This window comes from Pieris rapae, chromosome 4, assembly GCF_905147795.1.
Source record: "Pieris rapae chromosome 4, ilPieRapa1.1, whole genome shotgun sequence".
Taxonomy (NCBI): domain Eukaryota; kingdom Metazoa; phylum Arthropoda; class Insecta; order Lepidoptera; family Pieridae; genus Pieris; species Pieris rapae.
In genome coordinates, this window is record NC_059512.1 from 4,439,044 (window position 1) to 4,898,834 (window position 459,791).

Here is a 459,791-nt window from a genome sequence, read left to right on the forward strand (position 1 = left end):
TACGCATGTTTAACAGGGTCGCTAATAGCAAGCACGCCACTTCATCGATAATTTGATAATTATATTTTATTAAATAATAATATTTTGATAATTGAGCATTTTGACACTGAAAATTAAACAAAAACGTAATTTTACACTTCATTGTAGTTTTCTGTGATACGTATATAAAGAAACATTATAATTAATCTTAAATATCAACGATTCATTACTTTAGATTGTAAATAAGTGTGGCGAGTGATAAAAATTATAAGACAAACGGGACAGACAGACAAACTTATATCTGCCCTATTATTGTCATGAAAATATTATTTTAGTATTTTTTACGTTTGTAAGCAGCTATAGGTTTGAAATAAAACAACAAAATTTAATCAGCAGTATTATTTAAATTGCTTTGAATCACAATTTTGTAGTGTTTATAGGTTACAATAATTACAAAGGAAGATTATTTTTCATTTCAAAATACATAGTATCCAGTCACATGCGTTGTATGCTATTACATAGATAAATACAATAATAAATTATTATTTTTTTACAAATTTATTCAACATATACGTCGCCGATTCGTCGTGATCCTATTCAGAGATAAATATATCATAATATTACACATACATTCCCTTGTGAATAAACAATTAAACGTGGCAATACTTAGTTATTAATTTACATATATTATTTTAAACTATAAAAAATTTATTAAACAAATCTACTTGTGAAAGGAAGATAATATAACATTCAAAAGTACCAAAAAAACTGTTTAACGGTTATAGGTTATAAATCAAGTTGTCACTTACGGAAACATAATTGTACATACATAATTCTTTATGTATCTGTTTATGTAATTTTGACTGAGCTGGATACTTTACACCGTTCATCCTTCCCCATTTGGTGTTAAATACTGGCAGTACATAACAATTTTTACACTCTTCTATAATATTGAAACTTAATAACAATGATTACAATGCATACAATTTTTATATACATAAAAAACTTCATAAATTCGCTATTAAAGTAATGCTAAACATTACAAGCAACAAAGCAATAACTTAATTTGATGTTTAACTAAATGATGTAATACCTATTTCTAGCGATCCGTGAAAATAACCTACAATGTTAAAAATTAACCGCACAATATCTATGATATGCAATATTATATTAGGCAGGCTAAAGCAGACTGATATATTGTCCAAAATAAAAGTTTAGCTAATGTTTTTTTCTCGTGCTAGCACACTTTGCCGTAATTTTTCTAACTGTCCAATATCCTCCGTGGGTTTCTTCTTGACAACAAAAAATACTTTGAAAGTCCCTTTACAGTTTTGCTCAAATAGTCATCATTCCTTCGTTATACATCTTTTATGTATCATCATTAAATTAACTAAGTCTATATTATTGCTTATTGCTTACGGGACATTCGAATCCATAATTTAATGCTGAGTAGTTAATAAAGATTAAGTTTTCAGGGATTATATAATCGTATATACGCCAATGTCGGCATAGGAAAAAGCCCTTTAGGTAATGAATATCTCAACATTCATACTTGTATTAAAAGAAAAACGTTTATAAATTATATGTGTGACTACTCTTTAGGATTTCATAACATATACTTTTATTTTAAAAATGTTTCTATATCACATAAGATTAAAAATAATAAACCGATATTCTGCACAAAATATCAACCTGTCATACATGACCAAACTATAACTATAAAAAATCAACAATACCGCACCGTATCTACAAAAAACAACAATTAAAAACCTAACTCTCACACAACATAATTGTTTTTGCAATTTTATCACATTCGTTGAAATTATTCGCCTTTGGCGCATTTAGTAATAAATTTTGAGAATTTTCACGTTATTATTAAATCCTAAAAGCAAAATTCAGTAAAAATACTCAAAATTTAGACCGATTTAACATTAATAGTAGCCAAAATTAATTAAAACTGAACAATAATCTCACTAGCATTCAATCCATGTCCTTTATTACATTTCTATAATACTTAGCTATTACTAAATACGATTTAAAATGTGTGAATAAGCTTCTTATTAATATAATAATAAAAAGTAGTTAAATTTTTTAAATTTAAATTCTATGTATAGATTTCAAGATTTTTTCCATTTTTTTAATTTTCATTTCTATATTATGTATTTCTCTAACTATATCTACGTCTAGTGCACTATTTTTAGCTGTGGTCAATAACTAAAGGCGGTTCGTAACTGATGCTCCCAAATTTTGTATTATTATTTCATAAACTTAATTTGAATATGAAAACATAAATATATGTAGCCTACTAAATTTAAAGGATTGCATTGTTTGTTGGAAACTCGACCTCTTATAAGTCTACATACTAAAAACATTTAAATTGTAATTTAAATGTTTTTAGTATATTGTAGTCTATTGTTGTGTATAGTGCGCACATATAATTTGTATTAATTAAACTTTATAAATACCTGGAGCACAAGTTACGACAGCACTAAAAAGCAATCTATGTATTGAACTGTTTGTGACGATTGCGTGGATAATAAAATACTCTCTTTCTATAAATCGGAGTAATTTTTACCACAAAAATATTATTGCTTTCAGTTTTCTCGCTTATTGTTAAAAATATTGTATACGACTTAACTACTTCCTTCTCTTTAAAATATATCGTTGGCGTTCCGGAAGCAACGTGCACGCTATCTAAAAATATATACATGACCACTAGCTAAATGAACTATTGTCTTTAACGGAAAACAAATGAGAAACCGATGTGTTAAGAACTTTTGGCGATACAATTCGAAATACTGATTACGTACTCGCCGTCTACGTATACATATATAAATATAGCATCTTAAAATTAGCAATCCAAAAATATAAAATGTACATGTTACATTCGCGCGCCCTCAGGTACCCCAGTCCAGTGAATCTGGTCACTGTTGACATTATTAATAGAGGTTTTATTCGCGTGTACTTTATCGCGTCACTAGAGGGTGCAAAAGCCGCCACAGTTGGACGGTTATTCTCGAACTTCGTCGTTTCACATAAATTTCAACTAACAATTGCTATTATTATTAATGATTTCCAGATCTTCATATAACTTATCTAGCTTTCGAAATTTCAAAGATGAAAGAACAATTTCCAAAAAATGTTAGCAAAAACCCTTAATAAAATTTATAACGATACCAGCAATGGAAATCGTTAATAATAGAAAATCCTCTTCCGACTATTCTGGGCCAACCTTCGAAAGGGATGTAAGACATAAAAAGTATACGAATGTATTCAGAACGTTTACATCAAATATTCAATCCAAAGTTTTAAGACTGCTTTATCCCAATATTTTTCGAATAGACAACTCAAAATAAAAGTCTATACCACGGCCCTGCAAGCAAAGCAACCTTAGTCATTCGTAACTTTGCTTTATAAAAATACGAATCGAAAATATCTCGACGGCAGCATGTCGTCTTATGGTAAGCTATTAGTACTTCTAACTCTTAGTCTATATCTATATTGCTACGTTAAAATATCAGAGAATTCAGAAAAAGGGAATAATTAGGTAGTTATTTCTATAATTAAGTGGTGCACAACCTTATTTTTTTCATGAACGCTAGATTAGTATGGCATTTAGCTTTATTAAGGAATCTAAAACAAAGTTTACTATATACTAATGAACTAATCGATTTATATTGATAGTAAGATATTTAATAGTTGAAGTAGGAACTAGGGGTGGGGAATCGAAATTTGGAATAATATAATATTGAAATCTTTAAGAGAAGTTGACATTGCTAAATATAAAACAGAATATGAAATGATATAAACAATAATGTGTAGTCAATGGAACGCGTCGTTCGGCGCGGGCGCACCCGTTCGCTGCGTCGACTAGAGAATTAACCTATTAGGCTGGAATGAAACCTTCACGGTAAACGTTAGACCAATAGTAAAACTAACTTTTTTTTTCTTAAATACGATAAAATCTCAAAATACTCACAGCTCGTCGGGTTTATTGTATTATACGCTAGGTGCATCTACTTTATAAGAACAGTGGCTTTTAATAATTTGAATTTGTACTTAACCTACTCTCTAACTTCACCGTGGAAATCAATAAAACAAAGTAATTCCCGAAAATTCACGTAAAATTACAAAGTCGATATTGAAAACAAAATCAAATACGTTTAATTCGCTCCAATGGCACAGAAAGTATTTAAGAATTTTAAAACACTTCATCTCATCGGCGTTCTAGGAGAATTATTTTACATCCAATTTAGTTTCAAAAATATGATTCCAATAAATGTTCTAAACAAATTTCTCAAAAATATATTATGAAAATATAATACAAATACGATAAAATTTATACTAAATATAACCCTGTCTATGACCTGAAGTTCCAACGAAAAACAGAAGAAAACAATGTTAATTTCAAAAAACTCGATAGACTAAACTATACCGTAAAAAGTGAACAGCTATAGATGTTAAAATCAATAAACAATAGATCTGGAATGTATTACAGAAATCACATTCTAGGAAATGGGGCTATAACGATCATTTTTATATATTAAAGACGAATTAGCAACCCGAAGACTATAGAAATATAAACCTTCGTGAAACGTAAACAAACTATACTTTAGCTTAAAATAAGAACCAATAAGCGCCTACTTGTTCATATAACTTCAGAAGTCGTTGGTATAATTATCTTCGGTAAATAATTGTAGCGGTGTCAGGTCACATTTTAAATAAAAGCTCGATCAGTAAATCATCATCGGCGTTCATAGGTGATTCGGGCGCTAAGTAATCAATGATTCTGAAACAAAATCTTTGTTAAGGTTCGTAGGACTACATGCACAACTTTCTGCATTCTCTGTGATGTATGCATGCTAAATATGTTTGATTACTTTCTTTAAAAAAAGGCTTTGTTTGTTCTTTCATGTTGAATATATATTTTCATCTACCAATCAATCAATCTTACATTATGTTTCTATTTATATGTGTATTCCGTTTTGGCTTTTGTGTGTAATTCAATTGTTTGGATATTGTTTAAAGATAGCTGTAGGTATACTTAAATAAATAAAATAAAAAATTGCCAAGACTCCTCCAAAACATATTAAGCGCATTTATTACAAATGAAAGGTAAGATTCATAACCGATTTCACTACCTATTTTTATTTGAGCTTCTTTAGCCAAAGTTTCATGTGAACAGACCGTGGCTGGGAAGCCAAACGAAAGGAGAGTTAATTCTCCCTATTGTAAAGAGAAAAATCATTTTCTATACCTATTAGGCGTGTGAGGTGTACTGGTGATGGGCTGCAACGAGTTTCGGCGGGCATCCTGCAGCAGCCGGTCCGCCCTCGCGTTTGCGGCTCGTTCTCTCTGCAATCTGCCGCAAATAAAGTTTTGAGGTTTACATTATTTATTAATCGACGATTATACATATTTTTTATAATGAAACAAAGCCAGATTGTTAAAAGTTATGTGTTTATTTATATAAACTATAGTATTAACATTGTCAAGTTTTGTGAACGAAGTATTTGTATTTCTTGACAAGAACGCAAATCGTATTATCAATATACAATATACCATTTTTTTTATTACTTACATTTGTTGTAAACTCCTCCCAAGTACTGGTGTGCAAGAAGTTAAAAAAATGTTTTCTTAGTATATTCTACATTACCTATTATTACATTATTAGACCAAGTATAATCAGTTCAAAAACTGTTGTCAGACTCAACATAAAAAAATAGTTGTCCAAAAATTTTAATATGGAATAAAAAAACTTCATTTTTTTCTTTAAAATTAGATAAAATATCAAATAAATTGTTGTAGATCATTTCCGCTGCATTCTGCTATGCAAATTTATATTTATGTCAATAAAACAGTTAAACGACATTGAAGCCTAAACTACATTCACTGGATTATTTAAATCCAGTGAATGACGTTTAGGTTTCAAATGGATATTTTAACAGTATGAAATTAAGTGTTATTGAGATCTGTAACTGTATAGAAAAAGGACTTTTTGTAATGCAGTAAACTAATGTATATATAACCATTAATCGAAAAATCTATTATTCAAAATATTGATTTTTATACCACAGCCAAGTGACACAAAACGGTCACAGATAAGTCGAATCGACGATGACCTATCATTAAATAATGTCTAGCATCTCATGACATGACATCGAGATGTCTGCCAGAGTTTCTGTGTGCCTGAGTTAAGTTAGTCGAAGACTATTTATGATTAAAAAATAACATCTATATTAGTGTAATTTGTAAATGACAACCAGTAAATTACTTGACGTTTGTATACATGTTTGCTGTCTGGTACATTATAGAAACTAGCTCGACGCCATCTTACATAGAGAGACGTTTAGGCGGGCTTTTTTGAATTATGAATGTTAAATTCGCATTGAAGACCCCATAGTTAACAGAATTAAAAATAAAAAAAATTATAGATACAATATCTATAGTTCTATATAAATTGTAGCATTTTCCCCTAAATTTGGGTGAATAAAATCCTATATTAAACGTTAGCCAGTTGGGTTCAATTTTCAAATGAGTTATTCAGAATTCAATTAGTAAACGAGTTATAAAGTTCACATGAATAAATTAATAAATAAATATGAAATCATTAAGAAGCCGAGAGCAAAAAGTTTTAATTAAGACCTTAAGTAAACTAAAAGGGATTAAGTACAAAGAGAAACTCCAAAACCGAATAAAACACGGCCGGCTGCTGAAATTATTTCAGATATTGGATGAGGGCACAGAACAATTCCGGCAGTAGGATAAATATAACATGGAAATGTACTCGGTATGACTATTAGTTATTAGTTATAACTATATTAGAAATTACAATATCTCATTTAACATAATAGGTACTACACCTTTCCCGCTAATCCTAGGACTAAAGATTTTTTTTTTTATTAATTACACTACGATACATTTGCAGTACAGATATAGGCAGTTAACATAAGTTATTAGGAAGGCAACGAGTGGCCTTATCGCAACCAAGAGATCTCTTCTTGGCAACCCTAGTAAGGAAAGATAAAAAAAGAAATATTAAGGGAAATTGGAAGAAATTAACAAAAACAATATTATATACAAGTACAATAAAAATACAACTATTAGGAACTATAATGTAAAATAAAAAAACGAAGCTAATTTTAATATAAAAGCTAACTAAAATATGAACGCAGTTTATAAATTAAAAAATATATATATATTATTCGTAGCTCCAAAAGTTGTATATATGGACTGTGCCTGTGGCAAGCTATACAATCTCGTCGAAAAGTATTTTTAAACTACGCTTTATATCATAATATTACCGTCACTGTCAACTTTGAGATGTGTTCCTAGTATTTTATATGTTAATAATAATAATTATGTTGCATAAGTTAACAACTAATTGATATTATTAATAAGGTTTAGAAACGCTCTTTGATAGGGCTCGCCGGAAGGCAACACCGTTCAACTAAATTAGTCCTTAATTACATTTTGTTACTAGTCGTCTTTCTGTCAAATTATCTTTGTTTTATATTGAAAAGAGACAAATCAAAACTATTTCAATTATTTAATTTTGATGTTTCTGTTTCACCATCATACAATCCCACTCGCAAAGTATGTAGACGGCAACATTAGGAGTGAAGTCTATTTGAATATTTTTATAGTGGCTTCCCACACAAACACAGTGGTAGGGCCACTGTGTTTTTAGATCTCCGATTTCTGTAAGTACCCAGCTTTCTGTGCTTGGCCCATGTTTTCTTTCGTCGTGTTAAATGCGCACATATACAGAAAGTCTATTGGTGCATAGCCGGGGTTCAAAAGGGATAAAAATCGCTGAAGCCATTAATATATATATTGCACAATTACTATTTTGTTTATAATTTACTTTAAATTCATATTCGTAAACAGTGGTTGTTTTGATTTTCAATGTTACTAGATCTATAAATTAACGACTATTATACAATAATTACTATTTATTATTTAATAGTTATATTTATTTACTTTTTACCATTTTTTTACCTTTAATAAAGTAATCATTTGATAGACTGGTGTTTGACTCTTTAGTCAAGTCGGTTTCTGTCGCGGAATGATTTCACAAATTGTCGTGACTTCTTTATCACAAATTCGGGTTGATAACATAAAATAACAACTGGTTGGTACGGCTCTTGCCTTCTTACACCATTATTTAGTTGCTACCCTGGTTCTTTCTTTTTGTCACTTCCTGCTCTTAATTGGTTTCCCTTCTCTCACTCCGTTATATATCATTTGGATGCTATTCATAGCTTATTATTTGTATGGGAATTATATCAGCTCCATTCATCCATTCTTCCAGTTGACCGTTTTCATACTAATTCCTTTGGTGGTAGTAAGTAACGCCTGTTCTAATGCCATCTTTCGGAAAAGGGGCTTTAAGGGCCATTGAAACCGTCATTTCGGGTCTCGGCACTAATAAAAGTTATTCTCCCTTCACAGAAACACAAAGGAATATTAGATTTCATATTATATTGAATCCTTAGTCAATGCCGAGGGAATTTAGAACTAAAGTATCGGATGATATTAGTTTTCCGTAAACAATTTTGGAATATAGAGAATATTGGAACTTTCTAAATCAAAGGCAATAACAGAAAAGGTTGTATATGTTGGGCGTTATTTTAATAACGGAAATCGTGTTAATTAAAATATTCATGTATAAGATACTTTTAAGTACATGGATTTTAGGGGAGATATAGCACATATACGACAATTGTGAAACGGTTTTTAAATAATAATTCATAGGTGAATTATCTTCTAATATCTCGGCTGAAGATTGCATCCGTTTCTTTGATCACTTTTATTTATACAAGTTTTATGTGTGTAGCTTTCACGGTTAGAGCTAGTTGCGCACATATAAAGGAAATTCCAATCTTGCACAACCGTGATATACACTTAAAAAGATAATCTATTATAGATTTGGTTTATACCAAAAAGTAATATACATAAATATTACAAAAAATTATTTTATTGTTGCTGTGTTTTTTTTATTAAAAATTGAAGTTATATGTTTAGATAAAAAACGTCAGCAAAACATACTGATAAAATTTTTCCCGTGGACAATGGTTTAAAACTTAAGTTAAGATTCAATGTCGTAAGGGTTAGAAACTACTTCCATACTATTTACATATAAACTTCCATAACCATTCCAAAAGTAATTAATTTGACATGTGGAAGTCATAAATCGTGGAGACATATGTCTGAATTTCCATGTACCAATTGTTGTTTACCGTGAAACAAAATGTATTTAATACAATGTGTACTAGTTACATTAGATACTTTTCTTGGAATTAAGGGATGAAACACTTTCCTATTTGTAACAGCTCCCGCTGTATAATTTGTTACAAATGATATGTAATCTCTTTCCAGTATCTCTTATATGACATTCATAATTCTTCATAATGCTTTTATTATGTAAATCTAGTATAATGGTTTCATAAATAATTAGTTTTTGCATTCCTCACTTGTATTCTAAGTAAGTCTATTCTAAACTCAAATCAACTGGAGTAAGTCACTCATTAGCAACGAGTTACTGACAAAGACGCCGTTACATAACGAGTTTTATTATTTTTATTAAATTTGGAAAAAGGTAACATAAATACTCACTTGATTTTAGTTTGTCTCATAAATTGTTGGATTTTCCTCGCCGCTTGATTTTGACGACGCTGTGAGTAGGTTTTTCTGTGAAGTTAGTTTTAATGCTTAATTGACAGATCACAAATCATATGCCCTGTTGATATGTCAATTATCTTCTTCACTTAGAAATATTATGTTATTATTAAATAAGGAAAATTAACTATATATATAAAAGAATCGTGTGAAATAAAATAATTGCAAAATGCATTACATAGTAAAAATTAAAGGCATAATAAAATTGGAGGTGAATGGGTCATATGGTGAGAGAGAGGAGTACAGAATAACAACGGAGTGGTACACGTTAGAGAGAAAGAAGTATATAAAAAAGGTAGTGAGTCTAATGTGGATTCGCAACGCCAGATCACGTCAAGATTGGAGTAATTAAGAGGCCTTTATCGACAAGCTGTGAATTTTATAAATTAACAACCGTGCCGTTAGACATTAGGATATAAACATTATTTACTTTACAATTAATCTGTTAGTTAAACAGCATTAAAGCTTTTTATTAATGCAGTGAGACAACTATCACATTTTTGTATCTTATATAGTCCCCGTCTAGTTCTTTCTATTTAACTTTACGAAACACTTATTTTATTTTTATATCTTCATGTGTGATAAAGATTAATAACGTGGCCGAATATGCCTAGAAAACGTTAATGTTTTCTAAGCAATTTAATTAATTAATTTATTTAATTTAATTAATTAATTTTTAATACATTGCTAAATAGGTCTGCTAATTATAGCACGAACGTTAAATCTTTCAAGTCACTTCAGAACTTCTTACTTGATTGTCGCTGTGGCGGCCTGTTGCCGACTCTCCCTGTGCGAGCGGTACCCGCGCTGAATAACAATGGCGGCGGCGTGCATTTGCTTTAGGTAAGCGAACTGAAACAAACACAATACTGACATAACTGTTTCATTATAAATGATTGGTATAAGCTTATCTAATACCGTGACGATTTTTGATAAGATTCGTTTTATTATTATTTTTTATTTGTCATGAATTATGAATTATTGGTTACGGTACTTTTATCATATATTTGTTTATTTATTTGAATATATAGAAAACAGAATATAAATAATCCAAAAGAGCTACAATCCTAAATGGCTCTAAAGCTCTGATTACATGTATTTCTTACATCATTTTTATTTTATACATATCTAGGTACATCATTATTTTGTGTATGATGCTTCTATGATTATTGCGTTTAAGACATGTCGCAAGCAAGTGCTTATTGTTCACATAAAAAAATATATTGAATACAGCCGTAATTCGAATCCACGACCTCAGGGATGACACTTAGGCCTGTTTAGGATGTTAGTCTATACTAACAGCCTAAAAAACAGATTATTTGTTTTAATTTTTTTTATAGAACAGGCGCAAACAGGCAGGAGTCTAACCTGATGTTAAGTGATACCGCCGCCCATGGATACTCTCAATGCCAGAGGGCTCGCGAGTGCGTTGGCGAACTTTTAAGAAACGCTCTATTTTTTAAGGACCTTAAGTCGAATTGGGACGGAAATACTTCAGTAGGCCGCTGGATCCATATAACAGTGGTGCGCGACAATAACTGTCTTGAAAAACGCCCAGTACTTTTAAGTAAATACATTAACTTTTACTTGAATATAATGACTTACATTGACCGCTTCACTGTGTATGAAATGATTACTAACTTTAGTAAGAGCTAAAGTTTGCGAAATTAATAAAAATGTATGGCTTTGTGCCATCTATACTAATATTATAAAGAGGAAAGGTTTGATTTTTTGTTTGTTTGTATGAATTGAATAGGCTCCGAAACTACTTGGCAGATTTGAAAAATTCTTTCACTGTTGGAAAGCTACATCATTCCTGAGTGACATAGGCTATATTTCATTTTCAAAAAAAATAGGCATCCTTACTAAAATTACGATAACATTAACATTTGTTTATTATTTGATACAATTCTAACAGATGGCGCTGAGTTAAAGGTAGTTTAGTTTAGGTCCGTGTCGTGGTACCAACGTTTCACATAAGTTCTCCTACGGTTTCCCTTGATTAATTTACTACTATGTAAACAAAAACCTTAGCCACAGCAACGCTTGGCCGAGTCTGCTAGTATGTTATAAATTTGTTAAGTAAAATTAATTAATTAAGTAACGTTTAGATGTAAAAGGAAGAGACTGGCTGCCCACAACACAGGGAATCCTAGTGTGGGGGCCAGTGCACTCTACTTTATAGAAACATTAATGTATTTTGTGTCTAATAAAGTTATTTCTTTCTTCTTTCTTTCATATAAGGTATTTGCTAATCGTGTATAAGGCAATGACCTGTTTGTATCGCCGGTAGCAGTTCTGTATGGTGATGGCAGCAGCTGCTGCTCGCCGCTGCAGTTGTCGTCCGCGGTACTGACGATATGCCTTTTGGATGGTTATGGCAGCTGAGTACAATTCCCGCTGCTCACGATCTGTAAAACAAATGAAAACCGTATTGACATTTATCTCTGAAATCAAATTGTGCTAAATATAACTGTTTTTGTTCAAGAGGTACCTTTTATACAAGCTATTGTCTTTTTGGAGTATCATCTCTCCTTCGGTGTATCAGAGTATTTGAATATATATGTAACATCAAAAATATTTTGTTTTTATCAAGACCAAAATTTAAAAAAAACGTATCTATTTAACATAACATTTATTATTATTATTTATTCATATGTTCAAAGTACAAAGTTATTATTATAAAAAGCTTTTTGAATTTTATATTAATTGTAACTTACGTAATATAATTGTCTATGTATTTTATTTTACATACTTAAATATTTTAGCGCTGAATAAGTTAATATATATATAGTTTTAAAATAAATCAAACGCAAACAAAAGTAATAATTTAAGGTTTTTACATAAGATGATATACTAACCATTGAGAGTCAAGCTCGAAAAGTGAGTGGTGGTATTAAGAAACTCCTGAAGTGTGGCTGACGGGGTACAGGGTAGAGCTGATAAAGGTGATGCGGGGGGTGGAGATAACGCTGATCCAGGGGAAACTGACCCGGATGAACATGGGGTTGACCCGCCACAATATCTGAAATTATTATCTTAAATTTAGTTGGGAAAAGATACATTGGCATTTTTTAAATCTTACTAGAGTGGAATAATTACTTAATAAAATATTTAAATTATAATTAGGTATCATTCTTGTAAATGTTCCGTTTTCGGTTTTCGAAATTCATTTTGTATTTCAACTAATGATTATTATATAAAGTATATATTACCAGTTACCTATTTTGCATCTGGATAATTGTTATTTATTTGTTATATTGGTACGCACCTTAACTTTATGAGAAGTGTAAACGCGTTGTTTCTATTGAAGTGAAATTTCTTAAGGAGTATGAGGGTATTTTTTTTACGGATGAAACGTCACGAATATGTGCAGCGTTTTTATTGAAGAATAGGGACAGAGCGATTGAGACCGATTAAAAGAGAGTAAGAAAAGTAGAACGATAAAAACACAGGCTATTGGTTGATATATTCGTTTAGCAGTTACATATCAGCGTGTATGTCTTGTGCACTAAACTCAGATTTTTTATTTATTTATACTATCACTAGCGGATCCGACAGACGTTGTCCTGTCTACACGTCTTTAATTTCAAAATTTCAATTTTTAATAAGCCATTTTGATGAAAATTATTATTCAAATGTTATGACAATATCTAACGATCCAGCACATGGTCACACACGATATAACACAATGATAACAAAACTTTTTTTAAATTTCGGGACAGACTAAAATTAAAATTCGAATATTATTTAAAATTTGACACTGCGATGTCTGTCGGATCCAATGTAAAACATTCCAAAATCAACAACAACTAATAAATTGAAAATTAATTAAAAAAACATTGTCCAGCGGACAAAATTGTGAATCTAAACCATTCCCAGATCCCCTTGAACACACACAAAAAATTTCGTCTAAATCGGTCCAGTCGTTTAGGAGGAGTTCAGTCACATACACACGCACACAAGAAATATATATATTAAGATTAGCATGTATACAGTGTGTAAACAGTGTTAATATAGATATGACAAATACATATATGGAGTGATTATATAGTGGTTCATGGTCACCGATTGGCGCTTTTACTTTAGTAATAATTTATGTACAAAGAAGTTTCACTTGTGACATCAGTACTTTGTACGCACGCACTTTTTTTAGTTCTTTAGGCCAGTAACTTTAAAATAGGACACTATAGCCAAGATACGGGTAAATGTGACTTACGTTCTGTAAGTGTTGTCACAGAACTCAAAGTTGAACTCGGCGTGGAACGCAGTTGTGTCATCAAGTAGGGGCACCATGAGCGCGTCATCACCGCCGCCAGGTCCATGGTCCAGTTCGCAGGCAGATAGCAATGTAGAGCTTTCGTTCTGAATAAATAAATAAAAAAATGATCTCACAGAATGTACAATTTAATAATGATAAATGTAAATATTTGTTATAATAATAGCATTGATATTTTTTTTATGATTTGCTCCTCGTGTATTTCTAAAATATAGTTTTTATACTTTTTATGACTACTTGAATAAATACGGTTTATACTAACATTGTTGTATTAAGCCCAATGTATGTTTCAATCAATAAAAATAATGAGTTATGTATGTATGGAAGATTATTTACCTTTATTCTTTCGGGCATTGCGGCTATAATCTGTTCTGCTAACGTGAACACTCTGTCATCCTGCTCCCCTGGAAAGTATCATATATTGGAAAAAGGGAAATTATAAAAGCTCGCCTCAATTCAAAGAGCCTAAAGTGACATCTAGCTTTCAACTGGCATGGAAAATGAATCTTCAAATACCGATTGTATTGTATTTTATTAACGTTATTAAATATAAAGTGGGTGTAGTTCAAATTAAGTGTTACCATATATTAATAAAACATCAACTCCACACTAATCATCCATAAACAACACCAAGTATCCATCAAAATGTGCTCTTAAATCACAGTGAAAGCGAACTTACCTTTTTTTTTCAAATATATATTAGCATAAATTCTACACATAAAAAGCGGTTATATAGGTTTATCGCTTCATGCAAGCCACCATGCAGTGTCGTGAAGTATTTGATTGTCCTTTTGTCGGGTGACTTGTGTTCCTGAATAGGACTTCGTTTTGTTGTGTTCGGATATAGAATGACTGTGAATAGACCATTACGAACCACTGAAAGCGACATCGATGGACAACATCGAACAAGTCGAACCGATATTTATCATGCACTATCGCTCATTGAACGAAATAATATTAAAAATACTTCGTCAATGAGGTTTTATATTTAGTTAATTGTATCGGTTCAACCTTAACAGGTCTCTACTAACAACACCGGGACATCTCCGCTCGATATGGGATACAGATACAGAAGAAACTACAAGTCTACCGATAGCTATGACTGAGCTACACTGGCAAGAGGGACAGAGACAGACAACGTTGATAAGAAGAAGGCCAGAGCGGCCATGCAACTACTACATTCACAACATCAATAGTCGAGCGGAGGGGTGGCTCCAAATTGAAACCGTATAGAACAGTCTTCGTTAAGTATTTCTCCTTATAATTGGATTTACGGTAATCCAAACCGGGTAAAACCTGAAAGCTAATCTCAAGTAGCACCACAATTGAGTGTTCCTAGATGAATTGTGATTTCGATACGTTTTTATTGGAAAGGTCATAGGGACATAAACAAATTTATACAAGCCAATATATAAATCACGTCATAATTTGATGCTAGGAACACTCAACAGGTCAGCCTCAAGTGAGCAAGTTGCTTCCCTCCCGAGTGCGACTGTCTATACAGCTTCGCAAGAGCGAACTGACCTGCGGCAGACGGGCAGGGTGCGCAGGAGGCGGGGGGCGTCGAGGGGCGCGCGGGCAGAGGGGGGCTGGGCGTGGTGGCCGCCGTCTCGCCTGCGCGGGCGGACAACTGTCAGTCGCGCGGCTGGGACCAGCGAATCACTCCTCTAGTTTTTTTCTAACTTTACCCGACTCTCGAGCCTTATCTCTAACCGATTTATCTACCTTCGTTACCATCATTTTATCTATGGTGAAATATTTTAGTGTTACATAATGCGATTCGACGACGCTGAACCTTCGTCCTATGAACTAAGGTGAAAAATTTTGAAATACCCGAAGAGGGCGTATTGCCGATGAACTAAATAATCGTTTGCAAATGAAAACTAACTTTTCTATGATAAGACAAGAATTTGACACTTACAGAGGGCTAGGTCCATGCGACGCCCTATCTTCATATCTCCGAGACTGTCTTCGGAAGTGTCAGAGTCTAAGGGTAAAGACATACTTCTCTCCCACCTGTAATCAGGTTTAACTTGCAGTGATTATATTAACTTCTGTAAGATATGGCTAATGTAAAATACACGAAGTCCTGCCACCTTTATAATAAATAAAATTACCACCTTGAATAATAAATAAAATTACATAGTAATTATTCACCTTAGTGAAGTTGAGTCATTCCTATCAATAGCCGAATTTGAACGGAATGCATCTGCCATGTTGATGCCGCTATCAATTGAAGGTCTCTTCACTAAGTTGCTTTCTAAGCTTCCCGTTCGACCTTTTTGCAACAAACTGAAATAACATGAAAAATATTATTTAACTGCAATAATAGTTAACACTTTTATACGAATTTCGGAAAAAATGAAATAATTTTACATAATATGCTTACATAACAAAGCTTAGCAATTTCTGAAAGGTAAAAATCCTATAAATGAGTATAATCAGCCTTTTTCTTAACGTTTTTGATTAGGTTTGCGCGAGTAAGCCTAATTAATAATTTTAATTAAATGTATTTAACCCTTTAAGATAACCACGATTGCTGTATATCATGCGACGTGTCGAGTTTTGTTAGATCAACTTTAAATACTAAAACGGAGATAACATACCTATAAGGTCTCCGAAAAACCGCATCTCCCGTAGGTGGATGAATCCTATCAAGCAACGCAGCTAGTTGGGTATGTCCAGCTCGATGAGCGACTGCGGCCGCTGCGCGTGCGCCGGCCTCGCGCCTTGTACCTGCGCTCCAACGAGCTAGCACTACTGCCGTGTCTGTATGACCCGCCGCACTAGCTACCATCTGAAATTGATTTAAAGGTATCTTAATATATATATATAGGAATATTTAGGAAATCCTAAAAAATACTCATGTTTTAAAAATAACAATAACTTTTGTAATTCAATTTTTGCTGCCAAACACGAGTATGTGGAACCAGCTGCCTACTTATTCCTAAAATGCCGGTTACATCCCTCAGACAATGAAATTCTCTATGGGTACCAGTTAGCATCAGGTAAGGTTACTGCCCGTTTTCTGTTATTAAAAAGGATATAAATATGAATGTTAAATTTTTACATATCAGTACGATGACATCACATCCTGAAAGACGCTAAGAAAACTATTCTGACGGCATATACAAGAGACGTATATATTCTTAGCAGTCAGTTTCTCGTCGGTCGGCCGGCCAGTTAGTGGTTAAAAAAGTCACATTAATAAATTAAAAAATATGGAATACTATATTTTTTAATTTATTAATGTGGATGACTGAGGTGACAATATCGATAGTAATAGCCGACTTTCGTTGCATCTATTTTTCGTGATGATATCCTATGGATATATTATTTTAGAATAAACTGACTAACATTTAAGATGAACAAAGAGTTTGGAACTTACCAACGGTGTATTATTTTCGCTGTCTCTGGCTCCTAAATTTACTTCCTTTTCTAATGCTAAGCTATTATCATCCTGCCGCCATCTAAGCAGTGCTGTGGTCAACTTGGTATAACCCAAAGCTGCCGCCAAGTGGAGGATTGTAGATCCTTCCTCACTTGGTTCGGTTGCAAAGCCCTCAGAAGTACCTGCTGACCTATTACTCAACGATTGGCAAAATGTGACTAGGCGATCTTCAAATTTTGGATTCGTATACAACTGGACGTCTTCAACCTGAAATATTGATGAATTGAATTAAATTACAGAAAATACTGGTATAATATAGTATAATAATAACACAAGGGTTAAGGCTAAAAATACAGTATCTAGTTTAAAATACAAATTGTTGAAACACACATTGACGACGGCTATATCACGCTACGCCCAAATTGAAGCGAAGAACTTTCGGCAAAGTAAATAGCACAGCAAGCGATTCAAATTTCACTGAAGAAAATACCTATTGACTTAATAATTAAAATCGTAAATCAGGTATAATACCTGATTATTATCTTCCATAGGCTCTGTTTTCAACTGCAAGCGCCCATGTAGACGTTGTAGGCGCTGCAGTAATGAGAACCGCCTAAAATCCAGCGAAGGTAACGGCGCTGATGCTGGAGACGTAGGTGCGGGTACTGGGCCAGCTTTGTACTCGAATACAACGGTATCAGACACTACGCGGCCACCTCTAGCCACCTGCATCGCTGCTAAACCTGCCTCGTGAGCTGAAAATATCCATTTTGTATTTAGGAAACAAGAATGAATTACAATTATAGACAGCTGATTAAAAGTTACATACAAAACAAAATAGTAGTTTAACTTATTTATATAACTGACGAACAGATATGTTAAATAAATATCTTAAATGTGTGCCAAACACCATATCATTTAGATGTTTCAGCATCTACCAAATAAAATCTGTATTATAGATACCTTATTTTAAAAGTTTACTCACCTGGACAATAACATCTCAAGAGTCCATTTTGAACCAATATTGATGGTACTGGAAAATTGTCGAACAAAACCGTATATTGATCAGAAGTCTCAGTCCAAGGTCCCGCGACTAGTACCTTAACACCGCCCTCTGGATACGCCCATTCCGGAGAGTAATCAGTGATACTTAATGCTCGCTCGTTATTACTATCAGTCTGCATCTTTTCTTGATTGTCAGACGGTGAATTACCACATAAGGACTAAAGGGAGAATAATTTAAAATAATTACATAACTTCATAAAATTCCTATTAAATCTTACTTAGAAAATAACTCGTATAAAACTTACCATAGGATTCGTGGAAATTGAGCTCGGATCTAGTACTTCCAGTTCAGGAAAATCACCTAGCATGTCAAAAGCATCCAAATTGACAAATACATTGTCATCTACCACATGCGTCGGTGACGCTACAGCCTCACAACTCTCTATAAAGTCCATAGTATCGATACCGGAAACCATTACATTAGCGGTCTCCGTGGACCGTACTACACTTCTATCTAATTCACACGTTGGCATATTCGCTGATAACGTTTTTTGGATATCTTCATGCGATAACTCCAACGTCTCGTCAAAAAATCCACTAGATGATTCTAAGTGCGCGTCTGTTCCTAATAAAACTAACGTATCATCACAGTTATCTATATGCACTTTATTCTCTAAACGCTCTAGAAGATCTGGGTATCGAGATGGCGTCGCCGGTGCGCTTGCGATTATGTGGCCACGACTTCTCGGTTCCATCTTTATTTTCCTATCAAAAATTTCTACATTCACTTTCTCTTCTACCTGTGTTTCTACTTCGAAAGTAGATTCTGTTTTATTTATACATGTATTTGGCAGGTTATCCGGAATTTCCCGTTTTAATACAAATGTGGGTTTATATTGTTGACGGTATCTGTCCCTTGGCTCTTCACAGACAAATGAAGTGACTGACAACGGTGATACTAGGGAAGAATGCTGTTGACCTCCATTACTAGTACCGTTCAAGATTAGTAAACCTCCACCTCCTTGTATCTGTCCCAATGATAATAACAGAGGGGACGACTGAGTGGAAGTCCTGTGATCTCTTGTGTATTGGCGTGGGGGTTGTGCCATAGGTCGAGGTGAGGGCCCAGTTGTAGAGGACACGTGGTGGTCCGATGCTGGTGGTTTCGATGCCTGGATACGACGCAGGGGATGAGCACATGTCCTTGAATCTTGACAAGTTGAATCAGGGCAACCGCATTCTAACTGTCTAGCCAATGCTGCTGCTCGAGCTGCTCTTTGCTTTTCCATTAATTGCCCCACAATTGCTTCTACGGTTTCCGCCGTCTGAAACATTTTCCCCTAAACTTAACATGGCATGCGGAGTTCATGAAATAAACAAAGAATGAGCAATTACGTACTGATATTTCCAAATCGCTATTAAGGTCCGGTTCATCTTCACTGAAGACTGAAATTTAAAATTAATAATATCAAAGTATGTAATAAAATTGATTAAAAGATAAAAACTCATTGAGTTAATAAGTCTGATAAATTGTAGCAAAATATTAATATAGTGATGATTTCAAGCCGCGATAATAAACATAGTAAATGTTTCAACATTGTTTTAATGATCCACATTTATGAGGATCAGAATTAATTGGTTATAATTAATTTATCACTCATTCTCTTTATAAATATGCAATGAGGGGCGAACATAGCTTGTTGCGTTTTAATTTACAGTACTTAACATTTATGAAAGTCGACAAGGAGACAACTATTTGATTATAACTTCGCCCTCTGCCAAGACCATTTAATATGGTAATAAGTTGCCGCAAAAAAGTTTACACATATTTTTTGTGCGTCACATAAATTTTAAGGGTAGTCTAATGGCGATAACTTTATACTTTGTAGAATTGTAATGGACCTCTTTTTTGGCGTTTACATTTTTTTTTTGACTAACAAATAATACTAATAATAAGTGTTATTTTATCTTACTGAATGTAATAGGGCACTTACACATAGGCTTCAACTGGCTGACAAGTTCGTCTTTCGTCCACTCTTTTTTGTCGGCCCATAACGCCAAACTTGGTGCCACAGTCGCCAGCTTGTTGTCATCGGGGTACGGGACGTTCAGGTAGTGTACTAGTACTATATCTGGATTCTGTAATAATGTTGAAAAAGCTTAAATAAAAAGCTTACAAAATAAATAACTTTCTTATGCCACACAATTAAAAGTTATTTTCATACATCACACAAAGTTTTCAGAATTTTGTTAAACATAATATCATTGCTTTATTTTTAAGCATCATTACCATTTCCCACTTGAACATGAATAAAGCAAAACACCAAAGTCATTATGTAAACAGTGTGTGCGTTGCGAAGTTTAGTTAAGTGTAGATTGTAGGCGCCACATTCATTTTTTTTTTTTTTTTTTTTTTTTTTTTTTTTTTTTTTATTGATAAAGATTGCCAACGCTCGGCACACTGATACATTTGGTAAAAACAAACACAAAATACAATTTTGAATGTGATGAGCAATTAGAGGCAAACATGACATTCATTTAGAGCACATACAAAAATCAATCGTAACAATTTTTAAACAAAACAAACATTACAAAAAAGAAACAATTACAAAAAACTAAACCAAAATTGATTTTAAAGTGTGAGGGGAGCAACTCTGGATATCCAGACCTAACTTGTTTATCAGAATGCTTAATCTGGACACCGGAGAGCTTTGACCAAAACGCGTCCTACGGAAAGGAGGGACAAATGAAATAACGGGATGCCTAGGGGATCGAGAGGGTACATGAATCTTAAATTTAGAAAGAAGGTTCGGACAATCAATCTTATTATTGAATATCTTTGCTGCAAACGATATATCAATAATTTTTCTGCGATTCTCCAATGACATCATATTAAAGTGTGCCAGCCTGGTTTCGTACGTTGGCAACTTTTTTTTCGAGATGCCACTGGAGAAAAGCAGATGCCACAGTAACCTCTTTTGTAATCTCTCGAGTCGTAGCATGTGCGTCGCATAATGCGGCCTCCATACAACTGAACCATATTCTAGAATGCTCCGCACGAGGCTATTGTATAATAGTATTTTTGATTTGATGCTACGAAATCCTTTCGTATTTCTTATGACAAAACCAAGCATTCTAGAAGCTTTCTTAACTATAAAGTCTTGGTGTTCTGAGAACGTTAGCTTATTGTCATAAATTACCCCCAAGTCACGAATCACTCTTTCCTCTCGAAGTACTACGCTACCTATATGATAGTTGTGAATTAAAATATCCCTTTTTCTTGCAAAACGAATAAAGTGACACTTTCGGACATTTAGCTCCATACCATTAGAGACACACCATGAGGTCACTTCATTCAGATCAGATTGGAGCATCGAGCAATCATCGGAGCTACTGATAACACGGCAGAACTTGAGATCATCTGCGTACATGTACTCCTTAGAATGCTTAAAACAAGTTGTTAAATCATTTACAAATATATTAAATAGTATTGGCCCTAAATGAGAGCCCTGTGGTACACCGGAGGATATTTTATGTATTGTTGAGCTAAAGCCGTTAACGACAACGAAAAATTCGCGATTACTTAAATAAGATTCAATCCATTTAAGAAAACGCGGTGATACGCCATAGCTAGACAGCTTATTTAAAAGTATAGAGTGAGGAACTCGATCGAAAGCCTTGCTGAGGTCTGTATAAATCGTATCAACTTGGAGACCACGATCCAAAGCATCACTTAGGAATTCAGTATACTCAACTAGGTTAGTTGTGGTTGATCTACGTTGCATAAACCCATGTTGTGATAAAGCAATTAACTGTTCAAAGTGTTTATAAAGATAGGGACATACTAGAGACTCAAGTATTTTAGCAAAGGAGGAAAGAATAGAAATGGGTCTATAATTAGCAACTAGCTCTTTTTCCCCCGACTTATAGATAGGTACCACTTTAGCCATTTTCCATTTGTCCGGAAAAACTCCTAAGTTAAGAGATTTATTATAAATTGTAAGTAGAGGTTCCACCAAATACTTAGCACATTTGCGTATAAAAATGGGCGGAATATCGTCTGGGCCAGCGCCCTTATACTCGTCCAAGTGTGTTAGTTTCTTAAGAAGATTTTCATAATTCAAAGCCGGCGGACACAAGTAAAGAGCACTATTATCAAGTTTAGAAAAAAAGGATTTCTGTTCCTTGCTATGCCTAAAATTAATGTTATTACTAGGAGTATATACAGTTTTAAAATGAGTGGAAAATAGTTCGCAGACTCGGTAACCGTCAGAGGCAGAAGTGTATCCATCTGACATAGCCAAGGGGTAAGAACTATTGCCGCAGCGTTTGTTTTTTACATATGACCAAAAATATTTAGGGTTTGCGTCTATTTTATTTTCTATATCGGAGATATACCGCTTATAGTAATCACTGGCCATTTTCTTGCATCTTTTACTAAGTAAAGTCAATTCTAGCCCGTCCCTTGCGTTTTTATATTTTTTATAACGTAGTCTTATTTTATTCTTCTCTTTTAAAGTTCGAATTAAATTTCGATCAAACCATGGGGGATAGCGGTTATTACTAGGTTTGCTTAAAGGAACGTAATTATTGATTATATCTCGTATCTTCAAATAAAAAACATTTACAATCAAGTTTATGTCGTCAATCCCAGCGAAAAGTTTCTCCCAATCACATTTTGTTAGCTCAATAAAGATATTGTCATAGTTAGCTTTACGGAAATTACGCTTAGTCGTGACTATGTTAAAAGGTAATTCAGGATTTCTGGCCAGGGAAATTTCAATATCCAAGGGAGGATGTAGTTTATCTATAACGCTTAAAACACCACACGAATTGCTCACCTCACACGATGGCAGATTTGTAAGTACAAGGTCTAGAATTCTGTTACAATTATTAAGGATAGAATTATGTTGCTTTAGATTATTAGTGTCTATGAAATCGACAAATGGTTGACATGAAGGAGGGACATAAAATTCACCACTAGAATTGCTCCAGCGTATATCTCTTAGATTGAAGTCACCAACAATACAATGATGTACAGAGTGTTCGAAAATTTTATTGCAATTTGTGGTGAATTTTTTTAACAAAGAATAGTTGACGGGCGGAGGAAAGTAAACTACACAGAAATCAATTTGATGAAGGCAACGTGGCGCCGGCAGTTCCACTCGAACCCAGATTTCTTCTAAATCAGATTCCCAACTAATCATTCTTTTGGATTTAAGTTTCTTTGAGATCGCAATAATGGTGCCACCTCCATCTTTTTTGTGGGAGTTTAAGGTCTCAGACCGATCCCGCCTGTAAACCACATACCGTCCATCAAACAGCTCTGAGCTATATATCGAGTCTTTTAACCATGATTCAGTTAAAATTATAATATCATAAGTGTTACAAAGTAATTGGGTGTAGAAAGAATGCGTTTTAGTCCTTAAACCTCTAGCATTTTGGTAATATATACTTAGATTAAATACACTTGTTATATTCGGTTTTTGGTAGTTACAATCGATTTTGTTTATATTGTGTGGGGTGCCCACTGTTCAACATACATATATATTTATAAAACAAGCTTAGCGTACTTATGATAAGCGACTTAATATGTCTACGCTTTTTACATGGAGGAAGTTTGATTCTGCGTTTTTTCGCATGAAAATACGGCCGTTGCGCACCCATACGTAGCTGTATTTTAGTTCCTTTGCTTTCTGCCTAGCAGCGGCATGTAATACCTTATTTTCAGGCGTTAAGTGCTCCACCACATAGACAGCAGACTTCGCAATACCACCAATGCCCAAGTGACTAGAGTTTAGTTTATTGTCCTTATTCGCTTTGTTGAACTTTATGGAAGCCGCGATAAACTCGTCGCGTAGACGCGGGCTACTAAACTTAGCTAGAATGGAGCGAGGACGATTAGATTTGCTGTCTAGTTTAGCGACTCTGGAGCAGTAGTGGATATCTTGTTCATTGACAGGGCACTCGATGACATTCCCAACTTGCTGAATAATTTTGGTTAGGTTTTCACCTCTGTGTTCCGGGACACATTGAATTTCTATATTTGCTGCGCGGGAAATTTGGTCAAATTGGGCAAGTTTCGCAGTCAGCGTCATGTTCTCAGCTCGCAGGGATTCATTATCCCTTCTGAACTCTTGCAACATATTATTAGCCTGTGAAGCGCATTCGGACTTAATTTTTTCTAACGTGTTGGTCGTGTTGGTCACCTGTTCTTCCACTTGCAAAAGTTGGCCCTCCCAGGTACTCATACGATTTTCTAGAGATACTATGTCATCCCTGAGTTTCCGCGTCACCTCGAAAATAGCGGCGTTTAGGTCGTCCCGCCATTGCTGCCTCAGATCTGCGAGTTTACCATCCATATATTTAGTCAGCATATCAGTATCGACGTTTAATGAGGATGCTAAACTTGTTTTTGGTGACACTGATGAAGTAGGAATAATCTTCTTGCTCTTGCAGGTCGAGCACTTCCACTTTTTCCTATTCATCGGAAGAATTCTTTTAAAATCAGATTCCGATAGATCAGCGCAGAAGAAATGCAACACAGTGAGGCAAGATGTGCATTTAATCATTTCAGCATCAGAGACATGTTTTAAGCATTTGCCACAATCCATCTTGTATTATTTAAAAAAAAAATTAAATAATACCAAAAAAATAAAATATAATAATAATAATGTTACAATGGTCGACGAACAGTTTTGATCTCGCGTCGTATTGATTTGAGTACCACGACTTGAACGCTGCGCCACTACGGCGTTGACTTTACAGGCGAATATATAGTACAATTTCTTGAGATACTATAACACTATATAGTGACTAATGCAAGATTTATCGCAAGTCACGTTTACACTTTACATCAAGTCCCACAAGTTATGGCAATTGCATTTATTATGTATTATTATTTGTTATGCATTTAACTAACTGTCGTAAAGTTTGAATGTTATCCTTTCTCGATATTATGATCTCAAAATACCTCTAAGGTCATTTCAAAAATGTTAGTTAGTTAAATTGAAATCACTTAGGCACAGCACAAACTTTAAACTAAGGTTTTAAAAATAACTAGAAAAACGTCGCCCATTCACCGTATCACAAGTCACTCACTGTTTACTTGTTTTACAAACTTAGGTTAGTTTATATTATGTCGCACGAATTACATACGCGCTCACGCGTGAACGGTTGCGAATCAACTGAACTTATACGGAAAATTATACGGAACAAAATAACGAGCAAGTAACTCTCAGGGCCCATAGCGACTCTCACGCAGTTAAACCTATAAAAGTAAACAATATTTTAATTTTCAACGGGAGAGAATGTAAAACGGACTACGCAGTAATAACTATCCATTTGTCTTCAAAATGGTGGCAATAAACATGGCGGCATTATTTATGTAATGGCCCTTGTCCAGGGTTGCCACTCGACACGTGCACTTTATTGGTGTTATTGTGGTTTTTCATTAACTCGCTGTTAACGTGATAATTTGTTGTAAACAGTTGGCGGATAGCACCACTTAAAGGTTTCATTCAAGTAGAAAATAAAGTTTAAAATATTTTTAAACTGTTACACAAACCAGTATTACAGTAACCAAAAGATTGTTAGAGCATTTACAATTATGATTACTTTTATGTTTTCAAATTTATGAATAAGTTTTAAATTTTAAATAATTTTAACCATTTCCAAATAATTACTTTAAAATATAAACTGCATTCATTATTCAATCTATTTTATGGTATATATAATGTAAAATTATATCCATTTTAATATAAGGCTACATCGTAGGATATATTTAAGAATTGTCAACCCTTAAAATGCAAGTTTTATTACTGTAAAGTTAAAAGTTGTCCTACAGTTTCAGAGGGGCTGAGACCGGATCTAGATTTACTTTTATAGACAAACAATAAACAGATAAACAAGATGTTTATTGTAGACTGAGTTAAATATTGAATGTTATTATATTATATGTTGCGATTTATACTTAAAGTTTCTAAATTAAAGTTTTATGAGTCATTAGTCACTGTATTAGTTGGAGTAGATAGTTTAATTCTTACATTTTGATATATATTGATATGAAGACAAAATTATAGATATATTTTGATAACAACATATCAAACATATTAATACCCGACACTAATATGCTTTTAATAAACTTACAATCCAGTAAAAATACTACACATATTCATAGAATCAATAAACCAATTTTTCAATATTGATTCATGAAATTTCAACTAGTGTTGTCCCATATCGAGTATCGCTGACACCTGTTACGGGAGCCTTGCATCGCAATCAGATATTCAATTACAGGTAGGCATTTTGGACGCTATCTAAACCTACTGTTGAATTCATGGCATTTTTCAAATAACATTTTATAACTGCGAGTGGAATGCTATGTACCTTCCATCAAAGAAGTGGATATTTGTTATACATTCACATTTAATAAAATTTAAAGAATTTAAACACAACAAATGACGTTTTAATTTTTGTTTTAACTTATGACATAAATATATTTTTGAAAAAGGAGCGTTCTAGCGTTATGTTATAGCTTTTTATTTATTCAGTATTTTAAACCTGTAATAACATGTTGTTGCACTTTAAAAGTATTTTTTGCTACGTAATCGCTACGAATTAGCTACATAATCGCTACGAAGTAGTTACGTAGTCGCTATGAAGTAGCTACGTTCTTGCTACAAATCCCAATCCTACTAATCCCCTACAAATAAATAAATTGTTACTTAGTGATATTAGAACACATTAAAATGAAACATATATCACCTCATTCGCAGACGTACTAACACGCGCTATTAAAATGACAAACTCTCTAAAGGATACAATTTTTCAGACTCAGCACCGAAGCTTTTACCGTGATATGAAATCTTGAAATACGCGCCTTTGATACCTGCCTCATGAAATTGATAGAACCGCGAATTGGACTTTCCAGTTCAATATTTCTAATATATTTTCACTTGAATCGCTGGAATATTAATGGAATTTCGCAAACTTCTCACATTTACGGAACCGGATCCGCCGTGGCTTTTAGATATGTAAGGCAGATTAAACGCGAGTAAACATGAACTTGGTTTAAACTGGAGTACAGACTTATATAAGATTTTTGAAGAAACTTTTCATTAGAATATTTGAATTTGGAATATGTATTAGATTTACGATTTGAAATATAATTTTAGCCAAAATTTTAAAATCTACCTTATTGACGGTATATGTGTCTCTAAAGATTGATTTTAAATAGTTTATGGATGTTTTTCTTTTTAATAAAAGTTTCTTGTAAGACAATTTTACTATCTACGGTAAATGCAAGAGTTCTTAGAACATTTCATACCGTATATAATTACTGAAACATACTGAACAATAATAACGGTCATATCCACAAACGCAACATATACCTGAATTAAACATAACATTGAAAGGTACAAGTCATAGGGAGTAAGTTTTTTAATAAATTAAAATGGGTCATATTAACTAGAGTTCAATATTACCTGCAATAGCCAATAACATCTTCGGTGGAATGTCGGCAAAATGGCGGAGTGTACGTAGCATCCATAAATGCACTGAAACGTAAAAAATATATATTAGTTTACTCATGTATCAACAGACATTTTGAAGTGTCAAATTCTGTACTGGTAAGCCGCACATTTCCACAAAATTATTAATTACACCCAATAGCATTTGAATTAACTAGAAACTATCGTCACAGGTTTAGTTCAGATAATATATACGTATATATGTGCTAAAACCCTTATGTTTCTTATGCATCTCATTAAATTAAATCAAAATTAACACATTTATGAATGATATATTTTTAAAAAATCATCAACATCCCTTTAGTTGACTTCAAACCAGAAACACCTAGAAGCTTACATTGTTATTTAGAATTGAATAGAAATTGGCAGTTGACTTGAATAAATCTAAACATTGAACTGGTTAATCATCCAGTTTTCGAAATACTTTGATGAAGTTTGTAAATTCTCTAAAATCCAATTTATCAATAGTTGTTAATCTATTGAAACTCAATTGGCAAAGTAATAAACGTTGATTTCAATAAGCAACGGGAAAATGTTTTTTCCTTTAAAAATAAATCACACGTAAAGTTGATAAAATAAAAACTATAAATCAAATTTGTACGTGATTGTACTCACTATTAAATCAATGCGCAATATTTATCGCGTTCTTCAAAACATGAAATTGTGAACAAATAGCTTTTATAATTTTATTCTACTTTCGAAACACTTTTATCGTAGTATTCAATTACTATAACTAATTTTTTAATACAATATATGCCAAATAGAATTAAGCAAACAAGTGCTTTCTAAATATTTGACTCTGATTGTTGCAAAACTCCAATTTGAAGGAAACTATGAATACGCCAATTGTAAATAAGAAATTTGGTTATTATGACGCACTACAATCGATCATAAAATAAAATAAAATTATTAGAAAGATAAAATAACGAAGAATATTGTGTGTCGATTATGGCCATTTAAAATCGCTTTGACTTAAAAAGTATGCATCTTAGAAAAAGGCTTAAGTTAGAAATACTATAACATTTATTAATATATATAATATATCCAAATATGTAAGTGATCATACATAAATAATTCAACGCTAGACGCATTTCAAAACTGAGGTGCGGAAGCGGTTTTAATTACATATTAAAGCGAAATTAACTATAGGTAGAAATCCGTTTACTGAGCATTTCAAATTTCATTTCATCAGAGGTAGTGTTTATGTTGAGTTACTCTAGATAAAACAAGGCTATCATAGAATTTGCACCTGAACTAACTTCGTTATACTGTTAATAAACAACGTTTCAAAGGACAAGCGTAAGCCGTCGTCATATTATTAAAACAATATTATATTGCATAGTATTCTATACAATATAATACTAGATATTATAATATGAAATATATACTTTCCTGTGAAATCTTTTTTTAAGAACATTTTTGTGTTATAAATGTCATATCATTGTTTCATGTTCCTCACATGAATACTAATTACGCAAAAAACTCAGTTTTGTATCGCGCTGCTCGGACATACAATGACCACTATTTAGGCATTGACTTCTTTAGGTTATCGTGGAATGTGGTTAAAAAATGTATTAAGAATATACATAGCGCAAAATAGTCTACATCATAAGCACGACCCACATACACACCATCACATACACACCCACATTTTACACCATTACACAACACAACCAATTTAGGCTTAATTAATTAAATTTAATCAGTTAGTTAATTGTATTAAATACATTGTTTGTTTGTTCCCTTTTGTAAATCTTTTTGTTATATAATGTATCATGTATTCCATCTGTGGCTATGTTCTCGGTGTATTTGTTTGCTATTATATGTATTTTGTGTTAGCTGTAGGAGTACAAAATAAATAAATAAATAAATATCTATTTAGATTTGTTTTGAATTTCAATTGTCTACATCATTTTACATCATGTATACTAATGATTGGGCCAATAGTAAAACATTTTTACATTTCTTGAGCATTTACATGATTCCAACTTATCAACATTATCCAAGCCTAAGAAAAGTCCCTAGTTGAAGAAAAAGAAAAAGCATTTGTCTTTACTGATATTCATCTAGCTAAAAGTTATGATTATGGTAACTTTATTTTTGATTACCAGGCAAAGACTTTCTTTAAACTTCTTTATACGATAGTTTTATTTAACTTAGTTCTCGCGTCGACAAAAGATAATATTACAAATAAATAAGTCACAGTAATTAGTAAATTACTTATTATTCACTTTTTAATCAATATAATGCAAGATTCTTACTATTTTATTTTTATTATATCCAGCTTCTAACAAAATCACAACAATAAAGTGACTTTTGCACTTAGCTATTGTTCTTACATTATTCCCATTTAATATATTCATAGCACACTATATCAATATAATAAAGTTTACAGAATATAGCAGATTTTCTAAACCATCTATGTTGTCAAGGACTAGACCTTACTTGATATTACTTCTAATTTATGGAGATCATTTATTAGTTAGTATTAGTATTATATTCATAATACTAAGTGAATTAAAATGTTAACTCTTAAAAGTGGAAAAAGTTTTATTGACTAAAGGAACTTAACCTTCTTAAAAAGTTCCTAAGGTAGCAAAAGTAATACTTACTTAACAACCTTAACATTAATTAAATTCTAATAGTATAATATATATATACTTATTTGTTGTACTTTTTGTAATTGTTTACGTCAAGTACTTTTAATAGTACCTATTGAATTTCTTCTAACTTAAACCACAGTACACTTAGTGGCAACAGTTGTGGTATGTATTATTCAGCTGCACGCTGCTACTCATATACTATGTATGTATATTATGACGTCATTCAATACGACTAGCCAGCCCTCTCGTAGCAGCACTTAAAGAAACTAACGAGATCTTTTCGGTAAATGATTTGTAAATCTAAAATGTAAGTTATGTTTGAATGCTCATATTAAATATTAGCAAATAATTTTAAGTTTTAAGGTTGACTGGGCTCAACAAAAATGTGTGAATCGGACAAGTTTCATTGATTCAAACAAAATCTTAATTCAATTTTTAATCTAATTTAATCATGCTTATTTTTCTTTGTCCATGCTTGTTTTTCCTGTTAATTGTTACCATCATTAAGAATAAGAATAAGTTTTCACAAATTATAATTAATCAAAATAAGTTTCGTACTTCTGCATTTTTATTCGAAAGAGATCGTTTAATCGATAAGAGCGCTGATTCAATATGTATAGATTATTTCTTTCTTTTGAAATTTTTATCTAATATAAATTAATAATATATAATCACTCAGATTCACGAAAACATCTTAAAGTTAGAAAAGCTTTCTCATAAAAATATATTTCTTTGAAAACAAAACTTGGCCATATTCACAAACACTGGTTAGTTACAGTGCGTATATTTTATTCAAGAAGTACACCAGCCGGCCATCTGTTTGCACACTTTGTGGCCAGTGCGTGACGATTTCGTTATGTTTCGGAATGTTAATATGTGAAACTTGGTACGCTTACGTGGTAATAGGTAGCTAAGAAATTGTGGAAGTTTGAAGGAAATCCTATAACTTCCTACGTGTAGGGAAAATTATGTACACATTGAAGAATGTTTACGCTAAACAATGGTGCTTTAGTGATATATAAGCCAAGGTGTTTCAGGTGCTCATGGGCGGTAAGCGCTTGTACATTCTGGTATCAAGTGCTGACACAGCGAAAACATTTTTATTTTATTTTTATGGAATCTCTACGCAAGACATATATTCGTGCACTATTTTTTATATTAGCAATAAATAATCAGGCCTTAGTGTATTAAATATTGTTATTTTTTCGTATAAATCATAACCATTACATTTGACTTTTGCAAATCGTATAATATGCATGAGAATTATAATGTTTAGAGATATATGAAGATAATCAAAAGTACAATTAATTAAACAATTATGTATGTTAAAAAAGCATCATGTTTCATGGGCTTCATTCATGAACCTCCTGTCAAGAAAAAAGAAAATTCAGTAAAAAAACCAGTGTCGCTACGAGCTTGTAAGGTTCAGATTTCTTTAACTTTTTCGTGATTATTAATTTTTCTTAATAGGTGGGCAGCCTTATTTCTGTGCCTGACTCTTTAGCTCCAGATATGCCGGTTTTCTCAATACGTTTCCCTTCACCGGACTAGCGAGTGTAAAGCGAATCCACAATACTGACTGACAGTTTCTCCTTGAAACTACTAGCACAAAACTGCTCGCAAAGAATTAGGTGTGTCGTTTTATATAAGTTGCTTACATCATACCCAAAATAAAAATATTTATTTGCGACAACAGCAACTAAATAAACAAGAATAAAAATCCTAGGTCCTAAAATCATAACTTTGCCTTTGTTTCATGAATTTTTATTTAGTCTTGCTGAACTCATTTAGGACGAAAATAATATTTTTCCTGAATATTATATTGTTTCACCGCAGACGAGAAAATTTCATTATTCTGCGTTATGTGTTCCTTGATAAGGTTCTTTATGTATTCAATAAATGTAAAATTATTTAGGGCCTTTGATAAAGTATTTTACTGTTGCGAATTTTTTTTTGTTTCAAGTCACGGAATCGTCGAGTTATAATAACCATTTCCGTGTAGCGCATTTTTGTGTGGGCCTCAAATTTCTGTATATGTTTCGTAATCACATGTTTTTTCTATTAGAGGGTGTGCCTGACACAGACCGTCGACTTTTTGTGTCTTAGGCATGTCAGTTTCCACACACATTTCATCACCATATGAGCGAGTGATCACAGCTGGAAATGGAACATACGACGACGAGAGATGAAAGTCGCACACTAAAACCTCCAAAAGGCTAAAGTATATCTGCATATGTATCCTTTGACTCGTCATAAATTAGCGTATGTAAATACAACAATAACCTACAAACTATGCCTGGCTCTATATGGTAGTTGTGACATAGAGAGGCAGTAATATTGCGTAAAGTATGCCATAGAAGTTCATTTATGTATCTATCGCGGGTGGGTACTGATGATCATCAGCGAATCTCTGGCCTATGCGTGTTATATAATACACCCGTAACTGTACAGACCCTGACAGTGTCAGGACAGTTTAATTAAAGATTCACTGCAGCCTAATCGACCACTTTTATTATTAATTGTTAATTTATAAAATAATAGATCAATGTCTTTGTTAATTCATTTGGTGCACCTGAATAGAATTAAAACGTGTGTAAATTAAATTAAATCTCTCAGTGAACACAGCATTAGAATAAACAATTCGATTTCACTGTTCAGTTGTAGTAAAAACCCGTGAATCGAGCAATTATCCATCCAATAAATAAACAGTTAATAGGACTATTTCAATCCACATTCCAAATACGGTGCCAGTACATAAATGTTGAATATTTTTTTTAAGTCTGGGTCATGCTTTTTTTTACCTACGTGATGACCATTTACTTTTCTTAATAGACAAGTACATAGGTGATTACTTTTTGTACTCCATGTTACGTCTTCTCTGTGCTGCTCTACGGCGTAGAATCTTAGACGCTGACAGAGACTATGTCCAAAAAACTAGAAGAGTTTAAGATCTGGGTTTATCGACGTATGCTTAAAACACCTTGGATAGATAGAAGATAGCCCCTTGTACCTGATACACGCCGTCGACTTTTTGATGCTCAGGCAAACCGGATTCTTCACGATGGTTTCCTTCAGCGTTCGATCAATTGTTAAAATTAGCACAGACAGAAAGTGGATTGGTGCATAGCCGGGGATTGAACCTACGATCTCAGTGATGAGAGTCGCACGCTGAAGCCACTAAGCGAACAATGCTCTTATTTATAGTTTATAGTAGTATTCAATGAATTACAATAAAAAGATAAAAAATAATCCCTTGATATTATAATAATTAGGTAATATATACTATGAGTTCAGTTCTGTCGACGTAAACTTTAAAACCTAATACGCGGATAGAATAAAGTCTCGCCATATATTTTCGAACGCCCCACTCAATAACTGGACTTGGGAAGCTTTTTCAGCATTTTCAAATATACCTAAGATATTTATCTTCAGATTATAGGCGATCCCGTTTTCTGGATAGTTTACATTCGAATTGAAGCTATTTTTATTCTTATTAGAAAGATGAGTAATGAATGATGTTTAGGATTAATTGGTATATTACTTAGCCTAGCCTAGCACACTTTTACTTCGTTACGATCTTGTTTGATTCACACACTAATATTTTATTGACAATACTATATTTGTGTGAGATGTGAGATTGTCCGAAATGACATTATTTTAGTCGTGTGGATTTTCCACGCTGATAATAAGTTTATTGTTATATTAAAAATATTAGGATAAATCTTAAACATTTCTTTAGTTGATAATTTCTTAAATTATTTAATATGCTTATAAACTTTTTATTCAGTCACGGCGCATAAGACATACAAGGTATGAATTGGGCGCGGCTAAGTTAACTTAAACCCACGCCACCCGTACCCTCAAAGTTCATAAAACAATGCTGGCTTTATTAGGCCTCCAGCTAAGCAAGGAACTTTCACCCTTTACTAAAACTACATTCCAGATGCTAGACCAACTTAAGTAATTTAACTTCATTCGCTTATTAAAATGTCATCCTTGCTTGAAAATGATTTAGTTAAAATTGCATGATACTGCACTCGCGATAGCATAAATTTCAATTTCGCTAACACGGCAGAAAAACTTTTATAAAAACTTGCAGCTTTTCTGCGAAGTTTAAATTTCGAACCTTACCAACATTCAAATCATAAGGTGCCTCTAAAATTTGTTTTAGGAATGCTACTTTCACATTCACATACGTGTTTTAGACTAAGAAACCGTTTGCCTATATTGCTCTTATTGAACAAAGGCATAAAGTATGTTTTTCTATTTGCTGTAGGCGTGTAAAAAATATTCTATTACCAAATCCAAGGTAATACATATAAAAACTTTCCATTATCGTTTGATTATCAACGACCCATTTTCTCGGCACAACAAAGGCTTATAAAAACGTGCTCCAGGTTAAACGATTCCCCAAGCAAAGACCTTTAAGATATACCATTAAATTCAACAGTGAGGTAGGTAACGTTGATATTGGCTTTTCGCCAGAGCAGAGATCTTGAGCTGTCTAACACGTTGAGATAGATTGCCGTAAACAGGTGGACGTGAAAGCCAACCTGACACTTTTGGTATAAATTTATAAGTAAGTTATGGCACTTTTGTTGACATTAAAGTTAGTCACGAAAGCTTTTAAAATGAGATTTAGATCTATATTCGTAAATGTGAAAAATTTCAAAATTGTGTTATACTGTCCTAAATACAGATAAAATAATATTTGAAACACTATTTTTTTAAATCAAAACACCGATCCTGTGGAACTATTGAATGATAAAGATTCAGGAAAATGATTGTATGTAGTTATTTTTTTACTATAGAGTATAAAATAGCATATGACGTATCCTTGTTAGGTAACTGCAAGGTGGACTGGCGAGTCGCCAGTTTTAACAGTTATTGTGCGGGAAACAAATGTTCAAATCCACTTGACCGATTCTGACGATTGTTTTGGAAGACAGCCTATTAATTTGAGGCTTAAACTGAACCGGTGCCAGCGGCGAAAGCTGATTAGAAATGCACTCCGATTTCATAAATTGTGAAGTGCATTTTTCCAATCCGTCTGACGCTGGTTTGGAGAAATAAGCTTTATTTTTGACATGAATACTAAGATTTTAGCCTCGCACTGAGTTTTTATTTATGATATTTGAACAATGAATTGTAAAATTGGCTGTAAGTACATTATTAATGAATATATTTATGGGTTTGGAAATTTCGCTCAATCGATCGACTTTAATGATTAATACACGGTAATACTATACAATGTTTATATTATAATAAGACACAAACAGTGTTATATTTTTTAATCTAAAATAAATTAGTCTTGCGTACAAATACAAAGGCATATTTAAATATTAAAGATGTGTGATCAAACAACATCCGAAAAACCAACAAATATTATAGCAAAAAATTTACTGTCTGAGTAAAAAATGTAAAATTCATGAAATCCAGTAGCCGTCAGGAACAGTTAAGCTATAAAAATGGCGATATGAATAAAAAATCGAATTATCGGTTGAAATCATGCGCTCTGTATGGGGAATAAGTCAGCAACCAACGCCATTGAAAAGCCAGGCACGGTCATTTTGCCCTAACAATTAGGGGCTGCTATTGACATATATACGTATAAAGAGAAATTATTTGAGCCAATAAAATTATTTTCAGCCATAATCATCTTTCATGGCGATATCGAGTCAGTTCTGTGAATGAAGGTCCATTTTAAATAACAATACAGATACAGATAATGGATTAATTTGAACATTGAAAAATATAAGGAACTTATTGTAATTATTGTGTATAAAAACTTATTATTTAAATTAGCACACTATAATTAATCCTTATACCATTGTTTTATTAACAAGACCAAAGACGGCAAACCAGGGTTTTGAATCATTAAATGTTTAATAAATATATATTATATTTTATATTATATTGTGTTATTTATGTTTCTTTAGCAACGAAGTGTAAATAAATAAATAAATAAATAGGGAACTGTATTTACTACTAAGTAGCATAATTTTAAGCTGTGTATTTAACTGTACATTACGCTCCACTCTCACCCGATGTTATCTGGAAGATAGTGGCAAGAACACAAGGTATGCCACCTGAACTCTGTGGACCATAAACAAGTGACTGTTGCGTGCATTTGAATGCAATAAGCTATGGGAGGTAGCGAGTTTTATAAAACAGACGAAATCTGTTCAGTAAGTAATGAATATAAATAAAAAAATATAAAATAAAGGCAGTATAAAAAACCGTTTTTACAGGGAAGTTACGTTTGTTAAATAATTTCATGTAAATGAAATGAAAGTAGTTTATTACTTAAACAAGGGTTAAACAACTAAATAACTAAATAATTCCATTAATAATGCAATTTATAATCGTGACCAGAATGTGTAGCCTGTTTCTTTCGCTATATCAATCGTTTACTAATTTTACAAACTGCGTAATAATAGTTAATCTGCATGTATGACACAAAAACTCTTACAATATCAATTTCCAGTTGATTATAATTGCAATTTACATAAAAAAGCTCATACGGTGCAAGGACGGCCGCCATTCGCTAACCACTTTCGCCTCAATTTAATTGGCGCAATTCCAATCTGAAAACAAAACACTGGCGTGCTCTCTGATAGTGGCGAGAAAGCCCAACGCTGTGAATTAGTGTCCAATTCTTCTACGGTTAAAACCCTATATTGAAAACGTAATTAGAGCTTCTTAAAAACTCCATTATTATCACAGTGCCAAGACTGAAAAACTTTTTTATAACTATCGGTAGCAAAATTTTACATTTAGTTAAATGACCCTAACTTGGGGTACCTTAGTTTGTTTCCTGACAAACTGTTGCAGGTTGGATAGAACTCGTACGATAAGAGTTTTACGATGTGTGAGTGGGATTTCAAGGCAGCGTCGATAATTAGGGGAAGGAATCTTCGGTGCTTTAAATGGAGGAGAAACGAATGGCTACTAGGATATCCTGATTTACAGTTTTTTATTCCGGTTAGCACACGGGTTTCACAGCAATATGAATTTATGTAGTTTATATTATATACATGAATAGTGAATAATTTTCCATTCTACCTATGTTTATTTGAATTCTGAACATCTTTTCTATTATATTGTATTTCTATTGTATTATATTTTATCCATATATTATCAATGTAATTGTGATATTAAATCTTTTTACTTTATGTAAGGGCATAAGTAGTTTAATTTCTGTTTATTAATGTTGAGATGTTCTATAATTGTTGTTCCTTATATTCAAAGTATTGTCAATACAATAATACTACGTTTAGTTTTGTTTTAGCTACAATATGGAGGTTTTTTACAAACACTATACAAAATGGGATTTTACTCGCGTATTTCTCTGTTATTCTTAATTGTTGCTTACGGCACTTAAGCTTACGTTAAGCGTTGTACGTCATTGTTAACATTTAGATTTAAAATTGCACCTTTAACATTTCCCCCGTGAATTTTAAACGGTGATTATAATTTTTCCAGCTGCGCACATTGTGACTTTATCCAACCTTACTAATTTCGCTACGTTGGTAAGTTTCGAAAGAATTGTGACCCAAATAACTTGAGATAACATTTGTTTTTATAAATACCGACGGGTACATTGCTTATAAGTAAGTTAATTTAATATTAAAATCTATGTACCATTTTCCTTATACACAAGATATCTTCGTTATGTTGGTAATACATATAGAAATAATTTGGTAAAGAATTACTCTGTTTTTTTTTTATGAAAGGATAGGAAGGATAGGAGAAGCATTTCTTGAGTGGAATTTTTATTGTAAAGTATATTATATAAACTATGTTAATTATTGACCGAACGATGACTTCGTGTGACTGTCCCAAATAGTCTCAAATATAGACAAATTGCATTCCGAAATAAACCGATGCAGCGTCTTTAATTAAAATAATTTAACGACGTAAAAAGTTGAAATCAATCGAACGACAGAATAAAAACGTAAGCTCGCATAAATGTGACGCCCCAATTAGTGGTCGCTCCCAAAACTTAATTGGTAGATTCATTTGTTTATTCATCAGTTTGCAGCGACGGTCAACAGTCATCTGTTTATGTTGAGTGCAAAGTTAATGGAATTTTTGTTACAACACTAATTGTGGACTAGATTGATTGCATTTTTAATGCACTGAATTTAAATGCGGTAACAACGCAAACGACCGATCGACCGAATTTCGTTAACGTTTGTATAAATCCGGGAATTTTTCACATTTTAATGCATTAACAAGATTCCATTGCTCTTACCGGTTATGAAATACACTAGTATACTCCGACAACATGTACATAGATTTTTGATTTAAATGATTGATGACGTAAACTCAGCTTAGACAAGTTCAAGCAAAAATAAAAACAAAATCATGTGTGGTGTTTCTTTTATTCATTAATTTTCACGTTAATTTTTTAGAACGTGGTGCAGGCGATTTGGGCCATTTCACATTCCAAAGACTCTCAATCTTAAGGTGCATAATTAAAAACCATCAAATAAACCAATGCCCTGATTTAATAAAATTCCATCCCCAATATAAATAATAAAAAAGGTTAAAAGTAGACAAACATAGAATATGTAAAACGAAGAAACGCAATTTAACGAGCTCAATAAACAAAAGGAAAATGTGAACAAGCGGAAATTAGCTTAGAATAAAATAAAACATGTCACGGAGAATGGTGTTTACACATTACGGAGATAAACCATAAAGATCTTTTTTAAGAGCAGGGGTATTTTTTAAAGTATTTTATTAGTTTTGATTAAAAAACATCGCGAAATCTAACCGTGGATAACAAAAACAGCCGTTATGAAAAGATATTTCAAAACACGGCTTTGAAATTATAAATCTTTGACTCGTAGTATTTGAATTTAGAACGCGTTTTTTAGAAACGCCGTTATTTGAAAAATGTTCTTCCCAAATTGATTGATTTACGAAATAGCTTCAGGGATGTATTTCTCAGGTCAAAGAAAATCACGAGTAATCCCCAATGGCATTTAGTAAGATGTACATAAGCTTTGACTTATAAAGCTTTTGAGTTCCTCTTAGTTTTTCTGGCAGGAAAATGACATTTTTGTCGTAAGCAGTATTAATTTGTTACATAATAATATCTTCGTATCTTACGTTTAATGTCAAAAAATTACTCGTGGTGGAATTACTTTGGCTTTACTATATATCATAGATAGATATTACACTTTTCATCGCTCATATAAAGTCCTGGCTTAAAGTTTTCACCTTAGTTATATTATAACCGGTATTCGATTATGCGTTTAAAAAATGTCGCATAACCTCTAACAAAGTTAGGATAGTCTTGTCTTATAATGTTAAATATCAAATAATTCTAAAATTGTGATAATGATTTATTAAATTGAATTAAGATATATACACACTAAATGCGTAAAAAATCTTCATCATAGAGGAAATAAGCTTAAATAAAATAAACAACGATATGTATAAAGACCTTTATAAAATACAAAAAGAGGTATTGCAAACGAGCGCCGACAGTCTGCAAACAGGTGCGTCTCGGAGCTGTGTTGATGTTCCGATTTACATAAATACTGAATGATATTAACTCGATTATAATATTTAATGTTATAGCTTTGCATTGAGTAGGGTAAGGGAAATGTAGTGATAAATGTAAATTCTGCAGTCTGTATTACGAAAAATAACTTCTAATCTTTCTAATTTAATCGGAACGAAATGTCCGGAAAGTTTTGTGTGAAATAAATACATTTCAAATGAACGTTTGACATAAAATTAGCTTATTTTATTGATGTACAACTTTATGTAAAATATAATGACTTACTTGTTAACATAAGCTGGCGTAAAGGGCTCGAATTCTGATAAAATAATTATTGTTCACTTATATCACAATAATTGGTACAAAAGCAAATTGCCTACTTGCCTATTTAGGCAAATATTTATTTAAATACTAATGAAATAGACGCAGAAATGTGTCTGTACCGTGGTCTATTGAGACTTCAATGTTTAATTTTTCGATCAATCCATTTATTAAAGTATTTTGGTACAATGTAAATCGCTACCTAACACTAACGGTATTAATAATAAGCTGCAAACTTAACTAATTTTGATCATATAACTACGGAGCATCGTCGTAACGGAGCACCTTCGTTTAAGCCTTAATTCTTGACAAAGGCTCGATCGATATAATGCTATTTAGACTGCAGCCTACCGATTTTAATAGTACAATACATACCCTAAGACAGGTTTAAATTGTGTGCAATTAAACACGGCCAATTTTTTTATTGGTTTTCCCTTGTCAACAAATGTTTTTCTTGGATTTTCACTCTCGATATAACTAACAACAATATAAATAATGTTTTTGTAAACTATGCAAGCAAGTTTTTAAAAGAGATTGTGGTTAGGCTATTGTCTACAATTTTTTTTAAATTAATTTATAGTGTGAATTTTATTTTCATTCGATTCCAATAAGTTTAGCAAACCTGCCTAATTAACGATGTATATTATTTATTATCTATATCTAGTAACTTCTAGATAACCTTCAAAATAATAATGTTCATAAGACAATGTCGATAACTTATTGATATTATGTTACCTACATGAATACATTATTTTTAAATTGAATTGATGTATGTCGTCCATATATTAATCATCACTACATATTATACAAAGTCGCTTTCTCTGTCCCTATGTCCCTTTGTATGCTTAAATCTTTGAAACTACGCAACTGATTTTGATGCGGATGATGATGATGATTTTTTTTATTATATATATATTAATAGATAGAGTGATTCAAGAGGAAGGTTTATATGTATAATAACATCCATTAAGTAGTGGAGAAGTACTGTTATTTTTGAGGTTTCTAATGTGATGTCGTAAATAATTACATTTTTTCCGCTTACATTGCAAACGCAGGCTGAACCCTACGAGTTTTATCAAAATAATGTACTAAGTATTGTACACATTGAAATGGTCTACAGAAAAGTCCGTGATGGTATATGTCTATCTCTTCTGGATAACCCACATTTTTATATACAACGTTCACAGATTTTCTGTAGTGTATTTAGTATCAGCATTGCACCCGTGCGAAGCCGGGGCGTGTCGCTAGTATATTATATATTACGTTATTGTCGTCAAACTGACATAGTTTCACTTACCTCGGTACCTTGAACCTTCAGTTTCATGTGATCTTCTCGCGTTGTCTTTCCGTCTTTCCGTTTCTTCCAGCAGTATCCATCGCGCCTGTATCGGACCTTCTTTCGGCTGTATAGAAGCATGGAGCCGCTTTTTGGCCTGTAAAAAAATATTTTTATTAAAATCTGTAAATATACAAGCATTTCTGCACAAGAATTTTAAGTGATTAATAAGTTTTTGACTATATTATTCATACCAGTTACGGACATTCACACTGCGATAGCGATGGCCTTTTCAACAGTTGCTAAACTTTATAAAAGTTTACGGTTAGTATTTTTAATTTGAAATAAACTTTATGTATGTGTTTAAAATAATGCATAGAAATAGATATGATAAAATAAATCTATCAGAACCAAGTTCTGTTATTAATAGTGCGGTTTATTTCGAAGTGTTAAGCTGGAAACAAAATGAGGTAATAGACAAGTACAGATGGGGGCTATCGCTCCGTTTTGATTTGGCGTTGTTTCAGCTCCCCTATCAGTTAGATTGTGAATTTTTCTAGCACATTCGTTGCCAACTCGATTCCCCTATAATCCATTCAGCCGTGAGGCTTTGTTTCTGAATGAACCGCTTTAAATCCGATTAGAACATTTGGTTTGCAAATTTTTGTTACGATGATATTAATCCTTGTTTCCTTAATGAGAATTAAAAAAACAATTTAAAACAATACAGAGACGCTCTCTTATTCGATCCCAAGCATGAAAAATATTTAAAATGTGGGTGGTAATAAAAGTCCAAATAAAACTATTGCTCACTACACTTATTAATTTTTTAATACAACCAGTTAATACTTTTATTCAAATGAATAATAAACCTTATGGAAATTATTTATTTTAATTTAATTTTCAGTTAAAGACAAATCTCATTTATAGGGCGTATTAAAAGTGTATCTACGTATTATAAATAAGTAATGTTTGTGAGGTTGTAGGGTGTAATCTCTGGATCTACTGAACGAGTTTTGTAAATTAATTTACCAATGGCCACGTTATTTGTAAATATAATTACGCGAAACAGGAAGAGACTTTGTCATTGTAAGAATTGCGGAGGAAGTTGGTGGAAAAAACGGTCGAAGAAAAACGTTTGTTGTAGAGCTTGATAATATAACTTCCTTAGTCAGCGAAATCATGTGTCTAACTTTGGTGGTCTATCGCGATAAATATAAAAACTAATTCATTGAAGTATGTTTCAATATCTAATTCATTATTGACGAAGGTTTGTGTACATCATTTTTCAAGGTTTAATCTTAGATCTATAATCACTGTCACCCTGGGCGGATCGTTAGTAAATTATAAACTGCTTCTGTTTTACCAGAAATTATTAAAATTGTTAGAATGCTTCAAAAAAATCTATTACCAATATAAGCAGCTTCCTTGCTGTTATTGCTTGCTTATATTTACTGTAACAATTATCTATGTACAAAAAGCAATTAATAAAGAAATCGTTTAGAAAGAAACGATACATAAACGATAACATCTACATCACCCTAATGACCGCGACCCATTTTCCCGAGGGTTACCGCGATCTCTATTAATAGATGATACGTTACTTTTACACTCATTTTTCACTTTTGAAAAGTAGGTTAGTCATTAATATTAAAGTGATCAGGGCAGATAAATATCTAATAAAGACATTTAAGTTCAACCTTAAAAATTTCAAAAAGTTCTCATTGATACCGGCAGTCTGGTCCAACTTAAGAGATAGGATAGCTTAGATCTTTAATTATAGTCGCAATTTTATATTATTGCAAATTATTTGTCTATAATTAATCACAATTATCTGTTAACACAAAAAGGTTCTCAGAAGAAACAGATTTCGATACTTTTCGACTGGATTGAGTAAGGCATCAAGAGATGGCACTGCTATGGTAAGCCGAGAAACGTGTCGTATAAGGTACAATTCAATATCATGATTACCATATTGTGTTATTGAGGCTAAAGTATTGATTAAATTTATTTTGTGAAACGGAGGAGAAACAAAGTTCGCGGGGGCAACTAGTTGTACATATAAATAAACGAATAAAGGAATAGGAATAGAATTGCTTTAACTCTATACATTGAGTTAATCTAAAAGACGTTAAATTCAGTTAGCTTCCAAAGGAGCCTTTAATTTTCTCCACACATTAAGTGCAGAGTGCATATTATGCGACGCGTGTACCAGGCTTACTCCTAACAAAATAATTCGATTAGCCGCTCGTGAGCCAATTACTAATCATATTTCACATTAATTTCGCTTGCGTTTCACGGCTAATCGTGTGCATCACACTAAACGAAGCTTCGTTGCCAAAAGGCTGGGATAATCTGACCGGCTAAATAAAACTCTTAATGCGATATAATTAAAGTCTATTTTTCGACAGCATATTTTCGTTATAGCTAATAAAATAACGCTTAACGATTCTTGTGGGCGTTCAATTAAGCAATAAGGATGAAGGTAGTTTCTTTGAGTGTTAATAACTTTTGTTTCATGTGTAATTTTGAAAATTAAAGCGTTTAACTTCATCGTTACTTATTTTCGTTTACAAAACTAGATATACATAAATCTTTTAAATATACATTTTTGTATATTTAGATACAAGCAATTTATATGCGTGAAATTTAAATATTAATACTGGCCATAATAATAATATGTAAAAACCACAATGGGTAAAAGGTGGATATGAAATTTAATACATAATACATTATTTTATTAAAATTCAAAATTTGATATTTCCGTGACAATAAATTGATTAAAATGTTTTTATGAAAGGAATCTAAAAGTTTTTGTTTAAAAGCTATATTTTCCCACATAGTTTAACTGTCGCAGTGGGACGTGAGAACGGGCAATAAAAACTAAAACTGCGTGCAATGATATTGAGTTTTCCAAATTATTTGTAGTAGATAGCTTTAGTTTGAAGATGTTGTATTAACTTTTAGCGATACAATTCGATCTTAGAATTGGATAATATTCTTACATCTTATTAAATTCGTATAACTTGGTTGAATATTTCCAACCGTGAAAAAGTAAATGAATAATCTCAGCAAGCGCTTTTCATCTGAATACAAGTGACGTACCACAATAATAACGTGCATCTATCACTCATCCGCACTTTACGCGCCATATAGCATCCACAACGCAATATTTTCCTCCATGTCGTTATATCTGAACGGCGGCGTCGGATACATGGCTTTTCGCCGACTAATAAATCGCGTATTGAACGAATAAATCAAGCCAATGTTAGTTTTTTTTCGATGCGTCAATGGACGTTTGTTCAGTGTAATTGCATTCTTGTGAAGGTTTTTATCTGTGAAAAGTTGCGAGGTTTAATTATATTAAAAATGTATGGAAGATAATAATTTAAATAGAAACACAATATGTATTATATATAGCATACGATATATAACGTGTGTGTGAATATGTAAATCGCAGACCTGCAGATAAAGTAGATGTGAGTTCCAACCTTACTGTTACAACGTCCCATTTTTTTTTTACCGTTAAAAAAAAACTTGGTAACATCATACGATCTAACTAGGTAATAGACTTATTCACATAAGGAATATTTGAGGCTTTTGGATTAGCATTATAACTTCAGTCCATACCTTTCATTAAAATATTTATTTTATTAAAATGGAATTTGATGAAGTTCCATAAGAAATTTACGAATTGGATAACCCTTAATTGACCTTAAATTGGTCAAGGTTAAAAGCCGTTCATTACAAAAAATCAAAGTGGGTTGAGTTGACGAATCGTTCGGTAAGGCGCCTTTACGAGCGGCTATTTGTTCAATGTGAAGAGATTAAACCGAGTTATGTTTTACTATACACATACATTGCTAGGAAAACGGAAAATAGGTACAATATTTTTTTAATTCTAAACAAATTTAATCGCGTGTATATTATAAGGACTTAGTATCCCTAACATTACTAAGCATATCATTTACATTTTATTCGTATACTAGCTGACCTGGCGAACTTTGTTCCGCCTTAATGGCAATAAATAAGCAGTTTGGGTTTTTTTATTGGAAAAAATACAAAAAAATTAAATACCTACATTAATCATTCATTATTATTTCTGTATTTTAGTACATAGGTTGCTCTTCACTTAAGTACCTTGTGATACACATTTTTTCATTTTTTGTTTTATTATCAGGCGCAAAAACAAACAACGCTGATGGTCTTCCGACCCGTGAACATGCCACGTATAATTGACCATGGGAAAAACATGAATGTTCTAGATTTAAACCACAAACTTTTAAGGATTGGCCTTGTGATTTGTTGATGGTCATGGAAAATGCAAGACGTATCGGAAATTGAAGTCTTTTAAATTCAAACGGCATATCGGTTGGGATCATCGGGATCCTCGGAATAAGAACTTCCTCACCTTTGAATTTTCCTATCATTATCGTAGCGTAAATTACATTGTTCTTCAATTTTCTAACCACCAAACGCATACCATTATGTAGTTCAGGTCATCTACATCTTTATTCTTTTTCTTCTTTTTTATCAGTAAGCAATGTAACTCTCATGTTTGTTGTCAGCTGCAGTTTCGTCACATAGCGCCATAGATTTGACGATTTGAGGCAAGCGTTTATTTCGTCGACAGCCGTAGATCTTGGAATTACTGGCAGTATTTGGCGGAAATCGCCAGACAGTAAAATCATTGCTCCTCCAAAACATCTCGATTCATTGCGTAAATCTTTTAATGTTCGGTTAAGTGCTTCCAATGCACGTTTATGCGCCATTGTGCATTCGTCCCAGATGATGATTTTCGATGCCGCTAAAACTTTGGCCATTGCTGAGTGTTTTGCAATATTACATGTTGGTTCTCCAATAGTTTGAAGATTTAACGGTAATTTTAATTCTGAATGAGCCGTACGGCATCCTTCTTACAATGTGGCTGCTATTTCAGAAGAAGCAACTGCAACCGCTATGTTGGATCTCGCCCGAACAGTTGCTAAAACTAATGACATGAGGAATGTCTTGCCAGTTCCACCAAGGGCATCTAGGAAATATAAACCACCATTTTCATCATCGTTTGCCTTCATTAAAGTATCATAAACTTCCTTTTGTTGGTATTTCAACAGGGGTACATTCGTTTGAACTACTAAATCTAATTCCTGGTGATCATATTCACGTTCCCGTTCCAATACTCGATTAAATGCGTCATTCGACAACAACAACAAATAGAAACATTCATCATTCTTTGGATGAACTGTATACATACGACAATACCGAGTTTTATAGTTCTCTTCACTGTTTATACGAATGGGCAATAGCACTATCATTATAATTAAATTGTAAATTGTAAAAATAATTAAACGTATTTATTTAATAGAAATATTTTGAATATTGATATCTTACAAATATCAAATTGTCATATATACGTCATTACATAGCTGTCATTATACGTCAATTACATAGCTATCATTTGCGTTTTATTATTCCAAGTCTGATTCTTATTTGTTATACCACTTTTTATAGTGACTGACGTTTCATGTCAAGTCCCACGGGAACGCTGTCGAACGGGATAAAAAGTATCCTATGTCCGTCTCCTGGCTCTAAGCTACCTCCATACCAATTTTCACTCAAATCTGTTCTTTCGTTCTTGAGTTATAAGTGGTGTAACTAACACGACTTTCTTTTATATATATAGATTAATATAAGCCTGCTTAAAATAGTTAAACCTGTGTACCGATTGGTTCTATCTTTTTAATATTTTTTACATAAATCGTAATTTCGTCACGTCAGTGAATCAACATTGAATTACATCACTGCATAAGCTAAGCTTCCTGTTCAGATACGTACTAAAAAGAAAAAGGACTTTTACAAGATTAAAAATCGATAATTCGTATAAATGTCGCATTTAAAACCATAAAAAAAACACACAGTACAGTATTGTAACGCTAAATCCAAACAAATTTATGTCCGCTATACCTAAACATACTAAAATGCAAATAGCCGAACTAATGAGGCCGCCGAGAACATTAACAAAAACTTAGTAAAGCATGCGAAACGCTATAATCGCATGATCAAACACCAATAAATCCTTGATTCCTAACAATTTCGCATTTCGGCTCAGTATTTATCGTTTAAAAACGAAAATTACAGCGTAAACCCACGGAACTTGTGAAATACTGAATATCTCAATCGGTAGAGTAAATTATGTGAGGCCTACACGGAATGGCTAAATTTTTATACCGTTTAATTATCGACTTTTCATCGAAGGCTTTTGTATATTCGTAGTTTAATTATTCAAAATATAAATATTTTTTTAAAATCTTAGCGGTCTATAAAATATTTATATCGTATAGTCAGCCATTGTTGTCTCCACAGTATGTGAAAATTATGCACCTAATTAAATAAGAAACATAACTTCAGAAAGAGACACGCTGGAAGGTTCTCATTCGGAGGCCAAGGCACTTTTTGGTTCGCACAGCCTGAGTGTGTGTGGTCATTATAAAAAATAGCGAAACTTTATTTTAACATTAAAAATTAAATATTAACCATATTTTCTAAGCCTTTTTATTTAAGTTCCTAATCATAAATAACTAATATTTAAGCTATAAGTAAAGGTCTGTTTTAAAATCTGTTATCTATGTAAAACAGTTTTTAAAAAGGTTTCTTTAAAGATTTCTTGCGCTTAGCTAACTGGATTTCCACCAATTCTCACGGGGAAACATGAAAATAAGCATAAACTTATGATACTACGGAGTTTGAGCTAGTTTAATAGTCAACAAGAGTTTAAAAAATTCAATATTCTAGTTCAGTATTCAGTAAAAATGTTCACGCCCAATGAAATCAGTTTTATGCTTCGCTACTTTGAATTTTTAATGCTAAATAAATAAACGTAATTACAAATTAATTCAGCAAAACAATAAGGAAATTTGTACGAAATCACATAACCGGCCAATAGTGCATGCCTGGTTATCAGTTCAACGTGTCTCATCGCTTAAGTTTTTAGCTATAAGGTATACCACTTTTGAAAGAAAGAAAACTCAAAATTATATAGTAAAAGCAAATACATATACATAAAAAAATACAAACACAATTACTTTGTGCACATCTCAGCCGTGAGAAGCTGTAAACATTGATTTACAGTAGGCCCATACTATCTCGAAGGGAATGAACAAAACAAAAATGTTAACAATTCAAATGAGTCGATGCAACTAAATTCCCAACCCAGCCGACAGACATTCTTAAAGATAACTTAATCTTAAGAGACGTAATGCCTCAGATGTCGCGGATTGGAGATGGTAGGTTGTTCCAATATTTAGTAGCGTTGTATTGAAAACTACTTCTAAGAAAAGACTTTTATATGTTTAGGGACAAGTTCTTTTCTCATGTTTTTTTTCCACCAAAAAGCTGCTGGTGTATAATTTGAACGCACGACTTCATATAGAAGATCCACTCACCACAAGTCTAACACGCTATGAGGACCATTATAGTAAGAAGTATTTATAGAATAAAATTATAAATACTCATATATTAAACTCGCATTATTAAATTGTAGTTATGACATGCTACCCGCAATCAAAAGCAATATTATTTATAGAATATAACCAAAATCAAACACAATATTGAAGAGAGATTTAAGTGTTACATTAGTGACATTTTAAAGGTGACACATATATTATAATTTCAAAACATTCATCGATCATATAAAATTACCTCCATACATTTATTGGGTTAAAAGTTACTATAAAAAACATCGCATCAAGTGCATTTTAACTTCAAATTTTCGGTTCAAAGTTTGAACATGAGAATGGAACTCAAATTCACTGACACTAATAATTGCATTCGTGCGATGCGGTTTTCCAAAACAAAAAATCATAATTATGAAGATTATCAGAAAGTTAGATCGAAATTTCTATAAATCCGTGAATAGCTTGTTTTCGCGTGCGATGCAATTAGCTTAGATGATATAACCGTGTCATTGATAGGCTTTTTACCCTTTTCAATTTATTACAATGTTACACGAACCAACATTTTATATAAGTTCTCATATTATGTGTATAATACAACAATTATTCATTTTCAAGCAACCCGAAAAAAAAGCTATTACCAGAAAGTCTTAATATGCTTTTTATACGTAAAACTTCACCATGGAGGCTGAATATAGGCTTTTAAATAAATATTTGACTAAAAACTATTATTACATTTAACATATAATATAAACATTGTTTAACGAAATTATTGTTCAGTTAGAGGCACTTAGTCTAAGCTTCAATCAGACATTTATATTAATATTTGTAATGTCATCTATTTGCAGTAATATTTGTATTGTAAAGTAATAAAACCTAAATTCATAGAACTTTAAATCAGAGGTATAAAGCATAACCACAGTGCCGCGAAGAAAATGTTAAAGTTCCTGAAAATTCGTGAGGGCTGTTTTCACCTGTCAGACAACCAGTAATTGGCTCGCAAGCTTACGTAATCATGTAACTGGCACACAGTGGACCTGTTCTTTTTTGACAGCTGATGTGTTTAAATTTTTCGCCGAATTCGATTCTTTTCGAAGTAGTGATTTATGTGTCACATTGTTTTTTTAAACGTTTAAGAAAATAAACTGCCAGTAACAATTTTGTTTATATAGAGTTAAAAAATAAATTCTCTTCAGAAAGAACACAAGACTTTTGTCGATAATTATTTAAATAATTTCACATTTTTATTTGTGTGTATAATAATATTGTAAAGAACAATAGATTAGTCTTATAAAAACTACTCGCTCAATTTCAATTATTATTTCACAATTATAATTTTCAACTATTCTTATTTTTGTTTCATTACCGTATTAGTGACATAGACATTTATTCCAAATATAGAAAATGAACAATTAAAAGTCTGAAGCCATGAAAGCGTATCTAGTTATCTAAAAAAACCAACACAGAAGATTGTAGTGACATACCATATTATACACGTGAAATTTAATATAACATAAAAAACACATGCAAAAATTAATAATAAGTATTTCTATAAACAATATTTGGCGTTATTGTCATGCAACTTTCATATCAAAAAATTCAAAATTATTTATTTTATACCTTTTAGTAACTAAAACTATATAAAATATATGGGATACTTTTAAGTAAATATAAATGACTTGTACCAGAAACTTGGTATAATCGAAAATAACATAGAAAACTGTTTTAATAATAAAAAGCTCAGTAAAGTGATTCCACGTGGATTAAATAATGATCGTACGCAGATAGTCATCGTAGGTATTACATGGTCATCCATGTACTTACCATGTAGAATAATGATTATGACCAATTACGGTAACAAAGCCTGACAGGGCTTAGCTTAAGTAATGGAATATTAGCATGTTACACTGACTTATGGGTGAAGTATTAAAATGTATGTGCTAAGTGACATAATTTATTATTAACGTCATTCCGTAATTAACTATGACGTCGCAGTATTATGAAAAATGGTGAATGCCGAAGACAGTTTTCAGTAAAAGATATTTATTCGTGTCCTTTCTACACCTTTGTTTTAAGAAATTCTAGTAAATGTAAAATACGATATTATTTTTACTAACCCTCAGCGTTACCTATAAGAATAACTGTTCATTATTTTTATATTTAATAGAGTAGGTTCTTTTATAACTGAGATAGGCACATGATTAGATATGATTGGAAAGTCTTTAAATAATTCAACTAGACAATGACAAGACTTTGTATTGCGAAAAAAATTGCGTGATTTGGCTAAGCTATGGTGTACACCGATGAAGAAAGGAGTCTAAAGCAAACCTTAAATTTAAGAAAGTTTAGTCCGCAGAAATGGGTGTTTCTTTCTAAAATAAAAAATAAAATACGTTTATTTTGGAACATAAGATCAACATAGTATCACTTATTCCACGTTATTAAATTCGAACCTGTTGGCAAATCTAATCTTATTATTGAAACCATACTATATTATTATTAAGTTTATATTGATTTAGGTGTATTGAATTTCTAACCTGCATGCTCGTTTTGGCTAGTCATAGACTATGAATAATCTTTGCCTTTTTTAATATAATAAGCTTTTAAAGATTAGCTTTGTTTTTGTTTAATAAATATCCTAGGACTGTCTTATTGTGAAGTCATTCTGGTTAAATTATTAAAAAAACTAGCCGTGACCAACATGACGTCAATTAAAAAAACACTTCTCAAAGGAGAAATTTCAAAGTAAAGCCCGTTTAATTATAAATTAGGCCTGCGATAATTACGCGCCGAATGAAAATGCAATGCCGTGAGCTTGTGACAAATGACTTTCCCCGACTAATCACCTTATTTTTCTTACTTCGGAAATTTTGCAATTTTCTTACGATAATATTATAATTAAGAGCCTTTTTATTATCATAAGTTCAATTATAAATTTGGTGCTATAAATTAATGCTTATGTATACAAGAGTTTTATAATAGGAAGCAAATAGGCTGCAGGCTCATCTGATGACACCGCAGCCGACACTTATACTGCCAGAAGGTTCGGGATTCGATACATTTAGCGATTATTTTATGATTTTTGATCATATATCTTACTTAGAGAGAATTTAGTTTCTAAATAAAATTAATTACGATAAAATACGCGATTTTTTGTAAAATCTTTAATATTATCTAGTTTCTTTCGTATTCTAGAATGTTATTAAAATTAAAAATTCTTCCAAGAGGCTGTCAATTTTGCTAACGAGTAACGTACTTTAATCATAAATATTCATTGAAATCCCGTTAACTTATTTTAAAAAATCAAACAATAAACGGGGATATGAAATTGCTAAACATATTTAGATCACATAAGTAAATATTTCAATATACATGTAATTTTAATCTTAAGCAAATCGACAAAACACGGAGATCAGAGATTAAGCCTCAATTAAACCGTTCGACCCTAATCCAAGCCATCGGTAATAGAAAGCGATCTAGCGACAAACCACAGCTACGATATAAATCAAGCTACACAAATAAGCCACGGCCGTCAACGAATAATGCTTTCGATCCGGGCTGTCCCACAAATTATAGAGAGCCAATTCAGGGGATGGAAAAGAGTTTACTCCCATTTTTCTTGGAACATATACCATGTTCAATAATGCACTAAGACGGCTACTTTAAATAAGTTACATTGACTATAATAGCTCTCAGTTTTAATACATACATTTTTTTCATTTAATTTGTCACAATTTCTTTGAGAATCACAAATCACAAATAGCCTATTCAAGTTTGTCTTTATCAAATTGTGTAAAAAAATTATTTACAAGATATAATCAAATATCGTTCTACTAAGTATTATCATGGCTTAGTATTAAACGCTGCATAAAATATTGCTATGTCAATTGTTCGTTTATCCGTAATACGCTATACTACTATAATACTTCATACAAATGTTTTACATTATGTGTGAAAATTGTCAGTCTGCATAAAACATTTAAAAATGTTGTCTATGTAATGGGTGACTAATGAATTCAATTCAAATTGTCCAATAAATTATAGACCGGCGAATCACGAGAAAAGAGCGCTTTAACACTTTAATTGCTCTGTACTTTTTGTTTTTGGATTATTTTATCGTTTAACTCATACATTAACTTAACAGTCACCTAACTTTTATTGTATATATAAAAATTTATCTAAAATGGCCTGAATAAATTGTAGAAATAGTAAAGGTGGATTTTAACGGTTGTCAAGTAATGATTTGGAGCATTCCACAGATTATAGACTCCGGAAGTACGACGAACGTGTTTTCCGGGATACCGGAAGTGCCGAGATCGTGTGATTGTGGTCGCTTGAAATAAAATTTAAGTCTAGCCAGCAATGTAGCTGAGGCACGCAAAGTTGAATTTTAAATAATACATCATTTATCGTATATTAAAGTTCTGTTTTAAAACAGATCCATATATCGTTTATATTTCGCTTTAGTCCACCTAAACCATTAGGTATCTAACGAATCTTACAAGTAAAATTTACTATGAAAAGTAGTAATAATTTTTATTTTGAAAAGTCTCTGAAGTTCTGAGAGCTTCTAGCCATAATAGCTAGGGTTGCTCAAAGTGAAACTGTCATAATTTAAATAAGTTATAAGTTTCTGGTCCATGTTTTATCTACTACTAAGTATTTAACTCGCAAAATATTATTACCTATGTGTATTTACATGATTACCTAGGTGTAACAGGGTACCCTGCACTGATAACATTATACTGAGAATAGCATCCTAACAACGCAACACCCAGAGCGAGCTTAATTCAAACTGTGCAGAATTATGCACTTGTGATAAACCTTTAATACCAGACAACAATTTACATCTAAATTATGATGTTTCGAGTTCAGTACCCGTATAACAAGACAAATTTAAATTCAGTTAAGCTAGTTGCACACATTTGCTGAATTGCAATATTCAAAGTCATGAGCCGGCTTCGGAAGCTTTTAATTAATAAGTTGGGCTACTGTTGAGTAAATACGGTCCGAATCAATGAAAATCAAATAAATTCAATTTAACTTAATTTTTAATAAAATACAAGCAAAACTGAAACGCTGAAAACTTAGTTCAATAGTATTATTTTCTGTACTAAAGTAATTAAAATGTATTTAATAGATGCAATCGAAAGCTAAAAAAGGTCTTCAGGGTTCTATACATCCATTAATATAGAGTAGACTCTAAAGGTCTGACTCGTTATTAATGTATCATTAGAAATTTATAAATTAGCAAATCAATGCATAATCTGTTTATTGCCTTCGCGGCATAGATGGCGTTAATATGACTAAATTAAACAGACTAAAGCCTAAATCATAATATCATATTTTTATCAGTCATATAGTAGTTTCTCGTTGACTGCGATTGCTATGTGACGTACGTAAATAAAGTAATAAAAAGTTGTTTCAAAAGAATTAATATTTAAAATTAAATCAAAACTGTCCTTGAATACATCAGACAGCGTAAATAACATAAACACATGCTAAATATCCAATTTCTGTCCGCCCTCAATCTTGTCAACGTTTCACTAAACTGTTGTTCAAAAGAGCTCCATACATCAGTTGTAATGCGGGAGTTTCATCTCCATCAGAGTAATCGTTGCGATAAATACAGCACGAGATTGGCCGTGATTCCAGTGATTTAAGGCATTTAGGACAAATTAGTGTTCACGTCCAAATATCACGATATTTACAAGGGTGATATTTCAGTGACAAGATGGACGCTAGCGGTTTTCATGGGTGTCGTGGTTTTTGAATTTAGAACCATTTGGAATACCAACTCAATTTCATGAGGACAATCGCATATCCAATATAGTTAAGTAATAAGGTTTTTATTAACGTAGCTGGTGCCATGGTGGAACTCGTACTTGTGAATAACGCGAGATTTTATGTTTTCCATTTTATAAATATAGTGATACAAACATTAAAACCGCAAAATGAAATTATGGTTTAAAAAAAAACAAATACAAAATATTAAGATGAATAAAAATTAATAAATACAGCTATATTTATAAGCTGTAAAAATTGACCTATTGCAAGATTGCATGGACTTAATATAATTAATCTCTCTATATTTCATTTATTTAATAAATTGATTTTTATAAATACACTGTCAAACTCAAGGAGAATATTAAATCGAGAAGTAAACGTCATAGAATTCATTATCATCACAATCACAAAGCGTACACGTATAAAATTTATACAATCAATAAAAAAAATTTTTGACCAACATTATATGTGAAAATTCTATTGACTAAAAATACTTTACAGATTGTAACCTACTTATTAAATTGTTGTCTTGAATGGTTGTAAATAGTTTATTTCAATTCATGTAAACATGTGCGAAACTTTACAAATAAATTTGATCCCCGACCTTCGCGATCTCATAAAAGCTATTAAGATGTATTACATTTCCTGAGTTAGGAAGTTAAATAAGTTTACGAACTCGTATACTTCGTACCCAGTTTGAGACTATCGTGTCGATAAAAGACAAGTTGTGTCCGCGGTATGACAAAGTCGGAAAAATAAGACGAAAATTGAAATAAAAAGAAACTCTATATGAATCTTTATTTAGTAAAATCCTTTGATACGGAAATAGACATTACATAATTAAATAACAGATTTAGGTGGATTTTATTGTGTGAAGTTAGTTATAAGATAATTTTTCGTTTAAGAAAATGGGCTATTAAATGTGTTAGAAAGAAAATATCTTAATGACATTGTTACTAGATTTGTATTATGTTTACAATAATAATTAATTTAATTTAATTAAAACACACATACCTCTCAATTAAATGTTTGCATGCAAAGTATTAAGCCTGACAGTTTTTACAAATAAGAAGAAGATTTTAGTGTAATAAATAAAAAATGCCTATTTTTAAAAGCCTAGAACAAATCAGCACATTGAAGTATAATTACAATTCATGAATATCTTAAATGGGCAATGTGACATTCCGATAGCTTTACATAATTTCAAATGATTGGTTTTCATAAGCGTTGATAATAACGGGAACACAATAACGCAGGGGTTTCGAATTGATGACTCCAATTCACTGGATTATTAATGTGAGTTGACACGTTCATATTGAATCATGTCAATGGCCAATAACTATCATTGGTTAAAATGATCATCAATATCTACTATACAGAGGTGGCGAAACACTTTATGGCTATTGTCTCACATTTCTGCATTTCTCTATCATTGTAGTTTCATGCAAGTGGGCAGTCTCTACCATCGATTTTTGCGTCAGATTTCAAAACAATAAATTAAATGTAACAATAATATTACAACGATGGCGGAACGTCTTAAAGCGCATCACATCTGAGCTGCGCATTCTATTACCGCATAGCGCTCACGACCGCTCTGTCAAGAGAGTACCGAATAAGAAGAATAATAATATTAATAACATATTAGAATTTTTACGGAAGTAACGCAATATAGTAGCAGCAACCACTGCAGTTGGCAGGCATTTTTTACACCGTCCACTTTTGTTAAGGGTGTGCGGGGTCTTCTGTCGTATTTAGCCAATAATAAAGAAAACTACTTTTATATTTTACATTAATAAAGCTAAAGTGCTTTTTAGAAGGCTTTGACTTTGACTTTTTGGAAGGAAGAAATGCTCACTCTATATTATATCATCGCATATACACCAGTTGCCATACATTACTAGAATTTATTTAACCACACTCTTTGAATATATACTTTATGACAATATTATTTACGTTTTAGAGGTGTCATAAAAAATGGCAATACATTTGTACATCAAACGATTATTTACGTTTCTTTCAATAAAATTATTACTCGTGTAATACTCGTAACGTTTATAGAGCTAATTGAAAAAACAATATCGTTGGAGATAAAATTAAAAATGTATTTATTTATTTATCTTGCTTTTTTAGTAATAATATTGTCATCGATATGTATATTGGGCTTTAGTATTAATTCCTGTAACGCCCATGGGTATCGAGGCAATCAATCGATGTTTGCTTTTCTATGTTTTTTCTATAGACGATGTAGGATTTTAGTTTAGTTCTCAAAGACACACAAATGATTCAGAGCCGGATCCGAACGGACGGCTTTAAGGGTAAAAAATTTACACTTTAACTAGACAAATCGGCAGTTGATTAATATGACTTTAATAATTAAACAACGTAACTTAAAATGAGAGATAAATCTAAATCATTTTTACATAAATATTACGGCAAATGTTTTCTATAGAAAACGAAATTCAAGTATTAAAAATAAAGATATTTTTTCGAGCACGAAGCTTTGATAAACAGTTTACATTAACGGAAAATAACACTTAATCGTTGGTAAAAACTCGAGTTTAACTCTTATTTTTTTTCAACTTCGTTCGTTTGAATTATTATCTTTTTCGAAGTTCGCAAACAATTTAATTGGCTTGACTTAGCCTCAAAGAAAATAATCGTAAAGTTAAACAATTTACTGCTATACTTACAGACGTCTTTTAATTTCAAAAGCGTTATAGGCTGTTGCTAAAAGTTTGCAAATAATAATGTTTTGACAGTACCTACAGTCATCATTTTTTGGAAAAAAATAGATTTAATATACATTGCAAAATGGTAATAGAATGCCTCGTATATATTATGTTTCTCTACTCCTCACGAAAAGGATAACTTTTACATAATTTTTCATAGACAAATAAGTCAACAAATACACCAAACATGGAAAATGATCAACAAGGTCTTCGTTTTGATTATAACGTTTCATTGAAATCACATCCATTGTCCGAATAACTGACGGCACAATAACGAAAAACTTTAATTCCGCAAACCCGAATAATCCGATGACAAAGACAACGGAAACTATCTTTTACACACAGGGATCCGTATTAAATTTTAAACTAACGACTCGGATCTGCGGGCACATCGAAATTCCAAAAGTACACTACGTCCTCATAAAGACTTAATATTTCAACAGAACTGACTAAGAGAGCAGTAGTCACGGCGCAACTTTTAATTTGCTTAAAGTTGTTACAACTTGGAACGGGTCCCTCGTTGGGCGCCAAATTAGGTACAGCCAGAGACTACAGCATAAAAGTGGTAGACATAAGTCTACTGATAGTTTAATTCATGCTCCTCGGGATAAAAATTCCCCTCTGATTTAGCAATACTTTTTTCTTTTCGTAAGACCCGTTCGAAATTGTCATTAAAATTCATGATCGGTTGTCTCTTACCTGCCTTTGGTCGAGTTTAAGAGTTCGTTTCAAAGGATAGTGTAGGTTTAAAAGTCTATTTAGATTTGAAACTGAAACGAATGTCTCTGGGATATTTCTCGTGCCCGAACCAATTTCTCTTGCTTTGCTTTGAGTCTGGAGTGTGACATTAAAGAGTGCTTTATGTATTATACTCGAGAGATTTTAGATTTTCGTGGATCGCATGCAAGTATATATACGATGTCATTTCAGTAATGCAGGATATGGTAAATTAACTAACAGATTTTCCTACTTTAGTTGGAGTCTAACCTTCTATAAATTTTGTTTGCTTATTTATGTTCTGAGATTATTTAATAGGGATTTCTCATAAATTCCAAATTATTTTAGGTTTTATCCGTGTTTATGTATTGTTTTTAAAACCTGAGTAATGTTAAAAACTCACCGTATTTTGACTTCCTTCGACTGCCATTCTGTGTGCTTGTCAAAGCTAATGAGGATAGCCGCAATTTCCTGAAACAAACCAGATCCTTTTTAAGAAAATAAACTAGTATATCCAAAACAATGAATCTTGAGAAAATTTGAGCATCGCTTAAAATACACATTTCTTGACATTTTCGGACTGAGTAAAAGTGACCTTTCAAGGACTCAAAATTATACTGATTTTTTTTCGTAGTGGTTCAATTGTATAATGTTTCTGTTCAAGTTTATTTCAAAGCCGTAGACGCATACCAAAAATATGAATATTGACATTTATAATTCGAACACGGATTTGCAATTCATTCTCGTACAAAATGGTACCGAATTCGGGATACATCAACAAATCCCCAAACAATCACCCGCAGACAAGCGAGCAGGCGTTTCCTCGTTGTTCTAACGAATTCCAGCTACTTAACTATGCCTCGCTCGGCCCAGATTACTCCGGGGTAATAAATCTAGGGTCATGTGGTCCCACAGTGTTTATAAATTTAACGGAGCAATTTGAACGCTATCTCGATCTTACAAGTTTGCGAAGGACGATATTGTGCGTTGTGGGACATAACTTTTTTAATGTGTTTATGATACCAAGTTGCTATCAAATGGTACGTTAGTAGTTGGTTTTTTGCGACATTAAGTTGTGACTAAAGTATATTGATTCATGATTTTTTGATTCACTTAAACCAAATAGATGAGTTGTATTAGAAATAATATATACCAAGTTGCTATAAATAATAAATAATTAACAGTCAGTTTCTAGTTATTAGTATTTCTACAATTGTAAATGAAATAGACAGTTTATCCCGTTAAACTAATATTATAAAGCCCTAAATACGGAACAAGGCCGCAAAACAGCCCTAACATTTTGATATTCCCCATAAAGGTCGGTACACGACTCATTTGCATACGATAATAAATGACACATGTGTACATCCTATATTCGCGTTTCCTCATTTTTCTGTAATTTTGCGTAAAAATGTTTTTATATTCCCGTATTATGACCGGTTATTGTCGGCTCTGAAATATCGCGGACGTAAAATTCGGCCTGAGGCCTCGTTGACATAAAACTCAAAAATCGGCCCAACTTATCTTTAATAATAATGAATAAATTATACTTTTATTACACTTGGAGGAGTCCTTTTATTTAACGATTGATCGGATAAAGTGCGTTCGTGTTTCTGGCTCAGTAAAATTTTAACGCGTCCATTTCAAATGAATGTTATAAAATGTAGATACTGATTTGCTTCAGTCTCTGAATAAAATACGTTAATTGCGAGTATAATAACTTGATGGTAACAATAGTTTCTTTGTTCGGCGATATGGTTTATTAAATTCACTTTATATTACTTCTATCTCAACAAAATTATTATAAAGTCTGAAGCACTTATTAAAACATTAAATTATTGTTTCCTTAATAAATAATAATAATTATTATTAAGTAATGGAAATAAGTAAAATTTACAAATCAAAATTCTATCTGCTAAACTTGTACATATACAGTAACATAACATAAATAACGGCATATATTTAATACGGTATGAATTCTGTTTGGATCAGTATGTTCCAAAAATCGCCAGGAACGTTAACTTACAAATTGTAACAATAAAGGATTTATTATTACTTCCGTGCTCAATATTTACTTTCGATACCGTATTGTTGACTTATGAAACCGTTAATAGGGGCATATTTTCTAAAACATTACTCGAAAATAAGGGAAAGTCATTAGAATTTTCGCCCTCAGGGAGTCGACATTCTCCGAGCAATAATTGATAAGGGTGTGGTTTAATTAATGCTTGATGAGCGTTTTAATACATTTGAATCAATATTTGTTCTATTATTAAATTTTAGTGTGTGTTACCTCAACTTTATTGATTAAACGAAATCTACGCCAATGTAATTTAGCCCATTGAAGTCGATATCGCTATAGAAATTGATGTATATTGATGAGACTTTGTAATATACGCTTTTTAATATATCATGTAAAGAAAGCCTGAAGTATTGGTATTACATTGGTGATAAAAGATAATATTTACTATTTTTTCAGTATATATAAGTGTTTTTAAGACAATTGGTTAGTATGCCATCACGAAAAAATTCTGCCCATGAAATAGTCGACTGAGCCAACACACTACTAAAGTCTCCAAAAACACCTGTTCAAATTTTAGTGCGGCTCCCTGAAACTCTGTATAAAAAAATAAATAGAACGTTGCTAGTCAAACTCTTCCTCCGATGAATGGGCTCGCAACATTAGGCGACTGAAACATCGAATGAACCCCATTGAAATTTTATTGCCAGACCTACACCGCCCTTCAGTTACGTTAATGACGCAATAAGGCCTGACGAGTGACGTCTGCTATCATGACAATTCACTAACTTTCAGAGTTATTTGGGATCTGCACTAATTTACTTTAAATTCATGTTTCCGTCGAAAGAGCCGTTTAAAGATGTGAATGTTAATTAAAAGTGACACTTTCAAATTCTTAAGTAAGTAATTGGAAAAAACACATAATAATGAAATTATACAAACTTTTTTTCTTAACTTATCATAACGGTTATTGGAACGGATGCAAAGTATGCAACCAATGTGAGTTTTTTGACTTGTATTTTTCAGACTATCCTCCTTAGATCAATTTTATTTTATTTTTTATTCATAAAATCTAAAGGCATTCGTTTTTCGTTGTAATGAAGATTACCTTTATTAAAATGATACTACACTGTGAGGCTTTGAACGTTTAGTATAAATGGTATTGAATTAAATTTTATTACTTTTAAATCAATCCTTTTATATATATATGGCAATGAACTAAACCGAAATTTACACATAAAATATGCCAGATTCCACACGCGCCTCCAAATTCTCATCAAATGAAACTAACTTACATCTCTGATAACTACCCAACTTATGCTTAACTTGAGATAAAAGCACGAAGAAACAAAATTAATCTGAAAGTTCTAGTAATTAGTATGGTGGGATTAAGTGGCACCGTTAGTAAGCGTCGGTTTAACTAAGGTGCCTAACTCTCAGTTAAAGTGGTTGGTTTAAAACTCGGTTAGCTCACGGCCGCTACAACTAAATTGTTTACAAATACTGGACAAAATTTATTGTACAAATTGTATAAATTGAGCTCTTTTGCGTTATATTTAAATATTTCTTTCCGTTTAATTCAATATTTCACTATATTATGCATTACATGATTTTTCTCTGCAATCTGTAAAGAGTTTAAATTTAAATATACCATTTTTATAATCATAGTAATAGTAAACACTTTATTTACATCATAAACATACTACTTCAGTTCACACAACGCAAATCACAATATAAAGTAAACAAAATATGTAAAACCGCCGATTCTACTGAAAATTCTTCCTGATGACCGAAAGGAGATTGTTTAATAGGAAATATTCAAAATATTTTTATTAAAATAACATACACTAAAATTATAGCATAAAGTTAAAAAATAAATTCATAAAAATCTAATCCAATATTTCATTGTAAGACAAACTTTCTAATATACTATAACATTTAGACGCAGCAAGATAAGGATAGCTTCTCAATCCCGTAAGACAAATATGTTCAAAAACAAGTACTAAACAATATAAAAACTTTGTGGTATATCGCTAAATGACAACGAAGGAAGGCTCTATCGGGGCGATAAGAGTAACAAACGTTGGTTTCCGGTTCGGCGCAAAAAGCCTAGGCTTTCTCGATAACGACTGCCTCTATTTCGTTACCTATTTATAAATTTAAATACAAATACATCCTTGGATTAAGTTTATGCTATATTTAGTTAATATAATTTTATAGCTATATTTCTACATTAATAAGTACAGTACTATCTACTTCGATACATTTAGACCCGAAGTCGTTTTCTTCATACGAAGAAAAAACCAAGTGCTATAAAAAATTAATCAAATTAATAGTGTATTAGTTTTTTTTAAATGATTATTAAATTAATAAGAGTAAGAGCCTGCGTTGTTTTCGTAGTTGCTTCGAAACTGAATAGTGAAATAGTTAATATTGAGATTTGGCCTTGCCATATTTGTATGGATAAATATTAATGGTAGTGATTAGTGTATGTAGAACGATTAGACAAACAGTTATATAACAAAGGGATAGAATTCCCCAAACAGTTGTTCAATGCGTTATAATAGTTGCGGAGCTTCTCCATCATTTATCGAGCTGCCGACTAGTACCGCATTTAATGAACCGATGTTTAAGAAAAAAATATGAATATGAGTATTTAATAAATATATGTTCTGCATTTTTCTTTTTCGGTAAATAAACTCTTCTAAGGTGAGATTTTAAAGAATACATCTTCTAAAACATACCACTAGAATAAACTTGACTTAAAAATATAATATGGTGCCGTAAGCACGCTTAATTGAAATCCAAAAATGTTGATATTATGAAATATTCAGTTTTTAATTTAAAGACTTAAGTGATTTAAGATGTATCCAGATAATAGGGATTTAAAAATTGTTATTATTTTTAAATTTGTTGCATTTGATGGTTTCAAAAACGTACTTGATGGGTGATATTTTGTCGGGCAACTCTAGCCAACGGAAGTATTTTCATTAATTTCATTTCTATACATATTATGCCCATTTGTAAAAATAATATTGTACGTTCTGCAGTCCTCTTTATTTTCCCTAAATAAATATAAGATAAGAAAAATACAAAAACCAAATGGAATAAATAAATGTAGGTAAACAAAAATGTATGAACATCTGTGTACATTCTTACCGAGTATCTATTTATAAGAATAAAGCACAGATTTTTATTGCAATTTACAAACTTTCACTTAAGAATATTAATGTAACTTTATATAGTATTTAAAAATCGAACAAAGGTAAACTGTCGAGTTTAATTTCCGTTCCAATATGGCGGCATTTTCTTCATAAATTTAATTACAACCTGTTTCCGCTTGCTTTATTGCTTAGCGTTATTTAAGATAACTTTCTTTCAACTTAAATTGTTGTCTGAGTTCTCTAGTTGATAACTCCGTAGCAATTAAACGGTAGCTTTTTGAAAAGTTCCTCTTTAGGATCTTGAAAACTTTCATACTTGAGTGCATAATTAAAATCATTCCATTTAATGCATTATTCTCAAGTATATTAACATTAACTACATTTAGCTGTGCAACTTTTGTACCTTTAAAAAGATAGATTTAACGAAAATAAAGTTTAGACAATATTTAATAAGTATAGACAATATAATTAAATATAACACATAATCTCTTTAAAAGTCAGGTGAAAATTAACCACGTGGTTTCATTAATAACTAACTCGTTTCCTTTGCTTTCTTTTATATTTTGTGTTAAGGCTGCAATGAAAATTGACAAATCATTATTATTTATAACAGACGGAATTGGTTTCAATTGATAATAAACTAAGATAAATCATCACTTGTTTAAGCGCAAAACCCACTTAATTATAATTGATGTTCTAATATCTAAAGTGCTTTACATATTTACAAATCTTATCTCTGGCAACATTAATAAAAGACGGTCTAAACAATATACCATTAAAATTACATTAATCACAGTGGAGGCTTTCAGGGCGAAGTTTCGCCTAAAATGCCGCTAAGCGATCCAAGTTGGGTGTGGACTCAAATGTCATGATGGCATTTAGGCCTTGAACACTTGCTTGTAATATGAAGCTTAGAAGAACAATAGTTTTTCCGGGTATAAACGGTTTACGGTTGTCGGTAAACATCCAGAACAAATGGGAAATGAATGTGTTGTCTAGTGACTTTGTTCTTTCAGCTGCTAAAAACCCCCTTATTCATTACCAGATCTAATATAAATGTTAATTCAATAGTCAACCAAAGGAATGATTCAAGTATGACAAAGTATGTTGTTTTAAAAATCAATACTTATTTAGGGTTAGTGAAAATAATATGCCCCATTTAATATAATGCAACATTTTACCGTCACAAAGTATCAAAGTATTTGGCTACGCATCTTTCCGCCATACATCAAAAGGCCTTAGATCTTTGATATAAGTCTGTTTTACATACAGTGCGAGCTACGGAAATGGGACAAGTATTCTACGGCATAGAAAGATATAGTTCATAATATTTTTGTACTTTCATATGCATACCTGCGTATAATATAATTATAAAGTTTTATTATTTATTATATAATAAGAACCTCTCAAATCATCTAGAAATAACGGAGCGGGTTAAGACTGAACATTTTTGCTATCGATCGAAATTCGGTTTGTAACTAAAAAAGAATGCTAAGGGTATCTTGAATCTATAATTTATTAATAAGAATAGACTAATTCGAGGTAAGAAAAAATACAATACCGGTAAAAAAAGGTATTATTATCCTTTTTCTATGATATTTCTGGGACATTACATGGATGAAAAACGGTTTTTACGTGTCACTTCGTCGCGGGTCAAATTTCAGGTAGATTGATTATTTTTATACAAATAATAAAAAAGGAAATATTTTCACAATGGCAGTTTATTACATTTTAACATTCATAAATAATGCTTTGTCTTCTGGTTAAATTTCCCCTTTAGAAACACTGAAATGTACAAAAATGTTACTCGAAACGAAATGTTCACAAAAAATGCCTGACACCGTGTTATATCAATATCTGACACATGAAAACAATAAAAGTAGCGACTAAAGTCAGAAACCCTTCAGGATACAATGATTTATGAAGGTTTTACGGCTTGTAGCTGCCGTTACAACTTTACATAGAACGATTTGAAATTGACCTTAAACTATATTAGTTATAAAAATACTTGTTGCATCTCAATTTTACGATTTAGCATAATTTATTCTTTAAAACCAAGATTAAAAATTTTCCATAGATCTTTTAAAACTATAATTTTAAAATTATTTAATTTGCAGGCTATATCGATTATCCCTTTTCTAAACTGAAGGATTATGGGTCGTTTATCAAAGAAACGATAGTAATTAGCACAAATATAACTTTTATTTGGTAAGAAGATGAATGACAGCAAGAACACTTAGTTACAACCAACCTTCATATAATATAGTGTTGCCACCTAGTTAAATTTTCAAAAACTATTTTACTTAAATTGCTCAATACTCCCACTAAAATTTAAACTAGGTACAAATATAAAAAAAAAAATAAACTCCTACTGAAATTAGAGTTGTGAAAAGAAAAACAAAATGTGATCTCTTAAATAGATAAAAGCTTGAGTTGGTAACGCTTTAGTTAACATATCTGCTAATTGACTGTTACTAGGAATATAATTTAGTTTAATTACACCCAACTCAACCTTTTCCCTTATAAAATTAAATTTCACATCTATGTGTTTGGTTTTCTTATGATAAACAGGATTGCTAATTAACTTAATTGCACTCTGATTATCAACATACAATGGAACAGATGTAATATTTTCACCTAAATCTAATAATAATTGCTGTAACCATAATATCTCTTTTGCAGCTTCACAAGCAGCTACAAATTCTGCTTCAGTTGTGGAGAGAGCAGTAGTCTTCTGTTTCTGGCTACACCATGTTATAGGTCCCCCATTCATATTAAAAATATAACCTGTAGTAGACTTACGCGTGTCTACATCACCTGCAAAATCTGAATCCGAATAGCCAGTGAGATCACTACTTTCTCCATAACATATACATAAATCTTTAGTATTTATTAGGTATCTAATAACACGTTTAATGGCATTTACATGTTGTTGACTTGGATCGTTTACATATCTACTCAAAACATTTACAGCAAAAGAAATGTCAGGCCTTGAAACAGAGCTCAAAAATAACAAGGACCCTATAGCTTCTCTGTATGGAAAATTAATAATATTTTCATCCATTTTCTTTGAAATAACAACATTTACATCTGCAGGGGTACAGGCAGGATTTGAATCACTCATACAAAACTTCTCTATTAATTTTTCAATGTAATCTCTTTGATAAATACAGATACAATTATTTACTCTCTCTATTTCCATTCCCACAAAATATTTCAATTTTAATTCTTTTATTTTAAATGTTTGTTTCAAATATTCTATAACTCTTTTAATCATTGAGGAACTGGAAGAGACTACAAGTGCATCATCAACATAAATTATTATGAATACTTTCACCCCATTGAAAATACCTACATAAACACAACTGTCAGCCTGAGATTGCACAAAACCATATTTTATTAAAAACTCAGTGAATCTTCTATTCCAACAACTCAACATGCTATCTTCATTCTCTGATGATGAAGTTTCCACAAGAGTATCCTCTACATTTGTTTCTTGCATTTGATTTTGTTGTCCTAATGTCTTCACTTCATCGTCAATGTATATTTGTGTAATATTCTTCCTTATCTCTGGAACATTATGTTCTTCAAAAATTACATTTCTAGATATTTTAACCTTTTTGGTTTCTGGATTGAACATCCTGTAATTGTTATTATCATACCCAATTAGTATCATTTTCTCACTCTTTTTGTCAAGTTTAGTTCTTAGCTGATTAGGAATATGGACATATCCAATACTTCCAAACACCTTCACATGGCCTATATGAGGTTTGATGCCGTTCCATAATTCAAATGGTGTTTTCTTAGGAGTTTGGCTGGAGGAAGTCCGGTTTAATAAATATACTGCACAATTCACAGCCTCAGCCCATAATTCCAGTGACACATCCCTTGCGTACAACATTGAACGTGCACTCTCCACAATGGTACGGTTCTCTCTTTCAGCACGCCCATTTTGTTCTGGTGTATATGGCGCAGTACACTCATGAATTATACCTTCTTTGCTGAGATAGTCATTGAAGGTTTTATTCACATACTCTCTTCCATTATCAGTATGCAATATTCTGACACTATGCATGTACTTATTTTTGATCAAAGCATTGTATTTCATGAATATGTCCATCACATCACTTTTATGTTTGACAAAATATACATGCCTGTAACTTGTAGCAGCATCCTTAAATAATATAAAGTATCTCATACCTTGGATAGATGTATGACTCATAGGTCCACAGACATCACTATATACAAGGTCACCTGGCTGTAGTTCTCCTCGTATAGATTTGTGAAATGGAAATCTGCACTGCTTTCCATATGCACATGCTTCACAAACAAAATCAGTTTTATCACTGTTATTCAGTTTCAAGCCTTCTACCACATTATCAGCACTCATACTCTTGATTTGTTTTAGGTTAACATGTCCCAGTCTTTCATGCCACATTTTAATGTTATTTTGATCACTTTGAACTAAGTTACAGGTATCTGAGACCACAGCTTTAATTTTCAATTCGTATAAATTATTTTCTGTTATTGTTGCACACATTACCAAGTCATTGCCTTTGTAAATGAATGCACCAGAGTCTTTCTTGATAATGATATAGGATTTACGCATTATCACACCTTCTGAGAACAGATTTCGTCGCAAATTCGGAACATACAATACATCATGTAGTTCACTGTTCTCCCACTGTCCATTGACACATCTCTTTATCAACACCTTGCCAATGCCAGCCACTTCCACTGATTGTTTGTTTCCTAATGTCAATGATTTCTGGTTACATTCCAATAGTTCTACAAAGAACTCCTTTCTATAGGTCATATGTGCAGAGGCACCACTGTCTAAAATCCACACATTGTCTTCAGCTTCATGGAATTTGGTTTCTACATTAAACGCTAACAAGTCTGCACCTTCCTGTTGAGGTTTTCTATACTTGGATTTCTTTGGAGCAAGACATTCTCGAGAAAAATGTCCTCGTTTCCCACAATTATAACATTCAAATCTGTGTTTACTGTTTTTATTTTGATTTGAATTACTAGCATTTCTATTCAGCTCACTTTGTTTTGGGCTATTTTTCCATCCTTTCTTAGCCACAAGAAGAGCGGTTTCTTGTTCTTCTTCACACTGTAAACTAGCTTCTTCATCTAACAAACGAGCAGTGAGATTGACAAGAGTCTGTTGCTCTGGATCCAAAGACATCCACGCTTGACGGAGTGATCTATACTTATGAGGCAGTGTTCCAAGTATTTTTGTTATCACAGCCATTTCACTAATACTTTCGCCACTTTCTTTTAACTGCTTGGCCAATGATTCCACTTTAGAAATGTGTTGAGCTACACTGTCATTTGTAGACATTTTATACTGATAAAACTTTTCATGGATCAACATTTTACATAATTCACTCTTCTGTTCGTATATTGATTCAAGTTTTGTCATTATTTCCTTAGCAGTTTCACAATTTTCTATTAAAGTTATTTGTTTAAAGTCCATCGAAGATGTTATAATAAACATGGCCATGCCATCATTCTTTGTCCATTCAACATTATTTCCAGCCGGTTTAGGCACTGAAATATCAATCCCTTTTGCTTTTAGGGCACACTTTATCTGGAATTTCCATTGCCTAAAGTTATTTCCATCAAATTTTTCTAAGTTTATTGACCGCATTGAATCCATTTTGAGGTTATTTTGTCAATTTCTTCACAATACGATTGTAACTTTTTCTTTGCTATTTTTCTTAAAACTTTCAATTGCAGAATCTACTGGGCCCATAACCTGAAGGATTATGGGTCGTTTATCAAAGAAACGATAGTAATTAGCACAAATATAACTTTTATTTGGTAAGAAGATGAATGACAGCAAGAACACTTAGTTACAACCAACCTTCATATAATATAGTGTTGCCACCTAGTTAAATTTTCAAAAACTATTTTACTTAAATTGCTCAATAAGCAATAACTATGTTATTTTTTATATATTTTTTTCACTTTCCGTAAAATACATGATTCGTATAAATTACGATTGGTTACCTTGATACTGGGCTTAAGGTATTTAAAGACATAACAAAACGTTTTTAAAAACCAGAATAAGTATTTTAACCCCAAATGTGTAACTAGTTAAGAATATAGTTATTTGGAGCCCCGATATTCGATGCTAACCGAAAACACAATGACTGCAGGACTTCGAACAAAAACCAATATAAGTATTCTCGCTACCAAAACGAATACGCGCCCAACATTTGTTTTCAAATAAAAAATCCTTTTAACACCCCAACAAAGTCAAAAAAGGATTATGACATCGCTAAATGAAAGTAAAAAAGCGTACCTATTGACACGATTTCGTAAATGAGGGATCGGCTAGTCGATCTCTTTGGAACGTAACAATAAAACGGAGCCGAGAGCCTGTAAAGTGCCGATGCTATGAAGGCTAGTGCTGGGATAGTGTCGATCTGGTTATAATTTAGATACGGAACTATTACCTTAGCAATCATTATTTTATTTATAATGATATTATAAAATTCCCTCGTCGCGTCAGACCGTTTGATTGGTTTTAAATGAAAAACTTTAGGTGTTTTTGTATGATTTTCAACGACAGTTAGTGTGTTCCTGAGATAAATGAAGATAGTTTTATAATTATATAATCGTTGTAAACCGACTGATATATAACGAATATTGTGGAAGAAGGAGAAGGATTCATTTCATTTATTTTCAGAATTCTGTACCTCAACCCGAAACAGTGATTACAACGGGGATTGTACCCAGAATCATCGGCTTATACATAATGTTAATACATTTTATGAGTAATCATTGCAAACACTTTATATTTGCAGAATTTTTTTTTACGAAACGGCATGCTACAATTATATTTATTGCGGCGTATTGTTTTTGTACACATAATTCTGCAAACAAGTTAGTTTATACCAAGGATTTTACATTAATTAAATCGTATCTCGAGAATCGGTTAACGTTTGTAACAAATATCCGATTCCCTGACCTATGCCCGTTCCTATCTCTCACTGATTGTCATAGCGTAATAAATCCCGAATGTTTTATCCAGAATAGTACTTCATCACGTCTAGTTCTAATGAGGTGAGAGTGACCATATTGAAGTCTTCGTGGGTATTGATCTACAGTTTACATACATATGAAAGTTATATTCGAAAAATAAGATTTCACTTTCATACTTATTCAAATGTAAAGTACAACCATTGCAGGTTTAGTATTAAGTTACTGCATATCTAAATAGATGAGTAGGTTTTCAGCATTCTTTAAATAGCCCACGTCGACTGTTTTAAGATACTGCCGCCACTGTTTTCACAAGCAAAGCAATTAATTGGATACTTGGAAAGAAAAATTCATTAGTGGAGGCCTCAACGCACGGCGATTGAAAATCAAACGCTTGACTAACACAGTAGCATACAATGCAATGAGAAAGTGCATACTTCAAAATTGTCAAAAACTGTATTCCTGTGAAACTCAAAGTAGTTTAAAGCATAGCAAGTGAGAATGCCTGCTTAAGAAAAGTGAGACACAAACAATTACAGAAAGCGTAGGTTCACTTTAAGTGGTTTAAAGTTAGTCTCGGAACTTAGAACTCTTCTTAGTGAGAAAATTTCAGTACTTAGTGTAAGGTGTACAATAATTATGGCTCGGCTTAGCTGTCTTCACACGACATTTCATTAATGTATATTTCGTTAACACGCCTTTGTTTAAAAAAATATATTTGTTTATAAATATATATTCACATTACTTAGTTTCATTGATACCGAAATAAAATTGAATTACCTATACCTACGTTTTATGATTCCTTATAATATAATTAAAATTCCTAATCGTTAAGTATAAATCATTATGTGTTACGTCAAATTAAAGTAATAATAAATATTAAAAGCTCTCTCTCTCAGGTCGGTAGCTCAAGCCAGAGTGACGTGGTCAGCGTAGCATTAAGAGGAAATATAATATAGGATGTAAGTTTATTATGTAAAAAACATGAACATTTTTATGTAAGGGCAAGCGAACAAGGTTGATGGCTAAGTTATACCGAAGAGTAATCCAATCTTAACAACTTTCCATATTAAATTTAGTCTATAGTCGCTTTTGATTTTACTCAAGAGTCTAAAGTTACTTGATGTTGAACATTAAGTTACTTTTGTATCTATTTAAACGTTTTAAAATAAGGAGATCTTACTGACTTTGCCTTTATTGACTTTTTTATTTAAAATTTTTATTTTAGTAAATTTTTCAAAATTTCATGCATATTATTAAAAATATTGATGTTGTACAACAGGCTACCAACTTACCGTAACTTTGATTTACAGACTCTTAATGTCATTTAAGTTTTAATTTTGTTTGATTATTGATATTATATTTTTTTCTTTTGTTTTATTTTATTTTTATTTATTTTGTGGTTATTTGTTTTTCCTTTGATATATTGCTCAATTCCTAAGGTAATTGATGTGTAAAATTTGTGATGTCATATTTTCTTGTATTTCTTAGGCCTACACATAGTTTAACAATGCATATATAAATAAATAAATAATTACTACTGTATTCTAGTGCATATTTTAAATATGCACTAGTATACAGTATTACACTTTGCAGTCCTATAGATGAGCTATTCACAATAATTCCATGAAAAGGCTTACATCCTCGTTGCTCGACTTTAAATAATTATTGGTATTTATGATAATCTTAGTAAATGAAGTCTGGTAGTGTGTGGGATTACATCCCACATTCTGGTGCCTAATATTATGCAAATACTTTCCTTAAAAACTTTTAGGCGACAATGAACTGATAAAACAAACTGCTACCTAGTTTGAGTCATAAAAAACACTTAATGTAATTTTATTGTTATATTTGCCATATACCAGAAATGTATTTCTAAAAAAAAACAATCCCTCACCACTCACCATTCAGGTCAACTACGAGCTATTAAACGCAAGAAGTTGATAATAAGGTCTTAGAAATCCACCACAAAAACACGGACTTCAGAAGTGTCCAAGTTTCATAGACAACTCCATCTTATCTTGTTGTTACTTGTTTTAAGTTGTCTGTCGTGTGCTACCTTTACAACTCACACAGTGAATTAAATTTACAGCTAAACTAAGAACATTCGCTGTCATTATCAAAGCCCTTATGTTCCTTGTGATCTAATCTAATCTTTGAATAATTAAAATATGCCTAAAATAATATTGAAAGGTAACTCCGTTATTTATAGAGGACTCGTGCATAATGAAGGGTGAAAAATAACCCTGTTTTAACACCATTCTGTGTGTGTTTGATATTATTATATAATATTACTGGGGTATGTTTTTGAAATATCTGGAAAGTATCTTTGTTGCAAATATATTATGTTACAATATTTTTATGATAAATAAATAAGTTTTAAATTTGTAAAGTATGACAATTTTTAGGGTTGAGATTGTGACAAAATGATGTTTAAATATTATTATTATTGTGCCCAAGTTATGACTAAAGGAAGAAAGAAACACAAAATAAAAGGTTTAATACCGTATTAATAGTAGGGGAGCCCAAGAGGGGATTTCGGGATTTACTCAAGCGCGGCAGATTAATATACAGGGGGATACCTTGTACCCGGTTAAGTACCTCCACCAAATATGAGGCCCATATATAAGGCCGCCCGTGAAGGATACAGGATCAGATTAGTAAAAAAAAATTGATCATCAGACATTCTCGAGCGCGTCAGATTAAGGTAGTGTGAGTTAATCACATCCTAAAAAGTGTATATTCCACTAATCTGACAATTTGAGAGTGACGTAAAGAGAGGGAAGGGCAGCAAAGTTGTAAAAAAAAAACGTCATCTTGACATTCTCGAGCGTAGCTAATTTTTTTTTTATTTTGAATGAAATAATTCAAGAATATTGAAAAATATATAATCTGACGATTTCCGCAAGCCGAAATAACAAAATTTCGTCGATAAAGTTCGTGCGATAAACGCGTGCAGCTGCGTGATGCCTACATTTCCTTCTCCGCGTTTCCCTCAAAATTAGATCTCATGGGAATTTGAACCGATGGGGACCGATAGATTTTGAGAAATTTTGAAAAATCGAAATAAATAACAATTTGTTTTTTTGAAAGTGTTTTTTTGCAATAACTTTTAAACGGCTTTATCTATCAACTTCAAAAAACTAATCCATCTTTAAGCTTGAAAAACGACGTCGATCGCCACCAAATTGGTCAAAATCGGTTGATTCGTTCGAGAGATATCGTGAACGAAAGAAAACCGAAAAAAGTGTTTCTATCACATAACTTCGACATTTCATATCGGATTATCGTTTTTGATGAAATTAAATAATTAGAACTTAAAAAATGCGTCGATCGCCGTCAACCGCGGGAAAATTGCTTGATCCTTTCAAAAGTTATTGGGGTTTGAAAATTTCAAAAATAGTGTTCTATGAAACTTCTATCAGACTTTCGAGCTGGGAGAACTCAAACGCATAGAAATATTATTTCTTTGAACTCAGCAAGCTCATAAGTACAATTTTAAGCGCCCAAGAATGGAATTGCAGGGATGGCCTTTAGGGTGAACCGTTTTTCTAATATTTTTTTTGTCAGATCAGGCAAATCCCTCTAGATAATCGTCAGATTATGAGACAGTACGTTTAGAATATAAATCTGAACCATATATATCTTAATCTGACGCGCTCGAGTATTTCAAAATGGCGATTTTTTTTTGCACATTATAATAATGGCTGCGAGTTTGCGTCAGATCGAAATCGTCAGATTATTGAATGAGAACTTTTTTTTTGGTGCACTTAACACCCCCTTAGAAAACCTGACGCGCTCGATTAAAATTTTTTTTTTTTTCATTTTTAACCCTTACGTACAACCACCCCCATCATGCAAATGATCAGATTAACATACGTACATTATTAAAAATACGTAGGACATTGATGCTATCAATATCTGACGCGCTCGAGTATGTCCATGCAACAATTTTTTTTTACATATTTAAACATCTATAGCCGCTCTCCCCACCGATGAAAAGGTATATATCATTAACATTTTTTTCTTCTTATCATCTAAGCTTTGCAACCCAATAGGTCTCCACGACGCTCGAGTAAATCCCCATTTAGCATCGTGGGCTCCCCTACCATAAAGAGACAGCCGTAGTCAAATGGTAAGCGCAGACAGAAACGGCGAGATTTGAAGGAGGATTTAGCCAAAAAGGGAACTCAGATACCAAGGAATTAACAGTGTAACATAGATGATAGAATATCATATGTATTAAATTATATCTAATATTGTTTTATAATTATGATTAAATAAACTTGCACACATTTAGCGTTACCATATTGCTAATTTATTTTTATTTATTATCACTCTAAATTAATTTTTTGAAGTAAACTTCCAGAAAAATCTTTACCTTCTTCTGGGCTCGCTTAAAATGGTAGTTTTTTTTTATAACCGCTGAATTTCTATTTCGTTGCAAGGCTTTGAAATATTAACACCCAATAATCACTATTGGCACGTTTGTGAAAAATAAAAAAGCAGCCAGAATGGCAGGTTCTCTCTATGGTTTGGTTGCAAGTGTGGATTAGATATACCAGATATCTAATCCACACTTGCAACCTAATATATAACCATAGCCAACGTAGAACGTCGTACGTCTGTCCACCAAACATTCGTTAATTTGACACTTGCAGTCAGCCATAAAAAGTACAAAATCGTGAAGTACGTGGTTCGTTTAAAAAGAAATAAATCCAAGCCGTCCCTTTGAGCGCGCGTGCTTGAGTACTCGCCGGGCGACACTAGGCGACTCGATAGCGTTTGCTTAGATTACAAATATCTCACGCTTGAAAAAAACAGGTCAGGTTTCGACTATTTATTGTCTTTTATGAGTAATCGTAACTAGCTAATTTATTTACTATCCAAGCCACAATTATTTATTAGTGTAATATGTATTTATTTGTCGTTAGTTAGTTAACAATATATGTTTAAAATTATATAATCAAATTACAGATTACTAGTGAAGTATTTATTATGTAAAGTTATGAACACAGGCGCGGCGATGCAGTAAGTATTTAAAAAAACACTTTCTACGCCCTGGGTCTGGAGATTTTTAATTATTCATATTATATCTAATAGTAAATAATAAAGATAATTTATTAAACTCTGTATGAATTGTTTGCAATAAAACTATCGTTCATTTAATACATATTCATATATACAGAGGAAGTAAACAGATTCGTCGTTCAAAAAAGATTCTATGTTGGCGGAAATTTCTCTGGGGATGGCAAATAGTTTATCTGCTCTTAGTCATCTTAAAACAAACAGTGTTTAATTTAAAAAAAATCAATTAAAGCCACTGGCTTTGTAGCTAAGACAATTGATGAAAAAAAGAGCGACTAGAGGCTTCCTAGATAAGGGTAATCTGTCGGTTCCCTTTGATCGGACGTGTTTAAGAGCCACTTATTGGGGGTAATAAAAGAACTTCAGCTAATAAGGGCCATTGACGAATTAACCGCTTACCTTGTAATCTTTTACAACGCCATCTATCTAAATACGTCATCAGTTTATTTACTAAGTTTTCATTTTAAACTAACACTGGTAATTTCTATTAGTTGATATTTTTATAAAAGCATTTATATGCCTACGTTTAATATTAAATACCACGGGCGTTAACTCGTATATGCTTAAAAGTTAGAATCTAAAAAAGGACAGACACATAAACAAATTAACGCTTAATATGTCAAGTTTTATTTAAAGTTTATTCTAACCTAAATTAATATAAGACATTCGAGCTTTACCAGCATGTTATTTAAAATGTTACAGAAATAACCAGTAAAAAATATTAAAAATTTACAAGTTTTCATGTAATTTAGCAATAGGCGCGTTCCCGCAACTGCCCACTTACAATACTTCTCATGTTATTATTAATAACCCGAAAATTTGCATATAATGATCGGTTAAATCAAAATATTTTGTTCCATACACACGCCACCCTGCAATTGTTCTAAGGCTGTGTTTAAAGGGTGTTTAGTTTCGGCTGTTTGCTTGTAATGGCAATATACTTAAATGTTCGTTGTTGAGCACGTTATGTTCTTGATTTATTGTGCCTCTATTTCCGTAGCAAGAGGCTTTATGGACTAATATTAAAAATACTGACATTTCCTTAAAACAAAGACAGTATTTTATTACTTAAAAAGCTTTTTTTACCAAAACTACAATGTTTTGAAATAATAATGAAAATATGCTCTGTGGTCGTGCAGGAATTCATTCAAGATATAACTAAGATGATTCCAGCCAAGCCATAGTTTCATTTCATTTTTGTGTTTGCTATTATTTGACTATATATTTTTTTATTTCTCCTTTTACCTCCGTCTCGAACAAGCTGCTCTTAGCAGAAACACCGCTCTTTTGCACCTAGTTACTTTTTATTATAGTCTGCTTTTGTGAAAATCTTGTTATGTAAATATGGTGCTAATTTTTAATAGAATTATGAATACATTGTATATGTAAACTTATATCTACGCTATATATTTTTAAAAGTTATGAATTTATATTATAAAATTGTCAGATCAGTTTTCTGATTTTAAAGTTAATAATTGTGGTATAGTTTAAATTAGAAGAAAAGCTTTTATTGAATAGTACTCATGCCGATAATAACTTTTATAATTGTAACATATTTAAATATCAAATACGTAGCGACAATAATTGTACTGTATTATAGTATTGTCACCATCATTCTTTTTATTTCAACTATCAAAATAGTATAACTGAGAATATATATGACACCAAAGACAATATAGTGTTTGACATTGAGTCTTTTATTTATTCATAGCACCAGATAAAAACTGTCTGAAGCCACTAGGTCATTGCTGCTCAAATTAAAAATGTTATGATCTAACCAATCAAAACAAGCCTTTGGATTTGTAAGATCTTTTTATTCATATTATACGAGCTGGCTGGTACATCGTCATAAAACGTGGACATTCATGATTTGTTTCTAATCAAGAGTACTATCATAAAATCTATTCTAACTGCGTCGATTCGTTTTCAATTTCAACCGGTATTTTCAGTTATGAAGTTGGTTTAGGGCCTGTTTCACAATGTATGGATAAAGTACCAAATAGCTATGCAACACATAAATTATTATTCGAAAGATAAAAATTCCGAATAAGATACTTCGCGTTTCATGACGAATGGCGCTATCTGACAGACGTGAAACGCAACAATAGTGTTTATCCTACGAATAAGTAATAAATAGCTTATTTGGACTTATCCGGACATTATGAAACAGACCCTAAATATAAATATTTGTTCAAATCTGATCCGATACTCTTTAATTTAAGATTTTTTTAAATGTAGAGAATAATGTTATTCCATATTCTAATAGTAAATAAATAGTAAAAAAAGATATTTTATATTCAGATTCTAAAAAAGTTGTACTAATATATTCTTGAGGTTAAATCGTGTCCTTATTTATACAACACATTGTGTACAGCTGTCGATAGAAAGGTTTCTGGAATCGGGAACGGCCGAGGTAACTGCCCTATTAGGGTATGTACACACAGTTTTATTTCCGGTTTACTAGCCCACATACAATATTTAAACGATTGAATTTTTAGTAATTCTCTTCCACTTTATAGAATGTCATCCCGAATTTGGCATAAATCATGTATGTTATCTCCAAACCGAGAGATTTTTTTGCCTTTTAACTCACGTTTAAATTTTTAATTTGAAGTCATACAATTAATAAACACGATAGAATATATAACTAAGATTCACTCTGTTATAATATCGAAGACTAGATAAGTATTACTTATATTACTTATATGTTTTTCAAAAGACAATCCTGCACCCGTACTTCGTAAGTGCCAATAGCAATACGATTTAAGTTCGATGTAATTCTTTCAATATCTTTCATTAGCACTAATGTCGCAACCTTGGGAATTCGCGTTATAAACTCTGTTTATATGTATCGAGTATCGCTATTCGAGTTAAAGAGAGGTCCTGAGCTTTAATGTAAATTACACTTGGTTGGTTGAAGTGCACGTCAATGAGTTCCGGGCTTTATAAAATCGCAATAGGGCTTAATCCAATAGAGTATGCCTATTTACACCAGTGTTACATTGATTGCTGCATTAGTTACCTACGCGGTCCATTGCGTATCTCTACTAGTGAATATAACTTTATTATTTTTAGTAGGATCAGTTAAAACTCCATGAGTAAATCGGATATATGAAACCTTTCGAAATTTCTATAACAGCATTATAAATCGATAAACACACGCATTTTAATAAAAAAAATTGTTAACGGGATTATATTACAATTTATGAGTGTAGGAAAAACTAAAAGGCTAATTTTGGCTTCTAGTGTGCGATGATTGCTTACATTTTAACTAAAATGTATGTAACTTAACGTAGGTTACTTTACATAACGCTAAATTATATCAGGCGTAGTATAAATATTCTTCCGTAAAATGTAAATACAATATTGAAATAGCAAAATAGTCGACTATATATGAAATATTTGACTACATATGAAAGATTGTATATCTTTATTCAGTTGAAATCAAGTGTGAAAGAACAGTAATATAAGCAAGTGATCTATGTAACCCCTATACAACCGTTTTTTTATAATAAAAATCAATGTAAACCCGACCTTAGGGTCGGCGTATACATATTAGACCCTGAATACATTAAATTCTTCAATAGATCGTTCTTTCTAATGCTTTCAAGATAAAGTTACCGCGTTCTACATCGGGTCAGTTGACGATCGATTAACTTCACATTACTGACGGTGACAAACGGCTTTTTTAATGTCTGCAAAAATTGTGTCGATAGGCTTTTGTGGACTATTATAGAAATTTGGGGCAAAGGCTACATTGACTGAATCGTTTGACACTTATGTGTAACAGTAGCCTACGTGGTGTTATCGCCTATGTTATGTATTAAAAAGTGATTAAGTATTTAAAATATTCTTAACCTACATAGTAATAATAATAATGATATTAATAAATACAATACATAATATATTTATAACTGGTGTCAAAAATCGCAAATTTTTCAACGTAGGTTTAGGTAAAAAATCTTCTTATCCTACAAATTGCATAGACAACTTGAAATGTATATGTATGTATATCCTATGAAAATTTAAATGAAAACGTTCTTCTGTATTTGTTTAATGTCAATGAATACTACAGTTTTCAAATCTCTTTTATTTTTCTGTTTTGTATGAGTCGTTTTCGGCAATTTATTTGTTTGTTTAAAGCCACGAGGTCGTAGCTCGACACGATAAAACCTCCAACAAAAATAAGAGGCATAAAGTTTAAACTATTCAAATGTAAGTTTTAACAACGACATGGTTATCAAAATTGAATCTAAATTGTTGTCTTAGCCAATTTGGAAGCAAAGCCTTGCCTAGACAAAGTTTTATTGCGAACGGAGAGTCGCCGAATTTCATATTAGTTTGAGATGGTGACACACTGGGCAATGAACCGAATAACTTTTTTGTGGGACTTTAGCAACTAACTGAAATATTATATGATTTAAGTATTATGGTTATATCACTGGATTGCTATTTCTGCTGCGCACCATCTTCAATGGTATACAAATATCAGAAGAGGTATTTTATTACACTAACATCCACCCGCAGCCCTACCGCGTAGATTTCGTGTCTTTTGGAAGGTTTTTGCAACCTCTTGAACCATAAAATAAAATCTGTTTCGCTTAACCACAAAATGTTAACGATAATATGACTTAATTTTATAATAATGCAAACCATTGCAAATAGCATGTAAAATTTATTATTTTATTACATGCTATTTGCAATGGTTTTATTGACTGCCCTGACTTGTTATCGCTTTTACTATTTAAGACCCCTTCATCACCCAATACAAGGCAAATCCAATTATTCGAGATTCCTCGTTCTAAGACCAACTATTTACGAAACTCGGTTATGTATCGCATACCTACAGATTACAACATAAATTACCAGCAAATCGATATATTTAATGTGACTAAAAAATTCTTAAAAAAATATTTTAAAAAATTCAGGTAACTTTTACCAATAATGGCTTTGTTTGTTGTTTCATGTTGAATATATGTTTTGATTTACCGATCTCGATTCTGTGCTTTGTAAAACTGTTATGTTATGTTTCTGTTTATATGTGTATTCCGTTTTGGCTTTTGTGTGTAATGTAATTGTTTGGTTATTGTTTAATGTATTAGCTGTAGGAATACTTAAATAAATAAAATAAAATAAAAATAATAAGGAATAAAACTACAGGCTATAGTTCGCCGGGTGCCCTCCTAAAATACGGGCGTTATCACTAAAACTTCTCTACGACGTCTTATCTGTGTATGTATGTCGTCGATAATTAGCAATTATAATATAACAACCTACCAAACTCGTCTCCTACATAATACTGTTCAACTAGGGGTCTGCATGATATTTAGCTTTAGTACTTCACAATATTAAATAAATTAGCTAAATGAGGTACTGGCAATAGAATAATTATACAGTCAGTGTTGCAAAATGTGATCAAAAGCATATGCTTTTCTATTAAATGTGACAGTTTGTGAATTGTTGACAATTGTGAATCTAAGGAGAATTAAAAATTTTAAATGCGATCACACCATTTATCTCAGAAGTATTGACAATTGCCAAGTCTAAAATAAACTTTAATATTAAAAGCGTCGCAAGACTAATCGATAATGTGTTATTTTGATGATAATTTTTTAATGGTTGTGATGAATAAATCGTGACTCCGAAGACATAAGATTTACTTTAGTGATAATCAATTACCACAACTTCGTCCCACTATACCTCAAGACCTGGACTTCGCCTGTATACGGGACATTAACTAAGCCCATACATTTCGTGTCCAAAGCACTTTAATCTGATGGCCTACATACTGAACTAATTGAGCGGAATTCTATGTGCGTTTATTGTATGTCATCTGAACTCGTATAGTCGGAACTCTGAACTGCGTAACAAACGAATTCGTTACATAAATGTGCCAAGAATGATCTCTAGGTTATATATGGAGGGTACTACGTAACAAAGCCCTGTGAACTGATTTGAGATTAGAACACAGGCAACTAGTATAGAGAACTTCGTGAATTAATTAGACTGATATACAAAGAGATTATTTAAATATACATTTTACTAGTCAAATATATTATTTATATTGTGTTTTTAACAAATACTGACTTTTAATTCTAAATAAGATTACGCTGAAAATGTTAGGGCTTTAATCAAATATTTTGTTGTACAGTTATCTATTTAGATTTAGATAGACTATAGATAGGTACTATAGGAACACAATAGTACAATAGTAATAATATAGTACTTACAATATTATCTTAAATTTTATATTAGTAGAATACTTTAAAGTTTTATTCAGTTATAAAAAATGTAGTATTATAAGGGCGTATAGAATACCTTACCTACTGATAATACTAAATGTAGGTAAATATGTTTAATTTAGGTTAGTAGAAGTAAATATTAATCTCGATTTTTCCTTACATGCACTCTTAATGCAAAGAAGTGTTAATAAATAGTAGTTAAATTAATATTATCGTAACCAATATGCATTTAAAAAGCCTATAATTTAAATCAATGTTTTAATAATGCTGATTTTTTAAACCAGTAAACTTGGCCTTCTTTATACGCAAATATTACTTATAACCCGTAAAGTAATGGATATATAAAAGATCTAAGATATTTATAAGGCTAGGTAAAGCAAAATAATCATAGAAATTTAAGCATAAAACAAAAATCTACATAAAACGGTTACGATGTCTGTAATAATACTTCTCCAATTAAAAATGCAATTCCCTAATGGACATATAAAATTTAATTCTAACTCTCAACGGCTCGTTGATTTTTAAGTCTATATAATTTCCTCGTTACATAATTAACGTCTATTATAACAGTTGTGGTGAGTACGGGCAAGTTTGCGCTTAGTTTTCGTGTTTTCTTATTTCCGTTTCCTTTATCTTTAAATTATTACCTTTATCTTTACGTGGTAACGTTTAACATTTCGTGCTAAAAATGTAATTGACGATGAAACCTTCGTTTGAAGGATGAATTCACATTTATAATTTAATTTTTACACTGTGAGGGTAATGCCTATTTATTTATTTCTATATTAGGGTTTTTACAGACGATTGTCAGCAATGAAATGTCTATAGTGAAACTACTAACAATTTCCAATATATGAAATAGTTAACATTCTTGTATTTTATGATAAAATATGCTATATAAAATTAAGAGGATATTTTTTTAGCGCATATCTTCAATATTTGGTTATAAGTAGATCCCAAACTAGATTACTCGTATAAAATTTTATACATACACCAATGTTAGCAAGCATACTGTATCCGTATATATGAAATTCCTTATTGACATGTATAAAGGAATTATTAAAATGATTTAAGAGTTATTTAAAGTGATTCCTTTAATAAATTGCTTAAGTGGCGTGTATGACGTTAAAAACATTGTCGTGACTATAATCGCTGTTGTTTCAAATTGTATTATGTTTATTGCATTCTGATAATATTAATTGCTTAATATATATTGATAAAAATCTAGTGGCACTACAACTGTTATATTAGACTAAGCCATCTTTTATTATTTTTCTTTTAATGTTCGTAACCTGTCTCCTGAGTCAGAGAGTTGAGACACGAAGTATGACTATCGTGTGTCAAAACCCATTAAGTAAAAAATCTTCACATAAACACATTATTTACCTTTACCATACGAAGTGTTAACTGCCTACTAAAAACATATTGGTGCCGAGGTATTAACGCACAACAGGGTTGAGAACGTCATGACACTAGTTTATTTATACTTGTGTAGTTATATAATTAAATAAATCCAAACCAAGCTATAAATACGCAATAAAGAGAAATCGACATAAACCCATGGAGTGCAAATTGTACATATTATGAAATTCCCAATGTTCACTAATATTATTAAAGAATAATATCGAGATTGAAATCCAGTTAACAGCCAATACCCGAGAACTATAGATACTCGCTGCTAGAGGAGTCTTGCTAAACCTAATTTTCTTCGACGTCTTTTAGGGTGTAATGATTCATTCAATTCGACTACATTGAATTATCTCTGAGATCGCGCTCGTATCCTATTGGCGCTAACAATAATCAAATATTATGATGATTGTGTTTATAGAAATGAATATTATGACGAGGTTTCAATTTTTAACACTTAACTCTGCGGACGCATAAGATTTTATGCATAGATTTTAGAGCCCATGCGTGTGTATTAGCGTTAGTCTAACTCATGGTAATGTTCCTCGAAGGAAGCGCTGATTCATATAATTAGGCCTCGATTTTTCCCATCTGTCGCTTAGACTTATCTCAAACACTTGATATTCATGAAATAACTTGAGGTAGAAGTAAAAATTTCCGATTTTCTCAGCAGCAATAATTCTCTGTGATAAACGTAAAAACTTCTTAAGGCTTACATTTGTATTCCAGAATTTTTAAAATATTCCTTTAAATGCAAGGTATTTGTAGACAAAACTTTATTCAACATTTTCTTTTAAAACTATTTAATAACAATCTGCCATTGCATTGGATTTTTTGTGTACTTTGTGTAAGGTTTAGTTTTATTTGGCAAGTGTATAGAATTGTTCTATTTTCAAAATTAGTTATTACTAATATTAGGTCATCTATAATAAATTTTTAAATATATAGAACTTGATATGAATTTAAAGTGAAAATTTATTTTATATTAACAAAGAACTTTTCATTAATAAGTATTTGTAATACTTGTAAAATATGTTATCGGTTTGAATCTACGGCCATAATCAAATCGATCAAAATTTATCTAATCATATCTGTATAGATTCCAAAGTTCACATTTACTACGCATACGGTTTTCGTTTTCTTATTGTAGGTCTTAGTCAAGCCTTTATTCATTATATAAAATATGTGCGTTTGATTAGTGACTAGCAGGCGACTCACATCCATAACGTCGTATGTTCAGTCCCCGGCCGTGCACCAATGGACTTTCCGCCTATCTCTTTTCTTTGTCTAAAATTCAAGAAGACGAGATTTATTAATTATAATTAATTTAATTTCAGTTATAAAAACGTGAAGAAACATTTTTGGTTGTTATCTTAAAGGTGCCTCTCAAGCCTTTATACATTTCCGTATCTCGGAATATACATGAGAATCACAGATGCAAGTCGTTGAATCTCATTCAGGGGGATATATGCCAAATATTTTTCTTCGGCCGCCTATTGTGCCGTCTTCGGAAAATAAAGTGTACTTAGACATAATGTTTTTAAAGGTACTTGAAAATATATCGAGTTTATTTCTCTAAAACGTAAGGTTTTCTTGAATAGTTTTTACTTTTTGTAATTGTAATTCAACTGGCATTAGTAGGCTAAAACTATAGTCAGTTGAATTTGAATGCATTTTTCTTTTAGGAAAAATCCGATTTTGTGTTTATTGATTTATTCATTGCTGGGTTAGCCACGTAGCAAAAGTAGCAAATGCTAGGGGCCCCGCGAATTTGGGGGCCCCGTGCTCCAACGTCGGATACTTTAACGTAATAAAAAAATGTTAATTTATATAGCAGTGTAATATATCTTGCCTCACTTCCACTTAAAAATCTAAAACCCAATATCGTCACGTTAAATCGTAAAAATAAGTAGGTATTCCAAAAATTTTTTACCGTAATGTCTAATTTTACTCGATACATTTAGACTAGCATCTATACCACATCTACCTTTTAAGCGCTTTTTATTATTTTTAAAGAATGTCTTAATCATCTCACTTTGTTTAATATAGATTATGATTTGCTTAAATACATATGTCTAATTGAAAATGTTACTATCTCTATATTTGCCGTTATAAAAAAAAGTAAGTAATATAAGTAAAAAAGTTTGTAACGGTTTTGTTTTATTATACCCTAAACTTCAGAAGGGCCCCTTGATAGAATTTGCTTCAGGCCCCGCGCAGGCTTTGCCGGCACTGATTCAATTAGAAGAAACAAACCGATACGCCACTTAAGTAAAAACAAAAAGACGAAATAAAATATTAAATTGGAGTATTACAATAATGGCAGCAAAACGATAACAAGTTGACAATACAATATGAAACAGGTTACACATAAGACGATGAAATAAATACTAACAATACTAATTATCACTACATAGTATAAAACAAATTCGCTTTCTCTGTCCCTATGTCCCTTTGTATGCCTAAATCTTTGAAACTACGCAACGGATTTTGATGCGGTTTTTTTTAATAGATAAAGTGATTCAAGAAGGAAGGTTTATATGTATAATAACATCCATTAAATAGTGGGAAAGTACTGTTATTTTTGAGGTTTCTAATGTGATGTCGTAAATAATTAAATTTTTTCCGCTTACATTGCAAACCCTACGAGTTTTATCAAAATAATGTACTAAATATTGTACACATTGAAAAGGTCTACAGAAAAGTCATGGTGGTATATGTCTATCTCTTATGGATAACCCACAATAACTTTTTATTGTCATTTAATTTTTACGACGAAAGGAAATTTTATATAAAACGTTCACAGTTTTTATGTAGTGTATTTAGTATCAGCATTGCACCCGTGCGAAGCCGGAGCGGGTCGCTAGTAAAAAATATAACCCAGTAAGGTATTAGGAAAAGTAAAATAATTGTTTTAATTTATTCTTATAGCTTTTATGGTTATCATCTGAATCGATCCCAGGACATCTTACGAATATATATATAATAATAAGAAAATATAAACGCCACTTTTGTTTTAATCTAATGTAAAACCTTAAAATTGTAAGTCCATTTATTTACATGCATCTGTTGACATTAACGCACTGAAATTATATAAAGCTGTGCTCTGTATGTCTCTATACATTTTATAAAAGTCCGGACCCTTACTATATAAAGGAAGTAGTAGCCATTACGCCCAAATTCTTTAACCATCGTATGTCTGCGTGAATAATGAAACGAGCTATTTTCACCCTAAGAATATTTCGATACCTCCTAAGTATAATGAGTCAACTGACATTTTAGTAATTTTACAGGAGAGCCATTTTAAGGCAAATCGTTTATATTTTTGTGAAATTAAACTAATTCAGAATAAATTTAATGTTTTTATAATAAAGATTGAAAGCTCTTCCTTTGGTATAACATGAGTTTGCTGATTTTTGTTCTTAAATGCTATTTTATGTACATGACTTAGTATACACGGGCGGGACTCAATAGTAAAATGGTTTAACTACCAGTTATATTCATGTACGTTGTACATCAAAATCTATAGTTTACACCAACATATTATAGAATATGATTATCATTTAATTATTATCATCTTACTTTTGGTTAGTTTCGGGGTTTTTCGTCTCACTTAATAATAAAATATTGAAATTACATCACTTGACTCATTATACTAGGAAAGTAATTAGCTATGTTAGAATTTTAAACCTCAACGTATACTGGACTAATATAATTAATCGAGGCTTTTTAATTACTAATTTTATTTCTAATACCTTACGAAATTAATAAAAGCTAGGAAGAAGTAGACTCATTAACAAAAACAACGCATTTTTAAGAAATATAATGTATTTTTAGTTATAACTATTTCATTTTTTAACCTTTTTGTTAATATTATTTAGCCTTACTAAATGCTACAAGTTTAACAATGCAACTAAAACAAATTATCAATGTAGTATCATTAAAGTTTCATAAAAAGTAACAAACATCAATAAAAATAATAGGAACTAAAAATAGTAACTTACGTTAAACAATATTATTAAAAATAATATAAATGTATAACAAAAATATATAAAAAGTTTAGGACGCTCAAAGGATAGCTTTAAACCTTATGGTTTATCAAAATAAATGAAAATTTCAAAGATTTAAAGTATAAAAAATCAGTCTGAATCACTGTCATCTGCTCCATTAGAGTTTTTTGAAATCAAATTATTAAAAAAACAAATGATACTCCTCAGGAATCACCAGTGTCTTACAAAGATCCATGAAGTGTTTGTACTTATTTTGGTAAATAGGAATGGGTCTGATAAGCTAAAGAAATATTATCTATGTTAAAATTCAACTCTCTTCGATTTGGTGTAGCTTTAGGTTTTTTTATACAATCTATCTACTTGTAAGCATCATCTTGGTAACTCGTTTTATAAAATGTCCTAAATGGATTTTCTGCTTTAACAACTACTTCCGTGACTTTGTTTCAAGGCATTTTAGATCTATCATTAGTAGTGGTCCAGTTGTTATTATAAGTCCTTACTTTGATTTAAAGTCTTTTATTAAATCCTGAGACACTTCAATAACTTTGTATGGTTTTTCGTCGGATATGGCAAATTTAAAAGCTGTATTGTCTGTCTTTCAATTAAAGCATGTATACTGTCGCCTTCATTTTCAGTGTGACCCACTATTAGAAAGCGATGGCTAATATATATGTATACAGAACTTCGAACTAGCTCACAGATACATTAGGAAAACAATCCTATTTCTATATTGGCTTCCACGGTTGTCTGACCGAAACCGGTAATCTTTGACACCTTCACCCACCGTATCTTCTATAAACTTAAAAACACATATAGAAATGTCATTTGCACATCTCTTTGCTTTCTGTTGATGCCATGAAAAACAATAACCTTGTCGAGATCCTAGACTGAATATTGTGAGAAGATAAGTTTCCGTTTATAATAAAAAGTACTAACGTTCCCGTGAGGTACATTAAGACACTTTTGATGATCAAATGCTGCTATATCTTTTGTTTTCTAGCTTTCTCTTTTTCTTTTAAATGCTTTTCATGTTTTTATTTATCTGTCTGGGTAACTTGCTTGTTATTTTCATAAATGTGACATTGTTCACAAACACCTATTTTGGGTTTATGAAAACCTATATTGATATTTGTATTAACTGATATATCTCGATACTGTCTCACGGTAGTCGCTTTAGAAGACTTCCCAAGAACATAGTTTTGCAAACCGATATTTTTGTAGTCTCAATATTATCTCCTTGACTGCTTGGAAGAAACTTATGAAAGGAGCATATTAACTTAAGTTGCATGCGCCCTGGCTGTCATTCATCGTATACTGAGCCAAAATAAACTTGTATCAATGCGTCCCTTCTCACGCCCCGCGAACACTGATACAAAGTTATTTGGATCAGTATACAATGTACGATTTTAACAGTTGTTGAAATTGATTTAGTATACGTGAAATTATCTCGGTAACTATAGTTCTTTTTTAAAAAAAATTAACACTAACGTGAAGATCATGGTTAATTATGTACGTTTATATAAAAAAAAACAAATACCTAAATTTGTTAGTTGACTCAGTATACTTAGGAGGTATCGATTTGTCCATGCGTAAATAAGGTTTAGAGCTGTATGAAATGTTAAAAAGTTTATTTTAATGTTAATATTATTTCATGGTCTATATAATTTACAAGGAATTTTGAGACAAAGATAAAAGTTTGCAAAAATACTACTACGTCCGTTATTTTCTGAGAAGCAACAGATTTCAAATATCTCATATTTATCCACACAATAACCCTGACATACAAGAATCCTTCATACAATTCTAAGGGCTACATTTTCGCAAACAAAATGCCTAACAAAAACACTTAACCCAAACAAAATTGTGTCCTCATTCCGTCGGACTCCGTGTTCTTTATTGAAAATTCGACTATACACAAGAGAAAATAGAGTCGATTATCGAAAAGTTTACCTTTTTCTTTTGCAAGGTCTTTTTGGAAGCAGCGCGTCTAATGAGGCATATAGAATAAAAAAGCTGTATGTCTTTCGTTTCTTTAAGGCTTTGGGTGTCTTCAGGGCCATTTAATTTTAGACTGGCCACTCTTGTGCTGAAGGCATTTGTGAATATCGTTTGATAATCTAAGACCGCTTTTGGCGCTTAGAAAAGTGCGACTTTGTCTTTGGTGATTTTGAACTTTTTGCAAAATATTTTGACCTATTTGAGGACGTAATGTTTTTGTTGTATAGTATTAGTGAAACTTCTTTGTAAATGAATTATTACTAAGGTAAAAGCCCCAATAGATGAGCTTGTATCAGTATATGAACACTCCATGTATTTGTATATTTACACTATTTACACACTGTATACGTGTTAATTACAATGTATATAAATAAAAAAATTGCATTAATACACAAGACATTATGCGACAGAATTGCCATCTAAAGTTTTAATATGTAGAAGAAGAAAGTTTCAATTTAAAAAAAACTTTACAAGGTATATCTTCACAATCTTATATAGTATATGTATACAGAATGCTGTTTTGTTCTGACTAATATTATAGTATTATTTTTACTATGCATCATTGAATACCTTAGTTTAAATATATCATGAACCATTTAAGTTTTTGTTTTCCAAATTATGTAGGGCATACATTTATCGCAAAAAAATAAAGCACGCAAAAACAAAAAGCAATGTAAGTAACGTTCTGTCAGAAAAACGTAAATGAAAACCTTCGTAAAGTAACATTAAATAACTCTAAATTTTGTATGTAAATGGCACGCAAGGTTTTGTAGGTTACACTAATAGAGATTTCGAGACTATCAATCATAAGCAGAAACTGGTGCTTATGGAAATTTGTCTTATATTAGCAGTCATAAAAATGAACGCTATCTTTATACGAATAACGTAATTAATACTTTTATTTCGTCTAATAATTAAATTAACGCCAAATATTATGATAAGAGATTTCGTTTTAATGTTGTTTTCTTACATTACCTTGGCACGCTCCAAAAAAATGGCAGTCGCGTATTGAGATTCTATAAAATAATTTATACAATTCAATCTTAACCTTTATCAATATACTATTGTTTTATTATCAGTTGATTTTCATGCACACAAAAATGAGGCCATATTTTGTTTTTGTGCATTTCAGATTACTTGTGCAGAGTTAGTGTAAAAAAAATCCAACTATCTATGACATAAATTAAAACCCCTTGGCACAAACTAAGATAGTATAAACTAGTTAGAACCGGTGACATCGCACATCAATCCATCCGGCACCGGTTACCGTGACGTACGCCATTAATATCACAAAACATGGCGGATTTGTTTTGGCGCGCTGAAATACAATTAATTGATTCGCCGCACGCAATATGTCACGTGTTAGGGTTAGTAGTTGCAAAAATATATCGTAGGCTAAACCAAAATCTCTTAACCAATATTCAACAATTTTTGATGATTTTTTATGAAATAAATTTTTGATTCTGGTAACCCTACAAAGCCGGCTTACCCTTAATTTTGTATTCTAAACTAATAGTACAGAGGCGTACATTACGCACCGACTAATTGCGCTGACTCCACTGATTTACTACTAATTGCTTAGCTAATTTTAGGTCGTTGTACACGGTACAATTTAGACAACTTTGAATTTTACGTACATTTTGATATGACTTCTAGCTAATGCGGAAAATAATTATTTTTGTACAAAAATGTATATACAAGTATTTTATTACGTTTTCTTACACGATTGGAAATGAAAAATGACGATTATTATTACATTTGATATTTGAGATTCTATTTTAGCTCTTGAGCTAATCTCATTATATCTTCTTTAGCTTTAGGTGCTAGACAAAGAGTAGTAAAATCTTCAAAAATCTTCAGAAATAAATATTGGCATGACTAATATGGATCACTTGTGACGATTTTATTCGCACGTTCCTTGAAGTATGTAAATATATGTAAATATCTTATAATGATATAAGTTTGCATAAATTATTCCGTATCATACCTTTTATAAAGTTATTTTCAACTTTATAAAAGGTAATGATGAGAGTTAACTCAGTGATCTGTGAAACACATCACAGAGCAGCTTATAACTTTTACTTTACAATTTACCTTTGAAAGAACCTTTTTGCTTTTTGTAAGGAGTCAATGAATCGTAAGTAATTTGAATTACTTTTGGCATAAGCTTTTAGATTTAGCTTTAGAATTACCATACCATCATGAATTGATACAAAACAACAAATTAATTTAAAAACAACAATTATTGCATGGAATTAAGATAATGTAATATTTGTAGAGAAAGGAAAATCTACAAAAACTAAAAAGAGAATCCTCGGTCAGTCAAAATACTATTTAAATTATTTTTTTTAAATTGGTCGAGATGTTGTTTATATACTCAGCACTGGGAGACTGGTATATTGATTGTAATTCCAGATTGTAGATAGCACCATCTATAAGGGATATCGGCAGTTTTCTAATTTCTTCAAGTATATTTAATTCTATACAAGTTAAACGACTCATATAAATCAGAATTCTATAATTTACAACTTAATTTCATGCATTAACTCGTGACAAAAATGAGCTTTGTAAACAAAATCATTTGAGTGGCGTCGGGAAAGCGGCCATCTTAGCTAGACCATTCATTAACAATAATGTGTTTGCTGTGTAACGTTATTAAGCTCGTTCTGCTTTAATATGACGCTTTATTTACTCGGTAATTTTATTTTTTGCTTAGAATACCTTTACGCAAATTTTATATTTAAACTTCAGTGAAAATGTAGATAAAAATACAGACTACATTATCAGTGAGTCATTTAATACGACTCTCATTCCGGTTGTTATTTATAATTTAATTGTTAGCATTGAAAGGACTATGTCTATCTCTTACTAATAAGAAAATTGATGATGTGTTACCCATTCCCCAGCGTGAGGCAAAAGGGCTTTACATTCTTATCTATCTTTATTTCTCATACATTGTTAACGATATGTTTAGAATGTGAAATCTCACTAGTCAAGCTGAAGTTCTGTAAATAAATCAAATGTTTCTATATTTAACTTAAAAATATCAGCAAGAAAATAAATTTATTTCAAATTACAACAAGTCCCCCAATGCTTGATACCTTCATACCCAGTACGAATCTTTTTTCACTACTTTAGTGCAAGGGAAAAATAAAATCCTTTCACTACAACGTTATATTTTATAACATATTACACTAATAAAATTTTGCCTTGAGTTTTAATGACAATATTGGTTACAGACAGTAGACAAGTTGTAATAAATTACGACTTTGACAGTCTTAAAACGTTTTGCGGCAATTAAATTATTTTAATACTTTTTTCACACACGATTTGTTCATTTGAAGTTTAGTATTACTTTTTTATTATTTGAAAATAGAATGCCATGTTCAGCAAAGATTTTTATATTGCCGCTGTACATTTATTTGCATTAGCTGTGCTAATATGTATTTGTGTGTTCGTGTGCGATGTGTATCTTGACACCCTCGTGGTCACTAAGCAGGGTTGGATACGTGGTTTCAGAGCTAGTGATGGAAATTATGTCAAGTATATGGGTATACCATATGCAAGGGTTAGCAAAGAAAATCCTTTTGGTGTAAGTATTCTATACAAGATCTTTTGTTTATTTTTATAAAGACACATCCTGTCTTAAAACTGGAATATATGGATGGATGAAAGCATGATATGGGCAATTGTATCGACACGTTCTATTTTTTAAGTATAAAATGTAATATAAAAAATTAAATCTTCTTGAGGCGATTAAATAATATCACTAAAAAATTTAATCATTTTAGGAATCGATACCTTTTCCGAAATTAAAGGGAGTTTTCCAGGCAAATAATAACAAGATAATATGCCCACAAGTAGATATGCTATCACTGCAATATGTAGGAACACTAAACTGCCTTCATTTAAACGTATATGTTCCACACAATAAAGTATCAAAACCTGTTATGGTTTTTATTCATGGCGGAAGATTTGCGCTAGGATTTACTGGAACATTTCAAGCCACACACTTCCATGGACCAAGGTATTTCATGAAACACGATGTCATCTTAGTAACTATAAGCTATCGCCTTGGGCCATACGGTTTCTTTTGTTTAGATTCACCAGAAGTTCCGGGAAATCAAGGAATAAATGATATCATTAAAGCTTTAATGTGGGTAAAAGAGAACATACACGCATTTGGCGGAGATACCAATAAAATTACTGTATTTGGCCATAGTGCTGGTTCAATGATAACGGATTTGTTACTGTACACCAAAGCCGAGAAATACATAGATCAAGCTATTCTACAAAGTGGCACTGCTCACGCTGCTGATGTTTTGTGGAACGTAAATAATAGTGTTCCACTGATAATTTCTAAGCACTTGGGCCTTGAAACAAATGATTTAGAGGAGGCACTAAGTTTTTTGAAAAGTCGCTCAACACAAGACGTTGTTGTTGCTGCCAAAAATCTGTCAATAGAATTCAGACCATGTATTGAAAAAAGATTTGAAAACTATGATGGTTTAATTAACAAAGACCCTTTCAATACTAAGCCAAGCGTAAAGAATAAAAAAATAATTTTAGGACACACAACTGAGGAATATAATATGAAATTTCAGAAACCAATACAATATTTTAAGGAAAATGATGTTTTTGATAGTATGCTGGAATACGAGTTTGATTTCAATAACGAGAAAGGAAAAGAGGCAGTCTCATCAGTACGTCATTTTTATATTGGTGATAATGAAGTTAACGAAGATCTGAAATGGAAAATAGTTAACTTTACTTCGGACATCACATTTAATTACCCTGTATATAGAGATATGGATAAATTTATACAAAATGGCGCTGAAAAGGTACCTATTTTTGTTAACTATAGTGATTGCACTAAGAAATAAAACTATATTTCTGTCGGATATTATATTATAAATGATTAATTTTAGTACGCCTACTAGATTATTTTTTTATTTATCTTTTCAAAATCAATGTCGTACTACTATTTTTATTAATAATTTTTAACTTTAAATTTTGTAGGTCTACTATTACATATTTGCGTACACGAGCTCGTCAAATTTATATAAGAAACTATTGAATATATCCGTTGGAAGATCGATTCATGGGGATGAATTGGCATACCTTTTTGAAACCAACACAATCCCACCACTGTCTGCATCGGATATAATTATAATGGAAAGGATGACGACTATGTGGACGAATTTCGCAAAATACGGGTAAATTTTTACGAGTACTACCAATGTATATAAGTAGATATAAACGCAAATTAACTACATAGTAGCTATGATCAACAATAAACACTCGAAAGAAAGTTGACAAACTTATCTGAATAATGTATTATTTTTGCGATTATGTCCTTTATGGAAGCTATGAAGTTTGAATGAATTCAAATTCTAGTTTCTAAACGGTATTGTTGTAAAGGTAAATGTTTTGTAAGGGTTATAAAAATCGATATTTTTATTTAACTTTCAGGAATCCAACACCTAACAAAAGTGAAATGTTACCAGTACAATGGCTTCCAATAAGCAAATATAGTAGAAATTATCTCCTCATTGATCTAGACGAAGAAATGGGTAAAGATCTGTACAAAGATCGCATCGATTTCTGGGATACATTTTATAAAACCTACAAACAGTTTACGAGGCCGAATAAGACCTTTGTTAATTTATTATTATAAAAAACCAAATTTTCGTCTACGAAATATTAAAGAAGACTTGTCTCTGATTACACAAGTATTTTTATTTGTAAGTCATTTCATTTCAATATCTATTAAATTCGTTACAAAGTTCAATAAAAGCGAATTTATTAGATTTTTCTAATTCCACGAATTAAGTGCTTTACAGTGACTGTTTACAGTTTGATATTAGATTTACGCTAAAATATGACACTGTAATAAATACGAATTTTATTTAAATTTATTAAAATCGAATTCAGCATTAATTCAGGCAAAGTTAAATATACTATGGAATATGAATCTAGTATCACTTTAAAAGAGTTCATTTCAAAATCTTAAATGACCCAAATACGAAACACTACATCAAAACTAACAAATTACAGACATATCTTAAGCCGGCGAAATTCTTCATTTGCAGCCAAAAAGGCCAAAATTCCACAGTCGAAATAGCCTACCGGGCTATCAAATGTGGCATAGCGGTATAAATTAGCTATTTCATGTATTATGCAAAACGATGTCCCCTCATATAGTCATATCTCGGCACGGCAATGTTTTACCCTACTTAACCTGCTGATTAGCTGAACCTCACTAAACAGGCAATGAGGATGCATGTTAATATACGTCACATGTGTGACGACATCACTCGGGCATCATGTAATGTTTACGTAAGTCGCATTATTTTTAATTAACCTTTGAACCTGAGAATTTTCTCTCAGCACGCAACTTGACGCCTGTTTTGTCGCCTATTAAAACCTCACCTTTATATGTGAATCTTTCAGTCTTGTTATTTTATTTAGTTATTTTGATTTAATAAATATTGTATACACCGCTATATAGCTCCACTGGATTAATATTTTTAAATACGCAAAAAGGAATACGGTGTACAATATTTTAACCTAAACAAGTCTCTCCTCAATTAACTACGTACATGTATTAAGGTAATTATACTGCAACGACAATACGTAGGGATTTAGAGCATTAGGAACATAGTGGGGTCATCTTGTCCGGGGGTTAACAGGCGTCTGCTTAATATGGGCGCTTAATATCTTAATTGTTCTCCAAGATTTATTCGAGTTAAACTAAAATCATTATAATACAAAATTCTTTTAAAGATTTTAAATTCATTAATAAATTCTTAAGTTTGACTTCACCAAAGTGTACTTTAAATTAAATTTTGAACAGTATTCCCGATTTGTCCATCCATTCCAATCATAAGCTGATAACCTCATGGAAGTCATGGAATCTAGAGAGTATATAAAAAAAACAGAAGTATGACTTATGAAGTATCTATACCGGTAATTTCTGGCACCTGCACAGTATTATAATTAAGAGTGACCTATGTTATGAAGCGTATTTAGCGTGGATGTCGAATTTTATTGACTTAAGAATGATATGAATACACAAGCAACACTCAGAAGTACTTTAAAAGGACGGACCAATTTTAATCGGTTTATCGGCCCGAATTTAAAATGTACTAACCAAATAGTAAGTAGGAATTTTGGAACCTTTTTAAAAGATTAAAATATGTATGAAAGAACAACATAAATATGTTGATATAAAATTATATTTATCTTAACACGATACACTTATTACGATAATGTTAAAAAAATACATAAAATATTCTTTCTCCCCAATTCTTCCAAGATAGGTCCAAAGCAAGGTGTCATCACGCGCCAGTCCCGCGGGCACTACGAGCATTAATAATTCAGATGACACTCGCGAGTGAAATAGCCGTGATTTACGAGTGGAAATGTCAATTGCACTACTTTAGATTTGGTGTGGGACGTTCAGTTTTGAATTCTCTTCGATATTACTTTTGAGTAGCTGGATAGGAATTATTTTCCATAGTGTATTTATTTGTTCCGCTTATTGTTTGTTCTGTAGACTTGTTTCAACTAGATACATTTATTTAAGTTGTTGGTCTGAACACAGTAATAAGTAACCTAATAATAATTAATTGATCAATTAATAAAAAATACCAGAATATACACTGCAATTTAAAAAGGCAACATATTTTCTAAGATTAACCTACCGCTTAAATTCGCAGTTAATAAATATCCACCTCGAATATATAACATCAATTTTCAGAAGCATTTTCATTACAATAATTAATAATCTGTTTTTACGTTACTCTACCATAATGTATCGTTAATAAGTTCCATCGAGTTGAGTAATTCTATACCGCTATAACGAATATTTATTTAGCTTTAATTGGGAAAGCTATTAGTAAATCTGACGAGTCGTTTAAACCTTGTATAAGTCTCACCCTTCCATAATTGTTGCTTCTGACAATAGTAAAATTGTCCCTATAACATGTCAATGCATAATATATATAAATAACTATATAAGACTTTTTTGTACAGTTGCGGATGAATTCTATTACAAATCGAATCTTAATATAGTTCAGCATAACATATATCAGAGTATAAGATAGTATATGAGTGGTCATTTGAGTGGTCGTTATGGTGTGTTTAATTGATTTTTTTATTTTTGAAGAAAATTAACCGTTTGATTTACTTATATTTATATGGTGTGTATTATTGAATTATTAAGAAGTCTACAGAAGTTATATCTTGTATGCATAGGAAATAAGAAAATCAGCTTAATATATTACTTTTGTAGTAATTCAATCCTACCTCATTGGTGTTCCAGCGATGTCTTTGAGCAGCAAAATGTTCCGCTCGCGGCAAGCTTTCTAGGTTTTCCGGCAGCTTGATTGGTTCACCGTCTGAAAAAGAAGATAAGATAATTGTTATTAATATGACAGCTTCTCAAATATAGGATTTAACATGTTTAATTTCATAAGTGTAGTAATATCCTAATCGAGCGCAAATTGCCGATAATAATTTAATTTAATTTCAATAAATTGTTAATAAGTTTTATTACAAAAAGTTACAGCAGTTATTGCGAATTGTAATACAACAATATAACAGATGCCCATTTTAATTTCCTCGAAACGGATTTCATTTTATTTAAGTCTAAAGCAAATGTACATGGTCAAAAGTCCATAAATTATGTCGGAACAGCGACAAAGCGCAACCACGCCGTAAATATTCTAGAGTCTATTCGGTTAAAAAATAAAAGGCCCAGAAAGAATTACAAGAGGCTAAAAATGTGTCTCACACGTTATCTGGGAACCACGATTGGACAAAATTAGTGGGCACTCGAGCAAAAGCTTAGCTGGCGAAATTTCTTCCTTCTACACAAACGACCAATTTATTTCTCCGGCCCCTTAACTGAAAAACGAGGGAAAATCTTCTTAATTTCAACTGTATAAGAGCTTATATTTGGGCCCAGTTTAGAACATTAAATTGGAAACTACGTACACCGGACGGCGACGGAATTTCAACAAGTTGGTCCATAGATTATTGCAAATTTAAACTCGCTGCTGCACTCTCACTATCTCTAGGTGAGTAAGGTTAATTTTAGTGTATCAGGTTGGGAGAACTATTTGTCGTATATAAGGCAACTCCGCTAGCAGCGCAGACATTCTTGACGAATGTTGCCAAAAACCTCGTTTTCACCTCGTTCTCGACTTCCATTATTGTTTCCCCGGTGTTGAGATTGTAGTTATATAAATGGCAATTCTTAGATGTGTAAAAGGCAATTGTCTTTTTTTACACAATCATTATAACTTCATTATTCTAGTAGCTTTTGTTTGAGACGTTTACCATTTCTAAGCTGTTTGAATTTCCTTTTAAGTTATGTTTTATTGAACTTATAAAGCTTTTTACTTATTTGCATTATCTTAAAAAGAAGCTATACCGTAAAATAACCTATTATCTTTAATGATTTAGGTTCATTTATTTGAACAATAACGACTCGTTTGTAACGTGGCAAAAATTTCAGGGCCTATTGGTTGCAAACTTTTTCTCTTTAATATTTTTTCTATTATTGTAATAAACTTAGATGCAACTAAGTAGATACGAGATAAATAATTATGCAAAATAATTGTGATTTAACTAGTAACGTATGGTATCAGAACATTATCGGCTTTAACACAATCTTATCTGAAGCACGTCATCAAAACGGCCTGATTTAAAAACTGTGTCAATTTTGCGATTCAAGTTTTAATTGCTTTTTATTTGGTTATAGTTGCGCTCGACAAAATTATTAAATGTTTTTATTTATACAACACCTACGTACACTCCTTTGTTTTGCATGTGTTTTATACTTAAGTTTTTGACTAATAAAAATCTAAATCCAAAAGAGATTAGTGATAAGATTAGTTAGCTGTGTTCAAAATATCTTTTGAATTCATGTTCATGCTGTTTTATTGGCAAAAGCAAGGATTTTTAAATGCAAAACATTTATAATATATTTATATATCTACATACTTATTAATACAAATATTTTATCGTTAAACTTTAAACACCTTATTTATGAATAAACATGAAATACTCTTAATATTCTAGTTGTTATTAGCCATGACGACTAACGCAGCGGAAACGTCAGTTATTTAGGAATACGACAGAAATATAAAATTAAATTTATTTTGATTAACAAAAATCAAAGTACTTCTAAGTACTAATTACGCTCAAAAACTTCGCAAAGGCAAAGTAAAAAGACAAAATGGAGTCAAAAATCAGACACAAAAGATATATTATTCGTAACTCGACGTCGGTACTAGGTACATAACTAATGACCCACTACTCCTAACGAACAAGCGAAACTTCTTTGTAGCCACCCCTACGAGTAGGGTTGTCGCAATTTAGACAGCATACATTTTGCATTTTATGGAGTTAGACTATTTACTGTATGCAAATGGATTTCCTTCAAAAGAGAACAAGACTCTAGTTAATGACAAGGAAAGGGCATTTTCAAATGTAAAACAATAATTCAAAAATCGACATTGCAAATTTAATGGTTTTAGTAAGCTACTTGTTATTTTTAACCTGAAGCTTAAGAATAGGCGACGTCAAAATTATGAGTACCACGGCTAATTTATAGAAATACTTCATGTCAGTCACATAAAAATAATCTTCTTTATTGAAACGAGTCGTACCCTACACCTTAAAGTATGTTCTACAGTTTTCAAAGACAAAACTAATATATAATTTATATAACAATAAATTATAATTAAAAGGAATTCGGCCTATGTATGTTTTTGGTTGTGTTAGTTTTTTTATGTAGTGTACCAAGCTTATGACATGTTCCAATCTATTTGGAAAATATGGCTGATAATAATATATGTAATATATGCAATATATATTTTACTAGCGGATCCGACAGACGTTGTCCTGTCTACACGTCTTTAATTTCAAAATTTCAATTTTTAATAAGCCATTTTGATGAAAATTATTATTCAAATGTTATGACAATATCTAACGATCCAGCACATGGTCACACACGATATAACACAATGATAACAAAACTTTTTTAAATTTCGGGACAGACTAAAATTAAAATTCGAATATTATTTAAAATTTGACACTGCGATGGTATGTCGGATCCAATGTAAAACATTCCAAAATCAACAACAACTAATAAATTGAAAATTAATTAAAAAAACATTGTCCAGCGGACAAAATTGTGAATCTAAACCATTCCCAGATCCCCTTGAACACATACAAAAAATTTCGTCTTAATCGGTCCAGTCGTTTAGGAGGAGTTCAGTCACATACACACGCACACAAGAAATATATATATATTAAGATATCATATCTTCATTCAAAATTTATTTTCTTTATTTTTGCAACCCTGTAAAACTCTCAAGCCGTCCTTTGTTCTACTGGCCTTAACACGAGTCGATTTGGAGGGTTCAGGGTGTGGACAAATTATTTTTATTTTTTCACATCTGGGTCCATGTTATATCGACCATTATATTGTAACTTCTTCTTTTGCAAACCGCAAACAAATATTAGTGGTACAATTAGTATTATTACTAATAAAACACGTGGTTAATACAGCTAGGTATGATGTTACAACATAAGTACCTACTAAAGTACTTTTCATATATTTTGTGACCTATATTTATAATTGTTATGAACTTAATCCATACAAATTTGAACGATTAAAAAACTTATTTCTCATAACAAAATGATATTTTGTTCAACAGACAGCCGTCTTAATTTTAGTCTTCCGGTCTTATTCTGATTCCAGGTCTTAGTCTATCAGTAATGCCCTTTTCAGTTGAAGAAACACGCTAAGATTCCAAAGTGTATACATATAAAATACCCTCATACTTATTAGACCTGTTCAAATAATTTGTACGCGGCTTCGGAAACATAAGAAAGAAGTTTGGTACTGGGTACTTGACTCTTGGTCTCCCAATTGAATATTTAAATGACTTTTTGAACCTAATTTAAGCAGAATGCTATTTATAGAATGAAATTATATTAATTAGATGCGTTTGACTTATGTCAGGGATCTAGATTAGAAAAGTAGAAATGGAAATGGTAATTAATATACATAAAACAAACTTCAAGTATTTGTTAAAAATTTATTGTTCATTTTATTTCATACTTATTGACTCTTATAAATGGAATTGTACAGATTTATCAGCTTCATTTCAACTAGTATAAAGTATCAAATAACTGAAAAAATTAAAGCCAACACGATTACTATTTCTATATCGCCAGCCTTAACAAAGCTGATAAAATAGAACGTAAACAATTAAAAAGTCTGATATAAACATAATATTAAATAAGTAGATAAAGCAGTCTCTCCGAAATATAAAGGCCAATAGATTTAAATATTTCACTTCATCAATACAATAATAGCTTCTCTTATAAATAAATATACCGAAACATCGAAATAAGTAGGATCTACGACTTACATAATTTTCTACTAGTTTATACCATACAATTTTATCGCTTACTGTAAAGATGTCTTCACAAATCTAATCAATAAATATAGCCACTTGACATTAAAAAATGCTTGTAATTACTACGCTATAAATTAATCGTTACTCGTCACATTTTAACTTGCATTTAACGCTCAAGGTGAAATAATTGTCTTTTATCTAATAATTATTAAATTATTATCTTTAGTAAATTATAGCTTTATATTTTTACTACCTTATAAGAAAATAAATACAGATATTTTACTACAATAGAAAATGTTTTACCAATATACCTTATACAAGCGACTGTTAGTAAAATATTTAAACTATTTGAAATATCATTGAAAACTCTTATATAATGTTTGTTTGAACTTAGGTTTATTATACATAGTCATCGTTCACTATAAAATCTACCTATCACGTAATTAATGATACAGCAGTTTTTATGCCTTACCACTTACACAACTATACAACAGATTTTCTTCATATAAACCACTTATTCATTATTTATTTATTTATTTATAAAATATAAACTTAACTATTGTATTTGCGTTTTCTTTCTAATTTACTGCACTTTCTTCTTCCCCTTAGGTATAAACAAAGCGATTGATTTCTGTAATAACTCTGTAAATATCATAGTCCCAATAAAGACTAGTAAAGTACCGAGCCAATGTCCCAATGTGAAGGGATTTTTGAAATACAGAATAGAAAATATAAGTGATACGAACTTTCGTAGTGTAACCGTCAAAGTCACAACTAGGGATGCACATTCCGTTGTCAATACATACACGGCGCTTATACACAGACCTTGTGTTAGCACATACAAAATTAGCCACAGGACTTGGCGCGGTAGAGTAAATCCAAGGAAATCCACAACTGGTGTATCTAATGCTATGCTGACATGGTTAGTCAAATTAGTAGCTGTCGGTAGCCAAAATACCAATGGCAGTAAATGCGTGTAGTATAACGCCTCCCACGGATGTTTGCCGAATTTGGAATACAGGGATTCTTGGAAGATACCCATTCTTGCTGATACGAATAGAGCGAAGGTCAAAATTCCTATTCCCAAACACCACCAGAGCCAATCAATGAATTTTAATTTCTCCTCTTCGGCAGCGTCTTCGTGCGTTTCTCTAGGTGCTTTTACATCTCCGCTCGATTGTATTGTGCATATGGCAATACCAGCGGATATCATGAATATAGCTAAGTATTTTAATACTGGGTAGCGTTTCTTCAAGATCCAGACGCCCATAGCCATATTTGCCATCAGGGAACCGGCTCGGAATATCATATGTAGTGGCATAGATATGTTAAAATCAAACGCGTAATTGTTGGCAACACTGCTTGTCCAGAAGAATCCTACTAATAGCAAGTATTGTTTGAATGGTATATTTCGTTTAGCTGTACCGAATTTTCCGACGGTACAGAAACCAATAGAAGCTATAAATAAGAATTGTAGGAATGTTGCCAGATTTCCCGCGCCTGGGTCTTCCTTAACGACCAATTCCAAAAACACAACATTGGAACAACATCCCACAAACACCATACAAATGGCTAATGCAGCTTTCAGCTTCATTGTGATTCTGAAAAAATAAAAAAAGTTATTCCGATACCGGGAATCGAACCCGAGCCTCCTGGGTGAGAGCCAGGTATCCTAGCCACTAGACCATATCGGATGATATGGAAATGGTTAAATATAAAGTTTATAACATGAAGTTAAAATGAAAACGAAGCATTCTTAAAAATAATATAATAATTAACTCATAGTTATATATGTTATAACTTTATTTATATTAATAAAATGAAAATATCTTATAAAATTGTTACGAAACATCACATTGATCCATGTAAATTTTACGGTTAGCAACAGCTACTCTAATAAGTACTGAATAATAATTAATCGTGTCAAAAGCCATAATATAGCAAGTTGTAAAAGCGTTTAATACGTAATGGTAATAAAATACTTACAATTTTAGCACTCTGTCTCAAACACAAAAAATAAACACGGGAATTACGGAACTAAACACATTCTGACAAGCGGTACACGTTTGACAGCGACAGACCAAAGTCGCTGCATGAGGTAAAACGTTTCTTGATTGGCCGAGCCGGCGGCCCTGGCCTCGAACGATAACACGCATGCGTAGATAATAACTCGTCTTTTACTATTTTGTTCACTTCTAGATGGCGCTTTTACAAATTTATTAGATTCCAAGGTGAAGTCACGTACATTGATAATATTGCTTAAACTGTGTTATTCTAAGAAACAATTTGAGTATATTTGTTTATGTAAATTAAGATTTGTATAATATTAATAAATGACGCCCGCGTTGTTATTACTTTCTTTCTGACGAACAGCGCTTCTATCTTGAAAAGCTGGAAAGAATGTCGTAATTTAAATTGCATCTATTGTATTGCTGAATGTAAGCTTTCATTCTTCCACAGTATGTCACACCTAATGAGTGTTTGCTCGGCAAACTGTTCCACTGACTTCAATCTTCAAATTAAAAACTAAAAATAATAACCCGGTATAATGACCCAGTTGTGATTTTTACCATTGCTGTTGTTCAATTTAGTACAAAGATCCAGGTCTCAAACCATACAAAGAAAGATCATCAAAATAAATTAATAGAAAATTATTTATTTATAGTCTATACAAATTTTATTTATACATACTTATATAACTGTGGTTCCTCAGTAGTTAAAATAGATAGTACAGGTATCTATATAAATAAAATACGATTTATATTACTTGAAATTTATCTTAATATGCAATTTAGAGCAGTTCGCCAAGTGGCTCGAGCATGCGTTCGAATTACAGATGTACATTGTACACTTATGTACTTTTCTGTCTATGTGCGCAATGAGCCTGAAGGAAAACGTCATGGGGAAACCGGCATGCTTAGATCCAAAAGTAAACGGCATGTGTTAAGACGGAAGGATCGACTACTTAACTTATTAACAAATATCACAAAAGAAATGGTAGCATGCTGAAGTCTCCAGGGCGCCACTGTCTTTTTCTGTTGCAATTATTGGAAAAAATTAAAGCTCATTGGGAAATGTGGATCGAGGGATCTTCAAAACTTTTCTCAATGTCACCTAATACCTTATTTTGTACTTAAATACAGGGTAAAAATAGTCAATATATTATTGCATAGAGAACGTATCTGATATTAAGGGGCGGTACAACCGATAAACGTAGATTTATAGAGGTTTTATTATCATAACAATAAGTTGCCTGGCCCGACTTCAGAAATGGGCCCATTATAGCTAAAGTTAGTGGGATCCTTAAGCACAATTTGTTTTTAGAATTTCCGGTTAATTTTTATTTTATCTTTTCGGCTAGACGTGCGTAGCCTTGATAAAAAATGTTTTAAAACATTTACAAGTTATAAACTGGGTTTATAAGGCAGGCAGCATAAATACGAACTAGCATGTATGTAATCTAGCATGATGGTTTACATCTCCATCTCTCTTCCCAACATCAAAAACATTAAGAATACAGAATTGAATAACATTAAGTTCAAAAATGGACTTAATGAATAAGAATGAAACATACAACTACAAAGAACTAGAACCAATTAATTTAGAATGCTTGAAAGGTTCTCGATTGTTTTCTCAACGTCCAAAAATAATAATTTTAAAGCAAAATAATGTCTAGAGTGTTAGGCGCAGGAACGCATCACAAGCACGTGGTTCAACCCATCAATCATGTCTAATCTATCTAAAATTAAACGCTCAACCTTTGTAGCTTTTAAAGATATTTTAATTAAATCTAAAATTAAGTAGTAAGGTATATCCAAAACAGGAAGATTCTAAAACGTAGAGTTAAAAAGGCTCATTTTAACTAATAAGAACAAGACTACAACACATTTTAATTGACGGTATATCTCTAGGTATTTGTAGTTTCAAAGTACATTGTATCTAAACTTAAAGAGAAAATTGAATGTTATAACAGAAAGATCTTGCTTTATGTATAGGCTCTGGAAATGTTACAAATAGTGAACAGACAACGTTTTGCGTCATAAAATAATGTAGGAGAACGAAAATTATAGATACCTATTTTGTTAACACCTTAGACAATAGGTACAAACAACTGACATGTCTAAGAACACTTAGAAAACTCCTTTTAGAAGTAAGGGTGATTTTAGTTATCTCACGATAAGGTATCACGAATAAAAATTTTAACAGAAATATTGTAACCGCTTTTAAGTATTTTATTTGTTCAAAAGATCTATTTATTTTTAATATTTAAGCAACGTCAGTACTTCTTCTCGGTTCCAGCTTCATTCAGTAATTCTAATCTCATTGGAAACTTTATAAGTATCGTTCAAAATAAACAATTGCTCACATTTATTGGTTAGGCGCAAATTAAATCGCAATTATAAATTAAAAATAAAAACGCAATGTTACATTTTTGTAATGGCTTAACGAAACCGATTATAGTTAAAGTACGTACACATTGAGACAACGAGAAAATTTAATTGTTGTAAAAATATATAAGGCTATATAAGTATTACTTTATAACAATATTTACTTATAGCTCTTTGACAAAATACATTTTCTAATCCAGTGGTCACTATACAATTTTGAAGTTGCTGAAAATTTTTAACAAAATTTTCATCCGTATTAAAACATTTACAATCTATTCTCCTCTGGAAATATGAAATATGGCTTCTTATAAATTCAATAATTCTAATAACATACAAATTATATGTTCTACAACTCTCTTCTATCTTAATTCACAAAACAAAGTCGGGTTTGGTCGAACATTTACAAGTCGAGAACAGACAAACACTCGGCTTTCATGGTCTTGGTATTGTTGTATTTGTATTTGTAACGAATAACAAAACATTGGAAAATTTAAAAAATAATAAATGTTTTTATGATATTATTCAAAATTTTTATGGGTCAAACATTTAATGTTCGTCGATACTACCGTCAATTTATAAATGTCTTTAAATAAAGGTGTCGAATCGACAAGATACATCATACATACAATAAAGGATAAAGGCATATTTAAGATTGAAAAAAAAGATAATAAAAAAGGATTCACACATACATATTGGTTGTCAAATACTTATGCGATCGGAAATTAATATCTTTTTTATTTATTTATAAAAAATACTCCTGCCCTAACAGGTCACTCTAATGAATAAGAGTGTACAATAAGTGAATTAAATTTACATACGAAATAAAAAAAACAAACATATGAAATTAATTAGGAAAATGTATTTCATTAACTAAATTTTATCCACCGTCCATCACCAACCATGGAATCATATGTGCCCTTTTCAGAAGGTAAATCCTAGCTGTGGGCACTTCTAGTAATGGCGGACGATGTCGCTTTCTGATTTAACCATCAGGTACATTGAAGCTAAGGTACTGAAGTACTGCTGAATTACTGTCCTTGCCATGTAACAAATGTATTATATACATCAAAAGCGCGAATTCTCGGCATACTCTTATCTCAAAATAATACAGCAGTTAACTTAATTATTTTATTATTCGGTATTCATTGTATTACTTAGTAATCTAATTCATTAACTTAATTCAGCTAATCTGGAATACGATACTCATTCTTAGGCGGTACGAAGTTCGTTGAGTCAGCTAATTCAACCGAAAATCTTCGTACTAACCCTGTGTGTAGTTAGAAAACCTCGATATTTACGTGGTAAAAAAGTCTCTGCACTTTCTCACTGTCTCTACACTTTACTGGGTAAATCATTAATTTCTTCAACCACTCTTCCTTCGACATAATATATACTTCTGCTTACTATTCTTTAAAAAAATTAAACTAATAAACGATGTATAATTCGTTCATAAACGGTCTCCGAAAGTAAACTCCAAGATAGTATTATGAGTCAGCAAAGAAATTTACAAGAAGAATTCAAAAGATGTTTAGTGTCACGTGACTCGTTTATAATCTTTAACTAAATAATAATTAATTGACCATTGAACATTCATAATAAATACTTAAAAGAGTACCGATAGTTTTTTGCGTCTTTGCCGATGAGTAGGGATGCCTACAGGTTCAAATTTAATGATGTGGAAAAAGTGATACCTTCTATCTTATGTCCCATAATAAACGTATTTTATTTATTAATTATATAATCGCACAATCAGTCTTACAAAATTTCATGCAAGTGTCTTAATAATAAGAACAGTAAAGTTATTTATAAATGTTGTCCAAAGTTTTGTTCTAAATACTCTCCACTAAATACGCATACCCCTTGAAATCATTACAGAGCAGTGTTATAATTAATATATTTTAAAATAATTTAAATATAGAAACGTTCATGTCCAGTTGATATCAGTGTCGCTTAGCATAATATTATGTATGTTACCGTGCAGACATATATCATTTGCAACACTGCAAGGGTGTTACAAATGAACGACGCCTGTGATTTCGTGTTGAAATTCTTGGTGCATTTTATGCTTTAATTTAAATATAATATTTATAAAGACAATGTTAAGAATAAGGCAATTGTTGAAAAAAATAAATCTATAACGTATATTAGGGGAAAAGTGTCATTATTACTTAAAATTTTAATCAATTTAGGAAGTTTTGCTTCATATTACTGTTAACCATTTACCGTACTTATATACTAATGCTATTAATGTATTAACTAGTGCATGGTGTAATTTAGCTTAAAGCGATCGTCAGTAAATGGTCTATCCAACCATCCAAATATATCAATAAGTTTAAGATATCTCTTCTTACTTATAAAGTCTGTTTAATGTTTAATTAAGTTTTATATCATTTATTTCTAAAAGGAAGTAACACTTGTTTTGTATGGTATGCGTTATATATAATAAAGAAATGAAATCAAATTTCTTTTTCAGATGTTAATTACCTTATTATCGTGAGTTTGAATTCTTCTATGTGCCTCATAGTAATGACAGCCATAATGTGGGTGTTATACACTACAGTTAAACTAATAACTTATCATAATTGGAACATAGTTAATTAGTCAGTTTACCCCACAATTACTTAGCGAATATTAATTACGGGCGCTTTTAGACAGAACTAAGTTTGATCTCAATCTAGACAGTTTCCAACACCTAATGTTGCAAGGTAATTCATTATGCAACATTTGAGTATTGCCACATCACTCCTTTTCCGCAAATAAACTTTCCAATCGTATTAAAACTTATTTCAATTAATAATATTTAAACATTGAACATTGATTTTAATTCAATATAGTGGCAGGAATTGTACACTTATAATACTATTAATAGCACTAAGGGAGCAAGATTAAAATTTATTATTAATATTAAAATGTTGCAGTAGACAAGTATATTATTGTATAAACCTCAGAGTACTAAAAATGCTACAGAAATCACAACTTAATCAAATCGACTATAAATGGAACTGACGTTGCTGACTGTAGAGATAAGTTAATGGGAAAGTATTATTTTCACTTTTTACACATAAGGGTGGGATTGGCTTGCATCGTTACATAACCGTCACACCGGCGGTATAGCCGTGTGTAATTCAATTATTCCGGCCCGGTGCACGGGACTAACGACCTTTTGGACGTGTTAACCCTATTGAGGGAAATATTGCGAGTGAATTTAAATACTTGAAACGCCTTCATAATAATTTTATTTAAGGTTAACTGATTTGTAGCAAAGATTTGTGCCTTCCGTAATGTAAAAGTCGAACATTTCATGAAATTTACATTTCTATTAGGTTTTAGATTTCTAAACATTCTAAACATTTCTATTTTTTCATACCTTTATTGAGTTTCTTTATACCGGATAAACAAGAAAAATAAATTCTATTTTTGTTTTAATAAATGCAAGCTGAACGACAAAATAAACTATCTAATAATTATCAATGTTCATGTTCAAAAATGGTCCAAAAATACAAATAGTTCCTCTTTATAAAATAACTATAAAGTCTTAATTATTATACAAACACAAAATTGATCATCAAAGTTCACATAAAATGCGCGGTTTCCATGTAGATAAGTAATTAGTTGCAGAAAAAAATCCTTTGCAATAGGGTCAAGGCCATTACTTTTCTTGAAACATAAAGTTAAAGAGAAATGTGAAAATAACACTTAGTCGCTCTAATAGATATGTACGTGTCTCTGGTGTAATTTTAAATATTGCCTTTTAAAAACACCAGTCACGCTAAAACCCTTGGTCTTAGATATCTGTATATTGATATTTTTATATTGATATAAAGACAAGTAAGTGATCAACCCTCTATGTCTGCCATACGCCATTGAGGTCGGGTCTAATGCCGGTTTCTTAACGTGCGAGTGTTAAATGCAGTAATTTATTAAGCGGGGTTTGAATCACAACATCCCTTTTTTATAAAAACGGTCCTATAACCTTCGCCGATATCAAAATGTACACATATCTCCTTTTATTATACGCAAACAAAATTAAACAAAAAAGATAATTAAAAAGTTAAAATATATGTAATAATGTAAATGTAAAAGTATGTAATAATAATGTGAAGGCAAAACTTACTTCAATATAACGATTATGTTTGTTTTAACTGCTGTAGTTAACATTTCAATATTGTATATATAATATGTACAATATTTTAATATTAATTACGTTTTTAGCCCCGATTTTAGCGAATATATATCGCGGGAGTCCACATCTTTAGATAAATAAGACTCTGAATTGAATCCGCTATTGAAGTTACGTCCCTTCAGATTTTCGTTGCTTATAAACATACAAACTGGTACCTAAAAGTATAGCAACTCAATCTATCATCTCAACAATAGGTCAATAAACTGTGTATTCCAAGGCAATTCAATTTGCACTTAAACAGTATTGTATTAAAGTCCAATTTCTATTGAAACAATAACGAATCGAAACGTGCCTTGCAAGAAAAGACAAGAATAATATTATTTGAATATTTTCGATTCGAGAAGAACGAGATATCAATCAATATTGAACGGTCTTCCAACACGTTAGAGTTGAATTCCATTTCCAACAAAGAAAACAAGGAAATCAAGATGATGTTGATTTCAGCTGAAAAAATAAACAGGGGTTACTTGTTAAGTTAAACATAAGTATTATGGAATTCTCTTAAATTACTATTGGTAGTCTATGTTCATTCGTGTTTTTTGCCAACGAGTAAAAACTAAATTGTATATACATAATTCATTACTTTTATTGATTAAAAAGTATCTTGATTTTTTTACACAATCGTTAGTAAACGTGCACTCAAATCTTTATAAAATTTAACGTACCTTGAAAATTTATTGAAATGATTAAAATTAAACTCGGTTCAGTTTTAAGCAGGCTTTGTTGTTAAATTGAATAGAGTATAACTGAAGGATCTGGGTATGATTCCCAGCGGAACAAGAATTTGGCGTTCATAGATATGATGGTATTATGGTACGTACTAACATACCTTAAAAGAAAAAACAACAATTGGGGGTTGAAGGACTTCAAAAAACTATTGCTATAGTTTCCCAGCCGTCAATTTAGATAAACGACTCATAACAATAACGGTAGTATAGAACCCGCATTATAATATTACCTTCCAAAGATACACCTGACATATTCCCTTGTATAGGAAAATTAATTACTGTATAGTGTAATAAGTTTATATTGGGTTAGGAAAATTTCGGAATATGCAAATACATGCTAAACGGGACCACGAACTAATAAACTTGATTAAAATTACTTTTCTACAAACTAATTTATTAAATTAGAAGAAATTGATTACGATATGAAAGAGTTTGTATGAAAAGGTGATTTATTAGTTTATTATTTAATTTAAATCATAACCTTATAGTTGTAAGTAGGAACCTTATAGTTAACCTAAGTGCGAAAAATTCTGTTCTTCATGTGTATGTATGTATAAGTGTAAATAAATAATTTAATTTTAATCTTTAAAACTTGGTTAAGTCGTATTTTAAGTGATATAGACATGTTTTGCTAGGGTTAATATTTGTTTTCCCGTTTCCAACGGGCAAACTTGTTCGTAACTTTCGGATCTATCAGAAACAACTATAGAAATCGATCAAAACTAACACTATCTTAGATCTGTAATTACACCCAAAACGCAACAATAAATATCGTATGCCATGAACGATTATTCAGAGAATTCGGAATATTCCGTACAATTTAACGTCTGTTCAAGTGTGCAATAGTGTTAAGGGAATGTAATATTGCATACTAGAGTCTCTGTAGGTCTTGGTTAGATTAATGGCGACCAATAGAACTCTATTGGTACCAATATCGTAGTAAAAACTGAGCTATGTAGTTTTTTCTGCACCGCAACGTAGGTGAGACAATGCAAAATGTTTTAAGAATATAACTAGATGTTTTTATAAATATTTTAATTGAATTTGATTAATTGTAAGTTTTACATTGTTTCCTATAAATATCCGGTTGCGAACATGAGAGACAAATGGAAGAATTTGGAGGAGAAATCGTCGGAGGTAGTGTACTTATATTAAATACAATAACATAAACTTAATACTATCCTTATTATACAGACTATTATTTATATAAACCTAAAGACACACATGCACACGAGATGAAATAACTGATAGTCATTCATACAACAAAACCACTGAAATTGATTCAGCGAGCAAACATCGCCTTCGCGCAAAACAATAAATCAAGGGTGGATGAAACATTAATATTCTATTTATGGCATTTCAAATCAAACGCTATATGGGTCATTCACTTTCATAGAAGTGACGTGTGAACTGACAGATTAGTCCACAATATGTACCGCCAACATAATCATAAGTCACCTTTTAGTCCATCCTGCATAGTAACTAATGCAATAAATTTAATTAAAATTACTTACTAATTAAAACTACTAACAAATCTCCATTCTAATAAATTATATTATAATACTAAAACAAATTCGTACAAAAATTAAATGTCGATGTCGTTGTGGGTGTTGTCTTTTTATAGACACTAAAAAATTTCAAAATTAGTTAAGCGACAAAAATCTCAACTCTTATATTATATGAGTTACAAAATTTATAATGATCATATTTGCTGTCGCTACACAACATTAGCCAATACATTAGAACAAAGCTTCGAACGGTCAATTGTCTATTATGATTATTGCTATAACAAGTTATTTGGTAATTAATGGACGAGTTAATTAGTCCCATAACAACATTATCGGCAAATAATATAGCTATTTATATTTGTTTACAACTTCTGTTCATTATAAAACCGATAATTGTATTATGGTAAATTTAGATTGTATTACATCTCCATTTTTTATTTTTTTGTTTGACATGCGTCCGACCGTCTAGTCCTCTTTCTATAGAAACGTTTTGTAGTATTAACTACAATTTAGGGTTCTCTTTAGAACAATATAACACTGGTACCTATGTACTTCATCTGTCTTAATTCAATAGTAAGTATTGCCCAGTTGGCACAAATTAAAGCCAAAAAAAAAAATAGTAGGTATGAAAAATATTTTAATAGTACTTACTCGCATTGAGAGGTACAGCGGGCGAGCGCGCATGGTAGGTGCTCGCGCCGCCCGCGTACACAGCATGGCGCGTATACCCCGCCACCGTGGATGAGGGATGTAATACTTGTGTTTACCCCAGGCACCACATTACTTTTAACCAGTAAGGGACACGATCTGAAAAATAAATAATGTTCAAGACTGGCTTAGGCTGGCTACTCAACATAATTTTCCATTTTTTTTTTATTATTTCGCAAATAGACTAAAAGTAGAAGTTAATATATTTTTTTTTTATTTGAATAAAATCCATTACTATGTTGAATTTATTTCAATTGTATGAAGATCTCGTAAAGCTGATTTTGGGATGACTGATCCAACAGTAACTTTAGCCTTATTCTAAGGAATTTCTGCTAAGCTGACTTATTAAACTTTTGCAAATTGCAAAATAGAAAATTTAGCTAACGAAGTAAGTACGTAACATAAGGAAGTCATTTATGTCTTTTAAAAATAGCTTGCGTTAAATAAAATAGGTTTCTTTTAACACAGAGATATTAAAAGTATATTGTGAACTTTTTATGCAGTCACCTATGTACGTTTTAATTTTATGAATAGAATCCCAGGAGATCTCAGACAGTGTATATTAAAATCTACTTGAGAACGTACAGTAATTGCATTTTAAATTCCGTCTATTTGTCGCAACAAATCTGTCTTCAAGCATTCAGCTTCAATCGTCTTTGAGCCTTTAGTAATTTCGAATTTAACTTGTTTCTTAAAGAACCTATATCTTTGTATATTATCTCGTTTGTCTCTCTCTTTCACCATATATTTATAGTAACCTTTTATATAAAAAGGAATATAAATTATTTATTATGGATAAAGCATGCATTTATCAAACTTTAAAGATTAAACATAGTGTGTATATTTTGTTAGTTCTTCCTTACATATTAATGTAACTATATGGATTATATAATCCAAGCTAAAGAATACATATGTACTACTTTGTTGTAACTCTTGAACAGAAATTGTATATATAATTTCTTTATCTCGGCAACGTCCCAGAAAACATGTTGTTTTAGAGAGCTAAAAACATACCAAACCAACCAAGTTAAAATCTAATCAAGTCAATTGACCCGGATATAAAATCCTTTATAGATTTATACCAGCATACCTACTTTTACACGAATTCACAATCAGTTAGCCGGTAGCTAGCATGGCTTTCAATCCACCACTTGAGAACGCATACACGTTATCGCCACGTTTGACTTAGCGCATTAAAACAACCCTTTTGAGGTTACCGAGTCAGAAAGCCAGATTGAATGGCACCATTTGAAATAGCTTAGTTGGAAATTGACCCGATTTCTCTCGTATCAAAAAACGCTGAAATATGCTAAAATTTTACGTTTAAATAAATTTAAAAGTGTGTGCTGAAATATATTATGCCCTAATAATGGTTGAAAAACTATTAGTAGATTTACTATAAATCCTCTAACATTTCGACATGTTCCAGATGATATCTTAAAAGTGAGTTCCAGAAGTAAGAACAAAGAAGAATAATATCTGGTAGCTTCATAATCTCTAGGAGGTAAGAATTTTGTATTTTCAGATCTATCTAAAATTATATCTATTTAAAATTATATATTTAAAGTTTGATAAATATGAAATATGATATCTATAAAAATGAGAGGAATTAGGACATCAATGAGACAATAAAAAAATTTAATATCAAAAAATTTTAAAGAAGATTTTGAGGAACTCTAAAATAAAGGTCTTTCATTTCATTACATTTTCCTAGTCTGGTAGGAAAAATCCTTAGACCTTATTATTATATATTATTACGCATTTAACATATGCGAGAAAAAGCGTGGCTAGCATTCGACTCAGGTTTGAGTTTGCCTTCTAGCGTCAACTTTCAAAGGAACAGTAATCCTTTTTGTAAATCTGAATTCCAAAACACGTAAGGTCACACCGCAATTACTATTTTTATTTTTTTATGATCCAATATACAAAAATACATACAACCCATAATTTACATCTAACCTCTACAATCAACAACTTATTTTTTAATTGGTAGTTATGAACTTATAATTTGAACTCTGAGTAAAACCAAAGGAAACCCTCTGGGGTAGCCTACCAAAATGTTCTATGTTGGTATGTAATAAAAAGGTAGGCTAGGCATTAAGGAGAAACAAAGTTCGCTGGGGTAGCTAGTTAAGTTATAAAAATATAATTATAATTTCTAACTAAGGAGTGACATTTTCAATCAAGTATACGGCTTCATGACTTAACTTGAATTTGCTCGTTTGGTTAGTACTTTACTAACAAAATACGAAGCTAAGCAGTTTCGTTACTTCCCCTATTGATAATATTATAAAGTGCCATTACATTTTCATAAAATGACACGGTCATTGGTGACATGTGCTACTCTCGTGCTCTGTCGGGAATCTCTGAATCGCTGCAATTCTGAATACAGAATTACTTGCATTAACAATAGTTATCAAAATTGCTCAAGTTTGTTTCAGTTTTACCACGTACGTCGCAACAATGTGTTGGGACAACTTCGCAGGACAAATATTATATGCAGCAGAAATATTTACAAGTTAATTGGTATATATAACGATGTTTGTTAATAATTAAATACATATTATATAGTCAGAGATCTCCAGTAGTCAATACATTGTAAATACCATAAGTGACATTCACAACAAAAAGAGGCGAAATATGCTCGGGTCGCTTCATATGTGACAATTGTGGCAGTATCAAAAGCTCATTCGAGTTGCCTACAAGTTAAAAGCAACTCAAAAAGAGGCAAATTCCGAAACTATTCGCTACCCGTACACGCCACGCGGCATCGCGCCTACCGCACGATAATAAAATGCATATTAGATAACAATGTTTTGTTGTCTGTACGTGTTGCGGCGTACGTGCGAACCCCGTATTAGTTAGACCGTTCGAAAGGCCTGTATGACTGGATATTGAGAATTGTTAGTTTAGTGCCAGAAGCTGACTGGAAATTGGCTATTTTCGTGAGAAATGTCATTGACTTTCGGTTGGCACAATTTGGGGTTATGTTCTGGCGGAAATATTGTTTCGGTAATGGTTTTATTGGGACATCAACTTAGATTATATTGAACAGAATATTGACGATATTGTGAATATAAAACACTTAGTGTAAGATTTATATCATTTTTACGTGACAAAACAAAACGAATAAGGTAAAAAAATTGAAGCAATGTTGAGCATATTGCTTCAACGTGTACGTAACAATCTGCTCGTAGCGGCCTTGTAGCGCTACGGTCGAGAGACTGCTACGAAGTGTAATCTATTAAATTACTGAACTGGGACTGGTAACGCTGAACATACAGGACATAGGCTGTGACTTAAATCGCTGAAATTATGATAAGCATGAATGTATGTCAGGTATATAAGTTGATAATATCTTCGTTTAACAAAATATTACGTTAACGCGATGATGTATATTAATACGTTACTCATAAACTTGGCTTCTAGCCCTTAAATCAAAAACCTAACTCTCTTAAAATTAAACTTTAGGGACAAAATAAAAAATCTCAGGAAGACTGAACCTTACAACAAATTTTATTTAAACAATTTGATTTAATTAAAGATCCATTTTAAAACAAACTCTCAATTATAAATATTTTATCGCCTAAATTACTTCAAATAAAAATAAATTGTAAAACGAGGCTCACTCGTTTTCATAATATGAATATTTTTATATTTTTTTAATAAGAAATTCTCAATAAAGAGAATTTATTAAGTAAATGTTTATTCTGTGGACAAAAATACTATGAAATTTTACATGTTCGGAAATATTTATAGATATTTTAGTATGAAAATTAAATACAATATGAACAAAGCTCGGCAAAGTGTGTCCTGAAAGTAGATTTGGCAAGCATTCCGCATGAAGGGCAAAATAATTGAGATACACCGCGTAATGGCCACCGCTGAAAATTGTTTTCATTACAAACGCTTAATTGGAAAATCGTTATTCTATTTGTATCGGATTATTTATTCGCTGTTTTAAGTTGAGTAACGTCACAAAACTAAATAGTAAGGTGTTTGCGTAATAGAATAAAGATCAGATAATATATTGAACACGTGAAACTATGTACTAGAAAAAAAATTTTTTTGCCATTGCTTCTTTTATTTAATATTAAAAGTATTTTTACTATGCCCTTTTCACTGAACTGATATGGATAAGTCATTAGAGAAAAAATGCTATGATATTTCTATACTACGAGCATATAAAGAATAATCAAGTCGACATCCATGCAATAAAATTTATAATATTATTAATGGATTAGGTGGCTAGGCCTCAAATATCCGTAAATACATAAAGTATTGTAAGAAATTAATATAATTTACCATGAATGTGTATTGAAACACTAACACATAATCAATTTGCGTAATGGTGAGATCTTTCACTCATCTTTTGTTACTTTGATGTCAGCGATCGAAGGCCACAGATAATGAAATGGATTACGATTGAACGGAAAAGCCTAAATTGCCGACAATTGGAACAGTTGTAATTTTTCACACTGGCAACCTTTAGAACTTTTTATATTGCTATCAATGGGAATGGATAAAAGTTCTTTTACAACGAATTTTTGATGAAATGAAAATATATAATGAAGTATTTTTAAACGCAATTTACAATCAACAATGCTGAATATTACCATCCAATTTTACTTCGGAACTTGTTTTTATTTGCGCTATCATATAAAATGTTATTAGAATTTACTAAAACAAATACTAACTGTGCGAAACATTTAAAGAAAACCTTGCCAAATAGGTAATTTTTACATTGAATTCACCAAAGGCGAATTTAATTGTCTTTAAAAAAAATTTTTAGGTTTATGTGAGAATACAAAAGAAAATCTACTTTCATGTACTTCAATATCAAATATACTATCATATTATATTACAATGTAATTTAAAATATTATTATTGGCTTAGGTTTACAACAAATATTTTAGAAAGTCATTCCATAACCCTTCCTCTTGTGTTTTTTTTTAATTTACAGGAGGCAGACGGGCAGGAGGCTCAGGCTCACCTGTTGCTAAGTGACACCGCCGCCCATGGACACTCGCACTGCAACAATGCTCGTAAGGGCGCTGCCGGCCTTTCAAGAATTGGTACGGTCTTTTCTTGAAGGAACCTAAGTCGAATTAGTTCGAAAATACTTGAGTAGAGTAGTGGTGGTGCGCGGCAGAAATTGCCTTAAGAATCGCTTTGTCGTGGAATTGCTAGTTGGTAGTTTTAAGACACATTTGGTGTCCTTTATGACTATAGAATATTGATTAATGTGCTTTGTTAATTATATGTCTATCTAAAAAATTCTAAAATTCTGTTAAAAATAAGGATTGTATAACCCACACTGTAATCTATTTTACACGCACGTATATTATCTATTACAAGCCGAGCCTACAGGCGCTGCGGTCCCATGGGGAATCGTGACATCGACAATATTATACCTTCGTAAATTACTTATGTAAACAAAGGTGGACACAATTTATGCTTTATTACCCTCATAAAGTGTACGTTTCGGTAAGTGGATATCTGCTTTGAATGGGGATTCCCCTGAGATAATTGTGATAAATAGATGCTGGAAAATTAACGAAATTCAGTTTCTATAAAGGACGTTACCATAATATTTACATCATTTGTTTTATTAAGCTTAGTATAATTGTATGTTTATTTTTGTTTTTGTCCGTTTGATTTCAATTGTACTTAACCTGCCGTTACTATTTTATCTATGAATTAGAATCGAGGGTTTAATTAATATAGGATCAGAAAAAAATGCCTACTTATTAAAAAGCCTGTTTATATTAATTCTAATATACGTTGGGTACACAGATATTTATAGTGCGACTAATCCATCTTATATGCATATGAGATATTAAAAAACGAAATAACCTTTCTATTGTAACATGTAAATAAATAGCAAATTTATTAACAATGAACAAAGAGATATACTTCTATAAACATTCATGGCGATATTTTCAATTTGAATGAACGATTTGGTCGGAACAGCGAGTTACCTGTAGAGGGAATATCAAGTATATTTATTTGTATCACCTCTTACCTCGATCATTTCCCTATGGGCCTTACCTCACTATATCAATACACAATCGACTATTTGTCTAAGCATTATACATTTTATATGATGTTTTCTGCATTATATAGTTGAAGCTATAACATATTGTATATGACTTACGTAAAATAAAAGCTAATTTTAACCACTGTGTTATGTGGACCTAATCTTCGTACTAAATCCTAGTCACGTTTTAAAGTAATATAAGTAATATTACTTTAAAACGTGACTGGAAGTCCATCATAATTTAAAGAAAAAGTTGGTCATATTTTTAACTTTTCATCTCTACGAGTATAATTACAGTAATAATGTGAATATTACAATTTGAAAGATGAATCCTATTAAGATAAATACATATTCATATTTCATATGAAACGTACATTGTACATACAAAGATACCTTTTAATAGGATAGAATTAAATAACATAAAATTCTTATTTTCAAAGGTACTCCTCAGAACAAGTAAATAAAAATCATAGTTATCAAAATCACTCAAGCGTAAACTTCAAGTAATTTTAAGATACCTAGTACTTTTCAGTGCCTAAGACAAAAGATAACTTAAGTAACGTTGCCCATAAAATATCTTCGAACAAAATAAGTAGAATCGTTTTTAGAGCACAACACTTCAACCTTTCATACAAAAAATTAAAACCGTTCATGCGCTGAAAACAAGCGACTGTCGCCAGCCACTGTAACCACACGTTTTAGGAATTCGGGACACCGGGAAAGTCAGCGTTCAAAATTTCGGGGAATTCAAAGCTTTCTGAAGTGGAATTCGAGAGTTGGTTTTATTACTTTTATATCAGGGAAGAAGTGCACTGTCGCTTTGTCTATGAGAGATATTGGTTGCGAAAGTTGTTAAAGTCTTGAAAAGAATTCGTAATAGGAACGTATCTGAACTATTTACAAATATCTACGTTTACAATCTTGTAGCGTAAGTTTGAAACTCGGATACAAGTTTGAGATTGGATTTTGAACGGATATATTTACTTGTGAGGCTAAGATACGATATGTGGGTGAAAACCAAAAGATGTAAAACAAAAAAATTTGTTGTTAATAATTTAAATATTACTCACCCTATTACATTGACTGTAAGGTTTAAATGAGAACTCTTTTTAAATAAAACGTTAATATTATGTATGTATTTACTATTGTATATTGAATGATAATTAACGTCGAAGAGTTAATTTAATATCTAAATAACTATAACTCAATTTGAAATTCTGTGGTTGAAGTATTTATCTTTCAAGTACTGAAATCGGCAGACCGTAATAATCAGAACGAATCGATTACCCTCTCAGACGATTCCTAGACAAATACCTCCAACACATCAAACCTTTGCTAAAATATATCAAACCCTTGCACCTCCGGCTATGCTTTGAATTGCCCGTAACGAGAAGATTGAATATTACTACAGTACTATTATAGAAAAAATTAATGTTTTTTTAATGTTGCTAGTATTATATATTACATTTGAGTTGTGACATATTCTTTCTTCTTTATTTTAAAAATATATTTTAAAAACTAAAATGTATTCTCCTCGATTCACAATCGCCTGATCACGCTTCTAAAAAGACCCCGTAAAATAATTGTGCAGGAAGTAACACAAAGTCAAAATGACAAGCGCCATGTATCAAGTTGTTTAGCTCAGCGGAAATACGAAGCATCTAAGGCCTGTTACAGACATCGCGATGTATTGCTCTTTTTATTACTAATACCATTTGGTTTAAAGCAGTATGTAGTAAAACCTACATATAAATTTAAATATATAATTTTGAATGATAATCTTACTGTTATCAAATATAATGAATTAATAATTAAATTAATAAAGTATATAGCACTTACTTATTATTGTTTATTTAAAAATCTTTTATTTAATCACCAGACTTCGAATTCTAAGTTTAAATTCTTACTATAAAATCTAAATGACAGTACCACTATTGCAGTTTTCCCGGGAGTCCAAAGACTATAGAGCTCTTATCAAGATGGCGACCTCCGTTCGTGTTTCGGCGGGAACGTGAACGTTTTGCTAGCTAGCACTTGGATGGAGTTGCAGTTTTATCTCGACTTTTATTTCTTAAAACAATAATTCATTTGTCAAAAATTTTCGTGAGACGTGCCCTGGAATTGAGTCAAGAAAGTTTTCACTTTTACGTTGCTAATTTTAAAACAGCGTATTTTTAAAAGCAGTTTGAAATATGTAAAGCCGTGATTTCATATATATACTAGTGAAAGGCAAATTTAAATCATTTATTCCGATTAGACCACCCGAATTGGAATTTTTGAACGTTAAATAAAACATAAAGATGATTCTAGTTGGCCCTTACAAAAAATAGTTTCGTGTGGAGAATAATAGGAATGAAAATGATTTCAAGTCTTTATATAATCCTAAAGCACTCGATATTAGGATGTTTAATTATTTCGAAAGTATATACTTGTCCATCCTCAATATTAAATATCATATTTAAATAGTAGTATTTAGTTTATTTTATATAAATCTTGAACAGTAACTAATTGATTTATGACTTTAGCTTAGTCAGCTCATACATAGCGAACGTTATTGAAATTTCGTTCATTTAAAATTAAAATGTAATTTATTAATGTACATTGCGATGCTCTGGTATAAATCATATGCAAAACGGATGCATTTCCTTAAATTTGGAACGAACAGCATATAATATTTTCTGAACATTTAAAATGTTTATTGTAATAAAATTATTTATATATTTTGAATTTATTATTCGTTCGATCTTTGTTAGTTTTTTGTTTTATTTGAAATCAATTTTAAAAGTCATGCTTTTATTATAAATTACCAGCAAATCAATATATTTAATGTGACTAAAAAATTCTTTAAAAAATATTTAAAAAACTCAGGTAACTTTTACCAATAATGGCTTTGTTTGTTCCTTTATGTTGAATATATATTTTAATCTACCAGTCAATTAATCTTACAACTGTGATTTGTAAAACTGTGCTTTATGTTTCTGTTTATATGTGTATTCCATTTTTTTTAGGCTTTTGTGTGTAATGTAATTGTTTGGATATTGTTTAATGATTAGCTGTAGGAATACTTAAATAAATAAATAAATCATTTTATTACCATTATTTTCCTTTCACAGTTAGTTTTCAATTTTTATATTTCAGAAGGAAAGAAAGTCTGAAATACTATAATCTAGTTTTTATTTTGACGTAGTAGTAGAGTACGTAGCAGTAAATAAATATTTTTTATAAAGATGTACATAATTGCATAAAAATATATGAATCATTTTAATATCTTCAGCTGTATTTATCACAGGAACAGCTATCGACTCCATTCAAAGACATAAAGGAATTCATAAATTTACGATAAGGCCCACAATATTATGCGTTTTATTAGTGAACGAATGAACGAGTTATGATTCGCCATTTGTCAGAAATGGGGACCGGATCCGGAGTCCCAACGTGCTACCTACAGCTATTAACCTACATTAATTAACGATGATAAATTGTTCTATAGTTTGCTTATACAGTTACCTGTTCGAATATAAAAATAATACAATCTTAATAATATGTTAAGTTAATTATACGTATGTTTACTGTACTTTTTAAAATACTCGAGATCAAGTAGGGCAAATGATTAAATAGCTAATAGGCGTTCAAACCATATGCAATATATACATATAACAAATATTATCAACTGGAGTTCGAGAAATATTTAGTATTCAATAAAAATCGCCGAGTGTCAAAAGTATGAAAACCAACAGAAATTATTGATGTTTACAAATCGTGAGTAAATAACGCGGAAACAGAAACGTAGTCAAGAGCCAAGTTTTGACAAAAAAATCAAAGCTGTAAATCCTCTCATACACAGTGCCAAATACATATTGTTAAAAATGAAAATATGCGTGAATATTGAAACGATAAAGTATAAAAGATTTACGCTATAGAGTGAACACGGTTAATTCGCAACAAGTGGAAATTGGCACTTCGTGACTAGATAGCTGTGAAAATAACATTTTTTAGAATTTTTAATAAAATATTTTTACTGGTCGCCGCTATTGAATTGCATTGGCCGCAATATTTCAGTAAAATCACCGAGTTTTAAAGATTTCTTTTAAGACGATAAAATATCTTACCTCACACTCTTGTTATATTAACACATCTATTTATTTCTTTTCAGGCAGGTTTCAATAAGGTTGCAAGAAAAAATACAGTCCGTAAACCTTATAAAACACTGTATGTACATATAAGTTATCGTTGCTTTGGTAGAACAGTTTAAATTGTCTGTTTCAGCATCAATAAAAACGGTAAAAACAAATTGTCAGCGATTCCCTTAGATACAAAAGCGGTATTCCCTGTGTACAACACTGGGATGATTCTATAAAAATACCGATTTCCGACACCTGAAAACCAGACAATCAATGGCCAAAAAATACTATGACAACGCGGTTACACTGACGAGTATAGTTTTTATAGCTTTATTTGCTGACGACTAGCAATCGTAGGCTACAGTGCACTGATTTGTGCAGTCTCTCATACGTTTCAAACAACAGTAACTGGAACCTCTGTTTGTAAGATGTTACAAATAATTGTGACTATTAGTTTGTAACATACGTATAGTATTTATGCTGAATTAAACTATACTCAGGTTATTGGTGTTTTTAGTAGTTGTGTTCTTATTAATAGTAAAACCAGACTCATTGTTATAATGTTTCAAGGGTGTTGAACCACTGTCGAAACTGTATAAGAGTCGAGAACATTTAAAAAAGGGGCCTTAAAAAGCAAGACAGATCATTTATTCTATCAACTAAAACCCTCGACATCTTCACTCGATAAGGGGTTATGAGGCGATTTAGGGGTTAGAGAAACAGGGGTCTGGGGGTTTAGGTAGGCAGGCGACAATTACTCACAGGTGTCGCTGGCCTGATTAATGCGAGGGAACGCTCACCGTGACAAAAAGGTCCAGGGAAACAAATGTCAACGTTTTTGGCCTGTTTCAAATGGTTTTTATCGTGTCGTATTATAGGTGAGGCTTTATTTGTAGATTTTTTCGCAAATCCAACAGTTTTGTTAGCAGTTTAGATTTCGTGAATATATTGTTTGTTCTTTTTTGGTTTATTGTGTTCGATGTTTATAGAATAAAATATTTTTATCACTATTAGGTCACTACCAACATTTTGCATGAGGCACATCAATCGTTGCTTTATTCAATGGCTAACTAAGATCCACGAGTTATATATCTGTTTAAAATGCTTAGTTCTTTCGATGCTTTTTTTTCAATATTTTTTAATAGTCATAAGATTCATCGCTTTCTACTATCGAGTTTTGACTCAAAATATTACATATTAAAACACCGAGAGAGAATCTAGAATCTGTTTAGATACAAATGTTTTATTAAAGTATTGTTCTTATTTCGCTTAGGTCGAACCTAGGTTTCCTGTTCTGGTTGTCACCACTAGGATTTGTAAAAACAGTAGAACCTCTTACAAGTAGCTCTGTATAATTACTTGTAAATATAGTATGAACCCGAACTTTATATTCTTATAAACAGTTAATTAAAAACTCCTAAGTCTTTTTAAATAACACGAATAAACAAAAGAAAATCCCGGACCAGCAAGGAATAAACGATTAAAACGGTTTTGTCTTAATCTTTATAAACGCGTTCACTTTTTACACTTAAGCCCGGACTCTCAATCCCACCCACAGGATATATTGTTTTCATTTTACCTAACCTTTATTGTGAAAAAGTTCAAAACTTTCCGATCCAACTTTTTGTCTTTCAAATTTTATTTCTTAAAGGTTTTTTCAGAAAAACTAAAAGTGGCACCATTTTGTGCTATTTCCTCCGAAAAAAATATTTTTGGGTAATAATCGCACCCAAGACCTCCGTCTATTAGCAACTTAGCAGAAGCAGTAAAAAAGAATCCGGTTACAATATAACAAAAAATGTTTGAAAAAAAAAACTAACATTAAAGTTGTAACTAAATTTAACCCGTTTTTACTAGATACATTACAATATCGCGAAAACAGATATTTTAAAGAAAATGCAACAGTTGTGCGAAGAATTTCAACTGGCGTAAGCTGCTTAGAAGCCTCAAGGATCATAATACAATCACTTTATTTTGCGTTTTCCTTTTGATTTTAAAGTACAAGGCTTATCTTTAACGGATTTAAATTTTATAATCTACCCAGTCTATGTTTGTCTGTGAATGTTATTCATATTATAATGTGTAGGTATTCAGCTGACCAGATGTATATTGTTTGTGGAAGTAGTGTATATTGTGTGTAGTTACCCAGAATGTCATACCGATAATTTTACGCGCAACAGAAATAGTAGCCAAATACATTAAACAATTAAATGCCTCTATAGATATATAGATATAGTTGAAATCACTAACAAAAAATGGGAAAAATATCTGGGTCTTAGAATAGATACATATTTAAAGTGGAACTTTCATATATCACACATAATTACCAAACTAAAATCACTTATACGCAGATTTTGGTCAATATCAAAATGTATTCCTCAATCCGTACGTCATTTAATTTATAATTGTTTAGTCAAGCCACATTTCATATATCTAATTGAAATATGGGGTACGGCATGTAAAAACATAATTTCTAACTTACAAACACTACAAAATAAATTAATAAAATCATTATTTAGATACAATTTTTTAACACCGACTAATAAAATCTACCAAGAAACCAAAATTATGACAATTAAACAACTGTATGTAAATAGCACCTGTATCTTGATAAAAAAATTTTTAAATAACTCTATCCATAGTTGCTTGTCGTTTAAAAAAATCAAACACACAACGACACGCAATACTCGTCGAGCGAGTTTGCTTATCTTACCGAAGCCGCGTACAAATTATTTGAAGAAATAATTTGTAATTTTTAGGTATGAGGGTGTGCAATTATTTAACCAATTACCATCTCAAATTCGCAATATTGGAGTGTTTGACAAATTCAAAAAGGCATTAAAGATGCATGTTAGAATGAACATAGCTGACTAAAATTGTTACGGCTAATGGCGACGTGTATCTCGCTCGTATATAATATATACATATTAATATTAAGTTTCTCATGTAAATAAAATATTTCTGTTTGTAATGAGAAATAAAGTTCTTTAAACATAAACATAGATATCGCCATTCTCCAATAACAGGCTAACATTCACCTCAACCATGACGAAAAAAGTGCTTGGGGATACAGTATTGCTACATCGAACCACGACAACACGGTTATACGGGTATACACGGGTATAGAACTCCATCTATACGTACACTACAATTATAAACATTTTTTCTGGAACGAGAGTGCCTTTTTTCTTCATGATCTCTTGGCCTCACTTCCTGAATATACACCCTTTGAATACGGTCATATAATATAATAATATAAATTCTCTTATGGAAACCATATTATTTAAGCAAGAATAAATTATAACAAACCTACATGCCTGCTATAAGGTTAGCCTCAAAAAGCAGTCATACAAGCAATTTTGATAATCCAGTTAGTAATTTGTACTAATACTTTTGTAGTAACTTTAATTTTTTATAAACTGCACATCAATCATACTTAATAATAAAACTCTTTAACTGCTAATACATTCATTAAACACAACGACTAATAAATATAAAATGGCTTTTTTTAAGTACAAGTTCAAATAAGATAAACGCGGGGCTTAAATAAAGAAAAAGTCGCAAATAAAAGCTAGTGTTCGATATTTGAACAACATTTTAAGAAATAAATTCAAAAGCTCTCACAAAATGCATTGGTATTCACGGACAGTGTGCAGAAATTGGGGCAGCACGATCTGGGTACCGTACCGCGCTGCTAAATGTCACCTGCGACGAACCTTTTCCTATTTTTTCATTTTTTCTACTGCTAGTTTTTCGAGTGGTATATTGTGAAAATCTTTATATGAATAACCATTTCAAAGGAACGCTGTTGATTCATTCTGAGTATAAGTTACACTCGCGACTTAGCGAATAAAATTGATGTAATTTTAGAATAGACAATAACGATTTTCTTATCAACTGCCAGTTAATTTCAAAGTAGTTTAATTCGTTTTAAATGTAGCCGAAGAAATTGAAGTTCAAAGTTCATTTTAATAGATAATGATAAAGATATGTTAAAAAATTAATAGAATCGAAAACATATTTATACAAATTTTAAACTCAAAAGATAATATAGTTAAGCCTACTAAAATCTAAAACTTAAAACCTTAAAAAATATAATATTATAACTAAAATATATTATTAAAAGGAGTCCGAAGTTCCGAAGATACTGGCAGCGTTCCCCCTTTGAATAGCTAGACTAATTATTTATTATTTGACCGACGTAGCTGCCATCGCCTGTAATGTCGATTTTTAGCTATTTTCTTATGAGGCCTTATTGTTCGCCAGAACCCAACAGATCTCAACACCGATTTAGATAAAACAATATTCGAAGCCTAGACCTCGTATTTGCATGCGTTAGCTTTTCCAACCCACACTCATTTAAAAATGTATACTATTCTGAGGCGAACTGTCATAAAATAGATAAATTATAATGTCTTGAAATTATAATTTATCAAGTTCGACCATTTATACCGTTATGGTCAATATTGAAACAATCATTGTTGTTACAATATCGAAAATATGTTCTTTTTCAATTTAGATGTTTTTTCACAAAGATCTTTTTGAATATAAAAAAAATCATCATATCAAATTAAAATATATAATTTATGGTCGTACCCATTCTTTTATACGCGTTCACATCTGGTAGTCTTCCCACGGCGGCGCACATTTTTTTGTAATGTTAAAAGTACAGGTAAAAAAGGCCGCAATGAATATTATTTCCTGAATTGATCAATTTAATTATAAAAAGATAATTAGCGAACTTAATTTTCAAAATGTCTACATACAGTATTGCCGTATAATTATTAAAAACAGTCCGAATAATTTAAATTAACAGGGAAAAACGATGATCTAAGCCTGAACAAATAAATAAAACCGGCGTAAAACTGTTGCGCTCTGTTCCGACATTTTGTTTCCCGCCATTTTTTCCTCAAAGCTCCACAGATAATTAATTATTCCTTCCTTTTTCGAGTTTTCGTGCTTATCTCGTATTTTCTAGCGAAATATGATGAGGTTCGACTAATATAGATAAATTATTTGAGATAAATTATATATTTATGTGGTCAATAAAATTCAAGATATGTTTTATCTACATACTATATAACAAGTTAAGTAGTATAGAGGAAAATATGTTTTCAACATATTTCTTGTTTTATTTATAAATAATGTAAACCGTTATTGTTCGAGTTCTAATAGTGCTTTTTCACTTTTACTGTTCACAGTTTTTGATTATCTACAAAAGCATCCCCAGAATAATATAAAGAATTGAAACTGTTTTATAGAGAAATTACAGAAAAACATAAAAACAGCGGCACATTTGTAGAACAATTAAATGTACATACAAAAGGTGATGAAAACAGAGTATTTGCGAATGATACCAGATTTCAACCTACTTGTTACAGGGATGTCAGGGAAATTAATTAATCGTCTCTAATGAAAGCCTGTGAGGGCCTTTGATGCCCAAAATGCCGTACGTTAATCAAACCAGACTATACTCATATATGCGAGCTGTGAAAAGCTTACGCTGTATTAAGAACTTTTTTTTATAAATTAAATTGATGATCTCTACTACTATGAGGCTTGAGACACTACGGCCCTTATTATATACATACCAACCAATTCAAGTCTTACGAATGAAGATCTTTGAAATGTCTTAGAAAATTACGAGATAAACGCGTTTAAAATACAGCTATCTTTCAATGAATCGGTTTTCTAACATAACGTATGCCTTTGAAAAAATTATAATATTTAAGTATTAACAGAAATGTACATCTTGGACTATTGGGTTATAAGGTATTAAGAGAAAACTTTTATATAATCTTTCGCCCTTGTGCAAACATATTTTGATCTCAACCAAAACTTCAATTCATATTCACCTTAAAAACTAAAAACAAAAGTGCAACTTGACGATGTAAGCGGTCCTCCGGTGTTACTATTGTTAACATAAACACGTATTTAATGTACAAAAGCCCGAGTATCGTGAATTACAAGCTGAGGATTATTCAGTTAACAAAGCCGCCGTGACAGCGCGCCTCCGTTTATTACTAGATACCATTATCTGCTGAGCTCGCTTCTAAATAATATGAATGAATTATTTGTTCACACTTCACTGGAGATATTGCTGGGTATGCATCTAACAGTAATAAATGCAATGGCACGGCAAAATCATTGAACCTCTCATATAGGTCGTTTAAGATGAGTTTTTCTATAGCATATAGAATATAAGTGCACATAATACTCTCTACTTTGAGATTTTTTTTATAGAATCGGGCGCATATGGGTTGGAGACCCACTCACCCGATGTTAAGTGATACACCCATGTCCTTTTTCTGTTTTTAAAGAATTGAAAGACTCAAATTTTAGTTATTTATGTAATTCAAAAAAATATTCTATATCTGATAAAACTTACACTTTCAATAATTATATATATGCCTACTTTGGATTTTTCTGGTCGACATATGATATACAATAAATGCAGTTTCGTACAGTTATCAAATTGATATTTTTAATTCAATGTGACATTACCCAAATTAAATGTTATGATAAAATGTTTTCGATTCAAAGATAGGCAATAAGAACATTATTTTTAAATTTCGAACTCTTTAGTCTTTTTCGGTTTCACTTATTGGCCAATCTCGCTTTGAAAGTCGCCTTGCAGATGGATAAAACGAATAAACCATTCGATCAAGGCCCGATTTGAACGTCATCAATGACGTTTAATTTGCAGCGTAACTGAGCGCTATTTTTTACCTCGTTTGCCTTTCGAATAATGTTCGTATGTGTATTTGACAACGAGTTATAAATTCGTTTAATTTATTGCTTTAAAGCTTTAGTGCTACTCAATATTATTAAATAGTGAATGGAGTAAGACTAGGATACAAGTGAGACGTGTATTAGTTTCTTAAATAGAATACATATTTGTATTTGAAATATATGCAGAAAATAACAATAATATTGTTAATGTTACTTCATGATTTAACGACGTTTCAGTGGTGTTCAATTGACATTAGTAACCAATTTCTTATAAACTTGTTACACAAATACTATCATTTTGGCTTTGATTACAATTTTATTTCTGTATATTTTTCAAACACCATAAGTTATTACAATAGCCACATAAAAACTAACGTCGGTTTTAATGTTTTCAAATATCTTAAACTACATTTATCTTTGAGATAACGGTTAACTGGATACTTTAATACATCCAGTACTAATAATTTTGGATAAAAACTCGCTGTGTGTGTTCGCTTTTAAGTCCAATTTATTGTTTTCCCTAGAAACGTTTTAGTATCTATAGACTAGCGCTAGGTGTAAAATGAGTAGACTACTTATGAAATGAGTATTTGACTCTTTATTGTGTCTCTATTTGTATGTTTTATGGAAGTATTTATCTCTAATGGAATAATTATTGTAACTAAACGCTTGCCTCTTCGGAAACATGCTATATGTTTCAGTTGTCTGTCTCAGTTGCGTTAACGAATTATTGTGTGATTAATAGTTATCATAATATGTATTAGAATAACTGAGGATGCGGTTCCAACCCTGGGGTCGAAAGTTCGACACCCAGCTCGGGACAACTTCTTTTTCTATGCGATTGTTTTTAATTACACAGAATAATACAATTTAAATCATCCTATATTACAGTTAAAAAATACTGTGTTTTGTATTAAGCTAACAAAGTCTTGTCAGGAGCGCCACAAATGCGTTTAAAAATAATTCTTCAACTGGTTTATTACGTTGGTTAACGTTAAGTAATTTAATAACTGACCAGGTAGTGCATTTAGTAGCCGCGGCAGTAAATTCTTCAACGTTCTTAATTATTCCATCTCCTATGGTGAAGTAAACCTATACGTTCTAGGCACAAGCTGCGAGTATTGATCATTAGCGTGCAATTCAAATCGTAGATAAATAAACAAAAGAAACATGAACCCGAAACCCACATAATATGTACAAGTGTGTTATATAACAAATAAGGAAGGTTTTTAATAAACGAACGTTTATAGAAATAAGATAAAAATAACTTTTAATAGGATTTATAATAAACATTATCTTATTGTTGAGACATTTCATTACTTAGCAAGCGGTTGTGGAACGCTTCGACAGATTTAACCTCAATCTATGCTCAGTTATCTTTTCTCCGAACCTCTTACAATCGTTTCTGAATGGCAATTTTAAAAGAATTTAACCAGTTTGAAATGTTTGTTGCAGTTTGCATATTAACTTAATATTGTTTTGTATAGAGATTGAATTATTTTACGAACGCAATAGTGACTTTACAAATTTAAGTGTATTTCTTTTTTACGTGTGAATCTTCATTACCAACGAATTTTTGATAAATATTATTTGGCCCACTTTCAATCAATGTTTTTTTAAATACTTTTATTTGTTATTTCCCAAGTAATTTAAATAAATATATTTTTATTTAATAAATTATTTAATAGAAAATTTACTGCTAGTTCTATATTTTTTTATTATCAAAAGCACTAAACCGTTCAACAGCGGATTTTATCAATTTGACCGAATATTTTACGAAAACAAAAACTGGAAACATAACTCACATATTGCAAAGGTCATTCAGTTTGGGTCAAAGTCGTAACTAATGAAAACACTAACTTTTCCCGTTGAAAAACTTCCAAAATTCCATTCAAAATACACAATATCGGAGCAGCATTTTAAAAGATAAATAACACAATTCGGGCCAACATTTACACTTGCTTTTTGTAAAAAATCTTTATATCTGGCAATACGAACGAGGTAGCCATCCCATCCTTTCATTACACTAGCAACATTTAACATTATTTAGATAATATTGCTCAGGGAAATTCCGAGTGTTCTCATAGGGTTGTCAATCTTTGTAAATTAACTGAATGAAAAAATGCGTCCGACCAAATCTTATTAGGAGTAATTGATGAATGCATATTTATTTTAAAATAGAAAGTTAATTTGTAGTTTTAAAAGTGTTAATAAAACAAAAATGTTGCATTTAGCAAAACAAACTACCGTTATATTATAGACAATATCAGTGAATAGTAAATATATATAATGTTTTTTTTTCGGTAAACAACCAACTTGCCCAGATGCGATCATCAATAAATGAAAAACTTTTGTGTTGATCATAATAGCCAGAAGCTATAAAGGGCATATGGCATAATGTACCATGCTCGTCAAGAGCAGATTAGTGATGGCCATATTCCATCAAGTTTAACGGACGAGCTGAAGTTTTTGCACGCGAAGAAGCTTCATTGGTCAAGAATGCGATGGTTTAAATCAAACACCCGAAGGGTAGCGCCCAAACCTTATTAATAAGTATTTAATAAAAGTTTAAAATAAGTTGGCAACCCTACGCCTGGATCTCATTTACATACAAACAGTTTCTTTTGGGTTTCGTTATTCGTGTCTACGATCTGCATCGTTTTAGGAATATACAAAAGATTGGGTTGAAATTCTTATAAGCGTTATTAGGGTCTCAAATATCTTGCTTTAGTATTTCTAGACAGATTTTTGTGGAACGATTTAACACTATATTAAGTTTATTTTATTAGAAATGTCTTAATATTAAAGTGAAAATGCAAGTATTGTTCGCAAATTGTAATCTAAGTAATAAGCAAGTACGGATTTGGGGCCACAAATGCGAGTTTTCTCCTTTTCGATCTTCTTCTTCTATAATCACTTTTAATAAGACACTTATGAGCTTTGTTAAAAATACCTCTTTACGTTCAATAAAAAGGTTGCACATGTTGTTTATTTTGTATATATATACAAAATAAAATATCTAAAAAGATCGAGAATGTTCACCAATCACGGAGAACAAAAGTATCTTTGTAAAACATATGACTTGTCAACTTGTCAAATATCATAAAGACAAATTAATTGTCAGTTCATTAAAGCAAGCTTTTTAAATATTTTTAAACTGTAAATTTTCTATTTTCAATTCAAAGACGGCTCTAATAATATTGTGGAATAAGTTAACATTATAGTAAAGTATATAATGTACTTCTGTAAACTTGGTTTTGTTGTAGGTTAATACAATACGCAATAGGACAAGGTTCATAATTAAATTAACACTCCCAAATTCATTTTAATAAAAACAAATCGTAAATCACATTATTCATTATTTAAAACAAAATTAATAGAAATGCGATAAAGCAATCATTTGATACCGGTATCTATTTGAGTTTAAAATTAATAATTACTGGTGTTTCATTTATTTTATAATACCGAGGCCGTGTTCCATTCAATATATAATAATTGAATGTACCCGACATCAACGTTTATGAAAACTTTAGCAAAATACTCACTTTGATGTTATTTTCGAGGGCTTTTTGACATAATGATAGTTGACAAAGTTTTTAGTGGAAATTGGAAGGGTTTAATTCCTGGAAAAGCAGGTTTTTACTTTTTATGCATATATTGGTATGAACATGTTACCAGTAAAATAAACAGAGTTCTTTTTAAAAGATCTTCAGGTGTAGGAATGAAACATACGTATAAACATAATTATACATATATTGATTTAAAATTGAAAGTAGCAAAGACAACCATTCCATTTGAATATTTATAGAATTATAATTTATAATATATCTTTGACATAAGAACTGGGAATTTCAATACAGGTATTTTTTACTTAAACCATAATTAATGACACTATTTAAAAAAACGATACGATTTTTTAAAAGTTTTAACGTATAGAAGTTGGGAAACAATTGGAAACTACAATTTGTTTTTTAAATTTAAAATATAGTTTACAAAAACATAACTATTACAAGAAATGTTAACATGTCCCATTTAGAATAGCGGCGATTATACATAACGCGTTCTACAAAGACCTGAGAGCTACAAAAAATGATTGCAGTCTCGTCTTACGAACAATATGAAGCCATATTAAGTAAGTGCAAATTATTGGATCGACGCGACCTTGTCTATGATAACATATCATTTACACACACAACAAGCACACACGCACAAGTCGGGACATAATAAAGCGAGCGTAATTTTTTATCGTCTGAAAATAGGGGTTTACGGCTCATGAAATATGGGGTATAACGGAGGTGATCGAATCTATATAAAATTTAAGGACAATGAAATGTACTTTTATATCTATATATAAAGATCTAATGGATAAATAAATAAATTCTGAAATAATATTTTACCATCTATGTATGATATTAGTCGATTAGTAATAGAAATAAATGGCGGCTATCTATTCAAAGTCTTCGATTTTCTATATCAAATATCAACAAGCATCTATTGCATACTTATTAACATCTTAAGTTGTTTTAGTTAGCAAAGAACTTATTAGAAGACATAAATGTTTCGTCATTAACATTCAGACATTATAATTTATATTCTACTCCAGCCAAACCGTTGGCAGTAGTCTTGCGTTAATTTCCGTGTATTTCTTGGCATTACTCAATTTGACGTTGCTGTGGTGTTGTCAGTGTCAACAAGACCAAATTGTTCTCCAGTTGGCTTTACTGGAAACTACACCCGAGCTGCAGAAGAAGGCTAGTATGACAAGTTAAATAAAGCCATAAAAGTTTCTAAAACAACGGCGTTAAAATATGACAATTGTTGTTGTTTAAATAAACATAAAAAGGGCCTCGAATTCAATTTTTTCGAAACTTCATGACAGGTCGTATCGCTCAAGAAACGCTACAATTTATTTCCTACTCCAGACCGATTGTGTTTGTATGGGACATATGACAAACTTATAAGAAGAAACTAACATGTTCAAGACTACTATAAGACCTCTAAGTAAAAGAATTCTTTCATTTGGTTTACACTTGGTTACGTAATAATCTTGTTACCGAGTTTCTGCCGATTAAAGATTATCTTACTGTCAACAAGTGTGAAACTATAAAAGTATGAATTATTTTAGAAATTTTCAAGGCATGACTCGTCAAATAAATAAAACTTATAGTTTTAGTAATTAGAGAGCACACAAATTGACGGATTATTTAATTTGAATTGTAATAGCTCGTATTTATTATTATACCGACTCAAGGTTTCTATAAAGTTTATATTTTATATATATTATTTTAAGCTGAAGTACCTTCGAAGACAGGCTTTTAAAACAAAATGCCCTAAAGCACTCAAGACATTATAACGCAAAACACGAACGCGTTCCAAAAAATACACATAATTTATTAAGAAAACACAGGTATTTCTCAAAAGGAACTGGTTTATTCCATTTACCGCTTTGCCACGCCATTATCAAACTCGGAACTTAAAAGAAACGGTACACATTTCGTCTAAACAAAAGGATGGGGATGCCACGCGCGTGGCAACTGTGCCCCGTCAGGGGTTATATAAAGTTCAAAAATAGAAATTCGACGTCGCGAGCGGTTTTACGAGCGGCCTCATAAAACGGGGTGTATCGGGCGGCGACGCGGGGTGAACCACATTTTCACTTCGAAGAAAATTCGCAAATTCAACCAATTTTTTATAAATTTTTTATGCTTTTGTAACTTGACCATCTCATATAGGATATAACTTAAAAAGTATATATATACGTAAATACTAAACATGAATAGGTAAGTTTACGATAACGTTCAAGTTCTCGTAGCTTATTCGTCAAGCTGGAGATCTGTATTTTTTCCATTATAAATACCAGTAAAAATGGCATAAGTATTCCAAAATAAATTATCAGTAAAATTATCTATTCTACGATAGACAAACAAATCAATAATGCTACAAACTTTTTAGGTCTGGGCATCACATTTCTGTATCTGTTTTATGATCATTTGTTGTCAGCCTTCTGTGCCCGACGCTCGCCGTCGGCTTTTTGGATCTAAGGCAAGCCGGTTACCTCACGATGCTTCTTCTACCGTTTGAGCGAATGTTAAATGCACACATAGAAAGAAAGTTGATTGTTGCACAGCCGGGCATCGAACCTATGACCTCAGGGAAGAGAGTCGCACGCTGAAGCGACTAGGCCAACACTGCTCATAACTACAATACACAAAGTACTTACTTTCATGAGTTTCTCTTAATTAATATGTTAATAAACTTAATTTAGATATAAATTAATAAATATTTAATTTTTGTGACAAGCAGGCAATAAATTAGTAAATTAAGTTTCGAGTAATTAAACCGAGTGAGTTATGGCACAGAATGGCCGTAGGTCCGTTACGGCGACCACTAAATGGCTAACTAACTGTAATTTATTCTTTGTATCTACGAAGCTTCGTATGAAATTTTATCTTGTTGAATAAACAGTGATAATTTTATCATTTACACAGTGATTATCACGTTTTAATAGGATATAAAAGAGTGAGTAACTTCACAATATATAAAAATACACTTTTCTATATATTGCGAGAAGTATGCGTGATGTTCGATTGAAATTATTATTTAAAATTTTAACAAAGCGGCAACAATTGCAATAGTAAAATTTTCAACTTTTCATCGCAATATATATAAAAGTTATTGATTTTAAAATTTGTTTCTGATTGCTTGTAATTATTGAATTTATTGCCAGTTCTTCTCTTCCGTTCCCTTAATTTGAGAACTGGCAGTAAATATAAAATTAGAAGCATTTAAATGCTTCTAATTTTATATATATTTCTTTTTTGACGTTCATAAGTCTACATTATGTTACCTACATGAATAAATGATTTTTGAATTTTAATAGAGATTAAAGCTATACCCAACGATTTCACCCGCGTTTCGCTCCGTTATACTAAATATATCTTACTATAGCCCTATTTTACCTTTTCATACCCACCAAATCCATGAAATCGATTGATACATTTCGATTAACCACAAACGGCGTGACACGAAAACATTATTAATCCAATATGAAATCTTATTTAGTTCATGATAAATGTTTTTTACTCTCAAAAAGTATAATACAAAGAATATAACTTTTCCACAGGCGGTTCCCGATCTTTTTCCTAACCAGAGCAAGTAGACAGATCGTTTATCACTCGGGCTAATGTTCTGATATTTTTAGCGGCTATCCGTTATCCGGGCAATCGATTGAATCTATCTTTTTGACGAATTCGCTCTGACATCGAAGTAATTTTATACATTAAGTTTCATTTTCTTTATACTACGCGATTATTGATCGTCCATTACAATTTTCTTAATAGGTCCGTTTTCAGAGTGTGATACGCCCTGATCTACCTATACGCGAGTTTATGACTTTTAAGATCTGTTTCACAATGTATGGATAAAGTACCAAATAGCTATGCAACACATAAATTATTTGTAAGATTTCCGAATAAGAAACTTCACTTTTCATGACGAATCGCGCTATCTGACAGTGGTGAAACGCAACAAACACTAGTTTATCCTACCAATAAGTAATAAATAACTTATTTGGAACTTATCCGGACATAGTGTAACGAAAACCCTTATAAAAATTATGTATATATAAGGTCCTCTTTGGGACAAAGTTAAAGTGAAGAACAAAAATTCACTTTAACTCTTCAACTTAACAAAAAAATATTCATATTTACTCATCTTGTATAGATAAAGTAGTTAAATTTTTAAATAGTGACGTTTAAGCCTACAATGTGTTGTGACCGCAATTTGAATTATTTGCGCTCCGTGTGATACGTTTTATTAATTCATTTTGTTTGTCGGCTGATAATTAAACTATTTAATTAATAATCACGATAACTGTTTTCGAATTATTTCAATATGATGTATTTTACCAGTCAAATATCGGTTTGATTTAAAAAGAGAAAATTGCTTAAAATTTGTTAGCTAAGAAAATTAATTTTTATTATATTCAAACAAATGAAATTTTGTGATACTTGGGTAAATAAAACACTATATATGTTACCAAAAAGATTTTGAGTTTAAATTAAAATTTCAGAATCAATATATCATATGTAATTGAGCGCAAGTTAATCTCGTCTTTACCCCAGTTTAAACCCCAATCAAAATGTAACACCCAGTTAATGACGCCATTATGTGCAATAGCCACATTAATCTAATACCATATTGATGATAGGAATATTAATTACAACAACCAATGAATAATCAAATTCCATAATACAATACAAAAAGTTACTTGTAATAGGCACTTTATGAGTCGTTTTAGTGGTAAAGTGCTTGATACTCAACCCTAAGAATCATGTCGACGACACCAATGATTATTTCCAATCGGCGAATCTGAATCTGTTTTAAACTGATACGATGAGTAATCTCCAGGAAACCAACATAAAACATTAAGTATATGTGTTCAGTAGAGAAGAAATTTTAATGGAAAAGTAAACATCAAAATTTTTCTTATTAAACGTTTCGTACAATGATTGAAGCTTACTTGAAAATGTGAATCAAGAAGTCTAAGCTTATGAGACTGTTTATAAATTTCGCGTGTTTCACAATGTGATTTTAATACTAGTAAAAAAAATTAGATACAACAAGATATCTGTGTGATTAGTGGTAACTGCTTTTGTAGTAGTAAAACTACATAGTCTATACTTTTGTAGTATTTTTATGCTACTGCTATGGTAACTACAATTACCGCTATAATACAACAAGAGTGACCACAACACCCCACAATCATAAAACCAATATTCAATCATAGCATATTATATCTGATTTATATTAAATAATCAGTTTTATGAAGTATTGATCTCACAAGCGAAACCTTAATAACATCCAGTTTTAAAAGAACTAAAAAACAGTCAATTACATTAGCTTACGGTTCTATTGCAAATGCGAAATGCTGAAAGGCCCAAATGTGTAGCATTGAATACGCTTAATGGTGAATAGGCTGAGTGTAAAGAATCTTTCTGCTATGTTTTCTGTTCTTTTGATATGTTTAAATGAATGTCGAATTCAAACGTGAGTGATTACGTATGTTTTGTGGTGCTATAATATATTAATTGTTCAATTTTAAATAATAATATATTTAACGTTTGTGATAAAATAATGTCTATATTAGTTGCCTAAGTCTATAGGGAGTGAACATATTTTTTCAAGTTCTGTATTACGTAAAACTTGTGCCTTGGCATTAACATGTCAAATTAATTACCGCAAGATTAATTGATCGTTAACGTTTACTCTTTATTCTTTATTAGACACAATATACAAGAAAGTTTCGATAAAGTAGAGTGCACTGACCCCCACACTAGGATTCCCTGTGTTGTGGGCAGCCAGTCTCTTCCTTTTCACATCTAAACAGTATTGCTTAATTAATTCTACATAACACATTTTTATCTATACTATTTTTGTACAATAAGAATATTTTCTGTATCAGTATAGGTCAGCTTAACAAGATATTGTTTGAGTTTTTTTAGTAAAAGTATGTAATGTGATTTTTGTAATGTTAGTGATAATTTTGTTTTTAATGAAGTGGTTAAAGATGAATGGGCCTCGAAAGGAGGAAAAGCGTTGAGCGAAAAAAGTGCGATTTTTAGGTTGCTTATATATAGTTTACTCTTATAGTGATTTATTACAAAAGTAAATTTATTAAGATACCTTATTTGCAAGAAATATCTTGTAAAGAATTAAATACGACTTACGTCATACATACGATATAAATAAAAGGTAGGAACATGTTATCGCTGCACGGCTAACAAAATGAATTCATATCGACTCTATTCCACTGTATGACACTATCAGCGCTCGCTTGACACGCGCTGGGAATAAGGCCAAGGAATCCAGCTATGCATCATACGAACCGGCCAAATATAGGAAGTATAAAACAATATAAATTATTTTCCAAACTTCGCCCGCAACGAATGAGCACAACTTTTCGAATTTCTCAGCATATTATGTCAGATATCGATGCAAAAAGTTCGCGTTTGATTAGTGCGCTCGTTTTCAGTTCAACTCTTTGTTACAATCGCTATAAAGTAGGGAACTTTTGTAGCAAAGCAACGGCGTAGCACTACGATGCTACGTTACAACGAATAGCTCTACGATATTAAAATTCGTCTATATATACATTTTAATCAAGTTAATGAAAGAAATTTGTGTTCGAACCTAGAAGCACGTTTTTGTTATACATGTGTGAATATTGCAAAATGGCCTCCCACGAAATACAAGAAACAGTTTATAGGCAAGGCAAGACACAGCACCACAAGGAACAAACAAGATCTTAAGTTTTTTTTTAAAGTGCCAGCGTATACACAGAAAGGTCAGCGTAAAATACGAAGCTAGTTAGTCAGCGCACGGGAACTGGTACTACTTATTTTGATCACGTTTTCCGATAAAAATAATACACTTGTCTCTGATGCGACGTTTTCCACGAGTGAACTTTTGTACACCTTAAATCTTATATTTTTAAACGAAGAATTATTTTATATGTAGTACTGTTGATTTATTATTAAATTTAGACTTGGAATTCTGTAGAAGTGTGTTATTTTTATTCAGACAGGTAAGATTAGTCTTTTTTTACCCGACATATGTTTTTTTACTATTTTTGATTTACTTTTTACATTTTTTTGTACTTAAGTTTGTTGGGACTTACTGTAAACAGTTGTTCAAACATCTCATTGTATATTAGCAATGTCATTCGCGTATATGCAAAGTACATATACTACCATGATATAAAAATCAAAGCAATTTCCTCGAAGCCGGATATTACGGGTCTAAAAGGCTGAACCGATCGTTGTGAGCCTAATTCAGGTTATACTAAATAAGGTCGCCTCACAATAGACTTTTAAGTAAGATTTCCTTTCGAAATATTAAGTATTAGTTGTATTTTTTACAAAGTTCAATGTTAATAGCTGACAAAATCATAAAAAGTAAGAAAGTTTTATGTTGTTATTAAAAATATAAGTAGTAGAGAGATTTGTAGAGATTTTCCTCATTATAATTCAAACTAATGTCACATAGCGAACTGTTGATTTTGCTGTCTAGGTAAGGTTACGTTTTTAAGGGACATAGATTTATTTTAGGAGCCGCCTTGCATTAAAGTAAAAAGTACATTTACATGAATTACCTTATACCATACAATATAAAATATTAAAAATAAAAAATGGAAAACCAGCTTTATTTAAGGGTAAAAAGCCATGGACATCTCTTATTTACCTCCGAGCGGGAGTGGTTCAATTTGCGCTATAGTAAGCGACGGACGGGCATAAGTGTTATTTTTCAAGATTTTCATAAATAATAAAAGCATTACTTAATTAACATATTCCATACACATTAACTATGAATGCGAATATCTTGAAGTCCATCATCAGAATGAAAGCCCGGTTAACGAGAATAAACAAAATTTATTATTAACCCTTGCACATCGCGTTTTTAATTTAGTAATTTTCATGAACACGCAAGGCCCAAAATCATAACGTACCCATAGTAAATGCTATGTGAAATTAAATTGCCCATGTCGTTGCATTCGCCAACAAATGTGGCATTACACTTGAGTTATGTGAATGAACTCAAAAATTCAGATAATGTGATAATATTTTTTCCTTATATCTTCTCGGTGAATTTGAATTTGTGAATTTTTTGGAGCAAAAACAAAAGTTACTGGATATGAAAAATATTTTATTTCAAATATAACTTTTGTAATATTTAAATGCGATTTTCTAAAAATACGTTCATTTGTGTCTGTTTGAAGCTGTTTTACGCGTTTTTGCTATAAATTCTTAAAATAAACCATAATATTTACCCTCATTATTTATTTATTTATAGCCTTATATCTGAATCAATATAAATATTATAGCTATTGATTTTATTGTCTATGATAACTGATTCTGTGTGCCCACTGGCAAAGGCCTCCCCCATTTTTACATTTACCCTCATTACACAAATAATTTCTCAACTATATAATTACAAAATAATTTTACTTAAGTCTAGTTCATTTGTATTTAGTATGCATATTTATTAATCTTAATAGATTTATAAATATGCTGAAGATTGCAACAAAAAGTTTATTATGTGCAAACTCCTAATTTACTTACAGTTGATATTTGGGTAGTTTCTAGTAAACCCTAAAGACATCTAAATGATACATATAATTATGCAAATGAGAGGAATAAACGTTAATCACGCGTTTCAGAGGTCAAGGTTGGATCGAAACGTTTAGTTAAATGTTATGTGTGCTTTAAATCTACAATGTAGAGCTTATTTATAGGCCTCGTTTATAACGAGCTATCACTCTTAGCTTTAGGACAAAAAGTAGCCCGGGTTCTTCAAATTCTTACGCAATTTTAACACATTCCTAATATATGATGTAGATCGTTATTAGACTGCTCATTAAAAAGCGTTTGGCATCTGAATCGTGCTCTGAAAATCTGAGTTTAGAGCTTAAAATATTTACTATTAATTACATACTCGTACTCTCACTATTTCGTTCGAAACAATTCGTTCATCATAAATTTTAGAGTACTGTTTATATATATTAGTCACGTCTTCATTTATTTCCGAAACATTGTTGAAAGGTACAAAGAGTTTTATTTCGGTCAAAATGATCGAATTGAATATTAAAATAAATCGGAATATCGGTTACACCGGTAGACAGCAACAATTGAGGTTACACTTATGAAATTCATTGGTATGTTATTTGTATGTTGATGATTTCGATGTAACGATTACGTACAATCAATGACATTGTGGTTAACAGTGTTTGTGATGTTCTATTTATTGTGTACAGTTGGATGGAAAAGTTATTTAAATTTGCATTGTCAAATTAATGAAAATTATTAACGAATAATCATCTACGTTAGTTTAAAATATTATTTCTAATGAAAACGATTACTTTTGATATACATGAATATGGAATTCGTATATAATATGAAGCCAATTTTTATATATAAATAATTGTGTATTTGAAGTACTAAGTGTACAATCAAATCAATTTAAAAATAAAAATTTGGTCAAATGGACTTATTTAAAATGTAAACTAACTTTGTTTTTTCAATAAACAAAGTGGTCTCAACATTAGCTACGCAAGAATACAAGCTACGGCGTAGCACTACCAGCGCAAAACATTTACAACGCTGATTACAATCTATGAAACATAATTAATCAGGTACAGTAATGAATTGAATCAGGATTTATTTTTTATCATAACCACACCACATAATCCTCTATTGTTTGAAAATTTAATATAAAATATACGTTTAAGTCAATCATGTTAAAAATGTACATTAATATTTTAATTGCATTGTAAAAACATTCTGTAAACACATATAAAAAAATACGTTTGAACTTTTGCTATATTTGAATATAAAAACAATTTCACTTTCCAAAAGTTAATTATTTAACGTCTGATGTTACAAAACCTTTTGAAGTTCATAATGTTGACTGAAAACAGGATGAATTAAATTTTCCTGTATCGAGTTTCTCATGATTTGTTCGCTATCGAATTTGTAATATTCTATTAATTTCATAATAATATGGAAATTAAAAAAGACAATTCGATTGTCAAGTGTAATGATATTTATGCTACATACATTTGATGTTTATAATTTAACTGAGCAGAATGAGTCGAATTGCTATTCTGAAAAAATTTCAATAAACATACTTTTTAAATCTTACGTTAAATTGTTTTATTTAACTATCAATTGATTTAAAAATCTTATTCTTTATCTATTACATAATGATTTTACTAGATTGTTACATGTTTAAGTATTGTTCTTATCTTGAAACTTGAACAGTGGTAACCTGTGCCTTCTAGACTTACAAAAACCTTTCCATAATTATGTTTTTTCTAATCCGGAGTTAACGGCCATTACACGTTCTGAAATAAATTTAGTATTAAGTATTTGTTCCATACTACTATTTTTTCTCACCTCAATTCCTAGTTATTGAAATAATGTCAACTATGCCGTTTTTCTTTCGTCAAAATCAGGCTTCTGATACCTGTCATAGTTTCGGTTATTTATACATATATTATATAATATTTCGTTACTCTTCACGTTAAAAGTTAAAATATATCTTGGCTAAATTAACTTTTACACTCAATCGTCAACTTTTTGAAAATGAATTTTCTTGAAAATCATTGTTAACCATCAATAATCTAGTAAGTAATAACTTATAACAGGAAAAATTAAGGTGGGTTTTTAAAATTATGTAGTTTTTAAAATAACAATAATCCTGTGTTAACCAGAAGATGAGGAAAAGCTCTCTTTGCTACGAGAATTTAAGTAACTTTTCACGACCCAATCTTTCTCCTGAAGTTGCGTTTCAAAACTTTCAAGAAGTTTAAAGCAGTTTAGTTTCACCGTAATATCTTAGATGGCCACACGATAAGAGTTTACATTTTAGGTAAAAGTGAATTTTTAGATAGAAAGTACTTTCTGTACCCGTGATCTTCATTGAAAAGAAATAGCCAACTGTATAAAAGCTTCTACGTTACGTTTTCAAGATTTTTCTAACTAAGCGAAAATATGCAGAGAGCTTGATTAGTTTTTTGCCTAAGCTAGGCCTATCATTATCTAAATTTGTACTAGAAATTTTAACGCAATGAACATATGATTTATTTAATATTTTTAAACCCTTTTTTCTTTATATCACTGTTTGTATAATAATTAATATTCCTATAATTCCTTAAACGAGTCATCTCATATTAAAATTACTTTTCTTGCGTTTATAACATTTAATGGATAATATTGAATTCTTGTATCATAGAGACTTAACTCTTCAAAATATCTATTGCAAATTATGAAACCAATAAGAAAATTAAAACAATATTCGTATTATTATATTATATGACTTAGTTATATATAGGCACTGATATACTGACTGACTGAATAGTAGATAGAGATAGGCTTATTATAGCATAAACATAATTCGACAGAGAAAGTAATTAAAAATATTTTTGAATTATCTTATTTACATATGTACACGAATTGATAAGAAGCACTGCACAATATGTTTGAGTATAAACATTTTATTTTCTTTTATACTTTGATTTTATTTGATAAAAAAGTAGCACCGGTACTTGTAGGAAATGAGATAAAATAATTGACGTAAATACCAGTGATATCATAAAAATATTATCAGTTTATCATCAACTAACCAATTTGATGTTTGCACATCAGACTTGGTCTAAATACATTTACACTCGGCATTTACCTTCAGCAAATTATGACTAGCCGTTATCATTCATGAATTAAAAAATAAATAAATTTACGATCTAAATTTACCCATGCATGGAAGGTTTTTTAGTACAACAATAAAACATACTACGAAGAATATAAAATAGCAAATATAACTTGAATTTATTAAAGAGAAGGTAAGATAAAACAACTTGTTTAGCTATTTATTAGTGAATGTTCCATTCATTTATGTGCCTATATATTTACAAAAATATAACACTAGTAGCATATTATTTTGATTTATTTTGTGATTTAATTATTTAGTGGCTAGTATTTTAAACATGTTCCAAATAATCTATGCATGAAAATAATTGTAAATTCTTTTTAATTATGATTTTCTTTTCAAATACTATACAAGACAAATAGGTAAAGTATAGAGTTTTAAATAACATAATACAACAAATCCATTTGCTATCAATAAATATAATTAATATTTTACGCAATAATTTGAGGTTGATATGCGTTATTTCTTTTTGTACTGATCTAAAAATCTTTTGTTAGAAGTTTTGAGTTATATACATTAGGTGCGGTGGACTTTTTATTTTTCTATAAACATTAGTATTATTGCTAATTATCTCATCAATGCCAAAATCAATTAATGTATTAAGTAAGTGTTTTATGTATTACTTTTGAAATAAGAATTATTAAATTAAATATCGTCCATAAAATAAATTATTACAAACCCAATCAAAATGTGCATACTAGTTGTAAGGTACGAAAAACGTCAGGATAGTTACTATTACAAACAAAATATATTTTTGAGAATTATGTATATAAGTTAAATCGCTATGGGAAACAAAAAAGTTTAGCCACGATTAATTAAACGTTATAATAAAAATATCTGCCGTCGGAAATTTTATAAAAAAAATATAATAAATGTTCAACGAAATTTTACACACCCGTCGAGCTATCCAATTACTTAATCAGCAAATCTATATATAACTAGATAGCATAACTTCGACTCTTTATGAATCTTGGCTGAGAAAAAAATAATCATCTTTATATAAAATGTACAGCATTTTATCAGGCATCTATCTAAACATTACGTTAAACATACAATCCGCGAGCAATAAAAAACTAACAGAGATAAAGAAAACGTGAATAATCTTGACAATATTCTCTACTTTTAACTAGATCGGTATTAAGAAGTTGTAATAGTTTTTTTTTTTATTTCAGCGTATAATAATACCCAAGAGTTATTTGCCTTCAGAAGTATTAAATGAAAAAGTATAACCTAAGCGTACTGTCACACGCATGTCAGCTCGACGTTAAATAAGGTTAAGTCTTAATAAAATTCTCTCAAGGGTATAAAAATGTTGCGGATACATATAAATAAATACATTGTTATGGTATTTAAACAACATAACATTTTAGTGTTTTTTATGACCACTCAGCCAGCTGTGAAAGCACGAATGACTCAAAAGACATTTGTTACTTTTGCAAATCGAATGGTAATCATCAATTTAGAATCAACGATAATAGACTTACTAATAAAATCGATTCATAATCGCATCAAAACTTATAAGACACGTGGAAAATGCAAAACGATTTTCATATGTCGTGAAATGGACGTACCTGTTGTGAGATTGGTTGAGTCGCTGTTCGATTTCTATTTAGCCACTGTCCGTCATTATATTTGTGAGCACGTGATGATAAATAGTAAACAAATCGCATTAGTTATTATCGGTTTTGGGAGGTCCGGGCTGGGACAGACGCGCGTTCGGAGCGCGGTGCGAAACACGACTGGCTTCTAGTGCCGCTCATAACTGAACAAGTTTTTATCGATTATTTACTTACAGTTCCGAATTTCAGGAAGCAAATTTAATCGAGATTATATCGTGTTATTAATAAGTTAAGACTCCTTTGTACTAAGTTGGATGTTGGGGTCCAACTAATTGGATGTAAGAACACAGTTTATTCGTTGTTTATGTTTGATGTAGACTTAAAAACTCTTAGTATTATTAACAAAATGTGTGTGAAAATTTATATATTTTATTATATATATATAATATTTCCAATATTACACGAACAGAAAATAGCATATTAAGTAGTAATTAAATTATTGTAGCCTAATGAAATAAATAAACTATTATATCCAACTTTGCGGGATTATTCTACTGCTCATGTTGAGACTTAGAAATTTATATAAACAAGAAAATAAAAACATAATTGAAGCTCATACATTTATTTTAAATTGAATGATGATGTGAAGTTTTTCAGTGTTAGAAAATAAAACAGAGCCCATCACTTCAGTCGAATGGAATCAGTTTGCACCTCCCTAAAGCCGTCCCTTTTTCACGCATGCGCCGGTCGATTCCACACTCGGTCAGTGGGCCGGTATGAGACTTCAAAAACAAACAGCCTTTGTCCCAAACGGGGGTAGACGGCGAGGCGCCTCCTTGTAATTGGTAAAACATATTGTTTCGCACCTGTGGCTCGGGATCGCCAATCCTGTCTCCAAGATACTTAATTTGACGCTTGGATTACTTGCAAACTTGGATGCGAACTCGGCAAGCGACCTTGCGAAGAAAACGAGAAGCGAAGTAACTAGCCAAAAACACGATTTACCTTATGTAGTCTTGGTAAAAGTCCAAAATTTAAACAGTAGGTTTTGATGACAATAGAGCTTAGAAACGGATAACAAATTAAAAGAACTTATCGAACGTCAAATAAAAAACGGAAATTTAAACAATGTAGATACGAAAGGTAACAGTTAAATGTTGACTCGGCCTTGGTTTACTTTTTCATAATCTCCTGTATATATATATATAGATACAATCTCCGTATTTATCATATGGTCCTAAATAAACTAAAATAAATATTGCCTAAAAGTACGAAGATTTCAAAAACGTGAAATATGTACTTAGCTTTTTGTATTATTCAATGCAAAACAAGATTTTATAAAACATAAGAATTTCAGCCGATATATTTTTTCAAGATTACACTAAAAGATTTTGTATACAACTGTTTTTGAGGTATTACGTAAGAGCGATTTTTTTTAAGTTGTTATTAGAGATTTTAAAATCTATAGTATAAAATTTACACTAATATATATAATATATAAACTTACCGTTAAGTACATTGTGGTAACAACCATTGAAATGGAAAACAGCAAGTTTGCTAACTCGCCGTTTGTGACGGGAAACTTTTATTCGAAAAGCCACTACGATTTTGATTTTTGTATTCCAATTCTATCCAATTTGTTTTCACTCTGAAGTTAGATTCCGTTTCCGGCTTTTGTTTTTATTTAATTTTATGTTCTGTTTCAAGTTTATCTAAGCGTTTAAATTTATATGTTTAAATATGCTAACCGTATATGTATATAGATGCATTTAGGATAATTTTCTGTAACAATAAAGCTGAACAATGATTTTTAATAGACTTTAAGAAAGGAGAATGTATGAAAGAAAATTTATAAGCGTATAACATATAAAATTAAAAATAATAAGTCTTGGTCACAAATTGCATGAGTTACTATGATCTTTTTTATACATGTAAGTGCTATTTTATTAGCTTGTCATGCTTGTAAATAACTATACATAGAAGAAAATCCATAGGTATATAGCTGCAATTCGACATCAGGACATAAAGAATACCGAAAAGTATTCGTCATACACGATTTGAACTTCAAATATATGATCTTTGCAAAACTAATGCAAATGATCGTTAATACAATTCAGTCGCACATTTTTTTTTAATATATTGGATTTCTGAGGTTTTATACATAATAAAGTTTAAAACTACGCTATAATTCTTTAATTATCTAATATTATGATATCGCCCCGCCACCCATGGACACTCATATAGCCAGAAGGCACCCAAGTGCGTTCCTGGCCTTTTAGGAATTCGAATTGGTTCGAAAATCCTTCACTGGGCAGTTGGATATAGTGAAATACCGTAAATCGATACTTATAAGACTACATAGTAGTTTATAGTACGTTCAAAGATGAAGATGGCATAATAACAAGAGTTATATTCTAAAAAAAACGTAAATAACGCATTTAACATGTGAGTACGTAACAAATAATGACAAATAATAGAGTTGCTTTAGTTGTCGCCAGCGATATTAATGTTAAAAATAATGGTTATAGTTAATAATTAGGAGTGTGTGTGTGTGTATGAGAAAAAAACCGGTAAATTTTGAAAGACTCAAAAAATCACAAAAACTAGTTTATATTCCTACTTCGAGAACACACTGTACAATGTCATGAAAAAAATATATTTTATAATAAATAAAATATAAAATTAGTTCTGTAATAATCTAAGGAAACCCCAAATACATCTTACAGGTAAAAAGGGGTAGAATCTGGCGCAGACACGGAGGAGTGCAAATAATGTGATGGAAAATCGGGAATTTCTTAACAGGTGTTCCATCATCGATTCCGATTAAGCGAGCAGTGATGGAATATTTCTTATGATTTATCGATATTTGTTTTAAGTCTAGTATTCCTGTACACAAATTGTATATGTGAAATAATTTCTTTTCCCAACTTTCACGTGGCAACTAAAATATTTTAATTATTTACAAGGATATACTCCTATGGCCAAGAGAATTTTAACTAAAACCGCCGTTCTTGAACACTTACAATTGGCTCACGAGTGCGATGAACGTCTATAGAAATTATTGTAAATCCTTGTTGTTTTGTCCTCTTAAATGTTCCAAACTATACATCAGATCTTTATTCAATTTCCAGATTGTTATCAATCAGTTTCTATGTCGGTTTTTCATAGCGTTGCAACTCAGTCATGGCTTATGTGTATAACTTGTATCTTACTTAAGTTGTTTAAGTTTTTACTTTAAAAATATGTTATAATAGGATTGGATTATGCTCAATAATTGACCTAATCTAAAAATAAACATTTTAATCTGATAAAATAAGCCGAAAGAACTTTTTTTATTCAACTTTGATATATCACTGTTCAGGAAAACATAACAGATGATAAGATACGCTTACGTTATATCTAATCAGATTTAATCAAAACCCACGCCCTTCTTATTACTAAATAAACCATACTACTACAAAATAACAAAATAAATATACAATAATTGTTATTCGGAAAATTTAAATGAAGTACAATAAAAGTATCTCATAGATATTAAAACATAGCCAAATAGGGCAAGGAATTGATGTGAGAACTGATTTCCCGCCATTACGTGTAGTCAAATGGCCGTTAATTGATTTCTCCTTATGTAATAGTATCGATAAATTGTTGGCCCGCTCCCAACACTAGCAAAGACGGCTCGACTCAGCTCGATGCATTGGGACCACAAGATTAAAACAGATCCTATTATTTTTGAGATTGCAACATTATGAAATGTTGGATTGCATTTTTTCAGGGTTCCTTATTTAAATTTTTACTCTTTTTTGAACGTAAAATTGATAAAATAGATTACACAACTCATATTTAGTGAATCACTATCTTATCTTAAGAGGCTAGGTACGATCTCATATGAAATTGCTATGGTTGGTTGCCTTATAAGTATAAACACTCCTTTAAAAAAGGAAGAATAAATATGCGTCTGCTCCTATCATCATTGTTTTAATAGTAGCAAGAATCTGGCATTCAAATAGAAAGAAAACGCAAAAAGGCTTTAAGATTAACTTTAAAAGACCAAACAATATCCTGAACTTCGGGCAGACGTGTGCACGTGTATTATAAAATTACACAATTTTGATATATACCACCACAGAATAAGGTACACTATCCTATGCCTATTCGATTTCATTTCCACTCGCTGAAAGTTTGTTGTACTAATTTTAGTGTCGTGTTAGACGTTCAATTTTTTTTGTGTTGACCTTAACATACCAGTTGACCCAATTATATGTACTGTTTTGAACTGTTCTCATGAATTTCTATAAAGGTTTCTACGTGCTTTATAAATATATAACGCTTTAGTATTTTTAACTTATACACCAACTTACCGCAAACATATTTCAAAAAATGTTATAATTTAGTTCAATAGTAAAAAAATGATTGAAATTTAACAAGTTTAAATATATCTTAAAACTCTACTACTCTTAATCTTTACATGAACCTGAAATACAGAGATCGAATTCTCAATTCCAAATAAAGTATCTTCAATTAAGAATTTTGTCAAAGAAAAACTCAAGTAATTTCGTATTCAACGAGTGTAATGCCGCAGGTAAGCGCCGCTTTATAAATATGTATACGAAATTTCAACAAACCCTAGCATTTACGAAGTTATTAAAACAAACGCAATTCCACCGATAAATTAGACAAGAAGCGACAACTTGAGAAATTAGCAACATTTCTATTCCAAAGTTTGAAGTTTCTAGGCGTCGTCTAAACAAACTTGGAAAACTGGTCACGATATCTGACTCCTCTATTAGACTGATAGTGTCGTTATCAAGAATAATACTACCATGTTCTTTATAATTAATACCATTGAATTGATATTCTAAATATTTTTTTAAGAAGAATTTTTGTCACTGTTACCGACGACGGCATTCATCGCTTTCGCTTCAATGAAGAACTTTATAACATCCTTGATTACTCCTCCAATCTTCCACCGATTGGCGAACGACAGAACTTCAAGGATCTTACTTAACTCACAATCTGATGGAAAGAGAAAACCCGTCAGAACGTGGCTGCATTGGTGGTCAAGGATCCGTACTATAAGGGTTCGAAGTTGGATGCAGGAACTACGAAACAGATTGCGATAATGGAATATACTGAAGGCTAAAGCCCACAAGGGGTTGTATAGCCATTGATAATGGTCATTTAAAAAAATACGGAAACATTAGCTTATATTCAGGCTAATGTTTCGTTTTAGTTTAGTTTATTTTTTTTTGTTTCTGTTTAGATTTTTTTCTTCTTCTATGTAATGCTTCTATGTCTTTTAGCACTTTTTGTCTACCTAATGTAATTTAATCGTTTTTTTTCCTGTACTCACAGTAGTTGCCTGGAAGAGATCGCTCGAAAGCGATAAGTCCACCAGTTGCCCTCCTTTTCATTTAATTATGTTCAATTTTTATATTGTAATGTAACGAACGTTGATAAATAAATAAAAATAAATAAATAATGTTTCCGAGTTGTAGAATTAATTTCACAAATTAAACATACAATTCTAAAGTACCTAATTAAAATAAAGTGTTGCCGATTTCTCTAAGGGGTTTTTATTGGTTTTATTCGTCTCCTTTTTATAGTCTATGGCTTAAGTTTAAAAGCTTGTTGATTCGGGTATTCGAAGTTAAATTAAATAAAGATCAACAATATACTGTTCCTTTTTTAAATTTACTACTTAATATTAAATTGTCTTTCACTTTCAGCTTTTTATTTACCGCGTTTACATTCTGTTCATATATACAGAACCAAATATTTAAAGCGAATCGCGCCAACAATTTTTTTCTAAAAAGAACGCGTTTTTCAAGTTTATTTTATCCACAAAAACCACATTGAACGAAATTCGCGGAGTTATGTTTGTTTTGGGCTAAGCCGCTCACCAAATATAATTTTTCTCATTGCTCCAAATTGAAATAGCCTGCGGTTTCAATCTGCCTGAAGTATTAGTTTATAAGATTAAAAATTGGATTAGCTTGGGATTAAAATGGTTTCAAAAATATTGGAGTTTTGTGAACGATGGCCTGTTCTTATAAATTGAGCATTTCATTGAATCTTAATGATTTCATATTGTGTTTTGGCTCTTAAATAAATTTGTATTATTTATAAATATTAAAGTGTTCAGTTTATTAAACTAAATATTATCGTTGGTTTTGTTTGTGCTAACATTTCATTACCTCATTGACATCTTCAAACCCTTTGTTTTTTAGTTATTGAATACATATATAATATGCTTTCATACTGCTGTCAACAAACATAAAACTTATGTCTTAGATAAAACAGATAATATTTATTATTTTATACATATTGATCCTTCGTATGTAACAATTTGTGCAATTTATCTCTATAATTGTAAATAGTAATTTGTCGTTAGTTCCAGACGTCAAAATATCTCAAATGACAGAAGATGATTACATTTTGGTAATTACTTGAAATTCTAACTGGAATAAACTTAATCGTGTCTAATTTGAATGTTGGAAGACAAACAACTGAGCTCAAATTACCTCGCTACCTATTCATTTTAATTCTGTTTTCTCGTCTGTCTTTGAACTTCGAAGGAACCGATTTAGACCTAGTTTAAATTACTCTTTGATTGAAAGTCTCCTTATCTATTTCGTTTATGCGATTAGCTTTTTTTTAATTCTTTAACAGATAAAACCGCGAATGATATACATGCTTTTAATTACTCGACGTTCTGGGTGCTTTGTCGTCGTGGTCAAACTGCCAACTAGACGGAAAAATTGACGAAACCTATCGCGACGCTGATTACAGTAAGTATTCCGCTGTATTCAAGAAGATAATGTGTCCCTTTCTAAGTATGTCTTACCTGGGTACAAAAGTTAAATCAGTTTACTGAAATAGCTTATTAGTCATATTTTGTAATCTTTTAAAAGAAGAATTTCACGTATACTGACGTCTAACTTCAACTCACAAAAACGTATTAAGTCTAGCTACAACGATAATTGTACAACGGTGCAATGAAATATTAATTTTAAATAAAATATATTTTCTTGCTAATGCTCCAGCACGCCCTTTTGCTTTATCTTCTCTTTGACTGTTTATTTTAAAATATTTTATACCTATAATGACTGTACTTTATTTGTAATAATAGACGGATCATAAACTTGGAGACTAATAATATTTTCAGTGGAGTATTTGAATTATATTAATCAACTTTGTAAGTTGAAATTAAATTAAAAATTTACTTCCTGTAACCGCTCGGGAATGCGTACTAATTATTTGAGATATAGTCGGGTAAATTTATGTGTGTTTACAAAGTAACTAGAATCAAGAGTTTCCGCTCAGGGACACGAAAGATGTCTAAGGGAGACTCTGCAATGTACTCTTAATATTTTTATGTTTTTCGTTTAACGGATACAAAGTCATCAATCATTTGTAATTATCGAAAAACCGACTACGTTTCGGTTTATAATTTCCAATTAATTTTATACGGGATGGCGTCGAAACAAATGTGTCTGGGATAGATAGAAACAGTCACCAGCCCCGGGACCTCACCAGGATAACTATTTAATAATATCTCGATTCATATGATTTTAATATATAAACAATTAAAAATATATAACTCAGACATTATATTTTAAAAGCTAAAATGCTACAGAAAATATTTCCTTAAAATGTTAATCTAACAAGAATTGTAGTTTTATTTCGTAGCACCAACCAATTCAACGAAAGCAACGATGTTAGTTAACGACTTAAATATTCTGAATAACTCAAGCTTATTTTGGAAATGTTTAGTTATAATGTAGCTGAATTATTTTAGTCACTTTACTTAACTCAAAAATCTTCAATTTAGTAAAAAAATAGTGAGTATTATAATAAAGCCAAGGTCATATCTCTATTAAATTATGAATAGGGTTATAAAATATTACACATAATTTAAACGATTGGTTCCAATCCTGCCATATTCAAACTCACTAACATCTGGGTATATCCAAATATTAATTTCGAAGATTTGAATACTATAAATGTTTAATGTAAATGGGTCTTTACGTCAAAGAGACCGCTAGATTAATTATTTAGGGTGCGAGTGAAGGCTGTTTTTGTCTTGCACAAGTTCTGGGCACTTGTCGTATACACGATATCTTCTTTGTTCTTAAAGTAATTTAGGTTTGGGAAAAATATTTTGCGATTGATAGACCAATATATACGCTATAAATATAGGGAGGTATAGCATCATGGACGGTATAGTATAATGAAAATTAACGCCAGTGAAATTGCGAGCTAATTTTACGTAAAGTTAAAGCAACATCTTAAAAAGGTCGTAAATGCAATCAAGAAATTCTTTGATCATCTCTGATCACGACTCAACAATCTTATTATTTTTCCTGGAACAGGATGCAAACTGGTAGGAGACTGATCTGATGTATGTGTGTATGGGACACCGCCGCCCATGGACATGCAAATTGCCAGAAGGCTTCAAGTGCATTGCCAGCATAAGAATAGACACAGAATTTTCTTGAAAGACCATAAATCGAATTGGTTACTTTAGTGGGCAGATAATTGCACATTGGTGGTGCGCGGTAATAACTGCCTTAAGAAACGTTTAGTTGTGGAAAGATGATCGTTGAGGTGACACGGATGGTATTTAGTATTCTGCCTTTTCGTCCGATGATGAAATGCAGCTGCAGGTATTAATCCAACTCCTCTGAACCGCATAAAGTAAAAGATGCAGAGAAACCCCATATTTCTATATATAACCAACCAGGCCTGGTGGCGGACAATGTAAGAAGAATATAATTTATGGAAACGTAGCATAGAAAATTTATGAATCAACTTACAATTACTCAGTAATAATTAATACGAATTTCGTTTCTGAATCTCAGGCTTAGTTTTAAACAATACATTAAGCCTGCTCTAGGCATAACCATTTATCAATGGCTTAGGCTCCGTGTCTTTCAATCTTAAACGATTTTAAAACAAATGCTGACTTTCGACAATATAATACGCGAAATAGAACTAATTTCAATGTACGATCAACCAGGCTCCAGAAGATAAACCACTCCTTATATGGATATATATATTTATATTTGTTTTTATAACAAACTCCCATGCGAAATTAGAGAATTATTACTAATTACTTTGAAAGCCCTCGTTAAAAGTAATTAATTGATAAAGAATTTGGCGATTGAAAAGAGTGGCGAAAAGTTTGTTCCCAGTTCTTCATGACCGCTCTACGCCCCTGACTTGCGAACTGGTAGTAAATGTGAATTTACAATTAATTTAATTTTTTTTGTCGTTCATATGTGTACTTGTTCACCTAGATGAATAAATATATTTTGTTTCTTTTGTTTGTTTAAACAATTATTTTCGCTGGAAAAGTCAGGGTGGTACTAATTTACGGCTCATCCGTATAATGCCTAACTTTAAAAGTAACAGAACTATCATTCCTCTATTTCACTACAGGATATTTAAAGAGGTAAAATTAAGTGACATAATAAAAGATGAAATATTTTTAAACGTTTATTGTACATAACACGTAAGACATGGTACACCAAGCTTTCTCTAACATACATATTCTACATACCTTGAACTTTAAACATCTATTTCTTACATTATCGAACGGCAATCGTTATATATACAATTGCATATATTATAATAATAATACCTAGCGTCTTTTGATTCATGCCCATAATTGTAAAATTAATTAAATATCCTCGAAATTTGTATGAAATATCTTCGCATCTCCTTTGTGGAGAGACTTCAAAGCAATTTAAATTGCCATAATAGAAAGTTCATATTCAAACGCTTGTATTAAAGATTGCCGATCAATAATATTTCAATATATCCAACATGCATAGGAAATCTGTGTAAAGAACAGTTGCCAAAATTCGCTAAGTGATTCGCAATTTCTAAATAACTCTAAGTAATATATTATAATCTTGATATATGAACTTATACATATTTATGCAAAGCAGATGCCGCATATTTATTTAGAACAGTTGACAACATCTCGTAGCAATTATAAATGTTTAGGCGTACGTCCTTTCACATATATAATACTACCTAAATAATAATCGAAATATTTAAACATATACAAGTTCCAAATAAAATCTATGAGGGAATGATGTTATGTAACTTAAACAATAAAGTAACTAATAGAACTAAGTTAAAAATAATTTTATTTTTTTAAATATGATAATACGAAACTCTTATTGAGATTCCAAGAAAATTTGAATTTCAAAATTTTTAGTCTAAGCGATACAATTCATCTTAATTTTTAATACATTTTATTCTTCTAATATGTTCCAGCATACCTTCAATGAGCAATAAAAGAAAATTCATAATAAAAATCTCATACATTCTGTAACATTACAGAAATGGGCTATTTAGTACCGGAAATCTGAAAAAAAAATCACAATAAACATACTATAAGTACAGTTAAACCCGTTTAACATTAACTTTAGCATATATTACGTCCATGAAGGCATAAAGAACGCTTTCATCTAGAATTTCTTTTAATATCACTAGAAATGCTAGAATAGATTCAGTATTTGACTAACCGACTTCAAAAAAATACATTTGAAACTAGATAGTTTTAGTATTACAATTTAGGCTTTCAAGCACGTGTACTGAAATTCGTACGCATATTCCACAATTTTTCAAAAACTTAAGTTGTATCAAGACCTCTTTTTATTCCAAGTATACAGGCTCAGGGAATAGTTCAAATTTCATATAAATCGCAGCAGCAGTCTTTGAGATATCCGCTAGTACACTAAGTCAGTTTTATTTTTATAAATTACTTGTTACTTGTTGATTCAATAACATAGTCCTAATTAATATTATATTAATAAGTGTATTCGTTATGCCGGTGATTAACAATAAAATAATGGATCTCAGTTGGTTTAAGGGAGCATTCAAGTATTACGTCACGCAATTTTTGGAGATTCTTGAAACCCCCCCCCCCTGGCCCTTATGTAACGCGCCGTAACGTTTTTCTTTACCCAATAGTAAAACGTTTCGTTATATACCTAAAAGTTACCATTTATGTAGTGTAAAGTATCGGAAAATCCATTCTAACCATCCCCGTAAAAAAAATTCGTTACATAATACTTGAAGGTTCCCCAAGCTGTTTTTTTAAAAGTTATAATAAGTACAAAATATTGTCATCGTTGAAGGCTTACATATTCAACATCTTGTTTCATAGAGACCGGATCGTCCAATGTACCGCACCCATTTAATCACGTCGTGGTCGGAGTAGTTCAACTTTGACTCGTACACTTTCAAGTAACGGACCTAAAATAACATTTTTTATATATCAGCCACGTGGATTTCAAATCCAAGCATTTAGTCAGGATTTTGTTTGTTTTATTTTAAAAGATTTTCTATTTCATTTAATAGTATTAATGTTTGAATATGAATTCTCTTTTGCTAATGTATTTTGCTTTCAATATTAAAACTTGCTGTAAAAAAATTATAGTAAAATAAATCAATCAAAAAACTATAATCTAAGTCAAAAATTAAAGTGCCGCTGGATTATTTTTATTACATTAACAAAAATTGCGATCTCATGTATGCCATTACAAATAATTAAATGAGAAAGACTGTGTGACCAATCAAGGCTTATAGTAAAATTGATAAAAATGGACAACAGACTAAACTTGTCCTCTATATATTTCACACTTTAAAAGAAAACACATCCAAAATTTAACCTGCCAAGTCTTAATAATTTTTTTAAATATAAAATCATTACCTTGAATCCCGAAGGAGCGAATGGAACTTCAAAGCCCATGGAAATAGGCGGGCGGGTCCATTTCTTCTTAGTATCGGTCTCTAGTAACTCTATCTCAGCCGACAGCTGAGTCTCTTTCATCCCAGCCATTCGCTTGATCCTGAAAATATATTATTTTTAATTCATTCTAAACTTGGCGTAGCTTAGTAAGTTTTAAGAAGAAGATTTTGGTAGAAAAATATTATATTGAATCAATAATACAAAATAAAATATGAGTTGATTAAGCAATTTTAATTACTTACTAACTATTCCCAACTTTACTGTAAATTTCCGTTATACATACATATTAGTATAAGTTATACTTGGACATCAATAAACTTGGATTGTGTTGTGTAAAAAGTTTTTTTTTATAGAACAAGGGGCAAACAGGCAGGAGGCTCACCTGATGTTAAGTGATACCGCCGCCCATTGACACTCACAATGCCAGAGGGCTCGCGAGTGCGTTTTCGGCCTTTAAAGATTGGTTTTAGAGTAAAACCACAGCTGTCATTTCGTAGCAAACGATACTGTTACTTACTAAGTAATTGTGTATAAACAAATGAACACACAAATAAATTAACAGATTCCTATGAAATTTGAAATTCATGGGACAGATAACATTAATAATTTACTCACTTCCATACAATAGCATTCTCTGATGACTTATACTTGGCTTTCCCTTTTAAACAAATCAACTGCACTCCACTTGTATTAAGCGGTGTTGGGATCTTCACTTCAATCTTCTGTCCTAGGAGGGATGGCTTGAAGTTAGACTTGAGGACAACTTTCACCTCCATCTTGGTACGTCCCACCTCTCGGACTAAAGGAATCACACGGAAGGGCAGTGATATGTCTTTAGTGGTTCGGTATCTGAAATAAACATTATTTATCGAATCTAAATTACTCTTCTACTTAACAGTACGAATCCAACTCTTATATATATTAATAACAATGAATACTGATCTTAATAGCTACAAATCGGTAATCTTAAATAATTGAATGAAGTATGCCATATGACATTTGTGTAAGGTAAGTTCCAGGAAGTTAAGAAAATGCTAAGGGTAAAGTAGAATGGGGCTGTTCAAGTATTATGTAAGCGCTATAGGAGGGAGGGGGGTCTTGTTTTTTTTTATTTGGTGATTACGTCAACAGTAATAATTTACTTTTATATACATTGTGTATACTTGAAAACATAATGCATTTTTGATGATTCCTACACAAAATTGATATGCTTATGTACAACTTTTGAGAGCTCTGCTTATTTTTGCTGATAAGAGAAGGGGGGTGGGATAAAATGCAGTAAATCCAATTGTGTAATACTTGAACGGCCCCAATACCCTGAATAGTAATGTACAAGCTAGAGCCAATAAGATGAATTCATGAACCAGAAGCATTTGGTTAATGCTGGTTTTTTAAACTAATTGAAAACAAATTTTCTCCTGGCAGAAATCAGAATTATCAATATATAATTAATATTGTATGTTTTTATTTTTCAAAGCAAATAATTTTCGAATAATTTACTGAACAAAATTTTAGAAATTGGTACTCATTTTGTAAGAAATCATTTTGACTTTTATCTATACTTAAATAATTTATGTTTATCAGTTCAAAAATTGCAAAGATTCTGCTAAATACATTTCTATACAACCTATGGATACTAACCTCATAAGCTCAAATTCTCCATCGGGTGGTATGAAAGAAATGGAATGTTCCGTTTCAAACTTGCTAAGCTTGACACACTGATGGAATTGGCAGTCATCAATTACCACCACTGGCTTGCCAGACCTGGCTCCCTCACTGTCCGTGTTTCCGGATATACCTCCTGAAAATGTATCAGTAAAAAAAAATTTAATTAGTTACAAGCTGAATAAAAATTTTAACTTAATTTCATCTAAATTAATTTACTATACGACATAATATGTATTATAAATAAAATGGGCATTTTAAGTTACAAAGATAAAATATTTAAAAAAAAACAAATATTGTAAATTAAATAAATTGTAACAAAAATGTAGGTATTCTTGCAGATTGTAATTGAAATAATAATAAATAAGTTTGTCAGACATAAAGCCAAATTGATTTTACCTGATGAAAGTTTAATTATTAAAATTAAAATACAAAAACATACAATAACAAACATATGAATAGTACAGCATCTGCTTAACAATCCAACAGAACCACTTGTTATTGTATTTGTAAAAATGTATATGTTTTTATTTTAATAACATAAAAAGTATTCTTTATAATCTACATAAAAATCCACTCACCATTCCCTTTTCCTTTAGCTTCCATAACAATTTTGTCATTAATACCAAACTTGCACTCAGGCATACCAGAAAGGTAGGATTTCATAACTACCTTTCCAGCTACATGGGCAGATAGCACTTGACCTGTAATTGGATACTATGTTGTATAAACATGAAAGTTACACAGTAAAAATAAATCTATCATTTAATACTTAACAAATTATACAAACTATAACATTTTTGCTTCTTAAATTTATTATCTTAACATTAAAGTTACCTTGTGGTGACATAAGCAAATTAACATATTCTAATACATCAAGGAAGAGTTCATTTCTCCGGTACTTGATACCTTCTCTTCTCCAACCTATCTGTCCAGTAACCTAAAACAGAATGAGAACTTTAAGGCTAGCTATTAATAGTTCATTGTCATATAATTTTATCTTTAAAATTATAAAATATTCTAAGTTAAAAACAAAAAAAATTACTTGGGAAGTAATTTGGGCCTGTTCTTCTTTGGAAGCCGACTTTATCCCTTGTTGAGTTATAAATGTCTTCAGCACTCCTGTATCTGAATTCTGAGGATATCCAAAATCAAGGATTTCTGTAATAATGATATTCCATCTCATTTAATCAGTTAATATATTCAATTTTGAAAGAACCTCTTTCTTTAAAATTTTATCCTTATCAAGAAAGTATAATTGAAATGTATTGGTATTAAAATTCAATATGTTTTTTACATACAATTGTCATACTAGTGAGCACTAAGTCTCATCAAAATCTTACTTTATTTATACTCCATAAGGTTATACAACATTTAATTCTACCTACAATAGTAGGTAGATGAATAAATGGCATTGTTACAAATTATGCTTTTAAAATAATTATCTTTATTTTTATTGTTAACAATGTATTTACCATCAAGTAATTCATAGATGAGGACAAAGTTGTTTTTAATGTTCTCTTCAGAAATTTTGCCAAAGTATGACTGCATAACATCAATGATCTTCAGCAGAAACTCAAATACCATTGCTGCGTTCACATTTTGCTTTGTAACTGCAGCTAACCAGATGTTTGCTCTCTAAAATGAATGGAAGGAATACATATTATAACTAAGCATCCTAGCATCCTATTAGATTTGAAATATATATCATAAATATATTACATAAAGCTGTTCTCTTTCTTTTACCTTCTCAAGTAGAATGAACTTACTTTTATGTGGAAAAACGAAGTACGTGCAATGTTCGTAACAGGAGATCGCACTTGCTGTCGTGCATGAATCACATTTACCCTAAATGCATCGACTGCATTACGCCCAATATCATCTCTGTACACTCTTGATATTAGCACCTCCCCCTTATGATTATACACGAATAATCCCCCGATCATCTTCAAGGACTGAAACAATTAAACAATAGTACTCACATATACAGCCTTAGTATACCAACCAGCACTTGGCAATCAATAAGCAAGGTATGAGCTAACGATACCCTACATACAGTTAGTCGGTGAAATTAGTAGATTTAATATACTTACGATTTGTGCATGAAACTAGATAGATTAGATTTCTAACTTCTGTAATATCAGTGTATATAGAGAAATGGTCATTGTTCGCCACCTAACAAAATAAATTTAAAGTTTTATCTTTAGTCGTATGTAATATGTATCCGCCCCCAAAATGAAATTAGGAGATGTCATAAAAGTCATATTTTTTTTACAAGATTGTATGTCAATTATCAAATTCTCAATAAATGAGGATTTTAATTTTTAGTAATCCAGAAAAAGCATCGGTAAAGTACTTTTCTGAATTATAACATATATTTAATATCTAGTGTTGTAATGTAACAATGTAAGAAATAAAACTGGTTGAAAACAAAAACATTTAAAAAATCTTGACATCATTGTACCATAGACCAAATGATATGTGGACAACCGACAAGTGAAATATTTCATTTTGTCAATGGTATATGACTTGGGTCGATTATGTCATGGCGGGTTAGATGTTTTCGGCATTGAATTTCCTGGAATTTGTTTTGAATTTCTCTGTCAATGATCTCGCATGCTTCGCTGTTTATTAATGTCAGCGTTAGTCATAAAAATATAAATATTTCGTAAACTATTCAAATGCTGAAACAATTGCAAATGGGCCTTCGCGCGTTCATGCTCCTCGCCTCTAAAGTATGGAGTTGTTTTTGTTACATGTTTAGAAAGCAGTACCGAGCGGTAAATATAAACTAATTGTGCTTCAAATTGTGTGTTTAATAATAATTACGTGTATATTGTCTCACGTGGTGATTAATTTTACAGTTGGCTCAGTATCAATCTGTCAAATATGAGATATACCCACTTTCTCCAGTATCTAGACACAGGCTGAGTAAGTATTTTGTACAATTTATATTATTATCATTTCTCATATCAATATCAGTTGCCCTTGAAAGAAAACTTACTGGGTGAAATATTATCATTTCATTATATGCAGCTATTACCCTAAGTAACCAAGCCATAGAAACCAACTGTATTGCATGTACCAAACCAGAACTCTGTACAATATAACATTGTTTTCCTAATTAAAGAATGCCTCATCAGCAGATTGGGATGAGATTATTGGTTAAAAGCAAATATTTTGGATGTCATAATCATAATTGATAAACTTAAAAGTAGATAAGATTAAGGTGTGAACTTTTAAATTGCTTAGTTATTGTATATGTCAGATGATTTTTTATAAGCTGTAAAAACTAAAATTTGTAAGAACTAATGGGACCACTTTATTCAAGCTAAAAACAGTGGTTTGATGAATTCCTTAGGTTCTACAAAGGATTTTAAAAACAACAGCTTAGAGTTGTTTCATTTATTTCTTTTAAGTTTTATATAAGATTACTTTATATTGTAATTGATTTCTTTCTTCAATAATATTTTTTTTAATGTTTACAATTATATTAAACAGTAATTTTGATGAAACTGTTATGAATACCAATAGTAGTGTTTCAATAGTATAGTATAGTATGTTATATAGTTATATTGTAAAACAATTTGCGTTATAATATATAAATGTATCTTTTTCTATCAAAGTTACCAATGTTATAGCATATCTACAATAATGCTAACTAGAATTTAATAATTAATTATTTCCAGTAATAAATTAAATTTTTAATAGTAATAAAAAAAATGTTTGTTTAGTTTGGTCTCTGTAGCATTACTATTTCATCTTTTCATCATTAACAAATTTGAAGTGGTAGCATAAAACACACATAAATTTTTCAGGTTTAGTCAAGAGAAAAATGTTGGTACTGGACTTGGATGAGACCTTAATACACTCTCACCATGATGCAATGCTGCGGCCAACAGTAAAGCCTGGCACCCCACCTGATTTTGTACTCAAAGTTACTATAGATAAGCATCCAGTGAGATTTTTTGTTCACAAAAGACCACATGTTGACTATTTCTTGGATATAGTAAGTACTCTTTATTACACAACTATGTCTAGTGTATGAGCTATTAACTTCTATTATAAAAAAAATATATTCCTGTATTCTATACTGCTGCTTGTTCACGCTTTTTGCTAACAATGTTTGAACATATATATATAACAATAATAATTATGTTACACCATGTAATAATGTCTATTTAATCCAATTTATTTGGGCATTGTTAAATTTAGTTGTTTTAAATATCTTCAGGTATCACAATGGTACGAGCTGGTAGTGTTCACTGCGTCTATGGAGATATACGGTGCTGCTGTTGCCGACAAATTGGATAATGGAAGAGGAATTCTGCGGCGGCGATTTTACAGGTAACTACACAATTAATTATTAAGATATTTTTAAATAAAATCAATGAATTTAAAAGAAATAAATGTAAATTGTAAGGTGTTTACCCTTAATTGCTCTTAAGAAATTAACTACCTTTTTACAAAGAGTATGTGTATCAGACTACGTTCTTTGCAATAATAGAGAATTTTATAGTAGGTATATTTAATTATATAACACCAACAAGGAAAAAAAATTGTCGACTTTCTCACGGCAATTGCAATTTACTATCAAATCTTGTATTATTTTAATTATTCTATCACAGTTGCAATGAGTGATAAATGTTTCTGTTTTCTTGATAAGGATAATAGAAATGATAATAACATTTGTTGCGGAAATTGAATGATAAAATACTTCACATTTTACTTTTTTTTTAATAAGCTAATTTCCGTTCTGTTCTTTTTACGTCATTGGAAATAAATATATTTAATTTATCATTGTTTAAAAAAATATATATTTTGTTTAGTTGATGTTGAAAAGTATATCTTTTTACAAATTTCCAGTCCCTCCTAGTTTCTATGAGATCGTCAATGTTCTGATCTTAATCAGATTGAGTTGCTTAAACATTTATCAGACCTAACGCTTACAAATCATCATCAAAATTGTTTTATTTAGTAAATCGTTAACTTTTATCAGTTTAGTAATATTGTTTGTTGGTCGGCTTCTCAAATACTAGTTGTTAGGATTTAGGGGAATTACATTAGTTAATTTCGTTGTACATTATATGGTTCTTAATCTTTGAAGTTAAATAAGTACTGTAACGCGATAATGAGTACCAAATAACTTTGCCTTTCAGAATGTATATCTTTATCTCCAACCACAGTATCATATATATAATATCAATAAATAATAATGCACTTGCGTTGTAACCATTCATGGTTGTCAAAATCAATTATCGGTATTTGTTTTATTTGACATACTTGGTATGTCTATACATTACAAACAATGTGAATTTTTCTGTCTAAGACATGCAGGGTGTTTGTTATCCACGTCGTATGTGCATGTGTTACAAGCGTATAGAAATAAAATTCTCAAGGCTATTTTCGATTATTTCTAAGTCGGAACTCTTTATATCGTTTTATTTATTAAAAATGTTTATAATTTCCAGACAACATTGCACGCCGGAACACGGCTCGTACACGAAGAACTTGTCATCGATATGCGATGATCTTAACAGGGTATTCATTCTGGACAATTCTCCCGGCGCTTACCGGGATTTTCCAGGTATATTTTAGTGTGTTGCGAATAAGTATTGTATAATTGTGGATTAGATAAAAAATGACAAACAATTTCTTTTGCTGGAAATTCATTAAAACCAAAAGTTCAACCATATTTGGTATTTACATTTTCAATAGAAACAGATCCACAGTACACAATATTTTTTAATGTTTTACTAATAGTATATATGTTAATTGTTGATTTTATATTTTAAAAATATTTTTTTTTTTCGTTATTTTAGGTATGTATACATTTTGTTTTGATCATTATTATATTATAATAATAATAAAGTGCATTTAATTTCCAATCATAACAAAAAGATAATATATAGATTATATTTTTTACAATAATAAACATTATTTTATTTATCATGTTGTATGTCCTATATCTTAGCTAAATTCACTACCGTCGATCGGTACCCCATTATTATATGACGTATTCATAATTTCAACTATATTTTTTTAGATAATGCTATCCCAATAAAGTCGTGGTTCTCGGACCCCCTGGACGTGGCGTTGTTGAATCTTTTGCCAGTTCTCGATGCGTTGCGTTTCACGCATGACGTGCGCTCAGTGTTGTCGAGAAACCTGCACTTACACCGCCTATGGTAGCACCTGCTCGGTGAGTAATACTTTATTAGAACAATGTTAGTATAGAATATCCATAGATCATATTTATTACACATTTTCAGAAAAGTTTTTGATTATTGTATAGAGAATGCTGTTTCTAAATATAGATTAAAAATAATAATTTCGTTTTTAAGGCAAGATATTGTGTAGTTTTTATAAGGAAACAGTTTTTTTAAATTCTCATGTATTCAGTTTGAAAAATATTCTAAATTTTTTGTTTTCTTTTCAGATATTAACCAGCGTTTTGTACAAATTTAGGGAGTGAATGCGCTTCCAGAACCTATTTATTATTTTTTTTCACTTGTTAGAAACCAACAGCGCTTCTATTCAAATATACATATAGAAATAATCTAGTGGAATAATTTTTTAAGTTTTGTTTTAAATAAACAGTGATTAGTGTAATATAGGACTGAATTTTCCTACGTTTGTAGGGGAGGGTAGTTTCAAAAACACCCTTGTCGTTTTAGGTCTCTTTCACTCACCTTCATGGAATGAGACGGCAATATTTTAAGTTTTTTTTATCGGACTGTTTTTAAATTCGTAGTGATTGTAAGTTTTTCAATTCATGACAAAAAATGTGTGGATATCCTGCAAAATGTGGTAGTACGTACGGATATATGTTTTGTTTTAATTGCGATATTGTTAAGTGTTATCGGTAGTTAGATAAATAATTATTTGATTTCCCTGTCTTAAAAAAATTGAATCGTTTATATAATAATTATCTGTTAATATATTCGATAACTGATTCTAAAAATCCGAATAAATTTACTCATGCCATATTTTCTCTTTTTTGAGCTTGAGTAAAATAGATATATATAGTTTTAAACATTAAATATTTATATCGCAATTAAAATCGACTATCTGTGGAGATACTTATTACTTTTGATTAACGAGGACCTTTCTATAGACCTTTTGAAAGATCTATCGATTCTTTATACTTTAGGAAAAGTAATTTTTTTATATCAATTTCATAAAGTTATTCGTTGATGTAAAATTATAGTTAATCAAGGATTTTAAGCGTTTTCTTAAATTAAGAATGAAGTTTAGAGGGATTTGTTTTAAGGAAATTGTGGCATTTCACTTAAACTAAGTTGCAAATCACAGGCACATTATGATGTTAAGAGCTAAATAAAGAACAATCAACAAGGCCCTGGTCAAAATTCAAAGACTAATCTTGTCTTGACTAAGTGTCATCTGTCAAAATTCTATGACTATTTCACATATTGTCTGACGATGGGTATGGTCCTCCATGCGTCATGGTGTGCCGTGAATAAAGACAATAGTGGTATACTACGTAAACTATGTACAAATTTAAACCGAATCAGTTGAGTAGTTTCGTTTCGTTAACAACGCTTTTTTGACAAACTTTCATACGACTTCCGTGTACTTCTAAAGTTAGAACTATTTTAAAATTTTGTCTATTAGCTTGACAGCTCAAACCACAGATTGCAAAGCATCACAATTTAAATAACTACTTGAATTTGCAACGGAACATTAATCCTACTGTAAATATACAATGCGTAGGTAACCCAAAAAAATTGTAATTTTTCGTGGTTATAAAAAGCGTTGTTGATAAACATAGATGTTATAATGTCTGTTACCTTTATAATGTCTGAAACGTGAGAATAGAGGGTGTCGGTAAATCATTAGTAATGTTTTCAAATCTCTTTATAAAATTAATAATGACTAAAGTGTAAAGAACTTAACTGTTTGGTTATTATTTCTATATTACACACCTTGAGGGGGCACCTCCTATGAATTACGGCATTCAATATATATTAGGAAGTTTTGGATTAAACTATTTTGTTTGAATTTGTTATATGAAACTTATCAGTTATTAGTTTCCATGAACGAATGTCCCACGGGCGTATATAAAAATTTGGTTTTTGGTACGTTTATGTAAACTATAACAAATGTTTAGATATTATGCATTTGTGTTGTCAAAACTTGAGATTGTGAATACATAACGAAACCATTGAAGAATCATACCAGTTAATGTCGTAATTCGTTCGAATATCCTAGGAAGCTAAATTTAAGGTTCCATAGACAAATAAACTAATTTTGAAATTACATCTGTTTTTGCCTGGATGTTAGACCGTAATCCAATATATAAAATAATAGAATTAAATTCAGGAAATCTGGTGCTAAAATATATAGCAATTGATTATGATATTAAATTGTATTATGAGATTTGAAATCATATACTAATGTTCAGTTCAAACCAAATATACGAATAGTTTATATCTAATGAATTTAGGAAAATATACTTTAATTTTAAAGTAATGTTCTTGTTTCTATAGCAATTAGTATCGGCCAGCATTGTAGTTTAATATAAGTGTACCTAATAATAAATATTTAGGTTTTTTATATTAACTCCTAACCCTTGCATAGTTGATATAATTTCCATATTTGGTTTATAACATTATGTTAATATTTTCCTATAAAGTAACATGTTTTGTAAAGCGCTTTTTAAGTAGATTTAGTTATGCATTTGGATTTTGTGAAAAAATTATTGAGTTTTGAATGCTAGATTGGTTTATATTTCTTTCAAATCCAGTACCATAGTCTTTCTTTCCTTGGAGATGGACTTGCGTAAACGCGTATGTTATACGGATTACTTGTGGAGTAATTATTAACGAAACTTGTGTTGCAATACTTTGTAGGCGAGAGTTCATAATGAAACACATGATGCCGATGTAGGCGTCCGAACCAATATAGATTTTAAGTTCTTTATTATTTTGGTGAATAGGTAAGGACGTCTTCTAATAATACTATCAAAGATAACTGTACATCTGAGCTTCTTGACATGAACTGTTAAGTATCCGCACTAAAAGTAGTTAACCAGTTTTTAATTTGTAAATATTTTTCCTTTAGCATATCAAATAACACTGTTATATACAGGGTGAGTAACAAAAGTGAGATTAATTTGCCCGTTGAGAACCTATTGATGGTAAATTTTAAACACTAGCGATAGAACTGAACTCTTACAAATGTACCTATATGAATATAGGATATGAAAACGCATATGTTGTAAATAGCAGTTTCATACATAAAAGTTTGGTGAATTGACAAAATTTTTGATATATTAGATTCATATGTATCTGAGACCACTGCCTTTTACGTTTGAAAGTTTAACTTTTATGTCTTGAAAGCTATGAAAATGTCCCAACCACAATATATTAATAATGTGTAATTTTCTATTACTTTTCATTTTATATTATAAAAAAATAAAGTTAGTTTTCAATAACAGTGTATTCAAAGGTCAACCAAGTTAATAGTCACTATTTATTTCAATTTGTTGATAATAAATGTTGTTAAGATAACCTAAATTACAAGAAGCTAATGTGTTACATATTGTGGTTGATCAGGATAACTTCTATTGATTCTCTGAAATAGCTTGTTGTCATTGTAAGTAGACAAGTGGAGTAATTATTAATTTTGTTCAACATAATACCAAGTCTAAACTGGTTGTTCAAAGTTCAAAGCTATTTGTATAATAATTAAAAATCGATTTAAAACCTTAAAATTTTATTCTATCCATATTATTTATTTTGGTATATCATACCACCAAGCAAGAATGATCACTAAATTGTGTATTTTCTGACTGCCTGTATATTAAAAGAGCTTTGCAGGGGGTTATTGCATTATTAATTGGAAATGTTATTTCTTAACAATAACATTATAAAATGACAATATTTGGTTCGGCATTTAAATCTGTTGCTAAAATTCTGTGAAAATAAGCTAATTTTGCTTTGGAACTATTTAATTTGAGATTGTATTGGCAAATAATATATTTAAAAAAACTGGGACATTTTTTATAAATCTAATTAGGAGCATATACAAAAATATAAAATTCGAACAGTCTTCAAGGTATTTTGTTACTGTCAAAGATGGATCTGAGTAGTATGAAACCCTAATAAATAATTTTATAGATGCTCCTTCACATGTTAGTCAAATTAAAAAATAATGTTTTAGAGTATAACAAAAAAATCAAGTAAATAAGAGTGAAAAGTTCTGCATTTTATTCCTATCCAATAAATAGGAAATAAGTTAGTAATGCATGAAAAACTATAGCTTCAATTATTTCTATCTGGTTTATTAAATGGATTTAAACTTTCATTTAGAAAAATACAATACTCAAATGTCTAAAACAAGTCTAAGAAATAAAGGAAGTTTTTCAATTGTCACAAAAAGTAAATGTTATAAAGGTTTTCTTATATTTATAAGAATAATATGTCACACAACTGTAAATGATTGGAGAAACTAGAAAGCAAAATAATAGTTTTGTTGCTAGAATTAAAGAAATATGGTTTAGTTTAAAATATAACAAAGGATTTTAATTCCTTAGAGAAATTACTCTAGCAAATAATTGTAGCAGTTAAATCGTTCCAAACATGCACTTGGTTACAACATATGTTATGCAACTTTAAAGTCACATGAAGTTTCTAAGCACAGATCTGCATTGTAGCTTAACTATATAAAGCCAGTAAATAAATGATAATATCACAAAAAACTTTTCATCATTAATAATGACTTGTCCGAATAGAAATGTTGCAATACTAAAATTAATTCTGTACAGTGTCACAGTCGATGGGTTTAAACTTATTAAAAAATTGTTCAACCAATTTACTACATTACTAATGGATCTACACAACATTTTAGAGAATTCAATCTTCAAATTACAACTGTACATTATTGTATCCTGATAAGTTTGTAAGAAATTTTATGAAACTGAAAAGGCTTTTTCTGAAAAAGATTTTACATAAGCTTCATGTAACTTATTTACAAAGTCAGAGTCATGTTTAAGTAAATAATTAAAAGCTTGAAGAAGTTGATTCCTTGTTAAATGTTCTGGTGAAGATTGAACTTCACAGCTTGTAGTAGCTGTAAACATTGTTGGTGGCATCAATGCAGGCTTAGGCTGATTAGGAAAAGGATTCATTATAGGGGTCATCCCTAAATCCTCTAATTTAGCACTATTGTATGGGGTCACATGAACAATTTCTGACTGGTTCAAATATGTTGCTAGAGGCGATGAAGGCTTTGGAGATGATATATTCATTAGATTTAATTCACTCTCCAGGGGGTTAGGACAATTAATATCACCCTCAATATGCTGTAAATTTTTTAATTTTGGTGTCCTTAGTTGGTTCTGTTTATCCATTGGAGTTGACTTTAACTGAAATCCAGTCTGACTCATCATTGGATCTATAGAATTATTACCATTAATTGTATGTCCTTCTTGTGGTGTAACAGACCTTTGTTGTTTTTCAATATGTTCAACCGAATGGGCTGGGTTGCTCATCAGCCGCTGCAGCAACATAGGCGTCTCTCTAGCATCATTTGGCCGTGGCCCAAATATACCAGGAGATGGAAGGGATGACACAGAAGGCATTTGTACTGCTGCTCCACTTCCAGCCTTAGCAAAGAAATCCATTACACTTTGTGATGTCATGTCAGGTGGTCTAGGAACTGCAGACTCAGGTTTATTTGAAATCACACCTTTATTTGAATTGAAGTCATCTTGCGCTTTACTGAGCATAGTGAATATGTCAACGGGAGCACTTGCGGGTGGTGGTGCAGTGTATGCTGTTGACTGCGGAATTTCATTTGGTCCTTTCATAGAATCTTTTACCAAGGAATTCAGTTTTGTTGCTACCCTTACACATTCCTCTTTATCATAAAACCATATTCCATAAATACGACACTTCGCATTTCTATACAAAAGAAATGGTTCCTTTAGTTGCAGTTCAATACCTTTTGATACAGGTTCAACTAAATTACTAGTATTCAACCTGTTCATTATAACTAAACTATGGTAAGGCTCTCCATTTCTGGAGTACACAAACAAAGCACCTTCAATGTTGGTCTTTTCCCATTCGTTTTCTTCAAAAGTATAAAGTGCGACGTGCGTCGCACTATCTATTATTTCTTTTGCATATGGGTCTGCCCGTTTCAATGCCGCAAAATTCATGCGAAGACCTGTATCTGCCATTTTATTACGTACTAATTGAGATATTTCCTACGCAACGAACAATTATCACCATCACAGCAAAATGACAAGTATAAAATCGCCATATTGAATTGTTTCATAGAGTATAATAAGTAAAAATCTACCATGGAATAGAGAAGCCACTTGCAATAAAATTTGACAAATTCTAATGTCTTTTAAGTTCAGCCCCTAAACTGAAACAACAATACGTATTATATAATAGTAATGAGTAGTGACATCCATGAAATGTTTGTCAATTACCATATTTGAATACATATATTATTAATTTATTTAAATTGTATTGATCTTTAAAATATAAATACCATTTGAATTTCATAACCTAACCTGAATCAACATAAGAATAAAAGTATACTTTATTAATGTTCATTAGAGTTCCAGCATTTCAACACACCACCTTTATTATATTATACATTGTAAAAACATCGTATATATAGAAACTCTAACGTAACTATTACATTGATTTTTGTAACGTAGATGTAATAGTAGAGAATAATTTACTATTTTCATATACATATTTGAAATATTAATAGAGCTAGGAGCCAAATGTTCATACATTTTTTTTAATTTCAACATACTCTACCGTTAAAGCATCTTGACTAAGTCATCTGGGGTGTCAAATTCCAAGACGTTTTTGACATACGGGAGTTACAACTCTTAAACTTTCACAGCTTTTGGTGTCTCAATTTATATCAGACAATAATTATTATGATGACAACACTTTGACTTCCACTTTATTGATCCGATAGATATAGAAAAAAATTACTATAAGTTGTTATAAGCAAACAGATGTTACAATGCGAGATGACTTCATTTTAATATATTGTTTTTTATAAGGATGTTTAGATTTTAGGTGACGACAGACCGCTTTTAGCAGGCTTAGTATTTCTTGTTCTTCAATTTTCCTAGTCTGTGCATAATTTCATGTAAAATCGCTATCTTGTCAAATGGTGGGTCCACATATATAACTGTAACCTGTGCCATATTATACTATCTTATTCTAGTCTTTGTGACTTGAAATTATAGTCGCATATTTGTTAATGCTCTCTGAACTGCAACTTGTTTTTAACTTTCATAATATAATACTATTCATTTACTGATAGACATAAGTTTTAATTAATTTTCCGAAGTTGTATATTCTAGTTAGAGTGCATTACTACGTAAAAAATACATCGTCTAATAAATATGTCTAAAAACGTCCTCGTTATTGGAAGTGGTGGTCGCGAGCATGCCTTATGCTGGAAACTATCTAATTCTCCTCTTGTAAAACATATATTCTGTGCCCCAGGAAGTGTTGGCATTTCGTCAAGTATTAAAGTGGAAAGTGTCGATCTTAGTCTCAAAGATTTTCCTGTGAGTATCTTATGGGTCTGCTATCTCCAATCATTTTTACAATTTATTCATATGAAAATAATAGTTTTGATGCTGTAAAAAAAATCTAGCATTTCTGGTCAAATAGTAAAGTATCCTCTATATACTAAAGCTTTATATATTTTTTTTGTACTTTAAATATTTTCGGTTCAACTGGATATGAATATAATTTTTCTAATAGTTAAAGTAAATCAGGTTTCATATAAAAAAATCATACTTACAGTTTTTTTCTCAGTAAATTGTTAATAAATTAAAATTATTAAATATTAAAATAAAATTAAAATATTAACATTATTTGAATAATTATATATATGTCAAATAATATTTTAATTGTATGTGACTTACTTAAATCTACCAAATAATATATACCACATAATATTATATGTAAAAGTAACGCTAGAGTGTGTGTAGGTTTGAACACACTCATCTCAGAAATTATTGGTGGGCAAAATTTTAGGAAGGTATTTGATGCTTCAACCAGAAGATTATTGCTCAAATGAATGCTACTAAAATTGAGGGACACAGCTTGCCATAAAAAAGAATTTTTAATAATAAAATAAATCCTTATACTACTTATATAATAAAAAATAAACATAATTTGTAAAACATTCTTATGCCAAGTACTCATCAAATAAAAGATAAACTTTGAACCAATGCTCCAAGATAATGTAACTAAATAATAATTGTTGCCATGTAAAATTTTGCCTACTTCATGACAATAAACTTAATATATGAAAACATAAATAAATATTTAATTCATTTGAAAAATGTAATATTTGTTTGAGAAATATATGCAGTATGTGTCTTGTTATCATTTTTATTAGTATTGGTAGTTACATAGTTAAAATCCTTCTTAAAATTACTGAAATGATGTATTTACACATGATCTTAACTATTGTTCAAAAATGACTAGGTATTGATGGTATCTTGATGTACAGTCATAGAGTAAGGTTTGGTTTTTTGATAATGCAATAATTAATTATTGGTCAAGTAGGTTATATAACTTGCCATTTAAAAAGTAATAAATACACAATCTAATTGCTTGTCCAAAGAGATTTATTTTTTATACTTGACATCAAAGTACATGGTTATTATTACAGGCTATTGCTACATGGTGTAAAGAAAAGGATATTGATTTAGTAGTTATTGGACCAGAAGATCCCCTAGCAAATGGTATTGTTGACGCACTGGCTCCTTATGGAATCAAATGTTTTGGTCCCACAAAGGCTGGTGCCCAAATTGAAGCCAATAAAGATTGGGCCAAGCAGTTTATGACAAAATACCAGATACCCACAGCTAGATACCAGTCCTTCAGTGATGCAAATGCAGCAAAGGAATTTATTAAAAAGTAAGTAAAAATATCACAAATTCTTTTCATATAAAATACAGTAAAGATATGTATTTTTTATGATTTTATCAATACTTTTAGTGCTTCATACCCAGCCCTGGTGGTCAAAGCATCTGGTTTGGCTGCTGGTAAGGGAGTTGTTGTGGCGTCAAGTAAGGAAGAAGCTTGTGCCGCTGTAGATGAGATTCTGACAGATGCCAAATATGGGGTCGCTGGCCAGACAGTTGTAGTTGAAGAGCTATTAGAAGGCGATGAAGTATCGGTAAGGGATTTTGATATTGTAGTGTTAAATATATATTGTTATAAAATATTTAGACTTATGCCATCCATGTTTTTAGATAGCAGGGTTATTGTATGAAAAATAAATAAATAATTAGGCAATATATTATTGTAAAATCAAATTGTTAAAGCACATTTAAAATCGTATTGTTAAAAATAAAAGAGACCCACTAAAGACAATTATAATTCATTACTATGCGTGGCTTTTAAACACATTGATTTGCGAATATTCTAAACTTCAAAATTCTCATTCATTCTATATAAATAATTCATTCAACGATAAAGCAAAAAGATTACACGTGCAGTAAGACACGCATAGCGTGCATTACGAAAACGATTGCATTTATCGTCATGAGTTAATCTTGTGTTGTCAAGAGGTAAATTAAATACTACTTTCCTTTAACCACGCTATATTAAGCTATTTTTTTTTAAGTTGCGAAACTAGTCTATATATTGTTCTAATGGATCTGGATTTTAAGTAAAAACAAATTATATAAGTATAAAATCAACTCGGGTAACTAAAACTAAACTAAAAGGTAACGGGTCCCAAAACATTTGTTAGTGTGTGTGTGACTCTGATCTTTATGTCATATAATGGCATAGATTTTGCGTAGATACACGCCGGGATTCCATTTTAGAACCTCTGAGTTACACGCAATGTTTGTTCCCAACAAAACCGGTCCTGAATCGGATTTCATTAGCAAGGTTTCAAATAGTTTTCAAGAAAAAAAAATTCTAGACCATAAGAATTGTTCTTGTAGAATATGTTTCTAGTAAAATTGCCTTTTTTTGTAATGCAAATATTACAACTTAAACAATATTTTAATTATAGTAAGACAGTCAGAGTTGGCGATAAACACTTAACCTTCGATTTAGCAAACGTAACGATGTTAAAATTATTCATATATTCTTAAACAAAGAGTTTCTATATGTTATTTATAAAAACAAATATAAGTTCTTTAATAGATGCATATAGTAGAAATTTCATTATAAAAATAATTTCGTGTGTACTGTCACTAATAAGAGTATTATGACTATTTAATTTCATATCTTAATTAAACTTGAAATTTTAACGAAGATATTTGAATTTTGAAACATGGGTGATCGCAAAAACATATGATATTACGCCGTGTATGATTACGTATGGGTCACAAAAATAATAGTGATAAGGAGGTCAAACTGTAATCTGTATGTATTGGGGGCTGAATAAGATAATGGAACTAATTAGTGAAAAAATTGTTTAGTTGTTTACTTGTTTTGTTACTACGATATAAATTTTAGAGTTTGATTCCCGGAGAAACTATATTTAAAATCAAAACTTAGTAAATAAAATGATTAATAACGCAGGAATTTTGGTTGTGGATGATGTTCATGCAAACGCTAGTTTGGTGGCTTAAACAGTGTAAGCATGTTATAATTTAACTAAAACAGAAATAATGTAGTTGCTAATTTAATTCTACGCTATTCAGCAAAAAAGTATACATTATCTAAGGCAAGCGTGGTTAAACTTAACTTAATCATCAAGAAACATCAAAGCCAGTAATAATAAAAATGAAGGAAAAGAAAATGTCTGGAAAAGTTGCCTTATAGATTTTTTTAAATTAATTAAAAATATAAGAATTATAATATCTGATACATTTTTTACCTTGATGAAATGAATTAAATTTATCTATAAAGCCAAAAAATGGTTTCCCCATTTCAGGTGCTAGCCTTCACAGACGGCGAAATCGTAGCGATGATGCCGCCAGCTCAAGACCACAAACGTATAGGGGATGGTGATACAGGTCCCAACACAGGCGGCATGGGAGCATATTGTCCCTGCCCCCTTATAACCCCTGAACAGCTGGCTGACGTCAAAGAGCAAGTGCTTCAAAGGGCGGTTGACGGGCTAAAGGCAGAGGGAATTAAATATGTTGGTAAGTTTTTCTTACTTGTGTCAGCCAAAAAAGTCGAAATATGTTTATGTTATCGAATGTAATAGCTTTAGCAGTAACATATAAAATAGAGAGAAAAATACATTTACATTGTAAATATTTACTTTTCTTTTTGATTATTTTTTTAACGTTACATTAACTAAAAGTACAGGTAAAAACACTACGTTCTGTTTAACGTGCTATAAGTGTCAAAAAGTTGACGGAAATTTCGGTTAAATTCGTAAATTGACACAAAAATATGTTGTCAAAACATTCAGTTCATATCAAAAATAAATGATGTTGATAAAAGATGTTGCCATTGTAGAATTTTAAAATATTTTATTTATCAAGCTGTCTTATTCAAAGAGAGTTATTGATATGTTTAAGACAAATCAATTTTAATCCATTGTACAAGAGTCATTACCAAAAGTTTTTTATATAAATGATGATGATCGTATTATCTCCATTTTCAGAAATTATTCAGGATAACGTCAAGCTAATATTAATATTGCTTACTATTAGCAGTTACACTGCCCATTTACATTATTTCCCTTTTTTATTGAAGTTATATTTCTTTTGGCATTTTAGTTGTTTTAGTGATATGTTTTCTACAAACGGAGAATACAATTTTTGAAGACTTATTTTTCTACGCCAAGGAAGTATAACTTCTAACGTGTGTACATAAGTACACACTCATGTTTTTTCGCTCTTGTTTCGTGTTATTGTGATGTTAATAAAGTAGTACAAACGTTAAACGTAACGTGTCGTAAATATTCTTTGTTCTGTTAGTCTTTGTCTTAAGCAGTCATACGAGTTTGAGCCGGTTGAGTTAATCGAAACTGATATTGATAAGTACTTCAATGTTTAGTTTTATACTGATGATTTCACAAACATAGTTAATAATGTTTTATTTGTTTCTGTCGACGAAGAAACTGTGATCATTTATAAAATGATTTAAACAGGACAGGCCTTCATTTAATTTTCAAAAACGCCTGTGTTATTTTTTTTTAATTTTTAACATGATATAAAATCAGTATTAGAGGGTAAGCCACTATCTACCCCGAGGACATGCTTTCGAATTCCGGTGTACCAACAATTTTAGTGCGCATATTAAAATATGCTTGTAAAAAGGTACACAGGTTACAACACAGGCAGGTTAATAGCCTTCTAAAGAAAAATATTTTAATTTATTTGAAAAATAACAGTCCTGTTCTAACAGGTGACCGTAAATCAACAAGACTGAAAAAGACTCACGCACAAACATAAGAAATTAATCAGAAGTTAAAGAATTACATAATAAAAAATCTAACCACTATAGACAATGTGTACTCAATAAGCTTTCTATATTTCACTATACGCAAAAATTACGTTCGAAATAATTCGTTTTATCACTGAATGTATTCGCTAAAGGTTATCGACTCGTGAAAATATTCCACGATTTTTATTATAATATATTAGTGCAATAATTAAATAATAATTTTTGCTGACCTTTCTTTTAAGATAAGTTTTATTCACTACTTGAAATCGTATCTGGCCAATATACATATATAGATGTAGGCTATTTATGATACAATTAATTAAAAATGGTATTTTTTTGTTTACAAATTGTTTGTTTTCTAAGACTCTCAAGAAAAGTAAATCATAGCTGACATACACAATGAATGAGATGTACCCTCCATTTTTAAGATTCATGCATGATTTTGTGTTTCATGTACGATGTATTTTTCTTTATATTCGTAGCGCTGAAGTTGCGATTTTAAGCTCTGTCATTAACGCTATCTGAAGGTACAGAGTAAAATCTGTTTATGAAACATGACATCTGCTAATTTGTTAACGCATTCAGTCATACTATGATATATTTCATTAAACGAATCCTTTCTATAAATTTCACTCACTATTTAAGTACTTAATTTGTTAATGAACATGAATTTTGTCTTTTCTAATTATATAGTGTTGATTAGGTTATTATACTACGCTTTAAATGAATCAAAATAACAAGTAGTACTTTTGTCTTGGGGACTATCCAATTAGAAATATCTAATTGGACGCAAGTGTTGTCGCATAAAAAAAATATCATAAATCAAGAAAAACAAATGACTGCGCAAGTATAACCGATATTATAACATATGTTAGGGTTATCAATAATCGTATGATCTTTGAATGACATCATCCATATTATTTATACTATGCTTTTCAATTTCCCAGAGTTGGTTTTTTATACGAGTACAATATTTTTCTACTACCATATGTTTTATGAAGCACTATGTGCAAAATAAAATATTTAATTTTGAACAAAGATGACTGATGGACACAAAGACTTTTGGAAATATTTCTTTTTCTTAATTTGATTGCTGTCTTGATATTGTTACTCGCTTTTTCACGTCAAAAGTTTCAATTCCAGAACTGTTATTTCATTCTGTGAAACTTTGTAATGCAAATGAAAATTTTACCGTAAAACCTCTTTGGTCAATTAACAAAAAACAATAATCACTTCGTTCTTTGTCTCGAATATTCTGACTGTTAGACACTAGAAATTATCTGTGTCATTACTTATATTGTCAAGCAATTAAACGTCGCACGGGAAAGCAATTACCTTATCAAAGGGTGCTGCCCTGGTGTATCTTATATTTAGCTATCGTAGTTGTATGGGTATTAAGCTATGCACATGTCACGGGCCGTATGAGATTCAAAGACTAAGCGTTTTAACAGCCGTATGTCAAAATCAAATACGTTTTAAGTACGAATTATTTTAGTTATTTGAGTTGAGTTGACGTCATTTTACTGAATAAATTGAATGGTTTTTAAATCTATTAACACTACATATATACATCATTCTTCTTGTTATTCATGCTCTATATATGTAATGTTATTTCAAATTGTCAATACATATTCATACATAATATTTACTAGGTAGAAGACTTACGAGTATAACTAATTCAACGAATAAATTCGTAACTATTAAAATATTCAATTACTGCAAATAATAGAAAAATACACACATACACACGCTTGATTAGAACGCAATAGTTTATTTTTATTTATCTGTTTTCTAATTAAATATCGATAAGAGATCGACATATACATATGTCAAATACTATGGGTATACCGTGTCAATAACCTACGTCTTTTATGTTAGATATGATTTGCTCCCGTAGATAAGCGTTAGAGTTAAAAGGTCATATGTCGCACTCAGAATATTACCTACTTCTTCCCGGCGTTTTGCTAAATTTAAACTTAGTTTTTATGCAGATGTGTAAACGTATATTATAAAGAGTTAAAAGATTCCTGACTTTATTGTTTGTTTGCATTAAATAGGCTCTAACACTACGCACAACGGATTAAATGTGCGTCTAAGTGCAGAAACTGAGTACACACTATTAGGCTTTTAAACGTATTAAAAGAATAAGAACCCTACGTTATCCCTAGTCAAGTGGCTCTAGGTGTAAAACGACAAATTCCTAAATCGCTGTGGGAACTATTGACAATAGAGAAAAGTGATATACTAGTCTGATAGAAGAAATAAATATCTACCAAATAGTAGATACCATATATCTAACACAAACATATTATTATTTACTGAAAAAAAGCTTCAGTCATAACATCATGTTACGACGAAAGTAATATAAATAACACAGGCCTGAGATTTCGGTATCTGTTTCATGATCATTTGTTTTTTCTAATATGCAAGTCTGTCATCAGCCATATCTGCCTAACAAACACCGTTTTTGGGTCTAAGGCATGCCGGATGTTTTCCTTTACCGTTTGAGCTAGTGTTTAATGCACACATACAAAGTCCATTGATGCACAGCCGGGATTCAAACCTACGTCAGGAATAAGAGTCGCACAATGAAGCCAATAACCAACCGGAAAATTCGTTAATTTGTTTTTTTTCTATCGTATTACTTTAATTCTATTTTTGAGATGTCAGATTATTGTTATTACGTTGTGATGATAACCAATACTTGTAATTAAAAGTGATAAACAAAGATAACAATTGACAAACAACCATGCTTTAATACAATACATGAGTAGCCTTTATTGTAAAGAGAATAAGGTTGAGAATTGTCTAAAAACAGAGGCAACGTTTTAAGATGTTGCGTCTAACTTGTTTTGCGAGTATTTTGTTGATGTAAGTTATACGCTTTTTGCGTAATACAAAGTTACAATGTCAAGGTTTCGTTAATTTTAAATATTCCGTGTTCGATCTATCCGGGCACCGAATTAGAATATAAACAAGAAGAATAAAAGAGATCGATTAGGTTCGTTTGATAAAATATGCACAAAATGAAGTACCTAGTCTCTCCACCGATAGTTTTTATATTTACTATTGATATTGTTTATATGTACACATCTTTTTTTAATACAAACTTGAGCGGTATCTGGACCTAATGGTCCTTTAGAGATTGGATGAGGTACCTTTTTAGCAATTTAATTATTGCATTTATGATTCTTACTTTCTTACTTGTTTTTACGATGTTAATGCAAAAAATCTTATTTGAAGGTGTCCTGTATGCCGGTATGATGGTGACGAAATCTGGGCCGATGACACTGGAATTCAACTGTCGCTTCGGTGACCCAGAGACACAAGTGCTCATGATGCTGTTGGAGTCGGATTTGTATACTATTATGAGGGTTAGTACATATTGTATATATCTTCAATATTTAAAAAAACTTACCATTTTATAGTTTATGTATTTTAAAATAGAATAATTGAACAAAATGTACCATCGAAAACATAATTTAAAATATTTTTTTAATTTTTTAACTGTGTTGAAGCATAAAAAAAAGTGTTAACCAATACATAGTTTCTAGGTTATTGTGAGGTAATTATTTTCTACTAGCAGACTCGGCCAAGCGTTGCTGTGGCTAAGGTTTTTGTTATATTACATAGTAGTAAATTAATCAAGGGAAACCGTAGGAGAACTTATGTGAAACGTTGGTACCACGACACGGACCTAAACTAAACTACCTTTAACTCAGCGCCATCTGTTAGAATTGTATCAAATAATAAACAAATGTTAATGTTATCGTAATTTTAGTAAGGATGCCTATTTTTTTTGAAAATGAAATATAGCCTATGTCACTCAGGAATGATGTAGCTTTCCAACAGTGAAAGAATTTTTCAAATCTGCCAAGTAGTTTCGGAGCCTATTCAATTCATACAAACAAACAAAAAATCAAACCTTTCCTCTTTATAATATTAGTATAGATATAGATCAATGAATTTACTATAATATTGATAACAATAAAATTGTTCTATACGCACTTTACCCCGATTTCGTCATATATATTATCATTAAATTTTTCAGGCATGTGTTGATGGCACACTTAAACAAGTACAAGTGAAATGGGAAACGGAAAATTGTGCCGTAGGCGTGGTAATTGCATCTAAGGGCTACCCCGAGACGTCTACCAAAGGATGTGTTATTAGTGGTACGTGATTTTTTCCATTTTATTCAATTTCCTCCAAATAATGATGACTTTCGACCAAATTATTCATAAAAAAACATTTTTATTTTATCATTACATATTTTTAATACTATAAAAGAGCGAAAGACGATGATGAGAACTAAAAATCTAATATGGTGTTGAAGCGTTTCACCCAACATTTTCTAATTGAAATAATGCAATACTTCTTTATTATTTACATTTCTTAACACATTGCACACAAGTATATACAGAATTTAAATAAGAGCTGAGTTTACAACAACTTCTCGCGTATCGTATATTATACAAACAAAGAAAACAAAAAATGTAAATTAAACATAATAATAAATGTCAAAGTACAGGAATGTAACGTTTTGAACGTCCATCAACAAAAAACGTCGTAATTTCTCGACTTATTTTAATATGAAAACTCTTTGTAATAAAGACATTAATTACTAATAAATTCTATTTCTTGACACCTTTAAACAAAATGTATGCTTGTGAAGAAGATCCCACCAATCCTTTAACCAGGAAATAATTAATGTAAATGTTGGAGCCAACTTGCTTAATTAGCCGTACAATCACCTTCCAGCCACTTTACTAAACAGCGTCATTCAACTAACGGCCTAAATGATATTCAGTCAGTATTAGTCATTTGATTAAAAAAACCTAGGCTTAATGACTTCGATAACGTTACATTACTTACCTATCCTATTAATTTAGTTTCATTTTCCACCTGTGATACTCCAAACTATGAATATAGGTCGGTGAACAAAAAATTTTATTATGTTTTCCAAAGTTTCATTAAAAATAGTATGGATGAGTGTAGTGACACTAAATGTAAGAACACTAATATCTTTATTTTGACTGGATTAAATAAATAATTTCAGCTTCATTTATTGGAGTGATTCTTTGAGTATAACATCGCAACACGCGCTTTTCACCGTCGATGTATAGACACCACATAGTTAACTCTTTTATACATTCCAGGTCTATCTCAAGTACAAACTCGTCCGAACATAGTGGTGTTTCATAGTGGTGTTGCACGAGGTGCAAATGACTCTTTGGTAACCGCTGGCGGTAGAGTTCTACTTGTAGCGGCTAAAAGAGGTTCCCTAAGAACGGCAGCGTCTGTAGCGACATCTGCGGCAGCTGCTATCGACTTCCCCGGTGCTCAGTATAGGAAGGACATCGCGCATAAGGCATTTTCAAAGTAAGTTTTACATATTTGTATATTCTTAATATTTATAAAAATATAGAAATATACTATGAAGTATCTATATTTTTTTAATGTTACATGTCAAAATCACAAATTTAATATTGAATACTTTCAATAGACTATGTTATTAAATTGTTATCACTATCTCGTTCACCAAAATGAGTTATGTAACCTTTATATGAATTGCTGTTGAATTGTTTCGCTCAAACTTTGGACCGATATGGACAATCTTGACCTATTTGTGGAAGTTGAGGGAAAGTTTAAAAAGAGAAAAACATGTAAAATATATAAAAACAATACTAATTTATCAATACAATTTGCTTCTAGTTTGAAAACATTTTATATCTTTTGGTTTTTTTTTTAATAAAAAGTTATAAATAGTTATACTAAATATACATTTTCTGTTCGTGTGATGTAAGTTAAACTCTTCTTTGACCGATGTTGGTTATCTTTTTTTTTATTTGAGAATTTGAGAAAATGGTTTTCACTGAGACGTCATAGGACATCTAGCCTAACTTAATACCGAGAAGTAATTTAAGTCTTACCTTATAAATATATTTAACATATTTAAGATATTGTCCAATAACACTACTTACAGTCTAAAGTTAAAGATACTATCTTGTGTTTGATTTTTTCTACTTAGAAATTATGTAAACAAAGTAGCAAATTTGCGTTTATTCTGCTATGAAGTTTTATTTAAACGTTTAGTCCTAATAAACATAAGCCAAGGTAAATATAATAGATTTTAAATATATATACATCTTAACTCTCTGTATTGTATATATATTGCTGTGTATTTTTACATTAAATTGTCATGATCTATCGTTACTAAGTTTGTAATCTAAGACGAAACATTATATTTCATTTCTTGATATTCGTAACTTATAGATTTTTCTAGATTAAATTAATATTATTTTCTTTTTTATATTATCAGTTATCCGACAAGAAATATGGTAACTATATAGAAATGCGTGTTATGGAATGCTACCGTGATAGTTTTTAATCATTGTAATGCTTGTGTGGTTTGAAATTTGCATGTATATTTTATTTTTTAAACAATTAGAAACTCGACAACGCTTACACTGTTTATTAAGTTTTTTTTTAATCTGACTCGACCACTATCATATGCTGTCAGTTACATCTAGAACACAGACTATACTAAACTAAACCAATCATTCGAGACAGATACGTTTTAGGATATTTAAATGATTTCATTTTTCTTAGTATGTCATCATAAATCGGTTTGTTTCAGTTCCTTAGAGCATGCGGAATGAAGAATCATTCATTTTTCATTTGTTTTGTATTTTTTTATTTTGGGTAATAAATCTAAATTTCTGTGTTATTTTGGGGTTTCATTTATTTACCTAATTCATAAATATAGTATTAAATATGAAATATAGCATAGTTCCAGTAGTTTGAGTAGTCGTATTAACCTTTTTTGTCCGTTCATTATATTTTTCATTTTAAATTAGAATCATGTGATCATTTCATTTTGATACGAGCATGTTTTTATAGACTATACTAATGTAAAAGTTTAACATTTTATTTTTTCCATTCTAAGTAAACGACGCGAAGACACGTTGTAAATGAATTTCCAAATAATTTTTTTATTACTATGCTTACTTACATTATGACGTATTGATACATGGAAGTTATTTAAATACAAATAAAAAATATATAACAAACATTGTTATCATATTTTTATAAATCATAAATGTTATTATCAAATACTGTACATTATATTTGCTATACGAGACAATATTCTTTAACAAATTGAACTTTGTAGTATGTTTATTATAACCTTGACAAATTACACTTCTTAAATTTACAGACTTAACGGTCTCTCATACCTTGAGGCTGGCGTAGACATAGACGCGGCTGCGAATCTCGTACGTACAATTGAGCCTGTAGCGACGGCGACGCATCGGCGAGGAGTTTTGGGTCGTCTTGGATGCTACAGCGGCCTATTTCAGTTATCCGCTATGGAGACAAGGTTTAAAGATCCTGTGCTGGTGCAAGGAACAGATGGTGTTGGGACTAAACTTAAGGTATTGTTTGGTAACCGGGATCGGATTTATTCGAATGAAAAAATATGGAAGGCTACTATTGCTTCCTAGAAATAAAATAGAATAGAAACTTAAAATGTTCTAGAAATTTATAGATTTTATTTAAGTTATATAGGGTACAAAACAAATATATAATTTCAGATTGCCGAAATAACACAAAAGTATGACACGTTAGGCCAAGATTTAGTCGCAATGTGCGTGAATGACATCTTATGCGCCGGCGCAGAACCGTTCGCATTCCTTGACTACATGGCGTGTGGGAGATTACAACTTAACACAGCTACTGCTATTATCAAAGGCATCGCCAATGCTTGCGCAATGTCGGGTTGTGCTTTATTGGGTAAGTAAGCCTATGTATGGAGACCAAAGTCTTTGAAATTAAATACGTATTTAGTATCTTTGTTAAAAAGTCGAGAAAAAGAAAAGAAACAAAATATATATCGTATTTGAAGCCATGCTAGATAATAAAAATATATATTTTATTCACACGTCAATTGGTAACAATTGGCGTGTTAGGTACATACATAGTCCTGAGTACCTCGAAGTTTCAGGATATACATTATATACAATATGTATATAATAGTTATATAATAAGTTGAAGTTGTATAATATCCTGAAACTTCGATATATATACAACTTCAAAGGTATACAATTTCAGTCATTGGATTATAAAATATTTGTGATAGAACTAATGACAATGGTTAGACTGACAACAAAAAATAAAAAATAAAACAAACCGTCTGGTCCTCACTGTATCTGTTTTATGATTAATTGTCAATCTAATAGGCAAGTAGGTGATTAGTCTAATGTACCTGACACACGCCGTCGACTTTATGAGTCTTATAGGGCTTCCTCAGTATGTTTTCCTTCACCGTTCGAGTGAAATGTCAAATGCGCACATAGAAGGAATAGGTGCACAGCTGAGGATCGAACCTACTTCAGGGATGAGAGTGAGAGCGCACACTGAAGCCACTAGGCCCACTGCATTCTGACTACAATAGAGACTTTAAGTAAAATCTCAAATAGTTCAAACATTCAAACACAAACACTCGCTAAATAATATATGGCATAATTAAGTAAAAGTAAACAATTACTAGTGTATCGAAACTGGCTTGAAATACGTGTGTCAAAAAATAATTTAAATTTGGAACAGTTAGCTTTCTTAAAATTGCGTCTAACATGTAGATACATTTTCAAAAGTTTTTTATAGCGATAAATTATTATTATTTATTATTATATTAATATTTCCTAGGCGGCGAAACTGCAGAAATGCCCTCAATGTATGACATTGGAAAGTACGATTTAGCCGGTTTCGCGGTTGGAGTTGTCGATAATTTGAAGCAGTTGCCTCGTATGAAAGAAATTCGGGGTGGGGATGTAGTATTGGCCTTGCCTTCCACTGGAGTACATAGTAATGGTTACAGCTTAGTACAGAAGATTATGGCTGAGACTGGAAACACGTGAGTATTTGCCATTTATATGAATAAAACAGTATTTGGTTTAAAGTTGCATTGTTATTTTTACATGTGACGATTGCACTAATATATAGCCCAATTACACATTTATATAAAAGATAAAAATTTAAACGCTGAGTTTAAAACCAACGATCATGATTTAAAATAAATATTCACTGATCAGTTAGCTTTATAGTTTTCAATGAAATTAAATATTATGAATATATAACATATTATATATTTTTTTGAAGGAATAGTAAAATTCATTTATAAAATAATATTGAGGCAAAAATGAAATTTTGCTTTACACACGAATAATATAAATAAATATAAATAATAATTAACAGAATTTTGTTTGCTTAAATATGCATCAAAGTTCATAAGAAATTTGAACCTTTGAAATAAGTATACAGTCGAAACCGTTTACGACGACATCGTTTAGTACAACTTACCGGTTATAATGACCAGAATCAAAGGTCCCCCTCTGATATCTATTGTATTAGGTTCTTAATAAAAATTTTATTGGCTGTTACGACTATCGGTTTTTATGAACAAATATGAGTCCCTTCGATAACAGATTTTGACTGTTTTAACCTTTTCAGCTTCCACGAAAAAGCCCCATTTAGCACAACGAACCGAACATTCGGCGAGGAGTTTCTAGAACCAACTGGTATTTATGTAAAGTCTTTGATGCCAGCCGTCAAAAAAGAGCTAGTCAAAGGCCTCGCTCACATAACGGGCGGTGGTCTTTTGGAGAATATACCGAGGATACTTCCAGCTGGTGTCAAAGTTAAATTGGATGCTTTGAAGTTCAAAATAAAGCCCATTTTCGGATGGCTGCAGGCTAAAGGTATGCATCAAGAAAACGCTTGATGTCAATTTTAATTTTTAAATGATACAATAACGTATTCCAGTGATTTCTCTTAGATCTTTGATTTACATAAGAATATTTATTCTGCGGTGTTATCAGATTAAGATTTGGAAAACAAAACTATTAGTGATATTGTCATGAGTAGCAAAAAGAAGAAATTACACTTCAAACTGTCTTGTTTTCATACATGTGTGTCATCACACACAGTTATATTTCCTATTAATAATAACATTGACTTGTTTAGGTTATCGCGGAATGTGGTTAAAACATGTATTAAGAATATACATAGCGCAAAATCATCTACATCATAAGCACGACCCACATGCACACCATCACGTACACACACACACCATTACACATTACAACCAATTTAGGTTTAATTAATTACATTTAATCAGTTAATTGTATTAAATACCTTGTTTGTTTGTTCCCTTTTTTAAATCTTTTTATTATAGTGTATCATGTATTCCGTTTGTGGCTATGTTCTCGGTGTATTTGTTTGTTATTATATGTATTTTGTGTTAGCTGTAGGAGTACAATATAAATAAATAAATAAATAATACATCTATCTGTACTTTGTTAGGTGTCGTTCAATTATTACGTAAGCGCTGTAGCGGGAAGGGGGTCTTTGATTTTCTTATTTGGTGATTACGTCTACAGTAATATTACGTTTTTACACATATTACTTACGCATTGTCTATGCTTGAAATCGAAATGCATTTTCTTGGATTCCTGCAAAAAAAATTTTTTTCCTACAATTATTTTTGAGAGCTTTTACTTTTGCTGACAAGAGGAAGGAGCAGTAATTGCAGTAAATCTGCTTACGTAATACTACATCGACCCCTAACAAACTTTTAAAGTTAATAAGTAGTTATAACTATTATCAGTAGTATCGTAAAATATTCGAACTTTGCGTGAATATGTTTCAGTTCATCTCCAAACAAGCATTCACGTTTCTTAAATAAAATTTATTGGTACTAAATGATTTATTTTACATATTGTTTGTCCAAGGCGTCGTCGTATAAGTTGGTTTGCTATATTAGATTTTTTTAAACAGGAATGGTTTCCGATTTCGAAATGCTTCGGACATTCAACTGCGGTGTGGGTATGATAGCCATCGTGGACCCAGTCTGTTTGAAGGAATTCCTCGCTTGTGTTGAGGGTCCCGTAGATATCATTGGCTCTGTGATAGATATTGGAAAGGAAGGTAAGAATTTCAACAAGATCATAGTATGGACAATTTTCGATAGGTTTAAAACCGAAATAATTTTATTGTGATTATAAAAAAAAATTGTAGTATTTTTTTAAACCAATGCATTGAGTTTTATTTAAACTAGATATTACAGCTGCGGACTATGATATATTTACAATTGGGTTATGGCTATTTAATATTTTATTTAATTTATCTAAGATAAAACATTCTTCACGGTATTTCTAATTACACTCCGAATTTAATTTTTTTGTCAATTTTTTTGGTTTTAATTTATTATGATATACAAAAATTTTTGCCCTCTACGATCCACCCTATTTTGTACATATAATAGTAGATAGTTATTTTTATTGAATTAAAAAAAATGTTTCCTAGAAATACATGGCAAAACAACGTTTGCCGGATGAGCTAGTAATACATAAATAATTAAAAGCCCGTTTAATTTCCAATCATTACAAAAAAACAATATACAACTTAGAGTTTATATATTTTTTTCTTGTTATCCTATATCCTAGCTACCTTCAATACCGTCGATTGGGACCCCTTTACTTGCAAATACCTCCTTAAATTATCTTCAATGTATTTCGTTGGAGTGGCCTAGATGGCGATTTGCAAAGTATGCTAACAAATATATTTATAACTTCGAATAGGAGGTCATCAAGTAGAAGTAGACAATTTCAAAGAAGCAATGGCGCCACTTGTCGCACCATACAGTGCAGGAGTCAACGTGCCACAAAAATCTCTTTCATACAAGGACAGTGGGGTGGATATAGAGGCGGGTGATTCTCTGGTCTCCTTGATCAAACCCTTGGCCAGGTCCACCTCAAGGTCCGGAGTGTTGGGTGGTTTGGGTGGCTTTGGAGGGTGCTTCCAATTGAAGGCTATTGAGAAGGAGTATAAGGTAAGGGTCAGTATGAAAATAGAAATTTAAAAATCTTTAATTATTTTTCTGTATAGTTATATTTAGATTTAATTTCTAAATATGATAATTAAACGATAATACTAGAGTACAGCTATATAATTTCTGTTTGTCAGGATGTTTATTCATGCCGTAAATTGTTAGCAAATGTCATCTCGATTTTTGTATAAGCAGTAAATTACATTGCCGTTTTCGCTGATTGTGTTAAAGAAAGTACTAAAATATGTAAGAAATGTTAATCGAATTGTGGATCTCACTGTGATCCTGGAAATTCCAATGATATAATTTTTTTCATTTAAATCGTGTTTTGTTGCTATTTTGGTCTTTAAAATTTAGGCATTGCGTTTTGCATTTGAATATTTTTTTATATAGTAACAACATAATTGTAAGGTGATATTTCCTTGTCTTTTATTGAATAGTACGAGAACATAATTGTAATGCTCCGTAGTAACTCTCAAAGATAAACTGTATATAATTATTTCCGGCTTCATCGTTTTCCTCGGTTTTTTTGGTATCAAAAATGTTTTCTTGTTCAGGATCCAGTACTGGTCCTAGCAGCGGACGGAGTCGGTACAAAACTAAAAATCGCCCAACTGATCAACCAACACAGTACAATTGGTATCGATTTAGTTGCTATGTGTGTTAATGACATACTCTGCAATGGCGCAGCGCCTTTGACATTCCTTGATTACTTCGCTTGTGGTTCTTTGGATGTTAATGTTGCTAAGGACGTGGTCTCCGGAGTCGCCGAAGGATGTAAACAGGCATCTGCAGCTTTGATTGGTAAGAGTGTTAATTCACATTACATATAAAAAACAATAAAATGCAGGTATATTTTATTGATTTTATTTATCATTTGAATATGCCAGAATTTGTATCATATAATATAATGATTCTATTATAGAAGTTTACAATGTAACAATTGTCATTCATTTAAGGTTCATTATTAGTTCTTTGCTATAAATGTTTAATTTTCATTTTACCTTTGTCTTTCCGATATTCTCGTTAGCGATATGAATATAGCTCCGGAGGTTTTTTCGCTAATATTCTGATGGGACTTTGAAAAGAAATAAAAACCTTATTTAGCTAGTCTAGGCTCGTAGGGAATCAAGAAACATACTAAGAATGACTCCCGTTTGTCAAATCCAATACATGTTTAACGCATGTTTATAAATAAAACGGTTACAGTATATTTTGGTCTCCGTAAAACGAGAAATGTTTTCAATTGGAAGAGTTAACGTTGTCTTCTTTAGGTGGTGAGACAGCCGAGATGCCAGGAATGTATGATCCAGGCGTTTACGATATAGCTGGTTTCGCGCTCGGCGTTGTCGAACGTACACACATTTTGCCAAAAATTAACGATATTGCAGTAAGTACAAAAGTTTAATAAATTTGAACTTACTTTAGGTAAGTTTTAGTGATAAGATTTTTGAGTATACATATTAATAAAACCCTTATACATGTGCATTTTATGTTAATTAAGTAGTTGCCATATGTATTTAATTATTAAAATAGCAATTTTTTAATGTTTGTGTTGTAAGTGAAAGGGTTAAAGTTATGCAAACTCTTATAAATATAAATAATTCTTATTTTCTATATATTATTTACAAAAAATAAAACAGTATTGGCATGTTAAATATCAAGTCTACTGTCGAACTATTATCAAGTAACAGTATTGTCTGCTGCGACACGAGGGTTTTCTTTCCGCACATTAATTGAAAATAGTTCTCTTAGATAATAAAAATATTATTCAATAGGTAGGAGACATAGTGATCGGTCTCCCATCAAACGGAGTTCACAGTAACGGATTTAGTCTGATACACAGCCTTATGAAGAAGAATAACCTTAAATTAAGCGATAAGGCGCCGTTTAGCGAAGATGGCCTTACTTTAGGTAAGTTTTTGTGATAAGTACTTGAAATCTTTAAATAATTATATCAAGTTATTCATTGATCACGGTTCTATATTTAAAATAACTTTTATTTAAATGATTTTTTTGTTTGTTACCTATATTAAGAAAAATCTTTTTATACTTCTGTCATTTAATCAATAAATTGAAATATTTGACCATTTTCTAATTACTTTTCCTACGGAAATTGTAACTATATATCGCATACATATATGATTAATGAGACAGTATTAAACACTCGCATTGCCTGATACCAAAAATTCGTACCCCTATCGATCGGGATATAAAAGAATTCCTGTATTCAACTTTTCGCAAGGCGTGATATAACTTATTTCAATTCAATACTTTGACCCTTTTTGTAGGCGAAGAGCTAATCAAACCGACGCGTATCTACGTGGGGAGCGTAGTAGGAGCTTTACAAAAGGGCTATGTTAAGGCCGTAGCGCACATAACAGGCGGTGGACTTTTGGAGAACATCCCTCGTGTCATTCCCGAGTCTGTGAGAGTTAGACTTAATGCCCATTGGTGGAATGTCCACCCGGTAAGTTATTAAGTATTTGCATAATTTATTTGTCATACAAATTAATCAAATGTATCACTTACGGTATCTATTCGATGTGACCTTGAGATTCTCGTCCCGTGTGCACCAAATTGACTTGGTATATTATGTGAATATCTAATACTAGCTTGTACGATGAAAACATCGTGAGCACCATGTCTTAAAAAAAAATCTACATGTGTTAGCCAGAAGGCTGATTATCTACTTGTCTTATTAATAAAAATGATAGCGCCACTGAATTATTTGCAGCATATTGTTCATGTGATTAATAGCAATTATTGCCGGGTTTTCCACAACTGAAAATTATGTGTATGAAACTTGTATAAATCTATATACACGATTAGATTTTCAATGAATTTATACGACGGATTAAATTAAATATATGTCTATATACCTGATTATTTAAAAGATAACTTAATTTTTTCTGGGCTTGATATATAATAGATCCCTTCGTTTCTCTATATTTCAATTCCTCTTTGTCAGTGCCGCAGATTTGATTGTGAAGTGCTCTGTCTGTAGCCGAGAATGTCTCGCAGAATAAATATAATTAATATAGTATTAATTATATTTACTCTGTTTTCTTAGTAGTATATAATTATAAAATAGTAATGGTACAATAGACAATATTTGACATTGTTAAGTTTGGCTGAATTGCTCATATTTTTTGTTATTGTGATGTTAATAAAGTGTGGTTTTTATAAACAACTTAACATAATAAACTTAATAAATTATAAATGTCACCAATTCAATTAATATGTATTTGGAAACAGATTCTGACATCTGTCAAGTTGTCAACTAAGGCTTAGTTTGTAGCCTTAGATGACGCAATTAGCCCAAGAAATTAATAAAGATGTAATAGCAGCTACAATGGGACAATGTGATTAATCTTTGACTTAACCACAGTTATGTCTACGGTTTTCAATTAGTAAATCTTAGTTTTTAATTGCAGGTGTTTGCGTGGATCGCTGAAACAGGTGCTGTGAAAGACGAAGAGATGCTGCGAACGTTCAACTGCGGTATTGGAATGGTACTCATTGTTGCACCAGAACATCAAGCTGAGGTATGTCTTTACCTTTACCTTTAAAATCAAACAGTTATCGTAGCTTATCAAGATCCTACTTACAAAATATTTTGGTGCTATTGTTATTCGTTGGAAACGTTGGAAATTGTAGCTTATATAAAAATCTTGGTTTTACAGCGCGTAGCTAAACAGTATGTATATTTCTTGTAGGCATAGTGTTATGTACACATGTGTGAACATAATTGTTTGGACTAAATGCATCTATGGTCTTCTCTTTGTTATGTGCACATTTAACACTTGTACGTTAAGAGAAATAATCGTTGAATTATCCAAGTAGTAGTGCAAGCACAGAATAAGGAAGCTAATCATCTTCTTATCTATTGAAAAATGATCACGAAACAAATATCTAAAGACTAGATCAAGGGTTGTAGCGACACAAATCGAAATTTAATTAAAAATTACGATCATATAATAAATAAAATTTGTTTATTTTTTCTTAAAACGTCTGTCTTACCTACCAACTACTTAATGTCCCCCAGTATGTGACAGATCGTAGTGAATAAAAAGACAAAAAAAATACGTCTGTCTGTCAATATGTAATGCGTGGTTGTTATTTAATTTTTCTTAGGTGATGAATATTACCCGTTCGTTTGGCGCCATGGTTATTGGCAGCGTACAAGCTCGTCCTGCAGAGGGAGCTCGCGTTATTGTTGACAATTTTGCATCAGCCCTCGACTTCACAAGAAGAATGCCACTACTCATTAACAAGAAGGTAAGTTTGCCATTATTAATAATGTTTGTATAAAAATATTTAACTTAAGTTTAAATATATCGTAACGTTATTAAATTATGTTTTGTTTATTTTAAATAACAAAATATTTAGAATTCATAGAACAAATACTTATCTCTAAAATAAGAGATGTGAAGCGATAACAACTTTAATATTATAATATATTTTAATTCACAGGAAACAATTAAAAATTGCTATACTATAACCGCTATTTTTATTAATATGTACTCTGAATTCCGGTGAAGTGAATATCGTCTTTATTGCTTTCTTTTAAAATTTATGTTCAATGCACACTAATTTAAAGTATAAGTATAAGTTACCTTGCTTTGTAAGTTTTCTATTAAAATTACATAAACAAAATCCTAAGTTAAGATTATGTAACACATAAATTTCCAGGTGGCAGTACTAGTGTCAGGCAACGGCAGCAACCTCCAAGCCTTGATTGATACGACCCGCGATCGTTCACAATGTATGTGCGCGGAGATAGCGCTCGTTGTGTCTAATAAGAAAGACGCGTACGCACTCAAACGGGCCGAGGAAGCTAATATACCTACAGCGGTAAGTATTCTGATTCTTGAATTCGAGATTATTTTTAGAATATATTCGATCAAGAGTTTTTTTAGTTTAATAACTATATTATATATTATAAATTAAATACATACACATAGTATTTGCATGTTTATTTAACAATTAAAATTCTCAGTGAATGAATAATTACATGCTTGTTGTCCTCTTGTTCTTGTTTCGTTTGCATGAAAAATAATGTGGCCCGAATATGCTTTAATATTAATAAAACAAGGTTTTAGTAGCTGATTTTTTTACTGGCGGCTTTAGAAAATTTACCATTTTTAGTTGTTTGGCGTTACCCTGTCGGCCGATCTCAGCTTTGGGCGTTTCTTCCACAGTTTGCGTGCATTCGAATAGATCTTATTTCCCTTAATATATCGATAGGATTGTGGCAAAATGTCTATCCAGCTCTTTATAAAATCATAATTTTTACATTATCTGTTGAAGGTATTCAATTACAAAGATTACGCTTCTCGGGAGGAGTTTGACAGCGCTGTGTCGAAGGTATTAGAAGCTCATCGTATTGACCTCGTGTGTTTGGCTGGATATATGAGGATACTGTCAGCTGACTTTGTGGCCAAGTAAGTGCATAAATTATAAGCCTAAATTAGTTATACAATGCTTCTTATTTGCAATAGGGATAGGATATACTTAGTGATTTATATTTAAATTTTGTATCGGACTACTTGAAGAAAAATATTTGCGATAACTGAGTATAACGTCTTGGCTTATCGGTCCAAAAGAAAATTTGATTCCTGAAATAATTGTTTCGGGTGGGTAGGCACAGCTGTATCAATGTCGATGTCGATGGTCTTACGGGACTTTAAATAACTGTTTATTTGAAAAGAATTAATTTGCGTAGATTTCATGGCCGGTATTGTAATAGTATGTATAATTATTATTTTAGATGGAAGGGTCGTCTAATAAACATCCACCCATCGCTATTGCCCCGTCACCCGGGCTTACACGCGCAGAAACAGTGCCTTGAAGCCGGCGATACACTTTCTGGCTGCACAGTACATTTTGTTGATGTAAGTATTTCTAATTTTATTTGAATACAATATAATATAATCGCAGTGCAGTGTTGGTCTAGTGGCTTTCTGTATATATATGCGCTTTTTTTATTATTAAACACTTGCTCGTAAGAAAACCGCCATGTCTTAAGGACCCAATAACGGTGTGTTGAGGCTAACCGCCTACTTGCTTATCAGAAAAAACAAATGATCTCGAGAAATATGAGAACGAGACCTTCAAAGTTGCAGCGCTATTGGTTTTTTATTTAAATTCGGTAATTCATGGGTGGATCCTGCTAGTCCTTGCAGGATCTTTTTGTATCAACATTTTATTGGGATATTTACAAAATAGCTATTTCTGTATAAAAACGTATCGAATCGTTAATTATAAAGCAACGTAGTATATAGCCTTATTCGTTGATTATGTTAACTGTACACGTGCCCTTACGCTGTGATGATATTTTTTACATTAGATAATTTAGAGGTCTAAAGTTTCAATTTTTTGTGCTAAACTTTCTGTCATTCAAATCATTGCGACACTGACAGCACAGGGTCAATATTTATATATATATATAAAACTTTTTAATTTAATGTGAAAACTTAAATCATGTTTACAGGAGGGTATGGATACAGGTCCGATTATAGTCCAAGAGCGCGTGCCCGTTTGCTCAGACGATACGGTCGAGACGTTAACCGCACGTATACATACAGCGGAACATCGCGCTTACCCTCGTGCATTACGTCTTGTGTCAACGGGTCGTGCGAGACTTAATAGCCACGGACAAGTCATCATGTCATAGAACTATCTCAGTAATAAATTACACATTAATTATATATTAAAATTATAAACTTTATTAGGTGACAACATATTGAAACGTCAATAAAAATCTATGTATTACAATACAAAATATTTCACATGCCAAAAAAATTTGAAATATGGATTGTTTTGTATTTAATGACAAAATGTGAAAATGTGTGCTCCTATTTAAGGTACTTGTAGCCATTTCGTTAAGTTTTTTTTTAATCTAATAAAAGATAAATTTTTATATTTATAATAAAATTTGGGACCATATAATTTTATTTAAAAATAACATTATAATGTATATAGAATTAAGCTTATTATTAATAATATGATCTTTTATAATTTTACTGTTATGTGAATAAATGGACTCAAAAGTTTGCTCAAGCATAGTCTGTGCGAAGAGAACTGGTGTGGCAATTGCAGGAACTAATAAAATTTTCATTTCCTGCACACCATTTAATTTATTCACAAAAATTATATATATCTACTGTCAAGCTATAATATATGTATAACAGTAGTGTAAACATTACAAAAAAAGGTAACTTCGCTGACTCTAATGGGTGCTAAAGAGCTATTTAAATGGAAACAAAATAGCAGTTAAACTTAAGACTTTTGAATTTTCAAATAGAATTTTTAACTTTCCTTTATTTAGTCATAAAATAAGGCTGCCAAATTAAAAAGCAATGTTATGAATTGTTTTTTCTATAAGGTTCTCGAATAAGTCTTCCATGTACATTTTAGAAAATCAATTTATGGAGTTATTATTAAGATTTATATGTTGAATAAAATAAATTAAAATTTTGTCTGTATTATTTATTTTGTAAATATAGTGGGTATTTAAGAGTACCAGAAAAGTTTACTACATATTATAAATTATATTATCTAATTATCACAGATTTCTAATCAATTCTATATAGTCATATTTTATTTCTTCCATATAGTCATATTCTATTATCATATTTTATTTCTTCTTGTCAGGGTTAAAGTTAATTATTTCACCAATAGCTTTAAGAATTATGGAAATAATATCTTCATTCTCTTTGACATGCACAAATCTTATGTCCTCTTTCTTCAAAACACAGGGTTCAACAGAGTGTTTCCCATTTGTGCAAATATCTTCACAAATTTTATCATATTCTATATGAAATTTTTGTTTATTTAGTAAGGGAACAATTAAATTATATGTATTTATTTTAGTGTTAATAGATTTAGCTAAATTCTTGTTACTTTCATATATTTTAAACCATTTCTCATTATCTGCTTCTGAAAATGGGTATGGGCCAAGATACATTCTTTCTTTTTTAATTTCATCCTTTAAGAGTTCAATGTCTATATCTATGTCTTTGCTCATAGTTATCCATTCAGGTGTAAAACCATTATTTATTAAAACCTATAAGAAATAAAATAACTTCATTAAGCAGTTATATACAAATAGGTAAGTTTGTTGAGAATTCACTATGTTCATAGAGCATATTATCAAACTTTAATTTATATGTAAACATGAGGAAATATATATTTGCCAAAGTTTGGTACCTTGGCAGTGTCTGCCTAGAAGTATTTCTAATTAAATGCATGATTTAAAAAAAACTTTCATATAATCTAACTTTGCATCAATATAATATGTAAATAACTATTTGCAGGTACTATATATTGTATGTTGTTTAAGATAGTCAAGTTATTTACAACATTCACAAAATTTGGAATTAACAACCCTTGTATATGCAAAAGTATAAATATTTAAAAATCTCAAAGTGAATGAAAGTTTTCTACAGCAATAGTCTGTTTAGTATAGCAACTTAAACTTCAACTTAAATATTATTCATAATTTTCACTATAACACTAAACAAATATACCTCATTCAACTTATGAGTAGTAAAGTCAACATATGGATTTCTATTCTGGTCCTTCAAAGGCTTTCCTTTTCCACTTAAATTTTCAAATTCACCCTTTGACATTGACTCTTGAATAAGATCCTCAACTAATCTATCAAAACCATATTTAGTTTTTATGTCATGTTTATTCAAAGAATCCTTCTTCATTAATGTTTTATCGGATGCCACAGCCTTAGACAATCGATGCTCCATCACATTGTTTGCTGCTTTTTGTGCTCGCACTTGAATCCATTGTTTCTCTCTCTGATATGGAGTACCATGGCCAACACCTTCATAACTCAGGTACTGTCTGTGTTGTGGTGCCGTATGCTAAGTTGTAAAGTACAAGTATTAGGTTAATTCAATTGTATGTAAATTCTAATATAACTGGGTAATATGAATGTCAAAATCTTACCCGTATGTCAAAAACAATTTTTTCAACCTCCGCCCTACCACTAGATCCAGTATTATGTTTAGAAATGATTCTGAATGCATTCTCAATAGCGACAAACTTATCTATGTCAGCGTGTGGAGACTGGGAATCTGGATGATACTTTTTAGCAAGTTCTAAGAATGCTTGACGAACTGTGTCATGCTTTGAATCAAGCGGAATATTAAGGAGTTTATAACTTTCCTATAAAACATGTAACAATATAGAAAATAATACTTCAAACAAGCATTTATGTAAATAACCTCATCAGTGGCGCAAGCTTTACCTCAACTTCTTGTCCTCCTAATTTACCAATACCTCTTACAAATAATTTATTAACGACCTGTAGCGGCAGAGCAGTTTCATATCCGCTTATATATGATAATTTATTCATATTAGTTGCATAATATTTTAATTACGTAATATATATTAAGTTTTTTTAGAATTTTGATCAAAACACGATTTTCAAAACAAATAATTCGACCGGACAGACCAATCATTGGGCAGTCTCGACTCTCGATTCTTGACTTGTCTTTCAAGTTTCAGCGGAAAAAACAATAACGAACATTGATAATTGACATTTGGCATCATGTAGCTATCACGGACATCATTTATTTTAAATTATGTTTCGCGCTTCTGAAGGGTCATTTATATATATGTAGTTGGTTCTAGGTTGCATTATATAAAAGTAAGAGATAAAAAATGTAAGCGAGAACAAAATGTACGAGACAATTTCACTAAAGCCTATTAAAATTTCAAAATTATGTCTTCATAGTTCATACTCTAAGTTCGTGATTTATTCAACACTTGTTATTTCGCCCTGAACCGCCCAGAGGATAGCTCCGGTCCTCCATTATGCGCAATTTTAGAGATTACAAATCGCGTCACATTTTTTATTGTTTTCTTATCTTTTGTATAGATCTAATGTCACACAAAAAACCATCCAAAGTACTTTTAGTTATTTATTAATTACAAAAATAACATTTTTCAATTATTAAAAACATATTATTGATGAATAACACAAATACAATAATAATATGAACATTTTAAATCCTACTCTATTTTGGTGAATAATACCGCATATATTACTTATTTGAACAAATTAAGACAACAATCTTGAAATTAGGGTAATGTATGAGGTAACATAATAACAGAATAGTATATTTAAATCTATACATAAAAAAGTACTCCCACAATAAGAAAAAACTAATTAAATAATAAAAATAATGTATTGCATATGTCACTTTGGACATATACTTTAATGTGAGAATGGTTATCATAAAAGTAGCTTTTTTATTTTAATGAAGATTTTTCAATTATACAGGCTATTGTATCCATTTAATTTGTTAATGTGATAATAATTACGTGAACATAAAATAATGCATGAATCCATAAGCTAGATTTTTCACTGAAGTTCAATCCTTCAATCAAGTAAAATTATAAAATGTATAGATTGAGGAGCTTAAGTTAGCAATGGCTGTGAGTATTAGATGCTTAAGTAATAATTCAACAAGTATTTAAAAAGGAGACAGACAATAATACAAGTTGCATTTTTTTAAAATATCATGGCCTGATATAGAAGTGGCACTAATTAGCATCCATAGATTATAGCATTGCCATCATGAAATATAAAATAAATTGACGGACCGCGATAGGTCAGAATATGTAAATAGGTGGAAAACGATGGGCAGAACCAATTGATTGAAATATTATTGATAAAATTACCAATTTATCAGATAACCATTTGATGAATGTGTTTAAGGCTAAGCTATTCGTTTTTTTATACAGCATTATTTCTTCTATTAAACTCTTCAGTATCTGTAGGCACATCCCATCTAATGTCCCAAAAACCATCAGGAGTGGAGGGACGAATAGGGTTGTTCCGGCCTCGGTGTTTGGAGCATTCTTCCATCTTCTCAGCAAGCATATCTGGGTTATCAGCATATAAGGTACCATAAAACTGGAAATAAATGGATGTGTTTAGTTTCCAAATAAATGGTCAAATAATAGTCAGTTTTGATCTCATTACATAAATATCCTAAATTTTGATTTAGAAAATTTGTCAATATAATAATTGATACAATGACGAAATTTTTACTTGATTTATGTTGAAAAGTACACGTAACCACGCAACTTTTGCAAGTATTTATTACGTATTTTATTATTAAAAAGCACGTGTTGTGGCTCCAGCTTGCGGCTCTCATATCTGAAGTCGTAGGTTCGATCTCCGGCTTTACACCAATGGACTTTCTTTCTATGTGCGCATTTAATATTTGCTCGATAGGCGAAGGATAACATCGTGAGGAAACCGACATGTCTTTTACCCAAAAAGTCGACGACGTGTGTCAGGCACTGGAGGCTGATCACCTACTTGCCTATTAGATTTAAAAATGATCATAAAACAGATTCAGAAATCTGAGAACAAGACCTAAAGACGTAGTGCCACTGATTTATATATTTATTTATGTTATTATTACCTGCATACAATTATCACAGCTCCATCCAGGTAAGGCCCGTTTTTCACTTTTTTTCCTGAGTGTAGGCTCCTTATACACCGGCTGTACTGGTTCCAACTTTGTCCTTAAAAATAATACTTTTCTTCAGCAATGAATATTGACAGGGGTAAATATATAATATCCTACTTTTACTAACATGGATAGCAAAAAATATAGTATTTTTTATTTTCAATAACACAACCCACAAGATAAGGTGCAATTAATTTATATGTAAACTAAAAGAATATCTACAATATTCGGGCCAATTAAACATAATGGCGCCAAAACCCTACCAACATCACGCATGCGCCAAAGAGGCAATTTTTTTTTTTAAATCATTTAAAATGACATTGACTACTTGTGATTTTGTAAACATTATCTGAATTATTTAGTTAAATTTATACTGTACCGTTATAACGACGATATTTGTGTTTATTATAGCATTATCTCAATATATTATGCAATAAAAACTATGTCAGGTTCTTTATCGTTTGATTGGAAATCTTTGTATTGTAAATTGCAGTCATAATAATAATTGACCTACCTCTTAGGCAAAATCGTTTGTGGGGGTGAAATTCTCGCGTTTCGCTGTAATATCGACAGGCTCGACTCCATATCTACTTGTGTGTTTAATACGTTGTTGTTTTCACGTAAAGGCGCCTTTTGCGGACTGAAAACAAAGTTGGGTGTTCATTTATCGTTAATTATAATAAAGTCATCATATATTATAAAGATTATATAAGTCTAATAAATTTCTAAATACTTCAATGTTAGTGTTTATAATAATGTGGTTCACGCGGATTCAAACCATTCTGGGGCAATGCTTCATACCGTATAAAATGTTTTAGTTGTGAACTGGCACATATCAAAACTAAATAAAACAGTGTCTCCTAAAAAAATAAATAATATATACCTATTTTTATTTTGCAATAATGAATGACTGTTGTTCGTTTCACACTCCATGTTATCGTCTTCATTTTCTAATTTATTTAATTTTAAGCTGAAATTAAAATATTGTTAGAACAATCTGTTTTCTATATTTTTTCTGCAAATACCTTACATAGTATAAGCTCTACATTATTTCTTTTGTCTTTAATTATTATTTTTGCCGCGTCTATTTATGAAAATTATAATCATAATTAATTTGGCGTTTATATGTTTAGTTCTACTCCTTTATACATATTGTATTATGAAAGCACTTTAAAAGAGCACTAAGGGGGCGATCAAATATAACGTTAGCAAATTTACTGCAAATTACCCCCCCCCCCCCCTTTCCTCTTGTCAGCAAAAGTCTCAAAAATAATAGTACATAAACGTATTTTTTATAGTAATCATTGAAAATGCATTTAGTTTTTAAGCATAGACAGTGTGTGGGTAATGTGTAAAAAAGAAAAGAATTAATATTGACGTAATCACCATAACATGAAAATTAGAGATACCCCGCCGTCTATAGTGCCTACGTAATACTTGAACAGTCCCTAAACACGATTGACACATTGAATATTGCATAATGCGAAATATACCTTAATGCAAAGCAATAAAGACGCAAATACGAGACACAATCATAATTAATACCTTAGCTGTTGTCATCGCTTTGTTTCATTTTTAAAAACATTGAAAATAAGATATAGATATGACAAGCGAGATATTATATAGACTTGTTACTTACTTCCGCCTGCAATGCTTCATCAAATCAATAGAATATTGTGTGTAAGTTATTGAGTCGGTTCGATTCTTATCGTGTAAATTTTCTGTTTCTTCTAGTTTTAACTTGGGCGGTGATTGAGGCTTTTTAAATTTACTTGGACTATCCCTTGACATCGATTTAAACCTAAATATTATTTAAGCCGGATTAAAACTCGTTTAATTTCACTATAACGGATTGACAAGTATATGTATAAACACTCCTGGATAGTTTAAATAAGTAAAATAAATAATTGTAAAATCATGATAATTGGACATGTTGTTAGTAAAATTTATCTTTACTCGAGACTAGTCAAAATGTATACGTTATGTTGTTATTTTTAAACCAGTGATGCCTATTGAAATGCATGCCATAGTTAATCAATCAGTATCTTATTTTAATTATTATAAATATTTAAATCACTTACATTTGAGGCAAAAGAAATGGCCCACTGGTTGGTGAAGGTAATATTGTTTCATCATAGTCTGGTACTTCTTTTTTAACATTACACTAAAATTAAAAAATTTGAATTAAATTAAAAACATACTTTTAAGATGTATATGAACGTGCCAACGAACTCTCTGACAATGCCAAATCACAATTGCAAAGTGCATATTTATTTATTAATAAACATTTAAGTCAAATAATAAATTAAATTAATAAACATTTAAGTCAAACATGAATGGCGCCAAAATCTTAAACATGCCCACCGCGCATGTGCTAAACCTGGCGCAGTCATAGATGAATAGTAGAGTAGAAATTAAATATTGCCCCAAACAAAAAATAATTAACTGTTGGTAATAATAATAGGTCTTAGAAGCTTAAGAAAAAGATTTCGTTGATCCAAATCAATTATTACACTACCTACATAATATCTTATTATCTTACCTTATCGTCATCAGACCTTATAGCTTCTGGTGAGCAAGTAAGGTCAACCACAAGAGAAGATTTCTCTTTCAAAACATTAAGTCTGGACTGCTTTAACCGACCAGTACCTCTACTTCTACTTGGAGATGGGAATATCAATTTCACACATTTCTCTGGAGTTTCCCTGATATCCAAATTCATGATATATCAAATTAATTATAGACACTTATCTATTTGAGTAACAATTAACATTTATGTTAAACATTACTAGTATCTAGTAGTAATGTCTCTGAAGTCTGAAGGAATATCACAAGCATTATTAAATTGATGACGACGCAGTATCTCTGCAGTGCACTTTTGGGATCACACGACACGTAAACAATCAGAAGGTTTTTAATGATAATTTCAGACATTTAAGAATGATCAACATAGTGTATGAACCTAAAAGGTCTAAAAATAATATTTTTTTATAAAACCTTTATTGACACCCAGTATCATATATTGACACTTATAACACTATATTTTAAAAAACATAGTCTATAATTTTGTCTTAATAGTTATCACTTTTTATTGAACAGCCCTCATAGGAAAGTAAAGTACTTTAAAGTAGGCATATAATATAAGAATTAGGCTATAGTTTGCTCACCTAGTTTCTTCACTTTTCTTATTTAGACTTAAGCCAGAAGCTGTATTGCTTTTAACTTTTTTGCTCATTAGAATAATAGGACTCTTGCGACCAGGGGTTCCTGCTATCTCTGATAAAGATTCATCCCATATTTCTTCTTTTACTCTTATGTCATTTTGATCTAAGTTTGATTCACTACATATTATTTTAAAAATACCATCTAAAATCTTAAGATCCTTTGTTTTTAGAAGTTTTGTAAGGGCTGAAGCTGCAATTTTAAAGAAACTAATATAATATTGATTTTTAGATTTGTCTATATTTACTAACATCTTGTTTTATTATTTTTGTACTCAATAACAGTATACAAACTTACCAACTTGCTGTATGATATAATTTTTCTGTTGTAGTTCTTTTTTTAATGCATCTGGACTATTCAAACTTTTACTGAAACATGTAAAATATCAGATAATGAAACATGCTATTTATTGGTAAATTGCGTATACTAATTCTGAAACATTTCTTAAATTTTGTATATTTGAACAACAACATTTTATTAGCCACCAGTTTTTCAGTCTACAACAGTTGTCATCAGACATAATTAATTAAACTTACCAATTACACTTATCTTCAAGTGTCTGAAATTTTGATTTGTAATCCATGTTTTCCTTATTTAGCTTGTCATATTCTTCGTTCAAATCTGTAAAAACACATTTGAATTGACTTATTACAATTATCTCATATATAATATTCGTTTCGACATATTTTTAGGTAAGCAATAAACACATACAGTACTATGAAGTCAATTAGACTATCAACAATTACAGGACTAGTTCTGGACTAAAATATTAATATTGGCGCGAAATCAAAAGTTTCAAAGATATATGAGTAAATAGCGAATTATAAAGATATGACTGTACTAATGATGAAACAAGCTTTATTTTATAAACTTATGAGTATAAGTACCTTTGAAACATCTAATAGTTTCTTGTAAGGTTGTTTTCATAGCTACAAGTTTTGGAAACGACGGATTCGGTAAACAACTAAGTAATTCCGAATTCATTGTTAGGATTGATGATTTGTCCAAGATAAAATATCAATATTTTATTAAAAACAAATCTAATTTATCTATTTAACTCTTAAAACTGCTAAATATAAATCTTTTTCAAAGTTGACTTGGCAACAGAATTTTTGCATAACGATAAACGTACAAACTACAAAACAAACTACAAAGTCTACAAAGTACAAACCACAAAATCTGTATTCCACAGTATACAGTTAACAATAAAGGATGGCTGTAATTATGAATTAAACCCAAAACCCGTTTAATTAAGATAATAACAGAAACTGTCAACACAGTTAGTTATATAAGATTTTTAACTTTATGTATTACTTATTAAAAAAAGTGTTGTGGAAATATTATTTTTATGCTTCAATCATAAAATCTTTTACCTATTTCTGATAAGAAATTTTATGGCTTCTTAGCTGGCAACCCAAGCATAGACAAATTGACATATCAATAATGCAAAATGCAAATCGCCAATCGCCATTGTGTCGCCATCAAAGAACGCCACGCTTCCTAGCATTGTCAGACGTCATAAATAAAGGTGCCATTTTGAAAGTGTATTGTCAAAAAATAAGATTCTTTCTCTGAGCAACTGGCAAAGGGAAGTTAATGCCATTTGTCTAATTTAGTTAAATGTTAATAAATTGACTTTTTGGATAAGTCAAATTGATCCAAATAATAAATAACAACAGTTTTTACAAAATATGAAGGTCTAAAGGTATGTAACATAGTTTTAATAACTGACTTAGATTAATCAGTCATTACATGAGTATCTATCAAAGAGTTCCTTGCTTTGCGTGCATTTATGAGGAGACTGTCAAAGTGGCGCCAATTTAGGGCGCCAAATGATATAAATAATAACTATCATTGAAAATATAAGCGTAAAAACAATGAAAAATCTAAAACGCTATTTAAAAATATATTTCAAGATAACCTACTTATATGCAAGATATATTTATGTAAGATTTAAACAGTTCGCTTGGTTGGTTTTGAGATGATAATGATAACCTGCAGCTATATAAATAAAAATTGTGTATACATATTTTATCACACTACTTTTACATACTAATCGCGGTGAGGCTCTGTAATATCCTTGTATAATTAGTATGTATGCTCAATTTCTTGCATATGTAAGGTGATTGACAAGAATCTAGCTAGCATACTTCCAAATTGCTTTTTGAAATTAATTTCTTCTCTGTTGTAGCCTTTAAAATGAGTTCAAATGAAGAAATGTTTCTTGTTATTATTGGTGATGAAGACTATCAGGTGCCTGATGATTTAAAAGAAGTCGTAGAACAAAGTGATTCAAATATGGAGATAGGTGAAATTATAGAAGAACAACAGATTGAAGAAGAACCATGCACCTATGAAATTCAAGTAGAAAATGAAGATGACTTAAATGGTGAAGAAAATGTAAATGAAGAAGGATACAATTTTGATGGAGATGTTGTTGACGAAGGAGTAATCGTAGAGGAGCCAGGTTATGAAGAGCCAGAAAAGACAGATGGTGTCAATGGTGACATAATAAACGAAAGGATAATACTAGACCAACCTTATGAAGTTGAACTAGAAGAAATGAAAGAAGATGAAAATAATTCAACAAATAATCAAGAAATAATTATTGAAGGTTTGGATGAAAATAGCATACTTCAGCTGCAAAATGGAGAACTACAATTAGAGGATGGAGACGGGCAGCACTATTTAATACAAGAAGAGAATGGACAGTATGTCCTTCAAGAATCATCTAAGTACAATATAGTTGAGATAAATGGTGAACAAGTGTTAGTGCAAGAAGTTGAAGAGACAGATGAACATACCAATAAAAACAATTCAAATGTTCAATATGTTATACAACAAGATACCCAAGGATCAAGCGATGATGAGTTTGCTAGACCAAAAAGGAAACAAGAAAGACCACCGAGGCCACATCAGGTTTCTTCATATGTGCAAGAGTTGAAAGAAACCTACCCAGAGTTGAATGATGAAGAAAGATTGATTTCAACTTTAGCAGAAATTATGAGAACAATAAAACCACCACCTCTTCCTGATAATTTTTGTGTCATGAATGGCATTATGTTTGAGTAAGTAATTGAACTATTAGTAAAAGACAGTTACAATCCTCTTTGTGCTTCTCAGACCAGGAGCTGTTCTGGAAAAAGCCTGTTAACTTAGTATTTTTATATAAATAATTTAATATATTTGAAATAAATAATAATTTAATATAAAAAAGGAAATTATTTCACTGGTTTAGTTGCAAATATAAATTGGTATGTTATAAATCTTAAAAAGTTAAACTGTCTCTAGATAACAATTATTTTCAGGTGCAATTCTTGTGGCAAGTTCTTTAACAGTATGCCAGAGGCTGCTCGTCATTTTCAATACTATCATGGCGAGCGATATCTCATATGTTTTGCATGTGGAGCAGATTTTAGAAAGTAAGTATATGCTTTAAGTTTTTAATACTAACTTACCTACGGAAAATCATAATTAAATATTTGATTAAAATTAGGACATGCAATTATGATTTTTTTTTCAAATGTAAGAATTTACTAAACAAGTGTAAAAGCTAGTAAATTGATGTTTTCCTAATTACTTACTTACTAATATAATATTTATATTTATTAATGATATATTGTTATAAATTATCATTACCAATTTGCAGCCCGACAAACTTATATAAACATGAGAAAGGTTGCACCATGTATCCCGACATCATCTCAGTTTTGAAGGCGCGCTCCAGACATCTTAGTAGCAAAGGACGTAATCGGCCCTACTTTTCTAAATCACATGAAATCAGAATTGAAAATAACAGGTTTGTCTATAATTTTGTATATTATAAGAAAATATTAATTTAATAGCAATCAGCATGATAATAAATAATTTAAAGAGGGCCACAGAAGGCTAATAGGTACTTGGCGATTAGTCAATTATTATCACAGACTCAATAATGTGTATCCATATCCACTTTTTAGCTGTGTAGTTTTTCCTTCTTGTACTTATAATACAAAACATAATACATAATTTGTTTTGGTGTAGTATGTTGATTACAATGTTAAATCATCATATATAATGAGATGGATTAGTAAAATTATTGAGCATAAACTTGGATCTATTTGTTCTTACAATTATGAAATTAGACTATACACATATATGCATAGTAAAATACATAGTATTGTCTTTTATTAACATAACTTTTACACATTTAAAGAAAAACACTTTTTAACGGATTATAGTTATGTATTATTGTATTTAAACTTATAATTATTTGTACATAATTTTAAATTTAAACCGACGTTTCGCGTGCTTTACAGCGTGCCACGCTGTTAAAAGTGAAAAAAAAAAAGTGTTTTTCTTTAAATAGTAAAATACACTTTTTTGTATAATTATTATATATTATGCGTTATAGATTCCTGTGCAGCCAGTGCCCTGCATCATTCGGTACTCGGTCAGGCCTAGACGCGCATGAGCACGAGCACGCGGGAGACAGGCCGTACCTTTGCGCCTTCTGCGTCTGCGCATACACTTCGCCTTCTGCTCTGTCGGTATGTGCATCTCCTTCACAAACATATGCACACATGTGTAATAGTCCTAGTTGGAAGATTACACTCAAAAGTTCGGAATAGTAATTATATGAAGAGTACTTTTAACACTGCAATTAATATAGTTTGCATAATTCAAATTTATTAATACCCGCTAGAACTGATTTCTCACTTGTTTATTTACCAATACTATTATAAAATCAAAATAATCAGTTATTTTTTTTTCATTTACAATAAAATATATTAATTTATCTTATTTATTAAATATATATATCTTAAGTAAAATTCAGAGCACAACTGAATTAAAAAAAACATAAGGTTGTTAAAAATCCTTGGTTCCGAATTTTTTTAATGGCTTATGTAACCGTTTTCTCTTAATTAGCTTTGAGTACCTACAGAAGTAAAACCTAGAAAGCATCTATGTTTCCAATATGGTCAATTGATCAACGATGACTGTAAAAAATAGTAATAAGAACTTCTATTTACATCTTTTAGACTATGATATTTTGAAAAACAGTGACAGAATCCTTTGTCCATTTTATAATCGCTAACATAGAAGGAAACCGACGTGCCTTAAACCAAAAATAATCTAAGGACGGTAGTGTAGCGTCATTGTTTATTTTATTTACAAAACCAAGTATAAATAAAGTATATTTTTAAGTAAAAGTATTTAATAGACGTCTTATAAGTAAATCTTATTTCAGCGTCACATGCGCAAACACCGCGGCGAGATGTTAGTGTGTGAGCAATGCGGAAAGCGACTCAGTACTAGGAACGCCCTTGACGCACACATGTTGACGCACCAACGTATGTATTACTAAATTTTTACTAATAACTTATACATAAACTCACAGGTGTATTTGAATTTTATGTGAAAACTCGATTACAAAATAATTAACTCTAATAATATGTACACTTGAGTGTCAATATTTAAGAAAGATGCTAGTAGAGGGTTTGTGTAGCTTCGCTATTATTCCCTTAAGGACAATAAATGTTTAAGCTCATGAAATCATGCGTTTAAATCACGTTTCAGTTTTTCTATGTGGCAATAACACTTTATTATGTGGTAACAAAAGATTCATGATCTAACTTTTTTAAATATACTTTAGCTTAGTCACATATGTCTTATTGTCTTTTATTAACATAACTTTTACACATTTAAAGAAAAACGCTTTTTTACGGATTGATTGCTTTCAATCGGTCACGGTGACCACGCACGCAGTACGCACGTGAAACGTCGGTTAATTTTAAAATTATGTTTAAATAATTATAAGTTTACAATTATACATAACTTCAATCCGTTAAAACAGTGTTTTTCTTTAAAACTTTAGCTTTTCTAACTTCCTAACATCAACTTCCCATGACAAGAAAAATCATAATGATTTCACAGATTCATAAAGAAAATACAATTTTGACAAAGTACATAATTTTTAACATTTCATGTTAGGCATAGACTATAAATAGAAGTGTGTAGGCATTGTATATGGTAGAGCCGTTAATTCAATAATGAATTCTGATCAGCTGCCCTGCGAAGATACCTATGCCCGGAGTGCCCGAAGCGTTTCTCGCAGAAGAGCAGTCTCCAGCTGCATCTTGAACGCCTTCACCGTGACTTGCCCCCACCATGCGCCTGTCAACTGTGTCCGGCCAGGTATGGTTTATCACACATAAAATTGTTCATGTAACAATACTTTTTGTATAATACATATGTCACTGAGACATAAATGAACATGATTAACTTAAACTAATAAGTATTTTATGTATTAACTGATTTACTAAGACCCTGTTTCACAATGTATGGATAAAGTGCCAAATAGCTATGCAACAGATAAATTATTCGAAAGATAAAAGTTTCAAATAAGATACTTCACATTTCATGACGTATAGCGCTATCTGACAGTCGTGAAACGCAAAAATACTATTTATCCTACCAATAAGTAATAAATAGCTTATTTGGAACTTATCCGGACATTGTGAAACAGGCCCTAAGTAGCATATATTAACATAAGAATCATAAGTGTATAATAAGACTACTTACATTCTCTATTATGGGAAAAATACTCAGTTCTTTCGTTCTATTTTATCTTCAGTTACCACTAACATGCAAAAAATTATTAATTTTATTATGATTAATATATGGAGAATCTATGCGTTTTTGAATCTTATATCTTTAATACTATGTGTTTCATATAAATGTCACTATTTAAGGTTTACAAGTACATTTTAAAGGGTACAGTGCTTCTATATCTCGGGGCAGAGTAAGTCCTCTTTAAGTTATAGGTTTTTGACATCCTCACATAATAATATATAAATATTAACATTTTTACATAAATATAGATAAGTGATTGAGCAGTTACGGTTATCTCATTTTAAGTACCACTTGCAAGGCATACATAATATGTAAAGTGAAAAATCTTTATTTCCAAATAAAAACATTCTTGTTTGTATGGACCTAGGGACAGTTACATTTAAATGTTTTAATAATTATTATATAGGACAATAAATGTTAAAGAGTAAATGGTATTAATAATGTCTAATTAATAATGTCTTCTCTATAAACTCTTCTAGTGTATCTAGGTGCCCTTTATTGGCAAAGTCCTCCATTCCTCTCTGCACTGTGCCACTCTGCCATATACCACCTGCTGTTTCTTTAATATGGTCTATGCACCTTCTGAATTCTGATTTAAAGAGTAAATATCAATTTATAAATATAGATCTTCTCAGATCTAAGATTAATATAATAATATGAACCACAGGTACCCCCGTATGTCGCAACTGAGACAACACATGAAGGAAGTACATGGAATGCTACTCATGACGCAAAAGGTGACATTTTTATAAAGTTTTTCTTCCATACTTAATATATTCTTAAATCAAGAGGATATATAAATTGTATTTCCGATACATTGCATTGCATTTTTATACATTTTTAATTTTTATAGTTAAATATGTCTTTTGGGTTTAAGACATACCGTTTTCCGTACATTGACTGCTTTCACTCTAGTAGCTAACTTAATGTACGCATAGAAACGGAAATGTATGGAAATACCATATACCATACTAACACACGGTCGACGTTTTTATTCCGGATTATTAAAAAAACAAACTTAACTTCTTTCCAGCCTGGTGATCGGCCGTCTGTGTCTTCCGAAACTTTTTTATCGCTGGAACCCTAAACCCATGCTACACTCCTAAAGGGTATAATTATTTCGCGTTCTAAATTGATGTAATGTCTGAAACTTATAATATATCAAAAGTGTACTAAATATTATTAAAAAGATAAACGCTAATTGTAAATCTTTGGGTTCTTTGTTACTATGGTTCTTATTTCAGATGTTCTACAAATCGTTGCCAAGATTAACTCCATCTCAAGTAGAGCAGGCAAAAGTGGTACTCAAATCAGAGGTCGAAAAATATCCAAGATATGTCATTGAAAAATCGCTCTGATATTAGCTCTAAGCGGGCGTCACGAGAGGGGTATAATTCTCAGGCCCCTATTCTAAATCATGAGACGTGGTCCCTGGTTCCGATGTCCCAACTTTTTTCTTTATTTAATATCTATACTAATATTATAAAGAGGAAAGGTTTGATTTTTTGTTTGTTTGTTTGTATGAATTGAATAGGCTCCGAAACTACTTGGCAGATTTGAAAAATTCTTTCACTGTTGGAAAGCTACATCATTCCTGAGTGACTTAGGCTATATTTCATTTTCAAAAAAATAGGCATCCTTACTAAAATTACGATAACATTAACATTTGTTTATTATTTGATACAATTCTAACAGATGGCGCTGAGTTAAAGGTAGTAGTTTGGCAAGACGACGTTTGCCAGGTCAGCTAGACATTTAAAAAGTATTTGCGATGTGTTGTATACGTCATTTAAGTTTAAAATCGCAGCCGTGAAGTATTAACGAATGTTAATTTATTAAGGATTAAATAATAAATTTTCCCATAATTTTTGCCACAACTAGTTACAACTACTTTTCTAATTATTGTCGTTTCTTTTTGTCCAATAATGTTAATACTATGACGATGAGAAACATATCCATATATATTAATATGTTTAGAAACAAGTATTTCCAAGCAATTCCTTAACACTACAATAGGCCTTATCAAATTAGCTTTAGATTATAGTTTTATTTTACCACACTGCAATCTAAAAACGCTTGGAGATGTCTATGATCATTATAATAATAAAAATTCTTTATACATGTATTTGTCTTTATTTCGTCGGACTTAAATGTTTTTATTAATTTTATTGGTTGGTATATCGGAATAAGGTTTGAAGAAAAATTGAAGATAGTTCTTAAATTGTATTAGTCTTAATATCTTTAAAATGGCTATATGAAAGGAAAGTATGAGCTTTTAAAGATAAAGTAATTTAACGCTTAGCATATATAAGTGTATTACAATATAACCGTATTTGTACATCTGTTAACCTAAAAAAATCTATTTGAGTTTCGGTAATTATCCAAAAACTTACCATAATATGTTCTTAAATATTTTCGTACAGATGCCACTTACAGTTTTATGTATATATAGAGAATTATGCCCCAAGTGAAAGAGATAGAAGAGCGAAAGGGCACCATTGTGCATTAAATGTTGAACTTTATTATGATTTTTTTGTAAGTTTTTAGAATTAATAAAGTATATTAAATATTGAGTTTTTGTCTATTTTTCCTATATATTGCACCTTTAAAATAAATCGTATCTAATTGTCTATAATATAGTCTGTGGAATTTGCTTTTACTATTATTAAAATATACAGACGTGTCTTGAAAAAAATCATAGGATATTCTCGATCAGAATATATTATAGTCCGTATATATATTCAACATAAAATATATATATACCAAAGAACTCGTGACGCCCACAAATAATTTGATTAAATGTATGTAAGGGACCAAAGGTATTTTATATTTAGTCTCATTAATCTATTTTTTCAAACCCTTTTAATTTTTATCAATTGCAATGGCAATTTTTATCTTGTTTTTTTCACACACAACACAGGATTTAAATATACAAAAACATGTAGGCAAAATAACTATACCATGTGTTGAATCTTGAGGTACTCTAGGAGTCTACAATATTTCTGCATGTTTAATTGATGTTTTTTTACGATGTTAGTGTTTCGCGGTTCGCTGTGTCCACAGATAATGTAAACCCATTTCAACAGTAATACTACTGTCATTACTAAACATTAGATCAAGTTGCACGAAGTTAACACATTCCCACGATGGTGTTAGTCTAAGATCATTTAAAACCCTGTATTTTTAGTTAGATCTGAAGGTCTATCTATAATTAATTTGTAAAGTATATGACATGTTCATTTAAGATCCCCAATTAGTTACGTAAGAGTTACTTTTACATTGAATTGTAGTTAATTTAAATATCTTCCGGTTATAGAGGAATTTAACTTGGAGATCTAGACATATTATTCAATATGGTGACTATTTTTATTAAAGCTGAAGTTTATTTTTAGTTTGTATGGTTTTCATTTAATAGATTAATTTTTACGGTGGTGAAAAATAAGAATTTTGTTCATGAAAAAATTCATACCTGTGTAAATATAGAGTATATTGCTTTCAGCTAAAAAGGCAATCGAATGCCATGTCCTGTGGCATCGTTATCATTTCTGATCAAATCTGGGTTATAATATAAGGCTAAAATAAAAATCTTGAATAATACGAAAAAGTGTTTTATTACGCACTTATTATTTCAACAAAATGTTGACGAAATACTCTTCTATAGCATAATGCATACAATCTTTAGGAGACACCACGAATTTAATAATGCTTCATTACGTACTAGTAAAATACAAAAATAAGCGGTTCCGCCGTAAACATCTACTGGGACACCTTATCTGGTTTGTATGGGAAATATACATGAATGCACCTTGTTCCTCGGCTCACCTAATTGGTCGGTAGTTAACACTCCGAGACCTTAGTTTTGACGGGTTGATTATTTGGTAAATTACTATAGAGTAAAATACGTAGCCATTTTAAAGGTAAGGTCTAGTAAAGTCTACTGTATTTTATTCTATATAAAATTAGGGTGTTGCCAGTGTTAAAACAGGTAACAAAGCATATTTTAAATGGGTGCAGTTACATCTATAGAAGCATAAACTCGCTAATCTCGACAACAACAATCGCATTCAACATTCACAAAACTAACATTTAAATTCTTAATCCTCACCAATACTGATCGATTCTTAACAATGGTCCAAAAATATCTAATAGCATCCCTAAACGATCAAGTAGAAAAATACTTTAAATATGCCTCGCAGAGATCTAATTTTTTTTAATTTTCTCACTTTAAACGTCACAATTTGATATATTTTTGTGTTTGGTAATATGTTAAAGAAGGTAATATAGGTCTAAGAGTGTTAATTATAAACTAGTGACAATCTCAATAATTCGATTATTGTTGCATAATGTTCATAACGAGTGAATAACAAATTATACCGTAATAAAAACATGTTTTTGGATGAAGTTCTTTCATAATCCCAATAGATATACATTCCTCTAAATGGCAAACAATAATTAAGTAATATAATATATTTTAAGCTGTGGTATGACGATAAGTGATGGCAATATTTAATAATAGACACGACCAGTCATGCAGTAAATTAATAATTTTTTTTTATAAATTTTTCATGAATTGGAAGAAGAAAACTATTACTCTTGTTCACCGTAAAGCTTTACAAACCAAATAATTGATGAAACTTAATTATATCTATGTACAGAAGATGAAAACAAAATTAAATTCCAATCTCCATTGAACATTTTGCATCAGTATTCTTAACAATTTAAACCCTATGTTTAACAGTTACGATTACAATATACGTGAACGATGTATTTACGGAGTTACCATAATTACTATGAAAAAGACGTATCTGCTTTCCATATCACATATTACAATATTTAGCATCTAAAAGCTTGAATGAAAATTATAGATATACAATATGTGATTATTTCTCGGTCAACCTATAGCTTTTAACGATCTTTAAAAAGCACGGTTGATATTATTAAAAGCAAAAATCACAGTTCGTTTCGTTCAGATATCCAGAGCCAAATGTGGTTTATTGTACTTAGGCCCGTTAAAATATATGACTCTGTTTAAATTTGTAAGTTAAAAAAATTAGACATTTTTGGTTAACTAGAACGGCTGGTTTCAATATTTAACGTTATTTAATACAAATACGTCTTAAAATATGAATCGGACAAGGTGTAACACTAAAAAATCTGATTCTAATGTACAGCTATCACCAAATGTTGGCTGCTCTGAAGTCAGTTGCATTGCCAAACACTTCTTATGATAGCGAGACAAATTTACGTATTATCAAATTTTAATTAAATGCGGAAAATTTGCATTGTTTTTGGCTTTCTTGTAGGCTGGCATTTTTATTTTTGCAAAGTATGCGCTGTCTACTATAAAGTTCTACGCTTTTCTATAGAGATTCAAAGCTTGAAGCATGAAGCTAACTTCAGAGCTACCTTAATAGTAAATTTATTTAATTAGCTTTATCGTAAAAATAATGTGTCAAACGTGTCCCTTACGTCCATGTAAATTTTATTAACATTAGTTATGTATATTAAAAAGTATTCTAGTGGCAGTAATCAACGCTCTGATATTACGGCGACGGGTGATTTTACCATTATGTGGATCGATATACCCAGTCCACAAGTCTACAATAGGATAATTATCGTAATAGAAATTCAACAACAACAATCACTTCTTTTTATATTTATGTGATGTGTTACAGGAAAAATAGAAATGTATAAGGTATATGAGTGTATATATTTTCCGGCAATTAAGTTTATAAGAGTCGCAGATCACTCTGCTATTTTTTACTCAAAGTAGATACGTGCGCAAACTTTTGCCAACCACGACCAATGTAGCAAAGTTAGATACCCTGCCTTTGAAAATAAAATATGTCATACCTGTGTGTGTAAAAAGAAGAAAGATATTATATGTTTTTTTAAGAATACGCATTAGAGAAAAGATTAATTGTTGTATCATCATCACGTTGGGTATACCGATATAACATTTAGTACATATTATATTAATTATGCATTTCTCTCTTTTGTTGCATGAAGTAGGTATAAAATGTAAACCTTACTTCATATCTACTAAAAATAGATATTTAATAACGAAAATCGTATGTTTGATTAAAATGCACAATTAGTATAAATATTCCCCAAAGTATTTATTTGGACGCCATGTATTTGAAACCACGTATAGTCATTTCTGTTGTAGTACTTGCATTTCAATTTAATACGATTTTTGTACATATACATTCCATGCCTCTTTATACAATTTCCAAATTTTCCCGTTTTAATACAAAATAGTTATTTGTAAAATTTGGAATATGTTATATTCAATGAGACAGCTGTTCGTTGTTAAAACCGCACTATACATTGTGATTCTGCTCTAACTGTGTATAACGGTTCCCACCAATTAATTATCGATCGCCAAATGCAAGAAATATCCCGGTTCATATTTCGAATTATGTATAGACAAACTATGTCAGCCGAAATTGTGATTGTAGAAGCTCTGAATATTACACAGATAACACAATGAAGTACCATGCAGATTAAGATAAAATATTTGGGGTTAATTGTATCTAATATACATTTAAATGGAAACAATAAATGAATAATAAAACTTCTAACTGCTCCCTTCGTATATAAAAATGTTCGATCCAATCGTCTCCCCAACTTTAAAGCGTAACATTGTAAATTCCAATTCCAAACGGAAAGCGAAACAAAATGAACGAAACTAACCAAAATCACCTAATACGGGCGCAAATACATAAAAAATTACTTTCCGCTTCGACTAGTAAAAAAAGTAAAGCAAATTGTACAGCTGAAATTAGGAACATACATATGAAATTTCTCTGAGCAACTCTTGAAATGATCGTTCAAGAAATTCAAAAATTCTATTCTAACGTACTTATCACAGGTTAAAGGGGACAAGAAGTATTAGTGTTCTTTCCGATATATAATGACGTGTAAACTAATACAACTTAAGATATTCGCATGCGCGAAAAATAAAAGTTTCTATAACTAAAAATTAGTATAAATTCTATGCCCACTGCCCGAAGCTGGGCGGTTGAGATCGATAACTTATGTATAACGTCAAATGGCGGTGCTCAAGCTTAAGCCGCTAATATAACACCCGACATACTGTCAACTGTCAACTGTCAAACATGATTACCGCACTTTGTCAATATTCTCATACAATTGACTTTAAACCAAAAATTTCCAAAGAGATGGAAGCAACTTACGTGATCGCTATACAATTTTTTCTTCCCGATCCTGTTCTCTATGTACTCTACGTACTCTAGTTGACGTTAAACAGTGCGTTCAACACTTGAACAATTGACAGTACTTAGGTAAATCACTCAACCATCCGCCATCATCGATTTTCCATGAATAATTGATTATGACAAAAATAATTTATATCGACGGGGGCGGATGGTTGCGAGAGAGGCGAGGTGACTCGCCGGCCATTTTATCACGAAGGCTCGAGGCGTCGACGCATGGTCACGTACAGTCATTGACGGGGGTCACAGCACTTTAGTCCCATCGCCTAGTCCCACCCGTTCTCTTTCACCATATGAGCCAGTTCTATTATGAACTTGCCCTCTTTATATTTTTGACTCGATTCGAATGCGTGTTCCTGGAATGGGAAATGACAGTTAGTATAACAGTTTTGTCAGACACATCAGCTTTTCATGGTAGTGATTTTCAAATTAAAAAAAAAACTGCCTTTTAAACTTCTCGCAGAACCATGTGATCTACAATACACGCCTCGTAACAGGAAAACTTTCTAAGACTTGAATTACGCAAGCTTTAATAGATACGTCGATAATATGTTTAGAACACGGTTGACCTAACTCTATGACACTGTTAATTAGTGCTTTTGTCATCAAGTGATATGTATCTAGAATATTGTCAAATGCCACTGACTACTAATGCTACTTACATATTTCCAGCCGAGCATGGTTTTGCAGCACTCGCAGTAAATATCAGCAACTGCATGGAGCCCCGTCAGTAGGACACGCTCCTCTGCCGGCCCGCACCCAACGTTCACCCTGAAATTTAAAATTTATCTTTAGAAAAATCGAGCAGTACCAACTATATATTATGTCTTGAAGGAAACTTTTAAATTATTTATTACACCAGTGAAACTTAATTTTGAAATAAACCCTAGCCCCGTATCAAGTGCGTGACTTTTCTATCCAGTTGAGTTACAAAATATGTTTAAAGTCTCTCAAACAGATAAATAAGGGTGGAATACTCGGAATCTGATGCCTTTCCCAAATTCTAAATTGTTGGGAATATTTGAAAAATCGGAATTTATTTGCCTTTCATGTTTTAAGTATATCATTCTTCTGAACCCTTTCTAATTTAACCTTTGACGCATTATTCAACTTTACTTAACGCCTACGTCTTAAGCGTTACACAGGTTGCGTAGGTGACACTCACATATTTTACGTAGTTAGGTAGGAAATGTAGATAGTTCTAGCTCAGTAATTAGTGGTAAATTTGATATAATTCATTATATATTTAGCAATCTTGTAAAAACAGAAAACATAACTAAGATAGTTTTCGTAAATCCATAGTTTATTATGAGATAGCATAATACATAAACAACGTAGAAAGAACGTTAGAATATCGTACAAATGAATACTTACACAGAATTGAAGAGATATGCACGCCCCTGGCTGCCTTGGAACGACTGAAAAATAAAGGTAATTCTATATTTTACGAGTTCCAGGACATTTAATACAGTTAAGTATTGAAAAATGGGTCAGTAAACATTTGCCTTTGTTTTATCAGACTGTGTTGTAAACACATTTATTAAGTTCAGTAGTACAACAATTATCTAAACATTTTTGTTTTATACACTTTTTATAATGGCCGTTCTTGTATATTTTGTTTTTGAAAATCAACTCATCTCAAAAAACTCTCTCTTACACCTAAGCAGTCAGCATTTTTTAATGAACCATTATGGAAATCTAAGTTACTTTACAGAGAAGGGCATATGCAATCAAACATGCTTGGCTTGTGTAAGCATAATGAAACATAGATTTTAGTTTCATTACGTAAAAATACTTGAAGTATTCACCCTAAATAATTAAGGATTGGTTAAGACATTTAGGCTGAATGCTGTGTTGGTGTTATAAATAAGAAATATATGTAATATCTCCTGACTATCTTACCTTGGATATGAGCTCGTCATGGCTGGCGAGATGCGCGCGGCAGTGTATGCAGCTGTAGGTGCGGTGCGCCGGCGGCAGGTACGCCTGGAAGGTCTTGACGGGCGCGCGCGTCGCGCTGGCCCCGTCGCCTGCCACCCCGCCACGGTTAGTCACCACGTCACGCATGAGTGCCTGCTACTGATTAACAAGACCCGTCAGAGACGCGCCCGCCCCGCCGTACTAAGCCTCCGCTATTGACACTGTTTTATGCTATGACTGCATAACTTTAAAAAAATATTTTCAGGCTAGTGGCTAAATTGCTAGAGGTCCAAGGAGAAGATCTCATAATTTACAGTAATAAAAGCTTGGTACAGCTTAATCGCTTTTTAATCTTGGTACAGTTTACAATAATTATGTAGTCACGTCATATAAATACTAGTTATTTTTTGGGAAACGAAGTATTTATATATACTCTATTTTACATTTTGTGTCTTATGACTAAAATAAAATAAATTTTACTTGATTGCCAAAATGGATTTTCACATAATATGTATTCAATGAAGTTTCAATTGTCAACCATTGATAACAAAATATATGGCATAAGTCAATGTCGATTGCGGTCTTATGACAAAGATATAGTACGCGGGACCCCCAAGTAAGCACTCATGCGATGAAACAATAATTAAAACAAAATAAACAATAAATTAAATAAACAACAACAAATCTTATATAACCTGTTGAGAGAGAAAACCTTGAAAACTGATATTTACTTAAAAAGAAACTTGACAGAAGAACATAAACACTTTCAGTGACATATCACATAACCAATGAAGCCACACAAATGGAAAATAAAAACTGTTAAATTATTACTGGAGAGGGCTTCAAAAATATCTTTAATATAAATATTAAACGTATTTCGATATTTTCGAGTATTGGTGAAATTTAAAAAAAAAAAATACTCTCGGGAATTAGAACGCATTTGCTACAAATAGAATCGGTTAACCGTGATGTCATCGAGTTGCAGCTTGCATCCAATTGAATCGGTCTCTGGACGTTTACCACGTCCGCGTAGCAACCGGTTATGTAATTCTACACAATGTACGGCATACATATTAATCTTTTTAAAGTTTACTAAAAAACGCTAAAATTAGGACAGCCAACAGTAATGTATGTTCTACTTTCGCTGTATTAATTAAAATTTCTAAACAACTAAAGCATTTATTAAATACTTATTTTTCCAGGTATTTCATAGAATGGATTTCACCATAATAATATATAGATTATCTTTTTTAACATAATTTTTACACATTTAAAGAAAACACTATTTTAACGGATTGAAGCTATGTATTATAAACTTATAATCATTTTACATAATTTCAAATTTTCCAGACGTTTCGCGTGCTTTACAGTGTGCGCAGTGCGTGGTCACGGTAATCCGATAGTTATTATTGAATTGTAGTTTGTGGTTTCTAACAAGAAAAAGCAAGAAAAAATTACCTTTTTAAAAAGCGTAAGACGTAAAAAAGAAGTGACACACACCTGCCTGGCGCGAGCAGCACGCGCTAGCCGCCCACATGAGCCGCGGACTCCGCAGGTCACCTGCCGGCAGCCGCCCCCCGCCGCGACTCAGGGTCCCACACACCCGCCACCCTCTGCAAAAAAATAACCTTAGTCAAAGAAAATTAACCCATAGAGCATAAGCCAAGCTCAGATTTTAGTTGAGGCTTTGTGATTATATTATCAATTAACGAAATGAATTTAATGTTTCTGCGATAGAGCGCAACGAATGTAAAGTAATTTTAATTTTTGTTACAATTCAGTTGCACAATGGCATGGTATGCCTACTGTGCCATCAATAGCCACACTTACGGCGCATATTATTTAGAAATGCAGCAACAGCTGTAACAATAACTAATATTACAAAGGCGATTAAGGTTGCGGAGGCGAAAGGAACACGTGCAATGAAATCACGCGTTGCACTAGATCATAACATTAAGGCTTAGAACACCTTTAGGGCTTTTCATAAATATTCTATAACAACGCGGTTATTTTCTAACAGAATATGTAGGTAAATTACTATTGATTAGTCGTTATAGCCAAGAGACTAAATAACATCAGCCCTTCTACAGGAAAAGGGCATATCGATTATCATTCTTGAGGCTTTTTACATAAATTTAATATAATTTATATATTGAAAGTATAGTCCCAAAAATATAGTTAAGAGTACTGCAACTAACGAAAGTCGGACAAGATATATTCGGACCAGCCCCCCTAGACAAGTGGCATTCGTTATCAAACGTTTCGCAATCGAATAATACGCACGATCTGTCGTGAACGCAAATCGATGCCTAGCCAAACGGACCTAAGTTCGGTTAACGTTGCATCGTTTTCCATTTGCGTTAGATATGCGATAGATATGTGAAAAAACCACGATATTCGCGCGCTGTCAGTTCATTTTGATAAGCTGTTGACAAGCACAATCTTGGTGTTGCTATTATCGTGACAATTGCTACATATATGATAATTTTTAACTAATGACTAATGTTTAGTTTCTGTTGTTATTACCCGACTACGGCAAAGCCAAAAGGAAGAGTAATGATTTTAGCCGTCTATGTTTCTATATTTGTTATTTAAATTGTATTTGTTGTATTTATTTTAACAAACGAAATAAGTTTTTTTTAAATCGGGTGATTTTACAGTAATTGTTATGGCAACCCATCAGACTTTGGCGCTGAGAAGGTTAAAATACATATGAATGGTTTGATTTTGAAAAAGAACCGATTTTAGTTATTATTTAGTCTTATGTATTATGTACAAATTCTTTAAAATAATATAGAGATGATTTGGTTTTGGAAAAACATTTTTATTTATTTATTATTTACTCTTGAATATACCTACCACGAAGGTACCTATAAATTCTTAAAAATAAATATAAAGAGATGGTTTGGTTTACCAATAATATATATACAGCTGACTAAACAACCGCCATTTTTGTGGTTATCTACAGGGTCCTAGCGGACGATTTGTCATCGCTTAATCGATACGATTGATGCTTACATTACCTGTCAAAATGTGCCATTTGGCTACGAATTGTATGGCGTAGCGAACGACGCGTTTCGTTTATCCAATGCGATAATCGAATCATGACAGAACTATGCCACTTGGCTGCGAAATAAAACGATCGCTGTATTTGCGATAAGGTAGATGACGTGACAAATGTCATTCCCATACATTTTAATTCTATTCTACTTTCGTTTACGATATTAGATGTCCATTTGTCTAGGCCTGCAGGTACCATTAGTGCATTAAAATGCTACAAGCATTTTACTGTTTAATTTTGAGGCTGTTGTGCAGGACGTATAAGTTTATATAGCGTTTCAGATTACAAGACAATATCCACAGGATCAAGTGAAAACGAGCTTCTTCCTCCAAAGAGACTTTATCGAGAGCACAGGCACCGGATCTTATTTCAATAGCTTCCGAGTTCCCACTTCCGTCACCGTGCGAGCTAGGATTTACTAAAATGAGTGTGCACAATTATTCAAAGTGAAAAATTCCTTTCTTTTCAGTTTTATGTTACAATATACGGGACAGATATTTTAAAATTACTGTATTCGACTACATTTAATTAATTCCATTGAAACAGTCTGTACAAGCATCATACATACTTCAATTTGAAGTACGTAGTTTCAGATTAAATATATCTAGGAAATTATCGAACTGTGAAGAGCTTAGTCTAGCGGTTTAGTCTATTAACGATGATAAGCAAAAGTTTCAAAGTCATCGTAATGCGTTGTCGGAAAGGGCATGCGTTTTCCGGCCCAACTCTACCTTGTGTTATACAAATGCAAAGCCGGGTAAAACAATTCTACGTACTTAGCAACAGGTAATGATGGGATCAGGTGACAAAGCATCAGACCGGCAAGGACAATGCGCGTGCGACGGCGACACGGTGCGAACAATGACCCGCTTTTGAGACTAGTTTTATACAACTTTGAAATCCTCACTCTACTCCAATTCTTTAGAAGTAATACAACAATTTACAAATGTTTTTTTTTGTTAATTGAAAAACTCCATGACGTTAACAACTTGCTTTGGAAAGCAGGTGTTAGGTGAGCCATATTTAGCTACTAAACTGTTATATATATATAGGTATTTCACCTGACTATTACTACAAGTGTCTTTTTTTCTAAAAAAATATAAAAAATATATACTACCTACATTATGTCACACGAATGTTACTAGAATCTAACAGTTTAATTAGTTAATGTAAAAACTAGCGGATATTACTTTATAGTCTATACTCAAGTACTGCAATTTACTGTAAAACATAGTAACGTGCTCGTGTTTATTTAGTAGCAAGCATATAATTAAGTTCACTTGGCATACATATTCACGTTTTATATTTCACATATTCAAAAATCGATAGACAAGTAATTGGAACATAGATTTTATTGTCATGTGACACACGTTTAAGGTCAAAAGGCAGACTGGATCTGTTCCACATCGATTTGAGCCCATCGTTTCTGTAAAGTAGATGCTCTCAAATCTAGCTCGGCTCTCTAGGACTTTTAAAGAAAAGGACTTGATCTCAAGTATTTCAGATAGGACAAAGAAAGTCTGCCTTACCGTTTTATTCTTATCTTATTATTCTTACAAATAAGCGTCTTTTCCGCTTTATAATTCAACATGAACTTTTTTTAACACACGAAAAACATAATTTCATAGTCTATGGACCGATCTTCTTGCCCGCCTAAGTAGTAGTACTAGTAAGTAAATGCAATGTAAGTTTACAATTAATTTAATTTTTTTTGACGTTCATAAGTGTACCTAGATGAATAAAGATATTTTGTTGTTGTTGATATGGATGATTGAAATATCAAATAATTAGCACCTGCAAATTGCAATAGGAAATTGATCCCATAGAAAAGGTAATCAGCATATTAACTTAAATGTATGAGTCGTTTAAAACTTGCACAGCTTCGTTGTTATTTAGCGCTTCATTTCAATTTAGTTTTAAACTTGTGGTTCAATAAAATGTATATCGCACTCCGCTTTAGATGAACGTTTTAGTTCAATACAATTCTGAGTTATACATCTTTATTTGTTTGAGACGTGATCGCTTTAATAATGAGTTCAATTTTCCATCCTTGGAGCTTGTCATTTGCTCGGTTGGAAACAATTGCTCATTTGCTCAATGACGCTCTAACTGTACCTAATAGCGATATGCTTCGGTTTTATTAATTTAACAATATTGTAAAATAATTATACGTTATATTATTTATGGTTTTTATAAACGATAAATAACACAGAATATGGCTCTATTTGTTTTTAGAACGATGTAAGAGTAACTGGGTCTGTGACAAAAAAAGCCTTCTATATGCGAAAAATAGACCAGGGCAGAGCAATTAAAAATAATAAAAAGTGAAAAAATAATAGTAAGATGAAACCCATTGGAAAAGGAGGAGACTATTATAAAAATTAAAGGAAAAATAATTTACGGGCGATCTGAGGTCGGGAAGGAGAAGGGGGAGGGGGAGTTTTAAGCGTAAAAACGGTTTCTAAATAATGTTTCTATACAAAAATTGGTAAACAAATGTTTTAACGAATTATCAATAGCCTTCAAATTAACAAAAAACATAAAACTATTATAATGAGCACGTATTTATGAGTCATATTTGATAGTGTGTTTAATTTGATTATTAATATGCCGACATTTATGTTTTTGTTAATTGCGATGTTGCCGATGATGATGATGATGAGATATATACTTATTATACATATACTATACATAGTACAAAATTCAATATTAACAGTTCTCGATTTAAGACATCGCGTTAAGTTTACATAGATGTAGTTCATCGTAATGTAACTAGTTTCGACAATTTATGTGATATACATTGAGAAGGTTACTCTATATATTTTTAGTAGTTTCATGAAAAAGCTTAATTAACAAGCGCAAACATTATTTGCGTAATTAATAGAACTAACCTTTTACAGGATATAAATACGAATTACCAGCCGTAGAGTTTGCATAGACCGATCATAATGTTCAATTCAAAATTATTGTATTAATCTAAATCAAAAAGGTTTGTATGTGGTCTTCGGTTCACTTTCAAAATTAAGATCCGTGTATGTGAAAATACTATTTGTTATCCGTTAGCTGAATCATTTAATTATTACTGCATTAAAGTGATTTGAAGTAAGGGCGACACTCCATGTTTAATACCTAAACAAATCACTGTCTATTTTATTAACATATTTAAAAACGAGTCGTATTTCTTTTTAACAGAGTATAAAATACTGTAAGTAAATTTCTATTACAATTATAATCGTTCATTGTATTACATTGACCTGAAGATTGCATTACATTGAATGAAAAAGGTGTAGACAAATTGTGTGAACATAAGAACATACTATATACGAAAGCCTAAGCCTTACACCTGTATACGAAATCTGTAGTGATAAATTAGTATGATAGAAATATTAGTCTTTTATAATATAGTTATTACTTACATCATGGGGCAAATATATTCGCCAATACTGATAGATTACTGCTTATTTTTTACGCATAGTAAAATAACGTCAGGATTTTTTTCTTAATCAGACATATTATAGCATCGTCAAATTTGGCATGTTTTAACATGACCGAATGTACATAAATCATTTATCATTCTTAATTTGTTGTGCATTTTTTGTGGTTTAATAACTTATTTACACAACGAACTTGTTTTTTCATATTATCAGATAATATCGAATAATCGCTATAATTAAAAGATAAGTATATTTATCAAGCAATTATATACTGTTATCTTTCGCTATCAGTGAACATTACTATTTAATACACGTGCATTCGGATATGTTTACTAAATAAACTTTCTTTACAAACAAGGTTCAATTAGGTTCATAGAGTTTTAAAATAATGGTCCCTAGAGGACTGTAATAATCTGTGCATGAAACTAAAAATATGATTTTTAATTTTGTGAGGGTGGTGTTTATTATTTATTTATTATATTATATTATTATGTACCTTTTTTAGGAATACTTATGATAAATAAAATTCGTTTTAACTACAAATTCATTTTTATTTGGGGTTTTATTCCATTTTTTTTACATGTGTAGAACAAGTGTAGTACAAGATATGTTCTTATGAGGTCCTTGGAGAAGATTCGACTTATATGACAAACAGTTTTATTATAAAAATTATTGGTCTCTTATCGCGTAAGTAAAAATTGCATTCTTGTTTTTTCATAACATTGGGGACGTTCGTTGCGAATTTAGCGTTATCGTGACAGCGATCTTCTGTGTAGATAAGATTGTATTTAAAAATAATAAATGCAATTCGGTTAATGTACGAATAATCCGCAGATTTTTACTGCCTTTTAATAAATCATAATTTCACAATAACTTGACATGTAATATATAACTGGAATAAAAACCATAAATAAAAATAATTTGGCCACGAAAGACTAGCTTATTCCAATTTTATTCAAATAATTTATTGCATTTAAATGCCAGAAAATAGACAAAACAGCGAGTTAAAAGCATCACGCTTTTATTATTTAATTTATTTCTCCCGAGAAAATTTAAAACTTTTACAATAAACGTAAATAATAGAGATATTAATAGTAGAATCTTACTCTAAAGATATATAACATTTCATTAAAAATAAATTTCACGTAATGTAACCGAAATAGTAATATAACCTTTAATCGATGTGTTTTTTTGTCTTTAATGTGTATCTTCTCTTTTTGGGCGTCCCGCAGGCTCGTTTGCCCCATTATATAAAAAAAACAGACTCAAGAAATATGTCTAAAGCTTCGACTAGTACTTCATATATTGACGAACACATATGTATCACCACCATTACCATCACTATCAGTGGATAAAGGCGCCGACGCAGCGCCTTGTATATTTACGTCTGTCTATAATTAGTGATCGATTGCACCAGCCTTGCGACTAATTCAGAGCCAAGATCAATAACGACGGAACTTAGTAATTTTCGTTTTCGCTTGACTTTGTTTAGTATCGCTTACCGGCTTTGTTTCCGTAAAAACAAAGAATACTCGAGATCAAAATCGATACATTTCGAGCCCCGCGAGGCCAAATTTTATTAAAAAAATAATATAGATATATGTTTATTATAGAATAAAAGATACAGGTAACACTTTTTCCACGTCCTTCCACTTCCACGCTGTGTTTGTAAAATTTCGGTTGCGTTTATTACCTATGACTTTTGAAGATTCGAATCCAAAATAGTCAAATGCCGAAGTTATGCCTGTTGTTAGCTTCAGGCACGGGCAATAATTACGCCAATCTAATCTTATGAGTAGAGTATATCACCCATTGTCGATATATTATAATATGCAGGCACAGTTTTTGTTTCCTTTTATATTTTCCACATCACTGACTCCATCACCATCACCAGATTAGGGGATTATGGTCGACTTTTAAGCTATCTAGTAAGGATTTAAAGATCCACGAATTCTTAAACAAGTGTTGACATTAGATTGAATTGCGTATCTAAGTTGCAATGTTCTTTATAGTAGGGGAGCCCAAGAGGGGATTTCGGGATTTACTCAAGCGCGGCAGATTAATATACAGGGGGATACCTTGTACCCGGTTAAGTACCTCCACCAAATATGAGGCCCATATATAAGGCCGCCCGTGAAGGATACAGGATCAGATTAGTAAAAAAAAATTGATCATCAGACATTCTCGAGCGCGTCAGATTAAGGAAGTGTGAGTTAATCACATCCTAAAAAGTGTATATTCCACTAATCTGACAATTTGAGAGTGACGTAAAGAGAGGGGAGGGCAGCAAAGTTGTAAAAAAAAAACGTCATCTTGACATTCTCGAGCGTAGCTAATTTTTTTTTATTTTGAATGAAATAATTCAAGAATATTGAAAAATATATAATCTGACGATTTCCGCAAGCCGAAATAACAAAATTTCGTCGATAAAGTTCGTGCGATAAACGCGTGCAGCTGCGTGATGCCTACATTTCCTTCTCCGCGTTTCCCTCAAAATTAGATTTCATGTGAATTTGAACCGATTCGGACCGATAGGTTTTGAGAAATTTTGAAAAATCTAAAAAAATAACAATTTGTTTTTTTGAAAGTGTTTTTTTGCAATAAATTTTAAACGGCTGTATCCATCAACTTCAAAAAACTAATCCATCTTTGAACTTGAAAAACGACGTCGTTCACCACCAAACTGGTCAAAATCGGTTGATTCGTTCGAGAGATATCGTGAACGAAAAAAACCGAAAAAAGTGTTTCTATCACATAACTTCGACATTTCATATCGGATTATCGTTTTTGATGAAATTAAATAATTAGAGCTTAAAAAATGCGTCGATCGCCGTCAACCGCGGGAAAATTGCTTGATCCATTCAAAAGTTATTGGGGTTTGAAAATTTCAAAAATAGTGTTCTATGAAACTTCTATCAGACTTTCGAGCTGGGAGAACTCAAACGCATAGAAATATTATTTCTTTGAACTCAACGAGCTCATAAGTACAATTTTAAGCGCCCAGGAATGGAATTGCAGGGATGGCCTTTAGGGTGAACCGTTTTTCTAATATTTTTTTTGTCAGATCAGGCAAATCCCTCTAGATAATCGTCAGATTATGAGACAGTACGTTTAGAATATAAATCTGAACCATATATATCTTAATCTGACGCGCTCGAGTATTTCAAAATGGCGAATTTTTTTTGCACATTATAATAATGTCTGCGAGTTTGCGTCAGATCGAAATCGTCAGATTATTGAATGAGAGCTTTTTTTTGGTGCACTTAACACCCCCTTAGAAAACCTGACGCGCTCGATTAATTTTTTTTTTTTTCATTTTTAACCCTTACGTACAACCACCCCCATCATGCAAATGATCAGATTAACATACGTACATTATTAAAAATACGTAGGACATTGATGCTATCAATATCTGACGCGCTCGAGTATGTCCATGCAACAGTTTTTTTTTACATATTTAAACATCTATAGCCGCTTTCCCCACCGATGAAAAGGTATATATCATATAACATTTTTTTCTTCTTATCATCTAAGCTTTGCAACCCAATAGGTCTCCACGACGCTCGAGTAAATCCCCATTTAGCATCGTGGGCTCCCCTACCATTAGATATTTAATTATTTTGGACATATATTTTAATTCAGCATACCCGAGGTCGTTAAACAAAGGCAGTTTCCATTTATTAAACTTATTTAAATATTAACCATGTGAAATTATAAAAAGTCAATAGAGATCGCGTGATTCACATCACGTGTTAAATTTTCCTATACGTTGGCTACCAGAAATAAATGCGACGCAAAAGCGTATTGACAATATTTAGTTTCGCTTGAAATTGTTTAGTATCGCTTACCGGCTTCATACTCACATATTATCTAAATAATTCCTTTTCTAAAGTACACTTCTATAACTTCAAAGGAAACGCACATACGTGAATCAAAACGTTCCAAAAATCTCCGTCCTTAGACTAAGTGCCCGTCTATAGAAACTGTTATTATTAAAATCTTCAACTGCTTTGTATTAACAGCCGATGTTATGAACTCAGTGGTTAATTTCATAAGGAGCAAAGCACTCAATTACAACATATGAGAATGGCCTACAAACTGAATTATTATATATAGGCCACCATCAGGTTCGAGAGGTTAAGTTTGCGTCACTGATAACTGCTTATGCAAGCTGATAAGACACTGCGCATTAATTACAGTCAAGCGATTTTAAACCCTCATATGAACGATTTACATCATATAATCCTCTGAAACCACGTTGCACAACTACATTTACATAAAAGCTATTTTGTAGGCAGAAATACAATTGAAAGGGAACGATTGTTTCGAAATGAACTAAAATGGGTCGCTTTCAGACCTTCAAGGTGATTTCTGACATTATTTATCACGAGATGCTGCCCGCGACTTGTTCTGTATTACACTGTTTACTAGCGATGATTTGACCATTTGAGTGTCGCCATAGATATTATAACTGTTTAACCTCTGTATCTTCAGATTTATATATCGTGATATTATCCAAACCATACTTATTTTGATATGATTTAGCAGAGTATTAAAGATGTGTAGTTACATTAGAGCCTACCTCTATAAAGAGTCAGCAATCATAAATAAACATGGGTCAACGACCGGGTGTTTAAATAATTAATCGTTTTTATTTACTTCCGTATCACAACTCATTAGAATTAAAACGTGTATAAATTAGGTTAAAGAAATTTATAGTGAAGTTTGCTTGTCACATCGAAATGTTTAAGCTATTTTTTTAATTATAAAATATGTTTAATCGCAGAGGAAGCAGGCGATGTATGTCAAATGTCAAGACCGTAGTTATTTTTGTCCTATTCCTAAATTATCGATAAAAATCCAAAGACACGATAACACAACAATATAGTATTTGCGATGTTTTTTTCATCATCACTACGCGGAAATGTAACCCTTCTGAACTGTTACATAAAGATGTCATAAATATTTGATGTCATTATTGAAATGTAAACATGTTTCTACCAAAGCTCTTTGTAAAAAAATACCTACAACATAAATAGTATTCGTCTATACTAAGAGACAAAGCTAAAAGCTTTTAAGATAACACAAAGACAAATTACGGACTGCTTGAAGGAGAAATTTATTTTAGTAAAGGTTACAGAATTTAATCTATTCTTATAATAAATCAGATTATTAATAAACATCAAAGAGTGACTTGGCATAGGGCTTTTAGTTATTTGTTTTATTGAAGTACTTCGTTACTTTTTGTATTCCCTTACGACACAAAGAAAATACAAAAAAAGCATGGAACATTTCAACCTTAAAAAGTAGATGAAGATCACAACCTTCCAATGAGGCGTAGTCTACTTACTTTATTTATTGTTAGACCTGCTTTTTGTAGATACAAAATATTTATAGGTCGATATTGTTTCGCCGGGAATAAAATTCGGATATACGAGTACTAAACTGAATAAACGCAAGCTTTGATTATATTTATTAAACGATTCAACGCGTAGTTTCCATTGGAATATAACACTGGTCGAGTAATACCAAGTCGATGTATAGTGAAATGTAGCAATCGTGTTTTTATTTAAAAGCCTAGTCGAGTGGATAAAAACAACTAGCGATTTCTAATTCGCTACACATTGCGTTGGTAATCTTCAATGTTTTTCTCGAGATTAAACATCTAGATAAATGGTATTTCGAAGTGGTTAGAATATTGTTCAAATAAGTTTGTTGTTTATAGAAATGGAAAAACCCCCCAAACGATTAATTTTGATTACGTGTGGTTTATCTTAAATAATCAATCTATATTTTAAATATTATTATATACTACTATATTTATATATCGTTAAACGCGCGGAGTCAACATAGGCTTTGAATTAGGTTTTTACATAATTAAAGTTTGGTTGTTGAATACAATTATAGTTAATATTAAATTTTAGGTCAGTCGTGAGCATCGTCACATGCAGGTATCGTTTACAATAGAAATATTGTAATAATGGAAAATCTTGAAATTATTCAGAACTAGTTTTCCTCCAGAACGTTATTATTGCGGAGGGCAATTAAAAAATTCTTTTACATAAGTGTTGATATAATTATTAATTAGATAAGTGAATTCACGCAAGCCAAAATATAGTTTTGTGTGTGTTAATATTTTTTATGTTGATAAGCCCAACTATAAGTTGAAAAAGACACAAATTTCACTTAAAAAGCGTCAATAAGAAAAATATAATGGAAGGGACGAAGAGAACTACCAATATAATCTCTGTCTCTCTATTCAATTTACACTTTTGTTTTCAAAGTTCTAAACATAAATAAAGCCAGTTTTATTCTTAAACATTCTACACCAAATGAAACATTTAGTTGCAACACGTTCCAACCATGGAGTTATGACCTACCGTGAAGTTAAAAGAACTGGCCAAGAGCGATCAGGCTATTTTTCCACGTTGGATGATCTTTGCTCACATTGGGGGCAATACTATAAGTCAAGTAAGGTACGTTTTAAACTCGGAACTATGAGTAACAACTTTTTTTGTATTTTCAAACGAACTTGTAACTGATCTGATAGCTGTGAGACTTTGGTAATTCACAAAATTTCATAGTAATAATAAAACGATGTTACATAGTATCTGAATCTCTATACTTGTAATAGTGAAGTTTATATCATCGTGTTGTCAGATGTGTTTAGTCTTTATGCTTCATTATGGTTTCAGATGCCTATGGAATTATATTAGGCGTTACTAGAGATACAAATAAGATTAAAAGTTATTTTTATTGATAAGAGTGACCTACTAAGTTTTGAACTGTATACAGGAAATGATAACGTTACATCGCGTTTTATCAACTAATGACTGTTCCACTTAGATAAATGAGTGTAGACATTTTTTATCAATTCTTTTGTAATTTAAGAATATTTAATTAGTCTTTGTCGATTATTGGCTTCTCAATGTTATTTGTTGTCATTGAAAGTATAATTAAAACATGAATGCATGTAACTGGAATATATTTTACAAAATCGATTATAAAGAAGATTGCAGAAATATATAAACCACGTACAAAGCTGACATCATCGTTCTCTTAAAAAATTTGCATATCAACAGCTACTTCAACAAAATTATTCCACGTGGGAAATTCTCACGTTATAATTTCCCTGTTACTGACAGACATTGTTTTGAGAGGTATTTAATTGGTTATTAATCAAAATTCGCACGTAGATTTCAAGAGGTATCCGTACCCGTTCCGCAGATGAAAGTATAAACTACAAAAAAGAAGGAAATAAAAAAATAATATAAATTGTATTTTTGACTGATTGTAGTTATCCCCCAACTAACCTCTTGGGCACGAATATCAGGTATCCATCCAGACGAAGGTCAATTATTGTAACTGCTCTTACCTGCAAAGAAAAAAAGGTTCTAGTAACGTTCTTTAAATATTCACTTATGTCCTAAAAAGCTAATCATAACCTACCCTTACTCACAATCTGGATATGAACTTATCTTGTATGATTTAATATAAAACTTGGCAATTTAATAAGAATATAACAGCTATTAAACTCTTTAGTAGAGAGACATGAACGAAATGTAAAGAAAGTAAAGTAATGTAGAAGTTCGTTATAATCATCAATAATAATATAAAGAAATGTCCGGGTAAACATGTATAATACGCGAATTGGGCTCCTGCACCAAGGCCATTCTAAGAAGTAACGGCTGGTACTTAGCTGGTCTAGACCTATTATTACTCAGCTGTGGGAGTCGGACCCCCGCAGATGTAGCGATCGTCAGCTGTTCATGACAATAAACATGGATTCTGTCACGGACGCATTGGTACCAGACGTCAATGAAAGCTTGTTTTTTAGTTTCAATATAACAAGATCTTTGTTATAGCAAATGTGGGTTATAACAATGAAAACAATTATGGCGTTATATCAGAAGAGTTTGGGTATTCTGAACCTATTGTTACAAATTTAGAACCTCGATGTATTCACGTAAACAGCATTCTAAATTCAAATAATATTTACTTAGTGACTCGAGCCTTAATAACACTAAGCGAGCCATTGACCTCAACTTTGTCCATTTTCCGCTTCATTTAAATCTGTCGTTTAGTCAGGTTTCGGGTTCAAGGGAATTTGCTTTTAAATAAACATTATTATCTATTCGTTAAATAGCTATTTAAACAACAACGAAATTGAATCTTGAACGATTATGTTATGCAATAAATTTCATATCTTATTTAGTCAACATTTGCGATGCGAAATCGTTAGCTTCAACTTTTTGATAAATCTATATGTCTGTCGGATTTAAAAGGTCCGCAAACCAATTCGCATGGTTCTATCAAGCCTACCAGTTAATAAGCTTGCAACTCACTTTCGAATTTTCTGGCAGTGTCATCACCTTGTGTTAGGTTATGTGTCTGCGCAGGATTATGAAAGCACAAAAGAAAAACATGGTAACGAGTTTGTCGTAAATATTAATCGGCTTAGTAAATGTCATTACGGTAATTGAGCGACTCAAACAGGTTGCTGTCTTCCGGATTTGCACGTGTTTATTACAACGCAATCCAGCGTTGGCTTTGTTTTCGGATTAAACCTTTAACAATATGGATGTAAGATATACACGTATATGAAATTTCATTAAGAATACAGCAATTTATTGACAACTAGCGACCCGCCTCGGCTTCGCACGGGCGCAATGCTGGTACTAAATACACTACAGAAAAACTGTGAACGTTGTATATAAAAATGTGGGTTATCCATAAGAGATAGACATATACCATCACCATGTAATTATTTACGACATCACAATAGAAACCTCAAAAATAACAGTACTTTTCCACTATTTAATGGACGTTATTATACTCTATCTATTAAAAAAAAACCGCATCAAAATCCGTTGCGTAGTTTCAAAGATTTAAACATACAAAGGGACAGAGAAAGCGACTTTGTTTTATACTATGTAGTGATAAATAATCTGTATCGACGTTACGCGTTTACATCACGAATACATTTGTTATGTCATTTTTTGAACCGTGACCTTAAAAGATATGGGAAGAAATATCTAGTGTTTAACACATATCTGCAGGTAAAATTAGCTTATTAGTTCCTTTAATTAGTTATATATAGCCTTATATTATAAGAATATTACACAAAAATATTGTAAATGAGATACTAAGCCAGTGGTAGTTTTCTTGACAGTTAATTACTGTAATCATATGCTAATGGACGAGATGGGGTTGCGAAATTACATGTTTTTAACTTTTTGACAATTAGGTTGTAATCAACAACAATAAACCGTTAGGTTTTCTATTTGAGTCAAAAAAAATGAGTTTAAATGACTTTATTTTTTATTCTTATTATTAGATTCGTAAAATGAAAAATGGCAAAATGACGTAATTTTATTTGTACCTTAATTATAATCCCGTTTCTTTCCCACATTTTCGAGGCAAAAAAATGAATATTTCCGTAATTCTAATATTAACCTACTGACGTGGGTCATATTAAAATAAATTCTTTTACTCGGACTTAAGATCTAAAACGCTTTGTTCGAGAAGCCGAATTCGCGAAAAACAGTTTAATTATAACCGACAGCGAAATTTCACGTTTGTATTAATTATAACAGCATTACATTAACTGTACTTTTAACCGCATTATAATTTTTTGTCCGCACACGCCATAATGCGAAATAAGTTATACTTATTTAGGTTTTTAGGTTACCTGATGTTTTCTTGCTCTAGTAGAGTTTATTTAAGTTTGAAATGTTTTTAAATTATTTACTTTGGTTTTTGATTAACTTAAACTATCGCGCAAGCTTAACAGTGAGACGTAAATAAAATATTCCGAGTTAAAGTAAATAGGTAGAGGTCATATTCGCAACAATAAAATACAATAGCGAAACCAAATCTTGGTAATTTAAGAAGAATCGAAAAATAATTCTGCTTAATGTCGCAATCAATTCGATTGCTGAAAAAGAAAAGCTCAATTGAATGCGAGCAATCGCAAAATCACTAGTGTTAATGAACTTGAACAAATTTAGCCGAGATTGAATATGCGCCGCCTGAAACTTTCGTTATAAGTATATAATACTCATAGCTTTTGCTCTATTACTTTTGTCTATGCTCTATAAAGATACCAATTGTATAGGGCCTTTTATTTGGCAACTTCTATGGTACAAAGGTCAAAGTATTTGTTATATTACATAATGTTCACCAAATATTAGTATAGGCAAATCAATAGTGTTACAAATGTTCCGGAATTATTAGATAGTGAATTCAATAGTGAATAGTATAATTAATCATTAATTGCATATAGATACTTATTTGTATGAACTGTGTACTTCGTCTCCAAAATCATTTCACACAAAACATTCTAATCAAGTATTTACATAGCTAATCATTGTAATTCTTTAATATTAAAGTTAGTTTTCTATGCATGAAATACCAATGACCTCTCGGTTCAGTGAATCGATACGAAATGCGTTCAACCCGTGAAGAGACCGACGTTCGGTCACTGACGTCAAATAATAAACCTCACATGATCAGGTCAGCTGATTGAAAGGAAGCCTAAAAGACACACCTTCCAATCGAAGCGTAGTTTTTAAAACCTCAAATATACGTCATAATACGTCAAATATTTGTGTTTCCACGATGAAGATATTTTTCTTTCTATACAAATATTGTACACAGACAGCAAAATTTAACACTTTGCTTAAGATATGATAAAATTTCAAAAACTTATTGTCGTAATCATATTAATTACATATATTACATTTCCATGTTCCTTCATCTGTTCCTTTCACGTGTTTAATTGTAACAGATTGGAATCGTTAACCAGGGTTACCGGTTAAAATGGGATAACAAAGTATATATTAAATTCGTATATATTTTTTTTTGTAACATAAGCACCAAAACACTATGAAAACAAAATAAAATATACTTAACTATTTTATTGGCATGTAAAAAAAACATTATTATATAACATTCGTCAATGCGCAAAGAAATATAGAGCTTCGATCACATACATTTTCGTAAAATATTTAAAGGTCAACTTTTCAACTTTATCTGACCTACACCAAATAAGCAGCTTCTAAAAATAGATTTTTATTTAGATTTATGCATATTAAACCTGCATGTATGAGTTTTAAAACTTTTTCACAACTACTCGCTTTGATATGTCAGCTGAGCATTGAGAGTTTCCACACATTTCCCAGAAAAGCAAACAAACCATTTGCATCGGTAAATGTAGGGCTCTTCAATGTAAAAGTAAAATCATAAATAAAAATGCTCTTATTATTTTAACCTCTTTCGCAAGCAGATGTATGAGTTATAGAGCGTAGATCCAAGAATCTTATCAATTTCTATAACTAGAAACTCTATAAATCATTTACTTAGTTTAACTAGAATCAAAAACCTTGAAACCAAAATTGTCGCAGTAATAAAACCTTGGCTAGAAAGTTAGACTCAATGCCAAGGAAGCCATTTATGACAAAATAAATTCCACTGTAAAGAGAAACGAATTTATAGTTTAATTAAAAAACGTCGAAATCGAAAACCCTTGTACTAGCAGTAACTTATAGCGGCAAAATATGTGTAGAACTTTAGAGATTGAATTGATACAAATCTGTGATCGTAAAATTTAAATTGATCAATGGATAAGAAAACATTAAGTAAAACAATGCAAGGAGGTTTTCTGTAATAGAAGAGAGAACAAATGTTGAGATTGAAGGAGTTTTTTTGTATGCATACGTAAACTATTACGTGCCGTTTTTGGCTATTGCAATAGAGCTGATATAAGATCTGGTTAATCCGCCTAGAAGGAGATTATATCTCTAAACAGGGTTCATTGTTCATTGAAATAAAGGCATATAGTATTGTATAAAAGATTAGCAAAAAGCTGCCCTCATAAAATGTCAACATTTGCGCACACCGCTGTATTCAAGACAAGACAGCTTAATTAGTCGCTTGGCAACGCTGGTGTTACTTGCTTCAACCAAAAAATAAAACAACGTAGAAGCAAGTTGCAACTTGTTAAAAATATGTCATTTTGTAAGTCACTGAACGAATGAGTGAAGACTGCAGATCTTAAGAAAGTAAATTATTAGTAAGAAATATAAATTGAACGAAGTTGATTTTGAAGACAAGTATATTCCTCTAATAGTTAGGGGAAAATTTTAAATGTATGTCTAGTGGAGTTGGTGCTAACAAGTCAAAATATTTAATAAATTTAAACTGAATTAGTCGGTAAAGTTTTGTGCAAAATACAAGACATTCTAGTCTAGACGTCTGCTTTGCTGCGCTGCAAATAAGACAGTAATTTAGCTTAAAATTTGAATTATATATATATGTAATTTGTATGAAGATAAGTTGAAAAATATTTACTAAATTCTAAAAGGCTTGTAATGTTTACAAAGAAAAAGAAAGAATGACCATTGATACATTCAGATGAAATAACTTATAGAGTGTATTTATTTGTTACAACAAACGATTTGAGTAAATTAAATTTACGCATGCAACAGTTTGACTAGATACAGACTTAATTACACGTTCGTCTAGACTGTGAGGGGTTCTAACAAGGAATGTCAATCAGGGAGATTCAATAGCTGCTTTAATTAGCCATAGAGCCAGCAATAAACCACGCGCTTTTTTATTACTTAGTAGAGATGTATTATATGTAACGAATATTAGTTTGGGGAGGCCATTAAATATATGATTTGTGAAATTTTACTTTTTTATAAAAAATATCATCAAGAACCATGCTGGTAAATTCGCTGATGTTAGCTAGTTAACATTTAGAGAAAGTATTTAGTATGAAGATGTTATCTAGCTCGCAATTGTTAATTTTTTTTTTTTTGATATTTTAGGCCGAAGAACCCTTTATTCAACATTTCATGGAAAATTGAACAAAGCGATCGCAACACAAAAACATTGTGTAGCCTTACGGGAAATAAAAAAAAACAATAGCTCTTAATGATAAAGAATATCTTAATGCAAAATGATAGAATTAGTAACAATAAAAAAGGCTATATTAAAAACGGAACTGGACATGCAATTCTTGAAATTCTTTAGCTTTTCACCTTCTCACCATTAATTTGACATAAAATTCCACGTGTTAAATATACGTCGTTCTTTCATTGTTTCACAAATTAATTGTCGTAAAAATACTTTTGTAAATTTTTACGACGCAATTTTACATATTTACTACGCCACAAAATTATGAATAAACAAAGAACTGTCAATTGTCATAAGGATGAAAGGCAGACGTTTTTATTTCTCCAAATATTGGAAACTGGCCAAATTGAAATATTTGTTCCTATCGCGTCCATAACTTACTTTAATGCTATGCATTCAAAATTCTAAATTCAAAAGCAAAAGAGCAGTCTACGCCTTGTTGGATACAGCTAGATGTTCCAGTTACTACTCAGATTTAAATTCTTGGTAGGTAAATAAACGATTATCAAGCTAGAGTTAGCTAGAGTTTGATATATCACGGAAAGTAAAAACTAGTTGAGGGCTCGTTCGAAGTGATTCACCGAGATACAAATGTGGACATATTACATCCAGTCCCGTTATGGCCTCACCAGACATACAAGGTACCGTATTCCAACGTAACTGTACTGACGACTAAAAGTCTTGCTGGTCTAACTGTAACTTCTCGCAGTTGTGTTATATCACATCTCATAAGCTTGGGGTTGTGGTAATTCAATTATTTTTTTAAAGAAAAAAGAACTAAGAAAGACGTTAGACTCTATAATGATTACAATTCGTATTGATTTTCTTAATATATATAATGTTTTGGCATTTTTCGAGTATCGAAGCTACTATTATTATTCTGAATGTATTACGAACAGATGTATTATTCTATAATATAACCTTAAGTATTCAGTTAAAATAGTATCTAGCAGAATAATTTTATAATTTTACGGCGAAAGTAAAACAAAATAGGTAAGTTGTGTTTTTAAGTAGGATAAAATCAATGAAATATAATAACAAGGGAAGTATAATACCCTCATCAAGGTGAAAGTTGAGCGAAAATCTTGAACTTGTCACGTTTTGAGGTCAGCGCAACGGAGGTTATATTACGAAAGGAAATGTTTAAGTGGATTCATTTTAATTTTGTTACTCAATTAAATTTGATACGGACTATTTACAAATGAAATTATTTGAATAGTATCTGTCCAGAAAAGTGCCTGCCTTTAAAACAAAAGATGGCAAGATAGAAAAAATCTTATAACAACACTACTCAAACAGTTTCTATACTTTATTTTGTTTTTCACTGCAGTACCATGTCACAAAGCATCACACTGAGTAAATACACATTTCAAGCTTATGCTAGCCCCAAAAGTAGCCCTCTTTTTGCCTTAGGGGTTAAACAATTCTTTGTAAGTAATGTTCATTAATATATTTACGTGAAAGTTAATGGTTGTTTATATGTTATTGTAATTAAGGAAAATGTTAAGCGTTTGTTGAGTGATAATAATATTATCAAGAGTCCGAGTCACTTGATTGACAGTGCAATCACGATCAGATTGATCGCACTCCAACGGAGGTGAACAAATTCATACATCATCCGCAAAATGGAATATGAAATTGTGATTAACTAAACACATATTTACTATATAAAAAGATAATTGCTATATCAATCCTTTTTTGTAATATAACAAAAATAAAGTTATAGCCAGAAGTTATAAACGAAGATAATTCACTGTCCAGTATAATATTAATTTAATAGAAGAAGCATAAATACCTAAAAATCAAAGAATTGTTTTGAAACGTAAATAATTACCTTTTGGCAGTGTGGTAAAAGAGTTATTCTCGATACGAGCAAAACAACTCTTGATGCAATCCGAATTGGTATAATACGTCGTAGTTTAAAAAAAGAACACTGATAAACTGTGAAAAATTGTTTTTGAATAAACACACGGAAATTTTTAACGATTTAATTTTATTTAAATTCAATAGCACGCGTCCGCCGTCCGTAACGCGCGACGACTACTTGCGAACAAAACAAGAAGGCTAGGTTTGCTTGTCAACAAACAAAGAGGGTTCGCTCGCCGTCTGCGCAAGCGCATCGACGCCAAACTCCCACATGCGTGTGAATGGACACGTAAACATTGAGTAGCTTGACACACATTGAAGTACTAGTGCTAAATCAGGTTTCAAAGAAATAGACGGTAATTGCGCTGAATCCTCGCATTTTGATATCAGTGAAGGTCAGAGAACATTGAAAGTTACAATAACATACACAGTAAGGATATATTTAAATATACTAATTCGACCCGAAACAACATTATTAAGCTAGTAATTGACAAGAAAATAAAAGTAAGTGCGCAGTTTAATTTAAACCAAAAAAAAACTAAATGCGCAACACACGGATTCTTATCACGATGTCAATTACTACGCATCAAAACAATAACACATTTTCTTATCAATTTTATCGTCTGTTTACAATCATACAACGACATGACGAGTATTCATAAATAAAAAAATCTAGAAGTCAATGGTAATTACGGAATCGATTTAAAATAAATTGTACGCAACATTGTGCTTAAGTCTAAATGTTCTAGTTTTAGACTGTAAAATCTACACTAAATAAATAGTCCATTTATTAGTGCTGTAAACTAAAATAAATAGTCCATTCGATACACATACAACTTTCATAAATCCCATAATTAAAATGGCTATATCATCAAAACAAATCAATAAAATTTTTTGGGCTTTTATTATTTAAAAAAATACCATTTTGATTCGTTATGTTTCATATAATATCTCGTTCGTAAATAATAACACAAATATGTTGTAGTTGGCAAACAACATTGTTTTTGCCCGTGAACCCGAAAATGCGTGAGGTAGAATTCTTTAGCTCGTAGGTGGCAGCTGAGAATTGAATGCGTCAACAAAATTGACAAATCCCAATGAAATTTCCTGTTTAACTCTCTTTGTTGAAATTAGCAACAATTTTGTTGATTTTATATTAATGAACTCCATATAATATTTTAGACGTGTAGTTCACTTTAATATGGAATAAGAGATATTATACGGAATATATATTTTATATAATTATACAGATAGATATTATACAGAAATTAAGATAAATACTAATTCAATATGGTCCATACCATATTGAATTATTATTTATCTATAATTGCATATTATGTGGTACATAAAATATATTCAAAACAAATAACATAATACATAAAAATATACCTAACAACTAATCTTAAAATTTCATTATTAACGAATTTACCTATTATGTATATATAAAATTGTTTGAGAGATAAAATTTGTCTGCTTTATCAATATCTCATGAAAAACGAAGTAAAAATAAAATGCATATTTATTCCTTCACAAATATTTTATGCAATTTAAAATGAATTAAAATGTGACCTATATAAATAAAAACTAATTAAAAACTTAATCCCAGCCAATCCTTAGTTGTAAGAACCCTTTTACGAAGGGCCAGGGCTGCACTATTTAAATAATATGATTATTTATTTGCAGGATATTTTTTTTACATAAATTAATATAAACAAGTATTTTTCTTTTATACTTATATTTTAGGTAAATAAGTGAATCAACAATCATATTGTGTACGAGATTCTTATTTTGAATTAATATAACATTTACTTAGTTTGGAGTTACGTGTTAAACATATTATAATAATACATTAACATACTGGTTGACATAAATCATATAGATACATTAATAATAAATAGAAATCGGGTAACACATAGTTTTAATGAAATTTGAAAACGCTTTCAACCCACAACGAAATTGCGATAAAACGATTTACTTATATATTACTTACACAACGTTTCTCAAAAACGTGAAAGTGAATTCTAGTTCCATAGTATCCTTTATTAAATCAGCATTCGAAGTATTAAATTACGTACAATACTACAATTTAAATGCTAGTTTTGCTTACTTTTCAGTAAGTAATTTTTCGCTTATATTTTTGTTAAAATGATGTAAAAAACTACAGAAAGGACACAGAAACATTGAAACATAAAAATTTAAAATTTCTTCACTCGATAATAAACACATTTTTATATATTTATAAGGTTTAGAACAGTCGCTTGGGTATTAATAATACAATAAATAAAGCGATAAAAACCTAGTTTTTACTGAGTATCACTTGTTTTTGCAGGTTTGCAATGTGATCGTACGTGAAGCTAATTTAAATCAATTTTTTGTACGTATTTGAACAATGGAGACTGAAGCTGGCTCCGACTTATATAAATTATTTATTTATACTTCGATCAAATAAATAATTCATAATAAGGGATTGATCCTCTAAAATACATGTCTATGAAATATAACATTAAACTACGTAGGACAATGTTTGCCTATATTTTACTATTCTTGTTTGTATACTATTTAAGTATTAAAAATGTAAGAAACAATTACTACAAAACAATAATAAATAGGTTTGTCGACATCACAGGAGACCGAAGAGTTGGCAGCTACCTCGTACAAAGAATTCGTCTGGCTATTCGAAGGGGGAACGCTGGCAGTATCTTCGGAACCTCGCCTAAAGGGACTCCTTTTAGTAATATATTTTAGTTATTAAAGACATTTAAAAGTCAAAAGTAAAATTAAAAACCTGCTAAGATTTACCCTCATTATTTTTTATATAGGTACTTTGTTTATTCGATTTAATATAAACATTTCTTCTATATAATATTAATATTAAAATCTTTAAGTAAAAAAACAATTACGAATCCGGATAGATTTTCTCTCAGGCTAAGGTGGTTGCAAAAATCCATTTGATCGAAGTAAAAAACTTAAATATTCAAGTCACTTCGTGCGCCACAAATTGATCGGACATACCTCTATCCTTGACCAATTCGTATCTCATGGTACAATCATGCACCCAAGGTCCAGCTATCTAAAAGAATACAAAAAAACCTGTCCTTGGTCGCCTTGAATGTAAACGTTACTCAGATTTATGTAGAATGTATAACTATTATTTATTTATTTAAGTTATAAATAATATTCAATGAAATAATGTTTTTAGTCTCTCGCCAAGCATTACTTACTATACAAGCAAACTTGGGCCATATTTCTTGCTATTTACCAAGTTAGGATACCATGTCATTAAAAGATTATGTATGAGCTAAGGCAGAACATTTTGCTCACCCTGTTTTGCTAGATTCAGGCTCTCTCATCAGCATTTTAAAAGCATAGTAGTAATTTAATCTTCCGTGTACGCGAGTGATTAATATAGAGTGTAAATATAAATGATCTATTATTTAAAGAATCCTTTTAAACCGTATAGATGAACTGTATGTTCTCTTATTATTATTTCAAATTCATTTCATGTCTGGCGTAGGCTATTAAAAATAGCACTAATATTCCAAATAAAATCAAGATAAATGTGAGACTTATATTTCAATGAACGCAAAACAAATTTAATGAGTGATTTTTATTGTTTTACCATCCTACTGCGTAGTCAGTAATATGTCTATAATTGATTCTTGCTTCAATGCAGTAATTTTTATACTAAATTTGTAGTGCGATTACACTAGAAGGCGCATAGATAGGATTACAGTTGGAACTTACAATCAAGTAGGAACACGCCAACTTTTAATAGGTGAGTCTTTTAACTCAATTGAGAAAACACTTTTGTAAATTGCATTTAGTGCAACTATACTATTGTTTCTAGCTGAATCTTATTTTCTATAGACTAGCGGTCAGTTAATTGATAGTAGTAGTAGTCTAAGTCTCGACTCTGAATCGTACCCTAATATCCGAGGTCATATAAGATATAACGTCTAGGAATATAGGTTTTATCTGAACTGAGAATAGTTTTACACACTTTTTAATTTGAGACTTAATACTTGCTTTATACTTTCTTTTACATTTTTTTTAATTCCGGTACGCCCGCATGCCATTAGCGAATGTTCATTATAGCAAAATAATTTACTCAGGCATTCGTTACTTGGAAAATACATTTTTTTTAGAATTCCACACTGGCAACGCGAGAAAATTCCTAGCTAAGAATGAAATATGTAAATTGAATTTGAATTACATTATTTTTTCATACATTACTTAGATATCGATTCAAGCAGCATAATAAGATGTTATTCGTTTACGAAGACAGTGGATTTCAGCAATAGGTAGTATAATCGTCATTCACACAATTTTTTTAATCACAATTTTTTTAATATTTTCCAATATTATTTTGATCTTACACGTTTTTTCATGTGCATAGATTTGGACAGGATATTTTAATTTCCACTTCATGTAACAAGGAAAAGGATGTATTATGTTAAAATCATTGTTATCAAAAAGTCTTCAATTATATATCAGCAGGAATTTTCTTAAATTTAATTCCAAAAAATTCAATATTCCAAGTAAAGAACATTTTGTGTATTAAGGGTAATTATGCAAAAAAGACTGAACCAACTTAGATAGTTACATTAGAAGAATCTCCTAGACTGTCCGCCTAATAGCGCTCCTGTACCCATGGGTCGGAAAAGTGGGATGGGCAGCAAGCGAGTAATAACACATTTTTATTACCTTTACCACTGACGCCACAAACAACCACAAAGGCTGGTCCTAACTAATGTTTATTAAATCGATCGCTTGTGACGTCAATAATACGAAAACATAGATAATATAATGAAAGCGCCAGACTAGTCTGGCTTAACTGATATTGCATTGGAAAATAATCTTTATAATCTGCAACTATTTGTTGAATGTGGCTTGGAACGTTACAGAGTTTTCTTTGTATCTCCACTATGCCTATGCGAATAACTGAATAGACGAAATTTGTTTATGAATTTGAAGGAACATTTTGTAGTCTCATAGTAATCTCACCAAAATTGATGTGTTTATCCACATTTAATGGTAGCATGAAAGACAAAGGAATTTATATTTCTAGTTCAACCATTTTTAAAACGAATTTAATAAATATAGACAAGTCTTCATTAATTTATTTTCATAAATGTGTGGAAAATATAAAAAATTCAGTTCTCTTTTTTTGTAATTCATAGATAAATAACTCACTGCGAGTAATGTTAACAGAGACAAAGAGCGTACCAATTCTTAAAAGGCCGGCAACGCACTCGCGAGCCCTCTGGCATTGAGGGTGTCCATGGGCGGCGGTATCACTTAACATCAGGTGAGCCTCCTGCCCGTTTGCCCCCTGTTCTATAAAAAAAAAAAAAAAACAACTCAAAAGTATGTAAATACCTTTTATTGTCAGAGGCTGTGCAATCCAAAATGGGCAACTCGCGCGAAAAACTTGAACGCGTCGTATTTTGAAAACACGGGCGTCCTCTACCAAGTGTGGTTTGAGCTCGACTGGCTGCAGTGTGAAATGCAAGTAAACTACAAAGAAATGCATCCATGCTACCTATAGGTACAGACCTATCTGTACACAGACGGAACTTATACCTTCCGACTAGACACATAAAAATTGCAATAACATTTTATTCTCTCTTAAACTTCGTAGACGTTGTAAATAGTGCTTTCGAGTTTAGCGCCTGATTAGTTTAGTTCTCCCAGCTCTTTTTGACGTAAAATAATACGAAAAGGCGAAACGCTAGTATAAAACAACATTCTAAATTGCATTATTATATTTACAATACGGAAAAATTTAGATAAAACACATCCATATAAAATATGGATACACCATCTTTGGCGTCATCATTACAGATAATTAAAACACTTGTATAATTATATAATATACAATAATACAAGCGTTTATAATTAATAATTATAAATAATAAGCTTGTTGAATAATTGTGGTTGGACATCTAAATTTTAATATTAGAAAATATATGTTAGTAGGTACTTAAAAGTAGATTGTCCTAGTTTAGCATATTAGAAAATTCAATGTATGCTAATACCATATTAAACTAGTATTTTATTTATTGGCACACAAACGAAGGGTATAGACAAGTGTAGAGTATATAAGACGGACTGCAGTCTCGCAAAATGGCAAGTCAACGTACCGGTCGTAAGCAACGTGGCGATGACCCGAGCGTTACCAATTTTAACTCCTATTTACTTTGCAATTTGTAGTCGTAAACATGATCCTCTTATAACATTGGATTTTATTGGGGAAGAAAATTTCTATAATTTCGGTTAGTATGTATTTACACTTCGATCACCCTTTGTTTTTCTCTTCTGTAACCGATTTCATAATTTTAGGTAGTTAATTAATTTGACTAATCTTTACTGTTGTTGCGTTTCAAAGTATTCTTATACTCTATAATATATGTATGTGGAAATTAACATACACATCTAAATACATAGTTTACTTTATTACTCAACTTATAGTAAGCTTTTAAAAAGACACGTATTAAAATATTAAATCATATATGATAGTAAAATATTCATAAAATAAAAGTATTTAGTAATTACGTAAATCCTCACGGCCAGTTAAAACCGCGCTAATAGATCACAAACACCCTGACACAGAAATAAAATATCGAATGTAATGCGGTGAACGCGTTCATTGGCCGTAATAAGTACACCTACGTCTTTATTATAGGGTCACTACTCGATAAAAACTGCCCGGGAAAAGTAAGTGAAACCTCACAAATCTAGATGTCAAGAGTCAACTGTCAAAATTTATCACCTCTCTAAAAATTGGGGGGAATGTTTTTATTTGTTTTGTTTGTTGGCTCTTGTTACTTGTGCAGTAAGTGTTTTTGTTGAGTTTTGTCATTGTTCTGTTTAAATTAATATTTATTTATCTCTTTAATGTGTATGCTAAAATAAGGCATAGTTTATGGTTTTTCAAATTGTATTTTTTTTTACTTTTTGTGTTCGCAATAATTGTTTTACATTCTGGGTATTTTTAGTTAATTATTTTGCATATTTATATTATTCTGTAAAATCTTGAAAGTAATGTCAAATAAGTATGAATGAATATAAGATAACACACAGTGGATTTTATTATATAATTGGTGAAATATACTGAATATGACACTAGTTTAGTCTAGTTTTGATATACCAGATGTAATATAATTAAAACCACACATCGCTATTAGAAAATAATGCAATTACAATAGATTTGTCAATAGTATGAAAATTACTGAAAAATTTAGTTTTATGCAAATGACAACAACTTCCGTCATTAACCAAAAAATGCGATGGCTAATTATTTTGACATCAACGTTTTTTTCATACATATACCCAAAGGTAAAAAAATATAGAATTTGAAGCCATATGCAAGTTTCGAGAAAATTGACAACAAATATAATAATATTACTCCATAGTTAGTCAGATAAGACGGAGCTTAAATAATGAATATCTGTTAATAGAATAATGAGAATAGTCCAATAGTACTGTAGTCTACCTTGAAAAAAACTTGACAAAGAATATAAACTAACAATATATTTTTTGACATTTCAAAACGCTTAGGACATATAAAATAAATAATACATCTTTGTAGTACAAGTTATGATGCGTTAAGAAACAATCTTAGCATAGGTAGATACATCGATTTATATTTTATACGTAATATTCACAATTGTTGTCAATCGTAGTATCAAAGACACAGTTATTGTAACAATAGGTTCGTTTTGTACGTCGGAATCTGTTGTAGCAGGAATAATGTTATGAAGTACTTATAAAATCATTATTTATAATTTGTGTTGTGTTTTAAGATTCCTTTCTCATGAAGACAATTTCAGTCTAGAAAAAAAATCACAATACATTATTTCAAGCATAGTTAATACAATTACAGATTAATCTATTAACGTTCGATATGCTTACTTTATGTTTCAGTCTAGACTTTCCTGATTCAATCTCTCAACACTAGCAATTTGCATGTCTCTAGAAGACTGGTTTATACGTAATCAATTTATTGCAATTTACTTATCTTGCTTTTCCTATCAATGCTAATCTCTAGTTGAATATTCCTAGCAATCAAAACTTTTGAATTTTCTTACAATTTCAAATGATTAAATGAAAAAATATTTAAAAAATCTGTGTAAAACCGATCTAGCCCTGCGAAGAAAAGTTTTACGAGTATCAATTGTAAAAAGGTCGGCATAGGACTCATGAGCCTGCCAGTGTGTTAACATTCGAATACTAACGACTTACGAGATAGGTTATATAATGTGAATAGAAACATAAGAATTTACCAGAGCTCATGCTTGGCATAAACTCGGTGAAATAAATTTTTAGCTCGGAAAAACGATACAATCTAAACTTGAGTACACGGAGCAAGTACTCACTTAAGTTGGGCGTAAGCAATGCTTTAGAAGGACTAATGGATGCAACCGCTTGTGGTATATAAGATGGAGTCGTTTTTCACATTGAAAATTACTCCAAGAATCGTCGAGCGTTGGTAGCACTTAGTCTCCAGTGCGTTGTCGTCTGTTTTATGAAAATAATTGAGAAAATGAAACATCTTGTATAAGAACCTTTATCGAAACTTACTAGCAACACTATTGTAATAGTAAGCATAAACTTGTTTCGGTAAAGTTTTAGATAGTCTAAACACGAGTACAGTTCGACAACTCAAAACTCAGTTGCAAGCGAAAGTTTAACGGTGTAATATGTAAATTAATAATTTAAATATTAACTTGTACATAACTCAGTGTTACGACATTTTCTTTTTTATACTTACTTGTTTTATACTACTTTATTTTTTATACTGGACCGATCATAAATATTTTACCAATAGTAAGCCTCGCTATGTCAAAGGCTTTCACTCTCGAATTAACCAAAAAATATTTTTTCGTGGGAGTCTGAATTGCAAAAAATATATATTTTTTATGGTTGTCCTCTGGCCGCATTTATATGTAATCAATATGTTTTATGTTATATAGACTGAAATATAACGATTATCGTTAACATCCACAGTGGAAAATCTGTGGGCGGAAGCATTATAAATAATAGTATGCATGTTCAATTCAGCTCTGCTGATGTGACAAATAACAAAAGTAATACAACTCAATATCAATAACGTATTGATTGTAATAATAAAGGCCATTGAAAATGACATTGAAAACATTAAATGTCACAAAGTAAACAAAGCAATATAATCACGCCATAGACCTAAATATACTTTAATAAATACAGCGATCGCGTGAGAACTAGGATTTATATGATAACACAATGAAGTGATTTGTATGTATTAATATAATCTGTTATCGTATTACAATACGTAACATTTTTAAATCATTACCTATGACCCCGCAAGGAAACAAAATTCTTTCAAATTTGAAATCAAATTATGAACCGCATGATAAATTAAATATTTTCACTGACCCTAGCACAGTGAGCCATAAATCAGGAAGAAATTCACAACTATGTTGTTGATTGAGGTACCTAAAGAATTATTTGAAACGTTATTGTATGTCACAAAACCTATTCCCTGGAATCGTTAACAGAAATGACGGGGTGACATGTGTTCCAAGCATTAAAGAATATATCAAATATTCTATTGTAGTCTTTCCTGAACACAATATGTATAAGACAAGACGCAATTCGTTATCAGGACTAAGAACCATGCATCATTGTAATAATAGTACATAATAGCAGTAAATTTCAAGAGGATTTACATGCTTAGTATGAAGCATATTATATTGTCATACAAACATGTTTTGAACTCTGTACATTGATTATAGATACTATTTATTAAGTTTGTTGCAGAAAATAAAACTATTGGCAAAATTAAAAGAAAACCTATAAAAGATCATACCTAATAATCATTGGTAAATAATTATTCATTATTATTGTGAATTATATGCGCTAGTTTTAGGTTGGAAGAATGTCATTTATTTAAATGATATTTATATAAAATTTATGTATTTTTTGTTATTTAAAAGCTCCAGATAATATGTAATTTATTTTCATCAGCTTCTATCAAGAAAGCCTGTGAATTTATATCCCTTCGCAAGTCTGAAGCAGTTTCAGACTGTACTGCCCCCGTGATGCCGTCATTTTACGAATAAGTGCACATTATTGATGGGTTGATGCATTTGAGGTACTTGAACCTGTCAAGGAAGGGTTAATAAAATGATTCATTACTGGAGAGTGGCCTGAGATCTAATTTCGTTTTGTTTGATATTAGGGACTCATTGTTATCTCTCACGGCTGTAATGGGGATTGAAATACACTTTTAAAAGACAGCATTTGTTTATTATTTAGTTTTATAATTTATTAAGAATTAGCTACAGATGAAGAAAAGTATCATTTTTATTTAGCTACTCTAGCCATAAAATTCTTATACAATATATAATATTATTTTATGTTCCAAAATATATAGCAACCGTCATAAATATATTGTTTAAATACTGGTTTAGATAATTTGATCCTCCTTCCAATGAATACCTACATTTTACCTTTAGAGTTCAATCCCAGCTAAAAAATACCACTAGAATAGCAATACACATAACAGTACCAATAGATTTTTGTTTCTATGTGAACAAACACGTTCCCATATGGTAAGCGAAAAACGAGATTTCTTTGAGCCGAAAAACAATTTGACTTGGCTTTTTAGGCAAACATGGGGATCATCTAGTATTAATAGGTTTTATTTCTCAGTGAACTTCAATGCACATTTCTATTCAGCTTCTATAATTTAATAGAAAACCTATAACTAACCTTTAAATATAATAACTTTAATATATTATTAAAATGAGGCCCTTTAGGTTCCGAAGATATTGGCAGTGATTCCCCTTTGCTAGCTAGAATTATTCTTTGTCCGAGGTAGCTGCCAGCTCTTCGGTCTCCTGTGATGTCGACTAACCTTTCAGTTATTTCCTTAAAAAGCCATAAATCGCCTAACCCCACGGAGCAAAGGTCTCGACACAGAATGGCACAATATTATATTCGGAGCCTAAACCCCTGTATTTGCATGCTTTAGCTTTTTCAGCCGCATTACTAGCCGCACCATATATATTTTTGGTTCCATGGTCCCTTCCGACCATAATATTATTTATATATGGTACAGGGTATATTTGATGTAAGGAAAAACAATAAAAGAAAATGAAACTTGATATGAATAAAATTACAAGATATAGGAGACCATAATACAATAACTATATAACGACTGATATGAGGACACTGATTTAGCACAAACAAATATTGTCTGGTGAAAAATCAATTTCGTTCAGACAAAATATACTAAATTGCAAACAATTCCTTTGTCTGTAGCCAGTCGCCGACGGAATCTGACGAATCTCCAACGGTATGGTACACCGAGACAACAAAGGAACTCAACAAGTGCAGACGCCAGGGTGTAACCGGGAAATTGGAGGGACCCCACCGACAGGGTTGGCAAATTTGAAGCCACTATTAAATTAATTATTATAGAATATAATAATAATTAAGAAAAAAACATGATCAACGCTATTGTTCGTGTAATTTGTTGGAATTTATAATTTACGCATCTAATCCATTTAATGAAGTTAACAATAAAAAATAATTAGCATTTACCTACATATTCCAAAAATATCATACATCCCATGTATTCCTATATACATTCATATATTCCTATACAACAAAACTTTGTTGGAGATAAATAAAAAAAAAAAACATTAACGATTCTAAGCCTACTTTGTCACTAGAAAATTGTACCTTATTCACATATACATATTTGAATATCAAAAAAGTAACGCTAATCAGTCATAAACCTGTGACAATTTGACGAATAGGAATCCATTTATCTTGATATATTATGATAAATAAGCTATCATACAAATCTATATCATTTTTATTACAAATACATCTGTGAACATATGTTAATAGTCCATTATATTGTTTGTGATTTTGTGATGAGGCAACCCTCCCGGGGAGGTAGACGGGCATACTAGTGGCAATCATTTGTAGTGTCTGCGCTCTCTATTACGTATAAAATATAGTTGCAGTGTTGTGACGGCGGTGTATTTTTAATAAAATAAAATTATTAAGCACCTGGTATTTAACAAAAACTGGATTAAAACAGATATCAACTGTGCAATGTTAAATGTATTTATAAGTAACTGTACTTTAATTTGTATTTTTTTTCTAAAACCGTGAAACGCAGTTCTTCATTTGTTTCTTTAAAACATAATGGTACCTTTGAGTAACTATCCTAGGTGGTAGCTAGGTGGCGCTAAAACGATATAATATTCAACACATAAATAAATATATTTAAAAGAAATTGCAATATATAAAAGTGCGATTTCATGAGGCTGCAATTAAAGTGAGTAATTTAACGGAATAATAACAAAAGAAAATCAACAATTAGAAAGTTCATTCTTTGTATATAAATGCGCAATAGCCACGATAATCTTATACTATATCTGAAGATAACTTAAGGAACTATACAGGGGCGTAGGTACCGCCGTATTTGCCGTATCAATTATACGGGGCCCCCGGGCCACGGGGGCCCCCAAAGTGTGTAAGGAAAAAGAATAAAAACTTTCTAATTTTTCGAAATATTACAACCGGAGAAACTCCTATCTTCTTCAAGCGAAGAGATATTAAACGCTTCCAAAAAACTGTCTGCTAAATACAGTAAAGACATCTCACTTAATCTTTGTGACCAATAAAAGGCTCTAAAAACATGCTTAAATTCTGAAATTAAAAAAATTTATTCTATTAAAGAACTCATTGAATTATTGCTAGTAAAATTCAATAGTCTTGCATCCAGTTTTCCCGAGGTAATCACAGCATGATTTTTAATCTTGACCCCTCCAGTTACAACCGCAACGGCAGAAAGAAGTTTTTCAAAATTAAAACTAATAAAAAATTACTTAAGAACTTCGATGGGACAATAACGGCTGTCACACATCTCACTATTGTCCATAGAGGCAGAAACTTTAGAAAAACTAAAATCATCATCAGCCATAAATGATTTAATAAATCAGTTTGCCGATAAAAAGGCAAGGAGAGTGAAAATTTAAAATTCGATTTTTATTTGTAAAATGGGTAAATTATGTGATAAATAAATATTACTTCTCACAATATTTTTTTCTTTTGTGAAAAATCTTTACCTCCATATAAGGGCCTCCAAAAAAATTTTTATACGGGGCCCCGACAAGGCACGCTACGCCACTGGAACTATATTATATAGTTTTTAAATAAATCGTTTAGAAATGTTTCGTTAGCTCTTCGTAGTTTTCGGAAGAAATTATAGGCATACAATCTAGTCTAATGTAGTTAGATAATAGACTCGGAAGATTATTCTTCTTCATTAAGGAGACATTTGGGTGATTATTTTTATATGCCTGATGGTTCTTTGCAAATAAACGATTTATTATGTTTTTACAATTAAGAAGAATGTAGTAGAGCAGCAAAATCGTAAGAAAATGTTACGTTTCAAATACAAATACAACGACAAATTATGTACGTTATGTATTTTCTTATACTGTGCAGTCGCAATCGAGTCAAAGGCAGATGAAATGCGAATGAACCCTGATATATTATGGAGAGCCGGTTTATGACCTGACCCAACCTCGAAATTACTGTCCTGATATTACGTCATCACAATAATGTTCATACTAAATATCTAAAATAGTGAAATTCTGTAAATTGGTACAGATGTCTTGGGATAATCGCCGACGGGAGAAGAATGTTTTAGGTTGCCTAATAGATTATTAACACTGGTTGGACCCTACCAGAACCATTTGAGATTTTATTTTAAAAAAAAGAAAGCTTTATAACACATAATAAAAAAGGATATATATTTAAAAGTGAAAGTGCTAGATTAGGACTAGGATTGCGCGTTGTGGGCAGCTAGTCTCTTCCAATTGATATACATATTAATGATTTCACGTCAAATAATATTTTATAATTTAATTACTGTTGCAGCAGCAATTTAGCATAGTTTGAGAAGATGTTGCTTAAGATTGATGAATGTATAAAGTTAAGAATTGGTACTTTAAACGCTTCTACTTTTACAGCTCTGTAAAAGTAAAAGCATTGGGCGCGATTTTTGAGTAACTTACATGTAGGTTTGCATTGTATATTATGTGGTCGGTATTTGGTTCAAAAAAGTCACCATATTTCTATTAAATATAGTTTTGAGTTTCATTTCATTGTACAATTATGAAGTTGAGTTGCAAAATGGTGGTTATGTTATTGTTTGTGGGGATGGTTCAAAATTACAGATCAAATAGTCAAATACTTGATCAAATTTAATTTACATTTTTTTCAAATATGTAAAATAAAATTCAAATAAAAAAATTTATTATATTATCATTAAATAAACCCAACTAGTAGAATAATATATTTTAATATAATACAGATTACACACGTATCATTTTGGAAATAGAGTTTCTGGCGCTATGAAATGTAATTGAGTTCTCGCACTACAATTATAAATATTAATAAAAATAATAATTCATCGACTCTCTATGAGTATCGGCAGATAGCTTTGATTGATTTTGTTCTATACAGAAGTAGGTGATCAGCCGATCAGATATGCCGATTTCCTCCCAATATTATTTCCTTTGACGTACAAGCGTAGGATACAATATGTTACATTTGCGCACAGTCGGAGTCCGGGATCGAACCTACGACTTTAGGATGAGAGTCGCACGCTAAAGCCAGAAGGCCAACACTGCTTAATAAAGTAGATATATATATATATATATATATAAATACTTTATACATAACTATTCATAGGGTGAAAGATTCGTTTACACGTTTTTAATTTATCATTAATTACAATTTATTTCACAAAACAGTTGCTTTAATCGACACATAACAATAACCATTGGATATGCTCTTTTGTAAGCAAATTGGAGCGAATAAATATTGTATGTATTTATTGACAGTTGGATTTATTGTTGAGCAATATTTTATTCTTTAATATTAACAATTCATTCCATGAATCCGGGGCGAGGTCATAAGAAGCACTCGCAAATAATTGTAACGGTTTAACCTCGGGTTATTAGGGCATTGAAAAATGATAATCTTTTTAATAAAACGTATTATCAAATGTATGATACATAAATACGAATAGCTAATATGTTACTGCCTACTGAACTCTGGACAGACTTGTTATATTGGAATGTATATCCAATGATGACAGTTGAAATTTAATTTGGTAAACTAATAAAATACATATTTAACTTTCACCAAAACGCGTAATGCGCATAATAAAAACAAGGGCTTTATATTAAATGAATATGTCGCGGTTTAGTTAATAATCAATGTACGAGGTAAAGCTGGATCTTTTCAAATAAAAAAATCAAGCCAAAAGACAATAGATTTCAAGTTCCTCTTCCCAGCAGAAACGAGGTCAAAACTGCAGCCGTGGTTGGTCTCATCGAAGAAAGCATTGACCTATATTTACATAACACGGCTTGACTTTGTTTTTCCTGCATCTATTTTAAAACATAACAGAAATAGCTGCAATCGATTCATGACGCGCTACTTGATATTATTGATCTGCAAATCTTGTTTAGCACCTGTTCTATTTCAGCTTTATGAACGTTTTGATTGCTTGTTTATTTCCTGATCCAAATAAAAGTCATTTCAAAATGTAAACAACTTACATCCAAATAACAGCGTTGCAACATGTTTATACAAATGCCAGCGAAATAAGGCCGAACCTCAGATAAAAAGTGAACAGACTAGAACCATACATCTTTAAATACATAATATAAGCTCGATAAGGTTTTTCTAATCATGAACAGCCATTTTATTGTTTGTTTTCGTTCGATCCTGCACCAGCAAACCGATAACCTGTGACCTAGTTAAAGCTAGAACATGACCTGAGTTGACCTCTCGGCCTAGGTTAGCGTCACCCGCATCCCTGCAGTCAGCGTTATCAACATTGAGCTCAAGTCTCTCGAGTCTCGACGCTCATGTTGCCCTATATTACTAGACAACATTCAGCTTTTCGTATTTACTAACAAACCCTAGCGAAAAACAAAACATTTCTAAGGAATCAGTTGATACGCCTGTACGCTGCAATATATAGTAGGTACAGTAGATGTTTATGAACAAAAATATGAACCTTATCGTTTATCAGCTAGATACGAAGACTTGTCTTTACAGTTGTGTTTATATGTGCTCTCGTTAAACGTATATTAATCAATAAAGCTTTTGATAAATTTGTCAAATTTTTAAATGTTCCTTATCCTTGGGGTTGATTTGCTACAGTTCAACAATTTGTATTGCTGACAACTTAACAACTAAATAGAGCTTTATTATTTTATTATTTTTATTTTTCTTTATTCAGCTATTTACATTTACATACATCCAGATGATACCAATTTATACTGGCCAAACCTCACTACTTCATTTTAATCTAGGCAATCTTTGTAATTGATAATGGGGGTCAAATCGGAACATTAGGCAGTACACATTAGGGCAAAGTCGACAGAGGACAGTTGAATAAGGCTCAACCATTGCATACAAGTGGCAGCCACGAGCGACCCAATTAGAGCGAAAATTGCTTTCTGACCCGTAATGTCCCTTAAATGAGATAAATATCGCTGGCCGTTTAGGACGGCCTTTATTTTTATGTGAACGGATGTAAACATATATATATTTATTTGTTCTATTTAGGTCATGCCAGGCCATAAATATTTAAAGTATTAATCATAGCTACTTGTTCAGTTTCTAGGGTACACGCTATAAACTCAACTAGCATCTATCATCTGATAAAATTCATACGTTATTTGATTACCAAAAAGTAACTTAAAATAGTTGCATGTGCACTATTGAAAATCTTTCATTTAGTTATATTAATAGTGACGTATAATTAGGCAGAAACATGTTCATGACACGTAATTGATATATTTATACTCATTAGCAAACGTAAGAATTTGCAGGAAAAAAATATAATAATCAAAGATTTTTTTTACTTCCTCGCATTATCAAACAGAGATGCAGGTGTTCTAGGACTAATACGTCATGTAACAAGAACAATGGAGGTTTACGATAACTATGAAATTCAGTCGCTTCATTAAAGTTGTCTATATTCCCACGACATACCTGCAAGACCGTCGGGCTTATTTCAACGTGCAATTTGCGTCATATAACCCTATAAATAACTGAGAATGATGCTTCGTTTCAGATAAAACGGACGCCAATAAGCAACAACGAATTCCTTAAAACCATCTTTTAGCATAAACTAGATCTCAGTTTATCCGCATGTTATTTCGAAGGCTTATAGTACAAGTACTCTAACACGAATATAATGAATAATTATTACACATGTTTGTTTGATGTTATATTCATAATCAAACAACATAGTTTATATAAAAGAAATTTATATAAATTAAATAAATGATATGGTGTGGTGGAAATATGAACTATGCAAAAAGGTTCTGTGTACCAGGGCGTCGAACAAATTTACCGCTTATTAACGGTAAAAAGTGAACATAAAATAAAATTGTGGGTACTACGAAGTTACATTATATCTACGCCATTGTAAAATATAAAAACAAAAAGCCTTTAACATTTAATTATGATACGAACCGGTGTCCGTAACTACGTTTGTGTGATACGCTATTTGTATTCGTATTAAGAGATGAATTGTTAATTGTAATGCAGTCCTATGGTAAGATGTCATAATCTTTAGAATACCCAAAAAATAAATTGAACCATCTAATGTGCACTCGAGCCGTAATTAGAATTATAAAACATAAAAATGTTAGTTCCGTATTACACTCAGCCTTTTTGAAGAGACTATATTCATAAATAAGATGCTAACAGATTACTTGAAATAACTCCATCTTCAAAAGGTCGCATTAAAAAGAAATTCAGGTCAATTCCGTATTATATCTAAATTTAGCTAAAGTCGATGAGATGCATTTAACAATTGTTAGGTTCACGAACGGTCATGATTCATTTAAGTCTTAAGGAATTGAGATTAATGTTTTGAGAAATTTATTTGACTGGTACTCTCTCATTTATTAATTGGGAATTTTTAAACAAAGCGTACATAATTTATAACTTATCATGCAGGGATTTTATAAATGTCAAAGAGTTTTAACAACAATACTGTTTCTAACAATGGAATTCATAGAGACAATTAATACATATAACTAATGTATTTAATTAAATTATCACACTCAACAAGCAAGGTTAACAGCAAGCTTGGAGGATTTCGTGAAGGGGTTACTGGAAGCGCTGCTTCTGTTTTTAAATCTTAGCAACTGTTTAGGCAAATTCCAGTTAAAAACAAAGCTGTTTTCAGTGACGTAATGCCCTAGATTCATGGGGTCAGATCGGTAACACCCCCCGCATTTAGGTTGCGGCGAAGCACTCTGTATAACGAGTAAACTTTGTCATAACCGTGCTCTAGTTGCATCTACTAATTTTGGCGAGTTGCTAACTCAGTTATGAACATTTTTAGTGATTGATTTTTTTATGGTAGAGATGCCATACAGCCTCATCAACGTGTGATAAATTATGCCAATAATACAACAACGTTGTCATTGGTTTATTATTTGTTTCACTGAAATATTATAAATTGTACTAGCCGTCATTTAGAGCTGTTCCCGCGGTATTTCCTGTATAATGACAAGATTCTTCGACCTCTTCAATAATTGTTTATGAGAAAGACTGGGGCGACTACATTTTACCGCCTCACAGCGCAACATCACATTCAAGAGCATCTATCCTCCTCCTGTCGGATGCTATTATATTGTGCTTTTAGCACAATATAAAATAATGAATATATATATATATATTGTAATCTGGTACAGCACTAGTGATTGGACCAATCATTTTAGAACTTCTAAATACAGTTAAGATGAGTATGATGAGTGATTTTAGGTTCGTTACTGTGAAGTGAGTTGCATTATCAAAAAATATATTTTCCAAGTAGTTTTTTCTAATTGATCCAAATCCCGTTTGACAAATTTGTGGAAATCTTTTAACTACTATGCCCCTATGATAATATGCCCCTTTTAAGGAAAATGGTCAGATGGCTTTATTAAAATGCAGGTGTGGCAAATAAAGTCAAACGATACCCATACGTTAACCTTTGCTTTACGAGGCTATTGGCTTAGGTTATTGCTCTGTTATACATATTTGAAATATTATGCAAATATTGAAAGCACTTACTTTCCCGTTTACTCCCAGAGGAATTTTATCAAGAAGCTTCATCGTATTCAACAATTAAATTCGGTAGATTCATATTCTCAACAATATAAAAGCTATATATAAATATATAACACAGAGTGTGTTTTAATGAATTTCAACGTGGTTCAAATGCTGCGTGTCGAAACCCCTTGAAATATTAAGAATGTTTGGTGCAACAGTAACAATGCCCTTAGCCTCTTTCATGTGGACCTCTTTCAATACTGAACATTCTTATTTCATCTTTGCAGACCAATCTAGCGAATTCTAAATGAAATGTGTCATAGTTTGATTTTAGAACATTGGATTTCAAGATTACCTCAAACTTCAAACGCTAATGTAAGATGTAACTTGTATACAAAACTGAATGAGATTAATTATATAATGAATCACGCATTAATGCACCTTTACCAACGCTTTGTTCGCCACTAATGAACTGTGCAATGTGCATGTGACTAACATCTAGTTAATGATCGGCCTGGATCTGAATGCGCAGCTGCAAATAACCATTCATTATTTAATGTATAATAAGACTATTATATTCAACCACCTATGACTATAGATATCCGACAGAATGTTGCAATATAATGTTTTTTTTCCAGGAGGCCAAACTACCAGTTCGCAAATGGTTTATGAAACAATCAAAACATCGGCTATATGATTAAATTCTATAGTCTATTAAACGATGAATACTATACATACAAGTTCAAGTAAGTGTATATTCTATCACCTTTTTATATTTTAAGTATACCTAAATTCTTTTGTTTGGAAAGAAAATTAAATAGGAGAGAAAATCTGCGATATGCAATTCCATAACAAGTGAACTATTGCATTGTTAAATTTATGCTTAAATTATTATTAATTTGATAATATAAGTCACAACTACTGTTTTTAGCGTACGAAACTGAAATTATTTCGATGGAAAACGTTTATAAGTTCTGTTAACGATAATTCTGTTCTAATAATTACGGAAGGTTTTATATTAGTGGAGCTATACAGTATAATCTTCTCAGAACATGCAACAAAGAAAACGACGAACTCGGTTTTAATTAAAACAGCTTTTACAGTTTCATGAAAGGGAATTGAATGGCGAATGTTTTTACATTGTCATTTGAAGCATGAATAGGAATGTAAAGATAGTTAAAAGTTAACAAAGTTACCTTGATAGGAAGCCAAAGAATGGTTTAAAAATAACCTACCTTTTTTATTAGGATCAAACGTAACAAACAGAATTCTGTATTTAACTTTTTATTAGGATTAAGATTTGCTACATTGATTTTGAACTAACATTGAAACTTTTAGAATTTCTTGGAAAAAAGTGTATTTAAAGTGCTTACAACAAAACGTATTGTTCACTGCACACTGAGTCACAAAACGCGTGCCAAGAGCAAAACTGACTAAGTACTGCAGCCAAAATATTTGGTCAGACCAGATATAGGAAGTCGATGAATGGTTTATACACAAGCCATGTTTACTATAATCTAAATTAAAAATACCATCAATATTTTACTTCAACAAGTATGGTCGCACTTTGTAAGCGTATAAGAATGATATGATGGAGAACACATTAAAATAGTGTGAGAATGTTTTGCCTTACACGGTCTGTAAGAAGACTTTTTTGTATCCGGTTGTTGAAAATATGCGAACTGATACAATAGTAAAAAGTATATTGTACTATATTACAATAAAGATAAGCTAATTAATAATGCATTCACATTAAGAATGGGATTAAAGGCCGTGTAGCCTATAAATTTTTGTGCAACTAATGCAAAGAGAGATTTCTAGTATTTTGGAATTTAATTCTCACTATTCCATTTTGTTATATATTTGTACATAACAAAGTCCTAAATATTCAAGCTATATTAGTAGTTTTCGATTCATGAAATAAATACTAAAACGTACCTAACGTAAGTGATCGAATCTCTCAGCAATTTATATGCTCGAATGGTTCATGAATTGCGTTCGTTTCAGCAATTTAAGATGTAACTAGTGATAGATTTATTGGAGTTATATTGAAAATGTAACACATGCAAGTCGTTTATAAGTTTTGCAAAAACCTGTATAAAATGTTATAATTGCACCGGAAGAGGCAAACGACAAATAAATCTGGATATGTAATCAAGGTAATCTATTTCTTTAAACAAAATTTTTTAGTGCAATATTTTCCAATTTATGTGTACTCTTGTAAAGTAGGCGATTCTGATCAAGCCAAATAAAGGTTGCATAATTTTACATACATTGTGTTACAATTTTTAATTAGATTTCAGCTTAATAAAGCATAAATAACTGTAATTGAAATCGAAACGGAAGATATTTTTTTGCAAATTAAAATGGTACTGCAGCATTACTTTTTATCCTATTTTAAACCGTATAAGAAATCACAGGCAAGAACTTTTAAGACAATTTTAACAGTCATCAAAATGCAAACCTTATTTGGAATTACTTGCAAGCTAGTTTAGCTTTAATTTGGTTTCTTAGAAGTCCGGCCGATGTTTTCTCACAAGTCACGACTCAAAAAGTGTAATATGATCTTAACAATGGTTGGTATATAAAAACAACATGCGAATGTTTCAGACAAAGACTCTCACTATACAAACAATTAAGTAATAAGTATTTTAACAAAATGTAAAGATAAAGCAAAGTAAAAGATTCAAAAATCATATTTTAAAGGTTTTACTGTGTTATGTGGTGTGTAGACGATTAATATTCCTGAAAAACTAAAACAAATCCGTCTTCTTTGTTATACAAAAAGGTACATATTTTCTTTAATACGAACACCTGGATAATGGTAATTGCTCAACTATGGGTGTGTCATAGAAATACGGGTGAAACAATTCCCACACATACAATTAAGGGCATTTGCGGAGGTTAGCGTGCATTATTCCTGCACATTTTAATCGATATGATTGAAGTGTATCGTCGTTGTGTGCCATGATACGTGTACATTGTTTATTTACTCTTTATAAATATAAAACGCTACATAAAACAAGATTTTATCATAAAATTCATATAGATGTCTAAGGGTCTGTTACACAATGCCCGGATAAGTTCCAAATAAGCTATTTATTACTTACGGGTAGGATAAACACTATTGTTGTGTTTCACGACTGTCAGGTAGTGCGAAATTTCTTCGGAACTTTTATCTTCCGAATAATTTATGTGTTGCATAGCTATTTGGTACTTTATCCATACATTGTGAAACAGACCCAAAGTCTGAAATAATATAATTGAAATATTAGTTTAATGATTATCATAAACACTATATAGTATAACGGGTTATACAATCGTCGCCGTAGAGTTCCAAGTTAGACCTGCCCGATATCAATTATCACAAGTCTGACGAAGTTGGTGTTCTGTAGTTCGGAGACCGCTACTTAAGGGTCGTTACGACAACGAAAACTTACGCAATTGGTATAAAATACGTGTCATTAAATACAACCTGTCCTACATAGTTTTTGCAAACGATACGGCATCGATTGATGATAAAAGAAATGGCTTCTAGGTGTGTACAGATTGTTAATATTTTATTCAGGAGTCACTTCAAGACTGATAGTGAACGTATTCTGGAAGTAGCCTTTACTACTACCTACCTACCTACTCATTTAGTTCTGGTTGCGCCAACGGAAATCACTTGACCTTTGTATTTTTCTCTATCCCACCCAAGCTATACCAGTTAGAACTAGGCGGACACAGGTTCTGAGCTGGCAATAACAATTGGCAACATTGTGAGACCTACTCGTGTGCCAATGCGGAAATTGAGCTTTAAATTTTGCTGTACATGTTTATTGTGGCCTTTGTAGCGTTGCTTGTCAGACATGTGGTTCACATTAAATAAATTGAAAATGTATTAAAAACATAATATTTGATATATGTACTAACACAGATATCAACTGTTGATGTTGCTTGTGGTTATGTCCCACAGATTACAAAAGCTCGGTTACATTACTGCCAAGAACTGCTCGATGCTTTTCACCCGAATGTCTTTATAGAATCAATATAGTAAAATTTCATTATAATTAAGCCTAAAATCCTGGTATTGTATAAGCAATGCATATAGACGCAATGTTGCAAGAGGAAGCCAGGCAGATAACTTGTCCCAGTTTCTCGGCTTTAAACCGCTAAACAAACTGGCGTTCTGTTTGTATGCTCTTACACATAAAATAAATAAGACCTCATTCCAGAACTAAATTTAAATGTTTCTCAATGGTACGGAACATAAGTAAGAGCAATGCGCAATATTAACAGCGCATCTTAATTAAAATAATTACGCATTGTGTTCCTAGGGGCAATACTAAAACATTATTGATTTAATTGTTTTTATTAACATATAGAGCCTCAAATTTATTTTATATTACTACTGCTGTACATAATTTTATACACTTTGAAATAAATATTGAATTTATCGTAACAAAGGATATTATGTATTATAAGTAGATTTAAAATCTATTACGTTGTTTTTTTTCTAGGATAATTTCTCATTCAGGGTATAGTAGCACTCTATTTATCAAGCAATTTTTAAAATAGATCCAGTAGTTTTGTGAGTTTTTTTTACAAACGCATAGAAATACATAATTTTTTTCCTTATAATTTTAGGCATATACATGCTTTGTCTCAAGAAAGAGTCACGGAATTTTAATTTAGAAATGACTTCTCTTTACAAGCTTGTATTTGATATTAATAATAACTGGTAGTTTAACTCAGTCCTACTTCTTCACTTTCATTTTTAAATACACATGAAAACAAGTTTTTGAACTATTACTATAACTTTCACTTTTGGAATTTAAAACTACTACTGAAGTGTCCTAGAAAATATCTAAGCTTGTTATGTTTTTTCAATACGGGACTAGTGAAGTATACGTATAATTGTCAAAAAAAAACGTGGAAATAAAAACAGATCCGAGAAACCCTCTGTAGTCAGTAAGTAAAATGAAACCGTGTGTTAAATGATAAATTTACTATTTGATAATTTCCAAGAATACATAGTTGTTGCAGAATAGGTTCGTTGCCCTACGCAAATAACAATATCAGGTAAGGTACAAAAGAAGAAATATGAGCGTGCGCTCAAAGCCTTTCGTTGTATTGCGGTTGAATTTAAAAGAAAACCGCAGAATATTCATAGAATCAACGCTTGCAGACAACTTAATTTATACTCGTTTGTTTTATGCACAACATCTATACAAATACTTCAGTTCCATTGTCTTTGGTTAATTCAATTCAAACTGTGGTTATTAAATAATTCATACTTATTCGATGTAACATTTACTTTTTCTTTCTATAACCAACCTTTATTCACACAATTAAAGGACGAATAAGTAAAGTGTGTGTATTACAAAGGTGGGTTCTATGTAAACAGTGTAGTTTTAATAATACTGTAGAATTTCTTAATCATACATAACTGATTAGTTATTGCGCATTTTACAGACAATGTTTATATTCAAGCATAGCGTGTTCTAACGTCAACCACTACATCTATTTAATATTCATTCAGTGAAACATTATAATGAATAAAATAATCATAATTTATAAGTTATATATATGGCACAATTTGTTGGATTAAAACACATTTTAAAATTATTTATTTACAAGTTATGCACAAGATCTTCGTCTATCAATGCAATTATTTTTAATACCATACTATTAGTAAGGCATAGGGACGTAGGTATTGTTTTTTATTTAATTTTAAACAACAAATTTTCAGATTCAAATAATAATTTATAAAACGAGTATTGAAGTTAGATATTTCTGTAGCATAAGCAGTGTTGGCCTTCAGCTTTAGCGTGCAATTCTCATACTTGAGGTCGTATGTTCGGTCCCGACCATGTATCAATAGTCTGTCTGTCTATAGTGCATGGTCGCGTCCGCATCTAACACTGAGTGTTAGTTAGCGGAGAGAGCACGGTAAAGGAAAACCATCGTTAGGTAACCGCCATGTCTTAACTTCAAAAATCGTTGACATGTGTCATACATAAAGCTGATCACCTACTAGTACTACGAAATAAAAATGATCAATGAAATGGATACCATTTGACTCCAAGGTCCGTCTAGGGTTGTAGCGCCACTGGACTATTTAAATAACATATTTGTAGGTACAGATGTATCTATTGCAGTATGAACCTTAGATATTAAGGCTCTGCATTCAAGAATCGTGGTGATAATTGTCACCTTAGGGTATGTGTATTGAAATACTACACGATAATCTATAGCATCATAATATGAAACCTTACAAGACATGTGGGCCGTTATCTACGAATAGTTACCGACTTAGTTCGTGACCTGAGGGTCGATTGGACAAGAGAATAAGAATACACCTTTAACTTTTTTTAATTCTAAAGTGTTGTTACGTGATATCTTGTGTCAGTCGAGATGTTGATCAACGTTTAGATAAGATTATTCAAAAATCTTTTGTTCCTAGATCCTATTATGTATATATTCTGCACATGCACTGCACATACGTGTATATCTATAGTAATATAATAAAGAGTAGTTTGTTTTTTCAAAATTCATTTACGAATTGAAAGTTAAATATGTGTGCTATAGATATGGGCTATATTTCTTTGGATTATTAGTTTTATTAGTCGGATTTGGAAAGTAAGCCGTAGAATGAACAGACGACAAAAATATTTCATACGAACACTGTCCCTTAACGATGAGAGATATATCATTGAGTTCTAAAAAAGAAGTTCTGTAGAGCTTAATAACGCCTACAAAAAACAAATTCTTTCGCCGCGTTTATCTGTCAAACTCAACCACTACACGAATTTGATTTAACAAGGTTTACGTATCGCGGTTGCCCGTGTGAAACCGGGATGCGTCGCTTGTTTACTATAAGTCTGCACCAATACGTGCAGAGTGGAGACTTACAAGAGGCAAGAGGCGGACAAGCCAAACCGGTCCCTTGGCTCCCCGCACTCCCCTCAATAAAAACAGCTGATTGTTTTCACAACAATGAGCTAGTGATTAACATTTTATTATTATACGTGTGCCTTGTAAATAATGTATATGTACTTTTTTATACAGTCTTTATAAGATTAAACATTTAAAGAAGATAGATCTATAAACATCGTCAATGGTTTAAAATTGTTATTGATTTGTAACTAGAAAATGGAAGGTGATGAAATTGAAATTCGAATATAATCCGTTAAAACATGTAAAGCAAAAACTTTTTAAACAAAACAATTTCATAATAATGCAAATAGGGACCTTTATTTGATGAATACATGCATAAGTGAACTAGCAAAGGGCATACTTGCCTTCAAGTTCATCCAATACAAAAAACACTCGTATATTAAACTTGTTAAAATGAATGTCTTTATGCAATTGTCTTTGTTTCGTTGGATATCACGTATTCATTTTATTCAAGTCAATATCACTTGTGTCGTAGTTTCACTGGGATTAGATTTGTAAGCAGTCACGACACGATTTCTAGGTAAATATTGGTTTAGTAAGTACTGCAAAGTCTTTGTTTACAATGTTAAGGCTTTAACGTGTTATTTACATCACTTTCCAGTGGCCTGCGAACGTGATAATCGTTGCACTGCCTGCGCACTTTGATTGCGCTGCTGCGTCAAAAACATACGAGCTCGAAAGTCTAAACTCGCATACTCGTTTTTCTTATTATGATTCGTGCTAGTTTTTGTCCTTGTCGCTAGGCTAGATCGTTACATCACAATTTATTTTACGTCCTTTTCGTGCATTTGACAGAACTCTGGACAGATACGACAAACTGCAGAGTGAAAGTGGCGTTAAGTGACAGCCACGTTGGGTTGCCAGAAGACTAAAAGTTCGTTAGGTATTATTTCCAACTATTCTTTATTTACCGTACCTTGTACAGTACAGTATTATTTTATTATTACCCAAAACTACATAACTAATGTTTGCTAAAATTGCTACTTCGTGCTGGCGACAATACTTTGTGCTTCAATTATGACTTATTTTTTAAAGTAAGAAATCTGGATTAATATATAAAGGACAGCCATCTCCATTATATTTTTTTTACAAAAATAAAATAAAAAGTTGCAATGAAACAACAACTGCTAGTTTTATAATGTTTGCAAGTAGTAAAATTTAATTATATTATATCACATGGTTAGGTATTTACAAATGTACAAGCTATGTTGTTTTCTGCCAGAATTTTGCAGAATTGCGAGATATTTTGCCTTTGCCCGAGTTCTTTTTAGGAGCAGAGTGAGACTCACTGCCACCACCTGTTGCTGATTCATCATTTTCTGCTTGAGCCTTCAATGTCTTCTTTATGTATAATATCTGTAAATAATGCTACAATTGAATATTATGTTTATTATGGATATTAATCTAAATTCTAATATATGAATATAATATTTATAGTAATAAAAATGTTGGTGATCCTGCAAAATTGAATTAAATAATATCATTAGAGGTACTAATGTGTAATTTTTTATTTTTTGACATTACTATTGTTTACCATTTCTTTATATCTTTTAAGAAGCATTCTAAAAAAAAGGCTGCTAATTCAGACTATTTTTATTATTTATTTAGTTGACTCTCATAATCATTGTTTATATTGAGATATAGTTAAAACCTGCCTCAAAATACTACTGTCTACTAATTGCTACAGTGATATAAAATGGTTGGTTTGCAATTCCTCACAATTATTCTTAATTCTTCCTACTATTTAAAATTTGTATATAAAAAATTGAGCTAAGATTACCTCTTGATCAATGCCTTGCTGATGCCTAATTGCTCTTTGTTTGTGATTATTAGCTCTTACAATATGACGGTCTACTGATGTCAGAACAGCTTCACATGCATTACACCAGCCAGCAAGAACATCTGCAATGTCAGCTGCATCTTCTAAGCGCGCATCACGGCCTAATGCAACATCTACTTCTACACGTTTGCATTCTTGATCCAATTTACCATGAATTATATCTGAAAACAAGTAGTTGTATGCAAAAATAAAATTTTTTATTTTAATTTTTAATCAAGCTCAATATTAACAATAGAATCTTAAGAAAATACAGAGACTTTTAGAGAACTTTATATAGTACCACAGAAGAGACATACATTTTCAAGCTCTATAGAAAAATTTTGTTATATGGAAATGAATTTATTTACTAGTTGTTACTATTATAGTATTATTTTAAAATAATTTGATAACATAGATAACAATAATTAATTAATAAGTAGTAACCAGAGCCTGTTCAACGTAAGGAGTTACAAAGAACAATTTAATTTCTTAGAAAATTTTATTTATTTATTAACACTTGGTTGGATATATTATATATATATGATACAAATTAAATGAAAAGGTGGCTGAAATTCTTACCCATTTTGGCAGCTAATTAAGTAGCTACTAATTGTAGGTTGATTAAAATTACTTCCTAGTTAAATTAGTTATCATTTACAGTGTGTTATGCTACAGTTTATTATTGTATGGATAACAAAGCAATTCAACTAAAGTTGAGTAACTATATCATTATAGAGTTTTTGAAGTAAAATTAAATAAACATACTTACATGGAATTAAAACATTAATATATGACATATGTATAACTATAAAATACAGTTAACTATCAAATTAATACTTACCAGCATAAATAGCTTCTATAATCAAATCTTCTAAATCCCTAACATTTTTAATATCTAATTCTTTCAATAGCACACTGTATGGAATACATTTTTCTTGGGTGGCTAAAGTTGCAATTGTCAAATGTTGCAACTTTTTACACTGAGATGAAGTTAACTCTAAATAATCTGATTTATTCTCCAAAAAGTCTTTATAGGTTCCATATGCAAAGAGGTTTAGTGTTTTAAAATGTTTTTCATAGGGTCCAGTTTCAAGCTGAAAAAATAGTAACAAAATTGATTTATCCCACTTAAATTTTTCTACCAATCTTTAGCCATTTTATTGAATCAACAATAAGTTAACCTCTTTAATATTCGGCATTTCTAAAAGTTCTCCGAAGACATGAACTCCAGGTGCTTCCAGGACTTGTTTAATAAGTTCGGCACATGCAGAACCCTTTGCACCTTTTGCTAGTAAAACAAATTGCTCTAGAGGATGATTAGTAGCAACGGCGAGAAGAGACGACGCATCGTCCTTATCCATAGACATTGAATTCATTTTGAAGAATATATTATATTTTAAGCAATAATGTATTGTGGATTGTATCACACAACAATAAACAGTACTAATCTACGAAACTTTAAATTATCTAAATCTATAATGATAATATTTATACTGAATATAAAACGTTACAAGTTAACAGTTTCAATAACAGTCAAATCAGAGATGTCATATCTCTCAATTAGCGAGTTTTATCTTTGACAATGATTAGATACAGAATATACTCTGCCTATCATTCTTCGTAATAGGATTGTCCTGATTACAGATTTGTCAGTCTTAGTAAAATGTATTATTACATGCTTTTTACAGATTCGTTGCAAAACTAATAATAAAATTTATAACATAATTTCACGCTTTTAAGCCAATCGAGATAGTCTATGCTGTTGACTATTACCTAGATTGAAAAAAGTTTAAACCATAAACAATAAAATGGCGTCGGGTTTCTTGTGTGTGCGATAATGAAATTGTTTTCATGATTTCCGATATTTGATGGACTTTTGTTGGATAGCATTATATTTCATATGCTAGGTTGATTGAAAAACGTGGTAAATTGCGTTTTTGTAGTCAACCATAAAAACTTTTACATCAGATTACGTGCGTGTCAGTGAAGTTCATACTTCATAGCGTCCTGTGCCGCCTATAAAATAACTTGATATGCATAATTTGCTGAAAATTACACTATATTTGTCAATTAAGTGCATAAATAACTTCATATTAATTAAATTTAGTGATATAAATAGTCTTGTTTGGATTTCGGCGGTCTGATTGACGGACCGTGTGTTGCGTTTGTGTGCTTGTGGTTGTGAAAGCGTACGTGAAAATATAATGGCTAAACTGTCATGACACTACTGTTTACTAGTGTAGAGTGGACTTGTGTTGGTTTGTTTATATTTCGATGCGGTGAAAAGTTATAATTTGCGAAAATGTGTATGCCCACGCCAACAAATGTTTCTGGTTTCGCTTATTCGTGGGGCTTTACTAGCTCTGCGGATCTCACAAAGGGTGAAGTCGAAACACCAAGCAGTTTAAGTTATACTTTAGGGAATACAGTAAGTTTATTATTATAATAATAATATTAAAAATAATAATAGTATTCTCATCTTATGTGCTATACTGGTTTGGATATTTTAAAAAAGATTTTTTTTTAATATTTATGTAGAAAATAATAATATATTAAAGTTAATCTTACAATATTAAATGTTCTCATGCCAATAATTCCTAGCATGATTTTATTGCCATACTGTTTTGCTGTGTCCTAATTATTCCAATTCTGCATTTACAGTAAATTATTTGAAAAATATTATGTAAAGTTATATATGACAATTCATTTATAATATATGATTATAATAATCTAACATATGAACAAATGAAAATAAGTTTTAGAATTTTAAGACAAAACAGTAGTTTTAATTACTATTGTATATTTTCATGGTTTCAGCACTTTTAATTAAAATTAAATTATGAGTACCTTCCATGTAATTTTGTAATGCTTTACAGTTCAAGTAAATTCTCCCAAAGATTAATTTAATTTATGATGTTGTTTTTAATTTATTAAATTGAAAATGCCTAAGTACAAGCATTTTCAATTAATTATTTACAATTACGTGTTATACCAAAACTTTTTCCTAAGGATTAGTAAAATTAAATGGATTGCTCGAACAATACCAACCTAAAAAAATAAGTTAAAACAGTTCTTGATTTAAAATAACTCATGATTTGTAAACATGGTTGAGTTCTTCTTAATTAAATAATCATGTTATTGATGTTATAACAAAATTGTTATTTATGTTATGCAACAACTGATTATTCTTCATCTTAATTAACCTTTTATAGGTGTCTCCAGAAACAACACTTACTGTTATGTCCCATAAGACACCTCAAGTTCAAGAAAAAGTTGGCACAGTTGTTGCATCAAATGCTGGAGCTCAACTCACTAGGGTTGTCACAACAGGAACTCCAGGGTCTGGGCGAAGAACAGCTATGTTTGTACTGAACGAACCAACACAAACACTAAATAGGGTTTCTCAGCAAAACCAGACAGCTACAATCCATAGCGACTGTTAGTATACTGTATGCTTAAAACCTATTTTAATAATAATGTTTTTTCAAACCACTCTTAAGAATTATAATCTATAATATTGATTGTACTTAATATTTTAATCTTTACACAACCATCTGATTAACTATTTTTATCCTTAAAAAAAGAAAATTTATTTAAAATTATAAAATCCTTTACAGGTGCAACTTTAGCATCCAAACCATTTTTAACACCAATTGGACCTATACAATTAACTGCAGAAGAATGTAATGAAATCCTAATGAAAAGAGCCCTACAAGCTCAAGGTATAGCAACCCCTGTAATAGACACCTCACAGCTTAGTCAAACTTTATTGAATAATGGCATAAAAACACTATCAGAAGTGACAGCACAGCAGGCTCAACAAGAAACCATACAGACATCTGTTCATCAACAAATCCAGCTGTTACATACAAAACAAGAACCTGGAACAAATAATTCACCAAAAGTAAGTATTTTTATATTAATGTCTTATAATTTTAGGAAAGAAATTTGTTTAATATAACACATAAGCTATGTTGATGGATTTCATTGCAGGTAGGTAGGTAGGTGGACTCATTTTCCGCAATTAGACTCAAATTTGGCCCGTAATGTAATTCATTGCAGGTAAAAGCTCTCTTTGCTTTTATCAAAATAATATAATATAAGTATAATATTGACTACAAAGATTTCTTAAAAAAGCGATGGTCACTTGTAAACATATAAAACAAACCTGTTTAATTCTGAAGAGTTTCATTTTTTGAGCATTACATATTAGGCCTTGATTTTAGAGACACTTAGATTTAGAAATTGTATAGTAAGCGAGTATTAGATGGTGTATTCACAGACCGAGATAATGAACAACACAATGCAGATGCAAACTCCAACTCAGCCAATCAAAGAGCGACCATACTCCTGTGATGAATGTGGGAAGTCATTTCTTCTGAAACATCATCTTACTACACATGCAAGAGTTCATACAGGTTAGTTCTTAAATTTATGTAATATGTTAACTGCTCCAAACCAATTAATTATTTCCTAATATATCTCCAGAATTCAGTGCATTTGCAGTTTATTACTTATGTAATCAATTAATCCTTTTAATTAATTTGAAATATAGCTATCGTTTAATTTTAATGATTTATCACTTTGACATAATTATAAAAATTTACTTTCAGGTGAAAGACCTCATATTTGTGGGCACTGTGGCAAAGCATTCGCCAGGAAACACTGTCTCAACACTCACTTATTACTGCACTCTGCAGATCGACCTTACAGGTGCCATGAATGTAAAATGGCTTTCACTCTTAAACATCATCTTGTTACTCACTCCAGGGTATGTTTTTTTTTATTTAATGGTCAAAAGTTATTTAAAAGATTTTAATCAAATTTTCTAATTAGAATACTTCAGTTCTCAGATATTATGTTTCACAAATTAAACTTTAGAAGAGTATACATGGACATTTAGAATTGTGATATCACAAGCCAAAGAATATAATAATACAGTTTCTCCATGAGTACAGTAAAATGCCTATATATTCATATAAAATCGTTTAAACTTACTTTGTATATTTTAGATACTATATCAAATAATAGGATAATAAAATTTTGTGTTGGGTTTCAATTATATGAGAACTGTGCATATTATAACATCACCTCACCATAACCAAACCTTAGGGCAGTAGTTTAAAAAAAATATACAATCATAATAAAATCATTGTTCAGGTACATAGTCGTGACCGTCCATTCCTATGTGGTGAGTGTGGCCGCCGGTTTCCCTTAAAGCGACATCTAGTGACGCATAGCAAGTACCACGCCGGTGAAAGGCCGTACGTCTGCAATGACTGTGGAGAGAGCTTTGCCCAGAAGGTATACTCATTAATACTATACTATATACTCATTAATAATATACTATATACTAATGTAACATTGAATTATAGGAACACCTAGTAATGCATAGTCGTTTTCACGGCTCGTTGTCGCCATTCGTATGCGGGGAGTGCGGGGCCGCATTTGCAAGAAAATTTCAGCTTGTTAACCATGGCAGAGTACACGGTAAAGTGCCTCACGCTTGTCCGGTCTGTGGCAAGGAGTTCCTGCAGAAGAGAACACTGGTAGCACATTTGAAGTAAGAATTTCAAGATAATATCATATTTTTAAAGTTTTTAACTATAAAATTGTTAAATAATAAAAAAATCATAATTTAAAAATATACGCTAAAAATATGTTTTTTTAATTAATTAGAATTCGTTAAAATCTGTGAAAACTATATCTAAAATATCTCAATGTTATTCCAGAATACACACCGGAGAGGATGCTGTGGCCTGTTTCGAATGTGGTGAAGCATTCAAAACAAAACCAGAACTGCAACAGCATTGCAAAATGACAAGGCACTGCCTCTCTACAACAGCTCAACAACAACAAGTGCAACAACAACAAGTTCAACAGCAGCAGCAAGTTCAACAACAGCAGCAAGTGCAACAACAGCAACAGGTTCAACAGCAGCAGCAAGTCCAGCAACAGCAACAAGTTCAGCAACAGCAAGCACAACAACAAGCACAACAGCAAGCGCAACAACAGGCACAACAACAAGCTCAGCAACAAGCACAACAGCAAGCGCAACAACAACAGCAGCAGCAACATCAGCAAACAGTCATAAAACAAGATGATTTTAAGCCTCAAATAGTACAAGTAAGCATTTGCTCAAACCTTTTTTGTGTGACATAAATAGTTAAAAGAAACACCATAATTTAATTTATTCATCAAGACTTAGTTGGCAGAAAGTATATTTTTGCACAGCCAAAGTTCAAACCTGGTCAATGATGTCGCACTCTGAAACTACTATGCCATCATTGCTACTATCTAAATAAACATTGCAGATTTTTGTTTTAATTAAGTAAAAAGTATTATTAATAGCCAATATAATTTATCTGATCAATACAATGTAATTTATTTAACTTTGTAGGTGATTGGAGCTGATGGACAAATACTAACTGAAAAGGCACCCGGATATGCCTGCCCTGAGTGTGGTTCATGTTTTAATAATAAGGTAAATATTTTCCTATTCTAATTTTCATAAACAGTAAACAAACAAAGGAATTACAATTTGGAGTTGCTTCTATTTTTTTAAATAATTTCTTCCATCAACACGATGAATATATATTATTTATTAAAATCCTGAATATATATTATATAAATTATTCATAATTTCAATTTTTTTTGCAGGAAGCGCTGTCTCTACATGTCCGTTTACATGCAGGCGATCGCACATGTGTCACCGACTTATGTGCGCTCACTGCTGCCCTACAACCCGGATTAGTTGCACACAGTAAGTTATATAATATAACGTATTTTTTTATTATTCATATATTTAGCAAAATATAGAGCATGTATTATAATAGTGTTGATAACACGCGTTTCTTATATTTTTCAGATCAACCAATACAAATAATTTCGTCAAATCACCCCAGTAATGTTGTTCACACGCAAGTTATAGCAACAGTAAGTTAAATCATTTATGAAATACGAGCAAAGCAAGGGAGGATTTAGCATTCGCCTCAGCGACGCGTCACAATCAAAGTTCAAATATTTATGAAAAAAAAACATGTTTCTTTGTTTGTAATTGAATATGCCGGAGGCCAAAATGCATTAATTTATACAACTTCTATAAATATCTACTTAAAACAAATGTCACTTTGCTTTACTTCACTAATTATATTTTGTTATAACTTATTAACATGGAATCTCAGCGTTCATAGGGCAAACTTGCTATACCTATTTAAAGTGATTAACGGAATTGTGGATTGCCCAGAAATTTTAAAACGTGTATCCATAGAAATTCCTCAGTTTTTGTATATATTATGTTAATTTGACATGTGTTTTTCCTAATTTTGTGGTCCAAATAAAAATAAAAAATAAATATTTGTTACAGAATCACCATATAACACCTCCACGACCGAAAGTACATTTTTGTGTTGATTGTGGAAAGGGCTTTGCTGCGAAACATGGACTATTGGCGCATCATAGGAGGTATTTTTTTTATGAGGAATTTTAGTTACCTACACTAATATTGTAAATCTGTATGTTGAACACTCTAATCTTGAAAACAATAGTTAGAATTGAAAAAAAATATTTTCAATTCTTTCAATTAGTTTTTTTTTTGGAGATATTAGAGACCATTCACCGCGACATTGTTTTTTTGTTTAATAGCTTTCATGGTGTACAAAAAATAATAATATGATGAATTTTCGTTGAAAAAATATAAAATAAATAATATGTTTATTTTGGCTAGAAAGCAGAGAAGGTTTTTTATATACTGTGAAACTTATCACTATTATAAAAGTAATTCATGATTGAATGTTATAAATTATTGTAGTTTAAATCTTCATAATTGTAGTAAAATACATGTAATTAATATTATATGAGTTTAAATTCAGTATTGCTTCTTAATTTTCAGGCATCCAGAAGGTAGTTGCACATTACGGTCCCACGCTTGTGAAACGTGCGGAAAAGCTTTCTTTCAAAAGAACCACCTGATGCTGCATCAGCGACAGCATATGGATCTGCCGCCTAGGAATGTAAGTTTTTATAAGCAATAGTTTATAAACTTCAAATGTATTGATAGAAGATATTGTTCGCAAAGTTTTCTTCGTTTCTTTATCTTACCAAGTTTAATTCAATATTTAAATCTTAAGTTCTAGTTACGCTATTAAAATGTTTTTGTACTTAAATAATTTTAAAGTTTAAATATGTTTTTTTATGTTTGTTTTAATTTATTGGATATAGTGCGATTTTTAGATGGACGGTTCATATTGTATAACATGGCAAAAAAATTTATTTAGAATCATTAAGTATGAACTTAATTAAATATCTTACAGACCCAAGTACAAGCGCAACAGGTGACACAAGTGTCGCAACAAGCGCAGCAGCAAGCAGCGCAACAGGCGGCACAACAAGTTGCCCAACAAGTCCAGCAACAAGTCGCGCAACACGTACAGCATCAGACGATGGAGTTGGACGAGCAACCCGCGCATATACAAGTGGTAAGAATGAGCAGTTTTATGTATATGTTTTAAGATTTTGCATTTTTTTTTTATTGAACAGGGGACAAGGGGGATGTTAAGTGATACCGCCGCCCATGGACACTTTCAATGCCAGAGGGCTTGCGAGTGCGTTGCCGGCCTTTGAAGAATTGGAATGTGCATACCACAAACATAATATAAATAAGTGATACTTTTTTATACAAATCATTATAACTTTTAAATATTATATTTTATGGTAGTGGGTTTATCCAAGCAGGGGCCTCTGTTTCAGGTGACAAATAGATCGGGCCAAGTGATTGGTAATCAGATACTGGTGGGCACTGTGGGAGGTCGGAGACTGCTACCTTCACAGTTACATATTGTATCAAGAGATGGAAAGCCCATACATCATATCACGCCCAAGAGAGAAGGGTACGTTAATTTAGTGTTATTTTTATTTATTTATTATCTTGTATTTATAAAAGCCGGATCCGCCAAAAAGCAAGAACAAATTCAAATTTATAAATATTAAATATATCACACACAAATGATGATGTTTATAATTATTGTGAGTGAAGCAAAGATATAAAGAAACAATAATAGTGTTTGGCGCATAGTTTTAATTGACGAGTAGCTTTTTTTAAATTTAGCTCTGGCTAAATTAATGTAAAAATTGCAATTTATCTGCCATATTTTCAACTTGTATAACAATGCATCCTTTGTCTTATTTTGCTAATTCCAATAATAATTACAGAAATGATGTCAAAGAACTTGGAAGCTTAGTTGTAACAGCTGATAGAGGCACAGGTCTCGTTAAATACGAAATTGCACTACCGCAGTCAAACTCAGTGATGCAAGTACAGCAAATAGACTGAAAAAATAATTTACCCGCTACCTAGTAGCCCGGTCACAGTGTGATTAATGTGTCAAAGTGTGTTAAAGTGTATATATAACAAAAGTGTAAAACTGGAAAGTGATTAGTGTGTAACAGCTGGCCTGAAGAATGTCTTAAAGGTACTTTTATTATTTATAAAGTCTAATTGATTTATAACCCATAGAAAACACGTAAAAGGTAGGTTGTGAACAATAGTGTTTTATGTAGTTTGAAAAGTGTTAAATTTTATACAAATGTCTAAAACTTGAGTTTGCTAATTATGTATTGGAAATAATTTTTAATTAAAATATAACAGCAAGTCCATTATAGTCTCTTCCATGTAAAAAGTAGTTTGAATGTCCATATTGATTAGATGTGTGTAGATGTGTCCTAAAATATTGTTCTAAGTAATGAAAGCACAAGTTTTTTAATTAAAAACAACCAACATTACAGTTAAAAAATTTAAGTTCATTCATTTACCATTTGTTGAACAGAAACTGATAACTATTATGGCAATAATTTTAATGTATTATAATAAATGTTCTAAAATTTAGAGCATTGTCTGTAAAGTACTTGTCTAAATTAGTTTAGAATAGGCATTGTACATATCAAATCTTTTTATAGGCTTGTTTTTTAACATGTGGTGAACATTGTATGCATTTAAATTGTATTGTAATGGCCTCTTTATAAGTACATAGTTTATTGTGGCAGTTAGTGCAATTCGTCTTTAGATCTGAAATTTATGAAATTTTGTTTATCTTTAATATTTTGTATCCAATAATTACTTAAATTGCATGAAATTGCACATTTTTGTGCACAATATTACTTAATTTTTAAATGGAATCAAATTCAGTTCCAGTTGTGACAACTTCAATGTCTCCTGAAAATGTAATGATGTGTTCAGTATATTGTAGCATTATGTTAGTGGCATATATTAAAATCTAAAAGAATTTTCTTTTTCTTTGCTAATACTTTGAAGTTGTTGACATTGGATATATCCAATTATCTAGTCTGTGATGGAAGTTGAAAAAAATCTTTTTGACACTGGCCCAATATAAATAAAACTATAAAAAAAAATTAATGTTCAATTTTAAAAGTTTACAATAAAAACCTTATTGGAAATAAATATATTTTTTTAATTCAATGAATACTACGTGTGCTCTGTTTTGTTTTGTTTCTGTTAACTTCTGTTACAAATTTACACAAGTCACATTTACTTATTAAACAAGCCAGTGTCAAAATTTTATACAAGTGCTTCCGACTTCATGTTCATAAAATTTAATTCTAATATTTTTCATATTTATGTTACTATAACAATAATAGAAATGCTACTTTAATAACACATGGCTGTACTTGCATAACGTTTTAAATTTAAATTGATAATATATATTTAAAAATATTTACAATAGATGGCAAGTCTAGAGATACCTTAGATATTATTTTAAAATCTTTGAACATCATTATATTGCTTTAGGCGCGTAATTTAGTAAGATTCGTTAGATTTGCATTGTGGTCTGTTTTTTGACCAGCAGAAGTACAATTTTTCGTAGCTTTGCGAAACCTTGCCGAGTTCTGTGACGATATTAATACCAGACAGAACTTTTAAAATAAAATAATCTCTATTTTTTCTAAAAATAACAGTTACAATGCAATTTCTTGTTTTTATTATAGTAGCATTCCTGTTGAGGTAAAATAACAGATTTCGGATATTTATAGTTTTTTGTTCAGAATTTATAACAGTATTAGTTTACATAATTTTACTTGAAAAAGAAAATATATGACACAAATACATATAATCTAAAGTTTTATTTTATATAAGCTGTGATGTTATTTGTGCGATAAAAATGTTGAATCCTTTATTATGTTGTTTGCCATTTACTTACATTGTAAATATTATAGGGGTATATCTATAATTTTTATATTAAATGAAATTATACATAATTAATGACGAACATATTTTTTATTTATTACTTTCACTACTGTTTAAGCAATAAAAGATGATAATATAATATTTAAAAGAGTCGGGTTTATTACACCATTTATAACTTGAGAACAACTGGACCCGATTTGCTCCGAATCTCTGATTTACGTAACCCAAAGAATTTTTTTTGCCCTCAATAATTGTAAATAAAAATGTATCACCGGAATTCGCGTAGCTTCTGAGGAACGACTACACTAAATCGAGTGAACTCGCAGAGCAGAGTTACTAATATTATTTAGTTATTTCTTAATTTATTCTTTTTTTTATTTATGGTCTTGGACAGCAGATTCACATCTAATATTATATAATAATGATTATTGTTATTTTTGCCTTAGCTGGTATAGATAGTATGTACAGTATAATGTATGCATATGTGTTTTCGTAACTTGTCTAAATCATGCTATGAAAATTTAAAGTTTTCTAAAGGATGACTTTTTAATTTGTCCTTGTAATAATTACATAAAGTTAGTGCATTTGTATGTAATTACCAATCTACCTAAGTTTCCTATGGTTACTATTATTACTGATTTTAAGTGCATTGCAAGATTATTGTATATCAGTAATATTTCATTTGGCAGTTACGACTTACAATGCCGATTAATAGACTGTTAGATTAGATTAAATTTATTCATATTTAATTTACAATGATACAAGAAGTCTGAGGATGATTCTTCGCATAGCACAAATTCTACTTCTCTCCTCGGCCTCGTCTTTGTTACTTTGCACTGTCAACGCAGTTAACACTGCTGTCACAAACCTTTTTGACAAGCAGGCTCCTTTAATGACGGTTAAACTAAATACTTGCCGGCGCTAAGGCTTACCGAGAATAACAAACGTTTAATGAACCATAAAAACCGTGCCAGAGCAAAAATTAGCTTAGCTAAGACACGTTGCACGGGAAAAATAATAAATTAATCTGAGCCACTGTAACACTAGTGGTTGGGATGTCCAAATACCTCTGTACCAAATGGGGACACATCTAACATTTGGAAGTTTCTGATATCTGGCTCTCCGTAAATCTGTGCATAGCACTATGCCGCCTAATGTGTATAAATAGTAAACAGCTGTTATATCAAATCATCATCAATCCATAGAATTCATTTAGTTAGTTTACGTTCCTTTTAGTTTAGGTCTTCTCATAGGAAATTTATTCTTAGTACCCAAAGAAACCTATAGTTAACTATTCGTATTAGTATCGTCCGTAAGTTATTATAATATATTTTATTTATTTACACTTCGTTGCTAAAGAAATACAAATAACACAAAATATATAAATTACAAGGGATGCAACGGGCGGCCTTATCGCTAACAAGCGATCTCTTTCAGGCAACCCTAGTAAGAATAGAAATAAATTAAAAAAAAATGATGGGTGCAAGAAGTGCAGAAGTTATATAAAAAACAAAATAAATTTATACTAAAATATAGAACCTTAATCTATTAGTAACTATATATATATTATAATAACAAACTAAAACTAAAAAGCTAACCTTACAAATTCAAGAAAATAGAGAATTACATTTACAAAACGAACAGGAGATACAAGAATTACACAGGTCACGATTGATCAGGATATGATAAGGTAAGGAAATATTTATAAAGAAGAGTTTTAAAAGACGATAGGGAGGAAGCCAATCGTATAGACTCAGGCAGCTTATTCCACAGCCTAATGGCGGAAATCCTAAATGAATTGCCTATGAAGGAAGAGCTGTGGGATGGAATTTCCATATCAATATAGTAATATATTTTAGAGAATCTCGCTAGAAATAAAAACGAAAAATGTATTTGATACTTTTATTTACAATTCAGATTTGAAGTTGGCTGCTTCGGTGATTAAACGTTTCAGTTATGGTAGGCCTGAAATTCAAATACAAAAAGTTAAAATAATAATTTGATGCCGCCGCCCACCGCACCGGTTAGCGGATATACGATGTTTACAGGAGTAGTTTTCGCACGCGTGGATTTCGTGTACTTTGAAAAGAATTATATAGACTTATATATATTATATAACAGTAATCGTTATATTTTTAATTTACTGATGTAAATAAATGATTTTATAACCACAATTATAGCTAAACTTCACTCAGAAATAACACTAAAGTAATCCATACAAAAATTCGTTTGGTAGCTTTTGGCATTATTGCAGTTATAGATACAGACTCAGTCTCAAAACTTCATTTATAAAAAAACAACTAATACACTTTGAATAAGATTGCTATAGATTAAAGGAGGCAAAAAACATACGATTCCTTCTCTTGCAGTCCCTTAGTGCTTCATTGAAAGCCTCGCACTCCTCCAGATTGTCACGGTTAGCTGCGCATTGCAAAAACTGGGCTATTTCAAAGGCACAAGGTCCGTTAGGTTCGGTGCCAAGTTGATAGTTTTGCGGAAGTGAGTGCATGACTTCTTCACGGCGGCGTCCCGTAAATAGACTCGAAATTGCTTCTCCCGCTAGATGGCCCTTAATGTAGTCATAATACATGTTTTTAGATAAGTTATGCCTAATAATAATATACCCTTGACGTACTCTTAGTTTAACCTTAATTTTTATACAAGCATGGATAATTTATTTAAATTGGTCATTTGATGTAATTCTATATAAACGTCGTTGGTCATAAGTTTTGAAAGAAAGGATTAATAAATTATAATTAGAAAAATCACTATTATAATTCTAGTTCAAAGGAATATGTCATACCATAGTCGTTCCTACTGTTACTCCGCCAGCCACAGCTGCTGCATCCCTAAAAATGCTACGACGAGGCATCGGCGTCACAATGACAGGAGGCGTTTGCGCCGGCGCATGCTGGTCTGCGCGGGAGTAGCGCGACCGAGAGCCACTAGAACTGCAAAGATACAGAAATGGAATGCTTGCGATCTCTGTATGCCAATTGATACCGCATAGATAAGGTTTGGTTGAATCAGAAAAAAACTCCCGAACAATAAATCTATTGGATTAGCCTTGTTCTACAAAGTATACATCTTAAATGAAGCTTCTACTTAATGTTACGATAGCATGATAAAAACGCATAGTGATGAAAATACAGTGTAAACTTCATTTACATTTAAGGACGAACGAAAAAAGTTAACGACAACAATGTGCAATAAAGTACTTTTTAAGTTGCAAAAAATTGATGTTGCAGTTGTGTCCATTCTTTTGTCACTCTATTATCCTTGTTTAAACTATACTGATTACTATTTACCGTCGGCAGAAATTGTTTACACGTGTTAACCATGAGTCCTTATTAGTGTGACAAAGAAATTTTGGATTCAGTGAAAAACAGGATCAAGAATAAGGGAAATAAATAAAGATGAGACGGTAGAGCCGAGACTCCGCCGAGAATTAAAGCTATGGTAGCAGTTAAATTATTGGAAAAATTCTTCCTTTATCACCAATATGCCTCGATATCGCAAGATATGAATAAAATAAGTAAAAAAATTACAACACCACAATTAACCATTCATTATGCACCAACAGAAAATCCCAATGAGTCCCAATGTCTAATTAATGAGTTGAAATTGAAAGTGCAAAAATTTAATAGACAACACAAGTTAAATATGTTACTAATGATATAAAATAATAATAATGGCTCACGGTTTTGAAATAAAACTAGGATTACATTTTAATATGTATTTTATATATGTCATTTCTAATAATTAACAATAATGTTGTCTAAACAGCTACATATGTAGCAAAAAGGATATTAATAAAATTATATTGACTAAAATTTATCTAAAATAATCTTTAAAAAATTCTAATTAACAATAATTGCCAGGTAGTTGTCTCCTAGAATTGGAAATAGAGACTTGAGGTAGCCAAATAATTTAGCCATTAAAACAGAATTTCAAATGATAAAAGCTATTGCACTGATTATTTAAAGGTGGTTGTTGACTTTGCATTGACGAAGAGCTTCATTGAATCCCTCGCAAAGAGAAAGATCACTTTGCTGTTGGGCACATTCCAGGAACTGCTTAATTTCCCAAGCACAGGCTCCTTGTGGTTGCTGTGTACCCTGGTATTGCTGGTAAGTGGCTTGGGCTGGCTGAGCAGCCTGCTGCTGAGCTGGCTCACTGCTACCTCCACCACTAAACATTCCTGTAAGAGCGCTACCAGCCACATGACCCTGTAAAGATAGATTATTATAATAAATATTTATACTTTAATAAATTGCCAGAACATCAAAGAATTATTTGTAGTCACTGAATGTGACTGAGTAACAATGACAGTAAATATTAATAATACCAAAGTTTCTAGCACTACTGTAGTCACAACAAACATTAAAGTATTTGGGGTCATACATACATAACTAAGAAAATCAGAATAGCAGTTTTGGCTAATTGTATACTCTAACAGATTTCATACCGAATAAATTTAATATTGTACATATTTCTAGCAATGAGAGCAGTGTTCACCTAGTAGCTTTAGCATGCAACTCTCATCCCTGAGATCATAAGAAGAGGCACAATAATAACAATAGTTGTTTATTAGTAGTTAAGTAAAAACATGTTTACTTTGACAGTAATTTCTTAGAAGATAAGACATCATATTTGGCCATCAGCCAAAATTAATACTGAAACCAACATGGAAATAATTGTTGAAAATTGCGCAATATTTCCTATAGGTTATCATATTATTTTCAAAATGGTAAAAGTGACAAAGTGCGCAATTTATTTAATTACGTAACGAATTCTTACCACGGCTGACCCCACGGCTACACCTCCTGCTGTTGCGGCCATTTGGCTGAACATAGAAGGTTGTTGAGGCTGAGCGGAGCTAGTTGCCGGCATAGAAGGTGGTGCAGGAGCAGGCACACGGCTGGGAGGAGGAGCAGCCCTGGAAGTTACATCAATGTCTTAGGTTATGTTTGTCAAGCTAAAATCCATGTAGTTATTTAAAAATTCACCAAATACATACCGCCTTTGGGGCGCTGGTGGTGGACTCGCAGAACGTCCTCGTCGAGGCATTTTTCCAACACTTTACCGCTTTATTCGCTTTTTATTGCAACACGATTACGAACTTCAATGGAAGTTAGAACTGACTGCGATTTAAAATTTCTTTTTCCATATACTGTCATATCTGTCAAATTTCATGACAGTCGCGAATTTTATTCCTTATATTTCTAGAATTTTTGGCCATCTCTCTTTGACCAATACGAAATAAAGAGACAGAAACAAATCTCAGATAAAGTTAATTTTATATTTACTATGGTACCTGCTGCAGATCCGAATAAATGCAAAATTCTTACATTGTCACTTTTATAAATAATATTTATACATCCAAATTCCAATACCGGTATTGGTTATTTGATAATATGAACGTTGAATTAATAATAATTAATTTAACACCTTTTTTTAAGCCATGTTTTTTAGGATTTTTCTCTAGCGTTGATTGGATCAAATAATTATGAACGTTTAATTTGATTTTTTAAAGCCTAACTAATACTTAGTCAAAATTAAAATAACAATTTATTCTATGTAACATAATGCTCTAAAAACAAAACAATCTGAAATGGTTTTTAAAGTCTTGTCAATAAGTGTATTCAACATGTATTTTTATATTTTATTAGAAATTTCTTTCAATTATATAATGAGCTTCACGCTTCACTTAAGTAGACTTTCAAAAAGGCAAAACACTTTTTTAAATTGTGTAATCTTTTTAAACATTTACATTTAAAATTTCAACCTTAATATTTTCTTGAGAGTTATGTTTGTGCCTAGCTATAGTAATTAGTAGAGACGACAAAAATATAAGCCACGAAAAAACGTACAGGGTAGTAAACTCTATCACATATTCATCTATGCCTGTTGCTTTCTGTACTAAAAAGTAAGCCGCTTATATGATGATATAAAAATATTAATGTCTACTTTCTAAGAATTATGTTAGCCCTGTCTATATGATGAGGATTGGTAATAATATATCCATTGAATATAAGCTTTTGCTTACCCATGACTTTCTCCACGCCTGCAGCTGTTACACGAGCTTTAACAATTTGTTAAAAATTACCTTTTCATTATTATTAACACTGTAATTATTTTATAAAACCTTACCTTCGGCTTCTACCTGGCATAATCAGTATTTAAAGTGGTTGGAGGAAAATCATTGTGCTATTTAACCTTTATTAATTTTATTACAACTGAATTTATTGCATTATGTTGCTATGGTATTTAGTTTGAAAACTTATGTCAATTTAAATACCATAGTTAATTTTATTGTTATTGGAAAGTATCAATACTTTTTGTTGTCCGAATATTTATATTTTAGAATTAAAAAGCATTAATTAGTATATTTAGGTATTAAATTTTGAACTTATTTTCATAGACTGCGCGAAAACAGAACTTTAATGTACGACAGTAGTTATATTGATATGTAATATTAAAAACGCTTCCTATTATATGGCAATAATGACTAAAGCGACCATTTATTATCTGACTCCAAATGAGGCGTTGGTTTAGTTTAGGTCTGGTCTTGCGGGAATGATGCAACTGACAGACTTATCGAGCACATCGAAACGGCAACAGATTTCCTGCTCGAAAGGGTTCCAACCGCTAAAATCGTGGCTTCCGCGAATGCGAGGCGGTGCTTCACTCTAAAAAGCGTAAACTTGGCGCTACATGGACTACTGTTCTCTGTGAGGCTTTCCAGTACCAGCCATACCATCCGTCTCACATCAATGTTCGTCGTGCCACAAATGAACGTGTTTTAAGGCATTGGTTGTTAATGGTTGCATTAACTAGCACTTTATATTTTCATAATTTTTTTTCGTTTATGAATTAAATTACTTTTTTTTTCTAAATTTTTGGTCTGTTTTAAATCAAATGAAAACAATTTTTTTTAAAGATATTTAAAAAAATAAATGTTCCTCAATGTGTATTTCGAATTGAATGTTAATCAATAGTCTGATGTTATAAATTGGTTCAGATTATACAAATGAAGCCTCATTTTATACAAATTATTATAAATATAATGTATTGTACAGAATATGGATCCCAACAATATCCTAAGCCTCTATATGATATATTTTAATTACTGTTCTTAGTTGTTACTTTCCATAATGTAGTTAGTAGTATATTGAATTAGAAATAGTTTTATAACCTGCTGATCCTATCCCTTATCCTATGTAATTTTTGTTCGATCTAAAATTCTTTTTCTTTATTGTTCTTTTCCCTTACCTTTGTCGGTGGCTATACGCTCAGCGTAATGCTATATTTAAAAAAAAAAAAAAAAAAAAAAAAAAATATCCTAAGCCAGTGATTTTCAACCCCTGTTCCGCGGCACTTTTGTGTGCCATCAAATTTCAAAAGTGAGCCGCCAAATCTTGTATATACATATATAATGATGTTAATATTATTAAATTGTATATTTTTTTTATTATTAGCTTCAATTAATACTGTGTTTGACGTTAAATTATATTACAGCATATATTAGTTTATTTTACATGTTTAAAGTTTTGTTTATACCTTTTTAAGATGTAAGCTTCCCTTCAAAACGTATAAAAAGAGTTAACTGTCATTTGACTTACTCGAATTGAAGCTGTCAATAGTAACAGATGTCAGTCACTTCCCACTTGTGATCTGTACTACTTGATCTGTGGATCTGTATGTTTGCGGTGTTTTGGCAGTTTTCCTTTGAGTCTGAAACCGCGTGATTGTTCCTATATTGACAACTATCCTAAGCGGAGAAATTTAAATAATTCTAAGTGAAAATTAGCGAAATGGATAGCGGTTTAAATATGAATCTATTTTTGGCTATATTAGCTACAGTTCTATCATGCATTATCATACATTTCATATACAAGAACATTTTTGGCAACAAGAAACCAAAAACAGAAGAAGAAACTTCGAGGGATATGGGTAGGTATTTTATTAATATTTATAATAAATTGTAGAATGACTAAAATTAATATATTTGTCACATGTATCTTTATCTTTGTTGCATTACAACGAAAACCCATTTACACGTGGTTTGCCGCGCAAAATCACTGGCATACATACAGCTTTTTTCGCTAAAGTTAACTGTATTTTTTCCTTTAAAACAAGGTCGTACCGTAATCCTAATAATCATGTACCGTATTAAAGACTAAAGTTGTATTAATGTTTTCATTACTGTATCTCTTGCAACTTGGTTAGCAAGAATATCCATTATTATGCAGTACATACTATGTGTAACATACTTCAATTTCCAAATAAATAGTTACTCTATTTAGTTTTAAAGTAAGTTGACATAATATAAATGCTTTTTGGATGTTCACATTGTTCTTCACATGGTTATGACAATATAACCATGTGAAGAACAATACAACCATGTGCTTATAAAGGGTTAATGATTCACAACACATGAGTGGGAATATCTAATAAAAAAACCTAGAATTTGCTAAATATACCTGTATCGCTACTTTTATCTTTTATGCATCTCACTTTATCCTATTTTAGTAGTATTTTAAATATAAAAGGTTGATAATTTAGAAAATAATTATAAGACTAGTACATTTGTTACTAATATATAGCAAAATAATAATTCTGAATTAGTTTTTTACCATGTGGAGAAGTATAATTTTTAAAATAAGTGATACTCTTGTTTACTAGTATACCATGACCTTCTCAACCAGTTTGTTATGTCATGTTTCAGATGTATTTAAATTGGCCTTTGCCTTATCATACAATATTGTTATGATGGTTAAAAATTTAATTCAAAATCATAAAATACAATTAGTAGTATGGTAGATATCACTCTTTGTAATTATTATGAATGTAACATATTGTTTAACTTGATGTATAAATAATTGTATAAATTGATTTTATTTCCTGATTATTTCTACCAACCAAAAAGGCATTTACTGACTATGCTATAAATTTTTTTGCAAATATGAGAGTTAAATATATGAACCACAGAGTTTACATAAAAAAATATTTGTTAAAACTGTTTTACTTCTGTCTACTACCTACTACTGTATGAGGCTCATTCAGTTGTTTCCTATGAATTGCCTTGAGTCATGCAATTGACAAAGAATTTTATTGAATGGCTTGATTTACATTGGAGGAGTTTGAGGACAGGAAAAAGTACCAACTTTTTCTATGTACATAGCAATGTAAAATAACTTTTTAAAAGTCTAATATGTCAAGTTAAAGCCAAACAAATACAAACAATGTTATTAAATTCTCACATAATCAATGATTGGTCATTGTCCAAGTCTACAAAAGCAAAATGAATAAGATGCTTTGTTAGTATTTCACATGTGTTAAAAAAATCGTTTAAGTATATGAATGGTTTGCCATGAAATAGTTTGTTTTCAATTAGAACTATTCTTAAAGCTCATAAGTATTTACCGACTATTACGTATTACTTATTACAAATACGTTCATTTACGTCTTTATGTAATTATTATCGTTTTTATCATATTTTTACGTCTTTAAATATTTGTATGAATTTTTAATCACATTCTTATTATGATAGTATTGTAGTAAAATTCTTTCGTCGGCTATATCAAACATTATAAAATAATTTAATTCATATTTTATTCTCAGTAATACAGTATCAACTATATATAAACTTATATGCTTTAAAGTGTCCTTTGTTAAGTATTTAAATTATAAAGATTATTATCCGGAGCTGTATAAAATCTTATTATTCAAAAATAATGAATTTATTCTCATAAGTATGAAATATATTTTTAGAAGAAAAAGTTATCAAGACGGTTTCGATATCTGTACACATTTGAGTAAATATACAGTTTATGAGACTAATTTTAATATCAACATTCATTCAAGGAAATTGTCACAATAATTCAATTATTATTATCGAACATTTTGTGTGCTGTTCATTCAGCAAATTGAAATGTATACATTTTAATTTCTTATGTAATTTTACAGTGGAACCAATTGCACCAGCGACCGAAAACACTGTAACGGAAAGTCGTCCGACCGGAAAGAGCAAGAAGCGCGGAACATGGAAACAGAAAACCGAATTTTCTCACCCTTGGCTTCTTAAAAATCTCAAGGGTCATCCGGGAAACGTTTTAATGGTGGATTTCTCTGCGAATGGGAAGTTTATGGCTGCAACCTGTGATGGTAAGCATCGAATGTGCAATGATGATGATGCAAGCATGTGAAATGTAAAGGACGTTATTCAATATTTCAGTAATTAAAGTAGTGAATCCTTAATATGCTGATATTCAGTTTATCTAGCATACAAAAAAATAATTTTATTCTTGTGTAAACTACGCGATACTTTACAATTTACGTGAAATGCTGAATGTGTGTAGTATGGTGTCGGTTGATTAACTTGATATAGTGCATCTAATGATTTCTTACGTTGTGTGATCTTTTAATATAGCAATAAGTCTGTACAGTTAACAGTGATTAACACGCGTTCCGCTTGCACTATGCTAGGGTTGTAAAGTTGATTTAACATCCGGAATAAAATCGGTTATATAATGACTTTCCCGATACGCACCACTGCTATTGTACAACTTTTCAAGTCTTAACGTAATTGGACCTAATTCTCAGATTCAACTTAGATTCTACCTCTTGTTTCATAACTGATTTGTTTTTGTTCAGTTTTAAGTCATTACATTTCATTATTTTGTTGCAGTTTTCAGGCATATTTTCTTAAGACTTAATCTGTGGTCTTTTTCTAAAGAAATATAATTGAATAGATTTTATATGCCTATTAATTGAACGAGGAAACTGTCGACTATCTCTCTTAGACCTTGAGGGTTTTTGTCCAATTTCGTTACTGTTATGTGTAATTTGGAGGTCCGTTGAAGTCATCTGAAGGTTATATAAGATTTTAATAAAATTTAAATTTAAATAATTTAAATAATTTGAAATATAAACTCATATAATAAATTAAGGTTAGTATGCTTATATTATAAACGCGGAAGTAGGGTGTGTCTTCATACGTATGTATGTGTATGTATGTCACACTTCCAGTTTTCATTAATTTGACTACTCGAATAATGTAATGGCAATAAAATAGAGTTAGTATAGCAGAATTTTGACATTAATTAAATGTTTACGTACGCCAGAGCCTTTAATAAAGTTTTCGTAAGGTATAGGTTAACTCTCTTCAGAATTTTAAAAATGTTTGCGCATTTTCGTCTGAAGGTGGTTACAGATATTTCAATATCGTCCACAGGACATTGAACTTAAAAATAATTCAACATGTATTGGCAATACATAATTTATTAATTAGCTACTAGTAATACATTATTCAGATTTGAATGCCGTTTCTGTACCTGATGGTAAATTGTTATTTACATTGTGTACTCTGCTAGCACGGCAGTGGCTAGTAGCTAGATGGAATCATTTGCTTATGTTAGTTCTCATTTACATTGTTATTGCTATGAAAATTTACTTATATAAGCGAAAGGGAATTTGGTTTTTGTAGGCATATATCGATATCTGTTATGCTTGCGATGCGTCTGTAGGCAATTATAAGATTTACACTATCCGCATGGGTATCTGCTGCTTCGATAATTTGAATTCGGAATGTAAGCGATGGGTAGGCTAATCACCAATAATAAAAAAAATATTTTTATCTTGTTATTTCCGTTTAACTATAAATAATTGAATTGAAAGGAACGGAGTTGAACATGTGTTTATATTAATCACATAATGATATAGACTAGAATGTTTTAACGAGTGTTTACCGTTGTTTCAACTTGGCGATGCCTGATGCTTTGTTTAACACATTGTATATGAAATTTATCATTTTATCATTAAATAAATGGGTCAAGAGCTCACGTTGAGCTTGAATCGACCCTATTAATAAATTTAATGTATTGCTATCATATATCAAACTCTATGGTCTAAGAAAGGGCATAGATTATTATTAATAGATTGCAATCGAATACTAACTTAAATGTCAAAAGCTGAACGCGCGGTCGCTAACCTCTTAGTGTCTGCCGGTGCCGATACGGAGACTAATGATTAGTTCGAATGAATACCAGCGATGTGTGTCATCTTTTACATTAGACATGAGTCAAAGATAGTAAAACTTTAGTTGTCATGTGTCTCTTACAACGCAGCGTAAACATAATTTGACAGAATGAGACGAAAGAGTTTTAGTTTAAGTAATAAGTTGTTTTTTTGAATAATAGGAAAATAATCTGATTTTATGTGCTTACACGCATTGCTGTGTTTCCGAGTTTTAAATATTTATTTTTATTAAGTTCAACGGTATAGCAATTAAATTAATAATGAATGTTATACCCGTTAATTTAAGTTATTGTCAAATTATAATTTTGTATCGTAAATTCCTACTCTAATATCTGTTTTTACTCCAGTGTATGTCAAAATGTGTATTACAGATTTTCTATTTTTACCGCTGAAGACGGCTGAAGCCATTCACAAATCAGCACTTCTCTTCTCAATCATTACACGAACTTTTTAGTATTATGTATTTTTTACCAGCGACTCGCCCCGGCACGCTAGTTGTTTGCATGGGTGCAATGCTGATTTTTGCGCACGTTTTTTAAGTATTGTTATTTCCGTCCGATCGCTGTTTTTTTTAAATGGTAACTCGCTGTTGGCCTTAAGGGCCTTTACTTCCCCAGGTGAAGGCGATTTTTTACCCTAATCCTAATCCGTTTGTGGCAGGGAGAACTGCGGCCTCCGACGCGCTATTTATAAGCACGCTCCCGCCGCCTTGCCCGGCCGGTATGGCCGAAAACGCTACGCATTTTTTAAATCTGTGATATCTTCGAAAATATTTACTTAAATCATATGCTGTAAAGGACCACATAGAGTTATATTAACAATGTATTGTAATTATACATAAAAACCTTCCTCTTTAATCATTGTATCTATTAATACGATTTAAATCAGTTGCGTATTTTAAAAGATTTAAGCATTTCATAGGGATATAGGGACAGGGAAAGCGACATTGTTTTATACTTATATGTATTTAAATTCAATTATCGCAAATTCTTTTAAACATTCTATTACTGGCGCCATTAAGATAATAGACAGATTAAAAATATGTACGTAATATTGCACGTACAGTATTAGTTAGGAACTGGATTTTTTCATGGGGACTTCCTTTCTATAAAATCTATATTCTATCTATTCTATATCTTTGTATGACCAATGTCTGTGGTATCAATTTATCTAAAGCATTATTCATTAATTCTAACGTCCTCATGTTTCATACTTTCATTGACCTTAACTTAAAATTTGATTATTTTTTAATCAAACAAATTCAGGTCTTTAACATCGCCTACCGGTTCGGGCTTAGGTTAATAACCGTATAATTATAAAACATTTGTAAGTCAGTACCGTTATAGGATTCGGCATTTAAGGAAGGACAAATGCACAAAAATAGCGATCAAATATTTTATACTGAAACAGGTTTTGAATTGGCATATTATGTATATGAATTTCATGTACGAGTCGGTCATTGTATAAATGCGCTATATAAAGATATTTTATTAGAAAGAACATTGTATAAAGAACTTATTTACATATACAATATGACAATTTCGATTGTTTTGGTGGTTATAGCAATAAAAATATATAAATTTTGTTTAAGTACCTTACGTATATTGTATGTCTACAGTTCTACACGTCCAAACGATTTCGAACCCATATTGTGGATAATTTTATATATGTTGTACGGAGGTAGTAGTAGTAGTTGTATAGTAGTACTTTTGGGCCAAAGATTTTTAAGCTACATTTTGTCTATACATAACATGTTATCGTTTCTCGTTCATGAGTATCGTTGCTAAACCATTTTTATGTCACAACCCTCAAAAAAGCCAAAAAGTTAAGGAAACGATTTTGCGACCCCGTTATTGTATATTATAATAATATATACATTGCACGCTATTGTATATATATAATATATGTAGTTTGTATTTATTACTATTCATCGGACAGCGACCCCCCTTTAAAATAAACTCAACACCCCGCTTGAAAAACAATATAGAGTATACGCTGGTTGTTTTGAAGTCTCTTAACCCCTAGTTAGGTGATCAGTCTTCTGAGCCTTTACCAACTGTACTGTTTTGCCAATCGCACTCGCTTTTCCCGGATTATCATTGTCTGTTAACTACTATGTAGGATGATAGAAGTTTAATGACAACATTTTAATGTGAATATTAAAATCTATTTATCGAAACTTCCGCTTAGTGAAAAGTATTCAGACAGAAATTACATTTAAATTAAATAATTTCCTCTAGTCAAGGCTTCTTTACAGTAAAAAGTGCATACTGTAAATCGATATTTGTCACTAAGTACCTTTTAGACCGAGACAACGAAGGTAGCGAATAGCGATAAAAAAACAAGGAAAGAATTATAAATACATAATTTGAAGGCTCTGTAAAATTGATTTCACGATAGAAAATTTAATTTAATATTCCGTAGGATACCTACTTGTAAGTATGAAATTTCTAACTATTTAATACATCTTTCTTTCTTCATATTTTTCAGTCTTGCTCGTGCTTTAAACTTTTAGTATGTTAATGTTTATGTCAATTTCTAAATCATCAACATCTGACAACGAAAACTAAATCGAACAATTTTTAAATATTATTTTATAAAATGTTAATGTTAAACGATAAAAGCAGTAAAATACGTAACGTATTTATCATTATCAGTCATTTACTAGTAGTCATTTATTTGGTAGTAGCATAGAAATAAATACGACATTTTTTCCATTTTATAAAACGCTCTTCCGCGATCGCTGCCAATGTTATAGTGGCCTTATTTGATGCGGTCCAGTAGCACCGAGGACGACCTAGTCACGGTCACTCGTTACGAGTCATCAGCTATCTTTGACTCGTGATGCTTGGGATCTCTAACTGAATTTATAAGTATAATTGCATTAACCATCAATAATACTTTATACTTCTTGTACTTTACCCTCTGTATGTGTTTCTTTATGTATTGTTCCATATTAGGTTGAAATCGCTTGTTAGCGATAAGGCCGCCCGTTGTCTAATAACTTATTTAACCTGCTTATTTTTAGTATTTTTTATTCTTAATTATATATATTATGGTTACGAAGTGTAAATAAATAAAAATAAACAAATAGATGTTGGAGTAATATCCTTTACTATCAGCTGCAAATAGATAAATTTATAGTCGTTTTATGACGAAAGCGTCTTAAATTATTTTTGAAAAAATCTTTCGAGATGCGATGTAAGAAATAGTTTTTATTTAACTAAAAGCTCAATACGGAAACTCAGAATTGGCACTAAGGGAAGTTAATAAAGTTGCAAGGAGCATTGAAACTTGTAGTTAATTAAACAATGCCAGTAGCACGCAATAGAAAAAAAAATATTGACTCAATTCTTCCGGATAGAAATGTAGGCATGAAAAATATGAAGAAATGTAAAATGAAAGTTGCGGTTGTGCCCTAAGTGCTAACTTTTCAGTTTAAATTGTAATAATTTGGAAAGTGATGTTTCACGAGATGGTAGTGAAGGAAGTTTTCAAAGGCGATTGGATATTTTTTATAACGTCTATCTGTGGTTTTATTCGCAGAGGTATAAATCATAATTTACCTAACAATTCAAATTTATTAAACAAAAGCAATAAAACGGTCGGTCTATTTCTTGGCATTCTCGAGGTAGTGCGTGTTTTGGAAGGGGTCGCGGGCCCGGTGGTAAATAATACGTGCAATTATACTGACGTTTCACTATCCGTATTATACTTACGTTCATCGTAATCCCACGTCATTGAAACATCTAATAAAAATATATACACGCAGAAATAGCAATTGGGAAACTCCCCATCTGAAGTCTGTTGACGTAGTGTAGCCTTCATCCCGGTTCTGAAAGGTAGTTGGCAAGTATTTTATATTACACACTCGCGTTCACATTTTAACAACACCATCTTTTTAATCGTAGTCGATGCCAGTGTCACTTGCTGCAAATGTTTTTGTCACAACAAAAGGCTGATGTCTATGCTTTCAATAGATTATTAGACCAAGTATTTTGAAATTAGCGTAGTGATAGAAGCTCCAACAAGTATCTGCAGAATCTTACCATAAATCCATTGAGGTTTTATTGTCTATATGTAATTTTCTCATTTCTAATAAATTATTATAAATACAATTTTTTTAATATAACTTTAAACGATTTAATGTTTAAAGAACTTTATTTCTCATTACAAAAAAAAACAGAAATATTTATATACATGAGAAACTTAATATTAATATGTATATATTATATACGAGCGAGATACACGTCGCCATTAGCCGTAACAATTTTAGTCAGCTATGTTCATTCTAACATGCATCTTTAATGCCTTTTTGAATTTGTCAAACACTCCAATATTGCGAATTTGAGATGGTAATTGATTAAATAATTGCACACCCTCATACCTAATAGATTTCGTCGATTTTAATCGTACCGATTCGATCGATTCAATGATTTAAAACGTAACTTGTAAATTTCTGTACGTGTTTTATTTGAAATAAATGTCTATGTCTAGTCTAATTATAGAAAGCCTAGTAGAATACGGAAAACGAATGGATTTCTTAAATCACACTAAAAGCACACTCATACTCATATATATACATATAAATAAATAGTAAATATTCTTGATACGAAATCATAGTCAAGCAGTTTGACTAAAATCCTTCTGTTCGGGCTGTATTTCGGCATTTCGGATACTTTATTTAGATTACTTCGTTTCCTTTGTATGTTAGCGACGTTAATTTAATAATCAACTTTTATTCGCTGACTAGACGACTATTGTAAACTCCAGTCTGACCCTATTGCCATGGGCTGCTAATCAACTTAGTATTGCTATAAATATCGACATGCTGTGTATTCTTAATATACACGTAACTATGTCTCTGTCTTAGCTGACCGCTAAATTTTGGTATAGGTACGGATAGACGACACTTTGTCTCATAATTCTATATTTAAAAGTGATATTACTGTTATATTTTGCCAACGTATTGTTTTTGGTTACCCTCGTTTGTAATATATGTTTGTGCTTACATACAATAAATAAATACTTCCAAATACATTATAATTGCCGAAGTCAATTAATTGTTATAATTAATTTAATATCTCACTTAATATGATATTTATACATATTTAAAGATAATGCAGTGAGTCGTAGTAAAATAGTAGTAGCACCTTTTACTTTAGAAAAATTTAATGTTAATATAGATTTGTAATGATAACAAATTTGAAGCTTTCATTAAAATATTACGTTCGTAATATTACTCTCTCATTATCAGAGAGATCCTCACAAAAAATACGTAATAAGTGCTGTAGTCAATAAGGAACAATATTTTAAAAAAAGCTTAATTCTTTGTATAAAATCCGGACGATAAAATCCAAAGATGATTTTATGGTCGTCTCACTCATGGTCGCAACTCGCATTGATTAAATTATATTTTATTTATTTCGTATTCTTACCTTCAATAAGGAATAATATTTTGATATGCTTAATATCCTTGTATAAAATCCAAAGATGCTTATCATGATAAACCGACTATAAACAGTATTACATTGTGTTAAACGTACACTCCTACGTATTGCCGCAGATTTTTTTACAATTTCAAAAATTTAATAAATACAATAATGTGTGTTTATTACAGCAGGTAATGCGCCTATTTGACATTTTTATATAGTACATAATGAGTACCTCTTTGCCTTAATTTTATCGGTACTAGTATAATTATTGAAGCTTCTAAAAAAAAAATTTTCTACTTAGATTTAAATTAATGATAATTAATTTGGACTTTGTAATCATAATTATGACAATTAAATTATCATTATTTATTATTAATGCTGTCATTGTCAGATGAAAGAGACCTTGATTGTTAATTTTAGGGACAAATTTATTATAATTGAAATAAATATTTTTTTTCGACTATGTAATTTCGACAATACGAGTAAATCCGAAAGCCTGAATGAGTGAATTTTCGTGAAGCCAACACTATCTAGTGATATCTTGTCCACATAGAATTGTGGGGTTTTGTCATTGAATTGAAAAAGGGGTTAATGTCAAATTATAGTTCTTTAAGGTAACGAACTTTATAACCTCTTCTGTTTCAAAGAGTTGATTCAGTGAAAGGCTGCGTTTCCTAATGCGCTCTGCGGCTCTGCTTAGATTATAAATAATTCCTCTAGTGCCCTACCAACTAAGAGCCGCTTGCCAAGGGCAGAGCAGTTTTTTCTAAATGCTTGGGATGATAGGCAAACGCCTATCGCCTATCACCAGGCAGATCCATACTTACTTAAAAAACACTTTAATTCCACTATAGTCTAGCCTATTGAAACTAATAATTAGTTAATATAATAACTTAACACACTCACTAATATCTTTTTATGAACTGGTAAACCTTTAGGGAATAATCAAAGCGCCGATAAACGATAGTACGATTTTCCTTGAAATAAATTATTCATAAATATGGTTTATCATTACCTGTATCAATGTCTGTATACGACAGACGGATTCATGACTCATTTTCGTGTTTCACCTATATAAATTGTCACATTGGCAACAAAGATTGGGGCTTCCCTTTAATGAAGTATTATAGTTTAAATCGGACACAGGTAACTGATGTGTTTTCCGTTATTTTTAGATTCTGATTTACGTAATTAAATAATTTCCTTTATTTAATATAATGTCAGTAAGCTTTTTATTTTTGGACTGACTATTCGCATTTGATCACATCACGGCAATGTCATATCAACAGTTAAAACGGTTAAATGTCGCATTGTGTTCGAGCCTTCGTTAATTTAATTGATACCGGCGTATGTACGGCGAGTTATGAAACTATGATATGATGATATAAACGCAGGAAGTTATCTAACGCACTAACTAGGTTTTTAAGTAAAAAATTTAATAAGTTATTGCAGGCTCTCTCTATCTGTCTTTAGAGATATGTACACTTAATATGAAGGTTCTGTCTAGCTCTTGTTGAAAGATAAACACATTTAATGTTTCAGAGTAAAGACATCTAAATAAATCATACGCTTAATATTTAATTATATTATTATTATAAGTCAACAAAATCTGCATACTGACACAATGACAAGTAAAAAAAACACTGAGATATAGAAGGCTCGGTCTAGTCGCAAGTTAAATAAATAAATAAAACGCGTAATTTATTTATTACTACGAGGTATGAAAATGCTGTGTTTAATATATTCATAAATGCTAATAAGTATGTCGTCGTACTACGAGGATACTAATTTTGCTTTTTTTTTGAAGTATAGACAGTGTAAATTATTTTATGTAAGTAGGCAGTAAATCAGTTTTCCTAAGCCGTTTATTCAAATTATGTGTAAATTGCGCTCGAGGTCGAAGGTTTGAAGTTTGTTTTCGTTGCTGGTTAAGCAGAGGTCACACGTTGCTAACTGATTTCAGAATGCGTAGGCCGCAGCCTCGAACGCCTGACCCCCTTACAAAGCGAGTATTTTTCGGTTTACAAAACTTCAGCGCGTTCTCACTTACGGTTAAGAGTCCCATCTTAGTTTAAATCTAATACGTTTAGACTTTTGACTGAATATCTAGTCTGTAAGGATGTTTAAGTAGAAGATGTAGAAGCTTTTTTAAATTACTAATCGTTTCTGTAATAGAAAGTTTCAGCACATTTATATCAATAATATTGGTTTTGTTCTACGCTTTACTTCCTGTTATAAAAAAACAAGACATAAATGTATTTTGAAAATAAACATTTAACTGAGGCGAATAATGATAAATTGAAACTCATTTTACTTAAAATTTAGGACACCTTGTTAAAGTATATAATTACATTTTCTAGGACATTTTTTTTTGTTCTTAAGTGAGCGCTCATTTTAATACAAATACCGTTTTGAATTGTTTTATTTTAAATTATGAACGATATGGAAACCAGGCTGTAATAGACTGCAAATTTTCAAGATTGTTGGAAATTATACTCATAACAATTTTTAATTATAATTTCTATGTCTTGTAAGTAAAATCCCAAGCTCTGTGGCAATTAGGGTTCATGTCTGCAAGCAATAATGCTTACCTGGTGACAGTGTGTCATCAGATAAGCCTATTGCTGTTTGCCCCTTATTCTATAAAAAATCTGCTCCATTATTTGTATCTTCGAAATTAGTTAACATATATGAGACACTAGAATGGCGAGCTACCACAACAATTGATAATAAGGAACAGATTTTAAATATCACTAAATGTTTTCGGTAAAACATATGCCCTATAATTAAAATGTACAAAGTTGCATTACAAATTAAATAGTCGGTGTTACAGACGTTGTACAGTATTTAATTACATAGTGTATTACATGTTGCTAATGAACTACATTGTTGCAAGTAGTTCCTATATTTACACTGGCCAAAAATAACTGAATGATAATAAACCATTGTACTCTATAAGGATCCACTTTTTGGCGTTGTGTTCGAAATTTGAATTTTTCTCTCTGAGATTCTCTCTCGAATGATTTTCGTGTTTAAAGTGCTTATTGGAATTGTTAATTTTTAACACCCGAGTTTTATATCCAATATTAAATTTCGAATACTGGATATGGAATACTGGCTTAAGTGGCTCAAGGTTTATTGTGGGGTTAACACCGTCAATATTTTTTTTACGAATACGAGTCAGGCATTTTCCTGTGAGCTCCACGATCCGCGTTCCAGAAACCAGGGTACAGATATTTAAATTATTAATATCATGTTTATATGTTTTATTTTTTTTGTATTGTCTAATAATATTATTTCTCTTATATATGGGCATTACAAAGTTTTGGCTTTTACAAAACCTCAATGTATCAAAATAATATGTTTCGTTCATAAAAATTATAAGCATCAATAATTAAAAAAAGATGTCTATAACATCTTTTTTTAATTATTGTTGCAATGCAGCAATGAAACCCTTTTTTTCGAACGCTTCACATATTTAATATATATCTTATATAGTATTTTTTATCACCTTATTTCTGGATCAAAAAATTTCACAACCAATATGTGATTATTGCGTCATTAATATTTTATTTTTACGGACTCCCCAACCGTTTCCGTTACTTCCTTATAAACGTATTCGATAACATAGCGTGAATAGATATTACATAAAACGTAATTTGTAATATAAGCGTAATCATGTTGATAACGATATCACGAAGATAACACGTTTCGTGAATCTCAGTATGATAAAGTCTTGTTGCAATGTTAGATTCTATGTACGTTTTGAATTAAAATAATAGTAATTATTCATGCCTCATTTATTTCTTAAAACATTCATCAATATCTACAAAAGATGCAGACACTTAAATTTTATACAAATATAATTAGATTTTTATTTTCCAACTGACTTGACTTTTTTATTTTGGTTTTATTAAATAACAGTATTTACAATTACATATGTATCATACGAGTATATATATAAAAATCAAAATAATCGATTATATTTCAGTCACTGTAAAATATATAGGTAAATTGAGTATTTATTTAAATAATGTACACTTTTTGATTTTTAATGAAATTAATCTATGATATAAAATTAAAAATCATACATTATATTGGCGTGTCAACGCTAACATTATTGAGTATTATTGATTATTGCTATTTATAACGATAAAGGTAAATGAAATGAAATATATTTTTACTATTTGTATAAAATTGCCTAGATTATATCAATGCTACCGCATCGAGCCTACATCATTCTATGATATCAGAGATGACGATGCTGTTTCTAAGGTCAACCCAACCATATGTACAGATAATATTAGATATTTTAGGATAAAATGCTATGTAATTTATGTTAATGAAACGATATTAGTTAACGGTTATATTGATTTCATTTTAAGGAAAACCTTTGAGAGATTGGTCGAAAAGTATTTTATTTTATTGAGCTTTTGTTACTGGATTTACCAGTTGTTATCAAATAAACAAAATTTCAATTTCCGATAATCACATATGTTCAAACGAGGTCAATCAAACACTCGTGAAATTGTAAGGAATAAGATTATATACACGCGCATCCCAGAACACAATTCCCTTGGGGACGACATTTTGTATCGAAGAAGCAGCAAGGGTCCACCAAACGCCCGCTAATATACAAAAAAAAGAAATTGGGGTTAACTATTATGTAATAGTATAACTATCAATAAGTGATACTTAGTCCTTCAATTTCGAAAAAGGATGTTTTGTAATCATCTCAACTTTTTATCTATTTCAAAAATCGGTAGGAGATATACAGTATAACGCGATGTAGATTTTCGAAATAAAATATATTATGTTAAAAAAGGATTAGTCATTTAAAAAAAATTAAAATAGAGCATAGAAAACGATCTGTGCAATTTGTAATACGATGCACGTAAAAGTTCATATACGTAGTACTTTATAAATTCATCCATTATTACAGCTAGAATTGAAACCTGAAAGATTTCCGCATGTTTATGTATGTACAAAATGTTTGCCTTAAATGTGTACCATCATATCTACATCTAAATTAGAATAGTACAAACAAAACACGTCACCAAGTCAAACTAAATGTAGAACAACACACATTGTACTTTATTGTTATCATACATCGTCATGTAGGAGGTACATAAAACTAGATAAAAAACGAAGAAGGAAGTCTAAGCCTTCCTGTTAATTTCGTATTGCCAACGCCATACGAGAGCCGTCTTGAATTTTTATTAGATCTCACACATGTCATCGTATGGGATTATTAAAATCGTGTTTAACGCGTATTTTGACCTTCCATTGTTACTTCGCAAATAGATTGTTAACATACGCTAATTTGGTGCGCACGAACGTTTCCGTAAATGATTTAAAAACCGAAAGTGAATCTTGACTTCCGCTTAGTAACGGGTACAAGTCCCGTATACCTTCAGTGAGGCATACGATTATTTGATGTTTCTTTATACTTTCGGCGTCGCAAACAATAGGTCATTAAAATTTTATTTGGTTAAGGTTTTAGCTTGTTTCTCTGACAGGGTTTAGGGAGTACATCCGATCATGAAAAAGAGTTTACGTCGGGGGAAATAATTTGATTTGATTCTCTTCCAATCTAATTAACTTCTTCAAATAAACTTGATGTCTTTTTTGGACAGCAATAGACGCTGACAACACGTTAAATATATTTATGACATTTGACATGTGTTGAAGCAACTACAAGTCCACGAAGCTATAACAGTGTTGCGTAAATAAGGGTAAGCTTTTAAGGTAAACAAGCTTATGATATAATTAAAATTGCGGATTAAGTGATATAATATATGCGGACGGCGCTCCGAACTACTTTCTCTTGAATTCGGTCGCGAAAGTTGCCTGCCGGCGACTTTCTAAAAGTTCAACGCGATCACGGCTGTGTTATTGTTTTGAAGAGGACCTAGGTAGGGGGCCCACGCATATTCGGGGTCATATGTATTTACTGATGCGTGCGAATTTTGCGTATCATAAGAATAAATAGTCCTTAATGCTGCATTAGTAGCTGGCCCTTACATATAGGTGATCACATCCGTCATCCGCAAATGACAGATAAATCTGAAAACATATCTGCAGATAAAGTTTGTTTTGTGAACGTGATAATGTAAGTAAAGCGCTTAGCCTACAACAAAAGGCAGTCAGACACAATATTTCTTATATAAATTATTAAGTTATTGAGGATAAGTAGAAAGATAAATTAAATGCGATGGGAAAACAAAAGCAATTCTAATAGTACAATTCAAGCGCACGCTATGATTCATTAAAAAATATTGTTTGAATAATTGGGTGTGCCCGATTCGATGATATCTGATAATGATACAATAACATTTATTATTGAAATGCTTATATAGTTTTACCACGAATCTCCGTTTGTAGTTTTTTCCAAACTTTTTGAAGTAATGTAAATTTGAATTCGAAAATGAAATCTTTGTAGCTATAAAGACGACTTACGTAGAAGATTTAGTTTATAAAATCCTAAAATTGCGAAACAATTTTTTACTGAGATAAGTCTAGGAATATTGTTTATTAGGTTTAAAAAGCTGTTTCGAAAGCTTCGTTGGGCCACTTTCACTTGTAATAACTGACGTGGCGATTTATTGAACGTCGTTATTTTGCCTCTAATATGCAATTTTAGCTTTCTAGGCAACTTAGGCAACTTGTAACCATAAGAAACTACTTAGCAATTACTATGAGATAGATTAACAATAATACGCTTAAATAAATACGTATTTACAACCTAAGAATATTTTGAGGAAAATTTACCGTAAAATCAAACCGTACATTTTTAGTACCAAAGTCTGTCCAGAAAAGTTTTGAAAATATTTTATAGCATTCAACTTTATACCTATTTAAAAAAGTTATTTATATTTAATATTAAGTATTATAGACGAAATGTTTTTGTAAAATCGACTCATTTATTATAACACACATGATACTTCAAATATAGCTACAATATTTTTTATAAATTAACAGTTATCAATGTGTTTGTAAGCCGCAAGCAACCTTGTGAAGAGCGTTTTGGTTTACATAAATGCTTTTGGTACTAAATAATGAAACCTTAAAATGGGATAAAAATTGATTCCATTCGGCGATACCATTTAATTTAATTAGACATACTTGATGTAATTCTAATTTGTATCACGATTACTAATTATATTCAAGTAAACAGGTTATTAAAGCATAATTAGAATAATTATCATAATTATTTATATGACATATTTTGCTACCATGAATTGTTTTAAAATGGTAAATAACAATTTTCGCAACCTTTGGTTTTGAGTCTGTATCGTGTTAGTGCTGCCATCTTGTAAGATTTCGCGAATGTCGTTGTTCAGCTGTTATGGTTGGTTGGTTCTTGCCGAGTCAGATAGATGGCGTTAGAAGTGTCTTAATAAATGTACTTTTAAATTCAATACTTCAATACTACACTGTTCTTACAATCTGCCAATGTTATTTTTAAGTAAAACTGTTGATATATTGCGGGTCATGCATATCCATTTGGTTATATCAATTATATAACGCTTTTCCGTAAACCATTGTCCTATCGAATAATTCTAAATATTCAATAATTATAATAATTAATTCTAAATATGTATATTAAAAGCATTTACCATGGGTATTGAAATACGGGTCTAATTGCTGAGGAAATAGCTGCAATGAATATTTCGTTAATTCTATAGTGGTGGATTACCAGACAGGAAGAGACCGAGGTCTGTTGCCATGTCAACGTCACGCGGAAGACAATACAGCCTTGATGATGTGCAGACTTTATTATTCATATTTCGATGATTCTATAGTTTTTGAAAATGCTTTTAATTTTTGGAGTTCCTTACAATCATTAGCCGGACCTAGTCATCCTTTTATACGCAGTATTTAAAAGGTTTATAATATTTTTTTGATTTATGAAAAAACGTTTAATAAAAAAAATTAATTTCCTTGTTTATATTAAGTTAAATAAAAATTAAAATAGTTATTTTACTTATATTTAAAGGAATTTAAATACGTGTATCATATACTAACTCTTGGCGAACAAAACAAAATAGTCTGCATACATAAACAATAAGGTTATGTACGTTAAAACTGTATGCATTTATTTAAATTACATGCGTATCAAGATCAGCTGATCTTGTGTATCGTTAAGTTTACTTTCTACGAACTGTCGGCGCCCGCGCACCTCTGCTGTAACGTTACTTTCACGTTGCAAAATGTTCCGTAATATAATCTCGATATGAGCCATAAATATTTACTTTTATGTTTATTTTTCTGAGAAAGTTTAGCGTTTTAAAAGGAAAATAGTTTAAACGTTTTACATAATCCATAAATTATATGATTTACAATCATTTTATGTATGTGTTTTGATTTCTTGAGTGTGTAGAGTGCAGAATTCTGAGATAATTATATAATTTAATTATTTTATATTTCTTGAAGACATCATGAAAGTTTATAAAAAATGATGTTTTCTTTCAGAATTGTTTGTATTTATTTGTTCAGAATTGTTAGACTACGATTTTGATTCTACAGCTCGAATACAGCCCAATCGCATGTCGCTTTATATATTAACTATTAATGTTTTGCAGTGTTTGCATTAACGTATTATAAGACCAAAAATATATTAGTATATAAAATAGGTTAATGTAGCGGGCATTGCACAAATCGAAAAATTATTTTTAATTTAATATGATTTTTGCTATTCTATAGCGATTTTCCAATGCCCGCTCTATACTTAAATCCCTTTGGCAGATGCTAAGTGTAAGTATCAAATGTCATCGACTGGACCATCAAGATACACATGACAGATCACACGCTTTTTGTTTGCTTGTCGGTGGTGGTAATTTTATATACTTCATTTTGGCTTGTGTATTCATAGAGACGAGCGTTTGTTTGCTGGATATCGATTTTATAATTAATTCAAATTTATTTCCCTTTTTCGGATTTTCTTAAGTTAGAAAGTTAGTTTGTTATCGGATTAGATATTGCGAGTTAAACATTTTCAGATAATGTAAAATACTTAATTGGCCTAATGATACATCAAATTAGGATATATGTAAGGTATTATAATAAATAAATCTTCAATCACAATTTATCCAAGAAATAACCACGAATAGTGCGTTCGATTCTCTCTATATATCAATCAAGTCAACAATATTATTTATGACACATATCGTAATTCTTAAAATCTAGCAGCCCTATAATGAACAGTGCCATTTTTAAAACTGGGGTAATTTTTTGTACTAATTTAAACATCGAACACATCAATGCTGTTTAGAAATAGATATTGTATTACTTCTAAATTGTTGAACAACCTTGAAAAATATTAACCATATTGACAATAATTATCTGATTCAAACAATCCATCACTCAGGCCATTGTGACAATCAAGACTGGAATGCTACTGTATGTGAAATATTATGTTGAAAAGGAAAAAAACATTTATTGGTTAAGGCAACTAGTGGCCTGGTCGGTAAAGCACAGTTGGGATGACCCGGTTTGTTGGGATTGGAATAATTATTTTCCTGTAGGTAATCTTAAAAAATATCATTACGACCGTTAATTACTTAATCCCAGAATAATGAGAGACAATTACGGGCCACTGTCTCCTAAATAAACATTTCCTTGACTTTGGCGCGACGGACGGTCCCTTGTGCATAGACTGTTGCAGGGCAGAGGAATCAGCCATTCACCCACTGAACAGAAACTCTGAGAAATGTGGTCGCTCCGTAAACTTGCGAAATATCCAGGGAACTTATGAGTTTCTTGATGGAAGTAGGCTGGCTTTATTAGCCAGAAGTTTACAAAAAAAGCGCGAACTGAGTCCACACTACATACATACATGGGCTCATGTATTTTCATTTATCATCAGAAAAGTTCAAGAAGGTTTTTTTTTTTTAATTTGCACTTGATTCGTACTCAACTTTATAATTATTAGTTTGTTTGTATCTAGGTGAATAATAAGTAATATTATTAAGCATTGGAACCTACTTAAACGTTAATGGCTAATATTATGTAGTTATCACAGCTCACAACAAATCAGTTGATAATATTTATACAGATAACATTTGTTCTCATTAGGATACCTCAATAGATAACGTATTTTAATGAATTTAAAATAGCTTATACAGTTATATCCGTTAGCCGGAACGACATACTTGAAACAATATGAAAAATTTGACCCTAATTTAAATTTTCATTGTTTGATTTTTTTATTGTTGTAATAAAAGAGTAAAATTGATTTAAATAGATGACCTTATTATGGTTTTCATATTAATATACTTTTTTAGTCAATTTTTTTGAGTTAGATTATTTTTTTATAATACGAAATTATCGTATTATGATGTATTGCCCTCAAATACTTTTTATTAACGGTGTATATTATATACGTAAATGAAAAGATATGAATTAACGCGTTGAATTAACTTGATATTTAAGATTTTAGTAGGCCTTGAAAATATTTCTCATATAACAAATAAATAAGCTTAATTATGCAAAATTATGCTTATATAACTGACATATATTAAAAGTGTTTTCTTTAACAGACATATTATTTCTTTTCATAATAAAAAGAAAGTACGCAATATAAAAATACAACTATTAATAATATTTTAAAATTATAATTATGTAAATTAAATACAGGTGCGCGTACGTTTACTGTACCTAACGGTAACCCTTGTATTTTGCCAGAATTTTAAATGACTTTTACTGAGTTTTCTGGCATCCTTTCAATTACGTGCTTTCATATAACATATATGAGACAATATTACAGATTTTGCAATTGTCAGAGAAAGTAACCCAACGCCTGTTTATATATAGGTAAGTTGATGAGGTTATAAGCATATAAATAAAACAAATGTTTTTTTAAATAATTTATCAGTAAACATAATGGTATTTCTTAAACTGTTTCTCAAACTGCGACTTACGCTGTTTTAATATAGTATAAAGTCTCCTAATAACAAATTTCTTCTATTCTTATATAAAATCCACTAAGAACATAAATAATACCATGGAATAATTAAGAATTGTAATTTCTATTAATGAAATATAAATTACAATGTTAGATTTCATATCAATTATATATGTAAAATAAAAAGAGCAGTGTTAACCTAGTGGCTTGAGCGCGCACCTTGTTGATGTTGTGACATCATTTTATATCAAATATAAGTCTTTAAAACAGATTTGATTATTATTACAATAAAATCTTGAAAATTTCGCATTCTTTAGTTTATGCGTGACGGGTTGTAAATAACTAATCAACGTTAATAATAGTCAAATGGAGGACTCGACTCGCGTAAAGCTTCCATGTGTTTCAAACAAAAATAAATAAAGAACTTGATTTTATTGCAAATATTTCTGACCTTCACGTGTACTTGCCCAACACGTGCCATGGGGCAAATCTTTTTCCGTAACTGACGAACCATTTATGGTGAAACAAGTGTTTTTTTAACGATCGCGTGGCGCTTAAATAATATATACATTTCTTGGTTTTCCAATTATTTTGAGAAATAAGTATTGACATCAAATGATGTTACGCTAATTGCTCCTTGCAGTCCATATTTACACTGCCTTAATAATTATAAGTAATAATATCCAGTGGCGTTACAATCTGAAAGGAATCCTTCCGTTTGCCTCATTATATTTTAAGTGTTTGCCTCATTATATTAAGTTATCAGTCTGTGTACATGTCGTAGATTATTGGGCCTATAACAGATCGCTCACAGTTTGCTTTCACGGAAACTAAATTGGTGCCGTGATTTGAACGCCCGACCTGGGCGGTGGGCTTCGGGTTCGGTGTCGTGGAAGCCTCTAACCCAAGACAAGCAGTCTGCACACTACCTTGGGTACTAAAATCACTGAAATACAGAAAATGACAATTTGGTTGAAGGCTCCTTTTTATCATTAGACAACGATCGTTCTTTTGAAGCTTTGACTAGTTTTTAACATAAGAATCACATTCTATGTAGAAACAGGCACCTTCTCGTGATATAATTTATTCCGACCTTGTTTGTTGCGACTATTTGGCTATAACGACGTTAAATCTAAGTTCCTTGAATATAAATCATACTTTAGTTCAAAATTCATGTGGCTATAGCGACTTTCCATGTTATGCCGAGTTCGGGTGTAGCGATTGTTAATGAATCATATGTAACAAATTCCTAGAAATCCCATGCAGATAGTTCGACCGGAGTCAGCCGCAAAGATTTATTTCTTTCACAAAGATTTCCCCTCTTTTGTTTACATTAACACAGATGATCAGCAAATGTAGAGACCTTTACCTTTTACCTTACCTTTTTTGATTTTTTTATTATTATTTTATTTTTAAAGATATTCTGGTATATTATACCAGTGAATAACTATGTGTACAAATGTTTTCAATAATAAATTAATATAAACTGAACACATTCGTGTCTATCTCAACCACTGCCTGTAACGACTTCTGGATATAACAACGACATAAGAGTGGACCCTTCATCGTCGTTATACGCGATATCCACTGTATTTATAATTAAATAACTTTTTTCTCTTTTATGGAAGGAAATAAAGGTGCCGCTACCCCTGTTAATTATTTCTTTTTTACAATCGTTTTGTAAAGGAAAGCAGTAGCTTAAGGTGAGTCACAACTTTATTGATTCCAAGTTTATTTTACTGACGTCAAGAAATTGGGATTTCTATTAAGCATTGAACTTGGCAATAATTATATACCTGTTTTAAGGTCATGGTTTAAAGCCATCAGCAATTTAAATGAAGTGTAAAATCATTTATTTCACTTTGTTTCCTTATGTATTGTCCTATAAGGCGTCTTTTATCCACTGTATGTAATATTATGGTTAGTCCTCCATTTTATGATTTTTGAAGTACATAATAGGTTTTTTGGCGCGTTTGGGAAAAATGATAAGAGAAAATTAGAAAGGTAGAATTTTTGAAGATTTTTATTGTTTACGCCAAAGAAGTATTAACTTATTATAATCTTACTGATCTCTTCTCCTTCTTCACCCGTTTTTATTATTAATAAAGTATAAAGCGCATGTAAATTACTTTAACCTGCGCCTATATCTTTTATTATTAAGAAAGGCGTTCCAATTTATATTAATAATAATATTCATTTCCAATTCGATTCTAAATATTGAATAATATTAATAACAAATTGTTGCATTCATCGATATTATATGTAATCCAATTACGTGATAAAAATTAATCAAATCTTAGGATTACTTTTTAATATAACGTAAATTTGATAATGATGAATCAATCGTGGAATAGCCATCTTGTCAGCTATAAATGACGAGAATTTGTGTTTACCTCTACGTAATATGGTTACTAGTTTCCTTTTAAATTAATACGTCATTGGCTGTCAAGGAAAATCGAAGTGTATGGGAAAATACCGAATATACAATGAATTATTTTATAGAAGTCCATTTTTAAATTAACTGTAAAGGTTTTACATTAACAAATATTATTGTTGCCTTTTTCAAATAAACCATATACGTGCCCACATATATTCGGCGGTTATGGAACAATACTCTTGTGCTTGTAACAGAAAGTTTATTTTATAGGTCACGAATTTTTTTGATACCTTGTATATCGAGAATAAAGAATGTTTATACAAGTTCGTGAAATGACTCATTACCGAATTTCCTTTGTAACGAATTCAACATAGTAATTGATATTGAATTTTTTTCGGTGAATTAGCGCCAGTCAATTTGCACATAGTCTACAATGAACAGTAACGAGACGAAGGTGAATGACCACGACTTGTTACTAGCACTTGAATTATTTTGCGCGTACATGTAGTCGCGTATATTGTACTTAATACCTCAATTAGCTATATAATGTTTTCCCTTATCACAATGGTGTCACTTTGTTAATAAATAAACGTAACAAAACTTATGATTTCATCATAAAAGGAAGGTACAACTCCATTTAACATATAGTGTATAAACAGTAGTAAGCAGTAGGGGCTAAAACAAGTAAATCACAATTTTACTACTCCCACTGATTAAGAGACTATCTATGGATTAGTTCGGTTTATAGTCTATAATTTAAATAATACAGTGTATAAATACCACGTAATGATATGACGTGGTATTTATTTCGAGTGCGATGTTTTCCCTAAAACGTAAATTGTACGGGTAACATTATAGGTAATGTCAGAAAAAAACCACGTGAGGATGAGTGTAGTTTATGAAAAGTGCAGATAAAAGATATATCAATTAAAATAATTACTGTGTTGTGTAATTTTAAAATAAATTTGAAGAAGTTTTTACACTGACTGCGTTTAAAATATGAGGACAAAACTTTTATAAGCATTTAGGTTCCTTATCTATAATAAATTTGGGATATTATTATTATATTTTTATTCTTCTGAATATTTTATTTATTTAATTATAAGTTAATATTAAAATACGTATTTCATACATATGAAAAATAATGTATTAAAATTATAATTTCATCTTTTTATAATGAGATAAATAATTATTAGCTGATAAATTGTATTTTTTGAAATTATAAGATATTTATTGAGCCCTTAACATAGTTAGCCGAGACAGGATTCCCAAACAGCTGTTCCCTTTTGTATTGACTTTTTTTATTGGCTTTCGACTTGTTTCTCAGAAACCTGTTCTAGGAATGAAGGACCTTTTGACGGATTATATTTTGTAACTTACGGGTCCAAATCCAGGTAAAATTCGTTTGTCTTGTGATTTTTTCATGACTCTGGGACATCCCCAGAATTTTGTTTTTAAAGGAACGGAATTGAGAAGCGTTACGAAATATTTTTTTAAATTACACCTAATACGTAACATATTTATCCTCATATTTTATCTTAACGTATTTTATTGCACTTACCTCTTATACCGTTACTTCATGTTTTAGTTAGTATATGAAGTGACAAACATAAACGATATACTTTTTGTTAGAGGGTAGCTTTTAAATGACTTACGATTATCCCATTTAAAGTTAAAGGTTACTATGAATAAATACATTTCAACGTGTGAAATCAATGTGCAAAACCTTACATCCCAATAATATCGCAATAATGAAATAATTGCAACTATTGGTTAATTTATTGTGTAATTCTTAGGTTAATACATGTTTTCAACTTTAAAGGGCATTTGATTATTAACAAATACCGACATTCGTACTGTTTTATATGTTATAGCTCAATTGAACATGCTCTCAAAGAAATTGCAATCTAAATGCATCTGTTCACTTTCGTTTATTATACATTTGTAATGATAATATAAATTATTTAACTATATTTTATGTGTATATTATAGACTTAACTTTCTACATATCGATTTCTTGATTATTTATTTATTTCATAATCCTACAGCTGATATAAATTATATACACCAAAAAACAGTTATACTAAACATATATACATAACATTTACTAAATGACCCTACAAACACTTATATGTGCACATAAAAATATAAATTTATTCGTGAAATTACCTTAGAGAGAATCCTTACTAGATGATCACTTCTACATTGTTTTAACAAATTGTATTTTCAGTTAAAATTGTCTATGGCAACATTCCCAGTATTATGGATATGCCCTTACCGACACGTGAACGCTTCAAAATACTGGCAATTTGCCGAGCTCTTCGGGAAATCCGCGACATGCCTTGTAAAATTCAATATCGACCTTTATTTTTAATCACCGCTAAATATAGAGAAATATCAGATTTTGTCGTCACGATATTATGACGCGAGGAATTGTGTAGTAAATAAACTTGTTTGTTGAATACTTGATGTTTAATGTTTGATGACGCCAGAGGAATCAACGAGATATAATAATATTTATTTGTCTATTACTAGGATCTGGACGTACTCGAATATAGGTTTTCGCAGGGCTTTTAAAGATTTATATTGTGATTTTGTTTCAATAGAGGAAAATCACGCGTTTCTTGATGCCTTGTATTAGCGTTGTTTCCTCATTTAGTATGGAATTAGACTACAAAACTTAGAAACAATAGCCAATTAAATTACCACATATTCTACTACAGTATAGTTTCCTAATTTAAATAGTTTTTGATCGGTGAACAATAAAGTAGAGAAATCTTATAAATTCATATACGAAATATCTGGACAGGATTTCCAACGGAGCTATTTTTGACTTTGCAGTTGGTTGGGATTTGAGTTTCCTGTTATTCACACAAAGAGCTCGTAGAAATGAAAACTTCTGCACGTTTTTCCTTGGAAATCTAAATGAAACGATCACGTTGCTTTTACGTATAGCCTTTTTTCAGTTTTCTTTTTTTTTTAGCTTGTAATTTACAGTAGGTTATTTGCATTTATATACAGATTTAATCATGGAATTATTGTTTTATAGCGTTATTGTATACTTTATAGTAGTAAATGGTTGTATGAATGGTCTATTAATTTCAATCTAAATTCTTCAAGCGTCTTGTCTTTAATGTCAAAATAAACCAACTAGCAGACAAAAAACCTTACATTATGCTTCTCCAAGAACATGTTAAATGCTGAATAAATCCAACTAATAATCCTAATTAAATTATAATAGATTTTAAACAAACATGCAATCGTAAAATATTTACATTCGAGACGACACTGCACGTTTCATTTGTTTATATCACGTGTCGTAAATAGACGTGTCAAAGTTTTCAAAGCAGATATGGCGTACTGCGTAGTACTTTATAGATAAGCGGGCAATGGGCATATGGGAACACTGTACGATGAAAATAGACCAAGCGTCTAGTTATGATAACGTGTTTACGACAAATGTTGATGCTCTTTTGTTCGTATCGGAGCCCGTCGTTGAGAGCTGAAAAAGCACATATTTATATAATGATAAGAGCTTTTCGCTCGGCTTTGACATCGTTGGTAACTGAGTGATAAAAATATAATTTAGCAGATTAGATAGCGATTTTGATGATTGTGGCAAGACAATTACAATAGCGGCCTCTGTTTTGAAACTGGTAACCCTGGTGTTAACGTCTTCCAAGCAACGGATTGGGATTGCCGGTAGATGAGTCGACAGTAGCGTGGAATCAGTGAATCACTATTGACTATAATGCAAATTCCATTGTGTGACACAATTGAGGGTAATGAAACATTTGTATAAACGATAAGAAATCATATTCAGAACAAAGTAAATCACGGAAGAGGTGTTGAAAATATTTTGAAAGAAAATTACGACTAAGTGAACAGAAAAACAAAGACATTAACCAATGGAGTTTATATGAATCATTTTAGTATTGTCGACATACGTAGTCCTTACTACAATTATGTGTCGGAGCAATGGCGCTGGTATCAGCTGCCATTTTTATTATAATTTAATAACAACAAAGTCAAATTAGTTCAAAACAGTTTATCTGGTTTGCCAATACGTGTTAATAAATCTAAAAATTAACAGATTTTTCGATAGTCTGCAGTGATATGCTGTTGGAGTCTCCATTGGTCGTTAAGGTAAACTATTATATAATAATATTATAGTTTACCTTACCTACGAAATTTAATGACCACTGATTAAAAACGACATAAAACTGTTAAAGCGTTGTGGCTTTCAATCTTTTACACAAAACGAAATCTTCTACTTGGGTAAATTTCATATAATCTTTATTCACATTTCTATGACACTCATTTACAAAGTTGTAGCTTAACAGGATTTGTCTCTAGGTAATTCCATAAACGTTAATTTTTATCCTGTATCCACTAAAAATCCAAGCAAAGATGTAGTTTTTGTTTTAGTAGGGGAGCCCAAGAGGGGATTTCGGGATTTACTCAAGCGCGGCAGATTAATATACAGGGCTATACCTTGTACCCGGTTAAGTACCTCCACCAAATATAAGGCCCATATATAAGGCCGCCCTTGAAGGATACAGGATCAGATTAGTAAAAAAAAATTGATCATCAGACATTCTCGAGCGCGTCAGATTAAGGTAGTGTGAGTTAATCACATCCTAAAAAGTGTATATTCCACTAATCTGACAATTTGAGAGTGACGTAAAGAGAGGGGAGGGCAGCAAAGTTGTAAAAAAAAAACATCATCTTGACATTCTCGAGCGTAGCTAATTTTTTTTTTATTTTAAATGAAATAATTCAAGAATATTGAAAAATATATAATCTGACGATTTCCGCAAGCCGAAATAACAAAATTTCGTCGATAAAGTTTGTGCGATAAACGCGTGCAGCTGCGTGATGCCTACATTTCCTTCTCCGCGTTTCCCTCAAAATTAGATTTCATGTGAATTTGAACCGATTAGGACCGATAGATTTTGAGAAATTTTGAAAAATCTAAAAAAATAACAATTTGTTTTTTTGAAAGTGTTTTTTTGCAATAACTTTTAAACGGCTTTATCCATCAACTTCAAAAACTAATCCACCTTTAAGCTTGAAAAACGACGTCGATCGCCACCAAACTGGTCAAAATCGGTTGATTCGTTCGAGAGATATCGTGAACGAAAGAAAACCGAAAAAAGTGTTTCTATCACATAACTTCGACATTTCATATCGGATTATCGTTTTTGATGAAATTAAATAATTAGAGCTTAAAAAATGCGTCGATCGCCGTCAACTGCGAGAAAATTGCTTGATCCATTCAAAAGTTATTGGGGTTTGAAAATTTCAAAAATAGTGTTCTATGAAACTTCTATCAGACTTTCGAGCTGGGAGAACTCAAACGCATAGAAATATTATTTCTTTGAACTCAGCGAACTCATAAGTACAATTTTAAGCGCCCAGGAATGGAATTGCAGGGATGGCCTTTAGGGTGAACCGTTTTTCTAATATTTTTTTTGTCAGATCAGGCAAATCCCTCTAGATAATCGTCAGATTATGAGACAGTACGTTTAGAATATAAATCTGAACCATATATATCTTAATCTGACGCGCTCGAGTATTTCAAAATGGCGAATTTTTTTTGCACATTATAATAATGGCTGCGAGTTTGCGTCAGATCGAAATCGTCAGATTATTGAATGAGAGCTTTTTTTTTGGTGCACTTAACACCCCCTTAGAAAACCTGACGCGCTCGATTAAATTTTTTTTTTTTTCATTTTTAACTCTTACGTACAACCACCCCCATCATGCAAATGATCAGATTAACATACGTACATTATTAAAAATACGTAGGACATTGATGCTATCAATATCTGACGCGCTCGAGTATGTCCATGCAACAGTTTTTTTTTACATATTTAAACATCTATAGCCGCTTTCCCCACCGATGAAAAGGTATATATCATATAACATTTTTTTCTTCTTATCATCTAAGCTTTGCAACCCAATAGGTCTCCACGACGCTCGAGTAAATCCCCATTTAGCATCGTGGGCTCCCCTACCATTTACTTAAACTTGCTTCGATATGTGAGGGCATAAGTAAACATGTCTCATGTATGCTCGTGCGTGAGAAGGCGGTACCGCTGGGCATGCGTCCAACGTTACTTTTCCGGTTAAGTAAACACGTTTGAACATGACTGTCCACTACCGTTACGTATAGATGCCAACATCTAGTCAAGAAATGTGGATTAGAATTTTGAGTTTTAATAAGCGTTCACAGCACAATTGTTATCAAACAACTATGTGTATTAAATACAGAATACTATGGAATAATGGAATGTAGTTATTTGAAATTTATATTTCGTGGAATTTCCATTTAAATCTGATTGCAAAGGTATATGCGGTGTCTGATAGAAAACCCTTTTGAGACTTGTAAGTTTTTGCCTCACTTTTCAACTCTCAAAATTGTTTGGGTTTGCAATAATCATACCGTACCATTTCCTTTAAGGTAGGCAATGCAACCGTAAGCCTCCTGACGTTGCAGGTATTCTTGGGCAACGGATTAAACTTATTTCAAAGTGCCGACTGTTCGTTTGCCTCCAGACGCTTCTTTTCAATATATAAATGTGACAATGAAGTTTGACCGGAACAGTCAACTACCATTAAATTTCTCCAGGCTCAAATTTAGGAACCCGAATTAAAAAAAATCAGTGCGTGACCGACTAAGATACGGTTGAAAACGAATTACGTGACTTAATGGGTAAAAATTATTTGCCGTTCGACTTCCTTGACCCACTTGACGTTGAAATTGGCCAAGCTACTTTCACCATAAACGTCATCTCATTACAATAATGACCTAATGCCGGTTCGCTTCTTCGATAGGGCCTATTTTACGTTAATCTAGCTACGAAGAAGATTTGTGTGTATTTAACTTTCGGTACCATAATAGATTTAATACCATCTCTTCCACTTGATCATGTTCAACGATGAGCATTGTCATCGTCGACGACCTTTCGTCCCTTTCGGCGCCGCTTGATATCTTGATTCTACGTAGAAATGACAGGTCCCTCTGCATCTTCTTCTACATTTACCATGGTACTCAGAAGAGTTGTTCGGATAATACCTGAAGTTGAGTCTTATCATCGGACGTCGAGGCATAATACGAAATTCCACCCGTATCACATCGATTTCCGTTATTCATCTTAGCATTATTTACGTTAGATACTATTTTAATTAGGGTCCTTTTAGTAAAGGCGTTCGAATTATTTAAAAGTCGATAAGGCATGGAGTGTCCATGGTCGGGGCGGTATCACTTGACAGCAGCCTGCCCCTTTGCCCTGTTATATTAAAAAATGAATATTAGAGCAAAGTATTCCCTTTATCATATCATCGGAGTCATGAAAACCTTTAAACGTATCGGTTTATTTTATATTAGTAGTATTGCGAAATCAGTATTTCTGGTCGTCTACCGTCTACTGAATGTCTATAATATATAGAATAATGTATTAAAAGAAGTTCAGTTATAAATACTAAAATAAATATTTTAGTTATATTTGTTAAAGCGCTGTTATTTTATTAAGGTATATATATTTCTTTTATTTATTTATCATAGAATCAAGGTGCATGTCTGCCTACGGAATAGGAAATGCAATTAACCCACTTATAAAAACTGAGGTTTTTACATCTGGTTTTAAATTAGATTATACAAAAATTATTAAAGATGATTAAATTTTATATTTTTATAACGCAATATTATATTCACAAAATAAACACACAACACACACACTCAACTATACGGAATTAAATTTGTTACATTATTTACATAACTCGACGTTTCGAGTGAAGAAATTGTATTTTAATGTGTAGTACGTGTAAATCAAAGACAAAACACGACTTATTTGGGTTTTGAGATCTAGAATAGTATAACACTGATACAATCCACTTCAATTCGATTTGCTTTAATTTATATCTATTAATTTTAAATCTTTAATAATCGATGTTCTATTGATACGTTAAATCAAACTAGTTACTATGTTTCATTGTGACACAAAAGGTAAGATTTAAATCGAGACTGCACTAAGCATGTCTCCCAGTATTTAGCTGAAACTTAATAACGGATATAAACAATTTGAATATAAAACCTGATCATTTACTAATTGTCTCTAAACTGAAAGAAGTCTTTATTAAAGATAGAATTAGTTAAAATGGTTACAATTTTTGTATTAAAGGATTCCTTCCTTAAAAACCAAAAAGGATTGGTTTAAGTCCAATTACTTTAACGTGAGGGTTTTTGGTGTGATTTAGTTTTTATTAATAAAAAGTTAATATGCGAAATTATATTATAATTTTACAAATATTTTTGCGAGTAAATACAATTAGGATGAAATTACTCTCGACTAATCTTTTGAGATCGTTCATGTATTATAATCTCCTTAGCATTCGTTAGGATATGTTTTTAGTTCCGGTAAGGTTCTCTCACCGTGGCCTACTAACCGCAATGTTAAGGTAACTAAAACATACAATATACAGACAAAGAACTACGTCACATATGAATGAATTAACACAAGATACTCTATTGTAAAGCCCACACGTTTACAATACGTGACATTAACAAATACATAATATTGAAAAAGATTGTGATTATTCAAGATGTTTATTAGCTGATACAACAAAAACAAATTGTCTCTGGTACTGTTCGAATAATTGCACTAAATTAGTTCTAGAATCCCATAAAGGGCCAGGAACAACACGTGTTATTTTAAGTTCTATAATTCAGTGGATAGTAATCGTCTAAATGGGATTACGTGGCCATTTTCTTAAATATACCAAAGATTCTTTATTGCGGTAGTAAAAGGCTTATACAATAGTTTAGAAATGGTTGTGTATTATCTTATCAATTGTTTAGTATGTCTTTGTTAAAAATATAAAAGAGCAGGTAAAGCGGTTTAAATCTTAAATTGGCTTTCAGAATCTATTTTTAAAACAATTGCATACTTAGTGTAGGTACATTTAAATAATATTGAGAAATGTCTTAACGTTAATACATTTATATATCTTTTATTATGGATATAAATGTGTTTTTTTTACATATACATAACTCGAATCGAGTAACTTAAGGATATTATTAAGTACTCTGCAATTATAACATGTTCGATTACTATTACTAGCTTTTACATTTGTGATGAATAAAATATTGAGTGATGTCTTGTGGCGATAATACGATAAAGCACAGACATCTGCGTCTTTCTATGATTTTAAATAAAGATTTTATGCACTGTTGTATATATTTGTTGGTTACCATAAATATATTCATAGACATAATTCTTCGAGACATGGCATAAAAACGCGTGTGCTAGATAGGTATTTCTAATAGTGTTTGTAGGAATGATCATTCGGTACCGTTGATGCTCTGACACCGTTTCGAAGGTTATCGGAGTCAGCGACCAGCGCCCACATGTTTGTATAAGCACACATGCGTAGTACGCAAGTGATACATCGATGAAGTTTTAGTAGTCAACCTGTAATTTGTACTATAAGTGTCGTTTCTTAATACTGTTTTATATCTTATTTTAACTATGTATAATGTAATAAATGTAAATATAAATCTTGGCTATAGTTTAATTACTTTTCTTGACTTCATTATTAGTAGGTCTTAAATATTTAGAGTTTATGCGTAAATAAATAAATCATGTTCAAAAACTAAGGATACTGAAACTGTATTATGAATCATTAAGCAAAGCATTTGGTATTTCGTATAGATTTTAGTAGATGTCACGTTGAACGATCATAAAATACAGCTTTAGATTAATGTACCGAAAACCTTGGCAGCCGTTCGATGAACTTTCCGAATCGGGTTCATGTAAGTTCGCTAGCCTTCGTTCCTTTAAACGGGTTTACAAATTTTTATATATTTAGACGATATTGTTTACTTATTTAAACAGAAAATTGGATCTATATAAACGTATGCAATGTCGCTGCTAGAGCTATATTAATGGGTGACCTGTTTTTAATACTTATACACTATCTTAAAGACTTTTGTTAAAAAGTTGTATATGGCTCATGAAAATTCTCTCGTATATGCCTGGACTCTATCAACGATGTGTAGTAGCTAATTATGGGTTAAGTGGGACACGTACAATGTGTTAAATTAGGTCGAAAGCGTTGAGTTAGTTGTTTTCATACATTTCATAATATCTCTCCCAATTGCAAATGCTTATGACGTATTTAACAAACGTGTTGATCTGCGCGAACGTGATCTGGACCTCGCGTTGGTCATCCTTTGTTGACGCAACATTTCGCGCTGTTATGTATTAACAAAATCATTGACGGATTTGGGGGGACGTGAAGCTTTTTTTCGACTAATAACAATTATACTAAATCGTATTTTTATATAACACAGATAATTACGATTTCATAACGATTACGTATGAGAGAAATTCGCGGATGGTTGGCCATTTTATATCTTTTTGCCTTATCTTTGTCTGTTTTGCCGGATGATTTTTTATTCTAATATCGGGCGATATGTATACTACGATATGTATACTATAAATTATATTTATAGCAGTAAGAGCAATGCCCGTCCTTTCCCGACAATCTCGTGAACACTATCATGTAAACAAAACATTAGAATAATACGCGTGTATTTTTACACTATTCTACGCAGTTTGACTTACAATATCGATAACCTTGTTTAGTTAATTTATTAATGAGCTATTAACTAATGAGACCATAAAATATCGTTTACCTGATTGAACCTACTTTAGCTTAATGCTTGGTAATTATTCTTAAGGCATTCTAAGTAGAATTTGTGTTATTGAATATTACTTTAAAGCTATTTAGCTAATATTTCCCTCATTCTCAGAATTACATGATAAAATTAATTTTCAAGGCTGTAGTTCTAGGTCAAGGCGTATATTTAATCAATTTAAATATGGTTTTTTGCTCAGTAGCTTATAAACTTTCTTACAAACTGTAGACACTAAATTGCTTAGTTAATTGCGGAAAATTCATTTTATTGCTACAATGTATATAAAAAGACATAAAGGCTAACAAGAGGGTTAATTGTCTTAACTCGTATTTCTACAGAAAGTAGTTTATTATTGTTTAGAAAAATGAGAATAGGCTGGTCGATCGGCAGGTCCCGTTAATGAACGCGCTACCTACGTGACGTATAAAGCGTGGGCCGCCCCGCCACCTCGCCATTAGTAAAGCGCCCGCGCGCGCGATTGCACGTACTTATCGTCTCCAGCTCCGCGCTCGCTCGCTCTCTCTATGTGTATACAAGCCCAGCAAGAAAGATGCATTTCTGTACTCATTGGCACGATTGGTTTTATCAAGAGCCCAACGTTGCGGTGGACCCTGCCGGCGCTGCAGCACGGCGGCGCAAGCCCCGCGATAGACGCCGCTCCCCGCCCGCGCCGCCGACGTCGACGCCGCAGAGGATCTCCGCCGAAGAATTAGCCGAGGCCCTACGTCCGCATCTGCTATCCCCAAAGCGGATGTGGGCCCTGGGCTACCCCTTGGAGATAGAGCCCAACTCGTCCAAGGCCGTGGTGTATATTAACCCGCCGCCTCGGCCTCGACCTCCACAATTTACATCGTTTGACGTAAACGCGCCGGAATTCGTTCCCGGTGGATCCCAAAGTGACAGTGGCAGGGGTTCGTGGGGATCGACCCCCCGCTCCGAAAGTGATGAAGAAGCGGATGCAGTGGAACATTTATGTGTGCGTTGTGATAAAATGTTTAGAGTAACTCGTGACGGCGAATATGTTTTTGAAGACAGTTGTGTGTATCATTGGGGACGTATTAGCAGCGATTCTCGCCACACATGCTGCGATGCGCCTTTCGGTTCGAGAGGATGTAGTGCGGCGCGCTTCCACGTATGGAGCGGAACTAAGCCTGGCATGAATGGACCACTTGAAGGATATGTCCGTGCTCGATCACCAAGAGGAGGTATTTATGCGATAGATACAGAGATGTGCTACACAACGGCTGGTCTCGAGTTGGCCAGTATTGCCGTGATAGCAGCAGATGGTCGACTTGTGTACAGGTCGCTAGTAAAACCCAGCTTCCCGGTGGTCGACCACAACACACGCTTCTCAGGCATCAGGCCGCGCGACTTGGCGCGCGCGACTAAGACGCTAAGAGATGTTCAAAACGATATACTTGGATTCATCGGAAACGATACAATATTGATCGGGCACGCCTTAGACAACGACCTCAGAGCTTTAAAGTTATTGCACAGTGCAGTTGTGGATACTTGTGCATTATATCCTCACTCTCGAGGCTTTCCGCTACGTCGATCTCTACGGGCTCTTTCGCAAGAGTTGCTCGGCCGTAGTGTGCAGCGAAGTAGCTCCGGCCACTCGCCCCTTGAAGACGCTCGCGCAGCCATGGACCTGGTTCTCCTGAAGGTGCACGAGGAACGCGCACAACAAGTCCTTACGAATCCACACCCAATTCTACAACCTTACGACCCTCTTATTTGTGCCGCCTAACTTAAATGATAATTGACAAGTTTGTTTGTAAACAAATGCTGAAAAGTTTTATGCATGATTCTCAATGAATATAGACGTATATTACGTTGACGGAGCGCGCGTACCAAGGTATGTGCCTTCGAATTGCTCCATCGCAATAAACGTAATATTTTTTTAATAAAGTTGTTTTCTTTCTCTATCTTACACATTTAGAGCAGTTGACATGTTGTTGCATGTAATCTGGGAAAAAACGTAAACATAAATATTATGAATATGTATAGCGTCAATCGCATTATGATTAATACACAACGCATACAGCTGTTCTCTATAGCCGTCATATGACAGACACTTTCACTCAGCTGGTTTCTATTAGCAACATAATGGGCGAGTGTTGCGAGCGTGTATATTACGGGGTGATTGGGGTTCATGAAAGGCTTATCTGTGCTATTTATAGGTATGGCTTTAAAGATTATGTTTTTCTATATAGTATTTTGTTTATTTTTGGGGTTTACAGTTAAAAGTAAGTAGTTGTTTCATGGATATTATGACACATGTTGAGTGTAAATTTAGGTGATTTTTTATGAAAGTAAAGAACAGTTTTCTCAGGAAAATATCACATGATAAACAGATGAGTTATGATAACATCTTTACAATCTCGATAATGAGTCGATGTTGCCGGTAATTATGACTAAGCATAAAGGATGTGAATACAGAATTTTATTTTTTCTCAGCTGACTCAGCCAGAATACCTTGGCTTCTAAGTAGGACGGCTCAAGCGTGTGTTCATCCTCATATTATATTTCAAGGCGTTTCGTCACACGACTGAGTTACACTAAGCATAACAAAGGTTACTCTTTAAGTATTTTATTCATAATGGACAGTCAGCGAGCGACCGTGCACTCTGAAGCGAGTTACATAAAGCTTACGTAAACTAATGACGAAATCTCCACTTGATGAGCACACCTAATTATTTCAAGCAACTAACGAAACCGCACCATTTACTTATCTGATATCTAAGTACACATCGTTAGTAACGCACACAACGATACACTTTATTAGTTCTAATTCAGCTGATAATTCAACGGCATGCAACTCGGTGATTGTGCGGAATACAGGGCATTGTGTGTAGGTAAGGTGATCTCGAATCTGGACGGTTTTAACAAGGTCAATTGTCACTTCGGCGTAAACACTCAAGATGTCGGATCACCAAATGAGTGCATCGGCCAGGAAAGAGTAATGCCCTCGCGTCCGGGCGGCGTAAGTATCTTGTTGTTTCGCCGAAAATTATCGTAAAACATTTGCTCTGATAAAATATCGTCTTACGTACTCCTCCTTCGTATCTAATAAGCCCAAAAGGCCATTTAGCACGATATAATTATGTTTCCTCATTTGATAGGAATGATAAAAGTAAAGGCAAATAGAACGGACTATCTTATCGCTTACGCCATAATATTTTCTTGAATTTGATACATAGATATGAATATAAATAGCTTATTAAAGCATGCCAGCATTTATCATGTAATCGTATTAAGTCTTATGCCAAATATTGTGAGCAATATGGTGTTACGTGTATTTTCAATAAATTTGTTAGTCACTGCTTCCGAGAATTAGTTGTGGGCATGTCCCAGTCACATCGAACGAGTTCAAAGTCCAGGTTATGTTTAATAGCGATTTCTATACATAATTTATTCAACACTGACCTAGTTTGTGCCGGTCTGAGTTTATTTTGTGATATCTAAGTTAAATTAGTTTTAGATGTCTGCAGGTTTGAACTTTGAAATTATTATAGGCATCGTGGTCGGTTTAGAATACCGTTAACATTTTAATAATTCCCATATTAGATTATGCTATCCCAGTTAAATGAGATATAATTGATTCTGTTCATTAATTATCGTTGTAACCACATAACCTAGTTTAAATCGGTATTTGTAATCATAAGCCTTTAATGCGTGGGCTTCATAAATCTTGTACTAAGACAAGATTACCGAATTTGAATTTCGTATTCAAATGTTTAATGTTTAGCAAAGATTTGTACAATACAGAACAATATTGGTATGGCCGTGGCGCCTCGCAGTACGCCCCCACAGAGTCTTTCACAATAAGTTGCACAGTCTCTTTCGACATAGCCGACACACCTACGTCCCTACCGAACCACCATGACACCACATAACCTATCATCGTTCAACGTCAACGTTATTTCCCTTCTTAGTATACTTTATTTTAATTGCCTCACAGTCCTAAGAGTTGTCCTCACGTCGTTTATGAGTCGACCTTTTAAACTAAATATTTTATTAAGAAAGGAAGGCATGATAACGTAATCGACGCCGTGTGTGGAAGTGGAAGGAAGAAGAAATAGGAAGTGATCAAAATGATCCTACAGAGAAGGTAATGTAAACGAGTTTATTAAGAAAATATGTACACATCTTAATTAAACATTTGCATAAAACCTTTGAGCTGAGCCCCGGACCTTGAATTTATACGACTAGTTTTTGTTAAAATAAGCTTGTTATGTGAGCCAATGTTAGCGATTATTTATAAACACATATACAGATGGCTGTTGGAGGTTCAAGTTTTTTGTCTGCAATAACTTCCTAGTTCCCTTGAAGGTACATTGAACCATGTTGAACTAAAACAGCGATGGTTAATACCCATTGCAAATTGCAAATTTCGTTATCGTATTGATTCTAGAGCTTATCAAATGTAGGTCAAACAGTCTTAAACTTTTAATATATCGGTCCAGAAACATGTATGTGACGTGAGGTTATATAGATAATGAGTATTTTAAGATATATGTATAATAAAAATATGTTTAGAGGTATCTAATGTAATACCTGTTTTATTCTTTCAAAGCGGGGTTGCAAATAAATGTCGGTTTGGATGGCACAAAAACCTCATTACCCATGTCATGTAAAAAATGATTTGTTAAAAGAAATCTTAAACTAGTATGTGAGGTTATAGATTTTTTGTCTCTGTCTATAGCACGTTGGTTCAATAAAACAAGAAAAAATAGAATCACACTGTACTAAAACAATTTTACATGTTATTAAAAAAAAACATCGTAAGGTATTATTATTAAAGGCACAATACACATGTTATTAAACCCTCAATGGTCGACTAAAAAGTCCTGGCGAGTGAATCAGGTTAGTGAAGGTAAACAGGTTAGGATTACAAAAGCATTCCAAGAGAAGCCAAAGGATGTTCTATACGTTTTTGTTAAGGTGAACGAATTTTTAAAATAAGATCAGCATGAAACAAAAACGAGTCACTAGTTTTTTGTGGAGTGATTTCATCATTACATATGTTCTACCTCGCTAGTCGTACTATAATTATTGCTAAGTTTTTTGTGTCACGTATATCTACCGCTTGAACTAAGGAGTAATAATGATTTAATTAATGTACAAATAAGTAAAACATCAACGTTTTATTCCGAAAAAGTCTGAATGGATGAAGTCACAGCAAAGAAATTATTAAATAAAAGAAAATGTATGAAATTCAAGCTAATATTTTTAATAGATTTAATAGATTTAATTTACTTTAAAGCCGATTCTATAAAAAAAATATTAATAATGCGATAAACAGTGAATCACTAACCGACACGCGGTGCATGGTTTAACGTATATTTCCTTAACATAATATTATGTTAATTCAGGTGAAGAAGAAAAAACTAACAATTTCCGTTTCTTCTGTCCCTTAGCTTATAATTTACTTACTGGATGTGATTTTTCCCCGGATATTGCGTCAGGTGGGCTGTAGACGGTTATTGACGTCATCCTCGTACTTTGAGGAAAATCGAGAATTGCATATTGCGTGAGTGAATTGATATCATCTAGCTGGTATTGATTATTGGGAATACATAGTTGTTACAGTTGCTACCGCTGTAAGTATAGGTTTTATTATACTGATACAAGAGTTCACAAAGGAATTAAATATACTAAATTAAATTTACTAAGAATAGATACAGGAATATCGTACCTCACCTAGTATATTCTGACAAGCGCTTTATGTTTTCATTATTTCTTTGAAGATAATTGTATAATGATAACAACATTTAGATCGATGCCTTGCTAATGTAGTACTGATGAAGAGTCTTTTACTAACTTATTTTTACTCATTAGAGTGCTAAATATGAGTGCAGAACATGAATGTTTCCAAAATTATATCTGGTAAGTATAGGTATTCCTTATTATTACAGGTATATGTGGTTATATATATATAATACATACTATTACAAGTTCACCCTCAAATATTCCTAACAAGATACAATTTAGTTAGTGATAGTAATTGTCAAGAAGCACGCTATATTACCGAGTATATAACTCTATTTACATAGATGATCGGAAGAAGGAACCTACTTTCACTTTAGGAAATAATGAATCTGTTCTTACGCATAATCATAAAATCTAGATTACATTAGAAAATGACTAATGAAATGACGGAAACAACAACACACATTAATCATATTTATCATGATAACTTTCATACAATTTCTCGCTAAAGATGTCGATTGAGTTTTATAGTTCACTAGAAATTGATGAAAAATGATTTTGTGACGGTGAAAACTCTTGCAAAACCCACTTTAGTTTGATTACTGTAAATTAAACATATGTTTAATTGAAATTATCTGGTTTTTCTAGTTAAAAGCGATATTTAATTAAGTTTAAGGAAGGAATTAACTGGGCAGAAGTGAAAAAATCTACGGAAATTGGACTGACAACTATTGCTAATTGGCTTGATTTCCACCTTTTGTCTCTCAATAAAGAGAAAACTAACTATATATGTTTCAGAATTTCTAATCGAACGCAACCACCTAAAGATTTTAAAATTAAATTACATAACTGCGATATGCAAAGTGTCGGTAACTGCCCCTGTCCGCCAATTACAAAAGTTAGCTCTACCAAATACTTAGGCATTCACATAGACGAACGGCTATCATGGTATCCTCATATAGAGTCCATGACTGGTAGATTACGGAAATTTACATACATCTTTAAAATTTTGCGATACATCACATCGTATGTAATACTTGAAAGAATTTACACAGCACTCGTTCAGACCGTATTAACATATTGCATAAACATATGGGGTGCGGCCAATAAAACAATTTTTTTGGAATTGGAACGGGGACATAGGGCTCTTTTAAAAGTGATGCTGTTCCGGCCATACAGATTCCCATCGGAAGAGCTCTATCATCTTAGCAAATTACTTTCCGTTAGGAAGCTGTTTGTCCTGAATCTAATTTTAAAAACCCACAGAGCGCTCCCGTTTGAGAATAGGCTGGTCTTAAAAAGAAATAGGGATGTTGTAGTCGGTCAGACCGTAAGGACCGACTTCGCTAGACGCAATATGCAAGCAGCCTATTTATATAATAAATTAAATAGGCTGCTTAACATCTACCCTCTCACCGCCTACAACCTAAAAACCCGAATAAAAGACTGGCTTATTATCACGCCTTATGCAGTATTAGAACTGCTTTTGAGACCCATGATTTAAATAGCTACACGTTACTCATTCACTCACCTACTCACTCATTCATTCACTCACCTACTCACTCACTCATTCACTCTCTCACACACTTACTCATGCACAAAATCAGGTGTGATGATAACGGTTTAACAAGTTAAAAATAAAAAGGAAATGAACTGGATAAATTATTTTATGTAATTAACTTTGTTATGGAAGAGCTGGGAACCCTAACACAGGTATATTTACTTAAAAGGGTTCCCAAATCTTACACTATGAAAAGAAAAATGTACCAACTTAAATGAATAAAGACTTATTATTATTATATTATTATATAATAATAAGTCGTTTACCTTCTTCTACCACTTTGGCTTGTCTTTGTGTTTATAGAAACGGAATGTTAAGTAAGAATATTAAAAAAAAGCCTAGATTTTCGACGAAAAACTCCTGTGGTTAAATTATATTATAAGCTCTATATTATATAATTATAGGTATATAAATGTTATTGTGTAAAAGATGTAACAGAAATAAACATTATAATTATTTCGTAATTCTGCAGCTCACATAAATTATATACCACAAAATCAATTATACTAAACATATAGCAATACATACAGGCTCAAACATGTATGTAAGGAAAAATCATTAAATACGTAGTACTTAATACAGCTGTGCTGAAGAAGTGCGAAGATATGCTCATGATTGTGTATGCATTATGACCTCGTGTTGCAGGTTATTCAGCGCTATGGATATTGTTAATACTCTTTATAAGCATATTGCACGATAGCCTTAAGAAGTCAAGGCTTAAAAAGTGGTCTTTGTACGTCGGGGCTGCGCGTTTCAAAACTGATTATTAATATTATCATTGGTTATTTTGTCATCTGGACCCATAATAACAGATTTTAAATTGCGTATTATTGGTTTCACAGACCTCATTTCTTGTTTTAAACGATTATTTTTATATTGCTCATTGTAAAGTGAATGCTGGTTACGTTTTCAAATAGCCATTGCCGATCGACCGTCACTTCAGGCAACCGCCTGAAACCCAAGGCCTTGTTACAGTAACTCAGTTTCGATATCTGCTCTGGTGACCTTTCGCCGGTTCCCGCATTACTGCACGATCACCTAGTTTATCGATTGTATTCTACAAGTACCAACACAGATTGTTACAATATCTAGAGCAAAAATAATTGTATGACATACTACATACATAATTGTATGACAGAATACTTTAGGATGGTAAACGTATGAAATTATCTTCTTTTAAGTAATCAATAACTCAGAAAACTAAGCTACGAACCAATGGACCTGAGCGAGCAAGAACTTTCCAAATGGCAGAGATTTTCCATTGATATGGTTTTTTTTAATTAAATTAAGACATTGGCTATATCCTGACTTGAGCTTGGGACTTCACTATATAACTAACCAAATGAGGACCAAGCGTACGAGTCAATTAAACCAATAAAATTCATATGCTTTCATGAATAATTGACATATTTATGTAATACTCAATAATAATATAATCTTACGTGTGTGTATTTTGTCTGGAAATATGTAGAGCGGTAGGTTATCACAAGTTCAAATATTAATTGTATTCGAAAGAATCATGTTCAAATACTGTATATAAAGATGAAGGCTAGCATGGAGCGTATTTTTATGTATTTTGAAATACATTTCTGTCAGTAGGTAACTTATAGAAGATCACATAAGTTTAAAAAAATGAAAAGGATATTTGACATGTCTTAGCTTATATTTATAGTTTAAAAGGTCACTTAGAGAAGATCACATAAGTTTAAAAAAATAAAAAGGACTTTTTACATGTCTTAGCTTATATTTATAGTTTAAAACAACTCTTGTATATTTCTCTCAAAACAATGCGATGACATCGTCTCACTTAGCCTCTTTGAACCCACATCCACTTTCACTTCTGTTATACTCGATAGGTTAACATAAACAGTATTACTGGCCCGTATCCGCTGCTTCACCTTAATACTTTTGCATTTAACATTTCTAAAGTATTCGATAAATATTATCTCCATACTTCTACATTGATTTAGTCTCGTTCAAACAATATCATATAAGGTATGTACCTCATTAATACGAAAAATCTATAATACAGGTAGTACGGCATTCGTATTGTCAAAGATTCAGTAAGCTTGGACCACATGAAAACAGTCATTTCTGGCCACGATAGTGTTCTATCGAAGAATATATAAAACTAAATCTTGCTAAGAAACTACGCTGGTTACAGGAAATAATTTAATACTAAAAGGATATGCACCTGCAAGATTTCTACAGGTGTTCACGCATTCTTACTGTTTACAACTCACTTTCATATACAAAAGTGGCTTTAACTTTAATTTCTTTTTTGTAAACTAATATTTTTAATGGCTGTTTATCGTTTTCAATACTCGGTTAACCCTGGTAAATCATGTATTATCCCCCGTTTCTTTGAAATAAGTAATATTCATGTCAATAACTTAATTTTAGTTTTAATTTATTCCGTCCAAAGGGATTCATTAGTCAAGGTCATTAGGTCGCACTAAGCATTGGAAAGTGGAATTTCAAGCTACGTATATATAAATTAATTAGTATAAATATTACATGTTCACGCTATATGTAATATAGTTGAATTATGTCGGTCTAAACTTGCTCTATCCACCATGTATTTGTCAGCTACAGAAGCATTATACACGAACTCGTGTTACCTCTGTCTTCGGTCTCGAAAAATCATACAGCAATTACTCGCAGTACTAAGGTTTTTTCATACAGATTATCAGACATTAAACTTATTCGGGCTGGATAATATAGCCTCAAAAATGTCATTCAATTATTATACTATATTCAGTTAAAGTTATATGATTACATATACAAATTTCTCGAATTTTTAATCAGTTTACCCATTGTTATAAAACTTGTGGGTGAGTTTAAGGTCAAAATGTACAAGGTTGACATTAAGCTTACTGTCATGGCTCAGATGCATTTTGACATTGTATACACGTCCATCAATCAAGATAAAAAATGCACCTTTTTTGGTGTGTCGAGGATGGCTATATTCCGTTGTTTGACGATGAGTGGGTAGGTGTGTAAATAATTTGACAAATAACTACAATTTGAAAAACATAGAAAATCGTCTATTGTTCATCCAGGTTATATTAAATCAAGAGCTATTTTAACTTGAATGTGAATAACACTGCCGTCGAAATCTTTATCTAGTGTGTTTCTTCATCAACTAAAAATATTAAAGGGTAATATAATACAGAGAGAGGTCTTATCGTTCATATGCAAAATAACATGAAAATACACCAAGCCAAAAGATTTGTTTTCGAACAGAACAATGCTAGTAGTTACAATCCGTGCAGCTTGAAAAAATAAACAATTTCCCTATTCAAAATGTACTACAAACTCAAAAAGCTATTGATTGTTTTGTCCTTTTTTGAAAATAAACATAACAAAATGTTCTTTAACTAAGGGTTTTTTAAGAGGTTTTATTTATTATTCAGATATAATTTTTTCAACTTTACAGATGGATCGGTGATTCTATGGGACGTTCGTGATCTGAACAGCAAAGAACACAGACATATAAGAGTTAATATCGAGTTTGACTTCGCGTCACACATCGCCTGGAGCCCGGACTCCAAGGGATTTGTTGTTCATACAGTTCAAGAAAACCACATCATGGGCTACAAGGTTGAGAAGAAGAAGGATCTCATCGTTTCGGTTGCGCATGCTATGACTTTTGACAAGGTAAGAGGTGATAATTATTTATTGTCATAAACAGATGCGCCTGCGACTTCATTTATAATAAATTTTAAAAAAGCAAAAATAATAATTCTAGTTAAAGGGTTTTCAAAAACTAGCCAAATAATTTCCTTAGATTTCATGGTTCGGGACTTAGCCTAGAGGTCCGTAGATCTATAGTCTTTAGATCTACGAACCTAGACTAATCTCGATACAAAAAAGAAATAAATAAAAGGCGCTACAACGTTTTTAGGTTTTGGGCTTTGGGGCTAGATTTTTCTACCTGTTTCATAATCATTCGTTAATCTAGTAGGCAAGTAGGTGATCAGCCTACTGTGCCTGACACGAAGTTATTGTTTACTATGCTATTTAGAAGCTTAATAAACTTCTTTATATTTTTAGTAATTAATGGAAGTCAAATAGAGTGTACTAACACAGAGTATACATATGATTATATTTTTCTATGTTAAATCATAATGAGTATTATAAACATTTGATAACATGTACGTAAATATTATGTTTATATGAGAATGACTACGACTTAGCAAATTTTCAATGTCATATGTCGTTAATTGTTTCCGGAAAATAACCAAATTTAATGTAAACAACTAAACCGGTTTAATGAGAAAACATATAAGATGAGCCTCTAATATTATTAACAAACCTCGCCAACTCGTTTTACGGTCAGTAAATATTGTCACAGTTTACTCATTGACAGTTGTGAAACCGATAGTGATCCCATCTAATGCTAGGCAGTGGAACATAGATACGATTTCTATTTATTGTTGCGTAAGGCCTGAACCGTCTTGTGGTAATATTATACAGCCAAAAATGAAGAAAACCCTGTCGTTACTTAAAAAAGCCTACTAGATCTTCATCACTTCGTGAATCGAGCCTCAGTTAGTGTTAGAGAAAATCCTATGAAATTCAAACACAAGTGAAGTTCTAGTACTAAGTATCTACTATCAATTAAGTAATTAACGCTAGTATTACGTGTTACACTATAACTGTTTATAAGCTTAAAGCACATTACAGTAGAATTACATAAAAAAACAACGTGGGTGTATGTACAGTTAGAAGTTATACTTCTTTAGCGTAATAAGATAAAAATCTTTTCAAAATTTTTATCTTTGGCTTTATTCTACGTTTGTTAAAAAAACGACACTAAGAAAAATCTAAAATGTTGACTATAGCTAACTTCAGGGAGTCGGTTTTTTGTGACGGTGTGCGCATCGTATAAATTTACCCTCATCGCCTCCCTAATGCGACAAAAGAAGTATAACTTAAAAAAAATTAAGATAAATATTTATAAAGTATAGATAATGTATTGATCTAAATATTTATATATAAGTATTTTTTGTCAACTGGTAATCTATTTTTTAAAAGATTAAATTAGCAATCCAATTTTAAAAGATAAGTTAGTTTGTTTCAACTTTTATTCTGATTTACATTCTTACAAATAATATTGCTTTAATTCTGCTCACTTATAATGTTTAAGACCTTTTTTTGAACTTTATATAAAAATACATATCGAGTAGTATGTATATGCAAAATCATAACCTGATTAAATTAGCCCACTAAAAGTGACATGTGCTAAGTCGTATGCGCACATAATACAACCGCATTTTCTTGGCACACTTTTACTTTCGGTTTCACTGTGAATAGTTGCGCACTGCGATTGTGTGACACGCAGTTTTTGTTCTTTATGTGGCAATGTGTGGTGACAAACTCTAATGTACCACTTATAACATAAATAAGTTGTTGTGTTTAGGGCTTCTAGGCTGCTGTTATTTTTATAAGATATGTATTAGTAGACATGGTATCGCAGACTCTTGTTGAAATTGCTTTCTCATATAAGTGTAGTACACACTTTGTAATAGTCGGCGCAGCGTGCGTGATATGGTATTTTTTTCACATCTTAGGTTACATTATGGATGTATTCATACCGTTGCCTATTTTGTAAATTTTCAATAGCCCATTCATCAAGGATAATGTAGGATTCAAATCGCTGCCACTTTACCGACTTTCAAGCAAGCAACAAATCAAATATTTATTTGCAACTTTATTTACATACTTGATCAAGATAATTGAAAAATGTCTTATGTCAGTTCATTCAATAATCTCTATCTGTAGTTTTACAAAAGAGAGTGCAACTTAACTACGAAATATGAGCCCTTACGGAAGCTTTGAACCGAGAAGCTTTTCATTGTGTGTATGTTAATCCTGACAATAAGAGGCAAATAATATAGGACAATTCAAATATTGATATAATTTTGATATTTCTTTTACTCAGGGTTGAGAATCGAAGGCTACCGCCAATAATATGTAATATTATTTTTATGAAAATGTGATCAGCGTAGGTTAAAGAGGACTTAATGACAAGTGATACGAAAGGGTATGACCATGTAGAACGGGTGAATAAGAGGCGGTTAACAAGAAGAATATACCATTTAACCGTGGATAGTGAAGTCAAGTTGGGTAGGTGCAGACTTGGACCAAATCCAGGAGATCCTAGAGTTCAGGAGATAAATGTACCTTACATATACCCATAACTGCTCGTCAGTTAGAGAAAGTCCTGAAAGTGGGTCAGAATCGTAGGAAGAGGTCCTTTATCTCTGCCTTCCAGAAATAGGCGTGATAATATATAAAAAATTAATAAAATTACTTTAATATTAATTGTAAAATTACAGATTGTACGTAAATATACTTTAATAACATTACATCAACATGAACAACTTTAATTCGTCATGATAGTTTTGAGGTAGGTCATAATTAATACCGTTTTAAATTATTTCTTTCATTTATGTATAATACTCGTATATGTATTAACTTTTATTGTAAAATTATTACATTAGCTTCCTTAAAAATATCAATTTACAATTTAGTTGGTGGATCATTGGTGCGTTTTATAGAGATATTGTGTAGGGCTATTCTGAATTCCACCGCAAGATCCGATCCGTCATCCGAGCTGCTTTCCCAGATCGGTTCCTGGCGAAAAAAATAATCGCTTTTAGGTATAGATAGAGTTGTTTTGTATGATATAAATGACTAAGCTATATAATTAGGTCCAAAATTAGTGTTTCGTCAGTCGCACGTGTTTCGTACATAATTATACCAAGATATTTATAAATATGTATTTCAATGTTAAAGTAATAAGGTCAAACTCTTGAAAATTATGTATCGTCAATTCTTCTACATTTTTTATAGAATTGGGAGCGAAACGGCAGAAGGTTTATCTTTTTAGCGATACCGGCCATGCACTATCAAGGCTAATCGCAAGTGTGTTGCCAGCTTTTAAACACCGATAGTTAAAAACGAAACTAATTTTTTGTAATTTTTTTTGTAAACAAAATTCAGAAAGGTTGTGCGGTATCTTGAATAGTCTTGCTGTTTAGCATTTCCTAAACATTGTATTGAAGGCCACAACTAGTAAACATTTCTAACACGAGTACGCAAATATTTGATGTTTGTAGAAACGTTACTCGTTTTTGGTACTTAGCTATTTTGAAACACTAATATTTTGGAAGTCGTGGGTCAAATTAATACGGCGAAATAATTAGACTTCGTACACTATTACTTTTCTTTTCTTTTGCTCGCTCACGACTTAAAATCACTTTTACGCCCAAACCATTAACAAACCAGTTTTGTTTCAATCCACTGTAAAAAGTGTACCAACAATTAATTGACGTATTGTAATAGCCATCTATCTGTCCATAGGTACAAGCTCTCCATGGTAGGTCGGATCAGTATCTGTGGAATTTTGTATGAAAGTGACAGTTCAACTGTGCCAATATCATGTCATAATATTTTTTAAACAATCCTAAGAGTCGGCTCTTAGACCCTACAGCCACACTCCATAGACACTCATTTCCGTAATTAAAAAAGAAAGTTTAAGTAAATTAGGAACTAGAGACACTTAAATATTCTTTAAATTTAATAATTTTGCGCATCTCCTTCCTTTGTTACGAATGTCATTTATTCCAAAACGAGGTCGTATTATCAAAAACACTACAATCAGGTCATCGTACGTACAATGTCACGAGGATTTAAATGTTTCCGTTTTGAATTTTAGGTATTAAATATAATTAATTACTTTATATTTAAATATATTTTTAATATCTTATTTGGACAAAGAAAAGACACAATGGTTTTATTATATTTATTATTAATACATAAAAGATCGATTGCAATTATTTTCGTAATAAAGATATAATTTCGTTTTAGTTGTTTTGATTGTATAATTTTGCGTGCATAGTATCTGGTATCAATATACGTAAAACTTGCTACATGTATTACAACTTGTAATACATAATGAGTAATGGCGAATGCGTCATAGATATTAGAATTTGTAAACAAATGATTTACATAACTAAAATTAATTATTAAAGGTTATGTTATATGTTTCGTTTTTCTTCTGTTGAGCTAACCTGTATTCAGGTATAAGTTTATTCATCTTTAAGAGGCAAACATGAAACTTTAGAGTTCGTCTTTGAATAAATAAGTGCTTGAACATAGGACTGTGGCATCTATATTATTATACAACAACTATTTACGAAACTCGGTTATGTATCGCATACCTACAGATTACAACATAAATTACCAGCAAATCGATATATTTAATGTGACTAAAAAATTCTTAAAAAAATATTTTAAAAAATTCAGGTAACTTTTACCAATAATGGCTTTGTTTGTTGTTTCATGTTGAATATATGTTTTGATTTACCGATCTCGATTCTGTGCTTTGTAAAACTGTTATGTTATGTTTCTGTTTATATGTGTATTCCGTTTTGGCTTTTGTGTGTAATGTAATTGTTTGGTTATTGTTTAATGTATTAGCTGTAGGAATACTTAAATAAATAAAATAAATAAAATAAATAAATAAAATAAATAAAAATAAATACATATTTCTGTCTTGGCCCATTTTTGGATAACGATCATTGTTTGATAGTATTAAAAACTTCTATCTATATGTGTAAAAATTAATTGCTGTTCGTTTGACTCGAGAATGGCTGGTCCGATTTGGCTTATTATTATCAATTTATTATTAAGATTGTGACCTGGTTGTCTTATATGGTTTAGATGCCTTCCGATAGTTTTCATATCTGTAGTGAGAGGACCGATCACTTAGGTCTGATTTAAAAAAAAATATTACGTTTTGACACAAATATATGTAGGTCATCATAGTATATAATAAAATGATTTAACCAGTGATTAAATATAACACATAAAAATTTATTTTGATAGTCTATTTGAATTATTTGTGTTTTGTGTGAAGGTATACTTTATTACGACTAAATTAAAATTTATTTAAAATTTAAGTTAAAAAATCCACTTTTTGTAATGCCCTCACCGTCCTTTAAGTCAATGTGGCAATGACATTTTTTGTTTCTGTAGATAAGCGTGTAAAAAGTTAATTGATTTTTCCACCTTCATTGTGAATTCACTTCAGTGAACTTTTTTACATTCTACTTTATGATTTGTAGAAAAATTGTCAAGCGGAAGCAATCACTATTAATAACATTGTCGTTCACGTTGATGGCTGTTTCACAGTATCCTTAAGGAATCGGAGGTAGTGGATTAAGAGTTTTTCATCCGCAAAGACGGAAATGATTAGCTGTCACAGAATGCGAAACTGTTTTTCTAATATACACTCTAATACTTGCTTAGACTGTTTCTTATATGCAAAGTGTATCTATTAGGTAGTAGATTCCATGAGTCGTCCACGGTTCGCTTCACACACACACTCACATTTCACATATTTCTTTTCGCTTTTGCGAATTAGAAAACTCTGGAATGACTCCCGCTTAGTCATTTTGTGATATCTTCCTTGCGAGATACCGAGCATAAGGGAAGTATGGGTGTCCATGGGCTGCGATAGACTTTTGGGGTGTCGGTTCCGTTTGCTCAATCTTCAATCAAGAAAAATGACCGATTCCGTAAAAGCCAAAGAAAGTAAGAATTCGAATTTTAACCCAATAACTCCTCCTTTGATCAAAAGATCCGATTTAGGTCTAAATATTTGTATCCTATCCTATCTACGACTCATTACTGTGTTAACAGAATTTGACAGAGAGACAAGAGAGAGAATAGAAATAAGAGTGTATTCAGACTTGTGTATGAAGAGTATCAGGTTGTTTTGTTTTCATTAAGCCTTGCGAAAATTAATTTTCAGTTCATCACACTTCGTGAGTTCAATGCATCGCACTGATATCAATGACCCTACGTATGATAAGACTAATCAGAGTGACCAATCTGTACGATTATTCAAGGTTGCCACAATATTTGCTAACGGTTGTTGCTTAATAAGAAATATTGATAATTTATTGTATGTATTCAGTTGTTTTTGATGATTTATATCGTACTTAGGTAACACATGGCAAACTAGTAGATAAATTCCCGCTGAAACATGTTTTTTTTTCTCTCGAGGTGCAACTTGTGTCGAAAATAAATTAACGTTATGTTATGAAATTATTTCTTTCGTGTTCATTTGTTTTCTTCTAATAGAGAAGTCAGCCTTCTGTGCCTGACACTCGCCGAAGACTTGTCCTCTCTCTTTGCTCACAATGTTTTGCTTCACCACATGAGCGAGTGCTAAATGCGCATAAAGACAGGAATCTATTGGTACACAGCTGGGGATAGAACCTACTACATCAGGGATAACATAAGCACGGTGATGCCAGTACACCTCAGTTAAAATTCATTATTATGAAAATATATTTTTTTGTAATTATGTATTTTGTATCATTTGTGAAACTTATGATCTCACTGTACTTATAAATTATCATTACTTTTTTAAACCACCCTTTTGTACTTAGGCCATAGAACGCGAAATCCGTTCTAGGTTCAAACATATGCTTCGACCATATACATAACTGTATACGGAAATGATTTTCAAAGTAGGTGATGCTCTTTTGTTTTTTGAACATTTGTCATCGCAAATAAACAGAGCGTGCAAAACTGTATCTAATTTATGCATTTAGGTTTTGTTATTAGTTTTTTGCACATACTAAAACCTGTATTTGCTTATGTCGTTTACTAATATCATTCGATGGAGAATCGAGGACATGTAAAGCGGTTTTAAGAGCGATATTTACTTGAAAATTATATAATAATTTTAAAAAAATAATTATGCCGCACAACCACTTTGTCTCTATACATTTCCTAACCAATTCGACTTAGAGTCCTACAGGCGCGTACCAATTTCTAAAATGCCGCCAACGCACTTGCGAGCCTTCTGCCAGAGTGTGTGTCAGATAAGGGCCAATTTGTCCCTGTTCTAAAAAAAACTAAGTATGATTTGTATGATATGTTAAATATATGATGGTCAATTCACTAAAATAAACCAAAACGAATAATAATAATCTATCCAGAGTGTATAGATAGTTCTGTCACTAATTAAGATAATTAATTGTAAACTTACAAAGAAAAATTATAATGGTACTTATATTTTACTAAGTTTGATAGAAGTATTTATACTGTTAATTATACGGTTTTAATTAAATGTTTATTTCTTCATATTGGAGATGTTTTCAGGAAGCTGAAATTATATTTATAACCGTTTGAGATAAGGCCATCTATCATACTAGAATCACTTTTGATGCTATTTCAGATCAAGAGCAGTCTCTTCCTTTTTGTTGTTTTAAAAACCAGCTTTCAGGCGTTTTTAGGACTAGGTATACACCTATGATGAAGGAACTCTAGAGTAGTAGTAGTATTCTATTCTTGAAAGTTAACTTTCAAGGCCCGCAGGCAAGGTTGTAATGAGAAGGAAGATCAGAAACTTCTCGAAGCTAGACTGAAGATTCTAGACGGCTGTGAAGTGATGTTTATTAAAAATTACCCCCTTTTAGATTTACGGCTTTTTCTAGCTCGTGACAATACTTTATGGGATAAGCGTTTATACTCACTTTGATAATAAATGAGCCATTATAATAACGTCTAATACTACAAGGTTACTATAACACGTGTTGAATTTCAATTGCTAATGACCTGATTACTTGTGTCTATAGATAGAACAAATAATTCTGAAGAACACAAACAAAATACGATTTTTTGTTTTGAATTAGTTTTTTGTTTTAATTTATTTTTCCAACGTTTAAGTGCCTGGCATAAAATATCGTTATTTTTTATTTTATGCGTTTTCTGAGATAGAGACCAGGCCAGCTTCTACCCTTTATTAACAATTACACGTCTTGACGGTGTAATACTGTATCCTTTTCTTAAAGAAATTAATTAAATGAAAATAATTTAAATGAGATAGTTTAGCTAACTGCGAAACATCTCCAAAGTTTAATAATTTAATGAAGATAAAAAATATAAATAAAAAATAAAAATATATTTTACTTAAGTTTTAAATTCTGTATGTAGTGGACCGCCGGTAATCGGTCCCCTGTCTAATCCGGCAATCTCTGTAATCCGACACGGTTTATTATTTATTACTGAATATTTTTTTGACAATCTCCGCTAATGCATGATCGAAATGGATGGCGTAGTTTTGCTCTTTCGCGAATTTTGTAAACGTTTTTGACATTCATAAGCATGCCTTAAGTCGCATCTAAACTGAATAAATAAATTTTGATTTTGATTTTTTTTGATTTTGAAACAAGTTATAATTTTATGATAAAACGTAAGCTCTTTTGTGTTATTTAGTTTACAAAATTTGACATGCATAATAAAGTATGGGCTTTTACTTCAGAGTACATACATATAACATAGAATCTTATTATTAGATGTGTAATTTAGTACTCTTTTTAAATATCCGGTTTGTAAGGGGTCTTAGTACTCGATAATCTCACAAATTTTTTGTCGTATTATTGGGGGAGCATTGTATGTATACGTAGATATTAAATGTATACTTAATATTTAAGCGACAAATAGAAAATACAAAAGTCCGTTACGGAGTTACAAAATATGTTAAGTTCATTAAAAATATATATTAGGGACTAATTACATATATCAAAATGTAAAAGACGTTTAAATATACTTGTTTTTGGAATTTATATTTGGTTAACTAGGTAAAGGCTGGGCAAAATATTGGTTCTAATATGCAAGACTAATAGAGTAAATTTGCCATTACCTTAAATATTTCTGAGGTTGTTAGGTCGTGGTCACTGGCGCACCTATTTGTACTTTAATTAATGCGAAATCTTTATCCTAACCTCCTTCGATACTTACATAGTCTGAGTGTCTCCGTGGTTTACGCATATTCCATGACAAAGAATGTCTGGATCCCAGCGAAACAAAAATTATTATCTTAAAAAAAATTTAGAACTATTTTATTGATTTCATAAAGCTGTGATGATTTTTAGGTCACAGATTTGTCAAGAACCTATTTAATCTTTACTAAATGACCTAAATAATTAATTACTCGTAATTACTCTGAATATCGTCGTATAATAAAGTACCTACTAGCAGCTAATCACTTGTTTTGCTCAAACAACCCCGTAAATATGAAAGCCAATGTTTTGACATAATAGTAGTATTTCATGAATGAAAGTAAACAATATTAAAATATAAACATTAAATGTTTGGAGGCCGGTGCGTTGCTCCGCTTCTGTATTTATTTTTGGAAATGCTAAATTCACTTTGTATACTGCGTAGTTCACAAATGTACTGAAATAAGCCGCGAGGAGCACGTGCAGGCTCTGTCATGTGGTTAAAGGATTTTTACAGTGATTATTGTAAAGACTAATTCACACTTCATATTCACTTATTACAATACAATTTAGGAACTAACAAAATTTGTTTGTGCAATATGTTCTACGAACTGCCTGACCGCTTTTCCAATCAACCAGAAATTAGCAAATTAATGATACTAATACTATGCATGTATATTTTATTTAAACAACACTAATAATTCGTGTCTGTCTTTCCAAGTTATAGCACAAATTCAATGTAACTTATAATTCTTGTTTTAAATCTGCTGTTAAATCTATACGATTGAAATATATAGAAAATATACTCAATCTTTTATTTGTGTATGTATCATCTATATTAAATGAATAGACTTAGGAAATAGGAACGATAATGATTTACATTGTTGAGATTAATATCTCTTTGGAAATTTCACGATATAGATGTTATTTTAACATAGAAATGTAGTTACAAGTTACCTTTTATAGTTACCCTTTAATTTCAAGGTTAATTTATGATTCATGAAAATAGGAAATCAGGCAATAGGAAATCAATTTCAATTTACATTTTCGAGTAAAAACCTTTCGATCATTTTGATTGTGCTAGAGTTCCCTACAGTACTTATCTTAATATATATATTTCTTGTGTGCGTGTGTATGTGACTGAACTCCTCCTAAACGACTGGACCAATTTTGATGAAATTTTTTCTGTGTGTTCGTGGAGATTCGAGAATGGTTTAGATTCACAATTTTGTCCGCTGGACAATGTTTTTTTAAATTAATTAGTAGTTGTTGATTTTGGAATGTTTTTCATTGGATCCGACAGACGGCGCTACCATCGCACTGTCAAATTTTAAATAATATTCGAATTTTAATTTTAGTCTGTCCCGACAGTTAGCGCTGCGATCAAATAAAAAAAAAGTTTTGTTATCATTGTGTTATTGTAGACCATGTGCTATTGTAGAACATTTGAATAATAATTTTCATCAAAATGGTCCAGGATGTTTTAGCTTATTAAAAAAAGTTTGAAATTTTCAAATTAAAGACGTATAGACAGGACAACGTCTGTCGGATCCGCTAGTATCACTGTATAAACATAAAGATAATATGATTTATCTGTATTCTAAATCATCTCTCTCCAAGGGCCAGCTAAACTTTACTATTGTGTTATTTGTCTGTCCTTGTAGAATAAAAGTTTTGTTAGTGCGATTGATAGTTGTATTTTTAATTTATTGTGTTTATTTGAAATAAGTGTGAAGAAAAATATTGAGGTGATCGTAATGTATCTTGTACCCAAATCGCTATTCAAAAAGAAACTGAAACGTTTGGCAATGGCTTGTGGTCCCATATTGTTTGAAAGTACGAAGTTCACATATTTCTAGATAGCATTTCAAAGATAACATTTAAGTTAGTCGTAACTGTTTAGTTAGTTGTAAATGTTTACAAAAAATTATTAGTGATTTTCCTAAACGTATTTCTAGTAATATCTGGTTGTTTCACGAAATAAGCTGATTTAAATTGATATATAATTGTCTCGATTCGTTAATGCTATTGCGTCTCCTGGTTTGTTGTTTCATCATTAGTGATGCAACTTTAACTAGTTATGACAATTAACTGCGGTTTTTACTTAAGGTAACAGATGGTACGATGTTATGGTTAATTTATTTCATCATTAAATGAAACATCTCTTTGGACCAGACATATTTTGGAAATTAATAGATGATATCCTATATTCGGTCATTTTGACGAGCGTTATCATTCAGTCTGCAAAATTAATATTATATTATTCCTTTGGAACTTTATCCGTGCTCAATAATGTCTCCGAAACAATCTAATTTCTATATGTTTGCAGAGTGAATTCACAAAAGCGACTTCGAATGATCTGTTACAGTTAATAAATTATTTATAATCAACTTGGAGATATTTAAATAAAAACCAAAACATGCAACTTCACGTACTAAACGATCAATTGAATTTATTGCTTACCTATAATTGATTAAAATGTATTTTTAATAATTGTCTTAAGATACACAATTGTCGCATTGATAAGATAGTTGAAAAGTAATAAATAAATCTTTGAGAAAATACCAGAACATTGAATGTATGTTCTTTCGGCAGACATCCCATACCAGGTGTTGAAATGACAACTCACGTATATAAAGGATTTTTTAGGCTAATACTGGTAGTTGCACAATAACAAACACTTATAAATGAAAAAAAAAATATACTGAATTTTTAAAGATTTATTAAAAATCTAGGCATACGAAGGTTATGAGATAAATGGGTATTTGCCTTACAATAACCAGATTAACACGGTATTGACACTTTATCCTTGGCACTAAGATCAAGGGATTTTGCGAATACAATAATATTATTCTAATTGGTATATCTTAACTTATGACAGCGGTTACAAAAGGATAAAAGGCTAAAGGTTATTGGAATACTAATTATTATAGGTAGAAGTTCTTTCTCTTTGATTAGTTTTTGCTTTCCGCCACATGTTTATTTTTGGTTTCGAAACATTCCAATTCCCTCTCGATGTTCATCTCACTGTACGAGCGAGTGTTAGATGTGTTCATAGAAAGTCCATCGGTGCAGAGCCAGGAATCAAACTTACGACCTCAGGGGCAGAATTGCTTGCTGAAACCATTATATCAATACTGCTATACAAGAAGCATTACAGTAGTACATATATAGACTCGCGGTAGCTTCTCTAAGAAATCAGCATTGTCCTTTCATAAAAAGCATTTATAATGTCCTTGTCCAATACTGATCATTATACCAATATGAAACCGCATCGGATGCGTTGCGTGTAACATCGTGCTTTTGTCTCTTGACACAAATTATGACTTACAGCCTCTAAACAAAAACATTAAAAATCCTGAATTGACAACCCTGAACCAGTAATAGTTGTTGTAATTAATAATCTTTTGAAATGGCGTATTATTTTTAATCTTACTTAAGCATATTATTATAATTGAGCTCGTTTATAAGGTACACGGATAATAGTATTTTCACAATGTTTTATACTGACGCGATGAGGTATTAATTTTTTTTAAAGAACAGGAGTTAATCGGGCAAGTACTCAACTCATCTGTTGTTAAGTGATACCAGCCATGAACGGTCACATTACCTGAAGGCTCGCAAGTGCGTTGCCGACCATTGAAACAAATGTAGACCAATTTTTATGGTGGTGTCACGCGTGTGAGCTATAGACCTCTGATGGTCAACATTCTCCAATGGCGGAGATTAAAAGGTTAATTATATAATTTTATTGCGAATTGAAAAAAAAATATCGTCAATGAAAACATAAATGTTTATGTCAAAAGTTAACCTACAAGTATTTGTCATTTACACAAATAATATTTCTCAATAACTGATTAAACAGCCAACGGTCGTAAAACAAGGAATTACTCATAGCATTTGGTTATTGCCATGTCAACGGTAAATAAAGCCGTTCATGACCCCAATATGCTCACCAGAAATGGTGTGAGCATATTATGAACTGAGTCACTTACAATGTATTGAGACATTGTAATATTAGGCTATTGATGACTCATATCGGGACAATGAGGTTCCGATTTTTACTGAAGACAATGGTCAGCATAGACAACAAAACATTTGCGTGATAAGAGCTTGAATGTTTATGGTTATCAGTGAGAAAATTTACACTTTATTTTCTATACACTAGATAGATCTTAACTTTTCTTTGTATCGCTAATTCACATTTATAGTCATTATTCTTAAGATTAAGCTCATTATGCTTTAGGAGCTATTGATTCATTACATGGAGTTTTTAGTAACTTTTAACCATTACGTCATCTTATTTTAAAAGGCAACATTATATTGTATCCTATTCGGCATAAGTTTTCATAAATCTCTAGTAAAGGTAGAGGTAGCCTGATAGGATTAATAAGGCAGAAGGAGAATCTTGGGTAGACTCGGCGGAGGATGGAGAATCTGTCGAAGAGTTTTCTAGAGGAGGCCTTTACTCGTAAACATATCAATATAACTAAGAATTAACTACGGTTAAGTATTTTTTATTAGTAAAATATGCAATCAAATTGACATACATACAGACAGACAGAATGTTATATACATTTATTACAAACAAAACTCACACACATAACCACACAAAATAACAATAATCAAAGAAAAAAATAAAAAAAAATATTTTCTCATTCGGCTCGTTTCAAATGTGTAATGCTGTGGCTGTATTTGGCCCTGGCTCAGCATTATGCTTAGGAGGAGAAAGTTCCAGCGCTGGTCATTGTGCGAGAGACCACAGCCGCAAATTGTATGTGTTGTAGTATATTCATAATAGTTGTTAGGAATGAATTCGCTGTTTTATTTTTTTCACAAGGACAGTCGCAGTCCCCGTCTGTGCTTGGGCAGACACTATTGATTTACATCTACATCAACATTTGCATTAAACACTCTTTATACTCGGTGCAAACGAAAGCTGCTAAAGTTAGTAATTCTTGGAAAAGGGATGCTCCTCTTTAATAAAATCTCAGAGGCTCTTTTATCTCTGCCTTTTAATAAATTTAAGAGATGTATTAAAGAAAAGCTGCGTAAAAAGGCTTACTATGAAGTTACCGATTATCTAGTTGATAAAAGGGCCTGGGACAAGTACTGGGCAGGCTTCTTCTAATTAATTTTCTATATTTGTTTTAAAAAAAGATTTGTTGAAGAAAGAGTTGTTTGATGATTTGCTTTTTTAAAAGAGTACCGAGGGTTTTTCTCTCTCTGATTTCTTTGCCGATGAGTAGGGATGCCTACAGGTTCAAATTTAATGACGTGGAATAAGTAATACCTGTCTATCTTATGTTTCATAATAAACGTATTTTTTTATATATTAAAAAACACCTATGGAATAAGCGGAACAGTAACACTGCGTTGGCTTCAGTGCATTGGTACAGTGCAATCTATTTATAGTAAGATTAAATCGCGAGAGGTCACAGGAAATATACAGGATATTGACATTAAACGAGTGGGATGTCAGGAAGGGGTGATAATTGATCGTGGTAATAAACCATCTTACTTGACCATGTATAATATCGCATAGAAGGCTTATACCAACACAAATATTCGGATTTTACTGAACAATACTAAGTATGAGTACGCACTGTACCACGTTTATGGTAATTATGAGCCCGACTCAAATAAATGCCACTTTGGACTATCAATTGAATTACCGCAAATTTATACAAATTGAAGTGCAGTAATATATGGCGTATAACCCGTCGGTAAATTTCCTGCAAATGTATCGGTAGAAATAAAATCCCGATCGCGACTTGTCTTTTGATTAAAATGATCAATTAATTAAACGTAGAACAATGGGTTTAAAGGTTCTTAATAGATAATAGTTGAATGACAAAATACTATCGCCTATTATTATGCTGTGCGTCTTAATTGTTTTGTTATATTTTAAATTACGTCAATAGAGTATTTTCAGTGATTTTATGCTATACAAATGTCACGTTCGTATGTATACATAATAAAAACATAACAATGAGACATTTATTATGAAACGAGAAAAACAACGTTTTCGTGACGATAGCTAGATTTCGCTAACAGTAAAAATCTGTCACAATGCGATTCCCATGATTGTCGTAACTAATACGAACTCGTTTTACACAATGGGAAATTAATATCTCGACACACAACAGCGGATAAAAAGGAACATTCTGTACTAGCGATGCGTCTTGGTTTTCGATGTTTACTATGAATAAAACTCTAAGTGAGATGCCCCCTTATGTTGCCAATTATTTTAAAGGGATTCTTATCAAGGCATCGCTTTTATGCACCATCGAATAGTATTAGGATAACGATTTTTACAGAAGGAGCACGTCAACATCAATATAATATAATCTGTGAATGATATGTAGAAAAGTAGTGTAATTTTCAGTCATCACGATGCGCGGGATGAGCTCCTTGTGACGGGTACAGTAAAGCAATAAATTTCGCCGAGTTACTCATGTCTACTCACACGTAAAGTTTAGTAATAGAACGACATTCTTTCAATATTTTATCCAGCTACGGACATTATACAAAAAAATAGTTTTTTTGTTAAATTTCTAGGGATTTCTGCATTTTTACTTAATGTATTGTTGAAGTAACACCTCTTAAGTATCTTAAGTAGTTTTTTAAATGTTATAACCTGCAAATAAGTAAAGTGTTGTGTTTCGATGGGATTTCGTCTGAAACCTAAGACTTTCAGGTGAAACGCATTATGCCATACCATCTAGGCCAAGAAGTCAGTCAATTGAAATTAATACTTTTCACACTGTATGGCTTTGTTTTTGTATGAATTCTTGTACAAGGAACTAGTTGTGGATTAAGCAATTGTCTAACAATGTTTTGCTGCTTGCCGATATGAATATTCCCTATTCAATTTGGACTACAATAAACCTGAAAGCCATTACATAATTCCTTTATGTACTTTTGAGTAACGGCAATTGTATATGATTCTGTCTTCGTGTTAATATCGTATCTACCATTTGTTTATTAACATAAAACTGGATTTTATACATCGTTTAAAAGTTTTTTGTGTTAAGTAAGCTTTATACATCATTCTTTTGTTTTTATGTGACAGGAGGCAAACGGGCAGTAGGCTCATTAGATATTAAGTCATGCCGCCCATAAACACTCGCTTTTTCAGAGGGCTCGCAAGCGCGCTGCCGGCCTTTTAAGAATTGGTATTCTTGACGGACTCTTAGAATGGTTCGGAAATACTTAATTGACCAGTTGGTTCCACATAATGGTGGTGCGCGGCAGAATTTGCCTGAAGAAACGCTCAGTTGTGGAACGACGGACGTCAAGACGTTGCATCAAACTTGCTTTTATGTCTATTGTAAGACGTGCTAATGTATAGATTGTCACTGTCTCTAGTTCAATGTATATAATAATAAATTAAGGTTATGACAACTTTATCAACTAATAACACTTTTATCACACTATCTTTTTACCACAGTGCAAACACGAAAAAAGTTTGGTGTAGATTGAATTAATTTCGTAACAGGGTTAATATCTATTTAATCCTAATTATTAGTGAAACATTATTTAATAAATCAGTGTGATGACAACCTTTTTTATGTCTGTGTCTGAAATTATTTTACTGTTCCATGATCTTTCTCAATCTAATAGATAGTAGATAATAGTCAAGTAGGTCACTTATTAAGCCAAGCCGGGTTTTCTTTCTATGCTTTTCTCGCCGCCGATCGAACCCACCTCAGTGAATAGTGTCGAACGCTGAAGTCACTTGGCCAACACTGCTGATAAAATATTAATACCACGTAATTTAAATGATTAATTTTCACGGCAGTTCCTTCGTTTCTGACTAGGCTTTATCAAGAGGCATAAAACATATGACGAATGTGACCTAGATGACGTTTACTACTTGCTACAGAGTTCTTTGTTTGAAAATCGAAGTATTTGAATAATTAAATCTATTGTCTATTTTATTTTAAAAACTGTGTCATCTTCGTAGCGAGGCATTTATAATTTCTATGTATGTAATTAGATATCTAATATCCTCATTATTTGATTAGAACCTGTCTTAAGTAATAGCTTTATACACTATGTTATCCTGAAATACAAATAAATACTAGCGACTCGCCCAGGCTGCGCACAGGCCCGCCCCATTACCCTTGAAGAATTATACAGCCTAACCTTCCTCATGAATGATTCTGGATATTAGAGATTTGCCGTTCAGTCGTTTTTGAGGTTATCGCGAACAGATAGACACGGTGAAGGATTTTTTATAAATAATATAGATTTTAAACTATGCTGTCTCGTAACTTTTTTGTAGAAACTCTAAAACTTTTTTCATTCAACCATATATCCTCTAACCGATATATTAAGAAACAGTTTTGATTTAAAATAATGCACTGACAGACATAGTGACTTTGATCAAGAAATACTTCCTACAATCTCACAAACTTTACCTTTTTGTAATTTTATTGATGATAAACTAGTTAAAATATGACTATCGTTAATAAGACCGTAAAGTACTATATTTAAAATGGCCAAAAATAGTCATAGTCATAATATCTTTATTCATTTAGGTAAACATGTACACTTATGAACGTCAAGGAAACAAATTAAATTAATCGTAAATTTACATTTACCACCAGTTCGCAAGTCAAGGGCGTAGAGCGGGTAAGAAGAACTGGCAAGAAACTTTCCACCACTCTTTTCAATCGCCAAGTTTTTAATACAAATTGTTTGAACTGGAGCAAATCAATCCCAAGGATTAGGATCATTTAGGTATTCGTCACATTTATAAAAGGCTTTATTAATTAATTTACTTTTAACAAGGGCTTTGAATTTATTTAGTGACAGTAGTAGTTGGGAGTTTGTTGTAAAAACGAATACAATTTCCATATAAGGAGTGGTTTATCTTCTGGAGCCTGGTTGGTCGCACACTCAAATTAGTTCTATGACGCGTATTATACTGCTGAAAGTCACCATTTGTTTTAAAATCGTTTAAGTTTTTTGTACATACAACAAGGCTTCAAGAATATATTGACCGGATAATGTCATAATATTTAGTTTCTTAAATCTATTCCGTACCGACTCCCTCGGGGAAACACAACAAATACCCCGAACAGCCCGCTTCTGCAACACAAATATGGATTGAACCTCTGCAGCAGCACCCCAGTAGAATACCGTACGACATAACGCTGTGAAAGTAGCTATGGTACACAATTTTAGCCGTATCCTTATCAGTAAGCTGCCAGATTTTCTTTATTGCATATGCTGCAGAGCTCAGCCTATTTGAAAGAGTCTCTATGTGTGGGCCCCACTGGAGTTTACTATATACTACAGTTTTGCGTTGAAAATACCTTTATTTTTTATTTTGTCCTTCTTTGAAACGTCATCCCTAATGTTTAACCTTAATTTATGCTAAAGATGTACTGCCAGCATAACAAACATGGACATATAATTCACATTTATTTTATTTTATTTCTACTAGAGATTTTAAGAAAAAATAATTTGGAAAGAATTAAATTATATCTCTTTGTAGCGGCCGGCCGTTGCATAATTTATTTATTGTTATCCTTTAGCTTTCTATAGCAAATGAATAGTTCTAAATCGAACGAGAAGTAGATATTTATCTGTAAAAGAAAAGCTAAGCTCATTTATAAGTCTACGACTCGTATTAATAACAATTGGCATTTAGATACGATAACCATGTAAGCGGCTAGAAACAAAATACTATGTATTTTTAAAAGTGTTACACAGCTGTCTGATAGCACATTATGTTATCAGCAAGGCATTCACATAGAGACAAAGAAATTTCCTTCAGTAAGCCAAATAAACGTTTCCTACTTCCGACGTTCAATGTAACGATTGTGTACTGAGATGTTAGTAATATGTATGTGTATTAAACCCTTTCTCAATTCAGAAACAATGGAATTTGATTCATAGAACAGTTATATAACAATTTTATGTGTTAATAGTCACCCTATTCATAATTTCATATTTGCCAATTTGTCCAGTAGTAGTAGGTTAATATTCATATTTCGTGGTTTTCATTTTTTTATAGAATAGGGGGCAAACGGGCAGGAGGTTCACCTGATGTTAAGTGATACCTCCGCCCATGGACACTCTCGATGCTAGAGGTTTCGCGAGTGCTTTGTCGGCCTTTAAAAATTAATTATTTTTAGTTCACTATAGTCATATTTTATGACTTTACTGGACTTAAACACTGTTTTGTTTTTGTATGCTTCTAGTGTCCATCTGAATACAGTAAAACAAGCTTGGTTAAAAGTGATAAACTTCGTCAAACCAATTAAAAAGGTGACTTGTACGGCCATCGGCTTCTCAATTTTTGGTAATAAACTCCAGTCGCCAGCCAGAATTTGCATTGTAGTTGTTATCGCGACCTTCCTCTGAACAATGGATCGGCTGTGCATTGTGCGATCGTCGCACGCGCAGCCTCGAAAATTATTTTTAGCAGGAAGGTTCGACGTTTCCTCGACCCGACGTAAACATAAGTTTTTATTAAACGATGAATGATTATAAGTGGAAATAGATTTCCTATTTTGATTTTTCTTGCCTTGGTTTTTTGCGGTGTTGAGCGAGAGTTATTAAATTGTAGTTCGTGAGCTATGGCTTACGTATTGCTTCATTCCTGTTTTTAATACCGGAATTTACTAGGTTAACGATAAAAGCTATTACAGCACAAGCCATAAATTACTAATACTTAAGTTTGAAATAAAATGTTTAATTAAAAAAACATTTCTTAACAAATAGTAAAGCAAGATTCATTATACTAATCCTGTAACAGATTATAGTGCGGAACTAGGCATTTGTTCATGAATGAGAATTATGTTTTTACTTTGTCATTTAAGAAATATAAAATTGTATTCATTAATGAAATCTCCAAATCAGTTCCTAAAGTATACATCTATTTTAAATAAGTAATTTATATGTAAAAATATTTTTTACTATGTTTAAAAAAATATATATTGTCTACCTGCTACCTTTAATCTGAAATGCAGACAGAATCACTTATTCGGTCCTTACACTACACGTTGTTTGTGGCAAAGTGCGTTAACCCTAAAAGGCTAATATCGAAAACAGGTCATATCGCACTATTGTGACACGAAATTTACATCTCATGTACATACAAAACTGATCTGGGGAGATAAACGCATGATGAAGATGAGTTTTCGTCTAGTGTGATGATATGTGCATGATGAGGCTTATTGAATGATAGCTTGTATTGTCAAGATATATATATATATATATATAGAGCAGTGGATTGCTTACTGTCGATTGTGAAACGAAAAGACGAACCGAGAATGCAAAAGAAAGATTGATATTGTGTAATTTTTTTTTAACCCTACCGCTAACTAAAATGATATAAAAAAACGATTAAAATAAAAAATACAACCAAAGATGGAATGCATAGTATAATATACAAAAAGTATTAAAATTTACTAAAGGACATAGCAATAAAAATGATTAAATTAATTTAATTAAGTAATGCCTAATTCGGCTGTATTGTGTGTTGGTGTGTTTGCGGGGGCTGTGCTCATGATGAAGGTTATATTATTTATATTTACATAAAAAGTTTTAAGGTTCAGTTTCGGTTTTAGTATTACTCATAAGTTTGCCTACAGTCCATTACGTTAAATTCCTTCATCATTTTGTACTCTACCAAACCCGCAAAATAAATACACCGTTAATTCGGTAAATTGGCATTTATTTCAGTATGTATATTTTATAAGAATTGGATTGAACGTGTATGAAATCATGAAGAAGATAACAAAGGAAAAACTGTATGCAAGATAGACTGTGTGTATTTCAGAGCAAAGGCTTATCGAGAGGAAAAAGTTAAAAACATATCACTGAAGACTTCGTTTCCTAAACTAACTCACTATATTTTTATATAAACAGTTAAATTCACATTTAATAGAAATACTTCGTAAATCTAGCTCCACCAATACCTACGTTTTTCATTAAATAATACCAGAATATAGTATTTATTTATCAGAATATATTATTTTCTATATTTGAATCATTAATTCTTTAAATCAATTAATTTATTAGTTTGTAAACAAAGACGCTTCACGACCTTAGGAGATATGATATGCGAATGTTATTATTTTTTTAACGATTTTAGCATATATTATTATTTAAGATATGAATATATCAATTATACTTTTTCTCAAATATTTTTTTTAACATACTAATTGTCAAATCAAATGTTCAAAAATGCCAGATATTTCTTTTGATGTCATATTTAGCTGAACTTAAGTGATATATATTATGCCTCCTGCCCGTCTGTTCTATAAAAAAAACTAAAACTTGCGTTTCTGACACAAGCCTTGCAGTTTTCGCACAAAGCAATTAAATTATCAACCATTCAATTTCACCACAATTATTAGATCTAGAATATTAGATCACGAAATATCTAGGACCAACTCCGTGGTCGGGTTGACAAAAGAAAATAATAAAAAACTATTCAATTGACTAAGACCCTTATAATATTATTATTAAACTTAACCTTCATTGACCGCAGGTACACGAAGAAGACGTGGTCGGCTTCGGTATATCCAGTAACGGAAAGTTCATGATGTCGTGCTCTGCGAAGACTGATATGATCATCTACGACCTCAAAGGCCAGATACTGGAACGGCTGGACACCTACTTGATGAACACACATTCAGCTAAGATCTCCCCTTGTGGTCGTTTCGTGGTGGCCACAGGTTTTTCACCTGATGTAAAAGTCATGGAAGTCTGCTTCACTAGAAATGGAGATTTCAAACAGGTGACGTTTTTATGCGGGTATCATAGTTTAAATCGTGATATCTACATTGAGTTCAGATATCTAACCTACATGACAATCTTATTAGAATCTATTATATTAAATTCTCGTGTCGCGGTGGTTGTAGTTAAACTCCTCGGAAGCGGCTTGACCGATTCTCATGAAATTTTGTGTGCATAAATAGTATGTCAGAGAATCTAACAAAATCTTTTTTTCATCCCGCTAAATGTTAAGGTTAGTCCACCCCTAAATTATTATTTTTTAATTTTTAGATAAGTTTTTTTATTATTATTTTTGATACAGCATTAATAATACATAAAACCCCAAATTTTCACCCCTCTATAATCAACCCCTATTTTTATTATAAATGATATACATGGCAAAACGACGTTTGCCAGGTCAGCTAGTATATAATATAAAACACTCTTTAGTTTAATAAACCACGATTAAGTTACACGTCACATATACGTCATAATTTGAATGTAATCCATTCAATGCCTTAGCATTGAATTTCAATTAAGATAAACGTACGGAATTTTACTGTCTCGCTTCTAAAACCCTTCTTCGCCCTTAGAATAAGAGACCAAAATAGATAATTGAATTTCAAGTTTTTTGTAATAAAGTTACAAAGGAACCCTGCTGGAATTCTAATTCTCAGCAAAACAATCGTGGTCTAGGTTTAGATGTAACTGTTTCCCCATAAAATGTGTAAATATGTGTTCAGCGACACTATACTTTTATTTTAAAGACCAATTTTAAGCAAATCTGATAAGCGTAAGTCTCTCTAGCATGTGTAATTGGATGATGTCTCTCAATACGATTAAAAAAACCACCTGGAACACGGTGATGATTTGTTTATTATTTTAAGTCACTTTCAGTAACACGATGAAAAAAAAAAAAACACGATGTTGCTTTTGTATTAGCTATATTCAGTTAAAACTGGTCTTCAGGTGGTTAAGGCTTTTGAGCTGACGGGACACAACTCTGGAATCTACGATGTGGCATTCACACCTGACACGTCACATATTGCAACTATATCTAAAGATGGCACGTGGAAGCTATTTCATACAAACAGTGAGTATTGCGCAGTTTGCATAGTTCAGTAAATTCTGTTAAATATATTTGTATTTGTCATGCAAATTTAGAGCTTGTAATACAATAGTAGGTATTCTGTACATCTTAGTTGTTCTATTAATAAAAATGTATTCAATTTGTTTATACCATGATTGTAAAAGCGTATAGGGGAATTGAATTAAATTAGCCGGGTCATCGTGTTACAAAAAAAAGGAGAGATTATAGGACATGCCTTCACGCTTTAATCGGTGATTGATATAGCTGAATTGGTACAGAGATAAAGGGAATCTTAGATATAAAAACTTATAAGGATTGAAAGATGAGGATGTTTGTATTCACAGAACAAATGGGCAACGTAATAAAATTGTGCCAAAACAGTATGGAAAGAAGTACGACAGGATCAAAAATCATATAAAATAAAATTAAGCCATATTAAAGTTAAAACAAAATTTCTTATACATATCTAACTAAATCTAACTAAAGTGGACACGGTCATGTGGTGAGAGAAAAGGAGCAAAATGTTACTAAATCGTAACGGAGTGGTACCAACGATGTGGGTAACGAAAGGGAGGCAGAAAAGAAAATTCGAGGACGGTATATAAATGGAAGCGCGTCAAATGTTGATTCGAAATGCTAGAGAACGCCACGAGTTGAAAAAAATAAGAAAACATTTGTCGAACGTCAAGCTAAGACAAGTTAATAAATCAATAACCGTTTGCCGATACTAAGGATAGATATGGGCTAAATGTTGTATTTCTTTAGGCATATTTACTTTGTGTTAAGGATGTAAGTTTAACAGAATTAAAGGGTTTTTATTTATTAATTTTAAGTGGGATGAGATATGAGAGGTGAGAGGTGCGTGTGAAGAAATTTCTGTACAATTTTAATTGTAAATTAATTCATTTATACGCTTAGCTGTCACAAAAATTAAGTAATAGACTGGTATTCATAATTATAAGTAGAGTTAACGTATTTGTTTTTCATATGAAAAACACAGATTGCGATAAAAGTGATGCATTGCTAAATAAAATTGGATATCGAGACGGTGACTCAAATAAAAAAGATATGTGTTTCGGGTTAACCTTTCAAAATAATTGAACCCTAATTAAGTTTAAGGTTCATTAGTAATCTCCATACATTACTTTTACATAAAAAATTATGAAGATAGTCTATTTATCTAGTAAACACACATAATGATAACGTTCATAATGATAACGTTTATAATGATAACCTTCTCTAATCAAGTGGGTTATCTAATGTATTAGAACTGGTCGATATTTATCTATCACTGGCCTAAACAACATTTACAAAATATAGTTTACGATAGCGCAACGGATATTTAGAATCTATACTAATACAGCTAGATTATCGAAGCTTTAGTAGAATGCGATCCTTGGATCTTCGTGGATATGGTAGTGCAAAGAATTTCTTTTGAGAGACTATTTCTTGACCGGCTCTCAACGGGTAAAAGCTATATTTACCTGTATATAAAAACACATTTTTTAAAAATAATAATCAATGATTTAAAAGTTCTTTAACAGGTATTAACACGATTTTGTCACGATGCTTTTCAGCTCCTATTATCACTTTCACATCAAATAAATATAACAATTTGATATGTTAGAACATATAGAAATGTTGCTGCGTTGTTGGGTGTTGCAATTTACCTAGATTTTTACAAAAAATACTGTCAAAGATTTTCCTATGATAAAATTACAGGACATACTAACGAAGTCATTTATATTTTATGTATTGGCTAATTATTTTATATATAAATAGCCCTTTAATTAAATAGATTGTAACAATTCCTACTTAATTAGTCAAACATAGCAATACCATTAAATGGAATTTGTCGCAAAAAGTTTGTCTTACATACATGGAATAAACATATGCACCAAGATTTTTAATTATATTTTTTTCAAATATGTTCTGAATAGCTTAATTTTAGCTTAAATTCTCACAAATCTAAAATAAGTGAATACTACTGAATAGTATTATGATGATGTTACCATGGAAATGGTAGCCATGGCAGCAGATTTTTATTGATAGACCAAAATGATTTTTATGAAAATATTATCGTCCACGCAAATCCTACGTAAAAGTGTCCCTTCTAAGAATTTCTATTTAAAGATATTACAGTAATGATAGAACCATAAAAAATAGACTATCTTACATTGTTTACGGATGCCATACAATACCTTGCAATATTATAGATTCGTTTTAGAATTTAACAAACAAAATAAAAATAAGACATGGCGTATTTCAACTTTTTTAAGTTCACAATAGTGTGAAACACAATGTACCTATAATTTCCTGTCCACCAGGATTCGAACATATTTACAACATTTTTACTGAAACGGAAATTTTATAACATAATAAAATTGTGCTGATTAAAACGGTATATTTACAAATTTCAATTGTTTCCAAGTTTAAAATAGACGATAAATTGTTTATTTGCTAAAAATGTTGGTATAGGCAGGCAGGCAACTTAGCAAGATGTTCCATAATACTAATTAGTTTTTGCAGATAAAAATTCATTTAATTTATTTCACTTAATACTATTTCAAAATTTTCCTCTTATTTGAGGTAAACAGAAATTTTAAGTGTAATCTCAAACTGGTTAATGATTTTGATGTAAACTTATGCGTGTATTGCGTCATTGTTATTAAGAAATATTGGGTGTCTTTCCTTAGTTTCTTACTAAATATTGCTTCCCCTACCCAGTATTGTAATGAGTTGAATTTATATCTAAATAATGGCATTTAGTATGAAATAGATTACTTAACATTTTAGGAATCATGGGAAATTAAGAACCAGTCCAGGTCCGTATACGATATACTATGTATATTGTATGACACGTATTAAAATCTTTGCGTTCATGCTATCACGAGCTGACAATGTATCGAAGTACTTATAGATACTTATAAGTTCTTGGCACTTAACGTTGCGAATACTGAAGGAAGATTTTGTGTTTAGTCTTGTCATCACGGATCACAGGGGATTGATTACCTGAATTTATTTTATAAGGTTTCGTAAATAAAAATAGAATCTGTTTTAAATCGATGTTATATGATAAAAATAATATGTATAGCATTTCTTTAAAAATATTTGACAATGAAATCAAAATCTAATATTGAAAATGCTTTACAAATAAAAAATTAAAGGCGACCAAATACCAATGGCGCTAATATTTGTATATCTGTTCCGTGATCATATGTTTTTTCTAATAGGCGAATAGCCTTCTTTGTTACGCCATAGACTTCTAGAACTTCGTGTCTTCACCGTACAAGTGAGTGTTAATAAAAAGCATTATACGTCCATACATTGTTCGAACCTATTATGGTTAGGGATGAGAGTCTGCTGGTGCTCTTGATGTTATACAAATGTATTCTAAACAAGATTAGTGACGTCATAATATCCTTCGAAGGATAATAGGTATTTTACAATTTGATTAATATTAAATGGTTTCTAATGAACGAGGAAAACATCGGGACTGTCCCAAGCATTTGATTAAAATACGTTTACAATATATTCTTACTTAAATAGGATAATAATAATATTATAATAATAAAAAAAATATTGTTTCTTAAATTTTTTACATCATTAAATGAGTATGAGACAACCCCCGTAAGTAGTCAAGAGACACTTGTGTTGGGGTTGACTCGCTACTTCCCTTAACTAAACAAGCTTTAACTAAATCTAAATTAACTTAATCTATGAATGCGTGTATGTGTGCATGTGTGTGTATGTGTGCATGTGTGTGTATGTGTATAGGATAAGCTTGTCTTTGTTTATTCCGGACCCATAAATTCACATTCTCTTCCTCTACTGGTGTATCGTTTACAAGGATGAATTATTTAAATATAACAATAATACTTTTAATTAGAATAATGTTATATTTTCCGTTATTTTCTATGGTCCCGGCCCTTATAATTACGTGTTAATGAATTAATTTGTAATGTTTTATAATTCACTTTCCAATTTGGTTTAAAATTTACATCGTGTTACATTTTCCCACGAGCAATAATAAAGCGAAGTACACATTATCGTTACGAAGACTGTATAATGTACAATTAGTATTACTTTCCAAAATTTCTGTTCATTCGTAATAAGATGTTTTCCCACGTTTCCAATCCGTATGTTAAAGAACGAATGACTCATGATTAAAACAGCCTATTCATGAAGGCGGGAAAATAAAGGAAAAAAGATGGGGTTAAAAAACCTCCAAGGTTCCAGTGTATCGAAATTGCTACAAGTACAAGATTTTTCTTTTAAGAAACATTTATTGGAAAAAATAGTTTTAATTACTGGTTTATTATAGAATATATTTTACTAGTATGTACATTGTTTACGTAAGGCATGGCTTGTTCTATAAAATGCGTAGAATGGTCACATCCTTGTTGCGTATCCTTGATGGTTTGTTTATATTATAGAAATAAAGCGGATCTGAACACAGCGATCGTCTTTATTAACCTGACATTTTAAGGCATATTTTTAAGCGTTGGTGGTCCCTTTCTACGCATTAAGACATTTAAAAATAAGATTGTTAAGTTCTCTACTCATCTATATTTTATATACCTGTGCTCGAAGAAATGTATTAATCCGGCTCAACAATTTGTGCATAATATTTATGTTAAATATAGTGTCTCCTTTCTCGTAGTTCAATGCAAAGAACGTATTGTCTGTCTGGACCGTTTTATGTGTATCCGAAGGAAGAAGAGGTCAAACATCGCCATCGCGTTTATAATTTCGATCCCGATTCTAGATTTCGATCGGTATTCTGGAAAGCTGACCTTCAATTTACCATGGAGTGTTCAGAATAGTTGTTCGTATTACCTACTACTGTCGAGGCATATATAAGAATTTCCACTTATTACGTCAGATCCGTCGTTCCACAACTGAGCATTTTCAAAGGCATTTTTTGCTCCTCATTACTACTAAGTGGAACCAGCTACCAAATGAAATATTTCCGAATTGATTCGACTTAGGGTTGTTTAAGAAAAGAGCCCTTATGAGGTTTTTGTGAGTGTCCTGTATGCCTTAACATTAGTCCCCTGTTAACCACTCTCTAGGTCTGCTCTCACCATCTCATAGATTGAGTGTTTATTACCTATTTATTTGTGTTGGTAGGAGTTTTAACCCTAATCGCCTTATATGACATTCCTTTGTTTGTAAATATAAAATAACGTTCCTTTAATTCCAGTTTGTTAATTCGTTAAAGTAGGTCAAAATTAATTATTTACATAATTTAAGGAAATTATTCACGAAATAATTATTTAAGTGGTAGATAAGAAAATCCAATCTATTTGTGTCAAATATGCGTATTAATTTTTAATTTATGTAACCTTATCTCGAGTATGAAAAACGTGTTAAACCTAAATTTAAAATCCCGTTTCTTATTTGTAGTTTATTTTTAAACTTCTATAGTTTAGGTTTCGGTAACTTATGAAAACCTTTCATGTATGCAAACACCTAGGTCCGAAGCTAACTCAAACACTTAGATCCAAACAAATTATTTTTAGGATTTTTTTTAAAAACATTACTAAACTCAAGTCTCTATAAAGTCTAGAAAAATAAGTGACTTAATATAATAATTCAAAGAAATAATATAAATCATTATACTTCAAAGTAATATTGTATTATGTTGATTTCTGGAGCTTTTATTTATTTGATACTGCATCACTGGAATTTCTACCGCTACACTTAAAATAATAATAATTTAAAAACGGAATACGTGTTTGTGTTTTAGTTCTTGTTCAATTTTTGTTGATGTTTGTTAGTTGAGTTATAATTCGAGGGTATACTTAAAATATGAAACTTACGCTAAGCCTAAATTTGCTATTGATTGCTTGCAGTGTCGTCATACTGAACTTATAGTACGGATTTCGAATAAGCTGTATCTGCCAGTTGTAATATCGATCATTACGTTTTTGTATGCTATGTTGACGTGGTTCTCACAATATCAGTAGTCTTAATGTCGCAGTACATATGATGCGGTAAAAACTGAATATCGGTATCGCTAGGGAGTAATAAAGTTTACGTTGGAGGATTGTCCACAGTGGTCTCAGTTGCGTCATAATCTTTGTTCTGTGGTGGGTTATAATCTTGCTTTACCTTGTGTTGTAAATAAAATGCTCGGCAGTGACGAGGTATGGAATGCAGTGGTATCCTTCTGTGAGCATGTAATGCTACAGAAGGAGTCAGCAGAACGAGAAAGGGAGGGCTTTAGGACGAATCCTAGGGGTAGAAGACGGGGAGGAAATAGGAGAAGATATGCCCATCTCTTACCTCCTATGTAGTGTATTGCACCGAAGCTTTTTGAGTGTATTATGCCGTTGAGGTCCCGGTAGAATGCGATAGCGACCCCGGAGCCTCTGTAACGCGGCTTTGTAGGTATTTGTCGAGGTGTTTTTAGTGGGTATTGTTCACCCAGTCTCTGAATAGCAGAGATTTTGGTGTGGGTCGAGTCCCACATACCCCTGCAACTTCCTAGGGCAGGGGATGCGCAAATGCATTTCCACCTCGAATAACAAAAAAAAAAAAAAAGGGAGTAATAAAGTGATGTAGGTACACCTTTGTCAAATATTTAATTAGCCTCTGTTGTCAGCAAAAAATGAGCATAGCTTTTTTGTATAATATGTGTATATATATTCGCTTCATTAGGACATAATATGTTAACTTTTTGTCGGTTAAAATGACGTTCTGTAATATTTGTAAAAATAAATATTCATTACAAATGCTAATTATAATATTCATGTTGATAACACTATTAGTAATCTTGTAAACTGATCTTAATCAGGTTTAATTTACATTTAATTAATTTTGTGGTATATTTTTCTCGTAGTTTTAAAAGTACATAATATATATGATACATTTCAGTAAAGTACACACTTGGAGAGTCGCCGCACGTGTTAGAGACAGGGACCTATTCTCCAGGAGCTAATCCGCCACGCATCGCTCTCTCGCCCAACGCCGAAGTACTAGCTTTGGCCTGCGACACTAACGTATCCTTCTACGATACCTACACTGGCAAATTGTTTGGGACCGTCGAGAATATCTACTCAAGTAAGTATTTGTAACTTCTATACAAGCGAAACAATGTTAAGATTAGTTTTGGGGATGGAGAAGGCGACTCCAATGGCGTAAAGTCCACTAATAAACTAAGAATAGTGTGAGATCGCTACTCCTAAGTCTGAAACGTCAAAAACTATACGTTAAATAAGATAGATACTTTTATAGTATTGTTACATTTAATAATTGTGTAGAAAGTGAGAAGCGCTTTTCGTTTAAACTGTCAAAAAAAATCTAAAAAAAAAATCGATTACCAATATTTTACAGAACTGTCAGATCTGTTTCAGTGATGACAATTGACGCCGTCCTTCCAGAGCGTTTCAAAAGTCATTAAAATCGACCAAGACAGATAATTGTATTGTTTAATATTGAGTTCCCGGTTCATGATCGTGACCCGAATTTGTCAATTTGACCTTCGATATGCGTAAATGACGATAAGTTTGCAATTGTAAACGATTGCTGACCTTAATAATTTATTAACTTGAAATCACATTTAAGTCGAACATATATTTTAAGTTGCGATTCCTTAAATGATCATGATGTTTACAGCTATTTAATTGTTTCATCTTAGAATTACCTTGATAGCGAAGCGAAATAAATCAATTTAATTAACAATTACAGAAAGCACGATATATGATAACAAACTTATGACAATATAAGACCTACGTTTGCACATGTATTATTGTTTCGTCTGAAATTTTTTTTTTTATAAATTTACATAACAGCACGCGCACTACTTTTGAACGCGCCGTAGCTCTGCGGCTACGTGCCTTTGAATCGGAAGCAATTGATCACGTAAAAAATAGACCGCTCGCAACAAATGGAAAATTTACCTATTTTCAAATCGAGGCTATCAGATACCCAATAAATTATTTAGAGCGCTTCGCGACTCTATTGATTTGCTACAAAAGAGGAACTTACGTATTCTCTGACGTCTATAAAGGTCGCCGCAAACACGCGATACGATTCTATGAATTTTATAAGTAAATCCTATAGGATTACAGTATAGTATGATGTAATTTGTATCGCGTGAATTACAAATTACTACTCAGTACTGACGAGAACATTAGAAATTTATACAGTGATTTCAAACAAACTGATACATGATGCCATTTTTAATGTAGATGAAAACTGTTTTTTACAGTAAACTATATGTTAAGGTTTTTTTATCCTTTTATTATAATGTTAACCTTATCCTGAATAGCCTATTTTTTATTAATCATATATAATAATATATATAAATAAAATTAACCATCAGAACAACATTATTATATATTCTTATAAGTATTATGATGCCAGCTAAATCGTTTGCAAAAAATAGTAGAAAATATGTGAAGACAAGGGAAACATATTTCGAAAAACATAATTATGATTTCTTCGTTTTTCGATTTAGTTATCTTTACTTTTTACATTAGGCATAAGAAACAACATTCATCGACTGACAATAATAATAATAGTAAAATTCATAGCTGGAATCCCCATTTGAAAATATTTTTGATAATATTCTTAAACATTTTTATCGCTACTGGTCTTAAGATTTACACTCTAAGATAATTTTCATTAATTACTTATCGTATAGTTTCCTCCTTAGTTTATTATAATTGAGCTTCATTTATGCTGTATCGTTTTCAGGTTCAATAAACTACGTATCCTTCGATTCATCAGGTCAGTATTTGTATGTGTGTGGCGAGCGGGCAGTGCGCATACTTCATAATGTCTGTGGTTGGTCCACTAGTATTGATACATGCACTAGACTTCTTGCAACTAAACAGACTTCTGCCACAGTTGAAAGGCTTAACAAGACTATCCAGGAATGTAAGGAGAAGTTGGCTAAGTTTAACAACTAAAGCCCTAATGACAATATACGCAAATTGTATTTTTAATATAGCCAAGTAAGTCAAATGATGTAAAGTGAATTATCAGAAGCATATGCATTTAAATAGTAGTATTTGAGAGTAGGGACTTATTGAAAACCAATTAATTATGTATTTTTTACATTTTTCCTATACTTAGAATGGTAATGGTATTTCTGAGTTATAAAAAAATGATTCTTATTTGTTTCTACTTTATTAGAGGTTTAATTAAAACTGCAATATACTAAATGTTGTGAATTAATAATATAACTGAGTCTTTTTTTCTTTCAAACGTAAAATGCTACGATTTTGACTTCTGTTTATAGTTAAACAATTCATTGTATACTATTGAAATTGTGGAAATAATTAGTATTACGGTATTTTTACGTCATGCATTTACGTGATATTTAAGTTAATTTTTTACCTTAGTTAGTTGAGCTTGAAAGCTATGTTTACCGACAGTGTTACATTGTGCTAGGTTCGATTTCGGTATATATCAGTTTGTAAGGCATAGTCATTTGTGTATATGCTAATTTATTGGACTGAATATCATCTCAAATGTACCACGGAATAAATACATTTGAAAGGCTCAAAGTCGAATTTCGTTTGAGAATTATTTTGAATACGCATCATTTATGTTACTTATGGAAAATCTTTGAAGTATGACTGTTTTATTATGCACGGTTTGCTAATGGAATTGTTGTTTGCCTTTTTATTTTATTTGTTTCGAGGTATGTGCCATACTTGAGTATTTAACTTTGTAAATTAATAAAAGGGTTCCAGTATCTCTAATAAAAATAAAACTATTACTAAAAACTTGTCATTCTCGATGAATGCGTGATATTTTATAAATTTGTACTACAGTCGAAATTTTACGGTCCAATACAATTCTCATAAAATTTTTTGTTTACTGTGAAAATATGCTAAAGATTCTAAGCCTAAGATTTAGGGTAAGATTCTGATAAGTTTAAGCATTATACTATAAGCTCTAAATCCATGGAATGATTTTTCTTGTCAATTTTTGTACCTAGCAAAAAAAGAAATTTAGCTTTTTATATTTGAATTATTTCACGTGTTCCTACTTGTAAACTGTACTAATCTAAATAACTATTTTGTACTCATAACTGAATTTTTACACTAAATTTATTTTGAGAAGTGTTTTTCGAAATTGATCTCTTGGTTTATAATAAAATGTCACGATTAGATCTTGTTTTATTTATACCTACTTAATGTTTCTCTAATCTAACACTTAAAGGAAAAATATATAAGTGGACAACTTGGTGATTGTCTGGGTAACCATTCAGACTTACACTTCACACTTATACCAAGACCAACCTAAGATTGTATAACTCTCCCTGCAACTTTTTTTATCTAATGATTATAGCATATCTCAAAATTGAATATTACTTTATGAATAAACTCATTTTTGTAAAATATAATTCGCCTATGAACGGACAATCATGATGAACTTATCCTAGGGAAATAATAATAACAATAATGAAATATTAATACTTACTTCTATATTATTTTCTCGTCGTGTGCGTGGTTGGACTCATAAGTAAATAATACAATACATTTCGCGTAAAATTGAACTTTATTGTATTTTGCATAAGTGACATGATTTTTATTGAGATACTCTGTGATTATTAAGTACGGTTCACAGCTTTTGACAAACATTAAATACATTTTAGCTTCTATATTCATGATTACAATCAATTCCTTTGCTCCAATGCAAAAATATTCTCACGCCAACACGAGGACGAAGTGTCACTTTGCTTTCTTATACTAAATAACAATCTAGGAAAGGCTACTACGCACTGACTGGCAGCTATGGGTCTAAGTAATGACAATGCTAATTACGACAGGTTTTAGCTTAACATACCAGCACTAAATGCAATTTCATATTGTAGTAGTCACACAAACCGTGTCAAACCAGAAACCGTCTTATTAAGATGTCGTGACTAGCACAGGCAATAATTTGATTTGACTTGAGGGAACTCTAGTACGCGCTAATTCTGTACTGTGAATTTCATCAAACGGCGCAAATATCATCACAATGTTGTGTCCACTTATGGAACTTTAATTAGTGATAAAAACTTCATATAATCTCTTCACATAAGTGGAATTATCAAACCAATATAAATACGCGTTTTGTATGACACCTATCCGCCTGTCAGTGCGTACAGCCCAGTGTCGAAACTCTGTTACTTTCAATAGCGACAGCCATCGGGATTGCGCGATACTACTTCAACATTGCAGTCGGGATCATGTGCGCTATTGACAGTAGCAGAGTATCGACTCGGTATGATCACAAAATACTTGTACCCATCGCATTTTCTGTTAACGCCTATAGTAAATTCTTCGTGTTTGTGGCTCTATAAATGCACGTAAACTAGAGGCAGTGTTGATGATTTGTGACGATAAAACAGTGTTAAAGATAAACTATAGATTATACTATAAGGAAAAACGACAACAACACAGAACACTAAAGAGCGCAAAACTAGTGTCTTATTACGGATAATCACATCGTTTTTTATAATTCAGAACGAAGTGCAATTGAATTCAATAATTGTTTAAGTTGATGAAATCTTGTGATACCATTAAAACGATTGCTGACAAGAGTTTCCCAATATTTCCAAAGGACAGGGCTCTGATAAACCAGTTTTTTTTTTAATTAGGAATAGCCGTAATAAGGAACTATCTTGCGCTTATTAACAATAGGTGTACAACTGTAAGGTAACTATGAGGAAACTGCACTAAGGTGGTTTTAATTACAATTGTTCCCCAAAAATAAGTCTATCTACAATATGGTAATGGAACTATTCAGTAACGAAAGGACTTTTAAAGGAACGTACGAAAATAGTTTTGAATTGCGAGTGGATCAAATATATCATATACTATATACACGAACATATATCTTTTTTTATATTTTACATGTCTTCGCCGATTCATGTTGTACTAATTTAAATAAACAGCATTTCTATTAAGACTATGTCACTAAATTGGATATATTTTAATATGACAATATCTTTTGCAAGATAATGTTGCTATCCTTAAAAATTAAGTAGGCGGTAATCGATTGTTAATTCGAGAATATTTTTTAAAAACCTAAAAGTCTTCTGAAATTATTAAGTATAATTTTGACCACAAATTGGACGCGCAAGTAAAAAAACACGACTGAGTTTTCTTTGCTACAAATTAATGATAGATAGCTGAAAGATTAGGAAGCGAACCACACATTTAATATCAGTACTATTAATACGAACAATAATGAAAAAACTGTTTAATGACATTACTGATTTTCTAAGGAACACTCGCTCTGTATTTGGAAAGGGAAGTACGAACACGCATTTTTCGAATAGTACGTGTATACGCTAATTGAAAACGACGCTTTTTAACTAACCCAAACTGAATTATTGAATCTATGGTAAAGTTAGTGATAAGGACTGCATATTTCGTAGATAAAGTGAGGCGGAATTGCAATGTACTAATATATGATCGACGATATTCACTATCGGAAGTTGTAGAGGCCGTTGTTCTAGTACAATATTGGACTATGTATATGAATTTGCAGAATAATTCAAATATATAAACTCATTGCAAAAATACACATGATTTTTGACTGCAATGAGTTAAATACGGAAATTACTGTTAATGTAAGTTTTTTACATAATAACGTATGTTAGTGTGTTACCTTGAAGCAAAAAATTCACTTAACTTTTAGATTAATATGTAGTAATTGAAAACAAGTAGTTATTTTTAGAGAGAAAAAATTATTGTCGAGTTTATTATCAAAATAGTTGATTCAACAAAATATTTGAAAATAGGAAAGAGATGTAAAAATGGCTGAGATTCGAGATATGTTAATTTGCAATTTCTAGATAAAAATTCATTAGCTCCTAGCTAAAAGATATGTCCTTAATTGCCTGAAAAGTTTTACAAGATGGAATATTTCATTTCTACGTGATTTAAGACATCAGCCAAAAGAGATAAATATATCAATTGTCAAATGAGCTATCAGTGAAGCCAGAACAAAAAACAGTTAATATAGTACCGCAAATGGTTTTAAATTATTAATATTTCGCGGAAATAACTGCGCAATGTATACGATGTTGAAGAAAGGCATTCTACTAAGAGCGATCCAATTCTATGATTCTGACCATGTACTTCTAGTTCCTTTGCGCGACCATGGCTAATGTTATATAATATGTATATTAAATGTAATATCATAAAACATTTTCTAGAAATATTAAAAGTTTTTAACGATATAAATTGTGATGGCGAAAGATATAGGTTTTTAAATCGTTTAGGTAATTCTAGAACAAATTAACGAAATTCATATATTGTGGAATTATTTTATCTGGCGTTGTCCAGAATATGAGCCTGGCGAAACCTGCTAATGCAGTGTATTGTGAAGGGTCTATATTTAATTCAAAAACTAAATCACTCTAGCGCTTCCACTACCAAAGCTAAACTTGAACTAATGAAATGTCATATGATATGGCGTAACATTGAGCAGAATTTTAATGCGAATATTTTAATCTATTTCGATGGCCTTTATATTGATATTTACTATTAGAAATGTTGGTTTTTTTTTCGTATCTTTTGAGTTACGCTTTAAATATATAATATGTAAAAGCCCACTGTGAAACGGGAACAGGAACTACGCGAATTTTGTCTGAAGTGAATCATTATATTAGCATATTTTAATGAAAATCATTAACATACTTATCATTATTGTTGTCATTCAAATGAGGTCTTGACTCAGACATTGAATTAATTTCCTTTAAACTTATCGTGTTTAAACACGTGAACTAAAGAAATAACAGGACTAGTAAGAAATACGAAAATCGAATAAAATATGTCACATAGAAAAAAAATCAGTCGAAAAATTAACTACAAAAACATTGAGTTCTTAGAGAAACTTAAAACGAAATAAATACTGTAAGTACAACTATTGCCGCGCGAATGAAAATATTCCACAAAATTGAAAAGAAAATAATCGATTAACTTTATCATATGGATATGATTTTATTTTAAATTTAAGAACAACGCCATCTATTGGGCACTACGTAGTACTAAGTATGTGACATTTTCATTCGCATGGCGTCCGTGCTCTCGGCACTACGTCTTTGGTAGGAATCGCGCGAGATTATGGCCATCATTCGTTTCTCAGTTACAACGGACTAGCATGAAATTCGTTCACCATTCATCACTCCCCGCTTGAAGACTTTCACTCATTTCGTTCACCATCTGAAAAGGAGAAAAAATATATCATAAGATAAATCTAGTATCGAGCTTTTAAAAAACATTTTTAAAAGCTTTAACAGACAGATACGGTTTTGATATGTATAAATATATAGCTTGCTATAAAAATAACTTACTAACCATTCACCAATAAGTGTGCAGTCTCAAACAGTCTCCCGCTAGGTCAGCCAATAATGCCTTTTTATTAGGCAGAAGCGTCAAACCCGCGACCCTCCTGGGTCTCTTTTCAGCCAGCTCGCACCCCGCCACTATACCACCCGAGCCCTCTGCTTCCAGTACGACGATAGCGGGCCGGCCGCGTATGGAACGTGCGCATACGATATGTAAACCATTCTCGGTTCGCTCCAATGCTATGCCACCATAACCGCCGCGACCTGAACATTTTAAATTCAATAAATGCATGCAAAAAATTAAACTCGAATTTTATTTTAATAAATTTTATTTCTATGGTAGCGAGATATCAACACAATTTTTTTCAATTGGCGTTAAATTCTTTTATAAGTACCACTCAGACTATATTTCTTCAGTAATCCGAGTGGTATTACAAATATATAATATATTATATTTATTATTAATATTATGTTTGGCCGTTCTAAGTACGTACGTACGTACTTTATACGACTGAATTTTTTATTATAAGATTTAATTAATAAATCAACGCTGCACTATGAGAATACAAAAATAAATATGTGGAATACTTAATAGGCACTGTTAGAACTTGATATAAAAATGGTGTAATTCTTATTAAGGAGTATATTCTATGTAACAAGAATATAACAAAATCTGCAATAACCTAGGAAATTTATAAACTTTTACAGAATTGTACACGAGAGATAAATTGTATTATTTTACGCCTACTTTTTGCAAATTGATAAACTTACCAAACTCACGCGTAAAATATTAAGTACGAGATAACCAAACGGTATGTGCGCTCTGATTGGTTGACTAAGTCATTAATAATATACATATTAATTATGTATACTATGGTAACGAATTATAAATAAATAAAAAAATAAGTCAGTTTAGAATCTTACGAATGGATATCCATTAGTAAAAATTATAATTAGTTAAAAATAATTACAACGAGACGTCGCGAATTGATAAATTGGCGAAAATGTAGCCGTAAAATAATACAATTTATCTCTCGATTTTTTCCTAGGTAATTTATAAACTACCTGATTTTGTTATATTCCGGTGACATAATATACATACTTCTTCAAGTTCTTAGTGTCTATTAAGACGTCCACACTCGTACGCGCGTATATTAAATAAAACTTACCCTTAGGCACAGTCGCACGTATGGACAGCAAATTCCCTTCGGAGTCGTAAATTCTCACCGCTACATCTGCGACTATTATCAAGTCCTCAGTGAGCGCAAGACCTCCCACCAGACCCAAGTTACCGCTGTCTATCTGAAAATATTATAACAATTGGCTGAGACATTTCCTTTAGACAGTATCGATGATAAAGGGCCTCAAAGGACTCTGAAAGAAGGGGTCTAACTAGCTAACTCTATTTGGATTTAACGATAATTTTAATAATACAGTTTTTTTTTGGTTCTGTTAAGTATGTTTTTCTTCGTATTGTATTTGTAATATGTTTTATGGCACTTCTTGCCTAGCTTATGTAATTTAATACATGTTTTATTTTCCTTTACTCACAGTGGTTGCCTGGAAGAAATCGCTCGAAAGCGATAAGGCCGCCAGTTACTTTTCATTAAATTATGTTGCATTTTATTTCTTTTATGTAATGCAACGAAGTGTTAATAAATAAATAAATTAAATAAATAAATAAATAAAATAAACTCAGTAAAGCGTATTTTCTAGCGTATGTACAAGAAAGTTAAATAAAGTCATCATAGTATTTTTAGAAATATTTATGCTTAACCCTGTAGTATCTTGTATATTCCTATCAAATCTTTTGTCAATGTTACAATGACAACTTATAATTTTATAATACTTTTACGAATAATAAAAATCAAATCAACAAATATCATTAGAAAATTTTCATCAAATCCTCAATTTGTAAAAATCTAGCTAAGATAGGGGTTCGATTCACTAATAAAATAAAATAATTTTATTTCAAGTTCTTAGGTTTGTCAAGTGTCAGCAATTTTAATTCCAATAGAAAGATACTTTGTCAAAATGATCTCAATTAAGCATGGTTTTTCTGAAGTGGTTCTACCTAAAATATAATACCTCTCTCTCAATATTCCCGTCCCCGTCAAACACAAACACAGTCCTCGCTCCATTGTCGGCCACAGCCAGTCTTCTCGAGCCTATATCGGCCGCTACGCAAACGGGCTCCACTAAGCGATCAGACTTTATTGTGCGGAGAGTAGAACCGTCTATGTTCACCTATAATGTAAAATGGTAATTTGGTGTTTTATTTGCATTGCAATTTATTTTGAATCGGACTTATAAAAATTAATTATTTCGAAATATTTTGTAATACAAAACAGTGATCGTTAAACCTATGACTTCAAATAAAATTTATTTCGCATTTCATGGAAAATTATTTTCCTATTAAATATTAACGATATATTGTGCGAATTGTATGTTATTATATTTATTTATTTTACTTTTCCTTGTAAGAAATACAGTAATATTAAATAACTAACTAACCTATGATAACTTGAGTTATTTTTAATAGATTTAGTTTACTTATCAAAAACTTGTGTAAACAAAATATTTTTTGTCTATATTACCTCAGTTACAGTTCTAGTTCGCCAGTTAACTGCTACCACGCCCTCTGACGTCGCAGCTATACCCGTACAACTGCGACCTGCTAAACCTGGAAATTTATATTTTATTAACATAATATGGTTTTTAATTTAAGATATAATTAATCATTGAAATTGAAGTTTTCTGCTTAGCATTTAACATTTTACTTGCAAGAGAACCTTTGGTGACTTTTGTAATTTTTTATGTACAAACAAGTATTTGCTAACAACATAAAATTTGATGGAAGTCTATATAGAGAATTGTTTACTGAATGTTGTATGAATTATTAGAAATTAATCAACTAAGAAAATGCCATAAAATACAATCGCCATACATCTTACCTTCATTGACTATGTGAGTTTTAAATGCAAATGTCTCATCATCTAATACTTTCACACGAGAATTTCCAGCGTCAAGAACGTATATCTCCCGACGTTTGGGACATCTGAAAATATATTTACAGAAATTAATAGGCAAAAATATTATCAAAACACCGATGAAAAACTACGTATAACAAAAAAGATACAAAAATAAGAAAAAAACTGTTTTCAAAACTGAGACACCGTGGACACTTCGTTCATTAATCCTTCTGTTTCGAGACAAAGAAGAATTTTAAAAAATATTGTGTGTCAAAACAGTGCACGTCTTAATATTTCATTTATATTTCTATATTTTTTGATATTTACAAATTTTCTTAAAAAATGTTACTTACATAACATATATAAAAGTTGTAAAATAAGTTTTTATTTCATTTCAAAATATTTTTTTGTCTCTAATTGTTGTCTATTATATTAATTTTTAACAGATCAAGTTTTAATTGGGCAAACAAGCAAGGGAAAAACAAATGAACAATCGATAACTATCGCAAACTTAACTTTGTGTGTGTGTGTGAAAAATTGTAACATATTGTTTTATTGTATTTTTTAAGCATGCATGTTGTTTTAGAACTTATAATTTTATATAAAACTATATATTAACACTAACACACACATATCATTTATAACACTAACTATTAAACTAAAGCTCTGATCTATCTATTTTCAAAGCGTACACACAAAAATGGTTTGTTAAAAAAATTAGACATATTATTTAACAAGGCAATAAATATTAAAAATTACCTAGCAAGCGCAACCGGCTGACTCAATTGTTCCTTGCCAGTACCCCGTGACCCCCAAACAAGTTCGGGCGCAGCATGCGTCTCGACTCGTGCCCGTAAAGGCGAATCACGTACAGATCGCGAGAAGACGAGCACGCGTACGCAAATTGCACCTGCGCTCCACGGACGCATTGTAATTCTGAAATAATTTTGTTTTGAAAATTGAGTTCATTTTTAGTAGTTCTGCGAATATTGTAAATCAAACGAAATTTTCTTTTTGATCTATGATCTAATTGATTACACATTTCACACACTTGAGCTTTTTTAATAGCAAATTGAGAAGAGAAAGAAATAATTTATCTAGAAAGGACAAAGAAGGTTTAAGAAAATCTTAAATAACATACCTATAGGTACATAATATTTGTGAGTCATGCCTTTGGATGGTTAAATTGCCAGACTTGCCTAAAACATGTCCATATTACACCGTAACTAGGCGAATGAGGAGTTTTTCTCCAGCCTAATTTACTAAAGCCCGAGTAATGCAAAATAATAAAAAAGATTTAAAAAAGAAAAAAAAAAACATCCCTTACCTGTACATCCCACAATCTAAGTCCGTCACCGTACAGGGCAATGGCGCATCATCAAGTGTAGCGGCTGCAGTAACAGGATCGCCGCCAGTGCTCCGAGGTTCACCATGATAATCCACAGTGCGAAGAGAGACTACCACTTCCAGACCACAGACACAAGATGATTCTGAAATGATATTATTTTTAGAGAGCGTTTATAATAACAAATAGGTCAAGTCTTGGTACGTACTCTCGTTTAAATACGTAAATGAATTTTGCGTGGTAGAAAAATTCGCCCGTGTACTTTTTAAAGTCCTGAACCACTACTTATTGAAAACACTAACCAACATACTGAAGAGAATGCCTGTCTGATGACGTCATGAAACTGGATGAATAGTACTCCCTAAAATCTCAACCCAACCAATAAGCGGAATGTAGGTCACTATAACAGAAAATCTCTGTACATACTTTAACAAATCGACTAAAATAACCCTAAAACCAAAATTTTGGGTTCTGTATGATATTAACTGCCTTGAATCTGCATGAGTAAATAAAAATCTCGTTTCTATTCTGTCTTTCACATAGATGTGTGCGTCACTGAGGTAGCAGTGAAGATACGACAATTACTATTCAAGAATATTTTTTATTTAATCTGTGTTGGTAATATAAAACCTTAGTATAGAAAAATCAATATGTAACATTATGCTTCTAGGTCAACACAACTTAAGCTCCATCTTATCTATACCCACCATATTATGCTATGTGTATAAAATAAGTTAAAAATAATGTGTCTTGTATACTACTGTTGAATACTTATAAAATAAAATAACAAATACTTATGTCTTCTGTTAAATAAATAAATATATAATATATAATTTTTTTAAAGTATAATCATAAATCAATCGCATCAATAAAAGATTTCTTTAAAGTATGATCTAAAATAAATAACTATTAACAAAATCTAAAGGCTGAAGATTTAATATTATTTTTATAAGAAAAATAATCGGCGTATATGTAATCAAAACTAGATGAAAATTAAAAAAAAAACAACCAGTATAGAAGCTTTGTCAGTGAACAAGTGAGCTTTTTTTTATAACTACTTTAGATTTGTCTTGAATGTTGTTTTGATATATACATACCTAACTGTAAAGTGCATAAGCCAGGGAATGTTGTACTGGTCCGAACCCTTCCCAATTCAGCCAAAGCTTCGGTCAACCTCTGGTGGGCATCATTGTGCGCAAAATCAACCGCTAAAAAGGCGTTCTCCCGTGGTTCCGCCAGAGCTGCTGCATCACCCAACCTGGCTCCCAATGCTGCTGCACGGCTACTGACTTCCCGAACTTCTACTTGCTGCTGGAGGCCATTACATTCTGCTTCCACCTGCAATTACAAACACCAAACTAACAGTATTGTGCCGAGAATATTTAAACTAAACTAACGAGAATATTAAGACTTTAATTTTGCCTGCGATTACGGTTGGAAGCTATAGTTCTATATATTTTTTTATTAATTTAAAACAGATATTAGTAATTTGTGATTATAAAACGCGATGTAATCTTTTAGAGCAATTTTTTTATATGTGTGATAGATGTAAAACATTTTTTATTTGCAGGCCAAGTTACAAGCAAGCAAGGTTTATATATGTTCTCTTTTTTAAGTGTTTTTTTTTGTTTGTAAATCTTCCGTACACAATATTGTAATGTTAGAACATTAGACAGTAAGTTAATCTGTAGAAAATATTATAATATGTTGTGAGTTATAAATATAAATTAAATATATCCTTGTACTCATCTAAAAAAGGAGTTTTTGATTATTATTTCTAAACCAGACCAACCAAGTGAATATAGTAAGTAAAGTTCCACTCTATTACATAATAATATTTACAGTGGAACCTGTGTCACTTGTACACCTTATAATCTCAATTAACTAGAAAACATTGTTATTACTGGCCACTGTAATAGGCTCCGCATAAAAGAATAGCTACTATTATTGTAGTATATCCTAACACTCTTATCAGTTTGTCAGGTTATTTTATAATAGAATTGAAAATCTATATCTCTATTGAGTTAACTGACCTTTGTCTTTTCAGCATCTATTAATTTCAGTTGCTCTTCAAGTAGCTTCCGTTTATGCGTTGCAGCGGCACTGGCAGCCGACTTTAATTCGTTATGTCGCTTATCTAAAGCACTTCTTAATTCTGCAAAATGTCTATCTATAGCGTCATCAGCCGCTGTAGCAGCCGCTTCCAATCTTCTCAATTCACTTGCCACGGCCTCCCTGGCCGCTCCAAGCTTACTCAGGCACTCATTGGCTCTATACAAGAGTATTTCAGACATTCTTTTTAAAGCTATCGAAAACGGCACTACTGTGTGATCACAGGGTGTATCACTGTGGGGACCGTCGGCACAATGCCTGCAGAAAACACAGTCACAGGTTTCGCAAAAGAGAAGCTCTCTTCCCGGGTGGGAACTGCATTGGGGTATAACTTCACGGCGTTGTCTTGCCATTAAATCCAAAAGCTGATTGACGAGGAATGAAGGTGGTAATGCTGGGACGCCTCCGCGCGGTATGGTGATGAGTTCGCGACAGATAGGGCAGCGGAAGCTACCAGCGTCTCGGGTTTGTGAGGCTGCTATACGAGTGAGGCAATGTAAGCAGACAGTGTGAGAGCACGGAAGCAATTTTGGAGTATGTTCGCCGCCATCGTATGTACCTGTAAAAAAAGATGTTACGATCAAATGTCGTATTAAAAAAGAAATACTTTAGTAAGCTAATAGAATACTTGTATGATATCTTGAATCTGGCAATTGAAAATTACTTAAAACCTGTTGAAAAATGAATTGAAGGGGTAAAAAGTAGCCCATGTATTTGTTTATACAGATGTTACTGACGTCTACAATTTTGTAACTGAGAAAAACGAGAGTTATATATTAGGAGTAGGGCACCAAACGTAAATAACTTACGCAATGAAGATGTAAATCGTTACAAACAAAACAAATACATAATATATTTAGTTTTGATGTAATTTGCCAGTTAAGAGAATGATACTTGGACAGGTCACTATCAATATAAGTTCAATGACTTCACTACTTTTCAGTATATATAATGTAACATAAGTTTTTAATATTTTGTGATTCCGATAACACAATTTATAGTAAATAAATATTACTAAATGTCAGCGTGACTTTTTATCTCATAATTTAATGAAACTTAGAAATATTAGGTAGAAAATATCAGATTTACTTGCGATCGCGATAGAATAAAATTCCATCCCGCTATACATTACCTCACGTAGTAACTGTTAGCCGACAATCCATTTAACTTAAAATATAATTATAGCAATTCTATATGTGCTATGTGTGGTAGGTAATAGTGGCATGCTTATAAATGGTAGTGTACTGACATAAACAGGTGCCGCAGGTGAGGAAGCTCTCGTTAAAGTCCTCATAGTTGATGGAGACCGTCTCGACGAGCGTGGAGCTCATGCTCGCCATGCCGACTCCCAGCCGAGAACTGTTTACAATTAACACAGTAAATCATGGGCTAGCCTTCCTAGTGTGTTCTAAGTGACTAATACATTATTTAACTGGTAACTTGTTAATGTATTTGAGTTGACTTTGTTGAGTTGTTAATGTATTTAATTGAGTTATTAGTCTGTTTTTTTAAGGCTAATTTCAAAGACAGACATCCAAGACGAAAAAAATACTATATTATTTTTACTAAAGAAACACAAAAGCTCACCCTAATCACCTGCCTTTTTTAAGAGGCTACACCTTTAAATATATCTGATATAAATTCTTAATACATATGTATTTGTAAGTAATGTAATAAATTCACATTTATTTCAGTGAAAATTTATTTTTGTTAAAATATTTGGAAAATAGCAGTGAAACAGACTCAGAAATCTGAGTTTATATCAAAATTAGTCCAATTTCAAATTTTTATTTAATATACATTTTCTTAGATTTCAGCTCTACTTTTTTTAATAGGATCTCAAGTCAAGTAAAGTCACTTGACACAAAGTACATGAAAGGACTTAATTACTTTTTATAAAAGTTTTAATTAAGACTTTAAAGTTTTATATGAATGTCAACTGCAATCCTAAAACCGTTATTTGTACTTTTAATAATTACCTAAAGAAGTAGATTTACAAATTGTAGGTAATCACTCAAACTTAGAATTCACAGCATACAGTGGATAAAAGCATTACATTGTAACGGAAACAATGCAGATACTAGCAGCATAAATTCTACTTGATAATTAAAACAGAAAAGGAAAATACAATATTAATAGCAATTATGTTGTATAAGGATAAACTAGAAAACAATTTGTAAAGCATTCTTCCATAATAAAGCAAGGCCCATTACTCTAAAAACTAACCTTGAATAATTTTAATTTGTATTGAGTGCTTATTTTAATTTTTTTAAAAGCCACACATACTTTAAAAGTTTAAAATTTGTAGATGTGGGTTAGCTATATACATTAATACAAGCTGTAATACTTAGATTGTAGTCCATTTGTGTTGAATGAACTAGTCTAAATCCATGAGGTTAGCTCAAAAGTAGCTGAATCTGCTTTGTAATTGGAAACATTTTCATGGAAGTAATATGATATGCAGAATGTAGTATGTCATGATTCATCAATTGCAACAGATTGCTCCTGATTTAATTCACTGCGACAATTGAATGATGAATACATTACCCATTTTGGCTTTATTCAAAGTTTGACATTCAAATAATGATATTATTTCAATCAAAATGTAAATATCAATTGCTAAAATTGGATCTCTATACCTTTCAATTTAATTCCCAGTTTAGATAACAAAATAATGTAGTTAATAATATACAACAGACTTAGAATAGCAAATAATAAGGTATATCAACTTTGTGACAATCAATTAAAATTATCATTCAAAGTTTGATTTACAAAATAATTAATCAATTACAGTTTTCATCATTAATATTATCTATATGGGTAAATAAAATGTGTATTAACTTCTTTATGTTCAACCTTTTAAATGATACTAAGGAGAGTTGTTGTTTTATAATTTTGAGCAGTATTTCAATGTTTAATTTCCAATATGTCACAAAAAATATCATGCTTTTATGTAATATGTGATATAATGTATTAAAAACGATATTTGTTAATACTTACAGAAAAGAGCAACAATACATGGACGAAAATTGAAGACCAGGGCGCGTAAAACACTGATATAATCACTTCATTTCGAGATCCTCGTGTATTTTATTACACATTCATTTTAAACAATAACTGTTTATTTTTGCGGACTACTACCATAGTTTACAAAGCATAACTCTAAAAATAACTCCGCGTTCCTATGTAACACAAGCATACGGTTTATTATTATTACAATGGCAATAGCGGTATGAATCTTTAGTCAATTATTTTACAATAATACATAACTAAACTCTTTCGTAACCGATCGATATTTTAAGTGGTCTTCGTGACAAAGAGATTATGAATTATACTAAAAACGAGTATTATAAAATAATTAGTACTTATTTACATTTAAGTCCAATTTTAAATCCATCGTTCTTTTAAAATGTTCGTTATTATTATTCACAACTGAATTTATTATTTGTACCAAATATTTATCTAAGTTATTTTTGTGTAAACTTACTGCCATTACCCCGCACTCCGCAGACCGCAACTGCACTTAACCTTTCAAGTTTCATCACTCATAAAATGACAAATGTCAGTTGTCTGATATTATATTGAAAATTTATAGTCTGTTATATATAGATGTTATAGAGTTTCCTATCCTCTGTATCTAAGTAAAATCTTTTAAACTTAGGCTTCGCCGACACAATGTATAGTTCTAAGGATAACTATTAACTCATAATATTTTTCTAATATTTGTAAAGAATCTATAAGATAGATAAGCTACATTCGTATTTAACATTGACGGGTATTATTAAATTATCAAGGTCATAACCATTTCGTTAAATTAAGATACTGACTCAAACATTTGTCCATATAACTCCTAGTAACTAATAGTATTGTAATATAAAGAATTATGATACATTTACGTAAAATAATAACACTTGTACCACCACCGTATTTAGTCAACCGATGCATACATCCTAATATAACGCGTAGGTAAGTACGTACAATATATATAATGTAATAAAATGATAAGGATAAAATGCATTCCATTATCTATAATTATGATGAATTCTTTCAAAACACTTAATTAAACAAGCCCTTTTACTACAAATAAATATAGTGTTTAAAATAAATATTTCGTGTCAGTTTGTTAACATAGATGGCGTTATACCAATGTTTCTATTAGCAAATATTTCTTTTAGTAAACATACTCAGCATTTAAATAATGTACAGTCGGAATCTATAAAGCCGTTTGATGCCATCCCAGGTTTTACTCCTTTGCCTATACAAATGTTTTTGTCCATGATAGGTAAGACGTATTTTATTTATATATTTTTTTTTAAAACGTACTTAAACCGCAATATATACTAACTAATAAATTTATTACCTTTAGGGCTCTATGGACCTCAAAAAACATTTTACGAATTATGTAAAGATTTTTACAAAAACTATGGTTCCATAGTAAAGCTAAGTATTTATGCGAGAGCGTATATGGTTATTTTGTACGAGCCGGAAGATTTTGACCAGGTAACGTCGTATAAATATATACTTAATATATAAAAGGAATAAGGCTAAATTTAATTTCAACGAAAAGTAAGAAACCGTTTAGTTTCAATAATAAAGGTTTCGGGTATAAGTTATAGGAGTGTATCTTTAATAGGATTTTTTATTAAACTATGATACGATTGATCAAACGAATCTAACTTATAAAATATTTCAAAATGATCTTACGCGGATTTTTTTAAATAGCAACAAATATTTTCCATAAAATTACAGATTTTCCGGGCAGAAGATATCTCTCCATCGCGTCCTGGCTTTCAGACATTGGTTTATTACAGGACAGAGCTCAAAAAAACTACTTTTGATGGTGTTTATGGTTTAACGACTGCGTAAGGGAACAATCAATTAACTAGTAATAATAATTCGAAACAGAGCAGTGTTGGCCTAGTGGCTTCAGCGTGCGACTCTTATCCTTGAGGTCGTAAGTTTTATCCCCGGCTGTGCACCAATGGACTTTTTTCTAGGTGCGATTTTAACATTTGCTCGAACGGTGAAGAAAAACATCGTGACGAAACCGACATGTCTTAGACCCAAAAGGTCGACGACGCGTGTCAGGCACTGGAGGCTGATCACCTACTTGCCTATTCGATTTAAAAAACGATCATGAATCAGATTCAGATATCTGAGGCCAAGACCTAAAGAGGTTGTAGCGCCACTGATTTATTTTATTTAATAACTCGAAACAGAACGTGATGTTGCGTTTCTATGTTAAACTTTTAAATGTTACATTTGATGTATTATTTTTTTAAGTTTTAAAAACTAATATTAAAGAAACAAACATGAGTTTCCGTCTTAACAGTGAGAATAAGTTATTACGTAATGAAATACCACTTAAATGTAAGAAACAAACATTTACTAATTGCACTGCATGACATCGCTATGTATCAGTTTTACTTTTTAGTGAAGGGGCTCAATGGCGCGATTTTAGAACAAAAGTAAACCCAATATTTTTAAAGCCGAAGCTTGTAAAACTTTATACACCTGTTCTAAGTGAAATAGCAGATGACATGTTTTTAAAGTAAGTTCTATATTATTAGTATATAGTGAGCAATAAATTCTACTTTTTATGAATATTACAAGTCCTGTAAGCATCGACAGTTTTCTGTTTCATTGATCACATTTATTTCGGTAGGGTTATATAAACTATTACTGTTTTTTTACAATAAATAATTTTCAGTTGGCAAATCAAAACTTCTTAATACTACATTATATTGTGTTTCAGGCTCCAAAAGCAGTTAGACAATAAAGAGTATATAAATAAAAACTTGGACGAAGAACTGACAAAATGGTCTTTAGAATCTGTGGCCTATGTCGGCCTAGGATCCAGGATAGGTTGTTTGAAGGACGATCTAAAGGAGGATGATCCAGCGAAAATACTTATAACATGCGCAAAAGAAATTCTGAAGTACACATGGGCTTTGGAGTTCAGACCAAGTCTGTGGAAATACTTTTCTACGCCCACTTTTAAGAAAGCTATGAGGACTTATGATCGACAGTGGGAGTAAGTATATTTTAAATATGCCATTTTCAAAATAAATTTAATAACAATGTTTTTACGTCAAAATTGTGTAGAAACAGATAAAGTTGCAGTTCAAGTATTCTCGTAGACTGATTAAATTTTCGTCGCAAGAACTACGATTTTCGTATGTAAGAATCCAGTACTAGTTTGAAATTCAGGAATCATTTTTAGCGATAAGTAAAGTAATAATAATAAATCATTTATTTGCAGGAAAGTTGCATTCATAACGATCAATTATAAAAATCCACACAAGCAGCCACACAAAAATAGGCATGCAAATGATCATTAGTTTTCATCAAGTCATATAAAAAGAACATCAGTCATAATAAGTCAAGCTATTTCCAATCAATTGTTATCAGCTTTATATTATTATGATTTATAGATGTGTATTTATTCATTTCAGAACAAGCGAATTTTTCATCAAGGAGGCTAAACGACAAATAAGTGAACGTGGTCACGATATACCAGAAGAAGACAAAAGTATTATAGAAAAGCTACTTGCAGTGGATGAGAAAGTGGCCGTCATGATGGCCAGTGAAATGTTACTAGCAGGGATAGATACTGTATGCATTGAAAATTATTTTTTATTAAAAACTATTTAGGTAATTTCCTGAAGCCGAAGAAATGATTTTTGTTAGCCCGAGATTAAATAGCTATTTTATCATGAACAAAAATAAGTAGAAAAGGCAATAAAATAAAATACGTTTATTTTGGAACATAAGATCATCATGGTTCACTTATTCCACGTCATTAAATTCGAGCCTGTTGGCATCCCTACTCATCGGCAAAGAAGACAAGAGGGTGTTGGCCGAGAGAAACAGCGTAAAAAGCTCTCGGTACTCTTTTTAAAAAAGCAAATCATCAAACAATTCTACAATATTTAAAACAATATAGCAAATCAATTAGAAGTAGCCTGTCCAGCACTAGTCCCAGGCTCTTTTATCAACTAGATAATCACTAACTTTATAGTAAGCCTTTTTACACAGCTTTTCTTTAATATATTTCTTAAATTTAATAAAAGGCAGAGATAAAAGAGCTAATGTTTACCTTCATATATAAAAAGTATGTTTTGTGGTTCGTAAGGTTGTTAACCAATTCGGTAAGCTTTCGTAAAGGGTTTCATCTAAGAATAATTAAGGACTATTGTAAATACGAATATTATTTATTTTTAACTTATTAATCATTGTAGGTGGCATTTGCAGCAATGGCAGTATTATACAATGTGGCTCGGAACCCAGAAGTACAGGATAAGTTACGCGAAGAAATACATTCAGAGAAGGCCAGTAAACGATACTTGAAGGCTTGTATTAAGGAAGCCTTAAGAATATATCCAGTTGTATCGACCAACCTGAGACGAACAACCAAAGACCATGTCGTGAGAGGATACCATATTCCTGCAGGGGTATATCTTTATAGATAATAATTACGGAATGCATGAGATGAATAAATTAATACTTAGATATATGTAGTGAAGTTAACCGTAAACATTTCTGCCTCTATTTCATGGATATTTTACCAAAATCAAGTACGAGACTAGCTTTCCTTTTTAGCCCTCAAATCGAAACCATAACAAGGGTTGCCAGATTTTTTTTTAGCCTACGGGGCAAATGCTTAAATATGGGAATTTTGTTTCTAACCTAGGATAATAAGAAACAAAATTATGTAGAGACTTTTTTTATGATATTCTTCCTAGGAGCAAACAATTTTTATTGATCTTAAGATATACATAAAAATCAAAACAATCATAATTGTAATTTAAAAGGGTCACAACTAGCTTTTATATAAAATTATGGGTATATTTATTTCTCACATTACTCCACTTATTGGGAATCTGGAAAAGGTTTGAGCTAGGCAATAGGCAATTAGCTATACTAAAATTAAGTACCTAATTTGTTTGCGTCAGCAGTTACTCCACACATTATTTAATTGAATTTTTAAAGACTTAATAATAAAAAAACGGAAAACGTATTTTCCTTGCAACTATCTGTAATTGACAAAATTTTCCATTGCATCATATTATAAAATATATGTATTGGTATATTCATGATGTATAATTCAAGCCCGCAGTCCCGAACAAATTCGCTGAAAAAAAAAGCTAGATAGCGCTTTTTCTCAAATATTTTCAATATTCATTTCATTCTTACCTTTTCAACCAAACCACAGATTTAAGATTATAACGATTTCAATTATTATAATTTCAGATTGACATACTGTCGCCTAACGAATTCCTAAGTAAAATGGAAAAGTACTATCCAGAACCTACACAATTTATCCCAGAACGGTGGATTGTGGAAAAATCGAATCCGTTACACTATGGTAACAGTCATCCAATGGTAACCCAACCGTTTGGGTTTGGCGTAAGATCATGTATTGGTAGACGTATTGCCGAATTGGAAATTGAAATTTTGATACAAAAACTGATCGGTGAACTTAAAGTTACTTGGACAGGACCTCCCATTCAAACTGAAACTAAAGTGTTGAATGCGTTTAAGAAACCATATCATTTTAAGTTTGAACAACTTTAAAAAGTTGGAGGTATGGTTTAATTTCTATACTACATATATAAATTGTAGTCTCCTTCTGAAGAAATGTAATATTATTTTTTATATTTACTTTTTTTTAAGTTTACTCAATAAACATGTTATTAAATAGTTGCTTTGAGTTTTACTACTTTATACAACAATTATTTATGATTATGCTTTTTCACAATAATAGATTTTTTATTTATTGACACCCTTCATACATTATAACAATCACATTTGAATACATTTTTTATTTTAACTTTTATGCTTACAATAATTAAAAAATAAACTACAATGGTTTTCTATATTTTGCTTGTATCCAAACTCTATACATTGTTAACTTTTTACCTCTATTTACTTGAAGTCTTCTATCTATTAGATTCTGTTCTTCCAAAAATCCACAATTTTTGAACAATTCTGTAATTTCCATCTGGGTAAAGAAATATACCATGGTTTTATCTCCTCTAGCATAAAAATTATCTGAAATGCACCTTCCTTTTTTGAAGCGTAACTGGGCCAGGTCATATTTACCATAATCTCTGAACACCACTAAACCACCAGGTTTTAGGAATTTATAAATTTTCTCAACAACAGTGGTCATCCTAGAAAATATATTAATATAGTAAACATCTGTATGGATTGTTATAGAACTATTATTTATATATACATATTATATAATTTACAAATCTGTACTTACTTTGTAGGATCAATTGCAGACAGTACAAATATTAATACAATTATATCTATTGAATTTTCTTTAAAGGGGACATCCCATTCTGCTTTTGTAGCGTCTAGTACAAAAACTTCACACCTATTTGTATCATATAATTCATTCTCTTTCATAATACTTATTGCTTTAGATGAAAAATCACATCCATATATAAATAAGTTGGGATCTTGACTGTATTGTAGTATAGGAAATATTGTATTCCCAACACCACAGCCTATTTCAAAGATGTATCGTTTGGACTCAGTGGGAATTCCATGTACTTGTGTTTTATTTTTCTCATTAGTATCACCGTTAGGGTAAACTCTACAAGGGGCTGATGTATAATCTGGTGCTAATTCAGGAAACTCTGTGAAAAGCCAATGTCTGTCCTTAAAGAATCTGTAAAATTTAATATTAGATTAGACAGCTGTCTGCTTATTACATTGAATTAAGCGAGTATTTAAAAAAGCAATTGGTGTTTTTAGTTTGAAAATGTACCTAATCTAATAAGTGTAATGTCTTTTTACCTATTTTGATGTATATCATAAAAATTATCCCAGTGCTTATCAGCATTCTGATCCAAATCTTTTAATATATCTTCTGAAAATGTTACCAGGGAATTTTGTCCAACTTTCTCCTGTGCTGCCTTTTCTTGCTCTGCATCCCATTGGACATTGTCCCTGTATAATCCAAGAATCAGATGTTAAAAATAAGTTACAAGTAATAAAAATAAAAAATATTATATGTTTTGGTGGCTATAAATATGTTGGACTAATTACAAATAAGCTATATTCTTTCTACAAATATTAAATGTAAAATACAATATGACTCCTTTTTCCATCTCAGGAAAATTATAATAAGTGAATTAACAGTAGATACCATGCGTTATAGTCAAATAAATCATTCGGATCTTGCAAATATCTGGTGCCACCACGAGGTTTTTTCCTGAATTGCGTATTCTCCAAATATACTTTGTTATTGTTAATTTTCTTACAACTTCTAAATGAATTATAAAATACAGTACCAAGCGTTGTGTTTAAAAACTTCGTCCACATTTTCTAAAAGTCGATTTCCGAATTGCGGCCTTTTGTCTGTATCTTCCATTTATTCACTTGTATATATTTTTATGTGTTGCTGAAATGTTAAAACTACTGTTTAACTACAATATAGCTTACAGCATAACCTAAACTAAAAAGTAAAAAGTCTTAACTCTAAAGCTAAACCCAAACGTTTTACGAAACGCAAAGTAAATGATATATGTCAAAACCAAATTTTTGGCACATCTGAATGCTCAATGTCATAAAACACCATTGCAAGTACGTGCGCTTTCAACTAGATGTCTCTCCTTACCAAAAACTCGCCACTAGTGCTATCGAACATATTATTGCATTTATTTTTATACGTATAGTTATTGTAATATGTAACATGGGTCAATGATCAGCAATTAATTTTTTTCTATTTCTATTTCATAAGTCTAATATGAAAATATTTTTTTTCAATTCTATAAAACCCCTAATTTTATTGTTATTCCAATTTGTTACCAAATTCGATGTTATTGCATCATAAACTCCTTTTTGATGCTGTTCTGTGATCAAAGCAAAAATCATAAAAACGATTCTTTGCGTCATTAACGACTTTCCGCAAACGAAATAGCTGTACGTTGAAATTTATAACGTCTCTTAAACTAACTCACAAAGATGTGATCATAAAATAAGATTTTGCTGAAATGCAAAATCTGCTTCGGTTATTTTCAATGACGATACAGCTATAATTGTATATTTTGTTGGGTCCTAAACTGTAATCAAATATTGTTTGTGTTATGTTTTTAATACGTATTAATTATTAAAATTATTAATTTATATAGTACACAGTACATAGCAGTACTGTGTACATAGCTATTGACTTATTTAAATTGTGTTCCTTCAGTCAAAATAAGATTAAGAATGTGTACAAACAATTATTATCGATGCTTTGATAATTCAGATTTTGGAGCTAAAATCAACAACAAATGAAGTATGTATGAGAGTACATATTAAAAACATACATAGATTAGAAACACCCAAAAATCAACAGTGTCTACATGCTTATACCCATATAAAAGATACAATAAAAATAAGAAGGCTTTTGGGAATTATCCCCAAAGTAAAATAATAACTTGACTTGTTTAGGTTATCGCGGAATGTGGTTAAAAAATGTATTAAGAATATCCATAGCGCAAAATAACACACATCATGAGCACACCCCACATACACACCATCACGTACATACCCACACTTTTACATCATCACACAACACAACTAATTTAAGCTTAGTTAAATAAATTAAATCACAATTAGTCAAATGTAATAAATAATTTTTGTTTGTTTGTTCCCTTTTAAAAAATCTTTTTATTGTTAAATGTTTCATGTATTCCATATTTGGCTATATTCTCAGTGTATTTGTATGTAGTTATGTATAATTTATGTTAGCTGTAGGAGTACTAAATAAATAAATAATTATAATGTATGTTTTTTTAATAAACGTATTCTATGAACGATTAAAGTATACAAAGCCCGTTCCATGTTTCGATTTGCGAGCGGTTGTGAACAGCTGAATTTAGGAAGTAAGTCTGGCGTGTAGTCTCCGTACAGGTATCACGTGACAGTTTTGAAATCGACTGCATAACTTTCCTGGAGCTTGAATGCAGGGTTGGATTGGAATTCGCGAGGCATATAGATCTTTAGCCGGTTACTCATGACTCAATATATTATTTTATTAACCCTTTCGTGATTTACGCCCATCACGTAATTAATCCACAACCTCAGATTGAAAACAATCTGTGATCAGACCGTGACAGTCTGATCTCCTATCTGTATCCCAATAACCAAACCCCATTTTAGGCGACGACGGATAGAATGCAATCTCTTCGCTCTTTACACTCATATTTAATATAAACCGATATAATCTTAGCTACTGTCTGCTTATTTTCTATACTAATATTATAAAGAGGAAAGGTTTGATTTTTTGTTTGTTTGTTTGTATGAATTGAATAGGCTCCGAAACTACTTGGCAGATTTGAAAAATTCTTTCACTGTTGGAAAGCTACATCATTCCTGAGTGACATAGGCTATATTTCATTTTCAAAAAAATAGGCATCCTTACTAAAATTACGATAACATTAACATTTGTTTATTATTTGATACAATTCTAACAGATGGCGCTGAGTTAAAGGTAGTAGTTTGGCAAGACGACGTTTGCCAGGTCAGCTAGTAATTAATAAACTAGAATTCTCAATCATCAATCATATAAAATAAGCTATTTCAAAAATGACCATAACATAGCGATTTATGTGCGACATTTTGGCCATAAGAAGGAAAAAAATCGCTCACTTATAAAATAAATAGGCCGAGAAATAAAAAAAATCTTTTAACACATCGTAATTACAATTTGAATGCAATATCTTAGGGCTCTATACTCTGACCTTAAGGCTCTCACTTCAAATCCGTGTCACATCAAACTAGAAGTTAGAACGGTTTGTACACTCCTGCATACTCGGCGATACTGTTTCGATTTGAACCGTTAAATACAACTTATACAATGCACAGTATGAACTTAGTCTTATATAACTGGAACTAGCGCTCTGTTGTATGTTCTGATAAACTAGTTGGAGCTGAAAAGTTTAAATAATTATTCCATTATTGTACGTATGCTTTAATATCATATATTCTTCAATTTAATAATTTCTTAATATGGCGATATAAATTGCGACCATTTTGTAATTTTTACATCACAGATAGTTATTGATGAGGTTACATATATTAGTGTTTATATCAGATTTATTTTATCTTGAAGTTTATCTTTCTTATTTGACTAATCTAGTATATTGAAACGCTATTACTTTAATTTAGCACAAGGGAGCTGATCAACTTATAGGTGGGACTTTATTTCGTTTTAATTTTATTCTGTGAAGTTTCCCGCTGACCTGCTATTGGATTACGCTGTCCTACAGGCTAAAAGCGAGAAGTCATTTGGTTTCAATATATAAAGTACACAGAAAGAGATCACATCAAGTTTGACAGAGTCACGTTACGTTGACATACTCTAGCTCGTATAGATTACTGTCATTTTAAAATACATATACTCAAATGCGTAATTTATTTCTATCATATTTTAAAACGATAAAATAGAAGTCCTATATTTCCTAGTACCATAAGGTTCCATTAGACAGGGGGAGCGGGGAGGGTGGATCCACAAACAATTCCCGCGGATATTGAACGGCTATGCGTTCGGAAACTGCACTGCCGCCGGCTGCGTGCATCCGAACGAACGAGCATCTGACATTTCATTGCATGGGATTGTGTAATGCCTTGCTTTACCACATCTTGTGTGAATTATTTTTTTAATACAAAGTTCAGTTAACTTATTTACACTTCACAAACAATATTGAAACTGACTTTTCACTATTATGAATAGGTGCAAATCCAATTATCGGTTGACACAGCTTGCGCAAGTTTGAGCTGGTCTCTGTCTAGCATCGACAACTTCAGCCAGGATGCGTCTATATGCACACATACCATACACGTGGTTATACTTATAAGCACTCCCGAAATAGCTATAGTATTTCATAAATTTCAACGTGATTTTGTATGTAATTTGTAAATTGTAACATGATTATCGTTATCTCAAAAGTTGTATTTAGTTTTAGGTTACTGAGTGCAATTAAGGCTGACTGAATTATACAAGTAGTAGGAGAGTATATGGAGAAAATAGTTATTTATAATGGATTTGGTCTGGACAGCGATTTAGTGGGTTGCAAATCCTTTTCAAATCAATATCTAATGATTCAATTTATTGAATTCAAATAATTTTACATTTGCATAAAAGTAAAATTCAATTCAATTCGTTTATTAATTTAAGCATACATTTTATAATAAAATAACTAATTTCTGAATGCAATGTGCGGTATTGTGGTAATAAGCGACTGCTAAACTATATTTAGATAAGCAAGATCTGTGTAAGAAGTGTGAAGGTTTTTATATTCTTATAGTCTAAATTAGGATACGATAACTAATATTAAGATAAAGTGTAATATTGTCATACGTTTAACTTAATTGGCGCCCGCCCGCCCTTGTGTAGCACCCCACGTAGGCAATCGTAGCAGTTAAGGAGTCGACGCTTTTCAAAGTATAATATTAAGTTAACGATACCATTAAAATAGCATACATTGTTTCTAATAATAATTATTTATAGCCATTGAGCTGCTGCGAATAGAGAAGCTTTTATTAAACTTTATAATATATACTTATAACTTTACTATATATAACTGACACTGGTTATGTCATAAATAATGCAATAATATTATGTCGTAGTAGTACATACAATAAATGCATAATAATTTTAGTTGTGTTGGCCTAGTGGCTGTAGCGTGCGACAATGGACTTTCTTTTTAATATATTTATATTTACTCGAATAGTGAAGGAAAACATCGTGAGGAAACCGGCTTGCTCAAAAGAGTCTTGATTAGACCCAAAAAGTTGACAGCGTGTGTCAGGCACAGAAGACTGATATTAGATTGTAAATTATTATGAACAGAAATTTGAGGCCCACACCTAAAAAGGTTGAAGCGCCAGAGATTCATCTTATTTTTTAAATAATTCTAAACCAGTAAGTACCACACGAAGTGTATTAAAAATAAACTTATTGAATGGAATGAATCTTAACAACAATATGATCTAAAGGTTATTTGTTCCATATATCATCGTAGAAAAGCATTGTCTGTGGAAAAATATTAAAACGGCAAAACTTTTTGGATGCCGCTATAATACAAAAGATTTATTTAATACAGCGACCATTAAAAAGTCTTTAAATGTTATTTGTAAGCTCAGAAGCAGTGCCTTGATTTTCAAAGATAAGTGTGTCCCTTGTGCAAATGTAACTCCGTCCAGACATACTAACTTGGCGGTATTCCAATTTCATAGCTCAAAACGCTGCCCTATGCTTCTTAAACTAAATATTGCGAATTTCCTCAAGGGTAAATACTTAACGATGGCTAATTTGATTTTATTGTATCGATTCGTTTACTATCCTATTTCATTGGAAATAATACTGTGGACAGAACACGGCAGGGTTGGCAATGCCCAATGTCGTTAGAAGAGACAGGAACCACTTAGAATTACACATCCCGTTAGTAGTAGGGATTCACGGGTTCTGCCTCACTCGCTGCCTCAGTCAACCTAACCCCCCGTGCCGGGTTCTGCCTCACTCGCTGCCTCAGTCAACCTAACCCCCCGTGCCGGGGACTGCCTCACTCGCTGCCTCAGTCAACCTAACCCCCCGTGTGTTTCTGGCTCAGCGGCAGTCCCCGCCTAAAAAAAAAAAAAAAAAAAAAAAAGTTTGGTCTCTTTCCCCACTAAACAGACCGTGCTGAGTCGATAGCACTCACTCCCGAAGCGATATTTCTCTCTGTTTCGAAGTTAGGTTTTGCTATACGTTGCAAATTAATCGATTTACTAATCACCTCATAATAAGAATGTAACGTCTCGTCCAAATCCTCATTTACTAATCACCGAGTCAGTTTCGTATCCATAATTAGCAAATTACCATGCGCATTTACCTGCAAATGCACCAGGACAGATGGGAAAAGGATTTACTGAACATTAAAAATATGATTTCCGTGTTTTATGTGTTTATTTGCATTATGTTACAATACAACTTTACTAGTGTCATGTCATTTCTTGGCGAGTCATACGAAAAATTTCTGAGGTAATCTTCCAAGCTGAAACCCCAGAACTTGTAGTACAAATATACTACACAATACTCCCCACAAAAGGCAGAATAGATGTCCTGAACGCTAGCTGTATTATAGCGCCATACCCGACAATTTCTTCTTAAAAAATCCGCTATTACTCTAATAGGTTTACGTCCAAATGAATCAAAATATTCTCCAACTTTTTCGTGGTTGATATGAATAGCTACCCAATGAGATCCTGGTTGTGAGTCAGGATCGAGATTGCATATAATAAATGTGGGTAAGTGTACGTGCATTGGTAGGCGATTCGAGGGGTACACGCTATACTGGATGCTGGGATGTATTTTATGGAGACTCATTTGCAGGTTTAATGTATTCATTTTTATTCCAACGCGTTTGACCTTCTACTCTTATATATTGCACTAAATACAATTCCAATTCCAATCAATCATCCACCTCAACTAACATCACGTTGTATTGTCATCCCAACATATGTGATATCTTATATGCATTTATTTAGAAAAGTAGGGAAATTATAAATGAGAAACCATATTTTTATTTATTATATTTCATTCCGTTTATTATTCTCAATTTAATCATAAGTACATAAAAGTCATTTCTTAACTACTATAATCCACACATACATTTCTGTTCTTATCTATTTCTATAATGTTTGAAAACTCTGCATAAACTAAGGTAATATCTAAATAAAACAATAATATGAAAACATTATCTTACAAAATATTATAAAACACATAAATAAATAATAATGAGTAATGAAATTATCTACAACTAAATTTCATAAACATATTATTAATAATTTAGTTCACATTTTTCTTTTGTTTTTTACTTGGAATTGCTAACGAGTTTATAATGGCCTAGTGGTATCGTATCTATATTATTTGGGAGAATGTGTCGCTTGGTATCATTAAAAGATAAACATGTTTTATTAATTTCTTGGGTGAAAATTGTATGTTTTAACGATTTAAATCGATACATTTTACAAAATTGAATATTTTTATTAAATAAACATGACTTATAATTGTCTAACGTTAATTTTTTTGTGACACATTTGTTAACACCCTTCGCCTTAGTAATAATTTTATCATCTACCTGTAATGCATACATTTTTGATCGCAAACCTACAAATTCTGTAAAGATTTTACCACAATTTTCATCTTTGAAATAACCTATTTTTTTCTTATTTAATTTAGGAAAGTTAAAAACATTATTTGCATCATAATCTGATGTATCGAAATGTGTACAAATGTCTGGTTTTATATCATTATAAAAGTTACTAGTAAATATTTGATAAATGAGACTGTCGGTATCTGTGTACAGTAGCTTCAGATTGGAAGTAAATTTCTCTTTCATGTAATTATAGTGGAAATCATACATAAGCGTTTTAGATATATCTAATATACAAAATCCGAGATAAATAGGTTTATTATATATTAACTTCATTTTATTTAATTGAATTGCAACAAGACTATCAGAAAATATTGAGACACTGTGAAAATTTGGTTGAGCAATTAGATCCCCAGCTCCTAATACTTTGCCCCTATTTTCCCAGTGGGTTAATAGTTTAACGTTTACACGTTTCTCAATATTTTCCATAGTCTTACCAAAAACAGCGTTGTTCATGAGTTTATAGAAATCTTTCTCAAAATCAGAATTAGCTTGGGTTCTTAATTGTGTATTAAGGTCTATATATTTATTTAACCATGGACTCTGCTTAAATTTTAATATTCTATGAACTTTTAATAATTTTAAACCCATTTTCAAACATTGAATTAAATTTCGATAATGAATAATATATTTGGATTTATTGTTTAAGTTTGGAATCAATCTAATTTCCTTAGCATCCCCAACTGGTATATTTTCTGGACAAAGAGGTAAATCCGAATGTTCATTATGTAAATCCACCGGATACTCCAGATCTACTTCTAATATAAAACCTATTTCTGATGAACAGCTTACATTAAAATCTGTATCAGCACTAACCCATTCAAAACCACCTGTAGGTAGATATTGTGACATTGCCCAACCATAAAGATTATTGGCATCGAAATACATTAAGAATGACTCTTTATCTTTCGCATTATAGTCAGACATGTAAACATTATTGGCTTTTGCATAGCGAGTGCTACATTGCGAAACACCTCCACGAATTCCTGATTTAATAAAAGCAATCATATCTATATCAGTAAGTAATTCAATTTCTGTTTGAGTATGTTTTAACATGGCATCCCAACTTAATCCAGGTGCTGTATAGTAATGAGCCGGATCTAAATCGTATGTTTTAATACAAACACTCCTAAAATTTTCAAAAATATCTGCTAATAATAAAACATCCGTTTTTAAATAAAGATTTGAATAATCTAACATATTTTTACAGTTGAAATGTTTCCAAACATCTTTGGCGTGGTTATAATCTTCATTAGAAATAATGGAATCTGTGAGAGTACTATAAAAGTGTGAAAGTTCTGGAAGTTGATTGTAGTTTAATGTATCAAAATCTTTAATAAATTCATATGGAAATACACCTTTTTTAGTCAGTCGTTTAAAGTCTTCTGAATTGGGAAAGCATTTTGATAATTCTTTAAAATTATTATTGTTTAAATTTTTTGCTAAAGTATCTAAGCTACTGGGTAAAAATTTTAGGGAATCCACAAAACGTAAAGTTACATTACTGTTATTTATTTTAAGTACCTTTGAAAATGATATGTATTTTTCTTTATTTTGCGGGAGTACTTCTACCTGACCTTCATCAAAGTTTAAGGCGTGTACGATAAAATGTGCATCATAATGACTTAAATTGTGCAAGAAGACTGGTATAGTGTAAGGTACTCTAAATTTTTCTGAACAAAGTTTATGTACGACCCCAACAAATTCACCAGTAAACCAATCGTGGTAAATCATTGAATCCCCACCCAAAATTTTATCACAAATATAACAATGATTAGATTTGCTAATTATATCTTGTTGTATTGGTGATATTTTACTTGCAACTTTTTGAAAACCAATTTTTTTAACAATTGTTTTCAAATTATCTTTAAGTGATTCCATAAATTTTAAAGCACAATTTTCACCAGTATATGTTACATATTTAGACAACTTATCATCGAATGAGCATTTAATGTAGTATCCAAAACTATATACATTATGTTTTTGTACATTTATTGTATGTGATTTTGAAGGATCGTTTGAACATGATGCTAAAGGGCTCAAAAAAGCCTCAAAATCCGAATATATAACAAAAGGTAACATCAATTTACGTTGAAATTTATCAAAACTTAATTTACTTTCAGATACAATATCACCCCACCAATTTTTTTTATTTTTATCTGCGTTTGGTATTTGTGTACAAATATGTCTGCAATCATTTTTTTGATGGTTATTTAAACGTTCAGATGTTGAAAAATATTGTAAACAAAAGTCGCAAAGATATATAGCTTCCTTGGATTTCGAAATTTGACTACTTATTAACCTTGACATATTTTTTATATAACAATAATGACCGATTTTACCCTGTGTCAAATATAGTAAATTTATATGAGTCGGCATTTTATTCTTTGTAAAATACAATGGCCCGACAATACAATGTTTTTTTCTTTGTTCATTATATTCCAATCCAAAAACATTAATGCTAATATTATTGAGACTTTCAATTTTGTGAATATCGCTTAATTTAACTGGAAATTTAATATTACCAAATTTTAATTTATGACTGTATTTGGTGTATGATGATACTCTATCCGAATTTTTGTGCATTGGAAATAAAGCAGATAACAGTGCCCACTTAAAACATGCGTCATCGCTGTTTTTAACATTTATCACAGCTTTTTTTATTTTTATGTCATGTGGTAATTCAATAAAGGATTTTCCTCTTAAAGGGTTAAATTGATTCAAATTCATATCCAAATGTAAAATTTTTTTCAGACTCCACCCACTATCCTTTCTCTCGAATGAATTTACATAGTTTATTAGAGAATTCGTGAGAGTTGTATAAAATATATTCAAATCATCACCAATACCAACAATAAAATTCATTGATTGGAAATCAAAAGTGTTGTTTATCTGTTTTGTCTCCTGAACAAAGTCACCATATAAAATGAAATTTATTTTTAAAATTGTGTGGTCTTCTATAGATTTATTTATTATTGTAAATATTGTATCTTTAACTGACGCGAGAAATGAATCTGGTGTCTCAAACTGTAAATCATTTTGATTTTCTGAAGTTACTCTATAGGTTATTATTCTATTACCGAACGCAGTCTCAATTATCTTAACATTGGGTTTTATCGAATGTTGTATTTTATCTACATTATTTTTGTGTGCATTGCTCCTTAGATGACTAGCGAAATATTTTTTGGAAAAATTTGTATTACAAATACAACAAAATTTCGTGTTAGAATTATTACCTTCATTCGATGTTGATGGCTCTTGTGAAGACCGTGAAAAATCCATGGTAGGTCCAGATTTTATTCTTTTGATATCAACAGAGTTAATATCAACATCTGCTTTCCTTTTGGTTCCGCAACCCATTTGATCAACCCTATCGAATAAAATTTTGATTTATTTAACTGTTAGACTTGCGAATAGACATACTTAATCATAACAAAAAATAAGAAATATGATTATTAAATATACTCACAGTTTTCTTTCGAATTCCTCACATAGCTCCATCATTCTTTGATCATAAAATGAGTTATTTAAATCACCTCTTTCTATTTCATCACAAACATTAAAAAGTTCAATTGTATCAATGTTTTCAAATTCATGATCCATTTCTTCAAAAAAGACACTAACACATTCTTGAGACATTGTAAATATATATATTCGTTTCACAACTATTTATTTCGTAACACACTTTTTACCTTAATGCGCAAAGGTCTTCAACACAATTCACAATGATTGACTTTGTACAATGCAACATAATATTTATACTAGAGGACAACTGAAACATTACTTAATTATATAACGTATGGTATTAGAATTTGATAGTAAGTTAATTAATTACTAATAAGGTCATCACGTAAAGATACTAAAGGAACCTAATTTTTAAAACTATAATGTTTTACATTATCTTCCTCGGATATTTCCTTTGTTATGTTATATACTACGTCTTTTATCTGAAGATCAATGTTGGAATCGTTTTTCATGTAATATTTAACACGAATATCTGCATTTTTCCAATGTTGTGAGACCGGGATTTCTTTTAACTTTTTTAAACTATACAAGTCGATTTTCACAAGTATGTCAGCGTCCATTCCATCATCTTTGTCTGTTGATATATATTGAATGTTCCCCTCCTTTCCTGCACGGCCAACAGTTGAAGAAAGTCTAGCTTTTTTCTTCTTTCGGTCTGGTTCTTGAATAAAAAAGTCATCTAAACGACTGGTCCCCTTATTTTTATTTACGTGTATGTTCGAAACCTCTTCTTCATCAGATAAAACATAATAATTATAGGGTCTGAAACATTTTTCCACATCTTTCAGGTTGTATGAAGGCTGAAATATAACATTAACAAATCAAAATGTATTTTAAAAAAATTAATAAGATTTTATTAAAGAAACCTTGGAAAACAAATTTTAAAAATATAAATAACTCACCTCCATTTTTGATATTAGAACACTACACACTTTCTACACGTTGTCCTGTGATTCATACCACAATACTATATTTTTCTTTACAATATCTGTATTTAATAAATTAATGTTAATCGATTGTTACCTCAAATATTTATTAAACAATTATAAATTCATTATCATCCTAATGTTGTCGTTAAAAACAAATTAAAACTCAATGAAATAGCAAATAAATTAAGAGCTTAAGACCGGTACTCAGGTACCGGTATACATTTTCTTAACGAAGGTAATGGGATATCGAGGGAGCAATACTCAGATGGATACTGTTTACTAGCCTTTGATTTAACCCCCGACTTATCAGCTAACTCTAATATTCACTGGAATCTCATTCGTCATGGTAGTGTGAGAATGGAAGTAAGATTCGAGAACGCATTGACTGAAACAATTAACTGTGTAGTTTATGCAGAGTTTTCAAACATTATAGAAATAGATAAGAACAGAAATGTATGTGTGGATTATAGTAGTTAAGAAATGACTTTTATGTACTTATGATTAAATTGAGAATAATAAACGGAATGAAATATAATAAATAAAAATATGGTTTCTCATTTATAATTTCCCTACTTTTCTAAATAAATGCATATAAGATATCACATATGTTGGGATGACAATACAACGTGATGTTAGTTGAGGTGGATGATTGATTGGAATTGGAATTGTATTTAGTGCAATATATAAGAGTAGAAGGTCAAACGCGTTGGAATAAAAATGAATACATTAAACCTGCAAATGAGTCTCCATAAAATACATCCCAGCATCCAGTATAGCGTGTACCCCTCGAATCGCCTACCAATGCACGTACACTTACCCACATTTATTATATGCAATCTCGATCCTGACTCACAACCAGGATCTCATTGGGTAGCTATTCATATCAACCACGAAAAAGTTGGAGAATATTTTGATTCATTTGGACGTAAACCTATTAGAGTAATAGCGGATTTTTTAAGAAGAAATTGTCGGGTATGGCGCTATAATACAGCTAGCGTTCAGGACATCTATTCTGCCTTTTGTGGGGAGTATTGTGTAGTATATTTGTACTACAAGTTCTGGGGTTTCAGCTTGGAAGATTACCTCAGAAATTTTTCGTATGACTCGCCAAGAAATGACATGACACTAGTAAAGTTGTATTGTAACATAATGCAAATAAACACATAAAACACGGAAATCATATTTTTAATGTTCAGTAAATCCTTTTCCCATCTGTCCTGGTGCATTTGCAGGTAAATGCGCATGGTAATTTGCTAATTATGGATACGAAACTGACTCGGTGATTAGTAAATGAGGATTTGGACGAGACGTTACATTCTTATTATGAGGTGATTAGTAAATCGATTAATTTGCAACGTATAGCAAAACCTAACTTCGAAACAGAGAGAAATATCGCTTCGGGAGTGAGTGCTATCGACTCAGCACGGTCTGTTTAGTGGGGAAAGAGACCAAACTTTTTTTTTTTTTTTTTTTTTTTTAGGCGGGGACTGCCGCTGAGCCAGAAACACACGGGGGGTTAGGTTGACTGAGGCAGCGAGTGAGGCAGTCCCCGGCACGGGGGGTTAGGTTGACTGAGGCAGCGAGTGAGGCAGAACCCGGCACGGGGGGTTAGGTTGACTGAGGCAGCGAGTGAGGCAGAACCCGTGAATCCCTACTACTCCCGTTTGGATTTTGTGTTATTCTAAGTGCCAGACGCAACTTACAAGACGTATATTTTTATTTAATTTTCTATAAAACAAATTGTCAAATGTGTCTTCTGAAATATGCTGCTTGCAGTATTCCGGGAAATGTTTTATTAGTTATTTACTTTACGACGAAATACAAAATGACGACAAAATTTTATGTTCTCAAAGTCACCCAATTGTATTAGGTGTTATAACGATTTACTAAAAGTAAACTTATCTGTTGTTTGTACAATTTATAATTGAATATTTCTATCAAATAGTTTTAATTAGAGCCATAACATTAGATTAACAAAATCGAAAATTATTCTAATTTCTCTTGTATAATGAATAAAACTCTAATCTATTGGTATGTACAACGGTATCATTACCAGATGCCAAAATATAAATTAAAACATGGTAAGATAAATTGACAACCCTGATCCCATGAGAGTTTATTACCTATCTACTTACAATCATATTAGATGCGGAGATGATTTTGTATCGAAATTAGTTTTTGATGAAAGATAAATTATATAGGAATTAAATAATATATTTTACTTCAATATGCAATTTAAACCATTTAATGATTAGGTGTTATTCAATTATTAAAATAAATAAAATTACATATCTTCGTCAGTTCTATACTACAAATTGTTACTTAGAAGACAAAATCCAGATTTTAGTTAGGGATTAGGACCGAGTCAAGAATCAGTCCCGTCACACTCTGAACCTCCTTTGCGTTTTGGGTTACCAATTCCAATAACAATTAAAAGAGGTAGCACTCAAAACCCCTTAATCAGTTTGTTTTCTATTGTATTGTGAATAATTAATATTAAGATAATTTCGCTGTAGCAATTAGCGTTGCATAGTATGAGGGTGCTTCTAGTGCTGGCGTGCCTCCAATGTTCTTTTTAACACGAGAATATTCACGTGAATTCAGACATTTTTACAGAGACTTTAAGTTTTAAATGATAGTCCTAGAATGCCGTGAGAATGGCGGGTGCTAACGATTGTTATTTTTGTAAAGCGTACTTGACTCTAACATTTTATCTACGTGAATTTTTAACGAATTTATACACTATGCTATTTATAATACATATGTGTTTAATATGTTAGTGATACTTCAAATAACCCGCACCGGTGCATGATTTAATTTTAAATATATTATTACTACTAGCTAAAACCTGTATATTGTGACACCTTTAAATTACATGTTGTCATGGGCATAGCAATGCTTGGTGTGCAGTAGGTAATAATGTCATTATTCTATATCCTCAAGCCTACCCTCATTTTCTTCTGATGCAACAGTAAATGCTGCATAATAATAAAGTCTGTTGAGGGTACAGCTCCCTATCCCTCTTCTTATTGATGTAACACTGAATATTGCTGTTAGATGCTTCTATACGAAGATTAACCGTGTGAATATTAAGTATGGTTAACTACTGGAGAAGGGCCAAATCCGGTAACGGCCAACACATGAAGTATTTATTCTAAACTAGCTGTCCTAGTATTAGTACCTAGTATTAAAACATTTTGGTAGAAATGACGGCAAGTTAAGTTCCTAAATTTAATAAGCTTGCTAAGAACTCGGCGTAGTCTATAAAAATATTTTCGTAAATTAATTTTATTATAATAAAATATACTTACACTCACACAAACAATATTTGTTGATAACTAATTAAATGATGGCAAATTAGAAAATATGAATATGAGATAATGAGGTTTTGTTTGTATAAAATCAGATTACAGATGGGTTTCGATACTTACTAATGTATTACTAATGTATCTTTGGTGATCATAAAACTCTTTCTTTTTCTAAAATTATCTAATTCAAAGCAGCTTTTGTTTAAAAAACATATTTAAATAACGATACTGTAATAGGTACTTGCCTAAGGTCACAGATGAGTGCGTGATAGAAGCACAGAGAGCGGTGAAGTAGGCACGAGTGCTGGCACAAATCCAAAAATCGGTGCACCCACAGTTTACAGTTTAATATCGATTTGACTCAAAGCCTTCCCGAGTGAGTGTTGGCCAATGTGTCACTATTTCGGAAGTATTAATTACTTGATTTCTCATTTAACGTGAAAGATTTTTTCTGTTTCGTAACAGGATGATTCAAATAATCATCTGTAATTTCAAAAATGCGATGGGTTCTAACTTCTTATGCATTTATTGTTGGTTATCGTAGGCTCTCTTATTTCTTTAGTTATAAATACTGATAATGTATTGCTTCAAAAAATAGTGAGACATGTAGTGGTATAACTGCAAGAAGGGTGCAACTGAGTAATTTTTGTTATGGATTTTCACAGCGTCATCTATTTCATATATTTTTTAAAAAACAATCTCAGACGCAACTGCAATCTCTGATGCTTACCATCAGAAATTGCAGTTGCTTCTGAATTCGATTGTTAAGGATGTGTTTTTTAATATTATAGCGCATGACTAATATTATATAATTTTATTATTATATATTAAAGAACATTCTATTTGTAAATAAATTCGTTTAATTTAACTCCCATATGAACCTCTACTAAATTAAACGACAAATTTAGTTAAAAGTTTAGGGAACAATATATTTAATAAATTAATGCTTACATGTATGTCTCCGAAGGATCAAATCGTAAATATATACAATGTATTCGCAAGAAGGTTGTTTTCGCATCGACGCCCCAGCACACCTGTTTGAAAGTAGCTTGTTTACGGCTTTCAGTGAGAGGCTTATTATTACTGGAAAACTTAGCGTTCTTAAAACAAATTAATTCTCCAAGAAATATTCTTTGAACTACGGTGGCTTGTTGCTTAATAACGACGTATTTTTATAAGTCTTTTATTATTTTAAACCATAATAGTTACGCTCTTGATTGCTATGTATTAACATTTAAAACAAACATAGAAAAAATCACTGCAAACAAGAATTCTAAAATTACTTGTAAATAAAAACACAAAGATAAAATGTAAAGGGGATTACTCTAAACTATATAAAACAGGTAAAATCTTACCGGCTAGCTGAAACACAAATATCTTCTACTTGTAAACAATCATAGTAAACAGGAGCGTTTATATGATTTGGTGCATCATAAAACTGGTAAAAAGTCCAAAGGTAAATTTGAAATACCCAAGGTACAAAATTGCTATGGAGATAGAACATTGAAAAAACGAGTCCCATACTTACTCAATTGTTTACCCGAGGATATAAGCCGTGAGCCTAAACTTGCTAACTTAACTTGTAACTATTTACGTAATTTATTTGTGTTAATATAACCTTATTAATTAATTTATAAGCTATGTTTATATAAAGCGAGTTACCTGCAGTTAAACTGCGTATGCAGTTTTGCAGGGTATGGTTGAATTGAAAGTAATTTTTTACGAATGAATATATTACATACATACATACATATTTGTATGATATTTAAAGTAAATAAGGCGGTCAATCTTTTGTACTTGACACACGTCGATCTTTGGGGTTAAGGGTAAGATTTATAACCGTATTTTAACATAAACAAAACATGTTTTCGAATAAATATTTCTATAAGACAGGTTTCTTTACTATGTTAACAAAATAGCGAGGTTTTTAGTATCTTATGTTTATGGTGTACCCCAGTGTTAATTATATTAAAGGCTTAAAAAACATACCATAATTGTCTTTCTATTTGTATTGAACCAACACTTTATAAAGTTTACTTGAAAGATTTGTTCGCACGAGACATCTTGCAGATAAGTTTGTTCTGTAAAATACTGTACTATTTTACTGTTATATGCTTAACGAATGATACAAACTTTGAACCCTTTGTAACGTATTAAATGAAGTTTAAGTACCCCACGTAACACTATTTCGCTGTAATATATTGAAGGCTCGTTAGAAATTCCAATATTCGCTCGAGTATTTAATACCACCGATAGACATTAAAGGTAGGATACGTTATATGCCTCATGCGACGGGGAAGTATATGGACTCTGGGAAGCCCTCGCCAGTTGAGTGGCCAACTTTGTCGGTGAAGCGACTTTATTTCTGTTTAATTTTATACTCATATTTTTTAGAAAAGCACTCATTGAAATTAACCTGCTCCTAAGTTTACGACAGAAGAATTGAATTATTTTGAATGATTAAAATACTACAATATATGTTCAATAATATCTAAACATCTCGTAAATAAAGTCTCAGAAGGTTTTTACATAGCTTTTTTATTCCTATATGTACTGTTACTGTTAGTTATTATAAAACTTTATCATAGAAACACTTCATGACTCTCTTATAAGTGGCTATTTGATCACTGCGTAGAATAGATAAATTAAATAACCAAATTTCTTTAAGCTCTAAGGTTGTTTAAAGCCTTGAAAGCCACAATTACTACGGGACCAATTTATTAGTTTAAAAACCATTAAGCCTTTGTAATATTAGGACACAATCAAATAAGTTCCGTAGAAGCGTTTTAAAGAGTCGATAAGCGCTCCCGTACCTTTCTGCAAGTGGCATGCGTGTTGGAAAAAACTTTAGTTTCTGAGGTTCTACGATAAGGTCTGATCTGCGGAAGACAGCGTTGCAGCGTGCAGACGGGATCGATATTGCACCTCATCCCACCCCTCGTCGGCTGAAAGTTTTGCGATAAGTACGAACTAGCGCGTGCTACGCAACGCAATATTGTTAGCTTGAAACAACGGGTATTAAAGTGGAGATTCGATTTAAATGAAATAGAGCTTTATGTTTTTTTTGTAAAATAACTGTTGCGATATGAAGAAATGCATGTCTTTCTAAGTCTGCTTTTCATATAATTTTTTAGTTTGATGTAATAAAATAAACAATATCTTAACATTAAGGTTTTTTTTAATCACTTGCTAATGCTAAATTAACATTTGTTCGTTTAGGGAAGAATAGCAATGTGTATCCGGCCAAAAGCGACTAGGTGTTTCAGACACAACACATAGTTGCCTAATGAAATATTATAAATAAGGCAGATGCAGAAACATTTCTGCATTTTCCGGGATATAATAATCAGGCATTCCGGGATATAATAATCGACTTAGAACCATTCAACGCATCCATGCGATGGAAGATATACAAATGATAAATATGCAAATGATACAAGTCTTTCGATGAAGTTTTAGCATGGTCCACGTAAATGTTTTTTATTCGCAACTTTGCGAAGTTTCCAGATATTTTCTTTGAGAAGAGGATTTAATTTATACTTTAGTTTACTCGCTCCTGAGTTTGTACTGAACCTCATAAAACTTTTACGTGTAGTTAATAGAATCTTGTTATTAGTTATTACCTATAACCATTAGTGATTGCCTCAAGGGCTACTTTCAGCCGTACTGGTGAGGTACGGCGATCATATAAGTCTCTGTGGTAGTCCTGAATATGTTCCAGTGCTTAGAACTTTAGTTTTAGATATACTCTATGGTCTTGGCAAGGATTGGACTCGATACAGTTTTATTTATATAGAACAGGGGGCAAACTGGCAGGAGGCTCACCTGATGTTATGTGACACCGCCGCCCATGGACATATCAACCCATGGACAATCCGCCCATGGACAATAATTTAATTTAGTATACTAATATTATGAATGCAATGTCTGCAAATTTTGACCTAGCGACATTATTGCTAAATGACATAGCTGAAAGTATTATATTTAATATCATTAAATATAATACTTTTCCTATTTAATTACCATTTGTATAATAAATAATTCACGCGATTATAACCCGCATGGAAAGCGGAAGTCACGGGACGAGCGATGGCCATCCAAAAAAACCTGGCGTTTTAGATGAGGCATAGACAGCCGTCAAGACTTGGACCCACGTAAATACGAGGCTCGACCCAAATACGAGGCTCAATAATGCGATGGAGACTCACTGCTACATCTAGGGTATAGGACATTAAGTCATCGTAATTATTTCCCGTTTAAACGGAAAGTCGCTCGGGCAACAGCTAATTAATTATGTTAAATTTAAATATGTAATAGACAAAAGAAAACTAACTTCCGCAAATACTGCAATAGTGGTTTCGAAATTCAAATATTCCGTGAGTACGGTAATTACTTAAAAGTTTCAATTCAAAGTTTTGAATATGAAACTAATAAAGTATTTAGGGGACGGCGAATAAGCGATGTATTTCGTTGCAGTGCCGAAGAGTTGGAAGAAAGTTAGCGGTTGCGACCGCAACCGTCGCATTATGGTACTAGATTTGTCTATCTGAAAAACTTTTGATAACGAATCCGCAAAATATACTTTACACAAAACTTATTTTATTTAAAGATTTTTGTTTTGTTAAAAGCATTTTAATGTTTTTAAAAACATCTAAAATAATGTTGTCTGTTCTTGTTTTAATTTGGTTTTCTGGAAAATTTTTGTTCCTCAATAAAAGAGAGTTAGATATTTCTAATAAGATTATTTTTGTATGATTGCTTATTTAATAATAGCTGCAGTTAATGTATAACAATATTGTAACTCTACTGAAGCAAGTATTTTCACTATCATTGTATAGATTTTGTATCCAATTAATTTGATTTTGTATTTCAAGCATGGTTCCAACTAAAAATGAAGTAGGTGACAGAGTTCCCGGTCCTTAAAATGATCGGGGAGTTTCTATCATGTATAGCCAGTAAGACTAGAATTATGTAATTGTAATTACGTCCAGATCTATAACTCTACGTCCGCGACGACCAAGTTTTACGGTAACGAGCACGCCTCACATATAACGGCTCGCGAGTTGCGGCCAGCTGCTGTTGGGAATTCGTTTTTTCAACACAATATAGCACTGTACAACTTGTTCATTTCTTTAATTTAGGGGTCGTTCAATTGTTACGTAAGCAGATTTACTGCAATTTATCCCCCACCTCATCTTGTCAGGCTAAGTAAGTAAAGCTCTCAAAAATATTAAAATGCGTTTCGTTTTCAAGCATATACAATGTGGACAAGAGTAGTGCTAGTAAATAATCACTGTTGACGTAATCACCAAAAAACAAAATCAAAGACCTTATAGTGTGTACATTATACTTGAAGGGCTTACAAACTATAATACAATTATTACATTTGATTGTATGTTTGATTGCTTTGAATTGTCTCCCTACATGAACATAGACTATATTTTTTATAAATATCATTTTTGAAAAGAGAAAAGCTTTAGGCTTTAGAACATCGTGCTACGACCAGCATATTAATTATTAGTAAAAGAAAAATAGAAATTCGATTAGACCTCAGTATTCCTATCAAATAACTAATACTTTGTTTCGTTATCGATTTTGATATATAGAAATGATGCTAAATCTCAACTAAAACCCTTACTCTCTGAGTCAAGTTAACGTAGTAGCAAAATAAAGAAAGAAAATCTTTATTACACACAATAAACTTTAATATACACAATTAAAGAATACTTAGGCAAAATAACTTACAATATACCTAGACTATTATAATATGGACTACAGAGTAGTACAACTGAATTGTCTTTGTTGAATATACTTATAGTTTTATATAAAAAAGAAAAAAAGTGTTTCGAACTATAACACCTTGCCAGTTAATAAATCCTCATTAATTATATAGTTTGAACTCGACGTGCAATAAATGGCCCGCAACTTATTCCTTATATTCAGAGGGCAGAGTGCGTGATCTGAATGAGTAAAAAGCCGAACTTAGCTCCAGGGTTGCAAAAATGTCATCCTATGGAAATGTACCTCAAATCGTTGAGGTACAAGCGATACTTGATACGTTGTGTTGATAACAAAATATATACAATAATATTTTTATCATGGTTTAGATTGTTTATAGTAGCATCAAGAATGCGAGAATGAGGTCTCTTTTTTTTAAATTAATAAGATTATTAATGATTTTTGGTTTTCCTTTCATTTGTAACAGGCTAAGTAGAGGACATTGAACTCTGGAGCATAACCTGTTATTGTAATTTTTTATTTTTCAGAATTTACTACTAGTTGAAGAAATAAATACTTATTTATATACCTGTGTGGTTGACCCGCAATCTAACAGTTCATTTTTTTTATTTTCTATCGACAACCCTAACAATCTTCTACATAAAGATTTATTTTCATCTGTAACTGAGAAGACGCGACAGTTTTTCCCAATTATAAGGAGTAACCGTCTCTTCTATTAGCGTCATGTCAATGGAATCAGGCCCCTGTGTTTGTCTTTGCTCTAAGCGAATTTAAAATTAGAGTGCCGAGACGTTTAAATAAAAATAAAACCTAAGTTCTAGACTTCCTTGATGCTAGAACGCAATTTAAAAAACGCCAGGATTATATTCCTTTTTACGTTAAGTAAAATTGAAGTTTTCTACACGATCAGGGTTGAGACTTTTTATATTCAAACTTATAAGTGCGTACTTAATCTATTTAATTGTTAGAATTTTGCTTTAATTAGACTCAAGATATCTTTGGAAAAATATAACTTATCGCAAAGGTGGCACTAATGGCAGTGTGATTTTCCTTTTTTTTATAATACGTTTCATGAATTTCAGCTAAAAGTTGATGAGAATGTTTTAATTAAAGTTAAGGTAACTGTGATACATACTTTTGTATAGACAATGTGAAAATATTTTCAACAGTCAATAAATATTTGAGGTAAAGTCGAAAGCGTTAACATTGATCCTATTTGTGGACAAATCGCGCGTTCAATATTATCTGTGAGGGTACAGAATAGCCCACCGTATTACCTAAAAGCTCTCGGTATAAACTGATTCAAAGAAGCCTTCGGCGCCAAAGCTCAGCGTTGAAAGTAAATATTCGAATATCGCCATTCGTAAACCTTCGGCCGAGCTTTCGTTAAATTAATTCCTTTTTAGAGGAAACATTCGGAATTTCTGTGTAATTTTTACCTTCACTTTAAATAGCTGTCAAACGAAATTCAATTTGAGAGTCTGTGATGTTCTTTGAGACTCGTTTCAAAACTATATTTAAAGCTTTTTCTTTAAACACTATATGAAGTTTAATTATTGATATTTGATAAATTGCATAAGAAGAAGCGATTGAGTATCATTAATTATCTTGATACACGTTTTAAAAATATGTTTTTTTTAAGACTTGTTAAAAATAATAATTAATTGTTAATATATATATACGATAGATGGCGTTAGTTCTTGTCAGAGTAAAGATTTTATATTGAGTTTGAAATTTAAAGATGATAATCGTAAAATTGTTGGGTTATTTTAAAGAACTTTTCATAGAACATCTTACATGTCAGTACAATATTATAATAATAATTAATCTTTTTTATCGTTAATTAATATATGTTTATAAATATTTCACATATATTATATTAATCGTGTTAAGATTAGTTTGTATTAGATTTTTAAAGTAAATTTCTATTTTGGGAAAGTCATATTTTTTTTTCAATTGTATGTCATTGGCTTGGTCCAGCCACACTCTGTCTGCCGTATCATGTGAATATTATCAGCCTAGCTTCGTAACCCTCTCCAACGAACGATTATTATACCAGACTGGGGTGCTTTTTAACGTGTGGTTTGCACGATCCGGCGTTGGCCAGTTAGGGTCTTACTCATAGCATTGCTTTACATTGTCTCTATTATAAATAATATTATATAAATATCGTAATTGTCGGAAATCGCCTAATGATTACAGAAAGTTTCTTGGTAAGATTTTTATCCTTATTCAATATTAAAAGTTAATAAAATTTTGGGTTGTAAAAATAATATACAATACATTCACAATCTTACACAATATCAAAACGTTTAGTTATATGCAATTATGTACATCTGTATAAAGCTGATCCGTTGTTTGTCTGATATGGTTTGTATAAGATGGTTTTCCGTTGAAATAAATGCTTTGTTTCTATTATCCATCAACTAGCAATTCTATTTCTCGTCGGTCATACTCCAAACATCCCGAGCCACTCAACATCCATTCGGATAATTCGCCAAGATTACAGACGCAATAAAACCGCTCGAAAAATTCAAGAAGCAACGATATTTGTAGTTACATCAGATGGGCGCAATTATACAGCTCTTTATACGTTAATGCTGCACTTTAAAACGTTTTAACGTACCTTAGTTTGCAGTTACAGCTTTTGTACCAACAAAAATGTACGTAAATAAACTTAGGGGAACGAACGTTGCGCTTTCTTGTTTCGTATGATCTGCAGTTCTAAACAATTGAAATTCGTAATTTGTATTGACTGCGTAATACACTAGTCATTGTAACACGAAATTGCTTTCTAAAATCTATGGGAACATGGTGTATTGGTTGCAGCTCCTTACAAACATTATGTAAAAAAAACTTGACGATTAAAAAGAGTGGCGGAGAGTTTATTGCCAGTTCTTCTCTTCCGTTCTACGCCCTTGATTTGCTAACTGGCAGTAAATGTAAAATTACAATTATTTAATGAATATTTTTTTTTATTTATATCATTATCTTATATCATGACAATTTAGTAAGCATTTTACCGTAAAACTAGTGAGCAATTACGACGTAAGAAAACTTTTTATTCATTTACATCTACCCTTATCTTGGATTACGTACTTTTCATACACTAAAATTACATAAACAACCATGTATAATTATTGACTTCTATGCCAATTTTTGTTATAAATAGGACATACGAGAACGGTGTGGCATTTATATAAACCTGACTTTGAAAGAGTTTTTAAATAATAATGGTTTTAAAGCGTAAAAAGTGTTAAGAAAAGGACTGCAGAGGCTGCGAGTTTTCATGAAAAATATTTTTTCACATTCGTATTTTATTTCAATATTTCAATACCAAGAAAAATGGCAATATGTAAGATTACTATTATTATCAGACTATGTCATTAACAGAAATTTATTAATAAAATACATCCTCTTAAGTTGTTATGTATGTTATGTAAAATTGAATCCGAAGTTCGTTTGACATATAGATCCTATTAGATGTTGTGTTGCACAATGTATTCTAAGAAGCAGAAAATTGTGTTTCAAAAATAGATTTTTCCTGAAGAGCATATTTTAAGTTGTCGCAAGGAATAAACTTCAGAGCAACCTACGCTTTGAGAATGCATTTTAAAGTAGGTAGTTTATAGGTACTTGCTGTAAGTTTTCCAGGAACAAGTTTGGACAAAATAGCAGGTAGTGATTTTGTGTCTAAATATTTAATGATAATGCTTACTTAGTAATGAGAAATGGCATGGAATTTTAAAGGTATCGTTAGTATGAAGTTGGAGCTGTAAACACATACAGTTACCATTATTGTCAAACATTTCACTTATAAATAAACATACGCCATAATTGGTAAAACATACCTTCGGAACATCCAAAATTTATACTTTAAAGTATTATATAATCATATATTTATAAAAAAAAAAAACTATTTGTGATGATTTGTATTGTGCTTATATTTCTGTATTGTGCTGTAAATCTTCTGAATAAATAAATAAATAGTTACGCTTGTTAATGAAGATGCTATATTACGTTAGAGATCAGTGTTGGCCTAGTGCCTTCAGTGTGCGACTGTCATAGGTCGTAGGTTTGAACCACGGCCGTGCTGGTGCACATTGGTCCAGTGGTATACAGTTATAATAAAAATGGACTATATAAGACTCAGACTCAGACCCAGACTTTAAAAGGCTGTAGCGCCACTGCTCTTTTAACTATCTTGACATTACTTTACCAATAAAGGTATAATAATAGTTGTAACTTACAAAACCATAATAAAATATATAATAACAATAGGCCGTAGTACGCCCACGGACGTGACGAAGAACGTAAAAGTTTCTGAAGTTAAAACAGGCAAAGAACTATATCCGGAAAATCTTTTAATCTCCCCTTAATGAGTTTGACTTTCCTCATCGAAATGTCTTGGCTAACCCAAGATATAGGGTGCTGATAAATTATTCTCACGGTTGAGTTTTTTCTGTATAAAAGGTAAGATTAATATGACCTTTGTAGTTGTTTGTTGAAACTTGTCACTTTAAATCTAACGTTGCATACATTTGACCAGTTCTAGACTCATCCGTTCGGAAATACTTTAATTTCAGACTCAATCTTGAACTCTGAATGTGCATTATTGGTCTCCTTTTTTCAGAAATAAGGTTGACTACACTGTATTTGAAACCCAAAGAAAAGGCGAAATAAAATTCAAATCAAATTCAAACATTATAATTCTTGTGATCAGTGATTAAATGTTCTATTCACCACACATCTCAAAGCAAATACCTTTGCAATGACGTGTAGGTTGCATGTAGTTTTACAATTGGATACTTTTTTGAAAAAAAAAATGTGTTTGACCCTTAGACGTTGAATGACCCTATGAAATCGTCATAAGCTGATGATATTAATCTCATGTAAGGAAAATATTTTTTTATTTATGCACAAAATAACAGTCCTTCGAAAGGGTAATTATGTCCCTTTTAGGGGCTTATGGCAGGGCCAGCGCCACAAGAGATCGCTTGATAAGGCCGCCCTCCTAGTTATTAGTGCATTTTTATGCAATTAATTGTTAAGTACATAAGTAAATAGGTTTGTTTAATATATCATACACGATTTGAAATTAAACGAGTATAGAAAATATTCTAATTTATTCATGAATTACTGAAAGAATACCAATAGCTGAGTTTAGGTATTCAGAGCAATACTGGCAAGACGTGAATGTATTGGCGAATTCCTCATCCGCACTGGCAATGCCACACATTGCAGTGCATTTATAGTGATTTATTTATGTTTTATTGAGCTCTGTAGTCTTAAAATGGCTTGGTGTATTAAGACGAAAAATATGGTTTATATGTTTCAAAAGTTCTTCATGTAGTTTGATAAAAAAAATTACTTTTAAAGTGTGCAACTTATTGTTATTATTATTTACACATATAATATATCTAGACGCAAATGTGCATTCCATTGCACACAAAAAACACAACACAACACAAAAATATAAAGTTGCCTTAAACCAATATATAAATAATTCCCGAGCCAATATGTAATAGCTAGTCTATTAATACTCAAAATATAATATGTCTTATTCTTAAATGAAAAAAATCTGAAGCACCCGAATGATACTAGCAGATAATATACGTGGTGATATATCGTATTATCTAGAAGGGTTGCTTTGTATTCTGAGCACATCACATACTTCGTGAAAATGAGAACTCTCGAATAGTACAAGAAAAATGTACAAAAATATGGAATTCCTCTTTTAGTGCAAGCATGTCTAGTTTTTAACACTTTGATGAAAATTTTAACAAATTCCTATAAAATATTAGAAAATTCTGCGCGTAAAATGATGTAAAAAGATCTGTGTTTGCTTAATTGCATACTAAAAGTTGCAAGTAATAGCTACTTTTGAAAACATTTCGTTCGCATACCTCTGATTGAAACTTTGTTGAACATTCTTGCAGCATCTTTGATTACTTCCTCTTTCAAAGGTACCTTTACCGTAGTTTATTTTTCGTCGGCGAACTTTATTTCTAGTTACTATGCATAGTTTCATATCCATACGACCTTAGTATGTTTTATTTATGCCACGCAAAATGCCGTCGGCGTTCCTTCATAAAAAGTCAGTCTATTTCCACGGGGCCTCCGCGAAACCCTGAATATAGGCGTTTATAGATATTCAAAATTCGAACGCTTAAAATACTTGATTGGGAGGTCAATCACCTGCATACGTAGTAAGAGCAAGGAGTGAGTACCTCTCACCTGACCGTTCGCAGGTAAACATTGTAACGTGGGAAACCACGTGCCAATCATATGCTCCGATAACCAAAAAAATAAAAGATATTTGATACATGTTTTGGCATTTTTGCGTCGTGGTTTTATATGACATTATAATTTTCTGGTTTTTAGCTTTATTTTATCGAATTTACAGAGGAAACGCATTTGCCGACGTGAACCGGTGGGCGTGTTCCAGACAGTATTGATTTTGTTTGCTCGTTCTGTCTATTGGGCATTAGTTGTATGCGGGGGAGCAGGAGGGAGATAGTGGAAGGAGGACGGTTTCTAGTGTAGAGTTTCTGCGTAAAACCTTGTTCCGGGGTAAAGGGTCGTAAGTGCGGGATGAATGAAATCGTGGAGCGGTGGTGAGGCGACGAACGGTGTCGCTTCCGCTAAAGCCGCTCAACTTGATACACTTACGTTTTGTTTAAAACTCCACTGTTTTAAATTCGATACATATTGCTTCTGCTTTTTAATCCTTTTTTATTTTAAGCCCGTGGGCACCATTCACGCGGGAAACTCTACCGTGCTTTGATTGTAGTTTTTCAATTGTCACAATGTTTGACTCTAGGGGATTCTTATTGTTTTTTTTTATTATATACTGAAATATATGACATTTGTTTGACAGTTGACAAAACAGACAGAACAGCGCAGACTTGCAATAGCGGAAGCGTAGCGATGGAGCGGATGTAGTCCAACTGTGTTCGTACTGAATATAAGTAGAATTTGCGGATTCTAATTTTAAGAGTTGCTGATAGTTTTGATTAATGAAACATATATTTGATTTAAAAAATAAATAATTAAAACGAAAGAGTTTGTCATTTTGTTAAATATCTTTATTATATATATATATATATTTATAATTATTGATTATATCCAGTTTTTAATTAGTATACACTTCTCACACATGGTAATCTATCCACGCAATTCATAAATTGTGAAAAACGCCTGCATTTATCAGTTTTACCTATGCATGCTTTACGTACTTTATTTCAAGTATTGAAAACCCTATGCTCATGGCAATAAGACTGTCGGTGAGCAACTGAGCTACGAGTGCGACAATAACACGTTATATACTAATAAGCAAAGAGTTCGTTGAGCCGAGGCTGTACAAAGTTTTCGAGATATTTTTACAAATATTTGCGTCAAGACAGGCCCCGGGCTTGGGAGGGGTTCACATCGCGTCTGTATTCACGGCTTGTAAAAATTCTTTTGATCGTATTTCTTTTCGACAATGATGTTTATTGCGATTTGCGGTTCTGGGTTGAAAGTTTTAACGATGTAAATATAGTTGTAGATAAGTTTTGACAATTTGCTGTGTTGTGAAGGTTTTATATATTATCTGTAATATTCCTACATATAACAGTACGAGTTGATGTTCACACTTAGTCAAACATGCATTTCTTTCAAGAAAAATTGAATGTTACACAAATTTTGTATTTAATGCTTGTAAATTATTTTTGATTATTTTTCAGTCGGGCCATGAATATAGTATTTGTTTAAAATCACGGAATAATTGATTACAAAACATCGTTTGAAATAAAACGTGGAGTCTACTAGAGCACATTAATATTAAATTGGATTTAGTTTTAATAATTTAGAAAATAAACTATCCTGCCATTAAACACCACGCATGTATAAATAAAAAACTTACTAAAAAGTTTTTTTAAATTGTATTTTAACTGTCTACTGACGAGATAAAGATTAATAACTTAAATTATAATGAAGCCACTTTAATATATACTTTAAAAAGTGCAAATCAGCTGGGTATTAGTTTTGATATTAATATACTTAATTTCATTTCACGTCAGGCGTGGGTTAGCCCGTCTGTGATTTTAGTTTTCGCCCTAATCTGGTCACCTGTTTTTTAAATCTTCTACATTAAAAAAATATGTTTATATTGGACTATACGAAACCGGTATCACTTATATCCACGTCATTAAATTTGTCACAAAATCCCTACTCATCGGCAAAGAAGACACAGTAAGGTAGGTAGAAAGAAAAAGCCGGCGTAAAAAACTCTCGGTACTCTTTTAAAATAGCCCACCAAATAATATTCTTAGGCTGCTCCGAGGTTAACAGGAAAGGAACACTGTATTATATAAACAAGATCTAATACTGTGTTAGCGCACATACCGACAAATTTTTATACCAAAATCTATTCAAAAGCTATTCATTCATATAAAGTTGAATTATGCATATCGATCTCGACTGGAATGTTTGCAAACTCCTTCAAATACCTGACGCCTCCCCTCACTACGCTGAGCACCTCTCAAGTACCGAATTTGTTTCATATTTTTTACTTACAAAGTACGTGACAATAATTTAAACACTTTAAAGACATACTGATGGGCAATTAATCACACTCGCCACTTATACTAAGGGTGAGTTAACTTTAATTTAGCTATACAAAGCGCAATAGACAAAATAAAATGATAGTATGTAGAACACTATAAATTATATTATTATCCTTTTTCTTGTTTAAAAAATAAATTAAATGTTGATCTTTTATTATATTTTTGACCATTAAACTATTAATGGTCAAAAATATAATAAAAGATTAACATTAACTATTAATATAACAATTACTATCCTTTGAATAGTTGAGATTAAATTTTTCTTTGATGCTCAAATTACGGTACCAGATGATAGGCAAGAAGGTAATCAGCCGTATCAAACACAGGTTTTGCTTCAAACTAAAACATGCAGATTCTTACGATTGTTTCGTATGGCAAACATTACTTACCATAATACAATAAATTTGTGCATAGCATGGGTTAGAAAGCACGGCTGGGTTTGAGAATCATACACTGAATCGGTTGGCGAGTCATATTTTCCCTTAATATACATATATATAAAGTTCAATACCCAATATCTAAAAAACGTTTCGTTAATTAGCCGCAAAGTAATGGTTCAGCGTTGTGGGAGCAATTAAACGATTTAGTTTCATTTCACTGAGCACTTTGTTACCTGGAAACGAGGTATTGCCTTGAATCAATTATCCTTTTATCTGATTTAATCTGTGCTCTGTGGAGATTTTATGTCAGTCCCAATGTGTAGAGTTTAGGTTAGCTACAAAGCACAAAATATCCTATTTTAATGTTTACATGTAAAGATTGCGTTTTCGAATTAACCTTTGCCAGCAACGTCTTGCGTTATACAAGAGAATCTGATCTATATAATGTAGGATTTGGGATGAAGAAGAATGATCTAACTTGCTTTAAATGTCGTTGAAACTGAAGTACCACGTAACTTTTTATACCCTATTGCAACTACCTCTATTTAAAATCCTTGTTTTGAATTTTATTTTTGCAAAATGTTTATTTATAAATATTAGCGTAGTAATTACGATTTGTATGCTTATAGAAACCGACCACAAAAACACAATAATATTACACCGGTAACCGTTCCCCTCACACGATCTTGATTAGGGCCGAGGTACAAGTGCTTTCCAAACGCCGTGGAAAGAACAATACCATAGACAAATCTTCCCTCGTAGTTTGCTCATTTGGAAGAAAAGAAAGGGCTCTCATAGTCGAAGCCTTCACATCCTTTGTTAAGGCCGCGTTTGTTCTCAGTGGCCATTTTACTAATTGCAACCAACTCTTTGTCTCCTCATAAACGTTAATTTTTCAGTTCCGTTCCATTTTTCATTATATAAAAATTATTGTCAGGTTTATAATAATTATGCATTGTTGTCGAGAAGGAGTTTTTATGACTGTTTTTTTTCATTTTACGTTCTAATAAAGGGTGACGTAGATTTTGCGACCTTTAATATTATTATGTATTTAATCATATCCACAATTGTGTTTCAAATGAAAACGTTATTGCGGGATCCAATCTAACGATTACCTAAACAAAAGATAACATAGCCTAACATAGCTTAAAAGGCCGGCAACGCACTCGCGAATAAAAAATAGCGTACTAAAGTTACAATGATGTTCTTACAATGAGTATATCACGTTCTTCAAAAATAGAATTAATGATTAAGTAACAAATGTTTTGCGATTTTCATAAATTAGTCAGCGCACTCAGTATTCGCAGAAAATATATCAAAATAGATAGATTATTTAGTTTTGTTAATCATAGTAATTTATCACTTTGATTAACATATCTATATTTCAGAATAGGTATCATTTTAATCGACTCTTATTTTTATTTCTTGGGTTTCGCCTATCCTCTGCTATATCTTGCCATATTTATTGTGCGTGTGAAGTACCGTTTCCCAATGGATTTGGCGAGACCTAGGTCAGACGCTATACATTTTTGTTCCTATAGTGTATTATGCCTTTGAAGGTTGGCAATCATGGTTACTTTCATTATTAAATGCCGCGCTTGTGTAGAATGATTTAGTGCTTTGAATAAACCGAACCACATATTTTAGGTGGAGTGGACTCCATACTGTCTTTTGTTCCTGCGACGAACCACACACTAAAATATTTTTGTAACAGATATAAACGGTTTTATTTCTTATATTACTCAAAGTTTCGAGTGCTTTACAGCTTTTTTGCAATCGATAATGTACAAATGAAAAGAAGCTATACATAGCTTATATATTTCAATCCTTGGTTTATTCTAAAAATATCAACACCTAAACCACTTCACTGCACATAAAAGCATAAACAGGAACAAGATACTCGTTCACACATATCTAATTTCTATATAGAGCGAGCGCTGAAAGTTACAATTTTTACAACGACACCATTTTATGTACTCAGACTAGACTACAAATAAACCGAAGTCGGTGGATATATTATATTCTGTATGTCGCCCGCGTTTGAATTTAAAACGAGTTCTCCAGTAACGTTTTAAAGCAATAGGCTTCAAGAATATTTTTTAAATTGTTACTCTGTGCTGAAAGTAATAATAAAAATCGAAATATCATTTATTCATATAATAACTCTTATGTTGTCAATGAAAAAAGAAATTAAAAAAGACTTAATATACATTTTATCAAATCAATGGCGTAGAATGGGCGAGAAAATCTCTCCTTCACTCCTGTTACTTTTTGCTTTACAAAATAAGAAAGGACGGAATTGCAACCATGATACCACCTCCTTACAGGTTTGGAACTGTTAATAATACAAAAAAGCTTATTTGTAAACCTATTCAATTAAGATTCTTAAAACCTGAGCCTGAAACATAAAATATGTAGCGTTAGGGCGTTATATAATATAATATAAATAAATACATTTTTTCTATTATACTACGGCTTATTTATGTAATATACAACTTTAATATTCCTCTATAAACTATATAAAATGATAAAATAAAACTGAATCACTAAACATTTAAAACATATTCTAACAAATAACTTGGTACAACCAAACTTTCTCGAGATAGCGGCAAAATATTTGCAATCTCAAAACACGCGAACTCATCAAATGTATCTTGTCCGAATTAAAAGTTTGGACATAAATCAATTTGTTGAAAATTGCGAGCGTGCACGTGCATCACAGGTCATTTTTGCGCAGCCGTACATCACTAGCGCCGCGCGGCGGAAACGCGAAAGCTTTGACAAGCGGCTAAAATGGCCGAGTGATCGTGATCTGCCACGCGGAATACGGCTCGTGCGGTTTTTTTACTTAAAGCTGGTTTTGAGCTATGCTATAGACGCTTAGCGGTCTTAGGTTTGTAGATAACGTTTGATAATGGCCCTTCACCTCGAGACGGCTCTTCAACGGAAGTTAAACTTCAAAATGACCACGGTAAGTGCATGTTTAGCCGGTATCGATCGAACGCGCGTGGAACATATGTTTGCTACGCTCCGTAGCAACGTTTGACCTACGAAGTATGAAACACTGTTTCCACCACGCATTTGTAGCGAGTTTTCCCAGTCATTACCCTGATTGACTGTATAAGTAGTGGTTTTTACGTTATTCAGATATCTGTTGATGTAAATAAACATTCGTGCCGGCATGGTCGTGTACTATAAATTTAATTGTAATTATCGTAAGTCTGGGTTGATTATAGGGTTGCAATACTTATTTTTATATAATTATTAAAGCGTGGGCCGATTGGAGCGTAATACGAAACGGTTGGTAATGACGCCTCCGCAAATGAAAGGTCATAGGTTTTTAAATGTTACAGGAACAGTTGGAAGGGCAGAGGTTATGTTACGGAATAAATAATAGAATTTGTATTATTTGCATGAATTCCCACTTACAAATAATATGTATTTTCGTAGCTATAAAATAACAACTCAGTAAAATATACATATAGAAAGTTATACTTAAATTTAATATTCCTAGATGAGATTTGCAGAAAGATTTAAACAACGCACGATATTATGTGTGGTATGTCAGTTTACGCTTATTCGCACATATTTGAATGTGTAAAGGTGCTCACAAACTGAAACAAGAATGTGTAGCTGAAACATTTTTATAGTACATTTTTTAAGTCTACGTTTTGAAAGCCTATACACAGGCACACATCTATACTATGATTGCCTTGTAAGAAGAACATAGTAATAATAAGTTAATGAAGGTTCTTGAATTAGTTAAATTAAATAAAATAGCAATCTCAAAAACTGCTCTATGTTCACGGAAATATACCTGATATTAGCATCCCGAAAATTGGTGACAAACACACACATATAATACACATACATCAATCAAACCTCCATTTGATAAGCTCTTTTTGTAGGTCTTCCAAAGATAAAAGGAAGTGTAACATTTATATTTTTATTCTTACATTTAGGTACAAAAACAGAAAACAGATTGATTACATACATACAGTTATTACACACTAAACAATATTTTAAAATCTGATATATTTGTACATTTTACACTAAATACCAACCAAACAACATACACATATTAAACTGAATGACAAAAAAAAGAAAAAAAAATTAATTCAAATTAGTAATTAAGGTTCCAAGTATTCACCATGAACTATCTTTTTAAATTTACAAATACTATTGTGAAAAATATCAACTTTTTTCATTACCTATTCCATTTTTACGAATGTTTACTTAGTTAATTTTGGAGAGAATGTTGCAAGCAAATGTATGTATCTGCTCGCACCATTAGAGACTCAACGAAATGTCTCTTTACGAGCATCGTGGTTCCCGCGGTCGGTACAGTTGTAATGATATTGTGTTTACTCGTGTTTAACTCGCTTTTATTAACTAAGGATTTTGTTGTTGACAATTTCATTTCCTTTTCAACTGTTGTGTGACAACTCGCAACAAGTTTGATGTTGTGTTTTGTACCCGTTCCACAATTAAGACAGTTCAATTAAAATTATTTCGTTCTCAGCTTAGATTAATTTTACTTACTTCGTTCGGTTTCCTGTATTTTCATACATTAGCTTTTTTTTGTTACCGAAAATTTTGTTTTACCGAGAGTTTGCTAAATGGTACTTATTGAGCAATATTATATATTTTATAAAGTATTTCCGAACCAATTCGACTTAGGGTCCTTCAAGAAAAGGGCGTACAAATTCTTAAAAGGCCGGCAACGCACTCGCGAGCCCTCTAGCATCGAGAGTGTCCAAAGGCGGCGGTATCACTTAACATCAGGTGAGCCTCCTGCCCGTTTACCCCCTGTTCTATAAAAAAAAAATAAGATACTAAATAACGTTACGTAATAATTTTCACAAAACCGTTAATGGTTTCCGACCATATTACGGTAAGCCTTACCAAAGGCCGGTTGGAATCTCCATAGTTACTTTTTTTGAAGCCGGAAGAAGAATTACAAATATAAATTATGTTTCTATAATGTAAACAAAAAAACGTGACAATGGAATCTTGTAATATATTTCGCTATTTACCAAAAACAAAGCAACTTTTAAATAAAAACTTCTCAACGATGCGTATGCTTTATGCCATAACTAATAGACTCAAAATTACAAAACAATGTTAAACAAAGCACAATTTTTTTAAGTCACATTTTTACAAATCACAGGTTTTATAAACCTATACAACAATCTGTGTTTTCAATCACCTGAAGGCTAAACATAAATCTACGTTTCGTTTGAATCCACTGAATAGCCTCTATTCATAACCGTTGTATTCACCCACACAATCTCCACAACTTTTACAATACATTAGAATGTACTTTTCTGTAAAACTTTCCTAATGGTACCGCAATTGTTAGCTATTTGTTGCGTTCCAGCTTTTTAAACTATTAATTACGTTATGCAATACTTTATTAAAATAATTTGTCACTATACAATAAGCAAACAGCGATTTATTTATTGTTTAATTAAGTATTTTGTTGTTAATACGTACATGGTAGGGTACTGAAAGGTCTATTTCTCCTTTTCTCTCCTTCTTCACTCGACCTCACTTTCCCCACTTCACTTCATATAAAATCGATTAAAATAATTTATTGTTATCTGTGTCTTATTAATAGTTTGAAAGGAGCCGTTTGGCCGTGAGACCCCGTTTGTCTTATAAACGCTTAAACACAATTTCCTTACATAATTTACCACAAACATCGTTACTTATGAGAGCAATCGTAGCACCGTCAAGTACGATGCGACACTCCAGTCATGTTTTAAGCTTTAATTGAGGCGGGAACAGGCCAAAGTTGGCTGGCACTGCTCATTAAGAACAACAAACAAGTGGCTAAGTAGCAGGGCCTGAAGTAATCGGCTTTCGAATACGTAGGGTATTAAATATGCCATTGAATCTCTTATGTTACGGAATCAGAGGCCTGTTTTAGTATTTTTTAAAGAATTTCATTTGTTTCGGTCGATATAGCTAAAAGTCTGCTTGAAATTTCGATATATGTGACGTGGATTTTCAATGAATACACACACTTTTTTTCGCAAGTATTTTATCATTTGAATACATACACGAAATTTTGATTTAGTTTATATATATTTAGTTACGAAAAATCAAATGTTGATTAGAGCATTTTATAATTTAACGATGAATCGACGACCCAGATTGTTTTCCCGAAAAATGCTTCTGCTTTTTTCATTGAGTACTAAAAATGTAATCGCGCAACAAATCGCATTTCTTTTTTGTGTTAATAACTCAATATCAAATTATTTATGTTCGTTTATTTGTTGACCTGTGAGTGAATTATTTTAGCAACAGAGCGATTCGTATAAGTACGTTGATACGATGTAGGTATATCATAAACTGTGGGCTGCAATCAGAGCTATGAATATTGATTTTTACAGTTTACAACCAAATATAAACATAAATTGGCGTAATTCGGAACTATGCCAACACAGTATTTGTTTGTGAATGTTCTATTGGTATGTGATGGAATGTGCTATCTATTAAGTCGGGTTTGTGTGGATAACTTATGATTTTAATCATTAAAAAAATTTTATTACACTATTTAATTCAATTAATTTCTCAATAAAATAACATTGCAATGAAAAGACATTCATCTATAGCCGTTGGGAAATTGATAAAAGTAATTTAGGAAAGTTTAAATACCCGTCTACCTAGATAGGAAAATATGTATTATTGCGTTTCTAAGAGCATATCTATGCATGGAAAGGCAGGCTACAATCTATTTTGATGAAACTTGGACTGTTTCCTATATTAAATCAAAGAATATGACGATTAGTTTCCGCGAAATTTGTGGAGAAACATCAAAAAAAGGTTTTTTTTATATAGAACAGGGCAAACGGGCAGGAGGCTCACCTGATGTTAAGTGATACCACCGCCCATGGACACTCTTAATGCCAGAGGGCTCGTGAGTGCGTTGCCGGCTAATAATTGGAAATACTTCAGACATAAATACTTCAGCGTTCTTTCCTAAATACATCAACAAATTCAAATAATATCCAACTTAAGAAATAGGAGGTTAAACTTCCTTTTCTTTAGTTGGTTATAATTATTAAATCGCCTGGCCCGGGACGCGCATATACAGTGTGCTTGACAGATGAGACGTCACTGTCAATAAATATTGTATGCCTCTGTCTGGGTAGACATAAAAGTCTTATAAAATATGTTTACAGTAGAAATCTTAATAAGAATTAACACAAACACAAATCTTGTTTATTTTGTCTACACAAGGTCTTTGGCCTTATCCACGTGCGAATAGTTGGCGCGGGCGCACCTGTTAACGGTATTTAACTCATTATCTCAAATATTTCGTTTAAATATGCACTTTTGAAAAGGATCGCAATATCTAATAAATTAATCTGATTTAATATAATTAAGATGCCATATTTTACGCTTTACTATAGGAAACATGTATCTTTATGGCAACAACAAAAAAAATAATTTAATGTTACATAATGATGATTATGTTAACAATTCACACGGGCTTTTGCAAATCTATCGCCCTTAGCCCTCTAAAACTCTATGGTAGTTTAAACAGTTATTACTCAATTTTCAAATACGGAATAAATTTAAAGCCCAAGCCGCCAATATTGATAACTTTATCGAAACATATTTAAAGTGCCAGTATTCCAAATTTAAAATTCAAACTTTAACGAGTGCATCAAGTTGCAATCGAGTGCGATGTGCCAACAATAAATGTATTTAAATTCGCCTATAAATAGCGATAATAAATCCATTCGCGGTCGGCTGTTGAACTGTGAGGCGCTACGGGTTCGCCTACATCACGACTCGTTTGTTTAAGCACTGGTTAACTATACCCGTTGATTACATTTGTACTAACCGTAATTGCAATGTTAGATTATTGTCTTTATTACTTGGATGATGAAGTCTTCTAACGTACTCGACATTTGATGTAAGCCTTCTCTGGTCTCCGTTGTGGTCAATTTAATAGTAATGCAATCAGCTAAAGAAAGCGCAGGGTATACTCATTTACAATGTTAATAGCAGGTTTAAATAGAGATAGGTAGTGTCTGAGTCGGTTTGAAGAACGCGTATTAACTGTTTTAGAAGCTTAAAATTATAAAGCAGTTATGTTTAAAGGAATAATAAATAATAATAATTATCCAGTAGCACTACATCCTGGTGGTCTTGCCCACAGATACCATCCGTTTTTTTGATCAATTTTATTTTACAAATTAGTAAGTGATCAGTCGATTTTTGGAGTTGAGACATGTTCACCGAACGACTGAGTGTTAAACGCGCAGATGAAAAAGGTCCACACTCTACAACCTCAGAGTTCAGAATCTAATGTTGAATCCACGAGGCCAACACTCCTTTATTTTTTCTTACTAATGGTATAAATGTAGTTGCAGTAATCTTCGTCATACAGAAGATAATGCTGTAACAGAGAAGAGTTTATCTTTCTGTTGGCATAAGTAGTAACATGTCTTTAAAAGCGACTCATTTTGCATTGTACAAAACGCTTACATTAAACGTTATAATGTTGCCTTGAAGACGCTGAGATCAATATATCCATGTGACGCACATTACATACTCTGTTAGTTATAGCGTACCTAGGATACGAGTCTATATATCTATGTCCTAGTCTTAAAGCATGACAGATTGCATTCCGTACATAAAGGGTTAACATACTACAGTAATTATTATAATACTCAACGTCAATATTTTTAGTAATTAAAAATAGATTTTGATAAGTGACAAATATGTAATGATTTGACAATTAATAAAAAAATTATAATCAACATTAAAATAAAGTCGGATTATGTTTATCGTAAGGTCATGCTGCATTAACTATTTTTTCTTTTTGTATTGTTCTCCTAAATACTTTCTGGCCTTGTTAAAAACATAAACTGCACTCTTGATTTTATGCAGATGATACCAGTATTTTATATTTTTATTTATAGATGAAAATAGCTTGCCAATGCTTCGCACACCGTTACATCGCTAAAAAAATCACAAAATACTATTTTTAACGTGACAAGCGCTTAATGGCAAACATAACATACACGAAGAGATATAATATTAAACAAAACAAAAAATTACAAGTAAAAAAAATATACATAATAAAGTATTATTGTAAATCGCTAACTTATGATAGCTTAGTAGACTACTGAGAATTAGAGAAACTTAGGACCTTTCAATTGTTGGCGTTTTTTTCTATACGAACGTATAAGATATCTAGGTAATTGTTTAAAAGAAACTATTACGTTCATATATGAATACCACGATTTGGTTATCATCAATGTATTTGTGGAATTTCTATACAAAACTTCAAGGGCATCATTAAAATAAACTTCGCCTTAGATTAAACTTTAATTACAGTACATAACGTGATTTTCTTTATCACAAACCAGTTCATATCGCTTGTTTAAGACCAGAGATATACTATTTCCGTTACACATAATGAGCTTGTTTTTATGACTCATTATATTATGATAATATGTAGATTTCGTAACTTGCGTGAAGGAACACAATGAATGTTAATTATTTTGAATAGTTCAAATGAGTTTAATATGAAAATTTGATTTAATAGCGAAAACTATTAAATTAACGCCAACACGCTTAATGACAATCGAATGTTAATGATAATTGGTGTAAACGATTATTTGAATGGGAAGTGCAAGTGGGATGCGTATTTATAATTCAATTTATTGGTAATCTGTGCATTTCAATTTACGTTAAAAACTACAACGCTACAACTTTTTATGAGTCTTGGGAGATTGCATCCGTTTTGAGAATACTTCATAGATATTTTGGTAATCAGCCTTCTCTGTCTGACTCATGTGGTCGATAATTAGGTTTATGCTTTGTCACGATACTTGCCTTCACTTCTTATGGAGAGAGTGTTAATTTACATAGAAATATATATCCATTGCTTCACAATTGTGATTCCACAACGACCTTAGGGTTACGAGTGACTACTAACACTCCTCTTAGAATATTATGCTTTAATATTATCCTTCATAATATATTGCGTTCGAATAGCGGGTGTACTGCAATAGCGTTTTCTTTTACATGTGCTATAAGCAACCATGCGACAACCATGGCTTGGCACAGAGTACCTGTAAAACAGGATATTACACAGAAATATGATTATTAGTAGTAACGTGGGACTATTTTCTTTTACAATTAAATCTTTATCAGCCATAGATATAGTCTTTGGTAATCTTAGTAATAATAGTCATCTTGAAACGATACGTATGTTATAAAGAATCAACGGAATTTATATTTGTTATAGAATCCATTAATGCACTCTCCCTATTTATCTAAGTATCCGTCTCACAGACAATGAATGTTGGATTGATATATGTCTTGAAACAAACTAATACTTAATCAATTATTATCAATGTTTCAAATAACATTTATGTAAAATCTAGACTAATTACTAAATTCAACAAATTTTTATTTTGCTACGAAATATATTTTGTAGCTCATTGGTCGTCGTCCAACGTAAATAACATGTATTTCTGTTGAACATAAATTAATTTTATACAATAATAGCCTTCATAACCTCTATCTTTAAATGGATAATTATGCGACAGATAATATACAGACAGCTAGTAAACAAATGTGTGAAGTGCGTCATGTTTATCACTAACATAAACAAGTGAGCTGACGAATTAAAAATAAATTTCAAACTTGAAGTGATTGATAGCCATTATATTATGCAGAAGCCTAGGCGGCGGAATAAAAGATGAAAGGCGGAACTATGACGCGTTTCAAAGCGCTTGGCAAAGAACCGTTTGTATCACACGCCTGTGATTGGACAAAAGAACTAAACATTATGTAAATGGTTTAGTCTTAGCAGCATTGGCCTAGTGCCTTTAGCACTCTCATCACTGAGGTCGTAGCTTTAATCCCCAGCAATGTACCAATGAACAATATTTATATGTGTGCATGTAACATTCGCTCGAACGGTGAAGGAAAACTTCGTGAAGAAACCGATTTGCCTTAGACCAAAACGTCGACGGCGCATCAGGCCCCCTGGCCTGCAATCAGCTAGGGAGCTGATCATCTTCTTGCTTATTGGATTAACAAATGATCATGAATCAGCTACAGAAATCTGAGGCGCAGACCTAAAAAAAGTACAACCTTTTTAAATCTTTTTTTAGGATTAACTTCATTAGTGATACCGATAACCGATATAATTCATGCTTGTGATAGCAGATATTGAAAGAACTGCAAGGAAATTCGGTTCCTTAGAGCGCTGATTACAGCTGATGATTGGGTGAATATTTTTATATTTTATAGAGATGAACGCAATGGCAACCCAAAAGAAAAATATTGTTAAAAGTAATAATAATTTTACTTTTTATATCTACTAATGATAATATTATATGTAAACTTACTAAAAATCCTCGACGATCGGGGGCCAAAGAATATTTAAAAAAATCCCCGTAAATTAAATACTTTTCCTTTTACTTTAAGAAATGTTTTTGGAAATCTTCGATTTCAGGATTTTATCTCAGTTTGTTTACCAGCTATAACCTGTTAATATATAAAAGCAAGCACTCATAAATGTGAATATATAATATACCACATGTTACGTAAAGATAGTGTATTTTTATCGCTTGACGAAAAACAAAATTGTATGCATAAAATATTATTAACGTCACATCAACTTACAGCAAAAATAACTCAATGTTTGTTTTATAAGCGTCTGTTGGGGTACAGTTTTGGGGCCAAGCAAGTTTTCTATTTTCTTTTCGTAGTTATTACAACGTAGATTAGATTGGTTATATTCTACATTCTATTCATTCAAGGCATTGAGAGTATCTATGGGCGGCGGTATCCTTAACATCAGGTGAGCATCCTGCCCGTTTGCCCCTTGTTCTATAAAAAAAAAACATTCCTGTAATTATTTCAGTACGCTAAGATATAAGTGTTCGGAGTAACAAACTAATTCAGAGAACATCCGAAGAGAAGTACTTAGTGTTACAGAAACTATAAATAGACTGTGAGTCTTGAGTTCATCAAATCAATAAAAACGATAAGTTATTAAATTGGCGAGGATTCCACCGGGGATTCAACATATCGGAGATTTAAATTCTATCGAACTATACGTGTTATATATTTTAAAATGTTCTGTTTCTTAAAATGAATATAATCCTGTTTAAAATGTTTCCGAAATTTCATCACACAATAAACTATGTAGTAATACGTTACTATATATTTAATTAACCTAAAAACAAGAAAATAGTGAAAAAGACAAAAGGCCTATATAGTAGTTATCGTCCGATTACAGGCTGCGTTACATGAGGCGATCCTTGACCCCTAGCTGCAGACGTTGGCGCCTCAATACGTGATAAATATACTCTGGTTACTGGGCTGGTATTTATAATATAGTATATTCAATTCCGAATCTAGCAACTCGATATTGATTAATACGTTTTCAAGGTTAAAATATTAATACTATTTCCGAAATTAGTACTGGAATTGGTTAAAACAAATGGGTATAGTACGGATATGTTCGCTGATATATAAATGTTACCATTGAAAAAATTAGGCTGCTTTAATTGTTGAATTTTGAGACTATACGCTCTTAATTTTGGTTTCTGTGTTTCCACTTGTGTATTCAGAACCACTAAAAGGATTTGCCCATTATCTAATGTCTTCTGTTTTGTAACTGTATTATTTGTAATTAGATAACAAAAGCTGCGACACAAAAGATTCATGTCCCAGATTGGTACTGAGCAATAATTCACCGCAAAACCAACTATTTAATATGAATCTTTAAAGGAGTTTCGCTTTACTGCATTGAAATTTCATTAATAATTAAGTGGAATATTCTTATTGCGGCTAGACCAAGGGTTCCGAGGGCTTCAACCTTAGCTCATTTCTAAAAAGGAAATAGATAGGTACATCGTTTTCTCAAAATAAATAATGAAACTTACAATACTTTTACCTGCAGCTATACTGATAGAGTACTGTCACACACGACAAAAAGATTTCCTCTTTTTAAATAGCGTGATGTTTTGTCTATTCCATTAAGTTTTATTTAAAAATGCAGGGGGGACTTAAATTCCTGAGAAGTACAAGAAATGACGAAATATTACGACTCGTGCATGCCCACGGTCATTCTGAGTCAACAGACTATTTAATTCGATTTTACTGACTATTATGGCGAGAGAATAATGTTTTCTTATATAGATAAGATAACATTGGAGATTTTTCCGCTGCTAGTGAGCAGATTTTGCGTCGATTTATGGATTACTTTTGCTTTGCAGGTAGACTGCCTGCCATCTCTCTCATTTCGCTTTTCTTGAAATATTTTGCTGTGAAACATCTATAGCCGCACGTAAAACCGATTTCTGGCGTGGCGACGCATGCCGTGGCGTCGCGTCGCCACGCTATACGATATACCGTCTAAATACAGTAGTAAATTTCACATTAAAAATATTTAATGAAAATAAATGTTTATGCAATAAATAGTCATCGTTATCTGGAAAAAAGTCGTAATATTTTATCATTATGACATATTTAGTTCCTATCACAGTCTGTTCTTTTCTGCGTATTACTTTTAATTACAAAATAATGTCGATGTTTCACATCTGCCAGGCATCCCGTGACGCCTCACATTTTTTTTTAAACAATCAGCCAAATTGTGTAGTAGTTCGGCACTTGGTGTAAAATCAGCGACAGTCTAGACCCCAGCGTGTTTCTCGACTTTCGTTGTTGGAAAATGGATGAGCGTCCGGACAGGCTCGATAAGCAGCTTGTTTGTTTTTAACAGCCACAGCTTGGCAGGGAAACATCAGCAGCCACGCATTAGACTCAAAGAAATTAGGATTCATATCCCAGTCCGCCGCCTTGTAATTTCTCACTCACCTCCGACCATTAAGTGTGTGGTCAGGGAGGAATATAAATAATTTGCTTTAGGCTAGTTATTTTATTGTATTAGTCTTCATTTAATATTGATATTGGGATAATAAATTGTATTTCATTTGTTTAAAATCGAACGAAGCTATTCAGTGTGCAATAGGGTATATTGCAAACCTGCATTATACATTCTGAGATGAATATCATTTTAATCAGAAGGCATACCCAGGCACGAGGAAATACGAATATATTATTTTACCTCAACTTTAAATATATTGTTAATAAATTAAATGTGAATGTTTTATTTGCGTACGTAAGCTGAGTGTAGGTAGCGCTTAATACAACAGTATTTGATACTAATTTGTTGTAAAGTTCAGAAGAAATTTGTTACAATAAAATTTATGAAATAGTTAAGAATTTTATTTATTAAATATAAAAGATTACAATAGGTTTTTTATACAACATTACGCGTCTTACTATAGTAACAATTTTGTTTGACATTTATGGGTTGCGGCTAGTGTTAATTATCACGAAAAGTGATAGATATATATTTTCAATATTATACATATATATATTTATAATATTACATAATTTCATATATATATTTTTCTGCAATTTATACAGTTACAATCGAAGAACATTAACTACTTATTAAAGTACATATCACTTAAAGGATTCCGATGGTATTAAGAGTATTAATTCTCATTTTTTTAATCTTTCATCTTCCTTTAAGAAAACTCCATACAATACATTTTGAATCTAGTATTTTATCAAGCGAGTTTTAAGTACAAGACACAAAGGTAGCAAAGATTGGGAGAAAGCAATCAATGCGCTATAAAACCTTTCTGATTTTTTTATTATAGTCTGAGTACGGCTTGAATGAAAAATTATTTCTTTACCTTGTCACATAGGCTGATTATTGTAGTATTTCTCAGGATTTGTCTTAAACCTAGATATAATTGGAAAGATATTCTATAGAGAAACAATTTAGCTAATACCATTCTTGCGTATATACTTTTTATAAGAGCAAAGTAAATTTTAAATAAAAGTTATTCAGTCACGTTTTATTACAAAATAAAGTGTTAATTTATCTGTAGGTATGCTATGAAATAGTTCATTATCAACTGTTTTAATTAAAACGGGCTATAGATTATGAGTTAGTGAGGCTTTGAACAAATAAATTGTACCGATAAGGCTTCTATTGAACAATGTAGAGAGTGGTGACATTAACTTTTATATTACCTAACGTTAATGAGAAATATTTCATAAAACTGGACTTTGTTTATTTTCAAGAACTTTTTTATTGTTGCGACGACAATGATGAGATTCCATTAAAACAATTAAATCTATTTTGTTATCGGTACTATTGGGTAGATTTATATATTAGTATATATGATAGACGATTAGACGATGCCTATGTCGACAGACAACCTGACCAAAGTGGTGAAGAATAAATTATTATTTTTGCTATATTTAGATTTAAGAATATTACTGTTGATAAGAATAGCATTTAAACTAAATGGTCAGCGAATAAAGGGCTTTCATTATTATTATTATATATGATAGAATTTGAGGAATTATGTATCAGAGGAGATCAATCTTGAGGAGAGAGAGGTGAATCTTGGCCCCTTATTTATTATAGTTATATATACTTAACCGATGAGAGTAAATTTTAAGTATACGCGCGCATACCGTCGCAAAAAAACCGACACTCTGAAGTAAGCTACAGTCAACGTTTTTGTTTATTGTTATAATTTTTTAAGAAGCCGAAAGATAATTTTTTTGAAAAGATTTTTAACTCTCTAAAGAAATATAACTTCGAACGTGTGTTTATATTTATTTACAGACAAAATTCAAATAGAACCCCTTTAAAGACGTATGGGTACTCATTTCAATTACGTAGAAACTATGGCCATCACTTCAGCCTTTACAAATTGTGCTTTTACTTTAAGACTACCCCACCCAAATGACTTGTGTGGAGCATAGGAGCACCTGTGTTCAGGCATTTTAACCAAAAGTTATTCTGACTCGGTGAATTTTTCTGTAATAATTTAGCATAGAAATTTGTATTTTTCAGTTTGTTGTTAGGTACAATATGCGCGCTGAATAGGATTTTTCTTTCCGAATGATTCACTCGGCTACTCCACACAAAAAGTTCATAATGCAGAGACCGTCTGGACAGCCTTTATTCTTGTGACCACTCAAGACAAACAATACTTTCTTAGACATTATTAACAATAGTATGGATAAAAGATAATCGCCGTTGATTGTTTTTGAAATGATAAAGCATTAAAGTTTCTCAGATCTCTATCCGTTTTAAATATTATACTTATCTTACTGGTCAAGTTTCAGAAGGCTCGCAAGTGCGTTGTCGGGCTTTTTTGACTAGGTATGCTCAATCTTAAAAGACCTTACTTGAAATGATTCGAAAACTTCTCCAGAACAGCTGGACCTTGATGAAACTTTACTGTATTACAGTACTAGACTAGATTTAGGAAAAGAAAAAAAAGTCTGTCCACTAGTATGTTATATGTCTATGGGCGGCTGTATCACTTAACATCAGCTGAGCCTCCTGCTCGTTTGCTTCTTGTTCTATAAAAAAGAACATTTACTGCAATACTACGAGTGTTATCAAAGTAATTAGTCGACTAATTGCTCAAATCTTATAATAAATGTGTTTTATAAGCGTTTTACCTCCCGTCAGCTTTGAAGTGAAAGATTCTATTATTTTCGACCAGGCGCTAAATGCGTCGGTAGATGTAACATGCAATAGCGGCTTAAATGTAATTTTGAGGCCCATGCTTCTCATTGAGGCGTTCCTCTTATCGTTTCTACGGGTATAACGTACCTAACAAAGAGAGTGACAAGGTGGAAAGGTCCACCAGGTAAAATTAAGAGACCTCTGTGACACGCTGGACTGACGAGTTTAACTGGTGGAGAAGATTGGAAGAAAAATACGCAAGATATGGAGAGATGGAGGTGCCAAACGCCTGGCCTACAAGAGGTCCTTTAAAAAAAATATTTCTAAATAAAATTTTAAATGTGTGAATCTTTTGTAAAGTATATATAAGGATGAATGTTTCAAGGAATAAAGAAGGCTTAGTTAATAAATTAAAGGTGATTCCAAGACAAACATTTGTTTTGCCGGATTCGAGCTAGAGCTGGCGGCGTATAACACTTAGTCACAAAAGCTTAGTATACAGTTCAGGAAATGTAAAATCCAATTAAGATCGTTGCATCCCCATTCGCCTGCGCATTGAAAGGTTAAGGGTGAAATGTATTGAAATGTGCTATGACGTCATTGATCTAGTAAGCTACATAGCTATTCTCTTGTTTTGTGTTAGCTCTGAAAAGATTTTATAGCAATACGTAGGTGTACTGAGAGTGTTTCAGTGTTAGTAGTTGTATCTACTGTTTCATCAACGCCATAGTAATTTCTGGTTATTTTAGACATGAATCAATAAAGACAAAAGTCAAATGACAAAAAAGCTAAAAATATAGTTCGCCTGGGATTTGTTCCTAGTTTCTAGTATAAGTGACAGTATATAGTAGTTAACCTCGTTTTTAAGTTTCTCAAACCTCGTTTTTGGGACAGAGGTATCTGTATCTTTCTAACTTTCATTTATTCTTACTTCTATAAATTTGACGTTATAATAAAATACAGATGTAAATTGAAATTATTCTTTCATTACAATATTTTGACGCGCACCACGATCACTATAGTGAACCAGCTAGCTGGCTCTATGGTAACAAAACAGCGTCCCAAGTTATAAAAAGATAGCAATGCACATCCGAGTCTTCTGTGAATATGAGTGTGCATTGGCGGTGGTAACACTTATCATCTGAGCCTCAGAAAAAAAATGAATGGATACGCTTTTCCCTATTATAAGTCTACATAGCACTAATAACGCTAGGCTTATTAATCGACTTAGTACTCTAATTTGAATTTTCCTCAAAAATATACCTATACCTACTCGTATTGTATAATCGGAAAATGAGAAACCAATTATAACTAATGTCATAGATGTGAAAATTAAAATACGATAGCAAATTGGCACTTGTTAACCATAATTGGAGTATTGTATAATGTTTACAATAATTGCGAATGAATAACGCGTCTCGTATCGAAATAGCGACCATTATTCACTTTCAACGATAATTTGATACGTACCCAGGCACGCGTGTTGAATATTTTACTTATTTTACACATACTTTAATTGGGATATTACGAACGACTGTAATATAGATAGAATATTGAACCATCTTTTTTTATAATTATGAACATAACTACTTTAATATTATCACTAATCGTGTTACATCCTTAAAACAGATTATCAAATAGTACATTCAAAACAAAATATTTGTGCGCTTATATTATCATTGGAATATTGGCAAAGATGGCTGACCTACCTTCATCTACAATCTTTAAAAGAAATCGTGTACAGATATTTTGGGGCATGGGGCAGAGATATCAACGGACCTTTTAACAGAGCTTTCATGTCCTGTCCTGGCAAATTGTTTACAATATTCTTGGGAAAGTTTAACAGTAACCCTGAAATTCCATATTTTACCTCTTTATCGAACTAGCAATGCTCTGCGCTTGTGTTAATTCGGTCGTAGCACGATGTCCTATAGTCTAAAGCTTTTCTTGATGAATAGACTTATGAATGAAAAAAGCTGTAGTACATACACTTTTCATTATTGTCAATAGTTTTCGCAGCGTACGCGGTATATATATATATTACTTTTTTTCACACCTATTTACAGGTTACACTATGCTAATTTCACAACCATAACTTTTTTGAAAATATTCTATAGCCTGTTCATTAGGGAAAAAGTAGGGCTACCTAACACTGAAAATGTTTAAAAAATGAATAACGCTTTAATTTAGAAAGTTGCCAATCCTTTTATTGTTTTTCGAAGTAATCTTCGTTCCTCTCTACACATCGCCGCAGTCCATGGAACTACAATTTTTCAAGCGTTAGGTTCATTTTCATGTGTTACAAGAGTTTTAGATTTGCCGCCAATTCACAATAACAAATGACAATGAATGCAATGTACTACATTAGGTTACCAAAGAGTTCTAAAATTTTAAAACAGTTTTCATTAGCAATGTTTCCAACGGCCAGTTCTAAAAATTTTGAGTGTTATCCACGTAAGATTTTTTAAAGTCGGTTCAGTAGTTTCGAAGCAAGGAAATAAGCGATTCTTATTCAATATTCATAATATTAGATAATACATTTAAGGAATGTAAAGTATTGGGGAAAGCTAACTGTGTTTTTGGCTTGTACAAACTATTGTGAAAATGTTATGGGTTTTTGATGACGTTCCGTCTGTACATTCTGCGTAAGTAAGCAACCGATAAGCGTATATATGGTTTTTATCGTAAATCAATGAACTGATAGTATTCTTCCAAAGTATATTCCGAAACCTTTGAAATATTCAGTTTTTTGTAGGAACTTTAATATTTTTATCGACATTTGTTATCGGTTGAATTCCTTCCCGATACTCAAGTTTTCCGTTTGCTCTTCCCTTTCAACACTGAATCTAGTTCCGCTCCTTGAATGTATAAATTAATGAATCAATTTTCCTCTGAATTTGACCCTTTCCATCTCTGCTATTCACAGTTCCGCGGGTAATTGATATGTTTTTAAGCTTTCAAGTGGTTTATTGTATTTTAGCTTGTAAAGGTATAATTGGGTATGCTTACGTAAGATTCATAATAATAAATTGGTCATTACATGTGACTATAGATTACAGAAGAAAATTAATTAATTTACCTCAAACGCTATAGAAATATGACGAAAATATAGAGAGATCAAAAACCGATTTGTCATCTATCAGACGTGGCAAGTGCACTCTCTTGTCGGCCCAGACTCGTTAGATAAATTTATCTTAATTTATTAAAAAAACTTTTATAAATCGTTCTAATACGTAGTTTATTATTAAATGAAATCTGAATGTGTATTCTTGATATATTTTATACAACTTTGGCTAATTTCAAAATCCATCACATATACAGGTCTACTTACATACCGGCCATGTGTTTTTAATTAACAAGTATAATATTCTTCTTTTCCTTCACGTGCCACTTTATTACTAAATGTTGGCTATTATCAACTTGAATTTCTGTTTAACTTGCGCTAATCTAAACAGCTTCTCATTGGATGTGATGCCTGTCCACTACCTTACGTTCCGCATCACGTATTCTTCCTTGTACCAACCCGCGTCTTGCCTAGAAATCATTATAAGCTGCAATAAGTCGTTTTGATATATGATTTTCCGTATTTGAAGTCTGCATAAACTTTCGTGTCATCGCGATTTGTTGAAGGACTCTTTCAAATTTTTACTGGTCAGATGTAACTAAGAGTTGATTCCATCCTTAATTTGATACTTATGTCGCGAAAACATAGTATTTTTTCAGATATTTTACTGTCTTTAATTTATGTGAATACTGTTAAAACAACAACAATATTATCGTAACATATTTAGATTTTACAACACGAATTGAATTAACGTTACGTATTGAGTTTTTATTAAAATTTTACATATTGTACACATGATTATAAATCTTATTAACGGATATAAATCAACTTCAAGTTAAAATTAATTAATAATAATAACAAATCCGTTAAAGTTTTATTGAAATTATATCAACTCTTTTACAATATACACACAGAATTTTATCAAAGTAGTCGAGATTAATTTTATATGTTTTAATTCAACGATTGACTCGATTCAAAAACATTTATTAATTTAACAATGTGTCTGAAGTTTAAAAACAATGCCCTCTTTTATGTTTCAAACAGTGCCTAAAATAGCCTTAATACTGTAGTAGCTAATCTATTTGTCCGTATATAGCAGTGAATCATGCGGTTTTGACCTCAATTGAGGCGAATTGTCTAAAAATTACCTTCTCGGATTAACGAAAGAATGTGTACGAAGTTTAAAAATAGAACTGTTTTGACATTATGACTCTAGAATAATAACCACACAATAAGCTTATTAGCCCAGTCATATTAGGTAAGAAAAGGGGTCAACCTCGGAATGAAAGATAATAAGCTGCAAATTGGTATGAACCTTTGTTTTGTCATTCTAAATGTTGTCTCAAAAGTCACAATCGTTATCGTGTCCGCGTCTTAAGATATTCAAGGTCAAAGGTCACAAAAATCGGTTTTTCGCGAATATCTGGCTTCCTATCGGTTGAATGAGATTTGCATTTATTATAAAAGTTGTAGGCTATAAAATTCCCTACAACTTTTGTTCAAACTTATTTTTCATACGACCAACCGTTTTGAAGGTAGAGCGCGAAGTGCACATCGTACAGTCATATACGGCCTAATGCAAGGTCAAGCGTAAGATATGGTTATCAGTACGTTATAAAGTCAATTATTTACTTGGAAATTATAATTATTAAACAATGCCTATTATTTATGTACTAACTATTAATTATTTATATTTAATTAAAGTAAGTAACTTGATTATTTATATATAATTATTCATATTTAACTATTTAAGTATAAAATATTATTAATTCTGGATTATATATTATTTTATGTTACTAGAGCATTGGAAAAAATTCCTGATTTAGATAAACTGGTGGAAGTATTTCAACAAGAAAACTGCCCAAAACAAACATTATTAGAAAATGGAGTGCGCATCTTGTTGGCATTATAAAATGCTCCAAAATCTGAGGACAACATTGATCATTTCCGCTACACGCAATTCATCAAATTTACAAAACTAAATAAACCTGTACAACTGTCAACACTTCCACAAACAAGTGTAGCAGCTCATCAACACATAAAACGTGTCTACTACCAGATTCAAACGTGGTTAGGGAAGGACTTAGAACCTCAAGAATGGGGCTGGATGCTTGAAAATGAAATCCTGGAGCCCATACGAACGTTATTACCTCCAGCACCAGCCGAACTACTAAACGTAATATTTTGCAATTGCAAAAATGGTTGTGGTTCCCGCTGTGGATGCAGAAAATCAGGGCTACAATGTTCTTTAGCTTGCGGCCAGTGCAACGGACAAGCTTGCCTCAACGCTTCACTGTATCCAAGTAATCCCGATGAAGTAAATACATATGATCCCGATATTCTGGAAGGTTTGGAGATGAACATGACAGATAATGAGGATGATGACAATGAATCGAACATTTTTGAGCGACAAGAAGAAGAAGAAGACGAAGAAGAAGAAGATAATTAGCTTCCATTTCCAATTTCATTACAATTAAAATCAACAAAGATACTTTTGATATTTGAACTCACATTTTGATAAATGTATATTATGCCGTATTTAATAATAAATAAAAATATGTGTAAAATATATACTCTTACTATCATTTTAACTTAAAATAAAACTAAAATATATAATCCAGAATTAATAATATTTTATACTTAAATAGTTAAATATGAATAATTATATATAAATAATCAAGTTACTTACTTTAATTAAATATAAATAATTAATAGTTAGTACATAAATAATAGGCATTGTTTAATAATTGAAATTTCCAAGTAAATAATTGACGTACTGATAACCATAACTCACGCTTGACCTTGCATTAGGCCGTATATGACTGTACGATGTGCACTTCGCGCTCTACCTTCAAAACGGTTGGTCGTATGAAAAAAAAGTTTAAACAAAAGTTGTAGGGAATTTTATAGCCTACAACTTTTATAAAAAATGCAAATCTCATTTAACCGATAGGAAGCCAGATATTCGCGAAAAACCGATTTTTGTGACCTTTGACCTTGAATATCTTAAGACGCGGACACGATAACGATTGTGACTTTTGAGACAACATTTAGAATGACAAAACAAAGGTTCATACCAATTTGCAGCTTATTATCTTTCATTCCGAGGTGAAAGCCCTAATATGACTGGGCTATATAACAATTGTCAAAAATTTGGTAATAATACAATCAGTTCTTAATCAAGAAAACTAATTACGTCATCCAACGACAAAACTTAATTTTGATGTATTTCTTTCCATATTCGTTATCTATTTATTCTGGATGAAACTTCTTCCTAAAAATGATGTATAAAAAATCCTAGATGCCTTCATTTTTAAGAGATAAATAAGGAAACGAAAATAATCAGGTAATTCAACAATCTCAATTTACTTATATTGAGTAAATGAATTTAGACTCTAGCACAAGTATCACCTTGTTTATGAACATTTGTTATAAGTTCTATAAACAAAATTACACTAACAAAGAAAGCAACTATTAAAGCCTATCACAATGCGAACTCAGCTTCTATAAAAATATCAGATACTTATCTACAAGACTTATATCTGCATCTGCAGTTCCATTGTGTACATTATTAAAAATACTTTTAAAAGTTCAGTGAAGGAATGAATGTAATTCCATTCAAGTTTTCAGCTGCAAGTGGAACTTGGTTGAATCCTCTTGGTATCATGGAGGCATTGTTCTGAACACAATGCGATCTCGGCATGTGTAGAACTGAAGAATGGCCAAGACTAGAATATATTTAGACGACTAGCGCCCACATAGAACCTACTCGGTTGGTAATGTTAAGATGGTGTATTATAGGTTATAAGACTACGATTTGAAATTGTTTTTAGTAACGCGAAACGACCTTAGATTACATGTTTCTTTGATTATTTTCAATTAGTCTGACTGTTCGTTTGACATATGTCACTGATCAGCATACGATTAAGAGTTAGTAGCGAAAGCGGAAATAAAATTCATCTGTTACTGAAGGAGGTATTTGTTTTATCAAATTGGTTGATTCGATAGAGTAACAATTGTTAATACTACGCTAAAGAGTTTGGCTTGTTAAAATTTGGTTATTATTAGAGTTACACGTACAGAATAATAAAAGCCTATAGTATAGGCATCTTAGGTGCATCTTTTGAACTCAACTCAAATTAGTTCCTCTATTCTTTGTGCTTTTAATATTTCTTTTGCAGATGGCCTAGATTTTTCTGACTAAAATATTTCGTCATGAATTTTTTATTCATTACTTTTGTTTATGGAATGTGAATGTATATTTTTAGATATAAATTAACTATTTGAATTTTTGTACATTAAAAATACTATTATGTTTATGCGATTTCAGCTGATCATAATTAATTAAAAAAAACACGTCAGAGTTTAGGTTATAGCTGATAAAATATACTAGCATTTACAATAGTCTGTGAACTATGGAGTTTAGACGGACCGCAAACCACATATAAAAATTAAGGCTGCCATTACTAAAATAAACCTTTAAACGTTCCTAAAGCCAAACTATGCTTCCTTTTATCCTTTTATCTAAGCATATAGAGCTTAAAATTGCTCGGTATTTAGAATGTTTTAACCATACAAGGAGCTGATAAACTCTCTCGATAACGACACGAGATGCACAAGGAATGCGTTAGTAAATTGCTAATAAATCAGGGTTTGAACTATTAAGTACCGCTTGGTAACTTTGTGGTTGAGACGTCGTTTGTAAGATACTAATAAGATTATTAAAGGATATTTTATACTACGACTTATTTCCAACCGTGATTTTACGTGGGAAGTCTTATTCGAATTACGCATACTTTAAATGAGTTTTTAAATACATTTTTGTGTATAAGACATTTGGGTAAATCGTTAATTACACTTACATCACGGATGTGTGAAAGTATATATTATTTATATATAGGCAGAGGCAGTAGAGACATGGATAACGTCTGTTTTCTATCTGTTCATTGTAAAGTCACGAAACTGATTGTAATACCCACCCATATAAAAGATTTATATAGAGGAACAAATATACGAAGATTGTCGTTGGTAATAGGAATGTAGGGAATATGAAGGCGTCTTTAAAAGACAATTAATGATGGATGGTGGGATTTAAAGACTCGTCAGGATGGTTATAGATAGGGTTGTCACATTTAGTTAAGTAATACTATTTGAAAAACAGTAGATTGTAGACAAATAGCAAATGAAGGTAGCACGCAACTTATAAAAAATAACTCATCAAAATTTTGCTGCTGAAATAACAAAAGCTGACAATTAATTAAATCATATTAAATTGAGATACCATTTCAATAAGTCACGAATAGATTTATAAAGAAACTTAACAAAGTTTACAATGTTTAGAACAAAAGTACGATTAACTGAAATCTGGAGACAATATTGCTGTCTGCTTTGACAGTGCCCGGTATGACAAATCCAGTCCAATTGTGTAGAACTCAGTGCGAAAGCAATTCTAATCTTAACTATTCTAGATTATTGGCAGCCCTAGTCATAGACAATATGATGTGCCTTAGACGAAGGCGAGGGTCGATCAAGTATGAGTCCTCGAGACGAGCGCCCTGAACCTAAGAGCTTTAGACTTACCTACTGCTTTGTAACAAACCTTTTCTAAAATATATCGCGTTCAAACACCTTTCGTGTTAAAATTTTATATGACCTCTGATATCTAAATGCTAAAAATATTTCTCCTCATTGTTAAATCAAATCATAATACCGCTGTGATAACTAAACTATTGTGTCTTTTCATCACGGCGTAAACGTAATTTGACATATTATGTTTATTTATAATTTTGTAACGTTTATGAAATAAATTGACGTCATAGGAAACATCATAAACTTAATAGGAAAAAAAGCATTATAATATAATGCAATGAAAATTAATACAACTAAAAGTTGGGCGTCGTTTCAGTACTCTGCAGACTATGAGTTAATATGAAGCTTTGTTTGGTGTTTAAATATCAGTTGATTGAATATGAGATGTAATTTAGTATGAATATTGTGAGGCTCATAGACGGTGAACGATTGCAAATGCGTAGATTTTGTGTCATTGATAGTTTGTTCTAATTGAGGATCGAAGTCTGAACATTTACGTTTTCACCTTAAGGCCAGGTCCAAGTGTTTTATTAAGTATTTTCACTTTATCTGTCAGATTAAACATTATCCAATAATGTTCTGCGTATTCCTATTTTAAACAACAATCTAGTTGGGTATTGATATTAAAGATTATAGTAACTACTATATATTTAACAGTTTAAAAAATTGTTTCATAATATTTTGACTTGAGTTTTTCTCTTAAAATATTCCTTAATTAAAACGTGAATATGTAAAGTTGTTATTTGGTACGTTTCAGTTTTGTTCATGTAGAATAGAAACAAATGAATGCGCTTACAGGCATGAACGACTTCATTTCGTACACTATTATCTAATCTGTGGACTCATTAGCTATGGTTTTAACTACCATACACCCATTAGCCTTTTCACGACTATGCACATTCTTTAACTAATTGAAATACTTGAGAGGAATAATGTTACTACTGTTATCAAACTGCTGATAAGCCAGTATTATTTCGGTTACGATCATTAAACGAAACCTTGGTTGCAGTTCTGAAGTAATAATTTTAATCTTTAATTGTATAATTTAAAGTCAACATTCAATTTAGTTAAGTCACCAGTACTTGCTGGAACTTATAGAAATCTTCTTTTTTTAAAAGTATGCTATAGACTTATTCACAAATAAATAAGTCTTATTCACAAATGAATTAGTCTCATGCTAGTGAGAGTGCAAATTCATTGAACGTTGTTGTGATTAATGGTTTGGTCTAGTACGAAATAGATTTGTATTTTTTAAATATTTTAATTCATCATCAGATAATTTCTTCTCAATACAACTGAAAAACAGAAATCTGTCGTATCATGTTTACGTACATGTAACAAATATATAAAATATAATACAAATGGTGATTAATGGAAAACTTATAATATACTAAGAAATAAAAGGTATATATATATATATATATATATGTATATACATATTAAAATAAACACGATTGGTAAGAACACGATCAACCTTCGTTCGACTTGTGAAGCAAACTAAAGCTTAAATGTTCACACTTGCGAAACTATATACCCATTCAAAAAATACTAAAACATATTTAAATGCATCAGGAAATACACTTCTAGAATAAGCGACAAAAAGTAAAACGGTAGATAGATCACGTGTATTGGCGATATACGGCCATTGGCCAGTCTCAATATTTATTTTAATGTTCAGTAATGAGTGTACCTGAACCCATCTTTAATATTGTATAAACAATATAAACATATCTATATAAAATATCAGTTTCAACCTTCTTCCTACATGGCCTTCAAGGGTATTCCTCAGAGTTATTATTATTATTTAAAGGCATTGGTTCTTCTAGTTTGTGCTTCCGTCTTCCAAATGTTTTATATGTGTATGACCCGCTATTGTGAGAGGTCTAAATGTATTTGTTTAAGAGAATCACGCAACGTAACCCAATAAATTCGATTGTTATCGGAAAAATACTTTTAACTTGGGCCTCGTAAAAAAACCCTCCGCCAAAGGTCCTACAATCAAGTCGATTTAAAAAACATCTGCTTTGTTTTCGGTCCGATATTTAACATATAGGGGCAAAAACATATTTTATTCCCAAGTCAAAATTTTACTTTTTTTGTATTTGAGAATGGCCAGCAGTAGACGCAAGTAGGTTCTAATTGTAAAGCTGACGTAACGGTGTGGTTGACTGACCGCACTTATATACGGTATCATGTATTTACACGTGTAAAAATACTATTATTTTAATTTTGTACTACCTTGATAAGAAAATTCATGATATTAATGAAGCTGTTTTAATGTTTCTATATATAGTAGAATGACAAGTACAAATAAGACTAACTATTTTAATCATTTGTCTTACTAAAATAAAAATATTTAATTAAGTCTACAGCTAAAAAAAAGAAAATAGTTGTAAATCAAACTATCAATCAATCAAATCAATTTTACCAAACGAAGATCATGAAGTTATTTTTATTAGCAAGTTCGGTAGGTATTAACGCCAACATATACGTATATGTTTTAGCATTCTATGTAAGGAAAAATAAAAAATTATTTAAAAAAAATACTTAACGTAAGGAAGACGCACATTAAAAGCAAAGACGAAGACATTGGCACAAGCTCTAATAAAGTCATAAATTATTGAAATATTGAAATTTTAAGGGTAAGAATTATATAGTGCACTAGCTACTTACATTAAAATGGTGCGTACCTGGTTTAAACAGTCAAAGCTTCTCAATTTCGTTCCTCGATCTTGATTGATCCCCATCGAGTTTCCCACCCTCCATGTTATATAGGCAGGTAATTTGTGTACATTTTTAATGCTACCGTTTAGGATCGGCTATTTGCATATATCAGAACCTTTTTGGCTTATTTTATATGCCCGTTTCAATCGTGATTTATATGCGGGTGTTAAGTTATTTTATTGGATTAAGCTTGTATATATGTATGAAATAAAAATAGATAGAAGATTATGAGGCCTACTTCGTCTGTTCCACCATTCATCGTCGTGCATTTTAATTTATAAAATATTTATAGTAATAAAAGCTGTACTTAAGAAGTTGTAATGTGCAACGGCGATATATCTTATATATGGGATCTTAATGGCATACCAAAATTAAGAGTAATTTAAAAATATACTGATTACTGTCTATTTAACTGAAAAAAGACAGTGCGCAAGGGAATGCAGGGTAATTATAACAGAAAGTTCAAGCAAATTAAAAAAATCTGTATGTAAAATTACCTCCGGAAAAGAATCGCTTTAATCGCTCGTCTACTACTTGCTTGTATAGTATTTAACTATACAAGCAATTGGTAGACGAAACCCATCGTAGTGCCAACTGTAAACATATTAATTTAACTGATCATTGGACTTTTCTGTCTTTGAATTTAAGATTACATTATTTCTCCTGAAATGGAAGATGACTCCGGTACGTGACTGACAGAAGCTAATTAGAATAATACCAGTTAGATTTTTTTTACCTACACCTGAAATTTTATCTAGTCAGTTTAGGGTCAACTGTTAGACCAGGATAGTATTTTATTATAATAAATTAAATAAATCTTAACTTTCGTCATATCTATCGCTTGTACTTGTAATAAGGTTCTATAAAACTTTGTCTTGCCAAATAAACACTCACTAAACAACTTTAACATAATCTATGTAATAAAAATGAAGCTCCACCAAAATAAAGTAAATCGAAGCTCATAATTTTTAATTAAGTTAGTAAGATTAACGTTACAACTTTATAAAAAGAGATATGATCCTTAAATGTCTTACGACGAATTATTAAGTCGTATAAGTTATTATCGATCCCCAATTTTCTTTACAAATTTACTATAAACTATATATACTATACTAAATAATCACAAACAATATACTATGAGTAATAAAGTATATTATTATTCTTCAAATAAAGTTAACAAACAAATCTATAGTAAAACTGATGTATGACTATATAAACTATAATCTCGTACACAATTGCAATGCCAGGTCAAAATAAAGTAAACTTAAATTTTATAAAGCGCGTTACGTAGATCCAGTTTTATTAAAACTCTCGTACGATGCATTGAATATAATAACCACAGAAAAAAACTGCATTTAATATTATAAACTGTTTTATACATGAGAACACTTAAAACATCCCATCACGCCCTCATTGCGTTGGAAATATGTCTGTATTTTTGAAATGTGAAACTGGGTTTTGCCAAAAATGTGTATTTTTTAAAGTTTCCCTTTGTGGATTTATGAAAATTGAGCGGTACGCTCATAAGTCGAAATTACATTAGAAAAATGGCTGTTGCCCGTGACTTCGCCTAAGAATTCAGAAGCTACTTATATTTCCTCTTGATGTGCTATGTAGTAGAAATGAAAAGCTTTTTTATGGTTTAAGGTTTGATACAAAAGTATTAAGGATCTTATTATCTTAAAAATTTTAAATATCTAACGAGTAATACACGAGTGTAGCCAAAACGCTATTTATATATATTAGGTGCCAAACTTTGTTAGTAAAACAAAAATAAGATAGAAGTGTCTTCATCCCTGCAATAGAGAATTTATGTTAAATATCCTTAGTAGTTAATTAGGTTAAACTATTCTTGACGAAAACATCATATTAAAAAATCACTTTATTACTTTTACAAAATCCCTTTCTGTCATCTCATGTATACAAACTAGTTGTCTGTCCCTGTTCCTTACAACTACATTATTATAGGGATTAAATAACATTCGAGTGATAAAATAAAGTTACAAATTGTTCCAGTACATTTTGAGGCTCTTCGTAGAGAATACGTTTTGTATCTACACAATTGCAATGATATTAATATTACATACCTAGCTTCCAAGTCGTCTAGTGTACGTTAAGTAAAAACTAATATCCGCAACGTATGTAAAAGTAAATAGAACTCGGAATGTGGACACTCAAGAGTGGAGTAGAGTAATGTCCCGCACCGTTCACTTGTTTCGTGGAATCGTGAACGCATCACAATTTGCAATGGTAATGATCATCGTGCTAACTCGATACGTGCTTAGAAAAATACCTTTTTAATTGCTCGGTAGCGATTTAACGATCCGCAAAGGTGAGAAATTGTTTTGTATTCAGATGTCTTAGTTTAGGGATGGTGTTATTTCAGTATAAACGTTCATAATTTTATATTCGATACATTAAGAATGGTAAACTCAACCCAAACTCAAAAATATCTTTATTCATATATGTAAATATGTACACTTATGAACGTCAAAAAAAAAAAACAAATTAAATTAATTCTAAATTTACACTTTCAACCAGTTCGCAAGTCAAGGGCGTAGAGCGGGTAAGAAGAACTGGCAAGAAACATTTCGCCACTCTTTTCAATCGCCAAGTTTTTAATACAAATTGTTTGAAAATACAGAATACTAAAATGATTAGGATCATTTAAGTATTCGTCACATTTATAAAAGGCTTTATTAATTAATTTACTTTTAACGAGGGCTTTGAATTTGTGTTGGTACGTAGTTTTGTATTAAAATATGATAGGTGCTATGAATCGCCATATTGCACACGGAATAGCTTCAGCAATGTGAAATACAAAATAAATAATGCTAAATTAGCATTAGTATCTATTACACATTTTGGTTATTTACAAAATCAAAGCCTCATGCAGTACATATACTAAATAGTAAGGGAGAGCGGTGATAATAGAGTAAAACTAAAACAGTTATAAATTTCATTTAATACAGTTAATTTTACAGTTACGTTCTAATAACTGCATTGAAATTATGCAGATATTATTCATACAATAGTATTTCTTGTTTTTCGACACAGAAAATTTCACATTTATATATCATTTAAAGATGCAGTTTATTCAGATAATCGATTAATATCGGGTTACGAATAGATTTTAATAAAGGTAATAAATTAAAATTCGTTTAATATTCAATTTTTTAGATAGCTTTAGTATTAGCAGATTATCTAGAAATAAAACTTGTTTTAACAGATTACAATATAGATTTGAATGTTCAGAGTATTCAAAGATTTAGAGAATATACTCGTTTCTTGGATTAGCTACGAGGCTTAATTTTCCAGTTCCAGTTAATTTTCTATATAAGGAATAAAGGATATGAATGCTATTTTTAAAGTGCATTAAAAGGAATTTCATTCTATCGGGTATTTTATCCATCAAATCTCAAATAATTTTCTAAATTCCATGCTAAATTCTTCGTCAATTTTGCACAAATAGGCCAGAATTTATAGTAAATATCTGGCAGTTGGACACAAAAGCAAACTGATATTGCGAAAATAGATCAAATTCTAAACAATTTTTCCTTCAAACCAATAATGTTCATCTGATCATCAACGCGGCCGTTGAACACGGAAAATACAACATTAAATCGCTCTTATATGGATTGAGTGTACACCAATACCCTATTACATAGTATTGTAAATTCTATTCCTAATTTGAATATTTGTATCTAGCTGTACAGTTCAGATTTCACTACCTTTGAACCTGATATTGTGACTACCACCTAAAACATGCCACCTGCTTCCTTTAATATAGACGTTGAAGAATGCAATAAAGAAGAAAGAACCTCCAATAAAAAAGAAATATGTTACGGTGGAAATTGATGTTAGAGTTCTGTCTTTGACAGCTCACACATATTCAATGTTTATAGAAGCGATGCATAAATAATTACAAAGTGTTTGGAGACAAGTTCTCTTCGCAAGTGGATTTGCAAGATGCGCGGAGTATCCTTTATATTTCAAAGTGTAAAATATTTTACCACTTACTTAAACTACTTACTAAATTGTATTTATTATTTAATGTATTTTATACTATTTAATGCTACAATGAAGCAGATCATTGCGGCTGGTACTCTTCCTAATTTTGTTATATACTCATATCAGTGTGACTTTTGATAACTTTGGCTCAAATTAGTGAGAAGCCCTTCAAGATAAGCGTCTACCAGTCCTTAAATTACCGGCAATACACTTGCGAGCCTTCTCGTAACAGATCTATCAATGTGAAGAAATTATAATAATAACGTCAATGTTAAACAAAAGAGCAACGTTTATTTGAGCCAGCAATCGGTTTTTCATCACTACAACATGCTGTACCTAATCCTGATGTAATTTCGCAAGAGCTTGCGCCCGCGGTGGGTTAATCTTAATGAATTTACAAAATGCGATTTGATAGAAATTCGAGAGAGTTTTTGGGTTAAAATGGTCTATTACGATGGTTTATTCATTTAAATGGATAGTTTTGTCAAACTTGATGTGATAGTCTCTCGCTTCTCCAAATGTCGAGTTTAGTTAAAAGTAAATTTCAGTTAAATTAATTATATTGGTTAAATGTTTTGAAGCCCAGAACTGGAACCGGATTGTCGACTGATAATCGTGCTGATTGGGTAATCTGAGACGTTAGCGGAAAAAAGAATCTCGTTTTGAAAAACGAAACATTATTGTCGCAGGTAAAAAGGTCTATACTTAAAATCTACGCTTTTGCCCCATAAACAATAATGTATCCATAATGAATATGAATATTTCATACATATCATTTTTAAATTATATATAATAAATTAAATAATGCAACCCAAGTTATCAGCTAGAGTTTGTCATATTCACCTTAATATTATTAAAATATTTACATCAACCTGGTTTTCTAACCACGACAAAAATAACTAGCCTACTTGTCGAGTACAGTAGACATTTAAGTATAAGATACTATTTTAAAACCCGTAACATGTATTAAAAGTTTTATAATATTGACGAAACAAACATGCAAGTTGTGTGAAACTATTCGGGCATTGTCACAAAGGCAAGGGATGTGTACTTTGGGATGCCACGAGTTTGTTGCCAGTTACATCTTGTCTAGTTTCTAAGCGAGCGAATTACACATTACATTATACATATACTGCGTATACAGTAGGCACGTAGCCGTACTGAGATATTTGGTACAAAATGCATTTAGAACAAATTCATCAATATAAATATGATTTAACATAAACCAATTTAAAAGGCTTTTTGTGTTTTTATTTCCATAAAGGTTGACTATTTTGTTATAATCAATAATATTTTGGAGAATAACTTATACGATATAGTATTAGAATTACATTTGAATCACTAATAAAATTTTACGCTGACCAATTACAACCAAGGTTTCATAGAATTGGTGTCGTCTGAACAATTCCAACATTAGCCGAGTGGGTTTTTTAATACTTTAGTACAATATATAAATCAATGCTTGAAGTATACCAATTTACTTTTTTTCTTATTTTTAATATTAATAATAGTTACGTATATAATTTATATATGTTGACTACAACTAGAGACTACTCTACTACTTTGTGAAGCAATACTAACTAAATGATTGCATATTTCTTTTTACGAAACAGTGTAGTTTGAAGTTAGAAGTTTAATTCATAAATAGGACATAATATATATTCAAATTGGTTGTATAGTTTAGCCTTCAACCAACGGGTTCCTAATTCGATTCCGGCACCGGAACTGTTCGATTTGACGGGATTTCCTGGGGTCTGCCGGACCCTTGCTGAATCAAAATAAAAATGTTTTCACACATAGCCGTAATTACTCTCGATTAAAATAGAATCATTATCATCCATTAAATGTATTTTTTACTTTTAGTAAAGATTTGTTGTAAAATATTTTTGGTAAACAATATACTTCTACAAAGTTAACATATTAAAATGCTATACAACGTTTATAATTTAATAAAATTAAACACTGTATCATCGAATATATATATAAATTAAATTTAATATATTACCAAATTTACCTGGGGATAGAAATATAGTTGATATGCTTATTTAATAGAAATTTTCAGTTGTTTTTATTTATCTGATAATCAAAAACTTTCCACTCCCGTTGCCGTTTTTAAAATGACACAGAAAATATTTATAAATAATCAAGAACTAAGATAAGTTAAGGTACTCGGTCCATTGCGGTCATTACAATGACTTTCGCTCAATACTCCTTTGTAATCTCACTATCAAGTATGATGAACTCGCCGATATAAAGTTAAATCATTGTCATTATCTATCATTATTATCAGCTAAATGACCGGAGTTTCTAAGAAGTCGTATTGATGTCGAATGATGTTCTGTGAAGCAACTAATTCGTTTTGCATAGTCGAGTAAAAAAGTAATAGCTTGGGGTTCAATGTTAGGTCAGATTAATGTTTTCATAGAAGTTACGCCGATTTATAAAAAAAAAATACACCGATTGCTGCTTCTATTATTAAATATACACATTATAAAATTAAAATAACAATATAAAAGATGTGCGACAAATATTTAGCAACTATTAATTTATTAAAATAGTATTGTCTACATGTTGCTATGCAAGTATAGAAAATCGTGTGCAAAAAGATTAATATGCAAGTGCCCTTAGGAAAAATCACCCTTCATGACGGCTTCGAAGAATCTAAATAGTTATTAAACTGGTTTAATTGAAGTTAACTAAAACTAATTTATTTTAACTAATAAATCTAAACATACAGAATGCAACAAAAAGAAAATTAAAAAATATTCCTATTATATATTTATCGGTAATGTGTCCAAAACTCTGTGGAATATTTCTATAACCTTAACTTTTTCACTATACACAGTGCTGCCGATGAAATATAGCGAATATGGTAAGGTTTTGGTGGTGTTTTGTTTTGTTTGGGATTAGTGACCGATCTCAGTTACTTAAGTTTTCATGAAAATACATTATCAATTGTGTATTTAGTGCTCAGCGGTTCGACCAAGATCCATCCCTTGTTATTCGGCCAAATCAATTTTCGTAATTGGATAAACAATACAAAAAAATTAAGAATTTCTAACGTCACTTAAATTTAGTGGAAATATAATAATAATAATATTTACAATAATATACGAAAAATGTATTAATAGTCTGATCAGAAATAAAACATTCAATTTTAGTAATGAAATCGTATTCGCTAGTGGTATTAGATTTTCGCAATAATATTTAATTATAACTTTGGTAAGCTCAGTCAAGGTAAGCTACGAAGTTCGAAACCAACTTGGGTAGAAACCATTATATATGAAGCTCAAGTACATATGACTTATTTGCACAGTTTTGGAAAAACCTTATACTGCATGAAATTATCTTGTCATTTGACATTTTTGATAGTGCCCAATTGGAGATTGTACCTATTGAAACAGGCTTTCTCACGATGTGTGCCCTTACTATAACGAAAAATCCCTTTCAACACAGCCGGGATTTAGTGTGTGTGTATTTCACTTTAAGGTCATGCCCTAAATTGGCAACGATTTACTTAGTTTTTTTAAACAACAGGGGGGCAAACGGCGGAGCCTATCACTTTACAACACCTGATCCATCTATCGCGGCCGTAGGTTCTTGAACTACCAGAAATCTACTAAGTTGCCTTCTAAGATAGTTTACATTACTTGTTGCTGTATAGGAATTAAACGGCCACTCAGAGAAATTGGTAATCTTTAAATAATAGCATTTTGTTTTTTAACCACTCAAATTAATTCAGGTCCGTTACCTAGATCTATTCCTGTTATGCTTTCATCTTTAAATCATAATGTATATAAAAAGATTTGTTTTTTCTTAATATAAATAATATAAAATTATAAGTACATATGTATACAAATAATTTTCTATATGATATATTTTAATTACTGTTCTTAGTTGTTACTTTCTATAATGTAGTATATTGTATTAGAGATAGTTTTATAACCTGCTGATCCTATTCCTTATACTATGTAATTTTCGTTCGATGTAAAATTCTTTTTCTTTATTGTTCTGTTCCCTTACCTTTGTCGGTGGCTATACGCTCAGCGTAAAGCTATAATAATAATAATAATAATTCAGGTATGGAAAGTCATTACATTAAGTACAAGACATTGACAAATACAGTGAGATTTACCGTAATGTTGCCAATAATTCAAAATGTCATACGAACGAAAGCGCCCCTTAACTTTTATAAAGATTTACGATTTCCCAAAAGTTACATTTTTACTGAAGTAATGGCTTTCTATGATTGATGTTCTTGTTAAACGCAAAAATTGCATTTAATCCTTTTCGTCTGGCTTTATAATGGTGAAATACCGCATCCATTGCTTAGTACTATCAATTGGGTATGTTCAGAAAGCTGATGAACGACTTGCCTTGATAAATGATAAAAAACAGAGACATTAAAATGTCAACAGAAATAGCGAATTATAATTTACAACGTCCGATATAAATGGATAATAAGAATAAATTATTATTATTATTATTAAAAATAGTAAATTACAATTTCATTATTTATTCTCTAATAATTATATTTAAATTCAGGCAAGCGAATCTAGAATTATGTATAGCCAGTAAACTTGCGAAAATTATGATATATATGTCATTTATATGACCAATGCCTGTCTGTTACGAAGTAAATCCCTTTTAAAACTTTAATTAAAATTCTTTCCCGTTTTCCAAGAGGTACTGTTTTAAGCCCTATCTATAGCAATATTAGTTTAAACATAATTTAGCTAAGTTAGCGGGGAAATACAAAAAGCCGTCTCGCTGTCACCAGCAACACGAGATTATATCGGGAAATCCAATTTTGTGGTTTTGTTATCGTACAACTTGGAAATTCAGATCATTTTTCTTTTAAATTTCCTCCATTTATGTCGTTAGTATTGCAAAATGTTAACGCTAAATTTTATCACTTTTATATTGGAAACGGCATTTTATTATGAAGTATTTGATATGTATATGAAAGTCTTACAATCTTACAAAAAGGTACAAAAAAATTAAGACAGAGATATAAGTAATAAAAATAATCTTAACAACTGGCTATATAACTATGGCTGTTTTCCGTGACCACCACACGACATGTTTTAAGTACACATAGATGTGAAAACCCAACAGCAGATATTGCTTTAGCGTTCCTAACATCTAAAAGGCAATAAAAGTAATCAAAATCACACCAAGTTTGTCACATTTCTATCACATTGTTCTACGCAAGTAAATTGAAATTAAACTTCATTATCGGACATAAACGCAGTCTCTGACCACGACTGATGTCGAACGACAACCATTATAGTGCAATACTTTTATATCCGCTAAAGTTTTATTTAATATCGTTGTAAAACTGTTAGACAGCCTTAAAGGACTGAATGTATGCAGCTATACATAGTCGGTATAATCCGCAAGAATGGCTTGCTTTGTGCAGAGAGGAGAATAAATATATAAATATATAATGCCTTTGTGTAACCACATTATGTTTCATGACGGCGTTTACATAGCAACAGTATTGCATGTGAAATTTTGATTAAACGATGCGGAGGTGAGATTTAATGTCTCTTTTTAAATAATAGTAAAAAATTTAAACAAAAACGAGTCAATTAAATTCTCTATTGAAGTTACTGGTCAGAAATTTTAGCAAAACTTATTTAACCATTATAAATTCAATTTAAATTATTTGCATATATCGTTTTGCTTGACAGGTGTCTTGGTTCAAAGAAATTTATTTTAAATAAAATATTAAATTACTCTATGGATGTATGATGATAAAGCAGCGTTTGCATAACGCCTCCAACATGAGACTTGTCTGTATGTCCCTTGTGTCGTTGGTTCGATACCCGGCTGTGCATCTAATCGGCTTTCTGTCTTTGTGCGCATTTAAAACATATTAAGGAAACCAGCAAATCTCAAATCCAAAATTCGACCTAATGAGTCACACAGATGGGTGATCACTTACTTGTCTATGAAATAAAAATGATCAAAGAAACGGATGCAATCTGAAGCCAAGACCTATATACCGTCACTGGATTATTATTATTACTAAGATAAATGTTTGTGGTAATTTATGGTAGAAATTTATTACGCTTTTCAATTATACAGTTTTGTAGAGAATTATGTCAGCGCTGGTATATTAAGGATCCATTGCATACATCATTCATCAGGGTTAGACCGTGCATGTCGGTGACATCTCTCATTTCTCAACGCTTATTACATGTGCCTTAGGCTGAAACATGAAATTAGGAACACGGTGCAGTTTTAATTCTAAGGCAAGCATATTTCCAACTTTTAATAGTTGTAAAAAGCGTTTAGACGGTCTACTCTCAGTAAAGTTGTCATTATAAATACTTAATTTTTAGACAAAGGAAATGCTTGAAAGACTCAGTATTAGATTTAGTACAATATTAGTAACTATGGTAAATATTAATTTCATATGGACAATTATATTTGACAGAATTAAATTATTAACATTGAATATCCAAATCATATCTATTCAACTGATGTATATATCTAAAAATGAATTTTAAACGAATGTGTAGCTATCATATTTATTCTTATGTAACAAATGTGCTACTCGTTACTAGTACTAATTCAGTAGTTATAAGACCAAACAGTTTAATGGTTATAAAATTCAGCACCACGCTCTCGCATTTCAAAGAAGATAATTTAAATCATACCCATTGAACTAAATTGATCAGACATGATATGGCATAAGTAGTTTAAAGGTTTCCTCGATAGAAAATTATAAGGTTTATGTTACTAGTTTTATTAACGCGAGGCCAGTATCACATCGTATTGCAAAAGGATGAAAAAAGGATAAAGTAACTTGTATGGCGGCTCGCGTAGTGATGGGAAATTAACGTATTTACACTCGGTTATGAATATTGTCGAATCATATTTTAAATCCTTGAAACGTCTATGCATTTACCTACAATTACATAAAAGACATGATCATTTTACTATATACGAGTATATTATGTATATATATCCTATTTATTTCAAAAATTAAGTGTTAGCAAATCGAGACTATGGTGCCCCACAAATATAAAAATAACATATTTTTTAGTATTTTACTTTTTTTTAAACGTGTTTTCGCCTGCATGTAACTATATCTATATATAGAATGAAGTTTTACCGAGTATTAAAAAAACTAGTGCCTTTTTAATTAATTTTACTAAATAAAACCAACTCATAGATAATGTCTGGCTAGTTGTAATGGCTCATTACCATGATCAGGGAATTAATTATCTACCAAACAATAATTGTTACGAATGTCACTAAAGACTGATCTGGTGATCTGTTGGCCTTATAATGTTCAATGGAAAACTAATATAAATATTTATATATATATATAATCATCGCATAAAATTCTAATAATTAAAAAATGATAAATGTCCATCCCTAGTAGCAAGATGCAGAAATCTGTGCGGGGTATGGTAAGGCGTGGGTTAACCGGTCTAGACACGATGAACTTTAAGGATCCGACAAATAAAACAAAAATATCCGTACACATCGACCCCGGGAACTTAATGTCCGATTGTTTAAATTCTGCTGATAGCGGAAACCGATTTGATTGCGGTGTTACATTTTGACAATTTGAAAATTATTCACTCTAACAGATGTAACATGAAAAAAGGTTTACAAATGTTATGTATTATATCTTTTGGAGTAATGCAATACATCTTTTGGATTTAAGATGAAGGTCATGTACATGTATATGTATATCCATTATGCGTCTTTTGCTTCTATCAGGTTTCTCCGGCTTCTCTACTTCGTTTAGATAGTTTTGTACCTATTACCATGTTGCGAACTTTTAATCACATATGGGTTATAACTAAAGATAACTGTCTGTCATATGGCATGTAGAAGATAAAATTTAATTAAAGTATTGATAGCCACCAAACATTATTAACCAACAATAAAAAGCGAATATTGTCTTGCATTTCATGACGATCGTTGTTTATTTTCATTTGACTGAGAAAAAAGTAATTGACTGTGTTATTTAACGGCCCGCAACGCACTCGCGAGCTGGCAATCATCGGGCGGCGGTATCACTTAAAATCGCCTCACCGTGAGCCTTCTTCCCGTTTACCCTGATCTATGCGAAACAAAATAATTCCGATATATAAAATAATATGGTAAAATATTATGTCTAAAAAATTGCGACATGTGTAGGGCCTTTATGCATACCCAAATTAAATTTGAATCATAGATGCGCGTAGACCACAGCCTTGATTAATCACTATACGGAAAAGGTAAACAAAGAGTCGTTAATTCGACAACGACAATGCTAACTGGCTAGACGATTCGCATACACTGGGGGAGTCTGCTTTATTTACTGGTGGAACAGTTGGAAATTTGTCCAAATACCAAATAAATAGCGTATATTGTAATTCTAAATTGTACTAGATCTAAAGGTGCGAAGAGATTGCGAAATACATGCGTGATATAATCTCCAATTTTAATCTGTATTTAGAGTACTGTGACTTGGTGGCAGGTCTTTAAAGATCGCAAAAATATCAAATTACTTCGAAAACTTTGTAAACATCCGGTCGAAACAAATTGTATTCAGTCCAGCATTGTATACATCAATAGGACGAATATATATAATTATACAGATTGGTTTTACTAGAGAGACTGAAAGGCAGGTCCATTGTAAATTGAAAAAAATTTCTCTTTTTGTTTCTGTCGGTAACCAGCCCTTAACCAAGGACCTGTCTTCTGAGTTACTTATTGTGTCATTTTATTATGATTTTTGTGACAGAAACATTTTTAGACATCACAATTGAGTTTAATTAAGTGATGACAATAATTCATATGAAATTATCTAGTTCTACAGATTAATACAATAAAACAATTTATTTAATATTTATTTACCATATAACCTAAAAAATTACACAAAGGAAATTACAATTATGATTTTAAAGCAGTTTATAATTTTAATCGTTTGCATATAACCCGAGTTCCGCCTTTTGTAAATATTTATGAAGGGCTAAAGTGCAGTCTGGTTGATAACGCTACGCACGAGTATTGCCTCGGGGCAGGCGATTGAATTTAGTGTCATTGCATACTATACTTACTGTTGAGCCATTATCTGTAATGCAATTTAAAGCAATTACACTTTTCATCCTTGCTTGGAGTTTAAAGATAGTTAATATTTCATGCCAAATACAAAAACAATGTTTTGGTTGTTTTGGTTAGATAGAAACTGAAACGAATTGCGAAATTATCAATATCCAGTGTACAAGTCTATTGATATTTAAAAACACTGTTTAGTAAAATAAATAATTAATTAAGTTCAACCATTAAGCAGATTTGATTAAAATAACATATTACATATTTTTCCTGTATCCTCATAGTAGATGAAATTTAAATACTTGGTCAACTATCTGAAATTAGAACACGAAACTATTTCTTACTAAGATTGTTAGTGTGCATATTAACGTATGGATTAAGATAAGGTTTAAACGAATAAGCTACTAAAGATGTAAGAGATGTCGTCTTTCTTCGGACTTTTAATGTGTTTATTTCGTTTAAATTAATAAGAGATTTATTTCAAGAATATTTTTAAGTTACGCTCTTATCTTGAAGGACAGTGGGCAGTGGGCAACTGGTTTCATATTCACACTGTATGATACACGTGGAATTTCGTATTCTGCCTAGACCGATGATAAACTCTCCTCAGCTGAAGGTATTAATCCGAACGATCTCCATGGTAAATGCGATAGAAAATGCAGAGAGACTTTACAACTCTACTGCATATCTAAAATCGTCTGTTAATTTCGTCATAAACAGTGTAAATTTAAGATATTGATATTGTTGTAAATGTAAATTTGAATATAGATTTAGTGTTGGCGCAGTGGTTGCAGCGTGCGACTCTAATCCACGCGGTCGTAGATTCTCCTGCTGTGCAATTTACATACGACTTACTGTCTATGTGCACATCTAGCACGGTGAAGGAAAACAAGGTGCCAGATAGAAAATTGATCACCTACTTGTTTATCAGATGAAAATTATCAAACAAACGGATGCAAATTGAGCCATTATTGAAAGATGAAGGGATGATATTAATAACGTTAGCGTACGCATCTGAAGCGTGAAAAACAGCTTTAAGGTAGATAAACTGCAATATCTGCAGCCACTAATCTTATCTAAGCTAATCTAATACAACGCCCTCTCGTGTTTCCAATTGTGTCCACTCAAGGTAAATTAGTGGTTTTCTCTTGGGACAATGCGAGTTCGTTGCACGGAAAATTTATAATTGTCTTGAAAATGAAAGGCACTGGATATATTCAGTTCAGAAGTTAAGATTTAAGTATTTTATACAGATAAAAATACTTCATTTCCGCTTCCTCTGACACTTTTCTTATTTCTAATTCGTGCTCATATTAGCTACGCCCAAAAATTAAATACTCAACCATTTTTAATTCTTGTCGTTTTTTTATTCTTTTGTTTAATAAGATATTCTTAAATAGACTATATTTTAAGAGATCGCTCACCCCAAAAGCCATACAAATACTTTGATTATTGTATCTACAAATGGTTTGCTACTCGATCTCTGGGTGTCCTTGATAAAAAAGTGTAAATAGC

At 31.5% G+C, this 459,791-nt stretch overlaps 19 protein-coding genes, 1 long non-coding RNA gene and 1 other non-coding gene across 39 annotated transcripts; 7 read left to right on the plus strand and 14 right to left on the minus strand.

The window, feature by feature from the left end:
* Positions 1 to 372: 372 nt before the first annotated feature.
* On the minus strand, positions 373 to 147,057 carry LOC110992935 (calmodulin-binding transcription activator 2). Of its 2 annotated transcripts, XM_045627916.1 has the most exons (24): positions 146,875 to 147,057; positions 113,090 to 113,245; positions 97,502 to 97,593; positions 58,670 to 58,737; positions 41,604 to 41,739; positions 27,821 to 27,892; positions 20,330 to 20,474; positions 19,735 to 19,781; positions 18,641 to 19,675; positions 18,316 to 18,553; positions 17,862 to 18,085; positions 17,328 to 17,597; positions 16,546 to 16,736; positions 16,097 to 16,231; positions 15,861 to 15,955; positions 15,464 to 15,553; positions 14,276 to 14,343; positions 13,880 to 14,025; positions 12,522 to 12,685; positions 11,935 to 12,071; positions 10,412 to 10,512; positions 9,598 to 9,672; positions 5,237 to 5,341; positions 373 to 4,768 (listed from the first exon to the last, which is right to left on the minus strand). In XM_045627916.1, the coding sequence occupies exons 5-24, from the start codon at positions 41,721 to 41,723 to the stop codon at positions 4,690 to 4,692; spliced, it is 3,537 nt and encodes a 1,178-aa protein (XP_045483872.1). In that variant the 5' UTR covers positions 41,724 to 41,739; positions 58,670 to 58,737; positions 97,502 to 97,593; positions 113,090 to 113,245; positions 146,875 to 147,057; the 3' UTR covers positions 373 to 4,689. The 2 variants fall into 2 exon arrangements, with proteins under 2 accessions (XP_045483872.1, XP_022114632.1); XM_022258940.2 differs by lacking the exon at positions 15,464 to 15,553.
* On the plus strand, positions 92,540 to 94,918 carry LOC110992766 (juvenile hormone esterase-like). The gene is made up of 4 exons (XM_022258723.2): positions 92,540 to 92,783; positions 92,983 to 94,032; positions 94,211 to 94,407; positions 94,664 to 94,918. The coding sequence occupies exons 1-4, from the start codon at positions 92,574 to 92,576 to the stop codon at positions 94,866 to 94,868; spliced, it is 1,662 nt and encodes a 553-aa protein (XP_022114415.2). The 5' UTR covers positions 92,540 to 92,573; the 3' UTR covers positions 94,869 to 94,918.
* LOC110992927 (UDP-xylose and UDP-N-acetylglucosamine transporter) lies at positions 101,294 to 103,753 on the minus strand. Its single transcript, XM_022258928.2, has 2 exons — positions 103,618 to 103,753; positions 101,294 to 103,232 (listed from the first exon to the last, which is right to left on the minus strand). The coding sequence occupies exon 2, from the start codon at positions 103,223 to 103,225 to the stop codon at positions 102,215 to 102,217; it is 1,011 nt and encodes a 336-aa protein (XP_022114620.2). The 5' UTR covers positions 103,226 to 103,232; positions 103,618 to 103,753; the 3' UTR covers positions 101,294 to 102,214.
* Positions 103,254 to 103,325, minus strand: Trnae-cuc. Its single transcript has one exon. It is a non-coding gene; the product is annotated as a tRNA-Glu (tRNA).
* Positions 147,058 to 156,611: 9,554 nt separating the features above from the next.
* On the minus strand, positions 156,612 to 162,548 carry LOC110992842 (AP-2 complex subunit mu). Of its 2 annotated transcripts, none has more exons than XM_022258824.2 (11): positions 162,391 to 162,548; positions 162,067 to 162,252; positions 161,773 to 161,935; positions 161,343 to 161,458; positions 161,135 to 161,237; positions 160,879 to 161,001; positions 160,274 to 160,433; positions 159,248 to 159,481; positions 158,594 to 158,732; positions 158,025 to 158,136; positions 156,612 to 157,243 (listed from the first exon to the last, which is right to left on the minus strand). In XM_022258824.2, the coding sequence occupies exons 2-10, from the start codon at positions 162,241 to 162,243 to the stop codon at positions 158,029 to 158,031; spliced, it is 1,323 nt and encodes a 440-aa protein (XP_022114516.1). In that variant the 5' UTR covers positions 162,244 to 162,252; positions 162,391 to 162,548; the 3' UTR covers positions 156,612 to 157,243; positions 158,025 to 158,028. The 2 variants fall into 2 exon arrangements, with proteins under 2 accessions (XP_022114516.1, XP_022114508.1); XM_022258816.2 differs by having other exon boundaries at positions 160,274 to 160,445.
* Positions 162,549 to 162,806: 258 nt separating this feature from the next.
* LOC110993059 (CTD nuclear envelope phosphatase 1 homolog) lies at positions 162,807 to 168,577 on the plus strand. Its single transcript, XM_022259146.2, has 7 exons — positions 162,807 to 163,077; positions 163,162 to 163,228; positions 164,116 to 164,306; positions 164,532 to 164,644; positions 165,769 to 165,884; positions 166,344 to 166,499; positions 166,737 to 168,577. The coding sequence occupies exons 1-6, from the start codon at positions 162,979 to 162,981 to the stop codon at positions 166,487 to 166,489; spliced, it is 732 nt and encodes a 243-aa protein (XP_022114838.1). The 5' UTR covers positions 162,807 to 162,978; the 3' UTR covers positions 166,490 to 166,499; positions 166,737 to 168,577.
* A 2,460-nt stretch (positions 168,578 to 171,037) lies between these two features.
* Positions 171,038 to 172,662, minus strand: LOC110993051 (mRNA-decapping enzyme 1B). Its single transcript, XM_022259132.2, has one exon. It carries the CDS (start codon positions 172,500 to 172,502, stop codon positions 171,231 to 171,233), a length of 1,272 nt encoding a protein of 423 aa, XP_022114824.2. The 5' UTR covers positions 172,503 to 172,662; the 3' UTR covers positions 171,038 to 171,230.
* Positions 172,663 to 173,503: 841 nt separating this feature from the next.
* Positions 173,504 to 198,055, plus strand: LOC110993220 (trifunctional purine biosynthetic protein adenosine-3). 3 transcript variants are annotated; one of them, XM_022259385.2, is made up of 23 exons: positions 173,506 to 173,870; positions 174,989 to 175,236; positions 175,318 to 175,498; positions 177,218 to 177,431; positions 181,930 to 182,060; positions 182,738 to 182,861; positions 183,846 to 184,068; positions 185,906 to 186,122; positions 186,282 to 186,480; positions 187,393 to 187,600; positions 188,197 to 188,444; positions 189,523 to 189,672; positions 190,326 to 190,582; positions 191,131 to 191,377; positions 191,848 to 191,963; positions 192,352 to 192,487; positions 192,865 to 193,043; positions 194,011 to 194,121; positions 194,711 to 194,854; positions 195,269 to 195,430; positions 195,887 to 196,020; positions 196,347 to 196,470; positions 197,070 to 198,055. In XM_022259385.2, exons 1-23 carry the CDS (start codon positions 173,703 to 173,705, stop codon positions 197,250 to 197,252), a joined length of 4,104 nt encoding a protein of 1,367 aa, XP_022115077.2. In that variant the 5' UTR covers positions 173,506 to 173,702; the 3' UTR covers positions 197,253 to 198,055. The 3 variants fall into 3 exon arrangements, with proteins under 3 accessions (XP_022115094.2, XP_022115077.2, XP_022115086.2); XM_022259394.2 differs by having other exon boundaries at positions 173,507 to 173,870; positions 190,326 to 190,576; XM_022259402.2 differs by lacking the exons at positions 185,906 to 186,122; positions 186,282 to 186,480; positions 187,393 to 187,600; ... (11 more) ...; positions 196,347 to 196,470; positions 197,070 to 198,055 and adding an exon at positions 185,327 to 185,416 and having other exon boundaries at positions 173,504 to 173,870.
* On the minus strand, positions 197,902 to 200,112 carry LOC110993251 (dnaJ homolog subfamily C member 28). Its single transcript, XM_022259443.2, has 5 exons — positions 199,842 to 200,112; positions 199,541 to 199,759; positions 199,108 to 199,455; positions 198,206 to 198,644; positions 197,902 to 198,172 (listed from the first exon to the last, which is right to left on the minus strand). The coding sequence occupies exons 1-4, from the start codon at positions 199,947 to 199,949 to the stop codon at positions 198,216 to 198,218; spliced, it is 1,104 nt and encodes a 367-aa protein (XP_022115135.1). The 5' UTR covers positions 199,950 to 200,112; the 3' UTR covers positions 197,902 to 198,172; positions 198,206 to 198,215.
* Positions 200,113 to 200,591: 479 nt separating this feature from the next.
* LOC110993239 lies at positions 200,592 to 206,573 on the minus strand. 3 transcript variants are annotated; one of them, XM_045628113.1, is made up of 11 exons: positions 206,474 to 206,573; positions 205,839 to 205,923; positions 205,600 to 205,670; positions 205,248 to 205,494; positions 204,623 to 204,785; positions 204,162 to 204,244; positions 203,720 to 203,881; positions 202,964 to 203,050; positions 202,595 to 202,720; positions 202,033 to 202,135; positions 200,592 to 201,515 (listed from the first exon to the last, which is right to left on the minus strand). In XM_045628113.1, exons 2-11 carry the CDS (start codon positions 205,883 to 205,885, stop codon positions 201,336 to 201,338), a joined length of 1,269 nt encoding a protein of 422 aa, XP_045484069.1. In that variant the 5' UTR covers positions 205,886 to 205,923; positions 206,474 to 206,573; the 3' UTR covers positions 200,592 to 201,335. The 3 variants fall into 3 exon arrangements, with proteins under 3 accessions (XP_045484069.1, XP_022115107.2, XP_022115115.2); XM_022259415.2 differs by lacking the exon at positions 206,474 to 206,573 and adding an exon at positions 206,190 to 206,440; XM_022259423.2 differs by lacking the exons at positions 202,964 to 203,050; positions 206,474 to 206,573 and adding an exon at positions 206,190 to 206,440.
* Positions 206,574 to 206,793: 220 nt separating this feature from the next.
* Positions 206,794 to 214,490, plus strand: LOC110992950 (zinc finger protein 436). Of its 2 annotated transcripts, none has more exons than XM_022258977.2 (10): positions 206,794 to 207,007; positions 207,494 to 208,370; positions 208,611 to 208,724; positions 208,952 to 209,101; positions 209,696 to 209,831; positions 210,533 to 210,635; positions 211,350 to 211,479; positions 212,585 to 212,654; positions 212,951 to 213,026; positions 213,162 to 213,292. In XM_022258977.2, exons 2-9 carry the CDS (start codon positions 207,502 to 207,504, stop codon positions 213,002 to 213,004), a joined length of 1,626 nt encoding a protein of 541 aa, XP_022114669.2. In that variant the 5' UTR covers positions 206,794 to 207,007; positions 207,494 to 207,501; the 3' UTR covers positions 213,005 to 213,026; positions 213,162 to 213,292. The 2 variants fall into 2 exon arrangements, with proteins under 2 accessions (XP_022114669.2, XP_022114657.2); XM_022258965.2 differs by lacking the exon at positions 212,951 to 213,026 and adding an exon at positions 213,670 to 214,490 and having other exon boundaries at positions 206,796 to 207,007; positions 213,162 to 213,386.
* A 1,019-nt stretch (positions 214,491 to 215,509) lies between these two features.
* LOC110993150 (protein yippee-like) lies at positions 215,510 to 269,107 on the minus strand. 6 transcript variants are annotated; one of them, XM_022259318.2, is made up of 7 exons: positions 242,326 to 242,477; positions 234,884 to 234,945; positions 222,576 to 222,688; positions 221,058 to 221,185; positions 220,530 to 220,573; positions 219,818 to 219,926; positions 215,510 to 219,511 (listed from the first exon to the last, which is right to left on the minus strand). In XM_022259318.2, the coding sequence occupies exons 3-7, from the start codon at positions 222,610 to 222,612 to the stop codon at positions 219,422 to 219,424; spliced, it is 408 nt and encodes a 135-aa protein (XP_022115010.1). In that variant the 5' UTR covers positions 222,613 to 222,688; positions 234,884 to 234,945; positions 242,326 to 242,477; the 3' UTR covers positions 215,510 to 219,421. The 6 variants fall into 6 exon arrangements, with proteins under 6 accessions (XP_022115010.1, XP_022115001.1, XP_045483985.1 ...); XM_022259309.2 differs by lacking the exons at positions 234,884 to 234,945; positions 242,326 to 242,477 and adding an exon at positions 268,787 to 269,107; XM_045628029.1 differs by lacking the exons at positions 234,884 to 234,945; positions 242,326 to 242,477 and adding an exon at positions 247,737 to 247,909.
* Positions 269,108 to 269,570: 463 nt separating this feature from the next.
* On the minus strand, positions 269,571 to 271,795 carry LOC110993139 (COP9 signalosome complex subunit 7b). Its single transcript, XM_022259275.2, has 4 exons — positions 271,443 to 271,795; positions 271,103 to 271,355; positions 270,223 to 270,443; positions 269,571 to 269,798 (listed from the first exon to the last, which is right to left on the minus strand). The coding sequence occupies exons 1-4, from the start codon at positions 271,635 to 271,637 to the stop codon at positions 269,646 to 269,648; spliced, it is 822 nt and encodes a 273-aa protein (XP_022114967.2). The 5' UTR covers positions 271,638 to 271,795; the 3' UTR covers positions 269,571 to 269,645.
* A 251-nt stretch (positions 271,796 to 272,046) lies between these two features.
* On the plus strand, positions 272,047 to 281,543 carry LOC110992892 (zinc finger protein 665). 3 transcript variants are annotated; one of them, XM_022258883.2, is made up of 16 exons: positions 272,047 to 272,689; positions 273,474 to 273,699; positions 273,879 to 274,165; positions 274,529 to 274,679; positions 274,875 to 275,032; positions 275,422 to 275,565; positions 275,637 to 275,824; positions 275,994 to 276,387; positions 276,662 to 276,745; positions 276,922 to 277,024; positions 277,130 to 277,197; positions 277,628 to 277,725; positions 278,153 to 278,273; positions 278,574 to 278,738; positions 278,995 to 279,149; positions 279,472 to 281,543. In XM_022258883.2, the coding sequence occupies exons 1-16, from the start codon at positions 272,564 to 272,566 to the stop codon at positions 279,590 to 279,592; spliced, it is 2,589 nt and encodes an 862-aa protein (XP_022114575.2). In that variant the 5' UTR covers positions 272,047 to 272,563; the 3' UTR covers positions 279,593 to 281,543. The 3 variants fall into 3 exon arrangements, with proteins under 3 accessions (XP_022114575.2, XP_022114584.2, XP_022114593.2); XM_022258892.2 differs by having other exon boundaries at positions 279,010 to 279,149; XM_022258901.2 differs by having other exon boundaries at positions 274,544 to 274,679.
* Positions 281,544 to 283,349: 1,806 nt separating this feature from the next.
* Positions 283,350 to 287,729, minus strand: LOC110993077 (coiled-coil-helix-coiled-coil-helix domain-containing protein 2). Of its 2 annotated transcripts, XM_022259170.2 has the most exons (5): positions 287,615 to 287,729; positions 287,511 to 287,546; positions 284,265 to 284,412; positions 283,814 to 284,030; positions 283,350 to 283,426 (listed from the first exon to the last, which is right to left on the minus strand). In XM_022259170.2, exons 1-5 carry the CDS (start codon positions 287,632 to 287,634, stop codon positions 283,416 to 283,418), a joined length of 432 nt encoding a protein of 143 aa, XP_022114862.1. In that variant the 5' UTR covers positions 287,635 to 287,729; the 3' UTR covers positions 283,350 to 283,415. The 2 variants fall into 2 exon arrangements, with proteins under 2 accessions (XP_022114862.1, XP_022114870.1); XM_022259178.2 differs by lacking the exon at positions 287,511 to 287,546.
* Positions 285,183 to 286,643, minus strand: LOC110993069 (coiled-coil-helix-coiled-coil-helix domain-containing protein 2). The gene is made up of 3 exons (XM_022259158.2): positions 286,482 to 286,643; positions 286,262 to 286,400; positions 285,183 to 285,690 (listed from the first exon to the last, which is right to left on the minus strand). Exons 1-3 carry the CDS (start codon positions 286,529 to 286,531, stop codon positions 285,442 to 285,444), a joined length of 438 nt encoding a protein of 145 aa, XP_022114850.2. The 5' UTR covers positions 286,532 to 286,643; the 3' UTR covers positions 285,183 to 285,441.
* Positions 287,730 to 289,132: 1,403 nt separating the features above from the next.
* On the plus strand, positions 289,133 to 366,972 carry LOC110992731 (transducin beta-like protein 2). Of its 2 annotated transcripts, XM_022258671.2 has the most exons (7): positions 289,133 to 289,417; positions 291,434 to 291,631; positions 333,642 to 333,862; positions 355,526 to 355,774; positions 356,722 to 356,845; positions 363,725 to 363,910; positions 365,549 to 366,972. In XM_022258671.2, exons 1-7 carry the CDS (start codon positions 289,279 to 289,281, stop codon positions 365,761 to 365,763), a joined length of 1,332 nt encoding a protein of 443 aa, XP_022114363.2. In that variant the 5' UTR covers positions 289,133 to 289,278; the 3' UTR covers positions 365,764 to 366,972. The 2 variants fall into 2 exon arrangements, with proteins under 2 accessions (XP_022114363.2, XP_022114355.1); XM_022258663.2 differs by lacking the exons at positions 333,642 to 333,862; positions 355,526 to 355,774; positions 356,722 to 356,845; positions 363,725 to 363,910; positions 365,549 to 366,972 and adding an exon at positions 323,517 to 324,833 and having other exon boundaries at positions 289,151 to 289,417.
* A 3,447-nt stretch (positions 366,973 to 370,419) lies between these two features.
* Positions 370,420 to 381,111, minus strand: LOC110993019 (tripartite motif-containing protein 3). Of its 2 annotated transcripts, XM_022259086.2 has the most exons (13): positions 381,064 to 381,096; positions 380,577 to 380,758; positions 378,826 to 378,935; positions 377,498 to 378,135; positions 376,562 to 376,802; positions 375,447 to 375,609; positions 374,879 to 375,055; positions 374,102 to 374,205; positions 373,745 to 373,830; positions 373,236 to 373,394; positions 372,317 to 372,449; positions 371,158 to 371,411; positions 370,420 to 371,022 (listed from the first exon to the last, which is right to left on the minus strand). In XM_022259086.2, exons 2-12 carry the CDS (start codon positions 380,594 to 380,596, stop codon positions 371,161 to 371,163), a joined length of 2,082 nt encoding a protein of 693 aa, XP_022114778.2. In that variant the 5' UTR covers positions 380,597 to 380,758; positions 381,064 to 381,096; the 3' UTR covers positions 370,420 to 371,022; positions 371,158 to 371,160. The 2 variants fall into 2 exon arrangements, with proteins under 2 accessions (XP_022114778.2, XP_022114786.2); XM_022259094.2 differs by lacking the exon at positions 380,577 to 380,758 and having other exon boundaries at positions 381,064 to 381,111.
* A 202-nt stretch (positions 381,112 to 381,313) lies between these two features.
* LOC110993037 (probable cytochrome P450 12a5, mitochondrial) lies at positions 381,314 to 386,255 on the plus strand. The gene is made up of 9 exons (XM_022259107.2): positions 381,314 to 381,542; positions 381,752 to 381,858; positions 381,943 to 382,076; positions 382,326 to 382,438; positions 383,011 to 383,127; positions 383,332 to 383,610; positions 384,032 to 384,191; positions 384,818 to 385,030; positions 385,830 to 386,255. Exons 1-9 carry the CDS (start codon positions 381,460 to 381,462, stop codon positions 386,151 to 386,153), a joined length of 1,530 nt encoding a protein of 509 aa, XP_022114799.2. The 5' UTR covers positions 381,314 to 381,459; the 3' UTR covers positions 386,154 to 386,255.
* A 126-nt stretch (positions 386,256 to 386,381) lies between these two features.
* Positions 386,382 to 388,104, minus strand: LOC110993044 (methyltransferase-like protein). Of its 2 annotated transcripts, none has more exons than XM_022259120.2 (4): positions 387,884 to 388,104; positions 387,387 to 387,539; positions 386,848 to 387,258; positions 386,382 to 386,752 (listed from the first exon to the last, which is right to left on the minus strand). In XM_022259120.2, exons 1-4 carry the CDS (start codon positions 387,961 to 387,963, stop codon positions 386,440 to 386,442), a joined length of 957 nt encoding a protein of 318 aa, XP_022114812.2. In that variant the 5' UTR covers positions 387,964 to 388,104; the 3' UTR covers positions 386,382 to 386,439. The 2 variants fall into 2 exon arrangements, with proteins under 2 accessions (XP_022114812.2, XP_045483993.1); XM_045628037.1 differs by having other exon boundaries at positions 387,739 to 388,104.
* A 9,734-nt stretch (positions 388,105 to 397,838) lies between these two features.
* LOC123689151 lies at positions 397,839 to 399,724 on the minus strand. Its single transcript, XR_006750191.1, has 3 exons — positions 399,202 to 399,724; positions 398,244 to 399,099; positions 397,839 to 398,144 (listed from the first exon to the last, which is right to left on the minus strand). It is a non-coding gene; the product is annotated as an uncharacterized LOC123689151 (long non-coding RNA).
* Between the last annotated feature and the right edge of the window lie 60,067 nt (positions 399,725 to 459,791).

Excerpts from the sequence above, each read along its gene's own strand:
- LOC110993037 (XM_022259107.2), top strand. The coding sequence starts at position 381,460 with ATGATACATTTACGTAAAATAATAACACTTGTACCACCACCGTATTTA. Across the intron at positions 381,859-381,942 it reads AATGTTTTTGTCCATGATAG|GGCTCTATGGACCTCAAAAA; the intron begins GTAAGACGTATT and ends TATTACCTTTAG. Across the intron at positions 383,128-383,331 it reads GCAGATGACATGTTTTTAAA|GCTCCAAAAGCAGTTAGACA; the intron begins GTAAGTTCTATA and ends ATTGTGTTTCAG.
- LOC110993051 (XM_022259132.2), bottom strand. The coding sequence starts at position 172,502 with ATGGCAGATACAGGTCTTCGCATGAATTTTGCGGCATTGAAACGGGCA.
- LOC110993150 (XM_045628029.1), bottom strand. The coding sequence starts at position 247,894 with ATGGATGCATTTCTTTGTAGTTTACTTGCATTTCACACTGCAGCCAGT. Across the intron at positions 220,574-221,057 it reads ATGACGAGCTCATATCCAAG|TCGTTCCAAGGCAGCCAGGG; the intron begins GTAAGATAGTCA and ends TTTATTTTTCAG. Across the intron at positions 219,927-220,529 it reads GCATATCTCTTCAATTCTGT|GGTGAACGTTGGGTGCGGGC; the intron begins GTAAGTATTCAT and ends TTTAAATTTCAG.
- LOC110993077 (XM_022259170.2), bottom strand. The coding sequence starts at position 287,634 with ATGCCAGGTAGAAGCCGAAG. Across the intron at positions 284,413-287,510 it reads AGGCGTGGAGAAAGTCATGG|TTCTAGTGGCTCTCGGTCGC; the intron begins GTAAGCAAAAGC and ends GTATCTTTGCAG. Across the intron at positions 284,031-284,264 it reads TAACAGTAGGAACGACTATG|GGCCATCTAGCGGGAGAAGC; the intron begins GTATGACATATT and ends GACTACATTAAG.
- LOC110992766 (XM_022258723.2), top strand. The coding sequence starts at position 92,574 with ATGTTCAGCAAAGATTTTTATATTGCCGCTGTACATTTATTTGCATTA. Across the intron at positions 94,033-94,210 it reads TACAAAATGGCGCTGAAAAG|GTCTACTATTACATATTTGC; the intron begins GTACCTATTTTT and ends TAAATTTTGTAG. Across the intron at positions 94,408-94,663 it reads ACGAATTTCGCAAAATACGG|GAATCCAACACCTAACAAAA; the intron begins GTAAATTTTTAC and ends TTTAACTTTCAG.
- LOC110992935 (XM_045627916.1), bottom strand. The coding sequence starts at position 41,723 with ATGCTTCTATACAGCCGAAAGAAGGTCCGATACAGGCGCGATGGATAC. Across the intron at positions 16,232-16,545 it reads GTTTTTCGGAGACCTTATAG|TTTGTTGCAAAAAGGTCGAA; the intron begins GTATGTTATCTC and ends ATGTTATTTCAG. Across the intron at positions 4,769-5,236 it reads ACACCTCACACGCCTAATAG|AATCATTGATTACTTAGCGC; the intron begins GTATAGAAAATG and ends ATTTTGTTTCAG.
- LOC110993044 (XM_045628037.1), bottom strand. The coding sequence starts at position 387,914 with ATGTGGACGAAGTTTTTAAACACAACGCTTGGTACTGTATTTTATAAT. Across the intron at positions 387,540-387,738 it reads TTATTTGACTATAACGCATG|GGACAATGTCCAATGGGATG; the intron begins GTATCTACTGTT and ends TGGATTATACAG. Across the intron at positions 386,753-386,847 it reads TCTGCAATTGATCCTACAAA|GATGACCACTGTTGTTGAGA; the intron begins GTAAGTACAGAT and ends TATATTTTCTAG.
- LOC110993019 (XM_022259086.2), bottom strand. The coding sequence starts at position 380,596 with ATGTATTGTTGCTCTTTTCT. Across the intron at positions 378,136-378,825 it reads CACCTGCGGCACCTGTTTAT|GTACATACGATGGCGGCGAA; the intron begins GTCAGTACACTA and ends CTTTTTTTACAG. Across the intron at positions 375,056-375,446 it reads TTAGATTGTGGGATGTACAG|AATTACAATGCGTCCGTGGA; the intron begins GTAAGGGATGTT and ends AAATTATTTCAG.
- LOC110993139 (XM_022259275.2), bottom strand. The coding sequence starts at position 271,637 with ATGAATTCAATGTCTATGGATAAGGACGATGCGTCGTCTCTTCTCGCC. Across the intron at positions 271,356-271,442 it reads AAATGCCGAATATTAAAGAG|CTTGAAACTGGACCCTATGA; the intron begins GTTAACTTATTG and ends CTATTTTTTCAG. Across the intron at positions 269,799-270,222 it reads AGCAAGGCATTGATCAAGAG|ATATTATACATAAAGAAGAC; the intron begins GTAATCTTAGCT and ends CATTATTTACAG.
- LOC110993220 (XM_022259385.2), top strand. The coding sequence starts at position 173,703 with ATGTCTAAAAACGTCCTCGTTATTGGAAGTGGTGGTCGCGAGCATGCC. Across the intron at positions 175,237-175,317 it reads GCAAAGGAATTTATTAAAAA|TGCTTCATACCCAGCCCTGG; the intron begins GTAAGTAAAAAT and ends CAATACTTTTAG. Across the intron at positions 191,964-192,351 it reads CAAAAATTAACGATATTGCA|GTAGGAGACATAGTGATCGG; the intron begins GTAAGTACAAAA and ends ATTATTCAATAG.
- LOC110992842 (XM_022258816.2), bottom strand. The coding sequence starts at position 162,243 with ATGATCGGGGGATTATTCGTGTATAATCATAAGGGGGAGGTGCTAATA. Across the intron at positions 161,459-161,772 it reads CATCTATGAATTACTTGATG|AAATCCTTGATTTTGGATAT; the intron begins GTAAATACATTG and ends TCATTATTACAG. Across the intron at positions 158,733-159,247 it reads GAGAATGCTATTGTATGGAA|GATCAAGCGAATGGCTGGGA; the intron begins GTGAGTAAATTA and ends ATATATTTTCAG.
- LOC110992731 (XM_022258663.2), top strand. The coding sequence starts at position 289,279 with ATGGATAGCGGTTTAAATATGAATCTATTTTTGGCTATATTAGCTACA. Across the intron at positions 289,418-291,433 it reads AGAAACTTCGAGGGATATGG|TGGAACCAATTGCACCAGCG; the intron begins GTAGGTATTTTA and ends GTAATTTTACAG. Across the intron at positions 291,632-323,516 it reads TATGGCTGCAACCTGTGATG|AGCCCAACGTTGCGGTGGAC; the intron begins GTAAGCATCGAA and ends GGTTTTATCAAG.
- LOC110993251 (XM_022259443.2), bottom strand. The coding sequence starts at position 199,949 with ATGAATAAATTATCATATATAAGCGGATATGAAACTGCTCTGCCGCTA. Across the intron at positions 199,456-199,540 it reads AAATTGTTTTTGACATACGG|CATACGGCACCACAACACAG; the intron begins GTAAGATTTTGA and ends TTTACAACTTAG. Across the intron at positions 198,645-199,107 it reads CTACTCATAAGTTGAATGAG|GTTTTAATAAATAATGGTTT; the intron begins GTATATTTGTTT and ends TATTTCTTATAG.
- LOC110992927 (XM_022258928.2), bottom strand. The coding sequence starts at position 103,225 with ATGAAGCTGAAAGCTGCATTAGCCATTTGTATGGTGTTTGTGGGATGT.
- LOC110992950 (XM_022258965.2), top strand. The coding sequence starts at position 207,502 with ATGAGTTCAAATGAAGAAATGTTTCTTGTTATTATTGGTGATGAAGAC. Across the intron at positions 208,725-208,951 it reads TGTGGAGCAGATTTTAGAAA|CCCGACAAACTTATATAAAC; the intron begins GTAAGTATATGC and ends ACCAATTTGCAG. Across the intron at positions 210,636-211,349 it reads ACACATGTTGACGCACCAAC|CTGCCCTGCGAAGATACCTA; the intron begins GTATGTATTACT and ends AATTCTGATCAG.
- LOC110993069 (XM_022259158.2), bottom strand. The coding sequence starts at position 286,531 with ATGCCTCGACGAGGACGTTCTGCGAGTCCACCACCAGCGCCCCAAAGG. Across the intron at positions 286,401-286,481 it reads CCACCAGCGCCCCAAAGGCG|GGCTGCTCCTCCTCCCAGCC; the intron begins GTATGTATTTGG and ends TGTAACTTCCAG. Across the intron at positions 285,691-286,261 it reads TAGCCGTGGGGTCAGCCGTG|GGTCATGTGGCTGGTAGCGC; the intron begins GTAAGAATTCGT and ends CTATCTTTACAG.
- LOC110992892 (XM_022258883.2), top strand. The coding sequence starts at position 272,564 with ATGTGTATGCCCACGCCAACAAATGTTTCTGGTTTCGCTTATTCGTGG. Across the intron at positions 277,726-278,152 it reads CTATTGGCGCATCATAGGAG|GCATCCAGAAGGTAGTTGCA; the intron begins GTATTTTTTTTA and ends CTTAATTTTCAG. Across the intron at positions 278,274-278,573 it reads TGGATCTGCCGCCTAGGAAT|ACCCAAGTACAAGCGCAACA; the intron begins GTAAGTTTTTAT and ends AATATCTTACAG.
- LOC110993239 (XM_022259415.2), bottom strand. The coding sequence starts at position 206,286 with ATGAATTCGGAATTACTTAGTTGTTTACCGAATCCGTCGTTTCCAAAA. Across the intron at positions 205,495-205,599 it reads TTATATCATACAGCAAGTTG|CTTCAGCCCTTACAAAACTT; the intron begins GTAAGTTTGTAT and ends TTAAAATTGCAG. Across the intron at positions 202,721-202,963 it reads TTATTGCAAAATAAAAATAG|TCCGCAAAAGGCGCCTTTAC; the intron begins GTATATATTATT and ends CTTTGTTTTCAG.
- LOC110993059 (XM_022259146.2), top strand. The coding sequence starts at position 162,979 with ATGCTGAAACAATTGCAAATGGGCCTTCGCGCGTTCATGCTCCTCGCC. Across the intron at positions 163,078-163,161 it reads TTAGAAAGCAGTACCGAGCG|TTGGCTCAGTATCAATCTGT; the intron begins GTAAATATAAAC and ends TTAATTTTACAG. Across the intron at positions 165,885-166,343 it reads CGCTTACCGGGATTTTCCAG|ATAATGCTATCCCAATAAAG; the intron begins GTATATTTTAGT and ends ATATTTTTTTAG.